General features: G+C 36.6%; 1 protein-coding gene and 1 pseudogene across 9 annotated transcripts; one reads left to right on the top strand and one right to left on the bottom strand.

Moving 5' to 3' along the window:
• Positions 1–12,048: 12,048 nt before the first annotated feature.
• TCF12 (transcription factor 12) lies at positions 12,049–340,899 on the top strand. Of its 9 annotated transcripts, none has more exons than XM_031452681.2 (21): positions 12,049–12,344; positions 13,309–13,405; positions 14,481–14,553; positions 139,675–139,748; positions 170,292–170,394; positions 234,549–234,613; positions 263,104–263,239; positions 267,081–267,133; positions 295,743–295,848; positions 296,884–297,023; positions 297,303–297,447; positions 298,140–298,204; positions 305,916–305,994; positions 312,524–312,597; positions 313,616–313,687; positions 314,450–314,656; positions 322,783–322,900; positions 323,960–324,122; positions 328,140–328,369; positions 335,560–335,713; positions 338,533–340,899. In XM_031452681.2, exons 2-20 carry the CDS (start codon positions 13,331–13,333, stop codon positions 335,700–335,702), a joined length of 2,121 nt encoding a protein of 706 aa, XP_031308541.1. In that variant the 5' UTR covers positions 12,049–12,344; positions 13,309–13,330; the 3' UTR covers positions 335,703–335,713; positions 338,533–340,899. The 9 variants fall into 9 exon arrangements, with proteins under 9 accessions (XP_031308541.1, XP_031308543.1, XP_031308539.1 ...); XM_031452679.2 differs by having other exon boundaries at positions 12,052–12,344; positions 328,137–328,369; XM_031452680.2 differs by lacking the exon at positions 12,049–12,344 and adding an exon at positions 12,825–12,897 and having other exon boundaries at positions 328,137–328,369.
• On the bottom strand, positions 137,221–138,290 carry LOC105088664 (L-lactate dehydrogenase A chain-like; annotated as a pseudogene).
• Positions 340,900–404,377: the final 63,478 nt, after the last annotated feature.

Here is a 404,377-nt window from a genome sequence, read left to right as displayed (position 1 = left end):
AATGATAAAGCATTTCAAGCCACACTTTAAATGGTGAACTACGTGGGTTTTCTTTGTTAGAGACTGATGCCAACTATACAACACCTACCAATCCTCTCTCTTAAAGTCTGACATCAGCATCTTAGCTCTTGATCAAGGAATTGTCTCACAGAAAATAGAACTGTGATAAATTTTCTTTGTCAATCTTTAGAAGTAAGAAGTTCTATAATTAGCTGTCATGCTATTAAACTCACTCTAAGGTCCACTTCAGTTAAGGAGCTATTTTTTTTAACCTAAAACTGAGTTTCTTCATGGAATTGTCATTCAACTGAAAGAAAATAAATAGTCCCGCTTCAGTATATAAACTGGCATTATAAAATGTCAGTCCAAACTATTTCTCTAACAGATTTTAGTTAAGCCAAAAAACCACACTTTTGTTCTTTTGCAATCTTGCGTATATAGAGCTTAAACAGTTCACAAAATGCTTTCATATGTATCACCATTCATTTACTCATACAACAAATGGTACTGAGTACTTACTATGTGCCACACATAATCTGTGCCCTCATGGAACTAACTTACAGTCTAGAGCAATGTTTCTCAAGCCTAAAGGAAAAATTTGAATCTCCTGAGGCTCTTATGAAAATACAGGTTCTAAATCCGAGATGAGGCCCAAGACTACATTTGTAGCCAGCTCCCACTGATGCTGATGCTGCTCGTCCTGGGACCCCACTTTGTCAGGAGTCTCATGGATTCATTTAATCCCTACAACAACAACAACATCATGAGATATGTATCAGTGTTTTTTATCTTATTGTGAGTATTTACTACATATAAAGCACTGTGCTATGTACATTGTTGACAGAGTTCAGTTAGGCCTAGGCCATTTGGAAACTCACTATATAGCAGGAAAAAAAAAACTAGTCTAACAAACAATTATGGATGTATGATTCTATTTATATGAAATATCCAGAAAAGGCCAATCTATAGAGACAGAAAGTAGATTGGTGGTTGCCTAGACCAGGGGTGGGAATAGGGATTAACTGTAAATGGTCACAAAGAATCTTATTGGGTTGATGAAAATGTTTTAAAAACTGGATCATGGTAATGGCTGCACAACTCAGTAAATTTACTAAAAATTATTGAATTATACACTTGAAATGGTGAATTTTATGATATGTAGATTATACCCCAATAAGGTTATAAAAATAATTATGATATAATGTGAACAAATGTAGTAATAGAGGCTAAGTGATTAGCCCAAAGTCACATAACTAGTTAATGACAGGGTTAGCATATAAATCTAGTCCTATTAGGCCAAGACTCATCATTGTCAGAAACCTCATCACCAGAGGAGGCATAGAGATGTATGCCAGGAAACAGACACCCTTCTACCAAGTAGTGGCTTCACCTTGCTCAGAATAGTCATCGCCAGGTTTGGTAGAGATCATCCTGAGTGGTGACCCAGGTGGCATCTGTACTTATACTGCCAGTTGATGGGCTGTGCCAGCTAGCTTCTGGCAGACCCTCTGGCTTCATCAGGATTCTTAGTTTCAAGCAACAAAAATCAATTCTGACTGACTTAAAAGCAAAGAAAGCAAGTAGCTCACTGAATCGTTTTGAGGGTTGACAACCAAGCTCAGAACTGCCCCGAATCATTGTGCGGAAATAGCCCAGTGGGGAGATTGCTATCACTGATGCTGCCCAGGATGCTGGGCTCTGCCTCCTTCCTCTGCTACCTTCACTATCCTGGGAACTTAACCTGGCAGCTGTACTTCTGCAGGAGAGAGAACTGCCTGCTATCCTTGCTTCTTTGTGTTACTGGTTCTCTACTCAAGGCCATGTATGGGTGTAGAGTTTCTGTTTGGAGTTACGAAAAAGTTTTGGAAATAGTAGTGATGGGCATACAACACTGTGAATGTGATCAATGCCCCCAAATTGCATACTTTAAACATGGTTAAAATGGTAGATTCTATGTTAGCTATATTTTATCACAATTTTTAAAAAGTTTTAAAAAATCCACCCCCAACAATGAACAGAAATGAACAAACAGGAAGGGAAATGAATATAACTGCCTACAAGAAAACATGTATACCAGTTTTCTATTTTGGCATGATAGATTGTAAGTATTAAGTGATCAGAACATGGAAACAATAAATTCAAGCCCACTCTGAGTTCTGCTTCAGTTTAAAAAATTTATTTTCAGATTTATTGACATATAATTGACATATGATGAAATGTACAATATATAAGTGCACATGTTTAAGGTGTATGATTTGAGAAGTTTTGTCACATGTATACATCCATGAAGCCATCACCACAGTTAATATTATGAACACATCCAACACTGCTAAGTTTCATTTTTTGATGCTCCTTTGAGATTCCTCTCTCTCCTGCCCACGCCTCCCTTTCCAAGCAACCCTGATCTGCATTCTGTCACCATAGATTAGTTTGTACTTTCTAGAATTTAAGTAAATTAAATCATACATTATGCACTCTTTTTATCCAGCTTTTTTCACTCAGCATAATTATTTCCAGACTCATCCATGCTGTCATGTGCATCAACAGTTTATTTCTTTATATTGCTGAGTAGTATTTCACTGTATGTATATACCACAGTTTATCTATTCACTGTTGAGAGACATTGGTCTTTTCCCATTTGGGGGCTATTACAAACAAAGCTTCTTTGAATATTCATGCACAAGTCTTTGTATGGACATATGCTTCCATTTCCCATAGGTAACTATCTAGGACTGGAATGACTGGATCATATAATAGGTATATATCTAAATTTTTAAGAAATTATCAAACTGTTTTCCAAAATGGTTGCATTATTTTATCTTCCCACTAGCAGTACATGAGGGCTCCAATTCCTCCATTGTCACAAAACTTGGCATGTTCAGTCTTTTAAATTTTGACCAATCTAATAAAGTGTAATGGTATCTCATTGTGATTTTTTAAAATTGAAGTGTAGTTGACTTACAATGTTGTTTTAGCTTCTGATGTACAGCAAAGTGATTCAGTTATGAATATATATTCTTTTGCAGATTCTTTTCTATTACAGTTTATTGCAAGATATTGAATATAGTTCCCTGTGCTATACAGTAGGACCTTGTTGTTTATCTGGTTTTAATGTTTAATGTTTAAGTTTCCCTAATAATATGAAGGGTGAATGTTGTTAACCCTAAATGTTAATGGTTCTGAAGGATCAGAGTTAACTTTTAAATATACCTATGAATTGCAATTTCGTTTAATGAGCTTTGACTAATAGCACCTTTATCCCACAGAACCTGACCACATGAACCAAGTAAATAAAGAAAATAATTGATGACAATCACTGTTGGCTTCCCTCTGGACACTGATATTATAATTTGATTTTCTTCCTAAAGGAAAGGGTTGCAGCCTATGTCCAGAAGTTTTAGAAAAATAGCTTTCAAACATCTGTTTGGGAAAAAGGCAGATTGCATCATGTATAAATTGGAATTAGCAGTATCACATTCCAAAAATTAAAGAAAACTTTTAGTACTCCAAAATGTATACCAATTGCATTTATTTGAAAGATATTTTTACTTACTTTAACATTTTAGCCAGTCCAAATATTCCAATCAGCCAAATAGAGGATTTGGGGTGGCTGGGAGATTGCAAATCTCCTTCTGTAACCTTTTGCATAGTTATCAGTGGGCTGCTTCCAATACAGTTTATCAGTAAAAAAATCTTCCATTTATCACACTCCCACCAAGTCTTATGCTCTTGCCTGATGATGAAATGTCTAGGGACTGTGAGACGGATTTCAGTTCTAAGAAGTAGAATATCTTTAAGAGCTGATGAGTGTTAGAGACTAAACATCCATACTTTCCTTCCTACCAGAGGTTTTATATTATGCTTGCTGCCACCTTTTAATTAACTGTTAGCGAGCTCCACTCTAGAGGCAGATGGCTGCAATAGGTGAATGATATATGCTGGTTTATATGCCATAAATGGGCCAATTGACTAGCCTTTCTTTAAACATTAAATAATAGCAAAAACATTTATAAGTACACCATCAGTCACTTATACATGTTCTTTCTATTAAAGGCTAAGTACTTAATTTCTAATAGACAATGGTAAGAAGCTACCAAAACCTCTTCTTCCCCACTAATGGGCTGGTTAAATAAATAATAGCATATGCGTAAGATGCAGCCATTACAAATCTTTTCCAGGGCTCCTTGGAAAAAGGGCTGGTTTCAGGACTGGAGCAGGAAATTACAAGGTGATCCTGGAACACCTTGTCATCTTGTCAGAAGGTAAGTATCAGAGATTTCTGGGTCATGTCAAAAGGAATATTGTGGTTAAAATGGTGAAAGATCAACATATGAATGAGCAAAAATGTCACTCAGTCTGCAAAGCCTTGTCCTAGCATCCTGCTTCATATAATAAGCAGATTTATTCACATGCTCTCCTAAATTCAGTTTGTTCTTATGATGGTATAAAGTCTTTCCTTTTTAAAAGTAGTTGTATATGTGCGTATCTCTCCTATAGATAACAAGCTTCCTATTCACTAGGTCTAGATTTTACCAGTATTTATACTCTCGGCGTATAAGAGAGCCTTAATAAATGTGTATTGAGTTACTGCAGAAATAAAAACAAACAAACAAACAAAAGCCAAAACAAAATAAAGCAAAAAACAAAAGGCACTCAGGCACCAACTTGAAGATTCTCCCATTGGTCAAAGAGGAAACAATCTGAGTATTAATTAGGATAACTGTAATGGACTGAAGCATATTATATATATGTTTCAATCTATTAGCTCAGATTGATACTCTAAAACAAAAAACTATTGGTATGCTCGGAAAAATGCCAAGGAATTGACTCATTATTTTGAAAACTGGTGAAGAGAAGAATCAATCATCTATCTCACTTCTCATAAAACAGATGGTACCTCAGACTAACCTAGTACTTGACAAGAGGAAGTTTCTCTTTACAGGGTATTCCAGCTAATAATCAATGCAGAAATGATAGAATGTCATCATATTGTAATCCATGATGCTAACTTCACAAAAAAGGGACAAGCAGACATTACTTGCCTCCTGTATATAACATCACATATGGAATATTCCTGCCAAAAATCAAACTAGAATTTGATTAAGCCTAGGTGTATAAATAATAACTTGCAGAAAACACAGGTGAAAAAGAAACATATTAAATGACACCAGGAGATTTACAATAAGAAAATCCATACTGTGGAAAATCCTAGAGGATGAAGTACACAATTTTGCTTTAACAAAGCAATTGAAAGAGGAGGGAGATGCCATGGATTAACAAACTTACATATTAAACAATTCACTGTGTGGATCTTTTTTGGATCCCAATTTGCACCCCAATTTGCACAAATCAACAGTAACAATATTCGTGAGGCAGTTTGCAGAAATTTGATTGGAAATCACTCTCTTAAAGAGATACCTGCATTCCTATGTTCAGTGCAGCATTATGTTATTCACAGTATCCATCTACTTTCAGTTACTGTCTGAATATTTGATGATATAAAAGTGTTTTTATAAACACTGTAAATGTAATAATGATATTGTCATATTTTTAGAGGCATCCTATCTTTTAGGTATAAGTGTTGAACTATTTGTGGGTGAAATGATTCGATGTTTGTCTCAAATTAAAACGAAGGTGGGGATGCTTGAATAATTGTTGAAGCTGTGTAGTAGGTTCAAGGGCATTCATTATGCTATTCTTTCTACTTTTGTATGTGTTTGACATTTTTCATGAAATAATTAATTTTTAAAGTGTGTTTAGAGTATAATCTCAATTTTAAGTTTGTAATATAAATGCAGAGAATCAGTTCCCACTTAAACATATGTCCTCCCCCAGACTTTACTTTCTTACCAATTAATCATCTGAATGTTTCAAATAGTTCTTTTCTTTAAGTTCTCTATGTGTACCTATCTCTAAATCAGTTCAGTTCTACAGATGGAGCGGGAAGAAACAAAACAAAACCTCACAGATGATGTTATTGATGAGCTAGTTGCATTCTTGTGCTCTGTCCTGGGACCAATAGTTTTTGAGATGGTCAAGAGTAGAAGACTGATCTGTAGTGAAGAGACCCCTGCTTCTCTGAGAGAAGTTAACGGATCCTTTGGGGACAAGCCTATGATTTTGATCTCATTAGCATTGTGAGCTCCATTCAAGTGTGACTGACAGTCACACAAGTCAATACAGGGGTACTTTGGGAGAGCCAAGCGAGAGGGTTTTTTTTTCTTATAGGCTGAGGCTTCTATTCTTACGGAGCTCATCAGAAAAACAAATCAGAGCACTTTTGATTCAACAAATGAATGTAATGAAGCTGCATTTCTAAGAAAACCGCATTATTGGGCTAGAAGAGAAATAAATTCTAAATTGCTTATTCAAATAAAAATGTTACTGAAGGAAATGGAAATATATTCTAGATGATTATTAATGCTTTCATTTTCACTTTCTTTAATCCTAGGTCAGTTCATATCTGTAGACTAAATGCAAACTTAGAGACTTAGAAAGCAAAGAGTATTTACAACTTTGCCAGTTTTAATCCCACCAAGCAGACTTTATAAAAAATAGAGCAAAATCAAGATGGAACACCATCAGACCATCAGAAGTAGAATGGAAGACAGTGGCCAAAGGCCTGGGATAGAATGAGCCAGGCCCATCCAGTATTTTCCTCACATTTCATTCCCAGTTTCAGAGGAAGTAAGAGATGTTTAAAATACTCAATGGCATCCTTTTATCATGCTATTGAATATAGTTTGAAGCTTAAGGTAATATGTTTAAAGATTAGAAACTATAAAAAAAAATCCTGTAGGCTTATAATGCAAATGAAACAGGAAAAATTATAGTAAGATATTTTGGATTTAGAGAAGAATGTGCCAATCACCAAAACTTAATGTGTAATTGCATAAAAATGCTAGTGCAGAGAAATTAGAAATTCAACAGATGGTCCCCAAATAAAATATTTTTTCAGTATATGCCAACAATTGTTCCCTAACTCCTCTCAAATTTAAGTGTAGATAATTAAGTGCAATCTAAATCATCCAATCCAAGTCAATTCATTTTATCAAATCACCCAGGGGAATGAACTCAAGACAAGGCAACTTTCACTGAAAATACAATTTCTCATTTAATTAATAAACAATGACTAAAGGATTATTGGGGTTAGAGAAAAGATACAGTTATTAATAAGAAAAAGAAAAATACATGCTTTACCTCTGAAGAGGTCCTAGTTGAGAGAAACTGAGCATGTGCAGCTAAGAACTTGAGAATATTAATCACGTATTTTCCTGATTTTTCACAAATGTTAATAAACAACAAATCGGTTGTAATAGACTGAATTTTCCAAAGATATTGATGACTTGTAAGAAAAGATCTGTAAGATTTGACATGTGGTGAGACCTGAACTTGGTGTCACCCAGCATCCTTTTTCTGGACTTTTCGCCAGCAATAACTTTTGCTCTTAGCAACTGTTTTTAAATGGTTAATTCATATACATTTTATTCCTTTCAGCATTGCTTTCCCTTGTTAGGTACATGTCTCCAGTGGTCTTTATCTACTCAAGGTAACTATACTCTGGAGGCCCACTTCATATTCCTCTTTCTTATCCTGAGGCATTATGGACCCCACAGGGCTTAGTCACACTAAGTTACATGGACCAGAGAAAAGTAATATGTGCTTTACAAATGATGTGACATATAGAGTTATTTCTTAAAAATACTTCCAAACCAGTACTTCATTTAACAATTTTTTTTTCTTTCAAAATGTTTGAAGGCCTTGTTGCATTGCCCTCTAGCTTCTAGTGTTGTTGAACAATGGATGCTATTTTGGTATTGAGGCTTTGGTTCTTGTGCTGTTTTGTGTTCTCTTTGGAAGCTTGAAGGTTTTGTCTTTGTCTGCTGTGTGCTCAGATCTCCATATTACATGCTTTGGTATAGACCTATTTTTATCGATTATGCAGGGCACTTGGTGGACCCATACAATTCGGCAGCACAGGTACTTCAGTTCTGAGAATTTTTCTTAGATTATTTCGTTGATGAATTTTCTCATCTTTTTCCCCTTATCTCTCTGTTTGGAGCCCTTATTATTTGGATTTGGAACTTCCTGAACTGGTTTTCTCTGCCTTCTAAGACATCTCCTTAACTTTTTCTTCCGAAGCTTTTTATCAATTTCCCCCCGATTTACACTCTCCTGTTTTCAATTCTAAATTCTATAAATGCCTAAACATCTCACATGATAGTGGCTTCCCTCAAATGTCTCATAATCCTTGGTTGTCTGCTTATGTTTAAGAAGAGGGCAACAAAATGCTGATTGGAAACTCTGAGTGATTGGGTTGGGGTTTGTCAGCTGTAAATGTCCCATCGAGTGATTTGTTTGGGCTTCTAAGTGGGGAACCTCCCATGTCAATATCTTCAGGTCTTTCCTCTTGGGTTGATTAGATTCCACGTAGAAGGATTTTATAATCTCCTTTTTGGAAGTTGAAAATCTGGCTGCTGAAATCTGGGAGCCAAACTGGTAAAGATATCTGGGGGCCTCAGCATCCAACAGACAAATGTTCACTTAATCCTCCTACCCTCTAGAGACCTCCTGCCTCACTTTCTGCAGAGAATAAGTTAGCAGTAAAGTCATTTAATAACGGCTTAAATAATACATGACACTAGAAAGGAGCAGAGAACTCCTTTTAACTATGAACAGAGAGGAAAGGTGAAATCTCTCCCAGGAAATCCTCCAGAGGCAAAGGATTCTTGCTGGCTGATAGAAGAGAATGAGGAGTGGATTACTGATGACTAGTAGAATCTGGTTTATGATAAAAGTGGAAAATCTTGGCTTTTAGTTCATCATTGATGGGCATGCCAGGAACTGAAGGGAATACTTCTATTAAACAAATTGTTACATAAAATTGTTTCCTGTAGTCCCCAGGGGACAGCTGTGGAAAAGAAAGCACTAACTCCTAGCTGCTTGCCTACACAGCAGGGAGCTACTGGGAATCCACTAGCCATCAACCTTGGTTCTAAGTGGATGTTAGGAAGCCAGTCACTCCATCTGGATAGCAACTTGCTGTCTGACTTGATAAGCTCTGTTCTCTCTCCTTCTCTGAGCTTCCTAGAATTCTTGCCTTCTAAACAAGAGGCCAAGGTCAGTATCTCAAGGAAGCAATCTCCGTTGTTTTGGGTGCTTTTCCTTTTGACTGTTAAGTTTCTTTGGGCAATTCAGGTCTCTGCGATAAAACTCTGTGTGTGTGTGTGTGTGTGTGTGTGTAGAGTGGGTGTCTTTTAGGAAAAAGAGACTGAAACTATGCTGACAGAATTCCTGTGTCTGCCCAGTGACACACTAACGTGAATGGGCAGTGAACTAAAATCTACTGGATTATAACCTTCTTGAGGGCAGGGTGGGGTTTGAGACTTTTTGTTCTTAAATAGCATTTAGTACCATGCCTTCCATGTAAGAGGTTGTTCATTAAGTATATTTCAGTATTGATTTATTGATACTGATTAACTTCCATTATAGAAACAGTACTATTAATTATCACAGAATTTGTATTTCTGGTTGTTTTTCTCTGACCCTTTTAATAAAGCCTTCTGGCTCTACCTGGCAAGGTCAGCAAAGGCCCAGAAATGACTTACAAGTGACGAAACTCCAGTTTTTACTTTTTTTTTGTCTTCCATATATGTCAGGAGTATTTAAAAAAATCCGTTGGTGGGAACAATATTCCCCTACTAAAAATGGTACATGCAAAGACTTTATTACAGAATGAAAAATAAATTCATATTATAATGTCAAATGATTGGTAGATTTAATTCCAGCCCCCCTTTTTTGAGTGGGTACTATATACACTTGGCACTATGATAGGTGCACAGTACAGACAGATGCATGGCAGTCCCAGCCCTCAAGAAATGTTTACTGTAATGAGGAAAACAAAGTAGAAAACAATACAGGCCATAGTAGATATGAAGAACTTCACCAGTTAGTCTCTCAAAGGAGTGAGGGAGCCCCCATGACCGAGGGTTTGGGCAGACAGTGATTTTTTTTCTTTAAATTAGTTGTATGAGAAGGACAAGAAGAAACAGGCTCTCCTTTTCTCTTGAGAACAGCATAAATCCTTCAGATAGGATTACATGCCTTCTCCTTTCCCCAACATTTCTCTTCTGTTTTACCACTGAGTCATAGAATCTTACTACTGGAATGGGGCCTTAAAAGTTCTAGTCAGACTTCCCTTCCCCCAAAAGACCCATTTTTTAGGTCTTTCCTACAAAAAATGGTCAGTGGGCCTATATTGCTTTAAACACTTCAGATTACAAATAGCAGAAAACTCTAATCCTGTTGAAAAGTCAGTGAAGTTAGATCTAGGTTCAGGAACTATTTGATCAGACTCAAAAACATCACCAAACATCACATCTTTCTCTGCCCATGCTTTTGCCATCCATGTCTGCATCATTTTAACCTGGCTGAACTTGGTGGTTGGAAGATGGCTGCCCAAAGTCCAGCGGTTCCTTGGTTTTTTTCCCCATACAATAGGCTGGTGAAGTTTCTTCACATCTTTCAGTTGTTTTTATGTTCCTGGATTTCTTGAGTACATGCACAAAGAGGAGGTTGCCTCTGAAGCTCTCTTGGAATATGAAACAAACATTTTCCCCAAAGCCCCCAGCATTGGCCCAAACTGTGTCATGCCCATTGCCAACCAATACCTGCAGCAGGGTTTAGGGCTATGCTGATTTATTTAGATCGGAATTTTGCTAATTTGTTTATATGGAAACCACATTCTCCAGTAGGTAGCCAGGCCAGGAATGTGATGTTAAGAGGAGGGGTAGGTGTTTATCTAGATAACGGGGAGTGGATATAGAGGAGGCTACCACAGAATCTGGCACAAGGTCCAGGGTGCAGCAGTTGACAACGTCATGGAAACCCTTAACGCAAGCTATAATTGCCTTCTACTGCAGGACAACTCTGGTTGTAATAAAGTACAGTAATTGCATATTTGCACCTGAATCCATCTCTTTGTTTCCATGCAAATCTGGGTTCCAATGGCTCTTCTTGCCTTGTTGCCCTCAAGATGCTGGCTGCTTTCTTTCATTTGTTACTTTGGATATGTCTGTCCTCTTTCCTCAAAGCGTTTCTTCCTTCTGGGTCTTTACTGCACTCACTGACCCGCACTCACTGACCCAGAAGGTTATCAAAACATTGGCTATCTTTGGAGAAAACCTTACTTTGATATTCCAACAGAAAGAAATTGAGGTTCAGTTATTTTGTCTTCCTTCTACTCCGTTTACGATTTCTTCAAGGCAAGTTCAGAATTTGCGCCAAGATAGTGGCTGTGCGACAGAATCTCCCTGGGCTGCCTATGTAAAATGAAGGGGCTGGCTTAATCCATTTCCAAGCACCCATCCTGCTGTGCAATTCGATGGCCTCGAATGGGGTTCGAATGGGAAGAGGTGATAAGAGACGTGGGTGCTTGAGTGAGTGGAGTGTTTGGTAACTGAAGCCCACGTTGCTTTGTGTGATTTGAAGGAAATCTACGTCTTCTGCATTCTGCTCAGCAACCAATTTGACCAACGGTACCTACTCCCAAGAGCCGACCGGGGTGGCCAGTCTCCCTTCCCCACGCACCCATCTTCCGCGTCGAGCGCTGCGCAGCCTCCAGGCGTCCGGCGTCCGTCGCGGTGGCTCGGGAACCGCAGCATTGCAGGGCTCTGCGGCCTCGGGCTGGGTGGCCTGGGCAGCGGATCCAGATGCGCCGCTGTTCCATCTCCGCCGCTCCGCTTCGGGGCCAGAGGCAGGAGCAGGACGAGCCGGGGGAGGCGCCACGGTGCCTGCCGCCCCTCACCCAGGGGCCAGGACCAGGCGTCCTCCGCGCGCGGCCCGGCCCTGCCTCGCGGGGTGCTTGCGCGTGTCCCCAGCCCCTCCCCGCCGGCTCCGACTCTGGCCCGCCTCACTCCGCCGCGGGCTTTGTCCACCGGCCGCAGGGCGGCCCCTCCCCGTTCCCGCCGGCTCCTCCCCGCCCCCTCTGCTGGCCCCACTTCCTCGGCGCAGGCGGCGGGAGCGGGCCGGGGACGAAAGGGTTAACTCGGGGCTCTTCCCGGCGCGGAGGGATCCGGAGCCGAGCCGAGCGCGGTGCTGAGGCCGCTTCAGCGAAAAAAATGTCCGCCTGAGGAGACCCACAAGTTCTATTCGGGGGGACCGCCAGCCCGCCCCGGGAGGAAGGGGCGGCCAGGCCTGAGAGCCGCCTCCCCCGCCCGGATCCGAGACCTCGCGCGGGGCAAAGTGAGCCGGACCGCCGGGCGGTGCAAGGGAAAGCCCGAGCCCGCTCTCCCGGCCAAAGTGAACTTTAATCGGGGTGGTTGGATGCGGAGACGGGGCAGCAGGTAATTGCGAGCCGGCGAGCGGGAGGGGGAAGCCGTGGCGGGGCTGGGGGCTGCGGGGCGCTACCGCGTCCCAGCCAGAGCCGAGGCGCCCCTAGCCCGCGCCCCAACTCCGCGCCTCTTTGTACAGAGGCGAACCCGGTGTCTCTCCAAGTTGGGGAGCGGAGGGGGGGCGGAGGCGAGAGTCGCAGGCGGCCAGGCCCGCGGGCGGCGCGCTCGGCCTGCGCGCCCCGCTCGGCTCGGGCTCCGGGGCGCGCGGGAGAGCGGGCTCTTCGGCCGCCGAGTCAGGCTCATTGTTAGGCAGGTCCGGGGCCGGCCGGCCGCGGGTAGGGCAGCAAAAGTGGGAGGAGGCCGAGCCGGGGGAGGAGAACGCCAGGCGAGAGCGAGACTAGTTGTCGGTGTTTCTGTTTTCTTTTTTAAAACGCCCCTGGGACGCGCGGGGGGTGCTTTCCGACCCCCCGGGCCCACCGGGGACGTCCGGGCGGCGGCGGCCGCAGACGCGGGCCTGCGAGCGGCGCGCTCCCTGCAACTTGTCAGTTCTATTGTTGCCGAGCCAGTGAGTCACTTCGCATCTCCCCTCGCCGCCGCTCCTCTCGCTGGACGCCCAATCGCCCCTCACCCCGCCCCTCGAGACCCCCGCCCCGGCCGGGCCCTGCGCACCCAGCACCCGGCGGCGGCGCGGGGTAGGGCGCCGGGGAGGGGGCAGGGACAGGCTCGGAAACTTGCGGGAGAGGCGGCGAGTTGCGGGAGCCGCCGCTTCGCTCCCGGGCCGCCCCAAGAAACGCGTGGATTCACGGACACCGCACTGGCGCGGGGCTCTCTTGTCCCCTGCCCGCGCGGCGCTGGGGAACCAGTCGGGTATTGGAAGTCAGCTGGGCGCTTTTCCTCTTCTCCTAAGCCCCTCTCCATCCTTGTACACACTTTGGGCCTCGGTGGTCTGTCTCTGAGCCTGTTTCCTCTGCCTTAGGACCTGCTAGAAGTGGCCGAAGATGAATCCCCAGCAGCAGCGCATGGCCGCTATAGGGACCGACAAGGAGCTGAGCGACCTGCTGGACTTCAGTGCGGTATGAGAGCTTCCCGCGGCATCTTGGGGGTCTGATGAGGTTTACAAAAAAAAGAAAAGAAAGAAAGAAAAATAAATAAAGGGGGAGAGCGACGTGGGGACTTAGCAGCGTGAACTCCATCTGCTTTGAGTAGTAGTTCTCAGGGCTGGAGTCCAGCTCCCCCAAGTTGGACACCTGAACTTTGATGTAATGTCTAGACTTGCAGATTTAAAACTTTAATGCCAGAGGGGTCACTTGATTTAACCAGTTAAAAGGAGAACAACGTAATCATGAGCTTTGGTTGAGTCACCCTCTGACCCTGATGATTATTAGGGATTTTGAACTTCATATGAAAAAAGAAAATTGTTTTTTTGTTCAACACTCCTAACCATTTCCCTTCCCAAGATGTGGTATAGTTTATGGTACCTGAAAGATGTTACAGGAAAGCTAGTCAAGAGCTAGAATTTCTAGCCTTTGGGGCTGCCCCTTTTTAAGATAAATATATATGTATTTATGTGTGTTTATATTTATGTATATAATGCATATATAAGAAGCACATATGTGTATATACATTAAAATTTTTTTAAAGTGAGAAATAATTGAATGACTTAAAAAATAAAAGCTGAAACCAAAGGGCCCACTGCCCTTATTTCTAATAGTTGAATTCCTTTATTAATTGCTCTTAGGTAGGACCAGTATATACTCTATAAAACTGTGTTGTAATGGATCCTTACTATATGTAGTAGTTTCAGTGGATGTGGTTCTGACTCTGTGTATTAAATTGTAATGTAAGTGTAATAGGATTTCAGTTACAAAGTGAAGATTATGAACAAAAATTTAATCATTTAAACCTAAATCTTTAATGCTTCCGTGTAAGTGACTGAGTTTTCAGAACAGAATAACCAGTAGTTTCAAATAGTGTTTGGAAATAGTATCACTAAGTGTATTGGCTTTTCTGGGTCTGAATGTGTATCTTCAATTTTATTTTAATGTCCCTCAGAAATAAAGTAACTAGCTGATGACTCTTGGTGGACTTTTGTTTGCAAGGCATCCAGAAGAATTTCAGACTAACAGATACATTTGGTTTATTTTGCAGATGTTTTCCCCACCTGTTAATAGTGGGAAAACCAGACCAACGACACTGGGAAGCAGTCAGTTCAGTGGATCAGGTAAGACCATGTCTAAAAATCAGAAACACATATTTGAGTGTTGTGATACATTTTAATAGAAAAATATGAAGATTATATTAATATTTTTCTTTATGCCATTCTTTGGTGTCTAGTGAAAATTAAAAACAAATAAAACCCAAATGTGGGCTCTTGCTCTAAGGATCCATTGACTTTTTTTTTTTTTTTTAAGAATTTCAATATAGTTTTTAAAAATTGTTCTCTTTTCTCTGAATTTTTAAATTGAAGATTGTCTCATTTGAGTACAAGGGATTATATCATGCCTCTGTATATTTAGGAAAGTACCAGAAGAAAATGCTCTTTGGTCCACGTGTGGTATTTTAAAAATTGTTTTTAAAAATATGTGTATTTTAAAATTTGCTAAAATTTTAGCTCATTAGTGTTATTAAACCTTTGGAGTCTAAAGAATTGGTAAAATAATGTTATTTAATATATGCAAAAGAAAAGTAGAATTGAGTCGAGCAGTAATTAGTAAGACTTATTTTAAAAGATGTCTATTCCCTTGGAAATCTGCAGCAAATTAACAATTTTGTTGTCAGTTATTTAAATTGTTACAAATAAGTGAATAGAAAGTTTGATTTATTTTCAAATGACACCTATTAGATGACTGAATTGTATCCTATGTTCACATTACATTAGGATAACATGTAGAATAAGTTAAATTAGATTCTTATTCCTACAGTAGTTCTTCCATCTTAAATTTACTTTCTGTATATTTATAACTTATTAAAATTTATCCTGTATTTCTTAAGTATGCATTTTTTGTTTTTTCTAACTTATTTAAAAACTCATGATTAAAAAATAATAAATGTTCCAGAAGCAAGGTCCATTTTGGTGTACAAAAGCTATAATTTTCTGTTTAACTTAGATGTATTCCTTAGTGCTCAGAGATGAAAAAAAAAAAACCAAAAAACTAAAGCCAAGTCATCTTAAGAAAACCAGCTGTCAAATCTGTAGGCTGAAACTCTATAATTCATTTTTGACTGGTGCTTTTTTATTTCCCCTAGTAAAATGATAGTTGATTTCTTAAGATAGTGTGAGAACAAAACATCAGAAGAAGGTTCATTTCATAACCAATTTAACCCTTATACACTTTAGATTTAAAAAATATTTCTATTTTAAAATAATACACTAACTTAATTTACTAAAATTCATTTTTAATGATGAAATTGCAGTTTTAGAGGAAAATGGAGCATGTTGTTTACATCTCAAACAAGTAAAATAAAAGCATTTTGGATTTTAAGTATCCTAAAGACTAATTAATATCCTTAATCAAAAGGATATCATAAAATGTCAGTGAAGCCCCAACTCTTCTCCCTCCTCCATCCATTTATCGGTAATCATTTGATAATCACTGCTTTTTGGGGTTGAGGAGAGAGAATTATTAGTTAATACTGAAGAAGGCTGTATTCTTTTTCTTTACTAATGTTTTGAGTACATCTCAATTTTTGTGACTGATAATTCAGTCTCAGGAACTTTCAGGTTTACTTTGTCTAATAAATAGTAGATGTTCAGTATATTTCACGAAATGGGTAATGGTATTGCTGTTACAGGCTGTTCTGGGTTGTGTTGTAGAAAATATATTTAACTGACATTCACTGATATCAAGGACATGAACTTCAGAAACTTGCTATTAGAAATACGTTCTGCTTTTAGATTAAGGACAACTTTTTTTTTTTTTTTTTTACTTTTTAAAATTAAGGAGGTATAATTTGTGTAGTCTGAAATTAAAATGTATAGTGAACTCGGGTGTATTACTAGCATGGCATTGGAGTAGTTGTGGGTTCTTTTTGTACCTTGCATTATGCAAAGAAAAAGATTATTTTTTTACATTGTCGAAGTGGTCATAGTTTTTGATTCTTTGGAGCAGGAAATTTTTAGTTTTAGAACTGTTAGATGTAATTTACCCATTGAAAGTTTGAATATAAACACCTGTATTCAGTGGACAAAGGAGTATTTATCTGTGGTTTGTTTTAAATTTCAGGAAAAAATCGTAATTAAAAAAAGCCATGGGCTTGAATAGTGAATGTACTTAGATTTGGGGGAAGGAGAACAGCATAAGCAATTATTTTATATGAAAGTATACGGCTAATTATGGCCCTGTAGCAGTTTATTATCTTGAAGGAAATGTCTAAAAGAGATTGTTATAGGAATATTACTTTATTTATATATTTTATTGATACTTGAATGATTTTTTGTCCCGATGTCAAGGGATGTGTAATATTTCCTAATGCCTATTTATTTGCAACGTTAAAGGAGATAAAGATATGACTTTCCTTCTGAAGAGTTGACTTAAAGATCAGAGTTTTCTTGTTTTTGGAGTAACATTTGTAAAACCCCAAGCCTTTTTCCTCATGAAAACTATAATTGTGTAATATGATTTCCTTTATTTCTTGTTTATCCTTTTAGAGGATGACTTAATTTTACAGTATATGCTTTAGTACATCATGTACATTCTAAAATCTTATTCCTAAAGCAAAACTAACTTGTATGATAGCTGATACTTCATCAAAAGTCACTACAGAAAAGATGAATGTATATTTATCATTACTTACTTGTCTTGAATTTGTCATAGTCCCATTTTTTCATCAAGGTGTTAATTTTCTTTGCATTTTGATAAGACTGAATTTGTCCACTTGGTATGATAGAATCTGTGAAGTATTCTTACAGTGACCTTGAGAGAGGTGTTTCTCTCTGTAGGAGTTAAAGGTGAGGCACTGTGTAGGGCACTGTACAAGAGGAAAGCTTGCTGAATGAATTGACAAACTGGAAATAATTCAGATGTTTGAATTCACTATCCCCTCCAACTTCAGTGTTTGAGTGTATAGAATTAAATAGTGATGTTGGGTTTAATTTTTAGTTTAAATGTTTATATGATATCTGAAAGATTTCCTTTGTTAGTTTATGAATCCAAGTAATAAGAGATGTTGGACAGTAGAGGGATATATTTGTTTTGTAAAACCACCTGTATGTATTGAGTCTGTCTGTTTCTTATTTTTCTATCTAGAGAGTTATTATAGCTAGTAAGTAAAGCTTTTACTTTTCCTTGTTCAAATCAGACTTTCGTAATACTGTAGATTTCTTCTTGCTCAGGATTTTTGGAAATAATTATAAGAACTATTTTCTAGCTCTTATTTTTTAAAAAGAATAGAGTTTTTCATTCTTTAGATACTGATCAGTTTTTTGGGGGTGGGAGTGGTTCACATGTACATATAGGCCTTTTGAAAATACTGGTATAGGGCCAGAAAAATGAATTCTCACTAAATGGCCTTTCAGTAATTTTTAAATTAAATTTTTTGTTTTGAGATAATTGTAGATTCATATACAGTTGTAAGAATACAGAGATCCCACGTATGCTTTACTATGTTTCTAACAATAGTAACATCTTGCAAAAATGTAGTACAATATCACGATGGTTATTGATGGTGATACAGTCAAGATACAAGAACAATTCCATCATCACAAGGGTTCCTGGTGTTTCCCTACTATAATTGTGTCTACTTCTTAAGTAATTTAACAACAAAAAAGGAAAAATTAGTAAGTACCTCTCACCCTATTAAACATGGAGTAATTGCCAGAGCATTATTTGAACATATCAAGAAAGAGAACACCAAAATTTTACCAGTATGCTTTTTAACCGAACTTGTTTTATAAGTAGGCATGGTAATTTTAAATAGAGGGGAAACTAGGTTTGGCTTTTTCACTTAAGTTACTGTGAAGTTATGAGTAGAATGTGGTTCATATTGTGTACCTGTCAGTGTTGAAATTTGTAATAACTATAGTGGGTAGTAATACACATTTACTCAAATTTAGTACTGTTATTTGGGTAACTAAGCCATGTTAGATATTTGCTTCTGCAAGCTGTAGTGATGAATGAGAGTAACTGCAGAGTCAGCAGGCATGTGAGGAAAAATAATATTTTAGGATAATTATGGTCTGCTGTGAAGTGGCTCGTTTAAGGTAGAAGTTAAGAAGCAAAGGAATGTTTTAGAGAAAGTCTGTATATGAAAATATATTCTTGGAAAACAGACCCAAGAATGTCAAGAGACAAGATTTTAACCATGATTATTGTGTGCTTTTCAGAATAGTTTCTGTAGTATTCTTTAATTAGTCATGGCTTATAATGAATTTGAAAAACTGTGATTAAATCACCGTATTTGAGAGACTTGTTAATTATATATAGTGAGCCATACCTTTAGTTGATTATTATTTTTATCTGTTTTCACTAACAATTAAAATACAAATTCAGCTTTCTTTTAGGCTATCCTTTGGTATATCTGTTTCTTTGAGTTTTTAAATCATTTTCTTGGCTAGGAAGATAAAGATGAAGATACTGAACCTTAAATGTAAGCACAGTTGTTCTCACATTTTAGATTTAATGGAGCTGTTTAGAATAATCTCTTATTAAAGCCAGATAGTCTTTTTTCTTCTTGAACAATTGATAATCATGCCTGGAATATCACTGCTTGCTTAATGTTGTCAAAGACTTGGATAACTCTTGACACAGGAGAGTAAAATAGTGCTATTAGAAGGGATATCCAGAAGAAAAAAAGGCTATTTCTGGACAGTGTGTGGGTTACCTTTTCTAAAAAGTCATTTAATAGAACTGTTTTTGAGTATTTTGGGTATCTAATGCTTTTGTGCTTAGGGAATACAGTGAATAAAAGACAAACATTTAAATTTATCAGTTCCAAAGACTTTCTGCTTTGTTAAATAGTACAGCTATATTTATCTTAGATTTATCAGTTAACTGCATATTTATTTAGTATGTATTTGTGCAGCTTGCTATTCTAGTAGCTTTTTGGAAAGTAGAAAATGGAGAAGGACGTAGACCAAAAAAAGTGGAGGCATTTCATTATCTAAATAGGAAGATAAAACACAAAAATGTGAGGTAGGTAAACTTCTGTAACATAAATCAACACCTGCACATTAATGTAGTTTAAATTGAGTCCATAAGAATAACGATGTGTTGAGGAGTCAGGGAACTGACTTAAGGAAAACTCAGAAATGTTGAATTTAGAGTTGACTTTTAAAGGAGATAAGGAAAATGAATTAGGGAGGAGAAGAACTGACCCCCCAAATGTGGAATAGCATGAAAAGAGACCCGGAAGTGGGAGGTTTGCTCCAAGGGCCTATACTTACACAGTTCAGGGAAAGAGAAACTGGTTTTTATTGATTACCACTCCTGCACTCCTGAAGGAACTAGCTCATACTTATTATTATCTGGAGCCAGACTGCATGGGTTCAAATCTAATCATTGCCATTTATTAGCTGGTGACCTTGGATACATTTTTTAAGCTCTCTGTGCTTCTGCTGCTTAATGTGTAAAATAGGACTAATAACAGTAGCTATCCTCATGGAGTTGTTATGAATGTTAACTGAGTTAATACAGGTAAATCTTCAGGAACAGTGTATGTCAGGTAGTGAACTGTGGTGGCGTGAATAGTTAGTGGTGAGGCAGTAGAATAAGGAAAGAAGGAGGCTCCTGTGCTAACCTAGGAATGAGCTGGTGAAGGTTTGGACTTGGTATTAGTATAGGAAGTAGGAAGGAAAAATACCAGAAGAAAAGGATTGACAGAATCTGAAGGATTGGATTTCTGTAGGTAACAGACATGACTTATGCAATTTTGGCATAATTGATGGATGATAGTGCTGGAGGGAAAAAAGTAAAGATGCTGAAATATTTTGAGCATTTTCAATTTCTTGACTAATTTGGGGATTTAAGAGAGAAGAGTGCTAAACTTGAGTTAAAGATTTTGGTTAAAAAAACAGCCTATAAAATTAATACTTAATTGTGATTGAAAAGAAAATTGGAGAACAGAGAAAGCAACAAGAAGAAAAAAAAAACACATTATTTTACTATCCAAAGAAAATTGTTAACATTTTGATTTATTTCCTTTGGTCTTTTTTTTCCTATTCTATGTTTGCAAAGTTGAGAGCTTACTGATAGTTTTCATTTCATGTCCTGCCTTTTTATTTCTGTTGGTATTATGAGCACTTTGTCATGTTCTTAAAGATTCTTCATAAACCCTGTTTAAAACTGTCACTTGATAATACATGGGATGAATCATTTATCATATCAGTTTTCTTGTTACTGCTGATGTTAGAGATTTTGTTTGTTGACTTGCTTTTTATAAAAAATATGATATTGAACATCTTTTCATACATATATACACTTTTGTCTGCACTTCAGTTTCCTTTGGATAGGAGATGTGGATTTTGGTTTTTGTGTATACAAGTTACAATTAAAGGTACGTGAGTGAATGGATACCCTTAGGGAAATGAACTCAGAGGGAGCTAAATTATCAGATCAAGGATTGATGTTAATAGTGGAGTTAGATATATAATATTAGTGATTTTGCTTGATTATATAATGCAAAAATACAAATTTTTATTAGTTTATGAATGGAGTCTATGATGACATTTGATGCACGTTTGTATTTGTATGTAATTTGCTTGTGCAGTGACTAGAGGGAATTCCTGTCATTCTTTGACCTGTGCTTATTGAAATAGAGTGGAATCTAATTGGAGTCTATCAGTGAGAGGGCCCTTGAATTCTTGACTTCTTATAAGAGAGGTGACATAGTGTAGTGGGAAGAATTGGGCTCAGGAGCCAGACAACTGGATTGGAACAGTGCTTTGCGATTTATTAGCTGGATGGCCCTAGGCAAGTCATTTAAATGATCTAAACATCCTTTTCTCCTTTGTGAAGAGTGGATGATAATGCCCACCTTCAGAATCCTTATGAGGATCAAATAAGATTATCTCTGTATATGGCCTGCACATCGCAGCTTCAAAAATGGTAGCTGCTTTTGTTACTGTGGTATCCTCTTAAGTAATACTAGTGACAATGTTGATTATTAGTAGTAGTAATAATTATAACCAGTATTATAGCCATTGTTTATTGAACTATTATTGTATGCTAGGTGCTATGCTAAGCACTTTTTAGGCATTACTTCATTTTGCTTTGGATAAAATGAGGTGTTTTATGGTGATGGGGAGGGTGAGAAAATGCCTCCCAAGGGCTACACGTCGAAGTTGCTTTTTGCTGCCATAAAGTTGTGTGTATTGTTTAAATTATAAGAAGTCAAGCAGAAGAATAGTTTTGAAAGGTCATTAAGTACCAAGAATCTTACCTGTATTTCTTGTGGTTGGTTTCTTCTTAACACTATTATTTTATAGACGAGATACTGTATAGTGCAGAATAGTGAACAGAAATGTGAACACCTTTTGAAAACTCTCTTCCATGTTTAGGCATTGCCACTTGGATATAGTCTTTTCTCCATATTCTCTCTCCAGCTCCTTTTAAACTTGCCTTTCTGGAATGAAGTGTAATCTAAATAAATAAATGAAATAAAAGTGATGTGACCTGAGAGGGTCAAATATCTGGGAGACAGATTGGAGAGAATGTTAAGAGTCCTATGGTAGAACTTCTCCCACTTTTTTCTTAATGTCAGAGAAGGAACATAAACTCCCCTGGTAGCCTGAAGAAACAAGTAAGCAGAAGAAATCTTATTTTAAAAATTCACATACATTTCACTTTCTGCCCCCTAGCACGAACATATTTATTGTAACATAAATATATTTTATTTAATCATTGAGTAAAACTGAAATTCTGGAAAGATGCATTGACTTCAGTTTACAGCATCACCTTCTTCCTGTTTTGCCTTGTATCTTCAGGGTAGGGGCCACGGTAGCCTATACTGTCTTTTCCTTAATGAGAAGCCCAGCTTAGAGTATCTTCTTTGGCTGTCTTTATTCCTGAATCTTCCCTTGCTCCCAAAGAAATCTATGAAAAGAGCTCATTACATTGTGGGGGGATGGTTTTGATAGGGAGGAAATTGTTTTTCCATAAGATGAAACACAGAGAGGTTTGTTGGTAATGTAACTGTCATTTGAAACTGTTTTCTTTTTCCAGACAGATTATCCTGTAATTTTTTAACATATCTGTGACTTTAGAAGAAAATGTATATTTTTATAGAGAGAGCTTTGGTTTTTTTTTGTTCCATGCTTAAAATGTGCTCTCATGTGTTCCAGGTTAAAAATGTGTTCTCGTAAAACCATGGTGAGTCATCCCAGCTACTATAAGCTGATTGGGGACTTAAAGATCACACTTAAAGATCACACAGAAATGAAAATGAATTAGGGATTGGTTTCTAATTTTTATTGCTTTGAATAGCGACTCATGGATGATACCTTCAAAATAAAATAATAATGCAATTTGTGATAGGGTGTGGGACAGAAAAATTACTTTTAAAGAGCCTGCTACTATACTTTATTTTTGGTCATTAAAAATGAAGAAAGCTGGCCCCAAGATACCATTTTCTCAGATCTGGTTTAGGTGTTAAGAAAGTGCTTGAATTTGAACTGAGGGGGTTCTCTGAATTTGAAAAACTACACATACATTTACTCAAAGAAGTCTTTCTGGAAGCAGGCTCCCTCAAAAGTTGTTAGTTTATTTTCTTCTGGTGGTTTTGCCAGTGAGCCGTTGTGACGCTTTAAAATGAGCAGGATCAACTCTTGATTACTCTGCCTCCACTTCATTGGTGGTTAATGTAGAGAACTCGAGTTGAACTTAATATGAGCACACAACTCCAGGCAGTGAGCAAATGTGCTGCTGCCTTCTTCAAGGGCTGTTAGTCGTGATGGGGCACCTCAGTGGATCCCTGCTCGGAGGGAATTCAGGTCATCCTGCCTCTCAGTTCTTGAGGCATCTGTTGTGAGGTTGCTGGGAATAAATAAAAGGTTTGCTGTGCCACTGAATAGGAAAAAATGCTAGGCTCACTTTTAACTTATGGTGGAAGCATGATGTGACCACAGGTTAGTTTAGAGAATCTGAGTTTGTGTGGGCACTCATAAACCAGGGTTAAAAATCTTTGACTTTTTTTTGAATTAGCAGATCATCTTAGGTTTTTGCTATTTGGAAACCCTCCTCTATCTAGCTGACTTAGTCTGACATACTGAGGTTTTAGAAAATGTTTTTCAGTGCTAGTCCCAATTTGGTGTAAAATTAAAGGTAGAAATTATTTCATTTAAATCTCTTGGTGGCAACTTACAGAAAGCTTGAATTGATTATGCTTCTCCAACTAGGCAAGTAATTAGAGTCATTTTAAGACTGTATTAAATATCCTAAATATCTCTTATTTAAGAAAGGGCTAGCTTTTGTTTTTTTTGTAATCTAGGTGATAGTATAGACCACCTTTTACTTGCCAAAGGTCTGTAATCACTGATCTGCTATTTTGAAATCCAAAAGGTCTGAATCAGATTTTTTCCTTTAAATTCAGCATGAACTGTGTTAGTGGCAGAATCTAATTTTTATCTGAAGGGAAGCCTTGACATTCTCTATTTTCCTGGTTATTGTATATTACCAGCTACTGGGTGTGATTTGTGGCATATGGTATTTACACTGTATTTCTTTTCTAAAATCTGAAAAAACAGAATTCTGAAATGTATCTGGCCCTATGGATTTCTGAAAAGTTATTACGGACCTTCCTCTGTGTGTGTGTATACCTCCTCCCAGTATTTTCAACTCAAAATAAGAATTTCTTTTTTGGGCTAAAAGTCTAGACTAGAGACTTCATTATTTTAAATACAGAAAAATTTGTGGTGGACTTGTTAATATAAAGGAAATTCTTCTTGGACTATAAGCTTCTCAGGCTGCGCTTTGTGCTCTGAGTAGTTTGCCCTATACATTGTTTTAGGAAATCAGTTTCTATTTTGAGGAAGGATAAGCTTTTCATCTTTTGGGCCAAGGAGTGTGGTGATATTTCCCTGATCATTTTGCATGGAAGTTTTCATGATGCTAACAGAAGATATATTTACACACACACACATAAATATATATATACCAAGTAAATAATTTTATATACATGTAAATTGTGTGTGTGTATATATGTATATACATATATATGTGTATATGTGCATGCGCGCGTGTGTGTGTATGTATATTTGGCATTATATGATCACCTCCGAAAGGAAGCCTCAGCCCTGACCCATATCCACATTTAAATGTGTGAGAGCAAACAGGAGAAAATCCTAGCTAGTCACCTTCATGAAGAAAAGGAGGAGGTAAGATTTGGTTTCATAGGGGACAGACAATAAAACCGGTCTCTGGTAATTTTATTCTTTCCTTTTATGTTGGTTAAAAGCTTTCGTAGATTAGTAACATGATGTTCATTCCTGCAGTATACTCATTCAAGGCAACTTCACTAAAAACAAATTGTGGTTCTAATGAGTGTATGAAACTTTCTTTAGGAACCTGTCATTGGCTCAGTACCATTACTGTTTGATACAAACTATGAAAGTAGCAATGAAGTGAGTATGTAAAAAACTAGTCTGTGTGTATCTGTTTTGAGAGACAGGCCAGTTGTCCATTCTGACTTTTTTGGTTCCTTTGCAAGCCTGTTTCCTGTAGCATTACCAGTGTTACTGTCTCAAGAACCATCATATAATATCGAATAATTAAATCCACATGAAGTTTGTAGATGTTTGAGATGTGCTGCTGCAGGAACACAAAACAGGTCATACAACCAGGGTCTGTCTTGCTTTCATATTTATACAAACTCTTTTGTAGAGCTTCAGAGTACTGCCACAGTGAGCAGGCTCTGAGTTTGACTCAGACTTGCTGTACAAGTTGTTGTATAGCAGTGGGACTTTGCGCATTGAATGACTGGGGGAATGGGAGGAGTCTTATTGTTTGAAAAAGTCAGTAATGATAAATGTACTTCATAAACACTTACTCATTCACTATTTACTTCATAATTCTTGTAGGAAGTTGGTAACTGCTCATTTTGCAGAGGAAATAGAGAAATCAACAGTGATACACATTTGCCTGTGGTTTCTTATTGCCCCTCAGAAGTAGTAAACTGATCGGTTGTAGTTGCACCTGCACTGATATCAATCTACACCAGGGTATGGTTTGTCTTGAGGAGGAATTTAATGTCTCTAGAAATCTTCAAAATTTGTTGTAACAGGAGGCTTAAATGGTGCAGTGTTGAGATTCTCCAAAAGAAAGTTGCTTTAAGATTTATTTATTGTTAAAAAGAAAAAGGATAATCAAAAGGCTCCATAAAATAAAACTTTATTTATTAATATTAATAAAATATAAACAACTACAACCTGAAGTGTCTTTAGGAGAGTGCAGTTCTTTTTGTGTGTAGTCTTCTTTTATTGTTCAGCTGTTATCAGACTTCGTGCCTTGGGAAGAAGATGAAATTTGATAGTTGTAAGATACTGGAATATTTACAGCTGTTATTTAGTTGAGGCCATAGAAAAGAATGATTGCTTCATAGTGTAGAAAATTCTTTGTTTTCACTTCCCTCTTTTCAAAGATTTAGTGTTTAGTTATAAAGGCAAGTAAAGGCAGGTGGAAACTAGTAATTCCAAGGGTAGCTTAAAAATGTTATTAAACATACAGAAGAGTTTTTAATGGAAGTTGTTAAAATTTAATATTGGCAACTGAATTTATTGTATTAAACTGAAGATATGCTAATTTTTATAATATTGAGAGTGTGCTAATTAGTTCATTTTGTATGTTCACTTATTTCAAGTAGACTGGGCTTTCATTTTGTTGAAGAGCATCGGTAGGCATTTGAGAGAACACACAGTAATGCACTGTTGTTTTTTACTGGTCTGTGTAGAATTGTTTACTCTAAGGTGGGAGAGAACAGAGAGAAACATGTTATGATATATTGAAAAGAGGAGGGATTTGGAGTCACAAAATTTTGATTGTTGGCTTTATCCTTTTACTAAACTTGTGATCCTAGGGCAGTATGTAAACTTCTCTGAGTCTGTTTATCTTATGTCTAAGATGAGAATAAAATGAGTAATTTTTAAGGAAATTCTTTCCAAAATGTGGAACTTTGTGATTCTGTACGAATATTAGTGGTTTTATTATGTTAGGTGGCATAGCAACTCTTGAAGGGATTCCAAGCTCAAAAGTATATATGGATTGAGTGATTATTTATGCAAAGCTCATACCTTTCTGACAGTTACTGAAGATTAAATCAGGTGATTGGGAGGGATGATAGTTTAAGGAACTCCATATGGTAGGTAACCCTCAAAATCTCAGAATTTTTCAGATGAGTTCTTTCTCTTTTTGGTTATGCAGTAAACGAAAAGTAAAAGAAATCCTCACATATTCTTTATTAGAACTCTGTTAATTATATCCAAAACCATAGAGCTCCAATATTAGTACCTTTGAGTCCTGTGTTTTCAGCTTAGTTTTAAATGCTTGTTGAGGATCTGCTGTAGGGGCAAGGTAAAACCCAGGCTTAAGTAGTGTGACACCTGAATAGTTCTTTGGAATGGCCTGCTTTTGCTTTGTTTGATGAGCAGGAATCTGAACAAAACTTTGGTGTCAATAGGAGTTAGCCTTTTGTAGATTTTAAAGTACTGGATGTGGTGGCCTTGGTCTGTTCCTGAATGAGGATGAGAGAGTGCAAGGATGAGGTTGGGAAATGTGAGTGGAACTCTCCTGTCTGCTAATTGCCTGCCTGTGCCTGAAGCAGGAAGGACTGACTTGGTCTTACCCGTAATGACAAGGTATCAGGGCTTAGCTGCTGGTGCTACTGTTTCCAGGTTCTTTGTGATTAGGGAAGATGAGATCTTCCCCAGGCCCCAGTACTACCCCTTTCTAATTAGTGTGCTTGTCTGGGTATAGGAAACACCTAGCTCACCCATTACTGGGAAATACTGAGGTTTTTCCTGACTATGTATATGTTTATGGGATTATATTGTTTAGAACCTTTCACTTTATTTTGAAGAAGGAAATCAACAAATTCAAACTTCATGGAACCCAGAGTCAGTAGGGCTATTGGGGTGGTTTTGATGGAGGTCTTTGGACTGGTGGGCTCCACAGGAGTGTTTGCTGATTGCTCTTTAGGGTAAGATAGTGACTCGGTTTGGTTGAGAAGGGTTATAGGATAATTTGACAGTCATTTGATGGGAGTCAAGGAAGTTCTGAGGCCTTCCCATTGTAATAATTCCTAATGCTCTTTTGAAAGATTTGTGTTAAACTGGAATGATGTAGGGGTAGATGGTAGGTGAAACAGAAAAACTAAGGATCTTGGGAATGGATAGCTAGGATTTCTGAATATAACTTCTAAGAACCCTGGGGCCAGGTGAAGTCGCTTGTTTTTCTTTCATAGGTAACTGATGGCTTCTGCATTCTTGCTGCTGCCATTTGATATTTCACCACTGGATATTGTGGTGGTCTCCTTACTTAGACTCCTACTTGCCAGTTGCTCTCATTTCCAATCTGTCTTAGTCTGCTCAAGCTGTCATGACAAAATACCACAGACTGGGTGGCTTAAACAACAGCAATCTGTTTTCTTACAGTTCTGGAGCCTGCAAGTCTGAGATCACAGTACCAGCATGGTCAGGTTCTGATGTTGACCCTTGCTGGCTCACAGGCTGCTGCTTTCTTGATGTGTTCTCACATAGCCGTTCCTCCTTATGTGCTTTGCGGGAGGCTGGGGGAGAGAAAGCTCTCTGGTGTCTTCATGTAAAGGCACTAATCCTGCCACTTGGGCCGCACCCTCATGACCTCATCTAACCTAAATGCCTCCCAAAAGCCTCATCTCCAAATACTGGCTTCAGTAGATGGATTTTGGGAGAGACACAAATGTTTAGTCAGAAATACAATCCTTCTCATATTTTTAAAGCATCTTTCTCCTGTGATTTGTCGTTTGTTCCCAATTGACTATCAAAACAATCAAAAGCCTCACCTTGGCCTTGAAGTTCTTTAATAATCTGATAGGAACTTACTTTAGCCAGTTTTACACTCACTGCTTCCCAGTCCGAATTGTATGGTTAGCACTGGTCTTCTCTGACCTCCTGCCTCTAGTTATTCTTTCCTTGCTAACTGGAATACTTGCCATTTTTGTGCCATTTGAGCCCTGTTTCCTTTATGAAACCTTTTCCAGCCATTTCAGGTCATAATTTTGTAAAAATGTGGCTTCCAGATATTTGAAGGATTCTTTGTGTAAAGGAAAGTATTAGTTGTTTTTTGCTCCTGAAGGCAAAGCTAAAGCCAGTAAGGCAGTTATGGCCATGGATTTTGAGTCCAGCCAGTTATTGTAGCTGGGCAGCCATGGATTAACCCTCTAAGCATAAAAGAAGACTGAACCCTACTTCTTATAAATATTGAATAAAGCATTTCTGTTTCAGAATACTCTCATTAAAAAAAACAATTATGTGTTTTAGCCAGGTTATGTGCACCTTGAAAACAAAGGTAGTGTTTTACACTTGTATTTTTGCAAAGTACCCTGCTTTGAGGTCAGACACCTTGTGACTGACCATTTTTAGGTTTGAGGATGAATGATAGATTGGTGGAAAGAAATATTGAATTCCCTAAATTAAATTTCTTAAATGTCCTAAACTGCATTTTTCTTTCCTAATGTCAGCTGCCAGATGAGGTTTTAGAAAGCACTGAACTTGTATGGATTAGCTGACTGGAGCCCTGAGGTATTCATTTATTAGAATGTTCCACCTGTTTTCTTATTTCTTCTGAAAAGACCTTAGCTCATTCAGGACCCCACGTTTAGTATCAAGGATGAACAGGAAGTGGCCAAGTGGTAAAGCCATTGAGGTTGTATGTGAATACAGCTGCTTCTACTGAACCACAGCCAGCCCTAGCTCTGAAAAGCAAAGGGAAGTGATACTTTCCTAGTGTTTTCTTTTCACAGGGTGTGTGTCATTTTTGTTCTTTAGTAACGTCAGATTGTGGGGAGAATGGTTTTTCTGGTGCTGAGCTTGATTGGGTAGAGGATCTCTGTTGTATGGGAGCCACAGGAACCATTTTACCAGTCTAGAAACCAGTAGATGGCCAAAACCCTGGAAGTGATACTTTTCCTATAGCAACCTTGATTTTTGCCTGTTACGTTGAACCACAGAAGAGAGGTTATAATATCTAGCATTATAGTAGATGTGGGGAAACATCTGTAAGGGTAGAAAAAGATGATCTTATTTAATGGAACTGAGTCCATTCACCTGCTTAATTTGTGATATGAGGTGAACCATCACCTTTTACTTAATGCTTCTAAATCATTCTCAGATTTTGGGGCCAAAAGCTACGTTTGTCAGCTATAGAAAATGTGTCATCTTTGTATTTTGAAGTTAGGTTGCAAATCTTGACATGATATCTTTGGCAGTGTATTTATTCTTTTTCTTTCTTCCTTCCTTCCTTCCTTTCTTTTCTTTCTTTTCTCCTTTCCCTTCCCTCCCCTCCCTTTCCCTTCTTTCACCTTACCAGGAATTGAGTTGACCAGTCTCATGTAATTTAGAGCTAAAATGTTACCCTTGTATGTGAAATTTGGAAAAATCTTGTTTTAAGGGAGACATCAGTTTAAAGCTAAGGAGTTTGTCAGAGAGATCTGGGGCTGTATCAAGTTGGAGATGTGATCTTTGTGATAAAGATGATAAAAATTGTCATCTCAGTAATGTACCTAAGAACAAGTATTCTTCATTGTAAGCTTTTCATTGACTTTGTCTGAGATTGGTTGCTAGACTCTCAGTCCTCGTATAGCTTGCCTCTGAAATGTGTAGAATATATTTTCTCGTGTAGTCTGATAGTGTTTATTTCAAACAGTAACTTTCATTGTTTGTAAAACCCACAGATTTCTGAGATGCCACCTTTACAGACTTAAGATTGATTTTAGGTCTCTGAAAGTGCCTGATTGCTCCCTGTGAAAGGAGCAGGTTTGCATTTATTCAGTGTGTCTAAGATGAGGTAATTGGTATTTTTTATGATTTGAATGGAGGCTTTGTATTTTTGAATTTTCTGAAACAAAGCTGTGTTTGTAAACACATTTCAAAAATATAAATGACACTTTTTGGTGAAGATGTTCACTGAATAGCAAGAAAGTTGAGGAAAAAAGGAGCTTTTGTTAACATTTAATAATAATCTAACTGTTTTCATTGACTATCTCATTGATGTTTAAAGAGTACCTGATTTTTAGAACTTTTTGTATTGAAAATAATCCTCATACTGGGCTGTGGTGGGAAAATATTTTTTGGTATCCAGTACCCCTATACTAGCTTACAGTTTTCAATTACTGTCTTGGTTTAGAAGAATGTATCATAAGCAGTGTATTTCAGTGAAAAAGTAGTCTTGGGAAACTCTAGGAAAAAGTTTGATTAGTGCTGTGATGTAAGATGAGCAAGTGCTGTGGTTCTGGACCAGTGGCATAGAAACACTTTGGTATGGCTCAGCTGGTTTAGGTGTAAACAAACGGTGTAAAACTTTTCAGGCAAAATCCATAAGTTAAGTTTTCAGAGTGTAAAGTAAAGTGGTCAATTTTATATTCCCTTCAATTCCTTTTTTTAAAGGCTTGTTGGCTTTTTAGTAATGTCTGTTCAGGTATGGAAGTATTGTTTCCAGAGGAAGTCTGTTTTATCTATTTGTAGTAGTTTTTACTAACCTCCTAGGTGAAACTGGAGGGGAAAGTGTTAAATTTAAAATTTTGAAAACCTATATATAAGAGCTGAAAATGTTTTCTTTTATTAACTAGTTTTGAAAAATTATAAAAATAAACCAGAGCTTTAAAAAAGTCTAAAAAGCGTAGAAGGATATATAGTGAAAAACAAAAATTCTTTTAGTCATTCCTTCCTATTCCCCATTTCTACTCCCTTGGCAGAGATTTAATTTACCCTGTTCAGGTTTTTCTCAGAGTTTTTCATGCATATGCAAATGACAGGTAGCTCCTGTTTTTTACACGGTAGGAATAATTCTGCCACTTAATCTTTTCACTTAATAAGAGAGGGTGGTTTCCATAAGCAAAACAAAACGACAACCTACAGAATGGGAGAAAATTTTTGCAAAAGATGAAACTGACAAAGGCTTCATCTCCAGAATATATAAGCAGCTCGTATGACCTAATAAGAAGGAAACAAACAACCCAATCCAAAAATGGGCAGAAGATCTAAACAAGCAGTTCTCCAATGAAGGCATACGAATGATCAACAGGCACATGAAAAAATGCTCAGTATCACTAATTATCAGAGAAATGCAAATCAAAACTACAATGAGGTATCACCTCAACATCAGTCAGAATGGCCATCATTCAAAAGTCCACAAATGATAAATACTGGAGAGGCTATGGAGAAAAGGGAACTCTCCTACACTGCTGGTGGGAATGCAGTTTGGTGCAGCCATTGTGGAAAACAGTATGGAGATTCCTCAAAAGAATAGGAATAGAATTACTGTAGGACCCAGTAATCCCAGTCCTGGGTATATGTCCAGAAGGAACCCTACTTCAAAAAGACACCTGCACCCCAGTGTTCATAGCAGCACTGTTTACAATAGCCAAGACTTGGAAACAGCCTAAATGTCTATCGACAGACGACTGGATAAAGATGTGATATATTTATACAATGGAATACTATTCAGCCATAAAAATGACAACATAATGCCATTTGCAGCAACTTGGATGTTCCTGGAGAACGTCATTCTAAGTGAAGTAAACCAAAAAGAGAAAGAAAAATACCATGTGAGATCACTCATATGTGGAATCTAAAAAAAAAGGGGAAAAAAAGAAGACAAATGAACTTAAATATAAAACAGAAACAGACTCATAGACATAGAATACAAACTTGTGGTTGCCAGGGGGAGTGGGGTGGGAAGGGACAGATTGGGAGTTTGAAATTTGTAGATGATGACAGATATATATAGAACAGATAAACAAGATTATACTGTATAGCGCAGGGAAATATATACAAGATCTTATGGTAGCTCACAGTGAAAAAGAACGTGACAATGAATGTATGTATGTTCATGTATAACTGAAAAATTGTGGTCTGCACTGCAAATTGACACAACATTGTAAGCTGACTGTAACTCAAAATAAAATAAAATAAAATAAAATAAAATAAAATAAAATAAAGAGGATTCAATAAGAAAAAAAATAAAAGAGGGTGGATAGGGGATCACTACATAAAAGGCATTCTTGAGCCCATATTGATTTTATTAGTATATTTGATTTCCTAAAATATGTGTAATGAATTGATCTGTTGTAGAAAATGACATAACTGTAGGTAAGTATGATTTAATGAAGTTAAAAAAAATCCATATGCACTAGCCTTTGTTGGCAGTCTTAAGATTTCAGTTTCACCAACTTAAATAATTGTTCTCCCCTTTAGAAAGCAAACACATAAATGAGTTTTATTGTAAGAGAAAGTGTTTAATTAAAATATTAGTTTTCATGTATAGACCCTGTGCACAGGGCACACTTTTACATGAATTACTTAACATAATCTTTATAAAAACTCTTTGAGGCAGATTCAATTTTACTCCCATTTTTGGAGATGAGGAAACAGGCTTCAGGTGGTTGAGTAACACTGCTACTAAGTGGTATAATCAGATTTCAAAAGTGATCCATAAAATTATGCAGCAGTAGCTAGTTATTCAGATTGTTTCTAAGAAAAAAAAAACTGGTCTCGGGGCAGTTGTCTAATATCCTGTTATCAGATATCACAGTTAATATCAAAATTTGATGAAGTCATTGTTACAATGTTTTTGGTGGAGGGATTGGCTCTTGCTTGATTCTAAACCCAACAATATATTAGCACCACCTGGGGAGCTTTTAACAAATACCCATTCCTGAATCCCTACCCCCTAGATACTCTGATTGCATTGATCTGGGGCAGAGCTTAGGAATCTGAATTTTTAGCAAGCTGCTACTTAATTCTTAAGCAATCAAACAGGCTCCAATTGGAACCACTGAAGTGTAACTTTTTTCAAATTTATGAATATGAAGTTTTTAGTTCTCTATTTGTTTTCTTTCTGAAGATAATGAGCTAGTACTTTGTAAAAAGAAAAAGAAATGTAAGACTTGAAAGTTAATTTAATGATATATTCAAAACAAAACAAAACTTCGTCTTGTTGAGCTATATTATATTGTGCCATGAAGATTTATTTTCTCATAGGGCCACACTATAACAGAAGGTGAGTTATACTGAAGACTATCTTGTCTCTTGCAGAGACAAACACTATGGGAACATTTTGTAAATACATCTCTAGAATATATAGACTGGAAAACAAAATTAAGTGATCAGGATTCAAAGGGCTTTAGAAATGGGTTGTCACTTTCATTTTCAGTTAAGAATGGAATAATACTTATACAAAGAAATAATTGTGGATTAGATCTCTTGTCTTGTAATTGCTTTAAATATTGAGTCTAGGTTATTATACTTCTAAGACAAGATAATTCAAAAATAAATCACTTGGTGGCTTTTATTTTTTATGTATTTTTCTGCATTTTGGTTAGTCTGGATATAAGGCATGAAAAATTCTCTTGCCTCTTAGAAATTCTACTTGCTGGGAGCCAGAGAAAAAGAATTGACAGTATTTTTTTCATTGTTTAATATTTAGTACACAAGTTTTTTAAAACAATATTGTCTATTCTGTAAGCTTTCCTACTACAAAGATGGTGAAGTCATGTTAAATTCAACATGATTTACTGAGTTACATTAACTGCAAAATAATGTGGGAAATAGAGGGATGAATATGATAAAGTCTATGTTAAAAGTGGTAAGTAGAGTTGTTCAGAAGAAGAGATTAATTCTTCCATTTGATATATTAAGAGAGACTGGAGGAGATGGAGTTTGAGGGAAAGATTGTCTTAGGACACAGAGATTGGGGAAAAGACTTTCTAGAAAAAGGAGAACAGGGCATAAGCAATGTCTCAAGTAGGAAATGGGTGTTAAGTTCTAAGAATAGTGAATGGTTTAATCTGGTATAAGTACGTGTGTGTGGCTCTTCTAGACCCAGTAAATTTTTCATTTCACATGCTGTATTTTATTTCTAGAAGTCCTTTTTTTTTTTTTTTTTAATCTTACATCTCTTTCCTTGTAGTGTTGCTTGTTTTCTTTAAATCGCTGAATAATTTGTAATAGCTTTTTTCAGGTCTTTGTTAATATCTTTTTTTTTTTTTTCTTGGCCTGTTTCTACTGACAGATTTTTCTTCTGGTTATGTGTCACATTTTTTGCTTCTGCACATGTTTGGCTAATTTTGATTAGATTCTAGACATTGTGAATCTTAACGTATTGAGTGGATTTTGTTGTTTTCTTTTAAACAGTATAGGACTTTGTTTTGACAGGGAATTGAGTTGCTAGAGGTCAACTCAGTCCCTTCGAGTTTTGTTTTTAAGCTTTCTTAGAGTGGGTATAGAGTAACTTTTATGACAAGAATAGTTTACCTTGTTCCTAAGTCATAACCCTTTTGAGATTTTTACTGAATGCCTTGAGTTGTCAATGTTTATGTTCCACTCTGTCTACTTCCAACTTTTAAAACATCTCCCAATCTTGTTTGAGTTCTGGGAGTTGTTGAACTTACAGTTTGTTGATCATTTTTGCCTGTCTTTGTGGAGTTTTATCATATTCTTGTGTGATTTCCTCTTAGTAACATACTAAAGAGGACCCGGTGCAGATTTCTGGAGATCTTTCTCTACATAGCTTCCTCCTCTGGATCTCTGCTCCCCAGATTCCAGCTGCCTTTGCCTTCTAGAAGTCTAATCTCTACCCCTCCAACTCAGTGCTACCACTCCACTCTGTTTGAGATCCCTCCCTGCACAATGATCTGCAAATTGAATCTAGTCAAGAATCCAGGATGATGGTAGAATTCATGTAGTTTGTTTCCCCTTTTCTCAGGCATCATAGTCTTACACTGTTTTCTTCCCTAGTCTCTGAAAGCAGGCATTTGACATATATTTTACAGTTTTCTAATTGTTTGCAATGAGAGGTTAAATTCAGTCCTGGTTACTACATCATGTTTGAAATCAGAAGTCTCCTTTCCGTTTTAGGGAGATAAATGTGGCTAGTAGAAAATGTGTAATGTAGAGAGTGGAGGCAGAGTTCCTGAATAAGGGCAGTGTTCATGAAGCTAGGACAACCACTTACGTCTGGTCAGGTGTTACACTGCAGTGTGAGTGATGCTCCTGGAGGTGTGTGGTGCACAGCTTAAATGACAGCTTTGCATGTAGCAGAGGTGAGGATACAAGTTGAGAGCACGCAGATGTGCAGTTGATAGGACCTCGTCTTAACTGAGTTAGTGTGAGGTGGATTGGACCATTGGAGAGGATGTGAAGGTTTTTATTTTGTGTGATTTATTTATCACTGTGGAGGTGAATAAACCTTATTCATAATGATTTTGTGAGCCTTAAACGAGAATTTTCTTCCTCTCTTTGAAGAATTTGGTCTAGTGTATGAGAGTTCTTAGCCTTGAGGCAATCTTTATAAGACAGCTCTTAAAAAAAAAAAATCCCTTTGCTCCAGAAGAGATTGTTAAGACAAACTGGAGTGAGTATCAGTGGATAGTAAACATTTTTTGTAAGTTGAGAGGATAAAACATTGTTCTCAGTGCCACGTTCACCTCAGAATGAAGGTGAAGACTGAAGTTTATGATGGAATCAGCTCAGAGGTTGTAACCAAAAGCACAGAAGTAGCAGCAGTCTTTGAGGCCTCTGTAGAATATCAACGTACTCCATTATCACAGGCATTACCACCCCGCTTGGCTTCCTACATACTCCACTTGCACTCATCTTCCTGTATCATTAGAGGGAAGAGACTGCTTGTGTTTGTCTATGGTAAGGGCATAGAAAGTGGGTGGAAAAAGTCCCATTTTTCCCCCAGCGAAATCAACTATAAGAAATGGGCAACAAGGCCCAAATACAGATTACCTTTAAGTGAACTGATTACTTGATTTCTCTTGATTCCAGCCAGATTTGGTTGGTGACAAAGTGTGAGAGAAAATGTCCAATTTCATGACTTCCAGAAAGGTCATTTTCACAGCACTCTGAAGAGGCAAAAGACTTGTTAACTTTTAAAAATATTGTTGAGATCATTGATTTTATCTTTATTCATTCCATTAAGTTATTTTAGATATCTGTTTATGTTTTTAGGTGTATCTCATTGAGTATTGAATTACATTGTACCCTAATTAAATGCAACTTGTTTATTTCTACATTTGTTAATATTATTATGAATACTTATTGATATAGTTTTATCTAAATAATTTTTAAAAAGTATCTACCGAAAAGCATCATAATCCACTCTTCTATTTCACCAGAATGTAATGGTCTTTTGATTTACTTTGTTTTATTTCCCTAATTTATTCTAAGTACATAGAACGTTGTCTGTTACATAAAGGAATTCAGTAATTTTATTGGATGAAAAATTACAGATATAAAACTTAGTCTGCAAAAAAATTACCTTGAAACTCAGTCACATATGAATTAAAAGCATTTCTTTTAGGCAAGGATGATTTAACAATTTCCTTCTCACATACAGGTATCAATTGTTATACTATTTCCTTGTACAGAAAACAATGTAAGAAGACTTATGAAAAATATTCATGGAATATTTGGGCTGTATGCTTTATTTAACCAACATTTATTTAGCATACACTTTGTGCCAGACCCTGTGCTTGGTGTCTGGGATATAAAGGTGATGTGGGTATGGTCCTCCTTCTGGAAGAGCTTGTAGTTTGTTGGAAATGACAGTCATGTATACAGGTAAATAACAGTACAGCCTAGATAGTGCTTTAACAGAAGTGATTAAAGTGTCCTGGGCTTGCAGGAGTTATAACAGCCACTTCTGTCCAGGGAGTTGGTGTATCTTGCTAGTGTTCTAGATGAAGGCATGGTGAGTGGGTAAGACTGGGAAAGGGAAAGGCTTTAGATGTACTTGACAGTAGGCCTGTGCTGTTCAACACACTAGCCGCTAGCAACATGTGACTGTGTAAATTTCTAGCAGTTAGTTATAATATGTAGCACATATTTAAAGTATGAAGTTTAATATGAAGCTATCACCACAATCAAGATAATGAACATGTATATCCATTTCAAAAGTTTTCTCATGCCCGTTTGTATATCCTTTCTGCCTTCACTCTTCCTTCCTCAGGTAACTACTGATCTGTTTTTTTGTTACTGTAGATTGGTTTTCATTTTCTAGAGTTTTTAAGTAAATAAAACCACACAAATGATTATTAGTTGTGGGAAATAAAAATAACTATGATTTGTGAAAGGGTTAAAAAAAAAACCACACAGAATGTCCTTTTCATCTGACTTCTTTCACTCAGTATAATTACTTTGAGATTTATCCATGTGTCAATAGTTTATTCTTTTTAATTGCTGAATGGTAATTCCTATACTACAGTTTGTCTCTTCTGTTGATGAATATTTAGATTATTTCCAATTTTTGAGTATTACAAATAAAACTCTTATGACCATCCTTAAACAGATACTTGTGTGTACATTTATTTGGTAGACATCTATAAACTTAAACTGTCAAACTGTTTTTCCTCAGTAGTTACTTAATTTTACCTTCCTACTTGGAGTGTATGAGTTTTATTTTAGTTCCTCTACACCCATGTCAACATTTGGTATGGTCATTGTTTTTAATTACAGCCATTCTTAGAGTGTGTAGTGGTATCTCATGGTGGTTTTAATGTGTATTTTCCTAGTTACTTAAGATGTTGAGGGTCTTTTTATGTGCTTACTTTCCATCTCTTATCTTGTTAGGTGAAGTATCTTCACATCTATTGTCTATTTTTTTTTAAATTATAGTATAGTTGATTTGCAATGTTTTGTTAGTTTCTGGTGTACAGCATAGTGATTCAGTTATACATACATTCTTTCTCATTATAGGTAATTACAAGCTATTTGAATGTAGTTCTCTGTGCTACACAGTAAGACCTTGTTGATCTATGTATTAGCAGATACAAACTACTATATACAAAGTAGATAAACAACAAGGTCCTATTGTCTATTTTTTAATTAGGTTGTTTTCTTATTACTGAATTTTGAGATTTCTCTAAATAATCTGAGTACAAATCCTTTATGAGATGTGATTAATGGATTTTTTTTTCACCTACTTTCTGGGTGGTCTTTTTAATTCTCTTGAGTATGTTTTGAAGAGTGAAAGTTTTTATTTTTGATGAGGTTCAGTTTATCGAATTATTTTATGGATTGTGCTTCTGGTGTTGTATCTAAGAAATCTTTACGTAACCAATGATCACAAAAGTTTTCTCTTGTATTTACTTCTGGAACTTTTAAAATTTGGGTTTGCTTACAGGTCTGTGATTCATTTTGAGTTAATTTTTTTAATATGGTACAAGGTATGGACTGAGGTTCATTTCTTTGTTTATGATTTTCAACTGTTAAAGCATGACTTGTTGAAAAGATTTTTCATTCTCCAGTGAATTTCTTTGCATGTTTATAAAAAACAAGTTTTCCAGCTGTTTGTGCGGGCCTTTTTCTGTGCTTTATAATGTGTTCCATTGAGCTTTGTCTGTTTTTATGGAATACCACTCTTGCTTGATTTGTAATATGTCATGAAATCAGGTAGTGTTACTATTCTAAATTTGTTTTTTCAATGTTGTTTTGGTTATTGTAGGTCTTCTACATTTTCATATACATTTTAGTACTGTTTTGTCAATTGCTTTAGAAGAAAAGTCTACTGGGATTTTATTGGGATTGCTTTAAGTCCATAGATCAGTTTGGGGAGTATTGACATCTTGAGAATATCTAGTTTACTGACCCCCATGGGAAGATAATATATTTTTCTGCTTATTTAGATCATTTTAGTTTCTCTGAGCAATATTTTGTAATGTTTACTGTATAGGTTTCTAACATGTGATGTCAGATTTATAAGTATTTCATACTTCTGGATGCTATTGTATACGATATTATTTTTAAAATTCAGTTTCTGATTGTTAGTTACTAGTATATAGAAATATACTTGAGTTTTGTGTGTTGACATTATATCCTGAACAAATTTTTTAAGCTCATTAATTCTAGTACTTTTTCTGCAGATTCTCTTCCATGAGATACTCTGTCAATGATCATGCAGTCTATGAGTGAAGACAGTTTTACTCCTTGGTTTCTTTTCTGGATGCCTTAGTAGTAGTAATTTTTTCTTTCCTGATTATACTTTATAGAAACTACTGTAATTTTGAATAGAAGTGTTGAGAACAGACAAACTTATTTGTTTTGGATCTTAGAGCAGTTATGGAGAGTTATAGTGATTGATTTTTTTTATTGTTAAACCAAGTTTGCATTCTTCAGATAAACCCCACATGCTTATGAAGAATTATTCTTTTTTTATGTTGTTGAAATTTATTTGTTAAATTTTTTTCACATATTTTATGAAGGATATTGTTCTGTGTTTTCTTTTCTCCTAATGTTTTTTGTCTGGTTTTGACACCAAGTTAATGCTGGATTCATAGAATGAATTGAGAAGTATTCCTCCTTTTAAATTTTCTAGAAGAGTTTGTATATATTTGGTATTATTTCTCCTTTAAATATTTGTTGTTATTCATTAGTGAAATCAACTGAATCTGGATTTTTTGGTGAGGGGGGAAGATTTTTAACTATAAATTCAGCTAATTAGATCATCGATTTCTTCTTGTTTAAACTTTGGTAGTTTGTGTTTCTCAAAGAATTTATCACTTAAGTTGTTGAATGTATTAAGTGTAGAGTAAATTAAATACTTTCTCTTGTTTACTTTGGGTGTAATTTCTTCTTTTATAGTTTAAGATAGATTCTGAAATCATTAATTTGAAAGTTTTTTCTTTTCTGAGATAGACCTTTAGTGCTATAAATTCCCTCTTCTCAAGTATTCTTTTAGTAACATTTCACAAATTTTGATATGTTGAGTAGTTATTTTCATTTAGGTTAAAATATTTTCTGATTCCTTTTTGACTTCTTCTTTGATCCGTGAATTATTTAGAAGTTATTGTTACTCAGGTTCCAGATATTTGGGGAGAATATTCATTTTAGAGGTATTTCTGTTACTGATTTCTAGTTTAATTCCATTATGGTTGGAAAACATACTTTGTTTGAATTGAACCCGTTTAAATATATTGAGTCTTGTTTTACAGCCTGGAATATGGTTTGACTTGGCAGATCTTCTGCATGAACTTGAAAAGAATGTGTCTTCTGCTGTGGGTTGGTGGTGTGTTTTCTAAGTATCAGTTGGGTCATTTTGGCTTATAGTATTTTTCAAGTCTTTCATATCCTTTCTGATTTTCTGTCAAGTTGATTTACAATTATTACGAGAGGGGAATTGAAATCTCTTGACTCGAATTGTAAATTTTTTATTTATCCTTGCAGGTGTATTGACTTTTATTCATATATTTTGAAACTGTTATTAAATGCATTCATGTTTAGGATTGTTACATCCTCTTGATGAATTGACTGTTTTGTCATTATGAAATGGCATCCTTTATCTCTGGTAATATTCTTTACTCATAAATTTGCAAGATATTAATGAATTTGCTCGTAGATTTATGTGATATTAATAAATATACTTCAACTTTCTTTTGATGTGTTAGCATTGTACACTTTTTCCTTATTTTTACTTTTAACTTTGTTCTGTTTATAACAGTGCATTTATTGTAGGCAGCATATAGTTAGGTTTTGCTTTTTCCTCCAGTCTGAAATCTTTGGTTTTAAACTGGAAAACTTAGTGTGATGTTTGATATAGTTAGAGTTAAATCTTTTATCTTGCTGTTTGTTTTCTGTTTATCTCATGTGTTCTTTGTTCCCTCTTTCTTCTTTTTCTCCTTTCTTTAGGATAAATTGAATATTTTTATGATTCTATTTTGTAGTCTTTGTTGCCTTTTTAGGAGTAACTTTTTATGTTGTTAATTTAGTGCTTATGTTGGAATTTATTGTATATATTTTCAGTTTATCTTAGTTTACCTTAATTGATATTGTGTCATTTCACATATAGTTCAAGCACTTTACATGGTATAAATCCATTTCTGCCCTCCCAGCTTTTGTGTTATTGTTGCCATACATTTTACTTTTACATATGTAATAAACTCAACACCAGATCTTTGTTATTTTTGTTTAGTCAGTCATCTTTTAAAGAGATCTAAATAATAAGAAAAGCACATACACATCTATTAATGAAGTAACCATTCCCATTGCTCTTTGTTTCTTAGTGAAGATCCTTAATTCCATCTGGCATCATTTTTCTTGTACTTGAAAAACTTTCTTGAACATTTCTTGTGCAGATTTGTTGATAGTGAATTCCTTTCAACTTTTGCATGTATCAAACATTCTTCATTTTTTCTTTGTTGTTAAGAAGATGTTTTTGCTAGTATAGAATTGTAGATGGGTAGCTTTTTTTTTTTTTTCTGTTTTAGAGATTTTCTCTCATGTCTTCTTTTTATAATTTCCAATGAGGAATCTAATGTCATTTACATTTTTGTTTCTCTCTATGTAATAAGTATCTTTTTTTCTATCTGTTTTTAAGATTAAAAAATGATTGATTTGAGCAATTTGATTATGATGTGAATTGGTGTAAGCTTGTTTCTTTTGCTTGATGTTTATTGAACTTCTTGGATCTGTGGGTTTATAATTTTCTTTGATTTTGGAGAAATTTTGAAAATTACTTCTTCAAATAATATTCTGTGCCCCCTCACCTTCAGAAACTTCTCCAAATTTATGTGTCTAAGAACTCTTAAAGTTGTGCCACAGCTCACTTCATTTAAAAAAATTGCCTTTTCTCTTTGTGTTGCATATTGGGTGGTTTCTTTTGCTGTGTCTTCAAGTTTATTACCTTTTCTTCTGCAGTGTTTAATCTGCCATCTGATTAAACTGATTTAATATCCTGGTCTATTGTTTCTTACATCTGTGTCAGTTGTGGTTGGATTTAATTGATGTTTTTTTACCCTCTGTGTGGTTTGTACCTTTCTGCTTCTTTGTATGGCTGGTAATTTTTTGTTAGATTCCAGATATAGTGATTTTACCTTGCTGGGTGATACATACTTTTGTATTACTAAAAATATTCTTGAATCTTCTTCTGAATATAGTTATGTTACTTTGAAACATCTTGATCTTTTTTGAACTTTTTAAGATTTGTTAGTTGAGTCCAGCTCAGTGCTCAGTCTAGGGCTGTTTATTCCTCACTATTGAAGGAGTCTGTTGTTGCCCTCTACCAGTACCGTAAGACTTACGAAGTTTTCTAGTCTTGCTGCTGGGAACAGATACTATTACTGGGCCTGTGTGCTGCCTGGCACTGTTACCTTTATCTTTTGGGGTTATTCTTTCTCCAGCTTTAGGTAATTTCCTCACATGCATGCGTGTGCTCAAGGAGAACCCTCTTGCAAAAATTTGCTTCTTATCACTGCTGCTCTCTGGTTCTGTGTCCTGCTTATTCTCTGAAGTCCATGTCCATGTTCTCAGTTCACTGAGTCTGTCCATCTCCATATTCATTTCTTTCCAGGACTTTAGCTTGGAAACTTTCTTAGCTCAGTAAGGTTGATCATTTGTAGGGCTCTTCTGACTTGTTTCCTGCCTCTTAAAGATCACTGTCCTTTGTTGCCTGTTGTCCAGTATCTTGAAAATTATTATATCATTTATTTTTTCTGTTTTATGCTTTTTTTCAGGAATAGTGTAAATCTAGTCCCTATTGTTCCCTATGACCCTGTGTTTACTGGGAACAGAACTTCTGGCTATCTACATTTAAAGGAGTTTTAAAAAGGCTAATTCATTTCCTCAGTTGCACTAAGCCACATTTTGTTTATTTATTTTTAGAGGAGGTACTGGGGATTGAACCCAGGACCTCTTGCATGCAAAGCACACAGTCTACCACTTGAGCTATACCCTCTCCCCTTGCACTAAGCCACATTTTAAGTGCTTAATAGCGACATGTATTTAGTAACTACCATATTGGAGAATACATGTGTAGAACATTTCCATCACTGTAGAAAGTTCTATTGGACAGTGCTTCATTAGGCCTTATATTGTTATATATAGTGTGCTCATATATTAATAAAAACACATAAAAACTGCAGTTAGTTATGTTTTTTTCTTTCCATAAATGTAATAATTAAGTTTATATTTAAATTAGGTACTTCTATTTTCACAAAGATGTACAACTTCTTAATTTTGAGTGACTAAATTTATATAATGTATATAGTGGATTGTGAAACTGGAAATGGGTTTCTATGTCAGTGCTCTTTTCTCTGTATTATAGAAGGGTGAGAAATCTCTAGCTTGTTGAGTCATGTCTTATTTTGAATTATTTGTTTGTTTCTTGTGGCAGATATCCCTCTGACTAATCATTTCTGAATCCTTTATATTCCCAGGCCTAAGGCAGTGTCTGGCATGTAGTAGGTGCTTGAATACTTGTTTATTCAAAAATATTTGTGGACTTACTATGAGCCTGACATTTTTGGGGGACATAGGACTAATTTCTGCTGGAAACCTAATAGAGTATCAATATCTGTTAGTTTCCCTACAGAGGCTACAATACCTTAAACGTAGAATGAACTTACATCCTGAAAACTTAAACTAGATTTATAGTCACTCTACCAGGTGAGATGTTGAATGGCATTGCTGAGCTACCTTACATTCTAACAAAAAAATAGTGCCCTCCTTTCCTTAGTGAATGTCAGAGCTATTTCATGTAGAGAGCAATGTCTCTAACAGTTTGATAAGCACTGTTAAAGAGCCGCCTATGAATGTTAGTTAGCCATCTGGGTTTGTGAAAAATGGAAGCAAGAATCCAGTTTTTATAGGAGAAACACCTTCCACACATAGGAAATCAGTTTTCTTCAGAGTCCAACCTATTGTAAATTGAGAAATTGGGAACAGTTTAATCAATATTTAAGTTTCTTGTTTTGACTTGGCTGTTTAATCTACTTAATTGTTAAGAAAGAATTTCATATTCAGTTACCAAATGCTTACACTATTACATGGTTAGGTTATGCTTCTCATTACCATTTAATAAAATTGTTTAAACACAGGTCATGTTTTGTTGATGATGTGAGCAAATATTGAATAGACATTCACAGGGCATCTGTTTCAATTAACTTTGGTCTTAAAAAGAAATAGCAAGATTATTATTCATTTTTTTGACGTGACAAAATTAATCTGAAAAATCAAAATAAATAGGTGCTATAAAATACAGTATATATCTCTTTTACAAATGAAACTACTATCTCTGAGTTGTAAAGGTTGAAAATGCATTTGTCATATATGTAATTTATTTGTGTTCTTATCTTGAAAAGAATTTGAATTGGACATAATCACTTGCTAGAGAAAGGAAATGATTAAATTAAAATTTCCTGACTACATTTCTTCTATGTATTTCCTATATATTTCTTGTCTTTAATAGTCATTTTATTAATATTAACTGGATTATGGAATTTGGTTTGAGTCATTTTTGCAATAAAGTTCTATTTTAAGTTTTTTCAAAAGTCTTACAGATGCATGGAGCAGGATTTAGGCTTTCAGAGGTTTGCTTTGATAGTTGAGGTATTTTGATAGCTATATCCAGAAGTACTTTTGTTAACACAAGCCATTTTGGTGTGCATTATCCTAATTCTTTGATATAAACTAATCTTTGAGATTAGACAAAACCACTATTAGTACAATAGTTAAGTACCTACTGTATGCTAGACACTGTGCTTAGTGCTTTGAGGAGAATAAAGATGTATTGGAGTTTGAGATTTGCAAAGGTTAACCACTATATATAAAAATAGATAAACAAATTTCTTCTCTATAGGGCTGGGAACTATATTCAATATCTTGTAATAACCATTAATGCAAAGTATTATGAAAATAAATATATATATATGTGTGTGTGTGTCCCATAACTGGGACATTGTGCTGTACACCAGAAATTGACACATTGTTACTGACTATACTTCAATAATTAAAAAAAGAACAAAATATTGCTAGTCTTGTTTAAAAAAAATGTGTTGGATATCATCAGTGTAGCTTCATATATGTAATAGAAGAGAGAATATGTATACTGTACTAATAATTGTAATACAAATATATACCTTTTTGGATTCTTGTAGACATGTTAGGGAAAAAAAACTTATGAAAAAACTTCTAATGAATAAATGGGTTAACATGTCTGTCTTTCCCCTCTTATGTATCTAACCTTATTGTTAAAATAAACCCCACCAGAGTACAAGATTCTATAGTTAACATTTGTATAAGCAGTCTCAAAATATAATAGTGTCTAGCACAGTATAGTCAGACTATAGTATTATGCACATTGTAAGTGTTAATAAACGTTTGGGGAATGCATGCCTATGAAAACTGATTTTCTTGAGGCTTTGTATCAGTAATAGCTAACTTATACATTCTATCCTTTTCAAACTGCAGATCATTACTCATTGGTAGGTTAAAAAACACTTGAGTGGATCTCACACGGCATGATAAAGGAATGGAACAGAAGCTATGAGAATGCATCACATGTACTTAGAGGATTATTTTTATAAAATTTTAGTTTGTTATATAAATATACACTTGTGTACACTAGGTGGTGATATAAAATTTATTTAACAGTGGATTGTGGTTTTAAAAAAATTGAAAGCCACAACTTTAGTAGTTAATTTTAGCTGCTTTTAAAGTGCCAGTTTCCCTTTACTATTTTACAAGGTGTGAAAATGATTCAATTTGCATATCTGATGCGATGGGTTTGGTCTTTGTTAAGGCTGCTTTGCAGAATGCTAGATACTGTAGTTTAAACTCCACTCCAGATTTCTCTGTGTTAAATAAAAGGACTGATACAACTTTTTTTGTGTTAGTAGCCTTTAGTCTTTTTCACTGACCTTTAACTCATGTTAGACACAACTTCTTTTAAAGAAAAAAGCAACTTTATTGGCATTGGTGGCAACAGACATTTTTATCCATATTAAGGAAAATATCTCAGAAATAGAGAGACACTAGAATGTAATTATCTTAAAACAAAAACCAAAACCACAGCATCAAACAGGAGGAAATTCTTTTAGTTAATGATGTACCCTACATGGGCCTCAGTTTGAAAAGAAAGTGATGGTGGTTACTTAATCTCTCAGGTTACTTTGTGATACAAATTTGGAACTCTTAAGACATCTTTAACTCTCTTTCAGCTATGGAATTCTACCAAATATTTGAAATGATCATATAAACAGCTTGACTTTCAGGAATTCAGAACCGCTAATAAAGTGGAAGTGAACTGTATTCACTAATATGTGTGAATTAAAGTCACTTTACAAGAGCCTACGTCTAGACTGTTTGACAAAGTTTATATAGGAAAATTAAATGCTTGTAGGCTGCATATTGGAAAAATATCTTAAACTTTCCTTGAAGGGAATATTTCTTTGAAGCAGATTTAATTTGTGATGATGTGTTGAGGCTAATTTTTTTCACCCTCCATAGAATCATTTTTGAAATTGTAATGGAACTCAATTGCAAAAGATAATTCGGCATTTAAATAATCTTTACTCTAACTCTTATTTTCTAGGAACACATGTAATTCTTAAAATGAGATTATTTTCAGAATCTTAGCATGTCGTTGCTTTTATAGCTCGTTTACAGTACTTGATTTTGGGATTTTATTGTCATGGTTTTGCTACTAGCTTGAGGACTACTAGAAAACACAGCTTACTCGATTTGGGAATGTGGAGCAGTATAAGTTGAATAGAGATGAAAAATGATTTCTTTAGGTCAGAAGCATTTTACATCTGGAAACATATCCTCAATCTCTGGCTTTGGTTTTTCTACATGTGCCATTTATTAGCAAATATATTCTTTATGAAATTTTGACATAGTGTGCTATGGAAATGTTTTTAGAGCCTCTACTCTTTCTTCCTAAGGAAAGCTTTAATTCTAGGCAGGATTTAGCTTTGTTTTGATAAGGTATTAAATCTTCCATCAGGATAGCAGACATTCTTAACCAAACTACCATGCCTCTACTGTTTTTACCTTTGCTTGTTTTTTTAGGAAAAGTGTTTTGAGATATTTGGAAAAGGAGGAATCTTTGATCAAATTTGAGTTGGACTCAGTGTTTTATTTCATTGGCCTTCATGTTTTAGGACTTTTTGCTTTATAATGTGGAAGAGGGTTCCCTTCATTAACCTGCCCTCCCTCTTTCTGGATGCAGCTATTTATTTTGAAGTAACCGTGGTTCTCTATAAACTGTCAGGTTCTATTGATACCTTATAGCAAGTGAAAATTGGTACAGTTGTGACAGGATATACCCTGTGCTTCAAGGAGAAATTGGTCCGAATTTGAACATTGTTCGTATATGTGTGGTAGGGTGCCGCTAACTTGGTTCCCGGAGAACATGAGATTGCCATGGCAACAAAGGCTCTTGGAAGGCAGAAATCTTGGCAGAGTGGTTGGGTCTTTTGAAGTGCTGGGTGTTTTGATAGGAAAGGCTCCAGTCAGCAATAAGCACACAACTGTAGGCCAGCAGTCAAGGAAAATAAGCATTTAGCTTTTAGCTTTAACTTGAGGGCAAATATATTTTGCTTCCCTCTCAATGCTAATCTTCTTTCAAACAAATATTTATATGAGGTTTTCTTGTCACATGTACGCTGTTTCAAGAACATAAGTTTCCAAGCATATGCTCTGTGATGTTTTGACTGGCCTAAAATTGTCTCAATTTTTGGTAAGATCATTGTGGTGTAATGCATTCTAATATTAATGGGTTCTGATATTAAAAGTAGAGTAGATAAAAATCAGCACAAATTACTCAGTTCAGTATTTGTTATTGTTCAGGAACTAGTGGAAAACAGATATAAGTCCTCAAACTCCCCGTGCTGCCTACTGTTTTCAGGATCCAACTTTCTCTGTATTCTCCACTCTGATTCTCAACTTTCATCATGGTTTTGCTCAAGTGGATGGATGTTCATTCCTGCTTCTGGGCCACCACCTTTGCCTACTGTGCCTTCTCATTTTTCTGCCTTTCCAAACACTACTCATCTCAGAATTTCCTTTTCAAGTTTGTCTTTGTTACTAAGCTTTCTCTGACTAACCTCCATGAATGTTTTCCTTCCTAAATTCTTGATTAGAATTTACATACTGAATCATTTAGTGCTTAATATGATTTTAGAGTAAATGCCTAGGGCCTTAGGGGAGTGCCAGGGTCCTCTGGGTCTGATAAAACTTTAGGGTTATTCACCACTCACAGGATAGTTGTTATTCCCTTAATGCAAGTGGAGTACAGAAGCTTTTGCAGTTAATCATTATGGTAAATGATATGATGGTTAATGATTTACATATAATTCTTCAGTGTTTCTGATAGCATAAGTTATATTTAGATGAATTTTCCTGAAGAAGTAAGACTTCGTTTTAGTTGTTTTTTATTAAAATCTTTATAAAGTATTAAAAGTTATATATATTTTTAAAGCTTAACAAATATCTAGCTTTCTCGGGATTACAGTCATGCATATTTGTTGTACTTTGCTCTAATATCTAATGCAGTGGTAGTATATTGTATTATGATGAAGGTTGATAGGGTTGTTTGAGTCTATGTGAGTCTTCCTGATTACTGTGCACTTACATGTTTCATTTTAATTTTTTATTTCCTGTTACCTGCAGTAATTTCTTAGTTTGTCAGTTTTTAACAGCACTAGCCAAGTTTTGGGTTTTATTATGCTGTGAAATTTTTATTCTGTTTTGTAATCTAACCTGCTAGAAACTGACCTTGTAGGTTAATGAGATAGGTAAGTATTGCTAAAATCAGAGACTGCTGATATTTGAAAGGAGGCCTGAGAGTGATTGTCACCCTCTTGTGTAGAAGAGTGCATAGGCTTTGTTTAAGCTCTTTTTCTGGGTTATTCCTCTCTTTGTTCTGGGTATAGGTGTAGTCAGTTGCAGTCACTTGATTTATGATTATGATATGTGGACTGTTGTCAGTTCTCCCTAAGATGACTTTGATATTAAAAAAATTTTAAGACACTTATTTTTTCATGTAATAGCAAAATTTATTTGAGAAAATATCAAAGTAAATAGTTTGTATATATTAAATATGTTTTAAACATGAACTTTAAAGTCAGCCAATTGTGAATTAAAGGTATATCAAGTACTTATTAAATATAAATTTTTTGGCATAAAATGAATTAAATTGATTTGAATTTATGATTATTGATGAGATTGCTGCATTAAATTCTAATATGCTGTGATAAGGAACATTTTTTTGAATACCTTCTAGCCTATCCTGATGTGAAGATTTTTCTGTAAATGTAAAGGAAAAAACATTTTAATCATCCCATTTGGTTATTGAGAGTAGAGACTGGGTTGATGAGTTCAGAAGTACCTGTCAAGGACATGCTTTGGTAATGGATGAAACATAATTACTTTACTAATTTGTTCAGTTCTGTGTTGTTCCTGAAACTTGTGGCTCTTGTTAGAAACTTTCTTTAATTCTGGTTTCCTCTCAATTTTCTGTATTTGTAAATATGTTCAGTTCATCGAGTGAGGAGAATAGGCAGGCAGAGCCTTCTGCTGAGAACGAGATGTCTCTTTCCTTACTGTGATACTCTTGGCTTTTTGCTGACCTTTACATATAAGGGATTTGGCTGTGTTCAGAGGAGAGAAAGTGGGGAACCGACTGATTAGGACTCTTTTCTGGGTTCAAAAAAATTCATAAAGGGAGAGAGGATGTTCATTACTGATAATTTGATGGGGGCACTGCCCCAGGTTTTTCATTTCAACCTCACTATGGTAAAAAAATGGAGATCAAGTATCAGGCCAGATATTCTATCCATGAGAGCTCTTCTTATCTGCGGAAATGTGGATGTTCATATTAATAACCATAGTGGAATGTGTTGTTCATATTAATAAGCAAATTAAGTTGAGGAGCTTTTCTTTTAGCTAGATTAAAAAAATACCAATTTTTTCAGCTACTCATTGGTTACTGAACAAGAATATAATATTAATCCCTATTTCTTTGGCTTTGATTTAATTAGATATAATTGAAAAAACTGGCCCGCATTATTTTCCTTTGGATCCATTCATATAATAGTACTTCTAGAGCATTAATCTAATATGAATTAGTTTGCATTTCAGTTAATTTGAAACAAATAGGAACTATCTGGAAGTGCAGTAACATGGCTTTGGCTTCACTCCGAGTGAAATGGGAAACCATTGGAGGGATGGCATCTGACTTAATGTTTTAACAGGATCACCCTGGCTGCTGTGGAGAGAATAGGGTAGAAAGAAGAGACCAGTTAGCAGGCTATAGAACAATGTGAGCTTAAATGTTAGATGTACAAGGTAGAACTGATAGATTTTAGACCTGAACAACAGAAAGAATAGTTACCATCAATCGAGAATGGAGAAAACTGAAGAAGTAACAGTTTTTGTTTTGTTTTGTTTTAAGAAATAAGATTGGGAATCCAATTTTAGACATGTTAAATACCTATTAGACCTATCCAGGTGGAGATATCAGTGGATAATCAGATATTCTGGTCTGGGGTACTGGATAGATATGTGAGCTGAAGATCCCAACCAGAAGTTGAATCCCTGAGTCAGAAAGTAAATGCATATATGTAGTTTTGTTAGATAGGGCCAAAGTCCCTATTGAAAAGAGTTGTGCCCAAGTTTTGCAATGTATAGGAATGGGTCACAGGCATTTTAGTGATGGGAAAAAGGCTTATTAGTCACTAAGAATAGGTATTTCTTTTATAACAGTTTCATTGAGATATAATTCACATACCACACAGTTTGCACACTTAAAGTGTAAAATTCATGTGTGAAATGTCCAAAATAGGCAAATTTATAAAGATAGAAAAGTAGATAAGTAGTAACCTAGGCTGAGTTTTGGGGTGGTAGACTGTGGGGAAAGGGGTGTTACTGCTAATGAATATGGGTTTCTTGGAGGTGAGGTGTGATGAAAATGTTCTAAAATTGATAGTGGCAATTTGATGTTTGCACAGCTGTGAATATACTAAAAACTATTGGATTATACACATCTGAGTGTATGTGGAATTTAAAGCCATGGGATCAGAGTGAATGTTGATGAAGAAGAGATCAAAGGACTATGTGTGTACTTCAACATTTAGAAGTTAGGGTGATGAGCAAGAGAGACCTGAGAAGGCATATCCAGAAATACAGAAAGAAAACAAGGCAAGTGTGATGTCATGGAAGGCAAGTGAAGTGAGTGTTTCAAGAAGGAGGGGCCACTAGGTATTAAGTGCTGCTGATGGGTCAGTTAAGATGAGAATTAAGAATTGACCGCTTGATTTAACAGTTTAAAAAAGAGCAGTTGCAGTAGAATGGAGGGGACAAAAGTCTAGTGGGAGGGAGTTTGGGAGAGTGGAAGTAAAGAAATTAGAGACAGCAAGTATAGACACTTTACCCTAGAATTTTGCTCTTAAAAGAAAGATAGAAAAGGGGTGTAGCTGTGTGGTGGTGGGGAGAGGGAAGTGAGTCAGAAGTAGTTTTAAATTTTTTATCTTCTTTAAGATTGAAAACCATTTGGAAAAAGATAAAATTAAATTCATACCTCACATCATACAGAAAAATAAACTACAAATGGACCAGAGAAGAACGAAACCATATGAATAAGAAAAGAAAACATGAATGAATTCTTCTGTAACCTGAGTATAAGGAAAGGTTTTCTGTAACTCAAAATCCAGATGTAACAAAAGGAAAGACTGGTAAATGTGACTTTATAAAAATTTAAAGTAAGATTTGCATGGCAAAAAACATGACGATCATAGCCAAAAGATAGATGCAAAACTGGGAGAAAATATTTGCATTTCATATCACAGATGAAGGGCTAATGTCTCTCATATAAAGACCAGATAGAAAGAGGCTCAGCAGAAAATAAGTAAAAAACATGGACAGACAGTTCTCAAAAAAAAAAACTATTAAAATGTCCTTTAAACATATGATAAAGTAATCACTCTCACTCACGATAAGAGAAATCCAAATTAAAACTTGCCCTGAGATGTCGGTTTTCACCTGTGAGATTAGTAGAAATTTAAAAGTACAGTCAAGTACTCTGTTAGTTGTGAGGAAGAAAGTATTTTCATAGTTTGTTGATCATAATACAACTAGTATTTTGATACATCTGTACCCCAGGTTGGCACAGGGCAGCTCAAGAAGTGGCTTCCTTCCAGAGCAAGAGGGCAAGGGAAGAGAAGAGTTCATTATCCGAGGCACTTTAAGACATATATCTGACCACTTCAGTAGGTCCCTTTTCTTCTTTCCACAAATCCCCAAGGTTAGAAGAAGGTGGGAATTCCTACCGGTCTTCCTTTTTGGGCCTACCTTACTCAAATCTCAATGATCTCTCCCACCAAGGTTGGTTTTTGAGATGCTAAAGGTGAGTTAAGAACACAAACAGTTGTTTCCCAAGATGGTAGTGGAACTACAGCATGGGAAATCATGTTTTTGACTGTAGGAAAGTGAATATTCACCAACTATATCTTGTTATATTCCTTTGGTAGTAAGTCATGGTCTCTCTCAAGATCAGTGAGTTCATCAGGCATGTGAGAGCAAAGGTCAGATAATTGGAAAGGCCCAAATTATTTCAATAATTAATTAAAATAATCCCCATCAGTTGTCATTTGCATAAGTCATATGTTATATATATGTGCAGAGAGACAATATTTAGGTTGCTAATACCACAAGGAAAGCTTGCTAATCTGAACTCAAAAATGCCCTGATTACATGTCATCACATTCAGAACTATTTTGTTTGTGTTATTAGAACTGGAATAGAAGGTGATGTGACAATTTATAATAATATAAATTAAATTAAAAAGTGAATTATCTTGTTGGTGGGAATATAATATGGTACAGTTTGCTTTGGGAATCAGCATGACTGTTCCTCAAAATGTTATTCATAGAGTACCATTTGACCAGCAGTTCTGCTCCTAACTATATACTTGAGAGTTGAAAACATGTCCACGCAAAAACTTGTACATATTTATAACAGCATTATTCATAATAGCCAAAAAGTAAAAGACAAGCCGAATGTCTGTCAGTTGATGAATGTAGAAGGTGTTATGTGTCTGTACAGTGGAGAATTAATTGACCATAAAAAAGAAGTAAAGTACTGATACATGCTACAACATGGATGAACCTTGAAAACATGGTAAATGAAAGTGGCAAGTCATAAAAAATCACATATTCTATGATTCCATTATATGAAATGTCTAGAATAGGCAAATCTCTAAAGATAGAAAGTAGATGGGTAGTTAAATAGGCCAGGAGGGTTATAGGAAGAGTAGATTGAGGGAGGAAGGGAAGTGACTGTGATTGGGTATGGGTTTCTTGGGTGTTGTGTAATGAAAATGTTCTAAAATTGATAGTGATGATTTGATGGTTGCACAACTGTGAATATACTAAAAACTTCTGAATTGTACACTTTAAATATGTGAATTTTGCAGTATGTGAATTACATCTCAGTGAAGTTATTGTAAAAGCAGTGAATGCTTAGTGACTAATAACTTTTTTCTCCATCACTAAGATGTCTGTGACCCATTCCTATATTTCATTGGTGAGAATGCAAATTGGGCCCCACTCTTTTGGAAGAGACTTTAGCAGTATCTAACAAAACTACACATGCATTTGCATTTTGACCTAAGATTCTTCTTATGGAAATTTACCGCAAAGATTTGCCTGCAACAACATAAGAATACATATGGACAAGATTATTCATTGCAGCATTATTTGTAATTGTAAACTAGTAGAAACAACCTAAGTGTCAGTACAGAGTAGAATGATTAAATAAAAACTATGGTACATCCACACAAGGCATGTATATAAAAGAATGAAGAAACCTCTGTGAATTGCTATAGAGTGATTTCTAGGATTATGTGGTTAAATACCACAAGCAAAGTATAAATGAGCATTTGTACTAGACTGCCGTATGTATGCCAAATGAAATGCAGGAAAGATAAACCAGAAACCACAGACACAGTGAGTAGGAACTGGGTGGAAAGAATGAGGGATGGAAGAGGGGATTAAAGGAATTTAAGAGGTTGTGACGTTACTAAGTACACCTTTTTGTATGGTTCTACTTTTGAAACTATGTTAATTCTTCACATGTTTCAAAAAAAAACCTATAAAGTTAGAGGGAAAAAAAACCAAAGACCAAAATAGACTAAAACAGAGACAGATGAACACAACTGATTTCAAATGAATTGCGTAATTACATGTGGGTTGGCAAGGGGGCAAACTAACACAGAGAACTTTTGAATGCAGTATTTGGACTGTATGGCCTTAACACTGAAGACAAAAGGACCTCAAAAAATATAGAACTGTGGTTTATAGGCTTTCCTTTTGGTGCAGAGCGATGGGTCAGCAAATCCAAAACAACTTTCTTTGTATATCAGGATTGAGCAAATAGTAAATAAATATTTTATGGGTAATGGAAGCCAGATTTCTTAATGTTGGGGGAGTGAGTTTTAAGTATGCAAAGGGAGAAGGCTAGAAGGAAGAAATCTTGTAGTGTTCAGCTGGAATTTGTATTATCAATATAAACGTATCTTTCTTCCTTCTTTCTATCCATCTATCAGTCTGTCCATCTTTGGAAATAATTATAGATGAGACAAGTGTGTATGTGCATGAACGTATGTGTATGAATATATGTGTATATGTTTATATATTAATTTATTTCATATTCTTCTGTACCAACCCCTTGCGTGGATCTGCTTCCTAGATGATTTTTAGTCAGTAATTTTATCATTGATTAAATTTGCTAGGTAATACATTACAAAAAAATTCATTTAGAAGCTATCTTTGTTTTTATAGTTTGGCCATTTACAGAATGTATTTGTTAAATATATTTTCTAAAATATTAGACCTCTAGTTGCTTTATTGTGAATAGTAGGGACCTCCTTAAAATATATTTAGTTTAATTTTATAAATGTTCTCCCAAGTTTTCCTTTAAGAAAAACGTTTGCAGTATTGATAAAATGTTAGTAAAGCACTTACTGTCATAAGCATTTCTAAGATGTTCAAATGGAAAACAATATGTCTGTAACAATCTTTTTTGATTAATAGACTAAAGTCATTTTGACACTTAGATTTATGTACCAGCATGTAACTCATGGCATGATCTATAATCAGGATATTGAATTGACTGTACTTCAATTTTTTAAAAGTCAGGATGTGGAAATAAAATAGTGGTAATCAAGATGCTTTTATCTCTAGTTGACAAAATGTAGTCTACAGCAAGAATTGAAGCTGTATTGGAGTCATTGGATTTACTACTGAATCCCACATTTAAAATATGTAATTAAATGTATAAGTATAATCATACTCTTACACTTTATATGTAATCGTACTCCTATCCTTTGAGGAAAAAAATGTGTGAATCATGGGTATTTTAATGACTGTTAATAAATTATGTAATGGAATTTTCTTTTGGTGATTTCAAATTATTAGAATCTTAAAAATTTTGAATTACTCAGGTCTGCCTTACTTTATAGCTTGTGTGAATATGTTGAGAAATAAAATATTCCAGTAACCCAAAATTAGTTTTTTGTTTGTCACTATTTAATATGAGGCAGTTCTAAGCATTTATGGCAGACTGATACATATAGTCAATTATGAGTAACAATTTTAATAAAAGTTTAGAATTAAGTTTTTAAAAAAGTTTTCTTTGCTTCTAAATTGAGGTCTCTATGTATTATTTCTCACTAAAAGTAATCAGAGGTACTAGGAAAAAATGGCAGGTTTTGTATTTGAAGCAGGAAATGTACAAGATAAGCCTGGAACATCTTGTTATAGCAGATAATAAGGAAGCTTCAAAGACTACTGGAGTCTTGTCTGAAAGACTCAAGGTCCAACTTGAAGAGCTTCCCCATGGGACAGTTTGAGCTTTAATAATATTTACCATGGATTGAGACACAACATATATGTTTAAATATAGGAGTTCATAATAACTCTTAAACAAATGACTAGTCATACTGGTGGAGGATGCTAATAAACCAGTCATTTTTTTTTTAAGTGGAAAATAAAAGAATTAAGTGTTCATCCTGCCTTTTCTGTAAGAACTGTCTGTGTATTGGGCAACTAAGTAGTAGATGAGGGTGAAGTTTCTTTTTATAGAACTATTTCAGCTAACACATGGGAAAGGATTTATAAAATCAGAATATCATCATTTTGTAAGCACTAATAAGTTAATAAATGTAAGAAATGAACTACCCATGAAGTAATCTTGCCCCTTCCAGAGTAAAGAATTGAACCTCAATTTGAATAAGCATCTAAATTCAACTACTAACTTAATAGAAAATGCAGAAGAGGAAAATGTTAAATAACAGCAACACCTTGCTGGATATAAGCAGAAAATCTGGACTGTGGGGAAGGCCACAAAGTAATCAAAAATTTCTTTCCTCCCCTCCCAAAATCTCAGAGCACAAGTAGGAGGGGACACATTTAAAACTTTAATTAAAATTGAATAAAATAAATTCAGACCCTCAGTAAGCAGTAGCCATGTTTCAAGTGCTTGTCGGCAGCCACGTGTGGCTAGTGGCTACCATATAGGACACTGCAGATATGGAGCATTTTCATTTTTGCAGAAAGTTCTGTTGGATTGGTATGTTAATTTCTTAGGGCTTCCATAACAAACTACCACAAATTCGGTGGCTTAAAATAACAGAAATTTATTCCCTGACAGTTGGAGGCTGGAAGATCAAAATTAAGTTGTTGCTAGGGCGATACTCACTCTGAAGATTCTAGGGGTTTATCCTTCCTTGCCTTTTCCAGCCCTGATGTTTTTGGTTTGTGGCAGCATACCTCCAGGCTCTGCCTCCATCATCACATAGCCTTTCTCCTGTGTCTCTATATGTCAAATTTCTCTCTCTTTTTAGGGATACCAGTCATTGGATTTAGGGCCCACTCTGAAAATCTAGGATGATCTTAAGTTGAGTTCCTTAACTGTGTCATTTCTTCGAAGACCCTATTTGCAAATAAGGTCATTTGCAGGTACTCAGGTGTTAGGAATTGGACATAATTTTTTTGGGAGACACAATTTTAACCTACTACAATAGTGCTACTAAACATTCCAAGGGACCTAAGAGACAAATCAAACAGTTGCAATGTCTGGACTCTTTGGATTCTGATGCAAACAGATTGTAAAATTAAAAATTATGAGATGATTACACCTTTGAATAATGGATGTCTGTATTAAAGAATTTTTGTTAACTCTTATATATGTGTAAATATATATAAAACAATAATGTTGCAGTTATTTTTAAAGGAAGAGCCTTTGTCTTTTAGAAGTACAGCAGTATTTGCAGTTGAGATGAAATGATATGTTGGAGATTCTTAAAAATAATGTAGGAATGAGGAAGTGGGTGGGGTATATAGATCAGGGGCTGCAGGCTACAGCCTCTTTAGCTTGCAGCATGTTTTTGTAGATAAAGCTTTATTGGAACATAGCCACCCATTTATTTACATATGGCCTATGACTGCTTTTGTGATATAGAGGCGGAATTGAGTAATTCAAATAGAGACCCATGCATGGATCTCAAAAAAAATCTGAAATATTAAAAAAAAAAAAAAACAACTAAAATATTTACTGTGTGGTATTTTACTGGAAAAGTTTGTTGATCCCTACCTGGTATAGGTGAAACAAGGTCTATGGTGAATTGATAATAGTTAAAGCTGTCTCTTTTTTGTATATGTTTGAAGTTTTCCATAATGTTACATTTTCTAAAAAAATAGTTGACTATTTGTCTCACTTGAGAGAAAGAACTAAGCCTAAAGGGAAGGAGAAGGTTAAAGGAAGATATGAACATTTTTTATTCTATTAAAAAAAATCCTATTACCTATAATATTTTATTTCTTCAAGGTCTGAATATGGTAAAGAGTTGACAGTTGTTAAATCTGGCTGTTGGATACATGATGTATTATTTTGCATTTATCGGTATGCTAAAACATTTTTAATTTAAAAAAGCCAAACTTTATTATGTTTTAAATCTAAGTTAAAATATGTAAAGGCAGACTACACATTTGGGAAAGTATTTGTAATATAGTAACAACAGATTGAGAGCCTTAATACATACACATCCTTTATAAATTACCAGGAAAAAAATTTCCCTGTTAGAAATAGAAAAATTAGAAAAGGACATTTAAGGTATTTGCCAAAGAAAGGCAACTGGCCAAGGTACATAGGGTAATAATGGTTTAAAAAATAGAGACCGTAAGCAGAAAAGTTAATTTTAAAAAGTGGACACTCTTAAGATTGAAAAAAAAATAGAGAACTATCTGTATATAGAGAGAGAAAGTTGTTTGTAGCTTTGTTTTTTGTATGTATTTTGGCTAATCAAGTTGTTTTGAAAGTAATATTTTAGAGTAAGCTGAAGTTTAAGTTCAACAAATGGAAAAAGGGTAATCTGTTTTTGGTAATTGAGTTTATTGGTTAATTGTTAGAAATTTCTGTTCACAGATGTGTTTAACATCTTATATATACTGATTGTTGAAATGCTTATCTAGAGGTTTTTACACTGTAGCACGTATTGGAATTACCTAGAGGGCTGGTTAAAACATAGACTGACCCCATCCCCAGAGTTTTTGATTTAGTGAGTTTGGAATGGGGTGGAGGGTTGGCATTTCTAACAAGTTTCCCTGTGATCTGATGCTTCTGTTTGAGGGACCACACTTTGATAGCTGCTGTTCTATGAAGGATAGGAAAGAAAAGAAGAAAGAAAAGAAAAAGAAGGTATATGTATATAGCAACTAAGATGCCTTTCATGCACAAGGAAGTTATTTTCATTTTTGTTTATGATCAGTTGAATATATATGAAAAAATACGCCTTTTTTTTTTTTAAAGAGAGTCATTTGGAACCTTAAGCTTTGTGTTTGTAACTTGCACAGCTTTTATTTAGGTCTAGATCTTTTTAACATAACTGAGCTTTTTGTAGTTAATTGAGTAGCAGTGTTATTTAGGTAGTTGAGAATGACTTCAGAGTGGAAATAGAACAAATGATGTAAAGAAAAAGTATGACTCTGCTAATATAAAATTAAGCAGTCAAAACAAAACTACACTTTTAGGGAAACATTTGGTAAAATATTTTTAAAAGCAAGAGAATAATAAAAGCTAAATTCAATATTGTGGTTACCTCCCAAGGGAGAGTATATATAGAGTATATACATTCCATTATCCGTTATTGATCTGTACCTTACTTATATAAAATTTTTTTTTCACTATTCAGTAAGAATAAATACTGAAGCAAAATGCTCCATTTCCTTCACAGGAAAAAAAAATCTTAAGAAGAGTAATGCTCTTGGTTGGGCCTGCCGGATACCATAGGCCTGCACTATATGCTGGAATTTCTGCAGTGATGAAAATTTTTTTAGTCCGTGTCAGATGATGCTCGTAAGCACTTGAAATATGACTAGTGCAACTGAGAAAGTGATTTTTTAAATTTTAATTATTTAAAATTTATATTTAAATAGGCACAAGTGACTGGTGTCTACTGTATTAGTGCAACTCTAGGCAGTTTAGAACATTGTTTAGCCCTTGAGTTTTTAATCTATTAATAATTCTCTTAGAATGCAGTGTTTGGTTTGCTGGCATTTTGCTTAGGTCACTGATTTTTGACTATTATCTTGTGTGCTTTGACTCCTACTTCTGCTTCTTGTGTTCAGTGGTAGCAGTTTGATTTACTTGTCTTGTGCCTTATATTCCTAAAGTTGAGTCTTCAGGATCAGAAGCTACTGGACTAAGATTTATTAATAATGTAGTAGTATTTTAGTCATAATTTTATTTGAAATTTTCATAGAATTGCTTTTTTAATGTCATAATTTTATTACTTGATTTTCTGTTGACGTTATTTAAAATATTAATCCTATTGACTTCTCTGAGCTTCAAACAAAATTCTTTTTATTTTAGATAGTAACTTGAGTCATTCAGTAAGTATTACTTGTTTGTTGTGAGCCATGCATTCTTGAGAATTGAGGAATAATAGAAGAAATAGACTCTGACTTATGGTATGAGCATACTTGGGAGTATATTTAGAAAGCAGAATGTGCCTGAGAGAAACACATTAAATAGTTATATAATAGCTAGAAGAATAAGAGTCAAAGTATACAACTGGGAAATGTTTGTATTTTTACTTTGTTATTTTGTCACTTGCAAGGTAATGGAGATTATGCATCAAAGTTCTTAGCAGTGTTCCTATTATTGCGTAAATGTTGTGATTTCTTTTTTAATTTGCAAAATACGTATTTCAGAAAGGATTTGTACCTGTAATATACAAAGAACTTACACAACCCAAAAAAAGACAACCTAATTTTTAAAAAATAAGGACAAAACTATCTAAACAGACACTCCATCAAAGAAGATATGTGAATAGCCAACAAGACTTGTAAACATGTTCAGTGTCATTAGCATTGTCAGAGAAATGCAAATTAAAATCATAATGAGATACACTGCACACCAATTAGAAAATGACTAAGGTAAAACAACATCAACAAATCGTAATACCAAGTTTTGCTAAGTCTGTGGTGCAACTGGAATTCTCATTTCACTTTAAATGGAAATGAAAAATGATCTAGGCACCTAGGGAAACAGTTTGGCATTTTCTTGTAAATTCAAAATACTCTTACCATATAACATTCCCACTCCTTGGAATTTATCCAAGAGAAAAAAAAACTCATGGGTACACTTTTTTTTTTAAAGAATGTTCATAACAGCCTTACTCATAATAATACCAAATGGGAAGCGAACCAAATATTTATCAACTGGTGAATAGATTTTTAAACATTATACCACAATATGGATAATCCACATCTATATAAAGGAAAACTACTCAGCAACAAAAAGGATCAAAATATTGTGAAATGCATACATGGTCGAATCTTGAAAACATCAAGCCAAGTGAAAAAGGCACTATATACTGTGAGTCCATCTATATGGAACTTATCTGTTCTAATGATTCTCATATCCTTTCTGCTTCCTAGGTGATGATTATTGGCTTTACCTATTTAACTTTAATATACTAATTTGTTATGTTACAACTTTGCTCTTCATCCTGAATTGATAGCTTATTACAGTAACAGATATTTTCCAAATGTCTGAAACCTGTCACATAGCATTTAAGAGTGCATATTTAGAATTTCACAGTTAGCTGCCTTTAAGTGCGAATAGAAATCTTAAAAGTATGTGGTTGTTTTGGAGAATGTAAATAGCTGTGGGAGTATAAAATTGTACTAGTAAAGTCTCATATGGTTGCAAAAAAGGACCCCTTAGGTTGGTTCAAGGAAAGATATTTAAAGATATTTAGCTATCAGGCATTCAGCATGAAAATCAATACAATTAGGTCTTACAAGGATTAGGAGCTGAGTCTATTTTCTCTGTGCTTCAGGGGTTATACAGTCTTTTGATTCAGGTGACCAGGTGAATGTCTGCTTTTTGTTCTTGCTCCTTTTAAAAAGCCAGCTTCCTTTAGTTATTTATCATTTTGCCCAAATTCTGGAGATCTTAAGCACTGTCTTTTTGTCTGCCTCTTGGGTCCAGTTCACAAAGAGAGAACATTGGATGATTAATAAACCAGTGGATTGGCTAGTCTTGGATTGGGCACCCATGTCTCATCCAGTTAGTTGAGGTTAGGGACATGATTGTTAACTGGTACAAACATGGCTGCCCAGGACTGCCCATTTAACTGAGTCTGTGAGTGGGGTTGGTGCATATGTATATTATAAAAGTAATTAAATGAATTCTCCATGTATTAGGTTTCTTTGATTAGTTTCATGGATGTTCATTAACAGACATTTTTTGAGCACTTACAAAAAAAATATACAGCATCAGGTGATGGTGCTACAAAGATGTCTAGAGGCAGATATGATCCCTGCCTCCAAGGAGCTATAGTCTTAGGGGGAGTGACACACAAAAAATAAAAATAATGTAAGAGTGACAATATGCAGGTAACTAATACCAGTAGACTACTTAATGGTCATACCAAATAGGACTCAGAGTTGGATTTCTATCCCCAAGACAAACAGTATGGCCTTAAGTAAGTTTCTTAAAATAGCAACATACCAGTATTTAAAAAGAGAGTGATGGCACAGCTTCATTATGTCGTAGCAGATAATATACATTAAAGTGTCCTATAAAAATGTGAAGTGTAACAAAAATGTTATAATTGATTTATTATTAGGCTATTTCACTACCGTCAATTTTAGAGTAGTTTTGAAAGACTTAATCTTTATAGTTTTTGAAAGATGAATTTTTCCTACTATTTTAGCCTAGGAGGATATATTATCTTTTTGAGAGATGACTTTCTTTTTCATGTGGACATAAATTTTGTTGTGATTTGTAACTGTGTTGCTCTTTTTTATATGACTTACGGCTCTCTTAATTCTTCTAATAAATCCTTTGACATTTCATTGTGTTCTTTCCTTATGTATTCTCTTGCCTTTCTGTATTTATATTTACTTTTCTCTTTGAATTTAACACTTGAACTTCCATACAAATATTTGAAGCTATATTTTATACATAAGCATTCTTCCTATATATATTACTTCTACTAAGTTGCTTTATTTTTTAACTAAAATCAATTGTATTAGCATTGTTTTGTGTTAACTCAAGTTTATATAGATATGTCATTATAAATTGATTAGTCTGGAGAAAAGGCACTTGTTATTTGTGTGATTGTGAATTTATATATTTTCCCCCAACTAAACTATAGGTTTTATTGTTTAGTAACCAGACATTTGGTATATTACTTATTTGGATTTCACTCCTTTTTAATTTTCTTTATAATTAGAAAAGTGCTGATAGACTCTATCATATGACCTTAAAATTCACAACGTATTAAAGCATGGAAATATGAATAGATGTTATGTAAAGATATAGAAAGTATGAAATGTGAACCTTGAGACTTATATTTCTGAAAATCCCACTGGTGATTTTACAGGTGGGGAATTTGACTTTATGGTAAAAAGAAGCTTGAAGGACTAAAATTGCAAACAAAGATGAGTCCTTATATGTTTTTATATGTATTAACTCAAAACAATAAAATTCTAGACAAATTATGAAGATTTTACACATTTGAAATTAGATGAACATTATGCAGTTGATTTCTGTTTATTGACCCTGAATACTAAAAACATTTCAGGACTCCCCCAGAGTTTCAGTGGAGTTTATATTAATTTTTCTCTTATGCAAATTGAGTAGTTTATGTCTTCTTCCTTCAGATATTGCTACCTTTCTGATTTTATGACTCTAGAGTAATTGATGCCTGCTCATTTCTCATTATGGACCCAGAGATGACTTGGATGTATGAACAAGAAAAAAGCTTTGGAAAATCTTCACTTATTCAGTGATTATTTCTTATTCTTTCCTATGCTTTTTAAAACCTAAGACCAAGAGTAAGACTGAGCTCTCTGGCTTGGATCAGGGTATCCTTTCCTAATCTAAATTCCCTTCCATATCAGACATAGGAGTCCTATTTTTAAGACCTGGTTTTAATTTTCTTTCTTAAGCCTGAATTACAGAAACCTCTGCACCTGTTTGGTTATCCACTTTGTCCCATATGTATGTATGTATATATATCAACAATCTTTAGGTGCCTCATTTTCTAAGTATACTTCACTTGAATAACTGAATTTGAATCTCTTATTTGAGGTAAATGCAATCGAAAGTGAAATCTACATGTATACAATTAATAAACGGCCCATTAGTTGGTAAGGAAGAGTTTATAGTTTGGAAAGAATGTGTATATATTTCCATGTAACATAGTAATTTATTGCGATGTAAAAGGTGATCTTGATTCTTCAAATTACAAAAACAGCATTACAGAAACAAAACAAAGGGAAGAATTCTCCCACCCAACTTAATCTTAACCAAATTAAGTAGTTTATTTTTTGTTTATTTTAAATGATCTTTTAGTTGTTTTCTTAAGAAATACAGATTTTTCTTCATATCCATGATTTAAATGAATTACCCAGTTATATTTCTTAGTAATGGACCAGATTGCATTCACCTACTCTGGTTATTGACCCCAACAGCCTTAGAATATGCTGTCATTTTAGAAACTAGAGGATTAAAAAGGGTACCTATGCTAATAGCAGCCGTGATGGGAGATTGCCTACCAACAAATCTTGCTATTTCACAGCTGTTCCACCCAAGTTCAATTCAGGAAATAGTTGTTGAACATCATTTGTTTGTATTTGACCATTCTTAGTGGTTTGAGTTGGCCTCAATTAAAGTATGACTGTTGTGGAGGAAGTTAATCTTATTGCAGGGCAAGATGAGCTATGACAGGAGGGAATATGGAATGTTGGGGGAAAGAAGGTAAGGTGTAAGTCACCTGCAGGTGGGCAGAGCCTCAGAATACACTGACTTCCGTTAATATTTTGAAACATTCCTCTTCTAATCCCCCAGTGTTGACTTGGAAACTGTTGTCTTGGAAACTATTTCTTTCAAAAAAAAGTGTAGACATTATACAATTAAAAAAAAAAAGCAACTCATTCATGGCCTTTAGGAAATTTTTACCTATGTTACAAGCAAGCGAGAAGCATGACAATGATTGTCCGCTTTTCCATCCATTTCTTTTGTTCTACTATCCCCATTCACCTGGGTCTCTTCAAGGTTCATTCCCACCCTATAAATTCTCCAAGTGTTGGTTTCAAAAAATCATTAGGAGAACAAAGTCAGGGACCAGATTTAAGGGAATATAAGAATAAAGGGGCTGGTGGGAAGGAAAGCGGAAAAAGTTAGGCCAAGAGTATTAATCCAATGTTTTCATACTAAGAGTGATTTTATTTATGTGGTTAATAAATATTCTATGATGGAGATTTCTGAAAAGAAAGCTGTGAAATTATTTGAAGAGTGGCAGCATACATTAAGTAAGAAACTTTTGAAGGAGACAGTTTTGAAGAATGGCATAGTTTGATGTAAGTGTTGACATGCTTATTTAGAAAAGAATTAGTCTTACTGCAGATCATATTAAATGGTTTAAAATAGCTGATAAGTGGAACAGCTGTTGGTTGCAATCTATGATTCCATGATGAAGTATAGAACTCTTGGTACAATTTTCAGGATCAATCTGAGTTTTCTGTGCCTTTGATTCTAGCCACCATTAAGTCAAACACTTTGGGACTTGTTGAAGTCTCAGAAGTAACAGTACAGAGGGATTAGAGGATGATTATTTTAGTAAAAATAAAAGTTGGCTCATGCATTTAAAGTCAGGTATTATACATGCTGTAATATCTAAAAGAAAATTGAAGCATCTAGTATTCATGAGATGGCAGTTCAAAAAAACAGACTTTACTGCTTCTGAGGTAGTAATTAATTATACAGCAACAATCTGGCATGTTGGAAAAAGGAAAGGAAAAAAAAAACTAGCTGAATAGTCCCAGGTCAGTTTCATTTACATGTAAGATATTCCTTCCATAAATAGATCAGGGTATAAACTGAGTGGAAATAGACTACTGGGGACAAAACTTGTAGGTATATTTTCAGAACCTCATGGTTATATTATTATGTGGATTAGGTAATCCTTCTTTGAAGGTACTTTCTTTTTATCCAAGTAATAATAGGCTCTAGTTTCTTTATCATTAAGAATTTTCAAAGGATAGCAAAAACAACACAAAGCAAATCAGACTTCAGGTTCAGCCAGCTATAGACAAGGTGTAATTAGTTGAAATAAATTGCTTAACAAACTAAAAGCTTGATTTTTTTTTTTTAAGGAACAGTTTTGGTTGAAGCCCTCAGTAAAAATGAAAGGATTAGAATGAAATTCTTATAATACTCATCAAGATTACAAGTCTAACTAATCATTAGAAAACTTTTTTCACCATTAATTTTGTTGATTGTTTCTAACCTTATTTACCCTTTGCATTCTCTTTTAAATCCTGTCTTGTAATATTTTTAAATTGTTGTTAAAAGTTAATGAGAATTAATTTTTTTATTAAAATTGCTTATGGGCAGTTTCCAGGAATATTTTCATTTCTGGAAGCAAGGTATATATAATCAAAGCTTTTTAATAAATAAGTTTAGTTTCTTCCTCATATGGGAAGTATGCTTAATTTCATACTTTCCAAATTTGTAGTTCTATATATTATTTCACACATATTCTTAATAAATGTTTACCTCAAACTTTTCTTTTTTTAAATACTCAGGTATACTCATGGACTAATACCCAATGTTCTAAATAAACATAATCACCTTTATAATTGTGCATTTATCCTTCAGTCATAGAAACAATAGTTCCTTTTACTGCTGAAGTTCACCAAGTGTTCTTTTTTCCCAAGTGTTTTTAAAGTGATCAGTTATCATCAGAATTGCTTAAGCGCATTTTTAATGCCAGTTATATTTTCTTTACTATTCCTTCACTAAATATTTTGGCATGTCTTCTATTTGTGCCTTTCTGCCGAAAAGGTAAAAGTCTTTTCACATGTTACATATTTTTAGTTTTTCATGGTAGTATGAAAATTATAAAGCATAAAAACATCTAAACTTCAGGGTTGCATTATTTTATTTAGAATGTTGGGTTAATGTATAAACATAGAGTTGCAGACACCGAGTACTCTCAGGGTCTCTCCTGTGGTTGCTGTAAGTGAGCTGGTTGGCTAGTAAAATTATCTCTAAAGGACAAAGATTGTAATCAAACCTGATGCTGGGATATAAGAGTACAGATGAAAACTTCTCAGGAGAATTCCTAGTTTTCTTATCAAGTTTTTTATCAGAGTTTTCTAACAATGAAAAGCTGCAGAACTATATAATATCAAGTGTATTTTAAGATAGCATATGCTTTAAGAAGGTAAAAATTCCAGTCTCAGTAAAAAATTAGTCAGTAAATATTTGATGAATATCTACTGCATTTCTGTATCTGAGTTGTGCCTTCAAAGACTATTAAGATATGGTTTTTACCCTTAAGGAAATTTATGATCCTTTTGAAGAAACAAGGATTACAGCTATGAAAGAATTTAAATTTAGGAGTTTTAGAATAGCTGACAATGAGTTTTATGAAAGTGGTAAGGATTTGAAGCTATTGGTCATGTTGTTTTGACTTAAGCTTAAATGTTAAAGGAAATGATTTATTTAAGATTTGTTCTATTTATTTTAGTTAATAGCAAATTGAGTTGCTTTTCTGGGACTACTTCATAAATTTTATGTCCTAGAATAAATTCATAATTTAGTCCTAGAATTTTAGGTTCCTAAGATAATAATCTTTGGTTAAAATTATTTTACAAGAATGTCTATCTCAAAATAGTTTACTGTTATTTCATTTTTAAAACTAAGTTTTACTATCTTTCCCTTTTGTGTGTATGTATTCTTTACTTATGTACCTTTGCTCATGCTTTGCCCTCTGCTTATAATGCCTTTCTCTGACAACTTGAGCTTAACACTCTCTCAGCCCCCACATCCTACTCTGCATTCCTGTGCAGCCACATCAGTTGTCATCTCATCTATGACTGTCACCTCCAGTTTCAGTCATCATCTCTTTTCCTAAGATTCTGTTTGTCCTGCCAGTCCTTTAACGTTACTCACTCATGTGACTCTCCTTTCTCACATTTGTGCTTTTTTTTGAGGCTAGATATTATTTATATATATATTTGGGTTGCCTAGGAAAATGCTGGGCACATAGTAGATAGTTAATGGATAAATTATTGGATTACCTGAATTCTTAGTGCTCAGAACCAGAGGTTGGTTTTTGACATTGAAGATTAAGTAATGATGTGGTCATCATCACTTTCATCGCTTTATCTAGGTTTAGAGCTACAATCCTTCATCTTTCTGTATTTCCAGTAATAAATTCAGGGCTAATGGTGATTCATTTAACAACATGAGCTTATGAAATCATTTGCTAAGACACTAAATTCATCAGAGTTCACTAAAATAATAGCCTTTAAACAGTAGGCTTTTTAATAGAAACTTTATATATAGTTTTTATATATAAAAATTATTCTAAATTTATTTAGCAAATATTTACTCAGTATCTGCTAAGTTCTAGGCACTCAGGTAGGTTTTGGAGATACAGTAGTGAGCAAGGCACACATAAGTTCATGGAACCTACTAAAAAATAAAAGTAAGATAAATGGTTAATATGGTAAATAATTCAAATTTTTAAGTTTCTTTGGTTGATAAACTAAATTAAATTTAGATAATCACATTTTATATGTCTAATTGAGTTAAAATGTTATAAACAAGGTTTAGAATCCTGTGCTTTTAAAAATACAGATAAATTTGAAATTTCTGTTTATTTTTACGGTGATTACATCTAATACAGATGTAATTATGTATTTCCAGAAAATCTGTAATTAGCATCTTAAATTGGAGCTGATTCACCTTGCAATGATTTAACTATCTGCTTCATTTACTATTGTAAATAAAATAGCCAAGTCTTTTTGTTTCAGATAAACTTGCAAAATTAACCTCAGTAAATATTAAAACCCATTATTCCTTTAAATGATATATTACATTTTTAAAGGAAAAAATCTGTAATTCTGCATCTTGATTATGTAGGATATAATTTAATGTTTCAAGCAAAGAAAAGTGCATTTTCTGTAGAAAACAGATGAAATGGAATCTTCTTGTGATTTAAATTGATTTAATTCCAAACTAATTTTGTGGGGTAAAACAGTGCTCTTCTGATCCTAAAAGTAACTGCTATTTGAAACGTCTTTTGTATTCTGTCTTATAATACATTATCTAAGTTTCTTACTGTAGGTATGCATCCTGAATGATCTTTGGGATAGGCATTACATATGTTGTAGGTGTTAGATAGTCTGGGATTAAAATATGTAACAGTTCTGCAAATGAGTTGTATATGAAGTGACTATGTAGAGTGACTGTATAAAGTGTGAAGGTTAAATGACATATTTGAAAATAAACTCGAAAAAATAAAACATTGTTATTAATGCAGAGTTATTATTGGAAATGGTATCTTCTCTTTCATTGAGAATATTGAAAATTCTTATGATTCAAAATTCCTGGCTTGAATATTTTCTCTGAACTTTAATATGTATTCAGTTCTCTTCTGTTGCCTCTGTCTCCCCTAGTCATTCTCTGGCTGTTAATGCTGCCTATAGTCCAGGGTAAGCCTTTCTTGGCAAAAGGGGAATTAATAAGCATTAAACAGAGGAGTTAAAGACATTAACCTTATTGTGGCTGACTTTCCCTCCCTCTTTCCTTGCTTGCCTTCCTTCCCTCTTTCCTTGCTTGCCTTCCTTCCTTCCTTCCTTTTGAACTTATAGAAGATGGCAGTTAATGAAAACTGGAGAGGGAAAACAGACAATTATATAAACTTTACTTTTTTAATGTAAAAGTATTACTCCACAGTTTCTTAGCCCTAAACCTCATGATTGGGTTTGTTGTGGAATTGAAAATCCACAATTTCTTGAATTTTAAAAACTTAATTAGCAGTATATACTGTATATTATGTAACATTCCCTGGAAGGATCTGTGGTAGAACCTTGTAATCATATACATTGGTACTTCTGAATTGAAACATATTAACATTCACATTGAGTGGGATGAAAGAGCACTATAATTATCCTTGTGTCAGTTTAGGTTAGGTTTTATCATTAAGTAAGTTATGTAAAACTTTGGTTTTCAGAATTTTTTGGATTTTAGAATTTTGGGTTAAGGGATTATTAGACCTCTCCCTCTTTGTTTTAATGTCCCCAATGATCTGTAAAACCTGTTCCTGTGAGGAGAGGAAGATCTTTAAGTTTTAATCTTTATGAACCATATGTATATCTGGTTGAAATGACGTGTATGTATAAAAACACATTTATACACTATACATACATGTACATACACATATATACAAATTTAAGGAAGCACGTGCATGTTGTGTGTTGTGTATGTGAGAGAGAGGGAGAGGTGGGAGTAGTGATCTGGGTCCATTTAGTTTTGTTTCACCCTTGTACTAGCTCACGTTTGGTTACTAACATGGTGTGAAATAAAACCTTAATTGCACTTTCCCAGCTTTGTTAGCACTTAAGCTCATCACTAACAAATTCTCTTGACAAAGGTAAAACCTAGAAATTCTATGTGAAGTTACAATCAGAACATTTTGTGTGCCATATAAAATAATAGTAAAAACTTTTAAACACTCAAAACAAAATATGGCTTAAACTACTGTTTTACTAATCCTAAAGGAGTATGAAATGTTTTCGGTGTTACATAGTCACCCAAAGAAGCCAGTTTCACTCTGCCTGTTTAATAATCAGTGCATGGACTGTGGTTCAAGACAGGAAATAAAGAATACCTGAGCCAGTTGGAGTGGTAATAGAAATTTAGGTAAACAGAAACTAATGATCCAAATTGGAAATAGGCCAGGGCATTGGGGATTAACACCATCCCACTATGAAAAGTCTCATGAGATCTCAGATGACCTCGAGAGACTTGCATTTTTGTTTGTAAGAACCTTTGTAAGATTGCTCTATGACAGTATTAAAAATACTCAGGATTTAATAATGCTTAACTGTGTTAGTACCAGTGAATGTGACAGAAATTACCTTTCCTTCCACTCAGTTGTAAAACAACTAATTTTAGGCCCTGAAATAGTCAAATGAAATGAACTCTTGGGTTGGAATGCCATATTTCTTTGTAAATGTCAGAATCTTCAGTATTTCTTAAATTTAAGTTCCCAAATCTTTCCTAACTTTACTGTATGAGAAGATATACTTTCATACCCTTCACAATCTTCTGTGCTGCCTTTTCTCCGATCTCTGTGTTCTTTGCTGACACTGGCAATTGTCTGTACTTTGTGAGGTCAATAAATGCTGATTCCTGCAAGAAGAAAACTCTTAGGAAGTGAGCTTAGACGTGAAGAGGAAGCACAGAGGATGAGGCAATTGAATGAGGAGTATTGCAGTGGATTATTTAAAAGTATGAGTCAGAAGCCAAATGAATATTACTTCCCTTGGGTCTTCCAGTCTTCATATGTGTATCATGGTTTATTTTGGCTTACCTGGTTAGTTTAACCAGATACATGCATGGTAGAAATTGACATTATCAAATTCTCTTCTTTTTCATACCAAAAAGCTAAATAACTATGCTTGTAACTGTCATTTTTGTTTTCTTAGAAAATGTAGTAGTAATCTTAAGCCATGAAATTTAAGGTTATTAAATAGATGACATTTAGTGAAGAAAGGTTGACTGTAGAGTGTATCTACTTACCACATGATGCCTACTTACTGAAATCTGTTTTATAAGATTCCTTTTAGGATACCAAGGCTTTTGAATTAAACTATAACCTGTTTAATACTGAGTAATTTTCCTATTTAAATGAGGAGCTCAATGACTAAAAAGTTATTTCCTCTAGTTTTTCATAGATGATAGAATTTAGAAGTTATTATGTAGTAAAACCAACAGGACCAGCTATGAGGCTGAGGGAGTTTTAGTTATGAGGTTTTTATTGTTTATTAATTTAAACTGTGTGGTTTGGAGGGTGGGCAGAACGGGAAGAGGAACATTTTGAAATCATGCCTTACAGTTTTCAATCTTTTGTCAGCTTTCTGTGATGCTATAGATGACTGTAACTTGAAACCTGAAATCTTAAAGATTTGTGTTTTGGATGATTCACATTCTGTTGGGTTTTCCACATGGCTTGAATTTTTTTTATAGAAACAGTTTTAAAAACACATGGCATGAGAACAGGATCATATTTACTCTCTAGGACTTGAAAAACCACTGACCTATGTTCTAAAAAGATGAAAGTGTGGTTTTATTCAACATTATAAACAAATTGCCTTATATTACTGCTTACATTTCAGGTTTTTGGTTTGTGTGTGTTATCAATATTGACTAAAGTTAACTGAATGTAATGACGGAACCAGAGGAAAAAATTGAGCTTGTGTTGCTAAATAAAATTTAAATACTGCTTTTAAAAATAAAACTTTACCCATATAGACTGTTATGTATGATCTGTGTTTCCATGAGGAAATGTTGATTAAGTAGTTTCCATTTTGGTATTACAGTATGTACTGTTGTAAGTTGCTGACTGTGGAAAAATCTTTTTAAGTCAAAAAAGCAGCTCAGCTTAAACCCCTAGTATTTATTATGGCAGAAACCAGAAATAGAACTTTACCAACAGTTTTGTAATCTGTTGAATTCCTGCATATCTTTTGGAGTAAATTAGTTTTAAAAGTTTTTAAAAGAGGCTGTTGACTGTAGAACTGAGTTACTTTTGTATATCCTTATACACAAAGGGTCTTTTTTACTTTATTTACTAAATACATGTATGCAGATTTTTTCAAAAAAGGAAGCCCTAGCCTAGAGTAAGTGACAAAATTGTCTCTGTTTAATATATCTGTGAGAGATGTTGTTAGCCTATAAAATATGCTAATTAAATGTAATTCTGACAAGACTTGTTTATATGTAATTCAGGATAGACTTATTTTGGATGAAACAAAACATCTTCAAAATCTGTTTTCTGTTAGAGTAGCTTAAACTTTGTTTTTTTTGAGGATGTTTGACAATCCTTGATAACAGGAAAAAAAAAAGAATCAGGATTTGTAATACTAGTCTCCCTAAGTAAGATTAATTTTAGAGGATAAGGCCAGTACTTGAATTTTGATGTCTGCTTTCAGAGTGTGGTAATTCAGTATTGAGATTAAGTCTTTGCCTTTAAATTGTTCCTTATAGGGACTGCAGAGTGTGATTTGTGTCTTTTGAATAAATGTTTTAAGTTTCTCATTCAATGCTTGCTTCTATCATCAAGAGGAAAGGGAGAGGAGGAAATATTTTATACAAAGCTAAGACTCTAGTCAGTGTTAAGTAGCTATGGACTCTTTATTACTTTGTAGTAGTTCTGGTGCATGGCATGATCATAGTTTTTACTTTTAAAAAGCTGGTATTTTTACATTCTAATGAGATTAAATTTTTAAACAATTAATATTACAGTATTAAGGAAACAGAAATGTGAGTGGCACTTGAGAAGCTGTTGTTTGTAGCGTATGTGGTTTTCTAATTTAAATTTATACTTTGGGAGAATTAAATTTGGGCTTCAACATCATTCAAAAGTAAGACTTAGGGGCATTTTCAAGATAAACCCAGGAAATAAACCAGAAAATGAAGACTGGTTTTTGTTTCAGAACACAGTGAATTTGTGACTTTTAAAATGCTTTCTAACCATTCAAAGTAAATCTCTCATTTATCAAGTTGGAGTTAAGTTTGTCATAACACCACATCGTAGATACATCAGTATATTGTCTTATGTTTACAAAGTTAATAATACGCTTCAAAATAACAGCTAAAACATACAAGTGATAATTACTGAACAAGAAAATGAAAATACTATTTATGAAAACAGTCACAGTTATTTCACTGTACCTTTAGTGTTAGCAGAATATTTTAATAGTAATATTTTTTTCTATCAGTAAAAATGTATTTTTGTTTGAACTGTTTAGTGACTGTTAATAAGAAATTGTACTGTCCCATATGACTTTAAATTTTAATGCTATAGTTATAAAGAGCATGTGGAATGCATGTAGAATATATTGGGGTTTTAATCACCATTTTTTTTTTTTACCATTTTTTATGTTTTGAAAGAAACATTAAAACTAACATGAATATAGTAGACAGTTAATATTTGAATTGAACTTTAAATTGTATTAAGGATCTTGTGGTGTGCCTGAACATGAATTCCGGAGTAGTGTTTAAGTAGTCAGATCAATACCTCTGACTTATAATATAATTAAAACAGAGGGGGCCTCTCTTTTTTGTGTGTGGTAAAAGATGTAAAAACATTATTTTAATTCTTAACAGTTTGATTTATAGATAACGGTGAATACCAAAGTGTTACTGAACCTGTATGTTAGTAACCACATGAGTACAATTCAAGTCACTGATATTTTTGGTCTTTATGTTCTTATAAAAGTGCATTATAATCTTTTAAAACTATTTCCTGATTATAACAAAGATATGCTCTCATAAGAATATTGGGAAAAATACAGGAGAAAACAGGTAAAAATAACTTTTGCCAGAATTAACTGTATTTTGACATTTTGTTGTTGATTTTCTTCCTGCCCTTTTTCATGTATATATATAATATATTAGGCATGCTTATGCTAGCATTTAAATTGGGATCATACTGCTTCTGTAATGATACTAGATTTTAACATTAAAAGTATTGGTTCTTTATAATCATATTTAATGCCTTTCATAGAATTTATAAGGGAAGATGTCAGCAAAGTTTTTCTGGAAGGGCCAGGTAGTAAAATATTTTAGGCTTTGCATGCCAAGAACAAAATTCACAATAGAATATAGGTTCTTACAACCATTTAAACTGTGACCATTTAAAAATGTAAAAACATTCTTAACTTGCACTACTTAAAAAAACAAACAACTGTCTGGATTTGGCCCCATTAGCTATAGTTTACTAACCTCTGCTTTAGAAGGTTGTTTGTTATATTTCACAGTATGTGTAAATTGTTAACAATTCTTGACATTACTACCTCAAAGGTACTGAGCCATCCTCTGTTTTAAAACCCAAGGACCCAGAATAAAATTCTAGTCTTAATTGCTGCAGGTTATCAGTTTGCTGGTTCCTAGAGGGAGGACTGACCTTGACTTAGTAAAATATGGTACTGGCGGTCTCCCTGGTAGAAGAACTAACTGAGCTTAGAAGTGAAGATAATTCAGCATTCACAGGAAATTGGAAAGTGTTATACTTGGATCTAATGCTGGGAGATGAGGGTATTGTGTAAGAGGTGTTAGACCTACCTAGAAGTGTTATTTAGCCTTAAAACATCAAGGCTGCCCCCCCAAATTTAGTTTTCCTTGACCTGGATGTATTCCCTTTTTAGTATCCGTTTTTATAACTTCAGAAATGGAACTAAATTATTATATATGGATGTTATATTATTAAGTTATCACATACGATTTTAAAGGAGTTAAGATGGAAAAGATAGAAATAATAAAGTAGCTAAAAATAAATGTCACAAAGGACTTTTTCTTGTCTTAGGATAAAAATTGTATCTTAAAACGTGTCTAGAAGGAAAAAAATCTCCTATGACCTTGGTATTGCAATGCTGCTGTTTATTATTAAGTATAGTTTTTGTGCATATGTGTAAGTATTACAGTTTCTGTTTTCATTTTATGTGCAAAGATTGTCCAGTTAACTCTTGTCTGTTGATTTTTCTTTATGATGTCTTTGGTGAAAAACAGTGTTTGGAGGAGAACAATAGATTTAAAATAAGATTTCATGCTGTCATTTCAAGCTGTATCCCTAATGATATGATACAAAAGCCCAAGTGTTCTGTCTCCTTTTTGGGGACATATTTACAGACTTACTTATAGACTCAGAGTTATTAGGCAATTATAAGCCAAAGCTTTATTCAAACAAAACTCCACCTGAAGATGGTTTTCCTTTATGGTGCTTACATTTTCCAGGAACATTTAGAGGGACAGGGTGCTTGTGTTTTTATTTGCCCTTCTAACCAGCAGTTTAAAAATACTGAATCCACACAGTTGAGTAATAAATTGTAGATTGCATTTCATAGCTTGTGTTGCCTTATTTTATTTTACTTTCTTTTTAATAAGGAAGGGGTGATCATTAGTTTCTAACATGAACAGATTTTCTGTTATTAACATTGCTCTGCATTTCTCTTGGCCTGTAGCATCCTTCCTGCAGAACTTGGAGCAGGGATAGTATGTGTTTAGTTGAGTGGGCCAGTGTGTTGTTCTGAGAGTATGTTTGGAATACTGCTGAACTTTTAAGAATTTATTGGCAGCTTTGAACAGAACACCTAAATTAAAAATTTCTCATTACTCTTCAGATTTGTTAGCTAAATACTCACGTGTTTGCTTTAATTTCCCAGGCCCCTTACATGGGACCAGGTGGTGGAATTAAAGAGAATATTCCTGACTCGCCACCTCACTCACTAAGTTGTTTCTCCACTAATGGTAAAGGATTTACACTGAGTGTTAGTCCATCCTCTGATTCCTTTGCTTTTTTTCCTCTCCTCTGTCTTCATCAACCCTCCCTTCCCATGGCTGACTACACGGGACAGGATTAAATGATCGACCAGATCTAGGGGAATAGAAAAAGGCTAAATATTAAACTTGCATAGAAAAAGGTTAAGGGGGAGGGTATATAGCTCAGTGGTAGAGTGCCTGCCTAGCATGCATGAAGTCCTGGGTTCAATCCCCAATACCTCCATTAAAAAAATAAAGAAATTTAATTACCTCCCCCCACAAAAACAAAACAAAATAAAATTTTAAAAAATTGGGTTGTCTTTAAAAGAAAGAAAGAAAGAAAAAAAAAGGGTTAAACTTGAGACCTTGCTTTATCGTCCATGTGATATTAATTGCTATTTTATAATGTCTTAACTTACGCAATTCAAAATTTTAATTGGCTAACAATAAAATATGGGCCTATTTAAATAAAGTTTGGAGGAAATAAGATCTCATTCGTTTGCATTATGAAAAATACCTTTTTTAGTCCATGAGTATAGAGACCTGCCTACTGCTTAAATGATGATGGTCTGAGGATTTAAAACACATTTAGGGTTGATAAATTTCTGTGGCAAAGCATTTAATATTTTTTAAAGAAATGAAACTCAATAATAATTTTTGTGTACCTTAATTCCTTTTGAAATACTCTTGTCAAAACCACAAAGTTGAATTTCATACAAATAAATAACCATTACAGTGCTCTTTTAAAATTTCTCATCGTTGACTAACATGTAGAAGAGTTAACTGTCTTGTAGGACTCAGAGTGGAGAAAAAGTTGGCAAAAAGAAGTCAACAAATAAGTTTTTAGATTATTACAGAGACAAACACCTTTAATGTATGATTCCTTTGATTTTTAAACAAAACGTAAATCTAAATTTTAAAACTTTCATTTCTCAGTTGGCCAGTTTGGAAGTTTAAGGCCACTGTTTTGAAAGAAAATATGACTTAACTGATTTCAGTTTGAATCTATTACCGAAAGTCATTTAACATTTCCTTGAATGGTGATTCTTAACCAGTTACCTGTAAACAGACCACCCACATAACAGTACCCACTGATGTGCCTAGCCCGTCATTGTGATTTCATAAAGAGTAAGGAAGTAGTCCTTCTTTTTTTTCAGTTTTTTAAATACATTATTTTGAAAAACTTGCCCCAAGTAGGAAAGGACACAGGAGGATATAAAGTTAGATGAGCTGCATCACTTTGATATAATTACAAATATTATAGTATGCTTCTGTCATTTTAATAATTATAATAATTCTAAATTAAGTATTATATTTAATATTACAGATATAACATTTACAATTTTAATTTTTTATTAATTTTTTCTTTTAGTTTTGAGATACAGTACTGTATAGGTTTAAGGTGTACAGCATAATGACCAGACTTACATATATTGTGAAATGATATACTGCAGTAAGTTTAGTTAACATCCATTATCTCATACAGATACCAAGAAAAATTTTTTTCCCCTTATGATGAGAGCTTTTAGAATTTATGCTCTTAGCAACTTTCAGTTATACCACATGGCTGTGTTAACTATAGTCATACTATACTTACTTATCTTCTACTTGGAAGTTTGTACATTTTGACCACCTTCATCGTCCCTCCTCCTACCTTTGGCAACCACAAGTTTGATCTCCTTTTCAATGAGTTTATTTATTTTTTTGATTATAACATAAAGGAGATCATGTAGTATTTGTTGTTCCCTGACTTATTTCACTTAGCATAAGGCCTTTGGAGTCTATCCATGTTGTTTCAAATGGAAGATTTCCTTTCTTTTTAATGGCTGAATAGTATTCCATTGTATATATGTATCACATTTTCTTTATCTATTTATCTGATGGATACTTAGGTTGTTTCTGTGTCTTGGCTATTGTAAATAATGCTGCAGTGAATATGGGGGTGCAAATAGCTCTTCTCCATACTGATTGTGTTTTCCTCAGATGTACACCTAGAAGTGGAACTGATATATGGTAGGTCTGTTTTTAATTTTTTGGAGGACTCTCCATACTGTTTTCCATAGCAGCTGTACCAGATCACAGTCAGCAAGTGCACAAGAGTGCCCTTGTCTCCACATTTTCACCAGCATTTGTCATTTCTTGTCTTTTTGATGATAACCATTCTAACAGGTATGAAGTGATAGCTCATTGTGGTTTTGATTTGCATTTCCCTAATGATTAATGGCATTGAACACCTTTTCACATACCTGTTGGCCATTTTGATATCTTTTTTGGAAAAATACCTATTCAGGTCCTTTGCTCAATTTTTAAATTGGATTATTTGCTTTTCTGCTGTTAAGTTGTGTGAGTTCTTTACATATTTTAGATATTAATGTCTTACCAGGTGTATGACTTGCAAATATTTTGATCTTTTGTGGTTCCATATAAATTTCAGGATTGGTTTTGCTACTTCTGTAAAAAATACTATTGGGATCTTGATAGGAATTGCATTGAATCTATAGATGGCTTTGAGTTGTGTGGACATTTTAACAATATTAATTCTTTTCAATCCATGAACCTGAGACATCTTTTCATTTATTAGTGATAAATGGAGTCCTTATTTTCTGATAGTGTATTATAAAGTTTTGAGAAACTTGCAGTGATAGTCTATAATCATAAAAACTTTTTAGTAGTGTTATGACTGTCTTCATGATTTGGTTACTGTGTGAATTAGGGATTTTTTTGTAAATGGAAGGAGAACTCATAGGACTATTTTTTAAATTTTAGATTGCTGGTATCTTATGATAAGTATATTTGAGGAGTCCATGTGATAGTAAGAACTGAGGTAACTGAATAGAATTAAAGGATAGTTTCATTTTCAGGTATGATAGATTAAGCACACACACCTTATTTCACCCTCTAAATGCATTTATAAAACCTGGACAAAATGGATGGAACAGCTATTTGAAAACTACGAAGAATAAATAATAACAGATTCTAAAGAAGAGGAAGAAGGCTATAATCTAAAGTACCATAAAACTGACTGTGAGTTCACCGCTTTTTTCCTTCCGGTATTCCTGATCTTAATCTGAAGACTACAATGGGGACTTAGGTAGAGACAGCACCAAAAAAAAAAGCCTGCTAGTTCTGGTTCAAGGAGTAGGAAAGGAAAGATGATGCCACTGTGAATGTGGAAATTTCATCTTTTTTTTTTTCTTTCACTTCTCTCTGTTCTCTCATGCTGTAGTCTCAAGTAACCCTGTGGTAATGGCAGTACCCTGCAGCCAAAACAGTGAGGGGTAGGAACCTTCCTCTCCAGCTATCACACCCCCATTACTTTTCTCCACTCTCTGCCCTTCCATTGCATGGTCTTAGAGCAGGTACAAGAACAGAAGTGTGTGACCAAGATGGTTACCTAAAGCTCCAGATTCTGGCTGAAGAAATGAAAAGGGATGCCCCCTGGGGGTTTGAAAGTACTAAGATCATGTAGAGGGAGAAACTTGGGAAAACAGTACCATAAATTTGTTGATGGATTCTTGGGTTCACTCCTGAGCTATACATACATGGAAATAACAGACTGCTGCCCAAGTCCTAGACTGATTATTGGATGATACAAGGTGGGACAGATTCATATAGCGGAGCAGGGGCTTTGAAAGTTGAACTGATAATGGAACCATGCCATAGAGCCATGTTAGAACTTGTAGCCTGAATCTAACCATGCCATCACTTGTTAAAACAAAAATATTGACATTATCCACTGGATTTAAACAGGAACCAGAATTTCATAATGTAGTATTAAAATGTCTAGATTACAATACAAAATCACCTAGCATATGAAGAACCAGGAAAATGTCAATTCACATGGGAAGACATGATCAACATAAACCATCATGATACAGATGTTGGAATTATATGACAGAGACATTATAGTATCTATTAAACACATGGTCTAGTGAGCAGTTATGGATGCTGTTGAAATAAATGGAAAAGTAGGAAGTCTCAGCATAGAAAAAGGAGATATAAAAAAGATAGAGAATTGTTAGAACTGAGAAATGCAATAAGTTGAAAAAAAATCCACTGGATGGCTCAATAGCAAAGAGGGAAGAAATATTTAAAAACTGAATAGAGCCTCAGGGAACTGTGGGAAAATAACAAAATGTTAGACATCTTAAGACACTTTGAGAAAGAATGTGGTACTGAAAAATATTTGAGTAGTGACCTACCACATCATAAATTTAGTGAAAGATGCAAACATACAGATTCAAAGAACCTGAAACAGTTATGAAAAACCCAAAGAAATCCATACCCAGACATTGTCATCATAAATCTGAAAACTGAAAACAAGAAAAATCTTGAAAGCAACCAGAGAAAAATGGCGTATTACCTCTGGGGGAACAGTGATTCGAATGATTGAGGAATTCTCGTCAGAAACCATGGATGCAAGAAGGAAGAGGCAAAATATTCTTAAAGTACTGAAAGAAAAGAACTGTCCATAACCAGCAAAAATAGTTTTACTGTTGAGAGTGAGTGACATAAGGACATACTCAGATGAAGGAAAACTAAGAGTATTCATTGCCAGAAGACCAAATCTAAAATTTGCTAAAGAATATTCTTAAGACAGAAGGGAAAATGATACCAGAAGGAAACTTGGACATCAGGAATGAACGAAGATCAACAGAAATGGTAAATATCTGTGTAATATCATAGACTGAGTTCTTTAAAACATATTTGATAATTGAAAGAAAAATTACAACATTGTCTGATGTGTTTTTTAATGGATAAGGTATAATACATGATATCTATGAAGTGGTGAAATATTGATTCTAAGTAGACTCTGAAAAGTTAGATATATGTGTTGTTATCCTTGGAATATTTACAAAATGAAGAGATTAGAATCAAAGTGGATAAATTAAAATGGAATATTAAAAAATACTAAACACCAAAGAAGGCAGAAAAAAGGGAAGAAGCAGAAAACAATAAAATTGTAGATATAAATTCTTACACATCAATAATTACTTGAAATTTTGAAATGCTGTAAACACATTAGTTAAAGGACATTGTTACAGTACATTGAAAAATGACCCCATTATGTGCTATCTATTAGAAACTTCCTTAAAATAATACAGCGAGGTTAAAAATGAAAGGATGGGAAAAGATATACCATGCAAACACCAATCAAAAGAAAACTAATGGCTGTATTAAGCAAACAAAATAAACTTTGGAGGAAAGATAATTATCTAGGATAAAGGAGAGCATTATATATTGAAAAACGGAATAATATACCAGTCCTAAATGTGTGCATACCTAACAACAGAACTTAAAAATATATGAAGCAAAATTTGACAGAACTTAAAGAAGAAAGAGAACTTTACAATTATAGTTGAAGACTTCCCACTTCTTTCTTAGGAATAGATAGAACTAGCAGACAGACATTACCAAGGGTACAGAAAGACTGAACACTGTCCATCAACTAGATCTAATTGATATTTACTTTACCCAGTAACAGCAGAATATGCATTCTTTTCAAGTACACATAGATAACACCAAGAAAGAAAATACCTTGGTCGTTAAACAAATCTTGACAAATTTAGAAGAATCAAGCTCAAAGTATGTTCTCAGACTATAATGGAAATGAATTAGAAATCAATAACAGAGAGATAAAAGGAAGTCTCTAAGCTCTTGGAAATTAAATAAGAGACTTCTAAATAATCTATTGGATAAAAGAGGAAGCCTCAGGGGAAATTAAAAAATATTTTGTACTGAACATAAATGAAAATATAACATGTCAGAATTTATACAGCCCAGGCAGTATTTATAAGAAAACTTTACTCATTCAGTGCTTATATTAGAAAAGAAAAAAAAAAAAACCCTCATTTCAATAATCTGTGCTTCCATCTCAAGAAACTAGGCAAAAGAGAACAAAATAAATACCAAGTAAGAGGAGAAATGAACAGTTCTCTTTATGAAGCCAGTATTAACCTGATATCAAAACTATACAAAGGTTGTAAATGATAAAGAAGGGAAGGAAGGAAAAAAAGAAAGAGACAGAAAAGGAGAAGTGAAGGAAGGAAACTGGACCAGTATATCTCATGAATATAGTTGCAAAAATCCTCAGCAAAACATTAGCAGATTAAATCCTATCATCCATAAAAAATAATACACCACGACTGAAAAACCTACAAAAAATTCTACAGTTAACATCATACTTTATGATGAGGGACTGAACACTTCATTCTGTGAATAAGAACAAGGCAAGAATGTCTACTCTTACCTTTCTTATTAGGTATTTTACTGAAAGTCTGTCATTGTTCAAATGGCAGCAAAAGGAAATAAAAGGCATACAGATTGGGAAGAAGAAATAAAACTGTTCCTATTTACAGACAACATGATTGTCTATGTAGAAAATCTCAAAGAACCTTCAAGACCTAGAGTAAGTGATTTTAGCAAGGTCATGGGATACAAGATCAACACACACACACACACACACACACACACACACACACACACACAACTGTATTTCTATATACTAGCAATTTATAGTGGGAAAATAAAATAATGCTGTTTATAGTAGCTCCAGATGAATTAAATACTTTGTAATAAATGCACATGTATACATGATACGTGTGCTGAAAACTACTAAACAGTAATGAAGGAAATAAAAGAAGACTCAAGTAAATGTCGAGGCCTACTGTGTCCATAGATTCGTAGACTCAGAGTAGTGAAAAAGTCAGTTCTTCCCAATTCAATTGATAGATTTAACACAATTTCAATAAAAACTCTAGCAGTATATTTTGTTGATATAGACGATCTGACTTTAAAATTTACATGGAAATGTTAATGAATAGAATAGCTAAAACAATTTTGAAAAGAACTAATAAAAAGGAAAAATTACACTTCCTGATTTTGAGTCACTATAAATCTACAGAGAGTACTGTGTAGAAGTGATATAGATAGGAAAAAGGATAGGGACATAGTAGAACATGGTAGAGTACTGAGGAACAATTGCACGTGTGGCAAAGATGTGAAAGCAGTGCAGTTGATAGAGAATAGTCGTATCAACAAAGATTTATAAAAATTGAACCTTTTAAGGCCAAAAATCATGTTGCAATAATTGGACATGCATTTGCAAAAAAAATGAACCTTGTTTTAAATTCATATCTTCTGCAAAAGTTAACTCAAAATCAGTCATAGACCTAAATGTAAAATATAAACTACTAAATTTTAAAAAGAAAATATTCTTGATTTGGGATTAGGCAAAGAGTTTTTAGTCGTTACATAAAAAGCAGGATCCATAAAAGAAAAAGTTGATAAATTTGACTTCTTTAAAATTAAAAATTCTGCTTTACAAAAGGCAGTGTTAAGAAACAAAGAGACATGCTAGAAATTAGTTGATGATGTTCATCACAGACTTGTGTTCAAAATGTATTAGGAAATCTCAAAAATTAGCAGTGAGAAAACTAACAACACAGTTCAAAAATGGGCATAAGTTTGAGCAGACATTTCACTAAAGAGGATACAAGGATGGCAAATACACATCTAAAATTTTGTTCAATGTAGTTAGCCGTTAGCGAAATACAGTTTAAAACCATGATGAGGTACTCCTGCATAGCTATGAGACAGCTAAAACTTAAAAAAGGATTCTGACGATACCAAGTACTGTTGAGGATGCAGACCAGTGGCACTCTCATACATTGTTGGTGGGGATGCAAAATGTTACAACTTGGAAAAGAGTTTGACAGTTTCTTACAATGTTAACCATACACTTACCTCATGACCCAACAATTCCACTTCTTGATATTTAGCCTAGGGAAATGAAAAATTGTATTTGCTCAGAAAAGTGTGTGCAAATACTTACAGAAGTTATATGTATAGTTGAAAAGAACTGAAAATTGCCCACCTGTCCTTCAGAAGGGAGATGGCTACACAAAATGTTGGTCATTCATACAATGAAATAGTACTCAGCAGTTAAAAGGAAAAACTACTTGTACATGCAACAAAACAAATGAATCTCAAGTGCATTATACAGAATGAAGGAAACCACTTTCAAAGATTCAGTTCTGTGTGGTTCCATTTATGCAACATTCTTAAAAGACAAAACTGTAGTGGTAGAGAACACATCTGTCTTTGCCAGAGGTTGAGCTTAAAGAGGGTGTGTGTGGCTATAAAAGCATGAGGGAGTGCTTTTGTGTAGTGTAATTGTTCTGTATCATGTTTTGATGCTGACTCCAAGGATGTGTTACAACTCATAAACTTGAACACCACAATTTTCTTTCTTTTTTTTAAATTGAAGTATAGTTCATTTACAATGTTGTGTTAAATTCTGGTGTACAGCATAGTGATTCATTTTTACATTTGTTAATTTTTTCCTTTTCATAGTCTTTTAACATCACAGTTTTAAAAATTCAGTTTTACTGTATGATAATTTAACAAATATAATTTTAAAAGAATTAAAAAATAGAAGTTAGAGAGGGAAAATGGACAGGAGAGGTGGTGATATAGACCAAAATTGCACCAAAATTCAGGAGTTTGTTTCTGACTGAAAATAAGGCTCTGATTTCAGTGATGCTGTTTTCTATGTAATAGGTGAAAGTCAGGTACAAGTCACTATTTTTTAAAAATGTACTTAACAGTGTTTCTTTTAATAATTCTTGTTTTTAATTTAGAATATTCATTTCCCTGTGTAGTAAAATTTGAAAGACCAAATGTATTCCATATATATAAAATCTATGACCAGTTTTCATTTTGACCTTTTCAACTTACTTCATTTCCTGGGATCGGTTTTTTTTTTAAGCATGTGTAATAAGGAATGATAACACTTCTAAATAACACATGAGTCAGTGAAGAAATTTCGAGTAAATTTTAAATATTTTGAACTAAATGAAAGAGGAAACAACAAAAAATTTGTGGAATGCAGCGAAAGCAGTGTTTGGAGAGAAGTTCATAGCAATGAATGCATATACTAGAAGAAAGACCTAACATCAGTAATACAAGCTTCCACCTCAGGAAACTAAAAAAAGCAAAGCAAATTAAATCCAAAGTGAGCAGAAGAAAAGAAATAATAAAAATTAGGGCATAAATCTATGAATTTGATAACAAAATCATTAGAGAAAAATCAACAAAACCAAAAGCCTTATTTTATCTTCAGAAAACTAAAGTAAAGGATGATGAACCTGATGCTTTTCCAGGGCCACTTTTCAGAGTCTGGTTTTGTTTTTATTATCTTTGTTAATTATTTCTAGTTCTACACAGTAAACCTGATTATTGTCTCCATTGAGGTATCTGTGTAATATTTACCATGACCAGAGACTGGCTTCTTTGTGTTCATTTTTTTTCTTTTACCGCTGAAGTTCCACCTTACTGCTTTATTTTGCAGGTGTACATTTAACATGCCTCTGTAGCCATATTATTTCTGATTATAAATTTTACCCCTTTCCCTACAGCTCTCCTAATGCTTTTATTTATATTTCAGTGTCCAGGAATCACACAGATTGCATTGGTCTTTATAGTGTTCACAGTTTTGAATAACAACCTGCAATCCTTTAGTAAGCATTTCACAAAAAAGGTCCTTTTCCTATATAACCACATCATGATTATCATGACAAAGAAAATTAATAGCAATTTCCCTAGTACTGTCCCTGTTTATATTTCTTGAATTGTCCCAAAATGTCTTCCATGGATTTTTAAAAAAATATTCTTTGCATTTGATTGTTATATGTTTTCAGTTTCTTTTAATTTAAAGCAGTTTCCTGTACAACTGACCTTTTGAAGAAAGCAGAACAGTTGTCTAGTAGAATATCTCACTTCTAGATTTGTCTGATTTTCCTTGAAGTGTTACTTAATGTCTTCGACTATCTCCCCCTTTTCCTGAAACATTCCTGAAACATTTTGTCAGTAAAACTTTGTAATTGATGCTGTTTATAACATTAAGAGGTACATACTGTTGAATGACTGATTCTTAATTTAAATTGCTCCCATAGTTTATTCTGGGGGTTGTGTTGCTTGTAAGAGTTCAAGGGAAAAGGTAGAAGGGAAGATTACTGCTGTCCCTGGGAAGTCACGGGAGTGAAAGTGGGCTCAGATGTGGAAACCTAGCATAACTGTCTGTAATGAAGAAGAACATGAAACTGTTTCTAGAAAGAGGAGGGACCAGTGAGCCTTGAATTTGGAATTGGTTATTTTGAGATTGAGAAGTAGATCTCTTTCCCTATTTCTTCTATACAAAGTTTTCTTTGTCTATATTCAGAAGTCAGGCCGGGAGTACAAGTGGCCTGCACTTTTCCTCCAAAAGAGAAAACCTGGGAGCTGATTCTGTAGGCAGGGACATGGTGGTGATGGTGTTGTGTGGGAGATGGGTGGGTAGGTGTTCCACATGCCCCATGAGAAAACAAACACTTCTTCCACTTTTCGTTCTGCATAAAACTGAGCACAAAAAGGAATAATCAAATATGCCTTCAAAGAAATAACATTTTGTTTTTCATCCCTAGGTGAGCACCTCTAAAATCATATTTGATCCCAATTGATGTTTAGATTCCTTAACATGTCAAGTCTATTAAAATAAATATAATTCACCTGACACCTTTTTCTGTGTTTATAAACCTCATATTTCTTTCCATGTAGACATCCACCAGTATTGATTGCCTACAGTTAACGGACTCGTTCATGTTATTTGTTGACACAGCATGAAGTACTTGATTAGCAAAAGACTGACTAGTCAAGCATATCATTTCTAGAATCCTACAAAGATACATCCCAATCTGAAAAGAAAACCAATATAAGAGAATTTTCTAAAATGTTTTCTTATGAATGATTGGCTTTCAGTCTAAATGGAAATTCAATTTTCATTAGTATGTCTCTGTAAAAGCTTCAAGTTCGAACAGATAAAATAAAGCAAGCATGGTCTGTGGCTCCTCTCATGCTTTACTATTTATACATAATACTTAACTGTTTGTGGGTAGTGATTGATACAAGTTAATCTTTTGTCATGTTCACACTTGGAAAATTAACAGATGACAAGACCTCTGCATCTAACAAAAGAGGATCAATTCTAAAGATAGTGAATAGGATTTAGGGGTGAGCTGAGAGTTTACCATTTAAAAGAAATGTACTTCTTCTATAGTATATCACTACTTAGTTGACAGCAAACTTAGAAAAACTCATTTTTCTACAAGAGGAGCATGATTTCCTAAGGACTCTTGTATGAGAAACTTAACTGTTCACCCATTTCTGAAAACTTTTCAGCAAATCTCCACTTTCCGTGGGTTGACCTAACCTGAAGGTAGTTTGATATAGGGTAATGGATAACTATGGTCAACTCTCACTCTAGGTAGTGTTGTTCTATAAAGTCACCACAGACTAAATTAACAAATACTGGGCCATTGCTCTTAGTAAAAATAAAGGATTAGGTTCCTGCAAGCCTCTAGTCACATCATTTTCATTAACTGATCAATATATAACTTTGTTTTATGTATTTTTCTGTGTAAAGAATTCTTATTTAGTGTATTTTGTTGATTCATTAACATTGGATGCATGGTAAACAACACTATAACTCATGCCTGAAAGCAAGCATATCTAACACATATTTTCGCCATAAGGCACATCACAACTTTCTTGTGCTCAGAAACACTGAACAGCGCTTAATGCTTGGGATCCATTTTCAGCAGTGAAGTCACCAACAAAAAAGGCCAAAAATCCAATAAACATGACATTTAAACAGTTCACAACATTATTTTATGAGAGCTGAAACTGGGAGGCCTTGTTTAGCCTAAGTGGGAATGTGCATGTTGGATGTTACCAATTTTTGCTTCTCTGTGCATGTCCGTGAATGACCAGAAAGCCCAACCAGTACACAAATAAATTTTATTAAGTAGGCAAATTTGCGAACACAGAATCCATGAATAATAAGAATCAGCAGAATCGAATGATCCTTGGGTACCTGTGCAGAGAGAGGAAGGAAGCTAAATGATGTTATTTCTCTTCTGTGCTTGCAGCTTCCTCTTCTCTCCTTATGTGGTTGATCCCACAAGCAAACTCAGAATCAGATAACTTTTCATGAGGGTCCATTTGGTAAAGGCTTGTTGATGCAGGCTGCTCATGTATGTGGTAATGCGTCAGTCTCCCTCATTTTGAGGAGATGGGCTATTGACCTTTCTTGAGAAAAAAAGCTTTTGTTATTAGTGATGAAATTCCTATAAGGATTGACTCTTGCTTCAAGTTATAATAAACTAAAATTCTGACTTTATACAAATAATTACATAAATTTTTTTCATTCTCCCCTCGGAATATTAATAATTGAAACTTTAACTAAAACCTAAATATAGGACTTAACATTTATTTTTTTTCCCAGATCATTTATTTATTTTTTTAAAAAATTCATATTGTGAGTTTATACTCACTTCTCTAACTTTTAGAGAAATTCAGAAATTCATTTTGATCCTTAAACTGTTAGCTAGACTAATAAACCATGTGTTGTTTTAGAGGACTATTTTCTTCTGTTCATTGAACCTGTTTTGTCTTTATTATTTTGTGTCTAGGAGATAGATCCTAGTCAAATAATATAAATATCGCTCGTATTTTAGGAAATCCTTCTTTCTGAGATGTATGATCTTTAGAAAAGCATTATTATATTGACATTTATTATTTTGAGGGAACAAAAATAGATACAACAACAACAAAACTCATGGTGCAAAATATTTGGAGAACATTTAATTATACAAAGTTAAGTAGGCTTCCTTAGTATAGGACTTCTTACTACTCACATACATTTTTATCTCCTAGAGGAACTCTAGTATTACATATACCACATAAATACACTGCAGGTGTTTACTAAATTTATAGGAACATGGAATTCTTTTTGAGAGAGAGCTTGAGGTATCAGTGGCCTACGGAATAAACTTGGGAAAATGCTGGCTTTGATAGTCTCCCTTTGAGTCCCTCCCATAGATCTCATTTCTGCTCTTGATATAAAACAAAATGAATCTATTTCCTCTTCTATATAACAGCTGAATATGTTTAAAAAGCTAAATATCACCCTAAATTTTTTATTTTATAGGTAAAATGTCCTCTATCCTTAAATGGATTCTTAATGATACTTTTATTTCTAGATCTCTTGCCAAAGCTATGCTATTTTATTCGACCTATTGGTATCACTTTCATTAGACCATAGGTTATTATGACAGTTTTTACTGCTTGCAGTGTCTAGTACAGTGCTTTGCATTATGCACTTAGTTAATATTTAGTAAAGTGAAATGAAGGTTTTTATCATCTTAATTCTATTATATTATCTCCACAATAAGAAAAGGGAAATCAGTGATACATTAGATGTTTGAAATTTTGTAATGAGATCAGATAAGGTTTTCATTCTTACAGGAAGTACTCTTTGTGCCAAAAATTATGGCTTTGCCAATACTGGATTTGTTTTAAGATTAGTTTAAGATGTTTTCCTTTTAAAAATGAGAAACAAAATGAGATTATGGCAATTAACAAGCTAGATAAAGCATATTTGGCATCATGTTTATTAGATTTTTTTCTCTAGGAAAATTCTTTTGGTAATTACTCCATAGTGTTTGTGTCATTATGAGGTTAGTGAAATCTCTGAAAGATTTTAGCTTTTTTTTTTTCATTTTTAGAGTCTATACATTGTTTTCTACAAAGTATAGGTATTCACATCATCTAATTATGTAAAACATGACCTCTGAAATTTCTTTTTAAAGAAAATTAAGTACCTAGAATGAAACTAAGTATTTTCCTGCAAGAAACAGTAAACCATATGGGTTTAAAAAAGGCTACTTCATTATGATGTTACAACATTAAAATCCATTCAGAAAGGCAAGTATGGGTCAGTGTTTCCTGTTTTTCCCCAGAGTTATTTGTAGGAAATCATTCCTAGCAAACATAATCTGGGTTGGATTAAGAAAAATGTTCCGTTTGTCATGTGAGTTACTGTTCTCCTGCTCCATATTTTGCTCCTTTGAAGGAAACAGTAAAAGAGTAAAAAAAAAAATGAAATGAGGAATTTGTTCTAGAGAGTTTTCTAGAGTATGCTCAAAATTCTCTACTTTGTAGTAAGAGGACGAGTGATGTACTAAGATCCCTTGCTCTGCCATTAACTGTTAACATTAGACAAGTCTTTTGACCTTTCTGGGCCTAGGTCACTTCCTTTGTGAAATGAGGATGCACTTATTAGATCTTCTCCCAAGGTCCTTTTGAGCTAAAAAATTTTGTCATTTTATGTGTAATGGTAATTGACTAACATAAAAATAAGTCTAAGATACTGACAGATTTGAGATATATCTTCTGAATTATTGAGGAAAAAAGATATAACTGAGATAATACTCTTAAAAATATTTTTAAATGTATTTTATTATGTTATGGTGTCTGTGGTAGCTGTCACATTAATTGTTTTTGCTGACCAACTTTTTCTTGATTAATGAAAGCTCATTGTTTTAGTTGTCTTAAATCCCTTATTTATCAATTTTGTATTGAAGTTCTTATTATACAAGTATTCATAATCCTAGATCTCCACAGATAGGGATTGCATAAGCAAGGAAAAGTTTTCATGACCAAGAGTATTCATCTACAAAATCATCTCCTTTTAAACATATTCCCAGCTAGACTGTCTAGCCATGCCCATTGGGCCAGAATATTTATTGGTTACTTTCTAGTAAAAAATACAGTATAGTCTGAGCATAAAGAAAAATTGTAGAGAATGTGAAAAATGCGGTATTTCATAAAGCCTCTGAAAGGACCATTGGAGATCAGTTCCAGTTATATGCAAAGACTTGAAGGTGAGTTTCTGACGTGGATTAGTCAACAGTTGTAGGGGAGAAATTTACCAAGAGAATTACTCCTTAGGTGCTTCAATAAAGAGTGGTTTAGATATAAAAGAATTAAGAGGAACTATTGTGGAAAAATTACCTTTGTATAGACAATGTTCTGAAAGCTAACTGGAAACTGAAGGATATTATTATACAGTGCCAACTAAATTATGGCCTCCCTGTCATTTTTGTTCATTCTCCTTGGAAGTAGCACATGGTTATAATAATAACTGAAATCTTGTGAAATAAAGTGAAATAAATTCTTTTACAATAATTTTTATTTTCAAATTAAAATCTTAATCAAACCCTTTTTTTTTACTAGTTACTTTGCACATTTGATTCTGTTTTTAAATGTATTTATTAGGCAGATTTTTAATTCAATACCAGTTATCTTTGGGTATTGAGAATTCTTTAGGTTTGTAGTGAGAGAGGAGAATGATGTGTTTCTTTGCAGATGGGTATGCAGTACCATTTTTGATAATACCATTACAGAGCATTTATTGAATATCTCTCTTTGCTTGTTGAGTGTTACAAATGTATGAAGTTGATTTCTTTGCAGAGAGAGAGAACAGGAGAAACACTGATAAATAAATCAGGGCTACAGACAAGTAAGAGAGTAAAGCTCATGTGGGACGTGTAAATTTCTCAATTCAAATTTATTCTGTGCTGTATGAATTTTGAGATGTCCTTTTCATCCTGCCTGACTCGGTGCTTAGCCCAAGTTGAAATTACACACTTCCATAGAATTTTCCACATACAGTTTGAAAAAAAATACGAACCCTTGTGTTTCTGTATGTAAAACGAGGTTTTTTTGTTTTTTTTTTTAATGAAATTAGCTATTTGGACCTGTATATTTGAATGTAATGGGGAAATCATAGGGACTTTATAAGTAAGGAAGTCAAGTTTAGAGGTAATGCTTTCTTTACCCAATGTGGGTTTGTGTATTTGACATAGATATATTAGCAAGTTTTGACTCTTTTCCCTTGTATACATGATTTTATTTCCTTTTGCATGCAGTATCTGTTTTACTTTATTGTTCCTCCTGCTTCCTCCTTCCCCATCTTTTTTAATTTCCTTGAGGGTAAGTGAAGGCCAGGAAAGGTGCAAAGTCTAAAACTTGGACCCAAGTAGAGAACACTGGTAGCATTCATTTTATTTGCTGGTGAGGAAGCAGAAGTAGGGTAATGAGAGACAGCTTAGTTGCTAAACTTTGAGACTTAAATAAAAGACATGTATCCTAACAGTAAAAAAAATTAAAATTTCTTCAGTATATCTTCATAAAAGCAAAATTTTAAAGCATGTCTGCAGGATCACAATAATGACAAAAGAATAGGAGGAAGGAGATGGTAGAATGAGTCTACTTTCATTTGCAGAAGAGTTTTTAACTCATAATTGGTCCAAGCTGATGTCTTTTTGAAGGGAAGGCTTTTTCCCTCTTTAAAGCAAAACTAAGGAAAATACTGTCTAATTTGCCGATTTATCTAAAAATAGCCCCAGGGCAAGTGAGAACTACCTGGCTACTGGGGTGTAGAGATAGGGCTGATGTGGTCAATCTAGTTCTAGAAGAAGTTGGAAGACCCTCTTAATTCTGCAAGATTGTTAACAAGCACTGTTTTGTATGGTAAGTCCTCAGATGTTCTTGATACTGTATTCCCTAAGACAGAATTTCTGGCAGTTTATGTGGCTTCATTTTTATTTAGTCATATTGCTATGAGTCTGAGAGCTGGGCAAGTAGAGCCACAAGTTTGTGCATTTTAAAGGTTTTAGGAGTTGGAAAATACTTAGGATCTTTCTTAAGGTAAAGGGGTTTAGGTTTGTGTTCGCTTTCTGCTGGACTCAGCCTGACACCATCAATGTAGACACTATATAAAAAGTTTAATAAAAATGTCATTCACCATGGTAGTCATTTTAACTTTTTAAAGTGATTAAATATGAAAGAAACCAACTGTATTTTGCCAAAGAGTGCTCCCCCTTTCTCCCATCACCTTATTTCTTGTGTTCACAAAAGCTAATTTTCTTTTCAGATATTTACAAGTGTCTGAAGGCTTTCTCTCAAGTTTTAAACAATTTTTAATTTCATGGGCTTCTAAGAGAATTGATTGTGTTTTGAGAGCTAACTATGAAAGTGAACCGGGAAAGTGCTTTCCTATATTTCTCCATGTAATTAACCCAGATTACAGAGTGGTTCAACTTTGCTGGTAGAATGAGATTTATATGAAATGATGCTGTGATGTCTAAATTATTTCTAAATGTTTGCATTCTGCTGTTACGTTTCAGAAAAGTATTTCCTTCCTTTTAAGCAGACGTCTTAGGAGGGGCAATATTTTTCTGAATTTTAATTTGCTTAGATAAAATAGAATACTTACATGGGTAATTTGTATTATGATTAGAATTAAAATACGAAAATCCCATAAAACATAAGATTATGAATAATCTGATGTTTAATATACTAAATTAATATATTCAGTTACTGTTAATTAAGGTTTACAAGGGAAGAATTATTGCCCCTGCCTGGAAAACAATGCTAATAGGTGTTACACACTGAGATCTTTAACATGTTCATAACTTGGAGTGTATTAGTTTTTCTTTTTAAGGAAAATATTTTTGTTCAGTTAGGACTATCAGAGAAATAGTAGTGGCTTTTCCATTTTATAATACTGTTTCTCCAGCTATTAAAATGTACAAGTGGAAACTATTACAGTTATTTTAATTCTTGTGTGCTGCACAGATCTACAAGTGTGACTCTTGGGAATTATTATTGCAGCTTGGATTCTGTGGGAGTCCTGAGACAGAGTTTAGCTTACAGGATGTTCATTGAGATCAATGTCTGTAAAAAGGAGCGGAACTAAGCAGTATGGGGCTGAGGGGAAAGCTGAGTTGTGATTCGGGCTCAGTGACATCCTTGACCCACTCTACTGTGTGTTCAGTTGCTAGAGTGTCCTTTCAGATGTTGTCCTGAGTTGTCTAAGATTGCCAGGCTTTTAGTTTTGAATGGATCTGTTACAGGATTTGGGCTGCACAGAAAGCGGCATAGTCTTGGGCTAAGCTGCTCTCTCTAGCTTAGGTACTTCCAACAGCTAGGGTAATGAGTCCTTCATTAAGAGGGACTGAGTGGCATATTGCAGTATTCTCCACAGGAATATTCTGTTGAATCTGGTATAGTTTCTTCCTTCCTTCTTTCCTTCCCTCCCTTCCCCTCCTCAACCCTCCCCTTCCCTCCCCTCCTCTCCCTTCCCTTTGTAGTTTCCTTTTTTCCTTTGGAATAAGTATTTTACTTTTCTTTCTCCTCTGAGCAGGATAAGAGACTTGACTTACTTTTACTGCCTTAAAGAATTACTGAGAGTCTCTAAGAATAAATACTTTTTAAAAAATACTTGAGATCATTATATATAAGATGTTACAAATTTGTTTCTTTGTGAAACTTTATAATATTATGAGTAAAAAGAAAAATAATATATTTTTCTCTTTTGCATTTCCATATACATGATCTTTCTCCTGGTTGTCTTGAGGCATTTAATCTGCCTAGGGTAGGGTGGGGATGAAGTATGTATTAGAAAGGCAGAGAAAAATTTTAAAAATTGACTTCTGATTTTAATTTATCCAGTAAGTTTATATTAAGTATATGTACCAGGCACTGTTACAGACTTCGGGAATACTACAATATTGCGGCAAGGAAATGGGCTTAAAAACTAGGCATTTTCAGTAAGACAGAGCCTTTCTAAAGTCCATGTTTTATCAAGAATTAAGCCTGAAGCACTGAAATTATAGGGTTTCTTCGTAGTATAGAGAATATACCATAATACTGAGAAGTTTTTTAGACTTTTCTTTTAATCAGAAGAAACTCTGTGCGTTTTTAAGTTCACTACCCAACTTTTAAATTACAAGTTTAATGATTGCAAAGGATATAACTTGGATGTTTGGTATTGGTATTTAAAAATAAAGTGGTTACATTGCTCTTTTTAAATATATTCACTGAAATCTAAATCTCTTAGCAGTTTGATACCTGCCATCATCTGTTGAAAAATGGTTAGGTGCAAAAGGCTGGTCTTGGGCACAGAGTAAAGCACTCTGTTTCCTATGAAGAGACCACCTCTGTATTCTGGACTCTGTGGCTTTTTCCAGAAATTGACCCTGATGTCTTGCAGTAATGGAGCCCACATTACGTGGGTTACTGTCCCTGCCTACTGCTGGAGGATTGACACTAGACCTTTTCCTCCCTCTTAGAGCTATTGGTAGTGCCTCACTGCTGTTGACACTTTTTCAGGTTACAGTGTTGTCACCCTAGTCTGATAGCCAACTCTGACTACACCATTATGGCCCTTGAAACTAATCTGTGTCGTGCATTCAGCTTGCTAGACCATGTGCATCTTGATAATGGTATGCCTTTAATCTCCAAAGCCACTAATCAATTGGCTGGTAATTTGGGTATTCAGTAGACCTTCCACATTTGCAGTCACCCATGGGCATTATCCAGTATTGTTGAATGTTGGAATGGTCAAAAAAAGTTGACTCAAAACATTTTTGACCTTCTCTCACTTCCTCCTGGTTAATACATCTTGGTGAGTGGTTTGGTTACTGAATGGGGGTATCCTTAGAAAGGGATCATTTTCTTTTGGCTGCTTTCTAGATAGTGATCAGGATGAAAAGGGTAGGAGGTTATGCAGACCCATCATGAAAATTCCCAGACATGATGTTTTATAAATAACCTAATGGTAACCTCAGGGCAGCCTGGTTGGTATACCCTACAGGTGGCAGCCTACCTAGAAGGGTCTTAAGGGATTCAAAGTTAATTCTTGTAAAGCCACCTGGATTCTTTTGTTGGATTCTAGGGTCCTAGATTATAAGGATAATGACCATTTGGTCAAATACACTGATCACCAAGTCCGCCTATAGTGTCTCACGTAGGTCTGAATGAGAGGGAATGTAATTGTTCTCTGCAATTCTTATTTTAAAAAACACATGTTTCTCTTGTACTTGACTTTTCCAGATGAAGAGTCTGGATCTGAGGAGGAAATTATTAGCTAAAAGTTGAATTTATGGCTACTGGAATGGGACACATCTTTTTTTTTTTTTTTTCCTCCTGGCTTCTAGGTGGGGAATATGTTAAGCCCTGGGGAGTAAACATGGGTGGGTGAGGGGGTCATTATCTTTCAGAACTGCCCCAGTGCTGAAGGGTACTTCCTCTAGAAGGAAAACTTCCAGTGCAGCTCTCATGAACTATGGCAAGTGCCTTAAATTTAACTGAGTGCTGGGTATGCTGTTCACCCCCAAATGGCTCTGATCATGATTTGATTGTCATTTCTCTTAATCTTACTGAGAAGTCTATAGGAAACAGCATGGGATGGCCCCACTTCTGTACCTCCTCACAAAACACCTGTTAACACCTCCAGATGCCTTCCCTGCCCCCATTCTTGTAACCATTGCTCAGTCATTCCATGAAGTGACTGAATGCCATCTGGCTGATGTTCAGACAAACAGGACAGGTTGGACTGACTTTTCTTAAGCAGTTTCTCTGAAAAATAAGGACTAGACTCAAATATTCAAACTGAACCAGGAACCCTAAGGCACACTAGCCTGTTAAAAGGCCACATTTGATGTACTGTCAGCCTGTGCCCTTTGACTGATTTAGGTCTCTTTTGTGTACCTCCAACAACTGTAAACAGTTTTTTCCAGGGTTACCTTAAGTACTCCTGGCATTGTACTTCTTGTATGAAAGCCAGATATTAACTCACCTCCTTACCTGAAACATAGTGACTTGTACCATAAGGATGTTGTAAGAGACCTTCAGGTATTTAATGAAACACCATATAGTTTCATGACTGTAGAGTTCTCCAAAATTAGGCTAACCTTGATTACTTGGGGGAACTTCTTGGAGGGATGACTGATTGATTATTTATATGTACTCTGCAGGCAGTTATCCCTAGGTTGGAGTTAGGATAGGTGTTATGAAATGGGTTCCTGACTTTAGCTGAAGTGACCAGTGATACCAGCTCATCTCTAGAAGGTATTTAGTTCAACCTCAAGTCACTGGCCAGGATTGTCATGGATGATAGAATTGCCTTAGATTTCTTTGTGAGCCAGGTGGATTACAAGGCAGAAACTGTATAATTGCTAATATATATTCCTATGCCTGGATTAATGGCCTGGGTGGAAAGATCATTTTAGACACATAAAACAGAAAGCCATTTGGATCTCTAAGGATATCCCTGATGGTTTATGGGATTTGTTTGGGTGATTTGGCCCAGGACCCTGGAGGACCTGGTGGAGGTCAGTACTGTAGAGTGATCTCATCTTGGTGCTTGAGTCCTGTTTATGTTTCCTTAGTTACACAATGCATAAGACAAGTTTAATAGATTTGGCCCTTTCTTTGTTTGTCAGATTAATCAGCTTGGTTGATAGAGTGGAATGCTTTGGAAAAATTTGCCAGGAGCCCAAGACGATGTAGAAAGAAGGAATACATAGTGTTGGAGGTAATTTTCTAAGGGCCTCTTACATTTCCGCATGTTTTGCAAGCAGAGGCACTGACTTACTTTGTTTTCGACTATCATTTTAAGGATGCGTGTGTAGTAAACAGCTTTGGAAAACAGAGTGTCTCTCTGGAGCAAAGGGCAGGTATGTTTACTGTTGAGTATAATAGAGATATTATCTCTTCAGAGCTAAGGTCAGACTTACTCATTGCACACTACAGAAGATTTGGGCTCCCTAATAAGCTTACACTTGCTTCCTTGTAAATCCACTGTGTGTGTAGACATCCATTTGGGCTCATTTATGTCGCTGCCATGAAATACAGGGGTCAGGGGAACTAATGCATATATGCTGTAAATCACACTACTTGCTAGGATGTGACTCATAAGGTAGTTCGTCTCTGACTCAGGAGCCTCGTGTCTTCTGCCTTCCTCCATGAACGTGTGACAGTCTACCTGTTAGCTTAAAAATAGGACAAAACCTCAAACTCGTCACAATTCTTCACATTGAGATTATTGGTGCTCTCTCTGGAGTGTCCATTTGGGGGCCCCATATCTCTATTTTAAATGATCCATTAAATCAAAGATTAAAGACTTAAATGTAAGATCAGATACTATAAAACTCCTAGAGGAAAACAGGCAGAACACTCTTGAACATTAATCACAGCAAGATATTTTTTGAACCGGCTTCTAGAGTGATGGAAATGAAAGCAAAAATAAACAAATGGGATCTAATTAAACTTAAAAGCTTTTTCACAGCTAAGGATACCATCAACAAAATGAAAAAACAACCTACAGAATGGGAGAAAATATTTGCAAATGATGCAACCGACAAGGGACTAATTTCCAAAATATACAAACAGCTCATACACCTTAATATAAAAAAAAAACGAAGCAGACCAATCAAAAAATGGGCAGAAGACCTAAATAGACATCTCTCCAAAGAAGACAGATGGCCAACATCACTAATTGTTAGAGAAATGCAAATCAAATCTACAAGATACCACCTCACACCAACCAGAATGATCATCATTAAAAAGTCTGCAAATGATAAATGCTAGAGAGGGTGTGGAGAAAAAGGAACCCTTCTACACTGTTTGTGGGAATGCAGATTGGTGCAGCCAGTACAGAAGTTCCTTCAAAAACTAAAAATAGACTTACCATATTATCCAGCAATCCCACTCCTGGGCATATACCTGGAGAAAAATATAATTCAGAAAGACTCATGCACCCCAGTGTTCACAGCAGCACTATTTACAGGACATGGAAACAACCCAAAAGTTCATTGACAGATGACTGGATAAAGAAGCTGTGGTATATGTATACAACGGAATACTACTCAACCATAAAAAAGAACAAAATGCCATTTGCAGCAACATGGATGGACCTGGAGATCGTCATTCTAAGTGAGGTAAGCCAGAAAGAGAAAGAAAAATGCCATATGATATTACTTACATGTGCAATCTTTAAAAAAAAAAGAACACAGATGAACTATTTATTTATAACTTATTTGATTGATTTCTTGAATATGTGTAAGCACATGACTGTCCTTTATGATTGGATTACCACATTCTGTTGATTCTTATTTTGTGCTTGGCTTTATTCCTTTGGTAACTATGTAAATTTAAAAAGCTAAAGCTCTAATCTGTTCTTAGAAACAATGAACAGTACACATGTGTACATTTTTTTAAAAAGAATTTTTTTCTTCCAGTTTTACTGAGATATAATAAGTTTAAGGTGTAAAGCATAATGATTTGACTTACATATATCATGAAATGATTGCCATAATAAGTTTAGTGAACATCCATCATCTTGTATAGATACAAAATAAAAGAAAAAGATACTTTTCCTTGTTAAAAAAAAAAAAAGATCCATTTGAATATCAACCAAAATGTCAAATTTGTATAATTTCACCCAGCAATGCCACTTAAGTGCATATACCTCTGGTACTTAGTCAAGACTGCTGCTCTCGCCTTTAGGGCCAAATCTGGCTCCCTGCCTATTTCTTGCCACACTCATCTGTATTTGTCATTCATGGCTGCTTTTGTGCTACAAGACAAAGTTGGTAATTGCAACCGAGACCATACATGGCCCACGAAGTCGAAAATAATTATCTGTCCCTTTAAGAAAAAGTGTATAGAGCCCTGCTTTAGCACTCTAGCCCAACATTATTTCCTTTAAATATACTTGCAAAAGTGTGTCAAGATGATGTACACAGATACTCCCTGCAGGGTTGTTTAAAATAGTTTAAAAAAATGAAAAAACAAAGACAAAAACAAAAAACAGTTAACAAAAACTACAAACAACTTCAGAAATTCTAAGATTGTCTAGATTTATTTCATGAACATAGACTTCTGTAGATTTTCACTAATCATCTATTGGACTGAACTCTTCCCCATGAGTCTAAGGCACCACATTACATACTTGAACTTAATATACGTGAAACAAAGTTTTCTCCACCAAGTTTTCTTCCTCATCCAGAATAAGGGTTTGTCAGATAATGCAATCCCAGAGGGGAAGGCAAGGGACACCAGATTAATTTGGCAAGCCTATCACTCTCCAGGTAATGCATGGATCCCCAGTAAGAGGCTGAAGTATTGCTGTTAAAGTTGGCATTTTAGTCCAAAGATCTTTGAAAGCTATTCAAAATGTAGTCATTGGGAAAAACAAAGTAAAACAAAATAAAAACCAAATGAAACAAAGAGATTGGACCCATAGCAACAACAAAGATGTTGCTTTTCATGTTGTTGAGCCACACTGAGTGCTGATTCTTTTGGATTCAGGGGGATGGACCCTCCATGTGCTCAGATGTGAGGATAGAAACTTTATATGGGATGGGAGGCCTCACTGGCTGAGGTTTAGGAAATAATTAAATTGACTTTTTAAGATGAGTCTTTAGTAAGGAAATCAAGACAAACTGTTTTTAGAGTTTGGTAGCCTGTTAAGAAGGGGAGGCGCTGATAGTCTAGGAGGAACTTGAATTTTAGGAATCCACCTAAGGAGAAAGAAGGCACAGTTCTATTATGTGGTGACCAGCATTGGCCAAAATACAATTTTTTAGCAGTCAATGTTGGAGATGTTTCAGTTTTGCCAACTGCCTCTAGAGGAGTTACATTATTTCGTTGCTTTTTAGTTAAATATGTAGTGACCATGTGTTTTGAACAACAGATCAGTATTATTTAATTCCTTTGATCAGACGGATGAATTAAAATTGTTTTTACTCACAAAGTCTTAAAATTTTATAAGAATTCAATCATGTTTAATTGTACATTTGTCATCCTCATGGGGAAAAAGGGGCATATGAGAGGGATTTTCCTTGAAATGTGTGTCATGTGTGTAGTCCAGGTGGTAACACACTGTGGTCAGGAAATAAGTGATGAAACTGTAGATAATTGAGGTAGGAGCAGAGGCAAAGGTATTGAGTGCATTTTGAGGTCCTTTTACAAAGAGTTCAATATATTGTAAACCTTGTGTTTGTATTTCTTCAACTGTGGAGCTAGGGAAATAGTATCTTACATGCAGAGTTTGACGTATATTGGTTGAGATTTTTTTTAAAAAGGTACTTTTTTCATCTTTTGAAAAAATATAGATGTAGTGAAGGGGAGACCTATTATTATTTAACTTATTGGCCTAATTTTCTGAGATTATATTTTACCTCACACATTACATTTCCAAATCTGTAAGTAACTGAAAGTAGACCAGGAACACAGAGAAGCATTATGTCTTACCCAAAGCTAATACAAGCCAGCTAGTTGAATAAGATCACTTGGGAAATGTGCTCAACTAAATAAATAGATTAAATGGTTTATTTTCTATATGGGCAATTAGGCAAGCATGTTATTTCAGGTGACAGGCATGGAAAGATGTTGGGACTGTGTGTAGGTGGAACAATGCTAAGCTTTCTTCTAGGTAATCAGGGAAGACTTCATGAAAGAAGATGAGTAAGTGTGGATAAGATGCTGAGGGTGGTATGGCTATCTTTGTGAAGAGCTTCCAAATCAAGAGGAGCAATCTATCATTTTGAAATTAAGGGGAACAACCTTTGATTTTTGTATTATATATTATATTAAGTGGATGGAGGAGGTAAAACACGTTAACACGTATCGCCTTGTATTTTTGTAGACTTGATGTAGTGTTTTACTAATTGTATGTTTACTCATTTCAACATGTATTCTCTGTTATATTAAGAGCATTCTGAGGGTGGGGATTATCTTTTATGCTTTTTTTTTTTTTGCCCCACATAGAACAAAATTATAGACTCATGCTGACAAAAAGTTCAGTTTTTTTTTAAAGTTAAGATTTCATGTATGAAAAACTTGAGCATTTTGTTAGCTATTGGGCAGAATGTGAGTAAAGACAGGACTTGGGACCAAGAGCTAGGGGAGAACCTTTAAAGTATTTTTAGCTTTGAGGGCCAAGTGGAGGTCAGAACCTCATGCTGAAATTGGAGGACAGGGGTAAGCCCCTGAGTGTAGCAGATTAGACTAATGGTGGAACAGCAGACATTGGCACGGACAGTGGCTTAGTATACAGGTGTATGTCAGGGTTCCCTCCAGTCATGAGGAAACAATTTGGGAATACTGGTTAGAATGAGATCCATGCCTCAGAATCATTAGTGATAGGAAAATGTGTTCGTGTAGGATAGGAATCAGGGCAAGAGTCTTGTTCTTTGCAAAGAAGTGACGTTGGTTCTCATGTGACTTTACCGCTGTGACTGAACCTAGCGAAAATGAGCTTTTAGATTTGGTATACTGAATTTTTTAGGGGAGGGGAGGTTGGCATGTAATGACAGGAAGAATAGTTCTAAATAGTTTTAAATTTACTTTTGTCTTTTAATAATCTTAGACCCTGATAATCATACTTTTTGATCCTCTTGTCAGGCCATGGGACTAGTAGATGGAAATAGTAATATCCTGATTTTATGTGATTTCTGAACTGAAAGGAGAGCAGGTTACTATTTGTGGCTCACACAGTGGGAGTGGAATAATCTGCACAGTGCCAGATAGTTTTCCTTCTCTTTTAGGATATTGAGGCTTTTCCTCCCGCAACTGATAGAGGCATTATATGTCATATTTATGCTTTGGGGGAATTTTAAAAGTTTGGTTGGCATACTGAAAGGTTAGGTGCGGTTATTGAGAAATAATCTTGAACAACATTCTCAGTTTTTGTCTCAAGTAGATTATTCAGATAAGCTTGACTTGTGTTGTAGAGCGTCTGTACTGATGTGGGGCTTGGTTCCATTCATTGCTGGCTCCATGTAGCATTTATTGAGCGCATAGTATGTGCCAGATACTTCTCTAGGTACTTTTTACCTATTATTTCACTTAATCCTCATGGGAACCTTAAAAGATAGATAGTGGTATCCACATTTTAAAGGTGAAGATATTGATGCTCTCTTTACCAACCAGATTAATGAATCCTTTCCTTTCCCCCTGGAAAATATACAGACCAATGACAGTGGCTCCATTGGTCGCTTATGTCTGACCAGTTATATTTTAGTATGCTTCTGTACTTCTTCTCCAACCACATGAGTTACCACGAATCAGTTGTATTTGTTCCCAAACCTATTAATTATTTATTTAAAATTAAAGCAACGAATTCATAAGGAAGGTTGTTTTATGAAAGCTGAGTTGAATGCTTAGGATGACAAAGAGCTAAAGTACTTGTTGTTGGATTAAGTATAAATAAGACAACCTTAGTAAATTTGAAGGTTCTGACTTTATTTCTTTGTAAATGCATTAGTTTTTGCTGTACTTTAAAGAAATAAGCCCTGAACACTGTAGGGAATGCATTAGGAGTATGACTTTATGCAAGAAGGGCAGTGTGGAACTCTAAAGGATCCATACTCAAAAAAAAGTCCTGATCCTAAGTTTGGCACCAAATGAAAAATAAGACACCAGAGAGTGACATATGAAAATTAAAATGTCAGCTTTATTAATGATACAGTGATTAGAGTTTACACTTTAGAGCTGGTACTGCCAATTGGGTTTGCCAACACTGCAAGAAAATACCCAGAATTTCTGCCTCACACCATTCCAAGACCTGACTGGAAGAATAATGGCAATTACTAGTATTGACAGCTTCTTATTATATTAGCTCCTCATATTCAAGAAATGTGCACACTAGTCAGAAAGCTCACACTTCTTTGGAATAGGGTACAAAAGGGGAGGAAGTTCTTCCAGATGGAGCCTCAAGGCTAGGTGAACTCTACATCAAAATACTGGGTTACATTTTATGTTTAAAAATTTATTGAAAGTATTATGCTGTACACCAGCAACTGACACAACATTGTAGAATGACTATACTACAATAAAAAAAATACCTAAGGTGGTGATTGGCTTGTTCATTGTATCTTCACTTTAATCTACTTTTGAAATTATGATTGTGTTATATAGCTTAATAGGAACAGAGCCTAAATCAAGCCTAGTCTTCTCTGATTATGTCTTTGGTTATTTTCACTAAATCACAGTTGTTAAGGTTTCTCGTAGGCACCCTCCTGCTTCTTTTTTCCTAAGTCCCTTTATTGACGCACTATTTTCCTGATTTTTCCCCTTGGGACTTTCACTACAGAGCCTGTTTTGTTTCACTCAGGAGAATAATTCTCAAACTGAAAAACTTATATCAAACAGCATAATAGAATAGAATTGTAGCCTATAAGTGAAGAGAAAGAGAAAATTATCACGTAGGAGCTTTAAATACCTGAAATAATGTCTGGTCTCCAGATCCAGGCAAATTATGTTGAAAGAATTTGTGGATGTCTCCTCATGTGTTTTTGTTTACAAAAGTAATACATGCACATTATTTTTTAAGTTATTACTGTAAAAAAATGAGTCAGTAATGTGATGGCACATAAAAAAGAAGTAAATGAAACCTTAAACTGAATTAATAGGATGTGATATCAGAATCATAGTAGATGGGATGATGAATTCATTTTCTTACTTTGTGAGAGACACTCATCAACCATAATCTAGAAAGCCATGTTTAGGATTTGAGCTACTGTGTCATAGGAGTAAAAGCCAGTGAATGGGGTAGAAAGACTAAGAGCAAATGGGGCTAGTATCGCTAAATTTTTGAATCCTGTCATGTAAAAGAGAGCATAGACTTCTCTGGTGTTCCTCTGGAACAGTGGTAGAAAAACTGTTTTTGTAAAAGGCCAGATAAATATTTTGGTTTTTATGTTGCAACCATTCAGCTCTGCCATTGTAACATGAAAGCAACCATAGACACTATGTGGTAAACAAATTGGCATGGCTGTGTTCCAACAAAACTTTATGTGTAAAAACAGACAGTGGGCTGGATTTCACCTGCAGGGCAACTCCTGCTCTAGAGGAGCACAGTTTTCATCTCAGTTTAAGGAAGAATTTTCCAAGAGATTATGGGTTTCACCAGTGGAAAAGACTGTCTTGAGAGGTTTGAGCACCCCATCACTTATTTATTTTAACCATCAACCTAGCATGCCGGTAGTGGGACTTTTACACTAACTAGGAAGATAGACTAGATGACTCCTAAGACTTCTGCTGACTTTTCCCCACCAGTTTTCCAGGCTTTCTGATTTAGTCATTTGAATATTTACTGTTTAATGGGAAGAAAATTCAGCAAAGAAAATGTATTAAGCTTTGCTTTGTATGAGTTTGCTTAATTCCATTTTATTGAATTTAATTCAATACAGTATTTAATATTTGTATTTTATTACATGTATACATTTTATTGCCTATAATAAAATACAATCTGTATTTTATTGTGTATATTAGGTTATACATATTCTTAAAATATGCGTATTTTGTTCTGTATATATGCAATAAATACATGTTCATATATACTATAAATATGTGTATCTATACAGTAAAATACACATATTTAAAGTGTAAAATTTCAATAGTTTTGAGATTTAATTGACAGATGTATAGAATACGTCCATCATTCCAGAAAGTTACCTTATACACCTTTGCAGTCAGTTTTCCTCAACACCTATCCCTTGGAACCACTCATTTGATGTCTCAGATGAGTTCTGGTATCAGAAATATCTGTATTCATTCCAGAATAATCAACCAGTCAAAAATATATTGAAACAAGCCAAATAGAAAGAAAACTGGAATGTCATAATTGTACCAATCTGGTAGCAAGTAATGAACTTCTGTTGGTTGGAATCTGCTTTAAAATCAGCCTTTCTCCTAGGAAAACTCAGTGCAAAGTGCCTTTTAGACTGTTTATTTTGTTTTGTTCTACACATGTAGTGGTTTGAATATTTTACTCATGAACTCAAGCTAAGTATTATTTTTCACTGCATGTTGAATTTTTCTTTAAAATTTGGTAAGTTATGCCAGAATTGACATGGTTTTCTAGAAAAATCAACACTGGCTCTTGTCTTCCTGGAATGTAATTTCGTTATACAAGACAGCTCTTTCATAGCCATTTTACAGTTATTTTCTTACTACTTCCTGTTGAAATGTCACATGTATAAAAAATAAGAAACCCATCTGCATGTTTATTGAATTTTTGTTTTGTGTCTTGGTTAAAACTCATTTGACCACATATGTTTGCTTTTCTTTCTAGACTCTATTTTCTTCTATTGATCAATATGTCTATTGTAATTTATGCCTGCCTCACAATGTCTTGATTTACTGTTGGTTTACAGTAAATTCTGAGATTAGGTACTTATGTAAGTCAGTCCGATTTTATTTCTTTAATTGAAAATTATTTAGCCTATTCTGGGCCTTTGTATTTCTACATACATTATTTCAAATAAGCTTTGTATGTTTTTATTGGAATTTTATTGACTCTGTGTTTGCTTTATTTTATTTTTTGCTACTCTGAAGTTTTTGTTTGAAGAAAATCTATTTTGTAACATTCTATATGTAGAGTTGTTCAGTAGAGTTTTAATGTTTCATTTTAGAGTTAACATTTGGTAAAATTGACTTTTGTTTTGATGTATAGTTCCATGAATTTTAACATATGTATAGATTTATGTCAGTCCTACCACAATCAAGACACAAAATAATTTTATTACCCCCTGAAATTAATTCATGCTGTTCCTTTCTCCTTTCCCCACTTCTTAGTCCCTGGCAACCATTAATCTGTTCTCTGTTACTCTAGCTTTATCTTTTCAAGAATGTCATATAATTACAATAATACAGTATGTTGACACTTTAAGACTGGCTTCTTTCACAGAGCATATTACCTTTGAGAATCAGCTGTGTTGTTGACTGTATCAGTAGTTTGTTCCTTTTTGTTGCTGAGTAGTACTGTATCATGTGGATGTACCACAGTTTCTTTATCCATGTTAAAGGACATTTGTGTTGTTATGGTTTTTGAAGAATAGAATTAGAATGGCTATGAACATTTTGATCACAGTTTTTCTGTCGACATAAGTTATCATTTCTATAAATACCCCAGATTGGGACTTCTGGGTCATATGGTAATTGTGTACAGCTTCCTTTATTTTTAATAAATGTTTGTTTCTTATTTTGTAAGTAATAATATTCATTAGAGTAAATTTAGGAAGTGGAAGCAGAAAGTAAAAATAGGGAAAATATTGCCCACAGTGTTGGTGAAAGCCAAACACAGTAAAAATTTCAGTGTGTTTCTTTTTGTTCTTCTTCCTCATTTACCGTATCCTCTTCTTTCCCCTCATGCTCCTGCTCCTCTTCCTCCTCACCTTCTCTTCTGCCTTTTTTCTTCCTCTTCCTCCTCCTCCCTCTCTTTCTCCTCCTCTTCTTTCTCTCTCCTTCTTTTCTTCCTCTTACTCCTCTTGTTTCTCTTCCTTTTCTGTTTTTACACAGCAGTAATCATATTGAAAATATAATTTAATGTCCATTTTCTTTCTCTTAAAATTACCTTATTTACATATGACTCATTTACTAGATGATAATATTCTAATTAGCATATGGTCTAGTGTCCAGCATGTATATAACCATGATAACACATTTGTGTGAGTTACTGTGGTGGGATTTTAGGCAATGAGACTGGCTAGTATTAGATATTTTGGAGTGACCAGCCTTTCTTTAATCATCAAATCCTGGATGACTGTGGACTCCAACCAGTTGCCTGATCTTGAGGTAATGTGGTTGATGCCAGCCACTAGCCTTGCCACTCAGACTGAATAGAGCCTTAAGGCAGCAACATATGTGCCATTGTTTATTATGTGAATGATTATTTCTGGAGTGAACTTCTCGTCTAAGCCTAAATAGAGTAATACTGTTTATGTATGAAGCAAACAACATGGAAATATTTTCATGAAGTTTTAGAAACCAGATAGTGCTAGCTCCATATTTTTCTGCCTTTTCCCTTTACTATTATGTGCTGTGGGCTGCTTCTGTTTTCAGAATGTTGACTCTTGTCAGGCGATTGCTAAGTAAGGCTTTGATGTGGCCTTGTGGAACTCCGATAAACACTGCCTTCTTTCCATTTGGCTGAAGTGCTAGTCAGTGATGTTTCTGTCACCTTTGCAGCCAAAAGTTTGGCTAAAAGGATTGTTTGGCTTGAGGTTTGGGGGATAAAATCAACCTTCTGAGACTCTCTGACATGACTTCTCACCATATTTGGGTATTAGAGAATATTAAGCTAATAGGTTCTATAACTCAGAATTCAGAAATCAGGAAATGTAGGATTCTTTTACTTATTTAGAAAAGGGTGGTATCCTCTGGTTCTGGATAATATGGAGTAAACACACACCACCCTTTCTTTACAACTGAATGTAACTGTAAAACTTGGACAGAATACATGGTAAATAGCAGCAGGCAGATGGGAGAAGAATATCATTTTTCCAGTACCAAGAAACCTCTAGGATCCCCTAGCCTAATCTCACTGCAGCCAGAAACCTGGAATTGAGCACTGTGGTATAGACAGAATGGAATCCAGAAGCCTTCTAGATCTGGTGTGAGGAGTGAGAAAGAGTGAAAAGTTCAGAAGAGTTGAAGTCATCCTCTGTTTTTTTGTTCTTTTGTTTGTTTTTTTCTTTTTCTTTATTTTCTCAGAACCCAGTTTCTAGCAATCACATGGGAATGATACCACTTTACAACAGGTGTCTGCAGGAGCCAGAACTCTGAGAGGAGGGAACCTAACTCTGTACTTAATGTTGTGGTACCTGGAAGGCAAGGCAAACTCCATTGTTTTTAGTTTGTCCTCCCAATGTTTGTTCCCAGGCAGGCAGTGATTGTATAAGTTGACTGTTCCTTGCTGAAGAACTGAAAAGGGTATCCTCAGAAAATGGAAAGTGCCGGTGAGAGAAGAGGAAAGACCTTGGGAAAGAGACCCTTGAGTTGTGCACAAATACCTGGGCTCACTGTCAACCTGTGCATATGCAAGGGTCTGATCCTAATTAGCATTCCAAAGACTTTGAAGACTGAGATGTGGATAAAACTTCACCTAGGTTGTAGACTGACCACTGTGTGGTGCACCCATGGGAAAAATCCAAATGGTATTGTAAAGGCTTTGAAAACTGAACTACTTGGAACCACAACCTACAGAAAGCATATTGTAACTTGCCCCTTGAACCTAACCAGATCAACTGTGTGGAAACAAAAATATCAGTACATCTGTAGGAATCAGGAAGATTCTAAGTTTCATAGCATATTATTTAAAATGTCAAAAGTATAATCCACAATTTCTCAATATGCAAAGAATCACAAATAACTCACATTGGAAAAGGCAGTAATGGACACTAATTGACAAGGTAATTAGATGTTGAAATTATTTGACAAAGACTTTAACCATTATGAAAATGTGTGACTAAGCCATTGAAATAACCCCTTCAACAAGTGTTAAGCTCAAAGTATCAGCAAAGACATAAATGGTATAAAGAAGAATGAAATATAATTTTGAAACTGAAAAATACAATCATTGTAATAAAAAAACTCACTGGATAGATTCAGTGGCAGAATGGAAAAGAAAGAGGAGAGACTCAATGAACTTCATAGGGCAACAGAAAATTTCCAGTCTCAACAATAAAGAGAAAAATAACAAAAAAAATGGTAAGAGCTTCAGAGAATTGTGGGCCAGTAGCATAAGGGCTAACATTTGTGTCATTGGAGTCCCAGAAGGAAAGGAGAAATAGTGGGATGCAGAAAAAACATGTTTGAAGAAATACTGGCTGAAAACTATTGTGTTAAAATTCATAGAATTTACACCAGAAGGGGAAAAAAAGTGAATTTTATTTTTGAGAATTTTAAAAATGAAATAAATTTGAAAGTAGGTGGTATTATATTGTGATAATGTGGAACTTTTACTTAGCAATGGTAAATCCTGGACTCCTTTGACCTTAGGAATTCGTGGTTTTACAGTTGGTGATGGGGAATGTTTTAGTGTTTTCCTTTCTTTCCCACCTTAGTGTCTGAAGTGAATTAATAATTTTGTATGAATAGTGGTGGCAAGATACTTAGTTTCTTTTGCTTCTTTTTAGAGCAACTCTTGGTATATATGATGGTTTGGCTTCTTAACATTTTGTTTTCTAAACTATAGAAATTTCCTGCTTATAAGGAATTGGAAGTATGTGGAGCCTTGAGAAATATAAAAGTAGATTGTTACTTTTCTACTTACAGAATTTTGTGGAATGTTAGTAAAAATTGGCAGCTTTGCTCATTTAATTTTAAAAATGTGCCATTAACTAAATACCTCTAATTTCACAGCTCTGTAGTCATTTGGCAGGAATTGTACAGGTTCAAAAGGAAAGTAGACACCAGATTATCTATTAGAAAGGAAAAGAAATGGAAATGGTTCAGAATTGGATGTCATGTATTGCCACATAAGTATCCATGTAAATACTCTTTGCTTAACTAACCTACTCATTCTGCAGAGTTCTTTAGTGCTGTGGTGATGATGAAACAGAGGCATAAAATAATGTATATTTCAATTTAAGTTTTCTTAGTGAACTACTTTGCATCATTGATCAGCGTGTTAGTTTCTATAGTACCCATTTGGATTTGGATATAATTGCCAGTTTTTTAAGCAAATGAATGCTCTTTTTCTTGGGCGTGCTTGGGTTATCTAACTGATGTGTATTGAAATTGATCAAATTCTTAGATTTCACTTGAGTCTCCAAGGCTTTTTTTTTTTTTTTTTTTGCTATTGTTTGGACTATGAGTAGAAAAATATTTAATTTTCTGGGTTTTTTGGTTAGTTGATGGCTGGCTGTCATGAGCTACTGAAACTCAAGAAGACCAAGTGGATGTACTAGTTATCCTTATTCATTACCTTTTTTTCTTTTGCTATATGTTTTATGACTACAGTTGACCATTTCTAGGTGGACAAGAAGAGGTTTTGGAGTTCAACTCAATAAAATGTTGTCACTTGTGAAAGGGACTGTAATGTTGGAGAGGCAAAAGTGAAATTGATCATTAGTGAGTGGTTTTAAGATCACATAGATAAATTTGGGAGTTTGAGATTTACAAATGTTAGCCACTATGTATAAAAATAGACTTTAAAAAAAGTAAAAAAGATCACATAGGGATTTCAGTATGTTCATCTTTGTTCCTTATAATTGTAAATGGTTTATAAATTATGGCAACTAATTTAATGTAAATAGAGGACATTTTAACAAGTATATGTGTGTATATACATGTGATTTATAAGGATATGTCAGTAGTTTACAAAGCATTTTTGCATCTTTATTTATATTTTTCACTTCATACTCACAACAGGAATGAGTTTAGTCTTGCTGTTATCTGTATTTTGCATGTAAGGGACCAAGACTTAGAGACTAGATGACTTTCCCAAAACCATGCAGTTAATAAATAGTGGAATTGTGAGTTGAATGCAGAACTAGAACATTGATTCCCAGCAATGTTATTCTATTTACAGTAGTAATGCTTTTTAAAAAGTAGTGAGAATCTTTAAGTTACTATTTGAAAAAGGGATGTTGTCACAAAAAATTCTGTTTGCTGTGATTTCCACTGTTTATAGGGACATACAATACCCCACTGTCTGGGTACCACAAGAGAAACACTTATTAACACATAAAATATTTCCCTCAATGTATAAGTTCCCAGAACTTTGTACCTGTGCTAGGAAATAATGATAAATAGACTAATTAACATTTAGTGAGTGCTTTCTATGTGTACTTAATATGAATTATTGTATTTTTATCCTTACAGCCCCCTCCATGAGATAGTACAGTTATTTTTCTTACTTATCAGATAAACTATCTTTAGTATATACATAATGTGTACAAGGTTATGTATGCACAGTAATTAATTAGAGATTTGATGTGTTAAATGATACAGTGTTTCCTGGAAGAATAATTTTATTCAAATGATAACATGAAAAATGTTTGCAGTCAAGTCATTACAGGTGCTTTTTATGAACTCTGAAGGTAGCTTAGATAGGTTAAAATTTTCTTAGTTTCATTCTTTGTTTATATTCTGGCCAAAAAAAAAAAAAGACACTGAAGATCTTGGCCTGACAGGATTAGAAGATCCTTTATTGGAGTCTCATAGAATATTTTTAGAAATGTGAATCATGGTCAGATTGTGAGAAGCCATGACTGACAAATTCAGTAGTTTGGGGCTTTGAGGAAACCTTGAAAGATTTTGAAGCAGTATTTGAGGAGGTTTTTTACTACGTGTGGTGTGGAATGGATTGAATAGAATACCAGTGATGAGGGTATTGAAAGTATCTTGGTGTAGATAAAGTTCTGATTAGGATTAGGGAAATAATAGTAATGGAATGAAGTAGTTGGAGAGGATCTATTTTAAAGGGCAGGTTGACTGTATTTTATAATTTGGCATTTACCTCATCCTGGTATATTCCTAGTAGTGGAATTGCTGGGTCATCTGGTGTGATTCCATGTTTAATATTTTGAGGAACTGACAGACTGCTTTCCAAAGTGGCTGTTACTGTTTTACAGTCTCACCAGCAGGGTAGGAGGGTCCCAGTTTCTCCGAGTCCTGGCCAACAGTTGTGATTATCTGGCTTTCTGATTACAGCCTTCCTAGTGTGTGTGAGGTGGTATCTCATTTTGTTCTTGCTGTGCCTTTCCCTGATGGCTAATAATGATGTTGAACGTCTTTTCAGGTTCTTACTGTCTATTTGTGTATCTTCTTTGGAGAATTATACATTCAAGTTATCCATTTTAAAGTTATTTTTTATTACTCTGTTGTCATAGTTTTTTATATATTCTAGATACAAGTCCTTTATCAGATATATGATTCTGTTGTCTTTTCAATTTCTTTCAGTTTGCATGATGTCCAGTTTACCTGATTTTTCTATTACTGCTTGTGTTCTTGGTGTCACATGTTAGAGACTTTTTAAATGGAGCAGAGTAAAGAAAGAAGCAAGCCCTGTGTCATTTTCCCTTCCATAGAGGGATTTTTTTTTTAAGGCTTTCCATATAGTAAGTCACAGGATTTAGGCAGCTGCTCATACCTAGCATCTTGGTATGATGTGCCTAGTTCGGTTAAGGGGGGTTAGGTCAGTTAATTAAGAGGAGAGGTCAATTATTTTTCCTTGGACAAAGAAATAAAAATTTTTAAAGTGGTCATTTTCTTAAATTGATGAGTGTGAGGTGATAAAATGTACAGTAATGAAACCAGAATAGTTTGGAAAATCACTTCCTCTGAAGATTTTAAAGACTAGTACAAGCTACCTAACTGTAAGATGGAGTGACACTGTATAGCACAGGGAAATATACACAAAATGTTATGATAACTCACAGAGAAAAAAATGTGACAATGAGTGTGTATATGTCCATGAATAACTGAAAAATTGTGCTGAACACTGGAATTTGACACAACATTGTAAAATGATTATAAATCAATAAAAAATGTTAAAAAAAAAAAAACTGTAAGATGGGGTGGGTGGGAAATAGAGGGGTTAAGGGATCCAGTGTGGGTATAAGGAGGAGGAGAGAGAGAGAAAGAAGCAATTCTGGCTGTCACTTTCTTATGATCATGGGTTTTGGTAGCAATTTAGACTACCTTGGAAAATTGTTCAATTTCTTAGGTGCATGTGTTTCATTTCTTTGATTCTCTGATGCTACAAGAAATAGTACCCTTGCTTTTAATGGGCCAATTAACTGAAAAGTAGAATCCATTTTAGTGCTGATTTCTGCCCCCCCGCCATTCTTACGAATGTGTGATTGATCACAGGCGCACGCGCGTGCACAGACACACACACACACGCAGTTTAATTAGACATGGCAGAAAGTCAGTATTTTTTTTTCAAGAATGACTTTCTCTCTAGAGTTAAACATGTGCATATTATTGAACCAAATCATGTGGTATATATCACAGTCAGCAATGTAATGTGATATAAACTATGTTTAAAACAGCTTGATGCAGAGTCATGGACATTGTAAACAAACTATGGTTACCAAAGGGGAAAGGGTGGGGTAGGATAAATTAGAGGTTGGGAATTAACAGAAACACATTACTATATGTAAAATAGATAACAACACGGACCTACTGTATAGCACAGGGAACTATATTCATTTTCTTGTAATAAAATATAATGGAACAGAGTCTGAAAAGAAAATATGTTATTGTATGTATATGTATAACTGAATCACTTTGCTGTATAGCTGAAGCTAACATTGTAATTCAACTATACTTCAATAAAATTTTTTTAAAATATAATTAAAATAGTTTGATAGACTTCTAGAGGAAAGGAATTTTAATTACAAAATGAAATAATCTTTAAACTAGCATATTTTATACATTTGAATGAAAACAAAACTAAATGAACAATTTCTCTATTTTTAGTGGACAGGGTTTGTTAAAATAGCTATTAACTCAGAATGTCTGACTAGGAACCTGGGTTAGAGAAAGTTGTCAATAATAGAAAAGGGGGCATTATTTTGTACTACTCACAGATTGAGTTTTTGAGATCTGCTGTTCCCAGGTTTCTAGCGGTGAATCATCTGCATGAAAATCTACTCTTATGTCTACATTCTTGCCGAAGCATGTCTTTCCTTTAATCAGGAAAGGACAATTAAAATATAACTTGTATGGAAATGAAAGAGACAAAGATGTCATGAAGTTTATCTAAAATGATTTTGTTCTTTTAAAAAGTATTTTTTGTTATCTTTAACAGGAAACTGCTACTTTAGGAACAGGGGAAAGGAATATTAGGTCTGTATCTTCTTTTAGTTAGTCCTTGTTCAAGTATATTGAAGACACAGAGTTAAAACTTGGAATTATATTAAAGTGTGGTGGTTCCCTGGGCACATGCAAGTGTGTGCATGTCCTTGTACTGTAATTGGTTGAAAGTTAGGACGTTAGGTAGGTGGTTTAGCCTTTTTGGCTTTTTTTTTTTTTTTCCATGTTTGAACAAGGAAAGGGGAAAAGGTACTCCAAATTCTATGATTTTTATGGTGGAGTACCTTGCCTAGCTCTTGCTTGTCAAGTGATTCCCTCCCCAAAACCTCCTGTGCTCCTGACGCACATATAACTAACTTCAGTATTTGGGCCAGACTGTTTGGCATGTTCTTATGCTCATTCTGGATCTTTGATTCACAAAAACTTATTTAGTCATCTGATATTTTTTAATTTTTGTTATAATTAATGTATCTAAAAGTACATTGTAGACAGTCTTCTACTTCTGGTATCTTCGGGTGGAGTGAGCGTCCATTCACATTCACTTGTGTGAGTAATCAATGATTTAATTGAGAGTTTACTAATGACTATATATATTAACAGAGCTGTTTTTTTTCTTACATATTTGCCCATATTGAAATTCTTTTGCTACTTTACCCATTTATGAGGCCCTGTGAAATATTTCAACAACAGTCTTAAAATTATGTTAGAGTTATTTCATTGTCGTTTGCAATTCCCAGGCATTTAACTTGGTTTCCTTATCCAGGTTATTTTATCTCTTGATCGTTTGTGGAGGGCATTGATACTTCTCCATCTTGGTCAGTAAATGTTTTCTCTGTCCTTGGTTTTGTTTTTCTGTCAAACCTTTAAAGAGGACCAAAAAAGTCCTTTATTCCATCGTAACTTAGGGTTTTGTTTTTGCTATTGCTTTGCCTATATTACAGAATCTTTTAAAAGGTAAATAAATTATACCTAAGGGTTACTTTTGACGTTGCACTTCCACATTGTCTCAGGAAAGTGTAAGAGAGATTAGTCTTGTCATTCTCCCTCACCTCTTTCCTACCCTTCTGCACACCTATCTCTAAGCTTTGTTCTCTAGCTCTGTGTGGGATATGCTTGCTTACTGAGTCAGTGGACCTTCTTGTTCCAGACCAGCTGTTCAAGAGTCATGAGACCAATTTATCTGTACAGTTCAGGCTTTCTTCTGGACTTCCTTAAGGACAAGTAGAGTTATTAATCTGGTTGTCCTCTGACATAGTAGCTGCTAATCATATATTAGTCCCAGTTCTTTGAATTTGACAAAAATCATAGTTGATTGTCATCCAGACCTAGAATTTCTTTGTATCAGTTATCTGTATTATTCTTTGTTCTAATATTTTTAACTTCTGCTTCAGAAGTCATTTACATCTTTCTTGATGAGCTTCTCCAATAAATACTGAACCATGGTATTTATGAGTGTTTATTTTTACTTTATTCCCTAAATAAAAACTTTTATTATGAAAATACATTTTAAGTTTCTTGCAAAATGATTCCCAAGTTTCTTTCCAAGGGTGTTGTTTTCTTTTAAGAAAGCATCTTCTCTTCTTGAAAACATGATTGTATCAGTTCTTACTCTCTCTCCATCATAGAGTAAAATTTTAATAAAATTTAAAAATTTTAACCAGCTGGCAAAAATATTCTAAGCTATTAATTTCTTGTTCAGTCCATATTCCTGATTTTGTTTATAACATGGACTGTGTATTTGATTGTAGACCTATCTTGACATAATCTATCATGGCTTTTCACATTTTAAATTAATGATAGTAACAAGTAAATTGATTTTTTCCCCATTTGTCTTCCTTCACCAGTGGAATCAGTATCCAAAGAAAGTTCTTTGGCAAGTGCATAACCTGAGTGAAATGTCAGAGAACAGATGGAAAGGAGTTCCACAAGAATTGGCTGAATAGTAGGAGTTTGACTTTCTGAAAAAATAGCTTTCCTGGCTTTCCTTTCCTCCAGAAGTAATATGAGGAAGAATTCGACCTTCAAATGAAGGAACAACTGTTTTTAGGCTGGTATTCGGTAGGAGGAGATAAAAGCCATTTCAGATAAAGTCTTAACCCTGTGATTTATTTATTTGTGAAGAGCTCAGAACATTGAGGCTACCTCATGATGTAAATACAAAAAACAAAGTTCAGAGTCAGTAAAATTCTTTTGAATTTTCCTGATAATATTGCTGCCTTGATTAGTGTGAAAAGTTGCATATAGTATCATTAACTTACTTATAAGATGAATTTGAAAACAACTGAGTTTATTCATGATTATATAAACAGGTATTGTAAAAGTTGTCACAGTTAAATTCTTTGCTTTATGTGCATGTAGGGTATCTGTGCACATTGTTAAGTCTCAACATAGAGTGCTGAAGATCACTCATAATTATTGTTACATAAATCCCTTTAAAATTATTAGTCCATTACATGATCCACTCCTGTGAATCTATAATGAAGCTCTCAAGTATCAACTTTAACAAAGTAAGCTATCATTTTCACAGTTACATGAGGAATTTGAGGCAGGAGACTCTGACATTAAGTATTGGATAAAACCAAAAATGTGTTGGAAGAAAGTAGAGATAAAGAGAAAATTGAGCGTTTTAGCAACCTAACAAATTTAGCTGTGACTGCTGGGGCCATCTGATTACTCAGCTTTTAATACATTAACACTGAATATGATCTTCAAGATGAAAACTTTTGTGTATGCTTTTGAACTGAATAATTCTTCCTCTTATTGCTTTTTAAATTTTTGGGTGGAGAAATTAGGTGCTGTGTCTCTGTTTTTTTCTTTTGGGTCCCTGTAAACATACTTTGCAAGCCTTTGCCTCCATAGGAACTAATTGTGGTGATGGAAGCTAAACTGTTGTTTCATGCTAATTTTATAATGTGTATATACTGCAGAAGTTAGACAAAGAACTAAGTTAAACAAGGATCTAGAGCTACTGCCAAACCTAAAAACAACAATGGCACAAAGAGAACAGAATTCAGGGTCCAAAGCCAACAAAATCCAAATGTAAATTTGCTAGTTGACAGGCATCACATGTAAATGGGATTATTTTGGCAACTGCTGAAGTTAAAATACAAAAGACATCACTCATACAAAAGCAAAAGTAATTGAGGGTTTGTTTTTTTTTTTAAAGAAAATGGTCTTTTGAAATTTATAGTAGCTATTTAGTTTGTATGAAGAATGCTGCTTTTCACTTTTGTTAAAATCCATTTATTGTTTACTTAGTCCCATTACTAGTGTACTGTCTTTCTTCATATTCCTGAAAGTTATTTTGGGTGACATAAGAAGACATGACCATTACATCAAAAGTTTATTGACACATTTGTTTTTTTAAAGTCTTGAATCGGAGCTCATAGTTAGAATCCTTTCTTGGTATGTTTGCAGCATATTTCATATTGTGAATGTAATTGCCTCTTCCTTGCCTGTGTGACATTTACTGAATGTGATTACAAAAATGCCTTTTACCTTATTTTATGGCAGGGAATAAAATAAAATGAATCCCTAGCTAGTTGTCTGTCTGACTCAGTTGTAGCTCATCAAATGGCCATGGGTGAAGGGAACTAAAAGGAGGAAGGTTTCTTTGAGGATTAAGTTAACAAATGAAAAGTTAAGGAATGAAAACCGATTGTTCTTACAGAGATAAGTTACAAGAAACTGGCGTCACTTTTCTATATGTTTAAAAAAGTGATTTCCCCTCCTTCATTGGATGATATTATTTGCATGTAAACATTCTTTCTTATGAATTATTAGGTATTCTTTTTTCTTTTAATTGTTGTAAAAACACATTAACATGAGCTGTGCCCTTTTGAAATTTTAAGCGTAAGTACAGTTGTTAACTGTGTGCACATTGTTGCACAGCAGATCTCTAGAACTTTGTCATCTTGTGTGGTTGAAACTCTACCCAGTGAACAATTCCCCATTTCCCCCTCCCTCTAGCCACTGGCAGTTATCACTCTACCTTCTGCTTCTGTGAATTTGACTACTTTGGGTACCTCATATCTCATGAGTCCTTCTGTGACTGACTTATTTCACTTAGCATAATGTTCTCAGGGTTCATCTGTGTTGCAGTATATGACAGGATTTCCCTTTTTCTAAGGCTGAATCGTATTCCCTTTTATTAACGTACCGAGTTTTCTTTATCTGTTCATCCATCAGTGGGTATTTATCTTGTTTCTACCTCTTGGCTATTATGAGTAATGCTGCATGGACTTGAGAGTACACAGATATCTCTTTGAGATTCTGTCTTCGGTTTTTTTAAGATAAACACTCAGAAATGGGATCGCTGGATCATTGGTAGTTGTAATTTTAATTTTTTGATGAACCTCTACACGGCTTTCCTTCATAATGTTACATTCCTACCAGTAGTATACAGGGTTCCAATTTCTCTGCATTCTCGGTAATACTTATTTTCTGGGATTTTTTTTGTTTGGTTTTGTTTGTTTGTTTGTTTGTTTTCTATAATAGCCATCCCCAAAGGTGTGAAGTAATATCTAATTGTTATTTTGATTTGCATTTCTTTGATGATTAAATATCTTAAGAATGTTTTCTTACACTTTTTGGCCATTTGTATGTGTTCTTTATAGAAATTAAGTGTTCTTAATTCATTTAAAGTAATATTTAAGTCGATGAAATTTCAGTGAAGTAAAAGATACTTAATTTCTTGAAGTCCTTGTGATTACATTTGAATTAATATATGATTGAGAAAATATATTTAAACGTATAAATGTATAAGTGATAAAGAATGTTAGAATGGAAGTAGTTCTGTATTTGCCTAGTGATTGTTTTGGGTTTATCTTAAGATTTTTTTAAAAAAACCTTATTTTTAAATTATATAAACTCATTAAAATTTTTAATATTACAATAATATAAATTTACTTCAGACAAATTGAAAAACAGTAAAAAGACAATAATAATCCAGTTTTTCAAATGAAACTATTAGTACTTTTTGTATTTCCCTCAGTATTTTTCCCCTTAGGCATTATTTTTAAATAGTTACCATAGTAAACATGCAATTTGTACCTTGCTTTTTTACTTAAAACTATGATGGAAAGAAAATTTTTATTAAAAGAAGGTTAATAGATAAAAGAGGAAAATAAGGTAAAATATTTTGTACATTTAGATTGGACACTTTCAAATTGGAAGCAGAAAGAAAAAGCTTTTAAACTAAATGGGAAAAATGTAAAAGCAGAGATGATAGTTGCTAGGAGGAGAAAGTGGAATTAGTAATTGTGATATTGCATAGAGATTAACATAGACATGAGTCAGAACATGTTACATTAAATCTGTACAGTAATGAGCCACGTGACTCTACTGTTTTAAATTTTTTGTTGTCTAAGAATTTATCTGTGGATTTTTAAAATAAAGTACAGTTTAACACTTCTTACATCATTGCTTAATTATTTTTATTTTAATGAACCTTTTGTTGATTAGGTAAACTCTTCCAGGGCATACACATTCTACTTGTTGAATAATTCCATGCTCAGAGTTCCAAATTTGTGACTGATTGACCTTATTAATTTTTCTTCTTTTCTAAAGCTGTTCTAATTTTTTTTTATCAATCTTGCTTTTATGCATTTTTGTGGTCAAAATTACATGCATCTTTACATTGTTAGAATTAAAGTTTTTCATTCTGACTTTCAGACTTACGGGATTTTCAGGTTAATTTCTTCTGAGACTATTTTTGGGCAATATCTTATGCTTGAAAAGAATTCAGTATTTTCCAAGATTCATAGATTTGTTATGTTTCCCACACAGATACATGTCTTCAGGTCTGGATACAAAATGAAAAGAAATATGTGAATGAGGGGGAAACTTCATCTGTTTCACTGATTTTTAGCTTGCTTGATCATTTTTGGTGCTGATGGCCTATCACTTGGAAGATGTTTTAGCTTTTTAGCAAGTAAGAGAAACTTGTTGGTGGGGGAGTGAATGCCAAAGTATGATTCCTAACTCATAGTAGATCTTCAGGAAGTGGTTATTGAATAGAAATTGTTATATTGTGGAAGCAGGTATATGTAAATAATTGTGCAAAACAGTGACATAATAATATTTTCTATCATATGTTACCTTAATCTTTTAACAATAACTCACTGAAACATTGCAGGGAAATGGTTTTGTGAAGATAGATAATTGTAAACACTTAGAAACTACTACATGCAAGATGCTTTCCAATCGTTTTATATGCTTTCTCATTTAAGTAGGTACCATTGTTATCTGATTTTCAAAAATGAGGAAACGGAGGCAAAGAAAAAGATGTGACATATAAATCATACAATTTGAACTATGTTTGACCTACTCTCTTGAATCCTTCCTCCATTCCCCTGTTACATGAAGATACAGCCGTCCATCAGTATCTGTGGGGATTGATTCCAGGACCTTCCTGGAATGTCATAACCCATGAATGCTGAAGTCCTTTCTGTAAAATGGCATACTTTCTTGTAACCTACACACATCTTCCCATGTACTTTCAGTCATCTCTTGATTACCTGTAATACCTAATACAGTATAAATGTTGTCTATGTAAATAGTTGCCAGTGCACAGCAAATTCAAGTTTTGCTTTTTGGAACTTTCTGCAACTTTTTTCCAAATATTTTTCCATCCATGATTGGTTGAATTTGCAGCTGCAGAGCCTGCAGATACATAAGGCTGACTATACTATTTCTTTTTTATTGTCTTTTATTTTTGTCTCATAAAAGCAGGTAAAAAAATGAAGTTGATTTGGCATAAACTTGAATGTCCTTGCAGCCTGAGTACCTTTACAGTGGACACTGCATTGTGTCAGTGTTCTACTCTGTGATCGTACTTTGGGAGATGATGTCATTTACGATGAACAGTCATTCATGAGGAGTTTTAAACACAGAAGATTACTGCCCATCAGGCTATCATTATTCCAGTCAGAGAGGAAGAGGAAATACCACAAATGGGAAATACAACTTAGATCCTGTCACTTCATTAAAGAGCAGATTCCCACCTTCCACAAATTTCCTCAAGTGGCAAGATTACTAAATGAGTTTTCTAATAGTGAGATGAAAAGGCCTTCCCTGCAGTTTCGGACACCTTACCTTTATCAAGCATTTACTTTGTGACAGACACTGTATTAAGTGCCTAATAAGTATCATCTTACTTAATTCCCATACTCAGTCTATGAGTTATACACTATTATTAAACCCTGTTTTATAGAAGAAGAAACAGACTTAGAGTCATCACATACCTAGTAAATGGAAAGGCCCTGGATTGCCACTTGGGTCCAGTTGGCTCTAAAGCATATTTTCCTGATACGGCTTTGGTAGTTTCCTGATAATGCTTTGTTGAGCTGAAAGGACAAAGTCAGAGACTAATTTAGAGATATTGTGTGTGGAAGGAAATCAGCTAGTTCCATTTTTCTGGTACTTTTAAACTTCTGAAATAAATACACTGAATGTTTAGAATATGCCGAATTTTTTGTCACTCTGTCAATAAACAACTTTCTCTTACTGAAGGCACACCAAGGGAGAAATGGAAAGGTTTTTCTGGGATAGCAGATTTGGAAGCCAGTCTGATCAAAGAGAGGAATGCTGTTTTAAAAAAGTCTAGGGGAATAACTAGACAAAAGATTCAGATATTTAGAAGAGGTGAGACGAATAACCAGACAACTAAGATATTTGGTATTGTATGTGGATATAGTGCTGGGTAAACCAATGCAGTTCAAACCTTTTCATTTTGAGATTAGTAAGGGGATATATTGCTTAAAATTGAGTATGTATTTACTTGCTGAGTTGGTGGAAGACAGAGATCTGTTAAAGTATAGTGATTTTCTTTTCTTTTTCTCTCCTGAAGCAGCTCTGAACAATTTATAAACCCCTGATACTTTACCCGTCTTTCCCCCATCTTGTTAGTGACATAAATGAGGAGGTCAAGAAGCTAAGTCTAGTACATTGCTCATAGGCAGAAGTCTGTTTAAACTATGCATTTTATCTTTACATCTTCTTTGAGTTGAAGGTTTTAAGGAAATGATCATGGCTAACTCAGCCAAAAGCCACAGAACAAAATTAGAATGAATGGGTTCCACCTTCAGGAAATACTGCCAACTAAGAGTATTTTGCCAGCATTTTACCATTGACATTACTACTTAAAAGACATTCTGATGATATTTAGAAAATGTTTAAAATTATACTGATGAGTACAAACAGACTATTTCATCGTAGATGTTTATAGAACAATATTGTGAGATTTTAGCCCTTTGCCTGGATTTCAGGGTTAGCAAAGAAGTGGTTCTATAAACCGTTCTGTTAGGTTAGGCTCTCTTCTATTTGTATCTTGATTACCATCTTGTTTTCAAAACAACTGAACAAGATAATGATTTCATATACTTAAAACTATCCAGAAATAATAATTTGAATAGCTTAATGGAGATGCTTAATATAAATTGTAATGGAGGTAAATGACCACAAATTGAACTCACCAGATTTGCATTCAAGTTGATATTTTTCACTGATCTGAGGAAATTTTTGCAAATTATTTTCCACATACGTATTCTACCTAATTTTTTCCTCTGTTTTACTTCTGATGCTCAAATTACATGTATTTTAGGACATTTAATATGGTCTAGCAGGTAGCTAAGGCGCTATTCATTTTCCCAATATTTTTCCTGTTCAGTTTGACTGCCCATTTCTTCTTCTGGTTCCAGTTCATTGTTAAGATTATTCAGCATATTTTTTCTTTCAGATTTTGTTAATTTTAAATTGTAGAATTTCCATTTTCAAATACTTTACTGAGTATAAAGTCTTTGGATACTTAAAATAGATGCTTTAAAATCCTTTCCTGCTTATTCCAACATCCGTGTCATCTTGAGAGATGTCTGTGTGGAATTGGTTTCCTAGGGTTTAGGCCACATTTTAATCTCTCCACACAACTATTAATTTTTTATTTTACGAAAAATATAGAAGATATATTGTAGAGGTTTTAGTATTTCTTCTTCTGCAAAGTTTTGTTTTTGCTTTGTAAAAATAAGACGTTTTTTCGTTATTTGTAAGTAGTTACTTTATGTCTTTGGTTGATTATCTTGAGACTTGATCTAATGCTTTGTTAAGTAGTACCCAGCAGCTGGAGCTGAAACCTAGATATGACATTTTCCTTTCTGTGTTTCCCACCTTAATTTCCAGCCACAATTTCCAAATTCCATTTTCTGGCTCCTTAAGGAAAGAAGATAGTGGCTTTCTCCTTGTCTAACCACTACATGGCCATTGATAAGTGTCCTCATCGAAAAATCATATAGATTTGAATCTTACATAGAGAGTCTGGTTTTGTTTTTTTCACTTATCAGATCCTTTTCGATTTCTGCCTACTTTTGTTCACTTTTGCTTGCCTTCAAACAGTTGATTTTGAAAATTGGGTTCACAGTTTATAATTGTTATTTTCAGTTGAATAGCCCCAGGAAAATGCTCACTGGAACATTTTGTTATTTTATAAAACATTTTCCTCACCCCACATGTATCCTTTGTACTCCATCCTAGCCAATTCTCTACCTAAGAAGCAACCACAGTATTTTTATTACTGTGATTTTGCTTGTTTTCCAGGTCAATATATAAATGAAATAAATCTTCTGTATCTGATACCTTAAGCATAATGTTTTCAAAATGTATGCATGTCGTTGTATGCACCACTAGCGTGTTTCTTTGTATTGCTGAGCAGTATTGCACTGAGTGAGTAAACCTCAGTTCTTTTATTCATCTTTGTTGATGGTCACCTGGATTGTTTCCAGTTTTCATTCTCATGAATATTATCTTGAATATTTGTGTAGAAGACTCTTTGTGAGTGTACTTTTTTCTCACTTTGTCATATGGGTAAATACCTAGGAATAGTAGTGTTGTGTCAAAGGATATATGTATTTTTACCTTTTAAAAAACTGCCAGTTTCCCAAAGGGTATCATTTTACATGCCCACAGGCAATATGTAAGATTTGGGGTTCACATCTTATTTTTCTGTCAAGATTATATTCTTTTATATAATAGAGGTCATTTTTAATATGTATTTTTGATTTCTGATAATTTTGATAAACAGTCCTCTATTTTTAAACTAAAAATACTCTTGAGTTAAAGATTTCAAGAGTGATGTACTTTATTACATTTTATACATAACTTTTTCACTAGTTTAATAGCTCCAAAAGTTGGATGGTGGGTAGCATTTTGATGTAGTTATTCATATTTCTAAGTTGTAGATGTTTTTAAATATGTATAATTCAATTTTTTAAGGGCTGGACACTGATTAAGAGAATTCAAAATTTAGAAATCTGTACATGGCAGTAATTTTTGCTTGCATATTACTGTAACAAATACACATGCGTGTGAACAAGAAAGGTTTAGTTCACTCCGTTTTAGAGCGCTGTGCTAATGTCTGGAGTTTCAGTTCATTGTCTTCTTGATGCTGTGCTTTGGTCATCAGTTGCATCCTTTATGAAGGCTCCTTTTCAGAAAAAGACTCCCTGTTCATCAGTGGGACTGAGGAAGGTGAATATAAATAAATATATAAAATAAATATATAAAACTGCAGAAGATAAATAAAAAGCTGTAGCTGCTACTAGAAAACATGTCTTTATATTAATTAGCAGTGTCATTTTGTATATAAAAACTTTTTCACTGAACGTCTTCTATGTGTTCAACACTGTAGGTAACACAGAGCTGAATGTGGCTTTTGCTTTTAAATTAATTTGAGACCACACATTGGATGGAGTTCATTAAGAACAATGTAACTTCTATATTATGCAATGTAAGTGTAAGTATTAAAGAGGTTGGGCATGTTGTATAGCAGAGGTGGAATTTAAAGTGAACATTAAATCAGTAAGACTTAATTAAATGTAGAAGAGATGGAAGTGCTAAGAGAAATAATAAGAGCAATGTTCCTGACTAGTACTGTGTACAGTGAGTATGTCTCATGGTTACAGTTGAGAGTTTGAATGCAAAATACTGAATGACAGCTCCTTGAGAGCATGGTCTCTGTGTCTTGTGCATCTCTGTATCAGTAGTGCCTAGAGTGCTCCCAAGATGATGACACTATGTATGCCATAGTAGGTAATTCATGGTTTTGACTGTTAGGGTTGGAAGAGGGTGAGGCAGTTGTACCTGGGTTTCTAAAGACTTTAAATGTAGGAGGGACAAAAACCTAGCACAGTTCATAACAAGCATCTGTAGAACAGATGAGTAAATACTCAGTTTCAGGTTGAAGAATTTAGGATTTATTTTGTTGGCACTTGTAAAATCTGGAGATAATGTGTTTTGAAAGATTTTTATAGGAAGATTACACTGGCAGCATATCATAAGCAGATGAAGTATTTTGAAATAGTGTTTTAAGAAGATTCAGAGAGGTTCTAGTAAAAGTATAAGCAAAAGAGTCCATGAAAGCCTCAAAAAAAAAGGTGTTAGTAGAAATGGAAAAGCTGCCTCAGGAGACATTCGTAAAGAGTATTCAGTATAGGGATAGTGGAGATGGAGGAGAAGAAACATTCAAAGATGATGCCCATTTACAAGTCTAGTTGACCTGAACTATTATAGTGCTACTTGTAGTATTAGAAATATTAATTATTAGGGTCAGAAGGCATTTGAGGAGTAGGTGAAAGGTATATGAAAAGTTTAAGTTTAGTTTAATATATGATGAGTTTGAGATGATGACAGGAGAACCAAATGAAAGCTTCCAGCAGGAATTCAATGATTTAAGACACAAAATACAAAACTAAGCTTCAAGCTGGGAGTATGCATTTGGAGATTAATCATTCAAATAGGGTAGTCAAAAATCATAAAACTGCATGAGCAGTCCAAGGGGTAGAGCATAAAATGGGAAGGACTTAGAATGAAGAGCAGGTACTTTTAGTTTTTCACACAGAAGGGGAAGTGATTGATAAACAGAATAGGAGCTCAAAGGTTAGTGTCAGCAAATTCCAGAGAGGCAAGGTGATAAAACGATTGAATGCCATAGCAGTGTTTCATGTTCATTGTCTGTTTTTGTAAATAAAATTTTATTGGAGCACAGCTACTCTTTATTTATTTATATTTGCATATGTCTGTTTTTGTGCTATAGTAGTCGAGTTCAGTAGTTGGTACAGAGAGTGTATGGCCCACAAACCTAAAGTATTTACTGTCTGGCTGTTTACATGAGAAGTTTGTGGGCATTTGCTCTAGAGAACTAAGAAATGAAAACCAAGAAGGGGCCTTTCTACTTTGTGATTAGGATAACCTATAATGACCTGAAAGAGTTCAATTTTATCTGTGTGCCTGGTATTGGGTTCTGCTGGTTTGGTCTAGGAAAAGGCTAGATATTAGCAAGAGACTCATTGATGAGGGAGTGCATAAATTGAAAGGACTGACGATGGTCAGTATAAACTTTCCTTCTGTGAGTCAAGAAAGAAACGAATGGTAGTTTGAAGAGTATATGAGGAAGAGATTTTAAAATATAAGGAAAATAAAAAGGAAAAATTCTTAGAGAGTTCCTTTGGGAGAAGCAGTGTGTTGCCATTACAGGAATTAATGGTCTAAGACTTGAATGTGCGGAGTACACAGGCCTCATTACAGGAAATGAATAGAATTGTTTGTGGAATTAAGTTAAGAATAGTAATCGCTCACACAGCTGTTTTTAAATAGCACATTGTGTTAGGTAATCAGCAAAAAATCCACCAAAATGTACTTGATAGTTATGCAGAAGCTGCTTTATTGGTATTGACTTATGATCCTAATGGGTACCATAAAAACAAACAAACTAACTAAAAATCTCTGTATGCAGTTTTCACAGTGGTATGGTATTGTATGTATGTTTTTTGCTTTCTGTGTAAGTTGCATGTAATGTTTTCATCTTCCTTTTCCCACCACCTTACCCAAATACAGTGGTCTTGTTGAAGAAGAGCAACAGCATGAACTTTATGAGCTCACAGAGCAATGAGGTGTGTTGTCATTGAAAGGAGTAGTATCTATTTGATTGCTTCTCTGTTTGTTTTCCTCCCTAGGCAAAAAAGAATGTTTTATTGTACGGTTGGGTTTAGGTCTATTAATTTGTTTTCTGTTTTTTCTATCCATTGTCAACTGCACTTTTTCCTTTTGGATTTGGCTGTTTCTTTGGACTCCATTTTAATTTATTAGTTGACATTTAGTGATGACTTTGCTTTCTTCCCCACCACATTGGTAGATTCTCTAAGGTTAATGTACATCATTAACTTTTTTCAGTCTAGTTAGAGTTAATATTATATCAACTCAGATAGAATGTAGAAATGTTGGAAAGTTAGGTCTATTTACGCCTACTCCTGCCTTCATTTATGCTATATTTAACATATTATTACAGCTAGATACATTGTTACTCCTGTGAGAGAATATTACAAGTTTTAGATAAATAATTGTATTAAAGACGTTGAAAGGAAAAACAGTGTCTTCTGTTTACTATTTCTGATGTTCTTTCCTTTCTCAAGAGACAAGTTCCTCTCAGATAATATTTCCTTCTGCTTGAAGAACCTTTAGTATTTATTGTACTGCAGTTTTGCTGGCAACAAATTCTTAATTTTCTTTCAAAAATGTATTTTATTTCCATTTTTTTTTACAATTGAAGTATAGTCGGTTTACAATATCATGTCAATTTCTGGTGTATAGCAAATAGTTCAGTCCTACATATACATACATATATTCATTTTCATATTCTTTTTCATTACAGGTTACTACAAGATATTGAATATAGTTCCCTGTGCTATACAGTATAAGCTTGTTGTTTAACTATTTCATATATAATAGTATCTGTAAATCTTGAACTCCTAATTTATTTCTTCCCACCCGTTTCAGTTTCACCCCTTAAACTGATAGTCATGTAAGTTCAAACACATCCTAAAAAGAATGAGAAAAAGGAAAAGAAATGTATATTTTCTTGCTCCCCTCTCCCACCTTTAATGATTTTGATGTCCTTTACATCTTCATGTTTATTCTAGTGCAACTCATTGTAGTTATCACATTTCCAGTTATGGTTTTCTCATTTCTATAGCTTCCTGCTTCTTTTTTATTTAGAGTAGACCTTTCAATATTTCTTTTAGGACAGGTTTAGCTGAATTCTTCTAGTTTTTGCTTGTCTGTGAAATTTTTTCTTGCTCCTTCTATTCTAAAGAATAGTCTTGTGGGATAGAGTTGGTTGCAGCTTTTTCTCATTGAGGACTTTGAGTATAACTCTCTTCTGGACACCAGTGTTTGTGTAGAGAAATCAGCTGAAAGCCTTATGGGGGTTCCTTGTAACCAACTCTTTGTTTTTCTCTTGCTACCTTTAGAATCTTGGCCATCTTACTTATAATATGTCTTGTGTAGATCTGTTGGGGTTCTTCTTGTTTGCGACCCTCTGTGGTTCCTGTACTTGGTTATCTGTTTACTTCTTTACGTTTGGAAAGTTTTCAGTCATGCTTCAAATATATTTTCAATCCCCCTTTCTCTTTGTTCTCCTTTTGGGACCCCTATTATGTGTAGGTTGGCATGCTTTATATTATCCCATAGGTCCCTTATATTGCTTTCTTTGGTTTTTACTTGCTTTTCTGTCTGCTATTCTAATTGAGTGAGTTCTGTTATCCTGTCTTCTAAGTCATTTATTCATTCCTCTGTATTCTCTATTCTGCTTTTGACTGCTTTTAGCTCAGCTCCTGTCTCAAGATTTTCTCTGTATTTTTGGTTATCAAAAGTTTGACTGTGGTATACCTAGACATGGTTTTCTTAATATTTATCCTGTTTGTGTTTACTGAGTGTCCTTAAATTTGTGTCTCTTAACCATGTTTGTGAATTTTTTGGCCATTTTTTCAAAAAATTTTTTCCTACCATATTTTCTTTGTTCTCACATTATGTCTATGTTCGACTTTTCAGTGTCTTCCTTTAGGTCTCTAAGACCTGTTCACTGTCTTTTAATTTTTTCTCTTTTTATCAGATTGAATTATTTCTATTCATCTGTCATCAAATTCATTCACACTTTACTCTGTTATCTCCATTCCTTTCTTAAACCCATCCAAGATTTTTTTTTAGATTTTTGATATTTTAATTTTTATTTCTAAAATTTTCATTTGGTGTGTGTGTGTGTGTGTGTGTGTGTGTTTTTCTCTGTGAGATTTCCAGTCTTTTTGTTCATTATGAGCATATGTCCTTTAGTTCATTCGTTATGTGTAGTTAAGGTATCTGGTTTAATGCTCTTGTCTGGAAAAAAATCTCAGCATCTTGGTCATCTTGAAGTTGGCCTCTTCGAATCTTTTTCCTTGAGATTGGGTCACATTTCACTGTCAAGGAATTTTGGGTTGTATTATACTGTGAATGTTATTTGTGGAAATTTTGGCTTCTTTCGTGTTCCTCCAAAGAGTTTTGTTATCTTTGTTTTAGTGAGCATTGATTGGATTGGACTCAAAGTGAAAACTCTTATCTCGCCTGAGGTTGATAGCTGCTCACATCTCAATTTGAGTTGATTCTTTCAGCTCCAAACTGCCCTGTGAACTTGTGCCTTAGGGCTCCGCCAAAGACTTCAGCAGTGAGAGAGAGATGCCAAGAATTTGGGACTCCTCTTTTCTGCCTCTCTTCTTTTTGGGATTCTGTCCTTAATTTCTGGTGATTATGGTTGTCCTGCTCTGTCCTTTTTTCCTTCAAGCCAGAAAGACAGTAAGTTTTCTGTTGGAATTTTAGTTCTTGCATACTGTGGCTGATGCTTGTCTGCAGAATAAAGCTTTAAAATAGGAAACTCACCTGTACTGATCCCTGAAACGTTCACTCATTATGGTCTCTTCTTTCAAGTTTATATTACCATCCACAATCAGCCTGGTTTTGTTCACTCTCTAGTTAGACCCTTTAGGTTTACTCTTAAGGTAGAGCCTTGAGGTAGTTGTTTTATATTTATATTTGTTCTCCAGGATTCATAGTCGCTGTCTGTCAGAGTTTACTGCATCATGTTGGAAGCTAAGCTTAGTAGTTCAGTTTTGAAATTTTCTCCAGCATATTTTCAATCTGTTTAAAAGTAATTTTTTAAAAAAAAACAATACTTAAAAATAATAGTGATTATTATTTACTAATTCTTGAAGATCTACTTAAATTACTGGATATCACTCTTCTATTTTGGATATTTTTTTAACCCATCTTTAGTTACTGAATTCTTATGACTGTCATGTGAATGCCCTAACTTTCTATGTTCTTTAACCATTCAGTAATCATTGGAATGCAGAATACCACACTTCTGCTGGGTACCAGAGAAACATAGAGATGAATAAGACATGTTCACAAAGTTTTATTGGTAGAATATACATGAAAACAACTATCAGTGTTGAAGACAAAATAAATGTAAATTACTTTCTGAAGAAGTGTGATTAATTTAGACCTAATTGATGGAGAACAGTTCTCAGAGGAGGGGACATTTGATCTTAGTCTGATTCAAAATTCGAAACTCAATAGTTGGGGGGAAAGATAAGGGTGGACATTCTAGGGCTAGGTAACAGTAGGAGTGGAATATGAATGTGTGACAAGTCTTGGCATGTTTGAGGAGTGATTAATGTCTTGATGGGGCTGGAGCATTGCGTTTTCAGAGGGATATAGTACACACTGAAGCGGAAAAAGTAGGTTGACGCCACTTTGAAAAATGCCATGCTCAAGAGTGCGAATGTTATTCCTGAAGCAGCAGAAGATCACATTTGAAAAGTGAATGGATGTGATCTGACTTGTGTTTATAGCGTGATAAGTGTGCTGGCAGTGTTAACTGCAGATGGGAATGGGAACATAGTAGAAGAATAAGTAGTACACAGGACCTGAACCAGAGTACTGTGTATGTGAAGAGAACAAATGGGATAGTTACTTGAAATACTGCCAAGGTAGAAATTAATACAGTGAGTAACTGACCAGTTAAGGGAATTTGAAAGAAGTGTTACCAAATTTAAGAGAATCATTATATTTCTAACCACATTTGTAAATGTCACATCATGTAGACTATACGAAACTTTTGGAAACATTTTTTATTTAAAATTACTTTTATAGCTGTGTACTTTAGGCTGTACTATAGTGAATACAAATTGATTTTTCTTAGCACATGTGATGAGGTCATTTCAGAGCTGTAGTACTTAACATCTGTGTGTGGTTTAGCCACCAAGCCTAGTGAGGGTTTAGGTTTCTCTAACACTTTGTAATTTTGGCTCTTTGGGGATACTTACTTGTCTAGTTCATAGAGTCATTTACAGTCTTTAACTGCTTCTCACTGGAATTTTCAAACTATAGAATATTGGTTTTGATTATTGTCTAAAGAAGAAAGGCAAGCTAACAGGGGACCAGTTTCAGCACCATTTTTATTAAACTGATTATATTAATTTAACTTCATACATTTATTTCTTCCACAAATATTTATTAGTACCCACTGTGTGTCAGGCATTGTTCCAGGCACAAAACACATAACATTGAACAAAAGAGACTACATCCTTGTTTTCATGGAGCTTTCAGTCTATTGGGGAAAAACAGTAAATGTCCACCCATGAGCCAACATTTGAACTGAGACTTGGAGAAAATTAGGGGAACAGACCATTCAGATATCTGGGGGAACCATTTTGTGAAGAGGAAAGAATGAGGGATAAGGCCCTGCGGAGGAAGCATGCTGGGTGTGTTTGAGCAAAATCAGGGGTCCATGTTGTTCAAGTACAGTGATACAAGAGAATGATTATTAGGAGATGATTAGTTAGAGAGGAGGGGGCAGAACCCATGGAACATTATAGACCAGTGGATTTAATTCTGAGTGAGATGGGTAGGTTTTGAGCATAGGATTGACATGATTTGAGTTGTTTTGAAAAGGTCATTTTTAGTTCCTTTATAGAGAATACACTCTGTGGAATGGGCAAGAAGGAGACCCTTTAGGAGTCTGTTGACATAATACAGGTAGATGATGGCTTGGACTAAAATGATCGTGTTAAAAATAGTGAGTCATAGACTTTGAAAATGTTTATATGGTAGATCTAACAGGATTATACTATCGACAAACTGAGTAGGGACATTTTTTGCTGAGCCTTATCCACAGTTGAAGAAGAGGCACCAAACCTTTTAAAAAGTGTGTTGTCCTTCGTGCCTATATGGAAGAAAACACCTGGCAGTATTGTTCAGGGTGCAGTGCTTTGTTACTTAGAGAGGAATATTGCAGTTGCTCCTCAGGTTCTCAAGTGCAGTGGGAGGGCTTTTCTTTCCAGAAATTTGGCAGCTAGTTTAGGGGACTTTGGGGGATGTCTTTAGAGCTTTGTCAGGGTTAGAATTTCTCTTCAGACAGTCAGAGCAAACCTCAACATACCAGATCGCTGGACAGTTCCCAAGGTGGTACAAAATACCTGCCTGACCTCTGAGAACTTAGTTTCAAAGTCTGCCATTAGGCATTTTCTATTTTTCTTAAACACATAGACCTCTGCCTTTTCTTTATGACCTACTCTCACTTCTTTGATTAAGTCACTGAAACATCCTGTTTAATTATATCTTTATAGGATATTCATACACAGTGATGTAGCCAATAACTATTTGAAAGTTATTTTCAAAATTTGTCATTTTCTTGAAATTAGCCATGTGTTTAATTACCTTACTCTAGTGTACTTATTTAGTACTTATAGTGTACTTCGGCACTAGAATGCACTTACTTGTAAATCTTTCTTCTCAACCATACCAAACAGAAATTGCAATTGAATTTTAAAAGATGATCTGAAAAGGTGCTTCCTTCTAATCTTTTTACTTTAAAAAGGATTAAACTGTTTTATTTGACAGTTCATTGTAAGAATCTCAATTTTTATTAAATAAAACTCTTTAACCAATGTTTTATACTTCAGATGAAGCAGCAGCTCTTAACTTCTCTTAAATTTCCTTACAATTTCAGTATTTCCATAGTTTTTCTCTAATGTATAGATAAAGACAAAGGATTTGACATTATATTCTAATTGATTCTATCTCATAGTGAATTTCTGGAAAAACACGTTGGTAGATTTTTACCATGAGTATCTGAAAATCTAAAAAGTACAATAAAAATGGTGGTGGTGGGTTTTTAGGTGTATATTTTTTGTAGTTTATTATAGCCTTTGAGCCTTATCTAAAGGAATATCATTACTCCACACAAATAAAATAGTATGAAGAAACTATTGAAGAGACACACCCATAGCTTTGTTATCCAACATAGTTGTCTCCAATCAGATTTCTTTTATCAAATCATCTATCAAATCACCCTATAGCAGGTGGCAGTCCTGCAAAGTTCATTATCTTTCCTTATTTATAACAGTGTTAGGATTTGATATTTTTGAAGTACATTTTACTTGCTAGAATAAGAAAAACTTGATTTCATTGCTACCAAAAGCTCTGTGTGTGTGTGTAACAGAGACAGAGACAGAGTGAAAGAGAGGTATATAATCCCCTGTGCTCAGGCTCTCAAGTTCATGTATGTTCCTTTTCCATAGAGGTAGACCCTCAGGCATAATACCAAGCAAAATGGCTGTATTGACTTTTTTTTTTAACCAGCTTTGCTGCAGAGATATCCTAACTACTCTTCTCTCCATTCTTTGTTTTGTACCCCCCCCCTTTTCTTTCATTCCTTCTCCACTCACTTCTCATTATTACCTGAAATATTTTCCCAGTTCCAGATCTGTTTCTCCCTTTGTAGTAGTTGTAGTCTAGAGTCTTCGGTGGTAGGTCTGGTGGTGGCAGGTGGGAGAGAAGGAACTGGTCAGCAGCTTTGCTCCTTATTGACCCCTTTTACCTCCAGGTAGGTCTTGTCTGAACCTCACCAAACCTTGAATAATGCTTTATATACACAAACTCTGTACTGTTTGAGCTCATATGAGTCCCAGATCAGTGGGAAAATAGGTGTATGGGGTATAAAAATGTCACCCCCCCCAAAAAAAAAATCTGTTTCCAGTTTTTTCTAATGGTTAAAAACCTAGAGAAGTCTCTAAGACCCTGTGCTAGGAGAGTGAAAGAAGGGATAGGATAGAAACTGTGAGATAATTTTATACTGACTCAAGAAAGAGAACACTTTAGGTCAAAAAAGATGGTGATAGTGGAGAGAGCAGGTAGAGTAATTAATATCTTAGTTCTTCATAGAAAAGAAAGTAATGCCAGATGTTGAACTTTGCCAAGTTTACTTCTTCCTCCAAAAGTCTTCCTCTCTGACACCTCAAAAACTTGGTTCCACCTTTTATTCTTTCTCCAGACCCTCAGCATCTTAGAGAAGTGCCTTATGTGTAGTCATTTATGATTTGCTTTCAGTTACTTTTCCTATTAAATGTTTTACAAAAGAAGGAAGCAGATTGTTTCATAGAATTCACAAGCCATTGTTTTTAGATGTAGGGTCTAAAATTTAATGTTTCTTCTTTTCTGGAAAATATTAAATAAAAATAGCATACCTTTTAGAATGAGGACATGGAATCAAAATATGTATTGTTTTTAATTCATTCCATTCAGAAAAGCAGGTACTTAAGAGAGTCTGTATATAAAAGATTAAAAAAGAAAAATATCATTTAAATCTATTATTGATTAACTCTTTTAATTTTGTTGAATAGAAATAGTATAGATTAATTAGAAAGTTAAACAAGGCTCAAAGTGTTTATACCATTTAATTATTTAAACTTTCTGTTAACGTCTACCATTTTAATCTGTCAGCTGAGGTACTAACATCTCAAAAATTACTGAATCGGCATGCATAAACTAGAAGTAGGAAGGAAAGAAAATATATGACAATGGTGATTCAGACATATCTTAATAGAAATTTCCTTCTAATCACTATTGCAACTGTGATGTATTTTCTTACTGATAAATTTTTTCAGATTTCGATCAATTTGTATTATTTCTGTATTAAGTTTATTTTCTGTATGTAATTTTTTTTCCTGGTTACCTTGGTGTTATGGCTATAGCTTTAGAAAGTTTATTATTCCTGTCATTATTCTATGTTTGCACAGCCATTGTCTTCAGCAGAAAGGAGCCATTGATGCTGAAGGATGACTCTTGCCTTTGTCAGTGCCAGCCACAACCTTCTACTCAGAGTCTGGCTACATTAACAATAAAACTATAGAGCTCTAGGTTTAAACCCTAAACCCTATGATATTGCATAGCATCCTTTGAGCCCCCTGCATGTCCAGTGTCACTGGTATGTAGTACTCTTTAGCTGATGGCTTATTAATTACCATTTTATTTAATTAATCTTTTTTTTTTCTGATAAGTATTGAGTATATATTTTTACAGAATTTCAGTTATCACTTGAAAATTTTGTCTGATACATTTTCTGCAGTAGGCACCTATCTTTTCTATATTTTCTGTTACAAATGTATTTAAAATATCAAGTAGGCCTCATATTTATTAATTATTTGATATAAGACAATTCAGTCATAAAATGAATTGTTTTCATTAGAATAGGTTGATCAAATAAGTTTGCATTGTATGTTCTAAATGTTCATTGAAAGTTATGTTTGCCCCTACCTCCAGGCCCACCATTCTATTTTTTGTTTCTATGGATTTGACTACCCTAGGTACCTCATATAAGTGGAACCATACCATATTTGTCCTTTTGAGAGTGGCTTATTTCACTTAAAGTAATGGCCTCAGGTTGTAGCATGTGTAAGGATTTCCTTCCTTTTTAAAGGCTGAATAATATTCTATTGTGTATGTATGTATATGTGTGTATGTATGTGTGTGTATATATACATGTATATATACATGTATGTGTGTGTATGTATGTGTGTGTGTATATATATATATATATATATATACACATATACACACCACATTTTTAAAAATTCGTTCATCTGTTAGTGGACACTGGAGTTGCTTCTACATTTTCGCTATTGTAAATAATGATGCTGTGAACATGGGTGTACAAATATTTGAGACCCTGCCTTCAGGAGCCAGTTTACTTTTGCTTTTTGGCTGTGTAATATTTTAAAAAATCTTAACTGATAGAAAAATAAGTTAAAAATGGAAAGCATAATCTTTTTAAATAAAACTTTTCATGAAATTCTTTGCAATTTCATAAGTAATTTTATAGTAATGGATTTTGTAGGTTAATAGTAGTCTTTGTCTTAGATTGGATCTCATAGGAATCCTATCTGCTGTTCTGCAGTGTTGATTGCAAAGGTAATGCTTGGAAAATAGCCCACAGGTAATTGGATACTGGAGAAATGGTAACAAAGTATTTTTTTATGTGATACTCCCCAAACTTGTAGAATCTTTCTTTGTTTTTTCACTGTTCAAGGTTTATTTGGTGTTTTAGTTGGTATGACACTTGGATAGTTGGCTGTGTTATTTATGTAGAGTTTTCTTTTTATATTACATGGCAGTGTACACTATTCTGATACATATAGTACATAAAATAAATTTTTTCTTTAGAACAGTTATGCACAAGACTTGCAATATTGGATTTATACATTGGATCCCAGGATGTGCTTAATTGGAGGAAAAAAAGTTGAACTAAGCATCTTGGCTAAAGAACCAGAAGTTATATAACACACAGTAAACACACATTGGTTTGAAGGGCAACTGCAGCATCTGCAACATTGGCAGTGGTGCCTCTTGAGACAGTGGAACTATTTTGCACCAACCAGTTCAGGTCTACACAAGATAAGTACCATCCAGGATCAGGATATAACTGCTGGGTTTTATGAATCATTCTTATTTCTAACTGTAGGAAGTTGATGTTTTTCCTAGGCTGTCCTGACATTACTTCTTTAGTCACAGGTCAGATAAAAAGGACACTGTGTGCTACCTCCTACTAAAATCCTACTGTAGCCTAGACAGTGAAGTAGTAAGATGGTATTAGAAGACTTTAAAACTGCAGCTCTTTCTGGATCCCCAAAAGTATATCTGTACTCTTCTTCAAACAGGCCTCTTCTTTAGGAGTCACAGTCACTTTCACAACATCTGAGATTCCATTCTGTCCCAAGATGCAAGGAACACTAACGAAGATGTCATCTTTTATTCTATAGAGACCTTTAATCATGGTGGAAATTGGATGCACCCACCTAATATTTTTCATTATACTTTCTGCCAAATCTACCAGCCAGTCCACTGGCCCAAGATGTCTAGCCTTTCAGTTTGATCACTTCATAAACACTGTCAACCACGTGTTTGTGAACCGCTTTCCACTGTTCTTTATCTGCATCAGTGCCTAATTCAGGGTGCAGATTCTTCAGGGAGACACCAGCAACATTTACTCTACTCTATACAGGCACACTAGAGTCTTTGTGCTCCCCAAGGATCCACCCATGACAGCTTAATGGGGTGAACTCTCCCAAGCTTCCCCCCATCAGGTAGCAGAACTGGGCTGAATCTAGATTGTAACCACTTCCAATAACATGGTTTTGGGGAAAGCCAGTCGTCTTCCCAGCCACATAGGTCAAGAAGATATCCACTGGATTGGAAACCACAAGCAACTTGCAGTTTGGGCTGTACGTTACAATATTAGGAAGATGAATTTAAAGATGTTTACATTATGTTGGACCAAATTAAGATGGCTTTCTCCCTCTTGCTGACGTGCCCCAGTTGTGATAATTACCAGCCTGGAGTTTGCAGTCACATTATAGTCTTTGCCAGAGACCGTTTTTGGTGTTCTAAGGAAGATACTGCCATGTTGGAGATCCATCATCTCTCCCTTCAGTTTGTCTTCCATGACATCAATGAGAGCAATTTCATCTGCCATGTCCTTCATTAAGATACTGATGGCACAAGCCATGCCAACAGCACCAACCCCAACAACTGTAATCTTACTCTGGGGGACATGTTCCTCCTTAAGAAGATGCTAAATCAGTTGATCCTTGAGAGTTGCCATATTGGACTTAGAACCAAAAGGAATTGGGAGTGCACGTCCGGCGGGAGGGCATCGGGGCGCCCAGCGTTGGATCCGGACTTGATGGCTGCTCCTCCGGTACTCCGAATCTTTCTTAAATCTAGAATTTTAATAAGACTTCTCCAAGAATGAATAAAACACTGTGTTTTTTCAGATGTAATCTGTGTGTTTTCAAATCTTTTGATTCATTTGAAGTTGTGCCTGGTGTGTTGTCTATAGTAGGTACCCATCTTTTCTCTACGCTGTTTTTGATACAGAAAGTACAGATTCTTAAAACGAATAAATTAGGGTTCTACCAACTGAACTAGTAATTAGTGTATTCTACTTTGGATACTGACTTTCTTTTCCTGCTTTTGTCACCTATTCCTTCATTTGGCAGTTCTGTCCCTGTGAAAGAGTCTTGGGAATTGTTGCTAGTTACTGAAGAATTTGTAGTATTTGATTTATCATAGATCACTTCTCATTGAAATCACAGAGGACTTCCAGGAATTTTTTTTTTTTAAGGAAAAAAGGTTCTAAGCTTAACAGAATGTTGTCTTTGTAACATCTAGAGTTTTCTCATGCGAGAATGAAACAAAAAAGTCAGCCATTTGTATTTCATCATAGAAGGAAACTCAGAGGGGTTGGGAAAGTATATCCAGTTAGAAGTCAAGGATGAATAAGTCTGGTCCTCAAAACAGAAAAGAGAGAAATGGATGGGTTGAGACATCTCCACGTTTTTCAACTTTTTCTGGGGACTGATTGGAAGGTGAAAATAATGGAGCCAAAGCTTCAGAAGGTATATTAAGGAACACAGTGAACTATTTTTTTGTTAGCAGTTACTAATCCTTCTCACTTTGAGTTTTCCTTTGCAGTTTTCCTATGAGTGAATCTACTCATTTAGAGTCAGATTTTAGAGGAGATTTTAAAAGGATGAGTTGTCATGTCATTTTGTTTAGTTCTGATATAACTAACATTGATTAGATACGATTTGATGCAGTTTAATTTAGTTTGATGTCTTCAGTTAAGAAGATCTCATCAGTAATCTGATAGAAATAGTTTATTAATTTGAGCAGTTGTTTGACTTGCTTCATGTTCTAACCCTTCCTCACATTATATTTTCATAGAGGTAGTACTCAACTATAGAAAATTGGGCAGTTCATCTACTCTTAAGAGTAGCAATGGTGGGAGAAAGAGGTGGAGAGACCTAGGTTGTGCCCTATTTTAAAGTCTCCAAAGACCCATTTTAGTTCTGGAATTTTGCACTGTATATAGGGCATTGTATAGAGCATTAATGAAGATACATTGTAACTTACTTCTGCAGGTTTCTGAGACAAGGATTGATGCACAGCCAGTTTCAGTCAAATGCATATACTTATATTCTCTGCTATACCATACAGAAACTGTCATTGTATCCTTTTGGATTTATATCTTTCATTTTCTTCTCTCCTTAGGTATGGATGAACGAGGAGGTACGACATCTTGGGGAACAAGTAGTCAACCAAGTCCCTCTTATGACTCATCTAGAGTAAGTTTGTTCATTAATCCTTGATTAAAACTGTAATGATAATTTGACAGAATAAGTACATTCGTTCATATATGAATTCTGTTTCTTAAGAGAAGTGAAGATTAACTTACTTTTATATAGTAATATTCTACTATAGGACTATAGTAGATTACCCAGTACCTTCACAGTAGGTTTAATTCTTTTCATTAACTGTCATGCTTTGGGAGTTTATTTTATCTCCTACAATGAAGGAAAGGTGTTATTTCTACACCTTGACTACTTAACAGTACTCTTTATTAAAGTTGGAAGAGCTTTGAATGGCTAAGTATTCTCCAGATACAGACATTTTTCTTCTTGTATTGTTTATTTGCTTTGAGAGCTCTCAGAGTACCAGCTTCCAGTCACCTCTTTCCTGTTCTTGCTACAGTAGTCATCAGTCATTTATATCAGGGATTCCTATAGCCCTGTCTCTTGAAAGCATATCAAAACAGATATAATAGATGACATTTCTTGATTGGCAGTTAAGAGAAAATAGGACCAAACTAATATTCTACCCCCTGAAAGGTTAAAAGATTAGAGCCTTTTCAAGCAATAAACAAACAAAAAAAATCCCCCAAAACTTTTTAAAATGCTACTGACAGGTTGATAATTAGACCAAAGAATCAGTAAAATTAAACACTGTGTGGTTCCAGACTCTGCAGTAAATTTGTGAGGTTAAGAGATACCTTTTCCAAAAGGTTATACTTTGAATGAATAATGAACTACTTATTTCTCTCAGAATTAACCAAGAAAAGATAGACAAACATAAACTTTATGGGCACTTAACTCTAGAAGCAAATTGTTTTAAGTGGAAGAAAACCTGAATAATATGATAGGAATTCATGGTCTTCCATGTGGATTACACTGTTTTGCATTGAAAAATGCTGAGTGAAAATACGTGTTAAAATATGTGGTTTTGCTATTGTATTTGGCTGTAAATATGTTTAATTTATTTAAAATACTTTGAGGAAGATCTGGGATAGTCATAGGGAATGCGAGAAACTATAGAGAGAGTTGTTAAATATGGGTTTTAGCGTTTCCCTTTCTGGAATCAGTGCTGAGAAAGCTGGGTTGTTGTGTAAAGAGCACTGTCCTGGGTAACGTGAGACTTAGATGTACTGTTGTCTCTACTATGAACTTGCTGTTCAATCTTGGGCATGATGGTTTATATTGTAATTAGTTAAGCTGGTTGATGTCCAAAGTTTCTTCCACCTTTAAAAGTTTTTTTTTTTAATTTTTCGAATAATGCTGTGAATAGGAAAGATAGGTTTCCTGTTTAGATTTTGAAGTAGGAATTTTATACATTGGAGGACACAAAACTGTTTATCAATATTGGATTATTTTCTTTCAGAGCCTTGAGTTACTATGTGATAACATGTTATCTCTTAAAATGCATTAAATGGTGCCTCTGTACCTTATGTTTACTTCTCTTTCAAGCTTTCCAGTTTTTTCTACTTGAGTAATGAATACGATTTTCAGAGAATAAACTGTAATAATATATTCAAACCTCTACAAAGTTCATGATCCTGAAATTCAGTTTTCCTTTAGAGACAGACTTCAAAGCAAATCTTGCTGTTCTGTTTGTTGTTTGATCTATAGGTCAAAGATGAATGCTGCTTTTTTACATTTTTTTTTTTTTGAGTATATATTGTATAGAGGGAAGAATTAGATGGATTTTATAGTTGTTTTTTATTATAAAAATTCAGATTAATCTCAAGGTATTCCCAGTCTACCATACAACAATATATATATTTATATCCCCATATATAAATATAGATATATACATGTGTGTATTTATGTATAAATGTACATTTTTTTCCCTGTCTGCTGAGCAATCAGAGCAGTGATTTCTTTCTATTTTTGTTCCCATCAAAATCCTCTCTCCCACTAACTTTCCTCGTTCTGCCCCAGTCATAATTTTGAGCTAGTTAAGATGTTATATTTTCATACCATTTATTTCTCCCCTGAACTCTTCTCACCAAGGAGAGGTATTCGTTATCTTTGAAGCTGCCCTCAGCACTCTTTTATAAGAATATTATCAACTTTTTGAGTTTTATTACTAAAGATTTCACCATCTTGACCGTGTTTCTCCTAATCATAAGCATAGATGGATATAATTTTGTTAATAAGAATCTCAGTTGGACAAAGTGCTTTATTCTCCTGAGTATTTTAACATGTTGAGTTTTTAAAATTTAGAAATAAATGGTATTAACTAAAAACCAGTTTTGACACTTCGTTACTAAAATTATTAACAAGTCACTTTAAACTTTAATGAAATTACAGGTACCTTTATAGAAATTATGTGAATGAAATTTATTTAGACTTTACCATACTTTATAAATAACACATTTCCATCACAGAAAATTACATCATTTAATAAATAATTTGATTTTACTTTATTAAAAAAATTTTTTTTAACTTTTTGTAGTGTGTGATAAAAGGTATTTTAAAACTTCAAAATGAATAGTTTGGTGAAGTTATAAAACATATGCTTTTAATTTAGATGAATTCAACTATATGAGTTGCTGTTCTCCCCATTCAAGACTATGAGGGAGAAAGAATAATTTTTTGCAGCACTGTAAAACCATATTTGGCACATGAACTCTATTAATACTGTATTACTATATATTTTAGTGTACAGAGTTGCCTACACAAATCATGAAGGTTGAATTCAATATTTAATAACATTTTAAGTGCAGTTTTTGCTGTGTGTACTTTTTTGCCTAATAATTCCTGACTTTAAATCTAATTCTAAGATTCCAGTTCACTCTAGTAGCCTTGATGCATAAGTGAGTTCCACTGGAACTGTATCATTAAGAGGCCACAAACTTCTCATCATTGAATTAGTCACATACGTATCCTTTCAGAAGTAAGAGAAGTCACCATTGCAGAGTTCTTGTCTGGTGTGTGTGCCTTGTTTTTCCCAAATCCACCAGAAAAATAGCCTCACTGTACAGTGGTTGGTTGAATTTCTGGTTATCGGAACTACCCACAGCATATCATTCAGTGCAGAGTTTCGGCTAAGCAGACACAAAAATAAACACTGTACCTAACAATGGATAGAGAAGAAATGGTAGACATAGTCAGAATTCTTAGGAAATGATGAAGATTAGATAAAATATGTTTGAGACCCTCAAAAAGAAGTAACACAGTGTTTGTGGTGTGTACCTCAGGCCTCTCTACCTTTGTTAGAGACCTTGTTTCTGCACTGTTTACCTACTACCCACCTGTACAGAATAAACACACACACATAAACAGACAGAAGCAGCATCATGATGCGAATAGTGCTTCTGTTTTCAGAAATTTGTGGAAGTGGTGATTGAAGTTAAAGCACCAGAGACTGAAAGGAGTGATTAATCTCATATGACAGAGACATTGGCAGAGGTATAATTAATCAATGAGTTTGTCCCCTCCCTTCCTTTTTTAAATCCTTTCCTCCAAATAAATGTTTTTTGTATTTGACATTTGTACCAGGCGTAAGGGCCAGAAGGTATCATGATTTTTCTTATTTTCTACAGTGTTAATGATTTATTCTAGTTTCCGATTTTTACCCCCTTCTTTGGGAGGCAGTGGTTATGAGCACATACACTGGAGCCAGACCACCTGGGTGTGAATTCCCGCTCTGCCACTTACTACATGTGTGATTCTGGACAAGTTATTTAAATTCACTGTACCTCAATTTACTCATCTGTGAAATTGGGAAAATAACAGTTGCTTTGTAAAGCTGTGAGAATTAAATGAGATATATGTACAGTGTGTAGTGCTTAGATCAGTACAGTGCTTACAGCAGTGTCTGGTACATAGTGAGTGTTACGTAAGTGTTGGCTTTAATCCCATGTATATCAAAACTTATCCACCAGATCTATATGTAACAAATTTAAATGAATGAATACATTTGCAAATGTGCTACATTCAGTCATGCTTAATATACTTTTACTTCTTTTCGATTTGTAAAAGGACTTAAGATTGATTTCCTTTCCCCTTCAATTTTTGTTTCTTTCTTGAGAAAGCAGAAGTCATCTGACAAACTTTGATGTAAAAATTTTAGTCTGTCTAGTGCAATGCTTTATATACAATGAGTGTTCTATACATGGTTGCTGAATATAATCAAATTAAGGAAGACTCATTAGATTTACTAGATTAATTATGCTTGGAAATTGAGGAGGGGAAAGAATCAAAGTTGTTTTAAGGCGGTGAAGCTTATAGTAGATGACGGTGGTATTAGTTAATGGTAATAGACCTTTTGTTCTGTGCTTACAAATTATTGCCCTGATTGATGACACTGCTTAGTGAAGAATTTTATTTAAGATCATAGCCTCTGAAAAGTTGCACTCTGTGTCTTTGGACAAGTTACATCACCTTTTTGTGCCTCAGATTTCTCACCTCTAAAGTTATAATAATTTTATACATACTTTTTAGGGTTTTGGTAAAGATGGAATATAATAATAGCTGTGAAGTATTTCATCTATTGATATAATGAATGAAATGTGCTATTAATTATTACCACCATTGTTATTTTCTCCAGACATCTAGTATTTCATTATGTATTTTTGTGCTTATATTTCTTAATGTGTAAATTCTGTTTCAAAAATATTGTCTGATCATTTTAGTTTATGGAAATTCCAAGGGGCCAGGTCATCTTGGTTTTCCTGCCCTCTTAAACTCTGCTGCCCAGCTAAGCTCTGAGATAGGTAATAAGCTCAAGAGTGATGAAATACCATTGGAGTTTATACTCTAGGCTAGTGGTTATAAGAGGGCTCACAGGAAAAAGGAAAAGTCTTTTTGTTGATACACTTCCTTGAGATACAAAGTTCTGCCTTCCTTAATTTGAAAGGTAAATGAGTTCACTGATAGGCAACCACTAATAGAAGTTTATAGGCACCATCATTGGCCAGAAGTTACCATTTTTAAAAAATCCTGACCATTTTCAGGTTATGTGTAATACATTGTGGTAGTTACTTTTGGAAAAGAAGCAACATTCAGTTGAGTAGTGTTTAAGTGCTTATTTTTTCTGATTGCTAAATTTCCACTCTGGTTCTTTCTTCAGTTTATAATATGGTTTGCAGAATGAAACAGTCATGTCTCTGTTGTTGTTCCTTCTCTCCCCATTTTGTAATATCATAGAACTTTCAAAACTAGAAGCTATGTTTGTTATTTACCTCCAGTCCTTTTATTTCATAGATGGAGAAACTTAGAGAGTATGAGATTTGGCTAGGTTGGAATGTGTGCTGTTGATACAAAATACATGTTGGGATTTGGCTAGACAGTTTGCCTAATTAATGACAGGCTCCGGCCTAGAACTCACATATTCTGAATTCTGTGCTAGTACTTTTTAGCCCCCTTTCTTTAGTATTTCTCAGCTCAAAGAGCTGTCTTAAATTTTCTGCCATATACTGAAGAAATGGGAGGAGAAGAGAGGACAAAGGTGAAAAAAGAGGAGGATCTGCAATTGATTTCCAAAGTGAGGATATTGGACATGATTTGATTTAAAAAAAAAATTTGCCTTGCAAGTGTAGTGTTTAGTGAGGTAGAATAGCACAGAATTTAAGAGCTTGACTGTTGAAACCAAGCTGTCTCAGTTCTGTTTCTGGTTTCTGGCACTCCTGCTTCTTGGCTTTATGACTATAGGCATGTTACTTCTCTTTGCCTCAAATTTTTTTCCTTTTCCTTTTTTCATTGGTAGGAATGGGGTGGGTACTAATAATAACTACCTTACTAAAGTTCCGGACTTAAGCCTGTTAGTGGAGAAGGGGAAAACCAGTTATGTGGTGATGAGTTGGCTTTATTTGGTTTAGCTGTTGTGTATGACTCAGCACAAAATAATGTCAGGAACTTTCTGTTAAGGGATAGTTGATATGCTTTGAGGTCTTCACTTAATACATACTATGACTTCTGCTACCTGTTGCAATGAAGGCATACAAGGGTTCAGTTTATTGAAAAAGAACCAGCAGTGGTCATTTCTCAGGTCATTTGTCAGGAGTACACATGGATGGCAGCCTGACAGAAGAGATCAGGTAGGTAATGAAGATACTAGGGTATAAGGATTCAGAAGTTGTTCTAGACTTCTAAGAGTCATACACAGAGCCACAGATTGGGTACTTGGGATAAAGGAAACGAAAATAAATAAAAATTCAACTAGAGTAAACATAGATCTTTCAGATTCTGTGGAAACTAAAATGAGTCCATCAGCTTATCTGGATCAGTAATACTACTTTTCTAACAACTTCTGGACTACTTCTGTCCGATGTGGCTAAAGGGATTTTTGATTTTGCTGAGTGCTCTCTGTGTCCTTGGCAATTATTCAATACCTTTTCATTCATATATATGTAAGAGCTCTTAAGAGCTATTCTGAAGTTTGACAGATAGCAAGCTGGAGATGGGATAATAGAGCCTTAATTTCCCTCACATGCTATCTATACAAAACACACAGAGGTCATTTTGACCCCAGGGTTATACTGGCTGAAGTTTTGAGAGAACCTGGTGTGTAGTTCACTTACATTTGACAGTAGAGACCTTGGGAATATTTAGAGTAGAGACAACCTGTTGTTTTCTTCCCCTAGCAGAGCACAGTGGCATGAGAGCCACTCTTGTAAATAAGGATGACAGTTTTGTCTGCCTGTTTTTAAGGAGCTTGTGCTTACACTGTGGTCCTGTAGTCTTTTAACATGCTGAGATTCATAAATCCACTCAGTTTCTGAAATGTCAAAAGTGAATAAATGTGTATCTTAGAGTTCAGGAAATAGGATTGGAAATGTAATATTTAACTGAAGAGTTAAGTTATAAAACTAACTTTTAAAGCAGCAATGAGAAGTTATAATTAGGCAGCAAATAATTAACTACCAAAGTAATTTCACTGATTGCCATGAGATTACAGGAGAGGGAGAAATTACTTTGGATCAGAAAAGACTTAATAGAATAGGAAGTGTTTGAGTAGAATATTATAGGACAAACAGTTTGTACAAGTAAGGTTGAAAGGAAGACAACTTTCTGGAAGTATATAATCATGGGATCACAAGTTACAGAGGCACCAGAATTACAAAATTCAGTAAACAGTAAATTACCTTGCTTTGTGGGTGAATAGTGTATTAAGGCAGGTAACCTTCTGTGGAAGAAATATAGCCTGTCCTTTGGAGAATAGAGAGCCAATTAAAAATAGACTTTTAACACAGGGAATGGCACAAAGGGTTTTATAAAGATCAATACATTGTGGTGTGAAGGATGGATCCAAAGTGAAAGAGTGACAAGAAATTGGATGATCTGATAAGATGTTACTACACAGGCTCACCTATGATGAAATAAGACTTAGGAGGATAGGATCAAGATCGTAGTATTGGAAAGAGGAAAGTTGTTGCAAAGGAAGAAGAAACTGGCAAACTTGGTGACTGAGGAAGATATAAAATCATGTAGGCTCACTCCCCCTAGAGAATGATGACTCCTGAATTAAACTCCATGTATTTTTGTTTAGTCTTTGACAAGTTAGCTGTGGTTGTGTGATACAACTACCAGATTGTTTGATTTTGATAACTAACTTCCCTTGTAAATGGGAAAATCTAGTTGCGTGAATAAAAAATAAATAATTTTTACTCATTGTCCCTCATATTCAGCATTGATGTGTAATAAAGTTCTCTCCTTTAGAATAGCAGATATCTTCTCTAGATTGTTTACTGTTTGCTATTGGTTTTATTTTTGAAGGAGAAAATGGTGCAGGTTTTATAGCTACTAGGAGTTCAAATGCAATAAGTAGAAAGGACACACAAATTTTGAAATAGTATTTTATGCCTCTTGATCTCAGGTACAAAACACGAGATGAAGCAGTTAAATAGCAAAGCAAGACAGGAGGGACAGAGAATTAAAGTAAGTGTTTTCTATATATTGCATCTATGTTCCCATTAATCTCTGTTTTGTTATGTAACTGCTCATTCTGAATGTTTTGAATGTGACAAAACTATGGGTAATAAGGATGTATTTTAAAGTTAGGTTCAAATAAATCCATGAGAGAAAGTGTTGTTTATTACTCTTGGTCCTATTCCAAACAGCACCTCCCTATAAATTGTAATCTTAATGTTCATGGATAATTAAAAATAGGGTTAAGATCATGTAAGCTCCTTTAAATCTCTTGCCAGCAGATAATTAAAATGAAAGAAATCACAGAGCTACCATATTGTCCACTTGTCCATTTTTACCAGTCAAACATCCTGTTTTTTCAGTTTAGCCATTCTTCCAGGGACAGTGCCTGTTGGGATGCTCTAACATAGATCTTATATGCAAAGAGCCTGAATGTCAGTTTCTCACCTCACTGTGAGTTTCAGTTAACTTTGTATGTCTATGAAGTAACATCTTTATTAGGGTTTATCTTTATAATTCTCTCTTTTTTTTAAAATTTTCTCAGTGTTGAGTCTGTAAAGCTAACAAGTGGAAGTCAAAACGTACTCATCTTTGAATCTCTCTTATGACCCTTTATGTAATTATTGAAGACTTACTTTCTGATGGCTTTTTAATTATTTTCTATACATTTAGATGTTTCTTATTCATGAGAAAATAATGAAGGGTGGATTCTGGCAGAATACATTTTTAGGCCTGCTTAGCCTATTTTCATTAATAACAGTAATTACAACCAGCATTTGTCACAGTATGGTTTAAAACTTTTCACATGTTGCCTATTTTAAGCTTTATACCAGCTCACCAAGAAGCTATTTTAAAAATCCTGTCCATTTTAGAGGTAAGGAATTTGAGTCTTAGAGAAGGTAGATAACTTACCAAATTTTATATGTCCAAGACTAGTAACCAGGAAGTATGATTATAAATTACTGTCCCTCTGTACCATATCACACTTGATAAAGTTTAAAAAGAGACCCCAAAACAACTGTTATTCCTACTTGTACAAGGCTTTAAGGACAGATACTCTAGAAGTTATAAGATGATGATATTATCATTATTTCTGAAAAAAATATTCATATTTTATACATAAAAAATATAAGCCACGGAATGAATCAGGTAAGTTTGCTTCCTGGTATCACCACTATTTTTGACCTTGGAAAAGGTAAGACACTTAATTTCTTAGCCTCACATTTCTCATCTGCAAAGAGATTTATCTCATAAGAAGTGTGTAAGAATTTAATTGAGGAAGTTCTATGGAGTATTTCACACACATCTGTAATTTATTAAGAAGTCTAAGGGGGGAGGATGTAGCTCAGTGGTAGAGTGTATGCTTAGCATGCACAAAGTCCTGGGTTCAATCCCCAGGACCCCCATCTACATAAATAAACAAACAAACCTAATTACCTCCCCCCACCAAAAAAAAAGAAGTCTATACATGTTCATCTTTTTACATTCAGTCTCATGAAAAGTTACAGAGCTATTTTGATATAAAACCATGTTAGGAATTTTACAAGTCTTAGATGCTCCTTAGAGAGGCAGCTGTTTTGTATTCCTGGAGTACGTCCTGAACAAGATGAAGGACCCTTTGTAGTTTTTAAATGCTCACCAGGAGCTCCTATAAGTCAGGAAAAGTAAATTATATTTGCAAAATTATAACTGTTGGAATATTTTATTGCATTACGGATCTTGAGATTTGGAAATTATTGGGGAGGATAAAATTGGGCAACCCAGATTCTTTTGAATGTAGATTATGAAAGAGGAGGCTTCAGTTCCTCAAATCTGTTTGGAAGGATATCTACCTCCCAAGGTAGTGATGAGACCTCAGTGAGCTTATGTATGTCAAAGGCTTAGCATGATCAATTAATGTTAGTTCCTTTTGTTATATATTCTGACATTTTTATTCTGAGAATAACAAGCTTGGACTGTTTTCCTTCATCATATTGAACTGATACTTAATCCTTTGTGCTATCAAGTGAATTAATTGTTTTAATGTGGTTTTATATCATAATCAATCTGCTACCTTTTGCATGGAGCAGACCATATTCTTCGTGTTTAGTATAGGAAATTATTTAGTGATTAAGCAATAAATATCAGCTGTCCTGAATCAAATGTCTTCTCTGCATTGCTGATACCATTAAAGCTCATTGAGTTAATGCTTTTCTGAGTTCTTGCTTTGTAAATATTTTTCTTGTTTTTCCACCAACCCTTCCTTGCTCTGTTAGATCACTTTGCTTTGGTATCTTTCTTCCCAATTTGGAATCTTAAAGTCTTCTCTTGGGCTTCCAGATACTTTAGTTTGTGGGCTGTTATCAGGGGAATCCGTTTTTCTCCCATTTTTTCCATTCATGAAGCATTCATTGAGATGCCACTGTTTTCTGGTCACTGGCATTAGGTGGGCAAAACAAAAATGCTCAGTTCACATTTCCTGGGCAAAAGGAGTGCTCATTCTCATGAGAAGAACAGATTATTAACCATGAAATGATAAAAGTTATAATAATGAAGGCCCAGGGAGAGTAGAAGCACAGAAATAGAAGCAGTACTTAGTTATAAAAGCTCCAGGGCATACCACGTGAAAGTGATATGTTTTGTAATACAAAGAACAGAGGACTTAAGCCTAAAGACTTCTCCATTTGAACTTGGTCAAATGGTTACTTATTGTGGACATTAATTCCTAACATGTAAAACAAAAAATTTTTTTGTATTTTTATTTTTTTCCCTTTTCAGTTTTATTAGGTAGAATTATTATAGTTTGACTGCACATATACATTATATTGCATGTAAATACATATATACAATATACTGCACTTCTTTTTAGTTTACATATATGTACGGATCATGATTTCTAAGAACAGATTAGAGCTTTAGCTTTTTAAACTTACATAGTTATGAAAGGAATAAAGCCAACTACAAAATAAGAATCAACAGAATGCGGTAATCCAGTCATAAAGGACAGTCAAATGTACTTACATATATTCAAGAAGTCAATCATATAAGTTATAAATAATAAGCATAAAACAAAAATTTTTGAATAAGATCAGAGTTTCTTGAACTGGACTTAATAGATTATTAATATACAATATGTAAATACAGAGGTCCATGGTCCAATAGATTTATGTATTATTGAGTTAAAGAAAACTAGACAGATATCCTTGTTGGTGTTAGATGTCTCAGTTTTTAATATTTTTGTAAATTATAAACCTTTAAGAAAGGCATAGAACAGACTTCTCACATTTTTTTCCTATCATGGAATCCTTCTGTATTACTTAATAATTGTTTGACTGCTAGTAACAGTCTCAAGAAGAAGTAAATTAGACAACTTATATGCTTAACTATTACTTTAGATCTGTGATTCATTGTGAGTTTATTTTTGGCTAAGTGTGAGATAAGGGTTGAAGTTGTTTTGTTTTGTTTTCTTTTCTTTTGGCATAAGTCTATCCAGTTTTGTTGGTACCATTTGTTGAAAAGATTACCCTTTCCCCATTGAATGCCCTTGTTATCGCTGTTGAAAATCAATTAACCATGTATATGAGGATCAATTTCCAAACTCTTTGTTCTGTTCCACTGACTTTTTTTTAACCTTTCCACCAGTATTGTATTGTCTTGATTACTGTACCTTTAAAATAAATCTTGATACAAGGTATTTTAAGTCTTCCAACCTTATTCTCTTTTAAAAAATTTTTGCCTATTCTAGGTACTTTGCATATGAATTGAAAAATTTTAAACCACCATATCAGTTTCTGTAAAATCTAGAATTTTGGTTGGGATTGTATTGGATCTGATCCATTTAAGGAGAATTGATATTTTAACAGTGATTATGGTATAACTATTTAAGACTTCTTTAATTTCTCTTGGTAATGTTGTATAGTTTTTAGTGAACACATATTGCACATCTCTCATTTAACTTAGCACTAAATTTTGATGCTGTTATAAATTTCAATTTCTGGTTGTTCATGTCTTACATAAAACTACAAGTTTTGGTATCTTGGCCTTGTATCCTGCACCTTGTTAAACTCACTAGCTGTAGTAGCTTTTTTTGTACATGCTGAAGGATTTTCTGTTTGGATAATGAGAATTTAACTTTTTCTTTTTCAATCTGGATTTCCCCTCTTACTAATTTGTTATAATTTCTTGTACCGCGTTGAATAGAAGTGATACAAGTAGATAGCTTTGCCCCATTCTTGATATTGGGAAAACAGTCTTTCACTATTAAGCATGATATTAGTTACAGGTTTCCTTTATATAATTTATTAGATTGAGGAAATTTCCTTTTATTCCTAATTTGTTGAGAGTGTTTATCAAAAATGGATGTTGGATTTTATAAAAAATTTTCTTTTGCATCTATTGAGGTGGTCATATAGATTTTCTTTTTTAGTGTTTTGCTGTGGAAATTATATTGATGACTATTTTTAATTTTAAACTAATGTTGCATTTCTGAGATCAGTAGCACTGAGTTATTATGTATTGTTCCTTTATATATTGTTAAATTTAATTTGCTAAATGTTAAGAATTTTTATATTTGAGTATACTGATCTGTAGGATTTTTTTTTGTACTGTCTGTGTCAGAATTTAGTATTATGATAATACTGGCTTCAAAGGATGAGTTGAGAACTGTTACTTCTGTTTTAATTGTTTGGAGAAATTTATCTAATATTGGTATTATTTCCGCCTTAAATGTTTGGTAGAATTTACCATGAAGATATGTGGGCCTGGAGTTTTCTTTAGGGATAATTTTCATATAATTTTAATTTTATTAATAGAAAAGGACTATTCAATTTATTTTTTCTTGACTGAGCTTTGTTAATTTGTGTATTTTAAGAAGCATATCTTTTTGTCCATTTCATCTGAGTTGAATTTATTGGCATAAAGTTGCTCATAATTTTTTTGTATCTTTTTAATATTTATATTAGCTATCTCTTGCTATATTAACAAATTACCACAAACTTAGTGGCTTAAGGTCATATTATTTAAGGTCTCATAGTTTCTGTGGGTGATGAATTTGGAATAGCTTAGCTTAGTTCTCTGCTTAGGGTCTCTTACAAAGACTGTAAACAAAGTATTGGCCAGAACTAGGGTCTCATCTGAAAGACATGGGAAGGATCTGCTTCAAAGCTCATGTGTTTTTTGGCAGGATTCAGTTCCTTTCAGTATGTTGAACCAAGAGTCAAAGTTCCCTGTTGGCTGAAAGCTGCCTTCAGTGTCTTAACCAGCTGGGCCTTTCCATCATGGCAGCTTATTTCATCAAAACCGTCAAGGAAGGAGGGATCTGCTAACAAGATAGAAGACAAAATATTATGGAGCCTGATTATAGAAATGATATCCCATCACTTTTGCAATATTCTGTTGGTTAGAAGCAAGTCACTAGGCCAGCTCACATTCAAGAGGAGTGGTTTATATAGGGGTGTGAATACCAGAAGCTGGAGGTCATTGAGGGCCACCTCAGAGTCCACCTGGCACAGTATTTGTAGGATCTCTAGTTTAAATTCCTACCTCATTCCTGATATTGGTGAATTATTTCTTTTTTTCCTGATCGGTATGACTAGAGGCTTTTCTCTTTTACTGACTTTCTCACAGAACTAGTTTTTGGTTTTCTCAGTTGTTTTTCTGTTTTCAGTATGTTTGATTTCTACTGTTACCTGTACTTTGAGTAAAGTTTGCTCTTTGTTTTTTAATTTCTTCAAGTAGAAGTTGTGGTCATTGATTTGAGACCTTTCATCTTTTCTAACAGATATTTAGTACTGTTACGGTAAATTTTCCTCTGACCATAGTGTTAACCTGCATCCCACAATTTTTGTTACGTTGTGTTTTCATTTCATACAGTTCAGAATGCTTTATAATTTTCCTATTGATTGCTTGACCCTTGGGTTATTTAGAAGTGTATTGTTTAATTTTGAAATATTTGGGGATTGTCTAGAGATATTTTTATTATTGATACTTAAGTCCATTGTAGTCAGAGAACATGCTTTTTAGTTCTTTGTGTAAATCCACATTTCTATCTGGTATTATTTTCCTTTTGATTGAAGGGCTTCCTTTAACAGTCCTCATTGTGTCGATCTGGTGCTGATGAGATTTTTCATCTTTCATGTGTCTGAAATATTTTTTATTTTTCTTTTTTCCAAAGTATGGTGTTCTAGGTTGAGATCTCTCTTTCCCTCTTCCTCTACTTCTTCCTTTTTCTCCTCCCCTTTCACCTCCAACAATTAAAGGATTCACTTTGTTTCTCTTCTCTCAGGGATCATTGTCCTACACTGCCCATGTCCAGTGTCTCAAAACTATTGTTTAATGTATTTCATTTATTTTTTATTTTTTATTATTGTTATTATTATTATTTACTATTTCAGGTATGAGAGTTAATCTGACCCTTGTTTACTCCATTTTGTCTGGAATTGGAAGTGGAAATGCAGTTTTTAGCTAGGCTAATCTGATAGGGAACATGGATTTGCTTCATCAATAGGAACCTTACTAGTAGGACATTATGAATGAATAGAGAAATTAAGTCAGCACTGTTAGTTTTTCCTGTACACCACTCAAAGTACTGGCATATTCAAGAGATCCTTGGAATTTTGATACCCTGTCTCACTATTGTGTTGTTGTTTGTTTTTTTTTAACTACCAACCGTTCCCAAATATTTGTCCACTGATACTTAATAGTCAGAAGCCAAAAATACGTTCTTTAATATAGTGAGATTAGATATCTGCCACTGACTAACTCTGTGATCTTAGGCATGCCCCTTGAGTTCCCTAAATCTTTTTCCCTCATCTCTGAAGTGAGTCCTCTGTCTCACATAAATCATTTTCAACCAGGGCTTCCAGATTCTGATAAGATAGTGGTATTGAGGAGTTCATGATTTATTTTAAAATATAGTAAATAGTCTAAGCCAGTCGTTTACCTAGTATGTTCCAGAGACTTCTCAGTGTCCGTGAGATCCTTTTAGAGTATTTCCAAGGTGGAAACTATTTTCTTGATACTACTAAAACTTTGCCATTTCAGTCTTATTCTTTTCTGAGTGTAATAATGGAGTTTCCAAATGCTTCATGATATATGATGATGTCTGCTCTGCTTTTGTGTTTTTTAAATTTCTCAGATTTAATTTCTAATATGGTAAATATCAGTGGATACATCCTATATTAACAAAAGTTCTTTGGGGTTCTGTATATTTTTTAAGTGAAAGTATTTTTTGTATAAGAGTTCCTGAGACCAAGTAGTTCTGAGATGCTAAAAATAGCTGGCCTGATAGAAATGATTTTCTATTTAAATACATATTTTATTGCCAGATTTCTTGGTGCTAGAGATTTAAAAAAATTAGTGGCTAACATTAAGTCATCTGCTGTCATAGTTCCCAAGTTTAAATCAGTTCTCTACCATGCTCTGATGTTAGGAAAGTTATTTAAATTCTCTAAGACAAAATTTCCTCATCTATGAGGTGGGTAAGATACATATCTACATATAGTTTAAATTAACTGATAAAATACATGGGAGCCTTTATCACAGTGCTGACACATAGTAGGCACTCAATAAAAGTTAGCCGTGATGATTATGATGCCACCAGAGGCATGCTTATTGACATTTTTATTTCCTGGTTATCTACATGTTTTGTTTTGCCTTATGACATTCTTAGCAACTTTCAGTGCTATTTTTTCTGACTGCCTGGTAGTGCTTATTTTGCTTTGAAGCTGTGTGGTTATATTGACATCTTCTAAACTATCCATACCCAACCCAGAAAGTTACCTTGGAAGTTGGCGGACTGGCTTGGGCTTCATTTAAAATCTCACTGGTCATGCCAACTTGCCCCTTAGGCTAATAGGGAGTCTAATATTACTAATCAAACCTTTGGGAGCTATAATATGAAGCATCTCAGATTTAGACCTCATACAAAAGTTACTCAGTTTATTACATTTTTCCAGATATTAACTCTTTTTTCTTCCAAACTTTGAGCTCCTTGAAGGCAAAGATTTCTCTTTGTACTTGTATTCTAGCACCTAGCACAGTGCCTGATACATCACTGGCAGTAATACTTACATATACCTATGCATGGTCACACTTCTGTGTGTACATTTTTATCTCTTTAATTTCATAGGTAACTAAATAAAAATGATATGAAAAGACAAGTAAAAGAAAAAAGAGATGGTCATAGGGAAGAGGAAAACAGGAAGAAAGTCAAGAGGAGAGATAAGATCCCCTTTCAGAAATGTTGATAAACATCCCTGGTGGCATCTACAGTAGAAGTTAATAGTACACATTGAAAACATAAGAACTCAAAGCAGATAGGCAGAAAACAGAGAAAATCAATTTCAGTTATTGCCATGAATGAAATTGTTACATTTGATCAAGTAGATGATAATTCAGTTTGTACCACTATTAGCCTTAATATCTAAGTGGCACATCTCCCATTCTCTCTTAGGAGGTATATAAAAAAAGACTGGTAATACTATGAACGACTGTTGATTATCAAAGGTATGCTGGTCTCCTGTTTTTCTAAATATTTGAAAATTTTGTATGATGTACAAATGTACTTAACTAATCATATATTTTTATACCTGAAAATTGGTAGTTGGTGCAAATATGGTTAAACATGATCAATTTGGATTAAATGCCTGAATTACAGTGTAATTTTACTTTTAAGGAAATAGCTACCTTTTTATTTTTACTTTTAATTATATGTATTAGCTCAAAGTTCTCTAATAAAGTAATGCCATTTAAACTTGCTTGTCAGTTCCTTTTAACTAGATAGGTAGAATACATGTACACACATCGAACAGAGATTTTTGTCTGATAATAGGTAAGATAGCTTTTTTTTAAATTGTGTACCAGATGAAGTTACTGGTTTGTGTTTTAATACCATGTTGTATGAAGAATAAATACTATCTTTGTGCAGTAGAATCATGGTCATGGAGTGAGATGCTTCTACTGAGAAGCATTCAAAACTCATACTAACTGAGGGAACAATAGATTCACCTTCACTTTCATGCTCTCTCTAGAGTGCATGCTTTTTTAGTAGAATCAAAGAGGGGTGGAACTATTTTTATTACATTAATTTTTTTTCTTTTTCTGCTTTTTTAATGAATTTACATAATTTGGTTAGATAAATATATATATGATATGAGTAAACTATGATATCTGGACACATGAATAGCCACAAAAGTCCTGCTTTTAGTAACTGAAAAAAGTTGGTGTGCTCATACTCAAATCTAGTGTGTGTTTCTCAAACTGGTGGAGGGTCACCTCTCAGCAGCATGTTGGAGTTACTCAGAGGCCTTGCTGGTTAGGCAATTGATAGAGAAGGAGATAGCTTCACTTACAGATTCTTAAAAGCAAGAAGGCTGACATGCGCAAAAATGAGTAATCGATCTTTATTTATAAAGCTGCTGTGAAAATGGGAGAGTAATGTATTTAGAATTTAATTCCTTTGATCTTCATAGCAATAAATAAAGGCTATCCTAGAGGAGAAAAGTTTCTTAAATACATCTTTGAAATGTTAATGTAAATATGGGAAGTACAGTGATTCTAAAGTTGCAGTTGTGGAATATTTACAGACAAATGTAGTTTTTAAAATGCCTTCTTAAGCTTAAAAAAAATAGAAGCTTTGTCAAAAATATTTTAAGTGCTTTGTCAAACTAAAAATATTTTAAAGTTATAAATGAGGAATCATTTAAAATCCAAGGAAAACTTGCTGAATTCTTTCATTAGGTGCTAATTTAATATTGAACTCTCTGGTAAGAGGACCATGCTTTGTTTTCAGAAGCCCATTTATCATTAAAAAGTCATCTCTAAAATTAGGTTTTGTTTATCAGATATACTCAGAGTAGTTACATCTACCACTCATATCTGATGGTGATGCCTTTCTGTTTTGCAAAGGAAGTCCTGACATTTCAGTTGGTTAGAACACTGCAAGAAAAACTGTACATATCAGAAAACAGGGGCACTGTTTTCCTTTGATATTAAGTAGAAATAAAGTTTCCTTTTTTGCTCTTTCTTTGTTGGAATATATATATAGTACCTGTGGTCTAGATGACCACTATGGGTTTTGGAAGTCTGAGAACGGGAAAAGGGGATGATGGGTCTGTCTCTTACTAGTCCTTTTTTGCATTCAGTTGCTATGTCTAGGTAGCTTCAGTGCTGCAGAACAAATCACAGAACAAATTCCCTAAGGAAGACTAGATGCCTCCTCTGATGTGTTTTCTCTGGTTGAACCTCAGGCTGAAGTTGGTCACCCTAAAGATTTTCATATTTGTGGGAATCTTTTTTTTGGGGGGTTGCAATTTTCAGTGCCTCACAACCAGGCCATTCAGATGCCTCCTTTAGTTTATTGGAATGGAGTCACACAGTCTTTCTCTTGAGTTTTTCTCCCCATTTTGTTATAATGAATATTAATTCTTAACTGTAATTGTCAAGTCATTATCATAGACTCCGTCTTTCATGGTGGCACTCAATTACCATTCCTAATGGTATAGAAATTTGCTTTTAGGTTTGTTGGAACCTCTGTTTGCACTGTCTATAGGAACTGTGCCAGCATCACAGATGATTGCTGCAGTTTATTACCACCTTGGGCAAGGGGAATGTTCTGCAGGAGAAATGAGTTTCTGTACCTGATATCTACTGACTGAAGGAGATTTTTCATATCCCTTTTTTTTTTCCTTCATCACAATCCACGGGTTCACAAAGTTCTCAAAAGCTTATGACTGCCTTCACTATTTTGAACACCACTAGCCAAAATGGATAGTTTAAAATTTGTTGTTGTTCCATTTTCCTTTCTCCATTCCTTTATCACCTATGAATTACTGTTTGAATAGGAATACCCTTCATCTTCATTTTGTGTGGCTCCAGCCTGTCATTGAGCCATTCAATTCACAATAATTCTAGGGAGGAACAATTATTTCTAGAGAGGCAGCATTGCATGGTGAGCTCTGGAGTCAGACTGCCTGTGTTCACATTCCCATCCTGCTGCTTACTGTTGGATATCAGGTGAATTATGTAAATTTTTCTGCATCTCTTTCCTTGTCTGTAGTGAGGATAAGTGAATAAAGCCCTTAATTCATGTTCCGGCAAGTAGTATCATTAAAAGTATGCTGATACTATGATTAATGTTGGCATAGAAAGCTTTTTAAATTAGGTCAATTGAATGAAGACTTGATGCATATTTCTAGAAGGAATCGCTGACTCTTTAGTTATGGCTTATTTACTTTCCCTTTAGGGAATTAAATCCAAGCCAGGGGTTCAGCACCCATATGAACCAGTTAGCAAAAGAACATTGTTTCACTACTATACTTTTCATTCAAACTTACTCTTAAAGATGAGTGGCTTTAGTCATAGAGGCAGAAAGAAGGAGTGCAAATGGCTCATGGTCTGTATCACCATGTCTCGTTACAGAATCTGAAAGTATGGTCCTATGCATCCTACCAGGATATCAATACTGTTTTAATCATGAACAGTGAACTATTATGTCTGAGTCAGATTCTAAAAATCAGCATCAGCCAACACTGTAGCCGTGTCTGTAAGAAACTACACAACACTGGGCATCAAGACAAGATACTGACAACAAACTAAACTATTATCTTACTTCTGTCAAATTTAGCTGTATCAACACCTGAAGTAATGGATACAGTTTCAATTATAGAACATTAAGATGAACTATGGACTCTAGTAAAGATTAACTTATTTAACGGATGTGTCTTGCATATTTGTTATGACAGAGGACTGCCTTTTGATCCAGGCCAGACTATTTCAGATAAGAATATAGCTACATAAGGTTTAAGTGAATTAATAAGGAAATGTGATGGTGATTGCTTTGCTTTTTGCTTACTGAGAGGTGCATCACAGTTACATGCAACTTATAAATGGACTTCTGAAGCTTTCTTTCATAAGTTTGGAGCTGTCTGTGGAGAACTTGCAGATTTGGTAGGAGATAGGAGATTATTTTTTTTTCCCTAAAATGGTAATATGTCTCTATTCTAGAGAATAGTTTGATAATATCTAGTAAATTTAAAGATGTGGGTACTTTGTAACCTAGTAATCCTACTCCCTAGAGAAAAGTTCACATAAATTCTCATGTGTACAGGGAGACATATTACTAAAATGTATATAGCAGCCTTGTTTATAATGGGGGAAAATAGGAGGCAGCTATGTGTCATCAAAAAGGGGCTGGATAGATAAGTGGTGGAATGTTTATAAATAGGCTGTTATATTATAGTGACATGTATTTACCAGTGCTTCACTTTTTCACCATGTACCAGTCTTACATATTGACCATTGTGAGTATAGAAAAAAGCATACTATTTAGGTAATAACACTTTAAACATGCAAAGTGTACTCTGTTTAGTTAGAGGGTATACATATTTAATAAAATATTAAGTAACATGAAAATGATTTTTTAAAAACAAGTTTAGGATAGTGTTTACTTCTGAGGGGAATTTGAGAGAATTCCATAGAGTTTTAAACTATGCTGGCAATGTTTTATTTTTTGAGTTGTGGATATATGATTGTGTATTACATACATTTTACATGTTTGAACTATTTTAAAAACATTTTAAATTTGGAAGAAAATGTGTCAAAATGTTGATGTTTGCATTCCAGTTGAGGTAAAATGAGTTTTTTTTTCCCTACTTAGTTGATGTTATTTCTTTACATTTCCAATTTTCTACAATGAGAGTATGTTACTTCGATCATTTTGAAGGTAAAAACAGGTTTTTTTTTTTTTTTTTTGAAAAATAATAGATTGCTTTCATATAAACTTGAGAAAATATAGGCAGGACAAAAAATTATAAACTTGTTATAATTTTCTAATCTCTTCCCTATAAACTCTGTAAAAGTTAAATATTATTATACTTCATACTAATTAATACTAATTAATTTTTTCTAATTTTTCCCACCTAATATAACAAATGTTTAATGTTAAAATGTTAATATAGGACTGGTATTTTGGAAATTATTTTAAAATATGCCATAGTATTGAATGTGAGAACATAGTTTTGCTCACTGGCTAGTGTCATGTCTTCTGATTACTTATTACTTCTTAATGCATGGGTTTTAATAGACTTATGTTATTCCTAGGTTTGATTTATTTGAATTGTTTTCACAAATATTGGGAAATATTTTTATTTATTGAGCGATTATTGTATGCTCAGTCCTAATCTGTTGGCAGACAGTAGTAGGAGATAAAAGCTTTAAAATGTGTAAAATCTGAGGTTCTTTTGCAGCATAGTACCATTTTAACTGTCTTTTATCTAGTTTTCCCTGTTTGCATATAGTGTGTGAATAGAGCAGTAGAATTATGGTTTAAAAATGTGAGCTTTTTAGGACTTAAAGAGGTGTTTGTGGTATAGGAGAAGAAATAATAGGGGCTAACGTTATTTTACCATGTACCAGGCCTCATGACTTATGAGATAGTAAGACGAGTTCTTCTCCAACTTTACTTTGCATATTAATCCCCTAAACATCTTTCAAAATGCAGGTTTTGATTTTTTAGGTCTTAGATGCACCCAGGAAAGTATGAAGTCAGTCTGCTTGTTTAGGAGTAAGCTAAACTGACAGTTTCACCAATTTTGCTGACCTGCCTCTGGCAGCCACCAGTCTGTTCTCTGTATCTATGATCTCGGGTTGTTTGTTTGTTTAAGATTCCACATATCAGTGCAATCATTTGATATTTGTCTTTCTTTGTCTGACTTATTTCACTTACATAATGCCCTCATGGTTCATCCATGTCATCTAAAATGGCAAGATTTTCTTCCTTTTATGACTGAATAATATTCCTCTGTGTGTGTGTGTGTGTGTGTGTGAAATTTTATATATACACACATCACGTTTTCTTTATCCACTCATCCATCCATGAACATAGGTTGTTTCCATGTCTTGGCTGTTATAAATAATGCTGCAGTGAACATGGGGGTGCATGTATCTTTTCAAGTTAGTGTTTTCATTTCCTTCAGGTAAATACTCAGAAGTGGAATTACTGGATCATATGTTAGTTCTATTTTCAATTTTTTGAGGAATCTCCAGACTGTTTTTCCATAGTGGCTGCACCAGTTAACAATCCCACCAGCAGTGCACAAGGGTTCTCTTTTTCTCACATCCTTGCCAACACTTGTTGTTTCTTGTCCTTTTGACAACAGCCATTCTGACAGATGTGAGGTAATGCCTCATTGTCATTTTGATTTGCATTTCCCTGATAGTGATGCTGAGCACATTTTCATATACCTACCTGTTGACGATCTATATTCTTCTTTCATATCCTCTGCCCAGTTTTTAATCTGATTGGTTTTTTTTTTACAGTGGAGTTGTATGAGTTCTTTATATGATATTAATCCCTTATAAGATACAGGATGTAGAAATTTTTTCTCCCATTTTATAGGCTGCTTTTTCATTGTGTTGATTGTTTCCTTTGCTGTGCAGAAGCTAGTTTGATGTACTCCCGCTTGTTTATTTTTGCTTTTGTTGCTTTTGCTTTTAGTGTCAAACTCAAAAAATTATCGCCAAGACTAATATTGAGGAGCTTCCCACCTGTATGTTCTTCTAGGAATTTTATGGTGTAAACTCTTATGTTCAAGTCTTTAATCCATTTTAAGTTAATTTTATAATCTTTTAATAAACCTTTTGTAGGTATAAAGTCAGGATGTTAGTTTAGTAATAAGCTAAACCAACAGGTTTCCTCAAACGTTTTATATATGCTGCACTATATTTTATAGTACAATATTTAAAGTAGTTAATTTTATAAAGTACAAGCTCTAGTTTTTTATTATTATATACAGCAAAAAATTACCCTACCAGATTACTTTAAACCACTGCTGAAAGCTTCTTCTGTGTTTTTTTCTTTTATTGTTTGATCACAGACCATTCTTGATCCAGCATCAGTCCACAGACTATGCTTTGAGAAGGACTGACAGAGTATCAGAAATTTGTTAGAAAAGAAGGACTTTGTTAAAGAATCCATGAGTGATTTTAAGTGATATGATGTAAAACATGTTCAGTATTGTTTTGTAACCACTCCTGTGAATTCTAACTAGAAGACAGAAGCATTAGAGTGAAGATTTTTAATTGCGTGCAGTTTCTAAGTTACATGAGAAAGCACTTTTCCCCTTTACTTCATGACTTATTTTTCTCCTTTAGAAAATATATGGAAATACATAGAACTTTTTAGGACTATGTATTAACATGAATATGATCTTTTAATAAAGCTTTTGTAGCCAAGTGTAAAGTTAGTATGTTTAGAAATAAACTAAACTAATAATAAAGTTTCCTCGAAATTTTATGTATGGTACACTATTTCATAGTATAATTTTTAAGATGGATATTTTTTCTAATTGAATTTACTTTTCACTACCTTAAATTCTTGTTCTGAATGGATCATCAGTTCCTGAACTGGTAGGATCTTCACCTTGTTAAGTTTTGCCATTTAATGGAAACAGGCAAAATCTAAACATTAGAAACCATCAACATGATATTATGTTTCTTGTCTGAAGTTGGTGTCTATAATTTGGGGGAGAATTAGATAATACTTGGGGCTAAGTTTTTTAAAAATTAAATATTATTTTCCTGTGTTCTTAAAAACATCAGCCCTTCTAGTACTACTTATTTATAACCTTACAGACTAAAGTAGCAGCATTATTATTTATTTGCATTTTTCCCCTTGAATTTTATATAGAAAATAGTTACAGTATAGATGGGTTAATATTTTTTTTTTAAATAATTTATTTTACTTCCTTTTGTACTTGTTGCAGAAGGGTGTTTCACTTTTTATGTATCATGTGTAAATGGATTTGTGATTTTGATATAGTCATTGCTGGAGAAATTACCTTTAAAAAATCTGCAAGAAGAATGGTAGTTGAATCAGAAAGACATACTCTGCCTGTAAGTTTTAATTTAAACATAAAGATAATTTAGAATTGAACAGTCTAAAAAATGGAGACCTACAATATGGAAAACATTTGGCAGAATTAAGTCTCTTAGAAGTACCAAAAATAGATTTACTCATCTTTATTGAACTTAATATTGAGGAATCACAAGAACTTTAGAAGTGAGAGTTGTTTTATATAACATTGATTAATGGTGCAGAGCAGTAGGAAGCTTCCTGGGGGCAGTTGGTAAGTCAGAGTTTGGCTTTATTTGTTTTAAAATCTTGGTTACTCTTAGCTTTAGTTTTTTAATGAGACCAGTCTTTACTACATTTGCCTCATGGTGTTAGTTTTAGAATGCTGTATAAATTGTTATGAGGTAGACCACATTCTTATTAACCCCCTCACTTCCAGATCTTTAGCAAGATACTCAACTTCACTAGTGTTTCTTCATCTGTACAGTGGGTAAGATGAGTTAGAAGAATATGGTGTCTTAGGGCTCTAAAGTCCTACCCTATGAAACATCTCAGTTCAGTCATACAGTTTTTGCTTTCCCTGTTTCAGTATACTCTTTTCTGTGAGGCCTGGAGTTGTTTTGATTTCTCACTATAGAGAATGAACTTGAAACAGATAAAATACAGAAAACTTTCTGCTTGTGAACTTTCGAAGCCATAGGCTAGAGCAAGAGAGCATTAACTGTGATTGCTTCTAATAGATGACATTAGCAGTTACTTGGATAAATTTGTGAACATGGATGACTCAACTTAGAACTGAACCTGTGTGAATGTTTTAGGTGACCCTTTGGGATTTCATGTTCAAAACTATTTTCACGCTCTTGTGTTAAGCAGTATTTCATGGATCCATCATATCTTCCAAGGATCCTTTCCACCTCTAAAAGATTTTGATTCTTCCTCTCCTCCTGCCCATAATTCAAGACTTGCTCTTCAGTCTGGGGTTATAGTAATTCTGCAAAACTACGACTTAGCATTCATAAGTAAAGAGTTACCTGAAGAGGTTATTTATCCTCTCAGAAAAAACTTAAGCACTTACATGTATAGAAAGTTCTGTGCTGGTCTCTTTTGAACTGATTAAGAGAAATAAAACATCGTTGCCCTTTAAGAACTTGTGGATCTAGATGACAAAATACATTTCTCTATCAAGAAAATTTATTATATATTAGCACCTGACCTATTTAAGGATAACAGAAACTATAACATATTGAATATCAAGTAGCTTTTTCAGACACAGACCTAATTCATTAATAGGGAGCATTGTTCAATTTTCACTCATTCATTAAATTAGCAAATTTTGTTAGTCACATACAGTGTGCCCATTAATGTGCTTGTCACTAGTGCTAGGGTAACGAGTGAAATAAGACACAGTCCCTGCTTTCAGGTAACAACCCATTGTGATCAAATCAACTCACTTGTCTTTTTCATAAGTATATTTAACTGAGACAGATACTTTCAAGGATTTGTTTAAAAAGTATAATCTGGACATTTATTTTGCTAATTTATCCTAAGGGTAAATAAAGAAATACAATAAGGACACTTTTTTCTCTTTAAACTTTGTTATTTCTGCTTACTTTAATTTCCATTTTACTTCTCTTTGAGGTATGACTGCTCATTTATACCAGTCCTCATTCAGAGCTTTCTGATATCTTTTGGCTTTTGGCTGATTCTGTTAGCTTTGACCACTTAGGAGCTATAGGATTTCAGTACTTGGTGTGAAATCTTGTGGCTCTTTGAATACCAGAAATCTGTGATTACTTGTTTAGTCCAGTTAGATAAGCTAGTGCCTTACCAACTTTCTTTCTGCTAGTTAGTTATTGGGTGTTCTATGATTGAACCTTTATAATATCTGATGCCCTGTAGCATTTTCAAGATTAGTAGCTGAAACCTCCCATCCATTTGTCATTTACTGAGCACCTGCTATGTTTGTGCCAGCCATCGTTCTGAGGATGTAATTGTGAAAAAGAGACATGGTGTGCGCCTTCTCAGAATTTGTAAGGCGTAACACACTCTGAGGTGATAATAACAACAACTAGTGTTTATTGTGCACTTACTATGTGCCAGGTACTTTTCCAGTGCTACATATAACTCATTTAACCTTTACAACAAGCTGTGAGGTGAATATAGTATTATTATTACTGTCTGTATTGTACAGGTATGAAAACTGAAGCAAGAAATACTACTTTGCCCCAAGTCACACAGCTAGTGTATGACAAAGATGGAATTCAGGTCTGCCAGTCTGGCTCCAGAAATTCTGCATCTATCCACTACACTGTACTGTACTTTTATAACAGATAATTCTGGTATAATTTAAATGGATAACTAAGAAGATGATTCCAGTAAGTGTGAGCAGTGATATGATGCTGCTAGGGAAGCTCAAAATGAGTTTACTCATATTTGGTTAGGGCCAGGGAAGGCTTTTCTGAGAAAGTGAATCTATTGCAAGACTCTTTTTCCCCATTGCTTTTTAACTATTGAAAAGAATTGGAAAGAATATTTTAAAATAGGATCAAACAGTTGCTTTCAAACAAAGAAATAGCAATATAGGTTAGGAAAAACATGTCTGTTCTCACCTACAGAGGGTTCTCAGGTGATTATACCATATTTATTGGTTGGGCAAAATTAATTTTTAAAAAGAGCTATTTAAAAAAATTAACCGATGAAAAAATTCTTGTATTTTTGAGGAGACAAACAAGAGGAGAGCACTCTTATGTAAATAATACTAGGTGCTTTTGTTTTGTTTTGGTTTTGATAGAACAAAAGATTTGATTGATTATGTGCAGTTTAAATTAGCTTAAAAATATTTGGTAGCAGCTTTGATTGATTACTTAGAGTCTTATACTGTAGCAGGGATTAAGGTTTCTAAACTCTACTATGAAATGACCATAGAGAAAAGTACAAAATACATTGTATAGAGCCGGTTTCATAATATCAAAGCTTTTATGAAGTGTTACGTATTCATAGATGGGACTGTTTAAGATTTGCAAATTAAATTATTTAGATTTTAAGTATAGAATTGAACAGCTTTTATCATCTCTATGTATCAACCGATTTTTTCAGTGATTAATCTTTTGAGTGCTTTCCACTTTTATCATAAGGCAGGAACAGTAATTTTTAGAGTGTATTTGGAAATCTCTTTGTGGTCAGTAGCATACTTTGGCTAAAAAGCTGCTAAGCTACTATGATAGATGAATCTGACAGCATTGCTCTGTCCTTCATAATGTAGTGTTTATCATCTCTCATGGAGGAAAATCTTACTTTTATTAGTGGTTATTTTCGTGGTGAAACCATTTTACAGAATTAAGAATCTTAATTAGGAGCTCCAGGGTGTCAGGTTTGACCCCTTTTATTAGCACAGTAATGCTCTATCATTTTAAAATATGCACTATGATAGTTCTTTATTTAATGATCTCATTGGTTTACTTTCTTTATATTCCAAAATTGAAATAGCATTCGTTTTTCAGTACCAGTGACTGATCTGCTTGGGCTCCATTTTAACATGGTTGTTTGGGTTTTGTTTCTTTCTTGTTTCCCCAATGCCTCTCTCAAAGGCAGTTACCTTCTGCTCTAGCCCTTCGATACTCTGGCTAGTCACTGCATTATTCTGCTTCCTTCCCTGCTATTCTGCCAGCTCCGTACTGCATTATGTTATGGTATTCTTTCTGTTTGCCTTTTCTACTTACAGGCATCCGTGTTCATTGCTCAACTATATGTGGTACTTAAAGGATCTGCTATTTAAACTCTGGGTCATCTAACTCATTTCTTTCATTAAAACTCTATTTGACATCTATCTTCTTAAAACTAGATACCTGCATACAGAAAAATATTTTGTTGTTCTAATTGCTTTATATTTTTTGTTAACTGCGGTGTTTCTCTCTAATTTATACTTACCCGGAAACTTCTACTTCTGATGTCTTAATGTAGTTCTGGCTGGGGTGGAAGGAGGGGGAGAAACCTGCCTATCACTTTTGTAGACTTGAGGTTTTTCTTTCTATATATAAAAAGGATCTTTGCTTCCAGATTGTCTAAGTTCTCGTTATTAGAAGTATGGCGTGTGGACCAGTGGCAGCATCGTCCCCTGGTTGTTTGAAATGCAGACTCTCAGGCCCTACTCAAGACCTTATGCTTCTTAATCTGTCTTTTACCAAGGTCTCTAGCCAACTGATATGAACACTGAACTTTGCAAAGCAGTATTCTAGGTGTTATCCAGCTAGTTGACACAATTAACATTGCTGACTGACAAATAACTGTATTTTTCTAGAACTGATCTTATTTAAATGTTTGTAAATTATTTTGTAACTATTCATCTTGGTTCACCACAAGTTTTATATATATATATATAAAATATATATATATATAACCTCAAACAGTAGCCAGTCCCAGTTTTTAGGTGAGGTTTTTGTGTACATTAGATCTAAAACTATGAGAAACATTTGAAGCCTGGTTTCGTTGTTCCATTCTCCAGCATCAGTTTGCATGGATGAAGAAGTTCCCTTTCTTATCTTTTAGACTGTGGCTTTTCAAAAAAATTGTATGCGCTAAGATGAACCTTTGAGGTGCAGGTAAAATATTCAAATTTCTATTTAATTTTTATCTTACATGAGCAAAATTACAGTTTGCTGAAGTTTGACATACTGGTTAGTAGTGTATGCATATAATTTATGAGTAAGTAGATATTTAGGGTCCATATTCAAATCTTGCTCGTATGTGATGACACAGGTTTATAGATTCCTCTCTCGTACAGTATGACAATCCCAGATTTTATGAGTGAACTGGGAAATACACTGTGCTTTACAATATGTGGGTGCACATGGAGAAGGGACAGTACTTGCTATTGTTTGTACATGGTGATAGGAAAATAATGTGTCCTCTGAGCACATATTAATGGGAGCTTAGAGATAGGTCTTCTCTGTGCTAAATTCTAATATCCGTGATCTATGAAGTTAATATATTATGTGTGTATAATCATTTGATGATACTCTAAAACTTAACTTTATTTATATACTTGTGCTTTAGGAAATAGTTTTAAAAGGCTTCAGTGTTTTTATTTTTATAGTCAAGAAGGGGGAAAGTTCTTTTTATTGTACTTCAAGGATGAAGAGAACTGAGAACATGCAAAATGAACCTTGTCTTATCCTTTAACATTCAAATGAAGTGTGAACAACGTGGCTGACCTACAAATGCGTTTCTGTTGGTATCTTTGTAGAGTAATATCATTGTTTAATAATGACAAACAATAGTTCAGTGAGTTTTTTGTTGATTTCAATGCCTTGTTTTGACTCTATGCCTACGAATGGCTGTGGAAGGGAGTGGCAGAGAGAAACACCCAGATGAATGAGAGAGCAGTATGTCACTTCAGGAGTGTTAAGTTTTAAGCAACAAAAGTAAACTCCAAGGAATGACCTTAGCTAGGAGCCATTCTCCTTTGTATATACCTTCTGCTACATGTGGCTATGACATACAGGACCATGGTTGTATTTGCCAGAGGCCACCCTTGTGGTCATAACCAAGTTGTAAATGTCACCAGGATTCTTCTTAAATGTCTGTCACATGTGTATCGGTGATTCTAAAGTAGATGAAAATAAAACAAAGATTCATTTGGGAGTGAGAACTCCCAGAAGATTAGTTTTAAAACAGAACAGCAGAAGGAGTTGTGACATACATCCATAAGCAATTGTAATGATTTGACAGTTATTTAGCCCCCAGTTCCTAGCCCTTTGGTTGAACTAACAGCATGCCTGCAAAGATAGTGCGGCCCATTTCAGCCCCATTAATGTCTTCTTGAATGTTAGTCTGCAGTCTAGCTAATGATAAATGTTCAGTGATTGATGATTTTATAGTCCCAGGGGATTCTTGGTGGTTTCTATGAGCCTGGGCAGTTTTCTCTCTTGTTTGGGCCTCTTGTAAGATTTTTTCATCTTTACTAAAATCATTCTAAGTTGGCAATCGTGTAGGGACCACTTGCAGTTTTAATTAACTAGGGTTCAAAGCCTTGTTTAGAAATTATACGATTTTGTGAGGTGATGTTATACATGGTATGTGTAACAGAACACTTTTTAATCCACAGAAGCTTTTATATAACACTTATTTATAAACTTTGGTATCATTTTTTTTCCTCCATTGCTTTTAAAAAACATCTTTAGGTTATAAGGGAAAATTTAATAACACCTATTGTGAAATAATAACATATTTATTGTTTTCATGGTGTCTGCAGTTTCACATTTCAGATTCTTAAGAATTCAAAGTAACTTTTTAATAAAGTGCTTTCCTTTTACATGGCTCAGTTTCTGTAGGAGTATATTTTGTTATACTAGTATTAAAAGGAATATAAGCAGATCTTCTTTTGCTAAATTTTTGTTTGCCATTTAGGAAAGGATTTATTTCAGTATATTGATTTTGAATTATTTTTAATATTTTAAGTAAAACTTGTAATCGCCCAACCCTTTATTAGTGGAGTATGGAGGCAGAGAAAGGAGGATAGAGATAAACATTTTCCTAGTTTATTATAACTCAGAAATATATTTTCTTAGTATATCCTTTTTTAAAAAAATATCATCTATAGAACTCACCTTTTGGGTATAAAGAGATCATAGGGCTAGTTTTCTTTAAAATCATTGAATTAAACTTTTTGACTTTAAATCTTAAAAGGAATAAAAGCAGCACTTCTATTTAGTTTTTTAAGTAATGAAACAGAAACTTGGTTAGGAATGACCATTTGTAAGTCTGTGTATTAATTAGATGAGTGTCATTATGCTCAATTAGCAGGACTGCCAAATAATCTCTCTAATACTCTGGTCTTTTTTTTTTTTCTCTAGGGTTTTACAGACAGCCCTCATTACAGTGATCACTTGAATGACAGTCGATTAGGGGCCCACGAAGGCTTGTCCCCAACACCTTTCATGAACTCAAATCTGATGGGTAAGTTGGTAATTCTCTGTAAGCAGTCTTCACAAAGCCTCTTTGGTCAGAGACATTTTTTATCCCCTTGTCCAGGAAGGACACATAAGTATGTAGAAGAAAGTTCCTGAGTTTCTGGGGCATCTGGGCTTTCTTTGTTCAGCTCAGTTTGAGGAGCATTCACTGAGAAATGTGGATCCTTATCTTAGGGCGTTATTGTTATTGGTATTGAATAAGGAAGCAGCATCGTTTTAACTGTCAATTTTGGCAGAGTCTTTGTTTTTTGGGGGTTTTTTTTTTGCCATGTCTTTGTGACATCAAGCATCATATGTTTTATTTTTTTCTGGACGAAGAAGCATTTCAGAGACATTTGTGATTTACTAATTGTCTTAACAGTTGTATATACGTAGTAATTAGAAATATGATAGAGCAGTGATTTTAGATTTAGATTCTACTCAGATTTTACAGCAATGTTGGGCAGTTTTTCTTTTGACACTATTTGATCAAAACTTAATAGTATATTTAGAGGTTGCAGAATTTGTTTTAAGCACTTGGGTTCATATTGGGGATTTTAAAATTTTTCTTCTGCAGTAGTAAGGTTGTACTTTGAAGGATATTACCCACCACCTAAACCTGATTATTATATTTTGGCAAAAACTTTAAGGTTAGCCATTTTCTGTATCTCCCCCTACTGCCTGCAAAACAACCCTCCCTCCAACCCTCTCTCCCTCCCCTCTCTCTTTCTTATGTCAACGTTTATAGCCATTCAGTCTGAAATGATAAGCTCAAAAAATTTTTTCTACCCAGTATGGATGCCACTCTTCTATTTAAGCATTAGTTTTACCTTTTTGCGGAACCTGATTCCAAAAAATCTCTGTTTTATGACATTATTTTTCTTTCTTGCTTATGCTGGGGCTGAGCACATTACAAAAGCTTTGTTTAATCTTCCTTACTGGTTGTCCGTGGCGTCATGTTAATATGGAAGGTTTGTGTAATTGACATTGATTTCATTACTTACTCTATTTCTTAAGGACGTGACCTATATTGTGATCTCAGAATTGTTCTTTTAAGACACAGCCATGCTAATCTAAGTGGATTACCCAAATCCAAAATCCTGGTGGTCTGCAATTTCTTTATAAATGGTTTTGCTTTGCACAGTCTTTTGTTTATTTTCCTTATCTTCTGTAAAATATTGAGGAGACAGATTCTGATATTCTGGTGTGGATTTTGCTTAAGGCAGTTACCACTTGAAAGCAAGAATCATTAAGTATGACACAAAAGTAAAAAATGTAATCAGTGATAAAATTTGTGTTCAAAATGACACTACATTTCAACATTAATCCAAATGAAAATCCTGATATTAAACATACTATCATTTCCAGGTAAAAATCGGAATTAAATTTAGAACAAAATAATTATTTTTGCATTTGGCCAGGGAAAATTTTCTCATTTATCTCTTTAATTTTCTATTGAGCTTACCATCAAGTTAAAGTAGATGTGACACTCCAAATAATTTCCTCTTATAGTATAACTTTTCCCCAAGTAGCATTTAATTTACAGTAAATGTGGTAGAGCATACTATAGCCAATGTTTTTGTAATTTCAGATTGAACTAAGCTTTCTTAATTGAGGCTATAACTCTGAATTGTGAAAAATCAGAAATTGCTCTTTTTATATTTATGTTCTTACCTTTTATTCTTAACTTGCAGAGATGACTCTTAAGTTCAGTACAGTTGCAGCATTAGTGCAGCTTTCAGCCAAGGTAACTTAAAATTGTGGGCTAAGTGTGGGAAATAAATGAATTCTAAGAAGTATGCATATCAGTTACTTGCTCTGAGCAGCTGTTGACTAAAAATATTTCTGTAATTTAGTTTGAAGTAACATTTTCTTAGTCGGAGTAATTATGAGCTTTATGCTTGTTATGTTTTTTCAGTTTACAGATAATTATTAGAATACTTTCATTTGTCATCCATACTTTGTGTATAAAATCAGTATCTAAAATAAGTCTTGAAATAAAAAAAAACTCATAAACAGATTGATCCCTTTGCAATACAAATGAAAAAAATCTGCATTCATCTGAACAGCATTGTACAGTTAATCAAGTGCAGCTGTACATTATCATTGTAAGTTTTAACTGCCTAATCTTAAAAATGTTAATTTACTTATTAGAAAGGGAGAAATGACCCTGAAAAGATTAGGCAGATATGTTGAAAAGGATTTCACTGGTCATTGGCAATATCTGATTTACAACACTTCCTTCCCTTTATTGTTGGTAAAAATGATCAAATGAGGTATCTAACAATTGGATCTAAGCAATCTGCATTACAATAGCTTGCTTTTAGAAATGAATGTCTCTTAATTGTAGAGCAGCTCTGTACAGCAACAGGCAATCCCACTTGATGTGAGTTGAAGTAATTGAACTGTTAGATACCCAGAAATGTGGGTTTATAGCACTGAGTGGAATTATAGTGGATAATTCACTTTTTTAGCCATTTGATAATTTAGGGGAGTTTCAGGGTAAAACATGCATTGTTAAAGCACAACTGAGATGTGCATGGCAGTGTTAGAAGCATTTGGGACTGCTGATACCTAATATCATAATAGGTGAACACTTCAGAATGATGCTGTGAATGATAAGTGCACAGAAACAGTTAAAGCTAACTGGAAAGCAGTGGCGTATTTCATCACTGCTGTCAGCATATAAAAACATCATTTAAGGAGGGGTGAAATTGTGTATCTAGGGAATGTTGTTATTTTTCGTATTATGTTCAGCCATGAGCACATTTGCCTGAAGAAATAGTGGATTGTATAGTGCCACTGTCTTTCATGATGGAGCTCTCAAGCACTTTAATGATTTTGCACATTGCAAAAATGAGAGATTTTGTCTAACAAGGGTTGATAATGATTCAATAATGAACAATTTGCCACATAAACATTTATTTCTATATTCATTTAGATATTTTGAAGTGTTTCACACAGGAAATAAAGCTATTATGTTGGATCAGTTAGTGTTCTTTTTAATGAATTCCAGAATTACCCCGTTGATTTGTCAGTATGGAAAAAGGGGCTTTTCTTATGTTTCGAGTGAAATAAGTACATCTTTTTGGCATGTCATTAAGTAATTAGCATCAAACAGTTCTGTTCTTGATAATAGTAAAACTTCAAAGCTTTGACAGTAGTGAATTGCAGTAGTATCATCAAATAATCTATATACTTCTAGCCTCGTCCAGCTTTCATCCATTTCTCCACCCTTAGTCCCTTCATTAATTTCAGTAATATTTGCTTTTATTTATCTTTTGTTGATTAGATGTATTTTTGGTGCTAGTAGGACCAATTTATTAATTGGACATAAAAGCAAATCATTTCCTAGAATTGCCTACCTTACCTTCGATTCCTAAGTTACTGTGGAATAAACTACTCTTATCTTTCTACCCCTCCATGTCTCTCAAAGTTTTACTTATTGTAGGCTGTGTGTGCATGTGTTGTCAATGGGAAACTTAAGGTGAGATATTACCTTCAATTTTCCTAATTTCTGAGATCTTCAGCTGTGTTCCTGAGACCTATTTTGTGTTTAGAGATGTTTTGTTAAAATTTTATCTGTTAAAAAGTGAAAGCAATGTGTGCTGGCACAGGAAAAAATACAGGGCTGAGAGTTAAGAGATCTGTGTTTTAATGCAGATTCTGGAAATAATCTTTACCTTTCAGAGAGGATACTGCTGGGTAGTCTCAGGCCTTCTGCAGCTCTGGAATTTTATAATTGTATAATCTCATGTATCTAATATCTTGTATTCAACCCTGGAAAAGGCTGCAACTAGAATTATAATTGCTATTTTGCAAATGATAAAACTAAGGCACAAGAAAATTGTGTTTTTTCATGAGGTCACAGAGTCAGTCAGTGGCAAAACTGAATGTAGAAACTATGTCTTCTGACTTCCAGTCATGTGTTCTTTCCATTAGGCGCTTTAGGCATATAAGGTACTTATTCTTTCTATATAATGCCTTCAGGTTTTTGGTAGCTCATCATTTTCCTAAACTGTAAGTATGGAGACACCGGTCTTGAGAGATGGAAAAAAAGTTCCCCAGTGACATAACTTTGGAAAGCATTGTATATCACGTGCCTCCTCCTAGAGATTCAAATTGTACTTCGGGATATTAAAGACTCTGAAAGAAAAGAGAGGGAAGCTTATTTAATTTTATTCAGCCCATCACATCCCAGATACAGAAGCTGTTTTGTAAAAAGGTATCATTAGCCTCTGGGGAACTGCTATTCCATGGAGCACATACTGAGGTATACTTGTAGGTTATGTTAAGGGAAAAATAAAAGATAATACATGAAAGTTCTTTGAAATGTAAAATAGCGCAAGGTAAATAATATTGCTGCATGTATTTTTATAACTCATTTTAGGTATCTTAGCTAATTTAACAGATTGGACCCATTTGTTGGAGTAAATTTTTGTTAAACCTGTTTTATAATTATTTGACTTAAAAACAAACCACCTATCCTTCCATTGCTGTTGGAGTGTATTTGCTCAGCCCTACCCTTCCCTACCTAAGAGTTTAAAGGGACCCTCTGTTAGCAGCTACTACATTTTATTTTCATTTTGTTGCGGATTAAATAGGTTTCTGTGAGCTTATCTGGGATTTTAGACCCGGGTACACTTTTCCTGTGTATTCAGTATTTCAGACAATCAAATGTCAAAGAAAACTCTTTTGTATACTTGATTCTGCCTGCACTATAATTTATGATTAATCCAGAAGTCTCCTGGAGTTTAAAAAAATATGTAGCATCACCATTTTCAGAATATCATAGCATAATAGAACTCTGCCCTCAGATCTCTAACTTTTATGTATAGAAATTCCTTCGATGGATAAGGTAATTAAAAGGATTATAATTGTCCTGAGGGGAAACAGTATGGCTTAGTATCTGGTTTGACAGTATTTTATAAGGATAAGGGCTTTATACTTTCTGTAGTGTTTTATTAACCCCAAGTCTCAGGAAAGGATATCAGTTATTACTCACTGATCTGCATTCTCTAATACTTGGATGCTTACAAACACAGAATGTTGAGACTGGGGAAAATTTGAGTGAATGAACCTAGTTACCATTGAAGAAACCAAAACCAAGAAAAATGTAATGAGTAGCTAATTAGGAAACATGAACCCAACCCTCTTGATTCTAACTTGGCTCATAGCCCCCATCTACTACGCTACTTTTTTCTTTTTTCCTCTCCTGTTCAGCCATTTGTCCATTTGCTCCTTTTTCTACATTACATCTTTTATATCTTTTTCTTCCTCTTGCTACTGCCTAAACTCTCATTAACCAGTCTGAATTATTGACTGCCTTTTTCTTTCTCCTTCATGTACCCATCCATCCCTTTATTCTGCCCTAACTGTATGAAAACACTCTTTGGCAGAATACAAAAGTGAGTGAGATTTGGTCTATTTTTATAGGTTTGATTAGTGTGATAGGGGAAGTAATTTCTATAAGTATTATACTGATATAATGTGAGTAATACAAAGAAATTCTTACAGAAATTCAGAAAAGATTAAGATAAGGCACAGCCAGAAATGATCAGGAAAAGTTTTATTGTGGAATGGCATTTAATCAACTGTTATTAGTCAGGATTCTTTCTCTTGTAAGTGACAGAAATTAACTTAAACTATATACAAGAAAAAGTGGAATTTTGCCTTACATATCCCAAATGGCTGGGAGTAGATTGACTTTAGTCATGGTGGATCCAACGGTTCAATTACTGTCATCTGATCCCGCTCTTTCTCCTTTAAAGTGTTTGTTGAGAGAATGATATAAAACTGGAGAGGCAAATTGGGCAGAGAGGAGATTTGAGAAGTGAGAAAGGGTAGGGGTGCAGTGTTCCTGTCTCCTGTTATCTGCTTCTAAGTCCTTCAATCCAGTCTTTCCAATTTGTTGTACATTGTCCTTTCTGGCTCCCATATTACAGGTTACCTTATTCCTTAGTGGTTTGGAATGTTTTCTTTCAATGCATATATGCATTTTACTTGTGATGCTCCATTCCTGGCAGCAACATTTCCTTCTAAGCCCCTCACTGCCACCTTAGACTGAAAAGCAGCTTCTTTTCATAGTTAAAATGACTTGATAGCCATTCTTTTCGAAGCCATTCCTGTAAGCCAGAGATGAGCTAAAAGTTTCTTTTCTACCCAGTCTGGGAGAGACCAAACTAGTAGAACACCTCACTTTGAAAGAGATTCCAGAGGTTCAGGGGTACTCCTATATAGACTCCCTTTTTGCCTAAGAGTAATTAGTCCTGGAGGGATTTAAGAGAATTAGTTAGAATTGCTTAAGAGAGATGCCAAGTTTTCAGAAGACAGAGAGGGGAAAAATGTTTGATTGGGATTTGATCTTGAAAATTAAAGCTAAAATTAGAAAGTAATATTAACAAAACAAACAGTTTATATTATCCACTAGATCTTAAGTGAACAAAGAATTAAGTTTTTTGGTATTTTTTTTTTCTTCAGAAAATTGTATGGCAATATAGAAATGTCTTCATATTTGAACTTTGTTGGTTTTCTCTTCAGTTATTAACCACTCTAATTGTTAGGTTCTAATATATCAGTGGCTTTTGTGTTTGGTTAAATGATTCTTTAAAATCACTTTCAAGGACTTTGTGGAATTTTTAGTCTCTTGCAGGATGTTCAACTTTCACTGAATTTCTTTTGTATTTACTTTGTATTACGGGTTATTCAGCAAAGATTGACCGACAGTGCCATTGACTCAAGCCTGATATAGACACACTGTCTGTAATATTTAACTGTTTTTTTTTTTTTTTTCCTAAGTTATCTGGTCATTAGTGAATGTTTTCATCAGAGCACAACATTGGCTTAACTCTGCAACCTTGCAAACTGGTATCTCCAGAGATTCATATAAGGAGGGTCACCTTTATTTTTATTTGTTTACCCAATCCATTTGCCCCTTGTCACTCATCTGAATGCTCTCTGGTCAATAGTAATCACTGATCTTCGTAGTGGGTCAGTGGCATAGATCTGACAAATGGTTCTTCCTTGAATCTTCCCATTGCTTGTGTCTGATTCTCACCAAGTGAAGATTTTCTGTTTCCAGCTTGTAGTGGGGTAAATGACAGGGGCTGTGCTACTTGGTTATTAGACAACAAGGGAATGATTTTTTTCATTAAGGAACTTTCATAAGCCTGACAGTTTTCCTTGATGTGTATAATCTCAGAACCACACAGTTGAAAATTTGGGGCACTGTTTTGGTTAGGAAAAGTCCTAGAGCAGCATTATGAGACCATACCTCCCATGTGGTAGTATTTCAGATTCACTACTTCTGGTTATAATAATGTCTTTATTATTTACTATAGGTGTTTTGAGTATTTTGTTAAAAATAAATGCTATTTTTTAAAAAAGCTATTTAAGTATTAACTAAAATTCTCATAGAATATTTGAGCTGGAATGCATCTTAGCTGAAAGTCATCTAGCTCAGTGATTCTCAATTGGGAATGCTGAAAATTGTGTACTTGTCATAAAGATGGAAGTAGGGAGAGACACAGTTGGTACTCCTCATACCTTGTAAACTCTGGAACTGTTTTCAAAGTGAAGAGTTAGTACTAACTTGGTTAGTGGTCACAGTGTTTTATGCAAATTTTTTAAATTTATTTTTATTGAAGTGTAGTTGATTTACTATGCAAGTTTCAATTAGCCACCAAATAAAAGTGAATTTTTTTTTAATTTGAAAGCATATCCTGTATTGCTTTGGTTTAAACTGTAGAGTGTTTTTGTTTGAAGGTATTCACATGGTATTTATCCTGTTGTTGTGTAGGTTTTGTACTGTGCTCTGTTACTTAGTAAACCTCGCATTTCAAGTGAAGCCCGTCAAGAGTGTTGCTTGAGTGTCAATCCACCATTTTTGTAATTGCCTTCATATCTCAGTTTCTTTCTTTTTTTCTTAGAAGATTCATTCTTTGGTTTTCATAGTTCACATTTTCCATGATCCCCAGGTTGGGTTTTTGTTGCTGTTATTTGGGATTTTAGATTTTTAAGAACAGTAGAATTTGCCGTTCTCACTGTATTTTAGGGCTTTCTGATATGTATGTGGCTGTACTTTTTTGTAATACTGTCCTCTTGAAAAATATTTTGTAGCTATTGGCATATGCATGGTGTAGTGTGGTGAAGTATGTAACAGTCAGTCTTAAATTACATACTTGTTTTTCACTTTGAGAATACCTCTGGAGGGTTGTCAGACACCTCAGATTGTATGAAATTTCTAGGGAGTCACAATTAAATGGGAGTAGAGTTCAAAGCCATTTTACAGCAAATTAAATCAATTAGTTTATTTATAGTCATAAATTTTACAATTTCTATTACATATTTTTCTACACTGATCCCCGAGATCAGGGATCAGCAAACTTTTTTGCAAAAAGTCAGCTAGCAAATAGTTTAGAGTTGCAGCCCAGAAGGCAAAATTAGTGATATTATGTAGGTACTTATATAACCATTTAAAAATGTGAAAAACTATTCTTAGCTCATGGGCTATAAAAATAACAGTTGGTGGCCTGGATTAGCTCTACAGGCTGTAGTTTGCCAATCTTGTTCTAGATAATTTAACAAAAATACTTTAAACAGCAACACTCTGAGTTTTTTGAAGAGGTAATAAGTCATATATGTGAAATTCTGTGGAACATACCAGGGTTGTTTTGTGTTTTTGTTTTTTTTTAATATCCAGACATGGTGATTGGTGTTTGTGGTGGTGGTGAATTATTTCTAAAATTTCCAGGGCTTCATTGCCTCTGTACAGAATGGTAAGTTACTTATTAGGTGAGTTGTTTTCCTGCTGTTTTGTCGTCAAATGTGATATTAATAGTTGGGTTTTTAGGCAAATGTCAGGTTTCCTTTATCTGAAGTTCTATTACTCCCTTAGGTTTCTGTAATCTGAAGTTTAAAAAAAAAACTGCTTCTCAAAATAGTAATATAAAATTGTAGCTGTAGTGAATTGAGCCTACCACATGAGGAGAGGAAAAAGTGAAAACTAAGCAGCTTGGTGGATTTGTGGCAGTGGGGCTGTTCTACAGAGAGAGAGATCTTCAGGGACTCGCCTTGGAGAAGAGTCTAGAGAGAGAATCTGTGATGAGGGGATAATGTGAGAATGGCACGATCATCTGAAAAGTGCTGTTGCTTTAGTGAGAGTCTGCGCTCCTAGCTTGGGAATCTCCCAAAGAGTGTGTGCTGTAAAAATACTGCATTCTCTAGGCTTAGGTCTGAACAGTTTTTGTAAGATAAATGTAAGTTATGGATTTTTGTTGCACTTTATAGAATATATATAAATTTTTTCATGTGCAGTGCTTAATGTTGTGTGGTTGAGAAAATTTCAAATTTGATATACTATTCATCTTCACAGTTAAGGCTCTCTTTTACATGAAAGATTTAAGAAAACATAGTGCTATATTTGTTATGTGATAATTTTTATAAATGTTTTCTTTCTCAGGTTTTCATAAAATGAAATATGCTCACACCAAAGAATTCTCATCCACTTTTTATTTTCCTTTTATACAGGCTAATGGTTTCAGGGAAATTGAATTATGCAGTCATTTACTGACAACATTAAATGCAGAATGTTTTTACTCTTGTGTGTGTGCATGTGCTTGTGTTTAGACAAGATAGGAGAACATTAAATATAAGCTTTTGTTTTAATTCATTTTACAGTAAGATTTCAATCAGATGCCTTCTTTAAAAAATTGTAAGTATTTAGGTGTTTTACAAAGAAAGTACTGGCATTAGGAATAGGTGTCTGCTTGTAACTTACTTTTCCCTAGAGATACTGGAGGGGTATACGTATATATGCACTTACAATTTGTGTGTTGTTATGTGTATCCTCTATATCCACTTACATCTTTTTAAAAAGAATGTCCCTGATTCCTTTGATCAGCTTTACTGCAGTGAACAGTTTTAGGACATTGCAGGTCATCTGAACTTCCCAACTCTTTAGTTTATAAAATGTGCTTTAACTTTCCAATTTACCTTGGTATGTCTATTAGAAGGAAAACAGTGCCCCAAACATACCTATGAAGATAAATTTATATACTCATTTTAAAAAGTACATTGTGTCTCTATGTAGCTCCACCAGTAAATTTAACCTAAGGATGTAAAGGAAAATGTATGCTGGGAATGTAAAATGGTACAGCCATTCTGGAAGATATCTTGGCAGTTCATTACATAACTATGTATCCCAGAGAAATGAAAACTTACTTTCCTACAAAAACTTAAACATGAATGCTTACAACACTTTTATTCATATTAGCTAAAACTGGAAACTATCCAAATGGCCCTCACTGGGTAAATGGTTAAACAAACTGTGGTACACTCATAACATGAAATCCTATTCAGAAGTGAAAAGAAATGAACTATTAATCAATGCACCAGTTTAGACTGATCATGAGTGAATTAGGCTGAGGGAAAAAAGCCACTCTCACAAGATTACATAATGTATGGTTCTGTCTATATTAGTATTCTTGAAATGGCAAAATTATATTATTGAGAACAAATTGTTCGTTGCTAGTGGTTAAGGAGACAGGTGGACGTGGTTATAAAAGGACAACAGAAGGGATCCTTGTGCTGATGGAACTGTTTGGTGTTGTGATTGTGGTGGTGGACACATGAACCTACACATGTGATAAAATTGTATAGAACCAACCACACACGTGTGTGCATACAAATTTTAAAACAACTGAGGAAATATGAATAAGATTGGTAGACTGTAGCAATGTCAATATCCCTGTGATATTACAAGATGGAGGAAATTATGTAAAGGGCACAGAGGATCTCTCCATTATTTCTTGTATCTGCATATAAATCTACAATTACCTGAAATGAAAAGTTTAATTAAAAAGTATGTATACAAATAGATGACTGAATACGTAAAGAAATTAACTGAAGGAAATATAGGAGAATATAGGAATTATAGGAGAGTTGGTTAGGAAATACAGAAGGGAAGAGAAAGGCTCAGGGATGTGCAGAGATTATTTCTCTAGAAACATTTATAATGGAAATTTAGACCAAACTAGTCGCCCTTGTGGCCTATTAAATCACTGAAAATCCATGTATTTCTAAGGCAGGAATGTCTCTTTAACTTTTATTTTTAGGAAACTACAATTGTAATAGGTAATACTAGCAAGTAAGAAGAAGACTCTGTCAACACTTGTCCTTCTCTTTGTGTGCACAGCACTGTTGTACCTTTGGAGTGGGAAACATCAAAGTCCAGAATCCTTATATGTGTTCTTAAGTACATCAACAACTTGGAAACATTTAAAAAGCAAGATAATCTGTACTTCAGAATTGAGTATTTACATGGAAAAATATTAGCAAGAGGTTGGGGTCAGAGGTAGATAGTAAGCATGTCAAAGAAAAATATAGAATGTCCTAAAGTTAATTTTTTTAGTGATAAACATCACCGAGAGCTGATCTTTGTCACCGTTCTTTCCCCAAGGCACAAAGTAGAACAGTGCAACAACAGATTTTGACTGGGCCTGTCCTCAGTTTTACTTGAGTGAGAAATAAGTTTTGAGGTTTAAATTGACTGCCATTTATAATCTCTATTAGATGTGAAAAATTCCCTTCTCTCCTCTAAAATGCTAATGCTACTTATGAGACTCTTCCCCAGTTTCCAGTGTTTCACTGGTCATAGGAAGCTGGCTCTGCAGGAAGAGTTTGAGAATCCACGTGAGGCTCTTCTGATTATCTCTGGGGTTAGGTGTTTTAGGCAAACAACTCCTTAGAGGGAGTTCTGAGTTTCAGTCTCTTGAGGTAATCGTGGGGGAGAACTGAGGATGGTTCTTGGAAATAGAGTTGAGAAAAACATCAGTAGGCTAATTCATAACTTCCCCTTGGATATTTAAAGATTCTCTGTAATTTATCAAAACTTTTTCTAAGCTTTTAAAGAAGTCTTATTTTAAATATATGTAGAAAGAGACAAAAATAAATTTTCAAAAACTTGCCTCTTTGTTGACAAAAATGTTGCGTCATTTGTGAAAAACGAAGGCTGTACTTGTGGATCTTTAAAAATCATAATAAATTATGGTGCATTATTAATTTAAGGCTTTTAGAAATATTTTAAAAATGATTAGTATTAGAAGTGTGGATGAGTCCTTGGGGGCAGATTTTTTGTATATGTGAAAGCTGAAGTAAAAACAAACCACCCCTTACTTAAAAAGAGGTTTAAGATGAAGTGGCTAAATCTCAAATTTCCCTTTTTGCTTCATTGTGTCAGTTAATCTAGCTGTGGGTTATATTTATCTACTGTGAAGTCCACTGATGCATGCAAAGCTGAGCAGAGTAAAATTTTCCCCAGTGGGTCTCCTTTCTCTGGGTGTTTGTAGCTTCAGTGTGTGGGGTCAGCTGGGGAAAGCTAGAAGGGCTAAGATGTCAGCTCTTGTAAAAGAACTAAGATCCTATCTTAGGAAGGGAATGGGACAGCTGATCTTTTAAAAACTGTATTTCTTATTTCCTATAAAGCAGTTAGTTAGAAATATGTACAAGGGTGATGATTATCAATATTGTAAATTGGACAGTCTGTTAAATTCTGTGCTATTTAAAGAATAATTCTGTAAATCTTTGTAATTAGCTTAGGCTTTTCTTTAAGGATATTAGAATTTTTGTATCTCTTAACATTAAATGTTTTAACTTATATTTAGTTAATTTGAACCTTTGGCCTAGATTAAGTACTAACTAGTTAAACTAGTTCAGATTATTTAATCTTAACCTATTGTCTAATACAGTGTTTTACTTTTCTTGAGATGAATGTTAAATACTGTTGTATATTTCAAATGACTAGAAATTGTCCAAAGTAGCTTAACTTGGCTTTCTAACTTTTTTATTAAAAATGTTAGTTTAAAGTTATGAGATTTATTTGATGTTATTAAATACTCATTTAAATCATTTACATGTTATCATAAATCAAAATTGTTTTTCAGTCAATCATTAGGAATTCCTACTCAAAGTAAATGCACATATAAGGTATCTAGAAAGCATTAATTCGTGAAGGAGCATAATTAGAGAGGCTATAATGGCCATCAAGCTACATGTAATGGATTAAATAACATTTTAATTCAAGATCCATATTTCTAATGAGAAAATACGGAGATCATTTAGTGTCATAGGAAACCAGACTTTGGAAATTTGGAAAAAGTAAAGATAACTCCTAAATTATCCAGCAAGTTACAAAGATATAGCTTTCTCAGCCTGCATACTTATGCTAGCATAACAATATATATCTGATTAGTGTTAATGGGTTGCCTCGAAAGATACGATTCTAAGGGTCAATAAAGCACACAGTAGGAAAAATTTAATTAACATGATCAGTCTGGGTTCAAAAAAATCAAGACTTTTTTCATCTGATTATTTAGATTTAATTTTACAGAATTTTGTTTTGAAACATTTTAAGTGCACATTGTCAGGAAAATGGATCATGCTTTTGCCTTTGAAAACATGGGCAGAATAGACTAGCATCACAAGTGGTGTGAAACTATAAGAAATCTTCTTGTTCTTACCTCAGTTACGATTACGTAAGTGTTACCTTACCTTTTTTGCTCTTTGACGTTTGAATGTATTACCCTGTCAGAAGCTTAGTATTTGGAAAAATGGTTATGGTTGGCAGTGACCCCAAGGTGCTTATCAGCTACTGGAAAAGATATAGGCTGTTTAACCTTCTGTAATTTTTACATGAATTATTACAATTTTATGTGGAGATAGTGGTGATATGGGTGGGGTGGAAAGAACTTTGGTAAGTGTTGTTAGGATGCATGAATTTCTCTCAAAACTGGTTCTTGTTTGGCAAAATCTCAGCATTGATTCTTCCCATTCTTTCCAAGTAGACAGTGCTCTTGGTTTCATAATATACTTGGTTGAGTTTTAAGTTGTCTTATATTTTTGTCCTTTATGTCTTGCACTAGTAAGTGCATAGTGAATAAATGAATGAATAAAGCAGTTACTTATTAAACTCAAAACTAAAATGAGGGTGTTTTAAGCAAAGAGGAAACAAAATTGAAATTAACCTGAAGCATCTTCATTTTGCTTTGTTTATATTTATATTGCATGACAGTAAAAATAAAACAATTCTCAAACAATTAAACGTCTGACTGAGCTTCGGTTTAGTCTGGGAATACTTTCAGCTTTCAGATTTGTCCTATTTCTGTGGTTTTAAAAGATAAAGATTCTTTGGGAATCCACTTATTTCAGAGGGTAAGTAATGGATTTTCACTCTTTCTTTAATTGGAAAAATTAAAGAACATCAAAGGTTAAATGCTCTTGAAAATTGTATTTTGGTCCCTATTGATATTGATCAACTTTAATGCATTTCATTCAGATGTTTATAGAATAGTTATATAAACAAATAAATAAAATAGAAATGTATTCTATTCTAGATGTTAGCATCTAATCAAGGTAAATAAAAATTCTACAATTTCTAAATTTTCAACATCAAAATATGATTTTGTAGTTATTGTGAAATTAGCAGGGACATTGGTGACATTGGTAACTTATAAGTAGCTGGCTGTGCTTACCTTCATACTGCCATGGAATCTGTTTTGAAAGTACTCAGAACCTGGTGGACATGCGGATTATATTGGGAGAAGCTGAGACTAGTAAAAATGACTTAGCAGATCTGTAAGCAAATTCTTAGAAAAGGCTGGTCTGTCTATTTTTGCCTAAATTTTAACTTTGTCTCATTGCCTTATATTCTACAGGTGATTGGTTAGGGTTAATAAGCGTAATCTGTTAGAATGTTAATGTGTTACTAAAACTTAGTCAAGTTGGACTGTTTAATTCCTGGAAGACAAGTTTTAATTGAGGGAGAAGGGAATTCAGTCATTTTGAAGTGTGATGTACTGTGGATGACAAATCACTGCCAGGATTTACAGTAAAGAGTTGAGCACCCTGGGTACCAGAAGAGCAGGGGGATGCTAGGTAATAGGAGAGGGTTATATGGTGAGAGATAAGAAGAAAACAAAGATATGCTTCTTCCCTCTGTACTCAAAGAGGAGGAAGAAAATGCCATTTTTCTTCTCTCCTGTTCAGTTCCCAGACTACCATTTACACAGGACCTTATTATGTTGGATTCTGTTCTAATTGTTTCTATAGCATTGTCTCATTTAACCCTCAGGAAAAAATACATGAGATTGGTGGTGATATGTCTGTTTTACAGATGACAAAACTGAGGCACAGCAAGGTTAAATATTTTCTTTTTTCTCTTTTTTTTAAACTTTTTTTTATTGAGTTATAGTCATTCTACAATGTGTCAAATTCCAGTGTAGAGCACAACTTTTCAGTTATACATGAACATACATATATTCATTGTCACATTTTTTTTCACTGTGAGCGACCACAAGATCTTGTATATATTTCCCTGTGCTATACAGTATAATCTTGTTTATATATTCTGTGTTTTGAAATCTCAGCCTGTTCCTTGCCACTCCCTGCCCCCTTGGCAACCACAAGTTTGTATTCTATGTCTTATGAGTCTGTTTCTGTTTTGTATTTATGTTTTGTTTTTTGTTTGTTTTTTCTCAGATTCCACATATGGAATCTTTCTCTTTCTGGCTTACTTCACTTAGAATGACATTCTCCAGGGATATTCATGTTGCTGCAAATGGCGTTATGTTGTCATTTTTATGGCTGAATAGTATTCCATTGTATAAATATACCACATCTTCTTTATCCAGTCATCTTTTGATGGACATTTAGGCTGTTTCCATGTCTTGGCTATTGTAAATAGTGCTGTTATGAACATTGGGGTGCAGATGTCTTTTTGAAGTAGAGTTCCTTTTGGATATATGCCCAGGAGCAGGATTCCTGGGTCATATGGTAAGTCTATTCCTAGTCTTTTGAGGCATCTCCATACTGTTTTCCACAGTGGCTGTACCAAACTGCATTCCCATCAGCAGTGTAGGAGGGTTCCCTTTTCTCTACAGCCTCTCCAGCATTTGTCATTTGTCGACTTTTGAATGATGGCCATTCTGACTGGTGTGGGGTAATACCTCATTGTAGTTTTGATTTGCATTTCTCTGATAATTAGTGATACTGAGCATTTTTTCATGTGCCTATTGATCATTTGTATGTCTTCCTTGGAGAATTGCTTGTTTAGGTCTTCTGCCCAGTTTTGAATTGGGTTTGTTTTTTTTCTTATTAAGTCATAATGAGCTGCTTATATATTCTGGAGATCAAGCCTTTGTCAGTTTCATTTGCAAAGATTTTCTCCTATTTCATAGATCGTCATTTTGTTTTACTTATGGTTTCCTTTGCTGTGCAGAAGGTTGTATGTTTAATTAGGTCCCATTTGTTTATTCTTGCTTTTATTTCTATTGCGTGGGTAAACTGCCCTAGGAGAACATTTTTGAAATGTATATCAGATAATGTTTTGCCTGTATTTTCTTCTAGGAGGTTTATTGTATCTTGTCTTATGTTTAAGTCTTTGATCCATTTTGAGTTTATTTTTGTGTATGGTGTAAGGGAGTGTTCTAGCTTCATTGATTTACATGCTGCTGTCCAGTTTTCCCAACACTATTTGTTGAAGAGACTGTCTTTATTCCATTGTATATTCTTGCCTCCTTTGTCAAAGATTAGTTGACCAAAAGTTTGTGGGTTCATTTCTGGGCCCTCTATTCTGTTCCATTGGTCCATATGTCTGTTTTTGTACCAATACCATGCTGTTTTGATTACTGTAGCTCTATAGTATTGTCTGAAGTCTGGGAGAGTTATTCCTCCAGCCTCTTTTTCTTCAGTAATACTTTGCAATTCTAGGTCTTTTGTGGTTCCATATAAATTTTATTATAATTTGTTCTAGTTTTGTGAAATATGTCCTGGGTAATTTGATAGGGATTACATTAAATCTTAAATATTTTCTTACTAAATACTGTTAGTAATGATAAGGAGATGATAGTCTCCCTGTCTGCAAAGCTTAAATCTTTTTAACCATCACACTGTACTAACTCTGAGTTCCACATATGAACACTTCCTCATATACAAATAAATTACAGTTTGCTAATATAGCTGAGTTATAAATATAATTATGGAACTCAGTGGTTCATAAATTATGTATTATTTTTTAGTTTGGGAGATACTGTTGCGTAATATTTTCTAAGTATGGATTTTTCTTTTTGTAATTATTTAGATGATATTTAAGAACTATAAAATCCTGTCTTCTGAGAGGTTATAATTTAGTATAGATTATATAATAATTACCATTCTCGTTTCATTTAGGCTACTGCATTTTGTATTTTCCTACATAATTTAATGAGTGGGAAGCAGGTATTTTGTTTAGTTATGATAGAGTAATTGAGAAGAAGCCTGGGAACAGAATGATGAAGTGATTTATGAACAAATTTTATTGACTCTTTTCTGGGTGTGAGTTGATTTGAGTACTAAGTTTCCAAATTTCAAAGTTTCTACATTCCAAAGAGTGTGTTATCAATCTTCGGCCTGAGTGTCAGGCTGCTAACCATGTAACTTTATTCTTTTAATGACAAGTTTTATTTATGAGGAAAAATTAGACTGAAGTAGAAAAATATGTTTTATATTGAAATTCAACTACCAGGATCTTTAAAATCCAATAAAATAAAAAAAAGTAGAAGAAAAGCATACTAATTTCATATTTATAGTAAAAATCAGATCTATAATTAGGTATTGCTAACATTGTAAGAAAATGACCTCTCACATTACTATAATTTTAAGATCTTTGAATGAACAAATCCTCTTCATTACTATAGGTAAGAGTAACTTTCCTACAGCAAGACTGATGTCAAACCACCTGGGTTCAAATTCTAGCTGTTGTTTCTTTAGTGTCTTTATATATAAATGCAGGATAGTGATTACACGTGAGTTATAGGATTGGTTTGAAAATTCAAAGACGTTAGCATACTCAGTGCAAAGAGCTTACATAGTATGTAGCACATTGATAGTATTCAATAAACATTCTGTTACTGATAAATTAAAATTTGTAATAACATTTCCCTCAATTCTGGATAAGGTCATTTTATTTCAGTTTGAATCCCACAGCTCTTAATATGAGAACTGTTGTTAAAACACTTGGGTAATTTCAAAAGCAGCTTTATGGATCATAAGAGACATAGGAAAGCTTACAGATATTTTAAAAATTGTTTTTGTTTTGTGAAGAGCTCATATTCAACTACATAATCTGTACACTGAAAAATAGCAGGGAGGCATGTTAAATAAAGTTTTGTTGTTAATAATTTTTATCAAATCATTTTTGTCTGTTATCTTTGTTCTATCAGTTCTTGCAATGTGGAAGGCTTATCTTGTATTCAGTCCAGTGATCGATTTAATTGGCTCTGCAGTATTTAGGATGAGGCTGCTAGGCCAGGATATATCTGGCAGTAGGAGGACGCAAGCTTCAATGTTGAGGATTACTCTGCCGCACCTCCATTGTGTTCTTTCTAAGTACCAACACAGCTTGGTCCCCTGGCAGTGAGATATAGTAAACGTCAGTATCAACCTTTGTAAATGTTAAATAAAAGAGCAAATTGAAGGGCAGTGATTAATTAGGAAAGAATTTGGTCTGAGCAAATTAACTCTTATTTTTCTGTTAACCCTTGTTAAAGAATCACTGACTGTGTGTCTTGAGTCTTTGTATGATTGAACTAAGAACTACACAGATGAAGGGCCTCTATTCCCTTTAATAGGTGCTCTGGATCTAGAATACATGCTGTTCATTTGAAATATCTTTTTCTCTTTTTTTTTTCTTTTTCTTTTTTAATTATACTTTGACATCTGGCCTATTTGTTCAGCCTCAGACAGTAATGTTTACCTTAATTTACAGTGTAGCTGTCAGAGACCTTCTGAACTTCATAACTGTGGAAACATTTTTCGTCATAGATTTTTTAGTCAGTGGTTGCATTGTTGGTGTGTGTTACTTCCTCAGACCCACCTACCTGGATCAAATCACTCATCATTCTACTTCAACGGTCTTGCCAGGCAGACAGCCAAACAGCAGATGTATTTTCAGATTTTTGTATCTAATATATATCAAACCAAAAACTAAGAAAAAAGAATTAAAAAGAGTATACTTCTCATAATAATTATGGTTATATAACAACCTCAGTTTGTTCAGCACATACCTATGGGCCAGACATTATAAGCAGTGTTTATATTAATCATTTCATTCATTTCTTACAGCAGCGTTGTTTTATGGGTAAAGGAACAAACTTGAGAAGTCAACTAGCAGGCCTGCCTCAACAGCTATGAAGTTGTGAATTGGAAAGTAGAACTCAGCTCTCTCATTCCAGAGTCTCCACTGTTGCCATACTGCTACTATAATTTCTTAGCTTCAAGTAGAACCACACAAAGAACCAGTTCACCCTGTCATTTTCTTTCCTGTTTTCACTAGGACCATTGGAATATATTATTTAAATAAAATTAAATTTGGAGTTATGTGTTCAGGAAAATGCATAGTTAAGTAGCCATCTTATAGTCATAGACTAAACCTTGTGAAAGAGAGACTTATCAATTTGAACATGTGTTCATTAGCTGTAGGAATAAAAAAACAGATTTATTCTGTATATATAAAATGGTTTTTTGAAAGAATTTCCAGGTGAAGAACAGCAGTAGTTTTGTTATAATGTTGTGTAAGTTAGCAGGATAGACTAACTAAAACTAACTTTTAATTGATTTAATGGAAAGAAATCTTGAGTGGATGAGAAAATCAAACACTCAAACTAAATACTAAAATAATGACTGACATTAAAGCAAAAAAGAAAAAGAGATTCACATTAACAACTGTGAAAGGAAAAAGACCATTACTAAAACTTGCTTTTCTATGCATTTTTTTCTTGTTAAATTTAAACTTTTGATCTTTGCTATTTCGTTGTACATGGCTTTAGCAATATAAATGAAGTGGATGAATGTAAATGAAGGCACTTCTTAAATGAATGAAAATCTGAGGCTTTTGGAATAAACTACACAATTAGCATAATTTTTTACTAATGAGCTTTATTTTGAAGCTGAAACCATTGCTAAAGACTGCCAAAAACTTTCTTTTAAAATTTCTTAATTTATTTGGGATACTCTTACAGAGTTAAATAACTTTGAATCCCATGGTGAGATTTTTAAATCTTTTTCATTTCTTCTGACAAGGTATACAATCTCCATTTGCTGCTAATATTTCCTCCACCTCTCTAACTCTTGTGAGTCTCCCTTCTAAAGGAAGAGAATTAATGTGTTCAGTTTTTTTCAGATATATACCCATGAGTGGAATTGCTGAGTCATGGTAGTTCTATTTTTTGTCTTTTGAGAAATCTCCATACTGTTTTCCCTAGTGGCTGCAGTTCCCACCAACACTGTACAAGGGTTCCCCTTTCTCCACATCCTCTCCACCATTTGTTATTTGTGATCTTTTTACTGATGGCCATTCTGAGTGGAGTGAGGTAATACCTCGTTGTGGTTTTGATTTGCATTTCCCTTATGATTAGCAATATTGAACATCTTTTCATATGCTTGTTGGCCATCTGCATATCCTCTTTGGGAAAATATCCATTCAGGTCTTCTGCCCATTTTTAATTGGGTTGTTTGTTTTCTGATGTTGAATTGTATGAGCTGTTTATGTATGTTGGATATTAACTCCTTATCGGTCACATCATTTGCAAATATTTTGTCCCATTCAGTAGGTTGTCTTTATGTTCATAGCAGCATTATTTACAAATGCAAAGATAAAGAACCAACTTAAGTGGCCATCAACAGATGAATGGATAAAGAACACGTGGTATATATATGCAAAAGAATATTAGCCATAAAAAAGAAATTTTGCCATTAAACAGCATGAATGGAAGTTGGAGGGTATTATGCTAAGTGAAATACGTCAGCCACAGAAAGACAAATAACTGTATGATATCACTTAGCTGTGAAATCTAAGAAATACAACAAACTAATAAATGTAAGAGAAACCAAAGAGACTCAAAATAGAGAACAAACTAGTGGTTACCAGTGGGGAGAAGGAGGTGGGGAGGAGCAATATAAGGATAGGGGATTAAGTGGCACAAGCTATTGTGTATAGAATAAGCCCAAAAGATACATTGTACAACACAGAATATAGCCAGTGTTTTATAATAAGTGAATGGAGTATAACCTCTAAAAAAATGTGAATCACTTTATTATACACCTGTAACTTATATAGTACATCAGCTATACTTCAGTTTAAAAAATAAAAATAAATAAAGCTTGGCTGTACAGAAAGAAAGGACAAAAATAAAGAGAAGCAGACTTCATCCTAGGTATCTAGGGCAAGAAAGGTGTCTGTTTATGCCAGGTGCTGCTGATTTTCAATTATGTTCTGTTGGGGCTTCTCACATACTTGAGTTTCGTTGTTTCTGCTTCCACTTAGTTCCACAAAAGTTTATCATTTTCTTTTTCAGTGACTTGAGTTAAGGGAAAAAATGTGGAAAGAAACTATTAATTAGTATAACTATTGCAAATAATGCTGAAGATGAAGATGGTCTGGAACTGGCTTGGAAGTTTGGGGACCAGTGCATTTCGGCGTCTTTAGTTGTGTTGTCATCTCCTAGAAATTCAGGGTGGTCTGTTGAATTTCCTTCTAGCCAGCATGGTTGGTGCCATCCTCCTGTGGAAGATTAGATTGATTCCATGGGTGTTCCCAGACTTCTCAGATGTCCCAGGTGACAGCTTCATTTCCTCCTCAGAAATGAAGAAAGCACAGGTGGCCGTGTCCCAGGAAGTTCCCTGTGCTGGCTTCCCACTGCTAATAAAACGTCAGTGCACTGACATTTTCACCAGAGACAGTGTCTTGGGTTTCACGTGATTCATTCTTTCTTAGACTGCACATCATCCTGGTTTTTTTTTTTTTTTCCTTTCCTTTCCTTTCCTCTTCTCTTCTCTTCTCTTCTCTTCTCTTCTCTTCTCTTCTCTTCCCTTCTTTTCTCTTTTCTTTTCTTGTCTTTTCTTATTGCTAAGCATTACCTCAGCAGAAAGAAAACACGAAGTGGATGGGAAAATCAAATGGTGGGGTAATGATGTAGATCCCACTGGGGACAGATAACTGAGCTCGCATGCCCAGGTTCAGATGCCACTCCAAGATCTGTCCAGGTTTCTGTGGAAAATTATTTGGGGCCTTTGTGTGCTCAGAAACCTGAGAGCACTAGGTGTGATTTGAGGCCTGAAGTGTAGCTGGCCCTGTTCATCTTTCTCTGTTAGAAGAGCCTAAAATAAAACTGAAGCTACATACTTTCTATAATACTCTTTAAATTTTATTGTAGTGGGTCCAGCCAATAAGCCAGAATAAAATCATACAACTATGGATATAGTTGGTAATATGATGCCCAGAGTTAACTTAAGCCACAAATGAAGTGATTAATATTTTGCTTTTACCCTGGGTGAACCTGGGTGGAATGAGCAGTGGTATTCATGAAATAAGTAAATAGAAAATGATTATGTATTAGCCTTTAAACATCACAATACTAGACTAACAGTGAATTTCTGAGCAGCTGTGATTCCACAATTAGTTAAGTAAAACTAGATAAATTTTACTTTATTATTTTTAAACTCAGTGAATTTCTAGAAAGCAAGAAGTTTTCCCTTTACGGTGATGAATTTAGTATTTGTGATGTTTTTGATAAGTATGGGATGTACTATATTTCAAGAAATTCTTTCCTGTTTATTGTTTATATAGTTTTAAATTATTTTATAACCCTTTAAATAAAATGTGTATATCTGTGTAGATAGAGGCTATTAGCTTGTTTTCTTTACATACAGAATACTAAAATTGGAGAAGAGATATAAAAGCAATTTATAACTCCAGTTAAAACAATGTTTTAAAAATGTTTAGGTTTATCATACTTACATTTTGTGTTTAAAGACTCTGATTTTCAAAATTGAGACCTTGATGATAAATTATAATTTGTCTTTAGTTCAGGGTTTTTCCCAAAGATGCCTACTTTGGTGTTATCACCTTTATAATCTTCTAGCTAAATCTGGTTAAGCTTTTCATTCTGTTCATTTGTAAAACCTAAAAGGTATACTGAAATATTTTTTTCAAATTTCACAATCTCTATTCCTCTTCCCCTTCAGTATAATATGCTTTATCTCACTTCTATTTGAGAATCATTGCTCATGTATTTTGCCATAAGAAACAGAAACCAAAACTTCTTCCTCCCCATAATCTACATATTAGAAAAAACTCAGTTGCTTGAAGTTATATACGTTTCTCTGATAATGTTGGTCCTTGGCTGCTTGGTCAGATTCCAGTATTCTTCTCATTAATGTGCCTAAACCAGACTGCATCTTCCAATTCTGCTGTATTATCTGATCATCTAGTCCCCCCAGTGGGTCCAAAAAGATCACAGTGAGCATCTCTTTGCTACTATTTATTAATGTTTAATGGAAATTTTCCATGTAGGGCATCACAGGATAACTGTAGCTCATCAAGATTCTCTGTAATTGGCTGTAATTATATCAGTCCTTTGTGGCAGTCTGTTTTGGATGTTGGGGTGAGGGGGTGAGGTGCAGAGTCCTTTTTCATGAAAAAAGAAAAGAATAAATTTATTCTTACTCTTCTTTTTTCTCTTCTTCTTCTCTTTTTTCATTCCTGCATTCTATAAACATTTATAAAACGTCTATAAAGTATAAGAAGTTCTTCCAAACTTGGAGGACACAAAGATGGTTAAGGAACATTTTCAGTGTTAATAGTTTTTGGTCATCTGCAGATCTCATAAGTAAAAGCAGGCTGTATTGAGGAGAATTACACTTGTCCCAAAATGCCGTCACCATTTATTTAGAGAATTTTTAGTCTCCTTAGGTTTTGGGCTCTCTTCCCAGTGCTTCCCACACTGATTTAAACATAGTAGGAACTCTCACCAAGTTAGAGAAGTATTTGTGAAATGCTGAATGAATGAATGTAAGAATATAGTTATCAGTAGTAAAATTATTTAGCAAGTAATTCAGTGGTCACCCACCACCCTCACCCCTACCCCCGTGAAAGTATAAGAATAAATACAGAAACTCTTCCTGGAGGTAATGGTGCCCCATGGGAAGAGGACTCTCAGTATCTGTTCTTCACTGTCACCTGGGGTGGTAAATTTATTGGAATATAAAGACTTGCCTATTGTATTGTTCTGCTCACTGTTACCAGTTTCAGGAGAGCTATCTGATAGCATGGGACACAAATTTTTTGGTTGTTTGTTTTGAGATTTAAAAAATACTTTCCAGAACATTAGAGTATCTAATTCTGAAATTATTCTTTTTTAAAAAGGAAGTGATGTTCATAGCTACAGCTCCACTGTTCATGAGATGATTGCTAACAGATTTGAGGGGAATTCTTTGGAGTTGTATATAACTAATTTGGTTGTCTTCAGTAAATTTTCATTATACTTAGGTCAGCTTCAGATGTGTGCCCGTTAGCCAGTTTTCTTTCATTCTAGTGATAGATATGCATGTTGTAATTTTCCTGATTGTACTGTATACCTATAAACATGTGTTCTTACTTCTTATTTGCTAATCAGATGACCAGAATTGTCAGGTTAGGATCAAAATCATGCTTAACTTCTATTGTTTCTGCAGTTGACAAAGGGAAAAAGAGATCACATTCATTAAGAATCTTCAGTGTGTCTTAGACATCTTGCAGAATGCTTTAGCTTATTACCTCATTTAATATTCATAATTACCCTGTGGAAGTGGTTTTATTGTTATTTATAAATCTTTGAAACTCAGTATTTTTAATAACAACTTTGTTGAGATATAATTCACATACTATAAAATACACCCTTTTAAAGTATACAATTTAGTGAGTTTAGCATATTCTCAAGAGTTGTGCAGCCATCACCACTATCTAATTTAGAACATTTTTATCACTCCATGAAGACACCTCATACCTATTAGAAGTCAGTCCTCATTCTTTCCTCAACCTGCCCCTTGGCAACCACTAATCTACTTTCTGTCACTCTGGGCTTGCCCATTCTGGACATTGCATATAAGTAGAATTATCCAGAATGTGGGGTTTTGAGACTTTTTTTTTCCACTTAGCATATTTGCAAGGTTCACCCATGTTGTAGTTTGTTTCAATACTTCATTCCTTTTTGTGCTGAATGATACTCCATTGAGTGGATATACTACATTTATTCATTCATCAATTGATTGAGACATGGAATATTTCTACTCTTTGGCTATTACAAATAATGTTGATATGAACATTGATGTACAAGGTTTTGTCTGGACATGTTTTCAGTTCTTGTAAGTGTATACCTAGGGGTAGAATTGCTGAGTAATACAGCTCTATGTTTAACCATTTGAGGAACTGCCAGACTACTTTCTAAAGTGGCTGTGCACCATTTTACAATCTGACAAGCAATTTATGAGGGTTTCAGTTTCTTCACATCCTTGCCAACATTTGTCTCTTTTATTTTAGCCATCCTAGTAGGTGAGAAAACCTAATTGAAATTTTGATTCTCATTTCCCTAATGGCTAGTAACATTAAGCGTGATTTCATGTACTTATTGGCTACCTGTATATCTTTGGAGAAATGTCTGTATGAGGCTCGGTACTTCAATCTCTGAAATGAAGATAGTAATTCTGGCCTTGCTGTATCCTTGAGGATGATGTAATGGAAGAATGTATCTAATGTCCAGCATAGGGCCTAACACTTAAAAGACATTAATTAAATGTTCATTTCTTCTTTCCCATTTTATCTCCAATTTTACAGATGAAGAAACTGGGACTTAAAGAGTGTGTGAGTGAGGGATTGCACAATGAGCAATTAATTCACCAGAGTTCATTTGATACTTTGGTGGCAAGTGCTAGATTCAAATCCAGCATTGAATCTCACTAGATTTAGTGGTGTGTTTCTCACAACAGTTCCTTTTGCCTTTGCCAAAAACCCTCCCCTGCTATGGAATGGCTACTATGAGTAGGCAAACTTAGTTACATGATACTGTCTTTTTTATCTTTGCTCTAATATAAGCGAATGTAGCTGAGTTTTAAAAACTTCTCATGGAATTTAATTAGGTCTTCCTTCGGATCAATTTTAAAATGTGCTATGTACCTAAATAAATACAAGACTCTTACACTTTCACGTCTCTAGTGTAAAATATAGTCTCTAATAGATGAAAGGCTCCATTTTGGATTAATGTGGATGTGTGACCATCAAATGATATTTCAACTAAAATAACTGAGATGTTCTGGTTTCCAGATGATGATGAAACTGAAAACTAGCCTGTTTTTAAATGTAGTTTTTATGGTGAGCAGCAGGACAACTGACATTTTATTGACCATTTTGTTTCTTTGTGCATTCTAGAGAAGCAACATCTATCAGATTGTGCAAATCATTGTATGAAAATTGAGCGAGTTTTTTTTTTTTTTAAATTTTGCACAACTCTAGAGAAAGAAAGGGGAGAAATCTTTCTAGAGGCAGATTTACTCTTTGGGGTGCATTTTACTAATTCATGTTCTCTAGAATGTATTATTAGGGGGCCAGTTGAGTAATGCATTGACCAGTATCTGCAGTTTATTTGTTGGTTACCATAAGGGAGCCTTCAGTTTTCTGTAAAGTATTATTTTTTAAAAAGAGTTGAGATCAGTACTGTTTATGAATTAAGATTAGAACATTAAAGAGATTAACTTTCTCCTGATTTTGATATTTTCAAACTAGTGTTTTTATTATTAATATTAAATTATATTAATATTAGTATTTTAAAAAGTGTTGCTTGCTGTGTATTAGGCATGTTGCTAAGTACACATGCATTAGCTCATGAAATCTTCCCCACAACCCCTGCTGTGTAGTTATTACCTGTATTATTATTCATCTTCTGCAAATCATGAAACTGAGGTTTAGAGGGTTTAGGTAACTCATCCGTAAGTTACAAAATTAGTAAGTCATGGAACTGACTCTTAAACCAAATACTGTCTGACTCCAAAACTGCTCTCTTAACCTTTCTCTATAATGCTTTTAAATGCCGTTTTGTATTCAAGTGGTTAAAAAGTGAAAGTACAGCTTGCTACTTTGCTTTTCAGTGCATTATTAGCAGGGATGTATGTTTTTACATGGTTTTTTTTTTTTTGAAGTATAATCAGTTTACAGTGTTTTGTCAATTTCTGGTATACAGCATAATGCTTCAGTCATACATGAATATAACATATATTTGTTTTCATATTCTTTTTCACCATAAGTTACTACAAGATATTGAATATAGTTCCCTGTGCTATACCGTATGAACTTGTTTAATCTATGTTTCCTGTGTCTGTGGGGGAAAGTTTCAAACATAGGCGCTCTCCCTTAGGATTGAACTTTGGAATCATGAAAGAGAAAACATGTTTTGGTGGTCACTCAAGATGTCTGGTGGCAACAGCTTTGAATGCTGTTCAGTTTCTTCTGCTGATTTGCTGAGACCAGTCACAACTCCTCTTATCTTCATGTTTTTCTTTCTCTATAATGTGATACAATTTTGGTGTTGTTATACAGTTCCAGGAACAAGCAAACTTCAACTAAAATATTGATTATTTTTACTCATATTTCTGTAAACTACAGGAATGATTGTCTTTTGTATTTTCATAAGAAAATAAAATGACCTCACAACATCCATTTAAATTGACTGCTTGTCCATTTTAACAGTAAACACATTTTATTATGCTTCCCTGCCAGGCTTTCGGAACTGGCACACCTGATCTCTATTCATCCCTATCTGGTACTCTGAAAACTACTAAATAGAGCCTTTAAAGATGTCAGGCCATAGAAGAAAATCATAAATTAGAAGAAACTTCAAGATCCTCTCTAATCTGGCCACTCTACAAATTAATAAATTGAGGTCATTTGCATTCTCTGATCTGATTGAAGACTATACAACTAATTAGTAAGAATTTGAACTATAATCTTAGTCTTCTGGACTTGAATCTTGTATCCTCTTCTAGTGTAAGATATTTCCATTTAGAAACAAGTTAGGCATTCTTTCTAAAGTAAATTGTATGTAATAAGCTACCATTGAGGTTATCTTGCCAGTTACCCTCTGTGGAGTAATAATTCCTTTGGCTAATCACTGATTTCTTTCTCAAAAGGACCAACCTCTATTATAGTAGGTGTATTTTCATAGAATGTGTATGTTCTTTCTTTTAGACTGCTGACGATATAGTCAGTATTAGCCTTATGTGGACAAAGCATGAAATTTATATTTATATGTAAGTGAACACTGATGTATCCAGAACCCAATTATGGAATTCGTTTTCTGTATGTTGTTTTTATGAGGGGCAAAATGATAAGAATATTAACATCAGAAATTAATCACCCATGCCAACTTTCTGTGTCGTCAAAGGTCAGTTTAGACTCTGCTGTGTAACTTGCACTGGTTTCCACAAGAACCCTGGCTCTGGTGATTGATGTTCCTAGTGGGATCTAAGGATCTATAAGGTCCCAAATTGCCCTCCGAATTATCAAAGAAATCTGCTGTTTAAAAACGTATGTAAAGCCAGCCTTGATCCACCAAGGATTTGAGTTGACTGGTTTGCTTTTTTAGGATCAAACATGTTTTCCCTAATTTTTCTTTTTAAATTAAGTCATCTCTACATGGTGTGTGGTGAAATAGTTATTCAGAATACTCAGTTATCAAGGATATCCCTGCCTGCAACCTCTCTGAAAAGGAGCCAGCAAGAACTCTGTGAGTGCTGCCTAGTGCAAGGCAGTGGAGCTCTTCCTTGATGGAGTTATAGCAATGTATCCTGGAAATTGTTGTGTTTATCTTTTCCTGTAATTATGCACTATACAGTGTCACCCCTCAAGCACTGGGAACATGTGAGGAAAACAAAGCCAATGAATGTACATACAAGTTTTAGTCAGGGTCACCTAATTTTTATTTGCAGTTCAGTTTTAATTAGGTTATTTTAGAACGATGTAGCTAGTGCCTTTTTATCCTTCATACATGATTACCGACTTCCCTTTTTATTTTCATCCTCCTTTGTCCTTTATCTCTTCAGCATACTATTGTTTAACAGAGCTTTGTATAAGATACGAGCCTTGCATGCCAACTTTGATGTGGGAGAATGAATCATGTTGCTATTGATCTCAGCCTGAACAAAACAGCCATCTTCTAATAGGAGGAAGTTTCTAGCTTCAGGTTGTTTCAGCCCTCCATGCCTTGCTTAGCCTGCCGTGTAAAGTCAGTTGCTTTACTCCAAACAGCACTGTATTAATATGCACAACATGACCATTTTCAGTAGAAGGTTATTAGAATGCTAGTTTGTATCCTCTAGTGAATGAAATGATGTGTGATTATGAAGTCATCAGGCATGGACCAGTAAGACTCCAGAGAGCCTGCCTCCTCCGAGGTCCTCGGGGGGCCATTGATTGGTGGCCATGTGTTTGTGCCCGATAGACTGTGAAATGGTGTGTTGCTACACGGCTGTGTTGCACCTGCGCCCCACCGAGGTGATTGATTGGTTTGGTCATGTGGAATGTTCCCATCTGGTCTGCAGTAATGTGGTTTTTTTCTTTTTTTTCTTTTTCATCTGTGAATAGCAAGTGCTGGCTGGATAGTTACAGCAAACAGTTTCAGAGGCTAAATAATCCTTTTCCTCTAAGAACAAATTGGGATTTGAAGGAGTTTGTTTTTGCTTGCCTTGTTTTTATGAAGGTAGTCATTCTCCATCACATCGCTACCCCTTCTCTCTAGGATGTTATACTCCTTTCTCTTTGACCTGTTTCCACCTCCTCCTCCTCATACTGGATTAAAATGTGCTTTATATATTTCTACTTTGTGCAACTCTAAAGCAAAATCTGTTTTGTTTTTTTTGGGGGGTTTTTTTTTTTTGCTATTTGTTGTTCTGACATGCCACTTGAGGTGGTTTGCAATTTTTTAAAAGATGGTTTCTATGATCCTAATTGGATTATCAAAGTGCTGATGTATTTTTAAGCCTTCATTTAACCTCACAAAAGTAGTGGTTTATTTATTGAAAACTACTGATGTTGCAGTTTAAATGTCAAGAAATTATTTATTAGGTTCTTTTTTTAAGAAGATTCTATAGTTATATTGGGCGGTCTTGTTTGATATTTCTTAATCTTAGTCCTTTTTCATAATTGATCTATTCATTCCACCTAATGACTAATTACATATCAGAGCACATCATCAGCCACATTCATCATAGTAGAATGTAATAATCAATGACATTTCAACAAAGGAAAAAATAAATATGCAAATAAGGCCTCATTAACATTTGCATGAGTTGTTTGAATAATCACGTTGCTGACAAGGCTGTAATTAACAGAAATTGATGCTGAGTTCAGTATTTGATAGTGTGTTTTCTCAGCGTTTTATTGTTGTCACTGCGGGGGCTGAAATGAAGTTCTGCTCTACTTGTACCTTGACTGGAGTTTGATGTGCTGGGCTGTGCCAGGTACCAAAGGCTTCTGGGAGCCCTTGATTCATCTGTGACCTACACTTAATGCATATAAAGACACTTTATTTAAATGGCCTTATTTTTTAATGAAGCACTGTTAGGTTTTAGCAATTATGAGACAACTGCAGAAATAAAACAAACATGAAAATTTAAATCATTATTTTGCCAGAACTGCTTTATATGAATCAGATACTGTAAGACTTTAAGATGTAGGTTTGTTCATACCATGGAAAACTGATGTCATTAAATTTTTTTTTTCTTAAATAAGGCCCAGTGGATCACTGTCAAGGGTTGGAGCTTACTGTAATTGAAGATCACTTGCTTAGGAAAAAATCTAATTATAAAATGTACAATTTTTTTAATAACTCTGCTCCCCCACATTCCTCCTCCTTTTCCTGTACTGTTTCCTGTTTTTGTCATGGATATTAACTGAAATGCACTAAACACAATAAAGCTGTTTATGTCAGTTTTTTGGATGACTGCAAGTGCTGATTATAACAAGTTTAAGGAATTTCCTTTGTTGAATGTGTACCCGTGCCATATGGCTCAACATGGAACATTAACTTGACAGGGATAATGGATTGTGGTATATGGAGACAATTTTTGCCTGCAGCTTTACTATAACTCATTCTGGTTGGGGATCACAGGTTTATAGTATGGGATGCAGCAAACATCCAGATGGATTTACTTTACATAAAAGAGTTGCATTTCTTTTTATTTCCTCCCTGTAATTGGAAAAAGAACATTTTTTTAAAGAAGCAAAATATAAAGAAGTAAACAAAGAAGGAAAGATTGTCCAAAAAAGAAAAACGGATTCTGTGCAGTCTTTTTGTAAAATGCCATGAAAAAGACTATTATTTTTGTATATACAGCACATTACTTTAAAATCATGGTTTACATTAGCTTATATTATTCTTTCTAGGGAAGTATCTAAAATGAATTTTTCTTTTTAAGATTAGAGAATTGTCTGTAACAACTTCCTTATATTACAGTTTTGCGGGTTTGTAAACCCAAAGGATCAAGTGGTGTCATTTCTTAAATTATTTTAATAATGCTTAAACAGCAACCCTTCATGAGATGAATTGGATATGTAAGATTTAAGATAGAAAACGCTTTTTAAAAAATATATCCAGTTTTTTCACTAAAATGTATTACATATAATAGAGGATAAGGTTAGTTTCTTTATTAAACAGTAATAAAACAAAATTTCTAACTTCGGCTCCTTGGCTTTGTATGTATCCCTGTGATGCTTACTTGTGAACTCAGATTGATTTGGTGAGAATAGGGAAACTAAAAGCCACTTTGGCAGAAGGATTAGTGAAATCAAAGGTTAGTTACCTATATAATGTTTAAATGTATTGTTGTTAAGAACTGACATCTATTTTACCTTACAAAGAAAATAATTTAGACCTTTTTTTAATGAAACAGTCCTGTGCTAAGAAGCTGGCTTGCTTGCTTATTTTCAGTTTCTTTTTAAATCATTTACATCTTTTTTAAAATTTTCCATTCTGTACTTAGGTGACATGTAGAACTGATGTCATCAATTAAATTGTGTGGAGTTCTACATTTTTCTACCTAATAAAACCATTAATCTATAATTTTGAGCTAGAATCTTTTAATTCATTAGGTAATATGCCCTCTCTGAGCACAGAGGGTAAAGAAATGTGTTTCTTGCACCCTCTGAACTCTAGCCCTCATATTACTGACAGCTTCGGAAGTTTACTTTGGGTATCTGAGACAGACAGAGAAGTCAAAAGCTGAGCCCTTTAACCATCTTTGGTTAGAAGTCGGAAGGAAGCTAGGCTGGGAGGCCGTGTGGAATAACATGCTAGGTTTTGTTTTGTTTTGTTTTGTTTTTGCTCTTTCTCTGGGGAAACAATTCTCTTTATGAATCTTAGGAAATCACAGTGGTCTTTCAGAGACTGAAGATTTGAACATAAAACAGTAATATCCTTCTCATACCATAATTAAGTCACATGTTTTAACAGATCAATAGGTATTTCTTTTCTCTGTACTCCTCAGTGTAAAAAATGGGTTTCAATTTCCAGTGTATCATCTTACACTGATACATACATAGAGAGCAAATACATGAACTTTCCCTTAAAAAATAATAAAATTTTCAGGGACATCAAAGTCATTTATTTCAGATTTGAGGGCTTCCCTCATTCCATTATATAGTAAGTGGTTTCTTAAATTAGATGATACTTACTATATGCTTATAAATAAAATACAGTTTTTCTAATGTTTAAAATTTTTTAATTTACAAAGGATATGTGAATGAATAATGAAACCCTTACTTTCTTCCACTTCGGTAAAAGTTTGACACTTACCATAAAAATCTTTTATTATATTATTTTGAAAAATAGTCTACAGTAATCTTTGACAAACATCAAAAGAAAAGATATTTTTTAAAGCTTCTTATCTAAATTGTATGTCTAAAACTACTATTTTAAAAATATTTTTGGATAAACTTGGAACATTGGAACAGTTGTAGAAGTTAAACATTCCATCCATTGATAGTCAGTGGTGATGACATTGCTACTATAATGCTGTGGCACCACAACTACTATCTAGATTTGTTTAAATTGTACAGTGCAGTAATTTTGCAAAAGGTTTCTTATATTGGCAGAAGTTACAGTTCTGACGTACTGTGCTTTTCTCCAGTTATAGTAAAGTGTTCATCATAAAGAATATTTGATTTAAAGAATATTACCACCCAACCTATAATGAAAAAGTATGAAAAAGGATATATATGTGTATGTATATGTGTGTGTGTGTGTGTGTGTATATATATATATTTAACTGAATCAGTATCCTGTACACCAGAAACTAGCACAACATTGTAAATTAAATATACTTCAATTAAAAAAATATATTACCACCATTTCTACCTTTTCTTCTCTTTTAGCAGTCTGTTCTTGGAGTCAGTTTTCTCCTTGGTAGCACTCGATCAAAGAGAACAGAGACAGAGAAAGGAAAAGGAGTTCCAATTTTTCTGTTTTCTTTTTACCTATTTGCATCACTGGGTGGCTAAATATTTCACAAGATTGGACTTTGATATTTGTATCTAAAATAATATAAACACTATCTGAGGATTTCTGTATTTCATGCTTTTTCCTTTAAGATAGTTTCTCTCAAGTTGGAACTGGCTTTCATTGCTTAAATCAGATTTTGGAGAGTCTTTCCCTAAGCCTTAACTTAAGACTTTTGTTTTACACAATATTGTTAACCATTCCTGGCTTATAAAAATCTTTGGGAAGTCAATGTACTTGAGCTTGCTTGGAGAGTCTGCTGCCTCCAGTGGAAGTTCAGGTAACTGCAGCTGCAACCCAGACAACCAACTCTATTTCATATATAAATCATCCCCAAATGGTAAAGTTTTGTAGGTGTTACTCATGTGTATCATCTTATAAGCCATGCTAGCAGTAGATTCTAAGGAAAAGGCAGCTGTTTCTCTCAGAAATGACTTATTATCAAAGGAATTCATTAGGATTGGTATAGGAGAATAGGCAAAAGGAGGGAATTAGAAGAGGCCTAACCATATTTATTGGGATTAAAAGATAAAAAACAAGTGACAGAGTATTATTGTTACAGGCATACTTTGGAGATTTTGTGGTTTTGGTTCCAGGCCACCACAATAAAGCAAGTCACATGAATTCTTGGTTTCTCAGTGCATATACAAGTTACCTTTACACTGTACTCTAGTCCAGTAAATATGCAACAGCATTATGTCCAAAAGAAGTGTACATCCTTAATTAGAAACACTGTACTGCTAAAAAACGTTAACCAGCATCTGAGCTTTCAGCAAGTGACAATCTTTTTGCTGGTAGAGGGTCTTACCTCGATGTTGATAGCTGCTGTTCCAGGGTGGTGATTGCTGAAGGTTGGGGTGGCTGTGGCAGTTCCTTAAAGTAGCAGTGAAGTTTGTTGCATTGATTGACTCCTTCTGTCATGAACAATTTCTCTGTCTCATTCAGTGCTGTTTTGATAGCATTTTACTCACAGTAGAACTTCTTTCAAAATTGGAATCAGGGCTCTCAGACCCTGCTGCTGCATTTTCAACTAAGTTTTTGTAGTATTCTAAATCTTTTCTTGTCATGTCAACACTCTTTCACAGCATCATCACCAGGAGTAGATTCCATCTCAAGAAATCATTTTGTTTGCTCATCCATAAGAAGCAACTCCTCATCTGTTCAAGTTTTCTCATGGAATTGCAGCAATTCAGTCACACCCTCAGGCTCCACTTCTATTTAGTTCTCTTGCTATTTCTACCATATCTGCAGTTACTTCCTCCACTAAAGTCTTGAACCTCCCAAAGTAATCCATGAAGGTTGGAACCTACTTCTTATAAACTTCTGTGTGTGTTCATATTTTGACCTCTTCCTGTGAATCATTCTTAATGGCATCTAGAATGGTGAAACCTTTCCAGAAGGTTTTCAGTTTACTTTGCCTTGGTCCATCAGAGGAATCACACTTAGGCAGCTATAGCCTTGTAAAATATTTCTGAAAGAATAAGGCTCAAAAGTTAAAATTACACCTTGGTTCATGACCTGCCAAATAGATGTTGTGTTAACAGGCATGAAAACAATATGAATCCTATTGTGCATCTCCATCAGAGCCCTTAGGTGACCAGGTGTATTGTCAGTGAACAGTAGTATTTTGAAAGGAATCTCTTTTTCTGAGCAGTAATTCTCAACAGTGGGCTTAAAATATTCACTAACCATGTTGTTAACCGATGTGCTGTCGTCCAGGCTTTGTTGTTCCATGTATACAGCACAGGCAGAGTAAATTTCACATAATTCTTAAGGGTCCTAGGATTTGAGGAATGGTAAGTGAGCACTGGCTTCAACTTCAAGTCACCAGCTGCATTAGCCCCTAGAAAGAGAGTCAGCCTGCCCTTTGAAGCTTTGAAGCCAGGCATTGACTTTTCCTCTCTAACTATGGGATTCCTGGAGGGCATCTTCTTCCAAGATAAGGCTATTTTGTCTACATTGAAAATACGTTGTTTAGTGTAGCCACTTTCATTAATGATCTTAGTTAGAGCTGGATAACTCACTACAGCTTCCACCTCAGCACTTGCTTCTTCACCTTGCACTTTTATGTTAGAGAGATGGCTTCTTTTCTGAAACCTCATGAAGCAAATTCTTGTTAGCTTCAAACTTTCCTTCTGCAGCTTCCCCGCGCCTCTCAGTCTTTATAGAATTGAAGAAAATTAGGGCCTTGCTCTGGATTAGGCTTTTTCTTAAGGGGGTATTATGGCTGGTTTGATCTCCTGTCCAGACCATTAATACTTACTCCATATCAGCAATAAAGCTGTTTCATTTGTTCCAGTGTTCACTGGAGTAGCACTTTTAATTTCCTTCAGGAACTTTTCTTTTGCTTTCACAACTTGGTTAACTGCTTAGGCACAAGAGGCCTTGCTTTCAGCCTATTTTGGCTTTCGACATGCCTTCCTCACTAAGCTTCATCATTTCTAGCTTTTGACTTAAAGTGAGACTTGCATCTTTTCCTTTCACTTGAACACTTAGAAGCCATTGTAGGGTTATTAACTGGCCTAATTTGTTGTCTCTCAGGAAATAGGGAGGCCCGAGGAGAAGGGAGAGAGACAGGGAACAGCAGGTCAGTGGAGCAGTCAGAACACACACATTTATTAAGTTTGCCATCTTACATCGGCACAGTTTGTGGTGCCCCAGAACAGTTACAGTAGTAACATCAAAGATCAGAGATCACCATAGCAAATAGAGTAATAATGCAAAAGTTTTGAATATTGCAAGAATTACCAAAATGTGACACACAGACATTAAGTGAGCAAATGCTGTTGGGAGAATAGCACCGATAAACTTACTTGACACAGGGTCACAACCAATGTTCAATTTGTAAAAAATGTAATATCTGCAAAGTACAGTAAAGTGAAGCACAGTAAAAATTAGATTTGTCTGTATATATAAACAAATTTTAAGCTGTTAAAAGTTTCTTTTTCAGGTGCATGCTACCAGTTGATGCATTGTATTACTAAGACTTCTTCCATTATTAAGTGATCAAAATTTTAGATTTAGGGTATTATAACTAATATTTTTGAAATTAATAAGTTTTAGATAAGTGAATTTATGGTTGTATTAACCAGTAGCTGAAGTCATTTAGCTCACTTTAGTTGAGAGCTTGCGTTCAAATTTGTTTTATATTAGAGCTGAAGTTTTTGAAAGGCCCTTGGGAGGTCTTCTAGCTAAGATCATGTTTTCACTGTCCCAAACACAAATTAGTCTCTGTCCATTTCAGTCTTATCTGCATTTCTCCCCTCTACTCCCCACTCCTCTCTGGTACCCCTCCTCCCTAATATTTTTTTTCTTCCTTTGGTATTTACTTGCCTACTGCTCCCAAATTTCTTACTCTTTCTTACTTTCCTCCTGCTCTCAAATTTCTTATTCTTTTTTTTATTGAAGTATAGTTGATTTACAATGTTGTATTAATTTCTGGTATACAATGTAGTGATTAGTTTATCCAAATTTCTTATTCTTATGTATCACAAGGAATGATGATCTTTGATAACCCATTTTATGGCTACTAATTAATTACATACACTAAATTTCAAAAGTAAAGGCCTGACGTCCTGTTATATGGATGTTTTTGGAAATCTTAATAAACATAATTACATTTCAACTGCCTGTCTCTATGTGCCCCAGCATAACTTAAGAGCATTAGTAGTGACTCTGATAGTTGAGGACACATTCTCTGGACTAAGCATACTCTAGTGAGTCTTAGTACTCTTCCCTGGAAAAATCAGTAATGATATTCATCACACAGGGCTTTGCCTCCTGTGTCATAGCTAAACCACCAGAGAAATCTTCCATGTACCTAGCCATCATCTTTATTTGCCACCACTAAACAATCTCTTCAATTTATGTCTTTAAATTAAAACCTTAGAAAAGGTTGGGGGTTACAGCTTTGGCCCACAATCATACAGAAAGCTATCCTTGCTCTCATAGCCCATTTGAGCTGCTGTGACAAAGTACCACAGACTGGGTGGCTTGTAAACGACAAATATTTATTTCTCCCAGTTCTAGAGGCTAGGAGATCAGAGTACCAGCTTGGTCTAGTGCAAGCCCTTTTCCAGATGATAGGCTTCTCATTGTGTCTTCACGTGTTGGGCCTCTTGATGAGGGCATATTAATCCCATTCATGAGAGCTCTGCCCTCATGACCTAATTCAAAAGTCCCCCTCGTAATACCATTTGCCTTAAGTGTTTGATTTCAACATGAATTTTGGGTAAACACAGACATTCAGACCATAGCACTTGCCCACTAGGGGCCAGGAATATTCAAGCCTTTCTTCTGATACATTCATAAGAAAAAGTAATAGCATCAAAAAGCTTTATACATGTTTTCATTAACACATTGATCACCCACTGTGGATCGAGTGTGTTTCCTGCAGAGCCCAAATTTCATCCTTCACCACAGTGCGACACACTAATAATATATATTCTTATAATTAATCTGTTTGTTTTTCCAGTAGAAATGGAATTGTTTTAAAAAACAATTTCTTTTCTTATTTTCAATTTTCAACCTCTTTACAGTTTTGTTTCTTCTTGGAATGTCATTGTTCTGCACAGAATAAATTCAGGTAACAGAATAGTCTGGGATGCTGTGGCATTACTTTGCTGTTCGTTAGCTGGAGAGTGATATATGATCCGATTAGTAGAAACAATAGATAAGCAGTTGTTTAGAATGGTACCCTTTTTGTTAATCTGCTGTATTCGACTCGGCTCGGCAGTTTTATCCTGCATTTCAAAGTCTTCGCATCTTTCAAGTATCGTTCTGAGGTTTTTTGTACCCTTACAGTGCCTGTCAGACAATGTAAAAACACAGTTGAAAGTGACACTAGTAGTGATGATGAAGTGACCCATGTCAGAAGACACAGAGATGAAATTTTGTCAAGTTCAAGCTCAGAGAATGTGGAGACAGGTGATGTTGAAGTTGAAAGCAATGAGGAGTTTTTAGAACAATTAGTTGTAGAAGAGGAAGAAATAGATGTTAGTAGTGATGCACTGGACAGTACTCAGTGGAAAGAGTTTACTGGCAGACAAAAGTCCTTTATATTCACAGGAAAAAGTGGACTTCTGACAGAATTACCTCTTGATAACAGCCCAGGTGAAGTTCTTTTGCTGTTTTTAGATGACAAAATAATAAACTTTCTGGTAAAGGAGACAAACAGATGCAGAACAAAAATTACTTCAACATCTAAATATGGAATATAGTTGAATAAAGAGGTGGAAACTTACTTCTGAAGAAATTTAAAAATTCCTTCTTCTAATTTGGATGAGTCTAGTGAAACCAGTATCTACGACTAAATAATGTGTCTTAATCGTTTTGAATTATTATTACCAAATTTGCACTTTGCAAATAATGAAACAATTGAAAGAGGTGAAAGGCTTGGAAAAGTACTACCTTAACACTTTGACTGAAAATTACCAAAAAATTTTTTCACCAGGCCCAGATGTCATAATCAATGAGACAGTGGTTCATTGGAGGGGGAGGCTTACATTTAGGTAATACATGCTAAATAAGAAGACACACAAATATGGAATAAAATTATTTAAGTTATGTTCAACCGAAAGTTATATGTGGTCAATAAAAATATATTCTGGACAAGAGACTGGTGGAGTTAGGCAAATCAGATTAGCTCAAAATATTTGCAGTAAGCTTGCAGAAGAATTATGGAATGAAAGACATACCTTGTATGTAGGTAACTTCTACACCAGCTACAAATTGGCCCTAAATTTTTTAAGTTTGAAAACTCATGTTGTTGGGACTGTACAGCGTAGTAAAAGTTCATTATGTTAATGACGTTAAGATGTTAATGTTTATGTTAATGATGTTAAGATGTTTAAGATGTTAATGTCCCATCCACTGAAAAGAGGTGAAATGGTGTTGAGGGAAGATGGCAATGGAATTGTCATTCTAAAATGGAAAGATGTTTGGAATATAAGAATTTTAAACAAAACATGCACCTGTTACGGTGTCCAGTTCACATTTGTCTGCTTGTCACCATAGTCTTAGAAAAATGAAGCCACTAGCCATATTGATTATAATAAAGGAAAATGTGGCATCAATATAAGTAACCAGATTGTTTCATACTCAACAATTTTATGAAAAAGTATCAAATGGTGCTGAAAATTAGCACTACATCTACTTCTTGGGATTTCTGTCATAAACCCACATATTCTATACCAGGCAAAAGCAAATTGAAAAATAAAAATATCAGAATTTAAGGAACTTTTAGTTGAGGAATGATTATATTCTCCAAATATTAGGTCCAGTAATATGCAAAAGGATAAAGAAGAAGTGATTCACAATTTACAAATTAGAAAAAAATCCACAAGGGAAAACAATCAGAAGAATGTGCATCCTCTGTTATCAGAAAAGCAGGCACACTCTGGAATGACAAGAAGCTAGAAAAAATGTAAAAAAGGAAGGAACATATTGTCCTAGTTGCCCCTAAAAAATCGCAGCTTTGTATAAATTGTTTCAGTGAATATTGTAAGAAATTCTATACTTCTGTTCAAAAGAAAATATTTTTATCTATCTATGTATGTACTTATAAGTTGTTACTATTAAATACTGGTATCACAAATGAAAACTGTTGCAAATTACTTGTGAAAACCTGCATAATTGGATGAAGGAAAGCATCACCCATATCTGGGTGACAGGGCCCCCTAGGAGACAAAACTATCACCCAGATTTGGGTGATGGTGGCAATCAACATGTTAAGTACCGTAATAATGCTCTGTAGAAAATTTGGAAATTATAATAAGCCAAAAGGAAGACAGTAAACTCCATTCACTCATAATCCCGTCATTCAGTGAATCAGTGTTAACATTTGGAATCTAGCAGAGATTCTCTTTCCCACAGGAATGTGACAGGTAATTTATCTTTTAATTGAAAATTTTATTTCTCAAAAAAATTAAAACCACAGTTACCATATGACCCAGCAATTCCACTTCTTGATATACCCCCCAAAATTAAAAGATTCTTAAAGAGATATTTGTACACCATGTTCATAGCAGTATTAGTCATAGTAGTGAAAAGGTGGAAGCAGTCCATATGTCTATCAACAGATGAACAAGTAAACAAAATATGGTATATACCTACAATGGAATATTATCCATCCTCAAAAAGAAAGAAATTCTGACATGTTACGGCATAGATGACATTATGCTAAGTGAAATAATACAGTCACAAAAAGACAAATACTGTATAATTCCCCTTGTATGAACTGTAATGGAGTAGTGAAATTCACTGAGACAGAAAATAGAATGGTGGTTGCTAGGGGCTGGGAGGAAGGGAGAATGAAGAATATCTAATGGTTATAGAATTTTAGTTTTATAAAATGAAAGAAATTCTGGAGATTGGTCATACAATGTAAATATGCTTAACACTACTGAATTGTACACTTCAGATGGTTAAGATGATAAATATTATGTTAATTATATTACCACAATTGAAAACACACAATTTATTGAACCAGAGATAAAAATATATAAATGTATATTCAGTCACCAATCTTTTGAAGTAGGAGCAAGGCCTGTCTTTAGTGGATGGGGCAATTTGATTGGGTTGTAGATTACTTTTCTTGCTTAAAACACCTGTAGTTCACTGAAAATCACAGATGATGAATTATGAGTATAGTTTTAGCAAGAAAAATAATATACAGAGGCATAGTAAGAAATATTTCTGGAGCAATTGTTTGCATTCCTTTAGATTTCTATGGATGGCCTCCCCGCCCCTCATCTTTTGCAGTTGTCTAGCTACTGTACGCAAATCATTAGATGATGATTTAGGGGCAGCTTCCTCACGCATTCAACTCAGTTTTCATAGAAATGACTACCTTTCTTTTTGCATTCATACTTCCTCAGTTTAAGGGTTTCATTTAGTTACATAGTCACAATAAAAAGTACAGTTGTCATCAAACAGATTTGGGGATGAATAGAACTAGCTCTTGGTAAGCATATAACTGAACTAGTGAGAGTAAAAATGTGACGGTATTAAGAGAACAGCCTGTCAACCATGAGCACTCAGTATGTCGTAGAGACCAGTCCTATGTTTTCTAGAGGGAATGTGTTAAGGGCATTAGTTAATCTCAAGGGTTGATTTACCTAGTATTTTTCTTTCTAGTCTTTTTCCTTTGCATACTTTTTCACAGATGAGAGCATATTTAATCCAATCTTGTATTGGACTTTTTCACTTACTATTATGTAATAACACTTACTATAAATATGATTTTGAAGGATTCTGTCTGTGGTAATCTACTGTGTAGTGTTTCATATAGAATAACTTTCTCCACTCTTCACCTGTTAATTGGCCATTTAGATTGTTTAGAAACAATTCTGTATTGAGCATCTTTTATGTGTAAAGTTTTGTCTTCCCTGACTTGGTTATTTAGAATAAATTTCTAATACTTAGAAGTTGCTTGGTCAAAAGGTAAGAGTTTTTTGGGTGGTTTTATGGTACGCATGTTGTTGATACATCTGATACACATAAAATTGTTCTTTATTTTCTCCTCAAACCCAGGTACTTGGGAGAACTTAGTGCCTCATGTATGCATTGAGTCCTGAGTGGATGTCTGTTCAATACACACAGTCTATTTTCCACTAGATCCTAGCTTTTCATTTTTGTTTTTCAGATGGGCAAGTCCATTGACATACTGTTATTCCCTCTTTTTGTAATTGCTTTGGGCAGTCTCTCTTACTCATACAATGCTGTTTCTTCCTCTCAGCCCCTCTTCCTTCCTAATCTTCCCAGCTCTTGTCTACGTGTTCTGTGAAACATTGCACGATGGTCCTCATCTACCTTGCTCTCTTTTCCGACTCCTTTTTTTGAAATTAATTCAATCAGCAATACTAGATGCTATGAGAAAATAGCACTGAGCAAAACTTTGTGGCCCTGCCTTCATGAAGCTTATGCTCTAGTGTTACATTGTGCCATGTATTTGTCCTGTTTAACCTACTAGATTGTAGGTGAATGTGTTAGGCACATACAAGGTATTCATTGAACTGCTTGATTGACCATTCTAGATATACAGAAAAGAAGATTGCCAAGGGTTATGAATATTAATACAGGGATATTGTTTAATGATTGCCACATGGCTAGGTCATTGATTGTCAGCCTTGGAAGTGTCCTTAGAAGTTTATAATCCAATAACCCGTTAATGTTTTAATCTCCTTTTATTCAACAAATATCTATAGATCATAGATAAATGATAGATAATAATGATAGATAAATGTGCTAAATGCCAGGCATTGTGCTAAGGACTGGGAAAGTGAAGGGAACAAGATTGATCAAATTCCCTGCATTCATAGACTTAATGTCCATTCATAAAGCCTTCTATAACTTAGGGTTTGTTGATTACAAAGTACTACCTAATTATAAAAGGAAACACTTATTAAGCATTTATTTGTGACAGACACTAAGCTAAGCAGTTTGTGTACATTAGTGTATTAAGTTCATACAGCAGTTCTATTCAGTAGACAGAGTTGTTTTCATTTTACATATGAGGAAACTGAAGCACCTTACATTGAAAACTCAGGTCTGTCTGGCTCCCATAACCTGTGCTTTTAACCAGTGTGTTGTGACTTCTGACTCCAAGTCCAGTATTCTTTTACTCTTTTGTGCGCCTTTTGTCTCCATCAAGATGTTGTCCAACCTGTGTGTTGACTAACTTTAGTAACGTAGTACTTAACTCTCCCAAGGTAGCTACTTAATCTTTGAATATTTATTAGAAAGGTCTATTTTATGATATGACTGAAAAACAAATAGAAATTTTCCTATTTTGGCCTTAGATATATTCTTGACATCACACCAAACTGTGGCAGCCCTTCAGATATTTAAAGTAAGCTGTCGCCTTTTCTACTCCAGAAATATTTCTCCACTCAAATCCCATGATTTCAAATGTCTTTACTGTCTTGGTGACTGACTGTGAACAAGTTTTGGATCACTTGCAGGTTTTTTTTTTTTTTAACTGTGGACTCAGAAATCACTGTTATCTCCAGGTGTAGAGAAAAGACAATACTAAAGTGATAAAAGCAAGGATTAGCTCACCATTTCCCACTCCTTTTTCTTGAAGACCTCCATTTATATTATAATCATTTTTTTAGAAACATCTGAAATATTCACAGCTCAGGAAAGAACCACCTTTCTTTTCTTTTTAAACTGCATGGGCCTTATAATTATGCACTTAAATGTCAGAAATTAATCAACATAGGTACATCTCTAACTTGCAGGGGTGTGCAGGAGTAGGTAGGAATAGGAAGATTGATAGGTTGTGGAAATATTGGAAGATTTAGGAACTCTTGGTTAAAAATCATAAAAGAAAAAAGGCACAAACCAGGATGGTAGTTTGGGTGTTTAGTAGCTTGGAAGAGGGAGGACACAGGCATGGTCCTCCTTGGTTTGGGGCAGCAGCCCTTTAGAAGCCAGTGGTCACAGCAAACAAGAGAAGGAGAGATAAGAGCTTATGTGCAGGAGGGCATCCATACAGAAGGGCAGAGGATGCTATAGCAGAAACTGGAAGTTGGTTAAATGTAGGTATTAGGTAGGAATTGGTGATATTGGTGTGAATTCATAGTTTTCAATATATTGTTAAGATTCAGTGAGAGGCAGAAATACAGATACAGACGTGTGTTGTGAATATATGTGTATTATACATATATTCCCTCAGCGCTGTCCATTTAGCCTAGGAATAGGAAAACCCTAGTACCAGTGACCATCCCTACTGTCCAGAAATTGGTTTCAAAATCCTTTTTTTTTCCCACTAAAAGAAGCCAGGGCTCCTCGGAGTAATGACTGATTCTAGGGTTAGGACAAGGAGAGTACAAGATGAGCCTGGAACATATTGTTCTGCTGGAAAGAAGGGCATACTCAAAGAATGATGGGGACTTACAGAAGGTCACAGAAGCCAGCTTGGAGGGCTCCCTCTGGCCAAATCTGGACAATCTGAACAGCAAAATAGTGATAGTAATGGATTATAATTCATTGAATAAAATAGGAAAGCATGAGTCTGTGCTGATACAAATTGAAAGTTTTGTGAAAAATAGGATTTTTACCTAGTCTTAAAGTACCTTCTTACAAAATCTTTATTAACTGCATTGGGAAAAAGTAAGTTTTGAGTTGAGAAGCCTTGGCAGATGCCACTTTAATGAAGCAAAGTGAACAACATCAGTAGTGAGATAATTCAGTTCATGTGCCGCTTAATAGGATTCACTGGGAAGAACATGGCATCACTTCTGTGATATTCCTGCCCAGAATCCTGACCTGAATCTAATCTTGAGGAAACATCAGATAAAACTAATTCAGAATGAGTGACATTCTGGCCTGTGATATCAGAGACGTGAAAGTCAGAGTTAAAGACAACTAAAGACAGTAACAATTCTGAACTCAATCCTTTCGCTAAGGCATTATTCAGATGTTTGGCAAAAACTCGAATGGGACCTAAAGATTAGAAGATAGTTATATATAATTGTTAATTTGATTAGTCTGATGGTTGTATTATGGTTACTTGCACGATACACAGTAGGACATACTGTATTGGATGATAGTGAGGCATCATGTCTGTGACTTGTTCTCAGAAATTCTTCAAGGGGAAAAAGTTCCTTTTACTGTATGTGCAACTTTGTTGTATTTTTTTTTTTTTGGACTTTTTTCAGAATAAAACAAAACAGCAACAAAAAAGTGGGATTAAAACGTGGATGATGTCTTTCTATATGCTTCATTTCTGAAAGGATATGTAACTTAGAGAATTGCTCATTTTCTCACTACAAATACCCTTTAAAATTTTATATTAATTTCTTCCATTTAGTACAGACTGTCTGTTGTCTTAGTAAAACTTGGAACTCACTGGTTGTTCCACAGTGATAATGAAGGTAACCAATATACATGTAAAATGGTACAGAGGAGAACCAGTACCAAAGGAAAATATGACTGAAGGTGGTGAGTCTTTTTCTTTTCATTTTAAAAACTTTTTCAACCTAATAGTAAATTAAAGATGCAATTTAAAATAAAAATAACTACTTAGTATGTCCAAAGTCATTACATTCTCCTCATATTGCAGATTATAAATGTTAAAGTCACTAATACTAAATAGCCAATATATTTATATAATAAGTTAGAATTTTTGTCTTGGGAGAGCTGTTATTAAGTCCTTTTTATTTCTGATATAAAAATTATATAAATCCATACCATAGAACTCTAGGGAAATCAATATTGGATTTAGTCAAGGCAGAAATACCAAGACACAAGGGGGCACTGTTTTACCATAATCCAATTGAATTTAACAGCTTTTGTTTACTGGGAATGCCTCTCCCGAAAGTCTGTCTTCTCAGTAGTTATCATGAAAACTCAAACACTTTAAATTTCTCTAAATCTGTAACACTTAAACCAGCTAAGCTTTCAGAGTTCACAAATCAGATGTGCTCTTAACAAAATTCAGGAACTTTTTATTGTATTTGGCATGAGTTTGGGGAGAGTGGATGATTTGAAGATTGAAGGTGGTGTAACACATTTAGTTGTTAGTGTTTAGGTCTAGCAGCGGGGGAAAATCACTGTAAAAACATTTCAGTTGCTTTGGAGAAATATAGTGTCTCTGTTCTGTAGAAAAGAGTTGGGATAAAGATTGAACTGTTATAAGCTGCAGCTGCATTTGCCATCAAATACCAAGTTGGTGCTGATGAATGTTTTGTTTTTATTGTCATGGAAACTTGGAGTCAGAGAATGGATATTCTATTCATCTGGGAAAATAGCAGTTCCTTGCATAAAACGTAAGGACCTTCCAAAGCAGTTCCTAAAATAGATATAAGCTGAATGTAATCCAGAAAAGTTGAGGAAGTAAATGTGGAATAAATGCAATCATTTCTGGATCACTTCTATTCTCAATACTAAGAATATAACTGTATTTTCAGTTACTAAGCATATTATTTGCTGCTAGAGGGCTGAATTCCAGGAAACATGGTATTTAACATCAATATGATAGTTACCCAGCCCTTTAAGAGCTATCTTTATACTTCTTCCTTGATCTTAATATATCTATTGAGAACTCTAAACTTAAATCTTATTATACAGTTGCTTCTGATCCCTGAATTTTTTTTCATTCATGCTACTTACTTGCTATAATCTTCCATTCAGAATATTTTAAAGCATGTTATATTAGGGAGAAAAAAAAAGCTTTACCCAAAAAAAAAGAAACTCCTCTTTGAAACATCAAGTGAAAGATGATTGGAAAAAAAAAGGAAGTACAAAAAATTTTTAAATGAAGATTCGTGTAAATCCTTATGCATATTTTATAAAGTTGTAAATGGTGAGAGACATCACAGAAACTGAAAATGCAAAGGAATTTTTAAATTACAGCAAATATGATGCAACAAGATACAAATATGGGAAATACTAGTAAAAAGTAGATAAAGTGGCAACACAAATTAAAGCAGTCTCTAAACTTATATTAAGAAAAGGGGAAAATTGTGAGTTATGATCATTACCAGCTAAGTTATTTTGTCTCTGCAACGGCAACAAGGAATATTTTTATGACTTAATTAAAGATGGTAGAGAAGGAAGGGTTACAGGGAACTCTTAGATAGGATAGTCAGCGAAGGCAGGTAACATTTGAGCGGAGATCTAAATGCTCCAGCAGACGAGCATTTCATTCAGAGAAGCTAGCAAGTCCAGCAGCCTTCCGTGGGATTTAGAATGTTTAAGGAAAATAGCAGAATACAAGTTTATGAACAGGGTTGAAAAAAAATGTTCAAGTAGATTTTAAAGCAGTATGATTAACTAGAACATATTATCAGTTTTCTCACGTGAGACAGGTGCAGGATTAGAATTAAAGTCCTAAATCAAAAGATTAAGTTTCCAAAATGTCGGAATCTCTCAGAGGAAGAATAGGATTGTTTCAAAATAAACATTATAAGTGTGAGTTTTACTGTTATTTAGTATTGTTTTTCAAAATATTATAATGAAATCAGTGTTTTTTATTATTGAATATAGTCTGAGGTAGGCAAGAAACAATTGAGAAAAAAAAATGTCAAAATAAATGTTAACATAATTTAGCTTAAGAGTTTAAGAAGCAATAACCTCTAATAGAATATAGTTTATGATCCCGGCATTACTCCCACTGCACCACTCTGCTGGTCCAGAATATAGTTTAATAACAGCAATTTTTACAAATATTTTTAATGCTATATGGTATCTAGAGCATATATATATATATATATGTATAATATATTGTAACACATACCATAGGATGCGGAATTAAAGATCTGCACAACAAAATACCCGACTCAATTTAGAGAACTAGTCAACACACCAGAAGAAAATACAGGAGAAACTACAAACTGGACATTATATTCCATAACTGAAGTAATGAGAAAGAATTGGAAAATTGCCAGCTTTTTAACCTTTTAGAAATAACAGTGTGTGTAGTCAGTGCAGGAGATCATATTCTTAGAGCAGTTTGCTCCAAGTTCAAATATGTCAGCAGACTTAGTGGAATTCAAAGTATGTTAGAAATAAAGCATTGGAGGTTAGAAATAAGAGACCCTCTTTACAATGTCATTAGAACAAAAGTAGTTTAAGAAAGTTTTTAGATTTTCCAAAAGTTTGTCAAATCCAGTTTCTGTTATGGTACAGTCTAGCTGAGCAGGATGTATTTAATTTAGGATACTCCAAAATATAAAGATAGTAACATGTTTGGAATCTCTTGTGTTATGTTATCTTCTACCATATGAAATCCCTTGAGTAGTTTTTTTTTTGGTCAGAAAGTCTGATTATTTATAGGAGTCAAGTTTTGCTGTATTCTGCTTTCTGGTCTTTAAAATTGCGTTTGCTAGAGATAGACTAGGAGAATGCTTTTCTTTTTTTTTCTCCCCCTTTTTAGTGGGGAGACTGGTGGAAGGATTTCCAAGAGGTATATAAAATGCTCAGAAAGTTTCATAGTAGTCCTAATTAAACCATTAGTTTTCAGACATTGGACAATAGGCAGTGCCTGAGAAAAGCAGAATAATCAAGGTGAATCCTGCAATTCTCCAACTTACTCCCTAGAGGAAGATTCCCAGCCACAGCAGTGGGAAGAGGAAATCAGAAGAGACTTACTTAGTTGAGGAGACAAAGAATAGGCGTCAAAGAAGCCACGGTGGGTCAAATTTTCAGGGCAAAAAGGAGGGAGCACAGAAAAAGAGCTCGAGATCTGCAGAGGGGTTCCTCAGGTCTTAGGCTGAATACTAATCTGTGTATATGTGAGAAAATATTTAACTTGAATCCAGGAAGGATCACAAAAGGAGCAGGCTGAATAATTCCTGAAACACACAGAGCTAGAAGTAGTTCTTCTCTAGCCAACCAAAGTGGAGAGATCTCATAATAAATGACATTGTGTTGAGTCCTCAAAGGGTATTGTATTGGTGAGGCTACCTTAGCCCTGGCCTAGAGGCTGTTCTGGACCTGCCTTAGCAAAGCTTAAAGGCAACCCTGGAAAAGGATCAAACTGATTCCAAGTGACCTAACTGCTTACCAGAACAAAGTCCAATATTCTTTAAAGGAAAACAACAAAATCTAGCACCCAAAAATTCGAACTTCGTAATGTATGGTATTAAAGCAAAAATTACTAAGCATGAAAAGAAGCAAGAAACTATGTTCTGTAACCAGTAATAAAAAGTCATCAGTGGAAACTGTAGAGCAAGAAGTTATAAAGATAATGGAATCAGCAAACAAGGGTATTAAAATGGTTGTTACAAATATGCTCCATAGCTCAAAAATATAAGTGAATATGATGAGAGGGATAATGAAAGATACAAAAAAGAAAAAAACAAAGGAAATTCTAGAGATAAAAACATAATATCTAAAATGAAAAATACACTGGATAGGATTAATAACAGATTATTCACTGCAGAAGAAAAGATCAGTGAATTTGCAGACATGGTAACAAACTATCCAAAATGAAGATCAGAGGATATATAGCATCTCCTTTGGTAGAAAGAACTGCAAAGAATGTCATTTCCACTCTTCCCAGTGAGAAAAAATGAAAAAACCTGATAAAGTACAAAATTAGTTTTTGAATCCATCAGAGAGCTGATATTACATGGCTATCATGTGACCTGAATTGCAAGGGGAAACGGCACACGTGAACTGTCTTACCTGAGGCAGAGCATGAGAGAATAAGGTGTCACAACACAAGCAGGTAAGAGGAATCAACAAAATATTTTAAGTTCAACAGAAGGCTAGTTGTTAGCAGAAGGCCATGGGCTGGCAACATAGTTTGAAATAGCTGGGGGCATATAACAAAAGAACAGTTCAAAGAGGGATTTCACACTTAATCTCAAATTTTCCCCCTCAAACGTCCACCAAGTATTCAGAAGAAAGATTAGGGGTAGGGCAGGAATCTGAAGGAAGTACCCATTGATGGTGCAGGCTTGCAAGAGCTGATTAGTTACCATTGTGGGAAATGCAAGAAACATATGCCAACTTCCCTGGATCCTAAGTACCGAAAGACTTAAGCTGCTTTAAGTGAGGCAGCAAAGATTCTTGCCCAAAGATAAGCTAAGACACATTGTGATTGGTGGGGGACAGAAAACTTACCTAAGACCTAAGAACTTATGCTAATAACAAGAACAGATCTTCTGCGTGTCTGGGAGGGGTGGAAACTCCAACCCTCGGTCAACTTTAGATATAAAATAGAGTTTGCTCTCATAGGGAGGAAGGAATGAGGTACAGAAAAGCAACAGCAGTCTACTGCTGGGGGAGGGGAAGGCAAAACCATGGAGAAATCTGGATCCCCAACCCATCAGCCTCCACTCTGGCGCACAGGTATTTGGATCTGTTGAAACCTGAGGGTGAAAAACCAAACACTGAGAAAAATCCTGTAGCACCCTAGGCACATACTAAGCATTTGGCTAACGCAGCCAATCACTAGAAAAGAGTTCTAGCTTCTGGTTAGCTGAAGGTAGTCGTAGCAACAACAGTCACACGCAGCTGAACTTTTGACTTAGATTGACTCATCTTCTCACACCAAAGGCCTTATTCTGGAATACGCATGCTCATTTCCAGGCCTAAATACTATTTACCTCGGTCTCTCCTCTTCTGCACACAACATCCTGCATTCAGTCAAAATTATGGGACATACACATAAGCACAAAGGAAAAAAAAGCATTGACAAGAGGCAAAATAATTAACAGAATAAGATTTACAGGAGGTGAGTCAGATGTTGGTATTACCAGACAAGGACTTTATAAACTAACTAGTTAACATATTAAAGGATCTAATGGAAAAGGGTGCACAACATGACAAATGGGAAATTTTTAGCAGGTAGGTAGAGGTAATAGTCAAATTGAAATGCTACAAATAAAAGACATGATATCAGAGACAAAGAATTCCTTCAGCATCATCAATAGACAACAAATGCAGAAGAAATCAGTAGATTTGAATATAGTTAATAGAAATCCAAACTGAAACACAAAGAGAAAAAAGTGATCAAAGATCTATGGGACAATGTCAAAAAAGCTAATACGTTTGTGACTGAAGTCTCAGAGAGGTAGAAAAAAATCACAGACACAAGATTTCAAAAACAAACCTATGCACACATGTGCACACACACACTTCCGTACACGTATATTCCAACTGCTGAAAACTAACAATTTAAAAAATCTTGAAGCAGCCAGAGGTAGAAAAAACATCTATGTACAAAGCAATAAAGATAAACTACAGTAGACTTATCATTAGAAAAGATGCAAGCAAGAAGATGATAGAGTGACATCTCCAAAGGATTAAAATAAAAAGCCCTGTCAACCCAAAATTATATATCCATTGAAAATAATATGCTTTTCTTTAACGAGGGCAGGGTAAGAACTTTTTCAGATACATGAAAAGCAGAGCGAATCCATTCCCAGCAGACTATGCTGCAATAACCATTAAAAGTCTTCAGGCATGGGGAACGTAACACCAGGCAGAAACTTAGGTCTCCACTTGGACTCAACAAATTTTCTCTGTAAAGGTCCAGATATTTTAGACTTTGTAGGTCAGTCTCTGTCACAGCTACTCATCTCTGCCATTGTAGCACAAAAGCAACATAGACAATACATAAACAAATGGTATGGCTGTGTTCCAGTAAAACTTGATTTACAAAAACTAGAAGCAGGCCAGCTTTGGATTGTGGGTTAAAGTATGCCATCCCCTGATCTGTACAAAGAAATGAGAGCTCCAGAAATGGTAAAAATGAAAGTAAAGATGGAAGATATGTTTCCTCATTTTTTATCACACTATAACTGTAGGTCTAAGCAAAATAGTAACACTGTACACGGCGTGTACACGGCGTGTATAAACGTGTAAAAGATGTGACAACAATAAACCAAAGGATGGGAGGGAGGGTTTTGGAAGTATGCTTTTGTAAGGTTCTTACACTATTACATTATTCATTTGAAAGAAGATCCTGTTAGTTAAAGATATATGTTGTTAAATTGAGGGTGAACACTAAAAAAATGAAAACCAATAGTGGAGACTAAATTGAATACTTAATCCAAAAGCAGGCTGAAAAAGAAATAAAGAACAGTTGAGACAAATAGAAAACATCTAGCAAAATGTGGTAGATTTAAATCCAACCATATCAGTAATCATATTAAATATAAGTGGTCAAAATAAAGCACCCAGAGAAAAAAAAGACTGGGGAAGAGAAGTTTTTGACTTTTTTAATTCTGTGTTTTCCAGTGGTTTTTATTCTCACAAAAACCCAATAGGGTAAACCTGTTATTACCCCTCTTCACCGTTCAGGCAACTAAGGGACAGAGAGGTTAGATAACAGTATTAATAAGAAGTGGACTGGAATTTGAACCCAGTTAGTCTGCATCCATAGTCTCTGTTCATAACCTGTTCCCTATGCCTCCTCTGTAATTTTATTATCAGTTTTTTTCCTTTTCTTAATTCATTTAGTCTTTACTTTCTTCCTGTGTTTCTTTCTTCAATAAATATTTTATACCGACATACTGTGAGTGACTTAAGTTGATTTGTTTAGCCATTTATAATGAGTTGGTATGTAAAAAAAACTCATTTTGAGTTATGCCTGACTCACAAATGAATTCTGGATTATAACCCATTGAGAATTTGAGGCAAGCCTTTACCTATTTTCAAACTACAGTGGTAGGAGGGCAGTACTGGAGGTCACTCAGTGAAAGCTGAATGTCTCATATTCTACCCTCATAGTACCTATCATTGTAGCAAGAACCTTATTTAAATCTCAGTAGACCAGAGATGGAATTTAAGGCTCTCTTTTGGGGTTTCTGTTTCAAGAAAATAGAATCGTCTCCTTTCAGTTGCTCAATATGTATGTATTTTCTGTGGTGTATAGAATGTTTACCTTCTTACATTATGTAGGTGGAAGGTGTCCAGCCCCAGTGAGAAATTTTATTACCATTTAGTTTTTCTTAATCTGAGTAGAATGAAGTCCTGGTAATTCTGAGTGTGTTAACTTCAGTTTCCCATGTTTAGCATACCGTATTCACGGTTTAAATACCTCAAAATGTATTAAATGTATGATGAACTGTTTATATACTTCATTTTTATAACTGCGCTTCATCATTATTCCAAAAGTCCATACATTTTTTAGCAACTTGTCTTCTTCCTTTTAGTACCAGCAGTGCCCAAATTTACATTCTGTCAGAAGGAAGTGCCTGATTAATAACAGTATAGATGAGGATGTCAATTTCATAGGATATTAAAACAGAGAGGTCATCCAGTCCAAACTTGCCCTACCCTCCCCACCTCAATCTTCAGGTATAGAAACTGAGGCCCAGGAGGTTTAATGATTTATGCATGCAGCACTGCTAGTTCACAGCAGAGACAGGAATAGACCCTCCTGGCTCTCGTTTCCATGCTTGTTTCACTTCACTACCCTACTTCTGACCAGATAGTTGGTGAATGGTAGCAGTTCCATTGACTAGTTCCTTTTTCTCTATTCCAGTTCTTGCTGTCAGGGGAAACTAGCTAATTAACAGTCATTTATTATCAGCTATTTTAGAGCACAGTTCTCTTAAACTGTCTCTCCGCCTCTACATGGCTGTATGCCATACATAGAGCCTTGGAGTAGAATCTGTTCTTGGCATGCAAACAAAACAAGTCTTGAATTCCAGACCAGTGTTCCCTGAACAAGTGGCATCTGCCTTCTGGTCCCTGGATGCCATAAAAAACAGACTCAGACACTGACCTTGCCTGGTAAGGTCATGGTTTAAATTAAACAGCCAAAATACAGAAGGATGTGAGAAAATCACAGGAATTAACAATAATGAGCTTAATGTTCTGTTTATCATTGTATGATGCAAGAAATTTCTGAGAGAAGCATTCATACAAGGATTGGTGGAAGCAGAGTCAGTATGTCAGAAGTAGATTATTTAAGTGTGTGATTGCCAATATAATTTAATAACATGCTACTTTGCCTTCCCCCAGCCACATTATTTAGTGATGTGACTTTTACCTGATTTTCTTTTTTTCTTTATTTTTGGAGTAAGGGAAGTAGACAATATTGAGGTATTGAAGGATTGGCTTAGTAGAATTGGCCAGAAAGTTGTAAAGTGTCAGTTGAATTATTTCAAATTTTCTTTTATTAAAGAATGGAATAAACATTAAGGTTCAAAGGTTACTTGATTATTTTTAGAGAATATGTATTCACTATGTTTTCTCCTGACATGCAGCCAAAGATAAAAGAGATCATCTTTGTTCCATAATCTGTTGGATTGCTATAAAAATGAAATATCTTTTGTTTCTGAGTTTTAAACAGCATATGGTTAGAAAAGTGTGTAGACATTAAGTGAGAAAACACACTTAAGTTCTGAATCTAAGGAAAAGCAGCAATGCAATATCTAAAAATATGTTTCCAGATACAATGTAGAAAAGCAATTATTAAGTAATATGTCTCAGAGGAGTGGAGTTTAGATATTTAGAATGAATACCTTGGTATATATCCTATATGTGGCACAATTGGACCATAAAATGATCTAGATGGTTTTATTAAATGACTAAAATTGATCAAGTGTATTTTCTTACTCTACGCTGCTCATTCCTAATTTCTACCTGCCTACTTCCTCACCCTCATACTGAATCCTGCATTTTAATATTCCCTCTGGGCATTCTGATGGGTGAAAGGCACACTGTTCTGAGTAAACCTTCCCATCCTTTTCTGTTTGTTTATATTTAATTTGTGAATTTGATTGTTGGGGGAGGGATGGAGAGCTTGGGGAAGGGTAGCTGGATTGGCGAACATTTGCATTCTGGACTACTTCATCTCAGGTTTTAGTTTCAAGAAGTCATTTCTTAAACCTATTCAAATTGCCCAGGTCTGACTGTGTGCTCTTATCAAGGACAGGATCCTGTGCTTGTGTCTGAGTGATTCTGACAGGGAAGATGCTTACAGCTCTGATGCCTGTCACGGGAAGTTGGTGCAGTTAAGATGGAATAAGTGGTGAAACAAAGGCTGGGTTAGACAAGTGATTTCAACTGGGAACTAGCTAATCACTAACCTCTGTAGGGATCCTCTGGTTTATCACTGGTCTCCCTCACACTTGGCATTTTCCTGTGCTGCTGCCTCATCATTCATAGCTGTGTGAGTAATTTGGCACAGAGTGAACAAGAGGAGGGCATAGAGAGTCCAGCAGCTGCGCTCGTTGGCACCAGATACTTAAATATCTTTAGTGTAGCCAGCAGCGAGCTTGGCGCAAATGTTAGCCAATAATACTTAAACAAATTGTTGTGAGGAAAATAGGCAAGCATTTATGTTAAAAACTCTCTCTTCCTTTCCTTTCCTTTTTCAAAAAAAAAAAAAATCTATTTGACTTTCTTTTTAGATTTTTTTTTTCTGTAAGTTTGAATAGGTTGCTACCAAAATGAAGTCTGTAATTCTAATAGTTAGCATTGGCCTAGGTTCTTTCATGAGAATTTCCAAATCCTTTGTAAGCATTAATTAAGTAGTGCATGCCTGTGTGACTTATGTGTTACTGAGTTGATTTTCTAAAAGAGTGAGTGGGGCCATTGATGTTAACTGACTTGTAACTTGCCCAGTTCCCTCGCTGAGAGAGAAGCAAGAGCCAAGAGGTGAATCCTGTAAGCAGAATTCCTGGGTCTCTGCTTAGATGCACCCAGCAGCATTACAGGTTTCCCCACTTTGCAGGATGGTACTTGATGTTTCTCCAAGAGGTTGGTGTGATTCAAATTGTACGAAACTTTTGTTAGTGTTCACCCACAAAAGGGGAGGAAAAGCTTCTCCATAAGTAAGCAGTTTAGGTATTTGAGTTTTCAAAGATACCCAAGGGGGAGGAGGATAGTCTCCTCATAAAACTGTGATCAAATTTAGATTTGTGCCCAAATATTTCAGTTTGCCTATGTGAGGATTTCATATTGTTTCTCTGAAAACTAAATGTAAAAATGCTCTCATGATTTATATATTGAAATATTTCATTTTGAAACATAGTAATGTTGATCTAGGTAATTTCTGAAACATCCAGGAATTCTTTCTCTAGATTAAGCCTTTACCTTTTATGAGAAACAGTCTAATGCTGCCCATTTAAAATATAATGGTGGAGTTTTTTAATTTAATAGATTTTGAATTTGAATGTAAATCAGCATGCCTGAATGAACATTGAAATAATACTGGTTTTCAGACAGAAAGAGAAACTATTTGTTCTAATTTCTGCTGTTACTCATGAAGTCAACAATTATTTCTTGAGTAGTATCTAGTCATTGAAATGACTAAACTTTGCTGAAGTTTTCAGGTATTCAGTGGACTGCTGCAGAAATAAATGCTGAGGCAGCCACATCTTCCATAGTATCTTTGTCTCTAGCCATTTCCTCATAAAACATTGTTTTGAATTGGTAGGAAAAAAGCACATAACAGCTGAGAGAGTATTATAGGGCAGGTTTCTCCAGCCAGTAGATTGAGATCTATGGGAGATTTTGAAAACTTACTGCTGTATCTCACAGCTTCCTTCAATCACTCCTTGGTATGAACAGGATATCTAGTAGGAAGAAGAACACAACTAGTAGTGGTACCAGCAGTGTGAGTAAAACACCTTCCCACAGTGCCTTGCCCCCGGTAGCTAGTCAGCAAATGCCCCCCAGCCACCTCAAGACGTTGCGAGTGAAGACGAGAAGTGGAAGAGTCCTCGACTGCTGTGTCCTCTAAGGATGGTTCAGCAAAGCAGCTGGGGAGTTCTTGAGCCAAAGTTGGTCAACAGAGTAATGCTACGTTTCCAGGAAGGGATGTGTTTTAGTTTCCCCACCATACTCTGTCAAATGTGTTAGAAGCAAGTGCAAAAGCAGTCATGGATTTCAGAGCACAGCAGCTGGAGTAGTTCCCCACAGAAACTTCAGGGTGTCAGTTACATTCCCCATAGTAGGAGTTCTGCAGGGTGCATTCTCATCACTAGGATAGCAATTAATTTTTTTTAATTGTTTTAAACATATGCACAAATCCTGGCATTGGCCACACAAAACAATCTCTCAGGATGCCATTATGCAACCTCTGATCTTGTCCAGCTGGTTCTTTCCTATGGATTAGGAAACTGAAGCCCGCCCAGAAAGACACGATCAGAATAAATATTTTTTTAACAGGCACTTGAAGCAAGGGTAACATCATCTTGTGCTCTTTGTGAGAACTGAGAAGAATGACAATTACCTTTGATTGAAATCAACGTAACTGCCTGTGTTCTCGTTACATCCAGAGTCAACCGATGGAGTAGTTGGGGTGTGCTGCCAATCACTTTTGGGATAATTTGTCATCATTCCCCGTTTTCAGCCGGAATGGGTTTCACATCCAGTGCTCAATCAGTTGATTGGTAGAGGCTGCCTGAAGGCTAAATAGAGGGGGAAAAAATCTTATTCTATATTTGGGCTCCACCAAATGTCTACGTATATGATCAGAACATGGGAATTGTGTCCTAAAACCTCCACTGGAAAACAGTACAGTACAGTATGCTGTTAAGAATTTGGTGTCAGAGAGCCCTACATTCTAGCTCTTTCAGCTACTTATTCTGCAACCTTGGATAAAGTGTTTTTCCTCATTAGTGAAGTAGGGATTTAATAGTACCTACCTCAGTGGGTCAGAGTAATTAAAGCCCCCATTAGCTTTCATCTGGATTATTTCATTAGTCTTCTAATTGGTCTTCCTGCTTTCACACTTGTTTCTCCATAGTTTATTTGCCACACAGCAGCCACAGAGATACTTTTAAATTGTGGGTCATCTTTTTCAGTAAACAGTACTGAAGTCAGTTGATTATTCCTCTGGGGAAAAACATGTACCTTGACCCCTTACCAACATACACAAAAACCAAATTCAAATTAAAGTGTGAAATTTAAGCTTTTAGAAGAAAACAGAGAAGAATAGATTTGTAACCTTGCAATAGGCAGAGATTTCTTAAACAGTACACACACCGAAGAATGTTAACCATAAAGGAAAAAAATGGACAAGTTGGGCTATGTTAAAACAAAGGATTTCTGTTTATCAAAAGACACCAGTAAGAGTGAAAACGCAACCTACAGAAAATATTTACATAGATACAATAAAAGGTCTTGGGTCAAAAATACATGAAGAACTCCTACAAATCAACAAGTAAACAATAAATAATCTAATGAGAAAAAAGCAGGCAAAAAACTTGAGTGGCCATTTCACTATTAGATACCTGAATGGCCAATAAGCAGGTACTCATTGTGGTTCACCAGTAGTAACTTGTCTGCTAAAAATGTTTATTAAGTCTTCCACTGCATTAATAAATAAATTCTCAACAAAAGAGCTAATGGTTCCACAAATCTCTTTATTAATAAGAACAACTGGAATGCTGTATAATTTTCTCCACAGTTTTTATTTTACTGCTGGAAATTCTGTTTTCTGAGAGTTCTCCCTCACCATCCCTACGCTTCAGCTTTTTAATGCTATTCTTCAGATGTGGGTGATACAAAGTAGAAAGCAATTATCAGGGGACCTTTTTTGCTGAGACTCTTCATGTTCAGAGTAATACTGCTTGGGGCAGGAGTTGGACTAGATAACTTCTGTAATCTCATTGAGAAGTGAGTCTGTGATCCTAGGAGAGGTCATTTGGTCTCACTTGGTATTTCTAATTACTCAGAAATGATGTAGGATTCCTTTAATTCACCTGCACTTCAAGGAGTTACCAAAATCAGAGTTTAGTTTTATCCTGCTTAAAATCTGAACCCTTACAACCAGGGTTCCCACAATTGGGTGTAGCACATTTCACCAACTTAAATGACCTGCCAGGAAGATTCCTGTCATTTCAACTCTTTCCTCCACTCCTCTGGGAGTGGGCATGCCTTCAGTTTTTAAGGTGGAATAAGTGTTAAGGAAATTTCTAGGCATGTTCTTCCTACCTCTCTTTTATTGCAAGTATTTAGCATTAACTCAGATAGATTAGGGTAATGTGATGAATCAAAGATGAAATTTAAAATAATAATTTTAGGGAATGAAATCCTGCATTTACATTTAGAAAAATCACTTGTATAAATTCAGGATAGGGTGACTTGGTTTAACAGTGGTACAAGTTTTTGGTCTATTTTGTGCCCAGCAGTGTAGTATGACTGTTTTTTAAAAAAGCCAATGTATTCTTGACTATGCTTATGGAATAATAAAATTCAAATGGAGATGTACAGGAAGGCTGGTTTCTGTGTTTCTCTTCTTTTGTGTCTTTTTTCATTTCCTTTTCTCTTTGCCATATATATTTTCAGTCCTTATTTTTCTACCCCATCGTTTTGTTATGCTGATTAGTGGGAAAAGGGAATTAATTACTTTTGGAAGAAAAATCAGTGAGTTATCTCTCTATAAGATAAAAGATGGGATCTCCTTTATATTTGGTTCTCACTTCACTAGAAGCTCTGAAGACTAGCTAGATTTTCTAGATTCTCATTCTTTAGCCCTTGGGCAAAGAAAGAGTGTTCAGCTCTGACCTTAGAGTTTACTCAGGTGTTTGATCAACTTGTCCCAGTCAGTGCATATCCCTTTTATCCTTGGGACTGATTGTTCTCACAGCCTTGGGATGGCATTGTATGAGTTTAAATGAAAACCAGTTTGACAGCTCTTAAACTGTACTCTGCCCTACACATAGTTTATCTCCCGGACCACTTAAGTTGGAAAATTACTTGCCTAAAAGGCCATATTGTTCTTACATAGGCCATCTACTCAGAGGACCCTTCTTCTGTGAAATGATAGGTAGTTTCATCTCTACCTTTAGTATGAACAGAAGGTGCCTATTTCTCCATTCAGGTTTGGATAGGTGATCCCCTTCCTTGTTCAGTAGGCTTTATGAATTGCCTCAGCCTCAGGCAATTCCCTGTCCACCCCTCTAGATCCACCCACAGTGCATTTTGGATCTGGACCTCAAGACACCTGACCTTTATTGTGAAACTTGTTTTTCATCCAGTTGGGCTATAAGCTTTTCTACTTGTTGACACGTATTGAGGGCAGAAGCGTGGGTCTTCATCTCATAACCCCACCATCTGTCTGAGTGACAATCCATAAATGTTTGATGGAATGTATCAAACTCAAGTTCTTTTATGTAGTCAACTCTAGAATATTTGTGATTGGGTTGAAGAGTAATGGGAGTGTAGACCTGTTCATTCTCAGCCTCTGCTTGACTGCTGATTGTGTCCTATGCTGAAGAATGTAGGCAGAGTTCTCTTTTGAAGAGTTCTTTATAGACTAATATTAACATTAGTTTGTATTTTGGGAGCTTAGGCAAATAATGGGAAGTTGCAACTTAACGTTATTGCTAGGGAATGAGGTGACAGATTTTTTGTTAATTCCAAGATGATTTGATACAGTAATGACTGTCTCTAATAGTTTATTCATCTTAGACAAACAACTGGTTAAAATAATTTCTCAGATTTCATTAATTTGCTATTTCTTGAACAATTACTTTAAACCCTGTCCAAATTAGTCAAAATCATCTGTCATTTCTTGAGCATTTCAGTTTGGGGTCAGAAAATACTGAGTCTGATTAATATAAACCATGTAAGTCTAGCTACTTAAAGTAACATTACACACAAAGTACTTATTTATGAAATATGTGTTTGATGGCTTGATACACAAATATGTGTATAAATGTGTATCTTTCAATAACATGTTACTCTTCTACTAGTGTTGGGATTCTTAGCCTGGAGTCCAGAGACTCCCAGAATGGAAGGAAAATCAGTGAACTTAGGGAAGAAACTGTCATTTTTACCAGTCTCTAAGTGAAATAACATGTATAAGGTACTCTTATAGCATAGTATGTTTGTTGCATGTATCTTAAACTGTCATTTATGATTTGAAATTAACATTGTTGATAGGCCTGCCTCTAGCTAGAGCTATTTAATGTGTTAATTTAAAAGCATATATATTACTCTGTAGCAAATTTGTTTAATAATTTGATAACATATCACTTTATAATACTGTATATTTTGCTTTGTTCTTTTAAATACATTATTCTGAAGATTGCCAAAGAGGCCCATGGTGCATACATACCCACACACAAATAAAACCCCTCTGCTAGAAACTCCCAATAAATTCTTTGTTATATTTTTTCATAGGTGTTCAGAGGGAAATTATGTATTTGTTCAGTTACTGATAGTTCTTAAACTGTATTCAGTGGATGTTTACTGTTAAAATTGTCCACTTATCACACTTATATATAATATTTATGTAAAAGTTACTAGAAATTCCGTAATACAGTAGTCAAAAGTTTTTGTTGTCAGACACCTAAGATAAAATAAAAAGACATATGTGATTCATTTTAATTCATGAAAAGAGTTCTTGTGAAAAATAATTTTGAAAGAATTAAAGATGAATGTCTTTTAAATCTCAGACTGAGTACGCATAATTATATTTCAGGAGTACCCAAACATCTTAGTCTCTAAGAAATAAATAGTTCCTAACAAATTAAAGGTGAAATAAAGATGTATTTACATTTCAGAATCTCATTTGAATAGGTTAAGTCATTTTAAAGACTAGCTATCAATTTTCCATTTCAGAAGAAACTTACTTTGAAATGTTTTTGGCTTCTGTTAAATTGGTTTTCATTCTCTCTGGTTTGAATGTCCTCTGAAAGGAAGAAGTTTAGAAATTTTAAAAAGCACAGAAAGTAAGTTTTAAAACTTGACATTTCTTTAAAAAAATAAAACTTGACATTTTCTTAAACAATCTGTCTAATGAGTAGCCTCCACATAGATACTTTAAAGTTGCATTTGAAATCTGTACTTTATTTTTTTAAAAACAGAGCAGATATTGATCTCTCACTTTGTTCCCTTTTTCACCTCAACAATGAATTTTTTTTAAAAAGATTCCTTACTGGTTACATATGAATGAAAGTATAATAATTGTTGCTTAGGTTAAAGTCTTTACTGCTTGGTTGAAATAATGTTTCAGGAAGAATTTGCATGGTAGAAAGGGCTTAGTGAGGATTTCAGCTGATAATAAGTTGATAGTATATTGTCATGAATAACAAGCCACTGGTATAGTCTTTTCTTTTTTAACTCTATGTTATTGATTTACAATGTCCTCTCTGAATTCTGTCCTCTCTGAGTTCTGTCCTGCCAAGTGTATGAGACATGATTTGTTTTTAAATGCAACATCTTAAAATTAAAGACATATACTGAGAATGATTTTTAACATCTCATATATTTGCTTAATGTGTTTGATTAATAAAGTAATACCTCCAAATCATAGATGTGGTCTGTTCTTTATATTTTCCCAGTAATCTCTCTGCCAGGCATGAGGAGTTGACATATCCCTTCAGTCTTTGGCATCTTCTTTGTCCGTAAGGGGGGTGTGTCAGAATTGCAAATGTATAATGATTTTGTGAAGTCACATTCCAAGAGTTGAAGAGTAGAGGCCAAGATAACACCTTGACTCTTACAAGCAGTCTTATTTGTAAAGGATATATTTAAAGAGTTATAAATGTTTTCCTTTTTAATTTCATATGAGTATTTTGCAAATTAAAATTCTTTATGTAGAACATACTACATAAAGTACTGGTTGTGAGAATGTGAGGCAAACAGACCACATTAATTAATTTTCCTGTTCTTATAAATATGCATTTTTTGTGTGTTGGCATTGCTTTGCCTGAAATAGGTGCTTCATCAGAAATAGATAGTAAGTGCTTCTTAATACATATGCTATAATATCCTAATAGGCTCAGAAATTATACCCCTAATTATTAAAGTATTTTCTGATAACTAACTTTATTATTGCAAGAATTATTTTGTATATCTGAAGATACGGCAGAGGCCAGATTCAGAAGTGTTAAAATTTCTACATCAGTTGGCCAGTTGAATACATCAGTGGTGTGCATCCATCAATAAAAATGATTGAATGGTAGTGTATATTTCTCCAAGCTTTTTAAAAAATTATGCACCGTATCAGTAAATAATTTTGAGCATCGCTTTTATGTGTGAAATTTTTTAAATTAATAAACTATATGTTTTTATATAATCACAAGCTGATATCTCAATGTGTAGTATATAATTATGCTGAAGTTTATATAGCCTCAATAATTTTAAATATTTTGTATAACATCAGATTTAATTATGTTACTATTTTTTTTGTCTTGGAATGGAGGAAAAAAACAACTCTGCCATTGTCATTGTTTATTTGTGTCTCCATGTTTGTTAGGTGATGCTTGTAGAAATCATTTTAAGCAACATGTCTATTTGTGAGGGAGTTTTTAGTTTAAAAATATATAACAATTGAAAATTCACTTTACTGAACATACTTAAACTCCAGTGTACTGAAAAGCAAATGAATAAGAACACTGCTGTCAGTTGTCAGCACTGTGGGACATCTGCTCTCCCTCTAGAGCTGGCCTGTACCATTCCTGACACTTGCCATCGGCTTTTGAACTGCAAATATAATCCCAACTAGAATTCTTACACATTTCTGGGAAGTGTATAAATTGGCATGACAGCTTCAGAGAAAGGCAATATTTAGCTGAAAGTGTGCATCCTTTAATTCAGCATTTCCACTTCTTTATATCTATCCTGGAGAAACTCTTTATTTGTTTACAAGACGTGCAAGGATATTTGTCTAAGCACTCTTCATGATAGCAAAAAAAAAAGAGAGAAAGAAAGAAACTATCTATTTTTCAATAGAAGAACAGATCAATGTGGTTTTATTTGTATAATGGGACATTTTATACCAGTAAAAATGAATGAACTAGGTGTCTGTTTTTAACATATATCTCAAAAACATAAAATTGTGTGAAAATGCAGATTTCAAAAAGATCTATACTATGTAATCCCATCTGCTTAAATATATTGAACACAAATAATAATGTGTATAGTTTGAGTACATGAATACTGAAAGATTCAAAATATACATGGGAATCATACACCAATTTTATGACAAGGGTTTCCTTGGTGTGTGGGATGAGATGTGACCTGTAACTACACTGTTTTAATTTCTGAAAGAGAAGGAAAGAGGGGAAAATGTTCAATCTGAAGCAAATGTGGGAAAATGTTATTCTCACTTGTTGTTATATGGATCATAGTGTTGGTTAAATAGACGTCCATCCTTTTGAATATTTCTTTCATTGTTTCACAATGAAAAGAAAGTATTTAATAAAATGCATGCTGTTTCATCTAGAAAGTTAGAATTTCACTGTTAAACTGACTGGAATGGTAGTAAGCTTTTCAAACTTTATTTACTGGATTTTTGTCTTCTTGTTTTTCATTTGTTCTCTGTACTTCCATGAATGTTCTAGTTGAATTGTGTGTCAATAAATGAGAATTTTTATATAAAATTTTTTTCTTTGTTTTATAGGAAAAACGTCAGAGAGAGGCTCATTTTCCTTGTATAGCAGAGACACCGGATTACCAGGCTGTCAAGTAAGTTTAATAAATACAAAAGCAGTGAGATAATTTTTTAACATGTAAATAAAGACTTTTAATAGGGGAATTAGAAATTTATCCAATTTATGTCACCATTATGTGTGCTTTTAGCTGGTGACTAATGTGGTGGGTTTTTAGTAATTAAACAGATTTTCTTTTCTTCTGCTCCTCTGCTTAAAATGATTTCCCTTCCACAATTTACCAGACCATCTTTCTCTATCATCAGAAAATTTCATAACTCACCTCCGTTTTAACTAGAGACAAAAAAGTAGTTATCTTCCTACTCTCTTCCAAAATGCTGATTTCTGAAAATGATTTTTGCTTATTTCTTCATAAAAAGAACAGAGTTGCTGGTGTATTACATGAAGAACATAAAATTGCTCTGTGTAGCTTGACTATGTTAAACTTTATAATGTTGGAAGTGTGTTCATTTCAATCTATATCCAAACAAGTTTTTGAGCTTCCTACGGTCTTTTTGACCTGTAAACTTTCTTTCAGCTTTTCTATATTCCTTTGCATGTTGCATTTCTACTGATGACTGTCTTCTCTGCTTCTTTCCCCATATCTTTATGCTGAGAATCCAAAACACTCAGTTCACCTGCAGACTCCCATCAGAATCAAGCCAAAAAGCATACAAAGGAAACACAGAATATATTAAATTAGTTTTCTGCTGTCTGCATACCTTTTTTCAGACCCAGCCTAACTTCAGACGTGAGCATTTAACCGTCATACTAACATACCACTTCATTTAATACATATCCCATAATTGTGCCATTCAGAGTCAGAAGACCTAGTTTGAGATTCTGTCTGTACAAGTTACTGACCTGTGGTCCTATGACAAGTCGTTTAACTTTAAATCCCATCTCTGCATTGATTTCCTCATTTGAAAAATAGAATTAGCAACAACAAAAAAATGCAAATTGGTGAGACAATATCTGTTTTCCATTTATGTATGGTACAGTCCATAAAAAGAGCACCCAGTGCTGTGAAATAGAAACTCTTACACTAAAGAGTAACTGTAAATTATTATGATCTTTAAAATGTAAACACTATATATCATAAACCTCAAATATGTTCATCTATACTACCACTAGTAATCTGTTCTAAGAAATAATACTAAAAATGGGAATTCTTACAGAAAAAAAAAAATCTATCTACGGCATATACTAAAAGGAGTAAGAATGTTGTAGCCAATAAAGACAACCTAAGAATAATAAGAATGTCTTTGCATAGGTGAAGATATTAGTTCCTATAATTACCATGAAGGAGGGCTGTACCTACCATATGTTCTGGTCTGTTGGTCTCCCTGCCTGTTATTCCCACCTGTTCTGTTCTTTCAGCAGGACTAGACTACTTTTCCATATTTTGACCATTTATTTTACTACTTAGTAAAGCGGTTCTTCTCTTTTTTAAACTTCCAAATATTCATGGATTAGTCATTTTTCTAAGTTACAAATTCATTTTTTTGGTAATTTTTTAACTGGGCTTATGCAAATCTTAAATGAATTTAGGAAAAACTGGCATCTTTATTGTGTATAATCTCTCCATCTAGAAGCTTGGTGTATTCCTCCATTACTTGTCAACTTTTCCTTTATTTTTCTTAGTAGAGATTTGAAATTTTTCTTTGTGTTGAGGAAAGGTACTCTCAGGGAAAGAGATGGGGTGATATGGTTGTTGCTATTACTTTAATCTTAGAGTTCCTGTGTCTTTCATTTAGTAATCATTTTTTAAAAGCGAAAGTCAATGTATTAATGTAAAGACTTAAGCTGTATTTTTTAGAGGAATCAGAAGGCTAGATTTTTACTTATGGCTCTGCTTCTGAGTAGTTTTTATATAATGCATTGAACTTTGTGAATCTTCCATTCACCAAAGTGCAAAATCAACACAGAATTGAAATGATGTGATATATATCTAAGGTCTTAAGATAGTGTCTTTGATACTAAAATTTGTGTTACTACTAATTTTAAAAAAAAGAAAAATAGAATTAGCAGTTCTTGTCCACCTCCTTTATTAAGTCTCTGAAAGCTGAACTACTTGTGCCAGTGGAAGTATTTTACAAAATAAATATATATTTTTAAATGTTTTCAATTCATATAACCCACCCAAAAAAAAGCTATTTTGAGTCCTTAATATTATTTTTAAGAGACCAAAAGATTGATAGCCACTTGTCTAATGTTAACACTTGAGGAAAAAAACTACTGTAAGATCTTTGAAACTACAGCTACATCTATTAAATTAGAGTTAATACTTACATTAATTAAGGATCTTTCACTTATATTTTTTAATACTCTCTTGGCAAAGGTATTGCTATTTAGTTAGAATCAGTGGTAAGTTCTATTTATATAATTCTCCAATTTTGCAAAGATGAATCTTAACATTTTTGCCAAGGATTGATATGTGTTTATACCAGATTTAATTCTCATATCAAAAACATTTATTTTAAACATAGATAGCACTCTAATAACAATTGCTATCATTTACTGAGCGGTAACTAAGCCAGGCATTGAGTTAAACATGATCATATTTAATCCTTTTAACAACACCCATTTTGCAGGTTAGAAAATGAGTGTTCTCCAAAGATACTCAGTACTTTGCTCAAGGCTGCTCTAGCCAGTGGTAAACCTTCTAAACTCATCTTATGATATAATTATACTGCAGCATAAGAATCTCTTAACTCCCTCCCTTGCTCAAAGAAGGACCTGAGTATTCACTTTTTAAAAAGTGCTCTAGTTGATTTTAATTCACATGGACTGGGGATTATGCTTTGAGAAACCAAATTCCTCTGTGTACTTCAAATATAAGCATATATAGAGTACTGAAAAAGAAGAAAATGTAAGATCACCATTTAATAATTGTTTATTACATGTTGGAGAGATCAGGCAGGCATATGGGAAAGAGAATAAGGTTATTGGAATGTATGAAATCTAAAATAACGAAATTGCTCTATACAAGATGTATTCAAATGAGGTAAAGATTTGAAGAATTCACAGAAGTAGTGTATGAGCCCCAAAGAAGAAGCCCAAAATTCAGCACGGAGGAAAGAAGACTATACTGCTGCAAGGATAAATAGCATCAGTGAAGACCAGAGGGCTCTTAAAATAAGTAAAAGGATTGCTTACTGTGAAAGGAACAGCAACATTGCTATTTATTATTGTTATTTAGCTCTGGCTATGCTGGAGTTGCTGGGAGAAATTATGATGGATCACACCAGCTTATTTGAGGCCTAAGTAGTAAACTAAGGAAATTCAAGTGTGAAAAAAGATGTGTAACTCACATTCAGAGAAAAACCTGTATTCCAAACAGTACTTATTATAATGGATCAGAGAAGAAAAAAATACAGTGGAACAACTAATACTTGGGTGCCATTTTGTCTTACCTATTCACAAGCAACATAACAATCTTAACCACACGGAGATAATAGAAGGAAAAACATACAGTGACTAAAAAATTACATCCAAATGCCACTTTAAAACCATTTGTCTTCAACAAAATCCCCCAAGGAACATTAACTCTGCTATTAATGTACATAAAATGCTGCTGACATACTACAAAATTCAGGCTAATTTAATAATGCCTGATGGCCCTTACTTCATGTTAAGATGATGTAATAATATGTTGCTAAATGAGTCTCCTCATATTACCTTCACAGCAATTGCATAACTGATGAGCCATTAAAAGGAAACTGGTGTAGCAGTATTACTGGAAATGTTGATAGATCATTCTGCTATTGAATTTTTTTTTTTTGATTCAACACGGAGTGTAAAAGCCAACATCTTTATTAACAATAGGTATAATACTTTAGTAACTGCCACCATGAAGTGAAAAATCCTTTTACGATTATGAAAGTTTCTCATTGATACCTTTTAAACTAGTATTTATTCAAGTTGTTTGTGTAAGTTTCTCTCAAAGTGTTCAAACCTGGAAGAGGCAGGGTCTTGTTTTTTCCCCAAGGGATTTAATTTTCATCAGAGTTAAGATATTTTACCATTGAAAAAAAATGATGGTTAACTCAAAAAACTCAGTTAACAATTACTTGGAAATTTACCTATATCATTTGCTTTTTTATCGTCCTCTTTTTGCATTGTTGTCAATCCCATTATATACAGACACTTGAAAATGATAAAATGATGAGTCATTACATAAGGAAGATAAAACAATGATAAATGTGTTACAGCAGTGCTTCAAAATAAATGAACCAAAAATTGGTATAATTAAAGATTGAAATAAATTCACAACCATAGTTGAAGATCTGAATACCTCTCTCTCAGCAGTTGAACAGAATAACTAGAAAAAAATTTGTTAAGACATTGAACTAAATGAACCATATAAACTGTCTTTACCTAATTAATACTTCTATTCCCAGCAACTGAAGAATATAAATTCCTTTCAAGGGTACATATTACATTCAACAGGATTGAACCATATGCTGATCTTTAAACCAGTGTCAATAAGTTGAAAAGGTTTAAAATCATAGAGTCTTTTTTCTGACCACAAAAGAATTAAATTAGAAGTTAGTAAGATACTTAGGAAAACACCAAATATGTGGAAGTGAAACAACGCATGCCTAAATAATCCATGGTTTTGAAAAGAAATCACAGGGGAATTTAGAAAGTATTTCTAACTAAATTATAATGATATATGATATAAAAAAATTTGTTCGTGCAGTTACACCAGTGCCTTGGGAAAAAAGGTGTAGCTCTAAATGCTTGTATTCAAAAAGAAGATCTATAGTGCATAACCTAATGGTTCTGCTCTATGAAGCTAGAAAAAGAAGCATAAAATAAGAAGGGAGAAAACAATACAGTTGAGAGCATAAATCAATGTAATACAACACAAATAATAGAAAAAGCTAACCAGGCTAAAATTTGGTTATTTGAAAAGACCCACAAAATTAATAATTCTTAGCTAAACTAATTTAAACAAAGGGGGAGAGCAAATGGGGAAAGAACACCAGTTACCAACATCTATAATGGGAGAGAGGTTATCACTGTAAATGTATAAATTGTATATACATTAAAAGAATAATAAGGAAATACTCGGAATATCTTAATTCAATAAATTTGACAACTCAGGTGAAATAAGCAAATTCCTTGAAAATACTTACCAGAAAGGGACAAGACAAAACAAAGTCTGAATAGCTCTATATCTATTAATGCAAATAAATTTATCTCAAAAATTTTTTCCAAAGAAAGCTTGAGGGTGGTGATATCAGTGAATTCATTGGTGAATTCCTTTAGATGCATAGGGGAAAAAATAATACCAACCTTACATAAACTGTTTTAAAAAAAATAAAGGAGGGGTAATGCTTTGCAGCTCATTTTACAAGGTAAGCAATACCCTGATAGTTAAAATGCATGTGTGGTTTGTACCAGAAATGAAAATTTAGCTTAATTGTTGAAAATCAACCAGTGTTGTTCAACACATGAACAGAATTAAGGAGAAAAACAATATGATCATTTCCATAGATGTAGAAAAAGTATTCAACAGAATAAAACATTCATAATAAAACCTCTACAAACTAAGCATAGAAAGCAGCTTCCTCAATTTGATAAAAGGCTTGCATGAAAGATCTATAGCTTTTAAGTAACAGCATGCTTAAAGGTGAAAGACTAAATGTTTTTCCCCTAATATTAGGCATAAGTAAGAACTTCCACTCTCATCACTTGAATTTTATGTTCTAGCCAGTGTAATAAGGCAAGGAAAAAAAAAGGCGTAAAAATAGGAATACAACAAATTAAGCTGAATTTGCAAATGGTATGTTTGTGTACATGAGAAATCCTAAGAAATCATCAAGGAAAATTTCTAGAACTAATAAGTTTTAGTTATGTCACAGGTTACATAGCTAATCTAAAGATAGATAGATAGATAGATAGATAGATAGATAGATAGATAGATAGATAAATTGTATTTCTGTACAATCACAATGAACAATTAAAAAATGAAATTATCAAAACAGTATTATTTATAGTCACATCAAAAAGCATAAAGTACCAAGGGATAAATTTGACAAAAGACTATAAGGCTTCAACAATGAAAACTGTAAAATACTTGTGAGAAAACTCAAAGAAGATTTAAATAAATAGGGAGATACACCATGTTCATGAATTGAAATACTCAGTATTTAGATGATAGTTCCACTGGGCTATCAGTTGAATGCAGTCCCAGTAAGAATTACTGAATTATAAACATTGACAAGATTATTTAAAAGTTGATTTGAAAAGGAATAGGATTAAGATGAGCCAAAGGAATCTTGGAAAAGAGGGAAGGAGGAAGGACTTACTTTACCTAACTTAAAGACTTTCTATAAAGCAAAAGTAATCAAGACAGTGCAGTTTTTGTATAAGAACTGACAAATAGATCATGGAATGAAAAAGAAGTCCAGAAAGGGACCCACACCTATATGGCAAATGATGTTTGATTAAAGCACCCCAGCAGTTCAGTGAGAAAAGAAACATCTCTTTTTACTATATGGTGCTGGAAGAACTGTATAGCAATATAGGTGGAAAAAAAAAAAAAAGGACTTCCACTCTACCTTACATCATATATAAACATAAATTTGAAATGGATCGTGGATTTAAAGATGAAACCTGAAATAATAAAGGTACTAGGGAGAAAATAAATTAATATCTTTGCTGCTTCAGGGTAAACAAAAAAATTTTAGGGAAGGTACAGAAAGCATATAACATGAAAGAAAAGTTGATGAATTGAACTTAGTTACAATTTAAAACTGTGTTCATCCAAAAACACCATCAAGAAAAGGAAAAGAGAAGCCACAGAATAGGAGAAAGTATTAGCAACACATACATCTGACAAAGGACATAAGTGTAGAATATATAATGATCATTGACAAAGAAGCAACCCAATTTTTAAAAATGGCCAAAACACTTGAGTAGACACTTCACAAAAGAAAATATGCAAATGCAGGATTTCTGGTCAAGATGGCAGAGTGGTAGGACCACCAGCTCACATCTCCTCATGACTACAACAAAACCACAACTGACTGGTAAACAACCATCGAAAAAAGACTGGAACCTGCAGGAAAGATCTTCAACTGGAAACATAAAGAGGGAACCACAGCAGGACGGTAAGAGGGGCATGCTTACGATATAATCAGACCCTATACCCCCCAGGTGGGTGACCCGCAAGCTGAAGAATAATTAAGTCACAGAGGCCCTCCCACAGGAGTGAGAGGTCTGAGCCCCATGTCAGGCTCTTCAGCCCAGGGTTCCAACATTAAGAGGAGGAGACCCCAGGACATCTGGTTTTGAAGGCTTAACTCCAGGAGCCCCATGGGACTAGGGGAAACGGAGACTTCATTTTCTTAACAGGTTTACGGATTCTCACGTGCGCCAGGTTCAAGGTCAGAGGCAGTGATTTCATAAGAACTGGGGCCAGACCTGCCTGCCTGCTGGTTTTGGAAGGTCTCCAGGGAATATAGGGGACGACTGTGGCTCACCCAGGGGACATAAAAGCTGGTGGTGGACATTTTGGGAATGTTCATTACAGGAGCTTTCCTAGAGGCTGAAATCTTGATTGGATCTTTAGCACGGAGACCTAGCCCCACCCAATAGCCTGTAGGGAAGACTCAGGCCAAACAATATGCAGGGTAGGAACACAGCCCCACCCATCAGCAGACTTCCTAAGCTACAAAGGCCTCTAGACACAGCCTTACCCACCAGAGGTCCAGAACCAAGCTTCCCCCAGCAGTGGGCAGGCTCCTCCTGCCAGGAAACCTGCATAAGCCTCCAGTCCAGCCTCACCCACCAGGGGGCAGATACCAGAAATAAGAAAACAACAATCCCAAAGCCTGTGGAAGGAATCTACAAACACAGGCCAGACTCCACACTGGGACCAGCTGGACCCCTTAGGTGACAAGAGAGGAGTGTACTGCTGGGATGCATAGGACGTCTCCCACAGAGGGCCACCTCTCCAAGGTCGAGAAATGTAACTAACCTACCTAAAAATACAAATAGAAAGATAGACAATATGAGGCAGCAGAGGAATATCTCCCAGGCCAAGTCACAAGATAAAAATCCCAGAAGAAGAAATTCAGTTGATGAGGAGATAGTTAATTTACTTGAGAAAGAGTTTAAAGTAATGATGGCAGAGATGTTCAGAGAACTCACGAAGAGTATAGATGCACAGAGTGAAGTTTTTAGCAAAGAGTTGGGAAATATAAAGAATACCCAAACAGAGTTGAAGAATAAAATCACTGAAATGAATAACACACTTGAAGGAACCAAGAAAAGACTAAATGAGGCAAAAGAACAGATCAGTGAGCTAGAAGACAGATTAGTGGAAATCACTAATGCAGAACAGAAAAAAGAAAACTAAGAATGAAAAGAAACAAGGATCGTTTAAGAGAACTCTGGGACAACATGAAACACACTAATATTTGCATTTTAGGGATCCCAGAAAGAGAGAAAGAACCTGAGAAAATTTTTGAGGAGATAATAATTGAAAACTTCCCCAACTTGGAAAAGAAAACAATCATCCAAGTCCAGGAAGCAGAGAGTTCCACACAGGATCAACCCAAAGAGGAACACACCAAGGCACATAGTCATCAAGTTGACAACAATTAAGGGTAAGGAGAAAATATTAAAATTAGCAAGAGAAAAGCAACAAATAACATACAATGGAACTCCCATAAGATTATCAGCTGATTTTTCAGCAGGAGCTCTACTGGCCACAAGGGAGTGGCATGAAATATTTAAAATGATGAAAGGGGAAAGCTTACAACCAAGAATACTCTATCCATTCAGCAAGGCTCTCATTCAGATTTGATGAAGAAATCAAAAGCTTCACAGATAAAAGCAAAAAGAATTCAACATCACCAAACTAGCTTTACAAATGTTAAAGGACCTTCTCAAGTCATCAAACCATGAGAAAAGAGAAGAAGAAGAAGAAGAAAGAAAAGGGGAAAAAAACCTACAAAAGATTGCTTTGGCGATCTCGGAGTCTTTTATAGTTCCATATAAATTTTGGAATTGTTTGTTCTAGTTCTGTGAAAAATGTGAGTTTTTTTGACAGGGGTTGCATTGGATTTGCAGATTGCTTTGGGTAGTACAGCCATTTTGATAATGTTCATTTTTCCAATCCAAGAGTACAAAATATCTTTCCATTTCTTTGTATCACCTTCAGTTTCCTTCATCAGTGTTCTGCAGTTTTCAGAGTATAGGTAACCTCCTTGATTAAGTTTATTTCTAGATATTTTGTTGTTTTTGATGCAATGGAAATGTTTATGCCAGTTATAAAATTCTGGTTTTTGAAGTGAAAATAAAAGTGAATGAAGGGCCACAAATGGCTAAATATCCTTTCTTAGGGGTGAGTTGTATTCCATTACATATATATGCTGCGTTGTCTTTATCCATTCATCTATTGATGTGCACTTAGGATGCTTCTATATCATGGCAATTAAAAATGTTGCTCTTAATAGTGGAGTATATGTATCTTTAAATTAATTCTTATTTTGTGATTGGCTTTATTCCTTTGATAACTAAGTTAAGTTTAAAAAGCTAAAGCTCTAAATGTTCTTAGAAACAATGAAGAGTACTTATATGCAAATTTTTTAAAATATGTGTAGTATGTTGTATATATATATATTTACATGCAATATTTGTATATGTGCTGTCAAATTGTAACAATTCTATCTAATAAAACTGAAAAATGAAAAAAAGGAGATATACAAATGGACAATCAGTACATTTAAAAACTGTTCCGCATTATTAGTTATCAAGTACTTGAAAATTAAAACCACAGTGACTTGACAGTACACATCTACCAGAATAGCTAACATTTTTAAAGAGCTAAAATTAAAAGTGCAAGTTGGACTGTAAAATAGTACAATGACTTTAGAAAACTTTTTGGCACTTTTATAAAGTTAAATATGAATCTACCCCGTGACTCAGCAGTTTTACTCCCAGTTGTTTATCCAAGAGAAATGAAAACATTGTTCATCAGAAGCTTTCATCAAAAATGTTCATAGCAGCTTTATTCATTATAGCCTAAAACTGGAGGCAACCCAGATGTTCATCAACAGGATAGTGGATAAATGACTTTCGTTATATTCATACATTGAATGCTATTAAGTGATAAAATGGAGTGATCTGATGATCTCAGTAATGTTATACTAAGTGAAAGAGGTCAAATCTCAAAATTACAGTATGACTCCATTTATATAAACCGATACAATAGGCAAAACTATCTTGTGTTGATAAAAATCAAATCAACAGTAGCCCCTGGGAGAAGGGTTCTTTTGTGAAGGTACCTTATTTCTGAGGTGATAGAAACGTCTTAAGTCTTAATATGTATTCATCAAAACTGACTGAGTCATACTTAAGATCTGAAGATTTTATTGTATGTAAAGAACAGCTCGGTTTTTTTTTTTTTTTAATGAAATGAAGTGCAATTTACAGTAATCTAAGAAACTTTACTTAAATACTTAGTATTAACAAAAGACATGCAAAACCACTGAAAACCGTTAAACTATTAAACACTGCTTGGGGAAATTTTAAATGACCTCAGCAAATGCAAAGATGTACCATCTTCTTAAATAGAAAGACAATATTCTTAAAATATCAGTTCTTCCCAAGGAGATCTATAGATTAAATGCAATCCCAATTATAACCCTTCCAGGATTTTTTTTGTGTTTGTTTAGGAATTTACAAACTGGCTTTAAAATTTCTTTGGAAATACAAAAGACCTAGAATACCCAAAGCAGTCTTGGAAAGTGAAGAGCAAAGTTGGAAAATTTATGCTACTGGACTCTGACAGAAGACTTAGAATAAAGCTATAATAATTAAGCAGCACAGTACTGGTGTGATTGAGACATGACGTCGGAACAGTATACAGCCCAGAAGTACAGCCATACTTAGGCAGTTCATTTGATTTTCCACAGTGCTTGCCAAAGTATTCCAGTAGGGAAAGGAAAGATTTTTAATAAAAGAGGCAGTAACAAATGGATATTCATATGGATAAATATGAACATTAGCCCTTCTTCCACACTAAAAGCAAAAATTATTCAAGATAGATATGGAGGGCACATTTAAAAGGAGGATGTTATGGCCTGTTTCAGGCAAGAAGGGCTAGAGTGGGGTGGGGCTAGAGGGTGTCAGAACACCTTCCTGTTTCTGCTAGTTTCTCAAACTCTTCAGCTTAAAATATTCAATATGCCAAGGTACCATATTTTGTGGTGGTGTATCCTGAACTCCATCATTCTTTTACTCTTAAAATTAAGTTTTTAAATTGTTAAAATGGAGTTTTTAATACATTTTTAAATTATTTCAGTATCCCTAATTGTTTACTCTCTAGATATAGTTGGGTTTGAGGCAGTTCTTTTACAAACTTCAATAAATTTAAAATAAATTCAAAATAAATTCCTTAAGAAGTATTTCAAATGATTTGCTTTCTTTTAAACACATTTTTATTTAAATAATAGGAGTTTTTCATTGATTTCATAGGACTTACTACACAAATCTGCATCCCACATCATAATGTGCTCATTGTATTTTAACATTTTGTTGACCATATTTTTGTAATCTTAGTGTGTTTTATTTTATTCTTAGTAAAAAGAATCCCTTATTCCGTAAAGGACTGTTGTGCCCTTAGAAATTGTAGCATTCCCAGTTCTGAGAAATTGTTGCCACTTCCGTTTTAGGAAGACACATTGACTTAAAATTAAATGCTTCGTTTTTTTCTCATGCTTTTTTTCTTACTGGGTGAGAAAATGACAAGGAAACAATTTCATACATGACAAGGCTTATTTAAAAGGTAGAGAATCAAATCAACTAGTATTTGCGTATTTTATCATGTGTCAGGAACTGGGCCAGGCAGGAGAATAAAAGAATTAGTATGAGTCCTCAGGAAGCTTACATTCTAGTTGAGAAGCCCAACTGTGTACACACAGAAAATAAACTAAAATGATGAGATGATTCATATTAAATCTCAAGTAGCATAGATTATAAGTTAGAACTCAGAGAAATGAATGTGGTTTTCATACAGATTTTACAAAGGAAGGATAGAACTCTAAGATACTGGAAGATGGGTAAGAGCTGACAGAGTGAACAAGAAAGCGTCTTGGGGGGAGAGGACAGATGACCAGTGAGAGAGAGGCAGCAGTATTCAGCACATCTTGTAGCTTCTTCCTGAATCTTCTCCCACCCAAAATACAAGCTTTTTGAGGGCAGGGTCGTTGGCTGCTTGTTCATTGCATTTCCAGCATCTAACTCTGTGCCTGACAAATAAAATGTATTAATTAATAACATTTTGAATGAAGAAAAAAGTGAATGTGAATTCTAGGAATAGTATCATTTTAGTTTGGCTTGGATTGATTATTTATTTAAGGGAATAGTGTGAGATGTTTGAATTATAAGGATGATGAATTTTGAATGCCTAACTGAAGAGTTTGTATTTTATCCTGTAAGGGTTTGGAATTGGACATTGGCATGATGAAAATACAGGTGTTACTTAGAAAAGTTAAGCGGTGGCTTATGATTTACGAGAGAATTTATAAACTGGAGACAAGGGAAGATGGTATTGCTCTAGGCTACATATGAAGAACAATGGGATAGGTAGTTTAGACAGATCTTAGTTACATAACAACAGCACATTGCAGGTATTGTAAGATAATTTAATAAAAAATAAGATAACTCCTATAGATATAAAAATGAACGTGTATATAGATTTTATCTCATGAGTGAAGAAATTTGTAAAGTATTAGAACCAGTTCAAAACAGACATTCATAGATCAAAATTAAGGAAATTAATGTTCAGTTGGAAACAACACCATTTTTTCTTTAGAGGAGGGTGGTAGAGATATTGAGGGTGGGGAAGGGTTGTTCATCTGATCTTCATTGGGCATAATTTTTTTGCAGGTATACATATAAGAATTATTTTGCATTGCTTCCAGTTATCTAGAATTTAGAAAGTTGTAAATAGCTCCCTTAGAATGAAAATCAGATAACCTGGAAAGGTGTGCTCTAGACCAGCGGTCAGCAAACTATGGCTACCAGCCAAGTATCTCCACCCTTTTTGGGTTGTGTGTGTGTGTGTGTGTGTCTGTGTGTGTGTGTGTGTGTGTGTGTGTATGGTTTTATTAGAACATAGCCATGCTCATTTATTACATATTGGCTATGGCTCCTCTCTTGCTACAAAAATGGAATTGAGTAGTTACAACAGAGGCAGTATGGCTCACAAAATTTGAATGTTTTCTATCTGGCCATTAACTGAACTGACCCTGCTCCAGATAATGCATAATATTCCATCAAAGCATGATTTTTTTCCTACGCAGGTGTATGTTTTTGACAATTAAGAAAATCAAGGTTTTCATATGTAGCCAATCCTTTACTGATCTGCCATTCCCCCAAGAGGATTAATTAAATCTAGTTGCTTCAAAGAGGAGTTTGGATATTTCTTTACATAACAACTAACCTAATAATACGGACCTTAGGCTTAGGCTGAATTATTAGAACATAATATTTAGAACAAGGTAGTTGACATTGTATGCCATTCTGAGCAAATGTGTTTCAAAGCAGGTGTTGTAAGTAAATTCATTCAGAGAAGAACTTGCAAATAGTAAAGTAACTTGCAACTCTAGCATTTAGAGAATGATTGACGGACTCAGGGTTGTTTCGTTTTAAGAAGGGAGGACACCAGTAACATAAGAAACATCTTCAAATATTTGAAGCATAATTTAACTTGTTCCATAACTTCTAAGGTTAAAACTTTGGACAATATGTAGGAGTTAAGCAATCCTGATTTTAACTTAGTATAAGGAGTGTTCTCATAGTATAGCGGATGGAATATTCAGCCTTGGCAGATAGCGACTTTCCTCTCGGTGATTGTATTTGAGCAGAGGCTAGACATTCACTGTACTGGGATTTTTATAATAGGGGGATTACAGCTTCTGTTTTTAGATTGAAGTAAAAGACCTTAAGGTTTTCTTCTAATTCCATGAGTTCTCTAGTGACAAGTGAAAATCTTTCCAAGAAGTATTGACGATCTGTCTGAGGTTGGAGACCCGAAATTACTATTGACATCCATCTATATGGTTTTGTACATGTTTTAATTTTCCCACCAATTAAATGAGGAATCATTTTGTCAGTATACCAATGGTTTAATGTGTATACAGTGGTGAAGAGTGGGAATTTTAGAGTCTCCACTAGGACTGGGCTGTTATTTGGTCCAACCAGAGCTTTCTCTTTTTATCAAACCAACAGTTACTGAATTCCTAATCTTGTTCTTCCTTTTCTAAGGCTAATTGTATTCCTATAGCTAGTTTTTGTGAGTTATCATTTGGAGGAGTATCCCTTTAGACTATGACAGAGGTTTGGCTGCTGGTGGTCCCTTTAAGGACAGGGTTTCTTGTGGCACAATCAGCAAGGTGATTTCCCTCAGCTTCCAGTGAGTCAAGTTTAGAATGCCCCCAGAATCTTAATAATAGCTCAAGTGGCAAGTAAAAGTATTGCATCTAATAATTCCTAAACATAGGGGACATTTTTATTCCTGCTGAAAGTAAAGAAGTCACATTGCTTCCACAACATTTCTAAATCATGAGCTACTCTGAAAACATATCTACTATCAGTATAAGTATTGACAACTTTGTCCTTGGTTAAAATAAAAGCCTGTTGGGCCTAAACAGAAGGGAATATGTTCAGAGAAGGAACTTTTGAGATTCAGTAGAGGTCCTCACTATTTGAATTATTTCAGTACTCTGAGGCAGAGACTGCTTAATAGTAGTGGAATTGAGCACTAAGACTGTGGCTCTGATGTCAGTTAGAACTGGAAGAGATTCATCCCAAATCAGGAGAAACATTTCTCCAAGATGATTAAGAGGCAGAATGGGAAGAGCCCCTAAAGTTCCTCAGAGCCCCACCACTGAGAATTGGCAGGGTGTTGGAAAGGCTAGTTATGAAGGTGCCTAAAGCACTTACATTTTTATAACAATCTCTTTTTCAGTGTCCTAACTTTTTGCAATAATAGCAAAATCTAGGAGGATTTTGGTTTTGTTTTGGAGCCTTCATTTGCTAGAGTTGAAGGTTAAGAATTTTGTCAATCTTCCTTTTAGGTGACTCATCTAAAATGTGAAGAGAAGTTGGTTTACCAGATTACCTAAATCTGGAGTGGACATAGTTTCCCATTTCATCCTGGTCTTTTTTACTAGAAAAGAGAGGTCCCAGTTCAGCCCATTAATAAACACAGAGTTGAAAGCTCCCCAGGTAGAATCAACATCTGAAAGAAGACCAGAATTTTCTTTAAAAACAATCTGAAGTTGATTGTAATAGTCATGAACAGGTTTATCAGATTTTTGTGTGCAAGTCTGAGTTTTTTTCTAGTCAACGGGATTTGGGAAACCCTCGGGAATTGTTTGATGAAGTCACCTAATGATTGCCCAAAGCCTGACCGTATGATGAGTTTAGTAGGCTGGTGTCCTGATTATAATTCTGGAGAACTTTCAGGATTTTCCCAGTTAGCAGTTTTCATTCATTACTGGGTCTTGCCTTCAACAAGCATACAAACTAGCTGATAGAAAAACCATGTTGATGAGTTTGAATGACTATGTTAGTTTCTTCAGCAAGTCTGTGAGGATCTTTAGTTACTTTGGGGAAGTATTTGACTATGGCTCTCACTTCAGCTTTGGTCCAGGGGATATAAGAAATTAAGGCTTTAGCTTGTGGATCCTCAGAAGGCTTAATTTTAAAGGGACGTGTTCTGCCAAGTTCAGAGAGAAAGGGAATGAGAAGAGTTTCAGAGAAAAAGGGATATTTGACAAAAGAAATCTTATCTTAAAATCTTATTTTGCAGAGACAATTTTAGACTTATGATAACATTGAGAAGCCACAAAATACGAATTAAAGTAGGTATTCTACTCAGTTCTCAAAATTCTTAAGCTATTGTAGTCAAATTCAGTTTTAAGGAAATTAAATTTGGGAGTTTCAGATTTCCCCTATAATGGCCATTGATACTGTAAATTGCCTTTGGTTAGGTTGGTCCTTTTAGTTAAAAATGTGCTAAGGAAGATTTTTAAACATAAAATCCGCTGTAGTTCCTGTAAGGGAAGGTGCCCTCAAAATATTGAGATAACTGGGATCCCATTTCTCTGAGATTTTTCTGTAGAGTAAAAGAATAATTTTCAAAATGCCCAAACAGCTCAATTCAAACAGCTTGCAACTCAAGCAGCCAGCAAACTATTATTAGCCAGTTCTAAGGAAATAGTGTGGTCCTGAAGGATCCAGGCTGAAGGCTTTTCAGCCAGTTTCCAGAGAACAGCCCCTGTTCCATAGGAATGGGCCAACGGCTAAACCAAGACAGTTTCAGTGAAGCAGCCCCTGTTCCCAAAGGAATGGGCGGACAGCTTCTCAGCCAGCCAACTTCAGTTGAAACAGTCTGTTCTCAAAATCAGACTGAAGTGCCAGGCTTGTGTACAGAACAGGCCTTAACCAGAGACAGAACCTTAAAATAGATCCCAAATAAAGCCTGAAGACCTTTAGACACAAAGAGGGCATAAGCCCGAATCCAGGAGAAAGACATACCTTCAAACCTCAGGGTCAGCTGGAAAAGCAGTGAGTGCAATGGGTTCAGTTGTGGGCACCACCGCTTTTTGCTCGCCAGCCCCAGGGCCCTTTGGGGTCTTATCTGGTCCCCTTGTGGGCCACCCAGATGTTAACCTAAAACAAGTAGACTGCCAGGTATTCCTCCAACAAAGATGGATTTATTCAGGATCAGCAGAAAACTGCAGTTCAGAATCTGCAACCATGGTGAGCCACATGCAAGTCCCCTACTGCAAGGGACAGAGGAAGCTTTTACAGAGGTGGGGAAAGGAAGCTGGGAGGGCTGTAGAAAAGAGTCCAAGGCTTTTCATTGGCTTAGTCCTTTCTAGGAAAGACGGAGAGTCTTTCTTCTTACTAGACTCTGCTATGGTTTCAGGGTGTGAGCTCTTCTGGTCTTTCAGCTCTATGTAATTGAGGTTTCTGTTTATAAATGTTGTAGAAGAGCAGTCAGTAATAAGGACATGATAGTGCTGTAAGAATGGGTTATATCAGAGTTGAATATTAGACTTAAAAAATTCAGAAGTCCAGTGGTTCCCCAGACTAACAGCATTTTTTCAGGAATAGATTATTCGATGGTGATAGAGAATTGTTGGAGTTAGGAATGTTAGGAAGACAAAACTGGCTGTTGGATCAAATGTTGAAGCTATCAAAGAAGTGATTCATTCATGAAATAGCATGTGAAAGAGCGATGTACAGTGGTTGGCACACAGTAGGCATTCAAAAAGTGTTTTGAATTTTGTGACCTAGGAAAGAGCACTTTGGCAAGGGTAACAAGCCATCAGCTGCCTGCAGGGTGAGCTTCTGGGCTTTGTGAGTTGTTTGGAGCAGAGGTAAAATAAATTGTTTTGTGAGAGGAATGTCTCATTTTCAAGTATGAGGCAATAGGCAGTTTTAATTTCCTGCTTCAGTTAAAAGGCCAGAGAGAGTTAGATTATGCAGAGGTAACTTGGCAGGGGAAAAAATCATTGTTTTTTTGTTTCTATTCCCTCCAAAAAACTTGCTAATTATATTTTTGGTGGTACTCAGTGCTGTTGGAGAATATTGTTTCAAAAAGTCACTTACTTCTTTTGTAAACTTACTTTAGGTGAAAGAAGTCTGTTAAATAATAGCTAGAGATTAGACACTATCCTGGAAAAGAAAATGAAAAAAGAGATGACCACAGACTGGGTATTACATGATAATTAAGGATTGTTGTCAGTTTGGGGGTGTAACAAGAGAGATGAAAGAATAAATGAAGCAAGGGCAGCAGAATGCTGACAGTTGTGGAAGCTGGGGAAAGTACATAAAGGTTCACTATACTTTTTTTTTTTCCTCCTACTTTTCTTTTTTTATATTTGGAAACCCCCCAAATAAAAAGTTTAATTTTTAAAAAGATATCCAGTATGGGGTGTTTCAGTTCACAAGTGTTACAAGCCCAACTATAGGCCTAGTGCTCTGTTAGGTTTTGTGTTACTCTTAATTGTATTCTTGAAAATTCAAGGAATCGGGAAGAGTGGGTACTCATTTACTGTATGTGAAAGCTAGCATTGAAGGAAAAGGGAGAGACTGCAAAGTATTAGAACTCCACTGAAAATCTTAGGACTTCGTAACATCATTTACACAAAAGCAAAAGAAAATGACATCTTTATCTCCTATTTTTCTAGTATTGGTTAGCACTTCACATAGCTGACTTTTTTTGTATTCACAAAAGAAAAGACTCAAAGGCTAACTGGTGGTACCTTTGCAGGAAGACTTTGAGGGCCCTGTTTATCAAAGAAGTTTCCAAATTCAGACGGTCAGAAAAACTGCTCACTCAAAAGAAGACAGAGTATGCTCACTACTAACTTCATGGGAGTCTGCCTTCATGATAACCATATAGCATTTTTGAAAGTCAGGATTCTTTGGAAGCCTGTAAAATCCTAAAAGGAGGGATTATGTCATGTTTGCAGTTATTTAAATACTGGATATATTAAAATGGCTTTTATTTTTATTTTAGCTGCTTCTTTTCATAATTCTTTTATTTCCAGGAAATCTTTATTGATGTACATCTCAGGTCTTTCTACTTTGAAATCTTTTCATTGGCTGATGCAGGATTCAGGAGAACAGTTCAGAGAAAATACTAGTGAAAATGAAATAGTAAGATGGTAAAATTTCCCTCTATTTACTGAGAATTCAAGAAGATTGAGAAACTTAAATTACCAAGTTTATTGATTTAATTGTACATAGTTTCTTTTCTCTCCTTTTTTCTTTTTTCCTTTTAAACCAGAAAGATTGGACTGATTGTGTTGGCAGGATGTATTTGATGGATGACTGTCATTATCTTCTCAAACCTGCATGACACTTTTAAGTGTAGAAAGTGATAATTAAATTTTCAAGAGACCATGTTGAGATTTTAAGATTTGGGACTTGTAAAAGAATGAGCATAACAGTTAGCAAGTGATGGCTAGTGTGTTTTTATTGATTCAGGAAAGGAATAGAAGCATCTCAGGTTTTCTTTTATTTTGTTTCCCTGTGCATCCCCCCACCACCTCCCCAATTAAGATATTGTCCAAAATGTTGGTAATGACTTGAAACTATTCAGGTTGCACAAAGCATTTAATGAAATCTTGTCTTAGACAAAACACTAGAGAGGATCATAATTAATGTCTCATTTTCTGCCAGTTGCTATTGATTACTCATTCAAGATCCCTTTGTTCTCAGAATGATAACAACTGTAGTTTGCATCGCTATCTAATGAGATTCTCAGGATAGAATCCTTTAACAACTCGCTGGTAATTGCTAACATATCCCTGGAATTTCAATGTAAATGAATTTGCATCATAATACAATTATTTCACAAATGTCGGTGTTTTCCAAATTCAAGATTTATTACAGTCTGTTTTTTAATGATTTCTAGAAAGTTAACAGAAGAGTGATATATTTTTAAAGCCCAACATTTGTATTTTGCCCTGAGTTCTCCTTCACCCTCTGAGATTTTGATTTGATTGTGACTTGGCGTGAGAGGCTTCTTCCTCACTCTTCAGTTACCCTGTCATAAGCTCTGAAACTTCAAATGGACTTACAGCTGAACTGTACTGTGATGTCTCTAGATGAAAAGAACAATTGCAAATATGATAATACTGTACTAATTTTGCTTTTAAAACATTTTGTTTCTTTTTCCCTTGGTTACAAAAGGAGCACGTAGCACAGGATAAAGATTTCAACTGAGAAATTTTAACAGTTTATGTACTCTCTTTCATCCTGATTGTGTTTTATACCTTTCTGCCTCTTTAATTAATTAGTACACTCCCCTCACAAAAAGACAAATCTGAGAACAGCTGCTTGCCTTTATGTATTAAAACTGCATACCATTTCAGGGGTGTAATACAGGCATGAAATTAAGGAATTCTGTAGAATGTACAAATAGCAGAGTTTCCAAGAGTCTATATTAAATATTTTAAATGTTTTGAAATACATGACTATAACATTAGATAGTCTCCATCTTATTTTTCTAGAAAACAAATTAGTGATAAGTTAGCACTTCAAATTTTTAATCATAAAATGAAGATAATAATTTTTGACATCAGGTCCTTATTTAATCTGGCTATGACTAAATATCGAAGTATATGTAGTGCAGCATTTAGGCCAAGCCATTTAATGGTAAAAAGTAGTTCTGAGGAAGCAAGCCTATGTTTAACAAGATTTCAGACAGTTTCCCTTTTAAGGTAAAGAATATCCAAATTAAAAAAATACATATCCAAATTATTACAGTGTGGTTTTGAATCCTCCTGGCTACTTAACAGCACCATTTTTATATAGGACGTTTTCCTCTGTTCCTATTAAATCGTGTTCAGAGTATCTTCCAACGTAATTAAGAAGTTGCATTAATAAATGATGTTGGCCACTCCCACTACTGTTACCTCTTCTTACATTTTGGTCAGTATCACTGTGAAGATTTATGCTGAATAGGCTTTTCAAGTTCACATCTTAGAGTCGGGGTTTCTCAAGCACATTAAAAGGGAGAGAGAACTTTCAAAAACTTATCACATAGGCTACTAAAGTTCCATATAAAAAAATGTGGATTTTTATTTAGGCTAGAGGCTTGTCACATGTAATTCAAAATGAAACTTCCTGTAGGTTTTACTGCAATATTTGAGACTATCTTAGTGTTTCAGGGATAACCCTTTATTCATTATTCTTTGGTAATTAGATACATTTTTCACAGATAGAGGTTCTACATGACTATAGAAAAGACTTTTTTTTCTCTAAGCACATGTTAAGAAATTTAGTGCTATGTCAGTTCAGAATACTAATTCTGCTTTGAATAAGACAGCGTGGCAGAATAAAACTACTTTGCCTAGTTCTATATCCTCTGGGATACTGGGATATTCTTTTTGCCGGAGATACCTCTAGGATAAGATCAATAATGCTCCTCATTTGTTTTAGGCAGGCAGAAAAATCAATAATATGAGCTGATATGTAATTTTATTTTAGGAAAAAATTCACTCATTTATTATGTGCACTTTAGTTTTACCAAAATATTTAAAGAATCAAATAAAGAAAAAATGTATGATTTTATTAGTGATAGAATGTCAAAATGTTAGGCTTATATAATTTAGTCCTTGATTTTTTGAATCATATTTACCATTAGTTTAATGGATATTATTTCTTAGATTATCAAGCCCTTGTGGAGAAAAAAAAAAAACCTGATCTTAAACTTATTTTGTGTTTCTTACAGTACTGATCATTTCATTTTAGTTAATAGGAAAAAATATCATCTTGTGTTAAACAATTTCTCATACCTTTGCTTTACCTAATCGTATTCATCATGATGTGGATAAAACGGGGAATGGTAATTTCCAAGAAGAACTTGTGTATCTTTTTTGGTATTTATATTCACTGTAGAACAAGAAGACAGGGTATTTCCTAACCACATCCCCGGACTTGTCTATAGTAAGGAGAAGAGTTTATCAACAGTAAAATTGGTAACAAGTAAACTTTTTTCCCTAAAAAAATTTGTTCTTCTTTTTCTTCCTTTATTTAATGCATATGTCCAGAAATCTATCAGTATGTGTTCTATAGGTAACTTAACTTTAGAATTATAATCCACAAATTTATTTACAGATCACTTACATTTTTTCAAATTAAGCTTATAAATAGTAGTTGGGTTCCTGGACTGTTGTAGAAGTCCTGTACTATCGAAAGAGCCTCTTAAACAGCCTTAGGTTCCATTGCTTGCTATCTATATAGCATAAAATTTGTCTGTGTAATACTTAATAATAAGATTGCAATAAATATTAACTGAAATGGTACATATGAGAGTGTGGTAGTGGATCCTTGATATTTATTCTGATTTTCTCCAAGGTTTTATTTTGAAAAATTACTAACGCACAGAAAGGGTGCCAGAATAACACAGTGAGCGTTCATGTACTCTTAATCAAGTATCATCGTTTGACGTTACATCATATTGGTGCATACACGTTCCTTTTCATTCCCTCAATATGTGTGTGTATATGTTTGTCTGTATGCTATATGTGGGTTTATACACACAAATATACACACTTCTGCTGAATCATTTTGAGAATAAGTTGGCATTTTTCTGTTTATCCTCAGTCTAGGTTGATACAGTTTGAATCTGTCATACTCCTCTTTGGATTTAGCCTCTAATTGTCAACCCTTTCTCTAGGGGCTTATCTATTCTCTTTTCTATTTCCAACATCCTATCTTACCAGAGCCAGTGGGAATTGTATCTCAGCCATTCTTGGATTCAGAGCAGATGAGGTCTCCTTACTTAGGAGAAAGAGTTTGTGCCCAGGAAACAGAATAAAAAATGTCATTCATAAATAAGAACCTACTGTATAGCACAGGGAACTATATTCAGCATCTTATAATAGCCTATAATGGAGAAGAATCTGAAAATGAATATATATATATAAAAGTGAATCACTTTGCTGTACACCTGAAACATTGTAAATCAACTATAAAAAGTGTCATTGATTTTATTTTCATTCTTTTGTGATACTTTGAATGTGGTAACCCACTGGGAAAGAAAAAAATGAAATCAAGTTCTATTTTCACTTGGACCTATAATCATACTACTTATTTTTACTTAAGCCTTATTTACTTAGAACCCTGTGAGCTAGTTAGTAATATAATCATATATAGAAAACAAAACAGATGCATTAATGTTAGATAATTTGCCCAGGATCTTACAGTCAGGATTTGAACTCAGGGTAACTAACTCCAAAACCCATCCTGTTTCAGAACATCAGAGGTTTTATAGATATTTCACCTACTTATAGGAATTTAAGAAATGCATTTTCCTATTCACTGTTTAGATTATTTTATATGTCTCTTAGTCGCATATTATATTATATTGTTGTTACTATTTATTGACTTCTTATTGTAACTATTAATTGATTTCTTATAAGAAATAACTCAATGGCTACATTTTTCTCATCTAAGAGTTTATCTGTCTTTACAACTTAAGCAGACAGATTTCTTCACCATCCCCCAAACTCAGTCTCTTGTTTCTCCATCAAGGCATCAATTATATAAGGGTCAATTAACATTTTCTAAAAAGGGCTACATCATAAATAATTTAGACTTTGCATACCATACCTTCTCTGCAACTACTCAACTCTTCCTTTGTAGCACAGAAACAGCTATAGCCAGTCCATAAATGAGTGGGTGAGACTGTGTTCCAATAAAAGTATTTTCCAAAACAGGCCCAATTTAACCTGCTGGCCAGGGTTTGTTGACCACTAGTACTAGTCATCATCTTTTATGCCCATTAGAATTTATGTGCCAGGGAAATGTTGAAAGGAGCACTGTTAAGAAATATATGAATGCCCACCTCCTTTCATGTATTTATTTGTTTACATGGGTACAATGACTAGTTTCATTGGCACCTCAAAACATTTTATCATGAAAGTCAGTTTTGCTCTAATCAGGGAATAATATCCTATTAAAAGACTAGTGATGTTTAAAGGAAAATTGCAAGGTACATGACCCCTGCTCTCAAACATGTGGTAATAATATATTCCATCTAGCATACTCTAGGCATACTCTAATTTGCTATTTGAAGAATGTTGAATGTGCCTAGCACAGGCAAAAAAGAAACACAAAACAGATGTGACAATGGAAATTTCAGCATAACTTGATTCCTGGGTCACAGTACTGTCACATAAATAACATAATCGAGAGATCCATTTCTAATGGTTTGTTTGAAATAGAAAGGATACAAGTATTATTTACGTTTGTATTGATTATTTTCTTGTTTTTCAATTCCAGTGGCATCATTTCTCTTGGAGATAATTATCTTGATGGGGACTATTTCTCCTTTATGCCTGTTAATCACACCTTTCTTTCCCATTCTGTTGAATCTCCCCATTCTGTTGAATCTGTTAGAATTTGTGCATTTATGCTAAGGAATTATATTGATATTACGCAGTCTTTTCATATACAGATCATATTGTCTGGTGATTAAAAGCCTCTTTTCCTCACTTTTCTCCTTTATAAAGGAAGATATCAACTCTATTCAAAGAAGAATTTAACTTTTGAGGAGTCTGAAAGTGTTGTCTTCTTGATTATAAACATTTCTGAAAGATGCATGATCTTTGGCTTATTTAATACATTGATTACTTCATGTGTGCTCCAGCCTTGTTGAATGGGTTTTTTTTTTAATGAAATATCAGAGGAAAATGAAAAGACCGTATAGCAAAATATTTGTATGAGATGCAGTAGAAGCAGTGATCAGGGGGAAATCTGCAGTTGAAAATGCCTGCATTAAAAAAGGAGAAATATTTTGAATCAGTAACCTAACTTGATACCATAAGAACCTAGAAAAAGAAAAACAAACCAAACCTAAAGCCATCAGAAAGAAGAAAATAATAATTAGACCAGAAATTTTTAAAAATAGAAAAATAGTAGAACCAACCAAATCAAAAGTTGATTCCCTGAAAAGTTAACAAAATTGACAAACCTTTAGCTATACTAGGAAAAAAAGAGTCTAATTACTAAAATCAGAAATGAAAATAGGAAGCATTACTACAGTCTTACAAAAATAAAAGAATTATAAAAGAATACTATAAACAATTCTATGCTAAAAAATTAGGCAATATAGATGCAATGGACAAATTTCTAGAAATATACACACTACCAAAATTGACTCAAGAAGAAATAGAAAAATCTGAGCAGAGGTAAAACAAGTAAAGAGACTGAATCAGTAATAAAAATCTTCCCAAAGCCTGGGGCCACCTGGTTTCACTAATGAATGCTACCAGTCATTTAAATGAGAATTTTTTAAAAATTCTTCTCAAACACTTCTTAACTCATTCAGTAAAGCCAGAATTACTCTGACACAAAACCAGGTAGAGATATCACAGGAAAAGGGAAACTACAGACCAATGTCCTTTTTGTATATTAATAAAAATTCCTCTACAGAATACTAGCAAGCTAAAAATCAGCAGCGTATTAAAAGGATTATACACCATGATGAAGTGGGTTTTAGCTCAGGAATGTAAGGGTATTCAACATACAAGAACTGATCATTCATTGATTAGAATGAAGGGGAAAACCACTTGATCATCCTGCTTGATGCAGAAGTATCTGACAGAAATTCAACACCCTTTCATGGTAAAAAGACTTCACAAACTACAAATCAGCAGGAACTTCCTCAACTTGATAAGGATCATTAAAAAAAAAAAAAAAAAGACAGCAGTGCTAATATGCTCAATGGTAAAAGCATGAAAGCTTTTTCCCCTAAGATCAAGAACAAGACAAATATGTCCACTTTCACCACTTATATTCAGCATTTTACTGTAAATTCTAAACAGAGCAATTAGGCAAGAAAAATAAATAAAAGACATCCAAATTGGAAACTATCAAATTATCCCTGTGTGCAGACGATATGATTTTTTTATATAGAGAATCCACAATAAAACTATTAGAGCTAATAAATGAATTTGGGAAAGTTGCAAGACTCAAGATCAACACACAAAAGTTAGTTTTATTTTTTTACACTGATAGTGAACAAACCAAAAGTAAAATTAAGAAACAACTCCATTTACAGTAGTATCCAAAAAATAAAATACCTAGGAATAAATTTAACTACAAGATGTAAGACTTGTACACTGGAAGTTACAAAGCATTATTGCTGAAAGAAATTAAAGAAGACCTGAGTAAAAGGAAAAATATTCAACGTTCATTCATTGGTGCTTGGAAGACTCAGTGTTGTTAAGATGGCAATACTCCCCAAAGCAATCTACAGATTCACTGCAATCCCTATCAAAAGTTCAATGGCATCTTTTTACAGAAATGGAAAAGCTGATCCTCAAATTTATATGTAACTTCAAGAAATTCCACATAGCAAAAACAATACTGAAAAAGAAGAATAAAGTTGGAGTATGCACACTTTCGTTTTTAAATTTACTAGAAAGCTACAGTAACCAAAACAGTGTGGAACTGACATGTGGTAGACATACAGACCCATGTGACAGAATTGAAAGTCCAGATAGAAACCCAAACATCTGTAACCAATTGATTTTTAACAGGGGTTCCAAGACCACTGAATTAGCAAATACTGTTTTCCTTCACAAATAGTGCTAGAACAGCTGGATATCCACATACCAAAAAAAAAGAAGCTGGATCCCTATCTTACACTGTCTCCAAAAGTTAACTCAAAGTAGATCAGTGATCTAAGTATTAGAGCTAAAACTATAAACTCTTAGAAGAAAATATGGGGATAAATCTTCATTACCTTGGGTTTGGCAGTGGATTCTTAGATATAACATTAAAAGCACAAGAAACAAAGGAAAAAGTAGCTAAATTAGACTTGATCAATACTAAAAATTTTGTGCATCAAAGGTCATTATCAAGAAGAAAAGGCAGCCTACAAAATGGGAGAAAGTATTTGCAAATCAGATGTCTGATAAGGGTCTAGTAGACAAAATGTAACTTAGAATTCTTGCAACACAGCAGCAGAAAGACAACCCAATTCAAGAATGGGCAAAAGACTTGAATAAACTTGAATTTTCCAAAGAAGATATACGAAGTACCATCAAGCCCTTGAATAGATGTTCAACATCATTAGTCACCAGGGAAATGCAAATTGCACACAGTAGATACCAATTCACACCCACGAGGATGGCTATAATTTAAAAGCCAGAAAGTAACAAGTGTTGGTAAGGATGCAGAGAAATGAGAAACATCATACATTGCTGGTGGGAGTATAAAATTGTACAATCAAAGTGGAAGACAGTTCGGCAATTTTTCAAAAAGTTTGACATAGAATTACCATGTAACTCAGGAATCCCACTCTTAAGTATATACCCAAAAAGAGTTGAAAGCAGGTGGTCACATATTGTATGATTTCATTTATATAAAATACTCAGAATGAGAAAATTCAGAGAGACAGAGGCAGATTAGTGGTTGTTAGGGGCTGGAGGAGGGGAGCAATGGAAGTGACTGCTGAATGGGTATGAGTGTGCCTTTTGGGGTGATGAACACGTTCTGCACTAGACGGTGATGGTTACACATTATGAATATACTCAATGTCACTTACAAGAAATATTAAAATGGTTAATTTTATGTTACGTTGATTCCACCTTGATTTTTTAAGCTGAAACATAAAAATTATTTAAGATTATTAAGTAATATGACAACCTGAAATGAGAGTTTTTCTCATTTATCAAAATGGAGGCAGTGACTGGGCTAGTGTGACTACTGTTAGAAAGTTGTACTGATTCTAGCCAGAGCTGAGGGCTGAGGTTCATTTCTCAGTACCTTTATGATACTCAGTGGCTGGAGGACAGCTACTAAGAGTGCATTGATAGCAGTAAGGGATATTAAATGTGCGGTAAGAGGATGGTAAACTTATCAGAGGAATCACAGCTCTTTTCATTTGAGAGCATCTTCTCAAATGTATCCAATACCCTTTCCAATTGAGGTTTTCTTTTCCCTCGGCTACCAGAAAACTTGGAAGCAGATTCTTCCAAATTAATTTCATTTGCTTTATAGTAGTCACTGGGCTGGTAGGTCAGGACTGCTGAATCTCTGGTTTCAGGGAAGTACTTGACAGTCTCATGATGTCACTGGTATCCTGATGTTCCATTTTTGTTATCACAGTATTTATGCCCAGATACTAGAAAGTCTAGCAAATATATTGGTTGACAGACTCAGAATCTAAAAATGAAAAGAATGATTATTATGGATCAAATATAACAAGATGAATTTTATCAGAGATAAATGTTAAGTCTTGTACTTGGAACCAAAAAATGCAGACTGAACATGGAAGCCATTGGAGGGACATGACTTAATAGCATCATATACAATAAAGAGTATCTGGGTCTGATCACTCTTAACCTCTCAGTATAAGCTAACTAGCACAAATGGGTTGTTGAAATTTAGTAGTATGCACTGGTAAGGCTGTATCTGGGGCATTGTTCTCCATTCCTTTGACGATCAGAAAATAAATCTAGAGGTTTGTGTCAGGGATGATGAGGAGGACATTCAAACCATGTCATGAGACACAGTTGAAGATAATGAGAATGGCTAGACTTAAAAAATATCGGTACTCTTCAAACAATGAGAGCGCTCCAGAAAAGAAAAAAGGAATGGAGAAAGAATGGAACTGACTACCTTGCGTGGTCATGGAAGCTTTCAAGCAAAGACTGGCTGACCATTTGTCAAAAATGTTCTTGGTGATTAAAGAGTAGAACAACATAGTAACTAAAGTGTCTTTCAACCCTAAGATTGTGTGGATCTACATAATTACTAGAAAGCCAACAACATGAGGATAGGGAAGAAAAGAAAATACAGGTTTAAACAAACTGTCTAATAGAATTCAGTTAAGTGCTTGTATGCTTCCTAAATTGAAGGCATTGTTGAAGTTACTATAAATAATTCAGAAGCGATGACATTTTCAGGTTTGGGTCCATTATCAGTGAGAAGATAACTTGTTTCCTTGGCCTTATTTTATAGTCTAGTCTCCTGAGACAAGATCTAGGGCTTGGAAGCCCAGCACAGCTCTCTTCTTCCGGAAAACCTGGGACACCATACTACTCATTCTCTGCCACAAGTTCCAGGAGAAGACCACTCCATGACTCTGCAGCACTTGGTAAGTGTATCACATGACAAATCCCATCTTAAAAATGTTTCTTTCCACCACCCCTGCATAGTCTACACTTCTGGCTATAATTTTAATTAGAAGAAATTTGATTTCTTGGATATCATGATAATATAAGGGCTCATTAGCGTAAAATACTATATCAGATACTTAATAAACAACTTAATACTTTTATTTGGTCATCAGTATAAGAGGAACTTAATAATGAAAAACAGTACTTTAAAAAATGAAACTAGTTTTTCCTCTTATAATAAAAATATCAGGTGCTAATATTAATACCTTTTTCTTAACTAAACTTGATACAATGCTGAACAGTTTATTTTACAAAGTGATTTTATAGTATGCATTCTCATCTCGTCAATACAGCAGCCCTGCTAGTCAGTGAACATAATACTAGACTTAACATAATATTGAGGCTCAAAAGAGGACATATTCATATAACTAGTAGGTGTCTTACACAGGATAAAATGTAAGATTTTCTGACTCCAAGTCCAGTGTTCTTTGCATATTAATTGCTCTACTCCCACTTTTTAAAAATCTGAGGTAAAATTAACATAAAATTATCCATATTAAAGTGTACAAGTCAGTCATTTAGTATATTCACAGTGCTATGCAACCATCATCTCTACCTAGTTCCAAAACATCACCTCAAAAGGAAACTCAGTAACTATCAAAGCATGCAACTCTCGCTTTCTTTAGCTTCCTTCTTTCATGTCTTATATGTAGCCTAACCAGTCCAGTCTGCTTTCTGTTGCTGCTTACAGTAAGCTTCAGGTATACTTTGACACCCTATCCAATCAGTGTTTAAATGTGGGAATTTTTGGTTATTCCTAACAAAGAATCCTTTATATAAGGAAATTAAATTTGTAAAGCATATTTATGTTAAGGATAGGCCAACTTCTAAAAGAAACATAGTCCACCAAAAGAAAATATGTCCCAGTTATTTATTCTGCAAATACTTGTTGACTGCATCTAGTTTATATAATTACCTTCTGGCAAACCTAAAGTTTGGTAAAATATCCCTCACCTTTGGGTCTAGAGTATGCATAAAAGGGCACAATGATGGATTGTCGTATTAGGCATAGAGAGTCTGGTTATATGTGCCCACCTCTCAGTATTATGGGTGGTTTAGTGTATGTACTGTTGGAGTAAGCCCAGATAATTTAGACCAATATACTTTTTGTTATTAAGGAAACGGTAAGTTAGAGTAGCATTTTCAGTCTCCACTTTTGTTTCCCACCAAATCAGTTAGTCAGGGTGAGAATGTTCTTTTGAGTCTAGATGTATCAGCATCACTCTAGAACAACACCTTGTTAGTGTGCTGTGTGAGCACACATGACAGAAAGCGCTAATGTAGACCAATATACGATTACTAAAAATGCGGGGAAGAAATGAACTGTTGAAATATCCAGGAAGGAGGGTGTGGATTTCATTAGAAACTCAAGCTTTCCAAAACTTAAAATATATATTCTTCATTTTCATTTTGATTATGATAATGATAGGTACTATGGATTGTCTCTTCTGTGCCAGGTATACTGTGTTCTATATATTATTACATCTCTATAGAAGCTCTCTGAGGTTATAATATTAAACTCATGTTACAAATAAGGAACCAAGACCCAGGAAGCTAAGTAACTTAGCCAAGGCTTGGTACCCAGGGAGGCCCATCTCCTGTGTGAATACCATTTAGTGAATATTAGTCTTCATTGTTACTTCTCAGTCTTAAAAACTTTGTTATTCATAAAGCTCTGAAGGGACTTCAGAGATAGTCTATACCAACTTTAGTATCTTTTCAAGCTATTTATTTACTTATTTGTTTGTTTGTTTTATTGGAGGCACTAGGGGTTGAACCCAGGTCCTTGTGTATGCTAAGCATACACGCTACCACTGAGCTATATATATCCTTCCCCCTTTCCAGGCTATTTAGATGCTTTAGAAAATCATTCTGCAAAACAGTATCTCACTTAACTAATTTATAATAATTTCGCTACAGATTTTAATATAAATGTAATAATGGCTAAAGTTTATTGTGTCACTTTCTGTTAGGCAGAGCCCTGGTCATCTTTCACGTATTATATTTATTGCAATAACTTCAAGAGGTTATTGTAGGTAACTAAAGTTCAAAGAGGTGATAACTTGCCCAAGCTCACGTAACTGCTGTATGATGGCGCTGAATTTGAATCCACCTAGCTTACTCTCTTAACTGTTATGCTTTGCAGCCTCCCGAAAGTGAACTGTGAATCCCAAATTCATGATTTTGAATCCAACATTATGTATGTAATTGTACAGTGGCAGCTAATAATGAGATTAAAAATGTAAAAGAAAAAATTTCCATTCCCACGGCAGGGAGAAACTGTCCTAATCTAAATAGCAACATCTTCTACTGGCAGTTACCCCAGAACAGAGTGATGGGCTCCACACTGATAGAACAGTTCAGTTGACTCTTGGTGTAGAGTGTGGTTTTTGCTTCAAGGGTACTGTATTTGTTGTGAAGAGTTGGGTTTTAGAAAAGCCTCACAAAGAACAGAAATATTGCCTCTAAGTTTTATAATTTCAGAGTGTGCCAAATGTTTATCTCTGGCTCTTCTGTTTTCAGGAAATACAGGTTGCCTATTGGGGTAAAGACTTAGCTGCTAATGAATGTTTTTTTCCCATTTTTATTGTGTAAAATTTTCCCCATGCTACTTATGAAGTTGCTTTTTTAGCTTTACAGCCTCTTGGGATATTCACTATAAAGATTCCCAGCCTCAATGTAAATGGGTTTCATTCTTAAACAACTGCTTGTCTTATTGCATCATATCATTTATGACCCAGGAAAATACCGTTTTTATGGTTCCAGTTTTTAGTTTTCAAGAACATTGTGCTAAATATCACCCTTCTTATGTATTCTCTCTTCTTCATAGTGAATGCCTCCGAAAATCCTGAATTTGATCCATTATTTGTGTAAGATTGGAAAGCTGCACTTAGTTCCATTTTTTTATAATAAATAACACAAGTTTTAGATTTAAAATTTTACAGATAAGTAAAATTAAAATACCAACTGAGGCTGGTTAGGTATATGAAAATACTCATGTTCTCATTTATATTAATAAATAATTTATCTCTTGGATATAAATACAAAAATCCAAGGATAAATTGTACAATAATTAGCGCTGAAGTTGCCGTTTTAACTACACATTGTTAGAGTAAATGTTCTTTTAAAATACTTTCAGGATGATACTGTAAATGACAGTGTCCTTATTTGATAGTGTATATGGCATAACTTCGATATTATAATTTTTCAGTTATTAAATTTTATTTCAAATTTTTAACTTAAAATAATTTGTAGTATAGCATTAGATTTTAGTCAATTTAATATGCTTTTAATCCAAATTTTCAGTGTGATATGGACACTAAATTTTATCTCTCTTAAGGAGTCATACTATTAAAGTGACCTGTTGCACCAAATGGCCCTCTGGAGGTGAAACTGAGAAAAATTATGTAAAATGCCTAGTATGGAGCCTAACACATAATAAGTATTTAAGAAATATTAATTCCCTTTTCACACACGTGCTTATTTGGTTTGTTATTTTCTCTCTTGTTTTCCTTTGTCTGCTGTCATCTTCTCAGATTTATGAAATATGTTTATTTCAGAATATATACTTCGTTAGGAGAACCTGTTTTGCACTGGGAGCAGTTAGAAAGAATGAAGCCCCCATCCCTGTATTCTCTTGTTTACTCCTAAATACTGGAAAACAAGAAAAATACTAGGAAGAAAAATTCTTTTCTGCTCATTTGAAGTCTGAACTTTTGTAATATAAATGCTGATTAAATATACTGTTTCCATGTGCAGATCCTTTGCAAGCAAAGAAAGTCAGAAAGGTGCCTCCTGGTTTGCCTTCTTCTGTAAGTACTGATTTTTTTTTTACTTTGTGGTAAACAAACTGAATTCAAATATTCAGTATTTGCTGGCTCTAAGGATACATTCGGTTGGTGTCAGTAGGCACGTTTCACATACTAACAATTCTCTGCTTAACGGAATCATTGATTGAGTTAAATCTGAATTCAGTCTTAGGGTTTTAGATTTCTCTGCAGTGATTTGTAGTTCACTCATATGCTTTTACTCCATGTCCCTGTCACTTGAATTCCTCTCTTGGGAAAGGACTAGGCCGGTAGCTGTCAAAGAAGATCTCCTGTACAGGTCTTTTGATGTTTAATTAGTCATTATGTTGCTGAACAGGAGGACAGACAGAGATTAATAGCTGAGAATCTCAGAAATTTACATTTGTAATAATCCCAATGGAGCTAAAGACATTAAGATTCGGAGGACATGTTCGGCTCAGCTTGCCTCAGTAGGACTGAGGTTATTAATATGCATAAATCACCAAGTCATATGTTCATTGTGAAGCCCTTGTGGATTTTAAAGCCTTCATTAAGCCTTTCCTAACTTCAGCCTAGCATCAGGAAAGCTTTCAAGCAACTAGTTTGTTGATCCCTCTTTGCTCAAAAATGTATCCTTTGAGAATAAAGAGCTTTCATGAAGGAGGTTGGAAAGGTTTGGTGAACAGTCATTAATGTCCATGATAATCTAATGCTGTAGGGGTGTTTGTGCTATTAAATATACTTCATTCTTTTAAAGAGTAAAAGTATTTGTAAATGAACCTACATCATAAATCCACCTACATTTTAAAAATCCCTGGTGTGAGGAGGGGAGATTTTTTTTTCCCCTCTCCCTTTGCTTGAAACAAATAGGGAGTGAGGCTTTTGGATTGAGGCCCCATTCCTTGTAGGGTACATCTCTTTGTTGTGTAAATGGATGTTGGGCTTTTATTTGGCAGTACTTAACACATGGGCGCAGGTGCTGCTGGATGAGTCACAGCTCATCGAAGTATACACTGAATGGATATCCGGCTTGGCAAGTAGTAGTCTAGAAGGAGCCGCATGGGTCTGAGGTTTTTATTTTTCATTAAGGCTGAGGTAGAGATATCATCTTTTTGGTTGTTTGCCTTCCTTCTTTCCTATGTTCTTCCCCCACCTTCTCTTCCATGTGATACATGAAAACTCGAATTTGAAATCCTCTTTGAAACTCAGTTCCAGATGGATCTGAGTTTTATGCAGCCTAGGGCAGCTGTGCTCTGAACCTGCAGCCTACCTGGAAGGTTGGATTGCAGCTGCAGGCATTCTTAAAAGCTTTTGCTTGCATAAGCACTTGGACCCACTAGAGGCTGAATAGCTGCTTGATAAACAAAATGAACACAATGCCTCAAATCATTATTCCCGAAGACAGGATTTTTTTTTCAGCAACAGCTAAAAATAGTTGGGTAATTTACATTTTAACAGTTGTGTGCTGTGCAGGGGTAGGTGGTTCAACAGTATAACATGATTTCTGCTAGATTAACAGAAATCATATTTAAAACTGACAGAATTGCTTAAACATGTAACTGTGCAGGTTTTTTTGGTAACTTATTGCTATAATTCTGTGAGAGTAATAGTTAAATTACATATTAATATTTAGTAGAACTACACAAAGTGAAAAAAAAATTAGCGAATGAAAGGTTTATCTCATTTCTTTGCATGACATTAATTTTAAGAAAGTATATTTTTGATATTTCATAATTCTTTCATTTTTTTAAAACAAAAGGGCAAAATGGACAACATCCTGGAAACAGAATAGACACTGGAGGTCACCATGTTCCTTATAATCCTAATCATAACCTGGAGATAGTTCTCTATATTGTCTCAGGTATTAAGGACAAGCCCTAGAGAAGGAGAAAGTGACTGAATTCTGATGAAACTTTGATTTCTTTGAGAACCATTGGGAAATTTCACAAGCCAGGCCAACTTGTATATTATATTACTAGCTTCTTTATTTGAGATTTATTACATATTAGTACAGAAAATAGTAGAAATCATTATGTTCAATTCTGTACTTCACATCAGCATCAAACATGATCATACTGCTTTGGAACTATGCTGAAAATAGTGCTTAAATATATTGAATGCTGTTAAGGATATATAAATGATAAATGCATTTTAATTAATGGAAAGTATATTTTAGATTAAATCATGTTGAAATCTCAAGTTTTTAAAAGAGAAAATTTTCTTTAAACTTTAAAAACAGGTACTTTTATAATTAATACCAAAATAATAAACTTCTGAGAGCATATGTGGTTTCACTACTTACCTTTTTGGTATTTAAAACAAATGGGAATTTAAAGTAATGGTTTTCTCTTTGAGTGGTTTTAGTGAAACATATGTAATTCATAGGCCTTTAACAATGTGAATTCTTTTTTGAAAATGGACTGTGTATATTTTATTTCATGATTATTTGAATATCCTGCTTCCCATACTAGAAACTTGACAGTAACATCTCAGATATCACAGTTTGCTGCTTGTCCAGGCTGTCTTTAGTCATCTGTAAAATGCATGTTACCTTTACTAAAGAAAGAATGAAAGAGCTAGATTATATTCCACTGCTCATATCACTAGAAAAATAATAGGCACGGTTGCCTGACATGCAGAGCATTGATGATCTACATAATTTGACCATAGAGCATTGGTTGGAGGCCTTTTCTTTTTATAAGCCATGATGTATATTTAGATATCATAAGTACAAACCTTAGCTCCTCTGTTCTTCTCTGTAGAACAAGTGAATAGTAACTTCTGTCTGTGAATGAAGGTCTGATAAGGGTGTATTGACATTACTGAAGCAGTATGGTCAGTAAGGGCAAGAGAATGAACTGCTCAAATCTGCTGTTTTAGTTATTGATTGGTGTTGGCCATGGACTTGTCAGTCAGCCCTTAGGAAGTTTGGACTGGGAAGTCTGAAGTTCCTTTCAGGTCTCAAATGCTACATTCTTAGGGTTTTAAAATTAATATGTTCAATACATAACTGAAAGGTATAATGGATATAGTTTTCTTCCTACTGATGAAGAAATAGTCTTCTGAAGCACATCAAGTTTTCCAGTTATTTCTTTAGACAGGTTAAAATAGTGAACAAAGTGAACTTCTGTAGCAACAAAGATAGAATGATGACTGGACATTGAATTCAAATATATATACACACCATCATTGCCTGTGGTGAACCTACTATCTAGTGTGAGAAACATGCATCCAGTGAATTAATTATATATATTTCAGGGAGGCAAATAGAGGTGTATGCCAAGTACTCTGGAATAGAGTAGGTAGAATCAGCCCTGCCTTGAGAAGTACTAATGGCCTCGGGAGTTAACATTTGAGCTGTGTCTGGGAAGATTAGTAGTAGTTCATACAGATAAAAAGCATAGACATATGAAAAAAATAGACATTCTCAGACCACATTCGGAATTACAGCACTACTGAGTTCTACACCAAATACCGCCTTTATCCTTTCCTGTAGCAGTCCCACTCTCCCATTCCAGAGGTGACTGAGGATCACATAACGCCAGCTCAGATATGAAAAGGATAAACTGTCATAGTGGTCTACCCTGGCTAAAAGCCTTAAGTATCCTGGGCACTGGATAATAGGAGGCGTTTGTAGCTGTTAAGGTTATCTGGGAGTCTTTCTGAAGGCATGGGTGTACTTTGGCTTTGTGAGGTGGTTTCCTTTTTAGGGTTTCTGAATCTTCCCTTTCCTTCTCTAACCGCCAACTGTAGTCTTTGTTCTTTGTGTGTACATCAGCTGCTTTTTTTTTTTTCCAATCTATGTCAGGTTTTTATTAAGATAAAACATTTAAGGAAACTTTGAAGCACTGGGTTGGGATTGGGGGCAATTGTGTTTTTTTCTTAGTAATTTGTGGGAAAAATCAAAACATTTGCACAATATATTTGTTAGCATCCTTTACAACCTCAACATTACTCTGTATCTTACATGTGTGAGGATCTGTGCTATTATCTGTATCATCATAATCTTTCATCTTTGCCACATAAACATGTAAGATAACTAATACACTCTTCTTACAAATGAGAAAATTGAGACTCAGAGATATTAAGTAACTTGCCCAAGATTGTACATACAGCCAAGATTACAACCTAATTTGATATCAAAGACCATTTTCTTTTTATTTTGAATGTTAAAACATACTGTGTATCTTGGTTTACTCATAAAATATCTCATTTAGTATGTTAAGTTTAAAATAGTTTATTCTGTCTGTTATGTTTTTCTTGATCAAATTTATTAGTCAACCTACCACCATCTGAAAGGATGATGTAGAAAAGCGTAGACTTCCTAGTCAAGCAGATGGGTTTTATCTGGCCTCAGCTGCTTTCTGCTTTGTAACCTTAGAGCAATTGCTTTTAAGTTCTCTAAATACCAAGTTTTTATTTATAAAAGGAGATAAATAGTAATGCTTATCTCAGATGTTAGTACGAGGGTATTATGTGCCTAACATGTGCCTGGTGTATAATGGACACTCAGTAAACATTCCTTTATTTTTTTTAGTTCCTACCACTACAGCCTGAAATTTAAAGGAATTTTAGCATTTCATTTCTGCCAGATTTTGTTGATAATCAAGAAAGAGTTGGAAAACTTAAGGAGGGATAAATACTACGGTAAAAGAAAAAAGTATTTACTTATATTTGTAATGTATGTGCCTGATACATAGTGAGTAAGTAGTAAATTATAGCTGCTATTATTGTTTAGAAAGCATTCATTTTCAGAAAAAGAACCTGAAAGGAGGGGAAATTTGTTGCCTACCACTCATACTAATTCATTTTTGTTCCCTAAACTATCATGAGTCTCTTTTTCCCCTTTATTTTATCATTGGTTAAACATCTTTATGGCCCTCTGAAGCATTTCTCAGAAGGAGAGAAGTTTCGTTGTTCTCTATTTATTTCTTAACTTGATGTTAGTATTTCCAAGCATAGATCCCTTTTTGTTTTTAATATGATGCAGGATCCTTAAGTAAAAAGTGAGACACTCTGAAGATTTTTATCACCAGAAAGTAAATATCTAGGCAAATTTCAGAATGCCTTTAGACCCAAATTCCTAAAGTTGTGATCTTGTTCAATAATAGCATTTGAAAATATCTTTTGAACATCATCATCCTCTGCATCACAATGGCATGTCTTACCCATTGTGAACACAACTAGTTTGCAGTCCCATACATGAGCTGATGACACAATCTATTTGTTTCTTAATCAAATGTCATGCCATCCTTTGTCCTCTGTCTGTGTGTATATTTTCTCTCAAAAGCTGTAATAAATTATCGGATAATTTCTTTGCTCTAATTTTTTGAGAGTTTTTGAGTTAAACTCTCAAAGCGTATTTTACCTCCCCAGCCATCAAAAAAAATTCTTTTTCTAACTCTTCCCTCATAAGGAACTTTGTTATAGTTTCTGAGACGAATCAAAGTAGCTTAGACACCACTTTTTCCTGCTTTGCTGCAGACAGGTACAGAATTCTCTGTAGCCTTTGGATTGGTAATTGACTCTAGTTTAGGAAATGAGCCTTCCTTTCTCCCAAACTTTTATGGGATCTTATTTGTTAGGAATGGATTTTTTTTTTAATTAATATGAATTTTTGGGTCATTTTTAGTATTAAATTTGATATTTTAGGGGCACCCCTTGAGATGATTGGAGATATTCAGTGGTGTTCCTAAACCACAAAGACAGCTACACATGTCCAGTGATCTAGCATTTTCAGGTACATATGAAACAGAATTAGTAAGAATATTAAATAGAAAAGTCAGAATATTAAATCCCAGGAGTGGCTAAAATGAGGAGTTATTTTTTAATAGGAAAGAGAAGACAAATACAACTTTCTGGGGCTGGTAGAAATGACTAGCTTGGAAAATTACCACTTAAAAGATTAGTGGTTATCTGAACTAACAAGAAAAAGGTCAAGGGTTAGAACTATAGAGGAACTGTTACCTCCAGTTTGTCCACAAAAATAGCACAATGACCGGAAAGTAGAATACTCTCAAAGGGAGTATCCAGTGGAAGTCACTACGAAGCTAGGGTAACAGTGTGTTTATAGACGATTATCTGAGGCCCTTAACCAGCGAGAATCCTAGTGATTCTGGAATAAGCAGTATTCACACGCAGCACCAGCTTCAGCAGAACTTCGTCAAGTGAAGATTCTAGTTCCCGAACATGAGTTGGAATAGGTATTTAGCTCCACTAGCAGACAAGCCTAGAGGCTACATAACAACTAGGTACTTAGTGTTTCTCGTTTATGACTGTTGGATAAGCTTCTCTGTTTGAAGGCTACTGCAGTATAAAATTTCCAAAGTGGACGAATCTTTCTGTGACCTTATAGGTCAGTGTATTGGAGAAATCTTAGTATATAAAGGGAATGGTTCTATTCCAAACTTATATTCAGTTTGGTCATTGAATGAAAGATTTTCTTCATACATTAATAGGAAGAAATAGCCACTGTTTATGCTGACAGTAACTACTGTTCAGAACAGTATCAGAATTGTATCAGTGTAGATAATGGGCTTTTAATCCATAGTTCTAAGATGTTCATTTTTGTGACAAGCCAGTCTGTCTTTGATCTAATTTCAACTTTAAGAAAAAAAATAAAAGAAGGAAAAATAACCAGTGAGTGAGTCCTGTGTATTCAATTGTTTGTATTGATGTGATGGTACAACCACAGTGATACTTGTCATTTTCCAACCTATTTCTCTTAAAGCAGAAAAAAACTGGCTGAATTTCACAACCAGCTTTTATGATTTATTGAACTCAGCTGCTAACATTTTAGATCTTTGTGACTTCACAAACCACATGTAGGAAAAGACCCTGTGTGTGTGTGTGTTTATGTATGTGTTATCTGTATGATTTTTAAAGAATATGAGGTTGACTTGACTTTATAAATGCCTTCAAACTTTAAGCCCACTGTTGGGCTGTTCCACATCAGTAAAACCATGAAGTTTTTTTGTTTTGTTTTTTATCTAATACCATAAGGATTAGTCCTTCAAGTATAGGAAAGAAGGAATAAATTAAGACACTCCAAATTGAAATTATGTTTTGGAAATTTTGTTAGAACCTGCTGCTATAACCTGTGTCTCTACTCTTTCTCAATGTACTAGTCCAGGGGTCAGCAAACGTTTTGTGTAAAGGATTATGTACTAAGTACGTTCAACTTTGTGGGTCAGACAATCTCTGTCACAACTGTTGAGCTCCGCTATTGGAGCATTAAAGCAGCCACAGATGATATATTAATAAATGGGCATGACTGTGTTCCAATAAAACTTGGCCTACAGCTATAATTCGCCAACCCCTACATTAGACTTAACATAAGTATATGCCTAAAGTAGATATATTCTTACCTTCTTCATAAATGTACTTCCTATGGAAAGCAGACCCAAATAGAAACAAAATAAATATAATTAAATATTTTTTAGGCCTGTACCCTATTTTTTATTTGTTTTTTAGTTCCTTCACCTGATATTCATAAGTCCCATCATCATTTCTTTAAGGCCCTGGGCACATCAACAGAAACTTTACAGCCATTATTTGCCTCAAATTTTACCTGACTAGGATAGTGGAAGAGCCTCAGTATATAAAGTGATGTCATAATTTTTTTAGGATTTAAATACTACATTAGATAAATATGCAGGATAGTTTATGAAATCAGAAGTAAACGTATGTAAAGATACATTAGTAAATGTTTATTTGAAACAATTGAGTTCAAAATATTTGAATAACTTGACTTTGATATAAACAGCTTTACTATAATTTTATATATACATGTGCCCAATCACCATCTTTTATCCTGGTCCAGCTTTATCATAGAAACCAAAGCTAAAAAGGTAGTTCCTAGCCAGCTTGAGAATCAATTCCAACCCATGTATGATTGTGAAACAGATTCTGTTGAAACATGACGTGTTTGTCTAAACATTAAAGCTTCAGACAAAACTTAAAAAATCTTCAGTCCCATGACTAGAAAATTCACTTTTTTGATGTTAGTCTCTATAAATTTAAGTAAATATTTATGGTTTTTAGGGTTTTTTTTTTTTAGTTTTATGATGGTAGTAAATAATAAATAAGTAATGAAACTTCTGAAATTTTCCAACTTGTGCTTGACAGTTTTTAAAACTATAAAACTTGACATTACTTGAAATCAAGTTATCAGTGTCTTTTTCATTATCACCAAAGACATTTATAAATTTCAAAAATAGTAATTTGAATGAGAATTAGAAATTCTTTGCTACTAGAGTGGGCTCCATTCAGTAAACCTCCACTGAAAGAAATATGCATCCATTGTGTTAAAGTTAGTGGATATAAAGTGCCTTTGTAAATTAAGTATCCTTTTAGGCTTTAGGGATCCTAGTGTGAATAAAGCATGGACCTTGTACCCTGTCTTCAAGATGCTTATAGTCAAAAGATAACTCTGAACTTTTGGAAAGAAGTAACTTTTAAATATTTTTCTGTTGCATGATTATAACCCTCTGGGCACATGATGGTGTATCCAGGAAATGCTTTTTAAATTAAATTAAGGGGATAAAAATAAATACTGTGAAGCTGTTATTTTATGTTATCTATAATAGGGACTGTCATCTGTTAATGACTTCCTGCTCCAAGTTGTACTTTTCAACTTCCTCCTACTCTGGCTGGTCAAATCATCAAAAATATGTTAACTTGCTTTTTTTGTATCAGACACTGAACTGTTTGTCCTATTTTTCCCCTCAATTATGCAGTTAACTCCTAGTTATACACAATGATAGGAATAAATTTGCCCCCCAAATGGTAAATTACCAGTAATTCAGCTATACTCTACAGTGCACTTGGATTGACATAGTTAACAACATAGGGTCATGATCTCATATGACAGATGAGTATGGGAAACCGTAATACAGGAAAACTTTCTCTAAAGGAAAAAAAGTTATGGTTTCATTGATATAAAACTAAAACCATGGTTATTTTTCCATACTAAATTGCTCATGCTGAAATTATTGTCAAGAATTTGATCATTTCTTGTTAGCTGTCTTGGTTGTGGTGGTGGTTTCATTTGTGTATATACATCTATCAAAATTCATCAAACTGTGTATCTGAAATATGTGTAGTTTAGTGTACAGGAATCATACCACAATAAAGGTATTTTAAAAAAGAAACTTTAAAAGTCAAAAAGAAAAAAACAATTTTATCATTTCTTACCACCTGTTACTATCTTCATTGTCCAAGCCACTTTTATCTCTTCCTAAATTAAGGTAGCATCTTCCCAACTCTGGTGTCAGTTTGCCTTAACTCATTTTTTTTTTAACACAGAATGATCCTTTTAAATTTTAAGTCAGATGATATGATTCTTCTGCTCAGAATCCTCCAGTAGCATCTCTTATTACTATAAAACCAAAGTCCTTAAAATGGCCTTCAAGACCATTCTTAACTGTCCGCTGCTACCTCCTAGACTTCATCTTCCACTGATTTATCCCTCTGGCCATGCTGCCCTCTTTACTACTCCTTAAAGATACCAGGCACGCTCCTGCCTCGGGGCCTTTGTATTTACTCTTCTCTGCCAGAACACACCTCCTTTAGTTCCCTTATAGCAAGTTTCTTCACATACTTTTCTCTTTGATCACATACTGTGTTACACCTAGGGATCTTTTTGACCATCCTATGTAACATGGCAACATGCCCTACCTTCCCTTCTCTCCTTCCCTGCTGTATTTTTCTCTGTAACACTTATTATCATATTATATACTATAATTTGTTTATTCTTACTGTTTCACCCAGGAGAATCTTGATAAAGTAAGGATTTTATTTATGTTGTTTATTGCTTTATCTGCAACACCTTTGTGCGTGGTAAATGCTCAGTGAATATTTGTTGAATAAATGAACAAACTCAAATGATCAGCAGTACAACCATAATTCTTCCTGGATCATGCTCATTTGACTCAGAGAAGGTATAAACAATATACTAGATGATCTGAAATTAACGTATCCTTCAAGGAGAACTACACATATATTTTAACTATCTATATTGTAAAATGTTTAACATGCTTAAACTTTATTAAGGCTTTTCGGGGAGGAAAAAAAAAGCTCCAGTTTTTCATGAGAAAAGTAGAAGTCTTTTCTGTGGCAAAGATCACTGGAATTCTTCCTATTTACATAGACACAGTCTTTCTCTCAGATACCTCACAGCTAGGAAGACTTGTATTTGGTTTTCCATGTGGCTTCTTAGCATTTAGATAATTGTGATTCTATATTCATATGATCTTTATTCCAATTTAACAGTAGTAAAAGTTTGAATCTTTTTTATTTATCAATCATTTTAGTGTGAAATAACCAATGTTAGAGCAAATCAGTGTCCCTCAAGATCACACACCTGTAAAGGTACTGTGGTATTGCTATCTTTTTTTCACCCTCTATTCTCCTTTTGTACCCTGTAAACTATCCAATCTATGTATTCATTACAGCCACCTTTGTTCATAATCCACATAATAGTCTCCTTTATGATCTACTAAACTCTCCACCCAAAAGGCACAAAGAAGCAAATCACAGGCCCCGACTTCTTTATTACAGAAAAGTGCAGAAGCCACAGCCTACCTACTTAAAAATGGGCTCTTTCAAGAATTGACTCCTTAATTCTTTGTTGCTTGCTAAAATTATAACAAAGCCATCTCTGTAGAGGCTTACCTGTTTATTTGAAGGATATGGCCAAAAATCTTTTTTTTTTTTCCTGGTGATGCTGTATTAAACATAGAATGTCTGACCATAAACCAAACAGCACATTATTAAGAAACCAAAATTGTTACCAAGCTAATTAAATGACATCTGACCTACTGGTAAAATGTCAACCCTTTTCACTTTTTTTTTTTATTATTATTTCTTTTCTAGACACTTCATAGCTGTTTAAAAAGATGTTAGTTTTAAATGAAAATATTACTAGGCGATAAAAATATATAACTAAACCTCTTGTGAAGATACTTCACTTGCTAGTATATAAATGCTAATTAGAGTACAGAGCATTTGGACTCTTAGCTTAGAACTGAGAAGTTATAATTATGTTTTTGGATTTCTTTTCCAATCACCCTTGCATTTCGTGTAAAGCTGTAGGCTTTTAATTGTGCCACTTGCAGATATGATAAAAATAAAACTTAAGGTTGGTGTAGGCACTAGGTATTATCTATCCCAGTGAGTCATAGCCTGAGTCTTCAAAAATAGTAAAACAAGAAGATGTAAAATATTTCAGGAAGTCTAACAAATTGTGTAATTTACTGAAATAAATTATCCATGCTATCTCAAACATCAGATTTCTTTCACTAGAATTATTTCGCTCATCATGGCAAGGCTTCAGTTCCCTTTTAATCAGAAGTTCTGAATGTAAGTGACACAGCTTTTTTTTTTTTTTTTTTTTTTTTTTTTTTGGACAGGGAAGAATATTCATTATAACTCAATTTTTTAAAGTGTGGGAGACAAATCTTTCAGAATAGGAATTTAGTGTTTTGGAGTGGAGTATATAATAAAAGGTTTTATTGGTAGTGAAATGATTAGGAAATCTTTGACCTAGTTTAATGCCTGCATTTTCCAGAAATGGAAACTTAGACTCAGGGAAATTCAGTGACCTCGCCTAAGCTCTTATGCCTCCTAAGAGGCAGAGCAAAAACCTGAATCCCTGACTCCTGCTCCTAGTCTAGTGTTCTTTTTCGTCATATGGTATGATTCCACAGTGTCTGGAACCTGAGCAGCCTACCTCACATTGCAGAGTATTAACAAGCGGTAGAGAGAATTATTCTGCTGTAATGTAAGTGCTTTTGATAGAGATACATGGAACAAGTAGCTTCACACATTTCTTCTTTCAGAGTTTTGTGTCTGTGTTTCCCAAACTGTCTAGTAAGAGACACTTATTGGGGTGATGTATTGCCTTTACTAGTGAAGCATACTAAACGTTAGTCATACTTTTGTTTTGCTTTACTCTATGTTGAACTGACACATCTCCCATCTCCTCCCCTGTTTTATTATACCCTCAGATATGTTTTCAAAATGAAGTATTATTTGGCTTTTGTTGACAGTGGTCACTGGAATTCAGTAGTAAGAAATCATTCTTTTTAAGATAGGTCTTTTCATAAATTCAGGGTCTGCATCGTTTCTTCCAGTGAATTTAGCTAAAATGAACTCTGCTTTGTTGCTTGCTCATTACAAATATGAGGCAGGATGATTTGAAAGATTCTCGGTACTTAATTAATTAGAGATAGGAAGCATTAAAAATTACTACCACTAGCAAGAATTTTTACTGAAACAAAACATAGGTTGGGGGCCAGAAATAACGTATGAGTTATTTAGAGTTTCCAGTTGCAGATCCTTGAAATGCTCAGGCTCAGATGCAGATGTTACTTCTGGTCTCTTGAAAAATAAACTTAAAATAGAATAGAATATCTTAGTGCTGTTCCATCTCTCATAAATTGACAGGATCTGGTGCTTTTCAGCTCAGAAGAAAAAAAATTACACGGGTCAGAATGAGAAATTTAAAAACGGGTGGCACTTTCCGTAAGGGAGAGCTAACTGGACCCAAGACCATTGTTTACCTTTAACAGATGATTTAAAATAATAGCTTTGTTTGCTTCCAGTTTTGTTTTGTTGCCTAGTAAGACAGTAGTGCAGTACCTTGCCCCAGTCTTGAAAGCTCTTCAGAAGTGCTGGTTTATTAAAGAATTTAAAAACCTGGGTATTCTCCTCATTTTGGTTTTTGGGGGTTTTTTTGTTTTTTTAACCCATGCACACACACCATTAGGCAGTGCTGTGATTATAGAGCCATCTGCAGGAAAATTATCAAGTTGCAACATAGTTAATGATTCTCTTACCATGTTATTTCAAGTGGTAAATGAGAAGTGACAAACTGCAATTCATGTGGGGAAAGAAATGGACAGCCAAGAGATGCAGGAATTACTAGGAAGGGGTCCCCCCCCCTTTCATTTTTCAAAGAAAACTGCTTTGTCATAGTGAGTTCATGATCAAAAGAAACATGCAATTTGCTTCAGATTTTACATATTCTCAGTAATTGTTGTTCTATCTCATTTGAAGGGGTGTCTAATGATTGCCTTTTAGAAGCTTTGAATGATCTGTCAGTTCCCTTCATGTTGATGTCAGAGGAATACTATTTATTTACCTCAGAATGAGATTTGTTTGCTTTTCTCCTGTAGGAGGTATGGCTGTTTTTATGCATCCTCATTATAGTCATATGGTTGTCAAAAGGGGAATTAAACAAGTGTTCTTTTGCCCTCTAAATACAGTTTATATAGCTGATTGTTTCCGTTGGCAGGAAACAATAGGTATTTTCTGTTTCGTTAATCATTAGGCATTTCTATAACTCCAATAGAGATCTTTGTAAAGAGACAATAAGAAATCTGATGTTCTGTGTCTGAGACAGTTGATGTGATGTGTGAACTTTAGCATGAATTTTACTCTGCTCTAACAAGTGTATATTTGTGTCTGTTCATGCTCTTCATTTTCCAACCGCTTGTGAGGCTACTAGAAAAAGAACAGAAGACCAACTTCTTGAACTCTTAGGAATGACTACAAAGCAGCATACACTAGAAAAATCTGTAATATAATGTTCAGATATAAAACCTGGAATTTTTTGGTGTCTGATTTAGTTAGCCAGGCTAAGATACTGCACACTTAGGAGACAGCATTCACTCACCAGCCATCTTTTTCAAGCTAAATAAGGAAGAGAAGGCACTGAGGGAAGGGCCTTTTGCTTTTGTATCTACCCACTTGTAGATTATCTTATTTATTATCCTCTTAAATGTATCCTCACCCCACCTCCCTTGCAATCAAAAATATATTAGTTATTTACAGAGTTTCATATTTTAGGAATATATCGAGTTCATTTGTGGAATTATTCACATGTGAACTTTGTTTGGCTTTGTTTTTCACTCTGAAAGTCTTGTTTTCCAGGAATTGATTCACTTGTTGAAATGTTGAAACTTTTCATGAGGAATCCTATGAGTGGGTTTTCGATTTTCTTTTCCAGCCAGATCTGGCGTCTTGGGACACTGGAGTGTTGCCTGCTTGTTTTAGAAAAATGTACAGTAAGATTAACCACTCACTAGCTTTAATTAATTAATTTACAGTGTATGATTCAGTTAAATTGAATTTTTCTTTTGAAAACTTTTTAGAATTTTTAGTCATTCTTGAAACATTCTTGCTTAAAGATAGTTTAAAAAACAGATTTGAGAGTTACTGTGATCCAAATATCAGGGATAAAGACAAGCTAACAAAATAGATTAAAATACTGCATGGGTAATCCCAGGAAATTTTGCATAGCTCTCCAAGGAAGATCTATTTCCCAATCAACAGAAAAATAAGAAGGAAATGAGAGCCTGGAATCTAAACTGATGTTGCCAGAAAGTCCCTACCTAGTAGATCTTTTGGAAACATTTTTTCCTAAATCTTTAGTAAAGAAGTAAATTGCTTAGGCAAAACACATTACAGCTTTTTCTTATCTAGCTTAGGTCTGTGCTTGATGATGTTGGAATGGCAATAAACATCACATGCTGAGCCAATGAAGGCAGGGAAGCATATTTGAAAATCAGTGAAATGCAATAATCCTCAAACCAGGAATCATCAGTTGCCTAATAAAAGATGTATGGCTCCGAGTCCTATTTTTTCTGGGTTCTCTGACATTTTCATTAATCATGTTGCCATTGCGACAGTAATGCTCATTTTGCTGTAAAAGTTGTTGATTTTTTAGATTGTTGAACTACATAGTATGAATATTGAGTCAGATCACATAATCTTAGAATAACTCATAAGTGATTACATAGAATTGTGGGTGGAAACAATTCAGGATAAAAAGTGCATGACAGTTCAGAGCTCCTGAGCAGACTGCACGTCTTGTCTGAAATCAAGTTTAAAAAGTGGCCCTGTCTCCAGCTGACTCGTTTTGTCAGACTGAGTCACAGGATTAACCCTTGACATGTTCCTTCAAAAAAAAGAGGCAAAGATTAAACAACCGCATTGACTAGAGCAGCACTTGATCCATCTATATGCATTTTTTCCTGTAATATGATTCTGCTTAAGAAAAAAATCGTGCTGCAGCTGTTACATAGATTAAGTTAGGTTTTTTTTTCAAAAAATATTTTTGAGAAAGAGAAAAAAGACTTTCTCATAGAAGATAATTTGTAACTGTGATAAAATTACTGTCTACGTCAACCAGTTTTAGTTTCTTTCGGGTAGAGCAGACTTCAAAAAGATGATATTTTGGAATATACTTTAAAGACATTACCATAGCATACAAGTAGAATATGGGAACATTTTATTTAGATTACGACCAGTTTTCTTAATGACTTGCTGTTTGGGGGGAATGTGTTTAATGCCACATGTATGTAGATGCCCTGTCCCGCTCTCCTCCTCTCTCAGGTTTCTACAACATTCTCAATTCAAGCGGTCACGTATACCAGGTGACTGCGTTGGGTATTGGGAGGCAGGGATCTTAAATACACATGGATGGATTTTGTATCTGTGTTTTTGAGAGGAAGAATGAAAAGTAGAAAATAAAAGCTTTTAATTAATTACTCAACTCTTTAAAACTATTATGTTTCACATTTAGGGTTCAGGTTTAACAGCAAATCTCACACAGTTCCTTAATAAAATGCTTTGGAACAGTGAAAGATTATACTGTCTGGCTTTCCTCTGAACTTTTTTAACTTGAATATTTGTTAATTACTCTCAGAATATTGTATAGTTGCCTCTAAAATAAATAACTGATGATGAAATACTCAAATTTTCATTGTGTTTAAATAGCCACAATGCATAGTTGGATTTATGTTATGTTGTTTGTTTTAATAAACATCCTAGTACTCTTATTTTCTTGCAAGCCCCAGAGAAATGAGCCTAACTACTATAGGTGGATTTTTTTTTAACAATGTATAAAAGTTTTCTCAGGTTGGAGCACTGATTGTAGGAAGAAAATGTTGAAATATTGTCAGTGCTTTGTGGCTCCCACTTTCCCCCACTCCTCTAAATTTGTATTTAAAAGTAAGTTTTTAAAATCTTTAATCATTAAGAGAAAAAGGAAATTTTACTTTGGATGGTTGATTTTCCTTTTTTTTTTTTTTTTTTTTTAAAGTAGCTGTTGTGTCAGAAAGACTGCGTCCATGAAAGACTAAAATTTACTTGAATGGTTTTAAAGCATGGCATTGTTAATTGTAAATCAACGCTTTTTACACAGTTCTCTAAGGATTGAAATGGGTCTTTGTGGTCTCTCAGGAGGGAGGAAGTTACAAACCACTCTGCAGACTGGCATTTTAATAGTCTGCCATACAGTGATGTTCTTTTGCAGCTGCTGCTTAGCCTTTTCTATATCTGGAGAGTGTGGGAAGGTTTTATTGTTATTCCGATACCATCAGCTTTTAAAACATTGTAAACTTAGCTGGCCTTACTGTCTTATTTGGTTTTATTACTCTATTTTGATCAATATGTTTCATAAGATTGGGGAGGGTTTTTTTGATCCCTTATAGAATATTCTTAGAATATTCCTTTAGAGAAGTTGTGCTTCATAAAATGTGCCTTAAAAAAAGTGACTTGCCTCTTTTTGCAGCTTGTGAGCTCTCGGCTGATTAACACAGTTCTGTGAGAACCTGCAAGGCGCAGGGAGAGGAGATAGTACAAAGAGGGTTTGATGCGGGGTGGGAGGGGAGTGAGAGCAAAGAAGTTTCTATTCTTTTTTTCTGGGTTAGAATCCACACCAAAAAACAAACTGAAAAACATCTCAATAGCAAAATATGTTTGTGTTTGAGAACCATGTATTTGCCAAAAAATATCTAAAACCTTTAGACTTCTAAGTGTAATGAATTTTTTAAATCTGTGAGACATTTATTCCCACACTGATTATTTTCCCTTTCTGAGAAATTTGAGCAATAACATAAAAATATGAATATATAAAGTACTAAGAGCAATAATGAACTTAGCAGAAGGACTTCTATGAAATCTTTTTTAGTTTATTAGCTACAGTGCACATTTTGTCTGTTATACATACCAGCATTTCATATTTTTGTATAAGAAAAAACAAAACCTTGTTTGCTTGTTCTTTTTAATTATTGAATTGCTTAATACATATTCCGGAGACTGCAATCCATTATAAACTTTTAATTGGTATTGTGAAAGGAATTTAAGGAGTTTTATAACTGAAAATCTGTATAAATATTTCTTGTTTTAAAAACAGATCATTTAATTTCAAGATAATTTTTTGAATTGTTGGAATGAGCTTTTTCATGAAATGTGTACCTTTCAAATTTTTTTCCATATGATTTTTATAATTATTAAAAAAATCATGGTTTGTTCTAGCTAGTTGAGAGGCACTTACATGACTGGTCCGTTTTCTCCAGGAAGTGACTTTGTAGGAGGCTTAACTGTTTAGATCCTTTTTGTTACACATGATTCACTGTTTCCAATTCCTGATTGCTTGATCCTGTGTTTATCAAAGTTGAAAGCAACTTTAGACCACGCCAGATGGTAATGTTGCTAGAGGTGTAGCAAGCTAGATTTCCCTGCTACAAGTACTCTAATGTAATTAAAACTAAAAATAGATTAGCAGATCTCTGTTTGCCTTTCTTTAAAAGAGATATATGTGTTATATATATGAGAATATTAATAATTCCTTGGAATATTTATCCTCAGGATGCTATATCACTTTTCATTATTCAGTATTTATAAGTGACTTGTATTTTTTAAATTTTCCAAAGTGCATCTTATTGGTATCTCCCACCAATGCAGTGACTTGATAGAAATTGAAAGAGGTTACTTACAGCATAAACCCTCCCTCTCTGTTGGGTGAGTTGGTTCAACCCTATTTTGCATAAGTTCCTTTTGAGTAGATCCATGTGTGGATGCATAGTGCTGAAGACTTAACTCTGTTTGGCTGTGTGGATGTATGTCTTGGAGAGAAGCTGTGTGCATTAGCTGCAAACAGTAACATTTTCAAAATCAACATGTATTGTGCTTATCCTGTCCCTGGAATGGGCAGCAATTCTTTGATGTATTACTACAATGGGAAAACGGTAAGTCTTTTTCTTTGTTCATATAGCTTCTAACGGGCTTGTTTAAGGGAAAGCAGGGTAGATTAATTGCTTTTTACTAAAACCTGTGAGGTTTGTTTTATCGTTTTTTGCAATATGTTTAGATTGTGTATTTATTTGTAAGAAGGGTTAAGAAAGTTGTCTTTGACACAGTTACTCAATAGTTTTTGGCTTCTATTTTAAAAATCATATAGAAAATAAACTGGAATTTGTGGGATATTTTTAATGCCCGATGTCTACTAGCAATGAACTTGAAAGTACATTTGTTTTAATGTCTTCTTACGTCGTAAACATACAATCTATCTGTAAAGTACACACACAACACATAACACATAAAAAGAGACAGAAGATTACTTGATGCTTTGTAGATAGAAGGGAAAGATGAAAGTCATCTTGGATATTCATAAAAATAACAAGTATGAAGCTCTGGGAATGATTAGGGAAGCAGTCAGCTAGTGAGGGCCGTATTTCCTGTTTGGAGTTTCAGGTCCAGAGCCTGACTTTACTAGAATACCATCTGTTTCCAATCAAACTAGAATTTTGACCCTGTACAGATTCATAAAATAAATCACTATTTTTCAAAGAATGCATTTATACATTTTCCAAAGAATGTATTTCTGGTGAATGTATAGCACATGGTTAGAAATTTTAAAATAATATCCTTCTGTGTTGCTAATCAAAACTTTTCTATTCTTTAATTACTTAGTATTAATTATTTAGTGTGTTTCTGCAAAGTGTCTTTAAATCAGAGGATTTATATATTCTAAAAAGAAAGTGAACTTCTCTGGAAGATTCTATAGGTGTTATCTTTTTGTAAAATAGTTGATAAACATAAAAATGTTATACTAGTGAATAACAGTCTTGGATTTTGTCAGGAATTCAGTATTTTCCACCTCAGTCTTTCCAAAACCATATTTTCCCTCAGATGTCTTACTAAATACATACATTACTTTAGTGAATTTTTTTGTCAGGAGTGGAGACATTTTTAATGTTAACGTTTGAAGTTATAAAAAAAACTAATCACATTTTCCTAAAATAGATACAAAATAGATCCGTTCTCCCTTCCTTTTTTATCACTTGGAAATGTTTTAAAGTAGCATTTGGCTTTAACCAGTGTATGTGAGAACTAATGAAAGCACTCTCGTTTGCTGACTGCTTCGGTGAGGCCTCTTTGGACTTCATTAGCATTTGGTTCTTAACTTTGGGGTAAGCTTTCCTAATAGATGATAATCAAGGCAAAATACTCTTAACTCATTAAAAAGTAAGTGTTCACGCTGCTCATATAAACAGGGTTTTGGAGAATGTGAGAGGTAGATTTAGATGGGTAATATAAGTGAAATTACTTGATCTCTATATAATTTCCTTGCCAACTGTCTTTCAAATGTGAAAATATTTTTCTTTTATGTCCAGTTCTAAGTAAAATAGTCTACTTGAGAATGGTGTGTGTGTGAGAGTTTAGAAAAATTAATTATAAAGGATCCCTGAAGCAGAGAGACTATAACTCAAATTGAGTTTAGATTTTATTCTTTTGAGAGCATAGATCACTCTATTACAGCATTTCTCTTTGTTCTACATTGGTGGGGGGGTGGGGGGAGACAGCTTTGATCATATTAAGTATTTCCAGGCTTACGGTAGATGACATGGCTGGTTTGGTAGAGAAGTGTAGCCTGAAAATTGATAGCCTGTGCCTGATATAGGTCAAAGGTGACTTTTATGTTCTTGAAAAATGCATAAAGAGTTGGTATATTGTCTTAGTCCTGTGTATCATAGGGCCTTATATGTGTTTTCTTGTATGTATTTTATTTTTACCGCATCTAGTTGCTTATTATTATTATTATTATTATTATTATTATTATTATTCTCTTATAACTCTTCAATAAGAAAATCATGCAGTATGTAATTACATTATGCAAAGACTATGTAAATACCTCATCTTAGTATATTTTGGGAAATGTCTACCCCTCAACGCTTTCTAGTAAAAACTAGCACATTAAATTAATATTGTTGGCCTCTAAGTGAAAATACACTTCCTCTCGAGTTACGGGATTTTTGTAAATTTCTCACAGCGAACAGGTTAGATTTAAGTTCACTCTTTAATTCCATTTTATCAGTTTAAGATGATAGGACAGATTAATATTTTGAAATGCTAAAAAGTTCACATTGATTTCATTTTTAATGTCCTATTATAGGTACTATGAGAGAAGGAGAAATCCTGAGTAATACTGGTCTTAAACAAAGTGCTTTCCCTTTTTTTTGGCTTTTATTTTTAGATTTTCAAGATGATCCCATATATTTAAGGATGGTTGGGCTAATTTAATAATAAGACTTTACAGACTCCAGGAAAAAAAATGGATTAATCAGAGAGGAACCTCTTCATATTTTGTTATTTAAGATTATATGGCCGTATTGCATTGCTGGAAATGTAAGAAGCTTAGGCATCTATGTGCAGAAAAGAAAAGCCAAAAATGTTAACCCTGTTTTTCCCACTGTTTGAAAAGAGAAAGGGTTAATGTTCTGTATCAAAGGTAGCTTTGGGGTAGGTGTATTATGTACCATACTGTAAGATATCAATATATGTTTATGAAAAATAGGGGACTTAAAATCGTTTGAATATTATCTGTGTTTTGAAATTTAAAAAATAACAAGGAATAATAGGTTCTGAGGTTCCTTATTTATAAAGAACTTGGCCTGTATTCAGTTTTCTCATTGATATGACTAAATTGTGTCCTTTATGCAGAAAGGTAGAAAGTCTTAGAGGTAAAGGAAGGAAAGTTTTGGGAGGAGAGGATTCCCGTTTTCTTCACCTTGAGGATTCTGGAGTTTCGGCCTTCCTCTGATCTGATCAGCCTCCATTTTCTAGGCCTTGAACTGAAGATGCTTCAGAGTGTTCCAGGTATAAAAATTGCACCAAGTACAGATGTGATGTTCTTTTCATTATATCGGGGGATTACTTTAATCTTATTAGAGACAGCACAGAAATCCAAGTTTCAAAACTCAAGTTTAGAAGCACATTTTGAATATTGAGCTTCTTTGTATGGAATCTGAGAAAGAAGGGGCAAGAACTGACGTGATTATAAGGGCTACTCTGTGTCAGGAACTGTGCTGGGGACTTTATGTTTACCTCATTTCATTCTTACTCTCTCTGTCATCTAACTGTTACTAGCCTCCTTTTATAAATAAGGAAAATGAGGTTCAGGGAAATTAAGTAATTTGGTAACTTAAGCCCCACCTTGCTATTAAAGTGTTGAGGTCGCAATTGAACCTAGGTCTCTCTCCCAAGAGCAGGTTTTCTCTTTTCTATCATTCAAGGGCAAGTAAACTAGTCTCCATAGCAAAGGGCCAAATTTCATTTATCCTTACTACTATTTGTATCAAAATATACTGCGTTGGAAAGAAAATGTCACTGAGAAAAGCACTTTATTCTTACAAGTAAATATATTTTGCATATGTGATCAGACTTACAGTTTCATGAATGCTAACTGATGTGATTGGTCAAGCAACTTCTTACTAGTTTCTGTTTAAGATGAAGAACTTAAAACTATTCTAGGTATGTTTTAAAACTCCGGAAATCAGACTGGCAGGTCTGTTCTAATAGTACTCATAGTACTGAAATTGGGTTTAGCCATAATTTTGGCCCCTGCCTGCCCACATAATTTGAATTTTCATGAGAATTAGAGTAGGAGGTAGCAAAAATTGCATTGTAAATACTTCTAAGACTTTTTTTTCAAATAAACATTTTCAGTTAATAAAAGCACAGAAACCAATATGAGAGTATATAGAGCTACATTTCTGTTCCGTAGGGTATTTACTACTAATTAACATGAGAGAGGAGAGTATAATTAAATTAATTCAAATTTCCAGGCTGTCTGTGGGCCCAGCAGAGTTAAATCTAACATTTGTATGATGAGGAAAATATGAAGTTATCTAAGAATTCTCTGAAGATAAAATGCTAAAGACATTGAATGACAAAGACCTTTAGCTTAAATCTGCCTTGATTTTTTTTCCCCCTTTCCCACAGATATCTGAGATTGCATTCCAGATATGAATCCAAGAAGGTCTTTTTTTCTTGATTCAAATGGGCACAGATACGAGGGAGTTAAAACTAAAGCCTCTGCCAGGAGAGTATGTTGTCACTGGTCAGCTTTACTAATGTTTTAGAAAGAAATTTATGTCCCTTTCCATGAGCTCATCAACATGTTGAAGAAAGGGATCAGGTGCTGTATATTAGAGCTAAATATTTTTTAAATATAGGTAGTTAAGAACTGACACTTCTTGATTTTCTCAGTATATTACCCCAGTGTACGAGTTTCAAACCCAGTCCTTTAAAAGTTCCATAGTTTATCTCTCAGGGGAAAAAAAAAATGTGCCTATCATAAAAATGATGATGGTTACAGTAAAGAATTGATGAAACATGCCCATGTCTGTGTTAACTTAGGTTCACTAAAATGTGCTTGACTTACCTAAGAAGAAACTTTTCTCACAGTTGAAAACCAGTATTATTCAACTATGCTTGTTAGACAGCAGAAGTAGTCATTGATTTCAAGCAGCTCTGTACTGAAAGCTGGGATTCTTTTTACTTAGTATCATTAGAAAGGAAATTTTACATTATTTCACCCCTAAACATGTCTCTGGAAATTCTTGGGGAAAGATATTGGTCCGTTACTTATGAAGCTGTTGACAATATGAACATATATTTTTCCCTTTTATAGACATTCTGATTATGTGTTTATCAGGCTAGCTAGTTAGATGAAAAGAATCTTCTGTAGATGGCTTATGTGTCCCTGAGTTAGTCCTTGTACTTCAGACATTTTGCTTTATGATGCCTTTGGTTTCAATTCCTGTGGTATTTAGTACTGCAACTATCTAAATATTTCTCCCCTTTAGGCTTGGAATTACCATAAAAACTTGAGTAGTAGATTGGACTTTATGGCAAAATTTGCTGCTTTTATGTAATATTAAAATACTGAATACATTGAGATATTTATCAAATCTGTCATTTAAGTATTTTTAGATATTGGGAAATTCTTAAATTAGATTGCTAGTCATATACTTATTTAAATGTTTTAATGTCTTTTTTCTTAGGGGTTATGCTTGCTTTACTTTTCATTAGAGAAGGAACAAGGAAAGTGGGAAGACCTGAATCTCAGAAACTTTGAGATTTTGCGATTTATGTTAAAGATGCGCCTTTTTTCCTGAATGTATACATAAAATCTGTAGTCACAGAAAAATAATGGATAATCAGATAATGATCAGAAAAATCAAAAGGAAATATTTTTTAGGACATTTCTTTAACTTCCTCTAATAGTAGTACTCTTAATGAGTGTAATTCTTGAAGCAAAAATTTTACTTTTTTAAACAGTTTCTTTTTGCTAAATTCAGATCCCACAAAATGCAGAAATATAAGGAAACTATTATATTTGTGTTTATTACTGTGTGTGTAAATTACATAGGTTAATCAGCAGTAACTAAAAAATTCTTTAACAAATTATTATCTAGTTTTTCTTTCTTAGTTTTTGAGTGTTGACCCTTAAATGTGCCTGTTTTTAAAATTATTGGCCCAGAGATTTAATCACAGTTTTTAAAGATAGGATTTGACTTGGATTGGGGTTTTTCTTTTTTCCAGTGACCTAGACTGGTTAGTTTGGGGGTTTTGTGGGGTTTTTTTCCCCAGGTTTTAGTTTCTCAGCTAGATCTTGTATAATTTTTATTGTTTAATATATAATATAGTTATATAAAATATCAGATAAATTAAGTAAGTGTTCCTGAATAGAATATCACTTTTTTATTTTACAGTTGTGATGGGAGGGTAATTTAGTCAAATGGCTTTGCTTTGTTTTGTTGTTTTGGTTAGTTGACAAAGATTTGTTTGAGGTGATTTCTATTATTAGCATAAACTTTTCACATATTGAAGGTTCGTGTTAGCATGTAAAGTGTTTAGCATTAAAGTATTAAATGGTATTTAGCACATTGGAATTTAAAAAGAACTACTGGTCAAACCATCTTGACAGAAGAGCTAATAGAAACCTAAACATAGTGAATTATTGGTAATAATTTCTGTGTTAGAACATGTTCAGAAAAATCAACAAGCTTCTCCATCATTCTTCTTTCCAAATTAGGTAAAGCTGTTCCCAAAATGTTTGAGAGTTTGTGTTGGTTTCATCAGTTTTGGAGCTTATGAAACTCCTTGAATATTGCTTTCAAAATAATTTGTGTAATTTTAAATTACTGGGTAAGGAAAAGTGATCTAAACTTGCATTGTTCAATATAGTAACCACTAGTCACAAATGACTATTTATATTAATTAAAGTAAAATTTAAAGTTAAGATCTTCAGTTGTACTATTCACATTTCAAGTGTTCAGTAGTCACATGTAAGGAGTAGCTACTGTATTGTACAGACATGGATACATTTCCATCATTTCATATATAGAACATTTCTGTCATCACAGAAACCTCTTAGTGCTCATCTAAAGCATTCCTCTCATTTTCTGTAGAAGGGTATCTTAATTAAGATATATAGCTAGCTACTCTCCTATACTAAAGAAAATTCCCAGTTCATCTCCTCATCATTTAGAACATTTAAAGATACCAGCTACCACACAGGCTATGGACTATTTTTAAAAGCATAGGGAATGACATCGTCTTTTAACTCATACTGGATGTGACTAGATAAAAAGAAAAACTATCTTTTTTAGCAAAAGCTTCTACTACTTTGCATCTTGCCACTCTGCCTCTCAGGGATGTTTCCAATATTAATTACAGGAAGGATGCATTGAAATCAGGAGCACAGTGCACAGCTCCAGGCTCTACAGCCAAACAGAATGGACTGCCCTGAATTGGGGTGATCCATATGACCAAACTAAATCATCCAAGCAGGAAAAAGGGAATATTTTTGCTAACTTGACTCCCAGCTGGCTTTATGAGCTAAAATATTCCAAGGATAATTGTGTAACCACTGTAAAAGGTAATGTAAATATTCACCCCTGAAATTCCTTATCACTCTTAAAAAGTAAGTTTGGGTTAATGGGATGAGGACATGAAAGATATTACCATGGATTTATTCTTTTCAAACAGACTTAATAGTGAAAGGGGAGTATCTATTAGATTTTTAGTTACATTCATTCAAGTTGGAATAAATGTTATGGTTCTATTCACCAGACACTCAGAATTTCTCTCATTGCCATTCCTGGAAGAGAAAGCGTAAGTGCTTGAGAAGGAAGGACAGTCCTATGATAGCTGTTGTGAGCCTGAAATTCTGAAATGAGGCTAGAATTCTAAAAATCTCTAAGTACCACATTATAGTAGAACATCTTTAATTACTTAATTGTACTTTTTAAATTTCTCTTTAAAATAGTTTGACTCCTGGTAGATTTTAATCACCTTAAGCATACATATTCCTTTCTCTTAATTTTAAGATTGTTTGTTGTGATAGAAAAACATACTTAAGATTTAAATATGTGATTAGATCATTAACTAGAAAAAAAACTGGCATCTCTGTGCAGGTGATCAGATGACATAAGCAGTCTGGTTTTAATTTGTGGCCGGTACTGATTGTAACTAAAAGAGACTTGCTCTTTGTGGAACTGGCTGACTATTTCCCTCCATCTGGAGTTAATAAAGTCGTTGAGACCACATCAGTTGCGCTTTGCCGCAAGAACTCTTTGATCTGAAAAATCTGGACTGGCACAACTGCTGCTTCATAACATTGCATCTATGTTTTTGCAAGCTATGGTTAAGATACCAAAAGTAAAGTTTTTTTGGCCTGTGTTAGAAATGCTGTTAGACGGACCTCTTTGAGAGCCATATTTTTTAGAACATTTTTATTTGATAAAAAGTTTTGAACTTATGTTAGTAAATAAATGACAAACATAATAGTTTAGAGTTTTGACCATTTTCATTTATAAGGTCTATCCTTTAAAAGTTAATTTTTTTTCAAAGTCTGTTTATAAAGACTAACATTAAAAACAACTTTACCTCTAAAATGAGCCCTGGACTCTCCATATATCTTTGAAATTTTTACATACAAGTAGGCAAGTCTCTTCTGCTTTGTGTGGCTTACCTTGCTTTTCTTGCTTTCCGTGATAGTCATGATTAACCATCATCTAAGCAGCATATTCTCCTTTATTTGACAGTGATTTGTAAATCAGTGAAGTCCGGCTTATCCCTTTCTTTGCTTTAGTACACACTTAATTGCACACAGTTAAAATTTTTTTAAAGTGTAAATTTATCTTCTATGGGATGCAGTGAATTAAATAGAAATAAGGATAAAGAAAGGTATATTGAGAAATTATATATAAATTTAAACTGTGTAGATGTTTTGTGTGAAATGACAAATCAGGACTGGAGTTTTTCATAATTATCGGTGGAAGGTTTACATACTGTTTCACCTATAACCTAGATAGAATTAGACAATTTTATATTTCATACTTTCAAATCAGTGATAGTATCCATAGTAAATAAACATTTGTGACAAAAAAGTTGTGTTCTAATGCTGTCTTCTGAATTTTATTCTTTTGTCTTTTCTTGCTACATCTGTGGAGTTACTATAGTTTTCATTGTTTGTGGTTTCAGCCTAGTTTGGGAAAATCTGTGTATAAAGGGAACAGAGGACATCTAGCTGAGGCTAAATTTAGATGCTGAAACTTGATTAAAAGAAAAAAGTGCAAAATTCTTTTCCTGAAAACTTTTTCCTGCCTATTTCAAACACGTTTGTGTATATTCAGTTATTTCATCCTAGCAGTGTCTTTATGTAATCGCACTAAACTAGAAAACTATGTTTAATATGTTTAACGTATAATCCCCAGGTAATTCTTAGAAATACATCTTGTCCCAAGTTTCTCAGGTATCACCGGTATGTGTTTTTCCCTCTGGGATATAAAAGATAGGAAACTAACCTGAATGCCAATCCATTAAAAAGACACACCTGTGCTAGTAATCGCATGGCTAGCAAGAAGAGTAAAAGTGGCCTTTTCAACCTTTTGTTTACGATGGGCTGTGTGTGTGTGTGTGTGTATGAATATATATATTTAGGGTCATGTCGAACAAAAACTGTAAGAAACAGCATTTGAGTACTGAACAGGGACAATATATGGCAGTATAAATGCTCCTATAAGAATGATAGAAAGATGATATTATTAGCTAATACTTAGTGAGTACTTACCGTGCTAAACATTTTATATGTATTATCTCATTTGATCTTCCCATCATCGCCCCGATCCAGGTACTGTGAGCACCATCTTACAAATGAGGAAATTGAAACTCAGAAAGTTAGGTAATTTGCCAGAAATCTTTACAGTTAGTCAGTGCCTCAGAGAAAGAATAAATGAATATAAAGTATAGCTTATGTAAATAAAATAATTAATCTTGATGTGTGTTTCCTTAACTTTTTTATTAGTGCTAGAAATGTATGCTGGGATAAAAATAAACTGTGCAAAAGGATATAAAGCAAATGTCTTCTTTCCCAATTATAAGTCTCGAGGTGTAATAGTTATTTCTTGTGTATAATTCCAGAAATTTTCTATGCTTATTCAAAAAAAAATTCATATACTTTTTTAAACGTGCTCCCAAAATTTTATTGTGCTAGTTACTTTTTTCCACATAAGTGAACACTTTGGATTTTTATATTCGGGTGAAATTTAATAGATGAACCTTTATCAAGCTAAAGATAAACATTTCATATACTGCTCACAATAGGACTCACTTCCATTCTTCCTGACTCCTGGTTCACTTACTTTTACAGACAGTGCATCACCTTAAATGTTACTTATTTGTTTTCCTTCTTCGTTTCAGTAGTCATCGTGAGAATGGTTTGATCCTGTTTTGATTATTACAGTTATTTGGCCGCCCATTTAGTTTTCCAGAGAAATGACAGTGTTGGCCATTTGTTAGTTCAAAATGTTTAGACTTGGCTTATCTGAAGCAAAGGTTTATCAAGGGAAATTAATACTGCTCTGACAAATTAAATGAGATTTTTCTTAAAGCTGTGCCAGACTTGAAAATTTCCTTGAAATTAAGAAATTAAAACCCTTCAGAATTTGGTTTTAATTTTGCTAACTTACTAAGTTAAGTTTCTGAACAATTGTGTTGTGCCTTTCACAGTTATCTTTTAATAGTAGTAAAGAATAGTAACATTTAATCTAACTCATTCTGATTTTGATAAATCTTGTAACAGTGAAAAGAATTAATTTTGTGAACCCAAGTTTTATTTCATGCTATATTCAAAAGACACTTGTTTCTACCATCATGTTTTAAATCATGAGACTGTATGGATTTATGTTTTGTAAGCAAAGTCAACATTTGTGACTTTATTCAACCACCTGGTGTAATTGTCACACAGAGGTGCTTTACAAGGACATTTAGGATAGTGTTTTTCTGCAGTAATCAGCTAAAAGCAAACATGTAGATAGTATCCAGGTTAGACATTATTTATGCGGATTTAGGCAGTTTCTTTGAATTTGGCATAGGCTTTTTTAGGTAGTAGATAGCCTTTTTTAGGCCCTTCATGAAATGTAACATGCATTTTAGATAAGTGATTTGATAGTCACTTACATTTTAATTAAATTTCCTGTTTAATTTTAAGGTATATGCACCATCCCCAAATTCAGATGACTTCAACCGTGAATCTCCTAGTTATCCATCTCCCAAGCCACCAACCAGTATGTTTGCTAGCACTTTCTTTATGCAAGGTAAGTACTGCCAAATAGTTGTCAAATGCTGGAACAGTTATCTGGTGTATATTAGCTAATACTTTAAAGTTGTGAGGAAAGAGAATATCTATACAGAAGTTCAGACGTTACTTATCTAGATATGTTTGTCTAAAGCAAATTAAAATCTAGTTTTAAAGTTTTCTAGTGTTAATTGTCACTGACTGCAATGTAGTTAGATTATCCAGCAAAGTATTGGAGGGCCCATCTAGTATTGATTAAATTTATAGAAGACTTCAGTTGAGAAAAATGAGTATACCTGCTTTTTCTCATTTTGGAATTTAAATGTATAAAAGCTATTAACAATTTTAGTTTCTTACTTAAATTTTAGGTTCATATCACTCCTAGAATTATCAATGTAAATAATGAGTGAATATCATAGAACAGATTAGATTTTAAGACAGAAAAAGTGTTGCACTTCCTTTAATTCCTGTCTAGCAAATTATGTTTGTTTGATCTTCTGTGGTTTTAGACTGTGGGAGCAATAAATTACTGCATAAATGATGCATTGACTTTGCATTGATGAATGAAGTCATGGCTAACACATTTCACTTGAAGGCTGACTATAATATAGTCATTATCAATTAGTTAGGTTTACTGTAGGAGAAACTTCTTTATTCCAGTTTAAGAATGTGTCATATAGTATACATTGCTTGTTACAGATTAAGAACTTTTTGGTATATGTATGGGTATACTGTTTAACCAAAAATTTAATCTAATCTATCCCCAAATTTGGAATTTTTATTATCCTCCCTGATATGAAGTTAGATCTTGGGAGGATTTTTATAATGACCTACCTAGTACAGTTTGGGATATTTTTTTCCCCTCTAACGATAAAAGTTTATTGCTGCTTTTAAAATAGTGACTATACAGTTTGGAGGGAAGAAAACTAGACAGCTGACTAGGTTGGAAAGGGGAGGAAAAAATATCTGGGTACCCTTTGAATTTTTATAGCATCATCAAAATAAAAGAAAAAATTTTTGTTAAGAAAATTTTATATTTCTCTTTTTGTCTTAGATGGGACCCACAATTCTTCTGACCTTTGGAGTTCATCAAATGGGATGAGCCAGCCTGGTTTTGGTGGAATTCTGGGGACCTCCACTTCCCACATGTCTCAGTCCAGTAGTTACGGCAGCCTTCATTCACATGACCGCTTGGTAGGCTATAATACACAACTAGGCTGCAGCAGCACTTTGTCATCGCTTGTATTTCTTTTTGGATTGCAAGTGTAAGGTTTGATTCTGCCAAAACTTCTGAAGTATGAAATACTTCTAGGCTTACTTCATGCCTTTTCAAAAAGTAAATGATAATGGTAGTACTCTTCAGCTGCTAACTTGCGATGTTCTTTTTAACTTGTTATAGTATTCTCCAGTTGTATCTGCATATTATTCAGAAAATGTATTTAATAGATCATGTCTCTTTCCCCCTTTCTCTAGAGTTATCCTCCACACTCAGTTTCACCAACAGACATAAACACAAGTCTTCCGCCAATGTCCAGCTTCCATCGCGCCAGTACCAGCAGTTCACCTTACGTTGCTGCCTCACACACTCCTCCCATCAATGGATCAGATAGCATTCTAGGTGAGCTTTTTTCAGGTTGGCAGAACTTCCTAAAACCGAGTTTAGGAATTTTTAGTGAATCCTGTATTTTTAAATATGTATTTTTTTGTTTTTTCATATTTTTTTCTTCCAGCTTTATTTAGATATATAATTGACCTACAGCACTGTATAAGTTTAAGGTGTCCAGCATAATGATTTGAGTTACATACATCATGAAATGGTTATCACAATAAGTTTAGTGAATATCCATCATCTCCTATAGATACAAAATTAAAGAAATAGAAAAAAAGAATCTTTCTTTGTGATGAGAACTCTTAGGATTTACTCTCTCAACAGCTTTCACATGTAACATACAGCAGTGTTAATTATGTTTATCATGTTGTATATTATATCCCTAGTACTTATTTATCTTATAAGTGGAAGTTTGTACCTTTTGACTCAACATATTTTTTTAGTATTGAGTTTAAAAATGAAAGAAAGGAAGAAGAGAAACTTTTCTGATTTTCATTAATGTAGAAACCGGTGAGGAACCTATCCTTACTTTAGCTCACTAACTACAACACATGCGGAGTATTTGCTTGCTTATTGTGACAGATGTGTGATAACAATAGAGAACACCATTAAAATAATGGCAGAGTGCTTAAAAAAAAAAAAAAAGCATACCTGCCTGCCTGCTAAAATCCTTGATTTGTTTTCCTACTTGAAATACTCAGGAACCAGAGGGAACGCTGCTGGAAGCTCACAGACAGGTGATGCACTTGGAAAAGCTCTGGCATCTGTGAGTATTGATTTTACATATTTTGCTGAATGATTTTTACACTGCTGAACGCAGTGATTAGATTTTGCGGGCAGTATGTGTCATAGTTAAAGGGTGTAGTTATAACAAGATGACTTCATTACTCTTTGTTTTGAAATCAAAGCACAAATTACTGAGATTAATAGTTAAATCTGTTTGTTTTAAGCACACACTTAGTGAGTTGCCCATTAAAGTTGAAGTCAAGTGGAATCAAGAAAGGCTACTCAGTCATTCTTCTCATTCAGAATAGGAAGGGCTTTTATAAGGATTTTTTCCTAAGATGGAATTTATTTTATGTGTTTTTTAAAAGTAAAAAATAATCTCCTGCAGCTGATTCATTCAAGAAATAAGAGATGAGAGCCTTCCCTAAAAAAAAGTTCACTGAAGAACTTGTGCTAAAATGAGTAAAACTAATTTGAAGGAATCCCATAGTATTTTCTTCAGTAGCTAGTTTACATCACATCAGGACATTAATGACTAAGAAATGATTTGTTTCAATAAAGGTAATGATTGTGTTTTAATATCTGATCCTTAAAACATTAAACTGAAGTTCTTTCTTTTGGAACTCTTGGGAGAGCATTTACCAGTAATCCACAAAGATTCCAAACCTGACTGTTTAAAAGAGGTACTTTTGCTTTGTACTTTGTGAAGTTTCTCCTTAGGCTTTTTCTTTCTTTCCTTTTTCTTCCTGAATGATAGGTCTCTCAGAATTCTCACAGTGTTGTTTTACATTTTCTATGAAGTGCAAATAACTCTGTCAGACACATTTGCTGCTGTTCATGGGGAAAGCAGACCACTTAATATGTGAGTAGTAGGAAGCAACTATTGAGCATTAAAGGAGATAAACTGTTTGTGTATGGTTTCTGTAAATAAATCTTTCTCTATAGCAGTACAAGTTTTTTGAGAAATCAAGGCAAGTCAAGTTTATCTACCACATAGTGGTGCCCCGCACAAAATAGAGCTCAGTAAATGTTTGTTGAATTCAGTCTTGCATCATACGACAAAAATGATGATAATAATAACAAACCCCACAAAAGTATCAGCTATAATTTGAATGCTTGCTAGGTGCTAGGCACTATACTAAGCATTTACATGCTTTGTTTCATTTAATCCTCAAGAAAACTCTGTGAGATTGGCATTATTATTCCCACATTACAGATGAGAAACTAGGTTTAAAAGGTTAAGTAATTTCGGCTCAGAAAGATTAAGTAGCTTGCCCTGGGGATCTCCAAGCTGGGAAGGGTAAAGCCCAGATATATGAGATGAGAACCCTGATCTGACTAGCTTCACTTACTCTGTACTTCCAAAGAGCAATGCCACAGTAACTGTTATTTTATAAGGTGTTGATGAGGGTTAAAGGAAGATGTCTCACTTTTTCTGGACTTATTCCCGCCTGATGAAAACTACCTACTTAGAAAGAAAATAATTCTGTAATATTAAATATGAGTGCCTCCCAGATATTTGATTGGCTTGCCATAGTCCTTCTGACTTGGAAAGAATCTAGTAGCAGGTACTTCACATGTAGAAAGACAAATAACATTTGAACTTTCAATATTAGGCAACTTTTTAAAATACAGCCTGCATTTCAAGGGCTTTTTTCTCAAAACTCTCTTTTTGTATTTAAGGGAAACTGTAAAGGAACCTTGGAAGATAGGCAGGGAAGAATTTGTGATGTTCTCAGTGGTCCTTCAGGCTCCTTTTCAGTCGCCCTTCAAGTCCTTGACTATTCTCCCATTTTAAGACCCACATATTAGCCAAACCAGTTGGCATTTGGAAAAGAAAATCCAAATTCACTGAGTGGAAGCCAGGGGAAAATGTTTAATCTAGTTAGTGGGTGGGCTTTGGTTGTCATGGAAACTCAGCTCTGTCATCCTGTGTTGTTACTAGGCAGGAGCAGCCAGGTCATTCCATAAATCATTTCTGTCATAGCTGACGGTGATGCATTCCATCTGCTCCATCACTGCATGCCATAGTCTGCACACTTCAAATCCCTTCCTTCAATCCATCCCCTGACTCCCTCCCTACCAGACTCCTCCCCCAAACACGTTCTTTCTCCAACTTCCATTACAAACTCATATTCACTTTAGTGCTCTCAGAATGTACTGAAAAGCAAAAACATTACATTGAGAATAGGAAGGATTAGAAGAGATGAGGAGAAGGAATTTGATGAGGATTACATGTGAGAGTCTGACATGCATGTGAGAATTTGATGTCAAGTATTACAGATCTTTGAAAATGGTGACCATGAGTATTTGCGATTTTAATTTCTTTAGAATGTGACGTTTTAAATATAACATCTAGGCTTAGATGGAGAAATGCCATACTGTTGTCACTAGAAGTTATTTCTAGCTCCCAAAATGTCTGATATATACCTTAGAAGGTCTTTTATGTGTGAAACATCAGAGGGTACAACCTTTGTTCTTCAGTTTAAGTATTAAAGAGCACACAGAATACTGTGTGATTAAACATGTAAAGCTAGATAATACATTTGCAAAGGTTCCTTTATTTTAGATTTAAGCCTGAATAATTGTGGTCTTAATCTCAGGGTAGCTAGAAAGAGAATTGTACATGAAAGTATTTACACAAAGTTCCCAAAGCCCTATGGATTATGCATTAGTTTAGATAATAAACTAGGGTAGATAGAAGGAAAGGAAAATCTGGATATTCGTGCCATTTCTGTGTTTCCCTGAACGTTTGCCAGACAATAACCCTTTAAGATTGTGCCCATGGAGAGTTATATAGAGGAAGAAACATCTGGTTTATTTCAGTGCCTAATACCATATCAAAACACTTGGTCTTTAATTTAGAGGAGATCAAACAAGAGGACTGTTTAACTTTGTTGATTATATCAGACTTCTTTGTGATAATTTATGTTTTGATTTCTACCTCAGAGCAAAGGAAAGAGAGAGAGAGTGTGAGTGTGTGTTGTTTGTGTATGTGTGTGTGTGTGTGTGTGTGTGTGTGTGTGTGTGTGTTTTAATCTGGGTAGTTAAATGGTCAGTAGCCCCTAACAAAAGAAAAGAAAATTCAGGGAAGTTGATGTTTAAAAGTAATTCATGAAATAAGTTTCTTTGTTCCTTAGACTCAATAACATTAGCATAATAAAGATTAACTGAAATGTGCACTGTAGTGTTTTAAAAATTGGGCTCACAGTTCCAAGGTTGGGCTTGGGAGCTCTCCATTGTCTGAGGCCCTTTTCATTAGCCTCTGGCTTATTGGCACCCTGCTGATTGGAATGGACCATGACTGATAGGAGGAGGAGCCTCATTTGTTGCAGTAAAATGAGGCATATTACCGGTTAAGCCTGGCAGAAGGTATTGGGAGTTATTCATCATTGGTCATTTAACAGTATGAGGACCATGGGCTGCATGTAGAATGAGTTCTTACTTTGTGTTTATGCTCTAGATTCTAAATCACTCCCATCCCCATTTTTTAAGTGACTGACTTTTTTCTTCTCTCTTTTTTTTAATCTTTTAAACATCAATGTAGGAATTCCTTAAGGTCAGAAAGTACAAAAAGTAATGTATTCCTGATTTAGAATGCTCTTTGTCAAATAAGCCTTATGTTTAGAATTTCTTAAAAGTAACACAACAATATCTATAGAATAAGTATAATTCATATGTGAGTTGGTAATAGAATAAATATGCAGAGGTGAAGTTTAATGACATGGTCTGTGATCTACAAGGCTATATACTTTTTTAATGTTGTTGCTCCCCCTCCCACATACACATACTCTTTTTAGGGAAGTAAAAAGGACAAGAAAAAGTCCTGTAATTTGCCAGGCTATCTGTCAGTTCAGGAAAAGTATTAATAACAATTCTGTCTGTCATCACTTTAATTTAGAGCAAAGTAGAACCAGGAAATGTGAGGAAATGTAAGTGGAGAAAATGGCTTTTATTGTAAAATGGAGAAGCTGCTTTTGAAAAAGTAGAAACTATATGTTGATACACTTTTTAGTACTGCTTCTCCTGTTTTCACAGTGACTTTTAGAAGCTTGTACCTATATTATATGTAACACCAAAGTCTTTTGCTTAGTCATTGCAAGGTAGTGATAAATGACTACGGTATAAACTCTTCCTTCTTTGAGATAAAGAAGTCGTCACTAGTTCTTCACATGCTACAGGACTGTTTAACTGTAATGGCAGAGTTATCGGGGAAAATAATGGTTGATAGTCTGCTTATACCCTCAGAGGTCCTAGCCGTGTGGTATAGGCAGCTTACCACATCAGCACTAATTGTCAGAAACAGCGGAACCTTTCCATATTGTTATCAAAGCTTATACCATAAAACTGATCTGTAAATGAATTCATCTTTATAATAAGATCTTTTTCTCCCCTTTGGTATTTCTGTCACTGAAACCCACTACATAAATACTAAGATATATGCTGTCATTTACTGAGTCCTGCTTTTTATCAGAAAGTATTGTAGCAAATTTCCAGTGCAGTTTAATCGCTCAAGGTTTGTTTGCTGTTGTTGTTTTTTGTTTGTTTTGTTTTTTAATATTGAGCACCTCCTTGTACAAGACAGTGACAGACAATGATGGATTCAGTGTTGAATGATATAAGGTCCCTACCTTCAAAGAGCTTCCAGTCAAGGAGAGAAGATAAGACAGGTATACAGAAACAGAGCATAGTGTAAAGTAGAAGACCAAAGACAAGCACAGGTTATTCTAAGAATATAAGGGAAGTGAAAATGAGAGCAAATGGGGAGGTTACATTTGAGTTGGGCTTGGATGTGGTATAGAATTCCTTCAGGGAGAAGGTAAGAAACAGGCCTTTTAAAGGACAAGTTGTGTTCAGAAAATGAAGAAAATATTTTGTTTGTATATAATGTTTTATGTAGGTTATGAAGTAGAGAGATATTTTTGTGACCAGATTATATAATATATCAAATATCATTCTTTTTTATATAGTAGGCAACATGAAGCGCTCTCTGGGATTTGACTGTTCAAAACTGGTTGAGGACAGTAGCTCAGGCAGTTATGTATGGGATGAAAGGAACAGGGAGTAACTAAAAATATAAAGACTTAAATAGTCCAGCCACAAGTTCTAGTAAAGGTTTAAAGTAATGTCATGGCATTGAGAATGATGTGTGCCTATTCCAGAAGCATTATAGAGAATTGTGGGCATTGGTGTCTGTGGTGGGAAGGGTGGAGGAGCAGGGGAAAGGAGGGGAGAAAGAGTGGTATTGTTGACCATGAGAAAGAATGGTAGTGCTAAGTGGGCTAGAGGAAACAGAAGAGTAGAAATGGGAAGTGTAGGGAGCTTGGGGCTGTGATGCAAAATTTGGGTTTGTGTATACTGAGCTTGAGATGAAAGAAGGATAGTGCCCAGATGGAAAAGTCCAGCAACCAGTATAAGGTTAGAGATGTCAACTTAAGAATCATTCACAGGAATGTCGTAGTTGATACTTCATAAAGAATGGTATTACGAAGAGAAAAAACACAGGTAAATAGAAAAGACAACTGAGACTAGAGCTCTCGGGAGATCTACATTAAAGGAACTGGAAGAGTAAGAGAGAGGAGCCTAGGTGAATACATCCAAGCATTTAAAAGGAATACTCAGATGGTAACTTCGTAAAGTTGGTATCATTCATTCTTTCAACAAGTACGTATTTACCAGCACTGTTGTAGAATCTGAGGCTACTGCAGATTTTGTATAATTCAGATTTTGTCTGAATAAGACAAAGTCCTTGCTCTTCCGAGCACATTACTAGGAAAAAGGGTAAAAGAAACAGATAATAAACAAGTGAACAAATTTAGACAATTAGTGATTAATGAAAGGAGTATGAAGAAAGCAAAGCAGGAGGTATGACACAGAGGGAATGTTATTTCCCCAGTACTTTCATGCAGTTAATTCTTACAGACAAGGAAATGAAAGTCAGTAAGTTGGTTTATGATCATCAAGCTTTTGCAGGGAAATGAAACTTCTCTCACTCCTCATCCACCCACCATCAGTGTCATCAACCCTCCCTCCCTTACCAGTATTATAATCAAGACATAATCTCATAAAAGTTAGCATCACTTGTTCATAAAAGTTAAAATTTTTACATCTTAAAAATGAGAAATACTAGTTTATAAAAATAAAGGGATATGTTGAAATATGTTTTTGTTGAAGTTTAGTGACTAATTTACTTAGGGCTGAAATAAATCACTGTATGTATGCAGGCCACTAGAAACCAAAATGTGACCTTTAGCTAATTTTTACATGTGTGAAAGGTAACAGCTTTTAAAAGGTAACAACTTAGCTTTAAGATCAACATTATTGGCCTTATAGCACACTACTTCCCTATTACTGAGTCCTCCTATAAAGTCTTTTGAAGTCTTCTTGATAGCTGGGCTTTTCTAAAATGGCTTTCTAACTTGAATATACAACTTCTAGATCTGGCTCTTTGAAAAGAGTTGGTGTTTAAAAGGATTTCCAATTTTGATTTAGTAACATCACACCAATGGGTGTAGTCACCAATTCATTTGTAGTCAAAGGGAAATAGACTTTCTGACTGCTTACAATTTAATTAGTGCTGTCTTCTTTTTTAAAAAACTTGAAAGCTATTAATGTTTGATGATTATGACTTGTGGAATTTTGTTTTACATGAGCCTGTCCCACTATCTGACTTTTTCAGTGTATGACGCTGCCTTTAAAACCAGTGCTAAGGCCCCCTTATGTGCCATAATTTGAGCCTCTTTAACTTTATTAGAGCCCTAAGCTTATTCAGAGCAAGATCGTTTCTATTGGATGACACTTTCCACCCACAAGTAGTTTTCCTTTTTAAAATATTTGACCACAGTTTATCCAAATAAGTTGATTTGTCGGGCCTAAGTTAAGTGCTGAGATGTGAAGATGATTTGTGATGCTTGTTAAGAGGAATGGAATTGTCCTAGAGAAGAGCACCCAGAGACCGTTGCTGGTGCGTGGATTAAGGAGACATTTGTAATGTGTGACTGTTAATTAGGTGAACTTGAATGAATCTGTGACTGTTTTTTTTAGCAATATGAAATAAAGTATTACAACAAAACTTTCAGCCAAAATACCAAAATTTATGCATCCAGGTATGTTATCCTCTTAGGAGATAAAGTCTGCAAATTATTTAGGAAACACTGAAGAACATTCATAGTTTTCTCACTTCCTTCAAAGATGACAGAATATCCTTTGAGAGTAAGTTCGACTTTTTACAACACTCACACATCATTAGGAACTAGATCAAACTAGAACTTTTTAAAAGAAATGGGATAACTTTTTGAAATTTATTTTCTTTGACTTCTAAAACTTTTTTAAGGACAGTTCTCTTCAGAAGGTAAGTTAATCGTTTCCTAAGATAATTATTTTTAATGGATAAAACTTTTTTAAAAGGTATATTGTAGAAAGATTATTTATCAGATCTGTTTACTTTTTAGTTCTCTTTTTTCTTCTAACAATTAGAAATTTAAATTATTTTCAGCAAGAGTAATAAAGAAATACATGCGATCCATTTATTCCTGTCACATTAGAATATATATGATACTTTCTAATCCTAGTTTTAAAACATGCTTTTATAGCCTTTATGTAATGGAATAGCCCTAAAATCAATTAAACAATTTTTCACTCTGAGTCTTAGGAGTGGCTGCTTAGATTATAAAAATAACTCCTTGCAAAAGGATTTATATTTTTGCTGTTGTCACACGGTGATATGTGTGTATCTTTTGTCTTCTGGTTAGATTTATTCTCCTGACCACACCAGCAGTAGTTTTCCGTCAAATCCATCAACACCAGTTGGATCACCCTCACCTCTCACAGGTAGGCTTTTGTTTTATCCAACTACTTAATTAATATATTTGGGGCTACTTGGAAGTACTTTAAGTTTATTTTTCAATAAAATTTAGTGAAGACTCATGAAAAAAATCTATTTTAAGAAAGCATATAAACAGAGCCCTTGAGTTCATTTTGGAGCATATTGAAATATTTGTTAGTTTTGAATTACTTGTTCATATTTCTCTGATTCTTAAAATAATTGGTGATAATTTCTAAGAACAGTTATAACAGGATAAAAAAAAAGACTAGGTGCCTGGGATGAAGGTAAAATATAGAGGAGATACATTTAAATTTTTGATAAGAGAACATAGAACATAAAGTAACCTATTTAGAAGTACGTGTAACTTCGTTCTTCCTTACTCTCTGCATTTTCCATGTACCATGTGTAAGACTCGGAAATGAATAACTTTCTGCTAGATAGTTTGTCTTTATTTTTAAGTCCACTAAGTTATTATTTCATGTATATTTTAAATTCCTGGGGATAATGTAGTTTTTTGCAAAGGAAAAGAACTCTGTGAATGTGGATGAACATTATTAGTAGAGTTAAATAAGTGTTCAGATTTGCATTACTTTTTCCTGTTTTTTTCACATTAGCTTTAACTGGTTCCAGATACTATCCTACTATATAAATTTGTTGAGATGCAATTATCATTATTGTCAATAGGAATTTTTGTCAATAGGAACTTCTCCAGTAGTGTTTGGAGAAGAACCATGGTGAAGAAGAAATGTATTAGTTCTAAGGAAAAGACATTAGACAACTGGGTAAAAATTGCCATTTTCCTCCAACAGCTGACCTCAGAAATGTTTCTCTAGTCCTCATCAAACCTCCAGTTAAATCCCTGTGGCGTTGCTGTTGTTGCTGTTAAGCCTTTTTGCATTATTCAGGGTTTCTGAAAATCGGGGCTCTGGTGTATCAGGGCCCTAGCTGTCACCTGTGCTTGGTGATTAAGTCTTGTGACTCTGCTAAGAAGCATTCCAGTGGGGAGATGATGAACTGCTGGCAGCTGCTTTCAGCTCTTAGTGGGTTCTGCCTCTTTCTCAGACACCGTGGCTTCAGCTGTCTAGTAAAAGTTGAACAGCTGTTCCCCACATAGACAGGACTATGAAAGACCCATTGACTTAAAGTTGTTGTTTAACAGAGGGCTGAAATTACAGGAAGAATGATGTAACTTTAACCCTACTCACCCTTTCTGGCACAGTTTTACTGACATTATCAGGGTTATTTTTGCTATTGCCTGCTTCACTTTCTCCTCTGAGGTAGCTGTGGGCCCTCCCTGCATGTTCCCACTGCTTCTTCTCCTCTGCCCAGTACAATAGCCATGAAAGTGTCCTTTGGTTTTCAGTAACACTGGTTGGGAAGTCATACCCAAAGGAAAATACTTTCATATACTCCTGCTAAAACGGGAAACAAAAGACTGATTTTATGCAGGTGCATCTGACTCCCATCTCCTATATCTCTTGTTTTCTCCTTATTACCACACCCCCCCACCCAAGTTGGCAGAACATATATGGAAGGAGAGGAAGAAAATAGAAAAGCACTATGTGATAAAGTATTCACAGTTGAAGGAAAAATGAAAAGAAACAGTAAACCAGGGCTCCTATATAATATGTGGGAATTATTTTGTACCTTATGTGGCAGTGGTCTTTTGTCTAGAGTGAAAAATCCTGCCCACTGTGTGCTCTTTGCACTGACCTATTCCTTCCTCCTGAGCAGCAGTCAGATTCGGTGTGGGCCTTGTAAGGACAGTTACACAGGTGCAGAGCCACATAGGGCAGCTTCTGAGGCAGTCGTCATTATTGTCATCCTGCTCGTTTTCCTTGGGAACTTTTCAGATCAGAACCATACATTTTTACCTAGAGAATGCTTCTGAGGACGCTTCTGAGGTGATGCTGTTATATCAGTTAGGATACTTTAAGCTTAAAGGAAGAGAAGAGTTTGTCTCAACTGGCTTAAATAATAAGGGCATTTTGGTTGTCTTGTATGAAGCCCATAGCCTGGCCGTCAGGGCTCATGCTCTACTTCTTTGCGTTTCTTTCTCAGGATGGTGGTGAGATAGCAGTTCAGAATACCACATCTGGACATAACCATGTCTAATATAAGAAAAAAAGACAATCTTTTCCTTGTCTTTTAAAAATCTTTTCTCAGAAGCCTCTTCAACATGTTTTTCCCTCATGACTCATTGGCCAGTGTTGGGGCTTAACACAATTGCTCACAACAGAAATGGGGCCACAATGTTTATCTTAGTTGTTAGGATTTATCCCAGGAGCTAAGAATAAAATTACTCCTTCCTGGTTCACAGTAGGAAATGATAGACACCCCCTGCCTTCTGAACAAAATCTGGACTCTTGTAGCAAGATAGAAGAGAAGAATGGCTTTGTCTAATACAGTTGTCACTTGAGAAAAGACACAAGTATTTGAATTAAGAGAGTGTTTTTACTAAGGGAACTTAGAAAGTAGACAACAAAACCATTTTTTGCCTTTCTTTACCTCCCTCTGAATTATCAATGAATAAAAGTTTAATAATTTGTAGTACTCAGTACTATACAATCTACACAACATCCACAATAAAAATAAAGAGGGAATGGGGGGAAAAGAGAGAGAAGAAAGGATTCCTCCAGTTGGGCTCATTTAACCAATGAGATATTTATTTTTATCATCTTTCAGTGCCTGATGTTAAAACAGTTACCTGAGTTCAACAGGTTTTCAGTTTAGTTGAGAAAATAAAAGAAACACATGAAAATGGAACTGTCAGAATTCACTCTGAACTGCAGTTCTCTGGACATACTGCATGAAGAGAGTAGGATTTTAAAAGGAGAAAAACGCTTTCTAGGTATAAAAGGAAGCACGTGAAAAAGATCCAGATGTAAGAAAGTGCATGACCTGTTCGTCCAGAGTCATTAAGTTGACTGCTCATGAAGTCTTCACACGTGTAAACGTGAAGCACTGAAACGGAAAGGTTGGCTGGGGCTATCAGACTGTGGAAAGCAAAGCATTCAGCGCTCCATGAAGGATTATTCAGCCTTTCCCAAGCCTGGAGGATCTCATGAAAGCTTGAGCTTAGGGTGAGATTACAAAGGGAAACAACTAACAAAATAAGAAATTGTATGGTAAATGGTCCTAAGAATTTCTCTCAGCCACACAAAATGGTGTTATCTGTTTTCTAAATTTATTAACCAGTTTTATTAAGTGATATATTACTAAATCCCACTCAGAGTGAGAGCAGATCAAAAACACTGGATGAATTTTAGATTTAATGATCAAAGAAAGCCTTTCCAGATTTTCTAGCCAAATAATTCTGTTCTCTTATCTTAATCAGCATACTTGTTTTCTGGAATGGTCAATAAATTTTATTATCAAGTAGGCTTATTATAATCCTTCTTGAATAAGAACTAGCTTTTTGGAGTGGTCACTAAAAAGCCCAGGGCAACTACAAAAATTATTAACTACTTAAACACTTGAAAGCTTATCCTATTCGAATAAAACAAAGTATAAGCCCCAAACCTCTACATATGTTTACCACCAGACAGCAGATGACGGGGAAGGAAGGGGGGAAATACCCTATTCTGTAGGAAACCTCGGAGGATTTTAACCTTTGCACTTTTGTTTTTCCGTATTTGATATATCCATATAATGCTACGGTTGGTGATTACAAGCTACAGATAAACTGCCAGTATGATTCTAAATTAATCTATATTTTATTCATGTACTAGTTTTATGAAAAGATGACAATGCAGGGCTGTGTAGTGCCAGAGGCATTCTATAGCATTATGATCTCTGTCTAGAATTTGAATTCCATTCACAACCCCAAAGTTCTCATCCATAGGTAATAAGCTGTCAGTGGGCCAGAATTACAGAATTCTATGTATCTTCTTTTTTTTCATTGATTACATAATAGATCTACCATCAGGAAGAGGTAATAATAATGTTTCATAGTCAAAAAGACCGTTAGGCTCACAAAGTGAGTGCTTTCATACCTTTTACCTCATTGGCCTTGTAAAGGCAGATTAAAAACAAAAACAAAAAACTATGTGTGCATACTTTATAGTCAGGACTACAAGTTAATTGACAGTACAGATCGACTAGAATGCGGGTCCACTGATTCCTAGTGTCCACTAAACTTCCATGCTAGCTATACAGTTGACTTCTACAGATCTAATAACTCTATCTTACTATTCAGCCATCCCCTCTGAGACCAGTAGCATGGATTTTTGAAATAACTAAATGGAGTTTAAGGAGCTCTGCCCATGAAATATAACTTGACATTTGTATGAAGTTCAAACAGTTATCAGTGATTTAACCATGTTAGTATTCTATTGTAACCAAGTACATCACAGTGGAGCAGCCCAATCCAGCAAAAACAGGTTTAAGTATGTGTATGTTTTTCCAGTTTAATGAATTACATTTTGGAGGAAGACCTTAGTATAGTTACTTCATATCATTATCAAAAAATAATGAATATAGGTGATTTCTTAGCTGAGTAACTCTTTGCACACATCTCATTCCTCAACACTAAGCTAGTGAAAAACCACAAAAATTGCCTGTTTTGCAAAGCAGTTGTGTTCTAACAATTCTGAGGTGTTTAAACATGAAAGTTATGTTAATGTAATAATCCATGCAAGTGAAATAACATGATGATCAGGCTCCTATCACAGGCTGATCACCCAAGGATGTTAGAGCAAATGGGGCAAAATGATTGAAAATAAAATATTCTACACGTTAAAGGATACTCTTTAAAATAATTTACGGTCTTTTTCAAAATAGATTATGATTAACCTCTTACACACATAAAACTTCACAGTTCTGCATGAGTTCATGGAAGGCACTAATGCTGAAATCAGTTGTAAAGTGCTAGCTGAGTTGTTTTTATATGAATTCTTCATGTAGTCAGTTACTGGGTTTTTCAGGTTGCTAAATTCTACTTGACAGTTATAAAATTAGCCCACAAGATTCTGTTTCAATGAGTAATTTTAAATTGTCCATAGTTTGTGTAATGAAAGTAAGATTGTATTTTTATGTCTAGCAGGAAGTCTTTAATAGTCCTCAGAATAATTTGTAACACGCTTACAAGTAAAAAAATTGTTAGCTGATGTAGTGTATATATATGTGTGTATTTTTTTCTTACAATTTTAGTATTTAAAATTTTGTGTATAATAACAACAGGATGTATATAATTAATTGTGAAATATAACCAAGTTATTAGGAATCTATATATCCAACTTTTAACTTGTAAAATGTGTATGATTAATAGGAATACAATTAGTAACTTATTCAGCCAAAGTGAACTGTAACAGTTCCAATACACCTTAAATTGTTAGCTTCCTAAATGTGGCAAATTAACCTACAACTACAAGCTCAGGAGGAACAGTTTAAAACTTAATTTTGGAATAAACAAGACAAATGAAGTAAACCTTCAACTTGTCCAACTTCAGATTTCTAATATAATTCATATTGTCACTGAAGCTTTTTTTAAGAACAATACTATATGTTTAATTGAATGGTCTTCATTATTTTCTGTACATAACTTATTTTCATATGCATCGTCATGAAATAGGAAAGATTTTCGATCAGTTGTTTTCTCTTTTTCTTTTTAAAGCTGTTGTGGCAAGATCATTAAAGTATGCCCCAGTACGTGAATGAATTTCTCCTTTTCTTTCTTTCTTTTTTTTTTTCTTTTTAATTCTTTCTACTCTGAACTTGTATCCTTTTTCTGTCATTTTTTATGTTGCTTCTTTTCTAAAGTTGAAGAGTAAACAGCATATAACAAAATTTTCATGATGATACTTTCCAAATTAAATAATGTGCTTTGGTGTAAATTATATTAGGAAAATTTTTAGCAGATAATCCTAAATGTATTTGCAGTCTTTTGAAATTGGTGCGTTTGTGCATTACTAAAGGCAGAAGTTAATATGACCCTTTAGAAAGCCTCTGGCCTTACAAATTAAGGATCATGAATATGTTCATACCTTTTAATTTAGAAGTGCTGTTTATTCTCAGACATGTTCCCCAAAAGAATAAACACAATAATATTTACCATTAATAATATAGTGATATTCAGTTACTATTCAGAATAGCCAAATAAAAGTAAAATGTCCAGCAGTGAGGTAATGGTGGTTAAGCAAATTATGATGTAGAAAGTCAGGTGAATATTAATGTAGTCATTAATAGTATCATCTAAAGATTTTGAAAAACCATGGAGGAGGAACAGAATTTTAAATTATGTATTTTTAAATACATTTTCTCAAGATACGTGTACATCTGGACAAAATGTGAAGAGTATGCAAACATAAGAGTATAGTATTTTTCTCATCTCCCTACACTGTTGTACTAATAAGGGAAAAGATTTTCTTTAATGTGTTGATATTATAAGTAACCAATACTATGCTAAAGGCTGAACAGAAATTTTTGCATAAATTTATGTACAGTTACAGTGTATCTTTACCTTTCCTTCAGAGCATTGTCAAGATCACTAAGTTGACCAAGATGTGTGGGTGCTTTTGGGTTTTGTTTTAACAGGTACCGGTCAGTGGCCCAGACCTGGAGGGCAAGCTCCTTCATCCCCAAGCTATGAAAACTCACTCCACTCCCTGGTAAGAGCCTCTGAGAAGCATACAAGGTCACTTTTATCTAATAGTGTGGAGTTCTTTTTTTTTTTTTTTTTTTCCTTCAGTAAATCTTGAGTAATGATGAAAAACAGTAGGATAGCATTACACATGAATTCTTTGCTAACAAATGGCCTGATTTAGTTGAACAATATAAGACACATTGGGTGTGCCTTTTACCATCTGTTCTTTGGGGCATCAGGCTTTCTGGTCTCAGGACAGCTGGTGTTAAAATAGCATAATGGGATTTTTGTTTCTTTGACAAATCTAAGGCTTAATTTAGCTATACTTTTAAGTTTATGTATAAAGGAAACTTTAAAAAAAAAAAAAAAGCAAGTAAAAAAAAATTAGTCCAGCAATACAGAATGGTGGTGTTTTACGCTTTCCCGTATGATGATACTATGTATAGTTTATTACATTTCTATAAAATTTTTTAAATGTACATCAGTTATTTTTGTCATGAAGAGTGTTTCCCATGTTTTCTTTTTGAAAGAGAATGTATGGTATAAATTGTACAAGCAAATATGTTATTAAACAAACAAGGCAGTAGAATAAAGGAGCCTTTCTAGGTATCGAGTGTGAATTTTTGTGGTAGGATGTTAACTACCATTGCCTTTCTGTGCTTACCACAGAATTACAAAGCATTATGAAAACAAAATAAGGATGACTTGATGGAATGCTAAGTCATGCTGTCATTCCATAACTCCAGGTTGCAAATAGAGAAGTTCTTTTTCTGTGACTAACAGAACATTTTAAATTAAGGGGAAGTTTTCTTCTCACATATTTTACAAGCAAATAAAAGCAATGTGTGCTATTTAGATGCTAACCTTATAACTTCGCTGTTAAATCCCAGTCCTCTCATACCTTAATACAAATAGATCTTGCAGATCTCCCGCGTTAACTTTACTAACATGTTATGCTGACGTGCACAGCAGCTATTTCCTCATCTCTTTTGGAGTTAATCTTAACCTGTGCTTTGCCTCCTGTTCTGTCTTGACTTTGCCAGAAAAATCGAGTTGAGCAGCAACTTCACGAGCATTTGCAAGATGCGATGTCCTTCTTAAAGGATGTCTGTGAGGTACTATTTCTTTTAGATGGTGCCTTTTTTGTGTTTCAATTAATTATACTTCCTATTATCCATTTAAAATCTTCAAGCCTGTACAAATTCCAAAGTCTTTTAAAATCAAACAGTGACTATTTTCGTTTTTGTAACAGTATGTAAGAATAGGCTTTTGTTCTCTTATGTTGTTGAGAATGATTCTCTTTAAAAGAGCTCTACTGGCATGTGCTTTTGATTTTTTTTATAATCTAATATGTTTGTGTATGGGGCATGTGTGTATCCACAGACAGACACTATCACTTCCTCAGTTTTGTGAAAGAGCACATTTGAATATGGTCACCATTTCAGATAGGTATTAAATATTCACTTAAAACAAAGTTACAACTTACATTTGATGGATTTGAGGACCCTTCCCCAAATAGCCCTCATTTCAAAGATCAGTGTTAAAGTACAGGTTATCTTTTGATCAACTATAATTGAGTATCAGGCACAGTAGAGTAGCCTTCAGCTTTTACAGAAGCTAAAAGAAATAACCTCATGCTAGATTCATAAATTGATTTTATGAAGCAGTGATTTGCTTCTGAAGCTTTGTTAGTTTAGCATAGTCTAGCAATATCCTTTCCTTGGTTGTAGACTTTTAGTGCAGGTAGTTGCTTTTGAGCTACTTGATACTGCATTTCACTTGCTGTCTTCTGTATATCCCAAAGTAGGAAACATAGCAATTTAATGAACTTAACAGATAATAGCAGTAACCTCCATATCTTGTTTCAATCCCTACAGCAATCTCGAATGGAAGATCGTTTGGATAGGCTGGATGATGCTATCCATGTGCTGCGGAACCATGCCGTGGGACCTTCCACCAGTTTGCCTACTGGTCACAGTGATATACACAGTTTATTGGGACCATCCCATAATGCACCAATTGGAAGCCTCAATTCAAACTATGGTGGATCAAGCCTTGTTACAAGCAGTCGATCTGCTTCAATGGTAAAATAGTGCTCATCCTTTTTGTAATAACCCCTAAAGCCTATTATCCTAAATGTTTTTCATTAAATTCTTGGGGGAAAGGGTCCTTCTTTTTGAAAGGAAAGTAGAGTGGGTTTTAAGAATTTCTTTTACTGTCTTAGGCAGGGTTGTTTGCTGAACATTGGTCCTTAAAATCCTGCTGTGATTGTGTGCAAAATGCAGCAACTTTCTACAGAAATCATTTTAGCTTAAACTGGGATTTTTTTCCAGATGAGTAATAATTGGCAGAACAGTTTTTGCCTTGAAATAGTGAGTAGAAAGTCAGAATAGCAAAAGCAATAAAGCAGGACTGAATTTCAAGGATTCTGGTTTAGGAAAGCTGTTTATTATAATTTGGAACCAGCATTCCATAATAGAAGGAATGTAGTGTTTTTTGCACAGGTCCAAATTTAAGCTTTATTCCTAAATTAAGAAAAAATGTGGGGTGCTTTTGAGAATGGCTGTAATTGAAGTGACAATGAAAGGAAACAGTTTTAGATTAATCCCTGAAGAGAATAAAATAATTCAATCCATCTTTTTTAAAACATGATAATTCTTTAAAGGGGAAGAAAGTAAAATTCTACAGTCATGCACATCAAAAATTCTATGTTGAATGTCTTACATTACTTTTTATCCAAATTATGTTTAAAAGGAATGAAGCTCTTTTTGAACCTGCTGTTTAACTGAAACCATGTGTTTGCATGTTTATGGCATGGTTTTTAAGATTCATTCCATGCTGTGACATATTCTCCTATGAAACAGATTTCTAGCTGTAAGCCATGTGATCAAGGCTAAAACTCACCTATCATCGAAATAATTAGGTGCCCCAAATGCTGGAGTCTTGTATTCTGTAAAATAGGATTGGTTCCAGATTTTCGCATTCACATGTCAGATAGTCGTTTATATTCATTCTGGAGCTGCTGAAGTAAACATCAAACAAGGCTGCCTGGTATCCTGAGAACAGTGTTTTCAGCAACATCAGTGACTTTAGATGCCTGCATATTTTAGCAACCAGTTTTTTGTTTTTGTTTTTTAATATCAAAAAAATCTTAAAATTCCAGCTCCTTTTAAATTAGCTTTTGTGGCTATTGATATGCTAATGTGAAAATTGTAAATTATTAAATTCATAGAAATATAAGGAAGTATTATCACTATTAGTGGTAGTAATAAAATAATTTTATTAGTATAAGATAGTGTTTGTTGCAAATATAAATTTAGAATAGCAAATTATTATTTTGCTGAAATGCTATTTATCTTTACTTAGAAGAATGACTTGAAAATCAATATATTTGTATCCTGTTTGTCTAAACTACAATATTTCTAATTAATCTTCACCTCTTAATCATTTTTTAATTCTTTACTGTTAATTGTTCATTCCTCCTATTCCAGTTTATCTGCTACAACATTTGATATCTCTCTGGCTCCTCCTAACTAAATGTAAAATTCGTATGAAATGGAACTTCCGTCTTTAGGAGATTGTTTTTTACCAACTTCGGTTATGAGTTAGAAAAGAGGTTTTTCAAAATCCAGTCCTGCAAAACCATGTTGAAACCTAGTGTATTTTAAAAGCACTTATAGAGGGAAAAATTGTTTCTTTAGATAGTGCCCTGAAGTTTTAAATTAAGAAAGTAGCTTCCATTATATCCTCTAGGAATATGCTGCCCACTTCAGAGTTCCCAGTGATATTCTTTAAAAAGGAAAAAAATTCAAAATAATCTAGGAAAAAGTATTCTGAGACAGGAGTCTGGCTTAGTCTGAGCAGCAGCATCAATGCCGCAGCAACTAGGCCCAAGCTGTTGCTCAGTGTGTCTGTCAAGGTCTTCCTTCAGTTTTTATAATCTTCTTAGAGGACACAGAGCTGGTGAAAGTCTGCGGGACTTCATCCGCTCTATCCACCCCATCCAGATGCAATCACTGGTGGAGATAGAGATGCAGATGTTCAGCCAGGCTTACCCTCAAAACTTAGTAATTGACAAAATCCGACACTGTCAGGTGAGTCAGTATTCAACTCCCATTGTTCTGAAATGAACTTTTTAGCTGTGAGTACTAGATCTCAGTCTCAGCAAAAAAGATCAAAGGATGGAATGAAGTGAAGATTACACTCAGCCAGCGACTATCTCAGCTGAGTCTTAGGCATATTGTTGAGGAAGACTCTTCTCCTGGTGACTGTTACTCATATCTGAGGACTTCCATCAGTGCTGCCAGGAGCCTGGCTTACATGCTCAGTGCCCACCTGTGAAGAATCAGCTCTTTTCATATTCTTGGAGGGTGTGTGATTTGGGGGACATATTGTTGTAACTATTACCAGCCATCTTCAAGAGTTAATCTGCTTTTATTATCCCCTCTCAGTCCCATGTATTCTACTGATCATGACTGAAAAATGGCACAATTTTACATTCTGGAATCACTTTTTGTGTGTGTGTGTTGTTTAGCTTTCTGGTAGTTCATATACTTTTCATCTATATTAACATAAATTAGTATTTTTTTAGGCTCCTAAAAATGGAGGTTACATGGCCAAAATTACAAAGTAACTACAGAAATAACAGTTTATCAGCAATTCTGTATCACCATGTAGAATTTGGGAGGTCATTTTCTTTCAAAACTATTTAATTTTTATCATTTCATTTATTTTTCTGCAGAGAGTAGAACTATTCTTCTAAACATAAATACCGTTTCAGGAACTCCACAGAACATTTAAATAAAATTTTTGATATAATGGACTTTTGATCTCATGGGCATCTACTGGCAGTCACTGTCCTAATTGCAGGTTTTAAATATGATATTACTTTCTCTCTTAGCATTTGGAAGAGAAGAACCAGCATACTTTTCCTGTTAATGACCAGATAGTAAATATCTTCAGCTTTGCAAGCTGTGATCTCTGTCGCAGCTAAACTCTGACATTGTAACATGAAAACAGCCATACACATTATGAAAACAAATGAGTGTGATTGTGTTTTAATAAAATTTTATTTACAAAAAGGGCCTCCTTTATTAGTTTAAAAAAAAGGTAGGGGCCAGTTTTGGCCCACAGGCATACTTTACCAGTCCCCGATTTAGAATATAAATTGGCTTCCCTGTGCAGGAACTAAGGGTTAGCAAGTTTTTTTCTTTTTCTTGGAGCCTTTAACTTTTGCTTATTTTGTTTTAATGAGTAGTTAGAAAGTTTTGTTGAAGTAGTTGGAATATTTGAGGTGAGCCAGAATGCGCTGGGAGTGGGAGAAGAGTTGATGGCAAGATAAAAGTAACATAGACAGCTCAGCTCCCAGCCTTCAGCGCTATCGGTATTACTTACGGTGTGAAGTCCACCTGGGCAGGTTAACCAAAGTGGTGTCCTTGATCGAGGAAATACAGCTTTGTTACTGAGAACCTTTCTTTACATTGTTTTTAGTTACAACAAAATTATGCCAGTAAGGTCATCTACAGCTGATAGTATTGATTTTTAGATGAAATAATTATGGTTTTAGTTGTCCAAGAAAAAGATTTTTATATTTCGCACAAACTGCCAAAAAATATGTTAGTAGGAATCAAAATCAAAAGACTTATAACTCTGAGTATTGTTTCTTTTATCTAAACAGACTTGACTTGCAACAAAGGTTAGGATTAAGTGAGATTTCAACCAAAGAAAGCTTTTAACATATTTTAGCTATCTAATATACACAAAAATTAAATTTCTTAAAGATTATTATATCAGAAAAAGAAACTAGGAAATGGGTAATTCCTACTCCTTTTTATGTAATTAGTGTAGCCAGGCTGCCATAACATTTGCTTTTACTTTTGAATGGGGTTGGTATTTTTATTTCCTTTATTTCCTACTCTCAACATTTTTGGTTTCTCCATATTTTCTTAATACAAATATAAAACTTAAGACTTTGTCAGGCACTATTAGGATGTGATTGATGTATCATTTAGATTTTAAAACACAAAATCAGGGGTGAACTATTGAAGTGTCAGCATGGGACTATGTTTAGTGTAAGAATAAATTCTTGAAATAAACGGTTGATAGGAAAAAATAGCTGGTATTAAGTGGAAAACTGAAAAGGTATGAGACTCATTAATTTCATTTGGGCATTGCAGAGAGGTTTTAGCAATATTAAGTTATTGTATGAAACATCTGTTTATGGCTGTAGTATCTAAAATACTGAGGCCAGATGAGATAACTGTGTAATAGCCCTTTTATCTTTACACAGAGTACTCGGTTATTGTTCAGACAGTGATTTCAACTTCAAACCAAGTTAGATTAGAAGCCTTTGTATTAATGAAAACTTGATGCACATCTTTAAAAGTTCCTTATTTACGATACAGGATAAAATTACAACCAGGAGGTCTTTTGATTTCTTTGTTATAAGTCCTGAGGAAATTTAACTCGGGAATTTCTTTTAATTATTATTATTTTTTTTTTTTTTTTTTTTTTGGTATTGGTTGGTTTTTTTGTTGTTTAAGCTGTGATTGGAGATGTGTCCCTTGCATGAGAAGAAATAATGTTCAGTGGTAGAATTGAAAGCTACTGTATATAATGATTTAAAATATCATGTCTGTTTTCTAAATCCTAAAGCAGTTAGAGAAACTGTATTTTTCTTAGTTCTATTAGATGTAAGATTATTACAGTTTGACAGGCAAATAGGGTAATATTTTATTCAAAATTAATGCTTTACCATTTATAAGAATAGATTTGGGATCCTTTTAGCCCTATAGTTTGACTGTATTTAATTTTATTAGTATGTTTATATACAGTAGAAATTTTCACTGTATATTTAGACTATTTTTAATTTTATTAGTATAGGTTTGTATACAGCAGAAATTGTGTATGTAGGTTTCAACAGAACTGAAGTTTATTTTTAACTGAATTTTACTTTTTCTAATCAGTTTTTTCCTAAAATTTCCTAAAAATTTTTTGCCCTCATTAAGACCACATTATTGTGCTTTCGAGGAGTTTTGGAACTTTTTTTTTTTTTTAATTTAAAATTGTTCAAATGGCATCTTTTAAGCTTGAAAACTATATAGCTTATAATATGGAAATGTCATCCAGAAGGAACCATAACAAGTGGAATTCTTCTAAGTTTTAGCATAAAGCCCCTCTTCAGGTAAAACAAAATATAGCACATACAGATCCTTTAATCAGTAGATTAATACTGATTAATTTAAATCATCAGTACTCAGTGAATAGTACAAATTGAACAGATTATTAGAATAGAATTCAGAATCAGAGAGGAGTTCTTACTGAGTACTTTTCAGTCTGTCCCTTAATTCACAAGACCTCTTATTCATCAACTAATTAGATTTAACATTTTTCCATTGTGGGTGTTAAAGCCATTGGCCCAATTAAATGAAAACAGTCCCTTTTTGGATGCTCCGACAAAAGTACGGCCCTTTCGTAGATTCAAAATGGAAGATGATGTCATTTAATGGAATGGGCCTTTTATTCTGAAATGGAACTCTTCATAATAATTGAAATTTAGAACCTAACAGGCCTAGGGGTTTGCCTTCCCCTGCTACCCCCTCCCCCCAATTGAAGCAGCCTGTCAGCTGTATGCTAACGAGATGAACAATTAAACAAGGTCCTATCTGGCTGGCCCCACAGGCTCTGAGCTCAGACAAAGAACTGTTTATACACCTGTTGTGTGTGTGGACAGAGCCATTTGAGTGGGTAGCTACAGATTAAAGGGAGGACATGGGAGCCAGGGTGAGCAAGGGTTAAAGAAAGCCCTAAGAACTGTAAAAGTCAGATTCTCCAGAAAATATATGAGGGCCATTTGCAAGGGGAATCAAGTTACAAAGAGAAAGTTCCTGCTAACTTCGTTAATATGAAAAACTCCAGACAAAGCTTTTTGCTGGTCTGAGGCTATTTTTAAAAGGTTTAGTTTTTTTCTTTTGGATGCCAGTGATGCAGGTTGGTGTGAGAAAATACTTGGTTTGTAGTATTCCATAGAGACAAAAATATTCACTGTCATTTTATATCCCAAAACAAATTGAGCAACCTTTCTGATTTCCCTTCAGGGAAAAGCAAAATCCCTAAGATTTATTGTTTAGATAATGATCCTTTGTCTGCCAAGCCTTTCATCAGATAGGAAATGATAGAACATTTTTATTAGTGGAGATTCAGAAAATCAAAGAATTATTTATATTAGTGAAATAAAAAATTAGAATTTAGCAGATGTATCATCACTTATTAGTCAAATGAGTGAAATTGTTTTATTGATATTCAATGATATTGTCCTACGGAGCTGTAAAATGAGTTCCACACATACAATAAATAGTAAATACACATATGTTTAAAACTTGTAAGGCTGTTTCTTTTTAAATTAGTTGGTATAATAACTCAAAATACTAGATAAGATCAAAATTAGCACATATTACCAAAGATCATAGGAGTTTTAAGTTTGCATTATAAATGCAAATACAGAAATCTTAACTTTTACTTAACCCTGCAGTGATTTCCTCAGCCAGTGAAAGTTATTCTAGTGATACATTGTCTTTAAAATAGGCCTAGACTCCTGAAGTCCCAAAGAGTTTATAACTATATATTGTATTTATACTGTATCTATTTTTGTAAAATGAGATTTTTGAACTGACCTTCCCCTAAGATCACTGAGTAGTTCATACGTAGCAAGAAAGCAACCTATGTGTTAAGAATAAACAGGACAGGATTCCCTAGAGACAGGATATCATGAACTACTTCAAGAATTTTCTCTCTTGAATATAGTTTTCACAGTACATTTCTTCGGTAGTTGCTGGGTTTCGTTCTTCAGACTTCTCTCAGTTTTTTTTAGGAGGAGTGTGGAGCAAGGGGGCGCAGCAGTGAAGGCTAAGGGAAGATTTCCAGAGTGGGAGGGGGCACAAATCTGCTAGTTTCTGTGGTCCCTTTTCAGCTTAAAGGTTTTATGATTCTAAAGCATGAAATTGTGTGTTTTGGAAAAAAAAACAAAACAGTATAGTCAGTGCTTGATCATCCAAGGGAGTAGTGATACAGCTAATCCTCAGGTAATTTAAAAATAACTATGGCATACATTAAATGAGTTTTTAAAAACTACATTAAAGATAAGAATAAAGGTAGAGGACAGACATTTCTTAAGAAGTGTGGTGAAAGACCATAACAGGTTCCAATCAGGTCTACTACCACATGGCCTGCATTGCCTGAAGTTTGCTTTGATTACTTTTGTTTTTGTCTCACAAGAAACCAAAGGATAAACTTGCATAGGGGTATTTATTCCTCTTAGGGTAAAATCCATACAAAGTCATGAAAGGTAAAAGCTATATTAATTACTCAAGAGGGATTCAAAGCATAGCATCTTACTGGGTTTGAAGGATTTGTTGAAACACTGTGGTTCTCATGTATAACTCCAGGCAATGCTACTTAATTAACAGCTTAATCTTCTAGTTGACACGTCTGCTACTGTTCTAATAAGAAGCTTCATTTGTAACCAGTTTTTCTAAAAGTACTGCAATAGCTAAAACTCTTGACAGTGTTTGTATGCCTTACCTTCCCAGTTCGGGTTAATTGTGACTAAAGTCTGATTAAAACAGAAAATATATGGCATTTTTTGTTCCCTGGCAATTTAGATCTTTTAAGTTATTTTATTTTTGTATTGCTTTTTCTGCTCCTTTAAAATTTTTGAGAAGAGGCAGTTAGAGGAAGAAGAAACAAGACACTATATGTATGTGTGTAAGGAAAGGATGTCAAAGTATAGGTAAATATTAGTACTTGGAACAAAGCAATATTTTGTTAAATGCAAATTCATGGGTACTTCAATATATTTAGGTAGTATGTGGAATAGGTTTTCAGACTGACTGCTAGAGAATTATTAATAGAGCCTATAAGGTGTGGTGCTTTATGGCTTATAGAGCGCTTTATCTCATTTGCTTCTCACAGCATCCCTCTCTGGGATACAAAATTTGAAAGTTAGAATTTTTTAAAGTACTTAACCACTAGTGACAGTACCACTAACAAGTCTTCTAAAATCCCCAAACCAGAAAAGTGGCATCCAAAAAACAGTTGCTAAATTTTTTTTTCAGTTGCTAAATTTTAATGAGTGACATTGTTTTCACTATTAAACCCAGTGAAAGAATTTAAACAATTACTGCCCCTGAACTGTTTTTTTTTTTAACTTTAGGTCGGAACTCACCGAGAAGACTCTGTCAGTCTCAACGGCGGCAATCATTCAGTCCTGTCTAGTACGGTCACCGCTTCAAGCACAGACTTGAACCATAAAACGCAAGAAAATTATAGAGGTAACTGTATTGTTTGTCTTCAGCAGTAATGCAGACAGAGGTATCATTTGGAACACTATCACCTTTTTTTACAGACAGCTTGACATCTGTGAATCAAAAGTAGTCTTAGGTGGGAGAATTCCAAACAGCAGTTCTATTACATGAATTTAAAGGGTAAATACTTAGGGTTCCAGCTGGCCATTTAGGTGGGACAATTACAGATGTTTATTGATGGATGCAACCATGTGAGAGCTGTTGTTCAGTATTTACTGATCATCCTTTTACTGGCCACTGCTTCTGTCGTCTCTTTTTGTTAGTCACTTTCCCTCATGACTGAGTCTTCTTGGTCCCTAGAGGCAGTGAGAAAGATACTTCTGAATATGTTTAAAGCTCTGAATGATAGTAGCTGTTGCTCAGAAGATTAAAATTTAATTGGAGAAAGATAATTCTGATAAAAAGCAAACTGTGGTAGTAACTTACAGTGAAAAGGAGTATGAAAATGAGTATGTGTATGTTCATATGTGACTAAAGCATTGTGCTGTACACCAGAAATTGACACAACACTGTAAACTGACTATACGTCAATAAAATATATATATATACAAAAAAAGCAAACTGTGGTCATTGTTATAATAGACCTTATAAATAAGTATAAATGTATAGCTAATACTTTAATCACCAAAGTAAGTTTTCCTTTGATGTCTGTTTTACTGTGTTTGTCCCAGAAAATGTTAAAGCTTATTTTCTTTGCCTTGGCAGCATCTTAGAAGTTAGTTTCTAAAATGCGTCATGTTTCTCATACCTTGTTTGGTTGTTAAATAGTGCCTGAAAGTGAACATTGGACTGACCACCAGAGTCAGGCTTGTTTTTTTAAATACAGATGCTTTAAAAAGCTTTTTTTCTAAGGCTTGTGGACATGCTCTTTCCAGCTCTGAATAGTATACTTTTTTTATATCGTTGGACTTCTGTCTTAGCTCCGTAACAACAAGGATATTCACCATCTAGAAAGCATTTTACTGTCTTATTTGTAATTCACAAATGAATCTGGACATTTATTTTGTTTCTTTGACTCTTTGTTAGGTGGCTTGCAAAGTCAGTCGGGAACTGTTGTTCCAACAGAAATCAAGACTGAAAGCAAAGAGAAAGATGAAAACCTTCATGAACCTCCTTCATCAGATGACATGAAATCAGATGATGAATCCTCCCAAAAAGATATCAAGGTTTCATCTAGAGGCAGAACAAGGTATTTGTTAGCATCCAGGTATTAAATTTCACTCATTTCCCATGGGTGAAAATAGTTAGAAAATTGAAGGGTGTCATGCATTTATTGTCAGATATGTTCTAGATACTGTGTTGTAACTTTTATGCCTGTTACCTTATTTAATCCTCACAGCATCCCTAAAAGGAAGGAGTATGAAGCTGACTCCAAGTTGGTGTTTTCCATTATACCACAGTGTTTTAGGGTCTACATATAAAAAAGAACTACATCTCTTTCCTCAGTTCTTATAGTTTGTAAGACAACTAGAGAACAAAATAGCTAAAACAAGTTTAATTGTTTAATGTATACATTTAGATACATTTCATCAATAAATATTCAAATATATTATTTTGAAGCTAGGTATATAGTTAAGACTCTTGTATGAATTAAACCAGGGGCTGGCAAACTATGGCCCATGGGCCAAATCTAGTCTCCTATTTTTATAAGTAAAGTTTTATTGGAACACCATCACACACCGTTCATTTACATATTGACTGGCTGCTTTCACAACACAGTGGCAGATTTGAGTAATTGCAACAGAGATTAGATAGCCCACAAAACTGAAAATACTTACTGTCTGGCCCTTTTTAGAAGTGTGCCAACTCCTGATTTAAACAATAATTTGAAAAGAGTATGGAAAAGGAAGTACTGTATGTGCACTGATGTTGTAAGGGAAGATTTTCTAAAAATTGGATTTGATTTTATGTTGAAATATGGATATTGACACATAATACATTAGTTTCAAATGATTTAGATTCTTCCCTCAGATTTTTCTTTTAGTTCTACATTAAAATTGGTTGATTTGGTATATTTGTGGTATATCCCATTTCTTGGCATGTATCTACTTATCAATAATATGCATATATCACATACAGATATTTATATTTAAAACATTGTTCTTTGTATTAAATTATGGCACGGGGTGGAAAAGGTATATATAGCTCAGTGGTAGAGCATATGCCTAGCAAGCACAAGGTCCTGGGTTCAATCCCCAATTACCTCCATTAAAAATAAGTAAATAAATGAAAACCTAATTATGTCCCTCCAAAAAATAAAAAAATAATAATAAACAAATAGAAAAATAAATTATGGTGCAAAGGAAATTGCAGTGTGTATGGTAGATTAACTAAAAGTACCAGCATGGTCCTTTCTGTCATTCACATGCTTAAAAATTGTCCTTTTGCCTTTGACATTCTCACTATTTCCAACACTTTAACAATTCTCTTGGGAAAAATTAAACCTTAAGATCCTAATACTGCCATTTGAATATGCATTGTACATTTGTACATTTGTATCAGCTGTACAAGGGCAGGAAGAAGTAAAAACTGGGTCAGGGAATCCAGAGACTGCTCCTTTAGGCATCTTAATTCTTTCATAGTTTCATTATTCAAATAGAATTTTAAGGGAAGTCATTTACATCTTTCCTCCTCATTCATCCTGTCATTGTTTAGATCAGCAGACTTTCTGTGTAAAGGATCAGATGGTAAATATTTTAGTCTTTGTGGGTCATCCAGTCTCTGTCACACCTGCTGAGCATTGCCATCATAGCAGGAAAGCAGCCAAAGACAGTACGTAAACAGATGGGTGGGGCTCTTCCAATAAAATGTTATTGACAAAAACAGGTAGCTGACTCAAGGGCCACAGTTTACTGAGCTCTTTTATAGGTCATCAGAAATTGAGAAAGTAGTATCATAGGTTATTAATAAAAAATATTTAGTAGTTAATAATAGTAAGTTTAAAACATGGCCTTTGGACAAAATAAAACTAACCTGGGTTTGAATCATGGTTTCATCACATGGTTGCCAAGTGACCTTGGGAAATTATTAAAGCTCTGTGAGGTTTGGTTCCATCTTTAAAAGGAGACTTCCTATTTAGGATTCTTATGGGAATAAACTGAAAATGAAGCCATTTGCACACTGTCTCACATGCAGTAAACATCAGGAACGGTATTATATTAACTTATGATGATGATAATTTTAGGTCTGTGGTCTTGGTTTTCTTCCATGGAGCACCAACCTGGGTACTTGTCGTTACGCTGGCACTAATTAGCTGTGTAATCCTATGGAGGTTACTGATCTTGCAGTGGTTTTCAACCCTGCTGCAGACTCCTGAAAACATTTTAGACATACAGGTGCCTGGACTCCAGCCCAGGCTCCCTGTATCAGCATCTTTGGCAGTGGGACCTTTGAAAGCTGTATTTTTTTAAGAGCCCTTGAGGGTTCTAATGAGTGGCCACATTTGGGAACCTTTGGGCTAGATGATCTGAAAAGATTCCTTTGAAATCAAAGAGCTAGTGATTATTATCAAAAGAATATTTTTATGTAATTCTTGACTATTAGCTAGTAAGAACCTACTGTGTACGTATTCTTTATTAGAATACTCAAGGTATTAGAGGGGAGGTGAAACAAACACTTTGTGCACATTTTTTCAAGGTTCTGACTCTGCTCAGTGATTTATTTCTGAAATATAAATATAATATTCTAAAATTTTTTCCAAAGCATTTGTCTCAGATATTTTTTTCTGATTACTTAGTCCATTTTCATTACAGAAATGTGGAAAATACAGAACAGCACACACAAAAATCACAAGAAACCCCACTACCCTGAATTAACCACTGTTGACTTTTCAAGGAATCTCTCTTTTTCCATAAATACAGTTTAAATTAGAAATAAACTGAATATAATTTTTCTAATATGAACTTTATAAACTTAACAGTGTGTTTTTAACCTTTTCATCTATCCCTGAGTGTTTTCTGCAACATGGTTTTTTCCTTTGTTGTTTTGTTTTTAGGCAGCAGTATTGAGGTTTAATTCACATACGATAAAATATACCAATTTTAAGTATACAGTTTTGTCCTTTGACAAATGTATATAGTCATATAACCACCACCACCACATAAATAATGCAGAAACAACATCCCAAAAAGTTTCCTTATGCCCCTTTATAGTCTGTCCCCTTCTCCCATCCTCTGGCAATCATTAATTTGCTTTCTGTTACTATAGTTTTGTCTTTTCTAGAAGTTCTGTAAGTGAAATCGTACAGCATGTAGTCTTTTGTGTGTAACATCTTTTACCTAGTATAATATGCAGCTTGATTTTTAGAGGCTACATAGTAGACCATTGTCTGGATGAACTGTGATTTACAACTCATCTCTTAATATTGGACTTCAGTTTGTTCTAACGTAAATAATTCTGTGATCAACTTCTTTTACCTAAATTTCTATGAACATCTCTAATTATACCCTTTGGATGAATTTCTAAAGTTGGAATTGCTGATCAAGAGGTAATGAACACTTTAAGGCTTTGGATTCACTTTGCCAGTTTCCCTTTCAAAAAAAAATTGTTCTAGTTCACCCATGTTTTAAAATTATTACCACTGATAATAATATCTCTCTGGAACAAAAAGTGGTCATTTTCTGAGATACTTCTCTCATTCTGTGTCTTAAGCTTTTCTTCCTCCTGCTCACCGGGGGACTGCCAGAGTACATTTACGAACATGGGTTAAGCAACCTATAATACGTTAGTATACTAGGATAGTACTTCTTAAGCCTTAATGTACGTATGAGTCAGCTGGGGATCTCGTTAAAGTACAGCTTCAGTAGATTTGCCGTAGAACCTGAGATTCTATGTTTATAACGGTAAAGTTTTTAACCAGTAATGCTGATGGCACCAATCACATTTTGAAAAACAAGGTGCTAGAATATTAGGTAGTCATTCAAATTATGCTTATGAAGAGTTTCACTAGTGTGGAGAAGTCTTTATGCTGGAATACACAATGAAAAATGCATTTTAAAATGTGTGTGGCGTAATTTCAACTATATAATATATTTGCATTGAGGAAAGACTGGAAAGAAATATACAATCATATTAAGTGTAGCTATTGCTACCACTTGGTAAAATGTATTGGTCATTTTCATTTTTATACTTAATAATTTTGCACAATAAGCATATCTTACTTTATAGGGAACCTAACAGACATTGTTGTTACTTTGTCTTCCAGCAGTACTAATGAAGATGAGGATTTGAACCCAGAACAGAAGATAGAAAGGGAGAAGGAAAGGCGGATGGCTAACAATGCCAGAGAACGCTTGCGTGTGCGGGATATTAATGAGGCATTCAAAGAGCTTGGTCGAATGTGTCAGCTTCATTTAAAGAGTGAAAAACCCCAAACAAAACTCCTTATTCTTCACCAGGCTGTGGCAGTCATTCTTAGTCTAGAACAACAAGTCAGAGGTAAGTAGGATTGGCAGAGATATGTAGCTGTTCTGTTTCCGGTGGGCAGACATTTCTGTGTCCATGCACTCTTCTGCCTGGGCAAATGGTCTGTAAGTTCCCCTAGTACTTAAGCCACTGCATCATCTGGATCAAGTTTTCTCTGTAGTCCTCTCACCTCTGTCTCACTGTATGGGTCAATATCTGTGGGTTCAGTGCCTCCCGCAAACCAGTAGAGGCTAACTCTTTGAAACAATGCAGTGAACAGCCAGCCTCCACCAGCTGCTCAGCATTAGTGCTTTGTGCCTCTTGTTCTTGTTGACTCTAGTCTCCCACACTGTTGAATTTACCTGCCTAGACCTGTTTTCCTCCCAGTTCCTTCCGTCTGCCCTACTTCTCTGTACTCAGTTTCTTGCTTACTTTACCCTGAGGCCCTGCTGCTTAATGTGATGCCTAGCCATGGCCTCTCCTGGCTTTGCCTCCTGTGAATGTCCTTTATACCCATGTCGGTGAGGTGTCAGAGCTTCTTTGTTGATCCCTGATTAGGAATGCCACTAGCTTCATGGATAAATATGCGCTGGCATGCCTGTGTGTCCCTAAGGACAAAAGTGTGGTTTGTACTGGATTATCCACTGCTGACTCAGACAGCTCTCCCAACTGTTTTGTTTTTCAAGAAGTTTGATGAAATCTTAAAGAAATTTTGGGACTTTATTTTTTGACCACATGTTTATTGCATACCTCCTCTGTCCTAGCTAGCTATGTTCTAGACCCTGGGTTATCAATTAATACAAGCTTCCAGCCCTTGAGAGGTTCTATCACCAAGCTTGCTTTTTTGCATAAACCTGTGTATCTTCTTATCCAAAGTTGTGAATGCCTCATCCTAAGCCTTTTTGCAAAGAACTTAGAGATAATGGCCTTGAGTTCCAGACCCTACCTCTAACCTCTCTTTCTTAAGAGCAACTTTGTCTCCCTTATTTATTGGGTATTTATAGAATATTTAAGGAAAGTTGGAAAAGAAGAAAGAATAGGGGTGGACAGTTGCTTGACAACCACAACAAGGACCCTCAGCACTGATTACAGAAAGAATACTCTTTCTAAGGAAACCAGAGTTAGAGAACTTGAACACATTTTCAGGAAAACATACGCTAGTATTTAATTCATTTATCCACTTCTCTTCAGTGTTTTTAATGAATAAGAATGATGACTAGATTATTTTGTGCCCAACCAACCTATCACTAAAACCAGATACTTGCTCCTATTGTCTTAAGGCCCTTGAATGTATGTAAAGGGTAAATGTTAACAAAACCTGATCTTCAAGAAGTTAAAGACTCCCTTGCAATATTTATAAATTGCCACTCATCTGTGGCAGGAGCAGTTGTTCCTTGAGCCTTTACTATCTCCTGTCACTTTACCAAATGTTTTTCTTCAGTGGTGTCTGACACTCATTGTCTCTTTCTAAAGGCAGTGAGGCACCTGTGTTCAGTGGTCCAAGTAGTCATCTTTCTCTGCAGCCCAAAGTATTTTCTACTCTGACTCTACTCAGCCATTTATTGTCAAGACTGTTGCCTCCACCAGGCCTGTAAAAGTCTTACTGACTAGACAACAGTGATGCCAGAACTTATTCCTATATAGCACCTTTCCTTCCCTCAGTTTATAGAGTTAGAGTATACTCATTTGTGTTCTTAAAAATATTTTTTTAAGATCAGAGGCGACTACTCTCACATCCTCACATCTAGCCACCAAAATGAGAAATAACCTCTATGTTTGAAAAAAAGTTGTAAACTCCACCATGCATGGGTGGGTCTTACCCATTCATTTGTAAGATTTGACCTGGTTGTGGTTCTATGTAAACACCTGGGATAGAAAAGTTGAGGCTGAGAGAAGATCTAACATTAGGCTCATCCAGCTGCATACTAACGTTCTGGTCAATACTTTCTCACACAGTTCTGGGAAGCTCTATATAAAGAGCCATTGACTGATCAGAGTGAACAAAACTTAAAAATACTGAACTATAACTTCAATAGGGACTGCCTTACTATTCATAAAAGCCTACCTTTCTCCTACCCTCAGACTCTGGGTTTCAAAGTCCAGAACCTTTATTTTATAGCTAAATGGAAAAGCCTTGGGATTCACGCAGGATTCCTTGAAAGGCATTCTGCTGTCTGTCTGACAGGGTTTAGAATACTTCATGTAGCCCATAACATCTGTGCCTTGGCTATCGAAGGACCTTCAGATTTTGATGTAACTACTGTTCTTCCCTGCACTCTATCTCCAGCAGTTCTGAGTTATTCTGATAACCTGTTCACTTTTGAGAGTCTGTCCCTGCAGGGGACTAACCCAGCAGCTGCTGGGCCTGGCAATTTCTATAAACACATACATTTTGTTTACATGACCTACTTTGGACATCCTCTGGCCTCTTTGGACTCCCCATTTAGTTTGGGATAGTGTTCCAAGACTGTATCTAGCTATCCACAACCTGTCATCACTAGACAAGTGGTTATACCAGGAGGGCAACCAGGCCTGGGTCTAGCAGTGCATCCTTGAGAATAACAGGAAGTGCCTTCCCTTCCAAGCCTCAGATTTTGCCAGAGCACTTTTTGTACCTTGGTGCACCACAGATCAAATCCCATCTGGTTTCTATCATTGCCAATTTAAGCCTTTCCATTATCATGACTATAATTTTTACTAATCCTCAGCAGATTTCATGTAATACCTTCAAGTTTGTACTCTCCGCTTTACTAAAAATTAAATTAGTGGTCAAACACTTCCTCCTTAAACTCTTTCACAGGTTCTCTCAATAAGCTCACTTCTCTTCTGGTGATAATTTAGGGACTTGGAACTACTAGGATTTTTGTTTCCTGGTCTCTTAGTGGGTTTGAAGATGACTGAATGAGCTAGAACAGTGGTTCTCAAATCTGGCTGGTCCCAGAATCACCTGAGGCTTTTCCTTTTCCAAAACAAATTTCCAGACCCTACCCTTAGTAGATTTTAATTCAGTTGCAGTGAGATGGTCAGACATGGTGGTGTTAACATACTTATTGATTATACACTACTTCCTTTCTAAATCTCCACTGAAATGAATAAAAATGGCATCAACCCATAAGCACAATTGGGAAAGAAGACAGTAACAGATGTGAGAGCAAAAAATGTACGTAAGACCGAAAGTAGAATAGTGGTAGCTGACTTATCTAGGCAGAAGAAATTAAGTGGAGCAGGAAGGAATACCAACAAGAAGCAGAACATTTTGCCTCATGGGGCCCCTAGCTCCTGAAAAAGGCACTGCTCTTTGGAGGTACTAATTATTGGGGAAGGGAGAATTCAGGCATCAGACCTAAAAAAAAAAGATTGATTGAAGGTTTGCTATGGAAAGTTGGATCCCTAAGTTTCCTCTCTATTTCATATTGCTTCTGCCCTCTCTTCCCTTCCACCATAGACAGGAGAATTATTTTCTGCAGAAAAAAATGAAATCAGAAAGGCTGCAAATCTGGAACACGAGGAAGAACAGAGAATGGGTGAAGCACGAGGCTGAACAGTGGGACTCAGCCCTGTGTCCTGCTTTGCTTCCCTAGTGCTGGCAGCAAAGTATACTACCCCTATCCTCAAGGAAACTGGGTAATTCTTTTCTAGAGAAACTAAATATTCTAAAGACCTCCAGGTTTAGAAATTCCTGAGTAATAACATCTCACTTTTGGATTACCATAGAGTAAAACCTACCAGTTGGTGTCTTACTTTGAATATGAAAAGACAACCAAAGATTTAAGAAAAGCCACCATGAAAAAGGGACATTGAGATCAAATCAAACAAAATTGAAACTCAAAAGAAAACAGAAACATGCGAAAAGCATTAGGAAAAATAGATAAGATGGCTGATAAAGCTGAGAAAAATCTCATAGAAAGTAGAACGCAAAGAGATGAGAAGCAGGAAAGAAGAACTAATAAAGTTAGAGAAGATTCATCTAGAAGTCCAACATCTGACCAATAGGATTTGTAGAATAAAAGCAGAAAGGAGAGAAGATTATTATGGCAATAGTACAGGAAATTTACCAGTACTGAAGAATACATGTCTCAAGATTGGTAAAAATCTAATCTTGTGCTAAGAATGATGATTTTTAAAGTGACCTGAAGCAAAAATACATCATCGTGGGGGCGGTGTATAGCTCAGTGGTAGAGCACGTGCTTAGCATGCACAAGGTCCAGGGTTCAATTCTCAGTACCTCCATTAAAAAATAAATAAAAACTCAATTACAAACAAATCAAAAATAAAGTACATCATCATGATATTTAAGAGCATCAGGATTAAAAAGAATATCATAAAGCTTTTAGAGACAAAATTTAAGTAGCTCAGAGACAAAGGAACAAAAAAGTCAAAATACCATCAGAATTCGAATAAGCAGTACTGGATTCCAGGAGATATTGGAGCAATACCTTAAAAAATCTGAGGAAAAATCATTTTCAACGTAGTATTCTGTATTTAGCCAAACCATTAACTAAAATGTTAAAGTAGAATAAAGATATTTCAGATATGCAGAGACTTTAAAATTTTACCTCCCATGCACACCAAATGAAAGTGTTTGGAACATATGCTTGGGCCAAATAAGGGCATAATCAACAAAGACAAAGCTCTGGGAAACAAAGGATCTAAGACACAAGAACAGCAAAAGAAAATCCCATAACAGGAACTACTAGGCCTAGGAAAGAATCAGTCCACATTGAAAATAGAAGGCTATTAGCTGCAGAAGAAAGGTTTCCAGAGGAAAAATACTGAATTAATAGATAATATGATAATGTGTTTGAGATTTTAGGAAGAAATGTTGAGAGGCATTTGTTAGATCTTTTAGAGCATTGTGGGGGGGAATGAAAAGTTAGCATTACTAACAAATGAAAAGCAAGGCAACTATTAACTGTAGGAAAAACAAATAGTCATATGAAAAAGGAAACCATCAATATGAAATTCTTGACTTGAAGGTATGGCTACATAGATATAATTTTAGGAAGTAACTATTGAGTTAGCTAAAAATTGTGCCATCAGCATGTTAAGAAGATGGTATTATAAGAGAGGCAAGTTCTCAGCCACATATCAGAGGTAAGTAGATAGACCTCTAATAGAAATGTGGGAAAGATAATCACTTCTCATTCCTTGCAGGTAATGTCTGACTTCTTACCTCTGTATCAGTCCTTCTTGGCTACTTAACATATTTGCCATGGGCTGCTCATACATACCAGGGAATATGAAGCAACAGCACTAGTTTTTGCTTTTTGGGGATCAAAGCTTACTTTACTTTTTTTTAATATGTTTTTATTGAAGTATACAGTCAGTTTACAATGTCGTGTCAGTTTCTGGTGTACAGCACAATACTTCAGTCACATAGGAACATACATACATTCTTTCTCATACTCTTCTTCACCATAGGTTATAAGATACTGAATATGGTTCCCTGTGCAAAGCTCACTTTACATTTCCTAGAACTTCCTGTAGTATTCTCTTGGTTCTTCCAGTCCTGAGTATTGTCTCACTCACTGTAGGACTCTGTAAAATCTTGCCTAACTTGAGTTTTTGCTTCTGGTCCTTTCCAACTATTTTGATCATACCTCCTAGATCCTAGTGTGACAGAGTCATAGTTAGCTAAGAGTAATGTTCCATTACAAGAGAAATATTTCAGTTAGAAAATACTCATATCTCACTTCCTCCTCTTTAGATTTTATGTATTAATGTATGCCCTCTTTTCAGTCTCTCTGGTCACTACATGAGACTGTTGCCTACACAGTGAAGGGGACATGACGCCTAATGAAAGACAAACTTCTCTTATATTAGAGGTGCACAATTACTGGTTAAGAAAGCAGCTTCTAATATTTTTACATAATGATACTGATTTTTCCTTCTAGTTATCCTAATAAATTAAGTAAGAGTGTACCTCTTTTCCTTCATTGCCTCCCCAGAGTTGTATGGGCTTCATGTCTTTTCCTAAACACAGAGGCTTGGGGAATAAGGACTCTGAAATGCAGTGTAATTATCGTGTGTGAGTAATAGTCAGTAGAGGCGGCTGGGTTCACCAAAACAAAGTCTTCTGTCTACTTTTTTTAAACTCAGAAGTGAACTATAAATGTGTATTAAGATATACACATTCAAGTGTTTCTACTTTCCCTGAAAGAGGAAATACATTTAAGAAAAAAAAAAGCTCGGCTATGTTGCGTTCAGCTGGGCCATCATTTCAAGAAAATCTAACATGTAAAAAAATCATAACTTCTACAAAATATTGTTTTCATTGCAAGCTAATTTTAAGTGACCTTTTTTATATTATAACCATTGGGGCTTTTTTAATCAGTTTACAAAAGTAAGTGTAACAACTTTTAACTTATACTTATGTTATAATCAGAAACAAAAAACTACACCAGGGGCTGTCATGGATTAAATATGTTGTACTTAAAACTCACTTAAAGAAATTATACTAGGAACCGCAGTTCCTAAGTAGATTTTGAGCCAGTGGGTCTTCAGTTCAGTGGATTTTCTTTACCTTTATTTCATATGGTAATACCCCACACTTTAAACTCACATCAAAAGTTCCATTCAGTCTTCTCTACTATCTTATATACAAAGCAGGAAAGGTTTTTATTACCTCTCAGTCACACCTCCAACTGTAGGAAGGACATCTCAGTCATCTCATTCTACATATGTGTCAAAGGAGGGAAGCAGGATGGGCACCAGCTCCCTCTCTTCCTGGAGGAGTTGGCACATTTCCTATGAAGGAATGGCTGAGGGTATCTCTTACTATTTTCTGAACTGGTAACATTGTGGGTAAAGCACAGATGTCTCTCTGCAGGTACACAGAGAATGTCAGCATTCCCGACAGTTCAAGGTGCCATGTCTTAGCAGGACACTGAAGAGATTTGGTGAACTAGTAACAGGACTTGCCTAAATATTTCGATGAAGCAGTAGAAGAACTACTTTTAGATGCTGATTTAGATCAAGTCAAATCCTCGAAGACTAAATCATAAGAAAACACAAAATGGTCAGGACGAAGTGTAAGTTTTAGGGTTCATTTAGCACATCATCGTTGCTTCTATGTGATGTTCTTCAGAATGCGAGTGAAGTTACCCAGAGACTGATAACCCCACAGAGAGGAAAAATAACAGCAATTTGTTCAGCTTAAGACCCAACAGTCTGTGATTCATAGCTTGTGACTATAATGATAAAATTACTCTTCCCTATTTCAGAGAGGAACCTTAACCCCAAAGCAGCCTGCCTTAAGAGAAGGGAAGAAGAAAAAGTTTCTGCCGTATCGGCAGAGCCACCAACCACGCTGCCAGGAACCCATCCTGGGCTTAGTGAAACTACCAACCCTATGGGTCATATGTAAACATCAGCCAGGTGAGTATGGGTACAAAAAGAAAGTACCTGATTCATCTTAAACTGAGTTAGAACCTTTGAACAGAATTATCTGGTGGTATTGCTCATGGTCAAGATCACATGTAATTTGCAATCCCAGTGGTTTAACCTTTCTGTTACATAATCATACTCAGAGAGCCAGTGTCATTTTATACAAAGTACTGTTGCCTTCAATGTGAGATAGTATCCTTTGATTTGTGAAGAATTTGGGGTTCTCCTGTACTGGATGATCATGTGTACTCTTGCACATGAGTAGTATTCTCACCCAAGAAGAAAACAGTGCCACTAGTGACTCATCTATCAAAAAATACTTTTGCTTCCACTCATGCTCCTCCTCCTTCTGCTCAGAAATACTCGGCTGTATCATAAACCACTTTTCTGTTAACCATCTGTCTCTTCTTTGTCATGGATCTTTATATACAAAAGAGTTACTGCTTGCTTCCATTTGGGTCACTAATGCAAGTTTGTAATATACATGTTCCTTCTCCTATTAAAGAATGTACAGGTGTTGTACATGATAGAACCAGAACGCCCTTCTTTCAGGAATTTTACTTGTTGAAAGACTGTTCTTTTTACTTTCCTCTTCATGTACTAAACACAGTTTGCTTCTTTGTTATTTTTTTTTAACAAAGTGAGAACAGCAGTAGTATGAGGTTGTTGCCCAAGTGGTTTGATAATATGAATTGTCTTTTTTCTTAACTATAGGTATTCACACTATCTGTAAGCTGTAAAACTAGTATTTAGGTGACAGAAAGTAATGTAGACTAATAACAATATTTGGGTGAGTAACAAAATAGAGCTGCAAGCATGGATTAGGAATAGAACTGGTAACTTCATTTTTTTATCTGCCTTCAGCATGTATAGTTCTTTTCTTAGTTTCATCAGCAGAGAAAAAGCAGCAAATAAAGGTAAATGGATGGAAGGTTTTGGAGCAGGAAAAAGTATCATTTTGTCATCTTTGTGGCTGTCTCATTTTAAGCTGAAAGTTTGGAATTTGATAGGATATTATGTAAACTACAGACATCAATCAGTAACTCACTTTTTTCTGAAGGAATTGATTCCTGCCACCTCTTCATACTATCCTTCCTAGGATCAACAAGACCAAAACTGAAGGTTTTATTTGGGGACTAAGGGAGGAGTGTTGATGTAATTATTTAAGTGTCAATTCTAGTTCTAATATTAGCACACTGGAGAAAACTCTAAATCACCTCTCCCACAGCAGACAAAAAACCAGCAGTGTAACAGACTGCTTGTCAAAGGGACTTTAGGCAAGAAAGAGCTAGTTAAATTATAGGTCCTCTAAAACTCAAGCCTTTGTTTCATACTGTGTGGGAACAATGGATATCATGAAATAATATTTTTATTCAAAAATAAGCTTTGAAGTTTTTGAAATAAAAATAAGCCAGTGTTTCTCAATGTGAAAGCGACTTTCTGAGTACGTAGAGGAGACTTCCTGTGCCCGGGTCCCCCACAACCACCAGGCTGTGAGACGGGCGCTTTCCATTCAGCGGGCACGTGACCTCAGAGCCTGGCTTTCCTCTCTCTCTGGTTTGTTGTGCCCGTTTTCCTTTGTTCTCTTTCCAGTCTCTCTCTCGCTCCGTCTCCTTCGGCTCCCTCTCCCTGCCTCACATCTCTCTTCAGCCTTTCTGTTCGCTTCCTGTTCTTTCACTGCTTCTGTATCTCATATTGCTTTCATCACGCTACCCTTATCTCTGTAATGAGGAAATTCCCTCACTTTAGGTTAAAATTAAACCGTGAGCATTCTCACCCATCTAAAAGACATCAAGAATCTTTTTTTTAAGGGGTTGGGGGCTTCCAAGTTTATAAGAAATGTAGTAAATACACTTGCTTCATAAGATTTCATAGGCTAGTGATTATTACCTCAAAATATGTCTTAAAGACTGCTTGTTTCAAAGGTGGTTATCTGGTTTCACCTGATAACCTTCAATTCTTTATAGAACTGATTAGCAGATTAATACCAGCAAGCAATTGGGCAGCAGGAAATGACTACTAGAATCAAAATGGGTGATAAATGGCCACAGAATGACTACAAAAGCACAAGAATTTGCCACCACATAGTGTAAGGCCAAGTAGCTTTGAATGTCTCAGTTCTCCATCTCCAAGAGCAGAACTGTACCATGGTCCTTGTTTAATAAGGAAGTGAAAGGTGTGGTTCTTCCTAAATGAAATGGCTGAAATGGGGAATTTCAGGACTACTACTATGGATGTTATATTAAGAATATAAATATAAAATTTGTACTAATAAAGTTTTCTTAATAAATGCATTGAATAAACATTTATTGAAGACCTACCTGTAATGCACCAGGAACTGGGGCCATTATCCAGATGAGTACAAAATGGTCCCTGCCCTCAAACTTTCAGTTTAAAGAAGGTGGATGTAAACAAGTAACAGTACAGGGGACTGGATGTAGCAGTAAATACATGCTTTAGCGTTGTCTCTCCACCAGATGAGTAGAACCTCAGAGCTCAGGGGTTGCCAACTTGAATGTTGCCAAAATGGAAGGTTTGCATAATTGCCACAGCTGTTGTATAATCCTTTGTCTTGTGATTCTATAATTACAGGATTTTTTTAAATCTTCCCACATACATCAAGTAAAAACCATTTGAGTTACACCTTAAAAGAAAAAACCTCATTTATAAGTCATGTAGCAGACTGCTAATTCAGTGAAAACCTGGGGATAAGTGAGGAATACCAGCTTGTTCTGTTTTGTTTCTGGGGAGGTGTTTAACAGTGATGTCCTAACTGGTTCTGTTCTCTCCCCTGGCTCTCCCTGCCGCAGTTCCAGAGTTATCAGTAGGCTAGATAGAAGGTGACCTCTCCTCATAAGGACATGGACAACTCAGATTATCTGAAGACACAAACCTGATAGGAGGGAGAAGAAAAAACAGAACATTTGAAGCAAGAAACGCAAATGTAATCCTGCGATCAAAGCAACTGGTCAACACTTCCATCCGAAGTGAAGATAGGAAGCTCATCAGATAGAACGTCAGCCCACGAGATGTTTGCAACGGATCATTTTGTTGCGAGCAGTGTGTCGCTTCTGCACAATCAGAGACTGTCTCGATCTCTCCACTCACCGTGGAAGTTGCCTTGTGCCTAAACTGAATTGACAAATGCATTGTAACTACAAATTTTATTTATTGTTATGGAACTGTAAGGTCTACATATAAAGGGAAAAAGTTAATGTGGAAAAGCTGATCTACACTCAGCTGATGCCAGCGTTCGTTAAAGCTGTTCACGTGCAGAGAACAAAGCAGTGACAACCATTGGCCCTTAGCATTCCCGGCATACCTATTAGTGTCTTAAAAAGGAAGGGAAAAGTCTTTTGTTGCCCTCTCCTATCCTTTTGCCATATGAATAGTGTTTTCCATGAAATAGGAAAATATTACTTGGTATAGCATTTCTCTCGCTCTCATTTTTTTCATTCATTTTTATTTTTCCTTTGTGGGTGTTGTATTTGGTCTCTGAATCAGAATAGTTCATGGTCACAGTCCAGAATCCTCCACGTAGCCCTCTGTGCTTTGCGTATTTATCTTACAGTGATAAGCAGAGACCATCTGTGACCATAGCCTAGCTAAGATTTTAAAAGGGGGAACTTTGTCCCCTAGATTTTCCCCCAAATAAACATTGCTTTATTTCTAATAATCAAGACTTTTCAAGCTTCTAGGTTTCATAGTAAAGCTTGTAATAGCAAGAAGTGTAAATTACAAGGAAAGAATTTACTTTTTAGAAATTGCTTTGTTTTCCAAGCAGTAAGTACTACATAATAGTACTTGTAAAGTGTTAGCTGTAAGTAAGCACAAAACGGATTTAAAATACAAAGAAGATTTTCAGGCTGTGATTATGTTGAACATAACCACCCGGTAGTCACCAAGGCAGGTAGTGTGATAAATGAACACACCACTCTGAGGCTAATTACCTAATGGAATACAAGAGCAGTGGTCACCTGTGTTTCCTTATTCTAGCCTTTCTTTCTCTGTCATTTGGATGGCTAGTCAGTGGGAGGAATTCAGTGGGTGAAGTCGTCAACTGCAGACCATCTGCCCTGTCCCAAGAAGACGAGCCAGATTAGCATTAAACCAGTCCTTGTCAGTCCATCTTAATACTGTGCATTAAGGCACCCCTCTGTCTCTCATCCTTAAGAGTTGTTTTTTTTAAGACATCATAATCACTTCGAACTTCCATGAAACCTGTCTTCCGCCACAGCAACCCTGGGAGAGAAAACCATGCTAAACACGGTTGTCTTGGCTTAATAATTCCTTGTAGCCAATATTAACAATGGCAATCAGCACACAGAAGAAAGGACCCAAATCACTATGTAACTTAAAGATTTCTGTTAATTTGAAAGAACAAAAACAATGAAGACAGAACTTCAGATCCTCCAATCAGGATGATTCCTAGCAAATCAGTCTTTTGTGAACTTAGTGGACTTTTTGGTTACTTTAATTTGCCTCTATTCTCCAGTTACAGCAGACTCTATCTGTGGCCTTGTTCTTCATTTCAGTGTTAATCAGCTAAACAGAAGTCGTTGCTTATGATGTGTGAGTGAACATATGCCACTGCCTGGCCTTTTTTCTTCGGAGCTTGTTGTCTTTTTCGCTATATTAGACTTTGCAGTATGCCCAGAAGCTTTCCTTCATAAAATAGAAAGAAAAAAACATTTGGCTTATTTTTCACAGTAGCTAGTCTTTTATACAATAATCTTGTAAGAAAATTTCTTGAATTCTAAATATTACTCTTTCTAGATTTTTGAAATCAAAAAGTTTTCAGTAAAAAGTTTCTTACTTTATTTTATTATATTAGGTAGTAAAAATGTAGGGTTATTTACCATAACCTGTTCATTAATATCAGAAATTTACAATAGCATTTTAAGACCATAGTAGGATTCTAGCATACCGTGTAGTACCTATGGAGTATTGTAAGAGCTAATTGTCCGAGATGAATTGCTTCTCATCTTGTTCTCCAGTTTCCATTGTTGGTTTATTGCAGATTTGTATCCTGTGTCAAATTCAAGGTATTATTGATAAACCTTTTCAACCAGCAGCAAGAAGTTCAAAATTTTTTCTGTCACTGTAACAGAAAACACAATATGTATATAACATTTATGTAGCAATAAATGTGCCATCTTTTTTTTTAACATAGTAAACTAGTGAGTTTTTTACATTCCTCTCTCAAACAATAATGCATTTTGATTTTCCTTCCTCCATCTCATTCCTGCCAGAAATGCCCACACTGCTCTGCTTTCTTTTCCCCCAGCTTTGTTGAGATAGAATTGACATATAATATTGTGTATGTGTACAGTGTACAGCACAATGACTTGATATATGTACTGCAGAGCGATTACCACAGTAAGGTTAGTTAAAACATCCATCACCTCACGTACTCACTTTTTTGTGCGTGTGGTGAGGATTTTTAGGGTCCACTCTGCTTTCCGTATGTGTGGGGTCGATGACATCATCTGGGAAGGCCATCAGGACAGAACCAGGCTTGTATCACTCGGTTGATAATCTTGTCTATAACTTGTCTGGGTTGTGTATTTCTCCTCTTGCCCTCTCTACTGATAGTGGCCTTTTATCCCTTTCCCAAGAGTTAACCAAACAGTGATTAGTAGTTAAAATCTACTTATTTGTTGATCTGGAGAAAAACGAAGAAGATGGAAAGACTCAAATGAGGATTTTCAAATTAACATTCTTTGAAGTACTTTCACGTGTTTTATGTCCCCCCTCTCACAGAATCCTTTGTCATAATTAGGAAATGGTATTGTTTACTGTTTTCAGATTAAAAGTTCTGCTTTTATCCCTGTTTTCACATAACACCCCCACTCACCCTCCACCACCAAAAATATGCGTAGTGATTATCCATTAGGACTTCGTGCCAGGCACGAGCCTAAGACAAGCAGCGGGCAAACTCTTTTGGACAAACCTTCAGAGGGCCTGGGTATGAGATACCCAAGATCATCATCACAGCCTCTTGGATCCTAGCAAATTGCTTCTCTTGGTGCATTATGAAATCCTCTGTTCACATTATGGAGGCCTGACAGATCATTTTACTCCTTGTGGGATTTGGTGAAAACAAACAATTCAGTTTGATTTCTCTTTATACAAAATGATAAACTAAATAAAAGGCTCCATGTAAGAAGAAAATACAGAATGTTAGAGTTGAAGGAAAATCTCATCAACTGCCTTATCTATAGTTCTATAAAAACTGAGGCCCAGAGAGGTTGCACGTCTCCAAAAGCACATAGCTCATAACCAAGCTCATAGATCAAGACACTTTAAACTTGTCCTGCAAAAACTCCTTAGCTTTACTTTCTCTTCTTTTGTATTTTACAGATTTTTAGTCCAGTTCTATTCAGTAGCTTCAGTTTTTTTTCTCTCTACATTTTTTCTCTCATTTTTCTCTCCTCTAGTTCATTTTTTTCTCTTCCATAGAAACTCAGAATTTAAATATACATCACACTGTGTGTGCGTGCGTATGTGCATCCACATGTGTGTGTATGTGTGTTAAAGGTTAAAGAGTATTAGCTTTGGCATCAAACAGTCCTTGATTCAAGTCCAGGCTCAACACCCAGTTAGCTCCATTTCCTTATCTGAAAAATGGAGACATGTATTAGAATTGTGTAAGTATTGAATGAAACAATGTATGGAAAGCTCTTACCACAGTTCCTGTCACATAAGTATTCAATAAATAATAAGTATTTTTAAATAAATAGTAGCTTTCCTTATAACCAGCTCCCAAGAGGATTCCTCTCCAGCCATCCTGGTGAGAGGTAAGTGGTTATAAAATCAACCCTAAGAAGATGTAAGCCCATCTTTGCTGGCGTCTACAGTCTTTGGGGGCAACCCAGTGAAACATTTTCAGTGCCCCTCTATGCCTACAATTTCAGAGGACTTTTTTTAAAAACCTTCACATCAAAAGAGTGAGCCAGTAGGCTTTTTTCCCAGTCACACTGTATTGGTTGGCAGCTCTGTCAGTTTGGATCCTCAGGAAGCAGGTAGCAAGATGGAGTTGGAAATGCAGGGGATCTACTGGAGAGTAGTACGTGTGGGAAACAAGAGAAAGGAGTCCGGAGTAGTTAGGGCTTTCAGACTGGGATGCAGGAGGAGAAGGAAGTAGAATTAGGTAGGAAGAACCTCAGGCTGCCTGTAGCTCTGCAGAAAGTGTTGGGCAAGTTCACTGAGGTCCAAAGAGATTGCCCATGGATGAGTCTTGTGTTGGACAGAAATGGTAAGGGACCAGTGTCCCTGTGTCAGGCAGTCACCTGGAGTTACCTGGGGAGACAGGCCTCAGTTTGCACACTACAAAGGTGCTGCACCTGAAGACTGACAGCTAACTGCCCTCCCCTGACAGCTCATCCCTTGTAGGGAGATCTCAGAGGTGCACCCCCATGGTTCGCACCTCACTGCTGCTGCCTACAGACTGGCAGAGCACAACTAAGGGGTCTTCTGCTGTCACTGGGGCTGTGGCTGACTTCAACAGGCTGATCAGAATTTCAAAAACTGCAGTTCTTTCTCCCCTGGCATTCTGCGGTCAAGGAAACCTACACACGTTATCAAAAAGGACGAATCCCACTGCTCCTCCGTCTTCATGGGCTGTGATGTGGGCTGGTACAACTGGTCCAAGTCCCTAAAGTTGCTGTGTTTAGTGTTCTGCTCTTCTTCACCAGACAGTGTGATGGGCCCTGCCTTCAGGGTCGGTGGACGGTCCACAGGGTTTGGACGGCCACGATGTCCTCATTGCTCTCAGGTGTGTCCCTGTGCTGCCCCTGGCCCAGGAGCTCTTAACCTCTGCCCTATACTTAAGGCATGTTCACAAGAGTAGAAATACTTTTCTTTGTCTTCTTTTTCTTTCCCTCTTTACTCAATTATTCCAGAAGACAACCTTAATGGGATTTTCTGTTCCCTTTGGCTCTAGACCTCCAGTCTCCTTCCAGAACTGACGTGGGGCCCTGCTGCATGCTGCCAGCTTCTCCTTTCTCATTCCTGAGGGTGGGCACCCCACTAGACAGGGTGCCTGGCTGTAGTGTCTTAAGCTCTCCAGGCCATTTTATCCTTGGGTGCAACACCCAAGGCCTCCAAGCCTGACAAAGCTGGAGAAAACATTTGCAATCTGTAAAAATATCGTGCCAGAAGATTTTTTTTTAACTGCAAAAATGAAATTAATTTCAAAAACAATTACAAAAATCATTTCAAATTTTTATAGCAAAATCATTGTTTAGTATGGGATTTGAGCTCATTTTAATAAATTTGATATGATCCCAAGGCTTTAAAGACATTACAAAGGTCTAACATCCTGGGCTCCTTGAACTCCACAGCCTCTTTCAGTTAATATTTTTTTCTTCTCTGCTTTCTTGATAGTCTCCTTGGGAAGTAGCACTGCCATGTCTTCCCCTCTGGAGGTGAGGACCATCGGTGTATCACTGAAGATCTGCCTAAGGCCACAAGGACCCGCAGGGAGAGCACAGGTGTTTTAGAAACTCTCAACAGACCACCTTCCCCCTGCTTCAGGGTGAGGTCTTCCCTCCTCTGTCCCTTGAAACCCTGTGAGATTTTTTTGCTTTGCTTTCTCCCATTTCTCTGGCCTTCATCAGCCCCTTCCTACAAGCCCGAGTCTTTTCTCCTGGAGAGCTGATGCTTCTTGGGCCCAGCGGGTAGCCCAGCCCAGGGCAGGGCCTCTGGTCAGCAAGCAGGAGGGACCCCTTGTCCTGAAATACAGCCACCAGTGGTGATGGATTTTCTCTGCCGTCTCGGTTCTCCCAGTGACCACCCTCGCAGCTCAGGGAAGATGGTTGATGTTCCAAAGCAGCACGGTGGTGAGGCTCCGGCCCCTGCCTTGTGGGGCCCTGGGCACTGGGAAGTCCTGTCTGCAGGGCCACCTCACACGCTGGCTCCAGCTGCGGGAGCGTCTCCTGACACCACACCCCTCATTCCAGGCCGCCCCCAGGCCGACCCGCCTCACCCTCATTAAGGCCTGTGCTGAAAGGAGCAGGGCTGTTTTTCAGTCTCTTTCAGCAGTGAGTTATTGATCGACGCTGATAGCGCGAGGAGCTTGATCTCACCCTGGACTGGCAGAGGTTAATTAGCTCGATTCCCAAGCATAATTCCTAATTAGGCGCAGGAAGAAAAGAAAGAAAACACAAAGGAACTATTCTTCCCCAAGAACCCCCGAGCTTCTGTCCAGGGGTGGCGGGGGAGGAATAGGAAACCGAGGAAGAAGCAGGTAGACATGTCCCAGGGCCGAGTGCCTCCTGCCTACGCCCAGCCCCGGGCGCCCGCCCGCCCGCGAGCACAGCCAGCGCTGAGGAGGGGGTGCCTTCCTGCAGCGGTCTCCTGTGAAAATGTGCGTTTACTTTCGTTGCTTTGCCCCCAGCCTCACAGTGCACAGAAAGGCGCGGTTAAGCAGGGCGCTTTGACGCTCCTGCTCTAGGCTTGCTCAGCCTCCCGGGGCGAGGGTGCCAGCAGCGGAGAATTCAGCTCCGCTGGGCTGGGGGAGAAAGACGGCATGGGAAGGGGGTGACTGCCCTGAGACCCGAGTAGAGATAGTGATGGGAAAGTTTTCCCGCAGCTGGGAAGCCGGAGCCTTCTTGTTCTGTTACCGGCGTTTTCCAGAACCTTCCAGCCAGGACTGCTGGGTGGTGGGGGGGGGGGGCACAGGAGGAAGGAGGGACCTGTGACTTAGCAGTGGTGAGATTTGGCCAGTCAGAACTTAGCCCCTCTGAGTTTCACTTTCTTCTTCTGTGAACAGGGGTAATTAGTCATCACATGAGCTCACCTGGTGGTGCCGGTGGGCACGTGGCACACGGGAGGCACTTTCTAGCCCACCTGAGGAAAGCCAACCAAGGGAGCAGCCAATCAAAAAATGATGTCGCTGTTAAGAAAATAATTGTTTATATTTTTAGAAGTGATTGTTTTTCTGAAAGTCTTTGTCTTTTGGAGATACGTATCCTGCAGTGTTTCCACAGGGAATGATAAGATGTCTGGAATTAGCTTCAGTATTAGGCAGGCAGCAGTGGTGCGGTGGGATGAGAGGCTTTGGATGAAACAAGATCTGTGAGTTGTTAAAGCTGGGTGATAGGTACGTGGGGGTTGATTATGCTTTTAATTTTGTACGTGTTTGTCATTTTTCATCACAAAAAGTTGAAAGAGAGGAGAAAGGAAGACAGGAAGGGAGGGAGGGAGGAAAAGAGGGAGGGAAAGAGGGGAGGAAAGAAGGAAAAAGATTCTGCTCCCGCGTCCCTTCTGAAACCTTCCCTGATCCCCAGGGAAGACAGAGGCTGTTTTCTGTTTGACCAGGGCAATGAGGCCCATGGAGACAAGAGGGACATCTAGGGAGCAGCCCTAAGCTGCAGAGACCCTCTGGGGACCATGGAGAGATCCAGCGGCACAGGGTGACAATGGAGCCTAGCACGGTGGTGCCCATGACATCAGGTGGTGAAGGGCCAGGGGACCAGGAGGGAGGCATTAGAGGGGAGAACTCTCACAGCTTTGGAGGAGGAAACAATGTGAACCAACTTCCCTACCTAAAGGAAGGGTGGCAGGGCTGTTGAGACTGGGAGGGGGAGGGGAGAGGGTGCTCCAGGATCAGGGTGAATTTTTTTGAAGTGAGGGAGAGCCTACTGTACCTCCAGGTACCAACTGGTGGTATCTGGAGAGACACAGGCCACTCAAGGGCAGTTTGTGGTCTGGAAATTGGAAATGCCTTTCCCTGACCGGCAGGCAGGTGACCCTGGTCTAGCTGCCGTGCCTGCCACCTCCAACAGCCAAGTTGCCCCACATGCCTGCCTCGGGGAAGATGGGCACCCTGAGCCCTCAAGTGACTGGTACTGGGGCTGTCCCATTTCCCTGAGGCTTCTCCAGGGCCCCGCAGGACTGAGGATCCGGCTGCAATGACCCTCTCCCAGAGGACGGTCTGTGTCCTAAAGCAGCCTGCGTTGGGGAAAGTGGAGGGTGATGTGTCCAGATCTGCCCGTGGAGGCTGGTAATAGGGAAAGAAGAATCTGCCAACCAGTCTGGGGAAAAGTGGATTTTGCAACAAGCTCGATGATGTTAAGAGCTTGGGGGTGGGGGAGGGAGTGCCTGGGAAGACCAAATGTTTAATATTTGGAAAAGAGGCTGTCTAAACAAAGCAATTAGGAGGCTCCTTTGTAGTGATATGAAAGAGATGAATTGGGTTTCTCCGACATCAAAGGACAGGAGATACAATGGGGAATGAGGCCCGTGGGTAGGGCTGGAGCAGAGACTCCAAAGACTCAGTGTGGGGGAGGAGAGCTCCCAGTAGTGTCTTTGAGGATCACTTTGAAGCCCCCTCCCCAGTAAAGCTTTCTCCCACTCATTTAACATACTTCCTAAAACCTAGCTCTCAGATGACTCCCCCAAAGCCGACTTCAAAAACAACATTTGCCACCAACCAGGAGAAACACAGGAGACTGCCCTCCACCATCGGCCATCCAGAAGACTGTTAAATCTTGAGGGTGAACAGAGGACGACGGGCCACCCAGCGGGTGGGTGGCCCCCTCAGTCAGCCTGCTGGGGCTCTGGAGGTCTACAGAACTGGGTGAGAATCCCGCTTCTGCCCCCCCAACTGGTTGACCCTAGGCAAGTCACTCGCCCTCTCTGCCTTGCCTGTAAAGTGGAAACAATGATCCGTAAATCACCAGGGTGTGGTGTGGGGCAGAGGGAATTTGGAGGAAAGAGAGAAGATCCTTTGGATGGATTCTAATGGGCACAGAAGGAACTAAACCGGTCACCCAGGGGGCCTTTCTCCCAAGCCCCAGCAGAGAGCTGAATACAGCATCCACTGAACACCCTACCTCCTCCTAGGCCCAGGGTGTCCCAGGGGCTGGGTACCCGGTCTGCTGCCCATGCTGGCCTGTTGGAACACAGGATGACTTCTGAGGTTCATTTAACCCCCAAATTCAGTGATGCTAGATTTCAGTCTCACATTTTGAAGTGTTTATGGGTGAAATGATATATCTGGGACTTATTTTAAGATATTTTAGGAAAAAAATTAAAAACTACAGCATAGGTGAAACAGGAAAGTCAGAATATTGATAATTCTTGAAACTGGATGAAAACACATTAAGACTGATTATTCTCCCCTACTTTTGTGTATGCTTGATATTTTTCACAAGAAAAAGTTAAATTTAAAATAGATGTCAGGGGAGGAGGGGGCTCAGTGCATGCCTAGCATACACAAGGTCCTAGGTTCAATCCCCAGAACTTCTATTAAAAATAAATTAGTAAATAAACCTAATCTCCCCCCATAAAATATGGTAGATTTCAAGCACTTACCCCCACTTGTCTCTCAGACACCCTACCTTCCACGACCCAGCCTAACTGTGGAACTTTCAAAACAAATGCTGAAATCTTAGAGCTTATTCAAGAACCGGGGCGCGTCAGACCCACATCAGCTGCACAGTACGGTTGGCAAAGGCCGCTGCAAGCCTGTTCTGCCGGGCTTTGCTCTGTGCTTCTTACCTGTGCTCCTCTCGTCTCTCTTCATTTGCCCCTGACTGCTCTCATCTCATGTTTCTCCGGCGCTGCTGAAATGGCTACATTTGTTTTAATTACAAATAAGATCCTTGAGGGTGGGAGTGGGGGCGGCCCTGTGCTGTCCTCGGAGGTGCCCCGCCGGTGCTCTCTGAAAGATGGATCATCTCCTGCTTCTTCCTCCGCGTTTATTTTTAGACAGAGATGTGCTAGAAGGGACTCTCGAACCCATAGCCTTCAGAGGGAGGGTTAGATTAGCCCCCACCCCCGCTTGTGACCTCCATGCTTGTGTCCCTGGACCAAAGTAAGAGTTATTCTCTTTGCCCTTCGGGGAGGAAGCACGGCGCCTGGGGAGGGAACTCAGGAAAGGGCTTTTCAGAGGTGGAGTTGGGGTGGGGTGATGAATTATTATTAACATGTGATTTATTTTTCCGGACTGGACCTCTCCTTCCCAGGAGGGCTCTTTCTAGACCTAAGCGGTCTCGGCTGGTGGCTGCCTTAGCATCAGGGTCTATCCCAGCTTCCCAGCCCTCTGGCCTTTTCCTCCCCCTCCAGTTTTCCTGCAGCCCAGGCCCTCCTGGTCACCCAAGCCCCAGGCTTGCACACCCATCCCAGCAGACCTTTAACCTCCAGCGCTGGGGCGCCCCCTGCTGCTAGAAATTGTTGTGACCATTGGGGCAGAGGGTTTGGTTAGGAGGCTGGTTGGGTTCACATCACAAACAAACGACATTGGCAAACAATCCAGTCATCCACAGGCCAGCACTCTGCTGGAGAGCGTGGAGGAAACAGGCTAAGATACAGGCCGTGCCTGCTGGGGCTGCAACCAGGGGCATGAAGCTGGCCCCCTGCACTCTGCCTGCCTCCTGCCTGGAAGGCCCACCCCAGGCCACGTGACCCAGCTTTCAGCTAGACCCCAGGCTCTGGGCCAGCCTGGACCCCCTCTGAGACCCCTGGGCGAGGAGAGCAAGTGAGGCAGCATCCAGGTGCCCTCCTTGCAGGCCCCACCCCCTCCCCTTCCAGGCTCTCCTTCCTGTTCTCACTGGCTCTGGGGGCCTGGCACCATCCCCTGGTGCCTTGCTCCTGACCCCATTCTGCTAAGAACCAAGTCTGGTTTTCCATTTTCCAGGGGCCAGAGCCCCTTCTCCCCCACCCTCCTGCCCAGGCTGTGTGGCCTCCGGGCCACAGGTTCCCTCACCCCAGGACCAGGGCCCAGTCACCCACAAGGCCCCCAGGGCCCACCCTCCTTTAGGGGCCCATATGAATGTTTCTATTTCTTTTAAAGTCAAAAGGAAGAAATAAACTTTTAGGCTAAAGAAAATGTTTTAGTGCACAATATTAACATCTTCATCTTTCTACCAACACAGTTGTAAAATATAACTTTAAATATTATTTTGAGAGCAACAAAAGGGGCCCACTCAAGTCCTAATGTGGTCCCTGGTTGTGGCCATCTGCCTGGGCAGCCATCTGACGGCCAGCAGGGCTAAAATGTCAGCGAAAGCCAGATTCCTCGGACATGGCAGGGACAGAATTCTCTCTAGAGAGCCTCGTGTGGATTCTCGGCTTTTTATTTTCTCTCTTACTAAAAATGTGTGATGTTTACGTTGTCAGAGGACAAACAGAACCTTGATTGTGTTTTACGTCTTAGGAAACGGGTCTCCTGTCCTTTTGGCTGTTCCTTCATGTTCCTGGTAGTTAGAGACCCCACCCCCTTTGGAAAGGAGGGGCAGTATTCAGGATGCTGGGTGGAGGGGGCAGGCTTGTCCCTCCGTCGGCCCTCCCCTCCAGTGATGGCTCTGGAATTCAGGCTGGTCTTCTTCCCACATCTGCCCCCAGGCTGTCTGATGACTCCCAGTTCCGCCCCCCCAGTGGCCTGTCTGCTTCCTACAGGCCACCCCCTCCTATATGTCCTCAGCCTGGGCCTTCTCAGAGGTTCTAGACACCTCTTCTGTATCTGCTTTGTTGTTTCCTCCATCGTGGGAGTTTGCTGGGGCTGCCCCAGCAGAGCACCACAGGCCGCATGACTAAATCAGAAATGTGTCCTCCCACAGCTCCGGAGACTCGACGCCCGGAATCCAGTGCCGGTGGGTGGTCTCTTCCGGGGCGCTGCTCCCGCCCCTGTGCCCACACATGGTCTCCCCTGGGTCTGTGTCCTCATCAACTCTTCTTACACGGCCACCGGGCATTGGATTAGGACCTGCCCTGATGACCTCATTTTAGCTTAATTACCTCTTTAAAGGTCCAGTCTCCAGATGGTCACATTCTGAGGTCCTGGAGGTTAGGACTTCAACACATGAATGTACAGGAGACAGTTCTGCCTGTAACACCCACCACCACCTCTGTGTCCATGCACAGGAACAGTTGTCAGGACTACGGAAGAGGAGCTTGGGAAGGGTGACAGTCTGAGGAGTCACAGGCAAGACAGGGATGGGACGAACGGCTGCCAACAGGCAATGCGCAGCTGAGGCCGGCCCAGCATCGAGGCCGAGAGGGGCCATTTTGCCTGGGGGAGAAGCGCGCTCTCCATGGCTGGGTCCACTTGGCCAGCCCTTGACAAGACTGCCTCTTGATGTTTATAAAGTTATGATGATTAATGGGAAGGATTTAGTGTCTCTTGATCTAAATTTATAGATACTCTTTTTAGGCTGGGCTTATAATAAAGACCAGCAGCAACCCCCTCCTCCAGGCCTTCCTAGTCCATGATGCCTCGACCCAGACATTACCTGCCTTTTTAACCAAAAAGCCTGATACTTGTTCCAGAAATTCAAGAATTCAATGGCTACGGAGCCAAATTCATGAACTGAGTTTATAAAGTTTATAAAGAACGTCCAAGATGATTCTTTTCGACAGGGGAATCTTGCTCAAACCCAGCCCGTACCTAGCCTGTCCTTGGGTAGAACATTCCTGGAAAGATGCTAACTTCCAACCGGCCTCCCGCACGGCACCCCCACCCCCCAATTTCCTCCCCCCACCCATTGGGCTGTTGCACACCCAAGGAGTCAAGTTCATTCAGAAAGCTAAAGGCGGGCAAAGTGGGGAAGAGTCATCTCTCTGAAAGAGAATAGATCCCTGTATTCCAAAGCCAAACACAAAGTAAAATGATATTTTCCAAGATAAAACGCTGCTCGGCATTCTCCAGGCTGGTGCCCCTCCTCATGCTAGAGTTCCAGGTCTCTGTTCCGAGCCCATCAATTCTCTTGCTAGTAAAATAAGAAAGAGTTGAAGGATCAGTTTTTAATCTTACCATCTTGGCAGTGATCCCCCCTGGCCTCCCTTCACCAGCCCACATTTTTCCTGGCGGTGGGAGACGGGGAGGCGCGGGGGGGAGATGGGACTGCAGCTGTGTCATCTCCTTCAAAGCAAACCTCTCTGCTGAGGTCTCCAGATGCCGGCCGGGCTTGGAGGAACACTAAATCCCACCCTGACTGCCACTCAGCCTGGAGTCACTTGTGCAGAATAACAATAGCCCTCGAACTCCCGTGGATGTGGAGTTTGAACCCAGAGTGAGCCGCACTTGCCTGTGCTCTGTGCCCCACGGAGACCCTTGGGAAAATCTCAGGCTTCGTTCCTGGGGGAGGTTGGGCGACAGGCCCCACGCTGTTCTTTCAGCTCCCGCTTCTCCCATCTCTGCTACCAGGACCTTCACCCAAACACGCTTCCTGCGTCCTTCCTTCCTCTCACAGTGATTGGTAGGAGTCCTAGAGGCTGCAGATGGAGCTGTGCCTGGAACCCAGGGTTAGGCTTAGCTGGGGCCCCGAGCTCAGTTCTGCCCGAGACCCTGGCCATCTCTGGGGGTCCTGCTGTCCTGTGCTGTCATCATGGCACCTGCTGGTAATTGACACCAGCCTGGGTTCTTTCTGTTCTCGACAGGAGTCGGGCAGGGATCACGTATGGACAGCCCCCCCGAATGCTCTCTGGTACACCAGTATGCAAACCCTGGCGGTTTCGAGTCATGAAATCCTGAAGTAGGAGGGAACTTGGATGTTGTTAGTCTCACTCTGACCCAGCACCCTCTACCCAAGCCCACCTGGCCTCTGCTTCCTGCCAACAAGGGACACTGTTTGGGATGTGGCCCAGCCTCCCCTCTGATCGCCAAAGAGCGAGTGACGGTAACAGCAGTGAACAGCTATGGAGCCTGAGGACGGCCCCGGCACCACGACAGGCTCCCAGGGCTGTGACGGCGGCTTCGCCAATGCCTCGTATAACAGAATCTGAGTCTCCCGGCTCACGGTGTGACAGCAACACCAGGAAGAAGAGGCCCTGAAAAGGGCAGATCACACAGACCTTAACCTCTCTGTGCCTCATTTGCTCCGTTTGTAAAATGGGCTAATTAAGAGTACCTATTGTCTTTGAGGATTAAACGAATGTATATCTTAAATACATTGTATATGGCTTCAACTCATGCCTGGTACACAGTCATTGTTTATATACATGTTAGTAAGTTAGTCTATCAGTCTGGGTCCAGTCTGGAGAGAAAAACCCAGTGGTAATTTAGACAGGCAACGTTTAACATAAAGACTTGCCCACTGTACAGGGACTGGAGTAACAGCGAAGGATATAGGACTAGCGGATGAGAGAACAGTCACCAACCTGCAGGCTGAGATCACACGCCAGCCCGAGAGCTACACCTTGTTGGAGAGGGCCTGGGGGAGCTCGCTGGATGGCAGAGGAGCCGCTGTCGGACCGCAGCGGAGGAACTTGCTGGGAATGTGCTCGAGGACGCTGGAGAAAGCTGTTCAAGGAGACGTCTCACCCAAGGTGCGGGCGGGTTTGCTGACGCCCCGGGTGCCGTTGGCCACCCTGACGGCACACTGAGGCAGCTCTGCGCTGGATGAGCCGCCCGGGGCCGCAGAAGCAGGGGCCGGACCCAGGGAAGCCCCCGACGCCAGCTGCAGGGGCCCGCAGTGTGCCGACCCCTGCCCACCGCGTGCCGACCCCTGCCCACCGCAGGCTCTCTCTCCATGCCCTCTACTCACAGAGTGTCAGTGCCAGCCGCCAGAGGGAAAACACTTCAAAGGCCCGTGTTACATTCCACAGAGCAGGCAAAACGGTGCATTTGAAGCTGAGAGGCAATAAGTCAACAGCTGGCACAGGTGGCTAGCATTATTTTTACTACTGTGCAGTGTTTTGTTTACATAAGCTCTCTAAGAAGTTAGGGGAACAGAGAGACAGATGAAAACCTGGAAGAACCGTAAGCTTCACCACTCCAGGTTCCAGGTTTGAGGGGCACAGACCGCGGACTCTGCTAATCAGAGGGTCTAGGGAAACGAAGCACCAGAGAGTGGCTCAGGAGGGCCCTGCAGGGTCCTGAGAGATGGAGGGGAGTGTCAGAGGAGGGCAAGCCGCATCTCCTCCCAGCCACACCTGGGGCTATGGATGTTTCTGGAAGTCTAGTTTATGAGAGTGGGAGCCTGCAGAAGATGCAAGGAGTGCGAGTTTGCTGGGGCAGACCTGGCGTCCTGACTCGCCTTTAGACCAGCTCCCTGTTCTGCCAGAGGCAGCAAAAGAACTGGTCTTGAGATGGAAGCGTAACTGAGAGACCGTTATTCCAGCTAGAAAAGGGGCCCCGAGGACAGGAAGACTCGGTGAGTTTACTGCTTCATGTAGGGGGCGTGGCAAAAGGTTGTGCTCAAATTTCAGTGCATCCTGTGGCTACCCAAAGGACTGCGAAAGTCACACTCCTCAAAACAACCAAGTTCCTTGGGAACTGCACCTGGAGCTTTCTTAGGATCTGGACCAGCTCTCACTGCTCTGAATTCTTGCTACAAAGTGTGGTCCACAAACCATGGCCTCAGAAGCACCTGGGAGTGTTGTTAGAAATGCAGCATCTTGGGCCCCGCCCAGAGAGTGACTCAGAACCTGTATTTTCTGATCCCCGGAGACTCGTATCCAGTAAGGTTCCAGAAGCATGGTTCAGTTCTGGCTAGGTAAGTTACAAGGCCCAGGGCAAAACGAAAATGTGGCACCCCGTGTTAAAAAGTGAACAGTTTCAAGACAGCAGCAGCAGAGTTCTGTTTTTGTTTTTATTTTGGTAACGTCTAGATACATAACATTTGCCATTTTAACCCTTTTTGCGTGTACAATTCAGTGCCATTAACTACATTCACATTCGTGTGACTATCACCATCATTCATGTTCAGAGCTTTTCCATCTTCCCAAATGGAAACTCTTTACCCCTTAAACAATAACTACCCATTATCTGTCCTCCCAGCCCCTGGCAACCACCATTCTGTTTTCTGTCTCCACGAATCTGACTCCTCTGTGTGCCTCATGTAAGTGGAATCACACAGTATTTGTCCTTCTGTGACTGGCTTCTTCCACTGAGCATAATGTCCTCAAGGTTCGTCCATGTTACAGCTGAGTATTAAAACAAGTGTGTGGCCCTGCTGGGCACAGGGTCCTGTGCGGCTGCACAGGTCATACGCCCTGGCACTACTCTCTAGCAGTGGAGGGGGCTATTTTTCCAAAAGTCACCAAGAAAACTTCTCAATGTTTCCTCACATTGGAGGCTTTCTGATTTTTTTTAAAGCATTTTTCAAAGCTGAGGATGAGAAACCTGAATCCACTTCCCTAATTAGAACTAGACAGCCCTGGGGATGGCATTTTCAAGATGTGAATAGGTAAACTCAGCCTGGAGGCTTCCAGGAGGAACCGTGAAGAGAGGGAGACAAAGGCTCTCTCCAAATCACCAGTCCAGGAACTATATCCCCAGTGGCCTGTAAAAGGGAGCAAAAGGACAAATAGTTCCTGAGGCCCCTCCATCTCACAAGCGTCAGGTCCAAACTCCCAGAGGGATGGTGTCAGGGTAGCAGAGAGCATGTCTGGTCTCCGCCAGCCTCCTAGCAGATGCTGTCAGGTATCCATGACAAGGAGCTGGGCACAAGGTGTGTGCAGGTCCTGACTTGGGCAACATCACACGGTGAGACCCCCAAATCCACGGTCATGGGCACAGAGCCTAGCGTTGGCTCTGCATCCCAGCCACAAAACTGCCCCAACCTCTTATTGAAAATAACGTCACTTCTTATTTTACATTGTTTCGAAAAATCACCAACGTATTCACATTTTCAGTAATTGGTGTGGCATCTCACTTAAGTGGGGGATGCTTCACCAAATCAGTAAAATGAAATGTGCATTACATCTTTCAAACTCAACACTTTGATCCCTCCCAAGAGCACGTAGAAGTGTGGGCGAGGTCAATCCCAGGCAGGAAAACTCCTTTGGGATCTTTAATGAAGACAGGAAACCGGCTTATCATGAGCTTATCAGTTCCTGCATGGAAATGGAAGATTTTTATAGTTCTGGAAAAGCCTGCTGGTTCTTCATGGCCGTGACATCTTGTTTACACCATCGTTGGCTCAGCCACTCCACCCGCATCGCTTCCACCAAAGTAAACGTCAGCCCTGATTCTGCAAAATGTCACACACTTCAAATTGTTGCATTTAAGTAAATTCTTGATATGTTATCCTGCTTTACTCCAGGCCCTTGAAACGCTTTTTAATGAAAACTGCTTGGACCTGTGGAAACAGGCAGTTCTGGTATTTTCATTTTGAAGGTAAGTGGCAGAAATTTTGAGGCTGTGATTTCCAGACTTGCCTGAGTTCCCAGGCTCCCCATCTCCGATGCCCATCTTGTTGCTGGGCAAGAATCCCCTTGGCTCACCGCCCTGGGCTGGAAGGAGAGGCTGGGGCGGAGGGGAGGCTGCTCCAGGAGCCTCCACTGCCCTGTGTAATTACAGGTCGCCGGGCCGGTGACCGCTGCCCGTGCGTGACTCGGGGACTGGCACCAGATGATGCCCCGAGTGTGCCTGCGCCGTCTGAGTCACAGGCGGGGCCTTGTTTTCCTCCTGCATCCCAGGCTGCACTCCAACATGACTGTGAGGTGCAGAACCCCACGGCTTCTTGGCAATTAAGTGGTTCTCACACTTCTATTTTTAAAAGCCTTGGAAACGAGTAACCTGGGGGATCAAGGTGGTTGGGTGAATGCCTTTCCAAATCTCTCCCAGTCAGAGGTCCTGTCCTGGCCGGGGTCCCAAAGCAACTGTGAAACCAAAATGCCATGACAAGCCCGCTCTGCAACCCTGCTCCTCAGATGATCAAAACAGACACACCGGAGGCACCCAGACCCTCGCAGTCTGTCCTATATGACCACAAAGAGTATGTTCTGGCCTCAGGTCCCCAAGTGGTCCGGATGGTCATCCCACTGCTTTCCCAAATGGGATTCAGCTGCAGTGGGTCCCAAGAAAGCTGACCCAGAGAGGAGGCTGAGGGGTGGGGAGGCTGTTACGTGGCATTCTTGGGATCTGCATCTGGGAAGGGAAGGGAAGAGAAGAGGCGGGAAGGGGGCAGGTGTGAGTGGAGGAAGGAGTTGCTCTGGGGTGCATCTCAACAGACCTTTGGGGGCTCTGAAATCTGGAGACTCCTCAGAGCATCAAAGGCACAGTGAAAGTCAGGCCTTTATACCCCACGCCAGTCAGGCATTTGTGTGGCCCCTGTGGGTGGGCAAACCAGGCAGCATGCCAGCAGCTGGGGGAGCAAGTGAGGTCTTACTTCCTGAAGCTGCATCACAGCATCCAGGATAGCATTTCATTTCTTCTGTTTCATCTGCAAATATTTTTTTAATGGAAGTGAAATTCACATAACCTAAAAATCATAAAATGAACCATTTTAAAGTGGACAATGCAGTGGTGTTTAGAGTTCACAGGGTTGTGCAACAACCACCTACATCACATTTCTAAATATTTTCATCACCCCAAATGAAAACCCTGCCCATTCAGCAGTCACTGCCTTCCATCTCCCCTAGCCCTGGGCCAGTGACAATCTGTTTTCTCTCTCTATGGATTTGCCTATTCTGGACTTTTCATATAAATGGAATCATATAATTTGTGACCTTTTGTACCAGGCTCATTTCACTTAGCACAAGAGTTTCAAGAGTCATGCATGTCATAGCAGGTGTCAGTACTTCATTCCTTTTAGTAGCTGAGTAATACTTCATCGCATGGATACACTATATTTGGTTTACCCATTCAGCCATTGATGGACTTTGGATTGTAGCATCTTTTTAAGAAGGAACTTAGGATCAATGTGGAAGTTCTTGATTGTCCAAGATATGACCTCACCTCATTTGGAAGCAGGAAAAGCCCCCCAGGAAGGGACCTATTGTGTGGAAGGGACCTATCATGAATTTACATCCCAGAAGAGGCTTCTGCTCAACAGAAGGTCCAGCGCCTGCCAGCCTTCCTGGGCCTGACAGTGCCACTTCAAGCTTGTCCCCCACCCTCCCGCCAGGCCGGGGTGACCTTGACCCAGCCTTGCCACGTTCAGGACACACGGAGCCATTTCTGGGTGTGCTCTCATTTCTCTCTTCTCCAGGGAACCAGCCTGGCACCTGGGACTTCATGCCTTTCTGTCTCCCAAGGCTGATGGGGAGTCTTTTCTCTCTAAGCCTTGGACCCATCCTCCTTGGCTTGAAGTCAAAGTGACCATTCTGGCAGACCCAGGGGCCGCACCCCCAACCTCCTAGGCTCAGCCCATCCGTGACTCTCCACATGGCTCTTCTGCCCCAGCTCCATCCCCACCTGAAGGCAGAGAAGCTGCTGCCCTCCATGACTCCCTGGGTGCCTGGGTCAGTGTGAATACTGGCTGGGTGGCCTCACCCCTGGCTCCTTGTCCGGGCTCTCTGGATTCTGTCTGTTCCACTCACCTCCTTCCCTACCCCTTGGTGGTTGTACCCTTGTTCCCAGGCACTCCTAGGTGCCCCAGCACCTAGCACAGAGATGCTCAAAAAATACCTGTTGACTGAAGAATCTCTTCCTTGGACATTTCAACTCCACACCTAAGAGCTTCTCTAGAAAACCCTTTATGAGAAGGACTTACACTGTCATTTGTTGTTTCAATTTTACATGCCTAGTCTGCGATCCTCACAGCAGCCTGGGGAGGCAGGCATTACTATTCCAGTCCTACAGATCAGGAAGTTCAGGACTGAGCCTACCCAGGTGGGAAGGGGCAGGGCTGGGACCCGCTCCCCTAGTGCCTCTAGGACCACCCCTGCTCCTCGGATGCCCGGGCCCATTCGGTCAGTTCTAGGGTGAACCCACTCTGTGCCAGGCTTGGGGGTAATAACTGGGGCTCCTAAGGCGCTCTGAGGGGTGGGGGCTGGGAGAGGCCTTCAAATGACTTTCAGTCTAAAGCGGAGGTGGAAGGGGTGGTTCTACCACCAGGGCGAGGAGGAGCTGAGCTCAGCTGAGGGAAGAGCCCCCGATTCCATGCAGTTTAGGGTGACGTACAAACAACAATTTATATCATAACCAGGGACAAACTTTGCCCAAAAGACTTTTACCAGTTGAAAAACTTTACTGTTAAATCCCAGTCCAGAAATAAAGGCAGCCCCAGCTGAAGGACGGGGTGGAGTACATCACATCTCATCTGGACAATGAGGGACATCCTCCCTGAGGGGCTTATTCCTTTCCCGGCAGTAGCTGCTGGGACTTGAGGACAGGACCGTATCTTCCCGGGCTCCTTCCTGGCAGCAGACACCTGCCGCCGGGAAACGTGGGCTGAGCAGACCCCGGAGGGACGCCCCAGGACGCTAGGAGGGAAGGCCGCCATCTTACAGCCCGAAGGGGAGGCACAGGTGAGCGAGGACGTCTCGCTTTTCTATTTCTGGAGGGTGGAGCGCAGTGAACTGTGCAGGCCACGAGGAGCAGACGCCCAAGCCCAGACACAGGTGAGCCGCACTTGGACGAACCACCGCGAAAGAATCCGAGGGCGCCGTGCTGGGCGCCTGCGTGCTGGGCGCCTGCGTGCTGGGCGCCTGCGTGCTGGGCGCCTGCGTGCTGGGCGCCGGGCGTCGTCAGGGGTCGGCTGCCTCGGAGGCCCTGAGAGGAAGCAGGTACGCGGGGCTGCGGGGTCTTATCCGCCTCCTGGGCATGGTCATGCTTCCCCTCCTTCCCTCCTGCTCCCCCCGCACCCCTCCCTAGAGACCCCAGGGGTGCAAACCCAGCCCTGGCCGGGGTGGGGGTAGGGTAGTCGACCTGGCTGTGGGGAAGGGTCTGTCGTGGGGAGAGAGGGAAGCCGGAGGAGGATGCCAGGGAGGCCCGTGTCCCAAACAGCCTGTCACCAGGTCACTTTGTTTCACTCTGTTCCTAAGGGGAGGCTCTGAAGCAACGTGGATGTGACTGTTCCAGGGTGAGAAGAAAGTTCTGGAGCCCTGGATGTGGGGAATAAGACAGGCCTGGATGGGACCCTGAGGTAGACACGGAGGGCAGGTTGAGGCTATGAAACGAACAGGAGAGTAAGACAGACAGACAGACAGAAAGACAGGCAGAAGCATCCCGGAGCCCAGGAGGCAGGAGAAACCCGCCATGGAGAAACACCATGGCCTTTCCTTTCTCGGAGCCTTGGAGGTCCTAGGGTGGGGGCGGGGGGAGGTGCTGAAAGGCCCCAAGTCAGGCGGTGAACCTGGCAGGGGCGGGGTAGAAGTCCCTGAAGCTATAAATGGGTCCAAGTCATTCCAGCAGGACGCCCTGTGGACAGGAAGGATGAACCATGGGGGTTTGGGAAAGTGGGAGACTGCTCTGGAGACAGCTAGAAGCTTCTAGGCCGTCACCCCTAGCACACCCACACCTCCCTGCCGGCCTCTTCTTCTCTGCAGGAGGGTTAGAGGCCAAGACGGACCGGGGGTGGTCCTTCTCATTCTTCTCCCATCCTGTCCAGAGGGAGGGGGATGCTTTCTCACACGGGGGAAAAGGGTGGGGCAGGGTGGGGGGAGGGGGCGAAAAAGGAGGAATGGAAAGGGAAGGCTGTGTCCCCAGCGCAGCTTGGGAAAAGGCCTGGGCAGCAGCCAAGGCCCAGCCACCTCCGGAGGAGAGCAGATGGCTTGGGCTCTCCCTCCTGAGAACTCCAGAACATCCCACCCTCCTCTGTGCTTCCCACGTTTCCTCAGATGCTTGTGAATCTGGCTCTCTCATATCCCTGCTTATTGTTTCCTCTCGGATACTCCTCTTAGCTTCTACCTCAGCTGAAATCTGAAGCTTAGTTTCTTTGTCTCTCAGACTTACGTGAATGAGAGGACCCTAGGCAGAGGCAAATAGCTCTCACTGTACTTCCTTCTTAGGACTCCAAGGACACAAAATTGTTGCTATGGGGATTCCTTCATTTGTAGAGTAACTGTTTTCAGAAAAAAGAATGATTCACAAGTTTTTAAAGGAGGAACAGAGTCCCTGGGGACGATATGATGTAATAGGGTTTAGAAGAGGAACGATGCCTGGCTTCAGTTTGTATACTTTTTCTCTTTCCTCTTGGACTCTTGTGCAGGCTCCGGGCCCATGAGCATCTCCCTCAGAGCCTCATTCTGCACACAGTGTTCTGGCTGATGCCTGACACCCATTTGCCTCTTCAAAAAATCTGAGAGCAGGTGTTTAAAATAATGTTAAAAACGCCCATCTAGGCTCACCAGGGAGTTCCTGTAAGAGTCTCTGAAAGTATCTTCGAGGCTATTTCTGGGACTAGCTGGCTGGATGAAGTTACTAGCTTGAGGGTGCCACAGGGTCTGCACATTCAGCTGCGTTCTGACTGGCCCAGCAGAGGACTTTCCCTCTACTGACTCTCTCTGGAAAGTTTGTAGTTACCAGTGCAGACTGGAAACTGAGGGTCCACAAAAGGGGAGGGAATGACCCAAGGCCTCACTGTATGTAAGTTGCGGTTAAGCCCAGGAGCTAGGCCTTCTTAGTAGCTGTGGCCAGTGGAGCAGGAGCTGGGGGGATGCTTTTATGAATAAACATATTGTCTAATAGTCAGCAAAGAAAAGGAGGTTGATTGGTGGAGGTCATCTAAAGAAAGAATGAGGGGCTAAAATGAGACAACATCTGATTGAGATGTCCTTCTTTTCTTTTTGAGAAAGTGCTGCACTGGGAGTCCGCTGTGTGACCTTGAGGAAGCCACTTTCCCTCTCTGGGCCTCAACTTTCTCACCTGCTGAATGAGAAGGCTAGGCTTGAATGAGTACAGATCCCTTCTAGGGATGACATGCTTGTATACTTCCCTCGAGCTGGAAATACTCGTGAGGGCCTCTCCATGCCAAAATTGGTGTTTAAGGATCCTTGGTGGCCCACACCCCTTAGTCTGGAGCTCAAGGTTCTGTGCTCACTTTCCAGTCTCATCTTTCCAGTCTCTCTTTTTTTTTTTTTTTTTTTTGCTTCTTTTGCTACTCCTGTGGATTACTTGTTCCATAGCCTTGTTGACACTCTCAGTGCAGAGCATGTCTCCTCCCCTACCAGTGCCCTGGCCAGAAAAAGTCCAGCTAGTCCATCAGCTCTCATTTAAGATCCCTCCTCCTTTGGAACCCTTCCCCACATCCTGAGTTTGGGTCATAATCCTGTATGCACCATCATTGCCTTCACCTGAACACGTGTTGTAATTATCCAGGCATTCAGTTCACTACATATTCCTGAATGGTTAGCATGTGTTGTGACAATGACAAATTTGGACATAGTTCTGCCTTCATGGTGGACAAAGGGAGATACTAATTAAATAATCACTCTCCTGAATGTGTAACTGCACAGAAGTATGAAGAAGGAAAAGTGTTCCTTGAGTGCTCGTCTGAGATCTGGGAAGGAGAGGATGGGATGCGGAAGGGAGACGTTCCCTGGAAGGGAAGACCACGTGCTGACTCTGGCAGAAGGGAGTGTGGAGGATGAGAAGGGCTCGAGGAAGGCCAGGGTGTGGGGAGGACTCCCAGAGTGGGGAGTTGGAGGGGTAAACCAAGTGGGGTCAGGGGAGGCCAGCCCTTGTGGGGCCAGGGTTGAGGGGTGTTGTCTTGATCAGAGGAGCCATCTGGGCAGCCTGTGAGGGGTTTCTAAGAGGGGAGTGGCAGATCAAATTTGTGTTTCTGAGCAATTATCTTGGTTGCTGTGCGTAGCCTGGAGTGGTGACTTGCAGCCCCAGTTGTTTTGGAAGCACAGAGAAGTTTGCAAAGGACCCACACTTTGGCCTCCCCTCCAGACATCCCCATTCAGTTGGTCTGGAGGGAGGCAAAAGGGAAGAAGGCGCTCAGTAGGAGACCCTGCAAGGTGCACCTGGGAGATGAGAGCACCTTGTGCCAAAATAAGGTCCAGGGATGTTTAGAGATGAAATGGACACAGTTTGGCAGTTAATTCCCATGGGGATGAAGGAGAAGGCGGTGTCAAGGATGAGCCCCGAGTTTCTGGCTTGCGCAAGTAGACAGAAGGGGGTGGCATCCTGAGATGAGAACACAGACAACGCTGAGGTGTTGGGGCACAGGCAGCGGATCGCAGAGACAGGCCCCTGAGTACCCCCGGCATCTCCCGATGCTGGGTGCCTGCACAGGGCTGGAGGCCGGGCTTTGGCTGGGCCCCCGCAGCCCCACGGACCACTCACCCACAGAGGCTGCAGTGGGCGGGGAGCAGCTCTTGGAGGGTGGCTGTGACCCTTCCTTTGGGCTTCAAATGGAGCTGCAAGGGAGGCCCAGAGGCAGAGAACACCCCAGCCAGCAGAGCCCAGGAGCCTGTCCCAGGCAGCCCAGCATATGGCAAAGGCATAATACTGCACATTCGGAAAGAGTAACGGCACTAAGTGGTCCCGAGGCCGTGCGCGGGTGTCAGCGGGGCTCCTGCCTGCCTCGGATCTAGTGGGCACTTGCGGTCAGTAATGGGCTCCTGTGGGCAGTGGGAGCTGGCCGCACCTTACCTTGTACAAGACAGACAGACATGGCCGTCAGCTTTCTCAGAGTCCCTCGGCAGGGATTTGAGAGCAGTCTGAAAATCTGTCCACGTTCATTTCCTCCAGCCATTTGATGCAGGAGAGGAAGACTCCAGTTGGAATTGGGGAACTAAGTCCTAGGCCTGTTTTGGTGGGTGACAAATTTTGTGACCGTGGGGAAGTCACTTATCCCACCAGATCCTGGAAGGGACAGGAGCAGTAGGAACACCCAGACCTGCCCCCTCTAGAGGCCCGTGGGCTCCCTGGCCGTGCCACAGACCCTGGGCAAAGCGCAACCAAGTTTCCTGGAGGAAGATGGGGGTGCGGATGAGGTGGGAGAAGGGAGGAAAAGAGGAGGGAGGGTTGAGGGGGAGGAGGAGAGGGAAACCTGTCTCCCCACTACCACCGGGACCACTCCTACCCTGTCTTCCCTGTGTCTTCACCTATGGGCAGGAGGAATTGCAATATGTGTTTGCACCACAATGACTTTTTTTCCCTCTTGATTTTTTTTTAAATTGCAGTATAGTTGATTTACAAGGTTGTGTTAATTTCCGGTGTACAGCGTAGTGATTCAGTTATATATACATATTTATATTCTTTTTCATTATAGGTTATTATAAGCTATTGAATGTAGTTCCCTGTGCTATACAGTAGGACCTTGTTATTCATCTATTCTGTATATAGTAGTTTGTACTTGCTGATTCCAAACTCCTAATTTATCCCTTCCCCTCTTTGCCCTTTAGTAACCATAAGTTTGTTTTCTGTGTCTGTATGTCTATTTCTGTTTTGTAAATAAGTTCATTTGTATCTTTTTTTTTTAGATTCCACATGTGAGTGATATCATACATTTGTCTTTCTCTGTCTGATTTACTTCACTTGGTATGATAATCTCTAGGTCCGTCCATGTTGCCGCAAATGGCCTTATTTCATTCTTTTTTTTATGGCTGAGTAGTATTGCATTGAGTGTGTGTATATATGTTTGTGTGTGTGTGTGTGTGTGTGTGTGTGTGTGTGTGTATATATCTCTCTCTCACAGCTTCTTTATCCAGTCATCTGTCAATGGACATTTAGCTTGTTTCCATGTCTTGGCTATTGTAAATAGTGCTGCTGTGAACACTGGGGTGCATGTATCTTTTTGAATTGGAATTTTCTCCAGATGTATGCCCAGGAGTGGGATTGCTGGATCATATGGTTACTCTATATTTTTGTTTTTTAAAGGAACCCCCATACTGTTTTCCATAGTGTCTACACCAAATTACATTCCCACCAACAGTGTATGAGGGTTCCCTGTTCTCCACACCTTCTCCAGCATTGGTTGTTTGTGGACTTTTGAATGATCGCCATTCTGACCAGTGTGAGGTGATACCTAACTGTAGTTTTGATCTGCATTTCTCTGATAATTAGCGATATTAAGTGTCTTTTCATGTGTCTTTTGACCATCTGTATGTCTTCATTGGAGAAATGTTTGTTTAGGTCTTCTACATACTTTTTGATTGGGTTGTTTGGTTTTTGGTTATTGAGTTGTACGAGCTGTTTGTATATTCTGAAAGTTAAGCCCTTGTCAGTCCCATCTTTTGCAAATATTTTCTCCCATTCTGTAGGTTGTCTTTCATTTTGCTTATGGTTTCCTTTGCTGTGCAACACAGTGACTTTAAATGAAACTCCATGGTTGAACTTCAAGTTGTTTTTATGTTTCATTTTACTTCTGTATGAGCACCTGTAATAACTACACCAGTACATACATTTTTTGTGTTTGTTTATAAGTGCTTTCCTCAAACGTTTTTGTACACCCCCCGGTCTCTTTACATATGCCTGTAACCCAAGGTGACGGTTACTGAAAGCTTGCCTTTTCCTCCTTGTACATTCAAACATATTCACATGTAAGCAGTGTCACTCCTTTTCTGTCACTGTTTGTTTTACAGAAGTTGCATCACACAATAAACAATTCTCTGCCATTTGTTTTGCTCTCTGAACAATAAATACACCATGAAAATCCCTCTGCGTGAGCAGATAGACTTATTCTTTGTTTATTCTTATTTATTTGTCTATTCTTATCTCTTTATTCTTACTCTCTGGTGTATAATATTCCATGGTGTGGACTTAATAAAGCACTCCTACACGGCCAGAAGATTTTTCCCCCAGTAGTAAAATAGAAAGAGGTTTTTTTTTTTTTTTTTAATGCTGAAGATTTTAGTGAGGTCTTTTTACCTGGCAGGGAGCTGAACTATCTAGATGGTTGAAGAGCAGAGACTGGCAAGCACTGTGTGTAGGTTTGTTGGTAAAGACAAAGTGTGGGTTTTGTCTCAAGGAGTCCACTGTGCTGCCGGCGGGGTGAGACCCGTGTCCCTTAGCAGTCCCGGAAACTCATGCCTGCAGGAGTGAAGGCTCGCATTAAACCCCCTGGCAGAGGGCAGCCCTCATGGAGAAAATTCTAGCGGGAAAGTGCAGAGGTCAGAAATTATCTGATGTGCCATGTGGCCAAGACATGAAGCAAAGTAGGAAAAAGTGGGGTTATTCAGTGTGTTGGCTGAACAGCCCCCTCTTCCCCATTGACTTTGCCCCAGGAATTTCAATAGCTCCAGGCTATTTTTGGTGTTTGGTTTCCCCTCATTGGAGATTGAGCCACCCATCTCTTGATTTTCTAACTGCAGGACGGATAAAAGTCTGAGATTTCAATCAAAAGCTTAAGAAAATAATAATCCTTGGTTGCCCTAATTCTTTCCTGAAAATACCTCACACTGACAGAAATTGTCGTTAAGCCCCTTTTCTCTTCTGTCGTGCTTTAAAGTTCTTCCTTAATTAAAAAGAAGTGTTTACCTGATGTGAGCTCCAAAGTGCTTAGTTATTTTAACTGACCTTGTTTCTTTTTTCCTTATCTTAACCAGTGACTTGGTAACTCTGTAACTTCCTATTCTCCTCTCTTAACGTGCCCATTGTCTCTGTCACGGAGGGAACATAACAGGGAACTTTATAATCAGTCCATTTCTATTCCCACGGCATGAAAAGCTGTGTCGGTAACAAGCAGAAAGCAGAGAGCCCTTAAATCAGCCGGCCCTAAATTGACTTTTTGTCCTTAGCGGAGATTTTAGAATGGTGTTCTCAGAATAACATTTCACTTTCACTCAACCGTACCAACATATGATGACATTATCTGAAAATTAATGGAGAGTTAATGTCCACATTCCAAAGTACCTGGCTGAATTCACTGTGTAAAAAAAAGAGGGGGGGCAGCAAACGGATACAGCACTGAACCCCAGCAACTGTTGATTGACAGATTTTTTTCCCATCCCTTAAGGCGATCAAGTATAGTACCCAGTCTGAGAATGCCTCAAAGTCACGCCATCCAGTGACTTGGATCCTTGAGCTCAGGGGATTGTGACAGAATTAAGTCTGACTCAACAAATGAGGTCACTGGGAAGAAGCACTGGCGTTAAATTTCCCGTTAATGCCAGGAGCTAATTTACTAAACCGTCATCTGCTTGTGGTTCCAGAAGACCGCGGGGTAAATTCCAGACACTGCCAGGGCTGCAGATAGCTCGTGCATGAAGTTACCGAAGCCCAGTCCCTGTGACTTTTGGTGACCATCTCTCAGTACCCAGAAAGTATTTCCAGAGACAGGATGCCATTTTGGTGTATAAAGCCTTTGAAATCTGTGTGTGTTAAATCTAGAAACGCTGTGACTCTTGGTGCCAGGAGACTCGAGTCCTGGTTCTGGTTCTGCCACAGATGTTAGCTGCGATCCAAGTCACTTAAAGGCTCTTAGGGGTGTTTCTAGATTAGATATTGTACTGTATCAAGAGGTGTAGGAAAGTAAGAAAAGTTACTCTGTCATTCACCGGTTGTCAGACATAAAGGATACCTTTCCCCTACTTCTCTGAGCCCTAGGTTCTTTATGTGTCAGGGGTCTCTTCTCTGGTAGACCCTTGGGGGTCAGCCTGGCCTTCTAGCTCATTTGTCACTGCTTCACACACTCTGCCTCTGGCCCTGGGGAAGCAGGAAACAGAGCTGAGCCCCCCAGCTTCCTCCTGAAACTACCCTCCTCACAGTTTCTCAGCTGTGTCTTCCACAGTCTCTCCGAATTCTTGGCTGGGCAACCACTGTCCTTAAACTAGATCAGGTCTCCTGGATTCCTAGAGGCAGCAACGTGTAAGGGCAGCTTGTGGGACTTTGGGCCACAGATCATTTATTAATCAGCCATGTGAGCCTTGGTTTTCTCCTTTGTAAAATAGAGATAATACATCTGCTTTGCTGGGAATTTCTGAGGATGAGGTCAAAGAACATGGGTGAGAGGGCCTGGCTTATTGCAGGAGCTGAACCTGCATCCTTCTTCCCTCCTCCTTCCCCACCCAGCTGCCTGCAGGCACCGTCTCCTCCCTCCTGATTAGATGCTCCGTTTTCTCTCTTTGCAAAAGAGGTGCAGAAAGCAGATTTAGCCACCTGTCTGTGCCTTTTCCTGGAGAAGCCTTTACAAGGTGCATCTCCCTTTCCATAGTGGCCTTCTCTGACTCTTTGCATTTGGAGTTGTCGCTGGTGGGGGGAACATCTGGATGCGCCACCTAGATTTTCACGTTGCCTCTGGATGTGTCACAGAGCCGCAGCCATAACTGCACACTGAGAATCACGTTGTTTGTGCTGCCTGCCAGCCAAGAGCCAGCTTCACGTGGGCCAATGCGTAGGTGATGGGGTGGCCCCCGAGGACGCAAAAAGGAACTCTAGGACCTGAAGAAATGAGGAGTCAGGTAGGATCTTAGTAAATGGATTTCATTGAAGGTGGTTGACACATTGCTCCTAAACTCCCTGCTTCCTGCTGTTTTCACCGGAGAGAACACGATGAGGGCTGGAAATCAAATTAAGCAAAGGTTTCCTGAGTTGCTTGGGTTATTCCTTCGAATCCAGGGTCCTGGGATAACAGGGCCTATCAGCCACCCCAGTTTCACACCTTCCCCCCTTCTCCATTCTGCAGGGGGAGCAGGAAGAGAGCAGGGAGGTGATTCTGGAAGGGCTGCCCTTGGTCCCACCCTCCTGGGGCCTGCCCACCACCTTCTGCCCCTCCACTCTCTCTCCATCTGTCTTCCTCCTCTCTGTTTTTTGTCTGTCCCTATAGCTATCCAGGGGCTCGCGGGTCACCTTTGTCATCATAAACTCGTGTGTTCCAGAGTGTGCTCTGTGGAACACTTACTAGAGAATGTGCCTACCAAAAAATGGATGCCCCGGGCAACTGCAGGGATTGCCGCACACTCCAGGTTGTCTTTCTTGGAGGTTCTCGATTCACATCATCTATTAGGAGCTCTGAAAAATTCCATAATAAATGAATTAATGTTGCTTAGCTTGTTTTCCCCAAAACCTTTTTGATCATGGACCCTTTGCTGTGAACTCCCAAGGAACACCTATGAGCAGGGTTTGGTGAACCACGCTGGGGGGAGAAGCTGGCACGAACCACGTATTATCTGTAGGAATGCTGTGAAGTTCAGAGTCGTTCATGAGAAATCTGGCATCAAAGGCCTGTGGAAAAATGTGTGTGCTGTGCTTTAATGAAAATATGACTTTCGTGTAGCTCAGAGTTCCCCACCCCTTTCACCACGAAAGATCCTTTTCAGCTCTTTCCTCAAGGGATTCCGTGTTTTGAAAGCTTTTATCTACCCAACAAACTACATTTATTGAATAATAATTTGTTCCTTTGAGTTTTATTCATCAAAGACATATAACTGCCAATTAGTGCTTCTGATCAGTCAGATAACCACCGTTACCACACTGAGCTGATATGACTCCAGCCCAGAGCAAATAAACTTAATGTTTTATTTAGTCTGGGAACCTCATTGAGGTAAATGTATGATTTCCTTTGGGCTTTTTGAAATCTTGAAAATAGCTTACAGACCCCCCTGACTGCTTTGCCAGAGTGCTGGGTGGGTGGGAGGCAGGACTGTGTGGAAACCCAAAGAGGACACGCATGGCTGGGAGGAAGGCAGGGAGGTGCTGGTTACTGGGGCTACCCAGGGATAGTGGGGACAGTCAGGGGACGTGGCTACAGCCCCTGTGAAGCCCGAGGGTCTGTGGATCACGGAGCCCAGGTCCTGGTGAACAGATGAGAAGCCACTGGCCAGTGGCACACACGTGGGGCTCCCCAAATGTGAGCAAGAACCTGGGTGACAGCATCTGCCCCAGTGCACCCCTGTACCCACATGCCCAGAAGAGAGCTGGGGGAGAGGCAGGGCCCAGGGAGGTGGGGGCTCCTCTCCCCAGACCTCCCTGATACCTGGGACAGTTTTTGTGATGAGCCACTAGGAGATGGGTGACTCAGTGCCACTGCCCTCTTGGATATCAATGGGGCCCTTGAGAGCTCTGGGCCCCTGAGGTTCCACCTTCTGTTCTGTGGTTGGCTCCCTCCTAACCCGGAAGGAAGAACCTCTGCCCTAGGAGCTCCTCTGGCCTGGCGCCTCTCTCCTGTGGGAGAGCCGTGAGCATCACTGAGCTGGCCTCAGACGCCGGGGACCACGGGCTCTTTCACAGAGACTCTGCTGATGCATTTGAACTGGAATCAGGTGTCCTGCAATCCAGTCTCCACTCTACTTTGCCGAAGAGCTGTCGGGCATTCCCTGAAGTGAGAGGGGGCTCCCCCTGGGAGGGTGGTGCTCAGGCCAAGCCCTGTGCCGCCCTCACCAGCCTGCATGGGCCGGGCCCCCGGGCCCCCTGGGCCTCTGGCCCTGCCGAGCCATGGACTTCCACACCCAGCCGTGTTTCTCAGCCCTTCTCTCATCAGCCAGGACGTTTTCCCAGAAGATACAATCTGTGTCTGGCAGAAGCCCGCTTGCAAAAATAAATCTTTCCCTGAACATTTTCCAGGCCAATTTTAGAAACAAATCTGGGTGATGCCTTTTACTCATTTCCAAAGACAGACAGCCAACGCCCGAGGCCTCTCTCTGTGCAGGAATGTTCTGGAAATGGGATTTGACCTCAGAAGAACCCACCCCTCTTTGAGCAGGAGGCTGAGCTGCCCAGGTCTGTGGACACGGGTCGGATGGAGCTCACAGGTCTGGGCCCCAGAGCAGCGCAGCCTCGCAGGGCGGGCCCTTGCATTGCGCCTGTCCCAGTTTTCCTACAGGTGGGAGCCTTCCTGTGGCTTCTGGAAGCACTGACAGCTGCAGAGGCTGCACTCTCCCCAGCACCCATTCATTCTCTCGGGGAATATTTATTCTGAGCACCTGTTATGTCAATAGAGGCACCAGGCTCGGAGCTGGGGACACACCATGGCCTGGCACATGTTGGGCCCTCTGTCCAAGAGGCGACGGCTGACTGAGTGATGTGGGTGTCACACAGAGCTGTGGTCCTCTGGGCTCTATACGGCATTGTCTCGTTCCATTGTCATAACAGCCCTGTGAGCTGGGAAGGAAGGAAGGGAGAGGGAAAGAGAAAAGGTGTTTTATTGGGTCAGTGCCCTCTGCTTCCACACACACTGTTTAATCCTCCCAACCATACTGTGTGGTAAGAAGGTACCTCCATCCCCACTTTCACAGAAAAGAAAGCCAAGGCCCAAAGGAAGGGCCAGAGGAGGGACAGACCCAAGGTTGGTCTGATCCCAGAGCCCCAAACTCAATCTCGCACAGGCGCACACACAATCACACACGTCTGGTCTATGGGCCCTGCTCCAGGAACACCCTGTGACTGCCCCGCACGCCAACATTGACCTTCCCTGTCAATAGGTGTGTCCTGAACACCTGCCCTGCGTCCTGCACTTTCCTCTCTGGGCCTGGGGCCCCGGTGTGAGCAGGAGAGACCAATGCCCTGCCCTCTCCGTGTGCACTGTCCGATATGGTGGCCACTGAGCCCCGGAAGTGTGGCTCAGCCTGAACTGAGCTGTGCTGTGAGGGTGAAATACACATGGAATTTCCAAGACAGGAGAAAGGAATGGAAAATACTTCCTACTGATCGCATGTTGATAGTCTGTATCTTTTGGATATATTAGGTTAAAAATGTTCTTAATAATAATATTTCCTGTTTCCTTTTTTTATTGTGGCTGTTAAAACATGTAAGATCACACATGTGGCTCATGTTCATGGTTTGCATTCTATTTCTGAGGAATAACACAGCTCTAGGTGGAAAGACAGACTCTGAAAAGTGAGCCAGTACAGAAGAGGGTGATTACAAATAGAGAAAAGTGCCAGAGAGGAAATAATACAGGCGGTGCGTGGAGAGGGGCCGGCAGGTGGACACGGGCAGCCAGGACCTGTTGGACTCCTCGGGTGGCAGGTGGGGCTAGGGGAAAGGCAGGCGGCCCATGTGACCATGGGAATAAGGCGTTTTCCACTCTGGGGACGCTCCAGGACCTGTTTCCTGAAGAAAGGAGCTGCCGTGCAAAGATCCAGGGAGCTGTACAGACTCCCACTGTGTTCTTCCCTGCCTGAGCCAGAGGCCTGCAGCTGCAAAGACCCTGGGGGTCACTGCCTCCACCTCTGGGGTTCAGAGGGCTGTTGTTTACTGAGGTCCTGATGCGGATTGGGTGACTCTCCTGTGCCTGCCTCTAGTAGTGTTCACAGAAGGTCTTCTGCATGCCTGTGACAGTCCAGCCAGTAATAAGCTCTGGGGAGAAAGTGGTGATGGAACCAAGTCTCTGCTCCCAAAAGCTCATACACAAGGATGGGGTGGCTGGTGACAGACAGTGAGCAAAGAAACGTATATGTCAGGAGTGATAGGTGAAAAGAAAAATCAAGAGGGAGACAGGGTGGGTGGGAGCTGTGTTGGAGAGAAGGTGATATTTCACTAGGGACCTGAATGAAGTCAGGGAGGGAGCCCTGAGGACACTGAGGGGAAGAGCGTCCCAGGGATCTGGAACAGCAGGTGCAAATGTCCGGTGGTAGGAATCTGCCTCTCAAATTCAAGGACAGCATCAGGCCAGTGTGCTGGGGAAGAGTGAACAGGGGAGACTGAACGAAGGTAAGGTCAGGGTGAGGACCCGGATGGATTCAGAGTCACGTGGATGTCCTCCATAAGTGGCAGTTATGGTTATTATTACAATTACTAGTGTCCCAGGAGACCACAGGTTTCCCAGAAGGATGACAATGGCCACCATTCACAGGGTCTTCCAGGATGAGGAGGTGCCTCTGGCCTTAAGGCTTGGTACAAGAGAAACGGGATAGCCCATGGCTGGGCGGGCGCACACTGTCTTATGCTCAGCAACTTACCTGTAAGAGAAACCACACAGAGAGACATTTGGACTAAGAGGGTCTTGTGGTGGAAGTTTGGAGCTGTCAGAGAGGCAGGAGGCCCAAGTGATGATGGGACTCAGACATCTCCTACCATCATGGAGCCAAGGACCTAGTGGCTTGCTGAGAGTCTGCTCTCCCATCCTCCCCTATCTCCAGCCCCTGATTTACTGGGCCCCTCCCTTACTCAAGAATCCACAGTAGCTCCCTATTGCCTGCTGTTTTGTTCTTCAGCTGACCGTTTGCCACAGTGATCACTCATGCCCCTCACGTCTCCCTGTCCAGTGATTATTTGTCCAAAAAATGTTGGCTGAGACTGCTGGAGGAAATTACTTGTTTATTTTTTGCTGAGAGGGAAAGACCTGCTTTAATGAATATTTTTTTCCCAAGAAAATGATCCTTCTGATCTTCTCTGAACCACAAAGCTATTGCTGCCTTGGCACTCCCATCATGTTGAGAGTGCTTCCTGGCCCTGCAGGGGCAGCGGGCTCCAAAACCAACTGAGGTGAACGGGCACAGCTGTGCTCACCAAACTGGCTTGGCTTCAACAGTTGCCGCAGGAGGCCAATGGCTGCTGTGACAGGCTTTTTAACATAGCGGTGTGCATTCCAAGACCACTGGCCTCCCACCCCATCTGCATTCACTAAGCCAACATTTATTGAGGGCCTACTGTGTGCCCACCACTATGCTGTGGCCTGGTGACTCAAAAGTGGTGTCTGTAGGGGCAGGCTTATTCCAAAGATGCTTCCAGTAAAGAATGGCCATCATCACTTTTTTTTAATTTAATTTTATTTCATTTCATTTCAGTATAGTTGATTAACCATGTTGTATTAGTTTCTGGTGCACAGCATAGTGATTACAGTTACACATGCATATATTCTTTCTCATAGACTATGACAAGGTATTGAATGTAGTTCCCTGTGCTATACAGTAGGATCTTGTTGTTTATTTTATATATAATAGTGTGTATCTGCAAATCCCATCATCACTTTTTAAATGATTCCTTGTAGAAACAGAAAACCATTCTTTTGAATCTAATTACCAGAGTCCACTAAGCTTGTAAAAAATCTTTCCACATTCAGTCGTGTCTCATATGCCTGTTCTTTGATCTCCCAGGGAGCTCGTGTCCTGGTCCTTCTGTTTTGCCTTTAATCAGGAAGATGGGCATCGTTACATAGCAGTGTGCAAATGGGACTCAGACAGGTAAGTGACTTTCTAAGATGATACAGCCACACAGTCTGGAGCCAGGCTGGAACCCCCGTGCCTGCATCTAGAAGACTCTTCACTCCGGAAGCACAGGGAATCTCTAGGGGAACTTACACAACTGCAAACCCCAGGGGCCGCCCCCAGAGGGTTGGATTTAATTGGCGGATCTGGGTGGGGGAGGTTAGAGCGCCCCAGATGATTCTAGCCACTGCTGGAGCTGGGATTCACTGTGCCAGAGCCTGTAGCACAAGCGCACTGGCCCAGGGGCTAAGCAACCATCCTGGCTCTACTAACTTGCTGTGTGGTTTCAGGCAAATCTCATAACCTCTCTGTTCTTCAGCTTCTTCATTTGTCAAAAGGGAGCTCTCTTTCCCCAGTGGGATCTGAGTCAGAGGATAAGGGGAAGTTGCTTGAAGCCCTCAGGGATGGCCACTGTGAGAGAGGGCTTCAGATCCTGGCCCTCCCACGTTAGACTGGAGAGAGGGAGAACAGACCAAGGAAACTGTCACTGGTCCCCGTCCTCCTCACCCTGCAGTACTGGGTGGGGGGTTCCTGGGCGGCGGTCAGCAGTTCTTCAGCAAGGGGAGGGCAGCCAGGTCCACACTTTCCTTATGGTGACCAGCTCCCCAAGGGGCGAACAGGGCCCCAAGTGAAGGAGGTTGCTGGATCTTCAGGGCCAGGCTTGCAGCAGGGAGGGAGGCCACCTGGGTCCTGGAAGGACCACCCTGCCCGTGAGGGGTTTGCAGACAAAGGCCCAGCCTGACCGAGACAAGTGGGGAGAGCAGGGGTCCTCTCCTAACATGGTTCTCAGGACTTTTTTTTGTTTCTGTTCCTTATGGTGGAAAATGTGTTGCAGAACAAACAGAACTAGGCTGGTTTTCCAAATTCTGAAGGTGACTCCACATTCTTTGGTGGTTTTTCAGTTTCTGAGATGGAGTTCACTATTCTTCTGGGGCACTCTGAGGCTCACTGGGACCTTAATGTGGGGCACTAGGGGGCTGGGGAGGTGTGGGAGGCCACTGCCCTTCCCCACGCCACACTATTAAAGTAGAGGGGCTCAGAGAGCTTCAGGCTGGGAGTGGGGGTGCGGCTGGGTTCTGAGAATAAAACGGCAGGAGGGCTGGCCTGAGCCCCCAGGAACTGCCTGAAGCCCCCTCCAGGGAGGAGGGAAGCCAGGCAGCTGCAGGGTCATCTCCATGGTTCCCTTGAGCCCCGTAGGGGCAGGTGTCTGGTGGGGACTGAAGTCAGGTGGAAGCTTTCCTGTGCAGTGACAGGCACCCCTGTAGTGAGCTGAGCCCCCAAAGATGGCCCCAGCTTTCTCTCTCTGACTCACTGATGGTTTTCTCCATCTGATCCAGGGCAGCCCAGGGGATGTGTGCAGATTGGCCCGGTTCCTACAGACTGGCCTGATTCCCACACAGAGGCGGGCCCTGGAGCCGGAATTTCTTGGTGTGAAAAAGCAGCCCCTGCAGTTAGCACACCAGGAAGTGAATCATAAAGGTTCTTTTCTGAGCCCTCCTCTCCTTGTGCAGCGCCTCTGTGCTCAGAGTCTATAAACGAGCTGATAGTGCACAGGAAAGGAGCCACAGTCACTGAGTGTGTTGCAGGGCCACCAGCAGTTGTCCGAGGTTGGTTGTCAGGGCAGTTGATGTGGATCAGAAACTTGACCTTCAGGTGCCAGGGTCATCAGTTTCCTTTCATTTTCTAGCTCCCAGGCTTGGTAGGAAATCCCTTCTATTGTGTGTGGAGACCTTTTCTGTTCCCTGGGGTCCTGTGGACCGAGGGGTGGGGCTCCAGGCCTCACGTCACCACAGCGCTGCTGACCGGCTCCTCAGTCCCCGTAACCCCTGGGACAGCAGCACCACCGAGCCCAGGCCCAGCCCCAAAACCGGTAAGCTGTCCCAGCCACCCCACTCCCACCCAACTCCTCCCCATTTGCTGAGACCCCCCCCCCATTCCCCCACCTATCCTGGCATGATCGACTCCCCCTCTTCAACCCAACATAACAGTCCCATCCCCACTTCCCCCTGCTCCCCCCGGGGCCTGGCGTCACAGCTGTTCCCTTGCTGAGTTGGGGTCGGTAGGTGGAGAGAGTTCAGCCCTTCAGAAACAGAAACATGGCCTCTTCTTCCCCACATGGAAAGGAGGTAGGGAAGAAGATGCTTTATTCTTCCTTTGGGAATTCAGAATGAAAGTGTTAGCCAAATGATGCCTCCACCCCCAGCCTGCACCCTGACACAAAACCAAACTGAACTCCAAAGTCCAGTCTTTTTTGTTTTACCAAATAGCTCACCCTGTTACATCAGCCTCACTTTATAGGTGAAGAAACCAAGGCTTGGAGGGGTTAGTTACTTCAGCTGCCACGTGGCCCTGGGTCAGAGTTTATGGAGATACTGGCCCCATCTCTGACCTCCTCAGCTGGACGGTGTCAGATGGGTGGTGGGCACTGCCCTGGACTGTGGCCATAGAGCTCCAAGCAGTCACCCACCTGCTGAGACAGGGCCTCCATCACAGCCTTGGCCACAGCTGGCAAACGGGTGGGTCGTGGCCAAGAGACTGTTACATTCCAGCCACTGGAGGCAGCGCTGGCTGAGCCTCCTTCAGGGATCGTCCCCCCCCCCCCCCCCCCCCCCCCCCCCGTGCAGGGTTCTGCAGCTCAGGCCTGCTAGATTTTGATCACCTCTCCCGCTCTAAATACCGTGCTCACAGTTGTTTGTGTATCTCACATCATCCACACAGGAGTCCTGTCATTTTCATTCTCCAGATAAGGAAATGGTTGCTAAGAGTGCTGAGTAACTTTCCCAAGTCCTGTAATTAGAAAGAAGGTTGACAAAGGAGGGTATGAGCCTGAATCTCCTAAGTCCCGTGTTCTTCCCGTAATATATCAGCGAAGATAACTCAGCGATTTCACTTTTCAGAGAGAGAAAAGCAGGAGAGGGGAATGCCAGTCTTCACTCTTTTCATTTGTTGTGACACACGGGCAGACACTGGACCACAGGGAAAGCAATCAGACGTTTCAGCCTCTCAGGAACTCTCAGGCTAGCAGTCACTACAGCGTTTATTCTACAAATGACCACCAGGTGGCACCATTGCACAACAGCTGCACATCCCGTGGCTCGGCTCAGACCAGAATGGAAAGGTGCAGCCCAGGGGAGTGGCCTACTTTTCATCAAAAGTCTCTCGAATGACTTGGTAAGTCTAATGAGACAGTTTCCATGCCCAGCTATTGCTCATGCTCCCCTGATGTCCAGAGCTGCTGTGTGATAGGGAACTCAGTCAGCTCCCATCCATTTTCTAGTCCATCTACTTAGCAAAGATATCCTTTGTACTCAGTCACTATTTAAAATATCTTGCCTATGATAGCTCTTGTAATATTATCTGGTCTGTTTCTGAAAAGGTTGTGCTTCCTTATCTGGAGGTGTAGGGAACAAGAGTGAAGTTCTTTAATGATGGTCCCCTTTGACCTGAGGAGGTGATGGGGATAGGTGTTGGGTCTGGGTTGAAGGTGAAGGGGTCAGAGATTGTCCAAGGGCAGAGACGAGGTATGACCAGCAGGCAGCTTTGCACAGTCTACCCTTGGCCTCTGTACCGGGTCATGGACTTGGAAAGCTTTGGAGCTGGAGAGAGACAAAGGGAGAGAAACACTTCTTACACTGTTGATGGATGGAGTCCTCTGGTGTGGTCCTTGGGTTTTGGCAGTTCCTAGGAAGGGCATGGTGGGCAGGAGCTGGGAGCCCGGGGAGGTCACCAGGTTGGCTCCACACTGTCTTCAAGATTGTCCGTCACACACTGTGCAAACGCGGGCAGCATCAGGGCCCGGACACTTGGGAGAAGCAGGAAGTCAAACAAAGGCCCCAGGTATTGAAATGTGAAGAGACAGGTCTTTCCTGGTGGAGGGAAATAATGGGGCAGCCAGAACCCTGAGTGGTCAAGTCCACACAATTCCAAGTGTCATGTGCCCAAGATTACCTTCAAAGAGCTGGTGAAGTAGAAGGAGTTACTAGTCTTAACAATCTCCGAACACCTGCTCCCGGAGCCCAAGAAAGTCAGAACTAGGGTGAGGGATCAGGAGAGGAGCCACCAGAGGCCCAAACTGTAGAGCAGTGCAGGCTGCCTGTCATCCAAGGGAAGCAGATTCAGAGGAAGTTGGCAGGACCCAGGCTGAGTACTGTGTGTTGAACTCTGACCTGTCGGGAAGCACCCACCTCAGTGAGGGAGGGAGGGCCCACGGCTCCCAAACAGCATTTTTTAGTTTTTATTTTCTATGAAACCTTAGCTCTTTGTACAATGAAGAGTCAGTTTTGGAGAATTTGCTGTAAAGAATGTGGGGTACTGGGCAGAGATTCTAAACTTTGTTGAAGAAAGTATAAAGTGCGGTGACAAACTTTGTGAATTACAGGTAGAGATGCCTTTTCTTTTTCTTTTTTAAAATAATCTATTGTCCTATGATGACAGGTATCCAATTATTTTTGTAACTACCATACATAATCTGTAAATAATGAACAATGAGTATTTTTTAATGACGTAGGAAAATAATTGCTATGACTTATTTAAATATGGTTACAAAGGAAGTTCATAACAGAATTTGCCTTCAAGTGTCATTGCTGTGTAATATGACTGGTGTCCTTATAACATGAAGGGAATTTGGACACAAGTGCACAGAGAGACGACCATGTGCAGACATGGAGAAGACAGCCGTCTTGCAAGCCGCGGAGAGAGGCCTCCGGAGAAACCAGCTCTACTGACACCTTGATTTTGGACTTCTCGCCCTGAACACAGTGAGAAAATAACTTTCTGTTCTTTAAGCCACCCAGCCATGGTCCTCTGTTATGACAGCCCTAATAAACTGGTCCACTGAGTTACACAGACCAACGGGGAAGCAGCAGTAAGGGCAGAGGAAGCAAAGATTGCTCCTTCCAGTGATAAACCCCTCTTCCCAGAATCATCTGTACCTGTCTTCTTAAAGTAGCTAAAAGAGAGAATCATGAATTTTCAAATTTCAAACATGTTCATTTGTTTCTACGCAACTGTAAATGGCCTGAAAGGGACAGCCATCCCTGTGTTCTAGAGCAGCGGCCTGTGCGGTGCCAAGCCCAGGCTCCAGTTTGGGAAGAGGAGTGAGCAGACGCTCCAGGTCCCTGCGGAGCTCTGGTGCAGGTGCCAGGGAGCCCTGGGGACTCAGGCAGGGCCAGCCAGACAGCACAGTCTCTTCCAGGCCCTGAGGCCAGCTTAGTAAGCTTGGCAAGGCCGCTGGGCACGGCTGGTCAGGAGACCCCCCCCCCAGGGCTGAACAAGTGCTGGAGCTGGTTGGAGAACACTGGCCTTGCTGGAGATTTGGGAGTGCCTGGTCTCCGCCGGGGTCTCCCACCCAGAACTGGGCCAGGGCTGGTGGCGGCCGCACGTGGTCAGTGCTCGATTTTGAAGACAGTAGCTAAGTACTGACGAATTGCTTTTAAGATAAATAGTTGATGGACTGAATAGTGCTTTTCAAAAATTGGTTTACGTGTATGGGCCGAGTTCCCCTAACACACAAAGGAAATTTTCTGGGGAGAAAACTCCAGAATCTATAGCTCTAGGCATATGAGGTTGACAGGCCAAGGAGAAAAATTAATTATTTGAGAGCTCTGCGGCTTGGCAGTCGGCGTCCGGCTGGTATCCCTGCAAACAGGTACCTGAACTTTCTCTATAATGAAACCTTATTAATTTGAAATCCAAAGAACAAAAAGAAAAGTTCTCCAGCCCCCACTGGATTTTGCATTTACCAGGGTTGGCTTATCTCCACACTTTTATTAAACAGTAATAAAAGGCATCTGGTTGGTTGGGGACTAGCACTGGCTTTGAAATAGTCTCTATTTTTAATTAACCAGTGCTGAAATAATGAGGTTTTGCTGTAATTTGGTATGATTTAATTAACTCTAACTTTGTGTCAGGCCTTAAACCTCCCTGCCCCAACCAAGAAAGCCCTCAGCCAGCTGCTTGGATTAGGTGTTTGCCAAGCTAGTGGGGCCTCTGGGAAGGTCTGCCTTGCTTTGCCCCTCAGGGCAGCAGCAGCGGGGACCCCACTTTTGCTCAGCGGCTTCTGGAGTAGCCTGTTTTTCTGGTTTTCTTATTTGCCATTGCTGCAAAGCCTGTTACCTTCCTCTCCCACCAGGTTCCCTGCTGCACATCCATCCACAGGCTCCCAGGCTGAGAACCACCCTTAAAAAGGCTTCTCCTTTTTACCTCAAACTGTACCAAATCCTGCGCCCTCTTCCTTGTCAGAACCTGCCCCCACCGTGGTTGCCTTTCCCCGGTCCAGGGGACCTAGCTGCGTCCCGGGCTCCCTGCCTCTGTTCTCAATCCATTTCCTGTGCAAGTGACCCTCTCCTTCACCAACAGCCCTCCTGTAGCCCCCCCATGCCCATCAAAGGTTGTCCTTGGGCTGCAGAGCTCCAGGAATTGGTGCAGGGACCTTGAGGTGAGAGTGAGGGGACGGAGAGGGTGGAGGGGCCTGGACAAGCCACTTCGTTTTCCTCACCTCTTCTCTGACGAGAGTGGCCTGCTTTCCTTGGGTTCACGCATGAAGCTTCTGGGTAATATCTGATGTGGCAACGCAAGGTTTCTGTTGCTAAAAATAAGTTTAAAAACCACTGATCTATACAATAGGACCATGCTCTCCAGCTTAGTGGTCATCACCCAGAACCTTGCAACAAAGGCCACCTCTCTTTTTCTCCACCTCTCCCTCTCTCCAGACCCACCCATCCATTGGGCCCTGAGTGCGTCTGGTCATTTCCCACTCTTGTGCCTGGAGTAGAAGGCCCCTCTTCTCCGTCTTTCTAATTCCCAGTGGTGAAGGCATAGTGGAGACGCCACCTGCCTCTGATGTGGCTGTGTCCGCCCTGACCCCTGGGGCTGGAAGGCTCTCTCTCATCCCGCAGGCCCCTGCTCCTCTCCCTCGCCACAGCTGGACAGGCCAGGGGACCTTCTGTGGCCTGGCGCAGAAACGCGTGCCTGCTGCAGAGTGTGGGATGGAGAATGGAGACTGAGCCGTGGGGTGTTGCAGGCCACTGCTGGGGCAGAAGGACCAGCTGAAGTTGGGAGCCACTTGTCCGTCACAACTGGGAGGTGGGGGTGCAGAGGCTGTGGGGAAACTGAGAGCAGTGGTCAGCAGAGGCGGGAGAGTGAGGAGGATGGATGGATCAGAGAGAGAGAGAGAGACCTGGCTCTGGCCTCGTTTGTGAGACCCCCTGGGAGGTCTTGCAGCAAACCTTCCCCTTCCTGGAGCCCACCGCGCAGGCCTCTGTTCCTGCCAGGAGCTCATTCACCACTCCTGGGCTGGACCTTGAGTGTCTCCAGGGCAGATGTTGTGTCTCATTCAGCTTTCATCCCCTGCAGCACAGACAGGAGCATGACAGTGGGGGTGCCCGCGGGAGCCAGGGCTACCTGCCTGCCTGGAAAACTCAGTACGTTTGCGCTTTGATGCTGAGTGTGTACATCCCAAGCCTTGGGAGGGAGGGATCCAACTAAGACAGTCGCGAAAGACCACAAATGATTCCATTTATATGAAACGTCCAGAATAGGAAAATCCATAGAGATAGGAAGTAGATTAGTGGATGCCAGGACCTGGGGGGAGGGGAGAATGGGGTGCGACTTTGAATGGGAATGGGGTTTCTTTTTGGGGTGATGAAAATGTTCTGGAATTAGGTAGTGATGATGGTTGCACAGCCTTGTGAATGTACTAGAAACCTACTGAATTGTACACTTTAAAATGGTGACTTTTATGGTATATGAACTATATCTCAATTTTAAAAAAACGGGCAGCCCTAATGATTAAATATTTAAGCATTAAGCAGCAACGATGACTATTTTGGTAAAAAGAGGGACAGCCAGGTATTATGAGCCTCCTTTGGAAGAAGGAGTCTCTACCACCTATAAAGGAACTCTGCCAAAAAAAGGTGAACTTGAGTCCAGTCAAGCCTGGAGCTCCCACCAGCCTCACAGGAAGGAGGGAGGCAGAGAAACGTGTTAAATGACACCACAGGGAAGTAGTCCAGACTGCAGGAAGCTGTAGTGGACAAAGAACTCAGTTACTTCAACAAACACATTCCAGAGTAAGAAAGGGGAAGAGACCCCGGGGGAACCTATAGATTAAAAGAGACAAATCAACCAATTGATGTATGTGGAACTTCCCTGATCCTGGGTCAAATAACCTGTTTTTAAAAAATTATGACATTTGACACTTTGGAAATTTGAACGCTGACTGGATACTTGATAATACTGAGGCATTACTGTTAATTATTTCTAGATTTTTCCAGTTTTATTGAGATAAATTGGCATATAACATTGTGTAAGTTTCAGGCGTATGCAGTGGTGATTTGATACACTTATATATTGCAATATGATTACCACCATAGTGTTAGCTAACACCTCCATCATGTCACATAATTGCCATTTCTTTTGTGTGCTGAGAACTTTTAAGATTTACTCTCTTACCAGTTTGCAAGTATACAGTGCAGTGTTGCTATCTGTAGTCACAATGCAGTGCATCAGGTAAGTGAGGAACTCACTCATCTTCTAAATGGAGGTTTGTACTCTCTGACCAGCATCTCCTCATCCCACCCCCACCCCTAGACCCCAACAACCACCATTCTGCTCTCTGTTTCTACAGGTTTGGCTTTTTAATTTTTACTTATTTACTTATTTATTTATTATTGAAGTACTGTCAGTTACAAATGTGTTGATTTCTGGTGTACAGCACAATGTCCAGTCATGCATATACATACATATATTCATTTTCATATTCTTTTTCATTAAGGTTTATCAGAAGGTAATGAACACTGTTCCCTGTGCTATACAGAAGAAACTTTTTAAAAACTCTGTTTTTATATATAGTGGCTAACATTTGTAAATCTCAAACTCCCAAATTTATCCTTCTCACCCCCATTCCCTGGTAACCTTAAGACTTTACTATGTCTGCAAATTTGTTTCTGTTTTGTAGATGAGTTCATAGTGTTCTTTTTTCTTTCTTACTTTCTTTTTTTTTTTTTTTAGATTCCACATATGAGTGATATCATATGAAATTTTTCTTTCTCTTTCTGGCTTACTTCACTTAGAATGATGATCTCTAGGTCTATCCATGTTGCTGCAAGTGGCATTTTATTCTTTGTTATGACTGAGTAGTATTCCATTGTGTATATACACCACATCTTCTTTATCCAGTCATCTGTTGATGGACATTTAAGTTGAAGTTTGGCTTTTTTAGATTCCACATGTAAGTGAGATCCTAGAGTATTCTTTCTCTATCTGACTAATTTCACTTAGCATAATGCCCTCAAGGTCCATCCCTATTTTCCCAAATGGCAAGATTTCCTTCTTTTTATGGCTGAATAATATTCCATTGTATAAATATACAACGTCTTCTTTATTCACTCATCAATAGACAATTAGGTTGTTTCTATATCTTGGCTATTCAGAGTAATGCTGTAGTAAACATGGGAGTGCAGATATCTCTTTGAGATCCTAACTTTGGACATATACCTAAGTGGGACTGCTGGATCATATGGTAGTTCTATTTTTAATCTTTTGAGGAATTTCCTTACTGTTTTCCATAGTGGCTGCACCCATTTACATTCTCACCAGAAGTACACAAGGGTTTCCTTTTTTCCACATCCTCACCACCACTTATCTTTTGTCTTTCTGATAAAAGCCAATCTGAAGGCATGACGTGGTATCTCATTGTAGTTTTGATTTGTATTTCCCTAGTGATTAGTGATGTTGAGCATCTTTTCATATACCTGTTGTCATTTGTATGTCTTCTTTTGAAAAATGTCTGTTCAGGTCCTCTGCCCATTTTTTAATCACATTGTTCTTTTGCCCTTGAGTTGTATGAGTTCTTTGTTTATTTTGGATATTAACCCCCTATCTAATATATGGTTTATAAATATTTTTTTCCCATTCCATAGTTTGCCTTTCATTTTGTTGATACTTTCTTTTGCTGGTTGTAAGCTTTTCAGTTTGATAGAGTCCCACTCACTGATGTTTGTTTTTGTTGTTTGTACTTTTGGTGTCATATATAAAAAATCAGGGCTAAGACCCATGTCAAGGAGATTATTCCCTATGTTTTCTTCTAGGAGTTTCACAGTTTCAGGTCTTACATTTAAGTCTAATCCATTTTGAGTTTATATTTGGTGAATGGTGTTAGATAGGAGGTTCAGTTTTCTTTTTCTATGAGAGGTTATCCAGTTGTCCTAACACCATTTATTGAAGAGACTATTATTTCCCCATTAATATCAACTGTCTTGTCAAATATTAGTTGACTGTATGTCTGTGAATTTATTTCTGGACTCCTGATTCTGTTCCATTGGTCTGTGTTGGGTTTTATGCCAGTACCATACTGTTCTGATTACTATAGCTTTGTAATAAAGTTTGAAATCAGGAGTTGTGATGCCTCCAGCTTTGTTCTTCTTGCTCAGGATTGTTTTTTGGTATTTTGTGGTTACATGCCAATTTTAGGATTTTTTTTTTCTGTGAAAAAAATGCCAGTAGAATTTTGATAGGGATTGCACTGAATCTTTTCAGATTTGATAATAGTACATTTTGTTGTGCTTTTTTGAAAAAGAGGCCTTCTCTTTTAGAATGACTGAAGTATTTACAGGAAAAAAAAAAGATGTAATACATGAGATTTATTTCCAAATAACTAAGAGGAAGGAAAATGGGTGAAGGTATAGATAAAATGTGATTGGCCATGAGTAGACAATTGTTGAAGCTGGGTAACAGGTACATGGGGGTTTGTTATATGTTCCTACTTTTGTATGTTTGAAATTTTCCATATTTCATGTTTACTTATTATTTTAAGATAAATAAGAAAAGAAGACTTAGAAAAATCATGGCAGAGTAGTTGTCAAGGTGGGGTGTCAGGCCTGACATCCATCACCCGTTGACATCCAGGCTTGCTTTGGCTGGTCTGCTGGCTGCATCTGGGGATCTCCACCTCACTCCTCCCTCACTGCCCCACAGGCCCTTCCCTGAGGGTGCTCTCAGCGGCTGTGCCCACCTTGGCATGGCCTCATGACTGTTTCCAGGGGAAGAAAGCTGGCTTCTGTGGACCAAGGTGGAAAGAGCAGACAATCATATGAGGCCCCCACTGGTGTGGAACAGTGATTCTAAACTACAGTCCTTCCTTCATTAGAGCACTTTGGAAAGCAAAGAGCTGGAGAGGGTGTAGCTCAGTGGTAGAGCACATGGTTAGCATGCACAGGGTCCTGGGTTCAATCCCTAGTACCTCTATTAAAAAAAAAAAAAAAACTTAGAAAGCAAAGAACTGAGGGGTGGTGAAGAAAGAGGGTGAGGAAACCTTCTTGACCAAGAACTTTCTGCAGTTTAGGGAAGGGAGAAGTGACTTCTGGATCAGAGGCTGCAAGAGATTCTGGTCAAAGGAGTGAATTGAACTAGAGAGACAGATAAATCATGCAGAATGCCTTTGAATGTCCTTAATGAAAATGGAAAAGCCTTGCAGGGAGATGTGCCTCTCCTTTGCTCAAAGATGACCACCTTGGAAATGGCTGGTCCCTCAACAGGTCAGTTGAAGGCCAGCTGTTTCAGAACAGAGAACACATTTCCCACAGAAGTAACATTATATGTGGTGCTGGCTTCCCAGGTTCTCCCTTAATCTGTAAAAAATTTTATAATCTTTAAAAATTGTGAATCAGTCTGTTGCATACCTGAAACTTACATAATATTGTAAATCAACTCTACCTCAGGAAAAGAAAAAGGAGCCAAGAAAACTTAAAGACTAGACTCATCCTTAAAAAAATTTGATTTATGCTGGTTCCTCACCACGTGTTGAATGGGATTTTGTAAGGAAAAGCAATTCAATTATTTAACAGAAAGAACCTACACTTATTTGGCTGCATCTGAGTATTATTTGTGGGGCTCCAGTTTTGTTTTGTTTTAGCAACTTAAGGAAAAGTAAAACCTTCAAATAAAAAAAAGTTTATTCAGCCACTTGTAACGCTGAGCACTTGCACCTGAGGTCGCGAAGACACTTGTAAAGGGTTGGCAAGTTAGAAACCCCTTGTGTTACAGGTCAGACCAGCCGAGGTGTGTGCCCAGCAGCCCGCAGGGGTTGTCAGCAGGGTTCAGAGGAAGGAGGGGGCCCTTCCACGTAGGAGGCCAGGAAGGCAGTGAGATCTGAGCCAGGCTTGGCATTGAGTATCCGTTTCACGGGCGGAGCAACCCCTCTGGCCTCCTTCCTCATCTTTGTTAAGAAAAATTCTGAAGTGTGCTTTGGGGCAGTTCCCAAATTAGCCTCAAATCAGGCCCACTGAGTTACAAGGGAAAGTTAGGAGCAAGGCCAGACCCATTCGAGACAGACCTAAGAGTGCACATGCATGCTGAGTGGATAATCACACCTCCAGGACGCTTTTGGTTGACCATCGCTGCCCCATGCTCCCTCCAGTTCCAGGCCTGTGGCTCCTAACCTGATCTCCCACTTCTGTGAAAACTCTGAGGTCAGATTAGCTCTTATCTTTGTTTTTGTTATGTTTTTCCAAACACAGCCTTCCTCAAGTGATCTTTTCCAGCAGGCCCGCAACTTCTTCCTGAAACTAACCTCCAGAATGCAGATACCAGGTCCATCGGGCAGAGTCAGAAAATAGGTCTCAGAGGGCTTCCTTATTTCAGGAAGCATTGGATTAATGATTTCCACTCAGGAAAATACGATGTTCGAGTCCATTCCTGCTTCCAGTCCCCAAGTGAACTCCAGGAAGAAGCAAGTGAAAAGCAGTCTGAGTGTGGGCAGATTGAAGGAGGAGAGGCCTCCCTTTCCCTTGAATGAAACTTTAATAGTTTAATAGAGAAGATGGATTCTCTTGACTCCCTCCTTTCTACACCCACCCGTGAGCCAAGATCTCATTTCTCATTTGCTTCTCAGCCGTCAGCTGTCCTGTATCAGTTACCTACTGCCACAAGAATGCTGTGTAACAACCCCCCCACCCCCCTGATTTTAGTAGCTTAAAACAACAGCCATTTCTTTTTGCTCATGTGTCTGTAGGTTGGGTGGGTGGTTCTGGTGATTTGGACCAGGCTTAGCTGGACTCAGCTGGGCCCACTCTGGGGTTAGTTGGTATCTGAGCAGGGCCTGGTGGACCTGGCTTGGCCTCAGGTGGCGTGAATCAGTTCTACTCTCTGGACCACCCCGGCTTGTTTGCTTCCTTCAGGCTTGTTCCTGTGGCCGAGGCAGGGGTCCTGAGAGCAGAGCAGAAGCATTCAAGACCCCCGAGGCCTGGACCTGAAATGGCACATTGCCACTTCTGCTGCATCCTGTTGGCCAAAGCAAGTCACAAGGCCAACTTTAATTTCAGGGGTGAGAGCACACCCAGCTTCTTAATGGGGGGAGGCGTGATGTCCTGTAGGCTGGGGGGTGGCTACAGGGAGGCCATGTACTGTGGCTGTGAATGCCAGCAGTCTATCAGAACTGCCAGCATGGTTTTCTTTTAATTGTGGACTTAGTCCAATTTCATACATTAATGAAACTCATTCAGATTCTGCATCCAAATTCCTAATTCCTAGGGAACCAGGAAAGCGGGGCACGCCAACCTTCTATAATCCTTCTTCATGTGACAAACATTTCCAGAGCACCCACTGTGCCTGGCTCCTTACTCAGTAGGTCCTGGGGAAATGACCACTCTCAGCCCCTGGGGTTCTCAACCCAGTGGGAGAATCAGGCAGTGAATGGGTAGTGGGAGGCACCACTAAGCTCCTGCGGGAGCCCCTGTGTTGGAAGTGATACTTGGTTTTGAGTTCGAGTTTTCCAGAAAGAGAAGGAGGGGAAGTTTATCGCAGAGGCCTGGAGGCTGTAAAGATGGTGGTGTTTTCAGGAAAGAAACCTCCTTGCAAGGAAGGGCAGACCCGGCTGTGAGGGGCCTTTTTGTGAAGAATGCAAAAAGCCACTGCAGGGCTTAAGTGGGACTCATGTGCCCGGGTTTGCTTTTGGAAAGATCTCTGGGGCAGCAGAGGTGGAGGGAGAACTGAAGACAGGGGGACCAATTGGGAGGCTATTTCCACTCCAGATCTGTCCTTTCAGGTTGCAGTTTCTCTGACGCCCACCTGCCGGCTAAAATGGGGGGCCTCTCTGGAACGGCTCAGAGGGAACCAAACCAGAGAGTGGTGGGGGCAGGGCCAGGCAGCTTTGCCCTTCTCTGCTCTTGGCCGACTTCATAACAGGTTAGCTTTTAAACTTCTGGCTCATTCCAGACACTTCGCTTCTGGCGCTGGGAGGAAAGTGGGGCTCCCTGCCCCTGCATAACATTTCCACTTGCTGGGAAACACACCCTGTGTGTGATCAGGGGTGGGAGGCGTGCACAACACTTTCCATCTCAAACCTCCCTTCTGTGTGTTTTTTTGCACAAAGGCTCCATCCCCAGAGAATCTCCAGGGGCAGTTTTCTTCTGCTAACACCTAGTTTAGCTCCTGAGCTTTCAGATCCCCCGTCTGTCTCCCACCACAGTAGGGTTGTCACAAAACTCATGGGAACAGTGGGAGGCAGAACAGTGTCCCAACCCCCACCCGACCCAGCAAAGATGTCTGTGTCCTGATCCCCAGACCCTGTGAGTGTGTTATTACACAGCAGAGAGGAATTAAGGTTGCTAATCGCTGATTTAAGATTAGGAAGTTACCCTGGATTGTCTGGATGGGCTCAGCGTAATTGTTAGGGCCCTTCAAAGGGGAAGAGGGAGGTGGAAGGGAGATCAGAGGGAGGCGGGGTGAGAGAATTCCGCCTGATTTTGCGGCTTTTGAGACGGAGAAAGAGACCATGAGCCAGGAATGTGGTGGCCTCTGGAAGCTGGAAAGGGCGAGGAAATGTATTCTCCCCTGGAGCTTCCAGAAAGGAACACAGCCCTGCCAACACCTTGGTTTTAGCCCCGGGAGTCATGTCGGACTTTCAAACCACAGAACCGTCAGGCAGGAAGTGTGTGTTGTTTGAGGTGGTTTGTAGCAGGAGTAGGAGACCCATGCAGGACATGCGCGTTGACTGTGACCTCCTGCGGTTGGGGGTTTCTGCTGCATCCTCCAAACCTGGAACATGGTGTCACAGGCCCAGTGCTCAGAAAGTGTTTTCAGGGTGGGCAGGACTGGCTGAAGGAGTGGACACCTGGTCTCTCCAGGCTCCCCACCTGGGGAGTCCCTTCACCTTCCAGTGACGAAATTTCTGTGTCTCTTAAGTAAGGAATTCAGGCCTAATGACCTCCAGGGTTTTGGTGGCTTTTGAGTTGACTTACAGATCTGTCCCTCAACTTCCTTTTCCCTCCTGGCAGCCACCGCTGGATGACTCGCTCCCCTCTGACCAGTCTCTCTCGTAAAGCCTAACACTGTCATTGTCAGATGCCGTGGTCATTCATTAGTCAGCACCTGGGGCCCCCTGTGCTTCCTTATCCTTCATGGGTGCCCTGCCCACAGGCTCAATTTAGAGGTGATGGTAGACATTGCTGCCCAGACCCCCCTTGTCCTCCAGACTTTGAGAAACCACCTTGCCCATCCATTCTCAACCATGGAGTGTGTCAGGGATTCCTGCTTCACAGCTTTGGTTAGGGCCACTAGCTGGGATGTGGCCCTGACCTGCGATGCTCTGAGTTTGAATCCTGCATTTCCCCACAGCAGCATGTGGCCTTGGGGCCCGGCTTTCCTGTTCAGTGACAGGGGACAATCACTGAATGGAAAGAAAAACAAAGCTCTGTGTTCTTATTTACTATGACAGCCATGTCACAATGGTAGGAAGATGCTCATGGTGACATCTATTTTCCTGACCTTCTTACCCCTGTTTACAGAGAGTGGTGATATGTCTAAGTGCAGATTCAACTTAGAGGAATTTTTTTTTCATTTAGTAAGAAACTGAACCAAATTATAGCATGCTGCCTCCAAGTGATGGTCAGATTTGCCATTGTCACGTGGTCTAGGGGGTTAGAGATGCTCTTAGAGCAGGACTTCTCTTCTCTGGCCACCCATTAAAATCTCTCAGAGAACGCTTACAAATCTGAGCTAGCTGCACCCCAGAGCCATTGAATCACTGGGTTAAATTCATTAGGTTTAGAAAGTGACTCCCCTTTTCCAGATGATTCTGATGTGTGGCCAGGGCTGAGAACCACTGCCTGAGATGACAGTATTTACTCGTGGTCTTCCCTTTGCTCTATACCAAAATAAGTTTACTTACTAGTGACTGAAGAGCACAACATCCATGTGCCCCTGATTGTTGTACAGGAAGAGGCTTTGTCCTAACTGACCCTGGACCCCCTGTCAGTGCCAAGATATTCACAGATAGTCCTGGGATCTCAGCCTGGGGACCTTCCAGCCAGCTCAGCATCCAGAGCCTTCCAGAAGTTTGTGGATGAGACTCTTAAGGGCCTGGCACCTGTGCTACCCTCCTAGGTGCTTGTCCAGAAGAGCTGCTCTCTCCACGCAGTCACCTCTCCCATCCATCTCCCCACTTCCTCCCTGGCCCCTACGAGCTTTGCTCCCAGATTTTCAGCCCTGGTGCATCGCTGAGGTATAATCCTCACCTGCCTCCTCCTGAGTTCCCCGTGCACTATGGACCAAACTTTTGGAGCACACCCTCTGGCCCAGCCCTTAACGCTGCTCTTAAACTCACTGGGTGCTCCTCACTCACTCAGCAAGAAAGACCAGGATCTTCGGGAGGGGCTGCAAGGCTCAATGCGCCCAGCCTTGGTGTGTTGCAGACAGGAGGTCAGGGCCAGGGCTTACAGAGGCGGATGGTTGCAGGTCTCATCTGGACCAACAGTGCCATATAGGGGCAGGCTCTTGGGAGCAAGGGCTTCTGGGTCACACCGGCAACAAGAGAACATGCTGGGATCAGTTCAGCCACCAAATGCAACTCGTCGCAAGTGACTATTAATGGCTGAGAGGGCACCTGGGGACTGGCAGGGGGACTGCAGCCCAGGATTTAAGGAGGAAGGGTCAGGAATCTGGTCTTTGGTGCTGGCGCCAGGACAGGGAGGGGACCCCAGCAGGGACTGTGACACTCCTCCTCACCCCCACGATAGTCATTCACCCTGCAGGCTCCACGTGGCTTCCCTGCCTCAATCAGAGGTGGTAGCCTCAGCCAGCAAAGAGCAGACTCAGCTGGTGTGTCCTCCACAGAGAGCAAGTCTGAGCCAGTTCCTGCTGGTGCCCCTCACTCCCTCAGTGAGCAGGAATCCAGTCACACAGCAGCATGACTTTGCCGAGGAAAATCACCCATGGCTAATTGCTCACAACCCAGAGAGAGAAATGTTCCACTTTAAAAGAAAAGAGAAACATCCCTTCTTCCAAAGAGCCGCTAACAACCAGCTGCTAACTAGGTGTCACTTGAAATTCACAGACATTGGTTCCCATAGCAACCCCAGGGAACTGTCACAGCCTGCCCTTGATACAGACTGTTTTAGCAAGGGGTTTTGAAAGAATCAAATGTTTTAGACAGAAGTTTTAAACACAGTTTGTAGGTCGACATCAAGGGGTTCCTCAGCTGAGGTAATTTGATGAGAAAGCCACAGTTTGGTTTAGTCAACGAAAACAACTACAATGTGATTATCAGTGGCTGAGAGTGGTTGGGCAGTTGGTGTAAAGGCAGTGAGACTGCATCCCATGTTGAAAGTTAGCATCATATATGAAAACCTTGGACAGCCTTCCAGGCACTATGCTGTTTGGAAATATCGTCAGGAACCAGAGAAGCCATGATGCGAGATGATGTCAACACTGATCCGAGCCCTCCACCAGCCTGAATCATGTCTGCCATTAGCCCTGCAGTTCTGCCACCTTGCGGTGCCTTCTGATGAGAAAAGCCCTCTGCTCTGCTGTCTTTTGGGCCCTGCAGGACATGAGTAAGATTCTCTCAAGCCTTCTTCTCTGAGGACAGGTTGTCTGGGTCCCCTGGAGTGTATTCTCCAGGCATACAGGGCTTCTTGGAGAACTGGGCTGGGATTTCAGGACTGAAAAAGGAAAAGAACAAAATAAGCCAGGACCAGTTTATGGTGTCAGAATTAGGGAAGTGCTGAAAACATGATGGGGATACGTCCAAAATTCACACGAACCAGCTTGAAAAACTCTCAACAACCAAAACTGGGGAATCTGAGCAATAAAATAAATACGGTTAACAGTGGATCATGACCCCTAGAGTAAAACAAATGTATTTTCTAAGTGAAAGAAGCCAGATCCCTGAAGCTACATACTGCATGAATCCACTTGTGTGACATTCTGGAAAAGGCAAAACCATAGAGATGGAAAGCCGACCAGTAGTTGCCAGAAATAGGGGTTGATCACAAAGAGGCCACATGAGGGAGTTTTGGGGGGTGATGTAACTGTTTAATGGAGGTGGTGGTAGATATAGAGCTTAATTCATCTTCTAACTGGAAATTTGCAGCCTTCAACAGACATCTCTCCACTTCTCTGACCGCCCAGCCCCTAGCAACCACTGTACCACTTTGTTTCTATGAGTGTGGCTTTTTTAGATTCTAGATATAAATGAGGTCATATAATATTTCTCTTTCTCTGCCTAACATTTCACTTGGCTTAATAATACCCTCAGGGTCCACTCATGTTAACACAAATGGCAGGATTTCCTTCTTTCTCATGGCTGAATAATACTCCATTGTATATACATACCACATCTTCTTTATCCATTCATCCATCAACAGACACTTAAGTTGTTTCCATATCTTCGCTATGGTGAGTAATCCTGCAGTGAATGTAGGAGGGCAGGTATCTCTTTGTGATCCTGATTTCATTTCCTTTAGATATATAGCTAGAAGTGGGATTGCTGGATCACGTGGTGGTTCTATTTTTTATTTTCTGAGGCTGTACCAATTTATGTTCCCACCAGGACTGCACAAAGATTCCCTTTTCTCCATATCCTCTCCAAGTCTTGTTATTTCTTAAATTTTTGATGACAGCCATTCAGCAAGAATGAGGTGATACCTCATTGTAGTTTTGACTTGCCTTTTTCTGATGTTTAGTAATGTCAAGCACCTTTTTGTGTACGTGTTCGTTTTTTTTATGTCTTCATTGGAAAACTGTCTTTTCTGATCCTCTCCAGTTTTTAATCAAATTGTTTGGTTTTTGCTACAAGTGTTTTTTTTTTAATATATTTTGGATGTTTAACCCATTATCTGATACATGGTTTACAAATATTTTCTCCCATTCCACAGGTTGCCTTTTCATTTTGTCGATAGTTTCTTTTACTGGTTGGAAGCTTTTTAGTTTGATGTAGTCCCACTTACTGATTTTTGTCTTTGTTACTTGTAATTTTATTGTCATATTCAAAAAATCACCACTGAGATCCGTGTCAAGTAGATTTCCCCTGTTTTCTTCTAAGAGTTGCATAGTTTCAGGTCTTACATTTAAGTCTTTAACTCATTTTGAGTTAATTTTTGTGAGTGGTGTAAGATAGAAGTTCGATTTCATTTTTCTTCATGTGATTATCCAGTTTTCCTAATACCACTTACTGAAGAGACTATCATTTCTCTATCGAGTATTCTTGGCTTCCTTGTCAAATATTAGTTGCCATATATTTGAGAGTTTATTTCTGGGCTCACAATTCTGTTCCATTGGTCTGTGTTTTTATGCGACTGTTTTGATTACTGTAGCTTTGTAATATAATATGAAATCAGGAAGTGTGGTGCTTCCAGATTTGTTCTTCTTTCTCAGGATTGCTATTCAAAGTCTTTTGTGGCTCCATTCTAATTACAGGATAGATTTTTCTGTTTCTGTAGGAAATGCAATTAGGATTTTGATAGAGATTGCATTGAATCTATAGAAGGCTTTGGACAGGATGGACATTTTAACAATGTTAATTCTTCTGATCCATAAACCCAGGATATCTTTCCATTTGTTTGTGTCTTTAATTTCTTTCATCGAAGTCTTAAAAGTTTTCAATAAAAAGGTCTTTCACCTCCTTGGTTAAAATTATTCCTAAGCATTTTATTCTTTTTGATTCTATTGTAAATGGATTTTCTTTCTTTTTCAGATATTTCGTTGTTAGTATATAGAAACCCACAACTGATTTCTGTATGTTGATTTTGTATCCTGAAACTTTACTGAATTTGATGATTAATTCTAACAGTTTTTTGATGGATTCTTTAGGATTTTCTACATATAAGTTCATATCATCAACAAACAGAGTTTTACTTCTTCCTTTCCAATATGGATGCCTTTTATTTCTTTTTCTTGCCTGTTTGTTCTTACTAGGACTTCCAGTATTATGTTGAATAGAGTGGTGAGAGTGGACACCCCTGTCTTGTTCTTGACGTTAGAGGAAAAGGCTTCAGACTTTTAGCATTGACCATGGTGTTAGCTGTGGGCTTTTAAATATGACCTTTACTATGTTGCAGTCTATTCCTTCTATACCAAATTTGTTGAGAGTTTTTAATCATGAAATGGTGTTGTATTTTGTCAGATGCTTTGATGCTTTTTCCACAACTATTAAGATGATCATATGATTTTTGTCTTTCATTCTTTTAAGATGGTGTATCACATTTATTGATTTGCATACATCAAACCATCTTTGCATCATAAGGATAAATCCCACCTGATCATGGTGTATGACCCTGTTAATGTGTTGAATTTGATTTGAGAGTACTTTGTTGAGTTTTTTTTTTTTTTTTTTTTTGATGGGGTAAGGAGATAACTAGGCTTATTTATTTATTTTTAATAGAAGTACTGGGAATTGAACCCAGGACTTCATGCATTCTAAGCATGCACTCTACCCATGAGCTATACCTTCCCCCTAGAATTTTTGAATCTGTATTCATTAGAGATATTGGCCTGTAGTTTCCTTTTCTGTAGTTCCTTATCTGGCTTTGGTATCAGGATAATGTTGATCTTGTAAAGTGAGTTTGGGAGTGTTCCCTGTTCTTAAACTGTTTGGAAGAGCTTGAGAAGGATTGGCATTGATTCTTCTTTAAATGTTTGGTGGAATTCAGCAATGAAACGATCTGGTCCTGTGCTTTTCTTTGTTGGGAGTTATTTGATTACCCATTCAATCTTACTCATTATTGGTCTCTTCAGATTTTCTGTTTCTTCACGATTTATTCTTGGTAAGTTGTATGTTTCTAGGAATTTGACCATTTCTTCTAAGCTATCCAATTTGATGGCATGTAATTATTCATAGAAGTCTCTTGTGATCCTTTGTATTTTGTGGTATCAATTGTAATATCACTTCTTTCATTTCTGATTTTTAAAATTTGAGTCTTCTGTTTTTTTCCTTAGTCTACCTAAAAGTTTGTCAAGTTTGTCTGTCTTTAAAAAAATAGTCCTTAGTTTTATTGATTTTTAAATTGTTTTTCTGATTTCTATTTCATTTATTTCTGCTCTGGTCTTTGTTATGTCTTTCCTTCTGCTGACCTTGAGCTTCATTTGTTGTTCTTTCCTAGTTCCTTGAGGTATAAAGTTAGGTAATTTATTTGAGATCTCTCTTTTTCCTTAATGTAGGTGTTTATTGCTCTAAACTTCTCTCTTGAAACTGATTTTGCTGTATCCCATACATTTTGGTATGTTGTGTTTCCACTTTTTCTTGTTTCAAGATATTTTTTGATTTTCCTTTTGAGTTCTTCTTTGACCCATTGGTTATTCAGAAGTGTGTTGTTTAATTTTCACATATTTGTGGATTTTCCAGTTTTCCTCCTATTATTGATTTCTAGTTCTGTACTGCTGTGAACAGAAAAGATACTTGATATAATTTCAGTCTCTTTAAATTTGCCAGGACTTGTTTTGTGATCCAACATGTGGTCCATGCTGGAGAATGTTCTGTGTGTATTTGAGAAGAATGTGTGTTCTGCTGCTATTTGATAGAATGCTCCATGTATGTCTGTTATGTTCATTTGGTTTAAAGTGTGGTTCAAGTCCAAAATTTCCTAATTCATTTTCTGTCTGGATGGTCTATCCGTTATTGAAAGTGAGGTATTGAAGTCCTCTACTATTATTGTATTGTTGTCTATTTCTCCTTTCAGATCTGTTAATATTTGCTTAATATATTTAGGTGCTCTGATGTTGGTTGCGTACATATGTATTTATGATTGTTATGTCCTTTTGAATTGATCACTTTATCATTATATAATGACCTTTACCTATTTATCCCTCTCCTCCCCCCAAGCTCCTGGAAAACCACTTATCTTTGAACTGTCTCTATAATTTTGTCTTTTGCAGAGTGTCACATTATTGAAATCATACAGTATGTAGCCATTTCAGACTGACTTCTTTCACTTAATAATATATATCTAAGATTCTTCTGTGTCTTTTCATGTATTGATAGCTCATTTATTTTTAACACAATAATATCCCATTTTATAGAGGAGCCACAGTTTATTCATTCACATGTTAAAGGACATCTTGGTTGCTTCCAGTTTTGGGCAATTATGGATAACGCTGCTATAAACATTTGCGTGCAAGTTTTTGGTTAGATGTAAGTTTTCAGTTCAGTTGGATAAATACCTAGGAGCATGATTCCTGGATCATATTGTAATACTATGTTTAGTTGTGTGAGAAATTGCCAGCCTGTCTTCCAAGGTGGCTGTACCCTTTTGCATTCCCACTGACCATGAATGGGAATTTCTGTTGCTCCTCATCCTTGTCAGTATTTGGTATTGTTACTTTTCTGCATCTCAGCCATTCTAATAGACGTGTGATGGTATCTCCTTGTTTTAATTTGAAATTCCCTAATGACAAAAGATAAGGAGCATCTTTATGTATGTTTGGTTGCCATCTATATATCTTCTTTGATATTCAGATCTTTTATCCATTTTTTAATTGAGTTGTTTGCTTTCTTATTGTTAATTTTTAAGGATTCTTTATGTATTTTGGATACAAGGCCTTTAACAAGTGTGTTTTACAAATATTCTACCAGAATATGGCTTGTCTTTTCATTCTTTTAACAGTGTCTTTCACAGAAGTCTTTAATTTTAATAAAGTCCAACTTAATTGATTTTTGCTTTCATGGATTGTACTTTTGATTTTGTATCCAGAAACTCATCACTGAACCCAAGATCACCTCTGTTTTCTAGTATGTTAACTTCTGATGGTTTTTGGTTTTGTGTTTTACATTTAGATCTACATAAGATTCATTACTAGGTTTTTTTTTTTTTTTGTGAAAGATGTAAGATCTGTCTAGATTAATTTTGTTGCACATGGATGTCCAGTTACGTCGGCATCATTTGTTGAAAAGACTATACTTTGTCCATTGAATGGCTTTTTCTCCTTTTACAAGGATTAGTTGACTGTATTTGTATAGGTTTACTGGGCTTTCCATTTTATTTTATTGATAAGTATGTCTATTTGTTCAATACCACACTATCTTGATTACTGTAGGTTTATCGTAAGTCTTGATGTTGGATAATGTCAGTCCTCCAAATGTGTTTTTCTTCTTCAGTATTGCATTGGCTATTCTGGAGCTTTTGCTTTTAGAGTATAGCTTTAGAATCAGTTTGTCAATATATAAACTTTAGAATCACTTTGTCTATATCCACAAAACAGTTTGCTGGGATTTTGCTTTGAATTGCATTGAATCTCTAGACCAAGTAGGGAAAAATTGACAGCTTAACAATATTGAGTCTTTAAGTTTGTAAATACAGAATATCTCTGTTTATTTGTTTTCTTTCATCAGTTTTTAGTTTTCTGCATATAGATCCTAAAGGCATTTTGTTAGATTTATATGTAAACATTTTCTTTTTGGGGTGAAATGTGCTAATATAAATGGTATTGTGCTTTTAATTTCAAATTCCAATTATTCATTGATGGTTCATAGGGGAAAATTAACTTTTGTATATTGACCTTGTATCCTATGACTTTGCTGTAATTGCTCATTTCCAGAAGTTTTGTTTGTTGATTCTTCGGAATTATTTACAGACAACATGTGAACAAAAGGCAATTTTTCCCCTTCCCAGTGTGTATGTCTTTTATTTCCTTTTCTTATTGCTGTAGCTGGAACTCCCAGTACAATGTTGAAAAGGATTAGTGAGAGCTGACATTCGAGCCTTGTTCCTGATCTTATGGAGAAAGCATCCAATTCCTCACCATTAAATGTGGTGATGTTAGTTGTAGATTTTTGTTGTTGTTCTTTATCAACTTGAGGACATTTTACTCTATTTCTAGCTTGCTGAGTGTTTTAAAATTATGAATGGATTTTGGATTTTATCAACTGCTTTTTCTCCCCCTCAGTTAACTGGCTTTTTGCTTTTACTGGATTATATGCTTTTTTCCTTTAGCTTGTTGATGTGGTAGGTTAGAGTAAATGACTTTTGACTGTTGAACCAGTCTTGCATATCTGTAATAATTCCCCCTTAGTCATGATGTATAATTCTCCTAATACAGTGCTGAATTTGATTTGCTAATATTTGTTGAGGATTTTGACATCCATATTCATGAGAGTCATTAGTCTATCATTTTCCTTTCTTGGAATATCTTTATCTGCATTTGGTGTTAGGGTATGCTGGCTTCATAGAATGAATTAGGGAGTACAGTTGAGCCTGTGCTTGATCCTTGAATACCGTGGGGGTCAGGTACCAACCCCCTATGCAGTGGAAAATCCTCATATCTTTACAATTGGCCCTCTGTAACCATGGACTCAACCAACTGCAGACTGTGTAGTATCAGAGTACATATTTAGTGAAAGAAACCCACATATAAGTGGACCTTCACATGTTAAATCTCTGTTGTTCAGGGGCCAACTGTATCCTCTCTGCTTCTGTTTTCTGAACCCCAATTTCAAAAATTGTTATCACTGATATAGTCAAAATTTATTTAGATATACAACATGTTTTTACCAATTTCTTTGTTCTCTGTTTCATCTAGTATTCCATTTTTTGGTTATATTTATACATTTCTCTTAGCAAGATTCTGTAGGAAATATACTCTCCTACTCGTATGTCTGAAAATGTCTTTATTTCACTTTTGCTCTTGAGTTATAGCTTATTTGGGTATAGAATTCTCATTTATAGAATTCACTGTAATTTTCCTTCAGCCCATTCATGATTATTATTCTGTTATCCTTTGGTATCTGTTATTGCTGAGGAGAAGTCTGTTTTCAGTCTGAGTAGTCTTTCATTTCTGATAAATATTTTCTCCTTATCCTTGATCTTCTCAATTAATTGAACTTTTAAAGCCTGAGATCTCATTTTTCTTCAGCTGGGATGTTCTTGGGCATTTAAATCTTGCATCTCCTTTATTTTCTCTGTTCTCCATTTATGAAACTCTTATTTTTCATAATTGAAAGTTGAACTTTCCATCTCTATTTCTTTAGACTGAGTCCTGGGTAATTGCCTCGGTTAGATTTTATGATTTGTAATTTATTAACTATAAGATTAGCTGTGTCCAAACTGCTGAGCATCCCTTCTATTTAAATGATTGTCTTTAATTTTTCAATATACCCTGTTGGTTCTTTTCACCACCTGTTAGCTGCCTGTTTATCTGCTTGTTCTTGTTTCATAGAGTCCTGTTCTTGATTTATGAATGCCATGTTTTATTTTCTCTCAGAGCACTTTAAGAATATATATTCTTATGTATGTGTGTTTCACTTCTTTCAAGGTGTTATCTACTTTTCTGCCAGAATGAGTTACTGCATTTATTCACTATTTTCTGTTGCACTAGACTGACTCATGCATTTTGTCAGAGAGCTCTTTGTGCAGAGAGTTTTCTTCTTCACTGTTGGATGGTTTCCGGGTTGCACATTCTGACTTTAAATTTGATCTTAGTTTAGTGGTTTACTGTTCCTGCTCTGGGCAGAGACTAAATGCTGGATACTGGGTGTGAGTTAGTTTCCAGTCAAGCAAGTGCATCTATATCCTTGTTCTGCTGTGGGCAAGGGGTCTGTTTCTGGTTATAAATCTAAGCAGGCAATGTTAGTCTGCATTCTTAAGCAGAGAGTGTGGTGTCCAGCCCTGGCTTCACACCCAGAGCTCTCAGTTGAGTCTGCCACCACCTTGAGTAAGGTGAATGTGGCCCTGGTTGTCAAGCAGCCACTGAAACCTTGGCCCCTAGCTGAATCTAACCTTAGCTCTTCATGGGTTCCCAGTGGCAGCCCCTACAGCTACAGGTTTCCATTCCATTTGAGGGCTTTATCTTTCATTTATTTCCATGTTTGTACTAGAAGGGAGTGTTTCAGTCTGTGCACACTCAACCATCTTGACCTGGAAGGTCTCAGTTACTTTTATAGTGGAAGAGAGGGTGCATTCTAAAATAAACGTTATGTATAAAAGGACTGGCCCTATAGACATGTGGTGTATCACAGTGATTAAGCATACCGGCCCTGGACTCAGTCATTCCTGGTTTGGAATCCCAGCCCTGCCATGTGCTGTGCAATCTTGAACCAATTACATAATCTGTATATTCCACTTTCCTCCTTGCACAATGGTTGCAACAGTATTGTCGGAGTTATTGTCAGACCTAAATGAAATAATGTGCATGAAGCCCCAGGACAGTGTCTGGCACGTAGTAGCTCCTCCCCCTCCACTTCCTGGGTCTTCACCTATTGAAACAGATATCAGAATTGGGCAGAGGAGATCACACTGGCATTTTAATCACTGAGTTGCTGGAGAACAACGGAAATACTAGGTAATGGATATCTTTCCCAAAAACGATGCCTCGTGCCAGCATTAATCCCATTTTCAAAAACTTGGGTTATAATATCCAGGTCTATGTACAGAGTTTATTATATATCTTAATACTGCTGATTGATGCCCCTCCAGGAGTTCTATTGAATAGCAAAAGTTTTCAAAATATGTTGGTAACTTTTGGAGATTTCATAAGATGAGCCTGTTGTTTATTTTGTCTGGATTTTTTTTTTTCTTCTTGGCTGTAGGTGCTTTGAATGGCAGGGACAAGGTATAAGACTGGAGTAAAGTGTGGCTGGGTAGCCTTGAACAAGATGCTAAATGTTATGAATGACTCAGTGAATTCCTTTTCTTATCATAAACTAATTGGCTTGTAATATTTTATAAAGTAAGACGCAGACCCAGACTTCCTCCGTTTCCCAGCTACCTTTACTAGCTCACAAAGTCTTAGACATGCACCGATGCTTTTATTTTACATTTCCATCAGCCAGACACAAATAACCAGAAAACTCCTTTATAGTAAATATAATCTCTCTTCCTTTTTTTTTTTAATACATGTGTACACAGAAACACACACACACACACAATCAAAACCAGAAACACTACGTTTCTGTGTGTTTTTTTCCCAGCAGTCTGGACCCAGGGGCTCTTTATTTATTTATTTATTTTTAATTGTGGTAAAGCCTAGAAAACATAAAATTTACCATGTACACTATTTTTAAGTGTACAGTTCAGTGGCATTAAGTTCATTCACATGGTGGTACAACCATCACCACCATCCATCTCCAGAAAAATTTCACCAAAATACAATGTTTTGAAAACTATCAATTTTATTAAGTCTCTCCTTTAAAAAGTAACAGCTGAAGAAAGAAATGTAGACTCGGCAGCAACATCATCACTCTGCTATATTTCAGAAGCAATAAAGTATCCTTTTTTGAAAGCTCTCTTCCCATTTTATCATTCCTTGCAAATCCATAGTAACGTTGCTTTATGAAAACAAAATTTAAAGCAGAAAACAAATACTTTGTCCCCTGCTGTATATAACAGCTGAAGTTTATAACAAGGTAGCTATTTTATAGGCCTCCAAGCTAGTTAAAACTACATCCTTCCTGCTGTGTTCTGTCTCTTGGACAGGTTTGTAATTAAGATAGATGGTGTGTGACCCTCAGAGCTCCCTTACTGAAGAATGTTCTGGCCAAATTCAGCTTGTTACATTATACTGTTCTTTCATGTGTCCCTTAGTGTCGTACTTCCTAGCCGTCTACATAATATCAAATGTAGGTCACTTTCCTTCCTAAAATGTTTTCAACTTTTGTTATATCCATTAAGGAAGTTATAATTCTGAGATGTCTGAATTTTAGTACTGACTGGATAGATCTTTTTCTGGTATGAAGCGTGAGTATTAAGGCAATGAAACATAAACCGAAGTGTGCTTGTGAGAGTCATCTTTCACTTCTGTATTTTCTAAGAATTTTGTAATCCTATGAAGATATCCAGGCCATATTATTCGTGTGTGTGGTGTCCAGTGCTCCATCTTCGGTGGGGCTTAAGAATGTTCTAGACAATTTTTTTCTTGTATGTATATGTGTGTGTATATATATATATATGTATATTTTTTATTGAAGTATAGTCAGTTTACAGTGTGTCAATTTCTAGTGTACAGCACAATACATCAGTCATACATTAACATACATATATTCATTTTCATATTCTTTTTCACAAGTTACAAGATATCGAATATAGTTCCCTCTGTTATACAGTAGAAACCTGTTGTTTATCTATTCTATATATTATCATTAGTATCTGCAAATCTCTAACTGTTCTAGACTATTATAAAGTGGGAATGGAGTGCCCAGGATCAGGAGAAGGGAAGTGTGCCAAATCTCCAGCATGAATTGGTGGTCCCCAGGCAAAGGGCTGACTGCATAGGAAGGGGAGCCTCACCCTCACCTGGAGGGACAGCTGGCAAGTCTGGGTGAGGCCGGCGTGGAGTCCCTTGAGGTGGCCCTTGCATCCATTTTTTTTTCTTATTTCTGTTTGAATGTTTCTTCACCCTCCCCACCTTTTAGTCACCTCTCCCCCTAGTCTAGAATAATATTTTCTAGTTTTCCAAAGCAAATCTCATTTAGAAGCCCTACATTTCCCCAATTTTTGGTCTAGGCTCAGAGACTTCCCAGTCCAAAGGCCTGTGAAAACTACCACTCTGAGATTCCTTTCTTTTCTACCTTGCATCCTGTCACTTCTCACCCTGAAGGCAGCGAGCAAACAGGGGCTTGGAAAGGAGAGGTGGAGCTGCAAAGAGCAGGAAGGTGGTGAGGGGAGGGTTGGTTAATACTTAAAAAACATTGTCCTACTGTGATGGAAAGTAGATTTTCACTGAGAGAAATAAAATGCAGTAGGTTCTGTGCTTGGAAAATTGATCTGTAAAACAGTGGTCCATTTCCATACTCAAAGGATAGTCTCTTAAAAAAAAAAAAAAAGCAATGAAGAATTTGCTACAGAGAAACTTAAGGTCCTATGAGGAAAGTATTATTAGAGCTGGGATCACAATTCTGTCTGCACCTTAGGATCACCTGGGAGAATTTTTTTAAATGCCAAAAATAGGGTGCCTCGACCCATCCCTGGAGACTTCAGTTTAATTGGCTCTGAGGTAGAGTTCCATGCAAAGTTCCTTTTTTCACAAGTCCCGCAGGTATTCCATGTAGGGCAGAAACCCTTGGGATGTAAGCAGGGCTGACACAGTGACATGGTACTTTCAGGGCCCCCCAGAAATGTTTAATTTCTTTTAAAATAAGAAGGAGAGGTGAACTTTAAGGTAGAAGAAAATGTGTTACTGTATAATACCAACACATTTTCCTGACACCAATGCCTTCATAAAATACATTTTTTATATGTATCTTTGAATATCCCTAAAATATAACTTCTATTTGCATTAAGATAGCACATTAAAGTACGTCAGTGACATCTGTACTTGGTATTGGTAATGACAAGGCCTGAAGTTCCCTTTATCATGCCCTGTCCCCTACAGATGGTTCGGGGGTCTCTATCCTGTTTCAACCAGCTACCTGTAAATTTTCCTTTGTTGCCAGTGACAGCCTAAAAGGCATTCTTGAATGTCTTATCTTCCATCCAAACATCCAGGGCCCTTCTGATGATATTTGATTGAGAGCCGTTGATCAGATCCCTGGGGTTTCAGGGACAGAGCAGATTGAAGGCCTCAGAGAAAGAAAAAAGCATTGACTCTGAGCCGGGGGCCTGGGGAGACTCTGGCACCCACCAATGTGGGGCTCTCTGCCTGGGCTGTGGGCCCTCGTGGCCCAGCTCAGCTCTCGCGTGGCCCCTCCTGCGGGCAGCTTCCTAAGGCTGAGTGACACACACCTTGCCGCCCCTTAGCCTCTTTCCAAACTCATACCCATATTTGAAAAGTCATCTTCATCATGTTGGCACCAATTCTTGAATTCTCAGGCAAGGAAAAGGCCTATGGACATCCATCTCCGTGCTCTTGAATTTCCTGGAAGGGATTGGGGCTGAGTTACAAATCAATAGCACTGTGATAAAACAGTCTGCAAAGCAAAAGGAGAAGGCAGAGGAGAAAGGACTTGAGCTAAGCAATTTAAGGATTAGAGCAAGAGGGAAGGATATTCTAGATGAAGGAGCCTGGAGAGCAGGTCCAGAGTGTAGGGGTTGGGTGGGCCCGTGTGGCCCCCAAGTTGAGTTTTCTGGCAGTCTGTGTGAGAGCATGCAGGGCTTTTCACATTTGCCCAGAGGGTTAGCTTTTTTTCTGTAACAGAACAAAGACCTAGCAAGCTTGCCTGCTTAAAGAATTCAAGAACATCAAACAGAAGTTTAATGTAATTGTTTGGTGTATTAAGTCTCTTCCCCTGACACCTGTATGAGTGAACACTTTGAAGATGAAGAGTTGAAGACAGAGATTCTTAATTTTATGTGGAAAGTGTGAATGGTCCAAAAATGAGATTGGCACCCAAGGATCAGCCTTCACTCTACCCAGGCTCAGGGCCAGATCTTGTTGGGGAGAGTCCTCTGGGTCTCAGTGGGTGGCAGAGAAGTTGCTGGCTGTCCCGGGCTGTGGAGGCAGGTGCTGGAGGAGCACTGTGAGTGAGGGCCAGATGGTGGACAAGCTGTAGCCGAGGGGACAGTTTGCAAGCTCAGTGTCACTTTGTGCTGACAACTTCCCACTTCAGCTGCGCACTTTTGCCCAGGAGGCCCTCTCAGGATAGGAGCTGGGGTGGTGAGTGTAGCCCCCAGGGGCAGCCCTGGCTGGAGACTTGGAAAAACAACTCCACTCCCCCAACCCCCCACCACCGACCTTCAGGTTGTCAATTCTGGGGGCATTCAGGATGCTTCTCAAAGGGTCCCCTGCACGCAGCCGCAGTCTCATCAACACACCTCAACCGTGGCTTCCTCCTCTTTCATTCTTCCGACACCCTCAGTCCTGCTT

This window comes from Camelus dromedarius, chromosome 5 (genome assembly GCF_036321535.1).
Source record: "Camelus dromedarius isolate mCamDro1 chromosome 5, mCamDro1.pat, whole genome shotgun sequence".
Classification (NCBI taxonomy): Eukaryota; Metazoa; Chordata; class Mammalia; order Artiodactyla; family Camelidae; genus Camelus; species Camelus dromedarius.
The sequence above is the reverse complement of the archived record's forward strand: the minus strand, read 5'-3'. Positions and strand labels throughout refer to the sequence as shown.

Excerpts from the sequence above, each read along its gene's own strand:
- TCF12 (XM_031452679.2), top strand. The coding sequence starts at position 13,331 with ATGAATCCCCAGCAGCAGCGCATGGCCGCTATAGGGACCGACAAGGAG. Across the intron at positions 297,448-298,139 it reads TGGATCAGATAGCATTCTAG|GAACCAGAGGGAACGCTGCT; the intron begins GTGAGCTTTTTT and ends TGAAATACTCAG. Across the intron at positions 313,688-314,449 it reads TCTTAAAGGATGTCTGTGAG|CAATCTCGAATGGAAGATCG; the intron begins GTACTATTTCTT and ends CAATCCCTACAG.